General features: G+C 37.1%; 10 protein-coding genes and 1 pseudogene across 22 annotated transcripts; 7 read left to right on the top strand and 4 right to left on the bottom strand.

Annotated features, from left to right (window-relative positions):
• Positions 1-178,686: 178,686 nt before the first annotated feature.
• Positions 178,687-221,518, bottom strand: QPCT (glutaminyl-peptide cyclotransferase). 3 transcript variants are annotated; one of them, XM_019742140.2, is made up of 7 exons: positions 204,144-204,370; positions 195,385-195,531; positions 189,398-189,676; positions 185,148-185,324; positions 182,998-183,097; positions 180,551-180,667; positions 178,687-179,319 (listed from the first exon to the last, which is right to left on the bottom strand). In XM_019742140.2, the coding sequence occupies exons 1-7, from the start codon at positions 204,261-204,263 to the stop codon at positions 179,174-179,176; spliced, it is 1,086 nt and encodes a 361-aa protein (XP_019597699.2). In that variant the 5' UTR covers positions 204,264-204,370; the 3' UTR covers positions 178,687-179,173. The 3 variants fall into 3 exon arrangements, with proteins under 3 accessions (XP_019597699.2, XP_019597711.2, XP_019597703.2); XM_019742152.2 differs by lacking the exon at positions 204,144-204,370 and adding an exon at positions 221,382-221,518 and having other exon boundaries at positions 179,020-179,319; XM_019742144.2 differs by having other exon boundaries at positions 179,020-179,319; positions 195,385-195,489.
• A 545-nt stretch (positions 221,519-222,063) lies between these two features.
• On the top strand, positions 222,064-277,016 carry PRKD3 (protein kinase D3). The gene is made up of 19 exons (XM_019742118.2): positions 222,064-222,223; positions 229,451-230,393; positions 241,984-242,122; positions 243,719-243,850; positions 244,847-245,004; positions 248,544-248,736; positions 251,660-251,737; positions 253,261-253,444; positions 254,478-254,601; positions 256,165-256,242; positions 257,292-257,568; positions 259,815-259,867; positions 261,440-261,512; positions 262,479-262,585; positions 268,369-268,530; positions 268,764-268,862; positions 271,105-271,372; positions 273,529-273,614; positions 274,437-277,016. The coding sequence occupies exons 2-19, from the start codon at positions 230,106-230,108 to the stop codon at positions 274,608-274,610; spliced, it is 2,673 nt and encodes an 890-aa protein (XP_019597677.1). The 5' UTR covers positions 222,064-222,223; positions 229,451-230,105; the 3' UTR covers positions 274,611-277,016.
• NDUFAF7 (NADH:ubiquinone oxidoreductase complex assembly factor 7) lies at positions 273,082-291,946 on the bottom strand. Its single transcript, XM_019742131.2, has 11 exons — positions 291,814-291,946; positions 291,354-291,517; positions 288,886-288,966; positions 287,807-287,917; positions 284,666-284,879; positions 283,440-283,498; positions 282,660-282,770; positions 280,415-280,558; positions 279,207-279,380; positions 278,421-278,721; positions 273,082-274,698 (listed from the first exon to the last, which is right to left on the bottom strand). Exons 1-10 carry the CDS (start codon positions 291,866-291,868, stop codon positions 278,503-278,505), a joined length of 1,332 nt encoding a protein of 443 aa, XP_019597690.2. The 5' UTR covers positions 291,869-291,946; the 3' UTR covers positions 273,082-274,698; positions 278,421-278,502.
• A 10-nt stretch (positions 291,947-291,956) lies between these two features.
• CEBPZ (CCAAT enhancer binding protein zeta) lies at positions 291,957-312,339 on the top strand. Its single transcript, XM_019742037.2, has 16 exons — positions 291,957-292,163; positions 293,959-295,457; positions 299,917-300,148; positions 300,690-300,873; positions 302,255-302,343; positions 303,859-303,912; positions 304,471-304,573; positions 304,680-304,748; positions 305,939-306,005; positions 306,744-306,844; positions 307,600-307,657; positions 307,968-308,161; positions 308,492-308,581; positions 311,353-311,414; positions 311,506-311,587; positions 312,163-312,339. Exons 1-16 carry the CDS (start codon positions 292,008-292,010, stop codon positions 312,297-312,299), a joined length of 3,177 nt encoding a protein of 1,058 aa, XP_019597596.2. The 5' UTR covers positions 291,957-292,007; the 3' UTR covers positions 312,300-312,339.
• Positions 300,635-341,065, bottom strand: CEBPZOS (CEBPZ opposite strand). Of its 6 annotated transcripts, XM_019742078.2 has the most exons (6): positions 316,334-316,468; positions 315,712-315,842; positions 314,105-314,220; positions 313,006-313,050; positions 312,334-312,416; positions 310,939-311,132 (listed from the first exon to the last, which is right to left on the bottom strand). In XM_019742078.2, exons 3-5 carry the CDS (start codon positions 314,217-314,219, stop codon positions 312,337-312,339), a joined length of 240 nt encoding a protein of 79 aa, XP_019597637.1. In that variant the 5' UTR covers position 314,220; positions 315,712-315,842; positions 316,334-316,468; the 3' UTR covers positions 310,939-311,132; positions 312,334-312,336. The 6 variants fall into 6 exon arrangements, with proteins under 6 accessions (XP_019597657.1, XP_019597637.1, XP_074188000.1 ...); XM_019742098.2 differs by lacking the exons at positions 310,939-311,132; positions 315,712-315,842 and adding an exon at positions 300,635-300,774 and having other exon boundaries at positions 316,334-316,465; XM_074331899.1 differs by lacking the exons at positions 315,712-315,842; positions 316,334-316,468 and adding an exon at positions 340,928-341,065.
• SULT6B1 (sulfotransferase family 6B member 1) lies at positions 323,911-338,075 on the top strand. The gene is given in 7 exon segments (XM_074331900.1): positions 323,911-324,192; positions 325,162-325,274; positions 327,914-328,006; positions 330,850-330,976; positions 333,265-333,359; positions 335,806-335,962; positions 337,818-338,075. Coding segments are annotated over 7 exon segments (915 nt in total). The 5' UTR covers positions 323,911-323,993; the 3' UTR covers positions 337,949-338,075.
• Positions 341,066-344,443: 3,378 nt separating the features above from the next.
• EIF2AK2 (eukaryotic translation initiation factor 2 alpha kinase 2) lies at positions 344,444-373,230 on the top strand. 2 transcript variants are annotated; one of them, XM_074331896.1, is made up of 16 exons: positions 344,444-344,745; positions 350,010-350,144; positions 350,500-350,620; positions 352,162-352,316; positions 354,114-354,234; positions 354,508-354,587; positions 354,752-354,854; positions 356,443-356,477; positions 357,701-357,763; positions 358,962-359,084; positions 362,105-362,218; positions 363,915-364,095; positions 364,524-364,652; positions 366,364-366,465; positions 367,735-367,788; positions 368,191-373,230. In XM_074331896.1, the coding sequence occupies exons 2-16, from the start codon at positions 350,026-350,028 to the stop codon at positions 368,299-368,301; spliced, it is 1,611 nt and encodes a 536-aa protein (XP_074187997.1). In that variant the 5' UTR covers positions 344,444-344,745; positions 350,010-350,025; the 3' UTR covers positions 368,302-373,230. The 2 variants fall into 2 exon arrangements, with proteins under 2 accessions (XP_074187997.1, XP_019597604.2); XM_019742045.2 differs by having other exon boundaries at positions 344,608-344,745; positions 354,508-354,584; positions 368,191-369,847.
• Positions 373,231-373,597: 367 nt separating this feature from the next.
• GPATCH11 (G-patch domain containing 11) lies at positions 373,598-384,175 on the bottom strand. The gene is made up of 9 exons (XM_019742029.2): positions 383,996-384,175; positions 380,455-380,525; positions 379,678-379,904; positions 378,833-378,874; positions 378,078-378,198; positions 377,857-377,947; positions 376,857-376,979; positions 375,848-375,929; positions 373,598-375,133 (listed from the first exon to the last, which is right to left on the bottom strand). Exons 2-9 carry the CDS (start codon positions 380,499-380,501, stop codon positions 375,078-375,080), a joined length of 789 nt encoding a protein of 262 aa, XP_019597588.2. The 5' UTR covers positions 380,502-380,525; positions 383,996-384,175; the 3' UTR covers positions 373,598-375,077.
• A 25-nt stretch (positions 384,176-384,200) lies between these two features.
• On the top strand, positions 384,201-458,474 carry HEATR5B (HEAT repeat containing 5B). Of its 4 annotated transcripts, none has more exons than XM_019741998.2 (36): positions 384,201-384,296; positions 385,120-385,267; positions 388,201-388,412; positions 391,114-391,222; positions 392,949-393,098; positions 396,529-396,700; positions 398,159-398,316; positions 399,288-399,537; positions 401,669-401,824; positions 402,328-402,578; positions 404,150-404,261; positions 405,463-405,615; positions 406,653-406,752; positions 407,612-407,721; positions 408,569-408,732; positions 409,429-409,604; positions 412,624-412,729; positions 414,236-414,426; positions 416,857-417,016; positions 420,928-421,117; positions 422,812-422,981; positions 428,023-428,167; positions 429,516-429,755; positions 430,236-430,487; positions 434,652-434,833; positions 437,220-437,288; positions 441,164-441,343; positions 444,993-445,230; positions 446,336-446,590; positions 447,913-448,040; positions 448,948-449,092; positions 449,588-449,854; positions 450,992-451,216; positions 452,574-452,725; positions 453,927-454,140; positions 457,689-458,474. In XM_019741998.2, the coding sequence occupies exons 2-36, from the start codon at positions 385,142-385,144 to the stop codon at positions 457,991-457,993; spliced, it is 6,213 nt and encodes a 2,070-aa protein (XP_019597557.2). In that variant the 5' UTR covers positions 384,201-384,296; positions 385,120-385,141; the 3' UTR covers positions 457,994-458,474. The 4 variants fall into 4 exon arrangements, with proteins under 4 accessions (XP_019597557.2, XP_019597567.2, XP_074187996.1 ...); XM_019742008.2 differs by lacking the exon at positions 384,201-384,296 and adding an exon at positions 384,345-384,362; XM_074331895.1 differs by lacking the exon at positions 384,201-384,296 and adding an exon at positions 384,395-384,667.
• An 11,040-nt stretch (positions 458,475-469,514) lies between these two features.
• STRN (striatin) lies at positions 469,515-550,147 on the top strand. Of its 2 annotated transcripts, XM_019741959.2 has the most exons (19): positions 469,571-469,892; positions 497,883-497,986; positions 506,703-506,776; positions 513,471-513,549; positions 516,609-516,776; positions 518,656-518,791; positions 523,380-523,515; positions 526,785-526,895; positions 529,033-529,119; positions 529,580-529,723; positions 532,254-532,390; positions 535,616-535,791; positions 537,460-537,507; positions 538,526-538,647; positions 541,590-541,757; positions 543,595-543,735; positions 547,685-547,792; positions 548,931-549,017; positions 549,109-550,147. In XM_019741959.2, exons 1-19 carry the CDS (start codon positions 469,659-469,661, stop codon positions 549,276-549,278), a joined length of 2,430 nt encoding a protein of 809 aa, XP_019597518.1. In that variant the 5' UTR covers positions 469,571-469,658; the 3' UTR covers positions 549,279-550,147. The 2 variants fall into 2 exon arrangements, with proteins under 2 accessions (XP_019597525.1, XP_019597518.1); XM_019741966.2 differs by lacking the exon at positions 529,033-529,119 and having other exon boundaries at positions 469,515-469,892.
• On the top strand, positions 531,052-531,597 carry LOC109452774 (small ribosomal subunit protein eS12; annotated as a pseudogene).
• Positions 550,148-575,941: the final 25,794 nt, after the last annotated feature.

Genomic DNA, 575,941 nt, shown 5'->3' with positions numbered 1-575,941 from the left:
ATTATAGGTGGCTTCATGCCAAATGTTGATATTTCTACATCACTGTCTAATCTTCCTTCTGCTTCCTCCGCCCACCCACTTAACAATGGCATCTTAGTGACACAGTCTCCTTGAAGAGATTATGATTTTATCCTGAAGCTTTCCTTATAATAGTTTTTCTCCACTCTAAGAGAAATCATTACCAATGCCCCAGAAACACATGAAACTTTGAAAAGTCTGAGACAACATTAACATTACATGTTAAATTTTTCAGAGTAAGCGATAATGTTCAGACATATCTTTGCCAAGTAAACAAAGGCAGTGTTAACAGTGGGAGAAGAAAATTGCTAATTATCTTCTAACCCCTACTCTCATTCCATGAAAATAAAATTTGGGATGGGTCTAGAAACATGAAGCAAAATATTTATGGTGCTCTGGTCTCAGATTTTTCACCATAAATGGCAAGAAGGAAGAGCAGATGAACACAATCTTAGATATTAGATTAGCATCCAATAAAGTTCTCCCATCCTCATAGCAGACCATGGCCCCTGTAACCAAATAAAGCACTGTTTGTGAAGATTCACTCTGCAGTAACCTCTTTCTGAAAAAAAAAAAAAAGAAAAGAAAAAGAGAGAGAGAGAGAGAAGTGACTTTACTGTTGATTTAAATCGCTCATTTTCAATTCAGTTGGCTCTCTGGACTTCATAAGCACATTAAAAATTGATTAGGTGCTTTTGGTAACTGAAAGAAAAAATTGTGTCATGATAGGTGAACACAGAAGAGGTGCAGGCCTTTTTTGTATAAGAGAAAGGGAAGCAAGTTCTCCTTACCTGAGGCCTCACCCCTGGAGATGGCTGGAACTAGAAGCAAACAAAATATTGCCAGTGAAATGGCTTCCAGGAATGAGGTGTCCACCCCTCTAACCAGCCACAAAGTAGGAATGCATAGAAGACACTTGCCTTTCTTCTTACCCCTGATCATCTGAGTGTCCCCTACCGAGAGAGACTCCTCAGCTTCCCAGCCTCCCTTCAGGTGCTAGGTAAAGGTCACAGGACAGGAAGGAGCCAGCTTTCAGGAGGATGGTTCAGAGGGTGTGATCCTGACAGGACAGCCCAAGAAAGACATGTCTGGGTCTCTTGACCTTCCAATGAGGGCACCTCTCGTAGGATGATGTCACTATTAAAACATTATATGATAGAAGGTGAACACTACACCTGCTGAATAATGGTCCCTAAAAATATCAGGTCCTAATCCCTGGGACCTAAAAATGTTGCCTTATTGGAAAAAGGATCTTTACAGATATGATTAAGGTAAAGATCTTGAGATGGGAAGTTATCCTGGATTTATCCAGATGGTCCCTAAAGGCAACCACAGTTGTACCTTGTAAGAGAGAGGTAAAGGAAAATTTGACCCACAGAAGAGGAAGACATGATATTACTACAGAGTCAGAGATTGGTGTGATGTGGCCACAAGTCAAGGAATGCTGGTAGGCACCAGTTGCTAAAAGAGGCAAGAAACAGATTCTCCGTTAGAGCTTAGAATTTCTGGAGGGAGTATGGTCCTGCTGACAGCTTCATTTCAGCCCAGTGATACTAATTTCAGACTTCTCACCTCCAGAACCGTGAGAGAGTAAATTTCTGTTGTTTTAAGCCACCAAGTTTGTTTTAATTTGCTAAAGCATCCATAGGAAATTAATGCAATACCCAAGCACTGGAGAGAATGCAGGGGAAAAAAATGAAGTATTTCAAAGACAGAGGATGTTATGGATTGAATTATGTTTTCCTTTAAATTCATGTGTTGAAGCCTTATCCTCCAATGTGACTGTATCTGGAGATAGGGCCTTTAAAGTGGTAATTAAGGTTAAATGAGGTCAGGTCATAAGGGTAGACCCTCGTCCACTAGGATTAGTGTCCTGATAAGAAGAGGATGAGTAAGTTCTCTCTCTCTCTCTCTCTCTCTCTCTCGCTCTCTCGCTCTCTCGCTCTCGCTCTTGCTCTCTCTCCTTGCACATACACAGAGAAAAGGCCAGAGGACGCAGCAAGAAGGTGCCATCTGCAAGCCAAGGAGAGAGGCCTCAGGAGAAGCTAGCCTGACTAGAATCCAGATCCAGGACTTCCAGCCTCCAGAATGGTGAGAAAATAAATTTTTGTTGTTTAAGTGGTGTGTTGTTATGGCAGCCCAACCAGGCTAATAGAGAGTAAACAAAGAAGACCCCTTTTAAGAGTTAGATTATTTAAGGAGATAAGGCCAGGATGACCCGACATCGCTGGACCTCAATATCCACTGTTAGACGAGGAGTTTTCCCTGATTCAGGGCTGCTCTGGCTGTTGGCAAGGAAGGGGAAAACATTCCAGGCAGAAGATCTGCAGGAGCAAAGTCTAGCCCTGCAGTTACATTTCCAGAAAGTGTCCCCCTACAAGTGCACGTGCCTCGTGTTCAAATGGGGTGAGACAGTGTCTAATCAGATACTCGCGGAACTTAAGTCAACTACCTTCAGGCTAACTTGTCATTGTCACTCACGATTGTTTGCTGCTGGTGTAACATAAGTCAAGTGTATGCATGGTGGGCAAACTTGGGGGAGATGGAGGGAAATAGAAATTTTAAAACATGTTTTGAGGCTTGTTTCCAGCCCCAGGCAGCATTGGATGAGGGCGGAGGGCAGATTACCCCTGTCATCCAGATAGCAACAAAAGGGAAGCACAGAAGACTGCAGGCGATATTCTTCATAGCGCTTTGCCTCAGCAGTTTCCCTTCCCACAACAGTGCCACGCAAAGTTAAATTGGTCTTCCCAGTACACGAAGGGCAAATCAAAGCAGAGGCCAGAGGGTTCGCTGAGATCTAGGAGTGCTGGGAGAGGTGTTGTAAATGCCTTTCCAGAAGCTGATTGGCAAAGAGACAGCCAGTGAACTGGAGGGGGGCACCACCAAAGGAAATGGAGACATTTGAAAGACACCCTGGGAAAAGGAAAGAGCTGTCATGCTGACACAGGCCCCACCTACCTGCCCCAGGGGTTGTGGGTTCAATGCCTCAGGGCCCTTCTACTGTCCAATCAGTGCATTGTGGGAAGTCTCACCCCAGAGTCCCCATCATCTCACTGCTCTCCTTTTTATGGGACCACCCTGAGTTCTTCATAGGACCCAGAGTCCTGTGACCCACATGTGAAGTAGAAAGTGTGGCCCTAAAAGAGATACCAAACATTGCAGCAGCTGAAGCCTGACTGCCATGCGATAGGGGTGGCAGCAGTAGCTGCCCTTTACCTGTAACAGTGGGTGGGGAACACACACAGGACAGGGAGCCTGACAGGCCCGGGACCCATCGGTGAGTTGAGAAAGATCTAAATAGCAAAAGTCTTCGATCTGACAGGAGGAGCAGAACTGAGACTTGGCCTCTGGTCATCCATGGCTAAAACAGCCTATCAAGGTCATCGATTATGGAGAACATGGAGCAGAGAACATGTTCAAGTCCCTCCCACTGAAAATCCTAGAGCCCTGCCTGGATCACCTGACCCACGCTCACAACCTTGAGAGAGTAGTTTATACCTGTCTGCGGTGGTTCCTTCTGTGCCTTTGCAGGCGCTCCTCCATTCCCAGCTCACTGCTGCCTCCTCTGGGAAGCCTGCATAAGAATCAGTTGTTCTCTCCTTTTTGGCCCCATCACACTTTGCACAGGCCTCTATTCAGTGGTCTCTCACAGTGTTATAACCACACCCATCCTCTTGATGGGACAGCACAGTCCTCAGACCCAACGCCCAGAGCTGTTGTTGAATGAAGGGATGAAAGAAGGAATAAATGGATATAAAGTAGACACTAAAATGAATGTTCACCAAAGAAGAATTTCCTCATTAGTCCACACCATATTATGTCCTCAAGAAGGTAAGACTTCTTAGGAGCCTTGACTGGTTGTAAGAAATGCCACAATTTCTGAAAAAGAATTTTTGAGGAAAAGAAAACAACGTACAATGCATGTCTCTTACGTATTAAAAAGATGTAGAGACCAATACGACTGAAACCTTTTAAATACGTATATATGTATATACTTGCAAATGTTTCCATGGATCTGGATTATTTTTCTCTATGTACACATTTTATTATTTACCTTATAAAAAATATAGCCCTATAGAAATTTATTATTGTTTGCTACACTAAGATCGAGCCATTACAGCATGCTTTTAAAATGTCGCTGGTTTAAAGAAGGACAAGAGTGTGATTTGGAGCCTGTGAGCACTTAGGAGCCCTGAACAAGCCTACACAAACATTTTTAATCAGCAATAGTGCTTTATGAAATTTTTAATCTGCCACTTAAGAGACACTAATGTATAACTTGGCAAAAAAAAAACACCAAAAAACAACCCAACCCTGTCACCTTTACCATACATTATCTAAATGAGCTCAAGTAAATTTTTCAAATGCCCTACCCTGCTGCTGCCTGAACACATAATAGGACAACCCACTTTATGTTCTAACTGGTGGCACTGGCTATTTCTAGGCTAGCCAAATAGCATCAGGAATAAAGGCATATACAGAGGGTGCCAAAAAAAAATGTATACACATTTTAAGACAGGAAAAAACTGTATTAAAATTACAATACTCAATATATACCGATAACAAAAGATGACTACAAGTCCCATTTGACTTGTGCAGTTACAAGAGGTGCTCATAGTGGTTACCATCAGCGTCCAGACACTTCTGATTACGGCGCACATTGTTTGGTAGACTTCTATGGCGAGTGTGTAAACTGTTCCAGCACCTCAGGAGAAGCAGCAGGACTTGTTGCTGTGTGAGGCCTCCCGGATCTTCCCTGGGCACGTCACACAGCACCATGCGTCTCAGACTCATCACGAATGCGTGCAACCGTTAGGCGTGTTGGAGGTTCTGGTGCATACTCACGCCTCCATTGTTGTACTTCCACAACATTCTCGAATTTTAAATATTACTTCACTCCTCGAATGACAACTGTGCTTCTGCCATTTTCTTTGACTGTCCTGCCTGTAGCATGGTGACGCTAGCATTCGTTTGATTAATGCCATCGTTTGAGCGAACATCATACTACACATTGCTATTGTAATTCAATTCAACTTCAAAAATTAACACATAGATAACAGCTCTTAAAATATGTATACATTTTCTTGGCACCCCCAGTATATTATCCATAATAACAAAGAGGAACAACATATAAAAGTGACTATATTAGCTCCTGGTCGAAATCAAAAATTGCATCCGAGGCTATCCAAATATTTTTAAATGATACAAAATGTGATTTCAATTCAATAGCTTTCTATAGTGAAAATATAGACACATAACACCCTGTTATCTCATCCAACACTGCAGCTGTCACAAGTCATAGGACACTTGATCCACAGGCAAGTCAAGATTTAAAGAGCCAAGTTCTAACCACAAACAGGAGCACACACAACGGGACATCTACAGGAATGTCCACTTGTGCCATCCTGGGCATCTTGGCATTCTTAGCATACTATGACTCGATTGTCCAGATTCTAGATCTGAGAATGATGGTAAGAATCCTGGACTCTCTTTCCTGTATTAAATATGAGGCTCTTTATTTCATGAGTTTCAGAGTTCCTAAAGCAAGGAAGAAATTCTGTGTCAACATGCTGCCTACACATTAGAGCATTACATTCATCAGTGGTGTGTGTGCATGTGCATGTGTGTGTGTGTGTGTGTGTGTGTGAGAGAGAGAGAGAGAAGGGGGGGGGGGAGAGAGAGAGTCCCTGACAGACTAAGAAAGGCTGATGATCAAAGAGACAGAGAGAAAGGGTGGTAATTATCTGCTTGAAAAGGAATTGAGGGGTACACAATATTACAAAGCATACGTTGATTTTTGAAAAGGAGACAACAAAGAAAGAGCAACCTAAAGGAACAGTGAACATAAAGGAAAGCACAAACCTGAAAGGAGATAGGAGAAACTACAAATGATAGCAAGGGTGACTTAATAGGAACGAAAAGGTGACCCCAGACAGGACTGTCTAGGGTGAGTGCCCTGGGCATATATTTTTTGCAGGATCCCTGACTATATAAGCAACTTGAATTTTTAAATGTTTTACAAAATTCGTGACACATAATGATTTATCGATGGAAATTTAGAATAAATTTAGAGAAGGGGTACTTTCATATTTGTTTATTGTTCAGTCAGTGTAACTGAGGATTGTTCAGTGTCTAGGCACCATTATTTCCTTTGCAGGTGCCAGAATCATCTCTTTGTTCTTATTGTTAGATGTGCTAATTTTCTCCCACTGGGAGAAAAGGGTAACGATGCTGTTATTAACACTCACAACACAATGGCTCTTCAGAACAGGTGTGCATTGAAACAACATAGATCTTCTCACCTCTGCGTGTCCTTAATACCATTTATCTAATGCTGGTGATATCATCACTTATGATACCTCGTCATACATCCTGCCACCATGAATCTAAGCTTCCAGGGACACTCTCCAGGGTTGTTACTGTCTTTGTGGATGGTAAGGAAAGCCTTACCCATAATATGAAGGGAAATGTGAATGTTAATTCACTTTATGATCATGTTAAATGCACTGTTTGAAATTTTCTAGAACAAACACAGACTAGAATATTTTGCAACCATATTTTTGGGTAATCATTGATTCCTAGAATGTGATTTCTTTCAATGTTGACAGCACCTTTGCCTCCCACAAACCCCACCACAGGGAGGGGGGTAAACAAAGAAGAGTGGTCCTCATCAACATGGCTTAAAATGGGATTCAATGTCAACACATTGATTGACACCTAGAGAGGGTCTACTGGCATTGTAGAGCAATACTTGAAAGCTCTCTGAGGAGCCATCTCTGGAAGACTTCTCAGGGAGGGGTTTTGACCATTCTGGTACCAACGATGGGAGGTGAGCAGGGTAAAGGATGTGTGATGCCATATTTGCTTCCCTGGGGTGCAACAGACTAGAGGCTGCTATTTATTGGAATACAGAGGGGTGAGAGCCAACAGATGGACACAGCATGTGGCAACCCAAAGGTTAGCAGTGGGCCATGAACTTGTGTCTCCTACTTGAGAGTCATCAAAATTAGTGTGTCTGTACTTATATGGTGGCTGAAGCTCATGAAATCTCAACAAAGAAAGACTGGGCTGTCCTGGTGACTAATCGCTAGACAGGCTACGCTTCTGGAATCAGGGCTGGGCCTGGGGTCCCAGAATGATCCCATAGATATGAGTCCTTTGGGGCATCTGGTTGACTCCATATGGTAAATGAAGAGTAGAGATCAAAGAACACCCTAAAGGGGAGACATGGGAACGAGGGTCCACTAGGATATTAGTCCTGGGACCCTGCCCAGATAAGACTGCCACTCCAGTCGTCTCCAGGCACCTAAGGGGAATTTTGAAAATGTTGAGGAAGCTACTGTAAAATGTGTGAGGCCCTGAGGTATAGGGCCTTGGACAGACACCTGAGGGTCCAAGGGCCGATGTCAAAGATGACAAGCAGCAGCAACTGGCAGAGTCATGGAGAAATCTGAGACCTGGGCAGTTAAGCAAAATCTCCAGCAAACAGCTTCTAAGTGATGGAGTCTGATTCGAACCCAAACAATCTGGCTCTAGGACTTGTGTTCTCTGCTGTGAAAATATCTAAAAAGATCACGGACTTTACATTTGGGCAGACTTGGGTTTGACTCACCACCCAGTATGTAACCTTGGGATCAAGTGGAGATAATAGTACTTACTTCATATGATTGTTTTGCAGGGATCAGCTAACTTTTTCTATAAAGGACCAGATGATAAATTCTTTAGGCAGCCCATACAGTGTCTGTTGCAACTCGTTAATTCTGAGCATGAAAGTAGCCATAGACAATGCTTAAATGACTGGGCGTTGCTGTGTTTCAATAAAACTCCACACAAAAACAGATGGCGGGCTGGATTTGGCCCACAGACCTTAGTTTGCCAGCAACTTGTTTGAGTATTAATTCAGGAAATGCCAATAAAAGTTTTATACTAGTTACCTGCACTTAGTAAACATTCAATAAGTATTAGCTTCTATTATTATACCAACAAAATGATTAAATTTTAAACTTGTTGGTTTAAGTTTCTCATATACCTGCTACTTTTTTAAAATTTTGGTCTCATTACTTCACAGTTACCGTATACGTACTTGAGGGAAAATAATGGGTGAATAAATGTTTCACGAATTGAATTCTTCCTCATTACCATTATTTTTCAAAACTTTTTCTTAGAGTTACTATCCATTTGAAAACTCATTGTCTTGAAATGCATGAATCAAAAGGAGCCGGCATCTTTTAAGTGTAGCTTTATTATGCATTTAAAATAAAATTTTCCATTCATTCATAATTCTATTTCAATAATACAAAAAGAATAGTGGAAATTTTAAATGCTACAAGGCAAATTTTTCTTTGAAACTTACATTTCAAGAATACATGTAATACGTGAATAATCAGATTTATCATCACCTATTTGTGATTCGCATACCCATGTATTATTTATTTATTTGGAATTGGTATTATTTATTTGGAATCTACACATTTCCTTTCTGTATTTCTTTTATAAACAGCATTTCTTATCTTTGGGAGATGAACCCTTCCCTGATTCCAATCACGGAGTTTAAAACAGCTACCATCAATGTCAACTGGTCTTGGAGATGAGCGCTAGACCCCAACTGTGAGCTGTTGGTTGCTTTTGTTGGTTTTATTTCCAGCTGTTTGGAGAGCACTTATCAGACAGAATGGAACCCAGTAGAGAACAGCAGAGGCCTGGAGTTGGGGGGACAGAAGCTTATGATGATCGAGTCCTCATCTGAATTACCCCTAAAATCTCCTAACGTCCTCTCATTGTTTGGTTATGAGACAATGAATTCCTCCTCTGCCTAAGCAAATTTTAGTTGATCTTGGATTATGACATCACCTTTGGGTGATGTGAATCAGCCCCATTTGGCTTACCCCAGGGGAAATTTTACCATCTGCCACTCACCAAATGTGTGGCTTTGGCATCATGGAAAGTAACTTCCAAAGACTAAAGCTCATTCAGAGGCACTTCTTTCATTCCAAAGACCAGATGGAACCAACTAAGTCAAGGAAGAGAATTACTTTAAATGACCGGGCATGGTTTTTGCATTTATTTTTGTAACTAATACAACTGGGAACATTGTGCCCAATTTGGGTGGGAAGAGGAACACTCCAAGCTGATATTACTGGGCTAAGAGAAATTATGGACTATTTTACAGGCCTGTACTCAGGGTTTTGTAGAAAAACATAATTTTAGGGAAACGTAGTAAAAAAGAAAAAAAAAAGAGCCGCCAACTTCCCTGATTGTTTTTAGTTTTGGCCTTCCCCACCCCCCAAGTTCTTCCCTGGTTTCTTGGGGTTCACCATGTGGGCATTTGGTAAGTAAACAGGTATGACCACACATTGGCACAATGGTTGCAGTTCTCTCTGTATTCTCCTGTATTAGTCAGCTTGGGCTACTGTAACAAAATATTATAGACTGTGGCTTAAACAATAGAAATTCATTTTCTCATAGTTCTGGGGGATGCAAGTCTGAGAGCAGGGTGCCAGCATGGTGAGGCTCTGGTGAGAACTCATCCTACCTTGTCTTCATGCTGTGTCCTCACAGGGCCAGGAGAGAGAAAGAGAGCAGGCTGTCTTCCTATAAGGGCACTACTCCCATCACGAGGGCCCCACCCTCGTGACCACATGTAAAACTATTCCCCAAAGGCCTCACCTCCAAATACCATCACAGTGGTGAGGGCTTCAACGTATGACTTTGGTGGAGGCACAATTCAATCCATGGCATTTCCTTAGCAGACTATTGGTTTATGGAGATTTACTTATTAGTTGTTCTAAAAGTTGAGAAGAATCAACTATCCAAATACATTTTTGAGACAATGAGCATGGCCTCTGGGAACCAGAGATCTGGGTAAACTATTTATTTAAGTAGATTACTTAAGTTTTTGAGCCTCAGTTTTCACTTCTGTAAAATTGAAATAGTAAGATTGTCTGCTTCACAGGGATGAACAGGATAATATATGTGAAAGGACAGGTATAAAATATTCTTAACCACTTGGCTTCAAACGATCTTCTGTAGTGAATCACCACCTTAATTTTCTAATCCCCCAAGGGTACCAGTCATTCACATCTTAGTTGGAATTAATCTGTTTGCTTCTTCTGGGATTGGAACTGAGGAAATTGCTATTCTGAAGAGGTGGGCATAGGGATCATTTTGGAAGGTGAGATACATATAGTAAAAGGAAAGAAGATGTTGATGGTATTTCAAAGGAAAGACATTTAGGAATGAGGACAACGGGATCTGGCAGCAGTGAGGAAAAGGGTGCTGTTGAAGAAAAGGTCCCAAAAGAACACAGGAAGGAAAAAAAGTCAGAGGTCATCAAAGCTCAGCTTCATGGTGTTCTAAAAATCAGCTTTGGAGACCAGGTTCCTGACTCTCAAAAAGCCCATTATGCTCCCTTCCTTTGCCCTGTGACACAAAGAAAGCCAGGACTCCCTTCTAACAACCAGTGCATCTGGGGCAAGAGAAGGGGAGCAGAGATGAGAGGATCTTGTTTGGCTGAGGCCCATCACCACCACAGCCACACCTGAGCCAGAAAATGAGCAAGCCCTGCTCAGAGCCAGCTGTCGTCTTCCCAGCTTTCTAGCAGATGCTGCCCACCTGGGGTTTTCTGTGACGCAATGTTGTAACTCTCCTCCAGGAAGTGCCTTTGGAAGGCAAAGAAACAGAGACCAGACACCTAACTTTATAAAAACTAACAAGGGTCTAATCTTCCCAGCGGCTTGCTTGTACAGCTGTAACGTTTGCTTGTGACATCTCCTTTACCCACACACTCGCCAACTGTAATACTCAACAGCACTCTTTCATAAAGGGACAGAGGGAACCCAACACCACCGGGGATTCTTTCCAAAAGTGATTTGAGAATGCCCTCCCTCTCAATTTTACTTGATCCAACTACATTCATCTTATTAATATTCTTCTGTCAGAGACTGTAAATTTCAGATGACAAAACTCTATTTTCCAGAATCTTCCACATTGCAACTGCCTATTAATTACCTCCACTTGTCAGCTGGCCCCACACACAGGCCTTAAATGTTTAGTCTGCAGTTTGTATAATCATTCTCCTGCTGTACAATTACTCTCCAGAATTACTTAGCTCTGAAAGCCTCACCACCAAGTCTGTGCTTTCCATTCTCTTATAATAATGCATTATCAGGTCTGTATTCATAAAACTTTGCTCAGGGGTTGAGATGAATCTTTATGCAATACTTGCCCTTTGAGCAAATGCCCAATTACATACCTATTACTACTCAGGCTCTTGGGTAGGGGGGCCAGATGAGTAGGTTCTGGGGGTAGTGAATAGAAGCCCTCTGTGTTTCCATTGTACACGCAGAAAGCATTTCCACACATCCTGAGGCAAGAAGACCTTACCACCCCATTTTCAAAACTGGCCCTGTCCAAGTTGGAACAGTAATGAGCTTTAAGGAGCTCTCACATGGTCTTCCACATTCACTTGCCATGCCTAGACCTGTGTTAGACTTGGACCAATGCAGCCAGGAAGGGCAGGCCTGTCCAATGGAAATGGACTCTTGGCTTCCAGGTAAAAGCAAAAAGAGAAAGAAAGCCAAGATGGCTCAGAGGGAAGGTGGATTCAGAGATGGTTACCATGTCAGAGGAAGCTTCCCATGTGCATGGTGACTGTTCTATCCCCAATGTTTCAGGTCCTCTGTACACCAACACACTGGCTCTTTCCAGGGCTCTCCAATTATTCATCATCCCAAAACTTCATCTCAGCCAGATTGCTTTATTCATCTCACTCTCGTGCACATGGATCTTTTGTCACCTCTGTGATTCTGCTCATGCCTTCTCCTGCCTAGAATTCCCCTTTTTAACACTCAACTCAAATCTACCTCCTCCATAGACAGTTTTCTTTCCTGCCAGCCCCACACGATCTCTTACCGCTCTGCAACAACTCCATACATTCCTTTATAAATCGATCATCTCTGCTTCTCTTATATTGTTATCTTCAAGTGTCATTCACATCTTTTATGGTTGCTTAACTTTGCATTGCTGATGCATTTTCTTCACAATATAAGTTACTTGAAAGCAAAGATCTTGTCATAGTATCCTCACATATCTCAGGGCATCAACAATATTGAATAACTGTCTTTATTTGATTTGGTTCATTTTCTGTATTAATCTCAGAATTTATTGAATCTTTGCCTTCCTAGCAAAAGCCAGAGTAAGAATCAGAGGAATAGGGATTCAGCCTCTTTAGCAACAATGCTTAGTTCATTTATTAATTGGTATTATGATTTTAGAGTTTGCATTAATTTTCTTACTCCTGCATTGTAACTATATGCCCAACTATCAGAATGTGCATAGTAAATGGTTTTGTGTGTTTCTGATAGAGAGAGTTGCCAGACTGAAAGCCAACTTGCTCTCCACTCTCTGTGAAAAGGGGAATTAGTCATGGTTACTGAAAAGAGGAGAACATATTCAAAGTAAATATCAGTGCATGAGATTGCTTTCACTCAAAATCTGAACACCCATATGAGACTGAATTTGTAAACATTTACTATAACTTATTACCATAAGTTGTCTTCTTAAGTGCTATTGCTGCCAAAATATGTCTTTGCTGCATGCCTACCCAGTGTCCTAACCTGTGGCTGGCAACACACACTGTCTTAAGTTAACCACATGGCATTAGTAAAGCTTTAAGTGTACTTATGTGTAATGTGGAGGAATGAGAAAAAGAGACAGAGAGAGACAGAGAGAGACAGAGAGAGAGCGAGAGAGGAGAAAAAAATATAAGAAACTTGAGAAAAGTTAAAGCGCAACATAACTGATAACGAAAGTACTATTTCCAATGATGTGTGAAGTCTACTACATGGGTTAAGCAAAAGATCAACCGAACAAGTGCAAAAATTTTATAAAGCATTTGGGCAAGGGTGACAGGTCTCCAAAGCTGACAGGTTCACAGCTTACACAGGTTTCACTCTGCTCCCAAGAAAGCCCACCATGCCTACCACCAGTCAGTGCCGCATACCCACATTCTCGGGACCTCACTGGCAGAATTGAAATTCTCACTGAAGCCACGCCGCCCAGAGGCCAGCTGCTCACTGTCCTGCTGTCCTCTGGTTCCTGAGCCCATGTGAACAACATTTATTTTATGTTGAGTCAACTTGGATTTAGAACTTGGCACTTTTTTGAATTCCCCAAAGAAATCACTACCTCAAAACCATAAGGAGCAACATGACGTCAACTGAAGAGATTCTAGATGAGTGGGGGAGAGCTAGGCAGGTTATGCTGCGTATCTCACAACAACAGTTTACCCCATAAGCACTTCTGTTGTCCTGAAGTCTATTCCTTAGCCACCTAACCACTGCCAATTATTCTCTCTGCTCCTCTCACAGCAGAGCCCACCTCCAGCTATAGGCATATCCAGCACATGGGGAATGTCAAAAAAGGGACTGAAGGGGAGTCCCCTCCCCACCCCTTAATCTTCCAAGGTGATTGGTCTGCATTGAGCTAAATGGTCTCTGTCAGATGGGATTTTAGGCTGTGAGGACATATTTGGGGACTTATTTTTTCTGCAAAAAATCAGACAGCCCAGAATCTTCTGCCATTCCCTTCATCAGTTGGATATAAAAAAAAGACCAGCTACATGATTTGCAGGGCTCAGTGTTAAGGGAAAATGTGAAACCCCTTGTTCAAAAACTAATACCAATTTCAAGACAGCAACTGCAGAGCATTAAAACAAGCACAGGTCCTCCTGAGCGTGGGGTCCTATGGGACTACACGGGCTGCGTGCCTGTGAAGCTGGCCCTGTTACAGAAAGTTACAGGAATTGTAGCTATTTACATGAAATGTGTGCCATTTGTGGTCAATTACTGTGCAGCACAATAAAATTGTGCACTGCATAATTATGCAAATGAAAATATGTAATCATTACATAAACACTGTTTTGTAATAACACAATGAAAGGTATTGTTTCACAAGGTGCAGGATTTACTTTGCTGTGTAGCATATTGATTACAGAACCCTGTTCATATGCAGACAGTTTTCAGACGGACCCTGTGGCAATTCCTCCCCTCACAGATTTTGATTTGAAGAGGCTCTGGATGATGTGACTCAAATGTCATTGCCTTCAACAAAATTAACCTTAAACAACACCAACCAAGACCAGAAGTAGTGGATTTAGCAGCTGCAAATATGTATCTTTCTTTCCATTTCATTCAGGACAAACTAGGAAATCGAAAGTGTACTGTGGGTCACATTAAGAGAGGTGGTTCCCAGACTTTGGGATTTTATAGACGAGTAAAATTCCCAAGAAATTTAGGAGATGGACATAAAATTGCTACATCTGAATTTTGCCACGTAAGGATGTCAAAAAGAAACCATCAATTCTTAAAAGAAAGGTCGTTTCTAACCAAAAGATGTACAAGAATCTGATTTCAAAATAAACACAGTTCTTCAATGAATTTGGTGTGATGAACGACTCACATCGGTGCCCTTTTTTCCTCACTTTGCCAAAAACAGAGGAAAACTTTTCCTCTCTTATTAACCTGATCATGGACTGACATTCATGGACTATGTGTCTAAGGGTCACTGGCTACAGGAGTGTCTGTAAGGAGGACTGAATTATCATTTGGTTTTAACATGAATGATTCCTTAAGACTCAATGGCCAGTTATTTGCTTTGGAGGAAAAATTTGATATTGTCATCTAGATGTCAGCTTCCCCCTCCTTCTGTCCCCAGCTCCATGCCTTAGAGATTTTCTTAAACCTGGCCCAAACCTCATAGCTATGTCTTTGGACTCTCAGCAGGGTCCTTTTCTGCTCCCTTGGAGTACCTGTGCCTGGCTTTTCTCTTTGCCTTCCTGCTACACTAGTCACATGGAATGTTTCTGATTCAATTCTATCCATTGCTTTCAGGGGAAAAAAAATCTATTCAACTCAAGCTCTTCAGGATTTAGGCAACATCATTGAGGTTTATTGGGCATGTGGCCTTCAGCCATAATCCTTAATCCACCTCCATTCTCCCCTTCCCCATTCCTGATCTCCCTAGTATATCAGGTAAATCCTCTTCTTCTTGCCGAACAGTTTTGCCCCCACTCAGATCCTTTGAGTGCTTAGCAAGAAGTAGTGTCTACTACAGCGGGGCTTCCAAACCAGTAGGATTCCCTCTTAAAGGAATTCTGGAGTGTTTAATGAGTGGAACTTCCCCACTCATTTCACTTCATTAATTAATTCCACACTCTCACTTCCCTGGTTACTTTAGCTTTCAGTGATCTCCTGCTCATCTGAATTTGTGTGCTGCTCAGGGGCTGTATGTACCATGTCATATAACCCACTGTCCTGCTACTTTGCTATTATTCCATGCCTATATGTCTCGCTTCTCAGTTAGGTTGTGATATACCTGTGAGTCAGGGCAGTAATTTTTACACCTCTGATCATTCATTCAGCAACCAAGCCTTTGGGTGTTTCCTATGTGCCAGGTATACATGCTTGATACAGATGGTAGCATCTGCCCGTGAGGAGCTCATGGCTTAGGAAGGGGCAGAAGCAGATATACAAACAGATGAATTATAGTACTCTGTGGGAAATGCTACAATAGAGATGTGAACACAGTGTACAGGAGCCCAAAAGAGGAAAAATTAACGCTACCCAGGAGAGTTGGGAAAGGCCTCTGCAGGATGCATAAGAGTGCCTAGGGGAAAAGCATTCCATATAGGAAGACTAAAATATATAAAGACACAGAGATAGGAAAAGGCAAGTTATGTTTGGAAAAACTAAAAAGTTCAATGTGACTAGGGCATGGAGCCTCTAGAATGGATAGGAAAGAAGTAAGGAGAGTTTGTCAGATCAAACTATATAAAAGCCTTCTGAATTTCTCATAACTCCTGGCCAATTGCTGGACAGATAGTCTGTGCTAATAAATAATAATAGTATACCTTTATAGAGGACTTTATCATCTTCAAAGAACTTCTACATTCATGAATCTCACAACAACCTTGTAGATAAATGATATCTCCCCTCATTTTACAGATGATAAAATTGGCTAGAAAGTTTTAATGATGCATTTCACATCACTCGGCTAAGTAATATCAGGTGAGACTCTAACCTAGCTAGCTCTCTTAATTCTAGGTCCAAAACTTTCCACCACCCAGATCATAGGTGAGCAGGCCCATGGCTACCATTATTACAAAACCTTGTAGAGTGAGATTCAGAATAATGTAATGGAGAGAGAATGAGCTTTAGAGCCATAGTATCCAAGTTCAAGTTCTGGTTCTATCTCTTATGACCTGTGTGACCTTGGGAAAGTGGCAAAACCTCTTTTAACATCTGTCAACGACATTACATGAGAAGCCTTTGTCACAGAACCATTGACGAGATCAAAGCATACAATCCCTCCAGAAATTGGAAATCAACCATATGAATGTTACAAAACTATCTTAAGTGACTATTCAACAGACAGAGGAAACTTTAATTGCACATTACCTTTCACAAAATAAATGTAGACTGACTTTAAGTTATACCAAATATTTTTGTTTTGGCCCAAGTAGTCTGATGTGCCTTTAAGTCTACTCATTCTTCCTTATTTTTCCTGGACTCTGCTTTATAAGCTCAGCTTTATTTCTAAAATGAATTACAAATTCACTTACATATAAATTCACTTACATATGAATCATTTGCTGTCCTCATTTCACACCACAAGGTCTATTTTTGGGAGGTGGAGGGGGAGAGTTGACAGCGATTACAAGCTTCTGTAAGAATTTGTTATTTGCTCAGATAAAATGACTCCTTTCTTTATGAGCTTAACTTTGAAAGAAATTGGTTAAGAAATGCTATTTTCCAGGATCTTCATACCATTAAACTACTGCCACGAGGGTGCAGGGTGAGGGAAGAGGACACTGGAAAACGCCACGTGTCATTCAGACCTGTCAACACCCACACCAGTGATTCTGCAGGCCCATTAGTCAGCTTTTCCTCCAAATGTCTACATTCAGAAAACCTAAGCAGTCTACTTAAAATTCAAAATTGCCTCTAACACCAAAACAGTAATGAAGTAACGAGACAGACAGAAGGGTAAAAATAAAACAGGGAACCCTCCTCATAATATACCAAAAATCACATGGTTTAATTTTATCCCTTCCCCTCTGCATCACCGCCCCCCACAACAACCAAGCCCTTCAATCAATTAGTACCATGTAGCATGAAAAAGGCAAAAAAAAAAAAAATCACAGCCGATATTTTCCACTGAGCCAGCCACCCCCCCCCCCTTTTTTCTCTTCCCTGAGGTTAATAGTGAAAGCTCTGTTTGTTTCACAATGCATTAATTCTTACTGCTTGCAAGAAATTATTTTTGGAGGTATCATATTTTAATATGTTTCCATTAATCTTTCCACATGATTCCCTTGCTTTTAAGTACTGCCCTTCCAAGCAGGCTCACCCAACAATGTCCACGCTTCATACACTCTCAGCTCTGAGACAGGCCAAACACTGTGTTCATTGCCTGGAACACAGCCTGGGTGCTAGTGGGGAAGGAGAGAACATTTGTAACCACGCTCAAGTGTCATGGTGGTTTTCAGCTGGCAAAAACATCTGAACATAAGTTGTTGCACTTTTCATGCTCATGAAGGGATTTTCCAAAAATCTAAGCTATGTTTTGAAATATGCATTATTGTCGGGTATAGCTCCCTCCATTCTCATTCTTTCTCTAGCTCTTTGCTTCCCAAATGGTTTCAGGGGAGAACTTGTGGAAAACACAACCAGAGAAAAGACTGGCTCTTTTTTGCCAAGGACTAAAACAATAGGCTGATTAAAAGAAAAGTTGCCTTATATTCTTTCATATTTTGATTATCCTAATTATACGCAATCTTGTTTACTGACTGTGTTCTCTATTTAAAATGCCACAAGTGGAAAGGATGACTGTCAATGTGAAAAAGTCAGTCTGGAGACAGGACGGCCCCAAACACACTAGAGCACCCAGCATGGAACACCACTGACTAGTACCTTCCTTTTTTCCTTTCAAACTTCAAGGCCTATTGTTACATGAAAAATACACTCTACATTCCCGCCCCCCTACATACCATACTTCTATCTCTTGTATTGGGATCTTACAAATAGAATTACCAATATTTGAATTCACTCTCGCCATTGTATCAGGTTATTCAGAATCTCTGAGCCTCAGTTTCCTATACTATGAAATGAGGATAAAGGTACCAGGTTGTGTTACTATGGTGATTAAAGAGCAATCACATTGACTGGCACATGGTAAGTGTTCAATAAATGATAGATATTGTTACTATGACCATTATTACTGATGTGGCAAACTGTTACATTGTGGCTTTCCGGTGAATGACACCTCCTGGTTGTCACCTCTTTATAGAGTCCCCTCTCATATTAAAGCTGATCATAATCATGTGACTCGGTTTAGCCAATGAGGCTTTAGCAAGTGTGAGAGGTACAAGCAGAGGCTTGATAAGCACACACACAGTCATGTTTGTTTTCTTGGAAAGCTTGCTCTTGGAGCCTTTATGTGAAAGCTGCCGTGTTGTGAGGAAGTGTAGGCTGTGCTTCTGGACAGAGGCTGCATGGAGTTACCCTGGAGGACAAGACACCACATGCCAAGGGAGGCCATGCAGAGAAGAACTGAGGTGCCCCAGCGGAGCTCCCAACACCACTGAGAACAGAACTGCCTGTAGAACGACAAGTGATAAATCATTGTTGGTAAATCATTGAAATACCTGGGAATGGAAAAGAAAACATTTGGATGAGTTTTACTCAACTGATAAAGACAATATAGCATGGACTTTAAAGTCGGAACAGCCATGGGTTGAAGCAATTACAAAGTATATGACTGTGGGCAAATTAATTCTTCTTTCTAAACATCAGTTTTATCATCTATGCATGAAAATAATAGTAGGGTTGTTGTGAAGGTTAAAAAGATAATCAATATAAAGTATTTAGTTCAGTGCCAGGAGCACACCTAGCATTTAGAAAGTGTAAGTGATATTACCATTGTTTTTCTTGAGGTGAAATAGAAACATAGCATTTTTGTTCAAACTACTGGGATATCTTGGTAATAACAACTTGGCAAAGGTCACTGCCCAACTTTGTGACCCTAAGGACATACTGAGCAGCTAATGAGCCCGTCATTGCTCTCCAGGTCATTTCTGCTATGGCAGACCCACAATTGTGTATACTCTCTTTTCCTTTAGTTAAAGGAAATATTGACTTTGAGTTTTCACAGGTGCTTTAGATTTACTCACCAGGGCCTTTGTGCAACCACCTGTCCTTGTTTTTCTTTTACACGGGGAAGAAGAGGTAAAGCTAACCCCAGCAAACCTGATTTAGCTCCAGGAATTCAGCCCAGGAGAGAAAGAACATGCATCCCGTTTTTACCAGATATGAGTAGAGTTCATCAGAGCAAACACATCAAGACCAACTTCAAGGGGATCTAACTCCCACACACCACGAGGGCAGTCGGCCCAGTTTCAGCCCTATGCAAAGGCCAGAATTTTACAAAAATCCAAGCATTTCTGGAACTACCTAGCCAGGGAGGTGGGGAGGGAAGTTGAGAGTCTGCGTTAAAGGAGAGAGAGGGGCCTCTAGCAAAGGCAGTCGGTGCGTCTTAGAAGGCGCCTAAAAGATGTTATTTTAAAAGAAATCAGGCTGGAGCAGGGGGAGTCATAAACCTCAAACATCTGTTCCACAGCTCATAACACTGCACATCTTTAGAGGAAAGCATTGTGTTACCTTTGCTGGCAGCAAGAGCCTGCTGATAAAGACTGAATGCTTTTCAGTCGAATACTAGTTTCTGAGTTATTTGTAGGGGGTTGGTGAAATGGGTTTTTCCACAATCCTAGGACTGGAAAGTATTATTGAGTTGGTATCTACAGCGCTATTGTTTTCCTCAGAATCCTTAAATGCTGTAGAACTTAATAGTGGCCGAGCCCTCCCTCTGTGGAATTGTCTCTCATGACAGTAGGGCAGTTTGCTGGACCCTGTGGCCTTTCAGCTGGCATGGCAGACGGTGTTTCTCTGGGGCAGCTCCTTCCCCCTACTCTCAGTTTGGTGGTGTCCATCCTCCTGCCTTGCTCATTTGTCCCAGCAAACCCTTTCTTCTGTCTGCATATCAGCTCAGACGAACTTCCTGAAGACCCAGTCAACTTTCTCAGAGTCAGACATTGTCTAGGGAACCTCTCAACATTTCACCAAGTTGCCCCAAACACTCTCTACACAGCAAGTGAAAGCGGGAGACGTAGTTAGACCAGAAAAAATAAATTACCCAAGACTGGTACCACCAAGCAGCCAAGACTCTGTGAAAGGGAACAGATGATATGACCATGGAAAGGTCAAAGGACAGGGCAAAGGGCTAAGAGAAGCAAAGGAAAAGAGTGGCCAGCCAATGGCAAGGCAACTGCAGGCCGGAAGAGGGCAAGGCCCATGTTTCTGTCCACCTCCTCCTCCAAGGCCCTGGCAGGAACTCCCTGGGCAAAGTCTCTGCCGCCTCCACCCCCCGGCATTCACACCAGGCCACCAGCCCTCCACTACCAGTCATAAGAGGATACCAGCTGGAGACCCCAGCAATTAAAAGCCAGGCTGCCAGTGTGTGACTCTGAGAGGTGGAATTTATGGTAGGAATGTTGACTTGGGTCATTTTAAAAGTGAACACACCCAGGAGTGCTTTCTGGAAGGGGCACAATAACCACAGCAGAAAAGGTTAGAAGCTGTAGTTAGAAGGACCCCGCAGGAGAAGCTCCTGAGGAGCTGTGGCCAGAGGAGACCAACTTCAGATCACATGAGGCCACCAAGCAAGAACCTTCCAATCTCTCCTCTTCCTCTTCCTCCTCCCCTGGCCCAGCTGGGCCACCCCAGTGAGTCAACAGGGAGTCGTAGAAGTGTTCTACAGGAGACACAAAGGAAGGCAGCCCTGTCCCCTCCCCTTTTCACACAGCTTTCCAGGCCTGTGCAGAGGATGGCAGAGCTTCCACTCTGCTTCTCACTATTATACGGTCTGGGCTTTTTAATTACAAATAAAATGTATTCTTGTGGATAGATGTAATTGGAGGGCTTTTTAATTACTGTCAAAGAATAACCAAAATCATGATGATTTCTATGTGAGATTTCATCCAAAGGTGGGAGGCAGGAAAAAGCAGCCAAGATGGGGTTTGCTGGAGAATCACACACAAAAAATTCATGGTCTCCCCAGATCAGTCCTCACTTGTTCAATATGTCAGCAAGACATTCACTGGTATCGACAGTCTCTGGTTAGTATCTCTCGGAGTCAGGCTGGCTCAGAGAAAGGAATGGAAAGGCTGCCAAGCCAACAGATTTCGTTGGCAAGGCTCCATGACTTCTGTGGTTGCTGGGAGGGGGTGACCAGATCTTTGCCTGACTCACCTCTGCCCCCTCATTTCCCCAGGATCTCCATCCACTAGCCCAGTTGACCTCCTGCATTGTTAACCACCCACAGTGCCTGAGATCAGAAGGTTTCAGGCTTTTCTAAAGCCTGCCTTCAAAAATAATTATTGAAATTTTAGAGAATTAATACAAAGCCCCTCTCTTACCTGCTCTTATTTGGAACCAATAGGAAGAGATAAACATGAGAGAGTCAGGCAGATGGAGACCAAAGATATCACTGTTATTACTGATGAAACTGTTGGCAACTGTGGCTTAGATGCGAGGACGAAACGAGTATGCCAGCATCACACCCCAAAATTAAGCCTGTCCACGGCACCATGGGACTGCCCCCAAGTTTCCCATGAGGGAGTCTGCCCTGGTAAACCCCTGCACAAAGGAGCCCAGGGGATGGGGAACACGGCCTGTAAGGCAGGCTGGTCCCATTGCTAGAGGGGAGCAGAGGGTCCTCAGACCCAAATTCTCAAGTCTTGCTCCCAAGTCCCCAAATCAAATCAATCACCCCTCCTTTTCTGGGGAGGAGAATGAGGGGGAAGAGTGGTAGGACAGCCACTTACAGGAAACAAGGGAGCCATGAGTTGCTGTGCGCCTGCGGCCCTGTGGGAGTCTTACTATTATAGCAAACAGGTCGGAGCAGGGCCTGTCTGCTAGAAGAGACAGGGAGGTGATGGCGGGCACATTCCACTTCTCCCCACCGTGCGGCCTACGCCTGCACAGGAGACTCGGCTGAGGACCTCTGAGAAGTAGCACCTGGGCCTCCAGGGAACAGCCTCCTCCCATGGACACAGAACACGCTGCTCCTGTGGCTTCTTGGTCGATTGGATTTTTATGGCTTGATACCCAAATCCTCAAGGTTTATGGGTGCCCTCTGCCACCTCTGGCCCAGCGCCCCTGCTGCCCATCAGATCCTACACACAGGCTGGCAAAGTCAGCCGGCATCTCTGTATTTGGGGAAGCAGGAAAGGAAGGAGTGAGGCCATCCCACGCCCTCTGATTCGGCCTCATTCAGAAGTGGGCCTTGACTGCTGGCCCTGAGTCCTCTCTGGTCATAATATAACAGTGGGCCTCCTTCAGGATCTAAAGCCAGCCAGTTGTGTCTTGCTTTGAATTGGGTCCACAATAGCCATTCATCGACTTGCTTGGGCAGAAGAACAATTCTTGGAAGAGGCCAAAAGGAATGATGATGTTTACTGACTGGGAAGGAAGAATTGAGAGCAGAGCTGTGTGGATTTATATTATTGGATATTTATTTCTGGGTCCCTTTGTATCAGTCATTTTTAATTTTGGAGGATGGCATTGGGCAAGAGGAGAATCATAGGTTAGTTAATGGAAGATAGAGGCACTGTCCCTCCAAAAATGCACACACATATGCGTGCCGCGCACACACGCATAATGTATATGTATACAAATATGTTTAGAAATACATATGTGTGTGTATATACATATATAATATTTTATATTTAAGGCATATAAAGTATTATATATTTATAATTATATATAATGAATTACATATGGGTGTATGTGTGTGTGTATACATATACATTATATATATATAAAGTACAGACTCCTTCAAAGCCTATATATGTAGTCTAGAATAAGAACCCCTGCTTTTAATCATACACAGTTTAGAAATATATAGGATGTTAAATATAATTTGGAACAAAAGAAGGATTTCAATTTCTTTTAATAAATTGACATCTTATGCTCTTTTAAAAACTGAAATACAGATAATAAAGGTAATTGACACATTAAAATATATGCAATATTAATTATACCAGCAAAAAGATTATCGTAATTCAACTCATATTTAAGTCTGAGCTTCCTGGTAGACAAGATAAACAGAGAAACATCAAGAAAAGCAACTAATTATTGAGAACTATCTGTTGTTTTCTAAGACTCATTAAGGATACAGAGAATGTCTAAAGCATGGTCCTTCTCTTTAAGGTGGAAAGAGTAATTGTCATTAAAAAAAAAATCGGAGGCTGAAGACAAGTTCAGGAATATGTGATGGTCCCAAGTTCCTGCTATAAATGGAGGGTAGGCTCTACCGAGGCTACTAGTACTGTGTGATGCAGAGATCGCATTGCTTATAGAGAAATGCATCTAAAATTCATGAAAAAATATTACAAATATGTTTTGGGGGAAATCCAGTTTTTTAATGAGTCCTTCTTTCAAAAGATTAATGGAGTGTCTCCAGGAAGAGTCTCCATCCCCCGGAGCCCTCTGGAAAATAGTTGAATGCTCCTGGTCAATTTTTATCTTCTGAAGTACAGAGGGTGCCAAAAAAAATGTACACACATTTTAAGAAAGGAAAAAACTGTATTAAAATTGTAATACTCAACATATATCGATAACAAAAGATGAATACAAGTTATGTGTGTACATTTTGGGGGGCAACCCCGGTATTTCTTAAGAGTACAAAGATAGCATCATAGCCAAATGTACTCTTTCCTTAGAAGTATCAATTCCAGAATAGCTGCTGGATTTTACATTTCCCTCAGGACCCTAAAAAATCCAGTTGCAGTCCAGCTGGTGTCTTACATTTCTCAAGGAAATCCTTGAGGATGCACTTCGTGAAAAGTGGCTCCATCTACTAATTTTGTGAGATTTGGCTGCTGCTGCATTTCCCTCCACCTTCTTGTTGAAATTTTCCCTCATTGTAATCTCCAAACTTGGAATGGTTTGCATTACAAAAGGATTCTCTGTTTCACAAAGGATTTCCTGCAAGTTTTTTTTTTTTGTTTTTTTTTGAAAGTGCACTTAAAGATAATATCTGAATTGCACTAACGCATAAATTAAGCTCTGGGTCTTTGTGATGATGATAGCTTCTACAGACCCAGACATTGGCAGAAGCATCTTTCAAGACATTAGTTTGTTTTCACTCTAAGTTCTGATCAACACTTCCCCTCTTATTCCCTCTGTTAATTCTGCTATCCATAAAGCTGTAGTGATCGGGAAGACCTTCAGAAATCACTGAGCTGTTTGCTCGGCCATCTGTTACCAAAACAGATATGGACACAATTAAAGAACAACTCAGGTGATAGTTTATTTGCTAGGGGAAATCTAGTCCAAGTTATTCATTCATTAGCCTTCATGAACAGTTCCTGAGCCAATAGAATGAATTTTACTCATCAGATTATGCTAGCAGACATCCATCCACTTGCACATTTTTTGAACTCACACGATGTTCTTTCTTAGTATAAATGTGAAAAAGATTACTTGGAGTAAAATTTAATAGATGACAGAATTACTTCATAAAAAAATGGCAAGATGCCCACATAAACTCAAAATTACAATATAGCCACTGAAGACCAGTTTGGGTCATCTCTATGTACCAAACTGGTCTATAAATATAGCTCCTACATAAAAAAACTCTTTCCTTACCAATGATCTGTGTATCTATATCTATACATATTCCTATACCTATATCTATCTGGATCTGGACCATATACCGCATACCAACACTTCAGTCAATGATGAACCACACTATGGTGATATACCATATATGGTCTAGGTGTACATTAGGCCAGGTTTGTGTAAGTGCACGATATAGTGTTCACACAATGATGAAATTTCCTGGCAACACATTTGTCAGAACATATCCTCATTGTTAAGTGACTCATGACAGTATCTTAATCTGTAGACATACTCTTCACACTTCCCATACTTTAGTTCCTGAACCCTTTTGGTCTGTCATAGGGTTGACAGATTTAGCAAATAAAATACAGAATACCCAATTATTTTTGAATTTCAGATAAGCAAGGAAAAAATTTTTTAGCATCAATGTATCCCAAATATTGAATGTATTTTATCTGGCAACCCCATCCCAAAGCCCTATCTGAAGATCTAAGGCTGGAGTGCTTACCCTTCTTTTGGCCCACTCTCAGCCAGCTTTTTCCTCCTATTGCTGGGACATGTATTAAGCTCCCATTCCTCCCTTTCCTCGTCTCTCTCCACCCAACTGGGGTCATGGTGTTCAAGTGTGGCTGAAGCTTAGGTTTCTAGACTTAGAGAGACACAGAACTCAGAGATCAAGAGCGTCAGAAATTGGAGTTGGGGGGCACACAGCTCAGCTATGATAGCATTTGAACAGAATATGACTTTTGTATTCTTTCCTAGGGATTTATTCATTGTTTAGAACATTATTTCTCAAAAAAAAAAAAGTAAATTCTGAGCTCTGTATGAGTGGAGATAGAAGGGAGGGGAGAGAGTAAAGAAATATTTAGAAGGTAAAATAGAATTGGGTGATTGATTGTATGCAGGCGATGCAGGAGAAATTAAAGATGACACCCAGGTTCCTAGTTTGGATAATTTGGTAGATAATGAAAAATGAATCCATACATATATCTTTATATTTGAAGGTATCAGAGAGCTACTACCAAGGCAGTCAGGACTTGAAGGGCCAAGATTCTGGAGAGAAGAGCAGAACATTGAAGTGAGCCAGACAACCAACCAGTGATGCTTTTCTGCCAAGTCATTTGCCAATTTACAAGCATTGGTAGAGAAGCTGAGAAGTTAAGCAGAGCTTTCAGTGTCTCAAGGAGACAGGGAGACAAAAATGAAACTCAGAGCTCACCAAGATAGAGGATCCCAGACAAACCAATAATCCCAGACTTTCAGATAAGATCTCTCAAAGGTTGTACCCTAGGGAAAAACGTGAACTGGAAATAGCCCCTACTAAGAACGAAACCTTTAAATCAGAACAGTCCAAGACTATACACTCTCTGAAGGAAGACCACATCTAGATTTTAAAACAGTCACTATAATTTTTTCACATAATGTCAATCAATCAAAACTTAAAAGGTAAAGTATCAGATTAGACTAAATGACTGAAAAACCAGAGGGAAAAGGAAATAGAAATGATCTACAAGTAATCTGGATATTAGAAAGATCAGGCACAGACTTTAAAATAACTGTGATCAATATATGTAAATAATCAAACATTTTCCACTTAAAGAAGAATCCCTGGCATGTCTTATAACCACAAGAATAGGGGTATTTTAAAAGAGGAATAGGAGACTCCTGAATTTCCCTCCTCCCACAGATGTACTGAATATACAGCTATGCATGGAGCAATTCCCTTTGAGAGAAATTACCAAACTAGGTGAGTGACTCCTATACATCAGGTGATTGAAAAATTCCCACATCAAAATGGGTAGGAAAGACTGAGACACACTCTCACCATAAATCCCACTCTTGACAGAGCACCATACAATAATAAGAAAACCTCTAACTCCCAGCTTCTCCCCTGAGGAATGAAAAGTTTGGATCATACAGCTAGCATCCCAACTTTTAAGGCTGCCACCTGAAGGACAGGCCCCCAAATCACCTAGTTCTAAAAGCCAGCAGGAAATATGTCAGTTAGACACTTTGGGGATGTCTAAGGGATAAAATATAGACACACACTCTCTCTCCCTCTTACTCTCTCTACCCCCTGCATCCAAAATTATACTTTCTCATCATTGCAGTTTTCCAGTCTCACAATTGGCTCTTCTTATAGTCAAGACAGAATAAAAGTGATAGAAAACAATGTACCTCAGCTTCCACTCCTTGTTAGTAAGTACTGATTTCCTGCCCACTTTGCTTCTGCTCTCTATAGCTCTCATGGTTATTCACTTTTATTTGAACATTTGACTTCCTACTTTATGTAGTTTCTACAATATCCCTTGGTAGATGTTTGCAAGGACTTTGGGTCTCTAACTCTATCCCTTGCCTGCACTCAGTGTCTAGGCCCATTTCTCTTCTCTCCCTGATTCTGATTCCATTATCACCCTAACCATTTTCTCCATCCCAATGTTCAGATGTTCTCTGCTGTCTTAGTGTCCTCTACTGCTACAGTCTGTGACGCAGAGTGACAGGAACTTTCAGGATTGTTGGCACATTGGTCAAGAGTTCTCAGATTACAAAATAACTTTTAAAACTCAAGTCACTCCTTTAAACATCTGTTAATATTTCAAGATTACATAGGAAAATAAGACTTTATTTCAAACATAAACTTTAGAGTTTGAGAATAAAAACAGCTAAGCTGTTTCCCAGAACAGGAAGGATGGTTTTTCAGAAGTGGAAGGGCCTACCAAAATTTCAAAGCAGTGATAAAGCATTCCCAACACCAATGCCCTGAAGTCTAAACAGACAATAGTGGCCTCCAAAGCAGTTTGTCACTGCTTTGCAGTTATCAGAAACAACTGAATTTTTCTCTTCTTTTGTTTTCACCCTCTTTTCTATTGTTCTTCTATTCTCTTAGGTTTCCTCTGCTACTGTTTCTCAACTTATCATATATCTCTTCCCAACTGCCTCCATTTTAATTGCTTATGATACAGAATTTACATGTAAATCATCAGTTGGATTTCTTGCATATAACTTTTACTATATCCTCTTTTATCTTTAAGATTACAGACTAAAACTGAGTTGTGGTATTTCCCTTTCCAGTATCCAATAAGAGGAGGAAAACCAAAAAAATTAAAAGGGAGGAGGAAAAATACAAACAGCCACAAAACAAGGAAAGGGGATTAGAGTAATATTATAAATTTCATAAACTGGCAAATAAGAAAACATACAAATGATTGTAAATGAAATAGGTAGCACAGCTTTGCCTTTACTCCTGCCTATACTCCCAGAAATTATACGCTGAGTTGATCAATTCAAATCTGGAAAAAAAAAAACAACTCAATTATTACCTTTCCCCTTTTCAAACTGAATAATTCAGAGCAAGGGAAGGCTGTTTGGGGGTAAAGCAATGAAATAGGGACAGGATATACAGAAAAAAATGTACACAGCTGTATAGTCCAAGGGCCAAGGCTACATTCTCACAGGAAGGGAGACCACTCATCAAGTAGACCCTGACAAGGGACCACTAACAAAATTCTAAAACAATGAGCAGGGTCTAGGTTATTTAACAAAGACTGGAAATATTCCAGCTGGGCTCTCTCATTCAGTTGTCATTATTTTAGGTTGTAGAAGAGTGTATATAACACAAGGACACTCAGCCACCAACTTATAGATGGGAAGAGCAAACAAATTGGTTATAAATAATGTGAAAAAAATCAAGAAGTAATTCTCAGTACATTAGAACAAACAGAATGTCTAGGTGGAATCACCCAAACATTAACAAGATAAAAAGAATTGGCATAAATATTATATGGTAAGGAAGGAAGAAATCAAAGGAAAGACAAAGAACTCAATAAGAAAACATCAAGGAGCAGAAGGAAAATTGCTTCACACTTTGGAATAACTTCATAACTATGTGGTCTGGACAAGACAAGGATACAAATGCCTGATAATAACAACAACCTAACAAAATGGAAAAAGTAATTGCAGACCTAAGAAAATATATCAAGGCCTCAAACAATAGCATTAGGAACTAATTAACAACCGAGGATCAATAAGAAATACAATAGTTATTACTACAAATGAAATTATTGACTAATCATGATAAATCTGAAAAAGAGAGATAAAAGCATTTAGAGACAAACTAATAGATATGGAAGACAGACAAATATGATCCAACATGAAGATAATTTTTATCTTTGAAGTAGCAAACCCAACAAATAAAGAAGATGAAGCCGTATGATGGAAGAGAACTTATAAGGGAGATGGAAGAGAACTTATAAGGGTTTTATATAAGGGAGAAAAAAACCTGAAGCTGTAACTTTAAAGGGTCTTCTATTTTCTAGAAACATTTGATACAGAACACTCTACACTGAGCATAGCCCAATTACAGCATTGAAATGAAAGGATAAAGAAATAATTCTTTAAGTAACTGGCCAGAAAAGTAAATCATGTACACTGGGGGGGGGGGGGGGGGATCAGACTTCTTTATAACAATTGTAATGCCAAAAACAATGGAGTAATATTCACAATGTTCTGAAGAAAAGAAGGTATGATACAAGAACATGGTACCCAGTTAAGATGCTGTTTGACTGGAAAGATAATGGGTACACTCCTCAAATATGACAGAATTCATGGAATATAGCATTTATAAGTACTTCTTGTTGGGGGGAGGGATATTAAAATACAAATCAAAATAAAGAGCATAGAAATAAAAATGTCCAGATTTTTAAGAAACTAGTATGCATTAAATCCATTTAAATATCGAACTAAATACTAAAGTAATTGAACTAAGAGAATTATATTTGCAGTAAAAATGTAGATGTTGTATGTCTAGATAATGTAAAAATACTAACAAAATTTGGGAAGCAATGGGAGAAATTTTGAGAATCCTGTCTAAAATTGAAACATGTAGCTTAAAGATTATTCTAATTATTGTTATTTTCTATTATTTCTTTTCTTAACCTAAGAAGAAACTTTTAGGTAATAACATATCTTGTCTAAAGAAACATTTATTTGACTTCAACAACTCCTTCAGTTTTTCTTCTATTAAATTCAAGTAAAATTATAGTACTTTTCATTAAATTATCTTCTATAACAAGATTTCATCTTAATAAAAATGTCTAGTTGATCTATCTATCTATCTATCTATCTATATATATATATATATATATGCATAAAAACTAGACTCTAAAATGATGTTTATCTAATGTTAACAGTGATCTTTTGGAGAGTGGTAGATTTGTGGGTGAATTTTTTCATTTTTATATTTATACATCTCTATTTTTAAATTCTTTATAATGAGCCCCTTTTAAATAAACAAAAAAAACCCAGCATTTTTTAAAAGTACAAGAATATACCAAGACAATAAATATTTAACACTGGAAAGGGAAAATATAAATGATTGTTATTTTTTGTACATTTTGATATTTTTTAATAATCACCCAAGTACATGCTTTTTTGCTTACTGTAACAGGAAGGGAAAAAATGGGTTCTGGAAAGGTGATGTCTGGAAGAAGACCATTTTGTTATAAACTACATTGTAATTGGGCACAGGAACATAAAAAAATTATTCCAGTGCACGGGTACACTCTGTAATAAGCACTTCCCAGATACTTTGTCCCAATATAGGTTAGGGAATTCTGCGCCATAAATCTACTCCCTTCCCTAAAAGGAAAATGTTTATAGGCACCAAAAATTTGCCAGGTCTTTGTAAAGAGAATACCAATCATAGATCAAATTGAAGCACATGTTTCTAGTTGACATAACTTAAACTTCTCTTTAAGAGCATTGCAGAAAAGTGTAGGGTGGGGAATAATAGAATTATCCAAGGCCAGTTAAGCTAATCCTCAAAAATCAAGAAAAACCCCTCAAATTAAAGAGTTCAGAAAAAAATAATACTTGGTAGCAGGCATTGGCTCATGTATGTCTATGCAATTTCCCAAAACCAACTCAGAGTGTTATATCTCCAGTTTATAGGTTCAAATTGTGAATTTACACACACAGTCTGTGTTATAAACTTGGTCAAACTGAAAGCTCACATATGTACTTTATATCATCCCCTCTAACCCTTAGTATTTGGTTTTTCATCTTCCTGGAATATTGTGTTAGTCGGAGTTTTTTATTTTGTTGGAACAATTTTAGAAGGCAGAGAGGGGAGGAGTTGGTGGGTTTCGTGGTTAGACCCGTCTATAACATTGTCAAAATAATTGTTTTTCCACAAAGCATGGTATGGTGCCAGATGGAGCAACCAAGATATCAAGAGTATTTCACAATGTTGAAGCTTCTCTTCATGAATCTTTGGGTCCCATCAACTTGTTTACTACATCCTCAGAGGAGCTGAGGAATGCAGCTCGGAGTCCAAGCAGTCACTGGATTCTTTCTGGAAGGAGGTACACCACGTTCCTCTGTGAAACAGGGTATTTTAAGTTTTTTCTTTCACGTACAACCACAGCCATACCACACAGACAGGGTAGACAGAACAGGAGAGGCTCAGATGCCAAACAGTTATGGAGATTCTGCAGGAAGTGATTTAACTGCCACAAAAATGTCTTCCCAGAGCCAGGCTGACTGCTGAGGTGTTCTACTTCCATCTCCCTGGTCTCCAGGCTTCCTAAACAGGATTTCTAGTTCACTGTCTCGTTAGATGACCATTGCACTTCTTAGCTGCGTGCTCCCTCCCTCCCTCCTCTTCCTCCTCCTCCTCCTTCTTCTTACTACCCCACTCCTCTCCTCTCTCGCTCCCTTCACTTTACAATCATGTGATTGAGTCTACTCTAATTTTAATGCCCCCAAGCCTCTCATCTTTAAAGTGGGAACTGCTTTGGCTTTAAGCTTCTTTCCATTAATTTTTTTTTTTTTTAATGAAGTAAAAAGGAAGCCCCACGCAGATAAAAAAAATCATACACATCTGAACAAATTTCAAACTCAGATGTTAATCTGAGAAAACCAGAAGGAGCCCTTCCTTTAACAAACAGCCCAAGTAATGAGATCATTTGCAGGGGAACCCAGTAATTTTGTTCCTGAATTCGCCACAATATGCATGCCCAAATATGAAATATCTTCGGGGAAACGCCCTGATGCATTCTGCATAGACACTCATATGGTTGTTTCGGGCAAAATAAAAAATAACGCTTTCTCGCTAAATCCGTGAGGAAATACCAAATGTGTCTAAGGATAAGACATCAAAGCAGAACCCGAGACCAAAGCAGGGCTTGGGGCAGTGAGGGGACAGAAGAAGTTTTTGGTTTAGAGTAGAGGTTGGCATACTTTTTCTGTTAAAGTCCTAGGGTAAATATTTAAGCTGTAGGCCATAAGGTCTCTGTCATAGCTACTCAACTCTGCAATGTGGCACAAACACAGTCATAGTACATAGCAAATGAGCATGGCTGTGTCTCAATAAAACTATTCATGGACCCTGAAGTCTGCATTTCATACAATTTCCACGTTCTATGACATATTACTCTTCTTCTGGTTTTATCTAACCACTTAAAAATTGAAAAATTATTTTTAACTCATGGGTAACACAAAAACAGGAGATGGGCTGGATTCAGCCTTTGGGTCACAGTTTGCCAATCCCCATTTAGAGGAAACTGTACCAGAAAGAAGGCAGGTCTTCTCGTCCTGCCTATGACAAGCGTAGTGATTCCTGTCAGCAAAGCCCTCTCGCATGCCCTACCTCAGGCAACCCTCACTGCAATCTGTGAGATACATGTTATTATTGTCACATAATAGATGAGGAAGCTGAGGTTCAGAGAAGAAGAGAATGATCATTAATTCATTTAACAAATATTTAAGTCCATTACGAGGTGCTGGGCTTTTATGTTAGGCCCTAGGCATATGGCAGTGAACAGGACATAGTTTCTAACTGCTTAGAGACTAGTAGGACAGACCAGTTCAGTAAAGGTAATGAGAACACAGTATATAGGCTATAGACACATGTAGGAAGTATTTAATTCAGTTTGGGGGCCCAAAGAAAGCATCCTGGAGGAAATGACATCCAGCACAGATGAAAAAGAGAGAGATAAGTGAAAAGAAGAGGAAGATAAACTGTACCAGATAAAGGAACAGCCTGAGAAAAGATGTAGAAGTTCTAGTATTTACAAGAGTAATGGAGAATCACTGCATAACCCCAATTGGGTGGAGATATAAAACAGAATCGCAAAGAAGAAACCAAGAGTTGTCCATAAGTCACCACCCAGGTACTATAATTGTAATTTTTAGTATTTATCTTTCCAATATTTTTTCTCTGAATATAATACATATTTATATATTTTAACAATATTTTACATGCTGATTTGTAGCTTGCTGTTTATAACTTGCTAAGATATTCTGAACACCTTTCCAATTCTTGAGATATTATTTTTTTTCTTCTGAATGACTTTTCTTATTAGTTTCAGGTGTACAAAGCAATGTAATAGTTAGACATTTACACCCCTTACAAAGTGATAACCCCCCACTCTATTACACCTCTGACATCATATATAGCTGTTACTATAACATTGACTATACTCCACATCCTGTGAATATATATATATATATTTTTTTTTATTTTTTTTTTTAATTATAGTTGACATTCAATATTATTCAACTTTAGCTTCAGGTGTATATCATGGTGGTCAGGCATCTACACAGTCTATGAAGTGGTCTTCCTGATAAGTCCAGTGCCCATCTGGCCCCCCACATAATCTTTACAACATTATTGATTATATTCCCCATACTGTATTTTGTATCCCCATGACAATATTGTTACTACTAATTTGTACTTTCTAATCTCTTCAACTTCCCCATCCCCACCACCCTCCCATCTAGCAACCGTTAGTATTTTTTCCCTATATCTCTGAGCTTATATTTGTTTTGTTTGTTTGTTTATTCTGCTCTTTAGATTTCACAAAGAAGTGAGATTATATGGTATTCGTCTTTCTTAGTCTGACTTATTTCACTTAGCATGATATTCTCTAGGTCCACCCACGTTGTTGCAAATGGTAAGAATTCATTTTTTTTTTTTTTTTTAAAGACTTTATTGGGGAAGGGCAACAGGACTTTATTGGGGAACAGTGTGTACTTCCAGGACTTTTTCTTTTTTCCCAAGTCAAGTTGTTGTCCTTTCAGTCTTAGTTGTGGAGGGTGCAGCTCAGCTCCAGGTCCAGTTGCCATTGCTAGTTGCAGAGGGTGCAACCCACCACCCCTTGCGGAAGTCAAACCAGCAACCTTGTTGAGAGGATGCGCTCCAACCAACCGAACCATCCGGGAGGCAGCTCAGCTCAAGGTGCTGTGTTCAATCTTAGTTGCAGTGGGCAGAGCCCACCATCCCTTTTGGGACTCGAGGAGTTGAACCGGCAACCTTGTGGTTGAGAGCCCACTGGCCCATGTGGGAATCAAACTGGCAGCCTTCAAAGTTAGGAGCACGGAGCTCCAACAGCCTGAGCCACCGGGCCGGCCCCGATTTCATTTTTTTATTTTTATGGCTGAGTAATACTTCATTGTATAAATGTACCACGGCTTCTTTATCCAATCATCTATCGATGGGCATTTTGGCTGTTTCCATATCTTGGCTATTGTGAATATTGCTGCAATACGCGTCTATATATTTTTCAAATTAGTGTTTTGGATTTCTTTGGATAGATACCCAGGAGTGGAATTGTTGGATCATAAAGTAGTTCCATTTTCAATTTTTTGAGGTATTTCCGTACTGTTTTCCATAGTGGCTGCACCAATCTGCAATTCCACAAACAGTGCATAAGGGTTCTCTTTTCTCTACATCCTCGCCGACACTTGTTGTTTGTTGATTTATTGATGATAGCCATTCTGACAGGAGTGAGGTGGTATCTCATTGTGGTTTTTATTTTCATTTCTCTAACCATTATTGACATTGAGCATTTTTTCACATGTCTGTTGGCCATCTGTATATCCTCTTTGAAGAAATGTCTCTTCATGTCCTCTGCCCATTTTTGAATTGGTTTGAGATATTACTTTAATGGCATAATTTTTTTAATGACTAAAGAGGGTTCTACCATTCCAATGTGCTTTACTTCATCAGGTTGCTTCTGACTTTTCATTTTGATAACCAACACTACAATAACCATCCTTAATGATTAAAAAGTAAGATGCAGAGGTGAGAGAGCACAGCATATAAAGGAACTTCAAGTTAGTAAGTTTGCATCACAGAGCATAAGGTGCAATGGTGGGGACAGGACAAGAGCAGAAGACATGCTGTTCACAAAAAATGAGCAAGGATTATTTTATATCGTGTTACAGAGGGTGGCATTTACCCTGGAAGCACTGTGGAGTCAGTGAACAGATGGCAGCAAAGAAGTGATATGGATCAAATTTACTTTTCGCCAAGATCTGGCTACAGAATGGAGAATGGACTGCAAGAAGTAAGTATAACCCTCTTATTTCACAATAGAAAGTACTGACCCTCAGAAATAATCTGCCTTACTCTGGCTCCCTGAGCTGGTGAGTCATGAACACAGTCTGTTAACTCCGTCCCAGTGCCCTCTGTCCACTGGATCACAGTGTCTTTCCCACACGCTCAAGAGTGAGTAAACAGCACGTCTCAAAGTCATAAATACAGCCATGTGCTCCTTTTGGTGGAGAACGGTATATAGAAACCAAGATCTAGCCATGGGTTCTGTTCATTGCTACAAGGATGTCATTGCTTTAAGGGACTTTCCGTGGACGAAGCTAAGAGAATAACCACACCATGACACTCTCTTTGCATTGAGCTAATATTATGTGAATAACGAATGACCTATTGACTTTCGGTTAGATACTGAAAATATCAAATTCTCTGCCAAAGGAGATAAGGGGAAAAAAGGACTGTTGAGGAGAGTAAAGTCACTGGTGATACCAGTTAAATTTTGTGAACTGGGTAGAATTGTAGTGATTTACACTGGTGGGGGCGGAGCGCAGTTATAACAGAGGGTGAAGTATGTCATCATTCTATAAAAAGGATGAGAAGCAAGGTAGGGGTCTAGTATATGATCATAGTAATAGGTAGAGGGTTACAATTCTTGTCTTTTTAGAGCTCAGCACACAACTATCATGGAAATAACAGTTTTCTTCAAAAAAAAAACAAAAAAAAACCTCAGTGATCACTTACTCCAACCTCTATTATTTTACAGATTAGGACCCGAGGGCTATAAAGCTGCACACACGTGGGCCTTGGAGCCCTGGCTCTGGAGTCAGACATACCTGGGTTTGTGTCCCCTCTCTGCCCATCTCTTGCTGTATGGCTGTGGGCAAATGACTTAATCTTTCCAAGCCTAGTAACCTCACCCAAACCTTTTAGGTCTCTCATATTTAAAGGGAAAATATGCATGTTAAGTAATTTGGCTAAGTGCTTGGCACATAGAGCATGCCTGATAAACCATCTTTATAATCATTATTCCTAATTATAATAACAAACCTTTCTAATTATAATAGTATTTATAGGGCACTACATTATTATCATCATTGCTAACGCTATAAAATGAAATAGTAACTGAACTCAAACTAGACTCATCTCTGCTCCAGACCTAAACTCCTACTCCAAATCACTTGCCACTTTAACAGTGACTTTCTCACGATGTCCCATGGAGTCTTGAGACTTGGGGACGTGCCTAAAAGAGCTGGGCAGACAGAGCTCTAGATAGTCTGTTCCTTATATCTTCCATCCTCACTTTTACTTTATATTTCTTTTGAAGAGAACTCTACTACCAAAAACCATTTTGAAAACCATTGCAAACCATTGATTTCCACCATGCTGTCATTAAAAATGAAATCAGTAGCAAGCAAAGGACAGGACTATATACCTGGATCTTAAAGAAATGAAAACAATTTATGAGAAGCCTAGCAGTGGGTGTGGAATAAATTAAGCAAATCCTGTCTCTCTTTTCTTTTGCATTGATATGATTTTCCCAGGAAGCTCAGTTTAGAGGGGTAGCAAAAGGTCAAACATATAGAATAAATTCTCTGCAAAGGTTTCCAACCTTCACACACCCACTTCCTCTATCCCGTATCCACTGATGCCACTTTCCTTGCATCAACCGCATCACATACATTCCTTGGGTGCTTGCATGTGCGATAGCCCAAGAGGTAGACTGTGGAATATCTCTGGAATTTGCATCTGGAAAAATTGAAACTCTGGGAGAGGCCAATTGTTAATCCAAAGGTGGAGTTTTGTGTCCTCTTGAGCCTTTGATTTGTCAGGCTCCAATTTATCTTTCACATGAAAATAATTTTATTATCTGGGCCCATAGATGAGGAATATGAGAAGGAATTGTGAACATGTTGGTCAAAATAAATAAGCAGATGGTTTGCATGACAGACTCAATTGAAATTAATACCCTAATTTTAAAACGCTCCTCGGGAAGCTGCATTTACCTACCGAGTGGTAGTCAGAAACTGCTTTTTGGTTTATAGTTCACTTATGCTCCTGTCTTCCTTCCCCAATTGTAATATTTTATAAAAACCGCTTCTGTGTAATCAATTCTTGCACTAAGACTATAAAACAAGAAGATACTAACTTTCTTCCATTCTGAAAATTAATCCTTTACCTTAGAAAAGGATTTATGCTTCTGAGTCATAGAAAAGCCAACACCCTCCAACATTTAAAAGCAACACCAACCACAAAAAGAAAATAGAATGAAAACCAGTGAATCAATTCCCCTTTCTATACAGATCTGAGGGGTGAGATATTTCTCATTTGTGCCAAGAGGCTTCCGGCTCTGACAAGTTGAGTCAGCATGCTGCAAATTGTTCGAGATGGTTTTTGGACCACATATGGTAGCTGGAAGAAACTGAATTGGGTCAAGCTAACTTTTGCCAGGTGCCTTAGGATTTTAGGAGATAAAGGAAAATTCTTAGCACTGTAACTCAGTTTTGTGGTTCTTGTAATCATTTATGATGAGGAGAGGAAAGAATAGAAGGGTGACCAGATATCCAAGATGGAATTCACCCATTTTTGCCTTTTTTGAGCTCGGATACAAATATGATTCATGGGTGTGGCAGCCAAGCAAAGGCACTGCTCAGGTCTTCCTTTAAGAGAGAATCTTTAGTGAGAAGTGTACTTATCTGCCAATCTGCAGCTTCTACAGCTTTGGGCTCCATAGCAACATTTACACCAAGGCTATGCTTTTCCAGAGCAGCCGTGGTCAATGAGTGAGCATGTGTGCAGTGGGAGGCAGACTAGGAGCCAGGAATTCCCACCCAGGAGAGGGATTTCTCTGGTGGGAATTATTGATTTGGGGCTGTCCTCCTTCAGCCTAGCCAAGAATTTCTCAGAGCTGTCCTATAGTCTGAAGTTCTACCTACCCAATTCTTTTTTCCTGCTCTCCCTTCAAGGATATCAGACTTGTATCATGGTCTGAGGCTGTATCCCCCACCTACTGCTCCCTCTCCCTTTTCTCATTCACAAGCATTATCTCCCAACAAACATCTTGCCTCTCAAATTCTGTCTTGGTGTCCACTTACTGGAGAACGTAAACAGAGGCAACGGGGGGAAAGCAGAGCTTTTTTACCCTTATCCCATCTCTTACTGGTCCTCCCCACACTGCTTTGGCTTTCGAACCAGCCCATGCTTTCCCTCTTAAGCAGCAGCTGTGGCCTTCAGCAGTGTTTGCCGTTGGCTGTCATGTGGTCTTTTGCCATTTACTTTCCCAACGGAAACACCAGGCCTAAGTAGATTGGAAACAGCAAAGTATCTTTAATGAATCAAAAGTCAATATGAAAAGCCAAGTAGGTGCTGAGATGTTAAGGCAAACCAGCCCCAACTGGAGATGGATGGATGAGAGAGGGAAGAAGGGTGAGAGGAGAGAGAGAGAGAGAGAGAGAGAGAGAGAGAGAGAGAGAGAGAACAGGAGAGGTGGTAAATATCCCAAATTTAGAAATAACTCTCCCCTCATAATTTTAATGAGAGGGAACAAATTAATATAGATGCATTATTTCACCATTTCAACTCCCTTGCTTAACCCCAAACTACCAGATCACTTGGCAAGTAGTAGAATGGATCTACTTCTATAGAATTTTGTTTCCCTCGTTATTTTTATAACTCATTGAAATAGTCAAAAGGTGGGGGGATGAAGCCAGTGAAAATAAATATGAATGAGTTGAATTACCTACGAATTCTTCAATTACTGTTTAATAAAACAATTGATCATTATCCTGCTTTACTTTTTCCAAGTAATCTATTCAACTTCATTTTAATTACTAAAATGAAAAAGACCTAGGAAATCAAAGTGAAAATCACGTTTTCTTTAGTAAAAAGTGAACAGCTGGTTGTGACTGAGTTACCTACCTGGAAGTAAAGAGAAAGAATAAAAGTTTCTGATATTTCCTTCCAACAATAGATTCTAAGTTCAAGAAATTAATTTTAAAAAATTAAAACACGCACTTTAATCCTATTTATGTACAACCACTAAGTGTACAGATTCTGTTCACTTTGTCTTAAAACATAAATGATGAGTTATCCCAGTCAAATCCTGTCTACACCATAGAGATTTTATTCTTAGGTAGCCAGAAATACTAAAATACTGAATCTATTTCTCTCGTTCTCTCTCTCTGTCCTGCACCCTTCCAAAGCCTATAAGAACACCCTAAGTGCAGGAATTTGTAAGGTTAGAGGTTACACTAAAAAAAAGCATTTAGAAATATTTTGAAAATCATCACTTTTTACCTTATTGCTTCCTACCCTCCATCGTGAATAAGGCAGAAACTCCATATTAACTGATCTGGACTAAGGATTAGGACAAATGTACATACCCCGCCTTCCCTGCCTTCAGCCATCTGTGTATGGCCTAAAACAGCTGACCGGGACAGCCTTTCATCTTGAATCAACTGACTTTCCCATGGGAAACAGCCAATGAATCCCAAACCTACGTATCAAACTTTTTCTAGACCCAGGCAACTCACCACATCTGACACTTGCAAAAAAACATGTCAGTAAAGTGATTGCTATGAGTCACTAAGGACAAACAGCATTCCTGAAAGAAATGAACATCACTGGCAGGACCGCATTAGCGCTTGCTTTGAAAACTCTATCGGTCCCTATAGACCTGAATGGTATTTGGGCCTGAATTCTCTCCATTTCTGGGATACCTTTGATTTGCTGTTCAATTTTCTGTAACTATAACTGTCTCCTCTCCGTTTTTTTCTGTTTGTTTGTTTGTTTGTTTTACTATAATAGACTAGCTTCAGAAATACTTCTAATATTTGGAATGCTCCTTAACATTCTCTTTTCAATGACTGTGAGATGTTTAAAGGAATGGCTAATTATAATTTGCTCTATACTACTGGCTTTCAATTTGGGTGGCCATGACCCACATACATATCACATCACAGCCTAGTACACACACACACATACACACACACACAGTGGAAGACACATGACAACTAAAATGTAGTATGGGATCCAGGATGACATATCTTAGAACAGAAAAAAGGTATTAGGTTACAACTAAGGGAATTCAAATAACGTATGAACTTTAGATAATAATAATGTATCATCATTGGTTTATTAGGGTGAGAAATGTCTCATAGTAATGTCAGAGGCTAACACTGGGGGAGACTGGGTGTGGGATACATAGGATCTCTTTCCACTACTGTTCTAACTTTTCTGTATACCTAGAAGTATTCTACAATAAAAAGCTTATGAAGACAACAATAACAATAGCAAAGGCAGTGGCTGCCATGCAGGGGGACTGTGGTGACATCAGGCTTTTTCTTCCTAAGTCCTATTTCCCTCCCACTGTAAAATGCTGCTGCTGATTCAATGCACAGATGGAGTCAAAAGCCCTAAGACGATGAAGAGAAAGCACTTCTGATGAGATCCAGAAGGGCAGCTGGCTAATGAAAAGCGTGGTTACTAAGCTAAGCCTAGCATCTTCTTGTTCTCTAACGGGGGTCCAGAGGGAGGCAATAAAGCTCTGTGAAATTTACTCTGAAATCTGAAATATGTCCACATCACCAACTGCCAACTAACCTGCCCAGAATCTGACAGGAAATTCAAACCAGAATGTTTCCCTGTTTTAAGAGAGGTGCTGTTTTGCTTCTTCTTTTTCTATCTCTTTTTCCCCCCTTTTTCTGAAGGACAACCATGAGTTGGTAATGAAACATTTGAATCAGATGGAAGGAATAAACTGGGATAAAATGGCACAAAACCAAACCAATCCCTGGGGCTGAAGAAAATCCTGGCTGTGATAGGAAGTCAGGCCTTTCCAATATGGATCTGAATGGAGCAAACCTCAAAGCCAAAGGTATGGGTGTGACGCTTCATAAAATGAAAGTGTGGAAATGCAAGTGTTTTCAAATGGAAGCTGATTAATTTTCCAAAACTCCATCGAGCGCTGTTTCAGATCAGTGGAAGCTCATACTGTTGCTAACTTGGGGCTCAAAGCAAGAATAATACGGCTATTTTGAAAACTGTCTTTTGTCTGATGCGTCTCTGATCACCTCTTATTTGCATCTGTGAGATCTTTTCTGGTTTCTGGATCTAAATTTAAAATGTTCTGATCCTTAAGTGGCCAGAACCAAAGGAGCTGCCTGTCCAAATTCAGTATTTCTCAAATCTTTTCCCCATATGGGAAATTCTCATATAAAAGACTCTTATTTGGAACCACAATACATAAACAATTAAAATCAGAGCTGCTCTGGATGAGGAGGCAGAGAGGACACAGAGTCACCTCATCTAATGATTATATTAATGTATATATTCATTTTGAGTGTATAAAAATTTCATCCTTTATAGAAACATGATTTAAAATTATCCCAACATTTAGTATGAAGTTGATTGATACAGATACATATATTTTTCATTATATTAATATAATAATTTTACTTTATATTTGTATGCTTGGTGAACTTCCATCTCTCTGGAAATCCCAGGGACTAAGGCATTTCAAAACAGACTTAAAGATGAGAGGAAGAACTGCTCCAAGATGAAAATGAGATTTGACAAAAATTGGCCAGATGTGGCAGCTGCCCTTGCAAATAAATTAGGAGCACGTGACTGAATTCTGGCCAATGCGACATGGGTGAAAAGAATATGTATCTCTTTCAGGCCTTGTGTCTAAATTTTCTCATGTACTCTTCTACCCTCACCTCCTCTCTCTCCCTTATCTATACACTGGAAAGTAAGGACTGCTGCTAGTTGGCAGAGTTACAAGATAGAAGGAGACCAGATCTCTGAGTTTCTACATAAATGAAAATGACCCAGGAAAGCTACACTGGCAGCATGATACTATGATGTGAGCAAGAAGTTAAAATTTCCTAGGTTAAGCCACTGAGATTTGAGGGTTTGCTTGTTACCACAGCAAGACTTAGCTTATCCTGACTAATACAGAAGACATGGACTTCTAAACTTTATTTAATTTCACTTAAAAATGTTTAGTATTTTGTTTAGAGAGCTATTACAGTTTCAGCCTGAGTCTCCTCAATACCATAGATGCCTTTTAAAATTTATTACTAGAGAAGGGTTTTCTATCATGAAGAACTGGAATGCTTTATTCAAGTGGATAAGAATTATGTCACCTATCATGTCACTCTTTTTGCCCTGCATATCAGAAATCTTGGGTCAAAATTAATGTTTCATCACAATAATTGGCTTAGCCCTCTTGGTTAACAAATTTATTGCTGATTCCCTTATATACTTGTAGGTTTGATTTTCTATGTCTTTCTTATCAGTTTGTTATTCTTTATTATCTGAACCACTTGATGTATTTTAGAAAAAGTGTGGAATAAACAAGTATATCTTTCAAGTAAAATAACACTAGCAAGCAAAATGAAGCAAATGTTAGGAATTCTTTTTAAAGGAATATTTCATGTGCATGGTGTCAAAAGTGTCCCATCACTGTGTCTCTTTCAGTGGAAGTCACATCACAATTTAATGGAGGTGTTTTGTACAACATCCTGATTTATGGGATACCTATTCTAGTGGAGGGACTCAGGCATGACCTTTGGCTGTGCTTCCATTGATGGCAGACCATTCGACCATATTGTAACCACTTCCTTACATGTTCCAGATATATGAGTGGCAAACAAATTTCTATGTTCTCAAAGTTGGAATCAGACTTTAAAAACAGACTTTAGTTCAAATAACTTTTTTTCTTCTATCAAAGCCAAAAGAATACCCCATAATTATTAATATGATGCCAAAACCAACAAGACTCTTTGTAGCAATCACTGCTGTCATTTTATATTTTATAAGGGTATCTACTGAAGTATTAATATACCATTCTTTCTTTCTGGTGAACAAATGAATAAAAGATGTTTTGTAGATAGTTCTGTTTTCACTTGTTGAAGAGTGGCTTCCAATAAAACCTTGGACTTACAAACATAAGAATAACAGAGAATGTGTGCATGCTTGGTTCACCTACCTGGTGTGGGCTATTTTCACGCTATGAAAGGAATCATAACTATATTCCCAAATAGACATATACAGTAAGTAGTACCTTGGTTTTCGAACGTCTCTATTGACGAACATTTCGGTTTACAAATGCCCCGTAAACCCAGAGGTAAATGCTTTGGTTTTCAAACACGCCTCGGAAGTCTAACATGTCTCATGGCTTCCGCTGAGTGCAAGATCCTGAGGCCTAGCTGTCAGCTGTTTTTGAACGTTTCAGAACTCGCATGGTCTTCTGGAATGGATTACATTCGAGAACTGAGGTACCACTGTACTTCCTCCTTCCTCAAATGCCATGACTGAGTTTTATTTTTGAATATCAAGCAGTGGTTATGACATACTCCAGCCCCAAGGAGCTGCATCTGAGTTCTTATCCTGATTAGGAGTCAAGAGTAAGAGCAGCCCTCTGGATGTAAGGGGTGGAAACCATGTGCGGCTGCAGGGGTCAGAGACCATCCTTCACATGGTCCAGTTTCAGCATCAATAACAGGCCGCCAACTATGGTGGGAGCAACAGTCACACAGTGGCTCTTTCTGGAGTATCTGGTTCCCCAAACTAAGTCAAAGGCATTTCTGGTTCCCACTCCAAGAGGAGCACAAGGCAGGAGTAACTGCCTTGTGGTTAGATTAAGAAAGTTCCTGGAGTTCTTATATAGGAGGAGGAACCCTGGTGTTGAGACATTTGTGCAATAATGGGATAGGGGCGTCATTTTAATTTGAATATTTAAGGAATGTGGCCTTATATATTTCTCTCAAGATTTTGAAGTACATGTCAAGTGCAAATGTAAAAATATACCCCTTTTCCAAAGGGAGGTATTTATAAAGTTCATCAATACAACCCTTCATGCTAACCCATGAACAAAGTTAATACAAGATGAATTAGACCAACTTAAGTACCGAGTATTATGTTATTTGCTAGGTACATAAAGATGAATAATATATGGTCACTATCCATGAGAAGGTGATGGTCCCTGGACCTCTATCTGACCACTGGGAATGTTTACCATTGGCATCACCTGGCCCAAATATTTTGCCCAAGGCCTGTCACCATCTCATGAGCCCAAACCCTGAACAACATTGGTTTTGACACAGATTCAAAAAGTATTGTCATAATAGCAACATGATGTCAAAAATGGTAAGAAAATGGCACCAATCTCATATTCTTGGCCCTACGCCCAAGGACTTGAGGGAGCATTGTCCTTCACATCTTTCCAATCCAGCACCTGCATCCTGATTTCAAGGTCCCTATGCTTGCTTATTAATTGGGTACTTTGGTAAAAACCAAAGGTTCTGGTTACTGGTATTTGTGCCTCACGTTAGCTTTCAACTAACGTAGCTTTGGTATTTGATGAGCAAAAAGCCACAGGCATAAGATAGAGATTCTAGATCAAGGAGAGACATTTTCTTGCTAGTCGACTGTCCTCATCGCCGGCTGATAGAGATAGGCTGTGTGATAATTTTCTTTCATACTTCAGATATTTATAACCTGGAGTCCTGGCAATAATATACTTTCTAATGTTATAGGCAATATTGTATGCAAGCGGTGATATTTTATTGAATAATTAATGCCTGCCTTAATCAGTTTTTGTCTTTAGGAAATGAATCAAAGGTTAATTTCTCCCTTCCCCTTCCTGGAGAGATAGACAAGTTTCACTTTTCAGTGCTCCTTGGATCTAGTTCTCCCCTGAATATCACCTCCATTCACTTCTTTGCTGAGGGCAGAAGACAGAGATGGGAATTGCCCTGGAAAAGGGAAGGCAAGGGGTATATGGCTGGTGGATGGAGGTGAAAAGGATCAGTGGTGGTAGTGAGAGGTATTTCTTGAGACTAGAACTGGGGGCAGGAAGTGAGGGGAGAGGTGCTGTCAGTATAAGTTCTTATGATAAGACAGCTCACACAGAGTAGTCCAGAGGTATCAGGGCTTTCCATGAGAATGGTTGGGTGTGTGTTTCCTGCACACCTAGAGAGCCTGAACACTAGAGCTGCAGTTGGGAAGCTCCGCACAGATCCCTGAGCAGAGCTGCACCTTAGCACTTGCACTTCTGAGTGAAGGACAAAAACACTGAGAGTATTGGAATGAAAGCCTGAAGCTCTCCCCATTATTTCTGGGCCAAGTTTCCTGTGTGACCTCAAGTGAATAGCGAGGAAGACTGAGAAAGACCCTTCCACAAATAATTGAACTTGGATTTCTCAACCACCTGGTGGGTGGAAGGCTGAGTCAGATAGGATTTGGAAAAATTAAGGATGAGACATTTTTTTACACTTCCAAGATCATGGAGCAAAGGCAAGCCAATTACAGGCATATGTACATTTTCTTGTAGCAAAAGTGCCCAGAACTTTCATTAGATTCTTAAAGGGACCTACGTTTTAGGAGATGGGAGTGTTTTTAGGTAGGGCTCCCTGAGATGAGGATTTGAGATTTGTGAGCAAGTGATTTATTAAGAAAGTGCTTCTGGAGCAGACTATCAAGAGAGTCGGGGAGGCCGAAAGGAGAAGGGAGGAAGTCAAGCAAAGCTGCAGCGTCAGGCAAAGCCTTGCAGAGGTGGCTTCGGCAGGGTCTTGCAGGGGACCTCTGCCATGTAAGTTACACTTCTGAGTGAGGCAAGCATGCTGTGCCATGGGCAGAACTGTAGAGAATAAATTCCCAGGCACTTTGGGCTAAGGGCTCTCTGCACGGGCTTTGGTAGAACTAAAAGCAGATTTCCAAAGAGCTTCAAATGCTGGCAGTTAGAATCAACTGTACAACAGAGGAGTGAGGGACTGTGTGTAAAAATGGTCAAGGAAGAAAAGAAAAGATCTTAGGGGATCTAAGTAGGAACACTAATATTGTCCGCTACTCCCCCTGAAAGGATGTGTTCTGAGAAAGGCAATTCTAACTAGAGGACCAGGGACTTGGTACCTCAAGCACAGCCATGGGAACTCGAAGGAAAGAAGGTTCTAGCAGAGAGCTGGGGCCAAGAAAAGGAAGACTGCATGTTAAGAGGAGAACGCCCAGAACAAATGTGTCTGTAAGTCCAGGAGATCTGCTCCCTGGTCCTTCCAGAAAATGTCTCCTCACTGGACACTTGTTGTCTCTGTTCTAAGAGTCCGTTGGCCTTTCCTGTCACTTATAGCTTCTCAGGGGCCATTTCTCCATTTGAGTCCCGGCCTCTAGCCATTCTGCTGGGCCATCTCTCCTGTCCCCTCTACCTCCAATTCATAGGCCCTCTTCCAGCATCTCTCTCTTCCTGGGCCACCTCACTAACGTCTTTTTCTCCTATAATGTAGAGAAACAATTCTTTTTGTTTCACTCCTACTCCAGTGAAGCTGTGTCCAGTGGGTCTCATTTTCATAACCAAACATACCCATATAAGGTGTGTTCTTAAGCAGAGGTGGTTCTCTCCCTGAGAGACTGCAGTCAGCACTTTATAGGATTTCCCCCCCTTCCCTATTACACACATACACACACAGAAACTGAGGCCCAGAGAAATGGCAACCTGCCCATGGTCACTTAACAGGTCAGTGACAGAACCAGGAAAAAACTCAAATTCTTAACTCTCTCTTCCGTATTCAGTACCTTTTGACACACAGCTTCCTGAGAGTTCAAGTATTTTATATCAATGGTAATAAATATAAAATATCTTCTTAGGGAGGCAATTCATGCTAAGTGTCAGGTGCATTTCATAGATAAATGGATTTTTTTCCCCTTTAGCCTAGGAGTTTGAGGCACATGGCAAGAATGTGGAGAAACAGAAATTAGCATACATTCCAAAAGAAAGTGAAGGAGCTTTCCCAGATGGTAACACATGATCCTTCACGGCTGAAAGGGGCTGTTCCAGAGGACTATTAATTTGAAAACTTTGTAGTATCAATAAGAATACTTTCTTTGCTGAATATTTTCTTACTCATTTCACTAAAACCATCAAAAGGATAATAAAATTAAAAGATGTTTCAATTAGATAACCTGATTTACTTTCCTACCTTCAAACAAACAGGGGCACTCTTATCTCCATTTCCAGAGAAATTAGGTGAGTACCAGAAGTCATAGAGTTAGTATTGGCTCAAGGGCAATTTAGAGGTCAAGTCCTCTACTGCCTCAATCTCTGGAAGCCACATCTAACCCGATCCTTTACAGACTACCATGCAATTTTCATATATCATGCTTTATGTAATCCTCATAGCAACCTGGTCGACAGGTATATCACTATCTCATTTTACAAATAGGAAAACTGAAGCTTGGAGATATTAACTTTGTAAGCGGGCATTTTCCCGCCAAATCGCGTCGTAACGTGGGGCTTTTTTGACATTTTCTCACCAAAATTAGACTTTCCGTAAAATATTCATATCTTTCGATCTATTTGATATTTTTCTATGAAACTTTCAGCGTTTTAGTTTAAAAAGAGGTCTCTATTTATTTACTTTGCAAAATTTTTGTCGGTTCCAACTAGAGGTGATATGACGAGTTTACTCATTTCCCACAAAAAATATTAAGTAACTTACCTAAAAACCACCCCATTAGTATATTTTACTGTTCAGATCCAAATCCAAATCCTCAACTCCTAACCCCAAGCTCTTTTTTTTTAAATGACTGTCCAGTTAGTGTTACTACTAGAGAAGGTGGGTTTTATTGGGTCACTGGCTTGGATGTTACAGACAAAAAGAAAACCTGGTTGAACTGTAAATCACTACTGGTGGATCTTATCTTTATAAAACATAAGGTATTGGCTGGACAGGAGCTAAATCTCAAATGCCTCCAGTGAATGAGGGTTGTCTCCGTGCCAGGCTCTCTTCCAGGCATAGAGCAGTGACCAAAATGGAGAAAGTCCCTGTCCCCTGAAATTTACATTCTGGTGAGATGAGACAGAAATGAGGGCAAATAATGGAACATGAAATATGCAAGTGATGGTAAGTGCTACAGAGAAAAACAAAACTGAATAAGGAGCCTCTGGAACGTGTATGTGCGCGCACAAGGCACATGTGCTTCTATTTTGTATGTTAGCTGCTCATGAAAGGCCATCAGATAATTCTCATGGACACATTTGACAAGGAACCTAAAGGAAGTAAAGGAGCAAGTTCTATGGAGATCTGGAAAAAACAATTCCAGACAGAGGAAATCGTAAGTGCGAAGGTCCTAAGGTATGAGCTTGGTGAATGTGAAGAACAGGAAGGAGGTCAGTTTGGCGAGACAGAGTTTAACAGCCGTGAACTTGCCTCTATGGAGCAAAAAAAAATTCTAAGAGTAAAAGTAATGCACATCTTTGAAACGTGAAAAATAACACAAGGTAAAATTGGGTGTGTTATAGAGAGGCATAAATCAACTATCATGAGATTGTAGATGAAGTAAGCAAGGCTTAGAATCATAGAGTCAGAACTGGATTCTCTAGTCCAAGAGACTGAATTTTTTTTGAGCAGTAAAATACACTTTTTTACATTATATCTCATGTGGATTGCCAATATGAAAACAAACGGAATCAAAATACTCTGGTTGAGTTGAGGGTGGAGAGGTGAGCCTTTCCAACTAGGCCTTACTCTTTCTCATCTCCAGCCTCAGAAGCACCTTTATGGAATCCTAGCACTCTAAGGAACAAAGTTTGCCAATGACTGATTTATGTAAACTAGTGCATTTTACAAAAGAGGAAGCTGAGGCCCATAGCGGGAAGCTTCTTCTGGTACCTACTGGTGTAAAGTCCCCTCTGCTCTTCTTTGCTGGATCTACAGCGGACGACCTGGTTCTGGCTTCAGCCTCCAGCCTTCAGCTCCACCTTCTGTTGACCGCAGGCCTGGCTGACCTAGAACTCCAACGCTCTCTGTCTTTCCCTGTATATGATGCCACACTGGAGCAGTTGTTTCTCTCTGCTTATTCAAGGCTGGATGCAGGGCTCTGGGGAACTTCTCTGTGAGTTTGGCATCTCCCCAGAAATAATTCCACCAATGGGACCAATGTATTCATCATTTCTAAGGGGCCATCTGAGACAATTGGAGCAAAGAGGTCATTGCATTTTGAATTCGAGTTTTGAATCCAAAGTGAGACAATAGTCTTGAAAATTGGATATATTGAGAGAATATATCTCTTGACACACAGATATGTTGGCAATGAAACTTCCCTACACTTATACTGTGAAAATGCCAAGCACATTCCTGACTTCCTGCCTTCACATCTGATGTACTTCTTTACTTAGATCCTTCTTTTTGGTAAATTCTATTTCTCGTTCGAGGAAGCCAAATTCTCTTGCACTCTGTTTCTTTCTCAGACTTTCCCAAGCAGAATCTATTGACCCTCCATCTGTGTTCCTGCAGTACTTTCTCCATACATTTATTATAGCTCTCATCTTATTGTATTGGAAAAACATCTTTATGCATCTTTTTTTCCAAATGATTCTGAGCTTCTCTTGTGAGTAAGAAATATGTCTTATTTTTATTTGATGCTTCAGCTGCCACTAACTCAATGTTTTTGGTGCTTGATCATTTGTTCATTGATGTAATTCAGCACTGACTGAGGTTATAAGAAATGAGGGTTCTTCTCTATCATAGACTTTTTGAGACATTGCCAACTAGCAATAAGCCACCATCAATTATTTTCTTCATCAGCTTGAGAACTTATTGAAAAGTAAAATGACTATGTGAACATTCTGTTATAAGTCATTGAAAGTTTCTGATGGATGGCCCCAACCCTCACCTTTGGCCTTTTTCAGTTGCATACCTTCTGACACATTTTTCTGTTTGTTCATTCACACTGAATCCGCTCTGAGGCAGACATGTTGCTATGGCCAACACAGCCAATAATGACACATTCCCCCTTGTGCTGGCCACAGTCCCTGGTAACTGTCAGCTTTTCAAATATGACTGACAAGAGTGGAAAGCAAAATCTGTGGGAAAAAATATGAAATCAGGTCCCAGCTCTCACTCTCTCATTATGTAAAGATGATCTCATGTTTTCTGAGCGTTGTGTGGTGAATCTCACATGATCCTGAGACAGAGAGAGCTTACCAGGAGAGAACTGATTTTTCTGACAGATGTATGGGCCTGGCTTATGGTGCCTCTCGCTGGTCAGTAATGAAAGACAAATTTAAATTCTACTTCCCCAATTCATACTGAACATTGCGGTTACAGAGAGGTGTCGTTCCCTTTCAACAATGGCAACATACTCAAAGCCACTTTATTATCAGGAGTCTATGAAAACTAGATTATCCTAGATCCATTTTGTTAAGCCAAGAACAAAACAACCTCAGTAATAGAAAAAGTCAACTCTCACATATCTCTTGATCTCTGCTTCGTCATCGAAGACTTTTCAAATGTTGTGTTGAAATACAACTCCCACCACCAGCTTTTCTAGTTCTAACTTTATAGTTAACAATTCAAAGTGCAATCTTCTCGCTTTCATTTATAAGCATTTATTTAATCACATGGGATTTGCCATGTTTATTGTCAAACAATTGATCTTTTGTTTCTACATCCCTCTAGGATTTCCATCTAGCTGATGTGGCTTTCATGTTTCTAACAGAAATAGCAAACAAGAACACAAGAGAGAAATATTTATATCTTGTTGAAATGTGGAGTATCCAGGGTTATCACTAAAAGGCATTTGAGACATGACCACAGAGGAAAGAAAATCTGAGGAACTGTTTGGGAAGACAAATCACATGAAGGGTGTTTATTTGGATTTCTAAAATTTCCCTTTCTCTGGCTTTATTTACATTTCATTAATATGAAGTTATCCAACCTGAGTAACATTTTGTCCTGCATAGTTTACTGATTTGACTTTTGCAAGGAGCCAGAGAGCAAAAAATGATCTTAAACAAGCTCTTGGTTGATATGAAGCTCCATTTTTATTGAATTAGAGAACCTTAAATAAAAATTGCCCTTTAAATATAATATTTCAACAACACCAGAGTCCGTTTCCCCTAGAGAAGCACATAACTTCTGTACCCTTAAAAAGGATGTCAGGTTTGTTACCTATAATATAAGAAAGTGGAGGACTGTTTTCAAGGACAGAAGTTGAACTATCGGGTTTTAATTCCTAAACTAGACCAAGTTCAATGGGCTTCGGCTTTGATTCTTTCCAATTTGTGTTAACTAAGTTCTAATGAACCAGGGTTCATCATAATGAAGTCAGAAGCAAGGTCTTGACTTCTCTGCCTAGACTTTCAATATTGCAGAGTGCTTTCTTAATTAAGGTGCAGAACTCCCTTTGGCTTCCACAGCCAAAATTTTCCATTTGTTCCACTTAGAACGCCAGTTGGCTTCCACCCCCTGCAACCACGTGCCTCTGGCACAGCTGGACAATTTATGAACTTCTTTGGGATTAAAAAGGTGTTATATCCTTGGGAAACATTCCTAATAACTTGGGTTCCTATTTCTTCTCACCAGTGATCAATCTTTTCTAAGCAATAACAAGCGAGTGAGCAGAGGAGGCCGGAACAATGAGATTTGTTGTTTCCAGAGAGGTCCTCTCTCTCCCTAAGCCTGAATTCAACAAAGACTGATATGGGCAGTCTTTAGCCAAGTTCTGGTTCCCATTTTGGGGTCCAAGAGAAACTCAATGATAGAGGAGTGAGGGGCCCTGGACTGCCCTTATGACCGCCGAGGTTGTGTGAAGGCACGAAGGGAAGAGTATCCCAAAGAGTTGCTCAAGGCACCAGCGCTGGAATCAGAAGGCTCAGCCCTTCCTCCTGCCCTTCCCACTGACTATGAGAATTTCTAAGCCCTTCATGTCTCTAAGGCTCATCAAAAGAAACTGTGATCAAGAAAAATTTTCATACAAAAAACTGTAACTATTAATATTTGTGGTGATAGGTGTTAACCAGACTTACTGCAGTGATCATTTCACAATATATACATTTATTGAATCACTATGCTGTGTGGCTCTGTAGTCCCCAAGCAAAAAGGAACCAAGAAGCAATAGCATAGCACCTGTTGATGGCTGATAGCACCATAACTTTCATTTGATCCCTGATTTTATGAGATATTCCAGAAAATTAAAATTCAATGTCTTTCAAAAAAAATATGCTTCTGGAATAACAAAAAGCAAAATACATACATGAACAATGACAATATGTCGGTCTATATCTCCCTCACCTGTCAATCCCCTGAACAATAAATCTGGAATCCTGACTTCACCATTGAGTATCAAGTGGCCAAAAGCAAGTAACCTAACTTCTCAAAGTACCTTTGCTTCTGATTTCTCTGTCCCTCAGTTTTCTCATACTAAAATGAGAAATAATAATAAAATCTCATTATAGGGGTGTTTTTGGTAAGTGCTTATTTTGATATAATTTCAAACCTACAGAAAAGTTGCTAGAATAGTACAAAGAAATTCTATTACTCTTTATTCAGATTACCGCTTTGTAGTAATAATTTCCCCATTTCCTTTGTCATTTTCTTTCTTTCTTTCTTTCCTTCCTTCCTTCCTTCCTTCCTTCCTTCCTTCCTTCCTTCCTTCCTTTCTTCCTTCCTTTCTTTTTCCACTCTATTATTTTCTTTCTGAAGTATTTGAGAGTAACTAGCAGCCATCATGCCCATGGAATTGTTTTGGTGATTAAAGGAATGAATATATGTGAAACACTCAAAATCGTGCCTGGCACAAATAATAAGCTCTCATAAAATATTAGCTCTTGGGTTTGATTATCAAAGTCCTTTCCAGACATTCAACAGGGACCTCAAATTCTAGTGATTCGGTGGCCACCCCATGTGGAATCTCCAACATGCTGGGAGTCCTTCCCTATAACTCTGTCTTTCTCAAAGACTTATGCCAAATTCACTCTTTTCAAACGTGTTGAATTGACCAACTTAAATATTTTCTATGCCATATGTATCTGGCTTTGAATGTATCTGGTATTGAGTGTATCTGCTCTAAATTACTGTGTTATTAAATCCAAAGGACTCTGGGTTTTTTGTTTCCTTTTCTACAAAACTGCTGTACTGCTGTTACCATAATATTAAACTGATCAGTGGTGACTAGAAAGCCAAACCCTCACTCTTTGTGTTCTTTAGGGAACAGTGATTTCTAGGAAATTGAAATATAACCCTTAGGACAAAACTGCCCCAAGCCACTCAAATGCCTCCTATTTCTGTTACCCAAAATGTCTGTGCTTCTTATTCAGAAACAAAACTTTGATTAGCATAATGCCTTGTATACCCCTGGTGTTGCTTTAACTTTAAGCTGAACCAGAACTTTCCTTTCTCACATTCGCCCTGGGTTCCTTTGCTTCCTGATTTCTCGCCTCATCCAGATCCTGCTGTGCGGAATTGAATTAAGTGTGGAAAAAAATACTGATTCAGCTTCATCTCCGTGTACCCAGACTCAACTGCAGAAAGGAACAGAAAGACTGTTCAGTCCACAGCAATTTTTAAAATCATTCCACGTGAGTCATATACCAGAAAGAAAGCAAATCACAGAGGCATCTGGTGTCCAGAAAGACCTACCCTATTCTATGGCCAGAATCTAGAAGGTTGGGTGACTTGCCCAGGTGACTCATTGCTCTTCACAGAACATTAGAACAAGGCCCATATGTCGTCCAGGCCCTTTGGCTCGGGATTACCATGGTTCGAAAACAAATCCTATCATTGTCGCAGCAGGGCTCATCAGTCTTATGACTTTTATGCCAGACAATGCCTGGGGGAGGAAAAGGAAGCAAAGTAGATGCCTCTTCCATCCCAAGATGGATGACGTATGTACAACTAGAGCCAACTTAGCCTCACACCACTCTCCCTGGGGAGCCTGTGAATGTGGGGCCCCCACATATATTCACAGCCTACTCCAAATGCTCTGTTCCCCGAAAAGCCTATAATCTATACCACACAATTTGGTATTGGGTCAAAAACTTTTTGCTTGGGATGTGTGACTTGTTCCACGAGCTAACCTCTCGAGAGCCAAGGCCAACCTCACAGTGTGCTGGGTACACAGTAGGTGTGAATTCATTTCTCTGGATGGCCTGATGTACAAAAGAAAATAAGGAAACCAGTTGCTCCAGATGTCAAATCATTGGCTCCTTCCCCACTGGAAGTCCTGGCTAATGGCAGACGAGCCTGCTCCTCAGGAACAGGATGGATACGCTTCCCTTCTCATGAGAAACCAGCGTTTCTGGGGCTGTCAGAGACTCAGACGTCTGAAAGGGCAGTACCGACTCATGCCATCCCTGACGTCACCTGCTCTACACATTTCTCTACTGGCACCATCCTCTTGTAAAGAATTCAGGGCGTTTTGCAGAGATGAGGAGACACACTAATGCTCACCGGGATCATGTGAAAATCTAAGGAATGGGTCCTCCAAAAGTTACACACAGAGTTACCATATACACAGCAATTCCTCTCCCAGGATGTATATACCCAAGAGAATTGAAAATATACATCCACACAAAAACTTGTACATGAATATTCATAGCAGCATTATTCATAATAGTCAAAAAGTATAAACAACCCAAATAAATGTCCATCAACTGATGAATGGATAAACAAAATGCAGTATATTCTTACAATGGAATATTATCAGACCATAAAAAGAATGAAGTACTAATACATGCTACAACATGGATGAACCTCAAAAATATTATGCTAACTGAAATAATCTAGACATAAAAGACCACATATTGTATGATTCCATTTATATGAAGTGTCCAGAATAGGCAAATCCATAGAGACAAAGACCAGATCTGTGGATGCCAGAAAGGGGAATAGGGGACTAATGAGTACAGATGATGAAAATATTCTGGAACTATAGAGTAGTGATGGTTGCACATATCTGTGAATATGCTAAAAACCACTAAATTGAACAATTTTAATAGGTGAAGTTTATGGTATGTAATTGCATATCAACTTAAAGTTTTGATTCAGGAATAAAACAGGACACAAACTTAAAAAAAAAAAAAAAAGGTGTGAGTCTAAGTGAATCCCAGGTTCCAGACTGGCCTACTGATTTTACGACTGCCACAGCTGAACTTGCCTGCCTTTCTCTTTGTTTCAGTCACATAGGGCTTTTCTAAAACATATTGTGTGCCCTGAAGCTCCACCCTACGTCCAGATCAGGATGGTCACCGTGACTGTTGGGCCTCATCTCAAGCAGGTTTTGATCAGGCACCACATCTTAAGACAGTATGAGCCTCAGGGCTCTGGCTTCTCCATTTCCACATTGGGACTGATTGTTTCTGTCAAAAAGAATCATCTGTCTTTCATTGCAGTGCAGATGATACCCAAATGTTACCCTCGTTCATCAAACTGTCAAGCTAATTGTTTCTAAAACATCCGGAATTGGTTGTCATAGATCATCAGCAAACCCAGGCCAAACAAAACAGACCCTGTGGTTGGATGCAGCCTCCGGGTAAGGGGAGAGCCCTGCTGACATTTCCTTCACAGACACCTTGCTTAATCCAACAATCATCAGAAATATAGGGGTGCTGCTGCCGTCTTGAGACACTGAAATTGCTCTCGAGGAACTTCATTTTCCCGTGACTAAGATGTTTTATGATGATTTGAAAACCGCTTCTAGTGCTAAGATGGGTGATGCAGGGCTTCCCTGCCTTTGCTGCAATACCTGGTCATACTCGTATAAATACCTACTTGTGAGTAGTGCTTGGAATTTGCAGAGCGTTTTCACACAGGTTACCTTTCAGCCTCAACATCCCTGTGGTGGAGGCAGAGCAGATGGTGTTATTTGTAGTTTTCATCTGGGGAGACTGATTCCATATCATTGGAATTGTCCATGGCAGAGTGCAGACCTGTGCATTCTCAGCTCAGGGCTCTTTCTAGAGCACAGGGAGGATACAAGGTTTAGCCTGGGTCAGGAGACAAGTCTCCCTGAGCACACTTCCTTTCTGTTCAGCCTCCCAAAGCCTTCCTCAACCACAATTTTTCTATCATTTTCCCTTCAAAAACATCTGCTATTTCTCATTTCAAGCTTTCTCTTTCACATAGTCACCTGAGCCAATCGTTCCTTTAAAATGTTTAGCTAAGCTTCTGCTAAGTATCAAACACTGTGCTAGGCAGATACAGAAAAATGTCTCCACTCCTTAAGATGCTCAGAGCCTAGTGGCCTCCTGCCCCTCCTGACTTCTGACTCTGAACGGTGGGTTCTTTGCATCTTCAGGTTTTGTAGAACTTTTAGGTCTGTCTTCTGCCTTCTTTCTATCCCCCAAGTTGATCTACCTATCTTCTCAGGACTCTAAAACTATTGGCCCCTTTAGGTAGACTAAGGAATCATCACCAAGTAGCTATAGTCACATAGCAAACATAAACATACATAGCATGCATATGTGTCCACTACAGTGAGGGAGGGACAGAGAGCAGAGGGGCAAAGCCTCAGTCTCCTTATTTCACCTGGGTTCAGTGTGGGGACAGAGCCAGGAGTGCAGTTTCCAGGCTCTTGGCCTCACATGGAAAGGTGCTCACTTGGGTAGTAAATGGCCATTAGCTGTGGCTACTTGGCCGTCAGCTGTAACCAATGAGCCATTGGCCACTAATATAATTGCCATGGCTACGCTAGCAGCAAATGGGGGCTAGCAAGAAGATGGTGGCTGAGCTAGCAAAAGTGGATTGCAGTTAGCACGGTAGATTGCAGCTAGTGAGTCGGTTGGTTGGCAGGCAGAAAAGCAGACAGCAGGTCGCAGGTCATGTGGCTCCAGCCTCCAGTGAGACTATAGTGCTATGACTCCCCTACCTATGGCTCCATGGGTGTTCCTTTTTGGCCTCACCATGTCCTGCATTCTTATGCAGGGAGCAGGACCAGAGACCCCGCATGACACCCTGCATGACAAATGGTGCAGCGAGCAGGGTCTCCCGCATGACATTCAGTCACTTACAAAGTTACGACTATCTAATATGGCTACAGGAGCTGGGGCTGAGTGGGAAGCTGACAGTAACTGCTGCTCTGATTATAAAACTGATGTCCATTTGTCAGTGTCTTTCCAACTCCAGTCTTTTTCAATTAAAGCTGCCAACTTGAAAGAGAGAAGCCTGCTTTCATAACACAACAATCCATGGTCCTGTCAGGAGAATAAGCTAGAAGTAGCAGCTGAGTGTCTGTGTTTAGGCTGCCTTTCCATTCACAGAGCACCATCAATACTTTGCTTCCCTATGCCTGCAACAAAATAACATCTGTTGAAATATACTTTTCAAAAGGGTAGAATCATGACTCTCAGGCAAATATAAAAAATTAACTTGTCAAATATTTAACTCACTCATCTCTGAGTTTTAAATATTAAGACATTAGAACTGGTCAAAAAACATTTGAGGAGCTGGGTGTGTATTAAAAATTGGTTTATGTCTTATGAGGCTTTAAGCTTTTTGGGTTCTCTCTGCCATTAGACAAGGAATTTTTTTTTTTTTTCATATCTTTTGGAAAAGATCCACAAGTTAACCTTTGTCCCCACAAAGGTTTAAAACAGGCAATCCTTAGAAAGTTAAATGCAGCACTTCACAGAAAAATGCTTAGTTCTCCCTTTTGGCTCCTTTTATGTGACTAGTAACTTTCTGACAGGTCACTGATGCTGGAACCAGGAACTGACTCAGAGAGGCTCATGGGAGCAAAGTTTTTATCACTTAATGTTTAAAAAGTAACCAGGAAAAGGCGAAACTATGGACACAGTAAAAAAAATCAGTGGTTGCCAAGGGGTGGGGGAGAGAGGGATGAATAGGAAGATCACAGGATTTTTAAGGGAGTGGAAACACCCTGTATCATACTATAATGATGGATGGATGTCGTTATACATTTGTCCAAAACCGTAGAATGGACAAAACCAAGAGTGAACGATGGGCTGTAAACTACGGGCTCTGGGTGATGATGACGTGTCAGTGTAGGCTCCTCAGCTGTAACAATGCACCACTCTGGTGCAGGGTTTTGATAGTCTGCGAGGCTGTGCATGTGTGGGGCCAGGGGTACATGAGAAAGCTGTGTACCTTCCTCTCAGTTTTTCTGTGAGCCTAAAATATGTGAAGAATGTAGCTGAATTTTTCAGTATACTATCGTTCATAGAGTATAAGAGAGGTTTGCGAAGAAGAACGAGGAGGGGGCGGGTATGAGGAGGAGAGAACTGAAGAGAAAGAGAAAAAAGGATGGAAGGGTTCTGAAAGAGGAAGTAGAAGAGGAGGAAGAAAAGAAGAAGAAGAAGAACTGCCATTTTACAGTCGATAGCATGACTCTCCTTCTTAGCAACAACTCATGAATAAGAGCCTAACCGCACAATTCATTGACGACCTCTCAGGCCTTAACCCCTCTTCCCAAATCTCACTTTCTGTCCTCTGCTTCTATGACATCTCTGGTCCTGACTTGCCTCCTGATTCTCAGTCTTCTTTGTAGAAGCCACAGCCCTTATGCTTGTTCCTCAAGGTTTTCTCCAACATTAACCTATTGGCTTCAACCGCCTGCAGGGTGAAGTTGATTTCAAAACCCGTGCCTTCAGCCTAATCTCTGCTCTGTGATTCATGAATCCGGCAGCCTTTCGGACATCTTAATTTGTGTGCCCCTCAGACACTTGGAACTCATCAGACCTAGCAGCAAACTCAGCATTTACACCAGCCCATTCCTGTTCTTCTTGTGTAATTTATAATTGAGATTGGCATCACCAGCCACCTTACTGATCAAATCAGAATCTGTGCTCCCCTCTATTCTCCATACACACACACTTACCTAATCAATTCCTAGCTATTAATTTCACCGCCTATATTTCTGTTGAATTCTTCCAACTGTTACCTTCATTCCCTCCCCTCATCTCCTGCACCTCCGCCTACTTGATACTGACACACCCACTCTTGGCCCCCATCCAATCCATTCACCATGCGGCAGCTGTGATCTTTCTAAAACACAAATCTGTTTGTGTTCGTGTCTTACGTAAAGCATTTCAATGTCTCCCCTTTATACATTGTATAATGTCTAATTTCTCTAATGCAATCTAAAAGGACCATATCATCTGGTCTTTGCTTACTGCAGCTCTTTATGGTCTCTATGTTCCAACAATTGCTTTCAGTTGCTCAAATGTATCATGTTTTTGTTTTTTTTGTTTTTGTTTTTTATGTCCCAGCCCCGGCCATGCCTGGAAAAGAGAGGTTCTGAAAAAATTGTGTTAGATGAACAAATGCTTGAATATGAAAGACGTCTATAGTTCCTGGTGATTCTGAGTTTGAAACAAAAACAAAACAAAAAAAACCTCTGAAGTCTATTCTTTGGCTTTTGCTCAGGATTATATAAATTAATATTATATAAACAAAGATAAACAGTGTCTTTGTAAGTATGGTTTGTGTCATTGATACAGCAAGAGACTATCTTAATTCTTTTAACCTAATTTAATTTTGTCTCTCTTTTTTTTATTAAACTGCATTTATTATACAGAGGGTTTTATGGTCCCTTAAATGTATGCGTGTTGTTCTCTCTGCAAATTATATTTTCTAAATGCATGTTCTTCCTAGAACTATTTTCCTATTAGAAGACAGATATTATTTTTCCGGGAATGGCAGCATGAGGCTCGATTATTGTTTGTAGTAGAGTGATCCCAGAGATTTTAGTATATTTATGTTTCTCCAGATCCCTGTTCTGTAATACTGCAGCATTCTGATTTTGACCAAACCTCAGGACTTTTGCCTGTGGTCCAATAAAGTGGTGTGCACCGATTGTTTAAATCAGTAAAACACACCAGTCTAACCCCGGCCTCTTGGCTACGTAGTTGGTAAACTTCAAAGTGCCTAAAGAAGCTCATGGCTGTTTTGTCACAGGAGCTAATTTTCTCTGTTCAAAATGCAGTTACATACCTTTGATACATATACCAAATTGCGAAGACTACACCTTCTTTTTTCTTATTTTTAGGTTTAATTATATAATTCATTGGGAAGATAATCATATATGGTTGTATCAGGGCACTTCAAATGGAACTGGCTTCAGTTGGTTTAAGCAGAACAATTTTTTTTAAAAAGGATATTGGGATGCTTAAGAATTGTCAGGAAGGCTGGAGAACTAAGTAAAATTATACAATCTCCTCATGGGTGCAATATCCCTTTTGATTTACAATTTTCATGTGGAGGATGAGTTCCAGAGGTTTTTCATTTGCCCCTCCTGCCATAGTGGCTCTCACCCATACATCAGGAATTCTGCCAGATGCTGACTACATCTATTCCAATTACACCCTAAGGAACTGGGTCATGCCCTGCCTGCCTCCCCTGGTCTGACTATGGGAGAGATATGGCTAAAAATTTATTACATGACCAAATCAATCCCTACCCCTTGACTAGGAGGCTACTACAACATTCTAGGTCCCCAGGCATCACCCGTTAGCCCAGGGCCAGAATCTTGCAGATCCTGATATCACTGTTGAAACCATGGAGCTGTTTCAAATGCAGTGTCTTTCATTTATGTCATCAGCCTGCACAGAGCAACCATCAAGGGGACGAAAAAGGAATAGTCAGAAAACCAGGAGAAAACTCTAGGACACTCATGTTTTTTCACTGCCTTTAGCCCCATCCAGGCTACATTAACTATCTTTGATCCCCCCACTGCTTTCAGAGATGCTGGGACTGCCTTCAGTACTTTGTTAAAGGGAGTGTCTTGGAGGCTACCTCAAGGGCCGTAACTGGGGGTGGCAGAACAGGTTGCCAATTAAATCCTCTGCAATATCCCTAGCTCCCTAGCCTTTGGGTTTCTTCATCTACATTCAATGAAAACATTTTCTGTCATCTCAAATACAATTAGTTTGAGTCACCAACACACCAGGCCAGGTAGAAAACCAAATCTATTCCCAGAAGCACTGCTGCCTATTGACCATTCTCATCGCAATGTCTGTTCCAGCCAGTATTCACTGTTTCAAGCAACAAAAACAGACTCTCATTGACTGAGGAAGATTGAGAAGTTGTTAAAAGAATGTTAAGTGGCTCAAGAATTTCCAAGGTGCTGGAGAGGCAGACTCACAGGCCTCAGAGGACCCAGGCCATCAAACCAGGCCACAAAACTGACACTGCCACCCTGAGATCTTCATCTTACACAGCCCATGTCACCACCAGATGGGATTTCTGCACGTCTTGTTTCTTTGAGGCATCAGTCTCCAACTAAAAGTTTAGAGCAGTGTATCATATACCTGTGTCCCAGCTTCAAAGGAAACCGGGGAAACAAGTGACTGCTATGTTTAGCTGCTATAGTGGGAAGACAGTTCAATGTTCTATAAGATATCACAGACAGGCGATTCCCCAAACACAAGTTTCAGACGCTCGGCAGGAAAACAATCATGACAAATGCCTACTACAAAGTGTTTGCAGATTAAAGCGTCATCAAAATATTTTGAGATGGGCATACTCAAACCACTTGTGACTTAGTCTCACTAATGTCTTTTAATTGGCTCACTTATGAAATAGAAGTTGTTGCTTCAGTGATGCCATAATTCATCAGATCTAACATGCCGTGAATCATGAGTCACGCCATTATTTTATGTACCACAAGGAAAGACCAAGCAACCTATGACTTGTTACAGCATAGTTTTCAAAAGTTTAAAGAGCAATACTCTCATGCAAATTTAAAATAAACACATGTCAAAGATTTTTTTTTAACTCACTAATTATTGAAGGAACCAATAAAATATTAGAACCAAATCCAAAGAGAATTTGAGAAGCTAGGTATGTGGGGGTGATTTAATAGGTTGCTGGGTTGGACTGAAAAAAAAACAACTAGTTAATATCAGACAAGGCTATTGCCATAATCACTGGGCTGATCTGTTCCACTGGACAGAAATTAGTTGCATTTCTACTGGACATAACTCTACAAGCTAACTTCTGCCCCCACAGACTTGTAAAATAGCCAAGTATAGAAAATGAAACCCAGTGCTGCACTGAAAGAAGATCTAGTAATCTCCTTTGTCTATTTTTGACAGCTTCAATGCTTTCAAATCACTTAGCACTTCTGGACTTATTTAGAAAAAGGAGTTTTTATCATATATCAGTCTTGTACACACATAAAAAGGAATATGTGACTTAAATAAATGAAAGAACTCTATGCATTCAAATTTAATCTCTTAATAATTCATTTTTCCAATCAGAGTCATCAAAGTTTGTGTTTTTCCACCCGTTAGTGTTCTCCACGGCATCAAGAGCATTAGTGGACAATATTGTTACCTACTCCATTCTGCCATCTTTGATGCTGAAGAATTCTTGACTTGTCCAGGTGGCAATAGAAGGTTGTAAAGCAAAACCAATACTCATTTTCCTTTCTCAAATGGTCTTTAAATATTTTTTCCTGTGGAGAGCTTATTCTTTAAATGGCCGAGTTTATGAATGTGCAGATGATGTCAACCACACCATCACTGTTTCCTGGCTGATGGAGCCTGTAAGACACATGATTGTTAAGACACATTCCAGTTTCAGAGCTGGTTAGGGTAAAAATGTGTGTCCTAGAAATGATGAAATATAAGTAGATCTAGTAGGTTGGTGCAAAAGTAATCACAGTTCAAAAGGTTAAACTTGCGAAAACTGCAATTACTTTTGCACCAACCTAATAGACAGCTTTAGATATATATGTGTATACTTTGATTTTGTATCATGCAAATGTATTTTTTCTTCATTTTTCGGGTATCGAAACAGAACTAGATGTGGCAGAGGTTGCTAAATATTCCTAGGATATATTTCCCCCTTCTTCATTTTAATAAAAGAACACTTTTCCCACTGAATTTCAGCAGGACAGTGACTACCCAGCTAAATATACATTTCCCAGAATCCCTTGCATAAATATATGGCCCTGTGACTAAATTTTAACCAAAGGATATGAGCAGAAGTGATATGTGCAACTTTCCCATCTTATTTTTCAAAGAAAGTTTTTGTTTCTACTTCTTTTCTTTGCCCTTTCCTGAGAGCCAGAATAAGGATATGGTGCTGGTAAATCATTTATCCAATCATGTGAATGGAGCCACCCTCTAAGTTGGTAGAAAAACAGGACAGAAGGAATCAAGTCACTGTGTAACCCCAAGGGGCAGGGCTTCCTACCTGCCTTGTTATATAAGACAGAAATATTGTTTGAGTCACTCTATTTTGGGGTCTCTTGGTTACAGCAGCCAAGCTCATACCCTACGTCAGTACACTACGTCCGGTAGTTATGATGGTTTTTCTAGAATAGTTGAGCTCATCTTCTCTACTCAGGGGTAAGACTGGGTAATTTTAGATTGAGGCAAGCCTGGGGATATCTGCTGATTAGAAGTTCATAAAATTTCAGAGCCCAATCAGCGCAAACTCTAAAGTCGATTCAACTGTAACCTGAATACTCCTTAGCCTCCACCAGCTGCTAGTGCTGAGAAAGGGTTTTTATAAAAACATTTTCTTCCCAATTTCACCATATCAGCAGGCACATGCCACATGACAGGAACCCCAGGAAGAGCTTATACATCCTGGTCCGCGATTATCAGTTCTCACTCAAGAGTAGTGCTCTGGTCACTTCACAAATCACAGTCTCAGCTTTGTCACACTGCCAGATCTCTCCTATTCATTTCATCCCAACAATTGAACTAGTGCCCTGCCTTTATTCTCTGCAGCTCATCATGGCAATAATGCTGGAGGGAAAGTATACTATGATTGTAAGGGAAGAAAAACATGCCTTAGTGTCCACAAGGTTTCAAAGTACAGTATTATAAAACCAGTGGTCTTGTTAAGGAATTAGGTGGAGGGTTGTGGAAGAGAAAGGGAGTCCAAAACAGACTGTCATATTATGGGGATTTAGAATAATTAAGGTATAATTAAAATCACATGATGAATGATCTTGTGATGGCCATTTCAAAAGAAGCTAAATTAGATTTCCATTTCAAATTAGACCCTAAAATAAATTTCATATGGAGTTCCAATACTATAAAAGTATTAAAGATAATTATGTGAAATAATTTGGTGACAAAGTTTCTAAATCCCCAAAGTTAAAAGCTAAAAGATTGAAATATTTAATGATTCAGAAATTCAACATTTTTAATGGCAAAATATATTATATGCAAGTTAAAAAAGAGGCATCAGCCTATCTATCTGATATCTATATCTATATCTTAGATAAAGAATTACATACATAGTATGAACAAGAGTTTCTACAAATCAATAAGAAATAGGCAAGCAAAAAGGTATTCATGGAGGAAGAAATACAAATGGCAAAAAAAGATATGAAAAGACTCTAAATCTCACTAGTTATGAGGAGAATGCAGATTAAAATAATAATGACATATTATCACTCATCAAATGGACAGAAGTTAAAAGGCTGATATTATGTTGTTGTCTGGCCCAGAGTTTCTAAACCATGGCTGTGCTAGGAACTCAGTACAGGTGCTGAGCTACTTCTCTCTTCACTCGTGGGGTGTTGAGGAGATGCCTGAGGCCCACAGAGCTCCCAGCCAGTTGCATCCCAGCGCAGAAGCATCTCCTATCTACACCAAGGTGTGGTACAAATATTATCATTTCATATGAATATTACCTCGTGATACAGTCTGGTCTAGGGTTTGAGGAAATAAGACACACTTGGTGCAGCCCTCTTGAAGGACAATTTAGTAGAGTCCCCCAAATTTAAAGTAGTCATGATCTTTGTATCAGAAGTTTAACTTTGGAGAATCTACACTGCAGAATGCTTTCACATGTTCAGAGAAAACAAAACAAAACAAAACAAAACAAACAAACAAACAAACAAAAAATATATATATATATATACATATATATATATGAAAATGTACGCTAATTATAGCATAGTTTTAGTTTTTAATTGTGAAAGATAAGAAACAATTGAAATGTCAACTATTAATAACGAAGCAATTGCTAAAACAAATTGTGTTATATGAATATTAAGGAATACTATATAAGCAATGAGGAAGGAAAGGAAGAGAAAGAAGAAAGGAAGATGTGTTGAATGCTTGTACTTTAATATTATAATAAATTGTATAACAAAATGTATAACATGATTGCATTTATCTTAAGACGATATATATGCATACACACACGTGTGCATTTGTGTGTGTGTACAAATGTATGAACAAAGAAAGACAGACTCCAAAATCTTAAAAACAGTTATGTTAAATTGCTGGCCAAAATAACTGTGTAAGCTATGAACTGTGCTCCCTGCCCCCCAATCCACATCACATTAATAAATATTTTTAATGCACTAAAAAGACATAACTGTGCTCAAAAACAGGATAAACATTCCTGTGGTCCCGAAAAGGAACAGAAGTACACAGAGGTGAGAAGACTCAGACTTGCTGGGCTCCCCAACAGGAAATCGTAGAGGCTGCCAGGAATTCAAGTCAGGCAGGGTGATGGGGCTGTGGAAGGGAAAGGAGCCAGGGTCCTGGTGTGAAATGGGAAGGAACTGAGAAAGACTCCGCTGGTAGTGAAGAGAGAGCAAAATAGAACTGCAACCCTGCTCAGAGCTCCCTCAGCACCCAGCTGCTGTCCAGGTGGCAGGGGAAACATGAATAAGGCTGGCAAAGCAGGCGAGAGCAAGAAAAGAGACCTTGAAATGTCCTTCTGGGTCACTTTTGTTCACATTCTCTAGAGAGGTAGTGCGTGTACAATAAGCATGAAGCATGAAACACTGTTAACTCCTCCCTTTGCTCCTGCTCACTTGGATGGACTGGAAATGCCAGAAGAAGACAGGCACACTTTGCCAACCACTGTCATCATGGCTGGAAGTTGGAAATAGCTCACCGACTTTCACAGAGCTGAGTGATTCATTTCCTAAGTACTTTTGTTATATTCTGCTCTTCACTTAGCCAAATCCTGCTCAAAGGATTTCAGGGAACTGTACATTTTCTAAATCAGTAAAACTTTTGTATATTCTCCTACAGAGCTTTTTTACTACTGCTCAACAGGGGCAGGAGGGACTTTAGAAACTTTGAGTTTTACACATCCTCCAAAGGAAAAAGAGGCAAAAAATATATATGATTTTATGCATTTAGACATGTAGGGATTGCATCATAAATATGTGTTAAATATATACATTTCAGTTTCTTTTCCTAAACTTATGAAAAGGACCAAAGCTGGTTATTAAATAAAGTTATTTAATCAGAGTTGGAAAATCTAGATAGAAGCCATAAAAGTTTGGGATGGGGAAATCTACATAAATATACAGGTTTTCAAATTAGGACAAGAAATATGCTCTACATACAAGTTGAATAAATTAATTTATATCAAATAATCAGAAAAATATCAGAACTTTCTAGCACATAAATCTGCTAATCACTTTGTAGATAAGAGCTATAAATCTTATATAACTTAGTAGATGAGATTTAAATCATTTGTCATCATTCAAACATATATCAGTGGGGAAGAAAAATATACTTTGTACTAAACTATTATTATTCTCTGTAAGAATGAAAAATGATATCAGTTATTTGTTTTAAAAAAGAATTGAAAAAGAAAATATATTCAAAAGCCAGAACACATAAAAGTCATAAAAACATTTTCAAAAGTTATCATTTATAAACATTATTAAAGGTTTGGTGAGCTACAATCAGAATGATTAAGAGATTTAAAGAGTTTAATAATAAGTAATGCATCAAATGATCAAATATATTTTATGTGCTTCATAAAAAGCTGAGGCTACTCTACAGCATTCATTAATGAAGAAGTAAATTCTGACCTTTCAATTACGATAATCCCAATGACCAAACAAAACAGATGGTATATACAAAATGGGGATAGGGATTCTCTGGGGAGCACACACTTTAAAAAATGTATTTATTTAACATATAGATAGTGCTGACTCTCTAGGCCCTTCACAAATATTGATTCATTCAATATTTATAATAACTCGACAATATAAAATACTATTATTATTCCCTTTTATACAAATGAGAAAACCAAGGTTAAATAATTTGCATAAGGTCACAGCAACAGACTGTCAAAAATCTCCAAGAAGCATTAAGTAGCTGAGATTTATAAAAAATATTTAAATCAACAAACTATATTGAGAGTGAGAAGAACACAGTAGGTTTTAAATTTACTGGAGAGGATGGTTTAATGTAAACAGATTACATAGAAAAACAATTACTTCATTCTAGTGTGGCTTTATTTTTTCCAAGAATGGTCTTGCATCCGAAAAGGACAGAACAAACATCATTAGTAGGGAATTAAAGACCTAGATGTAAGGTAAGTTTGAAAGAAAGCCTGCAATCATGCTAAATGAATTTAGGTCTCTACATTCAAATTATATTTCAGTGGACTAAAATAACATGCATGTATGATTATGACAACCTTTGAGAAATCATGAAGAGCAAGACATGAAGGATAAAACTGGACATGAGCAGATTTCCTGATTTAAAAAAAAAAAAAACAAGGAAAAATTATTTATTATTGCGTGTATCTCTGGCAAACGTTAGGAGGGGTTCGTAAACAAAGCTTATGAGCGCTTTGAAACGGCACAATGATTGCCTGAAGTCAGCATGAGTTTACTAAGAAAGAGACATGGCAAACTAACCTCATTCCTGTTAGAATCAGGCAAACAAGTAGCAGGTCTTGTGCATCCATGATGCCTAACTATGTCTCTTTGACAGGATAAAAAATGGCTCGAAAAAGAAAAGTGATGTGTTCTATGAGCAAACACCAAAGAATTTTATCTACCTGCATTCCTGATTGGAAGACCAAGATTCCTAAACTGGGTCATATTGCTTGAAAATTTCCTCCCACACATGCAACCCTCCGAATAGACAAAATTGACACTGTAACTAACCAAAGGAAAAAATTAAAGGTTAGGTGGGTGAGTAGGGGAACAAAAGATAATATAATAGAAGGTATAGTCAGCACAAATCAGGCTATAGGCCCCAAATAAATAGTCCCAGAATCAGTGGACTAACTGAGAGGGTGATTCTGTAAAACTAAAGCTAGTAGAATAAACTTAAAAATAAGTGACAGCAGTCATTTGCAGAACTTCATCCAAATCTGTTTGCAAATGTGTTTCTCAAAAAATCTAAAGAGACTTCCAAACCTGATCAAGAGGCCAAAATATCTCAAGCACCATCAAGGTTACCTGCTGATATCACTGATGGAAAGAAAGAGGTAATGAAGTTAAATTTATTGTCAGACTGAGGAAATTATGAGTTAACAGAAGGGTGGTAAGCCACATGGCGTTTAGAGAAAACAGCCAAAGAATAAGAATTTGGCTGGGATTACGCAATATGGTCCAAAATGTAGTGATATTATCCCTGGCACTGATGGCAATTTTTTGTTAATGTTTTGATGACCCTCCCTCTAGTCTTTTTTGTCAAGCATATTATAAGGAACTACATTTATTTTTTTGCCTGGCATTATGAAAAAAAGCATTTTCCCATATTATTAAAACTGCTCATGAACAGAATCTGAAGGTCATCACAATATTCTTTAATATGGAAATGACATAATTTACTTAAATATTGCCTTCTTAGTTTTTTTTTTTTTTAATTATGGTTTTCAATATTCTGTAAAAATGTAAAACTTTTGCTCTGCTTTGTATTATTTCCTCAGGATAAATTCCAGAAATAGAATTACGGAGCCAAAGAATATTGACATTTTACTCTTGACACATTACTAGATTGCTTTCCTCTGCTCTCTCATCAGTATGATTAGTCTTTAAATCAATTAAATCTTTGGTAATTTAGAAGGTAAAATTACATCTCATTTTAATTCACATTTTTTAATGAGGCTGAACATTTTTCCATACGTATGCCTTTTGATTTTTCTCTTCTGTGAATTGTGTGTTCAATGCCTTCTGTCTCGTTAGTTTTAGTGATTTTTCTTATGAATTTGAATGAGCTCTATTTGGTAAAGAAATTAAGCATTTCGTTTGTCATATATATTGCCAATTACTTTTCCAGTTTTTCCTTTCATTGCATAAGTTTTCCTTGATGTTTTACATTTCTAAATATTTTTATTTCCCTCTGTTATTTCTTCTATCGCTTTTTAATTTAAAAGCCCTTCCTAATCCTTAGATTTAAAATATTTTTCTATTTTAATCTAGGTTTTGTTATGGTTTTATTAATAATACTTTCCTAATCAACATAGGATATAGTTTGAAATAAGGTATGAAATGTGGATCTGAACCTGTTTTCTCCACTTTCTTGTATTGCTAATTAGATGTGTGCAACTAAAATTTATTGAATAAATCCTCCTCACCCTTCTGATTTGTGATGCTTCCTTAAAAATGTATTAAATTCTTTAATACAATAGAGTCTATTTTGGGGCTAGCTATTATTTCTTCTATCAATCTATCAATATACCAATATTACAGTTTTAATTGTAACATTTTAATAAAATATAAATGGGGCTATAAACTCTCCACTTTCAAAAGTTTTTCCTATTTTCTCCATTATGTTCTTTGAATTAACCTTTGAAATAACTTTTTCAAGTTCAAAAAATTCCAATGGAATTTTAATTGTAATCTGTTTCATAAGAGTTAGCATTGAAACACCAATATTCCAGGAATAGTATATGTTGGAAAAGCAATAATACTCAATGCTCTTCCTAAAGCCATCAAATTACTTGGTTTTGAGTCTTTGCACAATGAGGCTAGTAAAAAGGTGCCCTAAAAAATAGACATAAGTGTTCTACCTAAGAATATATGTTGCCCATTAACATAAACACATAAATGTTCTAGCTAATGCATCAATATATTGTGTTTTTACAAAATAACACATGAAAATTGCAAATATTGTGTCTTTAAGTGAAAAACTAAAAAGCTGAGAATCAGAACCCAGATCAATGTTGATCCTACCAATATTTTGAGTCTTCATAAGTATTGACTAACGTGGTTAGCTATATTATGTCATTCTCTTGAGTAAAAGAACCAAAGGTTGAAAGGAATTTTTAAAGTCAACTCATGATTTACAACTATTGTTGAAGTCCCTCGACAACATCCCTACCAAGTAATATTCAAATTATGCACAAATATTTTCAATAATAGGGAGCTCAATGCCTTCTAAGTCAATTTCACCTTGAGAATGCCCCGGTTTTCAGGAATTCTACTTAGAATGACATTAATCTCCTTGCAACTTCCCAGGTGCAGAAGTCCTCATTTCCATGGTACCTGAAAATCCATCATATATTTAAAGATAGTTACATAATCCCCAAATCTTTTCTTCTCCAGGTTAAGCATATTCAATATTCCACCGAACGTGTCATCAATTAAGACGCCTCTAATCTTCGTACCATCACTTTATCTGGCAATCCCAACTAGTTTCTCTAATTTGTATGGGGCAGGAGAATGAGGGTCTTGAGTTTCAGTGTCTCCCTTAAAATGTAGCGCCACAACTAACCACAAAAACCCAGTATAATTGGAGAGTCCCTTCTACTTAACCCAAAGAAAATATTTGCTAAAATAAAACAGTGTGAAAAGATGTTGGATTGGACTTTTTGTTGTTGCGCTGAAGCTGGTGACTAGAACTCAGATTTGAAAACAGGAGGTTTCAAGTGCCGCACGTTCTAGAGTTACCAAATGTTTAAGTGCCTGACAGCAAGCCTCCTCACCCCTTCTTCTCAGGGATTTCAGAGAGTCAAAGAGAGTCTAAAAAACCTTTGGGGAACACAATCAAATGAACTGAGGAAGAGTTAAAAATTCAGGCAAGAGCCGGGTCTCCCTCATTAAGGAATTGTGATTATGGGGGCGCCACCGTGAGGATGTACACGATCCCCACAGAAAACCAGCATGTGAAAACCTTCCATGATATACCTGGCAAAACCAATGGAGAGATGATGACATCCTCAATAGCAGGGAAAAAGCCATTTCCCTTTTTCTATTCTTCTCCCTTCACCTAATAGGTAAGCTGTTGTCACCTAGAAGTAGACAGAGGAGGTGACCCTGACACAGACCACGCCCCTTCTCACCCTCCAATCCAGTGCTGGAATGCTGGAAGAGTGAATGAGCAGACCACATCCCATTCCCACAACAGCCCTTGGAACCATAGGTGAAGGCTGCACTGGGAGGTGAGAAGGGGAAATTTAGATAGAATTGAAGACAGCTTTTAATTGCAAAAGATCACTGGAAAGTTACAGAATCTGCCTAAGATGTCATCAAGTGATGGGGAAAGAGATTTAATGGAGTATAGATGAAATCAGTAATAAAACGAAATAAAATGGTTTAGTTTTTATACCCCACTGTGGGGCAATTATTCAATATGAAGCTAGATCTTCCTGTTTTACTTTGATATTTTGAGGTCAATATAAGAAAATACTAAGGCTAATCAGGACCAGTTCCTAACATTTGCAATTCATTTTCCACTATACAAGCTTGAAATCACAATAGATTGCTATTGTGTTCCAAGATACTGTTAAACAAGGCCCCAAACACCTACAGTTTAAAATGGCATCTATAAACTTCCTTGAGCCAACTCTGCATAGTTGCTTTGCTGCCAAAAACACTCCCTTTAATCAACTTGAAACAGAGTGGAGAAAACTCTTTTTACATTTCAAAGCAACTTTGGGTTCTCCTAGTAGCAACTGTTTAATGTCAAAAGTTCTGATTGTTTAACTAATGTAAATATTAAATAGTCCATGCCCCACCGATGCTAACTTTTATGTAACATGCCATTTTACACCTTCAGGCTTTTGCTCCAACTATTCCTTCCATCAGAAAAGCAGTCGTCCTCGCCTTCTGTGTGGGTTCTCTCATCTTTTTTCAAGACTACATCAAGTGAGATCTCTCTTGTATCCCTTCCCCAATTTCTCATCTGGTTATTTGTTTCACAGGCTCTTGCCAATGCCTCTATGTCATCACTTAATGCGCCATTGCATCTGTCTCTATATTTAGACAGTGAGTTCCACATAAACAGAAGCTATTTTATCTTTTCTTTGTAAATCTATCATTTAGCAGGATCAAAGCAAATAATTATGCTCAATTTTTTTTAAATAAATGGAGACATTTTCTTATTTATGGATAAAAACACCTAACAAACATGGGTAAGGAGGATAATAGAACAACTGAGTGAAGTAGCATGAATAATTACGTGATTCTGTGAATTCCTATATTTGCGTGCCTGTGTGAATCCAGGTGGTTTAGGGCTTTGGCCTGTAGGGGGCGCTTAAGAAACAGCCTTGGAACAGGGCAGAAACAGGAGCCCGAGGTAAGATTACCCTATACAAAAGGAGGGGACCCCGGAAGGAATATACCTTCAGAAAAAGGGTGAACAAGGGGGGAAATTCCTTCATCTGCACAAGCCAACAGTAAGGAATGTCTCCTGGGACTTGCAGGTGGGGAAAAGTCTTTTTTTCAGAGATTCCCTAAGAATGAATGGCCACTGGACAACCTTCACGTACATTTTAGAACTGGATCTACATACTGTTTGAATGGTTCTAAAAATTAAAAAGAGAGACAATTTAAGATGGAGCTTGTTCTAATGCCTAATTTAAAGTGAACTCAGATTTAAGGCCCACAGGTGACTGACAGAAGCAACAAAAATCTTGCCTAGCAGAATGCATGCTTAAATTCAGCCTCAACAATATCCCACGGATAGAATTACAACCGATATGAGCTCACAATAAAAAAATCACAAAACAGAAACGGAGCAAGATACCATGAGTGAGAGGTAAAGGAAAATAAAACAAGATGAGATATGCAAATTCATTAGATAGTGGAATTAGATACAGAATATAAAATAAATGTGTTTAATATTTTAAAAGTAAAAGACTTAAAGGTATGATCAAAAATAAGCTTCACTACACATCCACACATTGTTTTCATAATACTCATCATAGTTTCCTTGAATATGTAATAAATTCAACTAAATTTTATATCGCTTTATAACAAATTGAGTAATATGAAATAGAATATAGATTTCTCTTTTTATAACATAACATAACAATTAATTATATAACTTATAATATTTTATCTTGACATGATTGTTGTCACCTCTATGATCTGTAAGTTATTTTTAAGGGATTTTATAAAATCACATAAAATAAATATAATGGTATATTTATTTTATTTAAAAAAATTAGACTTTTTCTAACATAAAGTATGAATATGTCTAGCTTGGTTAATTTCTTTGACAAAGGGCACTGGCTTTGACAATTAGGTCAGATAGTCAACATTTTTCATTAATTCAATGAGCTAAAAGTTTTCATTGTATATTTTTAAAGCATGTGAGAAGTTAAAAGCATTTGAAAGAAAATACTGTATTGGTAAAATTGTGTTGAAAGTAGCAATATTTTTATTTCCTAACTTTCTAAACATATTAGATTAAAAGGAGTGCCTCTAAGTGTAAGTGTACCAGATAAAATTTATAGTCATTTCTTAAGACTTGGTGAAGACTTTTCAAGGATACAGATGGGCTTTTTTAGCATTTTCTCAGAAACTGAGAAATAAATTACCGTAATGACTATATAACTTATCACTTTGAAGGGCAGAGCTATTTTAAATTCTTTGGTTTAAATGATATTAAAGTAGAACCTAATTATCAGCTACTAAATCATTAGAAATGACTTTTTTATGACAGATCCCCATGTGGTTTTTGGTACAGAAGCCAGAAGTAGTCAAAAAAAACTGAGTGACATTACTATAATGAAACTTAGTCTATTCACACTTATCTGTTTATGAGAACAAAACTTCTTACACAGACATTTATGAAAATACAAACTAGGTATAAATTAATGCTGAACTCCCTCTTGTTTTGGCAATAAGTCATTTTCATCCAGTGGAATCACAAACTTAAAAAGTTCTATTAATCTCATTTAAAAAAGCAATTCCAATAAAATTTTGCTTTTGTACAGTTATTTATCAATATTTATAATATATTTATCATATTTTGATTAATTGTGTACTAATTACACTTGTTAAGGTAATTCAATTCAAACCAAAAAGTTTTAACTCTTAGAGCCTTAAATTACAGAATGAATCTTGAAATTTTAATTTATAGAAATACAATTATGATAGGATGATTGATAAAAGGTTTTCAATAAAAATTAGTTTTCATTAAGAATTTTTTCTGAATGAAGTGAAATGGAAAAGTGAGTTAAAGGATAGATAGATAGATAGATATAGATAGATAGATAGATAGATAAAAATAAACATATGTAACTTACAAATGTTAAAAAGTCTTGTTCATGTGTTTTTAACTGGACATTTGTGAGTAGTATCCAACCACTGTGTTATTTAGATTCAATTGCATGCAATTAAAAGAGAAATGTAACTGTTTTCTTTGAAATATCAATATTTGTAACATATCAGAAATTATATTCTTACAAATTTTTAAACTTATAAAATTTTTTAGTGTTTAGAATGTGGTACATAGATTTTCAACATTAATTTGTGGTTATATGAGTAACAATCTTTGAAGACTAGAACTTTAGGATACCAGGCTCTAGGCTAGTGCCTCTAAACCTATCGTTGGTAAAAGACCATCTCTTTCAGAATCCACACTTTAGTGGAATAAGTGGTCCAACTGAACTTGACTGCTTCACAGCCCTTGCCACATACAACTTGATATGCAAAGTCCATAAGACCCTAATTTATCTATACCCTGTTCAAAAAGATGCATTCACTGGAGAGTTTTTAAAAAGGTCCACATATTTTTTGACACTCCTCTCTTCAAAAGGTGGAATCCTACTTCCCTCCCTTGGAGTGTGGGCTGAACTTAGTGAGTTGTTTCTAATGAATAGAATGTGGCAGAAGTTACTGTGTGTGATTTTTCAGACTAGTCATCAAAGCATTGCAGCTTCTGTCTCTTGGATCATTAGCTCTGGAAAAGCCAGCTGCTATTTTGTGAGGATGAGGAAACAGCTTTACAGAAAGGCCCATGGGGAAAAGAACTGAGGTCTCCCGCCAACAGGTGTGGGAGTGAGTCAGCTTGGAAGTGGATCCCCTTCCCCAGTCTACCCTTCGTATGACTGCAGCCCCAGCCAACACATTGACTGCAAACTCATGAGATATCCTGGGCCAGAAACAACCAGCTAAGAAGATCCTGATTTCCTGAACTACAGAAATTGCGTGAAATAAAAGATGTTTATAGCTGTTTAAAGCCACAAAGTTTGAGGATTATCTGTTTTGCATTAATAGATAACTAATACAGCCACTAGTCATTGGCTTAGATATTCTGGCAGTGCTCAATCACTATGACAATTTTTACTCTTACTCTCAATTTCAATACTTGTCTCTTCACATACCAGTAACAGACAGTTCATGGATTTGCACAGATTCATGGCTCATGCTTTGAGTATCGGTGCCCTTGACATCTTGTCATTGCCTCAAACACAGTTGTCATTGCTTTCTAGGTTTATCTTCCACTCACATTCCCTAAACAAATGGATTGTTACCTTCTTTCTAAACAGTAGCCTTGGAATTGGGCACCAGTCTCCAACCTAAGCTGTCATGACCAGAGTTACAGTCACATGACTTAAAGCATAACAAATCTATTTGGAAAGAGCTTTCCTCAAAAGAGAATGAAACAATGGTAGACATTTAGATTTTCATGAACTCTATGGCACATTCTTCAAATGTCATTTAGGCCTTATTTCTTTCACGAAGTCTCCTAAATCAGTCTAACGGAGATCCAGTTAATAGTTGGATGCCATGACCCCCAACCTCTACTGCCCTATGCTTCCACTAAAAACTATGCTGCTTTTCACTGTACCACTCACCAATACCAAGTTGTAGATTGTCCTGGACTGTGAGCTGCTCTTTTCGTTATCATTACACTGTAAGCTCCTCCAAAGTCTTTCATTTCTATATCCCTCATCAATGTTAAGTGTAGTTCCTAGCTGGAATTTATTACAGTGCATGTTTGATTTTTTTAATACAAATGCAACCATAAATTAATTATTTTAATTAAAAAAATACAAATTCGTTTTTTAAGAGAAAACAGAATATGCTACAGGGACAGAGTCCCAGAGAGCAGTTTCCAGGCTCTTGACCTCACATAGTAAGGTGCTGGCTCAGGTAGTAAATGGCCATGAGCTGTAATCAGGTGACCATCCGCTGTGGCTGGGTGGCCGTCAGCTGTAACCAGTGAGCCATTAGCCACTAACATAACTGCAGTGGCTACACTAGCAAGTGCTGTTAGCAAGCAGACTGTGGATTGTGGATCATGTTGATCCTACTTCCTGTGTCTCGCCCGGCCACCAGCGAGACTGGGGTGCAGGAAGACTCCACATTGGGGTACTGGTGGATGTTTGCTTTTGTGTCTCGACCAGCCGCCAGCGAGACTATAGTGGTATGACTCCCCTATTTATGGCTCCGTGGGTGTTCCTTTTTGTCCTCACCATATCCTGCGTTCTTGTGTGGGGAGCAGGAGCTGAGTGCCTGCATTACAATGCTTTTGTCATAGGAATTTTCATATACAGAATAAATAAACACTACATACTCCGTAAGTTTGAATTCTGAAAACAAAACACACTAGCTGGAGGTTGTACAGTGTTGGAATTAGAATATGTGTTTAGGGGGCCAAACTGCCTGCTCAAATCTAACCCTGTTACTTCATAGCTATTCTTAAGGCATTCTGGGCAAAATAATTAACCTCTCTCTGCCTCGATTACTTAATTGTGAATGAAGGCAGTAACAGAACCTGGCTGTGAAACATAAATGAGTTAACACATGTGCCTGGAACATAGCAAGTGTTCAATAAATGTTGGCCATTAATACAGGTTCGTTGATCACCTTCGTGTCACGAACATCTTTACCTTCTCTCTTCTATTTATGTGCATCAATTGCAGAGACCACAATTTCTGCTCCTTTGCATCACCCTTTCCTACTAATCTAATGGTCTTCTCAAAGTGAAATCAGTAGACCCCCTGCCTCAGAATTGTACGAGGGTCTTGTTAAAAAATGTTCATTCATCAAGTCCCCTCTAGGCCTGAGTCAGAATATCTGCATATGAGGTCTAGGAAACTGCATTTTAAACAAACACCACCCAAGGAATTGTGATACACTCTAAAGTTTGAGAATACACTCCATGAACATGACTACAGGAATATTCAGCAGCTCCCCCAGGTGAGGCAAAGATGAAGAGTGAGCCCCAAGAGCATTTCAAATCAGCCACAGTCATTCTCTGCAAATTTCTCCACTAACATGGTTCACTAAATAGCAAACAAGTGTCAGAAAGTTAAGGTTGCTGTGATGTATAATAATTTTAGTGGAACATGGCAGCTATCATATTGCCCATGAAGAGAAATAAAAATGCATAGACAGTCTATTCACAGGCGATTTTGTGCTGTAGTCAGGGAAATATAAGCACTGTTGAAATGAAATGCTGAGGCACTTATCTTTGGCCATGTTGCCTATTTACATGGTCATAACTTTAAAAAATAATAATGGTCACGTGTGCCCCAATGCAGGTTGCCCTTGTCAGATCCTTGTAGGTCACCACTCCAGCATTATGGGCTTTAGAAAGTCCTATCACATTTCTGTGCCACATCTGTAAGAAATTGAATACAAACTGCAGCTGAATTTATATTTCAAGGTAACGGTTTGCAGCTGCACATCATTTGTTTTGTCTTGTTTAAAATAGCTCTAAAGCACATGCCAGCTACTGTAGGTTCCAGATACTATTAATTAGGGATGAAAAACTAAAGCAGCATCTTGTCCTCTGGAAGCTTGTGTCAGCTTGCTTCCAAAAACCTACCTCAGATCTCTGCAATCCCATCAGAAGCTTCCAGGCAATCGGGTGGTTTTTCTAGACCGAGATCCTCGAGGTGTGGTCCAAGAATGAGTTGTTCAAAAATCACCTGAGAAGCTTATTGCAAATGCAGTTTTCTACACCTACTCCTGGATCACTGAATTCAGATTCTCTGTGAATGGGCCCAGAAATCTGCATTTTAAGTGTATTCTTATGCGTGATAAAGTCTGAGAACCACTGTAATCTGGAGCGTACTCTAAAATCAATCATTTCCAAGCAGGATTTTACTCAACCAGAAACCTCAGTCTGCCCTTCCTAATTTTCTCCCAAAAATACTTCTTTACTCAAGGCCAAGTAAACTCTCATCTGTGTTATTGTTCTCCCTACCAATTATAGTGAAACTCAGGTTAAAGGATTTTACTGACTTTCACTAATCAGTAAAGTCCAAATATAAAATATCTCATCACTCAATGAATATGGCCCCATAGGAGTCAGGCTGCATTCTGGTTTACTGTGAGAGAGCACGCATCTGTCTTTACACTGTAAAAAGCTCCCAGAACAGGAGTGCTGGTTAAATAAGTGATACCATGGTCTCATACTCTTCTGTCTTCTCCTCGTTATAGATTTAATTGTAAATATCATTCTTGGCTAAGGTGCTCATTTGCATGACTCTTTTGTGATGTACCAAGTGTGAATGAATGTGATCACTCTTGAGAACATTTCATGTATTGATGTTGATCCTGGCATGAGGATAAAGAGATAATCCCCTCCCCCCACCAGTTCGTCACCAGGCAGTTGGTAGCCCCTCAATAAATATGTGTGGGATGAATGACCAAAGGAACCCCACTGCTGTTATCTCACCGTATGTCTCATAAAGCTGCTGAGGAGCTACTCAAAAAACCCCATGGACTCTACCGTAACCCATAACAGACCACTACGGCTTTGATGCCTTGCTAAATTCCTCATCATACATACATCTTTCCTTCTGCAAGTTGTTTCTTCACCTTCCTCTTTACCACATCTCGTGTTTGTGTTCATCTCTTGCCCATTTCCATGACCCTCTGTTCAAAATGTTTATTTCTCCCAAGAATGGGCAGCTGCTCCTTTCAGCTCATAGATGTCCTAAATTGTGTTCTTTTGGCCTCTGGACTGTGGCTGAAAGTAAACCTTCTTAAACAGTTCTGCTGCACTAAAGCCCTTTCTGACCTTGAAACCTTAATATTTTCGTTCTTTTGTATTGATGCCTTTTACTTCATATTCGTCAGTGAACCAAAGTGGCATTAATCTGAAGGCTAAACGTCCTGGGAGCTGATACGTTGAGTGACATCCAGTCACCGGAGAAAAGTTAAGAACCACTTCTGTGTTTCCTGGTGAGCTTGTCACTCATTACATACTTGCACGTGACATTTCTCAAATGTGGGGTCTATCTTTTAAGAACGCAGGCAAGTTTTCCCTGTGAATTGATGCTTAACTAGGTTGTGGCGTCGGTTAGCCTGACACAGCCCCTCTTTATATTTATCGTCCCGGTGTAATTATTCATAGCACCCCCAAAGTGTACAGTTGGGCCACTGAATTATTTAGTCACCCTGTTCATAACCCTCAAGTTTTAGATAGAAGAATACTCCTTTTGCTCTCGCTTTCCCCACTTCTTCTCATCTTATCCTATCCCACCAAACTATCCCATTTGGAGCAACAAAAGAGCTAAGTAACTGCCACTTTCAAACTAGCCCTAAGCCTTGGCCTCTTATGAGTGAAACTGGAGTGTGGCATGGGGTAGAACAACTTGACTTTATCCGTGAAAGATGATGATGTGACTCAAATCAGAGCCATATTCCTACAGATGCTCAGTTATCCTTTTTCTCAGTAGCCTTATAACAATCCATTCAAATGAACTCTTACAACTAGTGCACTAATTACTACTTTCCACATTCAATTAACTCATTCATTCATTCACAAATATTTATTGAGCACCTACAATATGTCAAGCACTATTCTAGCCACTGGGAATGTAGAAGTTAACAGAAGATTTCTGCTCTTATGGAAATTACATTCCAGTGAAGGGAGACAGACAATAAACAAGTAAACAAACAGATAAATAAGATAAATACAGATAGCAGTAATTGTTATGAAGAAAATAAAATAGATGGTATATTATTTAGGGTATAGCTGAATTTCAGTAACAGAGAGATCAGAAATACAGATGCTCAAATTAAATAGAATAGTATATATTTTTTGCTCCCAGAGGTGACCCGTCCAGGGATGGAAGGTGGCTATATCTGCAATGACTTTCCTTTGATTTCCCTGTTCATGCCCTAGGGTGTGCTTATGCACTTGTTTAGTGCAGCTCACAAGCACCATGTCTGCATTTCAGCCTGTGGGAAAGAAAGAGAATGTCCAGGGCAAGTGGCTTGTTATTGAGGAGATGACCCACACGTGATCTATTTTCATTCCTCTCATTTCCCATTGGCCCAAACTTAGTCACATGCCACAGCTAATTACAAGGACACCTGAGAAATGCAGAATTTATTTGGGCAGTCAGGTGCCCACCTAAAACTTGGAGAGTACTTCTATTTTAATAATAAAGGAATGAAAGGCGCAAGTTGTGGTCTCTGCCATAATTGTACTTTTGGATCTTAGACTAGACAGGCGGGGGCTTTTTTAAGATGGGAGTTTGGGTTTTTTTTTAGATAATGTAATCAGGGAAGACATGAGCTCCCCATGCCCCAAAACAAGAAGGAGGTAGCCATGTAACAAATGTGGGAGTTAAAAAAATCAGCAACCATGAGTTAAGATGACAATGGACATATGTATGCTTCAAACTAAAGTTACAATTCATGTTTTGTTTTTTAAATTGTTACATGATATTTCAATTCATTAATAAAGCATCCCTCTATACGCACACAAATATATTTTTTTTTTTATTTTTTTTAAATTGGTATGATTCTCAATCCCGTTTACTTTCCATACCTGATTGCTTTTGCTTTTGACACATGTGATACACAGTCATAGTGAAGAATTTATATAGATGATTGTTTGGTAGAAACTAAATTCTGAAAGTTTAATACCATGTTTCCCCAAAAACAAGACCTAGCTGGACAATCAGCTCTAATGCATCTTTAGAGCAAAAATTAATATTACACCCAGTCTTATTTTACTATAATATAAGACTGGGTCTATCATATAATAATATAATATAATATAATATAATATAATATAATATAATATAATATAATACCAGGTCTTATATTAATTTTTGCTCCAAAAGATGCATTAGTGCTGATTGTCCTGCTAGGTCTTGTTTTTGGGGAAACACGGTATTTCCATTTGTTTTTCCAATCATTTTGAATTTCCAAATAGCAATTATCATCTTCTCCACACCTTTTGCCATCCGTTCTTTAACCAAAACTACTGGCAGCTCCATGGAGAGGCAAAGAGATTGTAGAATGGGGAAATCTTATTCTAAAGTAAATTGAGAGATTTTTAAGTTTTAGATTCACTCATTAATCAATGAATTATATACAATGTAAGAAGTGTTTTGACATTGATCATGAGGGAAGAAAATGCTTGCTGGAAAGACATCTCATCCTTGCCTGATTCTGGGCACTTGGTATGTATTTGATGAATTGAGGTCTAATTAAAACTGTAAGAAACACAACCCAAGGCAGGCCTATAATCCATCTGGCCAATTGTTCATTCTCAGACAGAAGCATCCAAACATTTTGGGTGAGGGGGCCCAGTGCCCAACCTGATTCAGCCACAACTACGTAGGAACATTGTCCTAAGAGCCCTGACTTCCTCTACCAAAATGGTGGACTGTGAGTTAGGGTGTGCTGTCATCTTGCAAGTCTCGCACTCCCTCTCAGGGAAGCTGTCATCTGCCTCTAATATCCATGAATATCCATTATTTGAAAAACAGACCTCATTCCTGACAATGATTACAGGAACGTGTACTTCACAATAATAAGTTTAAGATGTTGGGGATAATAATAATCATAAATACCTTTTTCCTAGGTGACTTATGAACTTGGCAAACCCTGGGCTGTGAAGACATTACCTTCCTTCTCCTTTAGTGAAATTATACCTATTATTGTTTCTGAATAGTAAATGTTTCTGAATAGCAAAGTTTTATATTGTATTGCAATGCCCTTTCTTCTACAAGTTCTACAGGTAATTAGCTTCATTAAATATTATCTTTGCTGTGAAGTAAACCTCACAACAGCTCTCATCACTTAGTCTAACTGAAAATCTTTTGGCCACACTCTGACTAAACGTTTTCCAAAGAAAAATTTTATTTAAATATATATAAACATAGCATACATAGATTGTACATAAAAACTGAAAAATTCTCAGAGTGTGGCTTCATCTTCTGTCCGTCCTTCACCTCACGCACATGGGCTGGACAGGTGCAGAACGTTCTGGTTGCTGCCTTATTGGAGTTTCTTACAAACCTCTGAGCTCCTTAACTACTACTGATATACTATTAGCTACAAGCTCAGCTCCTGGATTTTTATGAAATCTGTAGCTCACCCATCTCTAGTTTTTAAAATCCTTGAAATATCAAGTGCATGAAGGAGAAGGGTGCAGACTGAAACCCTGGTGCTTGGAAGCTCTGAGTAGTAATTTGCACTCCACTAACAAGAAGACAGAAAAGTATCCACAATACACAAAGGTATGGAAGTGTCCTTTGCTCTAGTAAGACCTTCCTAGCTGGACAACGCTCTGGAAAATAACTTAACTGAATTTTAAGCCCAACCCTCCATTTGATATACGAGGACTCTAGGGCCCAGAGGGATTCAGGGACTTGCCCCAGGTCATAAAGTCACTGAAGGGCAAAGCAGAAAGTAGAAGCAAGTATTCAGTGCCCTTTTCACTCTACCACAATGTTGTTGGTTGGAAACAGTATAATTCTGTTTTTGTATTCTTGAGTCTACAGAGCCTCGGTGTAAGGTTTTGGCATAGTGTAGCAATCTTCCCCCGCACTGTAACACTTCCCCAGTTCTAAAAACCGTATAAGGAATTTGAATCTTTATCATGGTTCCCAATTAGCTTTGACAAACTTGATGTCTTGCCAACCAGTGTACTACATCACACTCACTAACTCCAGCAGGCAAATGATTCTATTAAATATCTAGACTTAATATAGCAGCTAAAAATGGCCATCTGTTCACTCTTAATTACCATCTTCCCAAAACATATTTATTTGACAATCTTAAAGAAAAACTCCACTTATAGAGAGGAATGAGGATTTGAATTTTCAGACTTTCTACTGAAGAGCTGTCAATTAAACTTGATAGTATCTCAAACCTGGTTGAGGTCCTACTGGAAATAGAAACACTCACTTTTTCAGATGAATCCAAAAACACATTATTGCATATATTTCTAAAAAAGAAATTGAAGAACAAATTGTGGGGGGAGAAAAACAATAAACTAGAAAAACAACTTTCTTATTCTTCCTTTTTTTCCCCTTTCTTCCTAGCTTTCTTTCTTAAATATACTTTTTTTTTTTAAGAAAAAATTGGAGAGAAAAATTCAGCTGCCAGGTGTACCTTGTCATTAATTGGCTTAACAGGCAGCCAAGAAGTCAGCTAGCTACATTAACCTCCTGTCATCGTCCCTGTGTGCCTCTCAGAAGGACTCTTCTGGATTTCGATCACTATAAGCAGTCCTTATTCTTCTGTCACTCTTGTGGAGATCTGATTTGTGTGTAGTCATTCACAGTCTATTTTGAATGTTTTAGAAAACCAGAGTCTTAATAGCTCTCAACTTTGCAGACAGAGCTTTAGCTTTGGTTGTATTATACATCAGGTACTTTTACAAAGTGAAACAGCCACAAAACCTGAAGAAATTTACAGCAGAAAAAGAAATTCCGTTCCCATTCAAAATAAACTTACAAAAGCTGATAGTCACAACATTCATAACCAAGACGTTCTTGGCTTTAACTATTAACCAACCCACAAGACAAAATATCCCATGAGAGATCCAAGATGGCAGAATAGATAAACACTGTGCCTGCTTCCTTTCATGAACACATTAAAATTACAACTAAATTATAGAACAATCAACCTGGAGAACCATCTGAAGTCGGGCCGAACAGAAGTTTTATAACTAAGGATATAAAGAAGCCATGTCAAGACTGGTACATGGGAGATAGGCTGGCCCCAAACCTCCTTATAAAGGATGAGAACCTGGAGAGATATCTCAGCCACAGAGGTTCCCCCTGAAGGGGTTAAGAGACCTCAACCCCACACTGGCCTCCCCAGCTTAGCATACTGGTGCCTAAAAGAGGAACCCCCACAACATCAGCCTGTGAAAAACAGTGGGGATTCTGACCACCCAGGTGGGATGGAAGACTATGGGCAAAAAAGACATCCTCTTAAACGGCCCACACAAAGACTCTCTCACCCCAGGCACTTACCTTGGGTTCAGGCGGAGGGACGGTGACTCAGGAAATGTTAGAGGAATACAGGAAGCAGACTGAGGTATGTGACTTTGGGGCAGGGCTGGAGGACATTCGCCATTTTCCCTGAGTAGAGTATTCCTCCCGTGCAGCCAGCAGGCAGGTGCCATCTTTCCTGTGTTGAGCCCGCCCCCATGGGCCAAATCTGAATCTGATTGGTCTGGAGCTCCTGATGACTCACTAGTAACCTGCCCTACCCACCTCCCCAATGCCAGAGGCACTTCCTCCGAAGCAGCCAGCCCCACCCAAATTGCACTCTTCCTTGTTAAACCACGGTAGTGCTTGGGCCCCAGATGGGGCAACTGGCTTCAATGTGTTCTGAGATTTTTGCTGAGGAGCTTTAGGCTCAGCACTGGCACCAAACCACAGTCTACATTAAACTGGTGAACACAACTGTACCCACTCCAGTGATTCCCTGAGGCCCTGACTCACCCAACTTGTGTACCATACAAGGCTTTATCAGTGGCTGATCCTTAAGGGAGCCAGTAGGTAGCACCAGGCTTGGGATCTCCTGGCTTTTTGCCGAGCTACCCCTGGCCTGGTAATGTTGGCTGCTGTCCTCGGTTTGCAGTATGTCCTCTCCTAGGTTTCAAGTGTACAACTCTAAATACATCATCTATATATCACATTGTGTGCTCACCACCGAGTCAGTTCTCTTTCCATCACTGTGTATTTGATTCCCCTTACCCTCATCTCCCACCCCCCTCCACCCTTATCTTCTGGTAACCACTAAACTGTTGTCTGTGTCTATGAGCTTTTGTTTCTTTGTTTGTCTTGTGCCTTTGTTGCTTTCAGTTTTATATCCCACATATGAGTGAAGTCATATGGTTCTCAACTTTTTCTGACTGACTTATTTCGCTTAGCATAATAATCTCAAGATCTATCCATGTTGTTGTAAATGCAGTATTTCATCTTTTCTTATGGCAGAGTAGTATTCCATTATACATATATACCACATCTTCTTTATCCAATCATGTATCAAAGGATATCATCAAAATGTTCTTTAGAATAGGCAGCAAACATCCACAGATAGCTTTATAGCTCCTACCATGTAGTCCCCGGCTGGTCACAGGCCATGGGTGACCTGGGCCTGCACTGGAGCCCCACCCATGAGGCCCCAGAACCAACATACTTGGAGATGGACTTCAAATCACAGCAGATCACTGTCCAATTAGCCCCACAAGAGGCACACCCAAAGGGCAACCTCAGCAGGCACCAGAGCCCGCTGGGGCTATGCAATTTTCCTAACCATTGTCACCTCAATAAATTTAATTTTAAAAAATAGTGAATATACTGTTTCAATGTTTTAAATACTGACCTATGAAAAGTAAAGGAATTACTATTGATTTAACTGTTACTCTATGTCAAGGGCTTTACATGTGAGGTCTGACAATTTAGTTTGCGAATTTGTTGCAATGATGTTGCTAACCTTTTTTTATATCAGAGGGATTATTCATTATGAATTTGTACTAAGTTTACTATTTGGAAGTGCTGAAAAGGCTGCGTGAAAAAGTTAGACGACCTGAACTTTTCGCCAACAATTCATGGTTCTTGCATCATGACAATGCACCAGCTCACACAGCACTGTCTGTGAGGGAGTTTTTAGCCAATAAACAAATCACTGTATTGGAACACCCTCCCTACTCACCTGATCTGGCCCCCAATGACTTCTTTCTTTACCTGAAGATAAAGGAAATATTGAAAGGAAGACATTTTGATGACATTTAAGACATCAAGGGTAATATGATGACAGCTCTGATGGCCATTCCAGAAAAAAGAATTCCAAAATTGCTTTGAAGAGTGGACTAGATGCTGGTGTCAGTGCATAGTTTCACAAGGGGAGTACTTCAAAGGTGACCATAGTGACATTCAGCAATGAGGTATGTAGCACTTTTTCTAAGATGAGTTCCCAAACTTAGTTGTCAGTATATTGTTCATTTATTCTTTACAAAGATTTTTGTAAGTAGATACAAGGAAACTGAGGCTCAAAAAGTAAGTGTCCAGAACAAAAACATATAAGCTTTATGTTATATATAATCAATAATCATATTCACAATCAATAATCATATTCACATTCATCTAATTCAAAATTCATGTGTTTACTCCTACACCTTCTGACGTCCTCAACTGAGTCTTCTTTGGCACCTTAATTGGAAAAGTCACATTGCTTCAGACTTCTCATTCATCAGTAGGAGTGGGCATACAAGATTCTGTAGCCAGTATCTTTATCTCTGGTTAGAATAACTGTGTAAGAGTCTAAAAAAATATTCACGACCTATGTAAAATCGTCAAAAAAAACCTTCAGTGCTACACACAATCTGATGTTTCATAATGCCACAAGCATACCTGTACTCCATGAATTTCTACTATCTTAGCAAGTTCTCCTTGCTAAATCAAGTTTGTGTGCTAATCCGGGATTGAGATCTTATAATCATAAAGCCCAGAATTGATAAGTTAAATACTTTATATATTTCAACATTCATTAGTCATAAAACAATGAACCAACAACAACAAAAAATTAGCTTCCTAAGCATATTGCAGTCTGATTGTATAAGTCTTTTATTCTAAACACCAATAAAGGATGATCCTGTTTACCTCCTGCTATGTGTATATATATATATATATATATATGTATATGTATATGTATATGTATATGTATATGTATATACATATATATATATATGTTTTATATATATATGAAATTTTATATTACATTTTGTAAGGAGATACCACTATACATACAATAGAATGGCTAATATATATTTTTGAAACCAACAATCCAAGTGTTGGTGAAGATGAGGAGCACTGCTGTTGAGAATGTAAAAACTATAAACATTTTGGAAAACAGCTTGGCAGTTTCTTAAAAAGTTCAACATATACCTACCATACCCCTATCTAGTCCACTCCTAAGTTTTCACCCAAGAGAAATGAAAGCATATCCACAGTAAGACTTGTACACAAATGTTCATAGAAACTTTATCTATCATAGTCAAAAAATGGGAACAGCACAAATGTCCATCAACATCTAAATGGATAAATCACTTTTGGTTTGTACATATAATGCAAACCTACTCTGCAATAAAAAGAAACAAACTACTGGTATGTTCAACAAATTGAAATTTCAGATGAATCTCAAAAATCATTATGCCAAGTGAAAGAAGCACAGCAACAGCGAGTATATACTGTATGATTCTATTTATATAAAATTCTAAAAAAATGTAAACTAATCTATAGTGACAAAAAGCAGGTCAGTGTTTGCCTGTAGATCTTGACAGAGAGAGGGAATGGATTACAAAGTAGCTGGAGGAAATTTTAGGGAGAGAGAAATAATTGTTAACTTGATTATGGTGATAGTTTCATAGGTGTATGCATCTGTCAAAACTGATAAAACTGTACACCCTAAATATGTGCAATTCATTGTACTTCAATTTTACCTCAATAAAATTGTAAAATAAATGAGTACATTTTGTTTAATTGCCCCAATTCCAAGTCCGTGCAGTGGATTGCTGTCTTTGCTTCATATTTACATATACTTCACATAGTCCCTGCACCAGAGCCCAATTCCCAAGTTTGATTACATTGGACTGTAGAATAATAAAATGTTGTTTTTGAAATACGTATAGAAAGAATGGAAGCATTAACACACAGAAACCATACATGGTGGTCAAGAATAAGGATCTCAAAGTTAGACATACCCAAGTATGGATCTTAGTCCTGTCTCTCACTTGCTACGTGACCTTACATGAAACTAAATTTCCTGTCTCAGTTTCCTCATCTGTAAAATGAGATAATAATACTATTGACTCCATGAAGTTATTTTAGATATTCGATAAGATAATGCATGTACAGCATGAGCCTGGCTCAGATTCCTAATAAAGGAAAACCCTGCCATAACCACTCAAATGGTATCCCCAAATTTCTAATTCTTTAAAATAGTCGTGTTACTTACTGCAAGATTAATGAGATGATCCAGGTAAGCCTTCATAGATCATTGATGGGAGTTCCAGGAGCCAATCATCGATCATATCTTGTTCAAATTTCCTTAATTGCTGGGTGTGTTTTCATGGGGATTTTACAGCAGTAAGAATATAACCAAGGCACCAAGTTTCCTCAATTTCTACCCACCTCATCTTCCTGTTTTTGTAGTTTTCTAAGTCTTTCTATGAGTTTTTGAAGTCTAAAATACTGGATGTAGAGGTTTCCCCAGAAATCTGTCAAGTCTTTCTGTTTATAGAGATATTAAACTTTTCTATACCTTGTCCTACAATGACATTAATGATCTCTTCCAATTTGGAATTCCCTCCACCTGGTACGTAGTTGGAACTCAATAAATGTTAAGACCTTTATTTTCCTAGTTCAGGATTTAGGTAGGTTTATCAACATAGCACTGAAGTGCACATGATAACATAGCAATCACATGTGACTATTGGGTTCAGAGACAGATTCGCTAAGAGGCTCATGAGAGTTGCACTGAAACACAAATGTTAACAGATGCATCATTTTACTACTACAGCTGCTTCTGATCCTAACTTGATAGTACCACTCAATTTTTATCATTCCAAAGTAGGGTAGATGCTCACTTCATTGACCATAAGGAGATAGGGTCTAAATAAATGGGTGCCTACTCTGTGCCAGCCACTCACTGTGCTAGACGCTTTTTGTATCATTTCTATAAATCCTCATAGTAAACCTCTTTTTTTTTTACCCATGAGATAATTCAGGCTTGACTTGCTTAAGGTTGTAGAATTTGAACCTACACAGGATTTTGGTTACACAACCTATCTTCTGTACATTGTAACATATCACATCTCAATGTTTGTGAGTTTAGAAAGGGTTACCTTTCTAATTTACCTAATAATTTATCTTTCAAAGGGAGACACTTCTAAGAGTGAATGTGACAGAGGGGATTTTAGTAATTATGCCAGGATAATAGGGTAAACTAGGACTCTGCTGGGCAAACAAGGTGGATGGTTCACCTAATCTGAGTTATCGCCTGTTCAAACAGTATTTCAAAGTGAAGAGATACCACGCTAGGAGGTGAGAAGAAAGTTTGTCACATGCTGAATGCTGACTGCATAGGCTCTCTGGAAAAGGAAGCCATGACCCAAGTTTTAGGGAAAAGATTTTGGGATACAGTCTGGTTCCTCACTCTTCACAGTGTGGTCTGCAGTCCAGCAGCAGCATCAGGGAGCTCTGTTAACAATACACAATCTTGAGCCCCACCTCTGACCTAATGAATTAGAATCGCATTTTAAGAAGATATCCTGGTGATTCATAGACACGTTAAAGTTTGAGAAGCACTGGTGTGTAGGTCTACAAATTTGCTTACCATCTAAGTCACTTGAGTAGCTAAAAAAAAAAAAAAAAAAGATTCTATAGATTTTTTCATTGAAACCAGAAATCTACATTTTAAAAGACCTCTCCGTGGAATCCTTGGGGACAGCTAGCTTTGGGGCCCACTAATCTTTAGTGTCCAATGTAAGGACTCCCAACCTTTCATCAGAATCATACAGGGAGTTAAAACAAAGGCAGCTTGAGATACTCTGAGATTCACTCTATTTACATTTTTATCAAGAAATTTATCTATTTTCAGCCACGAAACCTTTAGAGAGCTAGATTCCATAATAGGAAAGTATGTTAGCTGAGGAATTTTCAATGAAATGAAGCAAAGCATAATTTTTCCAAAGAAGGCCTTCCAGCTCCTGGAGCAAATCCACATAGCCGTAAGTGCACCCAGACCCAGACACAAACATAAAATGAGACCAAAAAGATAGCCAAATGCTGCTTCCCAATACATTCACAGCCACGATGACTTATCTTTGTGAGAACATCTGTCCCCCAACCTTCTCTCCTGGCCCAGAGTTGTGTGCACAGTCTATGTTTCTATGTCATTTTTCAGGGTACAGTCACCCAACAGAAGCAAAGCCTAAACAAATACAGACACTTCGCTGTGTTATACCCACACTTCCTCCTACGTTTCTTTTTGACAGTAAATTTATTGTTAAGTGTCTAGTGGATCTCTAGTGAAGCAAAGTTTAAGAATTAAGGTTTCATGACTAGATTGAATCCAAAAACTCAGGTCTTAATCTGTGGTGAAAAAAAATACAGCATCAAATTCATAAACAATGTAGTCCAGAATCAGGACAAAAAGGCAAGTTCGTGAACATAGATGTTCGCATTCAAGCTCTGAAATCAGAATGGTCTAGAGAAGTAAAATAGTCAGAAAGCCACAAGAGAGTACTGACGATGTGGCCTTCTGAATAAGGTCCAGTAATATGTTCCTTTAGCGACCAAACTAACGTTGATCCTTTTGAAAGACTACTGGAAATTGTAGATCTCTCAGGAGCAAAGTTTTCATTCTTTTTATTCTCTGCCCTTTGACGTAATATCTCACTACTTCTACTCTTTACTTTTTCTATTTTATAATAAAAGGACAATAAACAGCCCAGTAATCATGTTCTAGATTCAACAATTGTTAACAATTTGCCATATTTGCTCTATTATCTAAACTTTTTCTAAACCATTCCCAACCATTCAACTACTAAATATTTTACCTCACTTCTCCTAAGAATAAGTTCTCATATATAAGTTCTCCTAAGAATACCACTAAAACACTGAAGAAAACTAGCAAAAATAATTTCCTAATGTCATTTAATATCCAGTCCTTATTGAACTTCACCCACTTGTCCCCAAAATGTCTTTACCTCAACAATTTTGTTGATAATTTTCAAAGAGCAGAGTTGAAAGAATTTTCTGTTATACTTGTTTTACCACATCTTTATGTTTATCTATATGCATTCTTTGCCCAACAAGCCATATTTTTTGACATATTTCAAAGTGAAGTGCATCAGTACAGTTTTTACCCTTAAATATTCCATTTGCAGACCATTAAGTGGAATTCAATGTTTATTTACAAGTTTTTTCCTTTTGTTGGAAAATTTACATACAATGAATGAAATGTACAAATATTAAATCACAGTTGTTGAGTTTTAACAAATGCATATATCTGTGTAACCCAAGTCCATATCCAGAAATACAACATTACCAAGAAGTTCTTTCATTACCTTTCCCAGTCAGTCTTCTCCTCCAACCCCATCTTCAGAGATAAGCACAGTTCTGATGTTTTTCACCGTAGATTAGTTTTGCCCATTCTAGAATGTCACATAAATAGAATTATACACTATATATTCTTTTGCAGTTAGTTTCTGCCACTCGAAATGATACCTTTGAGAATCATCCATGTTGTTGGATATATCAGTAGTTCATTCCTTTTTATTGCTGAGAAGTAAGTATTCCTCCTGGATTGTTTCTAGACTTTGGTTATTATTAATAAAACTTATATAAAAATTCTCATACAGATGCTTTTTGTGAACATATTTTTTATATTTCTTTTGGATAATTACCTAGAATAAGAATTGCTGGGTCCTACGGTAGATATATGGTTAGTTTTAAAAGAAACCTCTAGACCATTTTCCGGAGTGAATGCACTATCTTAAACTCCCACCAACAAACTATGAGATTTGTAGTTGCTATGTTTTCCTTTTTTTTCATTTCTGCTCTTGTCTTTTTAAATTCCTTCCTCCTGTTTACTTTAGGTTTACTTCAGTCTTCTTTTTCTGTGCTTTAAGTGGATCCTCAATTATTGAGTTGATCTTTCTATTCAAATACAAGCATGTAAATCTATAAAATTTCCTATAAACAAGCATTGTTTTAGCTGCTTCCTATAAATTTTGGTAAGTTGTACTTTTATTTATTTTAGTTTAAAATATTTTCTAATTTTGTTTGTGATTTATTTTACCCACAAATTATTTAGAAGTGTTTTTGTAATTTCCAAAATGTTGGCGGTTCCTAGATATCTATTATTATTGACTTATAGTTTAATGACATTATGATCAAAGAATTTATTCCGTATAAATTCCATATTTTTTGAATTATTGAATCTTGGTTCGTGGTGCAGCATATGATCTATCTTGATGAGCATACCATGCACTTAAAAAGAATGTTTATTCTTAAGTATTGAGGTATTAATGTTTTATAAATATCAATTAGCTCAACTTGGCTGAGTGTCTTGTTTAGATCCTCTATATCTTTACTGATTTTTTTTCCTTTTTGCCTTGTTTTTCTATCAGTTGCTGAGAGAGGAGTTTTAAATCTCCAAATACAGTTTTAGAATCATCTATTTCCCCTTACTTCTATTAATTTTTACTTCACGTATCTTGAAGGTCCAAAATGCATTTTATAACTTTTCTTTTTAAAAATTGGATATAATCAAGTATTCTTACTGAATGTTTAACCTGAATCTTATCAAGTATTTAAGTCTATCTAATTCCTTCCCTGAAGAGAACAAGTTAAACAACCTTATGAGGAAACAATCAGGCACATCCAGCATAAGGAACAGTGTACAAGATAACTGGCCTGTTTTCTTTAAAATATTAAAGTCATAAAAGGGGAGAGATTAGGAGTAATCTCCTACCTAATAAGACTTAGAAGACATAACAACTAAATGTCATGCTCTCTTTTAAACACCTGATCATTTTTGCATAAACAACCAAGACTTGAGAGACATAGTGTTATAAATATTCCACTTTGAACATTAGAGAGGAAATATAGCCAGATTACATAATACTGAGTGCAAAAAGAACACAAGGCTTGTTGAAAGCAAAGAGATTAACCCAATCTGAGGAAGAATCCTTTGGCAGTTCCCCTGCTAGAACCCTTGACGCCACATCTACAGCACATCTACGGGGGTCCCAGAACTTTGTGTGACAGTGCTGGAGGTCAAGAAAAGGAATTATCTCTATAACCATTCATGCCATAATTCTGTCTTCGTTGGAAACCACCAACCACCATAAAGGAAAGCAGAGTTGTTCACCTCTGCTGCTTCTGGCTTGGTTTTCATTGTGTATACTGCACTGGGTGACCCAAATCCCCACTTCAGGAATGAAGAATTGGCTCCCCACCACCTGGAAAGATTGCGGAGAGCCTTCTCTGGGAAGCGCTTCGACAGAAGAGACCTCTCACCCAAAGTCACTGCCCCTGCCCAGGGCAGGCTGTATTCAGTGACTGGTCAACCTAGATAAAGAGTTTGCTACCTCACTCACACTTGGCACAAATCTAAATGTAAAGCCAGCCTCAGAGCTTCCCACGGGGTTGGCTGAGCCCTTATTAGATGGAACCACAGCCAATCTCTCCTTCTGCCATGTCCTACTTGTTCCATTCCTTACACACTTCTTGATCCTAAAAATATTCTCCAGTACCCTTCCTGTGGTGAGCTGATCTCCATCTCAGAGTCAGTTTCCTGGAGAGTCCAACCTGCAACAAGCTTACATAGCCGATTACCTTTAGAGAGTCCACAATGCTTTCTTTGGTATTTTTATAGAAACCAAATTTACTCAGATTATGCAGAAGGAGAAATTGAGACACAAAATTTCTGTGACTTGCCTGAGATTATCCAAGGTGCCAATATCATGTGAAGGCACTGTGCCAAGCATGCTCAAGAGCCACGTAAATCTGCTGCCAAGTTTTCATCTCTGTATAAAATTTATTTTTGCTACAACAGAGTAAAACTTACCATTCCAGCAGTGTGTGCCAGATGAAATGTTAAGATTCATGGGTTTGCAGAGTGGAGTTACAGAGCAGGGAGTAACAAGTTTAGAACAAGTGCTAAAAAGCAGTGTGTTCAAAGAAAGAAAGTGTGTTTACGGGAAATGTAATATACTCTCCTCATGAGTATACAAGAGAACATGGGCAGGACAATAAATTTACTAAAACAGCAACATCATGATAAAAGGTGAAAGTGACTACGGCAATAACTGTAGCTAGTTTTACAGATGCTGCAAAACATGATTTTACAGTAGGACTAGTTACACTGATGTTTGTGCTGTTTATTTAATGTTTGGAGATTTCCCATCAAAATGTACAGCATTCAAAAGATAGCATTGAATGCAAAAATGTCGAGACCCCCTGAGCTGGGGATTAGAACCCCAGAAACTGGGCTCCCTCACCATGATTTCTATCTGCACCCATATGTTAAAATAGAACAACAGATATACTTTTTCTTATCCCAGATTGAGAAGCTTGTGCTATTTCTTAATAAACTTAAGCTTATTGGCATTTGAAGCATGTGAAACATAGGACTGCTAATCAGAAGAGAATATACAGAAGTCAGGAGGCATTTCCTTAAGAAGCGAAGCCAGCATTTTGATGTCCCTGGATCTGTTCAGCATAAGGATGTGGCCCCATAGAGTGAATAAAAACATGGCACTTTATTTTGACAGTGTCTACACTGTCTTTCTATTTTCTTTTCTAAGTGTGTTGGCACATTCTCTGCCATGCACATTCCCTGCAGTGGAGCCTATCAGCTCAGCAGCACAAAGCCTTCTTTGTGCCCCTGAAAGTGAAGTATTGATAAGCTCAAAGGAATCAGATGAGACGGGTTTCTGGTTCTTTCAGGCATCGGTGAGGTCCAATTTTCAAGACGTCTGTGTCTGAGACTCCAGAGTCACATATGAACTACTGTATTCTATGATTTATTGGCAAATCTGCAACTGTTTCTCACAGATTGAAGCCGAAAGTCTGCTCTCCAACGTCATGACTGGTTGTGGTAATGAGCCTAAATTCATTACATGACCACACAACCCTTTATTTCATGCAAGCTAGTGAAAAGTCACCAAATGCACTTCCAGGTCTGGCTTTTAAATATATTTAAAAACGAAAGAAATATTTTAACTCTGAGGTCAAAAGTGGAGGACAGTTTTAATCCTCGGTAACTTCTTATCGGCAGCACCTCCTGGTGATTCTTCTGACAGGCTGGCCATTTTCATGAATGCCACTGGCAGCTCTGACTTTGCCTGGAGGAAATGTAACCCAGAACAGTCAGCGAGAACTTGAAATTGTCTGGTTTTTGTCACTTGGCTGTTAGAATCACAGCCTTTTCTAAATTTAGGGTAGCGCCTCATGTTCAGCAGTGACCTGACTGCAAAGCTTCACGTTTTTGCAGGGGCAGGGGAACAACCAAGAACGTGTTGGACTGTAAAGGTCAACAGTGCGAACATGTCAGAGCCTCCTCCTGGTTCCACACGACCACAGAAAATGACAGTGTGAACTAGGCTTTATTTGCAGGACAGAATACAGATGTGTTCACTTGCATTTTTTATCTTCCTTTTCTAATGCTCACAGTATAGTTTATGGATTCATAGCATCTGCATATGTCAGCTTGTGGCTCTAAAGGATTAATTTCATTTATCCAATATGTTGCTAAACCTCTTAGAGAATTTGTGGTTTAGTGCGCTGAGCTGACCTAGCACTAATTTAACTCAGATTCTCTTTTTCATCCTGCCACCATTTAACTATTTTAACATTGTTTGTGGGAATTCAAATAAGGTTATTTAATGAAAGAAAAAATGACAACTAAGACATTCTTTAGTTATTCTTGATTCTAGCCAATCCCTTACCCTTTCATCCAACAGGTCATAGAGATCGAAAGACCCTAGTTCAGTCCAGCAGCTGGCCTCTCCACTGTCCCCGCTGCTGTTTCCTTAGTTCAGATCTCTTGTGCTATCCTCTGGGACTTCATAGAAACAACCTTTTGCCAGAATCTCTCTGCCCTGACACCAGGAGTCTTTCTAATCTGATCATGTTGCTCCCTTCCTAAACAAACTTCTTGGGTAGGCAACCTTTGCCTACAAGATAGAACAGAAAACATTGTGGCTTTATAGAAGTGCAAAGAAGTTCTGGCTTCATAATTTGAACGAACGAATTCATGACAGTCTACAGCCTTATCCTCAGATTCATAAACTCAGAAATTCGATCGGTACATAGGCAGTAGACCCACATTAACTAATCCCACAAGATTCATGTAGGAACCAAAATTGTCAGCATATTACTTTTCGTTAAAGCTTATGTGCTCAACAAGCCCTAATCCTCATTTTGGCCTGAGCTGCATATTCCTCCCCCAGAAGCATAGTTACACGAACAGCCATTTTATAATAAGGTTCTTTATGGCCATGGAGTTCACTCAGGAGAGTGAGTTGTTTCGCTATTTAGAGCCTTAAGAGGATGATGGTTCTGGCTGTGACCACCGGGCTGTCCCATGTCACTGCAGGTGCCTGTACCACATACAGGGAGCTCTCTTCCATGACATCACTTTATTGGGTGTCTATTTTCTACAACCCAGACTGACCAGACATTTTCTGTTGGCACAAAACAGAATGGTTCCCACATTCTGCATAGAATTCATGCCATTTCCCTGATATTGCCTGTCCTTTGGACTTCTGGGAGAGATTCTGGAACTTTTCAATAACAAACTCACTGATGAACCCGACTGGTTCTTGCTTCACTTTCTCAACAGCTGAACACATTCCACCATGTTCTCTCAGAGGATAGCATTTTTTCCAAGTTCTTTGGGGTCTTTTTCTGTCACCCTTGAAAACCTGGTCCCAAACTGCCTCCAAGTACTCCCACACACACTATTCTCTCTAGCAACACCAAACTCTTCACCCTTCCCCTTTCGTACTGGAACTGTAGGCTCCCTGGGCTGCAAGCCACAGAAACTGTTTCTGGTTAACTTAAGGAGAGAAGAGATATACTAGGGTAAATGGGGTAGCTTACAGCGTTGAAGGTAAAACTGAAAATCCAGGTTTCAGAAATGATAAAAACTGAAGCAGAGCTGAGGACCTATTACAAAGCAGTAACAGCAGGGCTGTTTCTTGAGGGAGATACCATGAAGATGAACCAGCTCCAGCCATTTCTTATCTTGCCCAAGATTCAAATGCCCACATCCCACATTTCAGCTTAAGGAAGGCAAGGCATCTTTACTGGTGGACCCCCAAGACAGATCAGAATGAGACACGGATAATTTCTCAAAAGAAAGTTGAGGTCTCAGAACTAAATATTATAGTGAAGGATGAATGAGAGTGGATAAACTGTGGAACCAAAGTGTAAAGTTAGACCTAAAGACTCAGACAACAGAAATGCTCAAGTGCACAGTAATTTGAAGGTCAAAAGAGGAAGTGTCTAGGGAGGCAACACCCTGTGCAGAAAGGAAAAGGGAGAAGAGAGAAGGGGAAAGACTGGAAATTCTACTATATGAAGTGATTTATGAAAATCTTACATGGTGGTAAGAAAAGTGTAAGAATGCATAATATACACTTAATAACTACAAATTTTGAAGAGTGAGTGTATTTAAAAGAAGAGAGTCCTGTATAAATTCAAGGAATTAATATCTGCAGCTGTGTTTAAGGTCCCAACTCTCCATAAAGGGCGTCACAACAGAAAATTCTGACCTGGATAGTCTTCCAGTCACTAGTTCTCCATGTTTCAGCAACAGTGCCCATTTTTTATTCCCTCAAGCACCAGCTCTGTTCCACCTCAGAGCCTTTGCACATGTGGTTCCTTTTGCTAAAGTCACCAGTGGTAGTTAGGGTTCTCCAGAGAAACAGAACCAATAGGAGATACCGTTTCCCCAAAAATAAGACCTAACCGGACAATCAGCTCTCATGCGTCTTTTGGAGCAAAAATTAGTATAAGACCCGGTATTATATTATATTATATTATATTATATTATATTATATTATATTATATCATATCATATTATATTATGTTATATATTGTATAAGACCCGGTCTTATATTATAGTAAAATAACACTTGGTCTTATGTTAATTTTTGCTCCAAACGATGCATGAGAGCTGATTGTCCAGCGAGGTTTTATTTTCAGGGAAACATGATATATCTATATCTACATGTATACCTATATCTATCTATCTATCTATCCATCTATCTCTCCATTCATCTATGTAAAGAGAGAGAGATTTGTTTTAAGGAATTGGCTCACATGATTGTAGGGCTGACAAGTCCAAAGTCCACAGGGCAGACCAGCAGGCTGAAATTCCAGCAAGAGTTGATGTTCAAAGGCTGGAAACTCAGGCAGAATTTCTGTGTTGCAGTTTGAAGGCAAAATTCTGATTCCTTCCTTTGGTAGCCTTCTGTCTTTGCTGTTAAGGCCTTCAACTGAGTGGATGAAGCCCACCCACCTATGGAGGGTAATATGCTGGAATCAAAGTCTACTGATTTAAAAGTCAAACATGTTTTTTTAAAAAGTAACCTTCATGATATCATCTATACTGGTGTTTGGCCAAACAACCGGGCACCATAGCCTAGCCAAGTTGACACATAAATATAACCATCACACTTCTTCTTTCTGTTCCCCTACTCACCCACACCTCCCCCAGACTTGATTAATGTCACCTCCTTCATGTCTCAGTGCAAACCTCAGTCCCCCAAAGAAGACTTCTCCAACCCCATCATACATGGACACTCATAGAACACTCTGGACCTTCCCTTCTTAGCACATCCCACAGCCAGTGGTTAATATGTGCGTGTGTGTGAGCATGTGTGTGTGTGTATAAAACTGTGTAACTGTCCACTACCATCTGTCTCCCCCATTGTAACATAAACCCCATGAAGTTAGACTGTTTTCTTTATCACCTATCCCCAGCACCAAACACATCATAGGCACTCAATGCATTTTTATTGAATACCTTAATGAAGGAACTCCAAAAAATGAGGTTCATGATGCTATCACATTTATAGACTTTCAAAGTTACAATAACTGCAGATGTCAGCACAAGCCTTTTCTTGTTCCCTAACTTTATCCCAAGGCTTCCTATGTTTCTCCAGAAGTTTAACACAAAGTGCCTCATGGGATTGTGCCCAGCCTGACAAGTAAATATATTCTAGCTTTCTCTTTTCTTCCTAATTCCAAGGACAGTAAAGTTAAGAAGGGCCATTTTGGGTACAAAGAACCTCCTTCCAGTGGTGAGTAGACATCATTGGTGTTAGCAGGCAGAGATTCTGTGAAAGATCAAACTTCTCAAGAAAACATCTTCAAACACGTGGAATGAAAACTCCTATTACCCTGGGAATCATCTATATACATGCAGTTTTTCAAAGATAATGGGTTTGTTAGGCACGCTTGGAATATTCTCTATTCTTTAATAGCTATGAATAATTGCAATATTCATAAATTACTACACATTAGCAGACTAGGCAGGCACACTGCAGTCAATTTAATTTATTAACCCTTTTCAGAACTCTGATCTCATAGGTTGAGATCCAGGAAAACTGAATTGGTATAAATGTAAATTTAACAAAATTTAATAAGGTGCCTTCTTATATGAAATACCAACAACTTTTTCTCGTGATGACACAACTTTTTCTCGTGATGATTTATTTTTATGAGGCAACGGACACTATAAAAAAGAAATGAATAGGCAATTATGGACATATCATGTAGTTGGAAAAAGCTTTTACCCTGTTTGTTGTCCACATATCCCTGCATCCCATCCTTGACTTTCTCAAGACGAGCTTTTCCAAACTCTTCATTTTCTTCTGCTATTTTTGCCCAACTTTCCCTCTAGATTTTTAGATAATGAGAAAGCAGAATAATAAGTCTAGACAATATATTGCTTTTATGCTGTTATATTTGAAAGAGTGCATCTGAATACTTATTTTAGATATTGCCTTCAACAGTAAAATGCTCAATATGCACTATAACAGTCATTTGAAAACAAAGATACACCAGACACAGGTGAACAAAATACATGTTCATGGATGTTGGAGTAGTTTTTCAACATGAGATGCCAAAGAAATAAAAGACTATCTTTGTCCTTACAATCCAACTAGGATAAGACGGAGAAGGGATGGGGGCCACCAGTGATCACACTGGGAATTCGGGACATCCAAAGCAATATGTGAGAATATTCTTCACTGTGTATACAGATTGATTTCTATACTCAGGAATGTCTAGGTCCGTGGAACTGGACATGACAAATTTCTCAGGGAGTTGGGGGCGGGGGTAATGATTCATCAAGTCTAAGGGAATTTTTAGACCAAGAGGTCAGAAGGGAGCTAGAGATGATAGTTCAGAGCTGGAAAAAGGGTAGGAGAGCCCCAAAGTATGAGGTCACAAATAAGAACAACTGACATGAGGGCTGGTCGTCACACACCTGACTGCAGAGAAAAAGAAACATTGCTAGGAGGATCAGAGAGGTAATTGTAAAATTCTGATGTGGAGGGTCTTGACTGCCAAGGGCAAAGAGGAGGTCTAATGAATAACAGCAAATCAGCACAGGGAGCAATGGAAACTGCTGTCAGGTAAGTCAACAGTAGAATTAATAAAAAGTTCCTTTACTCTGTCTCTTATTACTTTTTGACTCAGAAAAAAAAAAGCTTTAGAAGTAGCCACTGACTTAGGACCATCGTGAATGAATTTTTAAAAATGTGGGTTTTACCAGCGTCTTTGGAGTACAGACTGCAGCCCAAGGAAGTGGTCTAGTAAAACAAATATTTACCAGTAAATCATTTGTGCTTATGTTCAAGGTCAATTACATATTTTATGCATATTTTCAAGGGATTCAGATTATCCTCATTTAATACATGACGGTGATGAACTGTATCTAAAGATTTACCCAAGTGATTTCTAAACACAACAAAGTCAAGTGAACAGTCATTTTAAAGGAACAGCTCACCCTGGAGTGGTTGCATGTCATCATGAGTTTGAACTCTCCTTCAAGACCCTTCAGAACAATAAACCATGATGGTCTAATGCAAACCAGAAATTCACAAGCTATGCTATGTGTAGTTTACACACACTCCATTACCAGCTGGAAAGCTAGCATTTCAAAAGTCAGGATGGATCGTTCTAGTTGGAAAAGCCTCAGTTCTGAACAGCAAAAGAAAGGGAGGGGGCAGCAAAATGACATTGCAAAGGCAATTAAAGGAATTAGACAAGGCAGCATGAATAAAACCCAATTGATATTTAAGTTCTCCTTGCCCAGATGTGAAAATCAGATTTCTTTCATTAAATTTTGGATTAGAAAGATGAGTGATCAGTAAGACATAACTAGAGCTAAAATTTGAACTTAGTTGTCTAGGGTTCACTTCTAAAGAGGTTGAAATATCTGAAAAGATAGTCATTATTTTTTTTCCATAGAATCATCAACCTAAACAGATCGATTGATTCCTCAACAGAAAAATCACATTTTGTTTCCCAAAAGGATGGTAGATACTGTTTCAATCATTAGTATGTTGTTAAGAGCTATACTTCAAGTTGTTAAGTACTTTGAATGTATTTCCATGTAGAATACATGCATATTTAATTACAATGACTGTCACTGTATGGGAGACACATGCTTTCCATGTATAGTCTAATGCTCCCAACTACCCAGTGAGGGTGGTTCTATTATTATGTGTATTTTACAAAACGAGGCTCTGATGCAGCTTTGTCAAGGGTAACCACTAGATAGCAGCAGAGCTGGGATTCGAACCCACGCAATCCCATTCTCTCCTTAATCCCTGTGATAGGTATCTTTGACAGAATGGTTCAAAATAGTTTTTACCTAATGCTAATAAACATGTTATTTCAGGAATAGAAATTACCTGCACCAACTGGCAAGTAGAGTGCTAAAAAACACTGATTCACGATGCATTCAGTGTACTGACTCTAGAGTTGAAATAGTAGAAAGTGTCAAGAAGATTCAATATGGCCAGTTGTCAGATTGTTCGTGTCTTGAAAGAAATTATTGCTTGCAAGTTTATTTTTAAATTATCTGATGATGCTTTAGGGCTGGCCTCCCATAGACCACTTAAGAAAATGTGAGAACATTTTGTCACAGAGGTGGTTGATTAGCCTTCTCTCCACCTTCATCCTGACCTCCCCTCAAGTCTTTTGGTCAAAGAGACAAAAAGCTTTTAACAGAAAGTAAGATTGATCCTCACTCTTTTTTTCTAATGACTAAATATTCATCAATGTCAAAAGCTTAGAAGAAAAATTAGCTATTTATTGTTAGGATCCTGTTTATATTTCTTTTACCAATTATTTAAGGGATCTCCATCTTTTAAATATGAATTTTCAAGCTTATTAGTAGATTCTTGATCACATTAGGTACCTAAACTCTGGTAGCACCTTCAAGAATCAAATCATATAATCAAATTACTGAGTTTTTCTAAACTTCCAAATTACATTCACAACAAAACCATAAACAGACCTGGTGTGAAGTAATCTGAGTTTAGTTTAGTAACTGCTTCTCTGCTTTTTGAAATGGGTTTCTATAACAATGCAAAATAAAAATCTAGGAGTAAGACACATTTTTAAAATGAGAGAGGATTCAAATTAAGTTGAATGTATCAGCTAATATTTCAGGATTTTAGTAGACAGGCACTCTGGCCAACCAACAGAAATCTCTATTGCCGACAAAAACTTCATTCTGTCAGGCCTAGAATGGGAAAAAATGTTCTTTAGGAAATAAATTCTTAGTATTCTCCGTTTGGGAAAGAAGCCCATTTCTATGAAGTCAGTGAAAAAGCAGACGAGTGCAAAGGTTGTCAGTCTATCAAAATGCCAAAATCCATCATTTTAGATATAAAAAACCATACACATCCCTTTGAGCTTCTTGGCTGTACACAACCCAGCAGGGTCTGACTGATCTTTGTCCAGTGAATTAACAATGATGTAAATGTAAAGATTCTTATAAATCAGCAGTAAATAGAATTATGTTTTCTTCCTGCAGCCAGGAATCATCCTGTTTTCCAAGGCTTACAACAACCTTAGAACAGAATTGCAATTCATACTTAGATTTCCCCTCTCTACGTGAATTTAATTTAAATTAATGTATGTGTACCTTGCATTAAGCAAAGTTAATACATAAAAACAATTATTTATAAGAATAATGTACTTTAGGAATGATAGTTTGCAGTACAAGATAAAAAGTGTCTCTACAAGTTTGCCTATTCTGACAATGCCTCCCCTTCTACCCCTAGAAAATTAGAAATTCTAAAATATAACCAAAACTGTATTTAATATACAGCTTATCTCAAAAGAGAATTGCTGAAATGAAGTTACTCAACACTAGAGTGGTAAGTATGCAAGCTAGCCCAGGAGGTATCCTGGCTGGGACTGGAGTTTCAATGTCCACCAGGAACACGTGGTATTTTTCTTTCACCCCCTGATAGGACAGAGGCTAAAACTGAGTCTCATGTATAACAAAGACTCCAGAAGGGCAGCCTCTCACAGTCCAGGTGAGTAGTGGGATAGCTTGTCATCTACAGGGATTCTAGAAAGTGGAGAAAATTTGTGTGAGAAGAAGAAAAAGTCTCAAACCTGTGACACAGGTAGACGTGAGGGTTAAATTTACACTACCTGTGCTTAAACAAATAGCAAGCTGAGAAATTAACATGAAAATGGGTCCTGGACCATTGAAACCCTGGGGCTTCCAACAGACCTGTAAACAGGTCAATTAGGAAACCTAGAACTAGAAAACAGAAAACAATCTGAAAGAGATAAAATATAACAGCATTAAAATTATTATAAAAGGCAATAAAAGTAGAAGCCGAAAACTAAAGGATAGGTGAAATATACACTTAGAAATTTAAAAAAATGTTTCTAATCATTCATAATCAATGAAGACATCATGCTGGAAATTTTTAATACTTGAAACTGAATAAAAATGAAAACATAAAGTGCAAGAAGTAGCCTAAGTATTCTTTAAAAGGAAATGTATATACCTTTAAAAACATGCTAGGGAAGAAAAAGAACAGTTAAAAGCCCAACAACTCAAGAAGTTAGAAGAACAACACAGGAAGTCTGAAGGAAATAGCAAACGTAAAAGCAGAATTTAATAGAAGAGAAAACAAAGAAATACTAGAGTTGATCAGCAAAATAAAAACTGATTTTTTTCTGGGAAGAAACACACACAGGAAATACAAATATCTGGAAGCCCTATCAAGGAAAAAAAAGAAAAAAGATTAGGGCTAAGTATTAGGAATAAAAAAGAGATATAACTAAAAATAGACCATAATTTTTTAAAGCATATGATAATATTATGTAAAACTTTATGCTTGTATTAAATGTAAAACAAATAAAAATCCTAGAAAAATATAAATTACCAACATTGACTAAAAGAAAGATGGAAAATCAGCATTCCTCTATGTGAAGTTTAAAATGATCAATAGTTTAAGATCTAACCACACCCACACACACAAAAATGCCACAAAAGTTTTATAAGCAACATTTACCAAATCTTCAAGCAGCAAATAATTCGTATTTTATGCAAATAAGTCAGAGTTTAGAGAAAGAGAGAAAGGTCCACTATTCATTTTATGAAGTTAGTATAACCTTAATACTTTATCTAAGTACTGTATGGACAAAATAAAAAATTGCTGCTTAATCTCACTAATGATATAGATATAAAACTTCTAAATAAAATACTAGCAAAATAAATCCAATTCTGAGAATATGTGCACACATGTGTGTGAAATTATGACCAAATAGAGTATACCCCCAGACACCGCAAAGATGATTCAATTATTGGTAATCTACTAATGTAACTTACACTTTAAAGAAGAAAAGCCATAAAATTATCCCAATACATGCCCCCCCAAAATACATCCAATAAATTTGGACATTGGTTCATTATTAAAAAAGAAAAACATACTCTTAGCAAATTAGGAATAGAAGGGAATAACCTTAACCTGATACATGGTGCTTCATTATAATGAACATCATACTTAATGGTGAAATATTAGAAGCAATTTATTTAGGATTGGGAATAAGATGACAATGTCTATTATTACACTTTCTGCTCATCATAATATTGGTGGGTCTAGCCAGTGCAGCAAGATAAGAAAAATAAATAAGAAATTAAGGATTAGAAAGAAAAAAATTACCATTATTTGCTAATAATTAAATTACACAGAGAAACACAAGAACATACACAGATAATTGGAACCTCAGTGAGTACAAGCAACAACCAAGCAGAAAATTTTAATTTTTAAAAAAGGACCCTTTCACAGCATCAACAAAAAAACATTAAGTAACAGGGAATATATGTAACATAAGATGTTCAACATTTTTGGAAAAAATTTTAACAAGTCACTGAATGACCAGAAAACTAATTAAATGGAGAAATACATAATGGTAACAGATGGGAGTCTCAGTATCATTAAGATATCATTTCTACCCATACTGATCTATAAATTTTAATGCAATTTCTATCAAACTGACCCAGGGTGTTTTGCAAAAATTTACAAGTTGATGAAAGTCATATGGAGAAGAAAAGGGCCAAGAATCGTCCGACCATTTAATGACTAAGGAGATGTGCAAGTATGAAAACAAATAAAGTTATATTAACTTTAAGAAAATGTGGTATTTGTCCAAAGAAAGAGAAAACAGGCTGATGAAATAGAAAAGTCAGGGGGAGAAAAAACACATGTATACAAGGTGTCATTACAAGTCAATGGAAAATGATAAACCACACAATCAATTCATGTTGTTTCAACTAAGGTTGTCCATATGCAAAAAAAAAAAAAAAGAAAACGAAAAAAAAGAAAATGTACAACTTATCCCAACTTCACTTCATAAACAAATTAAAAACCCAAATGTGAATTTTAAAACTTTGAAAGAAAAAAATAGGGAGAGAATATTTTTGTTAACATAAGGAAATTGTTTCCAAAGGGAAGTGCCAAGGGCACAAGCCATAAAGGCAAAGGTTGATTTCTTTTTTATTATTATATTGAATTTGATTAAATTGAAATTTTAAATTTTCATGATATAGGATACTATGACCTAAAACATAAATCACATACTTGGGAAAAGCTATTTTCCACACATAAATTTAAAAATAAGTATAATTCTTATAAATCGGTAAGAAAAATATAAAGAATACAACAATAAAATGGGTAAAGGGTGTAAATAGGCAATTTACAGAAAACTGAAACACCTAAAATTTCTCAGCCTCAGAAGCTATAAAAGAAATGCAAGTTGATGTGAGATATCACTTCAGAAAAAACAAAATGTCGAAAATACTAATTGTTGAGGAGGAAATGGAGAAACTGGAACTCTCCTATGTGGCACGTACATAGACTTTCATGAGCAATTTGGCAATATCTAGCACAGCTGAAGAGGCCCATTCATATGGTCCAGAATTTTATTTCTGGACACAATAATCAGAGAATCATCTCACATATGCCCAAGAAGAGATGTACAAGGATGCTCATTGAGACTTTGTTTGAGTAGCAAAAATTTAGAAGCAGGCTTAAAGTTTACCACTGAAGAAATGGGACACTAGATAGTAGCTTAAATGAATACACGATGTGTTAATGTATAAATATGGCTAAATCTTAAAATCAATGTTACATGAAAGGCAATTGCACAAAGATTTAAAACTATTTTATTTATGTAAATATGAAAACTTGCAAAACAATACTGTATATTGTTTAAGGATACATACATACACAATGAACATAAAAATATGGATGGAAAAGATATAAACCAATTTCAGGATAGTAGATAATTCTGTTAAGAAAGGGAAAGGATGGAATAAGGAGCAATCAATTGTATTGCTAATATTTTGTTTCTAAAAAGAAAATAAGACAAATGTTACTGATTTTTAAACCTAGTGATTAGTACATGGGTAGATGTTGGATTATTCTCTGTATATTTCAATTTCATGATTTTAAAAAATTAATAAAACCAAAAAATCACTTATTTATCATGATTTCATTTTAATAGAACTACATAAATAAGATGTTATGGTGTTCAATTCATAGATAAGAAGACAGTTTCCTCAAGGTTAAATCCCTTACCGACTGTCACAGAACCAAAATTGGGAAGAGTTGGGGTTGGGGTTTCAACTTAAGTCAACTGAACCGCCATGGTGCTCCAAAAGCTCCTTATCTTGCAAAATGATTATTCATAGAGTCTTGTTAAGATCAAATTCCATTATTGCATTGAATATTTATTTTGATTTACCAAAATATGACAATCAACTTTGGTTTTTCCCATAAATTGATTTTTATTTATTTCCATACATGACATTGATTTTTTTCCCCCCATAAATCAGTGCCTACCTGCATTCATGGAGGTTGACACTGTACAGCTGATAGAAATGTGTCTGTAATTCAAGCACTGTCTGGTTCCAGTTGACATTTACATTGAAGGCTCTGGGATGCTGAGCAACGATGGCTCTAAAAATACCTTTCCCTGCCCAATGTCCTCACAAAGCCAAAGGCTCAGGGGTAGAAGAAAGCCACCAACAAACTCCTATCTGCCTGGCCTTAAGCCATCTTGAGCTTGTTGGAGAAAATCTGTGACTTGGCATCCATACTGATTTACAAGCTCAGTTTAAAAATATATGTTACAACAGTCAAGCAGCTGTTATTTCTCCTTCCTTTGCCAACTGATTATGTATAGCGCGTTTTGTCATTTTTCCATTATTCACGATTCTTGGGTTATCAGTCTTTTGAACAAATGATAACATGCTTTATTGGAAGACAAACTGTTTGAAGATGGAGTTGGAAAATAAGTTATTCAGGGCAACTGAGAAGGGGTTTTATGCATCAGATGGTTTTAATTAAAGGAATGATATCAAATCTGCTTCTACTTACAGAGGCGAGACGCCTCCCAGGGTCTGAGATTAAAGCTTTTGTTAGTTTTTTCCCTCAAAACTCTACCTGGGTCTTCTGAAGTTTTGTATTTTCCTGTTAAATGCCAGAGCTTCTTTGGGGTATAATCATGGGAAAGAATGGGAGAAAGTCTGTTGTCAGTGGTGAGAGAGAGAGAGAACTGTAAACTTTTTGTTTGTCTCTGATTTGTTTGTTGTGTTTATGAAAAATCCTTATTACTAGAGTTGCCTTAGCATAGAAGATGTACATAGGGACCCTACTGCTCTTCCCACAATGGTAGTCTCTTTCTAACAGAGGACACTTCTCCATTCCTACCCCTTCCATCAGGCAATATTCTGCGCAGTTTATGATATGACTTCCTCCATGTTCTAGAAGAGTGTTTAGAACACTATGTCACATTTATAAGGATCATGGGCCTCCCATATTCACAATCTTTATCTGTCTAGGAACCTTGACTTCACCTATTTTGGAGTCTCACATGAATGTGTGATGAGCTCTCTGCTTCCCCTGTCAAATTGTGGCTTTTCCTAGATTACTTTAAAATAACATTTGAATGTGTTGAAACATATTCAACGTAAAATAATTCTTAATCAACCATTTCACTGCTACCCAACACTGCATTTGGCCCAGAGCTGTAGTGATGGTAAGAGGCTCTTTTGAAAATTCAAATTAGAATATACCCTGGCCTGCCCTTTACAAAGAATACAATTCAAACTGGACTGCTATCTGTCACCATGTACAAAAATTAATTCAAAATGGATCAAAGACTTAAGCATAAGACCTGAAACAATAAACTGCATAGAAGAAAACATAGGTACTAAACTTATGGACCTTGGGTTCAAAGAACATTTTATGAATTTGACTCCCAAGGCAATGGAAGTAAAAGCTAAAATAAATGAATGGGACTATATCAAACTTAAAAGCTTCTGTACAGCAAAGAAACCATCAACAAAATAAAGAGGCAACCAACTGAATGGGAGAAGATTTTTGCAAACAGTGCCTCCGATAAGGGGCTAATATCCAAAATATACAAAGAACTCATGCAACTCAACAACAAAAAAACAAACAACCCAACTGAAAAACGGGCAGACGACCTAAAGAGACATTTTTCCAAAGAGGACATACAAATGGCAAATAGACATATGAAAAAATGCTCAACATCACTAATCATCAGAGAAATGCAAATCAAAACCACAATGAGATATCACCTCACCCCAGTTAGAATGGCTATCATCAACAAGACAAATAGTAACAAGTGTTGGAGAGGCTTGGAGAAAAATGAACCCTCATACACTGTTGGTAGGAATGCAGACTAGTGCAGCCGCTATGGAAGGCAGTGTGGAGGTTCTTCAAAAAATTACGAGTAGAATTACCGTATGACCCAGCAATCCCTCTCCTGGGTATCTACCAAAAAAATCTGAAAACATTTATCCATAAAGACACGTGTGCTCCAATGTTCATTGCAGCTTTATTTACGATGGCCAAGACATGGAAACAACCAAAATGTCCTTCGATAGATGAATGGATAAAGAAGTTGTGGTATATATACACAATGGAATACTATTCGGCGGTAAGAAAAGATGATATAGGACCATTTGTGACAACATGGATGGATCTTGAGATTATAATGCTAAGCGAAATAAGTCAGACAGAAAAAGCAGAGAACCATATGATTTCACTGATATGTGGTATATAAACCAAAAACAACAAAAGAACAAGACAAACAAATAAAAAACGAAAACTCATAGCACAGACAATAGTTTAGTGGTTACCAGAGGGTAAGGGGGGTGGGGGTGGGAGATGAGGGTAAGGGGGATCAAATATATGGTGATGGAAGGAGAACTGACTCTGGGTGGTAAACACACAATGGGATTTATAGATGACAGAATTGTACACCTGAAAGCTATGTAATTTTACTAGTAATTGTCACCCCAATAAACTTAAAAAAAAAAAAAAAAGAATACAATTCAGCCACATCTCAATTATCCCAGACACAGAAAAATGAGCTTATAAGGATACATTTAATGTCAAAAAATAATCCCCAAACTTCATTTTCTTAAGCTACCAAAGCAGTTGCATGATATTCTAATAGTAAAACTAGTTTAGTAAAAGTTTGTCTCCTTCTCATTCCTGTTCTCTTCTAGCTCTATTAGGTAGATAGAAAAAAATGATGAAATCAAATTTCTTAAAAGGGTTTCCAGAAGCATTTGATGCAGTTCCTTAGATTTTCAAAAGGAAAAAAATGGAAAAACTTGTCCCACAGCTCCCTACGTTGCACTGCCAGGTAAAGCAGCCTTGACCTCTTAGGCAGATTCGAATAAGGAGAACAATGTCACCACATGCACTTGGAATGGAAAAGGGACAGTCTTATTTTCTCTAATTTTCCTCATAATGACCACACTGCCTGACACATAGCAGGTCCTCAGTAAGTGAATATGGAATAAACCAACATACCTTTTCCCTGAAACCCACTTATCAGGTCAGGTACACTGTCCTCTGAGATTCATTCATTTATACATTCATTCAACATGTATTTCTTGAGCACAGTGTGGGCATTAGGGATGCAGCAGAAACCACAACCATCCTGCCTCAGGGAGCTTACATTTTATTAAATAGAATCAGGCAATTAATAAAATAAATAAGTAAAATGCACAGGATTCAGGTATTGATAAGTGCTGTGGGGAAGCATCAGTCAAGAAAGGGAGATAGATGGTTTTTTGGAGTGGGTCATTCCAATTACAAATATGGTAATCAGGGGAGGCCTCGCTGAGAAGCTATGATATCTGAGGGAAGAGAATTTGGGGCAAAAGGACAATAAATGCAAGGTCCTAGGGACAGGCAAAGAGGCCAGAGCAGATTGACGGAAGGGGAGCGTGACTGACTAGTAATGAGACAAGCGAGGTAATGATAATACAGGGCCGCATGTGTCATCCCCCAGCTCTTACTCTGAGGGAAATGGGAAGCCATTGATTGAGAGTTTCAGATGTGACATAACTCATGTGTCAATAGCATCGCTCTGAGGGCTGCATGGAAAACAGACTGCAGAAGGACAAGGACAATAGCAGGAAGACCAGCAGAAGACACTGCTGTACTAATCTAGGTGAAAGTGAACAGTGGCTTGGACCAAACTGGTAACAGGGGAAGTGTTGAGATGTGGTTGGATTCTGGATATACCTTGAAGGTAGAGTCAAAAAATTTTGCAATAAATTGGATGTGGTGTTTGTAAGAGAGTCTTCAAGAATAATTTGAAGTTGATTCCAACCATCCTCTGATTCCAAAGCAACTGAATAGACATAATGCCACTAACTGCGAAGAAAAACTCCTCAGGGTGAGCAAGCCTTCTGGAGAGGAACAGGGCCACATCAAATTTGAAATGCCTATTAGACATCCAGATAATGAGGTTGAATAGATGGGGAAGTCTTGACTTCAATGTAGTAATCTGGGCTGGAGATACAAATTTGAAAGTCATTAGCATATAGATGCTATTTTAAATTAGGAGACTAAATAATAACCAAAACAGAGTAATTGTAATCAGAGAGGAGAAGAAATGCGTGTAGGACTGAGTTCTCAGTTCCCCGACAGTAACAGATCAGGGAGACGAGGACGAACCAGCAAAGAAGACAGGAAGAAGTAGCCAGTGAAAAGAAGGAAAACCAGGTGCGTGTTTTGGAAGCCAAATGAAGGAAGAGTTCTAAGAAAGAGGGAGCCATTAATTGCGTCAAATGCTTCTAATATCAAATAAGATGGGGACTCTCTTTCTGCTCGGATATAAGCTCCATAAAGAGAGTTTTGTTGTATTCACTCTATTCCAAGTATCTATAAGAGCGCCTGTTCATAGTAAGCACTCACTAAACATTTAATGAAATTTAAAAGTGAGAACAGGATATGATTCTTGATATATAAACAAGCTCAACTGTGCAAGAAATGGCAGAGCTCATAAACAACTTAATCTCTGTTTTGAGCCTCACTCCAAAGAGATGACAGGAAACTTAACCTCAGTCATTTCCAGGACCCTCACCTCTCCCAGGGTTGTGTCAAGAGCTGAAGGTTTTGGGAGAGGGTCCTTGGTCGTCACAACTGTCCATACAAGTGACACTGAGCTGCCTGTTGGGGCTCTGCCATTTCTAATCCATGCTGGGGTCACCGGAGGATTCTGGGAGGCTAGGTAGATCAGACTAAATCCTATAAATGAGCAAAGCCAGATGAAGAGGGACCTTCCTGAGTGAAGGAGACTGCGGAAGTTGGGAGCACTCATGTCCCACCTAAAAGGAACAGGAACTGTACAACCCTGTCAAGAGTTCCCATGTAGGAATGTGGTCCATAAATCCTACGCTTTAAATAATGGTAATTGCTTTAAAATTTAAAAAATAATCATAATAAAAGAAAGCACACAGGAAACAAAGGTTGTCTGAGGGCCACTCCTGCCCGTGGATATCAGAATGAAGCTCAGCTGGACCTGGATGCTCCCTCTAGGCATTGTTCTCTGGTCCCAGGGCCTCTGCACTGCAGGAGACAGGGTGCAACACCCCAGACTGCACCCCTCCCCAGCCCAAGGGAATCATTTCCTAAAATTGGAACAAAGTCTAAGTCTCTCATCTGCTGCTTCTATGCCTGGGAATTCTCTTATTTCTGGACTGATTTCTGGGTTTTAAAAACAAATCTAGAAAGGCTTGCCCTCTGTCTCTTCCTGTGCATTACCATCCCTGCCCCCTCCCCATGTACCTCCTCTGAGGGAATGTGAATTACAGTACCCGCCTGAGTGAGGGTTTGCTTCTGCTTAACATTTGATCATCCCAAAAGCTAATGAGGAATTTTTTCAATTGTCTACAGAATAACCTGTATTGTTGCTGTTTTAATGATATAGAAAGCAGCAGTGGTGATCTGTAAACCCTGAAATCCTACCAAATTACTGTTCTACTAAAAAACACCACCCCCATGGAAATCACACAGACTGAGGGTATTCACAAAATTGTCCAAAGTGGACCCTTTCTTGGAATGAATTTGGAAGAATCTGAAATCAGCTTACATTTTTTTTTTATGTATAACTGCTATTTTTACAAAAAAATCTGAAAATTCTGATTTTAAAGGAACACAATACATGACATTGATCCTGGAACAAAAAGAGGGAAATTAAAAGAATGTTATTATCTTTTTTCATTAAAACCTATGCTACATGAAACCCAGATTTCATTCATATGCAGTCATTACCCTGAAACATGAAAAAGAAACAGGACAGTTGAAGAATCGATCGTGACAGCTCAGAAGGACATCGCTGGGTTTCATTGCTGAAGGTATGACTTGACCATGAAGATGAAGCCAACAACATTTTTCTTGAAACGTACACTGAGTTCACAGATGTTATATAATCACTTTTAAATTGGTGGAATAATCTTTTCAAAACGCTTGTCTGCCCAAGTTTTCAGCTCTGCAATATGTTAGCCAAACATATACCAAATGAAACTTCATTTTTAAGGATAAATGTAAGTCCTTCTTGAGGTGTTGCATGACCGGGATATTGCAGACTCTTTCATTTGAAGCTCCAGAGGATCATGGAATTGGCATGAATAAGTGATTTTCAAATTTATCTAATAAAAATGTCAAAACATTGACCAGCAGAGTACCCTTCATTTACCCGTGTAAAAATAATAGCATAAAAAATGGCAAATTAAGAGCAATGAATTCAAATCAAAGATAATCAAAATAGACCTTAGCTGTGAAACATTTCGGCCCCCTTCCTGGAAGTCTCAACCTTCATATAAAGAGCCATAGAGATCCCTCAAAAAATTAAAACTAGAACTATTTTATGACCCTGCAATTCCTCCCTAGGGTATTTTTCCGAAGAAATCCAAAACACTAATTTGAAAAAATATATGCACCCTTGTGTTTACTACAGCACTATTTGCAATAGCCAAGAAATGGAACAACCGAAATGCCCATCAATAGACGATTAGTTAAAGAAATGGTGGTACATTTGTACAATGGAGTATTACTCTGCCATGAAAAAGAATGAAATCTTACCATTTGCAACAACATGTATGGACCTAGAGGATATTATGCTAAGTGAAATAAGTCAGACTGAAAAAGACAAATACCATATGATCTCACTTATATGTGGAATCTAAACAACAGAATAAAGGAACAAACAAAACAGAAATAGACTCAGAAATTCAGAGAAAAACTCATGGTTGCTAGTGGTAGGGGGTTGGGGGAATGGGTGAGAAAGGTGAAGGGATTAGGAAGTACAAATTGGTATTCACAACACAGTCACAGGGATGTGAAGTACAGTAAGGGGAATATAGTCAATAATGTTATAAAGACTATGTAGGGTATCAGATGGGTACAGACTTATCGGGGAGATCACTTCATAGATTATATAAATGCCTAACCACTGTGCGGTACACCTGAAACTAATATAAAATAATATTGAATGTCAACTATAATTAAAAATACAAACACATTATATATATATATACACACACAGAGGGTACCAAAAATGTATACATATTTTAAGAAAGGAAACAACTGTATTAAAATTGTAATACTCAATATATACCAATAACAAAAGATGAATACAAGTCATGTGTATATATTTTTTGCCCCCCCATATATATATATATATATATATATATATATATATATATATACTCACAGGATGTAAAGTACAGCATAGGGAATATAGTCCATCGTACTATAATAGCTATGTACAGTGTCAGATGGATAGACTTGTTGGGGTTATCACTTTGTGAGGAGTGTGAATGTCTAATCATTATGTTGTTTGTACACCTGAAAGTAGTAAAAAAAAAAAAAAAGGCACATAACTTGAAAAAGTCATAAAGCTTATTCAATGAAAGCATATTTATTTTTTAAAAAACTGTTTTTCTTACCTCCAAAATTTATTCTATTCTAAAGTTTAATATCAGCCTCAGATTCATTTTAAATTATTCCTAAACCTTTCTCAATGGAAAAGTTATTCTGCAGTTTAAAAATATCCTTCGTTACATTAGTTATTTATACATTTCATATATTAGCTCAAACTTCATTCCCAAGAGCAAAAGCATGAATTGAATACAATGAGTAACAGGATCTAAGCTAAAAATCACAAAAATCAGTAAATATTTCTACAGCTAATTCAAAGTGTAAATATTTGGTTCTCAAAGAATCTCTATTATTGCCTAAAGACTAGTCTTGTCTAATAAACTTCTTCAAATAAAGCAAAGCTATGTTGGGAGAAAATTGCACTTGGTACCACCCCATTCCAAAAAAAAGAAGGCATTCTCTCTCCTCATCTGCCGAGCTAGCTAGGCACAGGGATGTATGGTTCAAAAGTTTAACAAGGTATTTTAATTCCCAGCCACACCAAAAAATAACATCCTTTAGTGCTGTTTCAGAAATGTAGGAACACCATTCAAATACATCAGGTTATTTGTTAAAGAACATGTGCTCAAAAGCCCTGGAACTGAACTTCAAAGTTCATCCTAAAAAATAGACCAAATATTGGGGCCCTTCCAAGCAAAATCAATTTATGATTAAAATCTCACCAAAACCAGGTCTTATATTTTAACAAGGGAAAAAGCATTTTAGGTATTTGTATATGGTCAAGAGTTTCCAGAAATAGCAGCTTTGGATGCATGTCATCTGGTAGGTTGAGCAGCCTAATCCCAAACCTCCTCCAGGGAAAATCATGCAAAAACTGGAAAAAGATTCCTAAAAGTAGGTGAGGGTCAACAATGTAATTTCTAACAAGTACCTGCTTCCTGGCCACACATGCGGTGAAGAAATCAAGAGTGAAGTTTTGAACCCATTGATCCTAGATTCAAACTCTACGAGGACCCAACCCTAGAATCTTCTGACATTCTCCCTAAACTGAAGATGTGCTTTGACGGGAAGAAAAACAAGTATTGTCCTTCCCAGAACAAAAGTCACAGTGAGCTAACGAGGTTTAGAGACCTCACAACAGTGATGGACCATACAGCCAACAATAACAAAAGTCACCACCACCCCACTCCGATCTTTCCGTCTCTCATAACAGGCACTGTTCTATTTCCTTCTTATCCCCAAGACTGTTTCTTTCATTATCATTATCTCCCTCTGTTACAAAACCTGGTCAAATTCAGTACTTCTCAAAATAAGTTTGAGAGACCCCTACTAGGGATACACATATGCTCACAAGTGCTCCTCCCCAAAATGGTTCCATGATCCAGTACTTTTGGGAAACTCTGGGTCAAACAAAATTTAAGTCTTTCCTTTGCTGCAGGACATTTCAGAGCCTTTAATATGCTGGTGTTAAGGATAACTCATTTCCTAATTTCTTTGACCATGGATGTCTTTTCTTGTGCCATAGTTATTAACATCTCAGTAATGAGTTGTAGGGAGCGAAGGCTGTTTTGAGTTTAGCAAGAGTCTAACCATTTAAACATTTGACATAGGCTATTTGACATAGGACCAACTCTGGAACATTAAACAATACCACTCTTGTTCCCTTTCCTCCAAGTCACCTTCTCATGGTTCTAAACTGAGGCGATGTCTATTGGCCTTCTCCCAAGCCCCCATTGCCTAAAAATGGTGTTTTGTAAGGATATGCCAAAGGCTTTCAATGGGCCCTTGAGGTCATTCTCGTAGCTCCTTTGCCCATAAGACTTCTGTGTCCTTCCTGCAATTAGAGTCCTGGGTCTTCCAAAACTATCCCACATCTCCTGACACAAATGTGTAAGATATAAACAGCTGGAGTTGATATATTACAGGACATCATGGGGTTATGATAGCATTAACTGTCATAAAATGTAAGAGACTGTTATTATTTTCACATCATCATCCTTTTTATATAGCACCCTGCACAATTAGGCACTTAATAAATACTTTTTAGCAGTGTAATGATTGAGAAAACTGAATCCATGTAATTTCCACCTTTCAACTAAGTTTCTGAAGCACGGAGATATGGAATGACATATGGCCAAAGTGGGGAGGGAGCAAAGAGTGGTGTTGAAGTGAATAATCAAGTAAATGAGTCTGCGACCCAGCAGGACTGGTTTGACAGGTTGAGATTTGCCCACACAGGGGCCAGAGATGACATCATGGGAATGCATGGCAAGACCAGCGATGAGGTTATGTGGCTGAGAACCCCAAACCCATCCAAACAGCCAGAATATGAGTATTTGTTAGTGAACCCATGCTGCCAGGTTTACAAAGACAAGAGAATATTCTGGATTAGCTAGAAATGTGATCAATGACAAGGAAACGGGGTGGTGAATATGAGAAGAATAGGAAGAAAGAGTTAAAGGCAATGGTTCCCCCAATTCAGTATCCATAGAAATTCTGCTCTCTGGAAAGATGAGGGCATTTGCATGTGAGTCAGAAGTGACAGCTTGTGTGGGTCCCATTGCTTCCTAAAAAGACTATCCCATGCTCTATTACTTCAAGAAGGGGCAGCAAACCCTCAGGAATGCCAATTCCCAGTCTATCTGGAGAGCCCACTGCAAAGAAACAAGAATCAGTGGCCCAGATGACTTAAGAGGGGAGCTCACAGACTATGTCAGTGAGGAGAGACTGGTTAAGGAGCTGCTCAACCCCCATTTATACCCTCAATCAATTTTAATTCAAGGAAGAAATTAGGGTTAACATTTCCCAGATAACAACTTTTGAGGGATGCATTCTGCTAGATGAGGTCATTAATACGAAAAAGCAAGGGACTGAGAGACCAGTCGCAGGACTGCTGCTAATTGGCTCTGGGAACTTGAAGCAATTTCTTCTCTCAGACCATCAATGACCACATCTGTAAGACAGAAGGAGCAAGACAGATAATGAAGGTGAAGGTGCTTTGAAACTATAATGCACCACGGCAGGTGAGAGATTTGTTCTAGACCAGCCACACATGGCCTTTTGGATGAGTCTTACTTTCAGTTGGCTGCAGCCATCCTCATGTGACCTAATAGAGCCCATTTCCTTCTTTCATTCCCCACAAATGCCAAAACCGTCCTGGGTTTAATCAAGAGACCAAAGTTTATCCAACATACTTCATTCATGGATTATCCATGGAACCCCAATGCCTTCTTTTCTCTGCGGAGACACTTGCATTTTCTCAGTTACATTTTTACTTTCTGTATGTGTCCAATTTTATTTTCAATGATTGACCTGGATTTTAGGTTTTAATAGTCCAAATATCAAATTTTGTTAGTTCAGCTGTATAGTTAAAATGCTCTTACTCTTTTGCTCTTAATTAATGGATACCTTTCAACAATGAAGGATTCTGTTTAATCTTTTTTAAAATGAGATTTAAATTATTCTTTGTTTGCACAAGGCCCAAGAGAGGCTTTTCTGGGTGTGGGGGTTTGGGGGGCGGGTAGAAGAAGTGGTACAAGTCGGGTTTCTTTAATAGAAAATGATTCCCGGTAACTGTAAAATAAAGAGTTTCCCCACCTGGTAGTTATTTAGGAAACTGATTTTTTAACCTAATCACAGGATTTTTACACTTATATTAAATTCCACTTTTGTTAGTTTTGACCCACCAATTCAGTCTGGACATCCGTTTTTAAATTAAGCTTTCATTGTGTTGAGTTTTTTCTTTTTTAAGACTTTTTAAAAAGTAAAGACTTAGAAATTCAAAAGAAGGCCTAGTCTTTTCTTTCCCCAGACCCCACTGTACCACAGTCAGAATAGAGTCTGTAAAGAATTGCTATTTACTCCATACTCAATTTAGTTAAATGCATAAGCAAAAGCTGTCTTGTCAGCATTATGCTGCGTTTACCTGAAAATAAGACCTAGCCAGACCATCAGCTCTAATGTGTCTTTTGGAACAAAAATTAATATAAAACCCGGTCTTATTTTAGTATAAGACTGGGTATAATATAACATAATATAATATAATACCTGGTATAATATAATATAATACAATACAATATAATATAATACCCGGTCTTATATTAATTTTTATTCCAAAAGACACATTAGACCTGATGCTCCGGCTAGGTCTTATTTTGGGGGAAACACGGTATATCCTGATACAATACTATTTGGAAAATAACTCAGAAGGCCTGATATTGTCTTGACCATATACATGTTTCAGACATGACGAGGACATCAAATACAGCCCAACCTCCAAACACACACCTTGGCCTGTAGACTATAAAAATTTATTAGGTGAGTCTACATTAGGGTATTGCTAAATTCTTTAGCTGGCAATGATCTTGATTTCAATCAGGGACAAGCTGCCTTAAAGTAAGGGCCTTGAAAGGACTTACTCCAGACCCTTTGAGAGAGGAGATGCCAAGTAATTTCAGGGGAGAATTCAGTTGCTTTGGAAACAGGTTTGGACAATGGCTCTGTGTGCCAAAGGGCTGAGCATGCAGAGGGCACTGGGTTACCGCCCCTTGAATGATACTTGAGGTTTTGCTCTCCAAACAGATGACTTCATTCTGACAACAATGCTTTTTTCCCTGAGAAGTTGCCAGTTCATACACATTATAAAATAAATTCTCTCGTTGACACTAGAGTGGCAGGAACTACAAACATTGCTTTTTTTAAAAAGTATGTGAGTTGGAAAAGGTAAGCTGGAAAAGGAACAGAATTTCTCCCAAAAAGAATTTGTGGTACCATGGAAACCAATCACCCAATCAGTAATCACTTTATCAGCCTCAGTACTGGTTAAAGAGGTGTGTGGAGTTATGCATGACAACTTCATCTTAGAAAACTTTACCTCAACCTGAATAAGGTGTTTGGAAGCTTGGGTCCCAGAAATATCTGTCTTCTCTCCCTCCAGGAAGCTATGGCTACTAAAGGAAGAAAAGCCCCAACAAAGAACCGGTCCTTATCCAAGGGTTTGCTGATGTTTAACATCTCATGTTCTCCCTCTCCCAAGGGTACCAGAGAACAGGAGTTCAGGCAAGGAGGAATCTTTGTGCATCACTATTCTCCCTTCCATGCAAACACTGAGGAGTAAGAGAGTCCACTTCTCCCAGTTATGTCCTGCTTGACCCCACGTATGTCCTGGTTGTAAATACACTTGGAAGATGTAAAGAAGATGCACATGATAAAACTATTTCATTATTCTTACCACCATAAACCTTTGATTCTTTTCGCTATCTCAGAGGTCCTCAACTTTTGCTATGAAAGTCCAGATAGCATAATATTTTAAGCTTTGCAGGCCGCAAATGGTTCTCCTCCTCTTCCTTCTCCTCCTTTTCTCCTTCTCTTCTCTTCCTTGTTCTTTTTATAACCCTTTAAAATATAAAAACCAGTTCACAGATTTGACCCATGGACCACAATTTGTTGACCTCCACTCTACCTTATGTCACAGAAGTTCTGACATCTCAGCGTAACAGAATGTAGGCCACTGTTTAGCCCAAGTTTCACTCAACCAATCAAACATCCTATCAGAGCCACTTTAAGCTAGTTAAGCTAACACGTTAAATCCAGTATCTCTGATAAATGCACCCATACCAATAAATTGAGCCTGACTTCATATTTTATTCCAGTCTCCTTAGTTTAATGCACTTAGAATTTATTCCCATACATACTCCATACTCACCAGGTTTCAAATGATAAATGAACTAAATCATGTCTGTAGTCTCTTCACAGGTCAGATTTACATTTGTACTCCTGTACCTGACGGGATCTGACTCTAACTATAAGTCTAGAGGCAATGAAAAGTGAGTTTTGCTGGGGTTTTCTCTCACAAGACAAGGGTTAGATGAAATTAAACGGAGTTTTCAAGCAAGGAAAAGATCATCTCAGACTTGGAAGGAGGAGCTTGTTCTCCTAGCGAGAAGGTTCAAAGACACTTGGGAGGGGTTCAAATAGTTCAGCTTTTTCTGAGTCCACCCCGAATATCCTTATTTCAAATCTCAGGGTCCCACTCCTTCTCATTCAATTTCTTTTCATATAAGAAATTTGGCAAGTCTGTGATTTCAATTTATATTGTAATTCTGCAATCCACACAATTAAATTTGGAATTTACTTTCAATAATACTTGTTCCACAACTATGCGAAATATAATGGCCTTTTAAAATACAGTCATAGAAATTCTCTGGTTCTCTGACTTAGGTTGAGAATTTTAAACCCTGAGCTTGTAATTTATTTTTGTTATTCTTCCAGTGCAGATTGAAAAATCTATCTCATGCCACAGATCTCGCAGTCATTATTACTACATAATAGTCAAGTGCAGCAGTCATTTCGTCCCCCAAGGAACTTACACTAACAGGAACTTTATCCCAGTGAGCATAGCTGATAATTCCATGATTATGCCACTGCATGCCATGGACTGAGTAAGAGTATCCCATTTTCCTTTGGAAAGAATCTCAATGCTACATTGAAGGCCAAGGTCATAACCAAAACATTCCAAGAATTCTATCATTTATAGTCTGTGTAATAGGATTATTCCTATTGGAATCAGTCTATCCAGGGAAGGAAGGAAGGAAGGAAGAAAGGAAGGAAGGAAGGAAGGAAGGAAGGAAGGAAGGAAGGAAGGAAGGAAGGAAAAGGAAGGAAGGAAGGAAGGAAGGAAGGAAGGAAGGAAGGAAGGAAGGAAAGAAGGAAGGAAGGAGAAATTATACCAGATAATTAAATAGAGAAGGTTTAATATAAGGAATTGGTTTCACAGGTGTTGGAGAAATAAAAGAACAACAGAGAAAACTAAGATAAGCTAGAGATGATAACTAAAGGAAGACTCTATAAAACTTAGGACTAGGTGATGAAAAGGAAGAGATTGGGTGTTATCAAAACCCTGAAGCTCAGAAAGCTACCTACTAAGCTGGGACTTAGTCCTCTGAGGTGGTAGTACTTCCCTGCTGCTGATAGAATCTCAAAATCTCAGAAAAAGAATCCCACGACACTGGGAAAGGGGAAAATCCTGGCTACCAATGATATTTCTGAGAGGGTAAGACATAGCTAATTCTGACAAAGCTTAAAGAAGACAAAGACAAGTGTAAACTTCCAAAGTCAAGGCAACACTGACAAGACCAAATAGAAATAAGAAAGGGAACCTTTGTTCCCCAACTCCTACCTCCCAGTCTCCCTCTAGTGATAGAAATCAACAGAACTCAATAGGAAGTCAGCTGGCAAAAGAGTCTGGGATATGTGTTTGGCAGAGCTCTAAGCATCACAGAACAGAGGTTTGGGGCTCAGAGTTAACAGGTAAATGATCAGCACAGGTAGTAGTATGTTTCTTAGTTCCTTCTCTTTAAAAAGGGCCTGGTGACTTCTATGATGCCTTTCAATTTGTTATGCCTTTCCCACTCCACATTTTACAATTCTATTCCTGCCTGTCACACCTGGATCCAAGTCTCAGACAAGAGAACCACACCTACCAAGTGAGAAGTCTGCTTTTCTACCCAACATCTGTGAATGACCACAACTTAACTTGAATTTTCTTACCTCAGTTCTCTACGTGGTGTTGGCAGATATATCTGAATATGCAGGTAGATTTGTTACCTCAACCATTAACATGTGTTTCTAAAACATATGCGAAATAGGGTTTATAGACAAATACCACACATACACACAAAAAAGCTAAAACAAGTCCAGAGGGGGGGCAAGCTCATAGAATCGTCTATAAAATGAGTCTTAGGGTTAACCAAGAAGCACTAGCTTGCAAATATAACATAGAATAATAATAATAACAGTAGTAATGAAGTATTAAGGCACTATGTACTAGGCAATAAATTATTTACATGTTTTAATTTCTCACACCCTTCTACCCTTTGAAGTAGGAATTAATATTATCCATTTATTACAGATGAGGGAATTAAGAAACTGTCTTCCACTAGCTTCCTCTAGATATTAAAACATTATATAAACTATAAAGATAACATGTACATATATAGCACACATATATTCAGATAGATAATGTATATATGTATATATGTTTATTTAACTTTCTAAGCCCATCAAGAACCCAAACATCTTGACAAACAATGTTGTATTGTGTGATGAGTGTTAGACACAGAAAGAGCCTTTGGCCGTTTCTTTGGTCCATTTCCAGTGAAAATAGAGAGCAATGAACTTGCTCCAGATTCTGATTCCAGAACTTTCAGAGGCTGGAGATAGTGGTGATATGTCTGTGAGGCCTCTGTGTTTATCATGTCTCAGAAGCCAGCTAACAGACCAGGCCATCTGCCAGTATATGGTTAGCACATTTATGTCAATTGATTTGTCAGCCAGGTACCATGGTTTTTCCTAAGTCATAGCTTCCAAATTATGGGAACATAAAACCACAATGTTAGCCAAGATAGCAATAAGAGACCTCTCTTTGTATACCACCCTAATGGCTCTGCAAAAGGTATGCATTGTAACTGCAATCCAAAGCAGCCCAATCCCTTATGATCTGATGTGTCTCTCTTCCAGCTGTTTTGAATTCATTTTCTGTAGAAAAACAGAATGAGTAAGAAGAAAATGAAGGATATCTTGATATTTGTTAAAAGAGATTGAAGCCAAGTTTCCGCCAAATTATTTTGGAATCCTGTCCAGTGGGCAAAGGACACATCAACTTAATATAACCCTAAGAGCCTAGTTCTCTTATTGGAAAGTCTTAATATCTAAAAGCTGACCTAAGAGAATTTTTAATCAGTCATCAGATATATGCCTACAAAAAGTAATAGGAAAAGATGATTACTTTTTGCCTTAAAATTCGATTTCATGACTTCTACTTCTAATATATGATATAGTAACTGGACTTAGACTTGCCTTCCCAATACAAACTACTTTTTTAAAGGACAGATATATGAAAAACTCTTTTCAAACATGGACTGAACACTGCACAGGACTTAATTCCTGAAATAAAGTAAACAAATTAGATTGGCTCTAAAAATGTCCCAGGTTTCTACCTGGAGCCTAGATTGTATAAAAGTGGAATTCAAGTAGATCACAGGATCTCACTGAATTAAAGAAATAATATTAGAATTTGGTGAGTCTAGGACAGCTTGATTTTCAAGGCAAAGTACCAAAGAGAAGTTACAAAGAGAAAACACCAGAAATCTGCATAGGTGGCCCCTTGAGTCCTTGGCAAAATAGCCAGTTCTGCATATGTGTGGTAAGACACCACGAAACCAGGCAAAGAACAACTACAAGTGAAAGAACAACTAACAAAGCTGAACAATTCCCTGAACTCATACAGGGCTGGGAGTCATCCAAGTTCTAACCAGTTGTGGTGGAGAAATCTCATTGAACAAGCAGTGTATTTAGAAGAAACTCCAGAAGTATTAGGGCTAAACTATACTAGAGTGAAGGCACTACTGACCTGCACTAAAAAAACAAACCTCAAGAGGATCAAGCTGAACTGCATGTAACTTAACTGCTTCCCAAAATAAAGTCCAACAATCTTTAAGATACCAAAATCCACTTAGCAATGTGACATCAATGTGTAGTATCCTATCAAAAATAATCAGACCTAATAAGAAACAAGAAAATGGGATCTGTAATGAGGGGGGAAATAATCATTCAGTAGAAAGATACACAGAAATTCCAGAGATGACAGAATTCACAAAGATGTTTTAAATGACATTCACATATGTTCAAAGTTTTAAAGGAAAATATAAACAAAAGAAATAAAGAAATTGAAGATATAAAAGAAAACTAACTGGAACTTCTAGAACTGAAAAAATACGTGATCTGAAATGATAATTTTACTGAATAAGAGTAACAGCAGATTACATATTAGAAAAGAAAGAATTATTGAACATGAAGACACAGAAATAAAATTATAAAAAATAATGGCCAAAGTTTTTCAAAATTTGATTAACAATATATATACCCACAAGTTGAAGAATGTCAACACAGTTCACACGGTATAAACACAAAGAAAAACATCTTAAGGTATATCATATTAGAATTGCTGAAAACTAGAAGTAGAGAGAAACTACTAAAACTAGACACAGGGGAAAAAAGACACATCTACTATGGAAGAACAAAGATAAGAGAATCACTGACTTTATATCAGAAACAAAGTAAGCCAAAAGACCATTGCATGACATTCTTAAACGTACTGAAAGGAAGAAAAAAAGTAAACCTAAAATTCTATATCCATTAAAAATATGGTTCAAAAATAAAAGCAAAATGAGGACATTTTCAGATAAATGGGCTGAGATTGTTCATGATTGGTAGACCTACACTACAATAAATGTAAAAGGAAATGCTTCAGGCTGAAGGAAAATGATAACGGATGGAAACTCAGATATACAAAAGGAACAATGAACTACAGAAGTAGTAAATGTGCAAACAAATATAAAAGAGATTTATTTTATTTTTAAATCTGTTTAAAAGATAACATACACTTTAAAACAAAAATGAAAACTATTTATTTTGAGATTTATAATCTATGTATAAGGAAAAGTTATGACAACAATAGCACAAAGGATGAGAGGGGAGAAATGAAAGTATATAACGTTAATGTTTTTACATTTATATGAAGTGGTAGTACATTACTTGAAAGTAGACTATAATGGTTTAAAGATGCGTATTGTAAACACTAGAAAGACCACCAATAAAAAGGTATAAAAATTAGCCAATATTAGAAATAAAATAAAATGCTAAATTAATCCAAAAAGATCAGAAAAAGTGGAAATGGAGAAAAGAAAGTATAAGACAAATAGAAAACAAAGAGCAAGATGATAAACTTAAATCCAAACATGTTAATAATACATTAAATGTAAATGATCTAAGCACTATAATTATGTAACATAAATTGTCATATAAGGTTTTTAAAAACATCCAGTTATACACTGTCTGTAAGAAATACACTTCAAACATATTGAAAGAGACATTAATAATAAAAGAATAAAAGAATATATGCCATACAAACACTAATCATAAAAAAGCTGGAGAAAATACATTAATTTCAGACAGAGTAGACATCAGGACTAGAAAAATTAACACAGAGAAGGAGATAGGTTTTCTCATGATAACTGGGTCAGTCTTCATGAAGATACAGCAATCCTAAATGTGTATGCATCTAATTACAGAGCTTCAAAATACATGGAGAAAAACTAACAGAAGGGAAAAATTAACAAACATATATGGAGACAAAGATTTCAACACTTCTCTCGCAGTAACTGATAGAACAAATGGATTTTTAAAACTTCAGTAAGGATACATTAATAGAAGACCTGAAAATTCAATCAAACAATATGACCTAATTGATATTTTTTAAACATTACATGTAACATGGTCAAATATTCATTCTTTTCAAGTGCAAATGGAACATTCACCAAGGTAGACCTATGGTGGGCCATAGAAGAAGTCTCATTTTAAAGAAGTGAAATCATATCAAGTATATTCTCTGATCACAATGGAAATAAATTAAAAATGAATAACAAAAACAAAAAACAAAAAACTGGAGGATCCTCACATTTTTTGAAATCATGTAAAAACACTTCCGCACAAGCCATGGATCAAAGAAGAAATCACAAGGGAAATTTGAAAATATTTTTAACTGAATAATAACAAATACAAAACATATCAAAATGTGTAGGATGCAGCCACAGCAGTGCTTAAAGAGAAATATACCACTTTAAATGCTTACATGAGAAAGAATACATTTTAAAATCAATAATCTAAACTTTCTATTCAAGATGCTAAAAAATGACCTAACTTAAACCCTAAGTCAATAGAAGAAAGGAAATAATAAAGAGCAGAAATAAATGAACTAGAAAACAGAAAAACAATAGAGAAGTTTCTCTCTCTCTCTCTCTCTCTCTCTCTCTCTCTCTTCCCACCCCCCTCCACCCACCCCCCTCCCGCATCCCTGGGGGCATCCAGCCATCACACTGTTGAGAAGAGGCCCACTTGGTGAGGAATGAAATCCTCCAGCCAAAAGTCATGTAACTGAGTTTGGAAGCAGATCCTCCAGCACCAGGCAAGCCTTCGATGACTGCAGCATTAGCCAGTAGCTTTACTGCAACCTCCTAATAGAGCCTGAGTCAAACCACCGTAAGCTATTCCCCAAAATAATACCATTTACAATAGTATCAAAAAACATAAAATACCTAGACATAAGTTTAAGAAAAAGTGTGTAAGACTGCTATGCCGAAATCTAATTAACCACCTCTGAGAGAAATTTTTAAAGCCCCAAATAAATCAAGAGACATACCATGTTTATGAATTGACTCAATATTATTAAACAGTCATTTTTCCCTGAATCAATCTATAGAATCAATGCAACTCCAATCAAAATTCCAGGAGGCTTTTTAAAAGAAATTGACTGGCTATTTTTAAAACTTATAGTGATATCATGCAAAGGACGTAGAATAGTCAAAACAATGTTGAAAAAAAATAAGTGTGGAGAACTTAAACTATCAGAATTTGAGACTGTCTATAAAGCTATAGAAATAGAGACAGTATGACATTTACATAAGGACAGGCATATAAGTAAATGAAACAAAATAGACAGTTCAGAAATAGAACCAAACATAGTCAATTAATTTTCAACAAGGGTGCCAAGGTAATTTAATAAGTAAAGTATAGTGTTTTCAACATAGTTCTAAAAAACAGATACCATATTAAACAAATAAAAATAAATCATCACCCTTACCTCACACCATAAATAAAAATCAACTCAAAATTGATCATAGAAATAGATGTTAAAACTATAAAACTAGGAAAATATATGAGAGAAAATCTTTGTGGCCATAGGATAGAAAAGAACGTTTTTAGATAGAGCAGATAAAAGCACAAAACATAAAAGAACTAATTATATATTAAAATTTATCAAAATTAAAAACTTCTCCTAGTCCAAAAATACTAGTAAAGAATAAAAAACCAACCAGAGACTGAAAGAAAATAGTCACAATAAACATACCTAATGAAGATCTTGTATCAAAAATGTTTAAAGAACTCCTGCAACTAGACAGGAAGAAGACAAAAAGAATTTTTTAATGAGTTGGAGATTTGATCAGATGCTTCACTAAAGAAGATATACAAATGTCTAAGAAATGAATGAAATGATGCTCAATGTCTTTGATCATAAGGAAAGTGCTGATTTAAACCTCTATACACCAATGAATTATCTAAAATTAAAGATTGACACCATCAAGCTTGGTGAAGATATGGGAATGTAAAATGGAACAACCACTTTGGAAAACAGAACGCCAATTACTTATAAAGTTCAATCTATAAACTTTCAAGATGACCCAGCAATCCTACTCATAGGTATTTACCCCCCAAAAATGAAAATATATGTCCACTCAAAAATATGGACATAAATATTCATACCAGCTTTATTCGTAATAGCCAAAAACTGGAAACAATGCAAATGTCTATCAACTGGAAAATGGATAAACAAATGTCATATATCCATTCAATGGAATGCTATCCAGCAATAATACTGATACATACAACAAAATGAATGAATCTCAAAAATATTTTGCCAACAAAAGAGTTTATTTTATAAGATTCCATGAAAATCTAGGACAGGCAACATTAATCAATAGTAACAGAAAGCCAGATCAGTGGTTGCCTGAGGTTAAGGATGGCAAGGATTTATCACAAAGGAGCAGGGAATTTGGAGGGTCATAGAAATATTCTGTGTCTTGACTGGGGTGGTTATCCCATAGTTGTATACATTTATCAAAATGTATTGAACTGTTCACTTAAAATGTATGCATTTTATTGATTGTAAACTATACTTCAATGATACTTATTTTAAATGTAAAAAAAAGGAATCAGATATCATAGAATGAACAATGTATATTTTACCAATCGAACCGTTATTGAAGATTTTGAGATCACAGAGCTTCCTGAAAGTCTAATTTCCTGTCAGACTACCCTTATGGTGAACTTTTTGTCATGAACAGTGATGTACCTATGACAAATTGTATTTTCCAAACATGGAAGCATCCTACATGCTGTACTACAGTATGAACTTGCTACACTTCCTATCAAAAAGTGGGGTCTATTTTCCCTCCCTTTATTTCTGAGTTCACTAGTAACTTGCCTGGAACCAAGAGAAATGCAGCAGAAGTGACACTGCATGACTTCTGAAGCTAACTTAGAAGGGGTGAGGCAACTTCCTTTTGGCTCATTGAAGTACTAGCATCAGAACCCTAAGCTACCATGTAAACAGTCCAATTCCCTGAGGCCATGATGCTGTGAGGAAGCCCAAATTATCCCAAGTGGAGAGACCACCTGGAGAAGCCCTGAAACTACATGGAGACACAGAGATGTCCAGCCAGATTCTAACTCCTTCAGGCTCCTGCTGTTTCAGCTCCAGTCACTTTGACTACAACCCCTGTGAGATCCCACGCCCGAATCATCCATCACAGCCCTTTCCAAATCTCAGACCGACAGAAACTGTGGGGTGATTTGATAGGCAGCATGAGTAACTGGTAGCACACCCCCAACAATGCTACACTTGATACAGCATTCAAAATCAATGGAAGGAGAAGGTGTAATACCATCATTCTTTTTAATATTACTAGAACTAGTCCCTTTTGTTCCTACGTAGGAATCAGCACACCTTCTTTTACCTCAGAGACTGACTAAATGCATGTACTAAGTGACTACCTGCTACCTTAGAAGAGTGGCATTGAATTAGTCATCAGTAAGACAGCCTGGCTCTTTCATAAAAGTGGTGACAGATAAACCCCCAAGCACGATACATTCCTCTTTTCTGCACCCTGGATTCACTCTAACGCTACTAGAAAAAAAGATTTTACCAGAAGTATACGGGCAAATGGGATTACCCTAAACTGAAGGGCACTTCAGAAACAAGGGCCTGTTTTTTCTTTCTCAGCAAAGTTTCATGATATACATTATTATGTAAGGCATGGCACCAGACCAGGAGCTGGCCCAAACAGACTTTGAAAAAGAATTCCACCTCAAAAATACATCAATCTTGCTGCATCAGCATGTTGACAGACAAGCTGAATTTCAGGGAGGCCTACCCACGGGTAGGCATAAGTCCCACCATTGCAGATAATGGGCAAACTGCCTTTACCCTGATCAAAATCCATCCATCCATGTCTGCTTGGCAGCCAGCATGAAATAAGTTGAAATAAACCAAAAATGTAGCCACAAAGAAGCACGTGCGCGTACACACACACACACACACAACACACACACGCAAACTTCTTTCTCACTCACTAGTTGAGGAAAGAGTACAAATAGAAATTAAGTATGTGCATGTGTTTATTTTAAAGGAAGTGTTTATTTTCCAGTTTCCATAGGAAATAAGTGAGCTAATATTATCTTCCAAAAGTAAATACCTTCATGTAAAACTCCCTAAAACTGATCCCAGGCCAAGATTCCTGCTGTAGCCTCCCCCTGCCCTCATACCTCCAAATTCTCACACTGTGGTCTAAAGCACAGAGGATTATTAACTGAGAGGTATGGCCTTGCTTCTTCCCCCAGCTGCTCTGAAAGTTGAATCACTGAGTCTTTTGTATCCCTCTTGCCAGATCCTACTGCTTGTAACAGCAGATAAAATCTAATGGGAAACCAGAAATGTGAGGACTCCTGGAGGTTTGACCCCCTCAGTTCCTCTTGGCCATGGAGACCTTACACAGCCAATTAATCCCCTACATGAATCTTTTCTGGGATTATATAAGCTAGGAAGGCTGGAGTCTGGTTTTGGTTATATTCTTAGGAGTTTTGTGTTGCTGTGTTTTTAATAGTATTTGCCCAGATGTTGTTTTTAGGTTTTGTTTTCTTGCCTCAGTAAATGACTTATTAAGATCCTACTCACCAACCACTTTCTCCTTCATCTACACCACCGACAACTTTTTAACATCATCTGCCTAATTTTAAGAGTCAGATATTTCAAATGTCTATGTAATGATCACTATGTATTTTTTATCACCAAGGCTACATTTTCTAGGCATCTTCCTTTTTCAGAAATGCAGTAAACTCCTGAAATTTTGAGGAGACAAGTCCAGAGGTCTTCCCCAACCCCAAAATCTCAGACACAGGAATGTTTATTCAGGCCTCTGGCTCTGGGTCAAGAGTCCTGAATTTCCTTTGTATGTCATCACTCTAACCACATTTTGACCCGGATAAATGCATATAAATGGAGAAAACATAACCAACTACAGACTGATACTCAGAAAAAGATTAAATTCTTGAAGATAAGTATGAAGGGAGACCTGAAAGGAATCCAAGCTTTCTGCTCTTAATAGAAGCTAAATTCATGTATATTAAAGATTAGTTGAAATCATTAGACTGACTACAAAAAAATTATTGAGACTTTTTTTATCATTACAAAGCATATATTCTGTTGTTGCTCAATGTATTCACAGGATAAATTCTAGCCTTACTATAGATCTTAAAGCCTTTACGTGTCATTACAACATAAATGTCAAAACACTGTACATGTCTCCCAAAAGATATACCTGCAAAGACTGTTAAAGAAACCAAAATACGAGCAAGTTAATTATTCAGGAAAATACTCAAATGAGCCCATTGGTGATATGGAAAAATTGTACTCAACCAAAATGTCCAACAGAGGCAAAATATTTAAGGAAATAATTGTTCATCCATTCAATGAACTATAAGGCAAACATCAAAATTATTAGTGTGCAATCATTGCATTATAGCTGCCACCACCACAAAGGGCCCTGGATTCTTTAGGGGACACATTCCATTCACTCACCATAAGCCCCCATTCAGAAAATAATCCTCTTAGAAAGCTAAGCACTCCCTACTTGCAGGCACTGATTCTATTTGTTCAACAAGTTTCAACATATTGGTACTGAATGCTAACCTCATGATTGAGTCTAGTCAACAAATAATACTGATTATCTATTCATTATTACTATAACAGCTACCATCTTCAGTGATTTACTAGCAACCCTTGGCTTGGAATCCTAGCTCTGCCGGGTTGTGTGACTTGAAGAAAGACAATTAACCTGTCTAGTCTTTAGTTTCCTTATTTAAAATAGAGATGATCACACCTCTCTTTGAGAGTTGTGAGGATAAAAAAAGATGGCATATGTAAAGTGCCTGGCACACAGATAGGGCTTTATGGACAGGTATTCTTGTTTTTCCTGTTACTTCAACATAAAGCCGTTATGGCTGCTTACCATTCAACTATTCACAAACATACAAATCAAATATAACTTACAACCATAAAAACATGATATTTATCTTCTTTTGATATTTATAATTCACAGTAGAAGTTATGTGGTCTCTTTCCCAAAGAAGAATTTTAACTAAGACCTTCTGTACTCTCTGCCTCCTAAAACCTGGGCCCCGAAGTCGTGGATGGATGTGGCATGTCATTAGAAAAAGTAACACTCATCAAAAGCCAATTACAAGTAGGGATTGTTCAAGTCATGTATACACTTTATCATATCGCTATCCCCATTTTAAAGTTGGAGAAACAGAGGCTTAAAATCGTTGAGTAACTTGTCCTTAGATTCCAACAATGTAGATGACAGAATCAGGATTCCTATTTGGGCCTGTTTAACTCCTAAAACGTTCTGTTATATTGAGCTGCCAAGTTTAGTTTCTTACCACAATGTCACGAACTATTGCAAGAAAATGAGACCATTGTTTACTATCTGTCATGGCTAGGTTTTAAATCAAACCTAAGGATATAAAACTTATGACCTCTACATCTTAAATAAAAACCCTCTTGAATTAAAACAAAACAATGGAAAATGCCTTAGTAATAATATTGGAAAAATCTTCAGAATGTGAGCTATCAACTGGCTTTGTTTAGTGGAATGTCCCTGAGCAGAGATGAATGGACATTTCTGAATGTCAGAGCGGTCAGTTTCACCAGAGTGGAATTTGTGAGTCTAAAGCTATGTGTTCTCTTTTCCTGGTCACCAAGCCATAGTTTAAACCTGTCATAATTACCCTTTTTTCACAGTTTGCAAACCTTCATCACAACAGGATTACACATTCTGACTAGGCTTAATTTTAAATGGAAAAACAAATTAGTTTTGTTGTTTCAGTATTTGAGTCATGTAGACGAAACTGTGCCTGACAATATGTTTTCTAGTTCTACAATACTCTGACAATCCACACTTCTCCAGAGACCTACTACCCACAGCTGGGCCCCAGAGCGGGTGGTCTGCCTGTGCCACCATTGCCAGCCCCTGCCACATGCCAAGGGCTATGGTGCATATTAAATGTTCAGTAAATATTTGTCCAATGAATAAATGAATGAAACCAGGTCTGACCAAACCAGCAAAGGAACTTAAAATCATTCTTTCCTGACTTCCTCATACTCAGGTTGGCTTTTCTTCCTACCTGTGCCTCCTGCCTACTAACTCACAGTCCAAATGCAGTCCCAAGTTTTCATCTTTAAGGTCATGATACCTGTCTACCCCACAGGTCTTGAGAGGATCCAAGTATATGAGGCTGTCGGAAGCTCCGGAGTCACAGTACATGCTCCATACACAGGGCAGAGGGAATGTGTCTGATTTTCATTCTTTGAAGTCATTTGAGAAGCTTTCAAAATATAGAAATCCTAGGTCATACCCCAGTTAAATCAGAATATCAGGATGGGGAATGAGCACCAATGCTATTTTAAGGTCCCCCTGATAATTTGAAGGTGAAAATCAAGATAGGTGATCATGAGGCTGGAGGAGGCCAAGAAGGAGAAACATCAGCCCCACACAAGCAGGAGGAAGGGTCTTGCTCTCCTAGAAGGGAAGGGTAAGAGGATGTGGCCTGCAATATGGAGCAGCACCGACTACTGTTGGCAAAATGCCCATTCCCAGCCCAGGGGCCCTCACTGCTGCCCTTGGCCTCCTTCCACCCTCCCCATCCCTACTCCTCCAGCAGGCTGCTGTCTCATCTTGGACCAGGTAATGGGAACTTCCCCAGGCATCTTCCTCTTTTAAAACAGAACTAACCTCCAGGTCCTGATCTCAGTCCAACTTCCCAGCCTCAGTCCTCACAAGGCCTGTTCCATCTCAACCCTCACCCTCACCCCCTCCTTAAAACAGAGGTTCCAAGTGACAAGCCCCAAATGAGTATAAACCCAGGGTACTGTGGAAAGGACCAAATCTCAGCAAGCCTAAAGGCAGGTTGGAGGAGAAAGCATAACCAGAGATTCCAAATGTCAGAGCTCCTTCTGAGAGAGTCACTGATTCATCACACTGGAAAAAATTGCCTGAGAGATCTAGTGTGGTTTATGAAACACACACACACACACAATTTGAAGGCTGAAACCCTAAGTTCACAGCCCAACTGTTATGGACTAAATGTTTGTGTCCCCCAAAATCTATCTGTTGAAACCCTAACCCCTCCACCCTCCAGTGTGGCTATATTTGGAGATAAGTTCTCCAAATTCCAAGGAAATAATTAAAATTAAATGAGGTCATAAAGGTAGGGCCCTGGTCTGATAAGTTTAGTGTCCTTATAAGAAGAGACACCAGGGAGCTTCCTTGTTCTCTTTCTCTCGCATGTGAAACTGCTCCCTGCAAGCCAGGAAGAGGGTTCTCACCAGGAACCAACCCCGCCGCTATACCTCAATCTGGGACTCCTCATCTCCAGAACTGTGAGAAAATAAATGTCTGTGGTTTAACTCACTAATGGTATTTTGTTACTAATACGCCAACCTTAGACAAGTCACAACATCTCCAAGCCTCAGTTTCCCTGTTTACAAACTTCAAATGAGGTAATGTATGTCTGAAGGGCCCTGCAAACAGCACAGTATTAAATAGGCATTAATCATTCATTAGTCTCCACCTCTGTGCCCTCCTACTTTAATCCTTGTGCTAGCTGAACATTTACCAAGTTGTATTAGGTTGAATTTTTTTTTCATGTCTCCCCTGTCAGATTGTAAAATCCTTATGTCCAGGAGCCAAGTCTCATTCATCTTTGTATCCCTATTGCCAAGACACATAGTCACTGCTCAAGAAACAATTATGGAACAATCCCCAGGTGACACTAAATACCCCTCAGTGTCCCATAATACTTCTGTACATACTTCTGTCACTTAGCATCAGGTATTAAAGTTATTAATTGGGGTGCTTTTCTTCCTCACTGGAGTGTAAGCTCCCAGATGACAGAGAACACGTATTAGAATTATGGTATCTCTAATGACCAGTACAATGCCTCGTACCTAGTAGGAACTCAGTAAAAGTTGATGAAAAAAAGGGAAATGATTCATTTCTTGAGGAATTTGTACCCTTGAATTTCAGAGTTTATAGCTGCCGTGTATTCAATCCACTATCTTCAATGGAACAAACAATATCCTTTATCCTGTCTCCCCTGTCAGATGTGTCTGTTTTCAAAGGGCTCCTAAAAGGTCCAAGCTTAGGCAGCTCTTTTATCCTGTGATAACCAGCAAAGGATCTGAACGCACATTTTATTGTACAAATCAATATCATCCCCCAGAGAACCAAGAATAGTAATTCACACCAAAGCAGTTGCTATGCAACTACCCTCAAAAGCTCAGGTTGAAAGATCCAGAGTTAAGGTAGTGATTTTTTTCCACCTGGAAGGGACTGTAATGTCTAAGGAAAAACACACCATTATGCAGAGACACTCAGTCTTCTTACAAAAGGAGCTTTAACCACATCAGAAAGTGTATTTTCTAGGTTTCCAAAGCTATGCATATATGGCCTTTCTATAAGTAGATATGTATATCTAGCTACTGGAACTCAAACACACACTATATATAAATTCATATAATTTGTAAATATTTGTCTATTTGTAAATATGTATATATGTATATTACAAAGAAAGTAAATACCATTTATTTTTATGCCAAAGAAGTTCCAGGAGGGTCAAATCACTCTATTTCTTTTTACAGAAGTAAACCTTTTCAATGAATTTTTATTTTCTCATGACAAAAAAAAATTAGAAAATACAGAAATATTTAAAGAAGAAAATAAAGAAGCCATATCAAACTAGATAAAACCACTGTTAGTATTTGCTATGTAGCCTTCCAGATATATATACATATACCCATATCCAGATATATATACATATATATGTATGTGTGTATATATATAATCCTTAATGTTCTTATGTATAGGTATCTGGAAAAATATATATATATAACAAAACATATATACATACATACATTAGTTAGAATACATATATTCTTACTAGAATGGGAATATATACGCATCGTTTAGATACCTCCTTTCTTTAAAACTTCATACTACCATACCATGTGTCACGCAGGGTATCAGGCAGGGTCTCAGCTCCTGCTCCCCACATAAGAACCAGGATATGGTGAGGCCAAAAAGGAACACCCATGGAGCCATAGATAGGGGAGTTATACCACTATAGTCTCACTGGCGGCTGGGTTGGAGACACAGGAAGCAGGATCCACACAATCTGCAACCCGCCGTCTGCTTCTCTGCCATATAACCAACCCCACTTGCTAGCTGCAATCTGCTCTTTCTAGCTCAGCCACCATCTTCTTGCAACCCCCATTTGCTGCTAGTGTAGCCACAGCAGTTATATTAGTGGCCAATGGCTCACTGGTTACAGCTGACGGCCAACTAGCCACAGCTGATGGCCATCCAATCACAGTTGATGGCCATTTACTACCTGAGCCAGCACCTTTCCACGTGAGGCCGAGAGCCTGAAAACTGCACTCCTGGCTCTGTCCCCACACCATGGATGTCTTTCCAAGTCAACATATAGTTGTATCGTTATTTTTAAGGCTGCATAATATCATAGCTTAAATATATCATAATGTATTTAATTATTTTCCTATTGTGACTATTTTTTACTATTATAAATAATGTGAAAAACATCTTCATGCACACATCATCTTGCTGTAAACTCATCTGATTGTTTCACTAAGGTTAATTCAGATTGGATCAGACCATGCACTCATTTTAAGGCTTTTAGATCATTTACAAGCAAATGACTTTATATTAGACATTTATCCCCAAACCAGGATTTTAGATCAATTAAAAATGTACTCAAATCTTTGCATAATTTAAAATATTTTAAAAATAACAATCCTAAGTTTCAAGGACATGCTATGATAGAATCCTTTTAAGGTTCTCCCTCATTTTGCTGTACGCTGATCCACTCTCCACCCTGCTGCCCTTTGCCAAGCAAACCAAGCCGCCTTTCTTTGCTCCCTAAATTGCTATTCCCTGCCTTCACTCCCTCTTGATCATACCTGCTGTTACCAGCTACATTTTAGAATTGGCTATTGAGGGCTTTTCCCTGGGCTCACAGCTGAGCCTATGGAATAGCTTCAGACAGACACTCCATGTAAGAGCTAAAGCAGATTCATGATTCATGTGCATATAAAAGGTGGATGTCTTAAAAGCATTTAATTTGGAGTATGTTGATAATTGCCTTCCAAAAGACATGTCGACTTCAAGTCAAACGTCTTTCTTCTTTGTTGAAAATACTTAAAAGACTAGTTTACCCCCACTTCGAACTTGCCTTGTTTTTCGAAGTCAGCACACACCCTTCTGCCAGAGTAATTGTCTTAAGTATGCAACTTTGATCATTTCACATCCTGTTCAAAAGCAGGAAGGCTTCCCACACCAATAAAATTCAAGCTCCTAAGAATGACATTCAAAGTCCCTCCAATCTTATCCCATGCCAGTCTTACTACTCTACCAGGCTATTTACCATTTTGTGACTACAATCTTTCTTCTCCATACATGCTCCTATTACCCCGCCCTTTCCTCTTTCAAGTACGTTTTTAACTTGCTCAAATATCTATCCATTCTTCAAAGTTTCTTTGTTATGTCACCTTTAAAAAATCATCTCCATTTCTTCCAGTCAAAATAGAATCTCTCCAAAAAGCAGAATCAAGAAATATCCAAAGGATCCAGGACCAGGTGGTAGAGATCCAGGTCCACACTTGCTAATAACATCCGAAAGCTCACTATCTCCGAAATAATAAGCAATACTCCACTGCAAAGCCCTTCTCAAACAGCAGAAACTAAAACGACCAAGGGAAATAAAATTGGGCCAGAGAGGCTATGAAGACTACAAGACTAATTCTCAACTCCTTCTGTCTCCTAATAACACTCAACAGTGCCTGGCCCAAAAGGTAGGGGCAGAGCTTTACTAATTCCCAGGTGGTGCCAGAATGCTCACTTCCATGCACTTACCAGGTCCGCGCCTTGTTCCTTCACCCCTCTCAATCCTGAGAAATTGCATACACAAGCAGACAAGGGCCAGAACATATGTAAAAACAGAACTGTGACCCATAGCTTGCAGCAGCCCACCTAGGAAGCCAAGCTACCATCCACACCAACCAGCCTGGGAAGACAATGTACTGTCTGCAGGAACCAGCATAGGAAGCCAAAAAAACAACCCCTGTAGCTCTAGGTTCAAAATGGCCAGGACTTGATCAATAACTGATAGTTACTCTAATTATTGCTTTCACTTCCCACTTAGGACCAACTAGAGAAAGTCAAATACGAACTGCTCACTGATCACACAGAGAATATCTCACTTCTAGTTAGCCCACCTATAGCCCCCTGTGCCAATAATCTCCAATCAGGGCACACCTTTCAACGACTTGATGAAGAGTATTGATCAAGTCTCTGCCAAACACAAATGGTGGTGACTTACTCACTTGTGAGAGCAAGCATTATTTCCACAATCTCAACTCAAGCCCTGGTGCTTGACAGGTGACCCAAATAAATTTTCTGATAAACACCCTTCGTGATCTTGATTCAACCTGCAGTGAGTGGGCTATTGTGACCAAAGGTTAGTTCTTTTTCATTTGCGATGCCAAAGCCCAGAGGATCAGTGTGGCAACCCAAATGGCCTTAGATCAGAAAAACCTGGACCCCTGGCTGGGAAGCAGAGTCCCCACCTGGCTCTGCCATTAACTTGCTTTATGATTTCAGGCTTGTCTCTGTTTCAGTTCCTCATCTCTACAATGGGGATAAATCCTATGCTCGTTCACAGACTTGGTGTAAGAATAAGACAGAATACAATACACGACTGTGCTTTGAAATGTGCCTAATCGTGAAAATGTAAGATATTATCATGGATGCATGCAGCCCTTCTTTTAACACCCCCTGGAGTCTCAGACATGGGAGAGATCAAATAGGGATAAAGAAGGAAGAAAAAAATTGGCTCAAGGCACATTAGCTGGACAGAGTGAGGAAGCATGAGCTGGCCAGCGGCTGGAGTTGGTTCCTGGTCATGTTATTCTATGCTTTTAAACTCCCCCACACACCCCATCCTCCGCCAAAATACATAAACCTCTTTGAATTACACTCCTTCTCTTACAGGAGCAATTGACTGCAGTTGGATGTGATTTTCCTTTGTTTGTTTTAATTTATGGATGACCAGGAATGCTGCCCTGCCTCCTTTTTTTAAACACTCACCACTCCTCCATCAGAGGTCCTCTTCTGGGGTCTGAGCTTTCTGGTAAATTTTTTTGATAAGAATAGTTGTGGTTAGAGGCAGTTCCAAGCACAGCCCCAGGTCCTAAGGCGAAGGACTTTCCCCAACTCAGCCTCGGGCAGTAAATCACTTGACTCAGAAGAAGAGTGGGTTGGGCAGGAGGCAACTGGAGAGCCCCTTGACTGGCTTCAGAAAGGAAGGCTGCCTGGGTTTCATTCCAAGATGACAACCCCCATAAAGGAGAAGAGTTTGAAGAATATAAGAGGGAAAAAACCAAGACCGATAAACACACTTTTCATCTCTCAGCCAGCACCTGTTATTTTGAAAACTTCCCAAGCAAGTAAGATAAGGAGACCAAAAGATTGCTCAGGAAAGCATCTCAACTTAGAGTTTCTCACTTAAAATCCCCGAGAATAACTTCTGTCACACCCCGCTTCCCAATTAGAAGGTAGCTTTTGACTGAAGTACCCCCAGAAAAGCAAATTACAAGGTAACATCTTAATCCTAAGTAGAACAATGGGACCACTTTTGTTTTTTCCTGACTTCAGTATCAGTAGAGAACTGTATTTCTAAGACTAGCGTTTTCCAAAGGGATGATATGTGAACACCCAACTTCAAAAGAGACGGCATGTGTGAGTTTAAGAAAAGTTGACATTGACTACTTCCTTCTTTTTGGAGATTCACAGTGTATATTAGCATGCTAAATGCTCTGGGAAGTCCTGCATTGAAGAAATGTGTGTATCTAAAATATAACATTTCCCATGTTTGCTTGATCACAAAACGCTTTATTGGTATGTATGCAGAAGCCACCTGTTAATATTCTGCAAAAAACATTGCCTCCCAAAAAGAAAGTCTGCATTTGGCCATTTAGATTCTGTTTGGTTTGAAGAGAAAGATAGATTTGCCTCCAAAGTAAATCTCAGTGTATGATTCCTCAGTAGAATAATGTTAATATTCATCCACAGGTACCCTAGTCCGCTGGATGCGGAGTAAGTGCTGGTCACTCTCACCTCTTCCCCTTCCCCCCATTCCCACCTTCCACCACCAGCTCTCTTCTACCCTATCTCCCCAGTGAAGACAAGTTGATGGTTTCGCAAAGTCCACGTGGCAGACAGAAAAACAATTAAAATGGATACCAGCCAAAGAAATCTGTGAAGCAGATGATAATGTCAAATATACATTCAGAGCATTTTTATGTGGTTCTTAAATGGAAAGAAAGATTTCTCTTCTTTCAGTCCTTCTGATCATAATTTTTAACAAATGGGCTTCTTGGAATAAGCAAATTTAGAGATGGAAAGAAAAAATCTGCATATGGAACTTAAGTTTTAATTAAAGAGAGCATCCCCCAAGAATCAGTGTCAGGTGATTTGCAAGACACACCTGAGGAATGATTTTAAGTTTATCCATGGAAAGTTGTTCACAATGTATTGTTAAGTGAAAAAGCAAATTACGAAACTGCATATACAGAGTGATTCATTTTTGCAAATGCAATAGACTCATGTTTGTTGACTGAATAAACACGTATAAAAAGGAGACTACAGGAGTTAGTACTGAACTGACAGTAGTTAGATCTAAGTGGAAGAATTTTCTTATTTCCCCTTTATTTTTTTGTTTATCTATTTGTTCTAACTTTTCTCAAATAAAAATGATATTTTTAACAATAAAAACTCTATTTTAGAAATGTTCTAATCTAATTGTCTGTAGAGAAATATCTAAGAATAAAGAAAGCAGTGGCCCTTGTAGGGAGGAAGGATCATGAGACCAAGCAGTGTGGACGTGAGTAGCCAAGGGAAGGACAATATCGTCCATGGCACTTAGGGCAACCGTAGACAACAGGCACTTGCCATAGACAAGATAACCTATAAGATAACAACAGGAAGTTATGATTCTAAATATTGGGGACAACCAGTACATCCCAAGCTAGACCAACCAATGGGTACAGGAGGGTTGCAAATAAGATCCAAATCTCAGTACTCAGTACCGAAGCACCACCACCACTACCACCACCCTGCAGACACACACACACACCTACTTCCTAGCTGGAAGTCCAAACTTGTTTTGGAATTCCTTCCTCCAATCAGTCCAAAGAACTTCCAGGACTATAACCCAAATATCCACCAGTTGGTGGGTTCTTGAACTGATTACCTCCTAGGAGTCACAAAGAAAGGGGTGGGGCTGTCATATACTTGATCGTGGTCTCTGCCTGTCCTCTTTTGTCCTGCCCTGTTGACCACTGTTGCTCCATCACCCACTAAGGCCAATTGGTCTTCACTAAACCAAGCTCAGCTTCTCTTCTCCCTCTCCAAGTATTTGAGAAACATCTGCTTCTCACCAGACCTCCTGCAAAGGGGATTCCCACACAGAGCTGTTGAATCATTCTGGTTCTCTCCTTTGTTCCGCAACCCCATTCTCTGTAGATGAGCAAGCACCACAGGGTTTGGAAGGGGACCTGGTGATGATGTGGGGGAGTAAAGGCCATGTCTAGGTTGATAAGCCCAGCTGCACATAATCTCTGCTCTCTAATATTGAGGCCCTGTGCTCAACTTGGCCCAGCCAGCTGAAATTCTTCTTCACACAAAATGATATATTTTAAATCAGAGTTTTGTCTCTCTCTTCCCTTTGCTTCCTGTGGACCCCCTAAGTACCTCAGAAACTTCAGTATATATCAAAATTCCAAAATGGACAAAGTTCACATATTTTCCCACCAGAATTTTGGGCTCCAAGCAAAGCAAAATATATGGTTAAATCTTTTTCCCTGAGCAGTCCATGATAGTTGAGACATTGAGAAGTACCCTCACCTTCTAAAGATGCTTAGAGGACTAATCAGCCCCAAACACAAAGAGACTCATTAAGAGCGGTATTGCTAATTCCACAGGACAGCCTCACTTCTGACATGGTCATCATGCCCGTCATAGAGGTGACTCCAAAGTAAAAGGGTTTACTCAAAATTCCCACTCAAGGCGTGGAGGAGCCTTATTAATTTCCTCTAGCCTCCCACATTACAGATAAGGAAACAGGTTCATGGTCACTCCAGCCAGATAGTGATAAAAAAAAAAAAAAAAAAGACTGGATTCTAAGCCTCCCAACTTCTATTTCAGTGAAACGGAATACCAAGCCCCTGATATTGAAAAACAGTAGTAGTAATAGTGTAGTATACATAATTAGAAACAATTAATCAACTCAGATCCGAGCTCTGTACTAGTTGGTATTTTTTTCCTTTGACAAATGTCATTCTCCTTAGTCCTTAATATTTCCTCTCTTTACATGGATTCACATAACTGAAAATTTCAGAAGTCATGTGAACTTCAGATGAGGCGTGATCTAGCAGTTCAACATGGAACCAAAGATAGCCTCCTGCAGTGTCTTCTTTATCTTAAGGTTCCATCCTGTGGTTGGAATACAGATTCCAAGGTCTTCTGGAGCTCTTTACTTTCTTGTTAACATCCAGCAGGAAGAGAGTGTCTTGTCATGTAGGCTTTTTGAAATTTCAACAAAATGTCCTTCTAAGAGGCCCCTAGAAAATGTCTCTCCACAGTTGATTGGACCAAAATGGGTCACATGAGTCAATCAACGTGATCAGGTGAAAGGAATGTGCTGATTTGGTTTAAACCAAAAAGGGCACATTCGATATGAAGTTGGTTGGGGTCATCTGTCCCAGAAACAGAGGTATGTATGGGATGGGGAGGGCTAGGAAGATGGTGAGAGGGAAATTCTGAGTGAGCCTATTACAGAAAAGAAAGGGGAAAATACGTTAAAGTAGCACATGGCCACCACAGTCATGAAATAATGTGAATATCTACCCCAAAATGCCATCCAAGAGAAAGTAGCAGCATATTTGACTTACAGAGCTGAGAGCAGAGGTTATACTGCATAAAATTTGCCCACTGCATAAAATTTCACTTTCAAACCCTTTTCATATAATATGTTATCTCAGGGACCTCACTTAAGACACCAGCCACAAGTTTGGTGATCCCCAAAGCCATTCTCATTTCAGACCATCTGGCTACAAATTTGGGGATTCCCACAGACTCCCTCGGGTTTGATAATCCACTAGAATGACTCACAGACTCAGAAATGCACTATAGTTGCAGTTTATTGTAGCAAAAAGGACAGACATTAGAACCAGCCAAAGGAAGAGATGCATTGGGATAAAACTGGAAGAGTTCCAAAAGTGAAGCTTCTGTCATTCTCAGGGATGTGTTACCCTCCTGACATTAAAGTGTGACAATACTCAAATGATATTGCCAACCAGGAAAGGTCACCTGAGTTTTTATTGGTGTTTCATTACATAGGCTTGGTTGATTGAATCATTGGCCTTGTGACTCAATCTCCAGCCTTCCTCCCATCCCCAGAGGTTGAGCTGATATGGAGGTTGGGCTGACATCCTGTGGCTCAAAGCCCCAACCCTCTACATACACACATGAAACCACTACAATCAAAATACAAAACATTTCCATCACCCTCAAAAGATTTTTTTTCTCTCCACCGCGGCCTCAACTGATGTACTCTTTTGTTACTTTAGATTTGTTTGCATTTTTTAGAATTTTATATATATGGAATCATACAGTTTGCACTCTTGTGTCTGGCTTCTTTCACTCAGCATAATGACTGGAAATTCATCCACGTTACTGTGTCTATCAGTAGTTCATTCTTTTTAATTGCTGAATAATTTTTCATCACATTGATATATTACATTTTGTTTGTCCTATCAGCAAATATTGATGGGTTGTTTTCAGCTTTGGATTATCGTAAATAATGGTGCTATGAATATTTGTGTACAAATCTTTTTATGCACATAAGTTTGTATTTCTCTTGGGTAAATGCCTAAGAGAGGTATTTTGGTTTGTAGAGTAAATATATGTGTGATTTTTTTAAAAACTGCCATGCTCTTTCAAAATAGTTGAACAATTTTATATTTATATGTACAAATCTTTTGCTCATTTTTTTAAACTGAGTTGTGTGTCTTACTATTCAGTTGTAAGCAGAATTCTGTATATATTCTGGAATTGAGTTCTTTGTCAGACATATGCATTGCAAATATTTTCTTACATTCCATGGCCTGCATTTTTATGTTCTTACTGGTATCTCTGGATGAGCAGAAGTTTTTCATTTTAATGAAATCCAATTTATTTTTTTTCTTTTGCGGTTTGTGCTTCATGTGTTATATTTAAGAAATTCTTGCCTACCCAAAGTCACAAAATTTTCTCCCATGTTTTCTTTTAAACTTTTTATAGTATTTGCTTTTACAATTAGGTCTGTAATTAATTTTGAGTTAATATTGTATATGGAGTAAGGCAAGGATTGATGTTTTCTCTTTTCATATGGAGATCAGTTACTCCAGCACCATTTGTTGAAAATCAATTGAATATACATATGTGGAACTATTTCTGGACTCTATTCTCTTCTATTGATCTATTTTACTTCTATTGATCTATGTGACTGTCTTTTCACAAATACCACAGTGTTAGTTAACTGTACAATAAGCCTTAAAATCAAGTCTAAGTCCTTGAACTTTGTTCTTTTTTAAAAATTGCTTGGGCTTATTTAGGTCATTTCTAAATTTTAGAATCAGCATTTCAATTTCCACATAAAAGTTTTTTGTATTATTCTTTTTATATAGTGTTGAATTCAATTTCATAAATCTTTTCAAGGATTTTTGCAGCTAGGTTTATAAAGGATAATGGTCTAGATTTCTTTTTTAATTCTCTTTTTCAGGGTTATGCTGGCATCAAAAAACTGAGGCGGAAAGTGTTCTCTTCTATTCTCCAAAAGAGTTTGGGTTATTATTCCATTGAATATTCTATAGAATTCACCAGTGAAATCATCTGAGCTTGAAGTTTTCACTGCATGAAGGTTTTTGATAATGAATTCAATTTCATTGTTTTCTAATGAGGCTATTCAGATTTTCTGCTTCATCTTATATCAATTTTACAAGAAATTTGTCTATTTCATAAATTATCTCACTTTTTGGCGTACACTTGTTCACAATACTCTCTCATTATCCTTCAGCAGCTGTAAAATCTATAGTGGTAACTCCTCTTCCCAATATTCGTGATTTAGGTTCTTTTTCTGCATCAGTTTAAGTAGGAATTTATCTATTTTGTTGATCTTTTCAAAAAACCTGCTTTTGGATCATATGTTTCTGTTTCATTGATATTGGCCCTTGTCTTTTTTTATTATCTTCTTTTCACTTTCGATTTACTTTGCTCTTCTTTTTCTAGTGTCTCGGGGTGGTACTTTAGGTCATTGTTCTTTTTTCTTTTCTACTACAAGCATTTAAAGCTACAAATTTTCCTCCAAACACTTCTTTAGCTGCAGCTCACAAATTTTGATATATTATACTTCCTTTATCACTGAATTAAAAATATCTTCTAATTTATTGTGTGACTTCATCTTTGACTTATCAATATTTTAAAATGTGTTTTTTCAATGGGATTTATATATGATGTAATACAAAATTGTACACCTGAAATCTATGTAACTTTACTAACAATTGTCACCCCAATAAACTTTAATTTTAAAAAAAGTGTTTTTTAATTGCAAAATATTTGGGATTCACCCAAATATCTTAATGTTATTGATTTCTAACTGATTTCATTGTAATCAGAGAACATGAACATTATTTCAGCCCTTGTAAATTTATTAAGGTGTGTTATATGACCCCAATATGAGTATACCATGTACAATAAAACAAATGTGTATTGTACACTAAAATGAATGTTTATTTTCCAGTTGTTGAGTGATGGGGAGTTCCATAATTATTATTATTTTTTAAAGATTTTATTGGGGGAACAGGACTTTGTTGGGGAACAGTGCGTACTTCCAGGCCTTTTTTCCACGTCAACTTGTTGTCCTTTCAGTCTTAGTTGTGGAGGGTGCCGTTCAGCTTCAAGTTGTTGTCCTTTCAGTCTTAGTTGTGGAGGGCACAGCTCAGCTCCAGGTCCAGTTGTCATTGCTAGTTGCAGGGGGCACAGCCCACCATCCCTTGCAGGACTCAAGTTGTTGAACCAGCAAACTTGTGGTTGAGAGCCCACTGGCCCATGTGGGAACTGAACCAGCAGTCTTCGGAGTTAGGAGCATGGAGCTCTAACCCCCTGAGCCACCGGGCTGGCCTCCATAATTATTAATTAAATCAAGACTGTTGATAATGTGTTCAGATTCTCTATGTCTTTCCTGATTTTTGGCGAGTTGTCCTATAAATTCCTGAGAAAAAGTTAATAAAATCTCCTACTAAAATTCTGGAATAATCTCCCTATAATTATGTCAATTTATGTTTCATATATTCTGAGGCTATTTTAGTCACACAACTATGTTGGTTTTGTTTTCCTTATCATTCCTTTTTACCTCTGGCAATACTCTTTTTCTTGAAGTCTGATTTGTTTGATATTAATACAGTCATCTCAACCTTCATATGCTGTTTCTATGGCACACCTTGTCCCATCCATTCATTTTTTAATCTATCTGCATCTTTATATTTCAACTGCACCTCTCCTAGTCCTACAGAGTTGGGTCTTGCCTTTTTATCCATTCTGACAATTTCTGCCGCTTAATTGGAGTGTTTATCCATTAACACCACAAGTGTGAACTCAGTTATTATGGTACCTTAAAGACACAGAACTGAGGCCTTTCCCTGATACTGGCAAAGGGATAAGCTACGTATGGATTTTAAAACTGACAGCACCCACAAAGATAAACATGCAAACATGTACACTTCAGAAAATGAATAGGGCAATTTAAATGGACTTCAACAGAATGCTTGAAACCTCACTAAACTCGAAATAGACCAGCTGCGAGCTCCCCAGAGGACAAAATTCGCTTTGTGTTGCAACAGTTATGATATATTTAACACCAATGTCATTGTCACAGCCTTAACGGCTTAATGCATTTTCTGAGTTCAGAAACCCATTCACTATTTCAATATTTTTGCGTTACAATTGATAGGTAAAACTGAGGAAATAAATTTCTCATGAAAATCATCCACACTAGAAATTCTAAAGAGACCAGTAATCACATCAAAAGCTCATTTTCACTCCTGACTAAAATATATAAAACAATAAATCAAGCAAAGTTCATCCCTTTTCCTACAACTCTCAGGCCGTGAAAGTCAGAACTAAATTAATGGCAAACACTTTTAGGGCTTCAGTTAAAAATGTGACCCAAATATTTTCTACTTAAAAATTCTTCAAAATGGATAGCTAATTAGTTCAAACAAGAAATGTCTAATTTCTTGCTAATATGCATTTTTCAAAATGAATTGATCACTAAAAAATCAATGACATAAGATTTTCGGGGTAGGTTGTTGATTCTCAGTGAAAGAATAATTCTACCCATCTTTAAAGGCCCTAATTAAGACTTATGTCTTTCCTGAACCCTCCAGACTATGAGCAACAACCAGTCCATACAGGTGCCAGCACTAAATAACCAGTGTGCATGCCAGCTGGAGATCAGGCTGCAGCCCAGGCACTTGGCAGGTAGAACCTGAATTATTTCCCCCATTAATTCACCCCTCATAATGCAGCAGGCCCCATGTTATGTTTTAAACATACATTACCTCATTTAATCTTCCTAGCAACCCTTCAGAGAAAACCCAGGGTTAAGGCTACATGACTTGCCAAAGATCTCACAGCTAGTAAAGGGCAGAGGCAAGATTTAAAGCCAACTGTTTTGTTTCCAAAGCCCATGCTCTTCATTTTCATGGTGTCTAACTCCATCAACCACCCTACCATTGCAAAGCCTTCCGTTCTACCATGGAAGAGAAGATAGAAGGGCTTAAATGCAAATAACCTTGGAAGAACCAGCACAAAAAAATACAATAATCCCACACAAACATTTAAGATATAAGACCTAATCATCCCCTAACGGGAATTTGTTATAAAATCTCAGAGCACTAGCACCTCAGAAAAGGAGGGGAAGGAATGAAAACAAACTTTAAAGTTTGATCCCATCTCGGCTCCATCGCCTTAGATCCTCCATGTCTTAGATCCTAGGGCTCTGAGGGGTCCACACCTGAGAAAAGGCAAGGTCACTTACTGGCTCACCCAACACATGAAGAACACTGCCATCCCCACCACAACACACACACACACACACACACACACACACACACACACACACACCAACTCTACAAAATTGCGAATCTACAAGGAGCAATTCACTTCTCTTCTCTAGGCCTCAGTTTCTTCGTCTCCAAAATATGGCAGTTGTGCTTGAAAAGACCTCTAATGTTCCAGCTAATTCTGGCATTTGGTTGATGCTGAAATAACCATTCTTTCGAGCTGATGATAAAAGCTGTATATATTCTTATTCCTGTGGAGTAACTACACACTGGTAGGAAAACCTGTCCCCTGTTACGTGCCTCCATTGCTGGAGCGAAGACAGAGCCTCAGAACTCTGCTCTGGCTTTTCCTCTCTATTTACACTCACCACCGTGGTGACCTCATCCAGGCTTGTGGCTGTAAATACTCCACTCGCTTTGGCAAAACATAATTTATCTCTAGCCCAGACCTGTCCCCTGAACTGCAGACTTGTGTAAAATAGCCATCTCCACTTGGATGTCTAATAACCATCTCAGACTTACATGCCCTAAACTAAGCTTCTATATTTGCCCTTAAGTCTGCTCCTCCCCATTCCTCTCCATCTCAGTTATTGGCAATTTCACCCTTCCTGCAGCTCAGATCCTCTCTTTCTCTAATATCCTACATCCAATCTCTTGTGGAATCCTGTTCATACAACTTACAAAATGTATCCAGAATCCAACTATTTGTCACCACCTCTGCTGCTACCATCTTGGTCCAAGCCATTGTCATCTGTCATTCAGAGGGTTGCAACAGCCTGTAATTGATCGTACTTCTGCCCTGCTACCCCTAGAGTTGTTTCTCAGCAAAGCATCCAAAATTGTCCTAAAAAAAACATCAGATTATGTAATTTCCCTGCCCAAACTTTGCAGTTGCTTCCTTTCTCCCTCCTAGGAAAAGTCAGGGCCTATCTGGCCTTGCACGGCCTCTGTGACCTCACTGCCTTCCATTTGCCTAACCTCACCCCCGCCCTCAACAGTCATCTTCCCCGCTTGCCCTTCTTCAATTTTCTCTATCACACTTATCATCTAACATACTATACATTCAATTGATTGATTGATAGGTTCTCTCTCTCTCTCTCTCTCTCTCTCTCTCTTTCTCTCTTACACACACACACAAATGTAAGCTTCACAATGGCTTACATTTCTTTAAAAAAACACTTTCCTGAGGTATAATTGACATGTACAATGGTTTACATTTTTGCGCATTGCAATGTCTGCAGTGCCTAGAACTGCGCCTGATACATAGTGCACATATAATCTTGCTAAATAAATTACTTGAGATAAGCAGTATACTTCCAAATTGTGGATAATGAGTTGGGAAAAGTTAGTAACCACCCAAGTCTCTGATTACAATGTACATGTCCCATGTGTATTTTCAGGTCTTCTAGCTTGCACAGCCCTGTAACTGGCAGCTAGATGCATTGTTATAGATTGTATACAGCTGAGCTGTCCAGTATGTGGTCCCTGTGAACTCTGGAGGAAAGCTTACATTCACACCACCACGTCTCTGAAGTACACTACTCCTTGAGTCATCACAGGTCTGTGGTAATTCATTTGGGCCTCTATAGAAGGCACGGTGGATAAGCTAAGCCCAGTTCACCTTGGGAATTCCGCAGCTGGATGCTGCACTCACTCCTGTTATCTCTCCCCAAGGACCATCATCATATCTGTCATCATCATATCTGGCACAGAACAGGGACTCTGGATCCAGAGTTACTTGAAGTTGAATCTATCAGTGCTTGAGTAGCTTCCTTTTCTATTGTCTAAGACTGGAGGCAGCCAGGAATGTCGTGTGAGCTTTGTGTGATGCTGGGAGTGTGCGTAGGTTTGGTTTTGCACACAGCTTTGATTTTTCTCATCTGGGCCATTTTCACACAGTGTACAAAAAACAACCTATACCCTCAAAATGAAGGTTCAGCAGCTGAGATTCCGTATTCCAGTGTCTGCTAGAGGAGGTAGTGCCTCCATCCCTGTGAATTCTCTGGAGTCAGCAGTGGCGTAAACTGGATTGGATATGGGTATTAAACAGAGTTTCAAGTTTATCACACAAAGTGAAGCTGTTTTTTTCACATACCTGCCATGATCATGACCTCCTTTAGAACAAGGACTTCATTTTTCTTTCTTAATACCTGGTCCTCTGCCTGGCACATGGCATGGTGCAGGAAATCGGCTGCATTGCACTCAACTGCATGCAGCTCTCAGAAGAGTTCCTGTTCCCCCTTTGAAAATAGGAGTAACAACCATGTGCAAATTTTTTGTGCTTATCATTTCTAAATCACGTACAACAAACAGGGATTGATTCTGTAACAAGAAGAAAGAAAAGTTGCTGTCCTCGTCTTTTTCTCTAACAGCATAGCTCAGCCTCTGTGTTTCTCTCCAGCACAGCAAACAAATGTCATCAGACAACTGAGGTTTTTGTAGAGTAAGGAATTGTGTGGTGTGGTAGAAACTAATTACAGAGGCAAATATTAAAAGCATAATTTCATGACAGTTAGTCATCTTAACTAAGAGTTTCAAAGTACTGCTTCTGAAGCAAAAAACTCTTCAGAGAGCTACGCTCAGGGAATCAAGCACAATGGCTAGGAGCCAGCCTGTGGCATTAGCCGACTTGGGTCCAAACCCTGCTCTTGACACTTGCAAGCTGCGTGATCCTCAATAAGTGACTCAACCTCCCCGAACCTCCGCTTCTTCATCCCAAAAGTGGAGATAAAAAATAGTGCCCATTGTAGTGGGTTTTTTACGAAAAGTGAATAAAATAATGTCTGTGAAGGGCTTATGAACACAATGTCTCATAGAATCAGTGCTCAAAAAGTGACGGTTATTGTTATTCATCAGACGTTCCCTCAGTCTTCTCCTCAGGTCTAGTTCCTATCTAGACTTGGAGGATGACGGTCCTTGTAGAGGCCTGCCCAAGTTCTCGTCTCCGAGTTCACTGACGTTGTTGCTCTCCCACCTCCCTCGATCCTGAGGAAATTGTGACTAACTGTGCATGTCTTCTCCTGGCTTTAAGGACAGGGCCCACTCTGTCTCTGCATTCTGAAACTTCTCTCCTTTCCACCTTCAACCCAACTGTAGCCTTCACTAGCACGAGGGCCCGTTGCTCAGTGTCCCTACGACATTCTCCTCTTTCTCTCTCTCTCTCTCATAGAATTTTTAGTGTGTGTGTGGGGGGGGGAGGTTAGGTTTAGAGAATAATTGGGTTCAAAGTAAGAGTTCCCATATACCTGCCTCCCCAGTTCCCCTGTTCACTGTTTACATACATTTGTTATTACCAATAAGCCATTAATAACATATTATTATTGTTCACTAAAGCCCAGGGCTTACGATGAGCTTCCTTCTTGGTGGTATATCCTTCCCCCTCCTCTCTTTTGTCCATTCTTTCCATGAATCTTCTCATTTCCTGACCTAGTCCCCTTTTTATTTGAAGGCCTGCCCTGCTCCATCATTGGCCCAAACTACAGCCAAGACGTGCCTTTGCCTAATCTCTCTAGCGTCACAGAACAATCTATATTTTCAAAGCAATTTCTTTCCACATTTTAAAATAGTTGGGTCTCCACGTGTGCATTACAACACTTCCCTGGCCCAACCTATACTATTTCAGAGTGAATGTTTCCTCTACAGAGACCTCCTGGGAGTCTGGAACCAGCCAGCCTACACTTTTGCACAAGTCTAACCGAGGGAAGAATCCACAAGGGAAGTTGGGAGACTATGCTTTTCTCATTCTGCCCTGAGATGCACTCTCCCCGACCACTCACTCACTGTCACTCCTGTCCTTGTCAGAACAGAAGGAACAGAAAATGAAATGAAGACTAAGAGCCTCTGGCCCCACCTTACTTTCCTCCCAGAGCCTCCTTCCTTAGCCCTAGGCTTTAAAAGGAAAGGCCCGTCAGTACAAGGTACTAGTGGTGGTGCTGTCATCAGCAGGTGACAATCCTATTCTCAATTTCCCTGTTATCCATGTTCATTAACACCCCAAGTTCCTGCCCTCAGAGATGACCTCCTAGCAACAGCCCTATTCCCTTGGCAATACCTTGGCTCAGGTTTGTCACCAACTCCAGCAAAACTAGAAACTCAATACCTGGAGTCATAATGTTAGGAAGTTGAGATTTGGAGAACGCATATTGTTTTATTAAAGACTTTCACATCCAATTTACTGCCTGAGTTTCAGGCCAATGGCACATTTAGGTTACATCAATATGAATCAGTTTGACTGAATTCAGAAAAATACGTGTGCATATAATTCAATCAGAGAGCGGCATTTTCTTTATCCACATGACACCAGTGATGAATTTTTCACTCTTTAATCAGTAGTTTTGACAAGCGTGGTCATAGATGAAGCTACCTTTTTTTCCCCCTGCTTTATAGGAGCTGGATTAGGAAAAAAAAAGTCTTTGGGCACAATTTTTTAAGTGGTATTTTCAAATTACAGAGGGGAATTACCATTTCCTCACAACCTAAAACGCCTTGAGGATGTATGTTTAACTGTATTCTCACCCCCATTTTGCACTGCACAGAACTTACAAGCCCCGGTGGAGAATTTGGGGCCAATTTTATCGTTAAATAAACTTTGGAATGCCCCAGGCAGGATCGTTAACTTGTCTCCACTACAGACTAAATGTCCAAATAGCCACCTCCCTTCTGTGGGTTCCCACAGGGCTCTGGGTGTGCTCCAGAGCCCGCTGCCTGGCAGGAGGGGACAATTGGACCATTATATTTGCACCAAGAGCAAGCAGCCAGCTCAGTTCGGCTCTGTACACAGGGATGAAAAAGAGGGAGGCACCAAACATAGACAGACCACTGGGACAATTTATTTGTCTTAAGAGTGTTTAAGACACACAAGCAAGCCCAGCAGGTTATAAATGGTCAGCTTTGTGCAATTACTACACTAGTTTGAAGAGTATTCTATGTGGATTCAGTTTAGAAACCCTATGGTAGGTCACACCATGTAGGTGGCCTTGACAAAAGTCTCACTCCTTGCATCCATGACACCCAGGAGATTAAGGACCCACACAACACCCTTCCCCACATTGTATTACAAAAGATTTGTAACACTGTCCTCCCTGAAACATCAATTTGAAATTCCCAATTTTCCCCCAAAATAAAATGTTAGAATTAATGAGAGTCTTAAAATTTCCAAAAGCTCTTGTCCAAATCTCTAAATCTCAAAAAAGAAAACTGGCAGCCAGAAGCATTCATACATCAGTTGAGCCAACTCTATTCTAATTCTGGCTTTACTACCAATTCACAGCCCAATATTTTTTTAGCCTAGGTTACTATAAGAGATCACCAAAACTGTTGCCTGCAACTGAAATATGTAGCCGTGTGCCTACAAGGTTATTAGAAAAAAAGGAAAGAGGGAAGGAAGGAAAAAAAGGAGGGAGGGAGAAGGAGGGAGGGAGAGAGGGAATGAGAGAGGGAGGGAAGGAAAAAGGGAGAGACAAGGGAGGGAGGGAGGGAGGGAGGGAGGGAGGGAGGGAGGGAGGAAGGAAGGGAAGAAGATTTAGAGCCTGGTTTTCTCATTCATCATTTATAGCATGTGTTTTAGGTAGAAACACTGGGGCTCTCCATTGTTCCCCCAGAACACTTTTCTATCAGAGAGCATTCATTCACTCATTCACAATTCCTGAGGATTTCACCTAGCTGGTCTGGCACCTCACCGTCTCCCGGAGAGGTGTGTGCCGTCTGTCCCTGCACACAGCACTGTGTATGGCAGAAACAGACTCCTGAGGACAGTGTCTTGACCCTCAGCAGGAGGAGGCCTCCACGGCTCTGCCAGGCTTTGACGTCCCAGATCACTGTGAGGGTGAAGTTTCCATGCAAAGGCAGCTGCTGATGATAGTGAGGATGGGCTGGGCGTAAGGTAGGACAAAGGTTGTGTGAGTGACAGTTGGGAGCCTTGCTCTTAAGACAAGTGGCTTAAGGGGTAGCAGCCTGGACAGAGAAAGAACAACAAGCACAGGAATAAGATTGTAAGATCATGTCGCTTTGTGTTCAGACACTGCCATGGACAAAACTAAGAGTGACAAAAAGGAGCCCAAAGCACCTGTCCCTTCCAAGAAGGGGTTGCTGCCACCTACTGTTGGTAGAGCTGACCAAGCACTTCCAAAGCTAGGAAGACTCAAAGAAGGTTACATAGTGGGTTTGTTTGTTTGTTTGTGTGTTTGTTTGTTTGTTTGTTTGTTTTTGTTTGTTTTGCTTTTTCAAGCAGCCCCATCCACCCCAGCTTGCTCTACTCAGCACCCAAAATGTAGGCAATCTCCCATCAGCCCCATGACCCAAGCCAGGGTCAAGGTGGCCACAGCCCAGAAGAGTCTGGGGATAGGATGGTCTGCCACGTGGCAGCCTTCTACTGTTTCTTTTCTGTTAAGATCCCCTCAAGGTGTCCCCACCATTGAGCCCCATCTTGTCCTCTTTCTTCCTCATGGCCTTTTGCAAATGCTGAGCTTGCAAGATAAAGAAGGAAAACACTCTGGACCAAGAGAAGGAACAAGGAACACCTAGTTTAGGCTTCTTCTCGGGCCAGCTGGAACCAGGAACAAGTCCCTTACCTGATCCGACCTCTGGCAGACAGAGCTTCGTCTGTCAAGATGGGATAACAACCAGGAAGCATAGTTTATATTAATCGTTTAACCCTTTTATCGTTAAGGGATTGAATGTGCAGCTCTGGGATCAGAGACCTTGAGTTTAAATCTCAGCTCAGCCACTTATTAGGAGGGTAACCTCTCTATGCTTCAGTTTCCTCTGAAACTGCAAGATAGGGGTAATAACATTGTGTCAACTAACCGAGACAATGTACATGAGAATTAAATGTGATAAAGAATATAAAGTCATTAGCTTGGTGCCTGGTGCCAAGTAAAAAACGCAATAAATGTTAACCAGTTGTATGGTCGTTATCACCATCCTCTGGTGTAACAGAGGAAGGTGAAATAGTGTTCACGTCTCCCTGAAAGGATCCAAGTGCTACCCATGTAATTATCCTTATCACAGGCAGCCTGGTTTGCCATTTCCTTACTGTCTATTTCACTAGGTGAAACAAAGGGCAAAACCACCCCTTTTTCACTTTGGGGAGCTCATGGGATCTGAGAAATGGACATTTGCCTTCAATTCTCAATGGATTTACAACAAAAGAACCTGCAAAGCTCAGATAGAAGTAGAACAAAAATCAGTGAGATTTGCTCTAACTTCCTTGAATCTTGAGCATCCTCTGGTGGTGTTTTCTCAGAATAACTCTGAAAATTCATCTTTTAGACTGAGGGAGAGACTGCACAGTCCTCGGACTGCCAGGGTAGTCTAAGCAGCACACCAAGACACTTCACTGGGTTTTGTTTTGTTTTTTCTTGGTCTGGTGTTTTGTTTTTCCAGCTTCATTGAGATATAATCAACATATAACATTGTGTAAGTTTAAAGTATACAATAAGATGATATTGTATATATATTGCAAAATGTTTGCCACAATAAGCTTAGTTAACACATCCTTCACCTCACATAATTACCATTTAGCTGCGGTTGTTTTTATAGTGTGAACATTAAAACTCTGCTTTCATAGCAACTTTCAGGTATACAACACAGTAGTGTTCACCACAGTCACCGTGCTGTACCTTAACTCCCCAGAACTTACTTATAATTGGAAGTCTCTGTCCTTGAACCAACATCTCCCCATTTCCTTCACCCCTCAGCCCCTGGCAACTACCATTCTATTCTCTGTTTCTATGAGTTCAATGTTTTTAGATTCCACATATAAAGTGAGATCATACATTATTTGTCTTTCTCTGTCTGGCTTATTTCACTTAGCATCATGCCCTCAAGGTCCATCATGTCATCCTACATGGCAGGATTCCTTTCCTTTTTAAATTTATATATACAGAGGGTGCCAAAAGAATGTACACACATTTTAAGAAAGGAAAACTATATTAAAATTGTAATACTCAATATATACCAGTAACAAAAGAAGCATACAAGTCACGTTTGACTTCTGCAATTACAAGAGGTACTCAAAATGGTTACCATCAGCGTCCAGACACTTCTGATTTCTCCCACGAGGAGAAAACAGCCATATCCCTGCCTGCCAGATGGCCAGGATGGATTCCAAACTAAGAGCAACGTTGACCAAAGTGTCCACTTGTTTTTTGGCACCCAGTATGTAGATATAGATATCTATATCTACATACTGGGTGCCAAAAACTGTTCAAAACTTGGTTTGATGGCAAAACTAGTGAGTGGTTATATAAACTACCACCCATTCACATGATGCAGCCATTAAAATATTTATAAAAACTTGCTGTAACATGGAAAGTATTTATGCTATAATGAAGTTTATATGGCAAGGAAAAAAATGTGCATTCAGGATAATCACAATGCAAAGAAAGGAGTCTGGCAAGAAATACACCAAACGATTAACTGTAGTTTTCTCTGGATGGTAATACTTGGAGTAATTTTTTTTCTCTACTTTTTAACCCTCAAAACTTTCTCTAATTGCAATGTATTAATTTGACTACAGAAAATAATAAGATTCAGAAGTTAACGGGAACCAAGATGGTGACTATACTTCCCTCCTGGACTTCCCTCTACCCACAGACATACTAAGTATACAGCTGCACACAGAGCAATTCCCTCTGAGACAAGCCCAGAAATTACCAGTGGTAGGAAACTAGAAATCAATTCTAAGAAGAAAACTAGAAAATTCACAAATATATGGAGATGAAACAATATACTCCTGAACAATCAATTGGTAAAAGAAGAAATCGACAGGGAAATCACACAACATTTTGATTCAAGCGAAAATGCAAACACCGCATACCAGAACTTATGGGATGCAGCAAAAGCTGTTCAGAGATAGAAGTTTATAGTGACAAATGCCTACATTAAGAAAAAAGAAAGATCTCAAACGACTTTATCCCTCAAACAAGTAAGAAAAGAAGAACAAACTAAGCCTAAAGTTACTAGAAGGAAGTAAATGTCATGTTAAAATAAATTATATTACCCCAGAAGCATAAAACTCTTAGATGTAATTCTACTAGTAAAAATAGTATGGAAACAAGTCAATGGATCTTTATTCCCATTGGAAACTAAGTGAGTTGGCCACTAAAGGACAGAAGAAAAGAAAGGAAATCCAGAATGGCCTGGCCTCTCCCCAGATGCTTGCCTAGGGCAGTGCTATGTGTATGTGTGCCCAAGTGCCACGGTCCCCATGAGGAGAAAACAGCCATTTCCCTACCTGCCAGATGGCCAGGATGGATTCCAAAATAAGAAAGCATCCATGAGTTAGGGTACTCATTCCAGCTACCCTCACTCTGAGAAAGGTGAGGCCTGGAGTAAAATAATTACCCACACAGGAACGCTTAGCTCCCTTCTAGTGTTAACCCAGTGCCGATGTGCCTGACCCCAAAATTTCCTGCCCACATCAGGGCCTCAAGTCTTCCTGTCGGACAATAAATACATTCAAATCACAAAATGTAAAAGGTAAAATTAAAAACACTAATAGAATTATAAAATAAAATAAATTAACCTTGCTCTCCCATCAAGCTACTATAACCTTCCCTTTTATCATCAATGTTTTCAAAAATGTGTCTGTGCTGAGTCCGCTTCCTCATTACTTAGACCAATGATTTATTTAAGAGGGCATTCCCAGGGGTGGTATTTAAAAAATTTAACAACTGAAATGGTATCAATCAGAACGGAACACACATCAAACAGCCTGAGCAGCAGCCGTGGAGAGCCAGCGTGGCTGTGGAGGGGGCCACCAGTGAAAAGCAGCCCCCACTTACCCACACATCTACATGCAAACAAAATATCCAGGACATCAAAAGTTTAACTAACAAAAACATTCAATTTAATATTAACATGATGTCTAGTATCAGATGTGGGCAAATTCTCTTTTCCCTAATTACCCACAGTATTTTTCCAGGTCTTCAAGTTCATGTCCTGACTTGGAATATCAAAGGATAGTCGTCCCCACTCCTCATGCTTTATATTCCATCTCCCACCCACAGCCTGTAAATCCAGAATCACTACATAATCTCTCCTCTCCTCCCAAGAAACTCCAGAACACTCAACAGCTATTATGTGTTGATTTGTATTCCCCCTCAAAAGATACGTTGAACTCCTAACCCCCAGTACCTCAGAATGACCTTATTTAGAAATAGGGTCACTACAGATGTGATTATTTAAGATGAGGTTATTCTGGAGTGAAGGGGGTGCTAATCCAACATGACTGGTGTCTTCTAAAGGGAGTGAAATCTGAAGAGACACAGAGGGAAGATGACAATGGAAGCAGAAATTGGAGTGATGCTGCCACAAGCCAAGAGACACCTGGGGCTGCCAAAAGTTGTGGGAGGCAGTGGATGCTCTCCCCCAGGAGGGCCTGAAGGGAGAACAGCACTACCAATGCCTTTATTTCAGACCTCCAGCCTCCAGAACTTTGAAAGAATAAATTTCTGTTATTTTAAGCCACTCTGCTTATACTATTTTTTTACAGCAGCCCTAGGAAAATAATATAGCAGCCATCAACAGACACTTAAGTTGTTTCCATATCTTGGCTATTGTAAATAATGCTGCAATAAACATGGTCGTGTGTGTGTATACATATACATGTACATATACATACAGAGGATGCCAAAAAAATGTATACACATTTTAAGAAAGGAAAACGGTATAAAATTATAATACTCAATATACAACAGGTTTGACAATTAAGTTTGTGAGCTTGTTGCAACACTGTTGCTAACCTTTTTTGATATCAGAAGGATTATTCATTATGAATTTGTACCAACTGGACAAACAGTTAACCAAGTTTACTGTTTGGAAGTGCTGAAAAGGCTGCGTGAAAAAGTTAGACAACCTGAACTTTTCGCCAAGAATTCATGGTTCTTGCATCACAACAATGCAGCAGCTCACACGGCACTGTCTGTGAGGGAGTTTTTAGCCAGTAAACAAATAACTGTATTGGAACACACTCTGTACTCTCCTGATCTGGCCCCTAATGACTTCTTTCTTTACCCAAAGATAAAGGAAATATTGAAAGGAAGACATTTTGATGACCTTCAGGACATCAAGGGTAATATGATGACCGCCCTGATGGCCATTCCAGAAAAAGAATTCCAAAATTGGTTTGAAGGGTGGACTAAGCACTGGCATCGGTGCGTAACTTCCCAAGGGGAGTACTTCGAAGGTGACCATAGTGATATTCAGCAATGAGGTAAGTAGCACTTTTCCTAGGATGAGTTCACAAACTTAATTGTCAGACCTCACAAATTTGTGTTTTCATTTTATTTGAATAAATGCCCAAAAGTGCAATTGCTGAGTTATATGGTAACTCTATCTTTAATTTTTTGAGAAACCTCCATACTGTTTTCCATAGTGGCTGCGCGAATTTACATCCCTACTGATAATGCACAGGATTCCCTTTTCTCCACATCCTCACCAACACCTCTTATTTCTTGTCTTTTTTTATTATGTCCATTCTAACAGATGTGAGGTGATATTTCATGTGGTTTCGATTTGCGTCCCTCTGATGGTTAGTAACATTGAGCATCTTTTGGCCATCTGTATGTCTTCTTTGGAAAAATGTCTGTTCAGATCCTCTGCCCATTTTTAAATCAGATTGATTGTTTTTTTTGTTTTTGAGTTGTTTGAGTTCTTTATACTGGGGGTGCCAAAGCAATGCATCCAAGTGGACACTTTAGTCAACGTTGCTCAAGCAGTAGTTCGCCGTAATCAGAAGTGTCTGGACGCTGATGGTAACCACTTTGAGTACCTCTTGTAATTGCAGAAGTCAAGTGTGACTTGTTTTCATCTTTTGTTAGCAGTATATATTGAGTATTACAATTTTAATACAGTTTTCCTTTCTCAAAAAGTGTATACATTTTTTTGGCACCATCTGTATATTCAGGATATTAACCCTTTCCAGATACATGACTTGCAAATGTTTTCTCCCATTCCGTATGTTGCCTTTTTTTTTTTTTTTTGATGATTTCCTTTGCTGTACAGAGCATTTTAGTTTAATGTAGTCCCACTTACTGATTTTTGCTTTTGTTACCTTTGCTTTAGGTGTCAAATCTAAAAAATTATTGTAAGACCAATGTCAAGGAGCTTACCTATGTTTTCTACTAAGAGTTTTAATGTATTAACTCATCTTATTGTGGTAAATATTTTGCAGTATGTACATGTATCAAATCATCACATTGTACACCTTAAGTTTACACAATGTTACATATCAATTATAGCTCAATAAAGCTAGAAATAAAAAAGATAAAAATCAGATTAGTCATTTTAAATTATTTTCCTATGTGAATTACAATTTTGATTTTATAAAATTGGCAATGTGTATTATTGATATGCCTGCAAATATCTTAATACCATACTAAATGAATAAAAATTGATTGCACAAAAAAAGTGAAAAGACAACTCATAAAATGGGAGGAACGTTTCCAAATCATATATTACGTAAGGAACTTGTACTCAGAATATTTAAGGAACACTTACAACTTAATAATAAAAAGACACATAACCTAATTAAAAAGTGGATGAAAGGCCTATATAGTCATTTTTCCAAAGATATATATATATATATATCTCCAATAAGCTCATGAAGATGATGCTCAACATAATTAGTCATTCGTAAAATGCCACTCAGAACCGCAATGAGATACTCTTTCTCATCTATTAGGGTGTTATAATAAAAAAGACAGGTAATAACAAGTGTTGGTAAAATGTGGAAAAATAGGAATCCTTGGTATTTCTAATGGGAACATAAAATGGTGCAGCTGCTTTTAGAAAGAGTTTGGCAATTCCTCAAAAATTTAAATATAGTTACCTCATTATCCAGCAATTCTACTCCTAGGTATATATCCAAGAGAACTGAAAACATATGTCCACACAAAATCTTGTATCCAAATATTCACAACAGCAATATCCATAATAGACCAAAAGCAGAAACAATCCAGATGTCCATCAACTGATGAATGGATAAACAAAAATGATGTATTTAAATAATGGAATATTATCTAGTCATAAACAAGAATTAAAGAGAGGATTACCAAGATGGTGCAGTAGGTAAACGCTGTGTTTACCTTCTCTCACAACCACATCAAAATTACAACCAATCTACAAAACAACCATTATTGAGAATCACCTAAAATCAAGCTAAACTGAAGCCTTTCAACTAGGGAGCACAGAAGAAGCCACCTCCACACTGGTAGGAAGGACAGAGACATGGAATGGGCTGGTCCCACACCCGCCTGTGACCATTAAAGATCAAGAGGGATATTTTGGCTGTGGGGGTCCTCCCAACCCCCAGAGGAGCGACAGGTCCCAGCCCCACCCCAGCCCAGGGTTCAGTGCCAGGGAGAAGAGTCTCCATAAATTCTGCTTGTGAAAACTATCAGAGATTGTGACTGAGTGAGACTGAAGCCACCTGTACTCCCAGGTGCTCCTCTTAAAGTGACCGTGCGCAGCCTTACCCACCAACAGGATCACTCGCTCTGAGCTCCAGCCCTAGGGCAGCAGCTCGAAAGTCAGCAGGGATATATGGTGGGGAACTGAGTTGTCTGGCTTCTGACAGGGGCTTTTTCCTGGATGGCGGAGCTGGTAGAGGCTATTGTTTCTTTGCTGAGCCTTTCCCCTTCCCCACTTGCGGACACAGGTGGCTGTCAAACCTGAGTCTCCACCGTTTGTTCATCACACCCTGGCCCCACTCAACTTTCCGGCACACCCAGGCTGCTTCCGGTGTCTTTTTCATGCAAACCACCTGCCTTGACTCAAGCTGCAGACTTTCCTAGGGTCTCTCAAACGTTCTCGGAACCCAGACAAGCAGCATCAGCTTGAGCGTGTCCTGTACCTCTGGCTGAGCAGCCCTAAGCTCAGCACTAGCGGCAGCCGGCCTTGGTTCATAACTTGGCCTCCCAAGGCTCTCCCAAGCACAGCACAGGTGGGAGACATCTGCAGATTTCTTTGTGGCTCCTGCCAGGTCGCCCCGGGTGGGGCACAGGCTATAGCTGAACTTGACCTACAGTGGACCCCCTCCAAGGTGGTCCTGGGGCTGGCATCCCCAGTGGCCAGCTTCAAAATGAGCTGGAGCATCACCCAGCCACCTCCTAGAATGACACACCCAAGGGGCAGATTAGGCAGGCACCAGAGTCCTGCTGAGGGAGATCCTGCTTTATAGGATCGGCTGCTGCAAAACAACTCTTCCACTGTAGTCAAGGCCAGTCCTCACAACAAGTGAGCCCAACAGTCAGACCCTCCCACTGATGTGCAATTATCAAGCAAGGCTCAACTACATGAGGAGGGCACACACAACACACAAAAGGGACACACCTTGAGTGCATGTCTCAAGTGGCCACAAAGACTGCACCATTGAACCCCACAGTACACCTACTACATAAGGCCACTCTACTAAGACCAGAAGACATAGCAGCCCTGCCTAATACATAGAGACAAACACAGGGAGGCAGCCAAATGGGGAGACAAAGAAACGTGTCCCAAATAAAAGAACAGAACAAAGCTCCAGAAAAAGAACTAAGTGAAATGGAGATAAGCAATCTATCAGAGGCAGAGCTCCAAACACTGGTTATAAGAATGCTCAATGATCTCAGGGAGAACTTCAACAGAGTGATAGGAAGCATAAAGGTGGAGATGAAAACCATGAAAAAGAACTAGTCAGAAATAAAGCATGCAATAATGGAAATGAAGAATATATTACAAGAAGGCAACAGTAGATTAGATGAAGCAGAGGATCCAACCAGCGATGTAGAAGATAAAGTACCAGAAAACACCCAACCAGAACAGAAAAAAGAAAAAAGAATTCAAAAAATTGAGGAGAGTTTAAGGGGCCTCTAGGACAATATCGAGCTACCAACATTTGAATTATAGGGGTATCAGAAGGAAAAGAGAGAGAGCAAGGAATTGAAAGCCTATTTGAAGAAATAATGACAGAAAACTTCCCTAACCTGGTGAAGGAAATAGACGTACAAGCTTAGAAAGCACAGAGTCCCAAACAAGATAAACCCAAAGAGGCCAACACCAAGATACATCATAATTAAAATGCCAAAGATTAAAGACAAAGAGAGAATCTTAAAAGGGGCAAGAGAAAAGAAGTTAGTTACCTACAAGGGAGCCCCCATAAGACTGGCAGCTGATTTCTCAACAGAAACTTGGCAGGCAAGAAGGGAATGGCAGGAAATATTCCAAGCGATGAAAAGCAATGATATACAACCAAGATTACTCTACCCAGCAAAGCTATCATTTAGAATTGAAGGACATATAAGGAGCTTCCTTGACAAGAAAAAGCTGAAGGAATTCATCACCACCAAACCAGTATTACAAGGAATCTTAGAGGGACTTCTTTAAGATGGGAGGGGGGGTTAAAGATGGGAGAAAGGGGAAGGGATTGAAGTACAAATTGGTTGTTACACAGTACTCATGGGGATGTAGGGTACAGCATAAGGAATATAGTCAATAATATTGTAATAACTAGGTAGTTGCCAGAAAGGTACTAGATCTATCAGCATGATAGATAGGAATGGGGTTGGGGGCAGGGTGAAAAAGGTGAAGGTGTTAAGAACTAGAAATTGGTAGTTAATACAGTATGGGGAATATAGACAACAATGTTGTAAAGATCATGTAAGGTACTAGATGGGCACTGGACTTAGCAGGGACACTTCATAGACTGTGTCCAATGCACTATACACCTGAAGCTGAAGTAGAATAATATTGAGTGTCAACTGTAACAAAATATATAGGTATATAGTCACGGGATGTGGAATACAACGTAGGGAAGATAGTCAATAGTGCTGGAACAGCTATAAAGATGTCAGAGGGGTAGTAGCTTGGGGGGTGGGTTCTCACTTTATGAGGGGTGTAAATGTCTAACTATTACATTGTTTTGTACACCTGAAACTCAGAAAAAAATTGCTTTGAAAAAAAAAGAATTAAATACTGATACATGCTACAACATGAATGAGCATTGAAAACATTATAAGTGAAAGAAGTTAGTTACAAAAAGTCACTATGGACATTTCATTAAAGAAAATATACTTGTGTCAAAAAAGCACATGAAAAGATAATCAACATCATCATTCATTAGGGAAATGGAAATGAAAGCCACACTGTAATGCTTCCACACAACTACTAGAACAGCTATAATCCAAAAGAGAGAGAGAAAGAGACAATAACAAACATTGGTGAGATTTTGGAGAAAATACTAGTCATGAATGGATAAACAAAATGTAGCAGCATATCCATGCAATGGAATATTATCCAGCAACAAAAAGGAAAGCACATGCTACATGTTACAACATGGATGAACCTCAAAAACCTTATGCCACATAAAGAAGCCAGACATTAAAGACTATGTATGGTATAATCCCATTCATATGAAAAGTCCAGAAATGGAAAATCTATGGAGATAGAAAGCAGATAAATCTTTCCCTGAGGCTGGGATAAATGAGTAACTGCAAAAAGGCAAGAGGTGTGATGAAAGTGTTCTAACATGGATTTTGGCAATAGCTGCACAACTCAATAAATTTACTAGAAATTATCTAATTGTACACTTACAATGAGTGAACTTTATTGTATGGATGTAAATATACCTCGATAAAACTGTTTTTAAATGGTTAGAAAAATGACAGTTATCTATGTTTAAAATAACTTTTTTTCCATCCCTGTTATTTAATTAAATGATTTTTCTCATCATTCCCTCAACACCTATTATCAGGTAAGTTCTGGATATCTCCCTTTTACTGTTATTAATTTATTTAATACTCACTTCAACCCTATGAAGTGGGTGTAATTATGCCCAGTTTTCAGAAGAAGATACTGAGATTTCGAGCTTAAGTCACCTGGCCCAGATCAGACAGATCATCAGTAGCAGGTCTGTCTGACTTGGAAGCACAGGCCCAGTCAGTAAACCACACTGCTGTTCTGCAAAGGAATGAAAAGAGTTTCAGAGACTTTTTTTTAGCAAAAGAAAGGAAAGTGGTTGCCCAGGCAACAAGCTCTCAATTTCAAAATATATCATACGCTCTCTGCCAAGCCAACCCTAAAGAACTGTATTTCAAGACCTTTGCTGCTGACATAAAATGAGAACTGGACAAGTGACTCAAGACTCCAACTGCCCAAGGTCAACCCAGCCTCTCTAGTCATGACTTCTAGTTGGTTCAGTTGGTCATAGAACAGATGAAATCAGCGTCTACCAAGAATATCATTGAAATGCAAATTCTAGGATCCTCTGCCCAGATATTCTGGTCCAATAGGCCTAGGATGGGGCCTCAGAATCTATATGTTCAACAAGCAGAGAATATTGTCAAAAGTCACAGGCTTCAGAGATAAATGTTCCCGGGTTTAAATGCTACCTTAAGCCGTGAATTAGTTGTGATCCATCGGCCAAGTTAGCCTCTCTGAGCCTCAGTTTCCTTATCTAGAAAGGGGTATTAATAATAATACTTATCTTTTAAAACTGTTGTGAATTTTTAATTATTCCATGCTTTGAGAAAGCACTCAATAAGCAGTAGCTTTTTATTTATTTTTTCACACTTTTCTGTGTGTGGGGGGTGGGTTTTTTTCCTAGAGAGTTTGAAAGGATGGAGTTTTGCCAGCAATCCAGACCGAACACTTTTTCTCAGAATCAGGTTAGCAGCAAACATGCTGCTGGGTTGGATGAAATCAACTCAACAGAGAAAGTAAAATAACCAGGCCGGCAGCCTTCAGACACTGTTGATATGTGTCCCTTGTGGGAGACTTTAATATTGGGAGTTGAACTCCGCTGACTCACAAATTTATTTTGTTCCTGATTTTCCGAAACCATCCTGAGAAAAGTGGGTAAGAGGAAAATTGTGAGGCAAAGGTGACACCTACTGGCAGTATGAGGCTCCCGCAAAAGGCATTTCTGTCATTCAGCTGCTCCCAACACGGATGCATCCTTGCTAGTCACCCTCAGTTCTCTTAGACAGGAAATGTTGCCAAGGAAATAATCAGCGATGTGGATAAAGGTTTGCAAAAGTTTTCATCAGGTATTATTTATAAGAGTGAAAATGTTGGAAAGACTTCGTGTCCAACAGTGAGAAATGGGTTAAATAAATTTTGGCACCTGCCTGTAATGGACTATCACACATTCATTGCAAGCTATGTTTTCAAATCATTTTAATAAGAAATCACTTCATAAGAAATGTTCATATAAAGACTTTAAGTATAAAATTAAGATTATAAAACAAAACATATAAAAGATAATAATTATGTAAAATTGGTGTATGCATATGCTATAGAAAGAAATCTGGAATGAAATGTAGAAAAGTTAATAGTGGTCATTTCCGAGATTAGTGTTTTCTCCTTTATATATTTCTATATCTTTCAACTTTTCTGCAGTAAGCATGTATTACCTTGGTGAATAGAAAGCAAAGGAATAAAAAAAAGCTTTCCAGCTTTAGTGAGATATAATTGACATATGACATTGTGTAAGTTTAAGGTATACAACTTGATGATTTTTACACACATATGTTGCAAAATGATTACCACAATAAGGTTAGTTAACACTTTCATCACCTCACATAACTGCAATTTGTGTGTGTGTGTGTGTTGAGAATATTTAAGATCTATTCTCTTATTTTTAAAAAAAAGTATTTTTTAAAAAGGATAAAGAATCTCAATGCTATTTTAAGAGAGAACAAGACCCCATAACAGATACTAATGGACTAGTGGTGAAGAGCAGAGGTGAATACTTGAAACCCAGATCTCAGGAACTATGATCAGAGAGGCTGATGAGAAACAGTCTGATCCCATGATGACGTTAGCAGCATCTGCTACTGCAGTGTCACAAGACAGGAGAACAATCAAACAAAAGTACACATAGGCTACACATAGAGATCTAATGCACAGTATCTGGAGATAACCAATAAGGCTGTACTATAATGACATAATGTGATAACTATTGCTTCAATGGCAATCATATTACAATATATAAGTTGACCAAAGCAGCACACTGTACACCACAAATTTACAAATTGTAACATATCAAATTTATCCAAAAGGAAAAAGAATGGGGCTATTTCATTGTCAAAGAAGTAGAAAGTGTTTTGTTCTCCCTGGCATCATCAGATGCTTACAATGGGCTCTCCTTTTGTGTTAACTCTGGAGAATTTTTTTACATAAATGACTGTGATTAAAGGTCTGCCCTGCTGAGTAGGTGAATACGGCTACATCCCCTCAGTGAATGTCTGACTGACGCACCTCTTGCTTCCTCCACTATATCTGGCAAGGTCCTAGTGCTATCACACACCGGCTCTATTAAACCATCTGACTTCTCTGAGCTTCACTCTTCTCATTGATAAAATAAAGATGACAACAGCCACCTAGCTGACCCTCTGCAGGTGCAACTTTTGCAGGAAATAGTGTTTTGAAAGCAATCCCATGCAGATGACATGCAAGGTCATAGTAGCCAACATCCTTCATTGAGTGATTTTGTACCAGACTCTTCACCAGGTATTTTCTTATATATCATTTCATTTAATCATCATTTAAAAAGCCTATGAATGAGCATAATTCCCATTATAACCATGAGAAAACTGAGTTTATATAACCTGTTCAAAATTGAACATCTTCGCATTGACAAGCCAGGATTTGAGTTCAGCTCTATCTCCAAAGGCCAGGCTCTTACACGCTAATGCTGTGCTACTGCATAGCTTCTTAGCACTTGAAGGGACCCAACAGATCACTAGGTTGATTCCTGTCCTTTGCAGATGAAGATAACAAGGCCCAGAGAGGGGACATGATGTGCCCATATAACCAACAAAAAATCCACAGACTCCACTTCCCAGGACACTAAGCTGCTCTGCACCGTCTGCCAGCCAGTGTGGTTCCTGGTCACTCAAGCCCAAGGAGTGGGCTGGGGTTTGTGTTCTCAGATAGCGCTACTTCTCTACTGCTGGTAACCAGAAACTTTTTGATCCACCTTATTAGTCAATGGCCAAATTACATGGTCTGAACTGAGAGAAACTTTGAACGTCTGGGGAGAGTGAACTTCGACATAATCAAGTTTTCAACATAGCCAAAGCCAATGGGAGGGAGCGTGGGGGTGGGGCAGACAGGCCAACCTGAGCCCTAGATGTAGGGTACCCCCAACATTTATTATCTGAACTAGGATCCTTGAGAGCGAAAGGGAATGCTACTAATAATTACCATATCCATAGGGCGAAGACATTGTCAGTAGCACCAAGTTAAAGGAGAAGCCAACAAGGACAGAAGTAGCAGAACTAGAGGCAGAAAGATAAAGCAGGGTTTGGGCATTCCTCTGGGTTGTGGTCCTGAAACAGTCGAATGATTTGCTCTTTACCAATACTGTCACTTCTCTGTGCCTTAGCCCATAAGCTGTGATAGAAGTGGCTGTGGTATATGCAAAGATGACAATTTAAATGTCAACTTGCACACCAAATATGTATGGGCATAGAATTCACCACCAAAAAATTTCCCCATTTAGCTCAATCCAGCTCCGATTCCGCAAATATAGCATTTTCCTTGAAACTATGTAGCATTTTCCCTTTCATTTTGTATGTCTGCATGAAACAGGAAAAACATATTCAAGTATTCACTTCCATATCCTACTCAAGAACCATATTTGTTGGAGGATTTGCATCATGAAGTATGATGTAGCCTCCCCATAACCAAGGTAAGGAAAAAGAGACTAATCTAGAAGTCATGCCTCTACACAGGATTGACTAGTAGGATCGCTGATTTTTCTTTTAATCTGATTGGCTCATTATCAGTGACCAGGTAACAGACTCCAGAGAGGTACTGAATTGACGATTCTGACCCACAACATTGGCTCCAATAACTACCTTGAATCTTTCTGGTCTTCAACTGTACCTGGCCACAACTTAACCTCCTGTGCTCTATGACCCCCTGCTGCCTGTCTTTCCTTTTGGCTGCCTTGCAACACTCTTCACAATTCCATTGCATTTTATTCATTAATTCATTTAACAAACCCACCATTTGCCAGTCGTGGTTCAAATGAACAAACAAAATCCCTGCCTTTATGGAGCTTACATTCTAAAAAAGGAAAGCAGACAATAAAAAGCAAGCATATTTAATAAGTAAATAGCACAGTATATAAAAAGGTGATAAAGAAACCGTAGGACAGAGTAAGAGAGATCAAGATTAAGATTTTAAACAGGGGGTCTAGGAAGACTTCATTGAAAAGTTACATTTTAGCTAGGATTTGAAGAAGATAAAGAGATTTGCCATGAAGGTATCTGGGGGGAAAGTACTCCAGGCAGAAGGGACAGCCTCTATAAAGGTCCTGAGGTGTTCCAGACACAGCAAGGAGGCCAGTGTCGCTGGAGCAGAATGAGAAACAGGAAACTGATCAGAGATGAGGTCAGAGTGGTGTTAGGGGACGGGTCACAGGGGATTAAGCAGGTCACTGTAAAGATGTTGACATGTTCTCCGAGGGAAATAAGAAACGATTGTAGGATTTCGAGCAAAAGAGTGTGACACAATCACCTACTTTCTTAAAGGATCACTCTTGTTGCTGCATCGAGCATAGACTGAAGGGGCTAGGGTAGAAGCAGGAAGACTTAATAAGAGGATAAGAGGCTCTTATACTTATCAAGGCAAAAGATAATGATGGTTTGGACTTGTGTGGTACCAAAGAAGACGGTACAAGGTGATTGGATTCTGGATGTACATACTTTGAAACTATACCTGACCTGGCTATTTCCTGACTGATTGATGTGGGATGTGAAAGAAGATGAGGAGTCAAGAATGGCTCCAATGTTTTTGGCTGAGTTACAGGAAGAAGGAAGCTACCATCAACTGAGATGGAGAAGACCATTGGTGGAGCATGTGAGCAGGGAGAAGATCAGGAATTCAGTGGGGCATGTTGACTGTGACCTCCAAGTGGAGCTGTTCCATAGGCAGTTGGATACATGGGACTGGAAGGCAGTTGAGAGCTCTGGGAATCATCAACATACAGGTGGTATTTAAAGACTTGAAGCTGGATGAAGTCAACAATGGACTAAGTGAGACAGAGGAAAAAAGAGGACCAAGGACTGAGTCCTGGGGCCCTTCAATATTAACCACTCTGGAGACAAAGAGGAATCAGCAAAAGATCCTGGACAAGAGCCACCAGTGAATTGGAGGAGAACTGGGAAAGAATAGTAAGATGGTTTCTAATTTCAATTGGCACACAGGCTGGGAATATTGTATTCTTCACTAACTTTTTTCTTTGGTTCTCTGAATCAATGCAAATAAATTCCACACCTCTGAGTAGTACTTTTCCTTTTGCATTTAATGTCCAGCCATTTCAGGCACTCTCCCTATGATTACTGTTCATGTCTGGTAGCAGCCAGAGCAGTAGTCCTGATGTCAGGAAAATGGCTCAGCAGGCAGCCTGTCTGCTGCTTTGATACACCCCATGTCCAGAGGGAGAACTGCCAATCCAAACAGATCCCACAGATTGTGCCCTACCCAACGTTATCAAAACAGAATGAGAGAATGCTCAAGCCAGCTATCTGAGGCTAACTCTCAGGGTGTCACACAGCATGCAGGAGCTCAGCAGTATGTAGAAGATGGTGTACTGAACCCAAAGAAGGAGACATAGATTCGGGGACCCAGAGCCCTTACAAGGGCCCTACCCTATCTCTTTGTGGGCACCTGCAGAAGTTGCCCAAAGGAGGAAACAATGTCTAGGAATTAATTTCTGTGGCTTTGAGAACACGGAAGTATCTTCAAACTCTACAATCTGATTTATACACTGACTCATGTTTGAAATTCCACCATTATCAGAGTTTAATCTCTTGATTTAAAAATGTTTTTAATAAACCCTGCTATCCTTAACTTTCAGCTGGAAATGGAAACATAGAGCTTGGTAGAAAGAAACAGAATAAAGAGAGAGGGGATGGAACCATGCTGATGGAGAACCTACCCCCTCCACTTCCACCCACCAGGGAGAAAAATGGTCCAGAACAGGGAAGCAGGAAACGGAACCTCACCACCTGGAGTTTCCCCTGTTGACAGGTGCAGGAGGGGGTCAAGGGGATGAGTCAAAAACTTTTTGGTTGATGCTATAGAGCTGTCTATGCAAATTTTGGGGGCCTTCTTTGCTACCACAGAGGAAACAACCTAAACCCAAAGGCCTTGCTGGTACAGAGAAGCCTAAAGGAGACTGGGTGTGACTATTCTGAGGGTCTGAGGGTAAGTATCTCACTCAAAACTGAAGGAGCCCCAACTCTCTTCCTCTCCTCCCTCCTCTGTGTCAACTTTTTCTGGCCTTTTCTTGCCCTCCCAAGTACACATCTTATCCCAAAACTTTACCCAATGCTGAAAAATACTCAATACTGCGAATCTTCATTTCACTTTAGTTCATATCCCATGTTTCTCATGACTTTTCCCTGGGATTTCTTAAAATGTCCTTCTTTTAAAGGAGAGCGGTGACAGGAGGCCAGAGGTGGACCCAGGGAGTTCTCTGGACCCACTGAACTCTATTGCTGTTCTGTTTCTAAGTTAGCAGCTTCTCTGAGGGCAGCACTCTCAGAACCTGCTGGAAACAGATGGCCAGATGCCAAGCCTTGAGCCCAGAGCCTCCCTTCAGCTGGCCCTGAGAAAGGAGGCCAGGCACAGACAGCTCACAACCCAGCACCAGCTCCTGGCTTGTGAGCCTTGATCTACTGCTGTATCAGCTCCATGGGTGATTCAGGAACACGCTGAGCTTGTTTAGAAAATGGCAGGAGGTCACTGTGACCGGAGTGAAGTGAGTGAGGAAAAGAATGGCAGGAGGTGAGATCACAAAGGTACAGAGGCCAAATCATGTAGGTCCTGGCCAGCCATGGTGAAGGCACTGCATTCTATTTCAGTGAAACGAGAAGCCATTGGAGGGTTTTGACCAAGCAGTAATATGACCTGACTGTAATATAAAAGGATGCCTCTGGCTTCTGTGTGGAGAGGAGACTAAGGAACAAAGGATGGAGCAGGGAAGCCAGGTGAGAGATGATGGTGGCTTGATCCAGAGTGGGAGAAGTGCTCAAAAGTGGACACATTCAGGACATAGTATGAAGAAGTAACACAGGATTTGCTCATGTCCTGAACTGAGAGAGAGGAGTCAGCAACTGGGTCAAAAAATTTCCATTAACTGAGATGGGAAGGAGATGACGTGGGGGAATGTACGGAATCATGAGTTCAGTTTTACGTATCTTCATTTGAGGTGCCTTTGAGACATCCCAAGGGAGATGTCTGGAGTTCAAGGAGAGACTGGGACTGCAGATATAAATTTGAAAATCATCTGCACATAATTTAAGAACTGTGGAACTGGATGAGGTCTCATAAGGAGTGAGTTCTCAAAATCAAAGAATAGCTGGAGAAGAGGTCTAAGAACTAAGCTCCAGAATATTCCCACATTTAGGAGTCAGGAAAATGGGGAACGATGCAGCAAAGGAGACAGACGGAGAGACTGGTGAGATAGGAGAACCAAGAGAAAGTGGTGACCTGGAAGCCAGTGATGAGTGATCAACCGAGACATTTTCTCTGACAACTGAGTGAAAGGACACCAAGAATTAAATCAGAGTTCTAGGCAACATTCTGCAGAGCCATAGGTCCATGGACTCCCTGTGGGGGTGAGTAGGGGCAGTGGGAGTGGGGTGGAATGAGTCTTAGCCAAGAGGATTCCAGGCCTCGCTCCCTGTTTCAACCAGATCTGCTCCTCTTTTCACTTTGTGGTTCCAGGTGAGATTTCCTCTGAAGAAAGGGTTCTACTACTTAAAACACAAAACTTTGAAAACTGTTGGAGCACATTCTACCATCACTGGAAAATGGACAATAATGTGGAGAGGAATTCTCCAGGGAAAAATCTAAAGCTGAGGGAGAAAACCATAACCTTGATGATTTCTAAGGCCTTTTTCAGCTCTAAAACACTTGGATCTCATTTTCTTGGTCCCAGCCCCTGCACAACCATCTCAGTTCAGACTCCACTCATGCTCTGGTCTGATAATGACCGTGATGGAGACATAGGGCCTGGATGGCCCTTGTGCATGGGCTTGATAACATTTATGGGCCTTTGAGGAGTGGTGTAAGAAATATTTAGTTGATCCAAGCGCTTACCTGAACTCTGATTTGGATCACGGCTGGACTGAAACATTCGTGGGGAGTCAGCAAATCCTTCCTTCTCCTGCTGCCCCGATTATCACCAGCTTCACAGTCTGTCTGGTCTCAGGCAGGATCCGGACGAGGTCTCATCCACGACCGCCAGCCTCCTGTAGCAAAGCAGTTTACCTTTCCTGGTCAATTTCTAAGTATCCTCAATTTCTTGATTTCTCAGATACTGTAATCTCTCTGTCTTTCTCCCAAGATGAAATATTAACACGATGCCCTTCCTTTGCATGTAGTTTTCTAAGCTCTGCACACCTGCAGTGTTTAGGTCTGAGGGAGAAACGCAATGATCCTGAAGAAAGTCTGACCTTAGGGGAAGCCACTTCATTTTCCTTTGACAAACTCTCACTTCCGACACCAGGATCCAACTACAAGGACATGAAGTATGAGCAGCTGGATTTAGGAACCTTCCAACCCAGATTTTTAAAGCCTGAGGCCTAATCTACTCTTATAACTCCTGTGCTTCTCTCCCAAAATGTGGACCCTATATTTTAAGAACTTTGATGGAGTGAAGAAAACATAATGCAACATCCTCTGTAAGATAAGAATAAAGGCAGCTTGATACCACGCCTTAGGGTTGTGCATAAGTCACCTAACTCACAGGCTCGCTGTGGCGAATTTTGGTGCTCTTGTCTGTATGACATCCTTTCTCTAGACCTTGCTTTGGGGATCCCCCACACCACCTTCACCCCTGTGGTCTGGTGAAGTAACACCCCCTCCCCCCATCTATTGGGGTAGGCATGAGCCACAGGCCAAAGACAATCAGTGCATTTCATTCCTGAGCCCAGAGACTGAGTCGGGGATGGACCTAGAAGCCCACTTGGGCCAATGGTAATCAGGCCTAGGACCATGTGGAGCTGTTGGACAGAAGACGGATACTCTCCTTTCACTAAAATCAGAGTTGTGGGGCTATGATCCTGGGGCTGCTAGCATTCATCTTGCCCCCAGTATGAAAAGTTTACTAAGGTCAGAGCCTAATCAGAAAAGGGGAGAGCAGAGGGAAAAGAAAAGATAGGGTTCTGGATTCAGCTGTGCCTGAACCAGAGATATAAAATGAATTTCCATTTGTACTTGGGTAAATTTGAGTTAAGTTTTCTGTCATTTGCAAGCAAAAGAATCTTAAATGATCCATCCTCTCTGTATCTTGCTATCTGAACCTTTAGAATGAGGATGTTGAAAACTAGTCAGTGTTTCTAAGTGGATTCACTAATGGCATTTGGTGAGACAATTCTTTATTGTGCAAACTGTTCTGAACATTCATTTTTGCCCTTGCCCGCAAAATGCCAGAAGCACCCCTCAGAAGTTATGACAACCCCAAACCCACCTCACATCTCACTAAACACATACACACACACACACACACACACACACACACACTTTCCCTAATGCCCCTTAGGGGTATGTACTCCCCCAATTGAGAACAAATTAACTAGAAAATCTCTGAGGCTCCTCCTCTGATCGCTTAAATTAGCCATGTAATGTACCAGAAACCAAGTTCTCTAGAGCCTGGTCTTAGCTCTTAGCACCAACTGAGAATAATTTAGTCTCTGTGTTCATTTTGTAAATGAGGGCACTAATATACAGTTATATGAATGGGTAAACCTATGAAAGGACCATTGCAATAAATTACTCATATGAAATAACTCGAGCATAACTTAAAATGGATCCTTCACATTCTCAGGGGAAATATCCTAAACACCTTTGAATAGCATTATAGCTATAATTTATCCCACAAGAAGACAATTTTAAAATCCTGAAATTTTAAAATGACCTTTGCATCCTCTTAATTCATCTCTCAATAAAGAATTAAAATCACTTATAAAGCTACACTTATAAAGTCACCATTATTTTTCTAGACCTTTTTAATTATATCTCAATTATATCTCCAGCAAGGGAGATTGGCTTAGGAGGATGTGGGGGTCTTTTTTTTTTTTTTTAAACAGCAAATGGATTTTATTACTTCCCAAGTGTTAAGTTCGAGGATGACTAGAAAACATAGCGAAATTGATGGCTGACAGTCAGCTAAACTTGTTTACTTCTCCAAGCCAATCTCAGCTTGAATAACTTATTACATGTCATGCTTTGTTAGCTGAAGTCACAAGTGCTGAATCCTTAAATGCCAAGGATCTCTTATACCCCATAGTGCTCTGTAAATGTAAGAGAATAAAGTTTTCAGTGTTGTTTATAATTTATCAGTTGTAAAATCTATTTTTTGTGTTACCTTTGTAATCTTTGAGGATTTTTTGTTTTAAACCATGTTGTTGTTGTTTTTCCTCTCTTTTCTTGGCAAGTGTGTGCTCTTAATCCTCAAACAAATGGTCCAAACTATCTACACTGGCAAATTTGGAGATGTTGGAGAGTGGGCTACATTCCATGTGTTGTTGCCTTTGAAATATGAGCACAATAAGATGACTTCACAATGCGTGAGCACGCCAACCAAATTCAAGCAGAGGCCTACAGCCACGACACAGACAGTCCTTTCATCTCAGCTCTCTTCAAAACTGCCATAAATTATTGCTGTTGGATGTAGTGCCAGGATCCTGGGGCCAATTTTCATGTTTAGGAGGATTTGAAGGGTATCCTATACCACCCTACTGGTTCAACTAGCTGACAACCTCTCCTCTCCACCTCAGCCCTTCCATCAAACATAGCAGTGGCTGTACACAATGTTATCTGCCCCTTGCAACAAAGCAGTAGTTCAGTTATTTGAAGGCCGAGAGAGAAGTCAGAGAAGTGAGACAGAAGGGAGAAGTAAGGGGAGGCAGTTAAACCACTTCAAAACTACTTTTAGAACTTCAGACTGCATAGAATGTGGCCCTGAAACTCAGAGTGAAACCTCACTTTTATACATTCATCTTTGAAGCCAGAAATTGGTGGGAAGGCTGGCTATGAAAGCACAGCCCCATGCCTTCATGAAAAGCAAGTTTAAATAATTTCCCCAAATTTCCAATGTTAGCTTTGCTTTGCATTACTCTGCCTGCTATAAATAGTCTCCCTCATCTTCTGTTTATGTCCTTTATCCCCACACCATCATTCCTCAGATTCAGGGTTTATGAAGAAACTGAGATTTCATTTTAAGCAGAAGATAACATGATCAAGCCTTATGTGGGGCTGCCTGTACATTAGAGAAATGGAAGTGTCTTGTGTTGTGTGGGTCCCTCCTTTACAAGACGTAATCACCTCCAGCTGGGCCAAGTTGATTGAGCGAATGTTAGGTGTTCACATGATTTTGCAGCAGCATTATAATGAATATACCTCTTTGATGGAAGAAAGAAGGTCTGCGAAATAAACAGTTTAAGATTTGGAGTTGGAGCTGGAAACATGGGCTGCTTTGTTCTTATGACAACTGCTTCCCCATCTAAAACATTCCTCCATTTTAAAGGATCTGTCTTTTCTCTTCCAGCCGCAACCCTCAAGCTACAATAACAGACTCGTGATTTTTTTTTTAGATGCCAAGGTTATGAATACTCTCCTATGAATATTTTCCTTTGAGCTCATTTCTCTTGAAGAAGAAAAAGAGCCCTATGTGTTGCAGAGTTGACAGTAATAGACAAAACATACAAATTGTTCTCCTAGGGGTAGTAAAATGCTCCAAAATGCACATAGCATAATTCCAAACACAACATAATGTGTATGGAGCACTGCCTGTGCAGCTATGATTTTTAAAAAGTATTATTTCTGACTGGCATGTACTATACAGAACATATTTCAGACGCTAAATTCAAGATTAAGACCTTAAAATGTCTCCCTTTATGGCATCATGATTGTTTTTCTCATATTAACACAAACTCTTAGTGAATAGAATTTTAGGATGTGCCATTTGGAAGGAAGGAAACCTTCACTGGGTTAAGCTGCTTATGTTTTTATTTTTCTCTTTATCTCATTTCAACATATCCTCCAATTTCCTCCTCTAAAAATAATTCAACTAATGCTAACTCAACAGATTAGAGTAGATCTCCTATTAATTTCTTTCTGCCTCAAAAGAAACTTATTATTTAGGCCTATAATTATATATGTATTACCGTCAACGAATGTTTAGCTTCTTTATTAAAATTTCTTTTCATTCTGTTTCAACATCATCAGTTAAATCATTTCTTTGCTGGTGCTTAAAAAAAAAAGTGTTTCCCTGAAGCCCTTTCAAATGTTTTATCTTATCCAAAAGTTAATCCAGAAAACTCAGCCTCTTTTAATCCTGCTTTGTGGTTTAGATTCTGTAGCCTGAGAAGCACTTGTGTTGATTTCTATGAGACCCATGCTGATGTAAAAACAGCCTTTGGCTGTGGCAGGGAAGTAATTCTGCATGCAAATGGGGTGCCTTTGAAACCTACCTGTGAGGTGAATCATGAATCAGGGCAACAGTGCTTTAGGGAGGTCTCCTACATTCAGTGAATGATGCAAAAATTTCCAGTTACAGTGGTTGCTTTGCATTTGGCATTAAGAATATTCTGCAGTTCTTTTCATGTAAAGGTGCAGTACTCTACAGTGGCTGAAAGCACGAGCTTTAGAGCCAGACTGCTTGGGTTCAAATCCCACCATTGTTACTTACTAGCAGCGGGCTCTTGAAGAAGACACTTAACCACTCTGAGCATCATCAAATAGGGTTAAGAATACCACCTACCCTTTAGGATTGTTGTGAGGATTAAGTTGGTAAAAACATATAATGCACTTACCGTATCACACTGTCTGACACAGATTTAGTACAAAATAAGTTAGCTCATAATATTAAACTCACAAACGTATGACATCCTTTTACATACGTTCAGAAGCAGATTTGTAAAATAAAAAGAAATCCTAGAAAAACTTAATTCTGAAATATTTAGAAATATGAAATTACAGACAATGTTATATATACATATGTGTGTGTGTGTGTGTGTGTGTGTGTGTGTGTGTGTGTGTGTGTGTGTATAGCTATATACGAATATGATTATATACAATTCTGGCTATTCTTTTATATAATTATATATAGTCATATAGACAAAATTATATTTGCCTTTTTTTTCCTTGCAAAGTATGTTTTTGTAAGTAAATTCCCTTCCCAATGACTTCCTTTGTCATTGAACTTCAAACTGTTGTTGCTTCCCCACTTAGCTGGTCTGTCTCCCACCCTACCCAGCCCAAGCATATTAATTCAGTGTTTATTAATTGTCTACTCAGAACAGCAGCAGATGAGGAACAGAGGCCCCAACTGACTTCATCTATACGGCAAGATCAATTTCCCAATTGTTTAATTCACCAAGTTTGTATTTCTGGAAAATTGTTTCCTATAGCTAAAGAAAAATCCATAAATTCCTATGTGTTTCCAGCCCAAACAATTTTGCTTCCATGAATCTCCTGGAGAAAAAAATGTTATAATTAACCAAGCTTGAACAACATATAATTTACCTACACGAAAATTATCGTAACTGCTGTGTTACATTAATATGGTTTGGAGGTCACACTCAACAGTCTGAGAATTTCTGTCTTCATCTTAACCCAAGATCAAAACAGAAAATAAATATCTGGTAATTATATGATTTCACAGAAAAAAGGACAAAAATGTTGTAAACATAATTTAATCATAACTACATTTTAAAAATCTGCATTGAAAATGCGTGAGGAAGAACTAAAGATCGAATGGTGATCGTGTTAATATCCGAGTTTTCTTCTTTTCTTTTCTCCACTTTAAAATGTTTTGTTAATGACTATATTATTTTTAAAATAAAAATATTAAATTTGTAAAACTATAAAAATTGAACTATACTTTAAATTATAAAATTGTTCATTTATATATAGAAAAGAAATTCACACAGGGCATTTAATTCTGATTTAATTTCTATGAAATAAATCCTACAAAGATTTCTCAAAGAAATGTGAGTCTTGAAATGATGTCACTGTTTTGTATTATATGCAATAGATTCCCAAGTGTAAAAAATCATAAAACTTAGGCTACACATTGCACATCACTATTACATTTAAGTACTATTTAAAAGACCATGATACTGAATATAAGAATCTGACTTAGCTTCATAATTATTTAGCTAAAGGAGTTCTTTAAATATATTTATTTTCTGTTTTCCTTACATTTACTTTTTTTAATCTCTAAATGAAAATTAATGAGCAATTTAGGACATGACATAAATCTAGGATTTATTGATCACATATTCAAAACTACCTATAGGAGAGAAGTTTCCACACGGCATTTGTCTGGAGTCATATTGTTTTAAATTGTACCTTGACTTTTGAATTTGATAGTAGCTGTAATTACTATAAAGTAAATCAGAATATTACAAATGCAGATATTCTAACACAAAGACTTGTATGATTTTGTTGAGATTGTCAATAGTTGTTTCATCCAAATTTTCTTCATTATCATCCATGGTGTGCCAGACTTCAGGGAAAGGAGAGGATATCAGATGCAAAATTGGAACACCTAATAAGAAAGAACTGATTTGTAATTAAGTGCAAATTTCCAGCAAGCAAACTAGAAAGTGTTGTTCCTCAAGCATAAGTCTAAGTGGGAGCTCTGCACCATCTACAGACAGCTGATAATTCATCAGCTTCTGTGTACTTCTTTATCTCTTACCCTTGTATTCCAAAGTCATTCATTCATTAAACAAATGTCAATTGATTCAGTAAATCATTATAAAACATCCTACTATGTACCAGTTCCTACTCTAGGAGCAGAGATTTCATCCATGAAAAGGCAAAGCTCTGCTCACATGAAGCTTACATTCCAGCAGAGAAAGAAGCAAGTAAACAAATATAAAAAATAATTGAAGAAAGTAATAAGGTGTATAAAGAGGAATAAAACAAGGTAGGAGAATAGAGAATAAGGGGCAAACAGCGGGGCCAAGAAAGGAGTATTTAAAGTCAGGGAAAGGCCTCTGTGAGAAGCTAACATTTCAATAGAGACATGCCCCAAAGAGAAAGCAAGCTGGGCGAAGATCTGGAAAGGAGCATTCCAGGCAGCAGTATTGGCAAATGCAAAGGTCCTGAGGTAGGAATGTCCTTGGGCCGCTTGAGGAAGAGTGAGGAGCCCACTGTGGCTGGATCGGAGCAATACTGATTGGAGACCGAGGGAGGAGGTGATGTTGGAGAGGGAGAACAGTGGAAAAATGGAGGCCCTTGTAAGTCATGGAAAAACTTTGGGCTTTATTCTCCATGATGGCAAGCCACCAGATCTTTAAATCAGGGAAGTAACATAATTTGATTTACATTTTCAAAAGACAACTCTCCTTTCTATGTAAAGAATAGGGAAGCAAGAACAAAAACTGGAGACCACTTGGGAGGGTACTGCGAGAGCCCTCGGGTTTATTTAAATTTCCACCATTGACATTAAGGATATTGCTTCAGAAAACACCAGAGTTACACAAAGTGTAAGAATATAGTCTAACTCTATGAAAGGGAAGGCAAGGTCGGTGGAACATGAGTTTTCCTAAATATTCTAGGTGTAGGAAAAAAATATGAAGGTGTCCTTGAGGATTTGGAATGACTTTCATGAGACAATAGAAGCCATAAGATGATTGGTGGATGATTCAATTCATCAGTTAATTAAAGGCAATGGTTCCTCGCCCTTCTATATTATCACAAAAGCACATGAAATACAATAAATACAATACGTTAAACATTTGCATGCACACATACATATACACACACGTTACCTTTTCTTAAAAATGGAATATGGTCATCCTGAATGACACTTCCATAACCATGATTCTGGAAATACCGCCTCTCCAAAGAATGATCCTTGAGCAAACCTAATTCATGGAGTTCATGTTCTGCAAATGACAATTAGATAGCAGATAAATATCGATTTTTATCCGATCAATACAGAATAAACAAAGAGTGAATTCTCAGTACATCATTCCTAAAACATTATGCAGCAGTGAGCACAGCCACACCCGTGACAATAAACATCTGGGCTGAATTTGGGTGTGTACATTTTGGAGTAGTTTTGGGAATAGAAGAGTCACACATGGCTATAGCTTTACAGGTGAGAAGCTCCTTAGAGGTAGAAACTCAGTAGAATAATGGAGAGATCAAGAATGAGAAAAACCAAAGGAAAATGAGGGGAAAAAACACACATGTGGATACGTATAGAACTGAGATCCTACATGAAGAATACCTTCAGAGGAGATGTGGTGCTTGAAAGGGGAATACTCAAACCGAGTGGGGATGAAGTGTTCTGAGTGGCCACTCTATGGGAAAGGGTTAGCTAGTCTGACCTGCATTAGTGGTTCTCCAAGTGTGCTCCCTGACCAGGGGCATCGGCCTCACCTGGGAACTTATTAGAAATGCAAATTATCTGTTCCCACCTCAGACCTACTGAATCAGAAACTCTGGGGGTGGAGTCCAGGAATCTGGGTTGTAACAAGTCCTCCAGCTGATACACACTATAGTTTGAGAACCACTGGCCTGCGTTCCATCACTCCTGTCATCTTTGTACCAAAGAACTCATGTGTTACATGGTTACATACAACATGAGTTCTATGTTACAAGATGATAAGAAATCAAAAGAAGAGTATAAAAAAACTGAATGAAACTTCCCAGAATTGCTGTGGGTTTTTTGTGTTTTTTTTTTTTTTTTTTAATTGCTAAATTTAAAGGGTAAAACTAGACCAAATAGTAGCATGCATGTGTAATACGATTTTAGGAACATGGAGAAAGACCTTACCACGACCAAACAATATTCCCATCTTTTTATAGATACTTATAATTCTTTCATCTTAGGATACAACTTTTCCTTATACAATTAGATATGGTTTGAAGTACAAATAACACTAGAAGGGACAGCACAATGGGTTCAAATTGCAATATAATGCAAGTTACTGATATAAGTTCATTCTGGCAGAGGAAATAAGAAAAGTGCACAAAATTCTTGAAAGAAGGCCAAACCCAATTTCTTGAGGCTACCATCAAAGTCAAGAAAACATGCTGCAAGGAAGAGGCCCAGAAGCTTGTATTAATAATACCATAATAGCAATTCCTTCTCCAGGAATTGAAATCTGCCAAAGACAAGATTCTGAGGTTCAGGTAAAAGTTTCTCTTGTAATAGTCTAGGTCTGGACATTGGCAAATTCTGAACTTGTAACAAAAGCATGAGTTCGGATGGCATCACTTTTCCAACTGCTTAGAAGTAATACCATTCTATCCTGCTCCAAGAAGTTCTGTGGCTATAAGGAATTCTCTCTCTGTAAGGAATTCCAAGCTTGAAGTTCTTGCCTCCAAAGTAGGCCTCCTGGCCTGAATGCTATAATAAAGTTCTATCTCATTTTCGTATCTCCCTGATTCCAATTGGTTTGTTGTTGTTGTTGTGTATGAGGGGCAGGGAAGGGATGTTTGTGTTTTGGGGAGGGGGAAATTAGAGGTATGAAGGGAAGAAGTTATTCTCCTTCTCCAAGCCCAAAGCTTCTCTCTCGAGGCACAGATATCTAAGTTTCTTTGCCTGGCTTGGCCTGACCTGGTCAGGCCTAGTCTATTTTCATTGATATGACATTAAACCTTCTCCTAAATGACTCTTGAAGGACCTTGGCTTTCTCTTGCATCTCAATCTCTTACTCTTTTGGAAAATAGGCAGAGACTGACCTAGATTTAAAGGAAAATCATGTCTGGATAAGGCAGAAAATAGAAGATGACAAAGACAGATATGAAAGGAAAAATTAAAGAATATCTTTTGGTATCATTATCAGGACATAACATTCATCATTAGCCAACATGTTTTGCTGAGTAAAATAGAAGTATATTCCGTATGTTTCAAACAGGAAAATATTTTCAAACCCTAGAAGTATATTCCGTATGTTTCCCTAGAAGTATATTCCATATGTTTCAAACAGGAAAATATTTTCAAACCATTTCTAAGGATATGCAAATATGAAATATAGTATTTTATGTTTCCATATCAAAATGAAGTTTCATGCAGGAAAATAAAGTAAGCCTACTAAAAGAGATGGATAGGCACAATAAATGAATCAATAAGGCAAGGGAAAAAAGGCAGCAAAGTATATTATATATTCAAATCATACAATGAAATCATAAATTTTGAATTTTAAAATGTAGTGTTTGCCGGGGGGAAAACCAGGTTTGACTCTTTAATAACAGTGGTGCTTACCAATTGCTTCAAGTCTATCAAACCATCTGGCAGAGTTTGGAAAAAAATTGGGAAATGTTGGGTTTGGAGCTCCAATTAAATCTAGTAAAACCAATAAATCCTAAGGGAGAAAAAATATTGTTTAATCACTGTCACCAAAACATGCTTCATACTCATCAATGGAAAAAAACAATCAGTCAAAACTAATGTCATCTTAATAAATGAGAATAATCTAGGGAGCTGTATAAATGAACAAAAGGTTTAATAACATTGTAAACTATTTTGGGGAACTTACTAAATCTTGCTTATGCAATGTGGACAAATGGTAAAGTACACATTCTTCATATCTGTAACCCGAGAAGGATATCACTAAGAGAATATTTCCATCATTTCGTAGATTTGAAAGGAATACATTTAACTTTATTTTCACATGGGAGTCCAAGACTGTCTGATCTTCTATTTCATTCTAATTAGCCATTTTATTCTTCATCTATAATGACACAGCTGCCTATAGGAGAACACTTAGTAACTATTTATTCCTCAAAGCATCATGTAAAAAAATTCCTTGACTAGAAGCTTTGTAAAGCTTATGTAAAGCTTATGTCTCTGGTCTCCATTTCCTTTTTTATTTAACCAGAACCTCAAACTTGCTGATCTCTAAAGGTCCCTTCCGATTATAAGCCTACAATTGAACCAGTGTTTCTTAACTTGTTTGGGCCACAAAACATCAGCAGGCTTGAGGACTCCCTGAAGACTAGCCCTCAGATTAAGAACTCCTGATTTATGTAAGTGAGGGAATGTGTAGATAAATATCTAGTACAGATATGAACACATAGTAGATAAATGTTTGCAGAGTCTATGTTTCTAAAGACATAGTGTCTATTAACTCATGAATGATGATGATTAAATATATTCATTGGGGGAAAAATAGGCTTGTTTGAAATCAAAGTATATTCATAAGGTTATATAAGCTACTAAGAATTTATTTCTGGGGGGAAAAATGGACTTAACCATTACTAAGGATTCATATATTTGGACTGATAAATAACTTTGTTCTTCCTATTGAGGAGCTAGGTCTCTCCTCCTCCTGTGAACCCTTTTTTGTCAGTTGAGCACAAGTGACTGCCTGAGGTGCCAACCATATTCCCCTGACCCATTATGAGCTGCCAATGGACAATGGGATGGAGAGAATGTCAATATGAGATGTGTCAGAATCATAGAGAACATTTAATGTGGCCAATTGGACTCAGAGGGTGGAGGTGAATGATAGGGCAAAAGACAGGGATGGTGGAGGGGGTTGGAGTAGGCTTTCAGTGCACAGATAGGGTAAGTTCAGGGGTGGATGAAGGCACAGGTAAGAATGAAGTCTTAGGGGTAGCATAAGGTTCCAAGCTGGGGTTAGTGAGGACTCAAGACTGAGTGAAGGTCAAATATGGGAAGAGAACCAGAGTAGGAGAAGAATTCAAGGATAGGGTAAGGGACGAGGGATGGGGTGTAGGCCCAGGGATGGAGATGAAAATGGGGTTGTGTATTGTATCCATTACTTAGTAAAAAGAGCAGGGTTTTAAGGCAGTGTCAAAATGTCACCTCCACATCAAAAATACCACATCAAAATTGACACTTCAAAATATCAATATCATACACACACTTGGAGTTATTAACGCACTTTAAAGCCACCAAGGAAATTCTTCACGCCCATCCTCATACCACATTCCATTCTTACTCCATTTCCCAAGACCTTAGCCTCCTCAGGCTGTAGAGAGGCCTCAAAGAAGGGTTTGCGCTCTCCACCTCTGTACAGTACTGGGGGGAATGTATTCCCATTAGATCAAACTGAATCTGAGGTCTCCTTACTCTGATTTTATTTACATCATTTTAATTAAACTTTTATTACATTTTTTAAAAATTAAATTTTTCAAATTTACAATGTAAATTTTTATATCATTTTAATTAAACATTTTAATTCAGCTCAGACATAACTAGCAACACAGAATCATTCTTTTTAGCTCTGGGATTCCTCAAAAACCCAATGCCTGCCAAGGAATGTTCTACTATAAACACTCAGCTCGAAGGATGCCGGGCATTTTTAGGTCTTTAACTGGCTTTTTAGCTTTGGCTTCCTTTGAGGCACAGCCTGCAGCTGCAGCACCACAGAAATTACCCAGACTCACCATGCCATGCAGTTGGTTGGTGTCTCTCATTCCAGGTGGGTGTGGGGTCGATGCCATCTTTGGAGCTAAGTGCCGAGACCCATACAGAGAGTCTTGAGGAGACCAGTGAAGAAAAGCCTCTTCCCCATCAAAGAAAATTAGCTGGAGTGAGAGATCTAGCTTGGAGTCTGAAACGTTCTGGTAAAAAGAACAGTGAAATGGTATCAAAAATGCTGTGAGGATTTAAAAAATAACACACTTCTTTATTAACTGGAGAAAAAAGACAGATAAGCCACAAAGAAAAGCGAGACCAAAGTGAGAGAAAATATGCCAAAATGTATTTTGCACCACTTCCTGTCTGAAAATCATTACTGCTCTCTCACAGTCTTCACCCATAAACAACACACCTTCTCCCACTCCCTCTGGAAATAGATGCCATACTTTTTTTTTTCTTACTCTTCAGAGAACTTTGAAACTATGGAACTGCTATGGTGGACATGGTGACACATCCCCCAGTTCCCTTTCAGAAGGATGTGTTAACCCTGCTGCCAGAAGAGCTGTGAGCAGAAAGCCTTCAGCTGTTACTCCCTTTAGGGATTGCCTCAGCTATGGGGGTGCCCTATATCCAATCACTGGCCTAAGCAGGTCCTGGGGTTCTCTAAAGGTCCATTCCATTTGCAGAGCTCCCCAGAAGTTGGCTCGGGCTGTTGTTGAGCCTGTGTGGCAGCTTGACTTCTCCCTTTACCTAATCCCATCTCTCTCCTCTCCTTGCCACAGGTATTGAGCCAAGGCCACTCCCTAAGAAATAACCTAAATGCTACAGAAACTCCACATCAGTGTGTCCCAGGGAACACAACCTGAACAACTGCACATGTTTCTTGCTTCTCACCTTATTGAAGTCTGTAATTTTTCAAACTGAGTCTAGGTTCAAAGATGTGCCCAGGAATGGAACAGGGACACAAAGAATAATCATTACAGCCTCTCCCTTTGAAGGAGCCTACACTTTAGTTGGGGTAGGAACAGTAAAACAAATGCATGAGCATGGCAAAATGTGCCAAGGGTCACAAACATAACACAAAACTCCCCTGGGAATTGGATAGAATGAGAGGTTGAATCCTTGGTGTGTCAAGGGAGACTTCATGCAAGAGGTGGCATTTCAGGAGAACTTAGAAGGGTGACTAGGATTCTAATGGATTTTTTACTTTCCACTGTCTGACAACTCTCACCTTTTAGATTAGTCCTGCTGGTACCCTAACCTCCACTATCCTTCAACCCTCCTGGAATCCCCAATCTATTGAATTTTTCATCTCTTCTTAGTCCTTCATTCCATATTCAACTTGAATTCCAGAGTCAATCATTCTAATTACTCCCTTGCAAACAGGCTCAACGCCCTTGCCTCTCTCTGCCTTGGTCAAACTCACGTGGTAAAAACATAACCTTAAATCCCATTCTTTGCCTCCTTTGTGCCTGCATTCATGAGCTGAACCTGGCTGGAGAAAAATACACAACGATTTGCTCTGTCCACCTCACTACAGTACGGGGGAATGTGCCCCCATTGCACCCAACTGAATCTGATGTTTCCTCAATGTGTTATGGATAAAAGTCCTCCTGTTATCTCAGGATATTAAAAATCGTGTCCTTTAAGTTATCTTTTGCTCTTTGTGCTCTATGCCCTCCAAGGGCATTTTTCAATTCATATTATTTGTTTTTCTTGCTTTCTTTCATGCTGGAGACTGTCCTCAAATGTCTGGTCATCCTTTGTGTTCATTCATATTAAAAGAAGAAGGTACTATAACACTGATTAGAGACACAGATGGTTGGCTTCCCTGCAGGGCAATCTGGTGCCGTTTTCACTGAGGATCCCAAATGTCACTGTCTGGGAGTTTTCTATGAGGTGGTTCCCATTCTCCAGAGAAGGATCCTCCAGTTTCCTATCTGCTGGGTATAAACTGGCTGCTGGCTTTCTCATGCTGGGAGTGGGGAAAAGGCTGGGAACCTCACTATTCAATTTGCAGACTTTCACCTCATCTCCTTGATTTCCATCAGGTACCTCACTAGTGCCCTCCTCTATATCCTGTGTTCCTATGTCCAGAACCTCCCTGGTTCAATTTCCCCAGAAAAATGTTCTGTCATCTCACACAAGGATACAGGTGGGATACTCACCCCATCTGCCAGGTGTGGGGTGAGAATCTATATATCCAAGTGTTCCTTATATAGATTTATCAACACTCTCCTCCCCAGCCCTCTGCCTCACTTCTGCCTTCCTCACTATCTGTGTGGCATGGTTTGTGAAGGCCTTCTGGTCTTTCTTCATGGCAATATGATAAATGCCTAATTATTGGTGTGAACATGGTCAGTGAACTATCTGCAGTCTTTACCCATCCAAGGCTACATCAGCTAATGCCACAATAATGCAGTGTGGAAAAGCACCCTCAACTCAGTGGCTTAAAGCAACAATCACGTGTCCTCCTGAGTCTGTAGATCAGCTCAGAGACAACTGATTTTGGATGAAGAAGTTCTGCTTCATTCTGCAGCCATCAAGGTTGGCTCTGCTCCACATATTTCTTACCTTCCTCCAGGGACTGGCAAGCAAGCCAGGGCATGCCCTTTTCCTGGTGATGGCAAAAGCACGAGAGCAAGCCCAATTGCACAAGCACATTTCCATCCTCTGCTTGTGTCACATCAACTAGCCTCTCATTGGCCAAAACTAATCAAATAACCAAAGTCCAGAGTCAAGGAATGCACAGTGGGAAGGCACAACAAAGCTATTAGGCAAAGGACGTGAATGGATAATTATAATCTCATTATTGGAAGTGGGGGGGGGGGCTGCAAAGAGTTGGGACAACAATCCAGTCTATTATTGAGTCCTCTCCACCATCACCTACCCAGTCCATGAGAGCTGAAGAACTTAAAATAATTCCTTCATACAGATTTAGTTTAAGTACAACTGGAAGAATAAATCTGATACTTTCAATATTGGCATCAAAAACTAGTCCTTATTTTTCATTGTCCATATCACTATTTACCTCTACTAGTAAGGAAAATTAAGAGAGTGCATGTGTATTTTTTTTTTTAGTAGATCCCTACCCAACAACGGATTCAGCCTTTCTACTTCTGGTCCCCCAAGGAAGGCATGAACTGCATGGAAAAGGTAGAGTTCCACAAGAGAAAACACTCCCACTTCACAGCCTGTGTCTTTAAGTCATACTTCATTCCATTTCATATCCTTATAGGATGCAAATATGAAAAATTAACCTTTTTTATCAGCTTCTGAACTCACCTCACCCAATTTCTGGGGAAGAGTGCTTGTTAAAAGCAGGGCAGAGTATGGGACAAAGACATTACAGAAGGTTCAGAAAACAAAACAAAACAAAAAAACAGTGAAAAGGATACTGAGGGGTTATAAACAATTCTTGCTTTCTTCAAGTTCAGCATATCCAGCAAAAATAGAACCAAATATCTCTATTACTTCCATTACAAGATAAACCTTTTACTTCTCTATCCCCATTGTACCAAAGGCTGGCCCCTTCATAAAGCTCTGAGGGGGAAAAAAAGGCATTTGTTGCCTGTGAACAAAGTTTTTTGTTTTTGCTTTGTTATGTTTACTTGGTTATGAGTGATATCTGAACAAAATGTCTTCATCTAGTTTAGCACTTTTTTCCAATATACCCTTAAGAACACAGAGACTGAAATAACATCTGAGAGTCCCAGAAGTATTTTGAGCTGAGAACATAACAAAAGCTCCACTATGCTACATAAAATTGAGCTGAGATTCACAGATAATGACAATAATGCATTTCTGCTTCATGCTTTTCATCTTGATATGTCTGAATTACTCACTCTACTTCAGAACCACTTTGCAGCAACTCCCTCCCCCCAACTCAAGATCCATCATCTCTCAGATCAGAAAGTTATGATGCTCATGGCCACAGAAACAAGAAGAAATAAATGAAGTTCTCATACCAACCTTCTTACTTCTTCATTTTTCACACAGAAATTGTTGTATTTAATTGAATGTGTACTCAAAACTAAGAAATCAGGTGCCAATGAATGAATCCACTGTCATGTATCTTAGGTTTATTGCCCATTGGTTGACATTTCAAAGAATGTAATCTTCCAACTAATATTCACTCAAACTCATACCATTTTGCAAAAAATTAGTACAAAATGTACCAAAAGTCTACATTTCTAAATGGCCTTCTCACTCCCCCAAGGATTCTAGAATTCACTCTGAGTTACTGCTAACGTGTTTTATCTCAGGAATCAGATACCTTCAAGGAAAGGAGTTGCTTGTCTAAGGCGCGGGCAAGTTCCAACATCATCGCACATGGCACAGCTGAATCAGTGGCTCCCACGAACACCCTGTTGTCCCAATGGGGAAAATACTTGGAGTCGTAGTGACAGGCGAGAACCAAGTGTCGTTTAGCAGTGGGATTGAGGGTACTGATGATATTTGAGAAAGACCGGTACCCATAGGGCGTCTGACTCAAGAAGGTGTCTACTTCCAAGACCCAGTCAGCTTGAAGTCTCTGAATTCTCCTCATGATGTGCTGATGAAAACAAAAATCAAAATTTCAGATCAAGACAGGCTTCATTTGTTAACTATGTTTAAGATTTTTATGTGATGCCTTTCAAATTAAAAATGCAATGTATGTTTATTGAATTAACAGCAAGGATATTTAAAGGAAAAGCTAGTCCTCTCCCTCTCCCCTAATCTCTCCCCTGCCAATTGTTAATATTAGCAATGTTAATAGTCAGATATATATGATTCCACACCCTTCTCCTTATTTATATAAACATATACCAGCATATAAACACATATATTTGGCAGAGGGGTGTGTTTTTATAGGAATAGAATCCTACTTTACACATTACTCTGCCCCTTGCTCTTCTCACTTCACAATATATTGTGGACATTTCTACCTGTCAGGAGATAGAGATTTAGTTCAGTGTGTATTAAAGTCCACTGTCAATGTTTCCAGGAGGCTAAGAGTACATGTTTGAGAAATGAGATATACCACGGTCCTATAGGGCTCAACTTCCACTCTGTGCGCTTTGAAGGCAAGAATTACACATGGTAGCTCTTTGTGTCCGCAGCGCATAGCATGTGACCCAAGTCCAACGAATACTTCATCATACAATGAACACTAACAAAAGATACTGATGCTCGCCTCTAAGGACAATGTAGAGAGAGTCCCACAACAAGGGGATGGTTGTGGTGTATTTGAGGTCCTGCCCACTCTAAGAATCAAAAAGCAACTCTCAACCAGAATCACATAAGTAGTTCTCCTTCTGCACCCAAGGAGGGTCCAGACCCACTGTACATGATACAAATAAAAAGGAATCTATTTCCCCATCTCTTCTGCTTATCTTGAGCCTTATGAGAAATACAGAGAGAAAGCAGCAGATAGGAAAGAAACAGGAGAAAGCAGCAGATAGGAAAGAAACATCACCTCAGGGACTGGAAATGTCTTATTTAAGGATCTAGACTTGTGGTGTGAGAACTTTTGGGTGAGTTCATCACTGTTTAATTTGCCCGTTCCTGTCTTTACTTTCCCTTTGCCTCATTTTTCTTATTAGGTTCCATTTATTTTATTTTGAAATAGTATGTACATCTTTGTAAGTAGCCTTAAAGGATTTTTAGTCAAATGACAAACTAACCATCTACATAACCGGCAATCTGTTCCACAAATCAGTGGAGATGGACCTTGAGGTGATAAACAAATAACATAATAACTGGAAAAGAATGGGAGGTTTTCCCCCCCAAGGAAATACACGATTTCCTAGTCTCACCAAATCTTGTGTGGCCTCCTGCCCTAACTAATGTGACATGACACGTAGGCAAAGGCCTTGGAAAAACCGTGACAGGAAGCTTCCAGGAAGAGCTGAACTAACCAGAGGGAGGACAGTGATTCTACAGTCAATCCTGCAAAAGCCAAACAAACATACAATTCTCCAACTATTCACTCCTTGCTTTCTGCAATGAGGTGGACTTTTGCCTATATAGCACATATATGCAGTACCTTACTTTTTCCATTACAGGTTTTCAAGTTGTCTTTTCATGTAATAAAAAGAAATGTTTATAACCTTTTGAAATCATCATTCATATCTCATTTATTTTGTTATTCTCCATAGTTCTTAGTATTGGGCTTTGTTCACAGTAGGCTATCAGTAAATATGTGTTGATTGTAACTAATAAGTTATTCTCTTTTTTCGTTTTTTTAAATACTGTTTTATTTTTCAATTATAAGCTATTCTCAATGGAAATATATAAAATTATATGATGTAAAACATTAGTATTAATAGTTTGAATAGTAAGAAATCACTGGGCATCTAAAGACAAGCTTCACACAGAATGTGAAAATAAGTTATATCCAGACTTGGGAGAAAATTTTTTTTCCATAAAAAGGGTCATCTAAAAAAAAAAAAAAAAGGCATGCACTCCAGAACATCTGGTATCCAGATGATGAACTGCTCCATAAAATGTCTTTAGCACCAATAGAAGCCTGCGTGCTTATAAAATGAACTGGGATTTAAAAAATATATCTGTTAGCTTTACTCAGCTGAAGTCTCACAACAAACTCATTTTTCAACTACTAAACAGGTCATGGCCATAATTTCTGATATCTATGTTGACATTAAAATTCACAAAAACACAGCAAATTCCCCCAAAGTAATTCTCCCTGAAGCAACCTTTTTCATTCAGTATAAATATTTTTTGTTTATCTTAGCAACTAATCTCTTTATAAACAATCAAATTGGCTGCATTAATCTAGTTACATCACCAATATCCTTTTGTCGTTGTGCCTTTTGGTTTTCAGACTTAACCTGCAAGTTCCCACAACAATTCTGTAGTGTAGGATGCAAATACTACCTCTCTTCTCACTAGACAGCCTCTAAGCAGGGTGTGCTTCCCTGACTCCAGGTAGCAAAAGCCTCGCCCCATCAAGCATACTAAAATGCATTTTACAGTATAGGCTGTATTTTGGATTACTATACATCTATTTTTTTTAATGGGGAAGAGCGAAAAAGAGAGAAAGAGATGGCTAGATAGAGACAGTGAGAGATGAAGAGAAAGATAGATGGAGATTGAGTAGAAGAAGTAAAGGATACAAAGATAAAGGTGGAGACAAGGAGAGAGCTGGAGAGTAGGAATGGAGAGAGAGAAAAGGAAGAAAGGAAAAAGATAAACACAGATATGACGTTCTACTTCCTTAGGGGAGGGTGAAGTCAGCGGAGATTTTAGGTGAATGATCCTGGGTCTAATTTAAGTCAACTTAAAGTCTCATTTCTAGGTTTTGAGAAACAATGACATTAGTAGAACAGGTTTGTTTGGAGGAAGCAGATTCTGCTGTATTTCCATTAAATCTGCAAACAGACCATTGTTAGGAGGCTGAATCCTGCCACGGGAGACTTCAGGTACCTCTTCCTCCTTGTGCATACCACGTATTAGTCTCTCAGGCTCCACGCTGAGGGCTCTTCACCCAGGGACCTCCACTCAGGGATACACACACTTTTCACCGAAGAAGCCCATACCTTTCAGCTTCTCAGATGCACCAAGCATCTATAGGGGATTTTTAACCCCAAAATTTCCGGCTTGCCTCTTTTAGACAAAATTTTTGGCTTGTTCCTTAGTGACACTTTATCATCTTGATTTTTAAATTTATGTTTATTCTTATCTCAGCTAAAAATCACTGATATACCCCAAATTGAATGTTTTCAAATTATTTATTTTACAAATAAATTATTTTCTCAAATACAAATATTCTAAAAATCCAATAGGCAGTTTTAGGTTCATTGATCAGAGATAATGAAAATGCAGACTATGGGATATTATTTCCCTATTATTCTCTGAAAGGGAACCCATAGCAATGCATATCTTCATTGATAACAGCAAAAGTTAATCCACTAACCAATTTTATATCAATTCCACATTTCTTTTTAGATTTGAGATTCTTCTCTAGTTACAACCCTGAAGCTCTACTCTATAAATTATAAAACATCTGATATCTAGTTCTCAAAAAGGCCTCAGGAGAAAAAATAAAATTTACACCATTGTTATTTAAAATTAGTTCTGTATGAAAGTTACTAACGCTAGTTGAATTAAGGCTAATTAGTCCCTCATAATAACACAAGTGTCATCCACCTCATCTTCAAAAGTGGAAACGCTTTATTTTACAGCTTAGGAAACAGTTTTCAAAAAATTCATGGTGATTTTCTTCTCAAAAAATTACAAAATTGAATCTCTTAAGTGAGATTTGTAACACAACCATCCTGTTAGGATTACTGCCACATCAGCTAGATGACATATACGCAGCCCTGCAACAGTGCCCAATGCATTCCCAAATATCGCCAATAAATTCCTCATTTGCTTCCACCCCTATATGACATAGAAAATGTTACAATAGGTTCAGGAACACCTTTAAATGAATATGTGTTTGTTATTCACAACAGTAGCTATGTATATTACTTGTTCTATGTATTCTGTTAAAGCTACATAAAGATTAAAATGGCAATATATGATATGTTCATGGACTTCTAGAGGCCGCAGGCAAGGAACCTCAGGTCTGAAATATGTGTATATGCTTCTGGGTATATACAGCCTTCTGAGCAAATGGTATGGGGAAATGAAAAAGGTTGAATTGAATATTATAGACTTAGATTTTCTTCTGATGAGGAACTGAGGGTTTTGGAAAGCTCCAGTAAGTGCCCTGAGCTTCTTTTAACAAAATGCTTGGGGAATGAGGCCTGGGGAGCAACATTAAAATGAGTGGTATGTGCCTCACTCTCCAACGCAGGCATGAAACATCCAAAGCTGGAGACATTTATGAGCACACACCACAGAGCTGGTTCCCCCAGCCACTGGTCTCCAGTGGTAGAATGGAGCTGTCTAGCAGATTTGGGTCTAAAATCTGGCCTCATCACTACTACGTGTATAACCTTGAGCAAGTTAGTTCATATACCTATACCTCAAGTCTTTTTTAATCTGTGGCACTCGGATAATAATAGTATTCACATACGAGTGTTGTTGTGAGGGCTGAAAGAGATCATCCATGCAAAGAACTCCGTAAAGGGCCAGACCTAAAAACAGTGTTCTATGAAAGCCCTCCATCATCATTATTATTCCTCACTCTACCTAAAAGTTAGAAAGAACTAAAGTGCTCTTTGGGGCTCCACCATTTAATTCTTTAGAGGAAGCAGGAGCTTTTTGGATAAAAGACGAGGTCAATGGAGCAACAGACAATGGCTGTCTGGACTAGACTTGAGAAGCAAAAGACATATAGATAAGAAGGACTTAACAGTTGTGCGTGCAGGTGTCACTCTGTCACATTACTGGGGTGCCTGAAGAGTTAGGCAGGTAGAGTACTCTTAATGGAGAATAGGAGGGGCCTGTCTCCCCCATTCCTTCTCAAGCTGCAGCTTGAAAGGGGGCTAGTTTGAAAAGGCAGTCATTTAGAAGTGAGGTTTCAGATGGCTTAGAAAGACTGACCGTAAGGAGGCAAAGAGACATTCAAGGTCTAGCCCAGTGTATGGCTTAATCTACCCTCTATAGCATTGTCTTTCAAACTGGAGTGTTAACATCAGTGGGTCTTGAAATCAGTTTAGTGAGTCATGACTAAACATTTTTCTTAAAAACTAGTAAAATAGAACTAACAATATCATACTAAATTGCAGGTAATGAGTATTTTGTGTCAGTTAAATCTATCTTATGTTTGTGTGTATAAAATGTAAAATATACGCTTTTTATTTTTAACTATGGGTCAGAGTCAGAAGCTTGAGAAGCACAGCACTGGAAAAGTAGCTTATCACTGATCTTGACTCTCCCTACAGAGAGAATACCATTTCCCAAAGGGGAATGAAGGCCTGATAGGGCAGGAACTCACTCTTGGCCTAGAACTGTCAACCAAGGACTGGCTAAGGCTGTTGATGTTGGGTGTTTAGGGTCCAAGAAAACTTGGTTGCGTGTCTGAGTGTCTTGGTTGTTATAGAAATGATCAAGAGCTGAGTACTTAGTACCCTGTCTGACGCTGCACCCCAGACAAAGATTTTACACATAAATTAATTCAAATTAACATGCATCAATTAATAAAACAGACATTTACTCTCAGTTGTTTGGTTTTCTTGGTTGCTTATTTTGGTAAATATTACGATGAGAATACAGATCCGAATATTAGATAACTCAGAACTTTGGATATACTGTCTCTCACATGAAAGCAAAGTATCCAACAACATTTAAGTTTGTCTGTTATGTTCTCACCTGGCGAGCAGCATAGCTTCCAGGGGATCCTGGATATCGCTCTATCAGCAAGGGTCGTAAGTCATTTTGCCACATTTCAGAAATACTGGTGCCTTCTGCAACTTGCTGAAGAGACGAAGAATTCAAAATGGCTGGTTGGTGATAATTCTGAGGATTAAACAACATTATTTAACTGGCTATCATTTCATAATGTTTAAGACTTACCATGAGACATTTGCAATTGAAAAATATTTGCTTTGAACCTCAAAATAAAGGAATAGCTCTTATGCTATAGGTACATTAAACTACTCAAATTTAAAATTGGCCCTTTAGATCTATAAAGTTAAACTAAGTCTATTGGCAGTTTATTTTAAAAACAAAATCAATATAATGCTTTGAGCTTGCAAATTGATATTTAACAGTCATTTCCTGTGTAACTTTTAATGACTTTTGGTACAATTGCTTTGTAAAACTAAGGTTTTTAAGGAGAGGCCAGATAGCTTAGTTGGTTAGAGTGCAAGCTCTCAACAAAAAGGTTGTTGAGATTGAAAACAGCAACTGGACTTGGAGCTGAACTGTGCCCTCCACAACTAGATTGAAGGACAACGACTTGGAGCTGATGGGCCCTGGAGAAACACACTGTTCCCCAATATTCCCCAATAAAAATTAAAAAACTAAGGTGTTAAAATCTCAGTTATTGATTCCTGTTCTTAAGAAAACCCAATATTTTAAAAATTGGAGGCAACAAAACAATATACTTTGTTACCATAATTGCTTTATAAAGGTAGTGTGGTGTTACAAAATAAGCACTGTCTTGAGGTCAGAGAAGCTGGATTAAAAGCTGCTGGCCGCCATTTATAGGTTGTATGACCTTGGGTAATTCCCTTAACTTCTCACTCCCCTCAAAAAACAAATAAAGAAATTTGAGCTAGATCAGCAGTGACCAATATAGTAGCCACAGGCCACACGTGACTATTAAGCTCTTGAAATGTAGCTAGTCGAATTGAGATGTACTCTAAATATAATATACACACTAAATTTCGAAGATTTAATGTGAATAAAATGTAAAATATCTCATTAATAATTGTTACATAACATATATTATTAAAATTAATTTCACCTGTTGCTTTTCACATTTTTAATATAGCTACTAGAAAATTTTTCACCTCATATGTGCTCCTCATTGTTTATTTCTGATGAATAGTTCTAACCTAGATGATTGTTGCAATTCCTTTCAGTCAGAGCTTGATGATTCTATAACCCACGAAATAGAACACTTTTTACCTTCAGTTAAAATTATTTTAATGTTGTGTTAATGCTCACACTCTTATGCACACTTGTATAGTAATTAAGTGAACCTTAAACAACTAAAGAAACATAACATTCAAATTTGTATTTTGAATATTACTTTACACCTGCTGTATTTTCTTTTGTAGTAAAGAAGAATCTTTTATTTATTCCATGTTTATCAGGTACTCAGTGACGCGCCTCCTACAGGGAAATGAGTAGTTTCTTCACTAAGGGGAATGATGAAGGTAACATAAGGATATTAAGTTCTTTGGAGTGCAAAACAGAAATTGGGGGAAACTTGTCTCGTTTAGGGTCCTTTCCAGGATCAGCATTGTTGAATATGTTTAAGTAACCAAATAAGGTATTTTCACTCGCTATCAAATACTTCATGTGGCTGGTGAAAAACTGTGGCATAGAGAATGATTATTGCCTAGTTACTTATACTCATCTACATTTGGCTATGTCTCAGCATTACCCTTTGGTATTATCATGCAAAGAGCATGGATTGTGGGTTCAGACAAACCCTCTCAACTCAGCCTCTCAGCTTAGCCCCCCACCACTTATTAGCTGTAACTCTAGTGCGGTTACTCAACCTCATTAAGGCTCAATTTTCTCATCTATTTAATGGGGGTAAGAACACCTACTTCCTAGGATAATTATAATTAAGTGAGCTAATACATGTAAACTGCCATAGTAAATAATCAATACATTTTAGTTCTATTACCTTCTCCAAACATGAAAGAGGTCAGAGCTTGATAGACCACTTAGAGATGATATAGTCCCCATTAAGTCTTGCATAGCACTTTGAGAAGAAAGCTAAAGCTAAAAGACAAAACTATGAAAATGCGAGAAGGGAAAGAAGAAAATGGAGGCAAAAAGGCAGAAGACTTCCGTGGTTAATTATTACTCAACCCAGTCAACAAGAGCTTGTCTGGTCTCTCCTGCTGCCTCATGAGCCCGAGGCAGGGCCACGAGCCCCAGCTTACCATGCTTCAGTGACCCTGGCATCCTTTCAGGCCCCAAAGCTGTGTGAGGCTGTGCCCTTCTGGGGCCTTTACATCTGTGGAGCCTTCTACCTCGAAGGTTTTTCCTTCCCTCTTCACCTGGCTAACTCCTGCTCATTTCAGGTTGTAGCTCGGAGGCCACTTCCTTGTGTTTTCACTTGTTTAATGCCTGATTTCATACAAGGTGTCAGCTCCATGAGAGCAAAACTCTCTTATTTTCCACTCTCTACCTAGCTATATTGAGCACTCAATAAATATTGGGTGAATTCGCCAAATAAGGAATTGACAGGTGACTGTCTTCTAAAAGTATCTTCATTAAGACTGTGTTTACCAACTCAACAACAAAAAAACAAAAAACCCAATTGAAAAATGGGTAGAAGACCTGGAGAGACATTTCTCCAAAGAGGACATACAAATGGCCAATAGACATGAAAAAATGTTCAATATCACTAATCATCAGAGAAATGCAAATAAAAACCACAATGAGATATCACCTCACCCCAGTCAGAATGGCTATCATCAACAAGACAAATAGTAACAAGTGTTGGAGAGGCTGTGGAGAAAAAGGAACCCTCATACACTGTTGGTGGGAATGCAGATTGGTGCAGCCGCTATGGAAGGCAGTGTGGAGGTTCCTCAAAAAATTACGAATAGAATTACCATATGACCCAGCAATCCCTCTCCTGGGTATCTACCCAAAAAATCTGAAAACATTTATACATAAAGACACGTGTGCTCCAATGTTCATTGCAGCTTTGTTTACGGTGGCCAAGACATGGAAACAACCAAAATGTCCTTCAATAGATGAATGGATAAAGAAGTTGTGGTATATATACACAATGGAATACTATTCGGCGGTAAGAAAAGATGATATAGGAACATTTGTGAGAACATGATGGATCTTGAGAGTGTAATGCTGAGCGAAATAAGTCAGACTGAAAAAGCAGAGAACCATGTGATTTCACTGATACGTGGTATATAAACCAAAAACAACAAAAGAACAAGACAAACAAATGAGAAACAGAAACTCATAGACACAGACAATAGTTTAGTGGTTACCAAAGGGTAAGGGGGTTGGGGGGTGGGAGATGAGGGTAAAGGGGATCAAATATATGGTGATGGAAGGAGAATGGACTCTGGGTGGTGAACACACAATGGGATTTATAGATGATGTAATACAGAATTGTACACCTGAAATCTATGTAATTTTACTAACAATTGTCACCCCAATAAATTTTAAAAAAAAGAAAAGAAAAATAAAGCTAGACACTTGCAGGAAAAAAAAAAAGACTGTGTTTACATTATAATAAAGTAAAATGGGCATTTTGCCATCACAAATATCAAATCAGCTGAATGCTCAAGCAACTATAAAGACAGAAGAGACAGGTGGCCACCTGCAGCAAAGGGCCAGGAAGTGCTGGCCCTGGTTCAATGTTGGCGGGCTATGTTCTTTTTGAATTTCTGATAGTCAGTGCTTGTTGTGATGATGATTTAGAGTTGGGTTGGCCCAGCACAGTTGTTGTGACCAACAAGAACTATTGTTTCAAAAGCTGTTTGCACAGTGACTCCTTTTCTACTTATTGACAATTATGGCATCCCAAGCCTACCTGGTCACTGTGGATGACATCCTTCGCTTCATGTCCACAGTGAAAGGAAATCAAGCTCATATTTAAACAGGCAATTTATGGAGGCTTGAAAGAGTTCTTAAGGGATTTAAGAAAAAACAGGGACAAAATAAATCACCCTCCAGCATCTTTAGCTGTAACAGATATTGTGGATAAAACATAGTTGACAAATAGCACCCCAGAAATGCTTAATGGATGAATAAAGGGTAAGTTCAGCAGACAGGCCCATTGATGTTCCTGAACAGAGAGGCCTACATGAGTAGCTCCTTAGTCTCCTGGCTCAACCATTTCATTAACATACGTCAATAAAAAGCCCTCCTCCTCTCTGTCTCCCCGGGGTGGAAAGATGCTCCTGTGAAACCATAGAGAGAAAAGCTTCCCAGTCCATGAAGGATAGAGAAGGGGAAACAACCACACTCAGGTAATTACTTAAGCCTTTCTATTCATTAAAGCCCTGTATGGAAAAGCATTTGACTTCTCCAACCTAAACAGTACCCATTTGCTTTTTATGAAACCTTACTCTCAGAACTCAATAAATATAAAAATCTATGTGCAGATGAGAAGAAGGAATAAGAGGAGAAAACCGGAGAGAAAGTGCAGCCTGGGCCTGAGGAAAGTAAATGAAGCAAGAACAGTGTTGAGCCAATGTTAATTGCAAACCCCAAACTATTCTAAGCTTAGTTCAGTTAAAAGACATGTCGACAATTTTCTATTGGCACAGGCATTCTCAGAGGAATGAGTCTCTATTACAGCCCCTGCCTTGTCTTTTCAAACCCAGGCAAAAAGGACAATACGTCTGCTTTGGGTGACAAGAATCTTTCAGCTAAAAATGTGTGAACCAGATACCCTGAAGCATCTCCTCTAAGCTAATCACATGGTGCCAGGCCAAAGAGGGTTTTAATTACATAATTTGTAGAGCTGGCCCAGCTTGCAGAGGGATTTGAGGTCCCAAACCATTGAATGAAAGGGAGCTCGTTACAGCATTCGATTCCAGTTTCCATCCCATATGAGTGTCTCCCAACAGTACTCAGGATAATACCTGTGTCTACTTCAAAATTCAAGTAAAGGCAGCATTTACTGAACTCCTTCTGTGTGTCAGATGTCACTGATATTACAAATGCAGTTGTGGATGAGTTGGAAACTGAATAAGGTATAGTTCTGTCTTCTTGAAGGCGAGCAGCCCTCTACCTAGAGACAAAGCAGTGCAGGCTTTAAACACAGTTTAAGGTCAAATCCCCAATCCCTGACTTACTAGCTGTGACTAGGATAACTTTCCTTATCTGCAAAATGGATATTATAGCATTTATCTTAGTAGAAGCTCAAAAATGGGATATTTCTCTCCCCCTGTTAGGTTTTCTCCCCCTAACAACCCCTGTCTGTTGAAGTCTCTGCTGCTGCTTCCCTACGAATCATAGTGAATGGAGGGGTAGATGGGTGACTAAGGAATTTTATTAGAGCCATGGAGAAGGGGGACCCTCAGCACTTTTAGAATACATGTGACTCCAGAAGCAGAAGAATGTGAAATGCTTGGGAGAACAGTAAAGAGTCTGCCAGAGCTGACCCTGGAGGAGGACTCCTAGATGCAGCCAACACTCCTCTACGTGGTTGCTCTGTTCAAAAAATATGACCCTCCACCCCCAATATGACTTGAATTTTTCTACTTCACCTTTCTTATAATAAAGGAAAATCCTACCATTAAAATGCATTGAGTCCCAGCTTTATGACAAAATATAGAAATAATTTAAATACCCAGCAATAAAGGGATAGTTAAATTATGGAATGACGATTTTGCAATCATCAAATGATACTTTCAATGAATTTTATTGGCTCAGGGAAATGCTCATGCTATATTATTAAGTGACACAGCAAGATATAAAACTGTATATACAGCACAATCTCTAGTATGAAATAAATATTCATGTGTGTGTATTTAAAAATATATAAACCTTTATTGATCATTTACTATACGATAGCCATTGTGCTAAGTGCTTTACATGAATAGCTCATTCAATTCTCATAAAAACGTCTGAGACTGGTATAATTTTATCCATCTCTATAAATACAAAAACACACAACACACATTTATATACGTGTGTGTGTGTGTGTGTGCGCGTGTGTGTAGAGACAGAGAGAGAGAGAGAGAGAGAGAGAGAGAGAAGAAATAAAAACACCAAAATTGTTAACAGCAATTATCTCTGAATGTAGGATTATGGGTGACGATAGTTTTCTTTTTCGTATACTTTCCTAGTTTTCTAAAATGAGCACATGTTAACTTTACAATTGGAAGACTTCAAGAGAAGTCTTTTTAATGTATTGGAGTTAATAACTTCCTGTTTGAAAACATATGAAGCCCTCTTAGCCATCATGATTGCACCTAAGGGAGGACTGATTTAATGAGATTCCTTTTAACAGCTGGGTGATGAGGTTGTACTAAAGGAAAGGTTCTGTGCTAAAGGAATTAGATTGGGGATCAAGGTGGGAGGACAAGACTCAGGAGAAGTAATTTTGATACACAGATCAACCCCCATAATAATGACCTTTAAGCTCTTCGGGAAAAGGGGAAAATAGGAAGAAAAGAGAAGTTTCTGAAAACAAACTACCAATTTTGGAATTCCAGTTAAGGTCCACCCTGACCCAGAAAGGGGGAAGTAAGCTCTCTCTCTGGCCTTCCAATCCTCCCACTAGCCTCACCCTTCTTCACTAGCTGGATACCGTTCCTTGAAAACCGTCAGCCAGGACTCATCTACCTTGGAGAAGAGAGTGGAGGAAGAAAGCAAAAATGAAAGCTCTTCAATTCACTGGCGTAATTGTGGTCAAGTTTCCTCATCTGTAAATTGGGGATAAACATACCAACCTCACAGGGGCACTCTGACCTCCATGTGATAAGATTATATACAAGATACCTGTTACCCAGATGCCAATGCCCTTAAATATACACCTGTGGGCCCACCTGCGAATTTAACAACTTACAATATTGCTTCATGGGAAAATTGCTTGCAGGTTTCAAAAAAACAAATCACAATCTTCTGAGCAGAGCCATAAACTAGCGTTGAACTGTTTTTACATATTAAATGCCACTTCATTTGAAAGAACAGAAAAATTGAGTTCAAAATCAATGCTTTACCACACCTCACCTTTTGGCAGACCGGTGTAACTAGGGCACACCTTGCGTGGTTAATATATGCAATTTAGAGCAGGGAGGTATGTATTTCAGTGTGGACTAATTATTTTCCCACGTGGCCAAATGTCCTGGCCACCTGAAGGACTTTATGAAGGCCTATAGAAAAAGGGGGCAGGAGACCAGAAATTGTGACTTGTCATGACTGATTTTGTCATTTGCCCATTTGCTTACACCATTTGAAAGCATCCAGTTTCCTAATATAACACTGAGTAAACGCTTCTTCAAATAAATGTAAAAGGGACTCACCTGTGCTTCCAAAGACATTTCTCAAAAGTTAAATTCTCACGAGTTTAAAACATTTTAAGAACCCAGCACCTTCTCCCACCCACAAACACATCCTACCTACAAATGATCCCTTCAAAGCAGCTAGTTCAAACTGTTCCCATCTCACTTACTCCCACCATTTAGATGGATCCTAAAGACACATTGGCCAGCCGCCACCTTCTGGTTCTTCATGCCCCCTTCCCAATTTCTCACCAGAAAGGTACAGTGAAGTGACGGAGAGGATTTGAGTATGTACCTCAGTGTTCTTCAGTGGATGTTAGACCTACTGACGAAAGTTGTTTTTCTTATAATGAAGTTATTCCTCAGTTGACTTCCTGTATCCCCACCAGGTTCCCCGTGTCTGGTGGTCTCCATGTGTAAGTGAGGGCATGTGTGCCCCTGAATGGTGACACTAATTAAGTCTAACCCAGGGAACTGGACAGGGCTATTCATCTACATTTGAATAGCATATGCCTTTGGCTGGGCGGAGGGGCTGGTGAGCCAGTACAGGGCTAGTGCCCAGCATTTCAAACGTGTGAGTAAATACAGGCATACTGCACGCATTTAAAAGATCTGTTCAACAACATTGTCAAGGTTTATATTGCTGCTTTTCTCAGTATCTTTATGAACACACCATTTTACTCCAATACCATTAACACTTGCTCAAGTCCCTAGCAATTTCATGATTTCAAAACTGTTACACAAGAAAGGGAAATCATTGTGAACCTACTCACTCCACCCAGAAGGAACTCGCATATCACTTTTATCCTAAGTTCCTTATATGAAATTTCCACATACAACTAGATACATTGCTCTGACAATTGCATTTTACGCTCTACTAAGACAAAAAAAAAAAAAAAAAAAAGATATTTTAAAGTAAAACATGTCTCCACTGAAGCTCCTTCGGAGCTGCTCCGCTTAAAAATCTAAAATGGGCAAACAACACACGTACACCCAGAGACTGCATGGAAACTTCAACGTCCCAAGGGCGTTCTGGGATGCAGCAGTCAGCACACACACCCAGGCGCGCCCCGCACCCCGGCTGCCGGGAGCGTGGGGACAGCGGGCCTCGCGGGTCCGGAGTGGGCGGCGGCGCGGCAATGCGCCCTCACCTCCCTGCGGGCTGCAGCCCGCGAGACACACTTCCTGTGCCTATCAATACCCTCATCAGACCGCAGCCGAGGGGAGGCCGGTGACATCACCCAGCTCCCGTGGCGTCCGGGAGGCCAGCGAGGCACGCTGGTGAGGACGCAGAGCCCCGACTCCTCCGGGCGCCCGAGGCGAGCACCGCTCCCTGGGCCGGGGTTCGCGGCTCTGCCCCGCCCCCCGCCCAGCCTAGGTGGGGCTCTACCAGCCCCGGGTACCCGCACCCGGCAAGAGTCACCCAGGTACAATCACGCAGCTGCAGCCCCTCACCTTCTCCTGGGTCCAGGCTGCGGCTCCCCGATTGACCCCCCAGGTCTCCAGTGGCAGGGCAGCCACCAGCAGCAGCAGGTGGAGGGTGCCCACCACGCTCCGGTCCCCGTCGCCTGCCATCTCTCGGAGGGTATCTGAGCGCCGATTCCCTGGGCTGCTGGCGGTCACGAGCCCGGGAACGCGCGTCCTTCGCCTTCCCTCTTCTCCACCCTTGGGTCGACTGCGCCCGCCCCCCCACCCCCATCGCCTCCCGGTCGCCTCCCCACTGCGTTGTGCAGGCTGAAGCCACAGCTCTCCTCCCCACGACCTTAGCTACCCCAGGACTGGGCTGTCCTGGGAGGCACAAGCTTCCGAATCTAAGGGAAGAGAGATGGCCACTTCCTTGTCTTGGAGAGGAAGAGAGGAAGGAAGGAAGGAAGGAAGAGACGCAGAAGGGGCATTTTTAACATCTCCAGTGCCATAACAGGGAATAGAAAGGGGAGGGAGGCTTCATCAGACCCTGTGGTGTTATGATGTGTATTCCCACAGCTGTTCTTCCCACAGGGAATGACATTTACTGATACTTCTCCACGGGCACTGGGTCCTGGGTGCTTTTCTGTTTTTCCCTCATTTAATCTTCATAACCATGTGAGGTAGATATCAACCCCATTTTACAGATGTGGAAACTGAGACTCTCTGCCTCCATACAATGCCTGAACTGGAACCCTCAAAGTATTACCATTATAACAGCCCATCACATCTTTTCTCTTTTTTCTCACAAATAGTTACCTTGCCTTATAGGAGACAGACTATCATACTCCCCAGCTGAGAGGTATGGTTGAAGCAATTATTTGAAATAAGTGAATTCTAACATGTTCATAGTGGCTCTTCAGGCAGTCATTTTTCCCAATGCATGCCCCAAAACGATGTTTACTTTGTAACATCAAAGATCACTGTTATCGAGATAATTCTAGAAAAAAATAAAACAATATCTAATTTTATCTGTAGGTTTCTGGTCTAAGTTGTCAGGACAATTACTAACCATCCTCTTTTACTTCCACAGTGAGGATTAGGGCATGGCCTGCCCTGAGTCATCTCCTAGTAACAGATCCCAGGAAAATGGGAACTGAAATAGACCTATTTCCCAGGGAGCAAAGGTCTGAAGGTAATGGAGTCAGCCAGAAGGCTCACTGACTCTATTTTCTTAGGCTTGGCTATTAGAGTGAGTTTCAAATGAGAGGGCTGACCTGGGAAGACACTGTTCTGCCCTCCTCAGGAGCTACAAGGGAAGACCGGATGTTAAGTACCTACTTCCCTGGTGTTCAAAATTACCCTATTCATGTCTGAGAGTCTTGAGTGACAGTTTGTTCTGGCTTAAACAAAATTAAATAGCTTCTTTATTATATTCATGGACAGTTCTTCTGATAATCTGACCACTTCAAAACCTTCCATTGTTACAATATTTAGAATAAAAACCACTATCACATCTCCCAATACATTTCCTTTCTTGTTGCTTTCACCAACCTTGAAATCATGGGTTTCCCAAGTGTCTGGGTAACAAACAGCCTATCTTATCCTATTATCTTTTCCTTTCCACATATGATTCCTATAAGAGAGAAAAGGGAAGGTGGAAATAGCAAACCTATATGAAACAAAATGTTAAAGATAATATCATGCTCAGTATTTTGAATGATAATATCATTCAAAATAAGAAATAAGAAAATGCTTGAATTAAAATACTCAATACACATAATTTGATGATGATTTTCCTTTCCCAAGGGTTCTCCAATTTTGGTTATATTGGAGTCAATAAGATGCTTTTGCAGTTTGGAATCTACAGGAAGCAGACTCTGAGACAGAGTTCAGCATTCAGGACATGTATGAGGGAGTGCCCCTGGGAAAACCCCTGAGGGAGGGAGAGGAACAGGACTGGGCAGAGAGCAAAGTTAGCAGGGAAGTGGACCCTCTTCCACAGCCTCACCTAACCCTGGAACTGAAATTGCCTGTCAGTGTTGTTCCACCATGAGTCAAAATAGCTGGGGCTTTATACCCTCACCTCAATGGGGGTGATTTCCTGTAAGCAGCTCTCTGAAGCCTAAGGCCCTGACAGCTAGAGGCTGTCTGCCAACAGCACTCCAAAAGCAGGAACAGAGTCCTTCTCTGAAGGGGGACGTCTAAGCAGTGCGTCTCTGTATCCACCGGTAATGCATTCCTGTGATGTATCTCATACAAATCTAAAACATTTTACCTAGTAAGTGAAGCTTCACGATTTTAGGAAATTGTGTTTTTTTTAATACATGTGGGCTTTTCTGACAACCTTCCATAAAGCTACAAATCCAAGAAAACTTTCTACTTACTTGTATATATCCCTACCTTCCTTTCTTGTGCCTTATACATTAAATGTCCTTTCCCTTTGCTTCACTCATTCTTCTTGTCTCACCTCCTTCATTCTGGAAACTTTCTGAAATCCCTATATCTGCTATTTTTTTCCCCTACTGCAGCATTTTTTTTCTTCAAATTCTTCCTATGGAAGATGACCCATGACTATTACATGTAATTAAATAATTCCAGGCCGTTTTTCATTATGGAAAAAGAATTTTTTTGTGTGCACGCAGCGATAGCCCTATTCACAAGGGGAGTGGTTATCATCTTTATTATAGTATAGCCTATACTGTGACTTGAACCACATTAAGGACCCAACTGCTAAAAAAGATCTTCCCCGCGCAGTTGCCATGGCAAAATTTTTATACAGCTAGTCCCATCTGTAAAGTGGCACCGTTGGACTAAAGCAGTAATGACTAGAAATTTCTATTAAAAGAGTAGTTCTCAAAATGTGATCCATGACCTCCCCCCGACCCCACCCCCAGGATTCCCAAAGACCCTACTTGATGTCTGCAAAGTCTAATCAATTTTTATAATAATATGAAAGTAAGATTTGCTTTTTCTTACTGTACTAATTTTGCACTAATGTTGTAAAAGCTATGATGGGTAAAACTCTGGCACTTTAGTACTTATCAAAACAGGACACAAGACTGTACTATTACAAAAACAAAACTGTACTTGCAGTCATTGTATTCTTCACTGCCATGCTTGGTAAAATTAGGGGGGTAGGGAGAGAGAGAGAAAAGACAGAAAGATAGAAGAAAAGAAAAAGAGTCAGTCTCCCTTAAGAATATCATTGGTGAAGCAATAAAAATTGTGGTTACTATTAATGTCAACCCTTGAGTACTTGTCTTTTTTAACAGCTTAATTGAGATATAATTAGAATACATTAAACAGTACCTATTTAAAGTATACAATCTGATGAGTTTTAACATGTTTATGTTAAAAGTAAAAAGCTGATTACACCATCACTACAATAAAGAGAATAAAAATATCCATTTTTTACCCATACATTATTTAAATTGCATTATTTAGTTTCGAAACAGTTGAGGATTTCCCTGATATTTTTTTGTTATTGATTTCAAATTTAATTCTATCATGGTCAGGGAACAGATTTGCTATGAATGAATCCTTTAAAAGTTTTTGAGAATTGTTTTACAGTCCAGAATATGATCCATCTTGGTAAATATTCCTTCTGTACACGAAAAGAATGTGTATTCTTCTGTTACAGAATGCTCTATAAATGTCAAGTAGGTCACGGTAATTGATAATGTTCCCCACATCTTCTATATCATAACTGATTTTCTGTGCTCGTTTTATTGATTACTAAGAGAGTGGTGTTGAAATCTCTGACTGTAATTGTGTATTTCCCTATTTCTTTTGCTTCTATTAATTTTTTTATCATGTATTTCTAAGCTTTCTTATTAAGTGCATAAATGTTTAGGATTGTAATGTTCTTTAGACAAATTGATCCTTTATCATAATGAAATAAACCTCTTTATACTTGGTAATATTCTTTGCTCTGAATTTTTTTTCTAGTATTAATATAACCACTCCAACTTTCTTTTGATTAGTGTTAGCAAGGTGTATTATTTCCCATCCTTTTTACTTTTAAACTATTTTCATATATATATATATATATATATAGTTTAAAAGTAAAAGTAAAAAGGATGGGAAATATATATATATATATATATATATATATATATATATATATATATATATATATATATTGGATTTCTTGTAGGCAGCTTATAGTTAGGTCTTGCTTTTTTACCCAATTGGACATTCTTTGACTTTTAAATGGGGTAGATTATTTATATTTAATGTGATTAAACAAATAATCTGCTATTTGTTTTCTATTTGTTTGACCTGTTCTTTGTTCACTTTTACCACTTTTTCTGATTTATCTTGGATTGACTGATTTTTTATTATTCCATTTTGTCTTCTTTGTTAGTTTGTCACCTATACCTCTGCTTCGTTTTTAGTGATTGTTTTAGGATGTGGCATATACATCTTTAATGTGTCACTGTCTACCATCAAGAATTATTACATCAATTAATGTATAGAAGTACCTTACAATAGTATACTATTTCCCCTCAGAGTCTTTTTGTATTGTTGTCAGATATTTTACTTCTAAATATGTTATTAACCCCACAATATGTTGTTATTAACCTCACATTAAACAATTATCTTTCAAAGATGTTGTTAAAATAAGGGTTTTTATTAAAGTCTTTTTCATTTACCCACATATTTATCATTTCTGACATTCTTCCATCCTTCATATAAATACATATGTCCATCTGGTATCATTTTCCTTCTGCCTAAAGGATGTCCTTTAACATTTCTTGTAGCACAGGTATGGTGGCAATTGCTGTATACTTGAAACAAATTGCATTTTGCCTTTGTTTTTTAAATAATCTTTTCTGAGTATGGAATTCTATGTTGACAGATATTTTTTCTTTCAGTACTTTAAAGATGTTGCTCCAGCATCTTCTTGCTTGTTTTGTTTCTGATGAGAAATTGGCTGACATACTAATCTTTGTTCCTCTGTATGTAATGTGCTTCAGTTTGTCTTAAGATTTTCTCTTTATCACAGTTTTTAAGTAATTTAATTACGATATGCCTTGGTGGATTTTTCTTTATGTCCTTGCATTTTGGATTAACAGAGATTATTGGATCAGTGGGTTTCAAATTTTTACCAAATTTAGAAAAAATTTAACCATTATTTCTTCAAGTATTTTTATCCCCCCTCTTCCTTTGAGGTTCCAATTACACACACATCAATTTGTTTGAAGATTTTCTACAATTCACCAGTGCTCTGTTTTGGGGAGGGGTTTGTTTGTTTTTCTTTTTTTTGTCTATTTCACTTGTTTAGCTTTTATTTCTATGTCTTCAAGTTCACTGATCTTTTCTTTTGCAGTGCCTAATCTGTTATTAATTCCATCCAGTGTACCTTTCATACCAGACGTTGCTTTTATCCTCATCTGGATGTTTGATTTAGATGTTCTCTATTTAACATGCTCAACCTTTCCTATACCTTCTTGAACATATGGGATATAGTTACGGCAACTATTTTAATACTGTTACCTGCTAATATATCATTTGTGTCATTTCTGTGTCTGTTTCTATTGATTGATTTTTCTCCTCATTCTGGGTTGTATGTTCCTACTTTTTTGCATGTCTGGTAAGTTTTTTATTAGATACCAGATGTTGTGAATTTTACTTTTGTGTGTGTTGGGCATATTTGTATCCCTTTAAATATACTTGATCTTTGTTCTGTGACACAGTTCAGTTGTAAATAGTTTGAGCCTTTGGAGGCTTGCTTTTAAATTTTGTTAGGCTGAAATAGAGCAGCCTGTAATCCAGGTATGATTTAATCTCCTACTGAAGCAATGTCTCTGGATATTCTACTCTTTCCCCCTTGCACTTTGAGGTTTTTCCACTCTGACTTGTGGAAACACAAAATCTTCCTGACCCTATCTGTGCTCTGAGGTGTGTTATGCCTGTTCTTTTTTGGTGGTTCTTTCCTCCCACTCTGGGCAGTTTCCTCACATGCATGTGCAGATCCACACTCAGCTGAAGACTTATGACAAAATCTTTACTGATCTTTGAAGTGTGAGCTTCATGAAGCTCACTTTCTCTCTTCCCATACTCTATCGTGCAAAGTCTAATCACCTGACCACTCATGTTCTCAACTCTGTCTTTTCATCTCATAGAGACTCCCTGGCTTTGTTTGGATTCCTCCTGCCTGCACAGCATCCTTGAAACTCTCAAGACAGCAAGCTGGGAATAGCATCTGGCTCATGTCATTGTTTCCCTTCTTTCATCACTTTCCTGTAATGCCTATTTTTCAATATTTGAACATCACTGTTTTATTTTTTTTCAAGATGGGATGATAAATTTAGTCTCTGTTATCAATTTTGATTGGAAACAGAAGTTGAGTATGAATCTTTTAATATCCTGCATGACAAACTGGGAGGTACAAATAAAGTATTTCTGCTACATACCGAAGGACAATTATTGTCTCAAGAAAAAGCTCTCGTACAATTGTTTGAGACACATAGTAAACTACCTACTTTTTTCATAAAGTTCTACTTTGGCTTGAAAGAATAATTGACTCATACTCTATGGTTATTCAGATTTGGGTATTTGGCAGATATTTGTTTGAAAACAAATAAAGTGTGCCTACGCCTTCAAGGATAATAACTGACAATATTTATTGACAATGATAAAACTGAATCTTTCAAGTAAAACTTGGAATTTTGGAAAACTTGTATCTAATACCATAAGTGTGAGAGTTTCCTGACATGCGATAATTTTTCTGACAAAGTCAGTTATTTTAATAAATGTGATTTTTAAAATAATATAAAAGGAAATGTTCAACTTTTGGAATATCTGCATAACTCAGTGAACCAATATTTTTCAATGCTCAATGCCCAATCACAAAGAAAAGATCCATTTAAAGTATGACAGAGACCAATGAATTTTTATGTCATGGAGTAAAAAAAATTATTGATATGGTTTCAGATTCTACATTGCAACTAACTTTTATGACATTATCATTTGTTATGTTTTGATTTAATAACATAGAAGACTATCGATAATTATCTGAAGAGGCTATTAAATTACTCTTTTCTTTTCCTACCACATGTTAGTGGGAGGCTGAATTTTGTTCATATACTTCAAATAAAATAACAGTAGATTGAACGCATAAAGAAATCCAGCTGTTTTCAATAAGTCAGACATTAAAGAATTTTTTTAAATGGTCAAAACTGCCAATCTTCTCATGAAATTCTTTTTGTTTTATAAAATCTAGTGATTTTTTCATAAAAATGTTATTTAACATTTAATGCGTTTGTTATTTTTAAATAAATCCATACTTAAAAATTTATTAAAATGCCTGTTTTAATTTTCAACACAATAATTATTAAAATAGATGTAATCCACATTAAAAAAGCTATTTGTGGTCCTCAATAATTGTTACTAATATAAAAAAGTACTGAGACCAAAACATCTGAGAACTGTGTTAAATGTATTTTACCTGGGAGAGATCATACATTAAGCCAATGGAATCATATAAAAATCTTTTTTTTTTTTTTTTTTTTTTTTTTTTAAATGATGACTGGGTGCCACTCTTAGAAATTCTGAAGTGATTAGTTTGATGTGTGGCCTGGACATTCAGTTTCTTTAAAACTCCCCAGGTGATTCTAGCAGGGCTGAGAACCACTACATTAATCACACACTCGGAAATACATTAGCAAAAACCATATAATAAATTAATGATAACATTAGTAATCATGTTGTGTAGTAGTTATTTTGTAAGGCCCTAAGAGTTACAGTAAAAAAAGATTGGTAAAGTGGGCCAACCCTAGACAAATTATGGAGTAGGCAGTTTAAATTCAAACCTCCCAACTTTCCCCTTACTTTTCGCCTCAAACTGAAACACCTTACCTTCTGTCCCTTTAATTGCCACAGTAAATATAAAGAGGCCCACATTACTATATCCCTGACCTAATCTGTCCACGTTGCTTTCAAAAATGGAATGAAAAATTAAAATGTTGGGTTCTGTAGTACAGAATCAGACTTTTGCTGTTCCCTAGAAATCTCAGGAATCCAGATTTCCTGTAAATCTTTCCAACTCCTTTCACCACAGATCAGAGGTCAAGTCAAGGTGGCAATAAAAGCTAAGGGAAAAAAATCTCCTTTCCTCTGATTTTCTGGCCCTCTCCCTTTCCAGCCCTTTAGAATAACAGTTCACTCTCTTCTCAAAGAAGGGGAGGAGAGCATCCCCCCAAAACACTGATTCCTTTCACCAACAGTAATCTTGCCCCCAATGAATTTGTCCTGCTTTTTTTATCAATATTTTTCTGTGGGCTCTGAAAACCAAAAGCCTTTAAGATCCAAAGAAATGAATCTCTAGTAAAGAATTTTAATCCATTCAAGGAGAGGGGGATAGAGAGAATCCAAAGAGAAGTACCAAAGAGAAACTTCATCTCCTTACAGCTCACAGAACAGACACCTCTGATCTATACAATACCAAGGTTGACTGTAATGTGAAGTTTCAGTCAACTGATTGTTATGGAAAATATATATACATATGGAGTATGTGTGTGTATTTATAAATACATTTTGATTTTTTATTCAAAAAATTGTCTACATTTTTTTTTTTTGTAGTTTATAGAATCAAGTAGGTAATAAGTCACCAATTTCTGGATTATATTAATGATAATATATGAAAATCAAGTAGGTAACAAGACACCAATTTCTGGATTATATTAATGATAATATATGATAATATATGAAAATATATCAAGAACTTGCTTCCATTCAAAATTACTAAGCTAAATTTTTATGGTGTAAATTAAAAACATGATCAAGGAGGTTACGTGTGTTGATAATATGTTTTTAAATATCTTCTAAATCTATAAATTAGTATGATGAGAGATATTACTATCCTCATTGTTAATGATAAAAAAATTAAAGTACAGGGAAGTTAAGTAACTAGTTTAGGGGTATGCAAAGCCAATACAACTATACAACTGCAGTCAGTGTACTTTTACTCTAACCCACAGGTTTTTCCAGTTTCAAAGGAGAAAATTTAAGTAGCTAGTAAAGTCTGATTTTTAATATGCTGAGGCAAACTTTTGCTGAATATAAAACCAGACACATTTAAAATTATTTTATTTCCAAGTTTTAAACAGAATACTCATTTTGTATTGCTTTCTTTCCTTTAACCAGATGTCTAATGCCATATCTATTAGAAGGGGGAAAAGTGAATCTTTTCCAAAAAAACTAAATACTAACACGTAAATTAATATAATCTAAAGTCAAGGCTGAGACACTTGACTGTCTTTTGCTTTGGGGTTATTTATGGATTTTCCAAGGTATTATATTCTATTTATCTGTTTTAATTACATGAAATTGTGAGGTTTTTCTGCTGATTAGGCAACACAGTTTGTAATCAGACTTAACCATAACAACACTCTTTCTCTCAATTTCGTAATCCTGAAGCAGTATTAATTGTGATTGCTAATTAAGCCCTTTCTGACTTTTCATGAAAGAACAATTATTCCAAGAGTAATTTTCAAGTCATACCAAAAAAAAAAAAAAAAAAAAGCTTGTTTTTGAGATTCAGGTTAGGCCTAGCAATCTCAAATAAAAAAGGAAGAAAGGCTCTAAAATCTCTTTCCACAGGATTCAAAAATAGAACGTTAAGAAAGCAAATAAAAATAACACAAATTCACAGAAAATAGCAACAGTCATTTAAAAATAACCAAGTTGACTATGCCACACATAGTTATTAATAATAATAATAGAAAGTTGCAAAATAATACCATAACTCATATTCTGCCTTAAACCACATGTTCATATATATATATAAAATGTTTGCTTAAATTTAGCATGAATTTATACTGTTTGTTTTATTTATATATCTGAAAACATTAACAATGTATTTCAAGTGTTTTAGTAATTCTAAGACAGTACCGATTGCGGTCATAAAAAATCCTTCCAACCCTATGGTTTATATATATACTCCATTGTCCAGATTATAATAAATTAAATGGACTTATCCACCTTCAGTTGTAATGTTTGAAAAAACATTTCAGCAGAGCTCAATATTAGCACCAGGCCAAGAGTGTACCTAAATTTCTCTTAAAAAGAAACTAAATTACTCCGCATGCAATTTCAGTAAAACTAGTCTTCTGTCACTGGCCAAACCTTGATCTTTTGTGGTTTTCACTGAGTAAGTCACAAACCCATTATGGGGAACACTAAAGTTTGAATTTAGAGATCTGTAAGAAAGCAAAAGATATTGATTAATTGCCTTTCATAATATATTTGTTTAGTCCTCCATGAAAATCCTTCTACCAGTGTAGAGTTAAATCTGTGTTACAAATTAGAAAGAAGGAAAATTGTAATTTTAGAAAGCAGCTGGAGGGAAATTTCATAAATCAAGGAAGTAGCCATAGAAAAACTGTGCATCTCCATTCCACTCTGAGGCAAAATGGTCTCCTTCCATCAATTCTATTCTTAGATTAGAGAAAATGAACACCAATCAGAAAACAAGCTAATGGCTCAGACAGGAAATAAATGACATTCAGGACCATGCCATATATATGGGATACAGTAAAAATTATTATTCAGGATTCTTAGAGAGTGAAAATATTAGGGAAAAATGGAATAGTAGCTAAATAATAGCCTGATTACACATATCTCCATGTGGTAGTATTTCGTATGTTTATCTTTATTATAGTGCGCACACACACATACACACACACACATCTTTAGCATATACTTTACATTTGTAAAAGAATTTTATAATATAATCCTTATAAGATCAGGGAACTGGCAGCATACCAAGTTCTCAATAAAATACTGGATGTCTGAAAACAAATGATAATTCAAAGTAGTGCCTGCCAGAAATATGAAGAATATTTGACTTGTCATTGAATGTAATAGTATAGCCTAACCAATAATGACAGACAATGCTCTTCCCCCTGACCCTGTTACATTCTTTAATTATTGTCCTCTTTTCCTTTGCTTCCATTTTTAATGCAATTAAAACCATTAGTTCCCAAACACCAGTTCTATATTAATGCCGGCCCATGACTTTGCTTATTCAGTTTGTTACAAAGTGAGAAAATTAAGAAAAATATGTTTTGTGAATAAGATAATTGTATTTAATTTAAAAAGCTGACTTTTATTCTTATATTCTTTCTTCATTTGATGTTACATTTTAAAAATTACATAATAGTTTTTAATTAACATAATAAATCCTGAGTGTTTCTTATTGTCTTGCTCATTTGTTGTTGTTCAATTGTGGTAAAATACACATAACAAAATTTACCATCTTAACCATTTTTAAGAGTACAGTTCAGTGTCATAACGTATATTCATATTGTTGTGCAACCATCACCAGCATCCATCTCCAAAACTATTTTCATCTGGCAAAACTGAAACGCTGCATCCATTAAACAATAACTCCCCATTCCCTCCTCCCTCCAGCCTTTGGCAACCACCATTCTACTTTCTTTCTCTCTGAGTTTGACTACTCTAGGTATCTCATGTAAGTGGGACATACAGTATTGGTCTTCTTGTGACTGCTTATTGCACTTAGCATGATGTCCTCAAGGTTCATTCATTCATGTTGTAGCACATGTCAGACTTTTCTTCCTTTTAAAGATTGAATAGTATTCTATTATATATGCATACAACACATTGCTTATCCATTCATCCAGCAATGGACACTTGGGCGGCTTATGCTGCTATGAAAGTGGATGTACAAACATCTTTTCAAGACTCTGCCTTCAATTCTTTTTGGTATATACCCAAAAGGATTGCTGAATCATATGATAATGCTATTTTTAATTTTTGAGGAACTGCTATACTGTTTTCCATTGCAGCTACACCATTTTACGTTCCTATCCACAGTGCATAAGTGTCTCAACTTCTCCACATTCCTGCCAACACTTGTTATTTATTTTCTGTTGTTTGATAGTAGCTATCCTGATGGGTGTGAGATAGTACCTCATTAGAGTTTTCATTCGCGTTTCCCTCATGATTACTGATTTTGAGGTCTTGCTTTACTTTAATGTTCTTCATTGGCAAAACAAGAAGTTGGCAACTTGATTAGTCTTCTTTTCTTTTTTTTGGTAAATTTATTAGTCCTCGAAAACTGAAAACCTGAGAGCCATCAATGTTCTTTCTATGTCCTTTTCTCATCTTCCATTTACCTCTTCAATTCATTGCAGTTTGGCTTTGGCCCTCAATCCTCTCCTGACACCTCTTTCATCAGTCAACAAATTATTGCCAAATAGAAGGGACCTTCTTCAATACTTCTATGATTCGTGAAAAGCACAGAGAATCTGGAATCAAGTATAGAATCCTGCATTCTTCAGCATGGTACAACCTCAGTAAATGTAATTCCTGCCTCTGGATGCCCCTGGATGCAGGGTAACTTCATCCCTTCCAATAGTTAATTCTCCACTCTATGCAATGACTCCCAAATGTCTAGTATTCAACTAAGGCTGTACAAGGCACTCTGCAAGGGATGTAGGGCTGAATTAGATATGGCTCCTGGTCTCAAGGAGCTTAGAATTTAGTAAGAGAGATAATAGTGGGATGAAGTGTCACCGGTGCTATGGAAGGACAACTGGAGCACAAATAAAGGAATGCTTATTCCTGTCTGGCCTGGACAGGACAGGAAGGGCCTCACAGAAGAGAACTTGAACTGAATGAGTCTTGGGTTTACCATGTGAAAAAGAGGGGGACATGTATTGCATGAGCAAAAGCACACTGGGGAACTGCCAGCAGTCTACCACTGCTTAGGGTTCTAGATAGATGAGGAATGGGGGTGAGCAATCCGAGAAAGCAGGAAGGGGCACATTGAGGGGGGCACACCATGCTCTAAAGTTAGTACAACGAAGGCATTGGTTAGCAATGGAAGGATTTTAGGCTCAGGGAACCATAGGATCGATTCTGCATTTCAGAATTATCGTTCTGGTGGCAGAGTGAGGAGTAGATCGAAGAAGAGAAGATTCAAGGCAGGGAAATCTCTTAGACCATCATTTCAGTAGATCAGGTGAGAGGTGGTAAAAGGCCTGACCTAAGCCAGTCATCATAGAAATGAAACAAGGGCATACAACACAGGAAAGATGGTGGTAGGAAATTGATGGGATTTAGTCACCAATTAGATTTGGAGAACAAGGGAAGGGAGTTTAGGCTGACCAAAAAGTTTCTGTCTCATATTATTAAATAGATGGTGGTACTATCCACTAAGATTGGAAATATAGGAAGAAGAAACGATGAGTTCAGTGAAAGACACTGAGTTTGTGATCTTTCTGTGGGATGTTCAGGTGGTTACAGAAAGAGATCAAGGCTAGAAATACAGATTTGTAAAATGGAGGTTGAAGCCACGTATAGCAGAGCAGCAGGTGGCCTGCCAGCATCCCCTCCACACTCACCGTTCTGCTGCCTGCCCACTCAAAGGTGTCCAACTGCAAACTGTGACTCTGTTGGGAGCCCACGGGGTGGGCCAGCCACCTCTGCGGGTAATGGGGGTGACTGCTAAACGGTATGGAGTTTCTTTTTGGGGTGATGAAAATATTCTGAAATTAGATAGTGTGATGTTGCATAACTTTATGAATATACTAGAAGCCAGTAAATGGTATACTTTTAAAGGTGGATTTTATAGTTTGTGAAATATATCTCAATTTTTCAAAATTGTGAGGAAGAAAAATCCAGTGGCTCAGCGTAACTTAACTATTTGGTTCACAAATGTGTCCCATGTTTTCACACCTGTGTGCCTTTGCTCACTGTTGCTTCCCCCTAGAATTTTCTTTTTTCTCCCATGGCTCTCCTCTATATATCCAAATTCTACTCTTTCTTCAAAGTCCAGCTAAAATTCTCTTTTTCCATGCATTTAGCCATCCCCAGGTCAGGGGAATGTCTTGTACTTCTCTGACTTCTTCTAATTATTTTGCCTCCTGCATATTCTTTTACTCTTTTCTTTGTATTACAGATTTCACATACTTTATTTAATAAACTTTAGGTTCCTGAGAAGAAGTTGTTTCACCTATATACAATTACTTCGTGATTTTGTCCTGCACTGGAACACTTGAAACTATTTGTGTAGAAAATGTCACAGTGATGGCTTTTGGTCAATTGTGCATCTGTGCGGTAGGATCTTACAGTAGGATCTTACTTTAATGAAGTAAACATGAATTCACTCTATGGCCAATCTCCCCTCATAAAATGAAGCTTAATAACGTTTTTGTTTTTTTTCCCTCTGCTGCCATGATAGATTGAAATGTGGGGACTTAAGCAGCTCTAAGTCTTTAACATGAGTAAGAATAGCTAATATTTATTGAGCATTCAACGTGTGAATTTTTAAAAGTGTTTTTCATGTGATATCTCATTTAGTCCTTCTATAATCCCTGGGGTAAGGGCTATCATCTCAGTTAACTGACGATGAGACTGAAGCACATAGAGGTTAACTTACCCATGGTCACACAGCTTGTTAAACAGTAGACTCATGACGCATACCCAGACAGACTACCTTTAATGCCTATTACATGTGTAGTGCATTAAGACTTTTTTTTCATTTAACTCTCACAATAACTCTATGGAGTAAGTAATTATCTCCCCTCATTTTACAGGTAAGGAAATAGATTCTTAGGGAGATGAAATAGCATGCAGCTCCTAAATGGTAGAGCCTAGGTTAGACTGTGTTCATAGTCCCATCACAACCCTTTCCTTCCAATTGGCTCTTCGGGGCTGCTGCAGTTTCCAGATTCTGAATGAGGGAGCCCACTTCCCTAACTCCTCGCTCTGGTCAGTGCTGATGTGGAAATTAATTTTAGTACTGGTTCCCTATCCAGGTCTGTAGCACCTTTGATCTCTTTCTCAACTGGCCTTTTTAAATACATTGTAATCAGTTTACAGTATTTCAAAAGAGGTTTTAATTAAAATGAGATCCAGAAGCACATGTATGCATTATCTTCTCTTTCTTGGAGAAACGTATTTTGCAACCACAAAGATAAATAGGAATAATTGGGGTGAGTAAGGTAATTGGTTTTTTATTGCCAATTATGATAATTTTAACTTTTAAGGAAACCATATGAAATCCTAGGTAGCGCATATGCAGTAACCTCTCCCTTTGGTTACCAGATTTTCCTAATCCTTCTTTTAGTTGAACCATCCTTAACACATCTCTCTTTGATTATATACTATGTTATAAATATATTTGCATATGTATTTTTAGATATATAAATATACCTGAAAATATATTTATATTTATATTTATATTTGCAGATATAATTATAACATAGTATATCATCAAATGGTAAATTATATAAAGCCAAATATAAGTGCAAATAAAGGGAGGTGTTATGTGGAATAACCAGAGAAAGCTATATAAAAATGAATGAATGTGCCTGACCCAGATCTGATTTCAATAAATTATAGATATTAGTAGCCTTTATATCCAAGCAGAAGACCATGGTCTTCTACAAGTTCAGCAGGGGAAAGGACAGGTAGAGGAAGCTGGGGGGGATCTGATAGTCACTCAATCCACAATAAAACGTGATAAGTGACATGAGAATTATCTATCAAGGGCTATCAGAGCACAGAACAATTACTGACCATCTGCAAATCAGAGAAGACAGTGCCAAGGGTGTAACAGTTCCAAGGGTGTAACAGTGTAACAGCTAGTCTAGAAGGAGACCAATTGAATCTCTTGCAGCAATCCAGATGTCAGATATGAAAGGTATGGACAGGGTAAGTGGCAGTGGAAAATGAAGAAGGACATTTTGAAGAATATATCAAGTATGTCTCCACTGATTGAAAAAAATAGATCCTAACCCATTTTCTCCCATAACTGTTTTACTAACTCTATATTGACACTGGAATGTTTTGTGCATTTTTCACCTATGTTTCAAGGTCATGGAAAAAGATACAAAAAGCAAAATATATTTTCAGTGATGACATCCTATAAATTAAACCCAGCAGAAGTTTTAAAATAAGGACTATTTCCTCTAGCAGGGCATTAGTAAATCATGTTTTTTGCATTTACGATTCTTCATTAGGTAACTGTTATATTAAAGTCACAACAGTGATGACTCTCTTCCCTTGTATTTGGTAATACATGTGAATGGTTATGTGGCATGTCATTAACTATAAGGAGGAGGGGCAGTAAATGTGAGACAAGATTTGCAACTACAGCCACACAAAACACCACCTGGTTTTCATAAAACACCACCATGACAAAAAATCTTTCCCATTTTGGTCATTCTGATTACATTTTCTCTCAAGGATAAAAATCTCATATGGCAATACATTTACTTATTAAACCTAATCTTTATCCTTGCAATGTTCTTGGAATAGGAATGGAACATTGTGAGGAAACTAATTCACGTTAAGCAAAAAATTACAGGTCTTAAGCTTAAATGTATTGTTGAAAGATTCATGTAAAGTGGAGGAGATGATTTTGTTTTTAAAAAGAGAAGCAGAAGAGTGGAAATGACAGGGAGATATATATATTCTCTCACACACACAAATACTTAACACTCTACATAAAAGCAGCTTGATTAGTTTAGAAAAGTTACTTCAAGGAAGAGTAACATCTGTCTCTTTAAGGACCACAGAGAAAATGGAAGTCACTAGTGAGATGGGACTGGCTGTAAACAGCTCCAATGAGGTCCTGGGAATCTTGCTGAGAGAGGATATTTGGGGCTGGACTAAAACGTCTGTTGGGAAGTGGAAGGAAGAAAAAGGCAAAGTTAGGTAAGAGTGTTCTTTAAAAGAGAATGTAAACTTGAGTGAATTTACTTTCAATTTTACAGTGAAAGAACGGCAGAACAAGACTAAGCATAAGATATAATTAGATTGAATTAGATAGATACTACTGGATGTGAGACATTTAGCAGCTTCCAATTCCCGAGAATGTTTCAGAAATGTCTTTGAAAAAAAGAGCTTCAGGGTGAATCAGGATTATACACAGTTTTACTTGCCCCACCTTTAATATAAGTTATTTTAAAATTCCCATTTTTTAACTTTAAATCTTAGAACATTAAGATGGATGACAGGATAAAAAGTAGGGACCCACTTAACTTTTCTTTCTGTTCTCAAAAACTGCCTTCTTGACCTCTGCTTGGGGATGGATGGATTCTTGCTGTAGCCCATCCCTTGTCTCAATATACTCGTATTTTACTTAAGTACTTTGGGGATAACATTTTGATATAAAGAGAATTAGGTCGTTTCTGGCACAATGGCTGTCAGCTACTCAGGCTTCTCTCACAGAAAACATCTGTAATTTAACATATAGTGTATGTTCCCTCTACATCTTCATCCGATTCCCACCCCCGCCCCACTCACCTGGCACTGTCACCGCGTTTCCATACCCGTGGAAGCCTAGGTGCGTGATTCTTGGCTGCACTCACTTGATGGTAGGGCACACACTCAAAGTTAAAGATGGCCAAGTAGGAAACACAAAACCCATTGAAAGTAGCCACTTCAGTTTACTCTGCTTTAGGTGAACAGCTCTGGATGTATCTCCCTAGGTGCGGAATGCCCGGGGGCTCTGCCAGGCGGCCACCTGGAAGGCCGGCACCAGGGACGGAAACGTGCGGAGCAGGGAGCAGATATATCTCAGGGTGGAAACTGCTCTCTGCTGTGGACCCCTTACAACTCCCTCGTTTAAGTCACCTCTTGCCTCCTGGCCACCGTCGCCTCCGTCAGGGCGGACAACAAAAGAGAAAAAGTCAGTTCGGTAGCAACGATAGGGATCAAGCACAGCGTGTAACCGGTTTGAACACAGTCGCGTCTCGCTCGCCCGCGCTCACGGACCTCAGAGGGTGCAGAACGAGCCTGAGAGCACCCAGAGCTCCTGTTGCTCCTGCGCGGTGCACAGACCGTGAGTGATGCCCGCGCTCAGCTACCACCCGGTCCCTCCCGCGGGGAAACTACAGCTCCCGGCAGGCCCCGCGCCGGCCGCACGCCCCCGCCCCTCACGCCCCGGCCCCCCGCCCTCGGGCCTCAGGACGGGCCGGGGAGGAGGGAGGAGGGCGGAGGGAGGAGGGAAGAGGGAGGAGGGCGGGAGGAAGGGGCGCCAGCGGCGGGCGGGATCCTGCGAGGCGCGTGAAGCCTCGCTGGCGCCTCGTCCGAGATACAAACGCTGGCGGGCGCGGAGTTTCTCACGACCAGCCGAGCCCGTCACTGTAAGTAGTCGCCCCAGGGAGCGCGGAACAGACACCGAAAAAGTTAGCGCCGCAGCGGCCGCCGCTTTGTTCTCGCGGCCCGTCGGGTGAGGCGGTGGCGGCCCCTCCCCCACTCTCCCGCACGCGGTGGCGGCAGCGGCGGGACTCGGATCCCGCGCGCAGCTGGGCGGCGGCCGCCGAGGCTGGGCGGGAAGTTGAAGCCGCGCACGGCGGGAGGCGCGGGCGGTGGGCGCCACGGCGATGGGGGGCGCAGGCGAGGCCGCCTGATGGGGCCAAGTTCCGGCGTGGGCGCGGAGGCCAACTTGGACTCGTGCTCCGCGGGCGACCACCGCGCCAGGCCCCTCGGTCACGATCTGTTACTGGGCCCCCAAACTAGCTGCCAACGCTAAACCGGCGGCACTCACACTGCGAATATTGGATGAGCCCTTTTCTTTCCTTTTCGTGACTTTACGCTGCACCCGTCTCAATGGGTGAGTAAATGGTGCTTAGCGAACGTGAGCCCCTACCCCAGTTTCCTGACGGTTTAGTTTTGGCAAGTTGCAGCATTGCTCCGAGTTGTTCTCACCCCCGGGACTTTTTTCTTGAGATGTAACGTTGAGGAGTGCGACTGTTTCTTTGAGCAATAAAAATACCCACATACTACTCGGTTGCCTGTTGGATATTTCTAATTTGAAGTCATCTCAATCAGAAGCATAGGCCTTGCTGTTCGCAGGCACGAATGTAAATCAGGTGACAAGCGTGTGTGAGACCCGCAGACTTTTCCATACACAGATTGATGGCTTGGACGTAACTGTATCTTCAACCACACCCATCCCCACAGGAAATAAGACTATCAGTGTCATCTTTGATTAGGAAGGATAAGTTACACCCTGAACTAGGTACTACTTTGTACGACACAGCCTTAATGAGATCTAGCCGCAAATGAGACAAAAACTTTCAAGTGCCTTAATTCGTACCCTTGAAAATGTTGCTGTATTACTCTTAACACTGCGTCTGCTTAGTGCTTAATGCTGCAGGTCTTACATACATTTTTAGCGACTATGATTTTTGCTTATATCAAATTTACCAACTTCTAATGCAATAAGGGCCGGGAATACCAATGGATTTGCTGCTAAAGGCATCCATAAAGTTCTCCGAGATTTAGGCGAGGTTTGCTTTTTAAAGGAACCCTTTCCTCCTTCCCTGTTAGGATCTGGACTGAGAGCAAACATGGAAATTCAGACAAAAAGAAGTTACAAGTTTTAGTACAAGTATTTAAAACATGTCACAGAAGCCTTCATATTAGGTTTTACCTTATAGATGTGGTAAGCCTGATCAGGTGAGCTTGGAGTATTTATTTCACAAGCCATTTTCCAGCCTAGGTTCTATAATTTGGTGTTTAACTTTTCGGGTGACTCAACTTCAAGAATGTTTTCTGGTTCATATCTTAAAAACAATTTTTTAAGCATCCCATGTAGTAGTGAGACTTTTAAATATACAGATTTTATAAGCTTTCGGTTTCATCAGATGACCTCTTTAAAATAGAAATTTCTTTCTTAGTGGATTGTTTTTTTAACTGAAACACTACCATACTCAAAAAAGAAAAGCTGAATCAAGTTTTGGATATTGAAGTTTAAAAATTATGTAAGAATTGAGGAAAAAACAAGAAAAAATAAGTGGTTATTTAAATGCACTTTTCTTAAGGAACATTTTGTTCTCATTTTTAAAGACCTAACATTGAAGAAAATATTACGATATTGGAGTTGATTGCTCATTTTTAAAAGAGACTACTTTTACAGAACTTGATATAGGAAAATTATTTGCTAGTACAAGTTTTAATTTGTTTTAATAATCATGTTTATGATTCATACTCTATGCTGATGGCACTCTGAGTCTCTGATTATGTAATTCAGATTGAACTTGTATGTGTGCCTCTTTGGAGCGGTTGTCTCAGTGACAAAACTTGAGATAATGTACTTAGGAGATGTTTTAATTTTAATTTCAGTGTAGAAAACAATTTTTCTCCACTTGTGTGGTTAGTTTATAGTGGCAGTATGTGAGAATGCTCACTGGCTCTTAGCCAATCATTTCTCAGATACCATTGGTGCAAAGAGGTGATGAAGCCCCTTCAAGCACAACGTAGATTCATACAGCGTTGCCAGACTGGCAGTCCATAATCTTATTATCGGATAAACATTTCAGTGCCTGAGCAAAGGGCAGACCTGGTGTGCTCTCTGTGTGCTGTCTCTAACAATGGGAGGACAGATTCAAATACCCCTGGTCCAGATGAGCAGAATTTTAGCAGCAATAATTTAGTCAAATGCTGAGCTCTTAGAAGAAAAAGTATTATATTAATCTAAAGTAACAGTTACATTTCTGAAAATAAATAGATGTTGGGATTACTACAAACTATGCTTTTAAAAAAAACAAAGTTATTTGAATGTTTTTGTACACTATACAACGTAAAAGCCATATCAGGATTATTAAGCAAAGTCAAGCCTGGATCAAGGCAACATATAGACATTGATTTCAGGACACTGGTCAGTATTGCATTAAAAAAAGGCCACATGCTTTTTTTACATGCTGAAAGAATACATGTACCTATTAACAGGAGAAAAAAGGAACCGCCATTCATTAGCATTCCTAGCACACAAAACTAAATTTCAGAACCACGAAAACCCATTATGGGTAGGGAGTCATGGTAAATATGCTATTCTGAATAGAAAAAGCATTTTACCTTTTCACTTTAGCCATTACTGAGTAGGAAAAGAACATTGGCTACAGTAAATAATGAGCTTCCTTTTGAAGCATTTGTTTTGTCTTCCTGGAATCCTCTTCCCTCTCTGCTTCCCTGACTCTTCCTTAGCCTATAGGTCTCAGCTTAAATAACATTTCCTTAAAGGTGCACCTTGCCTGAGACCCCAGTTGAAATAAGGTCCTCTTAGTATTATATATTATACTCTGTCATATCACTTTTTATCATTTGTAGTTACCATGCTATTTATGTGAATATTTGTTTAATGTGTATATCCCGCATCACACTGCAAGCCCTACGGAGAGCAGTAGCCATGTCTATGTTGGTCCCTGCTCTATAACCCCAGTGTCTGTCTTAACAGTCTGGCAAATAATGGGCACTCAGTAAATATTTGTTGAATGAAAATGTTCCTATTGGAGCTTCTAATTAGAGGCTTTGCTAAGATATGAGGTAATATACGATTAGGGGGAGGTGAGAGGAGAGGGAGAAAAAAGGTAGATCAACTTGTGATGTTACCTTGAAGTGACCCTCTGTTAAGTGCCCTAACCTCCAGAGCTTTGTTTTACCTTGTCTGTAATAATAGAGCAGGTTAGGGCTCAAGATATCCTATGTTTTGATTCCATTCAACAGTGGTGACAGATTATATGACCTCATTTGAATGGGATATGTGACAGATAACTCCCCAAAAGAATATTCGAGATGTTCTAAATAAACATAATAGAAATGCTTGCCAACTCATAGTTGTTAGAAACATGTATCTGATGTACAATTTATAAATTAGTAATTCAAATTGAACTTGTATGTGTGCCTCAGTTTTCTAATAGAAGCATAAAGACAAAATAAATTAGAGCTTTTAGATTCTTTTGATACTTAGTTTTAATATTTTGCACCCAACAATGTGTTGCATCTTACAGAATAAATCAGGGTTCTGTAAAACAAAACAAGGAGAGGAAAAACAGATGGGATGAGTGGGCAGAAGCTAATATGACAGCTCACTTAATTTCTTCTATTTGTGTTCATGCTGAAACTTTAAAAAAATATTTTTGTTGAAAAATGTAACAATTTATTAGCAGTTATCAATAATTCTGATAAATTAGTCGATTGTATTACTAGACAGTTAGCTAATCTTAACAGGTATAATAAAATGGAAATTTAGTGGGAAGACATCCATCAAAAATAAATTATTGTTATTGAACACAGTAATATCTTGCATCTGGTAGTATTTAACCTGCATATGGTATTATTCATAGATATTTTACTACTTTTTTTTAATGACAGTTGTTCAGCTTTTTGAAACCTAGTCAGGTTTGTTAAGGAGCTCATTACCTCATGAGAAAACCTGTTCCATTTTTAGGTTGGTGGAGGTGTGATTAAATAGTACAAAGAACATGGGGCTGGAGTCAGGGAAACTTTTGTTTGAATCTCAATTCCATCACTTAGCTGTGTAGTCCTGGGCAACCAACAACTTCTCCGAAACTGTTTCTTTTTTTGTGGAATAGAATTAAACAAATCTCCTAAAGGCTGTTGCAAAAGTTTTAATGAAGTATCAACTCAGTGGCATTATTTAGCATGAAGTAGGAGCTTAATTGTTAATTCCTGCATCTAATTGCTATGAAAATTGCTAGAACTTACGGAGCACTTACTTATTCTAAGCCGGGTAGACCAGGTACTGTTGGGAGCACTCTTCTACGTGCTGTAGCTCAGTCCTCACAACAGCCTGTGAGGTAAGTAAGTAGAGCTGTTATCTTCATTTTACTTCTGCCCTCTGCAGTGATGCTGAATAAAGCACATTATTCTCTTTAACACCTTTTCAAATATTTGAAGACCATTATTCTGTTTGGTTTTGTTAAGCATATATTTGTCACATGACATTGTTTGCACTGTTATCTGGATGTATACTCATTTCTTTAAATCAATATAGCTCTTAAAAATGTGGTCTGTAAAAATGAATACAAAAGTAATGTAGGCGGATTGGCAACGAGTGTACAGATTGATGCTGACGTATTCTCAGTGTCCTGGGGTTTAGGTTTACATTAGTTCTTTTAGTCACCCATTATATTAGCAGCTCCTATTAAACTCTTGGATTTATAACTCCTCTTATGAACAGCTTCTAAGTCAGCATTTCTCCATTTCTGTATTGCACATTTAACTTTTTGAAACTAGATGCAAAGCTTTACACTCATCCTTGTTACATTTCATTTTAATTTTAGTTTATTTCTCCCAGATTATACAATTTGAGGATTTTATAAGCATGTCTTCCATGTTTTTATCTTATAAATAATAAAAAACAATGTAGGGCCAAGAATAGACTTCCAAGGCACTCTCTAAAGACTTCTCTCATCTGAATTGATACAGAGCAGCAAACTAATCCAACTCCCACTCAAGCAATATATTTACAAAAGTGGCATGAAAAGCCATCTTGGATACCCTTTGGGCCAGAATACTCCTTTTTTTTCCTGGCTTTGCCAATTGTGTGAGCTTGGGCAAGTACTTTAATCTTTAAGCCTTTGTTTTCTCAACCATAGAACGGGATTGTTGTGAGGATTAAAGGAGGTAATAAAGTGCTTAGAACAGTTTCTGGCAGATAGAGTTCAATAAGTGTGAGCTATTATTATTTTTTTCATCTAAGAAGTCTAATCTCATTTTTCTCCAAGATGTAAATGCAGTTGATTTGGCATTATTTGTTATGTTTGAATTCATACTGACATCTAGTGATCAATATATTCTTTCCTAATTCTTCAAAAACCGTTTGCTTTCATACATAATCTATTCTCAGATTTGACTAAGGATTGATATTAAATTTATATGTCTCTCATTTCTGAAATCTGCTTCCACACTTCTCCAGCCCACAAGACTTAAAACTCTGACCCATCTTCAGAATAGAATTCTCTCTTTCTGCTCCTTCTCCAAGATTATAGCAGTTAGCTTTGTGATTACACTTGCTTATTGTATTAGCGATGTGAAATGGATTGCATCTGGACCTAAAGACTTGCTCTCACATAAAGTTGTTTTAGTCTGTCTTATTCACCAGGCTCGGGTTTCAGTTCTTGATACTCTTCTACAACTTCAGTTGAGAAGCTGAGAGAAGATAATAAACAAAATACAAGTTGAGCAATTCTGCCTTCTCTAGGTACTCTCCCACCGGTAACAACATCCTCTCTGAGCAGTGATTCTCTCAGTTCCTTGTTCTCTTTGAGAAACAGTCTGTTGTGTGAAACTTGGGTCCTAATGCCCTCCCCAGCTCTGCATGGCCATGTGATGCTGGCAGGTTGCTTTAACTGCTTGTGCTTCAGTTTTCTCCTCTATAAAAGTGGTCATGTTTGCCCAGTCACCTTCCAAAGAGTTAGCGTGAGATGATGTATTTGAAACATTTATAAGATTTAAGTGCTGTACATTATAAGGTGGGATGAAAGCCATTTACTTGAATTTAGCTATAAAATCTGTTATCTTTAAGCAATTTTTTTCTAAGCCTTAGTTTTTCCTGAGCTGTCTTATTCCTGATACTATATCTGTTAGGTTGGTGCAAAGGTAATTGCGCTTTTTGCAATTATTTTTAACCTTTTAAACCGCAATTACCTTTGTAGCAACCTAATACATGTTTTTGCTCTTCTGTTATGTTCACCCTAATTTATTTAGCCCCATTAACTATTCTCCAGAGAGTCATTCTGCAGCACATTGGCTGCTTCACTCTTTTACATCGTTGGAATCATTTACAGGTATATCCATTGAATTTAGAAAGAACCATCTCTTTTGTGCCATTTCGCTTAGCCATGGCGGTGAGGTCATGCTTTTTTCTTTTACATTTTGAATTGTCCTTTCGTAAAAGTACGACACATATGTAACTGTGCCTAGTGTTCTCTTTTTTACCTTTAGAAATCCTTTATGATGAGATCACTTTCTCCTATGTTCTTGTCATAAGTATGTCTTTCACACTTCTTGTTGGCCATCTAACTGTGTAGTATATCCCCTGCCTGTTTCCTTAGCCTTCTGAAAGAAATCTGTCAACATAGCAAGTCAGGAATCATCTTTTCGCAGAATTAGAATTTTAATATAAAAACAATACTCTTAATTTATCTGTGTTAAGATGGTATTATACATTTTTTCTATGGCTGAGTGGCATGTATTTTATTTCTATGACAATGTCAGTCTGACTTTTCTTTTTTGTCCCTTCTCTGTTTTTGTCATAACTCAGTTATTTGTGTAATAAAAGTGTTTGATATTCAAATTTCAGGTATTAGTGAGGAATACCTGGATTTTTTTGTTTTTGTTTTTTGTTTGTTTGTTTGTTGGAGGCTCTCTGAAATTACACCTATAGTAAAAAATGAGTCTGATAATGGGCCAAATTAAAAAATAATAATAATCGCTACCCATTAGGATTTATTGGTGAATTATAAACATACAACTGAAAATTATCAATTAAAAGTTATAGGGATTCTTACATTTTAAAAAAAGGTCAAGTGAGTATTAAAAGTTTATTTTTAAATTCCTTCCAGGCTAACTACATCTCAGAAGGAATCAGCTTTTTATCAATGGACCCATTCATCAAATGCAGTATGCCTCTACTATTTTAAAAAGTTTTGTGTTTCATAATGGAAAAATTTACTCCCCAAAATGAAAATGGAGACATCTGAGAAGGTGGTTTAAGGTGTGGACATTTGAGAAAGTGAACGAAAGGATAAATATTGAAAGATTAATCCTAATTTTTTTTTAAAAAAAAACACCAGGAAGGCTGCCTCTTGACAGAAAAAACTTTTATTCAATATGTATTTTCTGAAATTAAGAGAGAGAGACAAGAATAGACTTAAAAGAAAATAGATGAAGATGTTTGGTAAGTGAGCAATGTCAACTCTTTTTTCTGATGAGGATAATTCAGTGATGTTAAATCCTTTCCAAATTCCTGGTTGTAGTCCTAAAGCCAAGATTCTTTTTTGATGGGACTGTTATTAAGGGAAGTAGGATCTTTTGTGCATTCAACTCACAGTTGTAGAACTTGCAGTCTTCGGCATGAGTAACTTAAAAGAGGAAATAAAGAAGCTTTCAACTAAATCCAAAAGTACAGTCATTTTTTTTACTGCTGTGATTTAAAAAGCCTCTTCCTAACCATTGAAAAAGAATTGACAACTATTTTAAAAGATTAAAGAAAGGCAGATGTCTGCAAACAATTCTCCTCCATCAGCCCAGAAGTCTGTATTACCTACAACTCTTCCTGTGGTGCTTCCAACTCCTTCTCCATGTTCAAGTCCTAAGACAGGACTCTCTGCCCGACTCTCTAATGGAAGCTTCAGCGCACCGTCACTCACCAACTCCAGAGGCTCAGTGCATACAATTTCATTTCTACTGCAAATTGGCCTTACACGGGAGACTGTTACCATTGAAGCCCAGGAACTATCTTTGTCTGCTGTCAAGGATCTTGTGTGCTCCATTGTTTATCAAAAGGTACTGTGCATGCTATTTACGTCAATAGTTTTTCTAATTAATATTGTTTCTAATGCTTTCCTATGAATTATACATGCAATAATGAGTTAACACGTGGATCAGTCAATTGTTTATATCCTAATTCTGAGCATTTTTGGCAAAGTCCTAGTAGCCTATGAGCCTAAAGTCTGAAATGTCAAAGTCTAACTGGAGCCTATATCCCAACTTTAAAATACTGCTTATTTAGCTGTCTTCTTAAGAGCAGGAAAACTCATATAAAGTCAAAAGAATTTAAGAATTCTCATTTGATTTCAGAGGAAACAGGAGGTAGAGAGTGCAAGGGATCAAGGTGGCTCACCAGAAGGCTGGGGCATAGCAGCAGCTGGGTCCCAGGTCCATCCTTAGCCTGGTCGTCCTGGGTGTCCTGTGTTCTGCCCTCTTTTTTTATACTCTCTTGCTTCCCTTTAGGTCCCAATTTCACCTAAACTGCTATTTAATATGAGAGGGCCACATTCTCTCTGTCTGTTAAAAAATAGTAAATGAGTTTTGAATATATGAGAGAACATATGAGAATTTGAACGTTGAGGGTGGTTTTGTTTTCCATCCACCCACCCACCATACCATGTTTAAAGTAACCTTAGCTAAGTGTCTTTACTAATCTTGTTTTGATGGGTGAGCTGTTCTCTATTTCATCATAAAACATTGTGTGTGTGTGTGTGTGTGTATAGTGAATTAGTTATACTTTATTTTTAATGGACCAAGCATAGGTTTCAAACAAATTAGTATACTTTATATTTTAAAAATCGTATCAGTGAGGTTAATCTATTTGGATTCAGGCTCCTCATCTTACTGTTTTTGTTTCAATTCCTTATTCTCTATATGGTTTGTCATATCATTTGATGTAGAAGTAATTAACAGTCAAAAAAATGCTGTGTGGTTTGTGAAAATGATCTATGCCTCCTGTGTTTTAACACTGATTTTTCTATTTAAATGTAGCCTAAAATAAGATTAACTTTCCTTTTGTAGGTCTGTAGAACCATCTACTGTCTTTAAGTATCATTGCTTTTAATTTACTTTTCACTAAATGTTACAAAAGTTTGTCACAAATATTTTTTCAACTAGGTTGTTTAATTTAAAGGTAACGTTTTAACTTAAATACAATTTGTAGCTTTAATATTTCCTTTTTATTTGAGTCCTTAGAAACTCATAACCAATGTTTTGGTAGAGTTTTAAACCTTTGGAAATTTCATCTAGTGCTTATACAGAGGTATACTGATTTTATACAGGAATATTTTAGAATTAATATTACTTTATTAAATAAATGTGAGAAGTAGGTCAGATGGTTAAACTATTGGGAAATTAGATTAAAAATCATAATCCATGAAAAACTAGAGGATACCAAGGAAATAAACAGGATATAGCTCAAAAAAAGATAATTCAGGGTAAACTTTATACACAGAAAAGAGGACGATTGGTAATGGATATAGCCAGCATAAAATGAGTATCACAGTGAACTGAATTTGAATCAATATTGTAGCGATCTGGGGATGTATTTGGCAAAAACATATAGCATACATATGACATAAACATTACACGTTCCTTTTGGCATATGCTAGAATGCCAGCTGTTGTTTAACTGTAGTGCAAAAGAGTATTGAGCTTGGAACTAGGTCCGCTCTTTTATTGATTTACTGTACAACTTGGACAAGTGATTTCACTTCCCTGGATCACAGTTTCCAGGTGTGTCCAATGATGGCATTGGGATGATTTCTAGTGTGTAATTCCAGCTATGAAATTCTGAATTATTTAATCTAATTTGGGTCTTCACTGCTAGAGACAGATAAAGGACAAAGGAGTTTCAAGGGATGACCTGCTCTAAGTCTTAACTAGAAAGAAATCTTAAGGGAACCAGCTCAGATTCTGGGGTTTTACAGAGAGGTTTCATGGATTCTTAACTCATCTAGTAGATGGAAAAACTGTGTCAAAAGTTCTTTTCTTTTTATCCTCTCTGGTCTTGAACACTTATTTGCTCACTGGTCATTCACTTGCATTACCTACATGTGTACAGCTCCAGGTTAATTCCCCAGACAACTCATGGGCACACCTGCTTGTCTTATTTCTAGTTTTAGTCATTAAATACATTTACCAGTCTTTTAAAGATAGGGTACTGGTTACGTTTTAGATAATAGAGTAACCAGAAGTTGTCCCTTTCCTCAAAACGCTTATAGTCTAGTGAGGGAAACGTGTTCACTAGTGTAAAACATGAAAAGTAGAAAGTGAAGTTAAAATAAAAAGTGCTCTTCTCAGGTTGATAAAGGATGGGGAAGGTTTCATACAGAAAGTAACATTTAATCTGATACTTTGAAAAATGAGCATGATTTCAGTAATTTGGGAGGTGAAGAATGTATTTTGGCGAAAGAATCAGGAGAAGCAAGGATATAGAAAGGGGGAAGGGGAAGATTATGATTAGTGACATTTAATCCTCACAACAATTGGTGGTGCATCTCAAATTTTAATATAAGTGTCAATCCTTTTGTGATTCTACTAAGATGTAGATTTTTTAATGAATCGGCCTGGGGTGGGTCTGCATTTTTATTATGCTCAGGTGATAATGATGCTCCTTTTCCAAGGGAAGGAATATACTGAGTTGAGAGTGTGTAGATGATATAATCTCTGTTAAATAAACAAGGAAGAAACTGAATTCCAGAGACATTTAAATTACTTGCTGAAAGTCAGAATTCAAACATGGCTCTGTTTTAAGTAAAAAAAACCCTGTATAATCTTTCCACTGCATCGTGCTGTCTTCTCATGACAATGAAAAATTTCACATTTGATTCTTCTAAGAGTGGAGATTTATCTAAGGTCTATGTGCAGCAAAGTGACGTGACCACATCTGTGTTTTGGAAAACTAAAATATGGCAACTAAGTGAGATAAAGTTGGGCGATCAGATAGGAGGCCAGTATAAGAAGACCTCAATTGAGGCAGTTGGAAAGTGATGATATATTTGAAGGGTGTTGGGAAAGTACCATTGGTAAAACTTGATAGCCTGTTGGATATAGGAAAACATTATCTTACTAGATTGGGTTACTGTGTTCTAGAAATTTTTAAGATGGCTGAAGAAGTGTTTTCTCACATAAGGATTTGGCACAAAGGTATACATTGGGGCCCTGTTGTTCTGCTGTGACTCTTAAAATGGAATCATTGCTCGTCAAGAGGATCTTTCCCATGTCTTTCTATAGAGAAACTAACAAGGCAGAAAGATGATGACAAGATCCCTTAGTTTGGAAGACCTAAGGAAAGACCTCTAAAAGTTAGTGAAATAAGCCAAGAGAGCAACCCTACTTTTAAATTAGGGAAGGAGGGCTACCCAAACTATGATTTTATTTTGACAATATTTTAAAATGTATTTTTAATCTACGAGTCATAATGCTAAATGTAGATTCCATCTATTTTACATTTTTGCTTTCCAGTGTTACTGTAGTCACCATTCTGTGCATTGCATTGCCAGAACTTAATTATCTTATAACTGGTAGTATGTACCTTTTGACCACCTTCACCATTTCCCCTGCCCGCTACCCTCTGCTTCTAGTAACTACCAGTCTGTTCTCTGTTTCTATGAATTTGAGTTTTTTAGAGTCCACATATAAGTGAGATCATACAGTATTGGTCTTTTTCTGCCTGAGTTATTTCACTTAGCACAATGACCTCAAGGTCCATCCATGTTATCCCAAATGGCAGGATTTCCTTTTTTATGGCTGAATAATATTCCATTGTACGTATGTGTATGTTTATACACATTTCCTTTATCCATCATTCATCACTGTACACTTAGGTTGTTTCCATGTCTTGGCTATTGTAAATAATGCTGCAGTAAACACGGGGGTGCAGATATCTATTTGAGATAGTGATTTCTTTTATTTCTGGATATATACCCAGAATTGAAATTTCTGGATTGTATGGTAGTTGTATATCTCTGTGACCAACAGATCATTTATAGTTGAGCTTTACTTAAAACTTGGATGTGACCAAAAGTGGTCACTCTTTGAATTCAGTCCAATTTCATGACACATCCCGAGGGTGGAGTGGGTGGAGTTTCTTTTGTTGTTGTTGTTGTAAGCATAAGCCAAAATTTTAGCTTCCTTTTTCTGAAGATTTGAAATGCTTCCAACATTTATGTTACATTGAGATTGGTGTTGTCTTACTCATTTTTCTATCCCCAGATACCTTACACTCAACAGAAATTTGTTAAAGGATACATTCTTCCTGCTTTTACTGCTAAAAACATGATATTGCAAATAATCTATGGTGATAATTACTTCCATTGATGAAATGATTTATAGTTGTCAGAGCTGCAAAGAGAAAGAAATGAGCAGATAAGCACTAGCATTCTTTTCCAGCCTGTTTTGTGTATCCGTGCTTTCGTTGTGCCCAACCTGCTCCCACTAGTAGTTTAGATTGTCAGGTATAGGGTTCTGGGATTGTGCAAAAGGCCAGATTCTTCTAGAACATTCTTCTCAGTTATTCACTCTCTGATGACTCCAGTTAACTTTTTCCGTATTCTTTGTAAGAATGTAGATTAGGACTTTGAACAATTTTATTTGCAAATATTACAGCCCCAGTAGGGTCTTATTAAATTAGTGAATATGAATATCTTCTAGGTATGCATTCTAGCTTGAGCTTTAAAATAAATTTCTAGTTTGGCTAGGATGTGTTTGTTTTAAGAATAGTACAATTTTCATTATGAATATGGATATAGTTAAGAAATAAATTAAAATTTTAACTTATATGTATTGATTGCTATATCTTCATGTTGGTGTATAAAACAAACTTAATTTTAAAACATGATGTCTGCCTTCTAGGACTTTATAAGCTGCAGGGAGTGCTTTTCATACTGGTAAGAGCCAAAGAACTAGTGGGACTGGCAATCAGGAGAACCAAGAAAGCAGACAAATCTAAGCAGCAGGTAGAGCTGGGATTGAGCCAGGCAGAAACTGGCTGATCTGATCTCTGCTGGGAGTCTAATACCAGAGAGTCAGATTACAAATGAGCAAATCAGAGTTGAGGGAATAGGCCAAAAGCTCTGCCCGTTTTACAGTGATTTTTCATGCATGGATTCCCAATTCAAAATTACATTAGCATTTAAATCTGTGCCATTTTTTGTTATTGGTATATCTTAAAATAAAAGAATAATCCAAGAAAGAGGTAGCAGAATTTTCAAATCAGAGACAGACCCAGGTAGAGATATTGATTCTCCGATTTTCTTTTTTTGTGATTATGGACTCTTTCCAAGTCATTCAACTTCTGATCATGATTTGTGAAGCTAAGATCATAATATCTACCTCCATTTAAAAACTATGGTGATTAAATGTAAAGCCCTTAATATTGTGTCTGGTACATATGAGGTCTGACAATTAAATTCACAAACTTGTTGCAACACTGTTGCTAACCTTTTTTGATATCAGAGGGGGTTATTCATTATGAATTTGTATGAGCTGGACAAACAGTTAATCAAGTTTACTTTTTGGAAATGCTGAAAAAGCTGTGTGAAAAAGTTAGACGACCTGAACTTTTCACCAGCAGTTCATGGCTCTTGCATCACGACAGTGCACCAACTCACAGGCTCTGAGGGAGTTTTAGCCAGTTAACAAATAACTGTATCGGAACACCCTCCCTACTCACCTGATCTGGCCCCCAATGACTTCTTTCTTTACCGAAGATAAAAGAAGACATTTTGGTGATATTCAGGACATCAAGGGTACTATGGCGACAGCTCTGATGGCCATTCCAGAAAGAGTTCCAAAATTGCTTTGAAGGGTGGACTAGGTACTGGCATTGGTGCATAGCTTCCCAAGGGGAGGACTTCAAAGGTGACCGTAGTTATATTCAGCAATAAGGTCAATAAGGTATGTGGCACTTTTTCTAGGATAAGTTCACAAACTTAATTGTCTGACCTCATAATTAGTGCCCCCAAATAGTAATAGCCATGGTTTTAAAATCTCCTGAATCAGGGAAGATCATGGGTCGTAGTGTTCTTAAAATTTTAGTAAATACCAAAACATGTGTATGAGTATAGCATTCTTCCAACGTGCTTACATTGCTTTACTCTTGCTTTTTTATTTTAGTATTTAGCATATGACAAACTATGAAAACTAGAGATCAAGTGTTCGTTTTATTAGAGAACTGAGGTTACTTGTTTTGGAAGTTGTGAGGAAAATGAATAAGATAACCTATGTCAGTGCTTTGCACAGTACCTGATGCATAATATTAATAACTATGCTCAGTGAATGTTAGTTCCCCACCTTCTTGCTTTCTTATTGCCAGAAGGCTAGAAAATACCACTGTGATGCTACTGCTACTGTGTTGATTTGTTGACTTAACATAGTAGATGTAATTGGGGTGAGAAAGGAAATTGGCAAACAGCAGTTCATTTTAAGCTATGATGGTGTTTACTGAAAATGAAATGATTCTAACTAAAGCTGACTGTCTGCTTTTAGCTGATTTAAAACATTTGTTTTTCGTTTTGATCATCTACATGACCTGAAGACTCTTTGCTTATGTATCCTTATTTAGGAGTGTTTTGATTTATTCTTTGAATACGTTGTCTCTGCTGACGTGGGTTGAGTATAATTTGCAGATTCTGCCAAAGTAGAGCAAAAACCCCAGCTGTTTCTTTTGTTTTCTAGAAACCAGTTGTCATTCCACATTGTTTTTTCCTGCCTTATTTCTACTATAGCTGCGTTGCAGCAGCTATGCAACATCCTACACTTCACTCTACCCCTCTGCTTTTTGTCGTGGCGAAACAGTGTCAGGCAACCATAACTAAGCTGGAGGCTCAAACTGGAAGAAGTGTTTTTTTTAAAAAATTCTGCTGGATATTCAGGTTAAGACCGTGACTAGGATAGAAAGTTCCAGAAAGTTTAAATTAAATATAACAGACCTAACAAAAACAAGGAAGAAGGAAAACGAAAAAAGAGTGCTCTGGTCTGTGTCAAAGACGAATGGCGAATGTTAAATGAAGTGGCTTCTCTGGTATGTCATATCCAGAAAATTCTGGGTTGTAGATTAATGATGAAAGTTCAGAATAAATTCAGAGTCAACACTGAGTAATTTTCTCATTGACTCATCTAGACTAGTGCTTTCTATCTGTATATATTAGGTTGATGCAAAAGTAATTGCGATTTTTGCAATTATTTTTAATCTTTTAAACTGTAAAGACTTTTGCACCAACCTAATAGAACGAGTCATTGAAATTCTTCTCTTCAGTTAAATTTCCTAAAAGTGATGTTATATGAATATTATATTTCTGAGAAATATGTTTGTGTTAAATTAGTTACCTTTGCTCAGTAGTCAACAACTTTATTTAGTAAGTGCCTGTGAAATACTGAGTTCTAGGTGCTAGGGAACATGAAAAGAGAATGCCCTTGCTCTCGTGGAGCTTGTTTACTCTGATCAGATTATTAGAAAGATGTACTGTGAAGATTTATTTGGCATCAAATTTTAAAATGACTTTAGTATTCAACTTCTAAATTTAAGTGAATATAAAGAAAACTGTGGTGCTGAGAATGTTCTGTATCTTGACCTGGGTGGTGGTTACCTGTGTGTGTGTGTGGGGTGGGGGGGACTATTATCTATTTTCTCATTAGGTTAGTGCTCTTTACTCTTTATACTTCAATTAGAAAAAAGTAAACTATATGCATATTAAAACTTCAAGGTCACCCTTTTAAAAAAGTATGTAGTGATAAATTATTTGTTCAGATAATGTTAAATTCTGAAACTACTTTGGTAACACATAAAAATTGTGTTTGACCACATAGAATTGAAAACTCAAAAACTTCCTACCTCATCTAACATTTTACTGACAGAATTTTAATAACATGAACTTTATAAACTGTTCACATAAAGAACTCTCAAAATACAGTGTTACTTGAAGGAATTTTACTTGGAAGTATTGAAACCTTCTACTTATAACAAGTGTAAGTGAATACCATAAAAAGTAACTTCTATAAAATGGTTATCTAAAGATAAGATGATCTGTATTTTAATTCTTGGAACCACCTTTAATGCAAAAGCAAAGAAAGAGTCTGAAGTTGGCAAAGAGCGCTTACAATAAGTGGGAATTTGATAACTTTATGATGAAATTCTGTTAGGTTTCCTTATGGACTGGGAAAAGTCTTCATTTTGTACAGTCAGGAGGAGTCATTGGCACAGTCTATAGAAAGCAAATCCAGAAAAGCCTGGGGGAATTTAAAAAGAGGCCAAATTAAAGGCCTATTTTGCTTCTACGCTGCTAGCTCTTGCTGGTTCTTTCATTTCCTCTTTCTTTTAATCAAGGCTGAGATAGGCTAGGGAAAGAAATATGGGTATGTGTAGTGTTCAGAAGGTTGTCAACTTCCTTTCATATTTTCCAGTCTTTCTCTACTCTTGACTCCCTTATTCCCTAGAGCAGTGTTTCTCAACTTTAGCACTAGTGACATTTTGGGCCAGACAATTCTTTGTTCTGTGGGCTGCTTCATGCATTGTAGGATGTTTAGCAGCATCCGTGGCCTCTTCCCACTGGATGCCGGTACTTCAAGTTGTAACAACCAAAAATGCCTCAAGACATTGCCACATATCTTCTGGGGGGCAAAATGGCCCTGATTGAGAACCATTGTCCTAGGGGAATAAACTAAATACAGTAAGTCCTCACTTAAATGTCATTAGGTTCTGTGACTTGAAATAAAACGATGTGTAGCGAAACCAATTTTACCATAGGCTAATAGGTATAAACAAGGAGTTCCTACAGGACCTCATCAACAACAAAACGGCGTTATTCGAGGACCTGTTGTATTACTAATGCATGTAATTTACCAAAAATAGTTTCTTGTTGTCTTGCTTTCCGTCTTACCATGTAATGCAGACCCTGATACCTCTTTCCTGACCACTAGCTTCAGCCTTCCTCAGGAGCTTGCCCTGGTCTCTTCTGTTCCAGTCCCCCACAGTGCTGTTAGCTTCATCTGTTTAAAATACAGATGTGATCATGTACTGCTTTTCTCTGGGACATTTCGTCTCTCACCCTTGGATATAGAATAATAATATGAACCACTAGTATTAATTGATGACAGTACTGAGTGTTTTATAGCTGTCAAATAATTTAATTTTTACAAGAACTTTATAAAGCCAGTTCCCCTGTTGTTCCCAATTTTTAGACAAGAAACTGAGCGTAGAGAAGGTAAGCAGCTTATCTAAGGTGCCATAGTTAGTACCTACAAAAGGTAAAGCTTAAGCTCAGCTCTGTTGACTCCACGTTTCTCTATTAGGATGCGCCATGAGCCTCCTGTGTGCATTTTGGCTCTTCCTACCCTTTTGTCCCAGCCCTCCCACCTCATTCTTCAGTCACAAAGGTCCACTTACCTTCTCCCTGTTAACCTTGTGCTTTCTCAAGGATCACCCTTACACTTTCACTTTCATTTTCTGCCCATGGAAATCCTGCTTCTCTTTTTTATGATTCTACTCAACTATCACTATTAAAGTGATAGTCCACCTTCCCAGTTAAAGTTTTTTATTCCATCTTCTACAATTTTATTTTTCATTTTTGGCATTTCCCTTATGTTGTCTAATGTTTGTGTTTATTTCCATCTTCCTATTAGATTGTAAGCTCCTGGAAGACAAGGACTATTTTGTCTTTACAAACCACAGGGCCAATGCCTTGTACTTAGCAAACATGCAAACATGTGAATTTTTAAAATGAGTTTTATTCATACAAATATTTTATTAGAGATCTTATTTTTATAAGGATGGAATGCGGAATCCTTTTTTATTAATCCTTAAGAATTGTTGCAACTAAGTTATGGGGATGTTTTATACCCTATTAGATATTTCTAATTTAATCATACAAATTAATAAAATTTTAACTTTAAAATTTAAATAAAAATGTAATAAAAATAATTTTTTATTCTCTGTTTTCACTTTTATCTTTTCCATTGAAAATTCTTATACTTAGATATGTGTTTAAAGCATGTTATGGCATTTATAAATATTAATGGCAACTCAAATAAAAGGATAATTAGTATTATAAAAATTCTAAGTATTTCTGTATTTTCCATTGTTTACCCATGTTTTAAAAAAATACAAATAAACTCTTCACTTTCTAATTAAGTCATTGGTTTTATTTTTGTTAATTTAACTTTTTCAAAAAATATTGAGACCTCTTTTTTAGAGATATATACTATAATTTTAATGAGAAACTTAAGGTCAGAAAATAAGATAAGGCTAGGTGGATATCTGTACTAAGACACATGCTGTAAGATCCTAGCCTGAGGCTAGAAGTGGGGCCCAAATTTTGCTTTACTATTGCTATGGGCAAAGCAAACATGAAAACACGATCAGTTATATGATCAAAACATCCATATTATAAAAACTACCAGAGAAATTTCTTTTATGGGTCCCTACAAACAAGGGCTATCATATGAAGTGGTGAACCATATCCTCCTCAACATCCTGCCCTAAATGCAGTTACAGTTTAGTGTGTGATACATATCAGGCCATTCAGTGCAAGCCAGCGACATATTGCATAATTTACTAAAGGATATTCTATGAGAAGCCAAAATGAGAGTATACAATTCTGAGATCAACTGAAGAAATCTGAAATACCTGGAGCAGCATTTCCCAAGGCACTGGTAGTTTAAAAGCTACTCTCACTTTTTAATTGATTTGAAAATTAAATCCTTATTTTGTAAGGCAAGTATTTAAAATTGTCTTTTAAATAATTTTATTAACTATAAAAAATTTTAGAACACAAACTTTCATATTTTGATTCTTGGTATACTAATCTCACTACTATAGTCACAAAATGTAGGCACATTGAAAAAATATACATAGGGCATATGTGAACAGAGCCACAAGTCTCCTGCCCTGGTCAACTATTTTCTAAAAAGAAAGATAGCATAGTGAATCGTATATTTATAATTACAGTGAGTAGATTAAAGAAAAAAGTAATTCGATAAATGCTAGAAGCTGTAGATGGATTTGGCAAAAATACTGGATTTTTGGAACTTTTGTGACTGTGGTGTGAGAATTGTTGATCTTCTGCCGGCACTATTCAATTTATTGTGATGATGGAAATGTTCTATATCTATCTGCACTGTCCAGAATGGTAGCTGGTAGCTAAGGTGTCTGTTGAGCCCATGTAATGTGGCTAGAGTGACTGAGGAACTAAACTTTTATTTAATTTTAATTAACTTAAAATAGCTGCATGTGGCTAGTAGCTAACCATCTAGGAAGCACAGTTGAGAGGGCAGGAAAGACAGTGTATCGTTCAGGCGATACAAGATGGAGTAGCAATAAGGTCGAGATTATAGTCTCCATCAATAGCTGAATAAAGAAATCCTGTATTCCTAAGAGACATGTTTTCAGATAATCAATGATTATATTTAAGTTTACTTTTCTATTTTGAACTTGAAAATTAACCAGGATGTTTAAGTACATGGTTGATCTTTTAGATATTAATACAATTGTTAGCAAATAGACAGTGTTAGGCTAAAAACTACATATATAATTCTTTAATAAGATTGAGACATTTATTTATGAAAATAGAAAGCTATGGTTATACTGATATAGAACTATTTTCCTGCAGTTTCCAGAGTGTGGATTCTTTGGCATGTATGACAAAATTCTTCTGTTTCGCCATGACATGAACTCAGAAAATATTTTGCAGCTGATTACCTCAGCAGATGAAATACGTGAAGGAGACCTAGTAGAAGTTGTTCTTTCCGGTAAGTAAATAGCTTCTTTTATTTTGTTGCCCTTTTTTTCAACGAGCCTTATGTTTTGTTTTGTTCCAAATGCTATGTTCAGTTACACTTAGTCTTTGTACTATAGTTGCATATTTCTTTCATCTATAATAATGATTACTATATGATTTTTACTTTCAGAAAGCTTCTATCACAGACGAGAAAGTAGAAAAATAAGCCTTGAATTACCTATTTGAATACTAATAAGCTAAGGGAGTTATCAGTTGAACTAGATTATGTTCTTCTTTAAGTCAAAGAAGTAAAACAATTATATTAAAATTCTGTTCTCCTACCCCCATTTCTTTGAAGAGTGTAGAAAAAGAGAATTGGGGTTCAGAAAAGAAAATCAGTAAAAAAGGAGAAGTAATGAAGATACAGAAGAGGCAACTGCAATACTGGTTGTTTTCATGACTTAAATAATGCTTCTTCCTTTGTTCTCAGTGGGCATTTTCTTACCTCCTTTCACCTTCTCACCCATTCTTGCTATTTGTTGTTCCTTTGCTCCTACTATTTCAGATCTCATCCAACAGCAGGTGGACAGGATTGTTTGTGAGGAAAGTAAAGGAGAAAGAATGCCCATAGTAGTAGGCCTGAAAAACTCCTTGTTTGGCAGGAAAGGGGGTGGGGGAGGTAGAGAAGAGTGAGAGGGAGGGAGGAGAAGGAAGGGAAGGAAGGCCAGCCAGGAGTCCAGAGTCCTGCCACCGTTTTGTCCTCTAAACTCATCTTTGCAGCCTGCTCTTGAGATCCCCTCAGACCATCACCTTTCCTTGTGAGTCCCTGATCCTTTTCACTCATCTAACTCCTACATCGATCATCTTCTGTACCACAACCCCAACATCTACCCTTCCTCTGCACTCTGGAGGGGCTTCGCTCCCTGTGCCCCCTGGACGTCATGCTCACATCCACTCCTTTGCTGTGGACCCTTCATCAGACCATTGTGGGTACTACTGACTTGTAGGTGGCGGTGAGATGATGTCTACCGACAGACGTGTTTACTGTTCAGGTGCTCACAGGGGGCAAGAAGAGACTTTCTTAACTACTGGGACTGTGGAGAACAGAGCATATCCTGAGATCATAAGTTAGAACTGAGTGCATTTCTCACAGAAACATTGCTATAAATTGAGCTCAGTTTCCCCATATATATATTTATATTTATATATAAATATGTATGTGTGTGTGTGTGTGTGTGTGTATGTATGTGTATATATATATATATATATATATATATATATATATCTTTAACCTTAGTATTTTATTTCCCAGTGTATTATAAGTTAAACAGTTTTTAATTGGCTAAAATAGACCTAACAACTATTTGCAATCTTGTCATTATGAGAACATGCTTTTGGAGGTCAAAATACCTACCTATAGACCTACTTCTGGAGCTCAAATTGTTTGAAGCTGATGAACTTCCTAAAATAGAGTTTAAAAACCACAATATTAACTGCTGATAATTATTTTCATGGTCAGATGAAACTCAGAAAAAATGATTCTGTACTTTGACGTAAATGAATACGATCAACGTTCCTAACCTCATACAAATAAAATGTTTATTTTAATATTTTTCTTCCTTAAAAGCTTTGGCCACAGTAGAAGACTTCCAGATTCGTCCACATACTCTCTATGTACATTCTTACAAAGCTCCTACTTTTTGTGATTATTGTGGTGAGATGCTCTGGGGATTGGTACGTCAGGGACTGAAATGTGAAGGTACGTTTTCTAGATTTCATGTCGTTTGAGATCACATTTCACATTTGCATTCTCTAGTCATCAATGAAAGAACAAGATCATTAGTGGTGACTAGGTGGTAACCCAGGTTTACGATTGGAGAGATCCATGTAGACTCTGCTCTTTCCTTTGCCATTTAGTAGGTCATGTTGTTGGACAACTTACTAAACCTCTCTGAGGATCATTTTCTCTGTCCATAAAATGTACTCTACTCCACTCGTTTCATAAAGAGTAAATGGTTAAGTGAGGTAATATGGATAAAATACTTGCCACAAAATAGTGGCTCAGTAAATATTAACTTCCTTATTATCTTTTTAAAAGGTTTTCTTGTACGTGCAACAGCAAAGATGTTCTGAATGAGAATTGAGCGGGAATAGGATGCAGGTCCACATTTCTGTTTAAGAAACTCGAAGGTGAAGGGCCAATAAAATTTTTCTGTAAAGGGCGAGAGTAAATACTTTAAGTTTTGCTGGCCAAGTGGTCTCAACTGCTTAACTCTGCTGTTGGAGAGTGAAAGTAGCCACAGACAAGATGTACACAAGTGAGCATACTGTGTTCCAATAAAATTCTTTATGAACACTGACATTTGAATTTCATGTAATTTTCACATGTCTTGGGAAGGATTTGGTACACAGGATGCAGTTTGCTAAAGTGCTTTAAGCCAGGAGTTCTCAGACTTTACCATGCGTAGGTCTGGGGTGGAGCCTAGTAATTTACATTTCTAACAAATTTTCTGGTGATGCTACACGTGGGGACCACACTTCAAGAACTGCCACTCTAGCTAACTTAACCTTTCTACACATTTCCTGTTCTTCTTGAAGTTGTTAGCTTCCGTTTAGCCTGTCAGCTGGGTTCTGAATTAGGGTAACTGTTGCTGCCAGAGGAAATAAATAAAACAACACCTACTTTTTATGTAGCATCCTTATGTAGTAACGTTTTTTTAATCTACATTTTTTAAACGTTTTAAAATATATTTAGGCTGTGGATTAAATTATCATAAACGATGTGCCTTCAAGATTCCAAATAACTGTAGTGGAGTAAGAAAGAGGCGTCTGTCAAACGTATCTCTGCCAGGACCTGGCCTCTCAGTCCCAAGACCCCTCCAGACTGAATGTGTAGCCCTTCTCACTGAAGAGGTATGTATTCTAAGGTAATAGAGGGCATTGTACTAGTTAATCCTTACATTGTCCAAGATATATGACATCATCCTAGAACGTAAGTTATATTCTAAAGAATAGTCAGATTCCTACACTTAAGAAACTTAAAATGTGTTAGTGGAGACAGAGCTTCCCAATAGCAAAGAATTACATTTTGTGTACTTTGGCATCACCTTATCTCTTGGACCTCACTGCCTTAGCCTCCTAACCAGTGTCATGACTCTTGGTCTCCGTGCTTACTTCATCTTACTACATCCAGACCATCTTATTACACTACAGCTTAGGACACAACTCCTCATGAGGAAACCTTTATACATTCCCTTAACATTCTCTTGCTTCCCCTAACTTTGCTCTTGTCTATCCTACATATTTTTCCCAGACCTAGCTCAATCGCTACCTTTCCTGATTTTCCCTGTACCTAGAAGTTATTTTATTTTCTGAATGCCGCAGCACTTTTCATATCTCCCTAATGACGTATGTAGTGTTTGTATACTAGACTGTCGTTAAGGAGTTTAGTGTTTGTATACTAGGTTGCCCTTACGGAGTTTAGTGTTTGTATACTAGGTTGTTCTTAAGGAGTTTATGATCTATTTAAAGAAAGCAATCCTCATGTCTTTGCATGCCCCACGTGCCCAGCACAATACCTGGTACTTAGTAGGTAACTCACTGATGAATGAATGAGTAAATGATCCCACTGATCCTCACAGTATTCCAGTGAGATACGTCAGCAGATCTGTATACCATGAGACAGTTGAGGCTCAGAATGGTCAAGTGACTTCACTGAAGTCACAGAGCAAATTTGTAAGCAATATTAGAATTAAATCCAGATCTGATTATTTTTAAATCAATGACTTTTTCTAATATATTGTATCCCTCAACGGTAAGGATAGTAGATCAGGGAAAAAAGAAATAACTTTCTTGTTCATTTGATAGTACTTAAAATATTTCCATCTATAGATCACCATCTTACTATTTGTATGTAGTTGCTTCTATAACCCCTTTGATCTTCTATAAATTAATGGCAAAATCAAGCCTTTGGACTGTTTTCTTGATACCCTAGACACAAGATTTTGCTAAACAGTGGCACCTGTGTAAAAGCTTCTGAAATTCTTTCACAAAAGTCCTGTATTGCTTAACCCTAGTGTGAGATTTTTAAAGTAGAAGACTAAGGAACACTAGTTCCTGAGAAGACTAAAGTAGGAACTAAGAACAATGAGTTATTATAAACACATGCAAGAACTTGGGAAAGGATTGGTAATAGGAGAGTCAGTGCATTTTACACACAAACTGCACAGGAAAACTAATCTGGGAATGGGGACTGTAGGCTAGAGATGGGTTCTTTTAAGAGACCCACAAATGATAATTGGTGTGCCACCTACCCTCAGTTGGCTATTACCAGATGAGAAAATAACAGGACAGAGCAGATAGATAAGGTATTACATTTTAATTCATTAGTTTATATTTTATCCTGAAGATGAAAATTCCTTAGGGAAGTATAAAAAGTAGAGTGACATGTTTGAAATGATTAGATGGTGGAGTTCTGTAGAACAGGTAGAAATTGTAGAGTGGAATGTCTGTCAAGAAGCATGCAGTCTCAAAAAGGAGCTCAGGGAAGGAAGAATGGGAAAAGAGGACACTAAAGGAATGGAGGAGATGGGAACAACTTCAAATCCGAACCAAGGTTAGAGAGGAACTAACCCCCAGTGTCTACACCGTCAGAGCCTCCTAAGCTCTCATGTGCCAGGCCTCGTGTTGTGATCACACACATGCTCTGTACCATGTCCCAGAAACCGAGATCCCAGCAGGACCTGACAAAAGGCAGTCACTAACTGGCCGTTGGCATATGAAGGCATCTGTTAGGAAAGTTCTTCCTTGTAGGGGTATCCTCTATATTTGACTGGCTAAATCAGTCTTATTCCATCTTGTATGTTTAAAACTTGAGATAAACTGAAAGTGGTAGAAGCAGGAGCAAGAAAGCAGAGTATTGAATCACCACTAGGATAGGGAGCCAGGGATGAACAAAGGCCTAAAACACCTGTTTCTGATTCCCACTGGCTTCTTTGTTAGCTTTGCAGTATCACTGTGGTGTTCCTTTTGCTGAAGGTGCTCCATCCATGGCAGCATGGACGATGAGCCAGACTAGAGCAGGACACCTTGGAAGCTAAAGCATGCAAGTTTGGTTTGGGTTTTAACATTTGTTTTGTACTTTTCTTAAACTGTTTCGTAATTTGTTTTAGAAATTTTCTAGGTAAACATTAGTGAAAAACTGTCCATCAGAATCTATATTTGTGTATTTGTGTTCTTTTTATAGTACTCTCCTCCATTTCTTTCTCTCTTCCTTCTTCCTACTCTTCAGGAAAAAAAACAAAAAAAAACTTTTGATTTCTCTTCACTTCATTTCTCCCTTACACTTTTTTATCTCTTGGTGTCTTTTAGCTTCTTTTCCTTCTGTTGCTTCAACATACCAGTCAATGTAGAATGACTCAGCTTTTGTGAATTACAGACATTACTAGTTATAGAAGGTGTGTGAAACATCTCAGGACCTCAGTTCTAGCAATGAAGAAGCAAACAGATACAACAAAATCTCTAGTACATGTAGAAATTAGTTAAGTATTTGGATTCTGTGCTTGAGAACATGGACTGTATTAATTTTTGTATCTCCGATGCATAGTATTAGGCCTGGTCGATAGTAATCAGTATGTGTTGAATGAATGGGATGAGCCACATTGAACTGGCATATGATTTAATATTATTTCTTTTGTATATGTAGAAAGGGTCATAGTTACAAAAATCCACTTTTCCCTCAGGTTTACACAATTTTTTTAATCAACACCTTATTTAACTTTCTTTTTTGCTCAAAAAAAGGAAAAATCTAACTGGAAAATACTTAAAATATCAAGGAACTTCTTAAAGCATAATTACTAGGAGTAAAGTTATTTCAGTTAGTTTTGTATTTGCCATTATTTATATCATCATTAATTATATGTAATTTTTTACATATATATTTTAGTATTTGTTAAAATAAATTTGAAAAATTAACATTTGTTTTGAAGTATTTTCAGACGCTGTGTTCAGTAATTTAACATGAACAGCAGTAACACTTTCTGAATTTATTTACTTTTCCTATGATTAATTCCTTGGTAAGATTTTTGAAGGGATTTGAATATCTGTTATAAATTGATTTTAAGGGTTCTGTTTTTTATTTGAAAAATGTCGTATGCCTGGCAAATAATAGTTAATCAGTGAATGTGTGTGTGTGTGTGTGTGTGTGTGTGTGTGTGTGTGTGTGAATGAGTGAATGAAAATACCTTTTTTTAAAGCATAAATATTTAGCCAAAAAAAAATTGTACTTTTCTCATTCAAGGGTTAGTAAGTTAAGCTTCCAAAGGAAACTGCTGAGATCCACATTTTTAGGTGTTTGGCTTTAGTGTTAGAAAAAAATGACTTTTGTGGTCAAGCCCTGCTCTTAATATTTTGTTTTTAATATTGAATACTTACGGAAACTACGTATGTTTTAGTCACATCTCCTCCAAGAACCAAGTAAGAGAATTCCTTCTTGGAGTGGTCGCCCAATCTGGATGGAAAAGATGGTAATGTGCAGAGTAAAAGTTCCACACACATTTGCAGTTCACTCTTACACCCGTCCCACAATATGTCAGTACTGCAAGCGGTTACTGAAAGGCCTCTTCCGCCAAGGAATGCAGTGTAAAGGTAGGATTGGATGTTTCTCTTCAGTAAAATTTGTATCTGGTTTTGTTAGGAAACATAGGTTTAAAATATATTTTAGAATCATTAAGCAGAGAAATTGATCTCGCAGTCATTAACTTAAAAAAGAAAGAAGATACACACACATACACATATACTTATTGACAATTACTACTGTCTGCAATATGTGTACTAGTACCAGGAATTTTGCTAAAGAAAAATTAGAATGTAAACAGAAAAACTAGAATTTGTATCTCTGAGATATCACTGCTTAACACTTGATAATACGGAACAATTAGTAAGCAGGTAAGCTAACATTTGAGCTTAAGTCTTTCTGATTCCAAAGATACACACTACCCAAGATATAAAATAATGCTTTCCTTTTTCATTAAATATTCATACACACAGACACACACACACAGACACACACACACACACACACACACACTACAAGAGTTTTCTTGTTTTTGTTTTTAATTACGTAGCTAGGAGAGTTGTATAAAAAACTGTCATTCCAGAGAATAATCACAATTAGGTAGACTGTAGTAGAAGCCACTGGAATTATAGTTGGGGACCACCCATATTTGGATACTAACCCAAAACACGGTCATAGTATTCCAAAAACATCAGGTTTTTAATAGAGTAATGGAATAATTTTTCCTATAGTTATATAATGTTTTTATACTTTTAAAAGATGATTCTGTCTTTTTTATCTTGTATCTTTTTCTCAGTAATGCTGTATAATAGAGTGAAAACCAAAATAGAGAGTTTAATTGTGCTATCAGTCATTGAGCCAGGATAGGCAAGGCAGTCTGTGTATAACCTTGCCTGTTTATTTTTCATGTGATTATTTAAACAGTTCTTTTTTATATAGAAGTATTTATATACTTCTATATATTTGTAAGAAGGTATTGAAGTTTTTGAGTTTTTATCTAAATAAAACATTAGATTTGAGGTCTTTGCAGCAATAAGTCCTGTTCACAATATAAAATCAAATAATTGTATATAAATTTAACTTAAGTATGTAAGAAAAGGAAACTTTTCTTGGTACTATATGGCAACACAGGGGAACATCAAATAGATAACAGGTTGTACGTTTGTTGTCAAGTATTTAATAACCATCAGACAGGCATAATTACATGTTGAAATTTTATTTCAACAGCTTAGCTTTAAATATGAGTTAATATATGTTAATACTTTACAATATCAACACTAAAGTATATTGGCAAGCAGCCACTAAGGAAAGTTTTGCGAAAGAACATTAATAACAGATGTATAAATTCTAGCCAACAGATAGTAAAGGTAGTAAAATAATGCTGCTCTCCTGAGCAGAACAGAAACATTCTAAAACCATATACAGAAAAGTACAATATTTTGTAGAGGAACTAAAATAAGTATGTAGATTAATGAATTTTGAAATAAAACTAGTTAACTCTGTCACTGGGTTATTACTTTAACTTCTTAGAGCTCAAAGTAGACTTTTTTGTACTTGTTTTGATTCAGAAAGTAGGTTATACTCTATAGCTAAGTTATTTTGGTTATCAATCAGAATTTACTTCAGCGATTCCTGTATTTTTATAATATGAACTACAATACTTAAAAAGTAAAATAGTCGTTTTCATTCATTTTTCAAGCTAAGAAAGAAAAAATTTAGTTACGATAAAACAGTTATGCTGGATTATTTGAGGAAAAATACAGTTCCGAGAATAGCTATTCATTCATTCATCTGTTTATTTTTTTACTTTGTTATATTAAAACTTCAAGACAACTTGAGAGTATATATAAAATATAAGAGAGCATAAACAAATTAGTTAAAACACGGGTTGGAATACAGAGAAGTAAAATGCCTGCCATTAGAACCTACATATTTGCTGCAAATGGACCATAAATTTGGCTCTACATTTTCAAAGGGAAAATGGAAACCTTGTTATTTTCACAATTTGTAAACCTTATGAGCTAAAAACCTAATGAATTATTGATGATATATGCAAGGTATTAATATGTATGAGTTTCCTCAGGGTCTCTCATTAAAAAAGACAGTGTTACATGATGCAAGTTTTATCATCCACCAAATTATTAATTTCATGGAGCCTTTTCTTTTAAGTCAGGGCTTGAAATTAGTTTATTACCCAGTTATTGCTGGTGGTGTTAGACAGTAGTTACAGCAATGGGTCTCAATTTTAGTGTCACTTAAAGAGGTTATTAAAACACACATTTCTCAGCCCCACTCCCAGAGCTGCTTGTGTAGTAGGTCTGGGGTAGGACCCAAGAATTTGCATTTCTAACAGGTTTTCAGATGATGTTGATGCTGCTGGCCTGGGGACCATAGTTTGAGAACCAGTGAGTTACAGAGTAGTATTGAACAGCTTCCTGCCTCTGATCGACAATGCTGTCAACTCAGGTTCTTGCAGGTTGAAAAGAACCATTATGTACAAGTGGGAGACCTTGTGCATAAGCTGAGTCCTTACAGGGTTGTATGGGAAAGCCTTCACTAATTCTAGTCACTGGGTGTGGAATCTCAGTATCTTTTCTGTATATCCACTAGGTCCTAATAATTATCAATTGAAAGTAAGGGCCTGACATGTTGGAAAGAAATTTAATTAGACTGAGAAACTCTTCAGGGGTATGTGGAAAGATGAATGTGAGGTAAGGAAGAAAACATGGGGTTGCCAGCAACATTTTAGCTTCATTTTACAGATAAAGAAACTAAGCCCTGAGGAGTTAAAATAACTATTAAGAGGTAGCATCAGAAGCTGAAACCAGACCTTTGGCCCAAGACCTGAGTTCTTAGTAGAGGAAAACTTGATTTTATCACCATCATCATCATTATTAATAATACTGTATTTGTGAGTGATTTAAAGAAAGTCTTTAATCATATCTCTTATTGTCTGACTTTACATAAATTACTAAGCCAAATATTTTATTTTAGATTGTAAATTTAACTGCCATAAACGTTGTGCATCAAAAGTACCAAGAGATTGCCTTGGAGAGGTTACTTTCAATGGAGGTAAAATTCTTTTTCTTAATTTTCATAAAAGATCAGAAAAGATCACAATTCTTTTGTGTATTATCTTTGTATGAGATATTTGCATATTATTTTGTTTACTTTGTTTCTTAATTTTGACTTTTTTTTCTGACTTAACAATCAAGCAAAATATAGAGATCAGTAATGGTATACATACTTTTATTAGTGATTATTAGTAATTATGCCTTCCTATTTTTCCTGTAGCCACCTACCACTTGGTAGTATACTATAGACAAGAGTGCTGCATATCCTCTCTCATTTTTAGATGTAAAAAGACTTGTTTTAAAGCCCTGCTGTTATCCCTAGAATTTTCATAGTTCCAACATTTATTTACTGTTTACTATTATACATACATGCCAGGCACTGTTCTAAATTCTTTACACTTATTGACATTTAAACCTAAGAACAACCCTTTGAGCTAAGTACTTACAGATGAATATACGTAGGCACAAAGACATTAAATAACTTGCCCAAGAAATACAGCCAGTAAGTGGTAGAGTTGGGGTTTGAACCCATATGGTCTGGCTTCTTAGTCCCTAGTCATTAGAACACATCGTATAGCCTCACAGTCTCTTTCTCCATCAAATAATCATGAGCTAAATATTTTCCCTTTTGCCATTTTTTTCTTTTTTCAAGATTATATTAATCAAAATCATTACCTTTTTTGGAAGGAAGGAGTAATGACTCAAAACTTTCAGCATAATTGTTCTTTAATATTTCCTGGTAAATGTGACTGGTAAAAATTGAATGTAAGTAGTTCTGTTGGAAGAAAAGCGTCATAAGGAATAGAAATTAAAAAACTCCTTAAGAGTTTAACATTTTCTCTTATGGCATGTTTTCTGTGGTTGCTGTTTAACACTATTCACAGAGCATGATTGGTTTTCTTGTTTTTCTGTATGACTGAAGTCTTATATGGATTTATAGTTCATTTATTTTTGCGCTTTTCCACCTGTTGACAAATGGATATGAAATACTGTTTATACTAATGAGTTTGAGCATCTTTCAAATGTTTATTTGTTATTTAGGGGTTTTTTCCCCCCCTGTAAATTGTCTGTTCACATGTTTTGTCCATTTTTCTGTTTGAATGTTTATTTGTTATTATTGATTTGCAGAAGTTGTTGATAATTCTACCTACAAATTCTTTGTCAGTTAGATGTGATACAAATTCCATCTCTCAGTTGGCGGCTTATCATTTTTTTAAGCAGCTTTATTGAGATATAGTTTGCATACCTTATAGTTCATCCATTTCCTTTATTCACAAAGTTAAGCACCTGTCACTACAATCTAATGTTAGAACATTTTCATCACCCCAAAAGAAACTCCATACCCATTAGTAGTCACTTTTCCATCTATTCTTCCTTACTAGCCCTGTAGGAAAATGTATTTTCCTACATTTTCATTGAAAATTTTTTAAACTTTTTTTTCACAGTTAATATACTGTCTCTGTTTACATGTATTAGTATCCTTTAATATAAAATTCTGGAATTCATTTAAAACTTTGCCAGAACCTTCCAGTCTGGGAACAGATACAGATATACCAATGGATATTGACAGTAGTGACATGAACAGTGATGGTAGTCGGGGTTTGGATGACACAGAAGAACCATCTCCCCCAGAAGATAAAATGTTCTTCTTGGATCCGTCTGATCTTGATGTGGAGAGAGATGAAGAAGCTGTGAAAACAATCAGGTAATACACGTAAGCTATTCCCAAACACAAGGTCGGTCCAGGAGCTCCATTGATGAAGAAAATGCCCCCCATCTTTTCAACTGGAGCCTAAAATGTAATTTAAAATCTAATTAAGTTGTGGCTAATTCTTTTACGTGCACCACAGTATTTCTAAAATAAACTATTATCACTCTTGCCATCCACTCAAAATGGGAAGGTATGAAAATCCTGTTTTCTTAAAGAGAAAATGCTTTACTTAAATGTAGTCTAGATGTAATGTCTAGCCTCCACAAGGTGCCAGAATTGAACTACCGATTAAAGCAACCAGTTTCACACAGCCTTTACTCAGGGAGATTACCCAATGTTAGAAACACCAGTAAGAATATGGACCTGAGCATTGCCCAAGGATGATGGTGACGAATTTGAGGGCAGTTTTTATATTACCACAATTACTCTAGCTTTTAGCACTTTGTAAAGATGCTATTGGATTAGAAAAACTTTTAAGTATTCCCTATGTTAATAGAAACTTAATGTTTTGTATATATAGCCCTATAGAATGTACTACTTTGTAGTAAAATGTTCACATTTTCCCAGGTTTTGTTTTTTATTGGCAACAAAGAGGTATTGAAAGTGAATGTGTCATTTGAGTGTAGGTATACCTGCTTTTTGTCTGGTTTGAATTTACTAATTTATCATGTTGCCCAGGGCAGGAGCTTCCTCAACAGCAGTCCCAAATGGGACCCTCTCCCAGGTGCCTGATCTTCTCATTGGGGTGGATTCTTTCTGCTCTGTTCATTGATTTCTTATGTTTTGTGACCTCCAGAAAATATTTATGACAAATAATGAGGACTTACAGTATTATCTTAATCTTTTGTAGATCAACTGTATTATCATAAGAGGATTAATTTATTTTCTTCTTAAGCCATTGTTAATCTTCCTAAGAAAATGTTGAAAATTTTTAGCTCAATTAAAAAGGCTTGATGAACTTATAGTATGTATACGATTTTTTAAAAATTGAAATGGTCAATATTTCTCATAAATAATATTTTTTTAGTCCATCAACAAGCAATAATATTCCGCTAATGAGGGTCGTACAATCCATCAAGCACACAAAGAGGAAGAGCAGCACGATGGTGAAGGAAGGATGGATGGTCCATTACACCAGCAGGGACACCCTGGTCAGTAATCAGACATTTTTCATGTGGTAGTCAAACTTTTTTACATGCTTTTTTGTGCATTTTTAAATCAAAATGAGAATGAAATATACATTTGTAAAGAATTTTTAAAAGGCAGAATATTTAATGTACTGTCTTTACAAACTGGTAGAGCCATAGCGATTCAAAAAGGGTCTCAGGATGTAACACCAAATGCATAACCTATGAAAGAAATAATTGATAAGCCGAATTTTACTACAATTAAAAACTTCTGCTCTGCGAAAGACAATGTCACGAGAATGCAAAGACAAGCCACTGACAGGGAGAAAACATTTGCAAAAGAGAAATTTGATGAAAGACTATTGTCCAAAATATGCAAAGAACTCTTAAAGCTCAAGAGTAAGAAAACAACCTGATTAAAAAAATGGGTTCAAGACCTTAACACATACCTCACCAACAAAGGTGCACAGATGGCGAATATGCATTTGAAAAGATGTTCCACATTCTATGTCATCAGGGAAATGGCAAAGTAAAACCATGAGATACTGCTACATGCCTATTAGAATGGCTAAAATCCAGAACACTGACAACACCAAATGCTAGCGAGGATATAGAGCAACAGGAACTTTTCATTCATTGCTGATGGGAATGCAAAATGGTACAGCTACTTTGGAAGACAGTTCAGCAGTTTCTTACAAAACTAAACATGTTCTTACCATATGATCCAGCAATCACTCTCCTTGCTATTTACCCAAAGGAGATGAAAACTTACGTCCATATAAAAACCTGCATATGGGTGTTTGTAGTAGCTTTATTCATAATTGCCAAAACTTGGAAGCAACCAAGGTGATCTTCAGTAGGTGAATGATAAATGAACTGTCATACATCCAGACAGTGAAATATTTAACACGCCAAAGCAATAAGCTATCAAGCCATGAAAAGACATGGAGAAGCCTTAAATGCATATTACTAAGTGAAAAGCCAACAAACAGAGTTCACAGACAAGGAAATACAAATAACTCTTAAACATAAGAGCTTAATCTTAAAATACAATTTAAAATTTCACCGAAATACCAGTTTTTATGAGTGTAGCAAAGATCCCAAAGTTTAGTAACATACTGCATTAGTGAAGGTGTGAGTAAACAGTACTTTCCTTTTGCTGATGAGCCTATAAATTGGGTCAGATCTTGTGTAGGATAATTTAATTCTGTCAAGCAAAATTACATGTACACATACCTTTCAACCCAGCAAGCCAACCTTTAGAAATTTAGCCTATCGGTGAATTATATATTTGTGTGTGTATAATACATATGCATTTGCGTGTGCACACATAAAATCCTCTACAAGGATTCCCAAAACCTAATTAACACTGCTGTCTGGAGTCAGGGTTGGAGTGTGATATGAGTGGTAGGAACATACTTTTCACTATATATCCTTTACATATTTTCAGAATTTTAAACCTCATGAGTTTTAAACCTATTAAAAAGTACAAATTTATGAATAGAAGTGAAAGGAAAAGGAAAGTACAGATGCTTTGGAGGAATCATTATTTTTGAACCCCTCAGTTTTATATTCTTTATTTTATAGAGAAAGAGGCATTATTGGAGACTTGACAGCAAATGTCTAACATTGTTTCAAAACGAATCTGGATCAAAGTATTACAAGGTAAAGATTTCACATTTTTAAAAATATGTACATCAAAGTATTGTATGTTTTCCAAATACATCTGACTAATATTCACTAATTGTTATATTAGAATGTACGTATTATGAGTCTGACTAAAATAGTTTATATAAGTCACTGTTAAGTTCCTTGCGGAAGGACCTGTCCCCCACCCCTCCATCTCACCCCCACACAACAGTCCTGCTACAAAGGTGGTTTTTTGATGTGTCTTCCTTTGTTTTTGGCCTGCCTGACAGGTTGCTGCTGCTTTACTTCTGGATACTATGGCTTAGATTAAACTATTCAGACACTCCCATGATTATTGCCGATGGAGATGAGGCCAGCAATGTATTCGGTGTTTCTCTTACCTTCCATTTCACCTTAGGCCCCAGTTCCCAAATACTTCTCTTGCCTCTTCATCTACATTGTATAGTCTTCTTTGCTTACCATGTCACAGACTGACACCAAACAAGATTGTAAGTGTAGCAGTTGTATCTGTAAGAAAAAGAATAGAAACTAATGACTTGCTTTAAATTGGTTGGGATTTTTTAAATAAATGTTTTGCCTTAGGAAGTAGAGTAAACATAACTGACCGTTACAGTTATGGACAGAACTAGAATGGAGTACTTGAACAACCCACACTGACATTTTGATTTGCTGCTGTTATTTCTGCTTTGTACTCCTTTGGGGGGTATATCTTGCAGATAGCAGCCAGTAGGGAAGGAGTTGTGGAGTTGATTTAAAGACAATTGGAAAGTGACAGGTGTAGGATATAGTGGCCATTGGCTTAAATCCCCTCCTTTTTTGCATTCTAATGACCTACATTAGTCCTGAGTCACTGACTTAGTTATTCTACTCCATGCTCTGTCCCTGTCGTGGCTGATAGTATTCAAGGCAGATACTATCAGAAGACCTGACTGTTCCATGTGCCACATACTGTGTTCATTTGTCTTAATGGCGTTTATTGAAAATCATGTCTTTGATTGTTTAGTTATTTGAAAATAAAAACAAAGAAGTATTTATATTTTCCAATGCTTAATTTTTTACTTTAGGAAATTCCACTTTCAGAAATTCTCCGCATATCTTCACCACAAGATTTCACAAACATTTCACAAGGCAGCAACCCACACTGTTTTGAAATCATCACTGATAATATGGTATACTTTGTTGGCGAGAACAATGGGGACAGCTCTCACAATCCTGTTCTTGCTGCCACTGGAGTTGGACTTGATGTAGCACAGAGCTGGGAAAAAGCAATTCGCCAAGCTCTCATGCCTGTCACCCCTCAAGCCAGTGTTTGCACGTCTCCCGGGCAAGGGAGAGATCACAGTAAGCAATACGCTTGTTGGTGGCTTTTCCCCTTTGGTTCTTAAGCATTTTGTGGTGTGGTTGTGTTTCTGTATGTATTTTTAATGCTCATTTTACACTTCATCTTTTGTCACCAATACCATTAATTAATTCCTTTATAAAAGTATATTGGTTATAGTGTAAATATGCAATTCCCAGAGCGAGACTCCAGGGTCAGTCTCCCTATATTTAAATCTTGACTCAGCCCACCTGCTATGTGATCTTAGACAAGTGCTTACTTCTCTAATCGTACCTTCTTTATAGGGTTGTCAGTGTTAAATGAAAGAGAACCTGTAATGTATAGAAAAGTGTTTTGCATCCACAAATTCTCATCAGATTAAGCAAACTACTAGTGTTAGCATTTTGCTTCATGGTGGGATATAACAGGCTATAAAGAGTTATGGTTCACATCACAGTCATGAAATCTGTGAAATTAGAAGTGCTGTATTTTTTTTAACTGAATTAAAACATTCAGAAATATTGAAAAATTATTGAAACATATGTCCTTTGCACCAACAAAATTTATGAAATAAAACCTAAATTTGGTAGTGGTTCAAATGAACACTTAACCAGAAAGTCATAGTATAATGTCACTTCCCCCCCATTGGCATTGTTTTTATGGGGAAACATAATTCATTTATTAGACAAATATATTTAAATCGAAATAGATATCAACCAGTTTCTAAATACAGTGTATTTCAGTTCAGCTATATTATTTGATGCAACTATTTTTAGTGTTATGCTAGGACCCAATCTAAAATACAAAAGAAATACAGAAATTTTAAAAGCTATTTAGGGGGATAAGACATATATACTTGTGTTAAATGGTGGGATAAAGTAATAGAGTGCAAAAATGAGTAATGCATTACTTGGGTGGCCAGTTAGCTCAGTTGGTTAGAGTGCGGTGCTCTTAACAACAAGGTTGCCGGTTCGATCCCCACATAAGCCACTGTGAGCTGCACCCTCCACAGCTAGATTGAAACAACTACTTGACTTGGAGCTGCTGGGTCTGGGAAAAACACACTTAAATAAATAAAAGCTTAAAGTAAACAAAGTAATGCATTACTTGAGGAACTCAAGTGTGGACAGGAAGAGTAAACAGAGACTTTATGGTAGAAGAACCTGATTTGGAACTTGAGCTTAAAACTCGGGTAGGTTAGGATAGGCGGAGCTAAATCGGAGAAGTGGATGGGGTAGTGGTAACTCTACTTGAGACAAGTGTGACCAAAGGGATAAGGTAATGACCGTGAACATATTCGGTGTCTAGTGTTAATTATTAGACGGTAAATAGATGGATATTCACAGCGTCTCGTAAGTCTTAGAAATTTTAGACAGATTATCATATGTTCTAATTAAAATCATGAACCTTTTTCCCAATATAATACAGGCACATACACACAAATTTATATATAATTGGGTTTAGAGACTTTCTCAAGTCCATCAATGGACCCTCTCCCTAGGATTAAGAATCTCTAAAGGCAGAATTGCAGAAGCATTAAGTGAGGATTCTGGAGAATGAAATTCCAGTTCTGCCGCTTACTAGCTCTGTGATCTTGGCCTCTACAGTTCTCTAAAGTGGGAATAATAATAGTTCTATCTGTACTATATTGTCATATTTTCATTTTTGCCAAAAAATGTGGTCATATTCTGTGTGTTCTTTTTGCAACTTGCTTTTGTCCACTATTTGATATATAGCAGACATAGTTCAATGTCAGTATATAGATTTACCTAATGTTAAAATTTTTGTTGAAGTAATGCATATGCTTTTTATGTTTGGAAAAAATGCAAGCAGTATAGAAGTGTATAAAGACTAAAATCTTTGTTCCCCAACCCCACCTCTCTCATTCACCAGAAGTAATCATATTTTTGTTTTTAATTCAAATGCCATTACCCTACAATTTACCTTTTTAATTTAATAATATGTCATGGGTAGCTTTCTGACTCTGTACTCACAACTCTACCCTAGCAAATGTTTAGATAGTATTCCTTTGTATGGACGTCTCATATATTATTTAACCAGTTTCCTCATGCTGGATTAATGTTGGATGTGTGGATTTCTTTCTTTTCTTTTTTTTTTAAACAAATGTAACTACATTATATTAGCTGAATGTTAGCCAGTTTTTAAAATTTTATATACTGTGGGCATTCACGTATCAGTAAATATTAATGTTAAGTAATATACTAATAATTTTGTTCTTTTTCTCATATATCATTCTTACATATTACAGAAGATTTGTCTACCAGTATCTCTGTATCTAATTGTCAGATCCAGGAGAATGTGGTAAGTAAAAGTTACAGCTTGTTATGCTGCTATAGACATCAGTATGTGCTTTTCAGAGGGAATGGGGAATATAGGTTATTCTGGTGTATTAGTAAAGATGAAGTGTTATAATAGCCTTTATTGTAATGCTGATTTGACCCTGATATGGTGTTCTGAATTGTTTATCCTTTTAATAGATTTTTCTGTTTCCCCTGCTACATCGTAAGTTCCTTAGGTCTGTTTTACAAATTAGTGACCTATCACAGAGCCTTGTATACAGTTGGTGCTCAATAAATGTTGCTGATAATCATAAAAGAATAGACATTTTTAAAATTAGGACAGATTTAACAGATGTAGACCAATACCTTTTTACAGATGAGAACACAAAGTCCCAGGGGATTTAATAGTTTATTTAAGTTTACCTAATTTAAAGAGAAATTAGGAAATTGGAATTTTGGGAATTACAGTTGACCCTTGAACAACACAAGTTTGAACTGGCTGGGTCCACTTTATTTTTCAATAAATATAGTTTGTCCTTTGTATCCTTGAATTTCACACCTGTTGATTCAACCAACCACAGATTGAAAACAGTATTATCACCCCATGGTTGATTGAATCCTCAGATGCAAAGGGCTGACTGTACTTACGTTTTGGGGAAGTCAGAAGTAATATGTGGATTTTTGACTCTGTAGGGGTTGGTAACCCTCTCACCCCTGCATTGTTCAAAGGTTGGTTGTACTGATTTTTATGACAGGCACTGGACATTTTGCAACGTTGTGTATGTCCTTATTTACTCAAAAATCCAGTGAGATAGATGTTATTAGGTTGGTCTAAAAGTAATTGCAGTTTAAAAGGTTAAAAATAATTGCAGCGTGGCCGGATGGCTCAGTTGGATAGAGCGCGAGCTCTGAACAACAGACTTGCCGGTTCGATTTCCACGTGGGCCAGTGAGCCGCTCCCTCCACGACTAGACTAAAGCAACGAGCTGCTGCTGAGCTGCTGGAGGGGCGGCTGGGTGGCTCAGCTGGTTAGAGTGCGAGCTCTCAACAACAAGGTTGCCCGTTCAATTCCTGCATGGGATGGTGGGCTGCGCCCCCTGCAACTAAAGATTGAAAATGGCGACTGGACTTGGATCTGATGGGCCCTGGAGAAACACACTATGCCCCAATACTCCCCAATAAAATTTTTAAAAAGTAAAAGAAAAAGAAAAAACAATTGCAAAAACCACAATGACTTTTGCACCAACTTAATATTATATCCCCTTTACCAATTAGGAAATTTAGGCCTAGGAGACTGTTTTCTTTTTATACAGATCACTACTTAATAAATATGAGACTTTTTTTATTCGAAGCATTTCCCCCCAAATGTCTTACAGGATACAGTATACTTGCACAGTAAGAGTGATGGTATAAAAATAAGGCTTACTTTTCTAGGACATAGAAAACCTAAGTTTCATAAAATAGTTTTATGGAAATTAGTTGCCTCTATTGTAAAAATAAAAATGTATTTAAGTCTTTGAGTGAAAGGAGTCAGAGATGTTGACGTTGCTTTGTAGAGGTAAATTAATATTACTACTTTGTCTTTCCTTAATAGGACATCAGTACTGTTTATCAGATCTTTGCAGATGAGGTGCTTGGTTCAGGCCAGTTTGGCATCGTTTATGGAGGTAAGTGACCACAGACTTTTGCATATAGTACATACTATTGAAAAATGGAGAAATTTTAAAACATCTGCCAGCTGTCCCAATTAAGTAACAGAAAGATTCAGAAAATTAGTTTCACAATCGCCATACTTTATCTCTTTTTGTAGCTCATACATAAAGATGTTTGTGTGGGGAAAATTGTTTGAAGTTTATCTTGCGCTGTGAAGCCTTGTATTTATTGAAATGTGTGCCCTACTGTTTTTCCAACACAAATGGCACCATTTCTCTGCTGTTGGCATGAATGTTATATCAGGTCTGAAAACCTAAAATCTTATCCAGCTGTATGCCTTAGGATATTGCAAAGTCATTTAACCTCACTGTGCCTCAGTATCTTCATCAGTTTAATGGCGCTAATAAAACCTGACCAGCATAGCTCACAGGGTTGTTAATATTAATTAAATTTAATATACATAAAAGTACTTTATAAGCTATGAGCCACTATACAAAAAAATGTCAAGTCATTGTCATCCCTTGCCAAGACTATTACAATAGTTTCCTACACGGCCTTACTGCCTCCAGGCTTGTTCTAATATGCGGATAAATCACTGTGCTGACTCAGTGAATCTCAAAAAAAATTAATTCATTAGTACAATGTTTCCATTTTGACAGAGTCTCTGAATACTAGGTCAGGGTAGTTAACTATCATTTATTTAATAAGGTAGATTATTTTTCACCAAACAAGTTGATTCAAATTTCTTACCTTTTCAAATAATGAAATACCCTTTATTAGGAGCTAATACTATAGAGGGAAAACATAATTTACTTCTTAAAATTAAAGGTGAATGAAAGAGAAAGAACAAAATAAGCCTAGAAAAAGAAATGTAAGAGTAAATCCATATAAATTTCAGTGTGTGGACAACTTTGTGATAAAGCTTTTGTATTGTATGAGCTATCAATTTGCTTCTTTTCTATACTTTTTTTTCAAAATAGGAAAGCATAGAAAGACTGGAAGGGATGTGGCTATTAAAGTAATTGATAAGATGAGATTCCCCACAAAACAGGAAAGTCAACTCCGTAATGAAGTGGCTATTTTACAGGTAAAAAAAAAAGTGGCTTTATATTGGTTTTAATTTTTGATTTATGAGTTTTAAATCCAAGACTGTTTAGTGTCCTGGTAAGATTTGTTTTTCGTTTGGTTTTGTTCTCATCTCATGATATTTTCCCTCAGTGAAAGGGTGGTGAGCATCTGAATTAATTCCCTAAGTTCTTTTTTAAAAGGAAAAATTAGATTACAGTAAGCTAGGAGTTACAAGGACCGCCATTATTTTGCTCTATGATAGTAATTTGTTTAGAATACATTTTCATAAGTAAAACCTTTTTAAAAAATAAACTTTCATTCTTAATTCATCACTCCAGGAACTCAAAATACTTGATACATCTACTACCACATGTTGTTAGGCCATTGCTATATCCGCCCAAGTCTCACAGATAAGGTGCTTAATTATTATAGTAATTACTATAAAAATAAAGACTGCTTAAAAATTATGTACCTTTTAAAAGTTGTATGTATTTTATTCAAAACCCTAAAGATTTAATTTTATAATGGTTTAATCCATTAAGATATGTTTAAAGATGTATTAGGAATGACTTAAATCCCATAAAATAAATTACTATGTGTTTTTATTTTCATTTAACATTTTTACCTCTTTTGGGGGTCATCTAGAAGACTAAAATTTAGCTTTATTTTTTAATTTTTCTGATAAGTATTTGTCTAAAATACTTATCTTTTTTTTCTAAATTCTAATAATGCAAGTTTCTATTAATTCATTACGTAGCTTTTGCATAATATTTACGAAATCATGGTGATGTAATAGTTAATGCTGTCAGTGCCCCATTTGCTTGTGGGTGAAGTTCAAGAAGACACAGCTTACTGAATTTACGCTTCCTTGAAGAAGAAGGTAAGAAACTTATAAACACCTAATTAACTTTACATTTATTACATTATTGGCCACTAGTAGTAACATTTGCCTTACTTCTTTTGCAGAGGAGTGATAATCAAAAGATTGGTCTATAAGCTACCTGTGGTCACTTCAAGGCTGCCTCCTCCTACAAAGAGAGCTACCTTAAATAGAATATTAGTAGCATTCAGACTGTATTAGAGTGTGAATATATTGTTAAGATTTTGGAATATTTTTCTTATCTAATTTTGGAATCTTTCTCATTGTCCAACTAATATGCAAAAAAATAAATATTAAGGCTGTATTCCTAAAGTTTGATTTCTTGTCACTTTGAGTACAAACACACCTATAAACTAAACACTGAAGCTCTTTCCCACCATGTTATCAACTGTATTGTAATAACTGAATATAAGAATTTCCAGATAATGCACAATGTAGAAACCTTATTATATCCTTCTGGTTATTTTCTTTCAAATTGCCCAACTGGGAATAGAATTAAGTGATCGCAGCGTGTCTCCAAATAAAATATCGTCACCTTAAGTTTAATACAATACTGTCTTTGTTGTAGATTCTCTTCAAATTGTTTATATAAAATATTTACATTTTTATATTTAGTGAATGGCTTACTTCGTGCCAGAAACTGTACTTCTTTTTCGCAAACTCACCCAGCTGGAAGGTAGCAGATTCAGGTGCTCTCTCTGTTCTACCGAATTGGACCTGCTTGTGTGTGTGTGTGTGTGTGTGTGTGTGTGTGTGTGTGTACACATAAAATTGTGACTTCATTTACTCTTTTGCAGTGTAACTGCGGATTCTTCTCTATATATATACAGTGTAAACATCAACTTTAGCCTACTTTGTATGTGAATTATAATTCTCTCAATACAATCTGAATGTGGTAAACACATTTTTTAAAAGGAAACTTTTTTCAGATAGCTCATTTACTGAAATTAGTTCCACAACATTTAGTTATAGGAGTATTTCGGCTAGACTTTCAAATGAGTTGAAAGGAACCCATACACGCACACCGCTCTTTTGTTCCGTCCTGCCAGCCGTGTCATCTTCACTTTCCCATCTGTGCCCCAGGGTGTTCATCAAGTACACCTCAGAGGCTGGCTGTACCTGTAGTTGATCCCGGTACTGTAATCTTCATCTGCAGCTCCACTGCTAGCCGTAGTTTTTCTTCCCTACATCTACATCTTTATAGAGAAAGGATAGGTGAAGACTAAGCATATCATTGAGACCACAGCTTTGACCTTTCTGGTAGCAGGAAGGAAAAATATATAGAATCATTAATTTAGAAGTGACCATACAGTTTACCCAGGAACATCCAGTCTGGCCCTTGAGCAGTTGGTTGATAGGCTCTGTATGTCTGTCCGTTTAATTAATAGAAATGAGCACAAGATATTTTTAGACATCTGTGACTATTCTGTATTAAGCTGAACCAAAATCTCTTGAAAAACCTTCCACTGCAGATACCATATTCAACAAACTGCACCTCTTTTCCAGATGATAGCCACACTGACTTTCTTTCTGTTCCTCACACTTGCCAGATACAGTCCTATCTCAGTGACTGCATTAGCTGTCCCCTCGGCCTGGAGTGCTTCCTCCCTCCAATATCTGCATGGCGTATTCCCTTACCTCCTTCAGATTTTGCCCAAATGTTATTTCCTCAATGAGGCCTTTGCATTCTATTCAGCATTAAACCCTCCCTGCACCCCTGCACTCCCTTACTCTGTCTTTTTGCCACAGCACTTATCACCTCTGTACTAGGTGATTGACTCGTTTATTACCTGTTGTCTGTCTCACCTTGCTAGAATTAAGAAGCTCCAAGAGACAAGAGCTATTTGTCCGTTTTGTTTATTGGTGAATCCATACTACCTACATAGTACTAGGCACATAGCAAATACTCATTTAATATTTATTGAATAAATCTATTTATGTGGGGAATTATCTATAACATTAAATTTTTTAAAAGTATGGAATGACTCCATCTGTGTAATTTCTTAAGGTAATGTGTACATTATATTTGTCTACGTATGGTTATGTGTGGACAAGGATTCATACTTATAAAAACTGTCAACATGGACACATCTGGGAAGCACATTGTGGGGCCGAGAAGAAATGGAGACTTTTACTTTCATTTCATAGAGAGATGGTAATTAGTAAAATGTTTCTTTTGCTATTGTCTGAAGAGGATAGAAGGGTAGTGGCAGAAAAGGTGTGGTGCTGTCACGGCTACTTGTATTTAATACACGGTGGCGGGGAGGGGAATGTTATCAGAAACTTTGGAAGGAAATTTGAACATGAATTTGAACATTGCGGTATAAATTCAGCATTTTCCCCTTCTCGGAAGTCATCCAAAAGCTACAGGAAAAATGATAAACGGAAAAGCATACTGTTTCTTTAATAAAAATAGAAGAGAGTTCAGACCTACAAAATAGGTAGAAGTTTTTCCAGAAACAATGGTAATGGAGCAGGGGTACATGCAGGAAGCAGTACCACAATAAGAACTAGCTCTCAGACCTACAGTTGTCTCCTCTCTAGTCATTTTCTCAAATGAAAGAAAGCCAAGGGGGTCATGATCTGATAAGATTAATTTAAGGGAAAGCACATTAAATGAATTGAAGAAGGGCACTTTAACAGTGGAAGAGAGCAAATTGCATTATACCAAATAACCAGTCATTTGAATATATAAATATTAAAATATATTCAGAGAATAATAAATAATATTCTTTGATCTTAATGTAACATAACTTGAAATAAATTTCAAAATTAAAGCCCCCACCATATGAAAAAAAGTTTTTAAATCTTAATTTTTGAATCAAAGAGCAAAATCGGTATTTCAGAGTACCACTTTGAAAATAATTGTAAAAATATTGTATATCAGAGTTTTTGGGCTATTGCTCAGAGAGAGCTTTATAACTTCAAATATTAAGCAACAAAGAATAAAAATAAATGATTCCAACTCAGGAAGTTAAAAAATGAACAATAAACCTAAGAAAAGTAGAAGGGATTAACAAAGATAAAAAAGGAAATTAATAAATTTAATACAGAAAATAAAATATATCCAAAAGCAGGTTCTCTGGGGGATCGGATAACAATAAAATAAGTAGCCAACCTAATAAAAAAATAAAATACAAAAACATCTTGGGGAGATGACCAGGAATACTAAAATAAATTAAGGGAATCTTAAGATACTACCTTGTGTAACTGTCAGATAAATTTGAAAACGTGGAGAAAATGGTTAGTTCTCTGTGAAAGTATAATTTACTAAAAGAGACTCCAGAGAGAATGGGACATTTACACAAATAGAAGAAGGTGTTTAGAAAGGAGAATAATGTTATAGTATATGTACTTCTGTTTTTGTGTGTGCATGGGTGTTTTTAAAGGAGATGGGGGGAAAAAGAACCTTAAGAGATAGACAACTACAGCAGAGAGGACAGCCAGGCACACTTCCAGCTCTTAAGCTGACCTAAGTTACGTTCTGAATTTTCCAGTACTGTCATTATCACACCCACCACTTGGACTATTTCACTTTTATCTACTGTAAAATTGTGTCACTTATTTTGCTGCTTGGAATATCATGTTTTAATTTATTAGTAAATTGGAGCATTAAGTTTTCAGTTTATTAGTAAAAAATATTTTACGCTTCTTTTTCACTTTCTAAACATCTTTCAAAGCACCAACCATGATTCAGACATTGAACTAAAATGACTAAGACACAGTCTCTGCCTTCAGGGAGCTTGTACACAGATATGGTACCATGGGATAAGTATTGCTGCGTAGATACCATGTCTCCCCGAAAATAAGACCTAGCCAGACCATCAGCTCTAATGAATCTTTTGGAGCAAAAATTAACATAAGACCCGGTCTTATTGTAATATAAGACCCAGTCTTATATAAGACTGGATCTAATATATAATAATATAATATAATGCTGGGTCTTATATTAATTTTTGCTCCAAAAGATGCATTAGAGCTAATGGTCCGGCTAGGTCTTATTTTCAGGGAAACACGGTAGAGCGTAGAGGAAATTATTGCAGCAGTCCCGAAAAGAGGTAATGTGATGGTGGATTTAAAAAACATTTTAAAGAAGGAGCTCAACCTCACATAGGCCAAAAAAAATTTTTCCCCCTTAGCATAATTAGGTACCCATAATGGTAAAAAACATAAGAAAAATGTATTTCTATTAATAAGGAATAGTTTAATTAGTTGGGCCAGCAGAGCATATTTAAGATTGAATAGGGACAATGAAGCCAGATTTTTGAAGATCTTAAAATCCAAGTAGAGGAATTGAGATTTATGTCCAGAAATAGCCATTGAAACATTTTTGAGCATGGCTGATTTCTCAAATTTGCCTTAGAGGAAGGTGTGCTTGCCTGCTTGCTTATTTTTACCAGTAAGATAGGTTGGTTTTTCATTAGCAGAAACAATATCATTTTGATCTTTGTATTGTCCAGCCCTGGTAACATAGTAGTGCTCGAGAAACGTGGGATGATAGAGGTAGAGATTCTGAGCCTAAAAGAGGGAAGACCAGATTGATGTATAATGAGAATATAATGAGAATCAAGACATTTAGATAAGTAACTACCTTAGAAACAAAACCATCTCTTGAGCAAAGATTTTCACAAATACGAGCCCAAAGAGCTCTGGGTAATTGGCTAAAATTTGATTGGCAATTGGGGCTGATTCATGGACAGCATAAAGTTAGTGTAGGAAGATTTGAGATGAGAAGGAAAAAAGTAACGAACCAGAGCAATTACATAATCAAATTGAGGAGACATTCTTTCCCCTCAGTGCATCAACTTCCAGAACTTGGAAAAATCAGAATCTGTGATCCTTATTTTGTTTGCTTTTATTTTTCTAAGCTGTTTTTCTTTGTATGCCTTATATTCCATACAATTAATCCTGCAATTCCTCAGAATTTGCACCATCCTGGGATTGTAAACCTGGAATGTATGTTTGAAACCCCAGAACGAGTTTTTGTCGTAATGGAAAAGCTGCATGGAGATATGTTGGAAATGATTCTATCCAGTGAGAAAAGTCGACTTCCAGAACGAATTACTAAATTCATGGTGACACAGGTATTTTAATTCTTTTTTTGAAACTAGAAACTACATAAGAGAATTAAATAGCCATGCTTTTACATATCAGGATGTTGTGGGACTTGTTAACCTCAAAGAATAGAATGACACTGTTAGTTAAATCTTGATGAACTATGGTGGGCTTTTCAAATTACTGTATTATTCAAGGGGTCAGATGGGGGTTTAGCTATGATTTCTCCAAGCATTGAAAAAAATCTTTCCTTCAATCACAGATACTTGTTGCTTTGAGGAATCTACATTTTAAAAATATTGTGCACTGTGATTTAAAGCCAGAAAATGTGCTACTCGCATCAGCAGAGCCATTTCCTCAGGTGAGATACTCTCCAGAACCTTTTAAAGCATCATTTTAAGTATCTGACATTAGGAAGTACCCGTGAAAGGCATTGCTGTTAGGTTCATCTTACGGAAATAAAATTTCCATCCTGTAATTGCCAATGAGGATATTACCTGAATAGTTTGAATTCAGATTTTACTATTTATTTCATTTTTATTAAGACGTTTTAGACTTAACCTGATCTCAAGGAATACCTTTTGCATTTCACCTCCGTCTGTGGGTTGGGAATGAAGGGGGGAGAATCAACCTTGGTGCTTGCTGCTCAGGACAAATTCCCCATAAAATAAAACAAACTGAACTGGGAGACACAAGGCAGCCAACTCCATTTCCTCTTTAGAGTACTGTATTTCAAACATTGTCATCAAAGCCTGCATAAGCATTACATTTCCCGTCACCAACAGTGCTCATATGCCTGTGATGTGTGTGTATCCTGTGTGATGCACGATTCTCTTCTTCACTTGGTTAAGTTTCAGTTCATCAGGAAGTGCTGATCTTGGATCCAGATTTACTTCACAAATGGGTCAGAAGGCAGCTTGTAAAAGTCCTGAGGAATGTTTTTCATGATTGTGTCCTTGAATCCTCCAAACAGCTAGTGTGTCTGTTGCCACAAACTATTGCTTATGTGCATTTAAAATAATGCACAACTAAACAAATGGCTAGAATAAAAGCAACAGAGGGCTATTTCACTTGGTGGATACAACTCAAGTTGTCTTTCAAAGAAAACGATGTATTTTAAAAAATTACTCAACTCTTTTAACTTTTAAACAAGTGATCATATTTTTTTTAATAATGCCCATGTGGTTAAAAGTGATTATCATTGTGAGGTCAAAAATGGTCCCCTAATAGTTGGTGCGATGTTTTAAATAAAGTATGTCCATATAGTATCTTATTGGATCTTCAGAATAGTATGGACAAAGGATGCACACCCCTCCAGCTGAGGCTAAAACTCCAACTTTCTGACCTCGACTTTAGTGATGCCCATTGCTCCACTAGGAAGGAAGGGAAAATAACATTTACTTGACAGTCTTTTTTGCTCAAGTGCTAGTTTAGCCATGGTCACACTTCTTTATTCAGTCACCAAATTGCCAAGTTAATCTTTACTAGCTGAAATACGGCATTTCATGAAAAAATAAGAGAATTCACGTTTTCATGGTCAATAGCCCTATTCTTCAAATACTCAAATAGACAAGTAGCCTAATTCAATAATGACAGAACAAACATCGTAAAAACATGTATGAGGGTCCATAATCCCAAAGTAGCAAGCAGCAGTTGAATACACCTTCATCTTTGCTCTCCGGTCACTATTTGTACCACTGGTTTGCAAAGGCCAAATCCCTTTTCTTTGTATTTATATTAATGCTTTTTCTGAAAACATTCTGCGAGTCAGGGCATTTCGTCTGGGAAGTACTTGGCTCCTGCTTGTTCAGCATGGATGCATCACCAAAATCTGAACCTCTGCTAGAAGACAGGCATCAAGTGTACTGAGCTCAGCCAAGCTCATCACACTTCCAGAACTCTTCCCAAGTGGACATGGCAATGACTGTGGTCACCTTCAGATAGAACTTTTCTCAAATGTAAACATCTAACTAGCAATAATTTGTTCCTAGGCATAGAAAACAGTTAGTTCTATCAGCAATCTCTAGCATTACTCTTCTGCTGGCCACATTGTTATCTTTAACACACCTCAATTTCATTTACTTGCCAATTTATATTAATATACCCTTGGGAACAGATTCTAGCATTAAACAAAATAAGGAATAAGTCTTTAAATATCATAACTTAATTTTCATTCAGCATTTATTAAGTACCTGTATATGTCCAGGCTTTATGAGTCCACTGAAGATTCAAAAATGAAACACATAATTATTGCTCACAGATGACAAAAAAGATCTCCTTAAAAGCCAAATGATAAAAGATCAGCACCCTCCATTTCATCAAAAAACTTTAAACACTTATGACCCAAGTCTGGTATGTGGCATTCTGGAAGCCAGAATGTGTGTGTTTTTTTTTAAATAAGCAGTAGGAAAGCACTTCATACTACTAATGGATCACTGGTTATAGATGTATCTGCCTTTTGGGAAAAGGTATTTTATAATTTCCCTATCTACAGTCATTTGACCTTCATAATCAATATAGTTGGCAAGTGTGCTGAAATGATAATCATATTTAGAGACTGTGTGTGTGTGTGTGTAAAATTACCACCATCCTTTGAATTCCAGGTGAAGCTGTGTGACTTTGGTTTTGCGCGCATCATTGGTGAAAAGTCGTTCCGGAGATCTGTGGTAGGAACTCCAGCATACTTAGCCCCTGAAGTTCTCAGAAGCAAAGGTTACAACCGTTCTCTAGATATGTGGTCAGTGGGAGTTATTGTCTACGTGAGCCTCAGTGGCACGTTTCCTTTTAATGAAGATGAAGATATCAACGACCAAATCCAAAATGCTGCATTTATGTACCCACCAAATCCATGGAGAGAAATTTCTGGTGAAGGTAAAAAAAAAAAAAGTCTGTAGCTGTGCCCTTTAGTCTAAAAATCTATGATCCCAAATTAGCCTTCTTTTCATTCTTATTCATCTTCCAAATTCAATTCGTTACCAATTTTTGAGCACTCTTCCTTAGTTCCCAGGCATAGCAGTAATCTGGGCCCCAACTGCCTCATTTTGCAACTAAAATACCTTTTTAACTGTCCTTCCCAGTCACCACTGCCAAATCCATCTTCAGGAAACACTACTTTCCCCTAATCTGCTCCCCGACACTGGCCCCCCTTTCACCATGCTGCAGCTGGAGCTCTGATTTGGCCTACGCTTGCCTAGCCTCTCACTTCTCCCTGTACAGCCTGGTTGTGTACACTCTTCTGAATTGTTCTCTGCATATCGCTGAGGCCTTTCCCCTGCCTGCTGTCCTTCCTCCTTGCTATTGATTCTTCAAGAACCCCATATACCTGTGGCTCAACTCTGAAGTTCTTCCCTGAACCTCTCCTCTAAACTGTTAGATCTACCCAGGCTACTAGTTGGGCATATTTTTCCTTAAGTAGTCTTATCTTTTCATGATTACTTTTGTTCAGAACCAGATTGTAAGCTCCTTCAGTGGAGACCTGTAGCTGAGGTTCTCTGTATCTAGAATGAGCTTTATGTTCAATAGACACTCTCTAATTTGTTTCCAGCTCCTGTGGAGCCCTTGTAGGAAGCTTCATACATTTGTCTTTCCTGCCTGGTGAAGGCTTTTGAGTTTGCTACACCTGCTTCTGTACCCAGCAAGAGTGACTTGGTTGTCCCTTTAGTTTACTGATACTGACAGGAAGAGACAACCCATAGCATTGTACAGACCCTCTGCTGGGGAATACCCCCACCAGGATTTAGCGAACCCTTGGAACGAAGGAGTCTTTTATTTTTCCAAAATTACCCAATCTAGTCATAGGGAGTAATTGTCCATTAAACTGGAAAAGTTTAAGAACAACATGGAAGGACAGTAGCAGGCTCACGTGGTAATGAACATAGCTAATTGAAGAAGTGCATATGAGGATTTTGGGGATATTACCAGAGTCATTTTAGAGGTCCTGGGACAGTGTGGTCTGCAGACCTCTTAAATCAGAATGGATTAGGGAGTTTATTAAAGAAAAACTCCCTGGCTATATCCCAGAGATTCAGATTCGCCAGCTGGAATGATAGCAGGGATGCATTTTAAATACCCCAAATGATTCTTATGCACATGGTGGACCAGTGTTTAAAGTGGAACGATGGATGAAGGCTTGAAGTATTTGGAACAAAGAAATTCATACTTGAAATACTTATGGAAAATCTGCTAGTTTAGTGGTATATAGAAGAGAAACATAACTTAGTTTATAGTCTTAAGTCTTTCATTTGAACCATCCCTGGGTCCAGGCCTTAGAATAAATATTTTGGTTGTATCCATATATAGGGCTCTATCAAGTACGTAGTTATATGGTTGCTTTGGTTTTGCGGTTGGTCCCTTTCTCCAAATAACGGGATAAAATATATATGCCAAGATTTACCACATATACCCAAATACCATGAACTTACTTGTTAAAACCTGTTGAGTATGAACTTTTGGTAATAAGTTACCACCTCAATCTAACCAAGTTATCACCTCAATCTAACTGACCACCTCTGTAGTGGCGAGGCAATGGCTAGAAAGCATTATGTCACTGAGGGGGGAAAAACAACAAAAGTAGCAGCCTGTAATCAGAGTCTATTTTATTCATCTTGAAATAATAACAGTTAATACTAACTTAGCATTATGTGCTAAGCACCATTCTAAGCCCTTTCATGTATTAAACTAACGTCATCTTTTCGACAACCTCATTTTACAGATGAAGAAACTAAGGCAGAGTATAATTTAGTAACTGACCCCATATCACAGAGTAGGTGGCAGAATGACTTCTGCCCAGGCAGGGTGGTTCCAAAGTCCATACTTTTAAGCTATACTCTACATTGCCTCCTTAATAAAACAGGTACTTCATAAAACAGGTTTATTGTAAATTTAGTAAACTTTTGTGGATCACTAACATGTTAGCCTAAAGTCTGTATCCTTGAAAAGAAAAATCCTCTGAACTACCTTCCAGGGAGTCACAGGTTTGGGTGCTTCATACACCCAAATTCACATACCTAATTTTGTCTTTTCCTTAGCAATTGATTTGATAAACAACCTACTTCAAGTGAAGATGAGAAAACGTTTCAGTGTGGACAAATCTCTTAGTCATCCCTGGCTACAGGTAAAAAAAAAAAATGTGTCTCTCTGGCAATCCTCATTTAAGCAGCTGGTTGTGATTTCTCTTACCCAATGAAGCCACTCTAAGATCAACAGATTCTGCATGTTTTAGAATACTGTAAGTTTCTTCAGTGATTAATTTGTACTGTGGCTACATCTCTGGAAGTTTTGCAATACACTGAAAGGCAGAACTGAAAGCAGTGAATTATTTATAGGGCTTTAGTGTTCATTTAATCTTTTGGTAAGATGAGCATGACATTATTTTGTCAAATATATTTTACTTTTAAAATGTGCACTAAAAGTTTATATTTGTAATCGAGATCAGAAATGCATTTGGTTTGGCTTAATTCCTCCAAAAGCTATTACATAGATTTTTCAAAATATACCCCCAAACTTGAGAGTAAAGAGAGAAGCTTTAGAACTTATTTTAAGGGGAGTGAGGGGTGAAATTGACTTCAAAACAAATGCAATCAGTTCCTCTTAGCGATTATTAAATAGAAATAATCCTAATAGAAATTATAAGTACTTTCTTCTATTTTAAGTAGTAAGGTGTAAGCCTCTCAGTATGGAACAAAATGTTTTAGCGATTATTAGCCATCTCAGAGGCCTGAAGCAATTTATTTTTAAATTGTAGAAACTAGTTACTTTCTTCATAGAGACTAAATTTGAAAAAGTATTTAACATTGCTAATTTAAAATATTACAAATGGAACTTTATAACAAGTATTTATGTGTAGCTGTCAATTATATGACTATGGTGCTAAGCAAAAAAAGGTTGACGGTATTTTGTTTCTTTTATGGTTCATAATCACCTCATTTTTTTTTAGGACTATCAAACTTGGCTTGACCTTAGAGAATTTGAAACTCGCGTTGGAGAACGTTACATTACACATGAAAGTGATGATGCCCGCTGGGAAATACATGCATACACACACAACCTTGTATACCCAAAGCATTTCATTATGGCTCCCAATCCAGACGATATGGAAGAAGATCCTTAATTATCAATGAGCTAACTTCAATAAGGAAGGAGTTCATTTTATGGACTGCTATTTTGCTGCACAACTGTTGTTCTTTGGAGACTGTCATCTGCAAGGATGCAAAGACATGAGGAAATATGATAAGGAATCAGTGACACCAATACTGTAGTTCATAATGAGTAGGTACAAGAGGGGAAACTGAGTAATAAAAACAGATAACGGAACCAAGATGAAGCTTTTCATAAATTTTTACAGCATAAACAATAACTGGTTTTTGTACTTTTTCCTAATCTTTCACTTTAGTACAATAGTGGCACTTAATTTATCTTCCCTTTCCTGTTCTTATTTTTTAAAAGGCAAAAAGGCAAGCCAGAGTCCAGTTATTGCATAGCTTAACCAAATCATACAAGAGTTATAAGGTTGATTACTGAACAGGTTTGTATTTAAGAGATAAACGAGATTTCCTATAAGGACTTGAAACATTTAACTGACCATACAGAGGCACTGAGGGGGATTTCCTAGATGCTTAGAAAAGGACTGCTGGACCGTTTTACCTTTCTTTTTTAGGTCAATCAAGACTCCAAAACAGTGATCCCTAACCTTTTTGGAGTTGAAACTCTGAATAGGCTCTCTACAACATAAAAATTAAGTTGCCAACTTTTGTGAGTATGTTACAATAGCCTCTAAGGTAATTTGGGACAACTGATGGTACAAAAGTAGGAGTAGGAACTGCTGGTCTGAGTGCTCAGTTACCATGTATGTTTGCTCATAGCTCAACTCTACTGCTAAATAAATACTCATGTTCCCACTGACACCACTGTTAAGAGTCCAATATTCAATGGGTACAGATCTAAACTCTACACAATTTATTTTTTCAGGGGGTTGAATAATTTGAGGAAGAAAATTAAGGCCAATACAGGGTCAGTTAATGCTACAGGAAAGAATAATGAACAGTAGCCATCTGGAATGTTTTAAAATCAATTATTTTAAGTAGTTTGGGCAAGTGGATGCAGTTGACCATGAAACAACCTAGTAGTTTATAAGAGTAGGGACATATTATCAGCAGAGCAAATGAAAGAATTTTTTTTCTTTGTTTTTTTAACATTTCAGCTCCAGCAGCCAGCTAAAGAAATTTTTTTCTACTCAGATATAATAAGAGTTAGACTCTTTCAAAGCTTTTAAAAAGTTACTAATAATCTCCCCTCCCCCACACTCTTTACTTTCTGGAACCATCTACTTATAAAATCTAACGGCTTGTTTCTTCATTCCTCAGTAATCACTGTAAACATTTTTTTCCTCCATAAAGAGCAAAAGATTTGGAGTCAGAAGGTTTCGGTTTAGTCTTCTACGTCCAGCCTCCCTTATTAGCTGTGTTGGCCTGGCCAGGTGACAATCTGTGTGAGCCTTAAGTTCCTCAATCTAGAAAATGAAGGTCATAATTCTTGCCTCTACCTTCCTCAGTGTTGTGAAGATGAGATATGTATAACCATATTCAATAACCTAAAAACTATAAAACTTAAATCATCACTGCCCACTGAATCTGAGGTAACAAAGGAAAAGATTGTTCATATATAAACAAAGACTGAGAGGGCCTTTTGAGATCCCTGAAGCTACTCACTTATCAAGGAGTAAAAATATCCTTGAGAGAATAGCAAACATGCAGTGTTCCTATGTATGTTCTGAGCTCTTTACATGTTAACTTATCCTCAAACAGCATGATGAGCTCCATGTGACAGAAAAGGAAACTGAGACACAGGGAAATTAAATAACTGAAGGTCACACAGTATTTGAACCCAGGCAGTGTGGTTCTGGAGTCCTTACCCTCCTAACCATTTTGCTATACTGCCTCTCCATAAATATCTCCAGGAGACATTCCATAGCTCAGTATTTCAGTCTCATTTAGCAGTTTTAAAAATCAAAATAATTTTTCAAAACCTTTTAGAAATGTATTTTCTCTAGGATAGAGGATGACTTCCCCCAATTTCTCCAAAGTAAGTCTTTATATCAACGTGCTAAAATGGAGTAATTCCGAGTCCTTAAGCACCCTGTTTGGTTTTACTGCATAAAGTGAAAATTAACTGGAATGACGTTTATTTGCTATACTTACAAAATCGAACTTTACAAGCCATGAAAATAATTTCACTTTTTCTTTTGTTGTTGAATGCCTAAGAAGTTTTCTAAATTTGTAAAGGCACTGTCAGATAATTTGGAGTTGAGTAATTGCTCCAGATACTGTATAACATGCATAACCATTTTTTTGTCTTGAAGTTGTCTGTACAAGAAATAATTGTAAGAAACATTTGATAATGTACAAAGTAGTCCATAATGACACTGTTCAGTACATTTTTATATTTTTTTGTTACATCCCACTTTTTGTAAATAACCTCAAAGAAGCTTAATAATAAAATGTATTTCCATATCACCATACTTTTCCATGTGAAAACCTGAGCCTATCTCTAGTCAAGGTATCCAAAGAAAATTTTATTTGGTTGTGTTATTTTTTCCCAGGCCTTGGTAAGAGAACTATTTTGAAATAGTATTTATAAATGGAACTAATGCTATATTTAAGAACACTGACTTTTTTAATGCCTAAAATAAAAAACAACTCATTTTACAATTTTATATGAAAATTGAGGTAATTATCTAGAGGTCTCATTTCTTGGAACGAAAGTTTGGAATAACTGTAACTACAAATTTTTCAGGAACTACCATCAAATAGTCTACTACTGCAACTGCCAGAAAACTTAAATGACTAGGACTGGCCCAACGCTGGACAGCAGCTGAAAAATAAAGCCTCCATTTTCCTTTAGAGTGAGATACAGAATGCTAGTCCTGTTCTCAGCTGAGCCAAAGAAGCAATAAAAAGCAATAGTTCACCACTCTGCCAGTGAACTTCCAATACAGTTTTGCCATAAGTTTAAGACACATGGCTAATATTCTTTTCCTTAAATCTTACTTGTAAATTTGTGTTGCTAATATAATTCTTCAGAAAGTCCATATGTTTGGTGTTAATTTAAAAGTTCTGTAAACCAAAACATGAAAACTTAGTAGAAAACTTGACTTCTGGAAATAAGGGAAAATTAGCTCAATTTCGAAAATTATCCCTCTTAGGTAGTCTATTATATTTACTCATATTTCAAGTACATGTCAGGTTTACTGGTTTTACTATGACTTAAATTTTTTAAAATCTACTTTGTTTTTAATTATAAAATTCACAGGAGCATGTGGTAAAAAATTCAAATACCTCAGAGGAGAACAAATAAAAAATTAAGTCTCTTTCCACCCCTAAAACCCACTTCCAGTTGGGAAATTTAATAGTGATTATTGGGTATGCTTTTCTTATTTCTTACATAACAAGTAAATGTCACAGAACAGAAAACAACCAGTCTGCACTAAAATATTTCTATGGAATTACTTATAAGCATTTCTTTAAATGTAGCTTTTCTCCAACAAAAATGGAATCATAACTATAAAACAGTTGGCACCCTACTCTTTTCACTTACTAAATCTTAGAGGTCTTTCTATGTCAGAACATATTGCTCTATGTCATTTTTAAAAATAACGTGGATAGTTCTATTTAACCAGTCCCCTGTGAATGGCCAGTTAGGTTGTTTCCAGTTTTTATTAAACCAATCAGTGTTCATGTTTACTTTTAAAAATAAAATAAAAACTTAGCAACTCGCCTTGCTAATTAAAGGAAACTCAGTTTCACGATTACTTGTTTCCTATGTGAGAACACACATTTTGTTCCCAGTTTTAGACACAGTGTTTAGTTGTATGTAAGATGAGCTGTTTTTATTGACTGAAGAGATAAAATATTTTAATACTTACTTTATCTGTGATATATGAAATATGTTCCCTGTATTTTAGTTTCTTAGGCAGACTTGGGGGCAAAACAGTCCACATTGAAATATCACTGCCAAACAAGTTCACTAAACCCAGCTACGGGTGTTGGAGAGGGTTTTTTTGACTGACGGGAATTGCTCTGATGGCTTCCACCATGAAGTCGCTGATGAGGCAGCAAGGCAAAAAAGTTAAATCTTTCTCCCATCTTCTTGGGATTCATTAACATATCATACCCCTGAAGTAACTGCTGCCTCAGTGATGGCTCATTTGATTTATCTAGAAGAACCTGAAAAAAAAAAATTTCTTAGTAAAAATAACCAGAAGAAAGGATTTCTAGTTATATGCAGCAATACTAATCACTACTAACTATTCAATAAAGCCATGTTTAAAATGTGATTTCTGATCACCTGCTTCAAAATCATGGGGTGCTTATTAAAAATATAGGTTGCTGTGACCCAAACCAGGTGGTTTGATCTACACTGAAGGGTTAAAATGTCTTCAGAACAGTTGTAACATTCATACCCATAAATGCGGTCCAGTTTTCTTAACAAACATGAACACTATTTGAAAGTCTTAATTCTACCTCATAGGGAGCTGTGTGATTTAGGCTGTACCACCCCCAGGCTGTCTGGTTACACAATCCTACACTACTGAGAAGGCTGCAACACCAGTTAACTACAAGAACACCAAGACCAGGTGAACTTACTTAAAATATTCTTTTTGAAATATGTGAAGTTAAAATATTTAATGATGGTGAAGTAAAATCATTACCTTCAGCCGGACATCAATGCCCATATTTTTTAAAAACGTTTGTTGTTTTATTGGACCCAGAGAAGCTACTTTTTCCTGTGCCATTCTGCGCAAATAACTGAAGTCCACATCAGCTGTTAGGTCGGCTGTTCCTGGGGCAATTAAGACATCATGAAGCTTGTGGCCACAAAACCCCTTGAACATAATTTTTAAAATGGTGAGTTTTTGTCCTTCTATGGTATCATCAGCAAGATTAAAGAAAATCCTATCATTTTACACAACAATTAAAAAGGAAAACATGGCCTAAGTCAGTGGTTTACCAACCCTTAAAATGCAATAGCACCCATTTCTTCAAATGAGTTACTCTATGGAAAACCCAATATAAAGTACAATGCCTGATAGTTACTCAACATTTTCATTAATGGTGATTAGAATAGAGGTCTCATTAATTCTCTAGATGAATTCAGGTTATCAGAACCTAGATGGTGTTTTAAAAAGTGTATCCATCAACTATGTGTATCAGAATCACCTGAGAACATGTTACTAACCTCTACTCAGACCTAGTGAATCAGAATCCTGGAGGCAAGTAGGAAATCAGCATTAAACTCTCCAGGTTTTTCTTAGATACAATAAAGTTAAAAACCGAGAACCACAAATCTAGAAAATGACTAATAGCATCTAGTTAAACGTATTTCAATTACAGTATAGTGAACAGAATTGATCATATTCAAAGAATTTAAGAAAGGATGTTTAAGAAGTATAAAAAAAATGTTATCTGGAGAGGAAAAGATGTTGAAAATATGATAGAAAAAGTTTAAATGATTACAGTAGCTAGATCAAATCTGCAAAGAAGTACCAAAAAAAGTTTTTTTAATAAAGGAGGGGCAGAATATTTTAAGAAATTTAAGAAACTCTTTCCATTTGTATTATTTAGCTGCTCACTAGCATCTGTGCAAACCTGGGTTCTACAACTTAAGGAAGAATGTAGACAATTCAGATCCTGTTCAAAGGAGAGTTGGACAGTGGACTTGGGCTTAGGAATAAGATCTAGAGTTAAGAGTAATTATAATAAGAATTAACATTAATTATAAAATAATGTAACACAACAGTGCTAGGCATTGTAGAAACCAAAGATAAAGATCTTCAATGAGCTTCAAACCTAACAGTTGATAATGAAGTAAATAATACCCATTAAATTCTAGTAAGTCACGATACTGCGTTATACATACTCTGAAGGTATCTGTCTTAGTCCCATCATGACCATAATCAGCAATCAGTGCGGCACCTCCAGTTAGTGCAATGCGTTGAGAAAGCTCCTGAATTATAACGCCAGCATCAGGACACACTTCCACGTGATCCCTTGTTTCATCATGCTAGTAAGGGGACAGTTGGAAGAAAATACATCATTCAAAAGAGCTATGTTCTTACGATTTTTCAAGGTTTTCTATAATGAGTATTTCTTAGTTAAAATACAAATAAATTCGTTCTCAGTATATGTTTCTACACTCAACTTATTTCACATGGCACCCTTTCTGTTACACAGAACTCCCTGATTCTTTAATGACATTCACTTACAAGGACATTTCAATCTTAAACCCTTTTATAAAAAGGCTTATGACCTCCCAACCCTCCAGGTGGCCAAGTACATTATCACTTATTTATGGTGCTATTACTTATATAATTCATACACACACACACACACACACACACACACATTCCACTAGGTTGAAAGCATGGGAAAGGAGTTTTTGTCTATTTAGAAGAGTGCCTGCCACATAATAGGCTAATGGCACTCAAGAAATTGTGCTAAATGAACAAATGATATAAATCCAATATAAAAAATAGACTCTACTAAGTATATTATGATGCCTTCTGTTGGGGCTAAAGGTATCCTAATGATATGCCCTATATCTAGAAACATCAGCTTATGAACTAGTGCCAATGTACCTGAGGTCCTTATTTCCCAAGACATTCAAGTATTAACTAAGCGTCCTCAATAAGTGCATATTAGCTTAAAAAGTGAAATGGTAATAAATTTTAATAATTGTCAACTTGACTAGTATATATGAAATTTCACTAATTTCTGGGAAAATTTCTTTTTCTTCATTAGAAGAACATACACTAACTCTTGCTCCCTCCTAACACCCTATTTACAAAGGAAAGTATTGAGGTGCCCTGATGTCTCTGCCTATAATGGCACAGGTCTAACAGGTACAAAGTCAGACAAACTCAGCTCTTGAGTCTCAGCTCTTGCTGTTACTTACTACAGACAAGTTACTTAACCTTTCGGAGTCCGTTTCCTCATTACACATGTACTAGGCTGGTTGTAACGATTAAATAAAACAACAAACCACTTAGCCCCCAGTGCTGTTAAATAAATTACTATCGTTTAACTATAAAAACCATTAGTTCAGCCATTTCAGGTATAAGCTGACATCTCAGCATACCTTGTTGACATTCTTCCCATCTTAGCCTGCTCTTCCAGATGATAGATTCTATTACCATTTGCCCCAAATCATCACTCCCTCTCTCATAAGTGAATACTACCCAAGTCAAGAACTAAAAAGAAATGACTCCCAAGACCAGGGGGGTTAGCTCTTGGTAGCTGTGCGAATTTGTTCCTCAGGTAAAATTAGGTAGCCAGAATATGAACAGAAATGCTCACAAGCGCTTAGGCTGATATTTTAACTTATTTATGCTTTGCAAAAGAAACAATTCACAGATTTATGTTTAAAAGTTCATATGCTTTTTTAAAACTGGTAACTTCTAAGGTAGAAGTTCTTAGTTACAATCCAAATAGTAGAAATCTTTTTTTTTTCTGAGCTGGAAAAAAAGCAATGAAACAGGCAATGTAAAGCCCAAACATCCGGAGAAGGAAGTGCAGGTTTTCTTTGAACATAACCTCAAGATAGATAGGCTCTTGTGATTATTCCTTGAAGTCAATTGAAAACAGTAGTAAATCTACCAGCCTGGTAGTCTAGAATCAAATTTAGATCTGGGTGGAAGTAGAGAAAAAGGCATGCTCTAACAGCGCCCAGAGGGATAATGAAACTTACCTAAAATAGAGGTATTCTAAGAATTAAGCCAGAATATACAGAGAAATACATATAAAGTAATAAGTATTGATGTTACTTTACTATACACTGTACTACATTGTTTTCACACATCAAACCTTTCCCGTCAAGAGACAATATTGTCAATATTTGATAGGTAAACGGAGAAGGTAAGGGACTTACTGAGTAAGTGCTTACTAACTTCATCCCCTATTATGTAGTAAGGTCACACAACTAAGAAATGTCTTTTAACCCAGTCTCTGGTTCTAGATCCTCTCCACTTTTCACTATAAATAAAAAGCACCTAACATGTTGTCAGCAACTCCTTCCCCCAGTAAAGGAACTCTAAAATAGTAACTCAGAAAATGAGACTTTGAAGATTTGATTGGCAATAAACTATGAAGAAAAAACTTATTCCTACTTGTATGAAGGCTTCTGCTGGCGTGGCACAAGGCGCCAAAACAAACCTCAGTTTATCAGAGACTTGTGGGTCAATATCAATGAATACTTCTCGCCATCCTTGTGGTGTTTTCTAAACATAAAAAAACGCATAAAAACAAATTTTTGCAAGTCTGTTCCAAAACTGCCCCCACCAAAAATAACTATTAGTTTTCTCCTCTCACCATAAATAAGTAACATTAATACAGCACTTTACCACTTAAAATTTAAAGGCATTACTTCATTTCCTTTAAACAATATGAGTAGACTGATAGATGAAAACTATTAATGATGTTTAGACAAGAGATAAGCAGCATGAAAAGTGCCCAAAAAATGGAAAACAGACGCAGGAGGACTAAACAGAACCTTTGCTAATAAATTACTACGTAATAATACATACTCTGAGCCTTAGAAGTTACCAGTACACGTGCATTACCACCAAATCTTAAATTTCCTCATAGAAAGAAGAAAAAAAGTAATCTTTGGAATTTACAAATATTTGCTAAAAAATAATTTCATTGTACTATAGCCATTTACCATCTTATATTCTCATACAACTTTGTCAGGAGAATTAAGAATTCTTAATAATTATCTTAAGAGAATTAAGAATTCCATTTAATATTTCATTTTTGCTATTCAATTTATATTCATGACTTCAGGAAGTAATGTTCATATACTGAATAATTAAATACCATAAATATTTTTCTTACAACATAAGGCCCTTTGTTATTCAATTATAAACATGACTTTTTTCCCATCATACCTGAAACTTACGCACAGGAAGAACGTCGAAAAATTCATGTGCAAGATAAAAGCTGTACCCTATTTAAAAAGAGAACAAACAATAATGTTTAAGAATTTTTAATTAACTGGTTCCTTTGTACATTAACAAAAAGAAAATGCTTAGTTCTTCGTATTGGAAGCTGTGTTGCTTCCATAACCATCACTGCCACAGAATCACGCCCCTCTCCACAGCAACCCTACTCTGCAGAAAGTACAGAGGATCAAGTATTACTATTCTCATTTTCCACATATCAGGGTCAGAGCCAAAATATCTCAATTATCAGTTTATTCTCTTATTCATCACTAGGCCTGAAAGAAATTAGAACTCAAATTTGTTAGCTGAAAGAGGACTTGAATTTCCTAAAATCATCCAAGACAGCTGAGACCAGGACCGGCTGGTATGTCTTGCCCAAGATCAGACTACTTTAGGTCTGAGCTGGAGCTCATCAATGTGAGACTCCTGAGGAGTACAGAGATGTTCCTGCAATACTTATTGCTTCCCTTTAGGCAAGTAAGGATGTTCAAAAGAAGAGATAATTAAAATAAACACACTTAACACTGTTCCTCCAGCACCTGCGGCCTTGGACTGATTCATCAGCAGTACTTACTATCTTAGGTGTAGGGAAAAACTAAAAAGTACAACAGAGACCTACACTGAAGTTTTTGGCTTTTGTTTTTGCAAAACCACATGAAATTCACTGCTCCTTAAATGTTAGGCAATTGTATTTTCTAATACAATGCTCTTTTGTAGAAAAAAGTTCACTATTCTCTATGGGTGAGGGACTTGGGGCACTAACTCAATCAAAGATGCTCCTTGACTTATGATAGTGTTATGTCCCGGTAAACCCATCGTAAGTTGAAAATATCAAGTCAAAAAATGCATTTAACACACCTAAAGCACCAAACATCATAGCTTAATCCAGCCTCACCTTAAATGTGCTCAGAACACATACTTTAGCTTACAGTTGGAAAAATCATCTCACTGCCACTGCCCAGCATCACAAGAAAGTATTGTATAGCATAATGCTAGCCCATACTGCTATTTTTACTGAATATGTATCACTGATGCACCATCGTCAAGTTCAAAAATCGTTAAGTCGAACGATTAAGTTGGCACCTTAAGTTGGGACCATCTGTATATTGCTGTACAAGGTTGTGGTCACCTATCACTACGGTGAGGAGCATTAATCACTGTAAAATCATTACCTTTTGGCACATCCTGCAGATCTCGGTACCAGGAAATTGGAATTCCAGACTTAGAAACACCTTTCATGTATACTGGTGATCCAGCACTTCGTTCTAATGGGACCTTCTCCTCAGTCAGTGTTAATGCTTGAATGTCACTTAACTTTTGGCTCACCTCTACCAGATGTATTGAAATGTCACAGTTTTTCAACACAGATCCAAGCTGACTGAACACCTAAATACAAAAAGAAAAATTGGCAAAATACAATGTGTTGAGTAGACTTTAGGTTTTTAACCACTGACCTCAATAATTTGCTCGTTACAGTAGAATAATTGGTTCTAGAGAAATCTGTTCCTCACACAAGCCACTCTCCAACAGTCCAGAGAATCATAACCTATTAGTTATTAGACATAGTGTACATAAGAAACGAACAGTTTGGTTTCTTAATGATAAACTTAGACTGATTAACAAATAAAAATAAAAGATTTAGCATCCAATTAAAACTGATTCTGATTAACAAGTCTAAAAAAAGACGAAGGAAATAAAATGTATATAGCTTTGATTTTATAAAGCTGCTAAGTCTATGAAATAACCTCATCTTTGAGATGACCAAAGTGTATCCTCAGGAAATCAAATGTGAATGGCACTAATTAACAATTAAGCTTAGTTTTGGGATTATTTCACATTTTCCATTAATATTTAGCTATACACATTTTTTTACTGTTGTAAACATGAGAAAAAAAAGATACACTGATAGTTTATCAGTATTTTAATGCTAAAAATTCAGTGCCAAATGCATAAAGTACATCAATATTAATATTTTTGGGGCCGGCCCGGTGGCTCAGGTGGTTGGAGCACCATGCTCCTAATGTGGAGGTCGCTGGTTCGATTCCCACATGGGCCAGTGAGCTGCGCCCTCTACAGCTAAGATTATGAACAACAGCTCCCCCTGGAGCTGGCTCCAGGGCTACCATGAGCAGCTGGTGGTTGGAGTGAGCTGCCGTGGGCCGCTGTGTGCCGCCACAAGTGACCAGTGGCCAGCATGAGTGGCCAGCAGCCATCAGGAGCAGCTGGTAGCCGGCGACAGCTGTCATGAGCTGCTGTGAGTGGTTGGTCGACAACCGGTGGCTGACTGCCTCAGCTGGAGGTAGTGCAGGGCTAATAATACCAATGAGCCAGGGAGAACCGGAGTGGGTGGGAGGGGAGGAGGCGAAAGAAAGGGGTGAAAAAATATATATGTTATTTTTCATTTGAATTTAATTTTCACTGCTGATTTGCCAACTACTTTTGAGACCTGAATATGCAGCTACAGACTGATAACAAGATGATTTTTTTCAAATTTAGTTTTAAGATGAAACTACAAATGGGAAAACTTCCCAAGAGAAAAATCCTTCAGAAAGTATGATCAAAAATGAAAACAAGTCTATAATTATGTCTTTGGCTATTTTCTTTACATTCCCTTAAATTCTTTTTAGAATTTAGGCTTTTTAAGAGGACTTGATCTAGGAAAGCAAGAGGGGGGCTTGATTTTTAAAGTACTTGAGAAGAAAATATTATTTGAGAATCGTATTATTTTATATTCAAATGATGTTGCCAATTTAAAGATATAAAATAGAGCCCTGGAAACTTAAATCAATGGGTTTTTTATTTTCCCCAAATGATATATAATCGGGATTCTTATTTGTCAGATGTTTATAAATTTTCTTTTTAAAAACCCTTCAATTCCTAATTTCAAGCAAAAATATAGCATCAAGAAATATAAAGTTATATTGAATGCTTTTTGGGTTTTTTTACACTAACTTGCCAGGTACACACAAAATAAACTAAAAAAGACGTAAGGGTCCCAAAGTAGAAGAAACTATGAACGTTTGTTACTTATCATGTACTATAAACAATAGTCCTCCTGTTTAATGTTACATAGAATGATGGAATGATATAGGAATAACATCTGTTGGATTAAAAAAATGAGACATGACCCTTACCTTTAAAGCCCCCACCCATGTCCTCCCTCACCCTCAAATGTCACTACCATTCTGAATCTTGAGTTTATCACTTACTGGCTTTTCTTCACAAATGTTACTAAATATATCTGTACCAACAAAAATATATTGTTTAATGTTGATTACTTTTGGATTTTATATAAGTATAATCATGATATGAATTATTTTATAAATTGCTATTTTCACTCAACAAGATGCTGAGTTCTACATTGCATATGGTTGCAATCTGCTCTGATCTCATGCATTTTCACAGCACTTCGTATTCTACTGTGGGAGTGAGTGTACAACTTTATCTAGTTTTCCCATCCATAGGCATTTGAACTGTTTTGGCGTTTTGCTCTTCTAAGTAATGCTGCTATCTCCTTGTACATGTCTCCTGGTACATGCACTAGTTCCTTTACATATATGCCCTAAGCATTAAAATTGCCGGGTCATACCCTATAAGTAACTTTGACGTTAGTAGTTAATGCCAAATACCTTTTAAAAGTAGTTGCACCAAACTATGTACTCTTATGAGCAGTATGAGCGTTCCCATTGTTCCACATCTCCCATCCTCACCAACACTTGGTGGTATCAGACTTTCTAATTTTGAGGGTACAGTGATATCTCACTGATTTGAATTTTCATTACCTCTTTTATGGGCCTGTTCAGATATTTGCCCTGATTTTTCTATTGAGTTAGCTATCAACTTAAAGGAACTACTAGTTCTTTTTTGGTTATATGTGTTGCAAATAACTTCTCCAACTTGTGGCTTGTCTCATCAATTTATGGTGTCTTTGAAGAACATAAAGTTCCTAGTCTCTTTAAAGAACAAAAAGTTATTAATGTAGTTGAAAATATTAATATTTTTCTTTATGGCTTCTGCTCTATATATAATTTAAAAACTCTTTCCCTACCCAGAAGACAAATATATTCTCCCATAATGCCTTCTAAATGTTTTATACGTTCTGTTTTTACATGCTCCCCAGCCCCCATATTTTAACCTCAAAGACAACAATAACTAATTATTCATTATATTATTCTCACACTATATTTTAGCAGAGAAATATGAGATTAAAGAGGTAGAACTGAAAGCCAAGAAAATCAACAAAGTTTGCAAACTCAGTCAGAAGTAATCAGATACACACATACAAGACTTTAAGACGTTCTTTTATTACCTACCCTCAAAATATCTCCTGCAAGGGTACCCCGACCTGGGCCCAGTTCCACCAGCTGGAAAGCTGCAGTTTTTCCAGTGGCCATCCATTCACTGATAAACCATATCCCCAGTAGCTGTGACAAAGAAAAACCTACATTAAAGTATTATAAATTATAAAAGTATACCGCAATACAAAACTCTATGTAAATACACACTTTATGCCAGAAAGCAAAATGTTTGCAAACAACCAAATGTATTAACATGTTCATATAGTATGCACACACAGGAACTTCACTAGGACTATGTTATGACACTACTTAGGAAGGTTAATAACAGGAGAAAATAGTTAAAAGGCAGCCTCCACTATAAAAGGTCCATGACACAGATAAGAGATTATCACTTACAGAAAGGTAGTAGTATTTGAAAGTTAACAGACATATGAAATACATAATTATGACATTTCTTCATACTTAGGATTTCAGTAATTGTATGGCTTTTAGGCATAAGCGATATTTTTACAAATACCTGGACTCTACTTCCACTTGTGTCCTCTTTCCTATTTCTAAATTGATCAAAGGTTCTTATATGGGAATAAAGGAACTAGAATTCCTGAAAAGAAATCAAATTTTTTTTTTTTTTTTTTTTTTCAAAATTTCTTAAAGGGAGATTTCTCCTGCAACTATAATCAAATCATGGTTGGGGGCTTTAGAGCTCATTTTTATTCCATGAATTCCTCAGTGTTCCTTTTGTTTTTCTCTTCCTTCTGTGGTACTCCCTACCTCTTCCTTCTCCCATTCTCACATTTCATCTGGTTTTAACCTCATCTTTTTTTTACCTCTTTACTTTCCTCTCTTTTCCTTCTCTTTCCTTATGTCCCTCTTATCTCTACATTTCCTTTTCTACAGTGAAGTATAAACTTTTCAAATGTCCTCTGTACCATGTTCTTTATTGCCTCTCCATTCCCTCAGTATAAAACTACTGAAAAATCTTTTGATGAATCACAAACACAAAGCTGTAAAACACTTTTATAGAATAACACACTTTGATCTGACCTCAAATGTTTGTAATATTAGTTTCTTTTATAGTTTACATTGGATATTACCTCCCCAAAGATCTGACTTATTTCAGGTGAAGTAATGAAATCTCCTTTTTCTCCTAGCATGTCACGGTACACATAATATCCCTAAATAAAAAGAGAAAATGGAGAAAACAAATTAATTTTCAAATAAGGCTTTTTAAAACCCTCCTCCAAAATCTTACATAATGTATATATAATGAAATAAAAATTATGTACTAAGAAAGTTGTCTCTTCTAAATAAGCAAGTTAAACACAGTATGTTTACTTAATTTTACAAAGTAACAGTCATTTTGCAGAACTGGTAGAAAAATCATTACTCCTTGACTATAAAGGCAGAGGCCATGCAATGTCTGTCTCTATATTCCACACCCTCCTTCCCTCCTCTGGTCCCAAAACGAAACACAGCATGACCCTGCCGATTCCTCCAGCCCTCTCCCCAAAATTCTCCTACTTCCTGTTTCAAATTAGCTTTGCCTGTTGGTGTTGTCTTTCTCCACGTGGGTGCTGATTACACAGTGTTCACTTTGGGAAAATTCATCAAGCTGTATACTTGTGATTACGCATTTTTTAATGTTATAGCTCAATAAGTAGTCTTCTTTTTTAAAATTAGCCCTGCTTGTCCACATATCCATGCCATTGCAAATAGCCTCCCTTATCCTTGCCCATTTCTCCTTGGCAATCTTATACCCATCCATAGAATCTGCAGAAATGCCATCTTCTCTGATCTCCTCCTCTTCTAGCCCTCCTACCTCAGAATAAATCCAGTGCTTGCTTTTCTGAGCTTATTTATATGTCTATGTTCTTCACCAAAGGGCATAGTTATTTGGGGGAGAGAACTATGTCTTATTTACCTTCATATCCCAAGTTTTAGCATAATATCTAACCCAGAGACACTCAAGAATTGTTTAAAAATTCCCTATGGTCCTTATGCCCCTTCTTTGAACCACCTTACTCTTACCAAGGGACCTGGGCTCCTGCCCACACAGGAATTAAAGAATGCTACTAAATATGACTTCCTCAGCTTCCTGCCCCCTCCTGGCCTCCACCTGCTCCCCTTCTTTCCTAGGGACTCAAAAAATGAAATGCCTACCCCTTCTGTTTTTACCCAAACCTGTTCCCTCCCCACCTGTGCTTTGGACGGATCACCATTCCTCCCCCAACTCTCATGGACCAGGATCTTTTTATCATCTCCTTTCTTTCACAGCTTCAACTTTTCCCTATCAGCATTAGAAATATAATTAAGTCACTTCCATCTTAAAAAAAATTTTTTTCACTCCACGCTGCATCCCCCCCTCCAGCCTTTGTTTTTCCCTTTGTAAGTATTTCAGGGGTGTTTTTGGTGTGTGTTATGAATGCCTCTGGTTGCCCAATTATAGAAGCCTGTGGACCCATTTATAGAATGTTTTTAAATGCACAGGACTTGAAACACACAGGATTACAAAATAAATGAACTGAAAAACACCAAATATTTAAAAATAAACTTGTGATACAGTATTATATATATATGCTGCTTTGTAAGTGTATTAAAAAAACAAAATCAAGCCAAAAGTCTCATACGTAACTAGGTTTTGAAGAACGGATGAACACAATGGTATTGAGATACCTGTAATCTATTACTCTGGTGATAGGACAGTATCAGTGATTTCCACTAATGCTAACTAAAGTCACAGGTATTGCTGATGCTACTGGTTGTTGCCTATGTTCCTAGAGAAATGCTAAATTTCAATTAGGAGTTAATGAAAATAACTGCCTTTTCTAAACCTCTGAACACTGGGCCACTCCACCACCTCCAAAAGCAATAGGCCAAACCAATCCCAGAATTCCACAGATCTCATTATTTCAACCCTACAAAAGGTGAAACATCCAAAAATGAAAGGACTACAGGCTTTCACCAAATGGCTTTGTACAGCAGACAAGGAAATACAGGTCAGAAAGTTGTGACAATGTTTAATCCTAGTAGAACAGTAAAGACCCAGTCCTTCCATGCTCAAGAAAACCCAGAATATGCTTCCAATGCCTGCCGAAGCCATCCCAATACAGACAACTTTCCAGGCACACATTCTTATTTCCAGTCGCCTATAGGAGGTTTGCGCTTAAGAGTCCCATATAACCTTCAAATGAACATACTGGACTGAACTCTTTATCCTTCCCCTTCCTCCTAAAACGGCTAATACTCTTCCTCCTCCTCCATTCCCTTCCAGGGAAATAACTGGCCCATCTACCTACCATGAACTCAAGGAAGTCATCCTTCCCCCATAAATCCACCTTTGGAATTTGTAACCTCTTTAATGGCACTGTTGCCAACTTGATCCAGCCCTGCCCAACTGACAGATTAGTTTATCCGTCCCCAAGTCCTCGGGGTGGTTCTTCCCCTGGAAGGCACCCCGACTGCCTGGGCTGAAGATGCTCGGGCTCCTCTAGGCGCACCCGTCCAGGCTCACACCTCGCAAACCTGCTAGAGGCCCCCGGTCGTCCGGCTCCCCGACCCATACCATGGCTGGGTTGGTCAAGACCTCCTTCATGTACTCGGCTACAGTGATGGGGCCAGTGGACTTGATTTTGTACATAAGATGACGCAGTATCGGAGTCACCGGCTGGTTTTCCACCGGCTCTTTCCCGGAACTGAAGTACTTCCCTCTCCAAAGACAGGGAATGACTGCGAAAAACACATATAACAGGACCCATTAAAAATTTTACTATTTACACGTGCATAGCAGTCTGAGCGCTTTCAAAGCGGCTTCATTAAGCCCTAACGTCGCCCCACGCCGGGAAAGCGCGCTCCAGTCCACAGCACGCACTAACGGCCCAAGGAGGCATGCACTTGGCCCTCGACCTCAGCCATTTTCTGTCCGAGGCTGGACTAGGGTCCCGCCCGGAGCGCCTCAGGGCCTCCCACGCGGTTTCCACTGCACCCCGGGTTCGGGTGGGTGGAGGGGGGCGGTGATCGCTCACCGGCGCGTGCATGGGCGCTCAGCAGCCCGGCGCCGGCCTTCGCGAGGAGTCTCATTCCGAATTTCCCACACAGTCGCGCGCCGTCCGGGGCGGGACTGCGTCGGTTTCCGGAAGTGCACACGCCCCCTGCAGGAAAGGCGTCACCGGGCCGAACGGAAGGAAGCTGCAGGCCGTTCGCGCGTGCTCTGCTAACCATGGCGGCCGCCAAGAAACCTTTGGAGTTCCATGCCCAGCGGCACTGGGGTCCTGAGAAGGGGGTAGAAGATCCGGACGAGGATGACGAGGATGATAACGCTGAAACGGAGGATGGGTTCTCCCTAGAAGAAGTGTTACGGCTCGGAGGCACCAAGGTAATGGCTTTGGACTCTCGGAGAATAGGGACAAAGGCGCGGGAAGTGGTCCCGCGTGTGATGCGTGGCGGGACAGATGGCCCGACCGCCCCGGAGCTGCGGATTGGGAGGGCGTGCTGGACTCAGAAGTGTGCACTGTACGCGCCTTGCACTTATTTTCCACTGCTTTTTACGAGAGAAAAGTCGTTTAGAATTAAACGTTTGTATGCTGTGTCCTTTTTTAGAATGTAGGTTATCCTCTCATTTTATTGACGTACTATAACTGTCACTCCATCAGTCGGACAGGACTAACTTTTTTTGGTCCTGACCGTGGCATCAGGGTTTTGAAATCTTGTGTATGGGAATTTTAAGTGTTTTCACGGAGTATGCGCGCATGCTCACTACGCTCATGAAGAGCTCTGCTCCCTTCGAATTTACATCCTAATTAAAGGGAAAAAACTAACCAAACTTTTGAACGCGAAGTATGTCAGACGCCGAAAAGTGCTATGGGTTTTTGCGCTCAGTTTGACCACACCATTAGAAGATTTGGAGCAAATATGTGACAGAATTTGGCTCTATATATATATATATAGTTTTGAGACTAGACTTTTGGGTTAGGTAGGAATTGAAGCAGGAGAAATACACCTTGCAGGGGCAGACTCACGGTTTTCTTTGTGCTTGGGTTGTATTTAATTTTTAAATATGTAATATATTCACATGCTAAAAACAGGTTTGCTTTTTAAAAAGGGGTTGCAGTGTGAAAAGTGTGTGTGTGTGTGTGTGTTTACACAAAAGGTATTATACAGTGTATAATCTCTTGAATCTTTTTTTTTCTATCTTAGAGATCTTTCCATATCAGAATGTAAAGTTCTGTGTCATTGATTTAATGCCTGCATTAATCACTGTGTGTCTTAATTTTCTATTAGCCATTTATTGTGGATATTTAAGTTGTCGATTTTTTGCTATTTTAAATAATGCTTCACTATATAATCTTGAATATGTATTGTTGTCCACATTTGTAAGTGTATGTGTAATCTAAATTTGTAGAAATGGAACTGGGTCAAAAGATATGTTCTTATATGTATTTTGATTGAAGTTGGCAGATTACCCTCCATAAAGGTTGTGCCAGTTTACACTCCCATCAACCATGTGGGAAAGTGCTTTTCCCCTCACCCCCTCCTCAACTCCACCTGTCATAATTTTATCATTGCTCATCTGACAGACTGAAAAATGGATGTATCATTGTGGTTCTAATTTGGATCTGTCTAAATGTCAGTGAGGACCATCTTTTTTTAATATTTTTGAAGAACCACTTTTTTTTCCCTATGAACCATTTACTTATGTCCTTTGCACATATTTCTATTGGGTTATTTGTTATGTCCTTAACTGATGTGTGGGAACTTTTTTTTATTAATTATTAAACTTAATTACTTTGATATGAGTTGCCAGTATTTTTTTTTAACAGTGTATTATTGTCTTTTGGGTTTTTTTGTATATGTTTTGTGTATGAGAGAGAGATAAATTTACCCATTCTTTCCTTCATGGGACCTAAGTTTTATGTCAAATTTCGAAAGGTTTTCTCTACTCTGAAATTATTGTTTAAATTATGTTGTCCTTTCTCCTGGTATTTTGTAGTTTTATTTTTCACATTTAAATCTTTTATCCATCAAGTATTTATTTTGGTGTAGAGTGGAGCCCAGGCATACCATGGTAACTCAATTTAATTTATTTCAAAGATACAGATTTCACATTAACTTTTGAAGTTTAAACTATTGGATTTATAATTTATTTTTAACCTCCTTATGTTTTTATGCAGCAAGATTTCCTTATGCTGGCTGCTTTGGACGAGAACGAGGAAGTTGTGGATGGAGGCAAAAAAGGAGCAATTGATGACCTTCAACAAGGTGAATTAGAAACATTTATTCAAAACCTTAGTTTGGCCAAGTATGCAAAAGCTTTCTTAATTGAAGAAGATGAACCAGCCAAAAAAGAAGATGCCAGCAAAAAAGAAGCAGGTGTATCTAAATTAGATAATAAAAAGCAAAACGCAGCAGAAAGTGAAAGGACGTCAGTCAGTAAGGTGAAAAATAAGAAGAGACCAGAACAACATTCTAATGAGAACAACAGTGCCGTTCCAAAAGGAAGGAAAGATAAACAGGACATCTTTGAATTTTTTGAGAGACAGACATTGTTATTGAAGCCTGGAGGCAAATGGTATGATTTAGAATATAGCAATGAATATTTTTTGGGACCCCAGCCTCAGGATGTTGTGTCTAAGTACAAAACCTTGGCTCAGAAGTTGTATGAGCATGAAATCAACTTATTCAAAAATAAGACGAATAATCAAAAGGGAGCCTCTTCTACCTGGATGAAGGCAATTGTGTCATCGGGGACGCTAGGTGACAGAATGGCAGCCATGATTCTTCTTATTCAGGATGATGCTATTCACACACTCCAGTTTGTGGAAACTCTCATAAACCTTGTTAAAAAGAAGGGCAGCAAACAGCAGTGCCTCATGGCTTTGGATACTTTCAAAGAGTTACTCATTACAGACCTTTTGCCAAATAATCGGAAGCTACGGATGTTCAACCAGCGTCCTTTTGACAAACTAGAACAGTTGTCCAGTGGCAACAGGGACTCAAGAGACAGAAGGCTGATATTATGGTATTTTGAACACCAGTTGAAACACTTAGTGGCTGACTTTGTGCAGGTCTTAGAAACTTTAAGTCATGATTCATTAATAACCACCAAAACTCGAGCCCTTATAGTGGCTCATGAGCTTCTTTGTAATAAACCTGAGGAAGAAAAGGCTCTTCTTGTGCAGGTGGTAAATAAACTGGGAGATCCTCAGAACAGAATAGCCACAAAAGCCTCCCATCTGTTAGAGACATTGCTTTGTAAACATCCCAATATGAAAGGCGTTGTGTGTGGTGAAGTAGAAAGGCTGCTTTTTCGCTCAAATATCAGCTCCAAAGCGCAATATTACGCAATTTGCTTTTTAAATCAAATGGTCCTCTCTCATGAAGAAAGTGAATTGGCTAACAAATTAATAACTCTTTATTTTTGTTTTTTTCGGACTTGTATCAAGAAAAAAGACATTGAATCAAAAATGCTTAGTGCCCTTTTAACAGGAGTGAATAGGGCATACCCTTATGCCCAGACTGGTGATGACAAAGTGAGGGAGCAGGTTGATACACTGTTTAAAGTGTTGCATGTTGTGAATTTTAATACCAGTGTGCAGGCTTTAATGTTGCTTTTCCAAGTAATGAATTCTCAGCAGACAATATCCAATCGATACTATGCGGCATTATACAGGTAAGTACATACCCTTCTAATATGTGAATGTGAGGAACAGTGTAATCTTAGAGCACATGCAATACCCCTCTGTGAGGCAAGAGAAAGACTTAGAAAACTGGATTTTAGGCTCCCCTCGGCAACTTGCTAATCACCAACTTTGAGTAAATTACTTAATCTTTGTTTCGCTGTTGGACAACTAAGTTATATGCTTTGAAAACATTGCTTATTATTTTTTAATTTTGAGAAATTGTTAAAATACAGGCCCCCTCCCCCCAAAAAAAATCCATATCCTACCACCTGATATTTCAAAATTAACATTTTGCTATATTTTAAATCTTTTGGGATACTTGATAGAACTAGAGATAACAAGTTTCCTCCCCACTATGATCCTCAGTCCTGTATTTCTTTATCCTCACTTCACACAGCCATTTAGCAACGTTCAACAAGAATTTATGTGTCAGCTATATACAGGGTACTGTTCCAGGTGGATGTAGTACAGTGAACAAAATTCCTATCACTAGAGGTACTTACATTAATACTGAGGAAGCTAGATGGTGAAAAAGAAAGTTTGTTAGGTCAGGAGGGTTGGTGTTTGCAGTTTGGAAATTGTTTTTAAATATTGGGATTAAGATTTTATTTACTGAAACTTTCCAACTGTCCTGCAATGCACCCATTGAGGGATGACATTTTGAACAGTATGGAAATACTTTGCAACTGTTCGAATATGCCAACAAGCTATGCATTTCCTTCTAATTCATTTTTTAATTTCACAATCATGTGTCTTGTGAGAAATGTAATGTAGTGGTTAATATCTTGGACTTAAGCCATAGTGTCTGGATTTGAGTCCCAGTCATTAGTTTGCTGTGTAACTTTGGACAAATTATTATACTTCATCCTCATTATAACCTTATTAGTAAACATGATTGATCCCATTTTACTATGCCACAGTTTATTTGTCTATAAAATGGAAAGATAAGTACCTATTCCATGAAGTTACTACGAAGACTATAAAACTTTCCCAAGGTTACACAGCAAGAAAATGACAGAACTGGGACTTTGATAAGGTCAGTGAGTTAATGTATATGCTAACCCATGTAATCTTCACATATGTGTTAAGTGCTTAACAGTGCCTGACACATAAAGTGCTCTCTAAGTGTTGGCTGCTGTCGTTATTAATATTACCCACATGCATTTTAGTTTAATCCTCTTAACAGCTCTCCAGTCTGAGGTTCAGTATTTTGTGCAACGTCACACAGACAATACAAGATGAAGTTGAGTGGCAAAACCTAGTCTGCTGACTTTGGAGTTTATGATATTTCATGGCATTGATTGCAGTGGCCCACTAAATATAATCTCAAAGGCCTTCCTATGACTCTTAAGAAAGCTACAATTTTTTAAAGTAACAAATACTTAACATTTTTAGTTTGGAAAGATTCCAAGGCTGAAAATGTAGAGGTTTCGGGATCTTGGTGTGTTTTTTTTAACTTTTGGGGGTCTCAGGAACTTCTGATTTTTAGAAATGTTTGGACTATTGAAAAACATTTTTCTAATATCTGTTTAACATCTCATATTTAACACAACAGTCTCACATCTCTGAGGAGTACATTCCCAAATTTTTTAAATTACTGCTTACAAAGAGCTTTCACAGATGGATTTCCTCAGAGGGCTCTTAAACCTTCTTAAAATATTTGTTCTGTCTTGGTTTTATTAAGAATCCTTTAAAAATTCCTTAATAACAACTAAGGGATAAAAGAAGTGAAAATAGTTTGGTTTACAAAAATGAGACTTGTCAAAAACTTCAGGAACATGTTCTCTGTCAAATGGTGGAGATACACCTATTTAAATTATATGTTTCTACTGATGTGTAGGAATTCATGATTAAAGATGAGTTGTAAAATGGATGTAAATGTTGAAAAATTTAAATGTGAAGAGAGAAAATTATCTCATAATATCACCAATAGATTGGTACTAGAATTATGGTACTGACAAATGGGGAAAACTGGGTATGCAGAGCAATATGAAAAGCTTCACAAGGTTAAGTATTTTCACTTCTAGTATTAGTGTGGAAAGGTTTATAGAAGTGCTTAGAGCAAGAAGTAATGATTCCATGTGAGCACTGGAGGAATGTGTTGATTCTAGTGTCCCGTGTCCAGAGGTTCAGATCAGTTGGAGCATCTCTAGGATTCAGCAACTAGGATAAAGAGAGAAGTTAAGACTTACCTGACATGATAGTTGAGAAGCCTGCAGAAGAGACACTAGGCTGAGACGACATGTAATAGCTGCATAGGGTCACATATTTGAAAGGCTTTCATGTAAAAGTATAATTAAATTTTTGTTGTGTTTTTTTGCCAACTTTACTGAGGTACAATTGACAACTAAAATGGTATGTATTGCAAGTGTGAAATGTGATGCTCACATACATGTACATTGTAATGGTTACTATAATCAAGTTAATTAATATACCCATCACTTCCCATAGTTCCTACTGTTTTGTTTTGTTTTTTTGTGATGAGAATGCTTAAAATCTACTCCCAGCAAATTTCCAGTATACAGTACAGTATTAACTATAGCCATCATGCTGTACATGAGATCCTCAGAAATTATAACTGGAAGTTTATCCCCTTTGACCAACATTTCCTCATTTCCACCCACCCCCTGCCAACCACTGATCTGTTTCTATGAGTTTGATTTTTTTTTTAAGATTTCACATATAAGTGAAGTCATACAGTATCTGTCTTTTTCTGTGTGACTTACTTCACTTAGTATAAAGTCCTCCAGGTTCATCCATGACACAAATAGCAGGACTTCTTTCTCATGGCTGAATAATATTCCATCGTGTGTGTGTGTGTGTGTGTGTGTGTGTGTGTATCACATCTTTATTCATGCATCTGTCAACAGACACTTAGGTTGTTTGTGTACTTTGGCTATTGTGAATAATGCCATGAACAGGGGAGTGCAGATACGTCATCAAGATACTGATTTCATTTCGTTTGGATATATACACAGCAATGGGATTGCTGGTTCACGTGGTAGTTCTATTTTTAATTTTTTGAGGACCTTCCATATGGTTTTCCATAATGGCTTTCCTAATTTATATTCCTACCAACAGTGTACAAGGGTTCCCTTTTCTCCACATCCTCACCAAGGTTTGTTACCTCTTGTCTTTTTGATAATAGCCATACTAACAGGTGTGAGTTGGTTTTGATTTGCATTTCCCTGATGATAGTGATTTTGAGCACCATACCTCTGTTGGCCATTTGTCTTCTTTGGAAAAATATTTGGAGAGTCTTTTGCACACTTTTTAATCAGGTTTTTTTTTTTTTTTTGCTATTGAATTCCATGAAGTTCCTTATATATTTTTTATATTAACCCTTTATCAGATAAATTGTTTGCAACTATTTTCTCCTATTCTATAAGGTGCCTTTTTATTTTGTTGATTGTTTCCTTTGCTGTGCAGAAGCTTTTTTAGGTTGATGCAGTTCCACATTTGTTGCTTGTGTTAAGTTGTTTGGTGTTGCTTCAGATGGCTATAATAGAATAATGGTAGGAAATTACACAGGAGCAGATTTCAGCAATAGGTAAAGAAGAGATTTCCTGGTAAAATGACTTGCCCAAAATTGGATTACGTTCCTAGTGAGAGAGAGTGAGCAATCTACAATCAGTAAGATGTTGCATACCATGAAATGAACCATTTATTCGTTCAATAAGTGTTAAGAACTTATTAAGTGCCAGACACTGAGGTTACAACAATGAGTAACACAGGCACAGTCCCTGTTCCATTGGACTTTTGGGGGACAAGAAGAGAAAGGTAACAGTTTGTTAAACTGAAGAACATAAACATGGGACTGATACAAACAAGAATGGGAGAACCTATTTTATGTACTATGGACATGCAGATAATTAGGGAGGGACATCCTGGGCAGAGAGAATAGCATGTATAGAAGGGTGTTACACTGTACATTGGACTAGAGATTCTCTGAAGTCCTCACAATTCACTTTTCTGCTATACATGCATGGTCTTTACTAGAACCATGTGGAGGAGGCTGCCTCTGGCCACCCAATTCACGAGCAGTGATACAAGGAGAAGAACCCAGATCTAGTCCTCACTGCTTTCATAGGTCAGTTTTAATTTGGTTTTGGATTAGCCTTTCATGTGTGGTTCTGTGTCTATAAAAATTACTGGTAAGGCTGAGCCCTGTTGGTCTAGAGTGTGGAAAACCACTTGGAAAAGAGAAGGGGAAAAAAAATGTCTCTTGTTCCTATAATTCCTTCCTCCCTCACCAGCCCCCATCATCATTTTTTCTGTTCTGGTCATTGACTTCCATTTTATCTCTTAAGACAGAAATGGTCTCTTGTTCTAAAATAAATAGGAAAGTTATCCCTAACTAAGATGAGGTTAGTAGTTGCTTCTAATAGGCGACTGCTGGTTGTGGAAATGTTTTATGGATAAACATTTGGTCTTGCTTTTGTTTTACAGGAAGATGTTGGATCCAGGGTTGATGCTGTGTTCTAAGCAAGCCATGTTTCTTAACCTTGTCTACAAATCTCTGAAAGCTGACATCGTGTTGCGCAGGGTGAAGGCTTTTGTGAAGAGGTTACTTCAAGTTACTTGTGCACAAATGCCACCATTCATATGTGGAACTTTATATCTTGTGTCTGAGATCCTTAAAGCAAAACCAGGTTTAAGAAGTCAACTAGACGATCATCCGGTACATTTTACAACTGCTTTTTAAATCGAGTGGCTTCTGAAACGTATTCGTGTTTTTCCTCTTTAATGACAGTTACTTAGTCATCTGGAACATGTAAGAGTGTGAGTCCTGCAGTCAGACAGACCTGGATTTTAGTCCCAGGTGTACAGTTTACTAGGTGGGCATGTTGCTTGACCATTTTACTCATAATAAACTGCAGTTATATGAGATGTTACAGAGGGCTATAGAGCTAGTAGATCTCAAGCCTGGTTCCTCGTTGTGAAATGGACAGAATAACAACACCTGCTCGGGAGCATTATTTATAACCTGTCAAAAATTTATTTGAGGGCTCAATGTTTTCATGTAATAAAAGTCCCAAAGTCTCAGAGATTCTTGGCTCAAAACTTTATTACCTTAAGAAATAAGGATATGGTCTCCTCTCATTCTGAATTTCATTGGTGGAACTTTGGTGTTTCTCCAGAGTCTTCTTCAAAACTACTTCACATAAATTGAACACAGACTTCCAGTTAATTAACTCAGATTCATTACGTCATTTTTTTAGGAGTCTGATGATGAAGAAAATTTCATTGATATAAAAGATGATGAAGAGATGGAAACATTCACTGATGCAGATAAAGAAACAGATGCTGTGAAAAAAGTTGAGACAGAAGAAACTGTGTCTGACAGTCATATGGAAACCAAAAAATCAGAGTCCGCTTCTTGGGTACACTTTGATAATTTGAAAGGTGAGCTTTGTAAACCTTTATTCTCTTGAATTTTTAAATGAGGGAATTGGTTTCCCCTTTGATCTTAATAGAAATTAATATTATCATTTTAGAAGTCTTCAGTATTGCTTTCTTTAAAAATGGGAGCTGTCATAATCAGATGTATTTATGACCTTGGAAGTAAATTTTTAATATAGTAAATCATTTATTTACTAACAACCACATTTTAAAATAATTTACATCTTAGAAATTAAAGCAAATACCTTTTGGACCTGTGAAGAAAGAAAACTATGGACATGTTAGATGCACAATAAATCTCATTTCCTTTAGCTATAAATGTGAAAGTTTATACCTTTGAATCAGTTTTAGTTTCTTGACCTTTAACTATACATGTAAAGGCCAAAAACATGGAACCTATATGAAAATATCAAATGTGTGTACGTGAAAGTTTAATTTATAAACAAAAGTATTTGTTTATACATTGTGAATTGTGTGGAAGTTGTGGTTCTTTTGAGTATCATATTTACCCTCTATAGTTCCTTAAAGTAACATTTTTAGGATTGAAAACTTTCTGTGAGATAGAAACATTAAGTTTTTCCATATACATACACAAACTGAATTAACAGTCTATATAGACTATTAGGGACAAAAGAAGAAATACAGCCTCTTCCTTTGAGGGTGTAAAGAAAAGACCACTAGCCTTGAAGATCAAGAGATGTGCCAGGCCGATTTCAAACTTGTCATGGGACTCTTGATCAAATTATTTCATCCCTCCAAACTAGTTTGCCTGTGAAGTATAAAAGAGAAGCCAAGTAGCCACTGGGAAAATTTTTAAAAGAAACCCGTCAGTTATCTTAAATCTAAACTGAGAATAATTCTTTAGAGAAGTGGTGAGCATGTAATTGTGAAGTAGTGTGTTCTGATAAATTCTTTGTTTAAAAGTTTTTAATCCTGAGTTTCTGAAAACATGAAGAAGAAAATGTAAAACCTGTTCCAAGTGAGAATTATTTCTGTGCATAATTTAATGACAGATATTTAGAGCACTCTAAAGTTCCAAAAGACTTGAGACCTACTTTATCTTCAGGTTATTTGCCATCTTAACACTTATGGCCTAATTGATCCAGAAATAGACACCTTTTGTTAATTGAAAAAGGGAGAGAGAAGTTTTGAAGGGGAGCTTTTAGTAGTTGGGATAAACAGGCTACCTGGTTCATTCAGTATCAAATACTAGCTTGGGACAAAGATATTCTTGAAGGGCTTGGAGTTTTTAATCTAGGTGGGATGCCTGGCTAACTAAAAATGTTGGAAATTGTATCTGTTGGTAACAACATTAAAGATGGTAGCTTTAGTGACATCTTGGGCTAGGAATAAAATATTTGAGAAATACTATTTTTGTTCTCAGGTGGCAAACAGTTAAACACATATGATCCATTCAGTAGAAACCCTTTGTTCTGTGGAGCTGAAAATACAAGTTGTTGGGAACTCAAAAAGGTAAAATAATTTCATATTGTCCATTAATTCATTTGTGCTGTATATTTGTCCTCATGGATTTAGTACCTTGAAGTTTTCATTTTTCTTTCAAATAATAAATGTAGGAGTTAAATTATTTAGACATAAATTATCATAAAGAAGCAATTTGAAGTGTGTCACACAGCTAACCCATATTTCTGTTGTCTCTGATAAACATTTCAGTTGCCACATTTGTACCTTTATGCATGCATATGTAGAAAATCTAAACTAATGTACATGCAAAATAAGGATATTATACATGGCTATAATTAAGTTTTGATTTTTGTAAGTAGATTATTGCATATAACAGCTCTGTTAAATAGGTAACTTTTGCTTTGTGTGTTGGATATCCCTCAAGTTTTGTGATAGAACTTTTTGCAAATAAAGTTACTTTTAAAATGCATAAGAGTAACTCATATTTCTAATGACCTTTAAGTGTGGGCCCCTGGGGGGTCCCTAACACCTTTTCAGCAAGTCTGCAAGGTCACAACTGTTTTCATAGTGATACCAAGACATTATTTACCTTTGTCACTGTGTTGACAGTGGCCTTGATAGTATAAAAGAAATGATGGATAAAACTGTTGGTGCCTTAGCATTATAAAGACAGTAGTGCTAACTAAACTGCGCTTGCAGCTGTCATCTTCTTTACTGCCACATACTTGCAGTTAAAAAAATAAAAGCCACTATCATGTAAGAACAATGAAGCAGGAAAAATTATTGGTTTTATTATCTGAACCCTAAAGAACATTTCTTTTTAATATTCTGTGTACATATATAGCAAGAATGCATAATGCACTTGTGCTGCATACCTAAGTGTGAAAGTTGTCTCATCTCTCAAGGACAAGTGTCCGTATACTTGTTGGAAACTCAGCTTCCTGAAGGACTGGCTGAACAACAGAGTGGTTATTCAGACTTGGGTATTTGAAAGACGTTTTCTTGAACAGGAAGAAAATCCATAATTATGTGAAAGGCTATTAATAAAATCCTTTTTCCAGCTAGGTGTCTATCTGTATGAGGCCAGATTTTCTCCATATACTTCAACTAAAATAACATGGAATATGGAAGCAGATAATGAGAATCCACTGTCTTCTAGTAAATTAGGTATTAAATAGATTTGCAAAACTAAAAGAAAAATGAGCAGTGAGCTGTTGAAAATAAAAACAAAACTAAAATAATGCTACACTTCTAATTTTATTCTTAAAAATAATTACTTTTCATAAACCATGCTATTTATATTAATATGTAATAGGCTCATAATTATTTTAAGTAAACTATGAGTGTTTTAAAATGTTTCTAATAAGCGTCAATAGATACATCCCACTTAAATTAAGGAAGCTCTTGAGGTCCTTGATTTTAAGTACATTAAGTGGTCCTGAGACCAGAATTCTGAGAATCACTCTTCTAATGTGTCGACTTAAGTTTCAGTTTTTTGTATTTTCTTAAGTAATCTGTAATTGTAGTAAGAGTTGAACACCTTGTTTACATTTTTGTTTTTAGCTATCGGAGCATTTTCATCCCTCTGTGGCCCTTTTTGCAAAGACTATCCTTCAGGTAAGTCTAACATATTCAAACGACATGCCATAAGAAAAAAATAAGTAATCTAGTTTTAGATAATAATTGCTCATACAGTGTTTTCTCCACCAGATAGAATCATATACATTTGTCTGCTGTTGTAAAGGAGCAATGGCTTGTTTAATGCAGAGCAGCAGATACGTCTTCCCACTCTGAGATGAATGGAAATAGAGGGTTTTAGAAAACCACACATTTACTACATTCTGGCTTTTCTCTGGAGAAAGATGGCCATCCCCTTTCCTGTTTGCTGTGTTTGTCACTTCAGGGTTTGGTTCCTGGTTAATAGTTAGGTGACCTACAGTATTAATATTTACCTATTCATAAAATCAGTAGTGCATCGTAGAATGTTTGTATAAGTGTGTGTTTAATCTCTTCAAGTAAAGAATCGTGCATGAGAGGGATATTTGAAAAGTCATTTATTGCAAATTTGTGCCTTCTATGCAGTATAATAGAGGCTTATGTTTGCCTCTATTCTTAACCTGGATGCATATATATAATTTGAGTTAAGTTCTTAAATCCCCCATCCCCACCTTTCAGGGAAATTATATTCAGTATTCAGGGGACCCACTGCAGGATTTCACACTAATGAGATTCTTGGATCGATTTGTGTACCGAAATCCAAAGCCACATAAAGGCAAAGGTATGTTCTATTTGATGAATTACTCGGCTTTCATTGTTGATGTTCAATAAATAATATGAACGTGTAACTAAGTTTTATATTACACAGCCTTGATTTTATATTTCAGAAAATACAGATAGTGTCGTGATGCAGCCAAAAAGAAAGCATTTCATAAAAGATATTCGTAGTCTTGCTGGTAAGTATTTACAAAATATTTTAGAATTTATAAAAGCCTGGACAGTTGAAACTTACAAGACAGTAGAAGTCAAAACACCCAAATTGGGATATTCTTTGCTGCAGTTTATCAGAATAAAACCTAAGCACCAGAGATATTATCCATCATTTGTTCCCAAGAATGTGTACAAATACTCAAGTCTTCTGTGTCTGACTGGGCCTCTTTTTTTATTTTTCCAAGTTTATTACAAAGTTTCAAACATATCCAAAGTAAATAAATGAATAGTACGATGACGCCTCCCCTTAACCGTCACTCAGGTTCAATAGTTAATTATGTTGCCATTCTTATATCATCTGTAGCCTTATCAGTGACCCCCCACACACACACACGCATATATAATTATTACCTTTTACAGTTCAGGTCATCGCAAGCTCTAGTATGGCTTAGCAGAAAGTCCACAACAAGTTTTGTCACAGAGCATCATGTAAGCATAGTTGATAACCTCCTACGGGTATTTACCCATCTTGTTGATCTGATTCTGTTTTTCTATTCAGAGCAGACATTTCTTTGCTTACGTGGTCCCAACTCCTTTTTGTTCAGAGATAAATTTTGTTAAAATCCACCTTATAAATCACTTATTTTCCAACTAACTTAATTCAGAGGTCCAGAGGTGTAAAAGGACTTGCCCAAAGTTAATGGGGTTAGAATTAGAAGCCAAATTCTTTTAATCAAGTCAGAAATTTTTATTCTGATGACAGAAAACTAATATTCTATAGTTCTCTATTGTTTGTTTTCTTCAGTATTAGTAAAATTGTGGGTAATTCTATTTACCTTTAGTTCTTATTCCCAGAATGGCAGGCAATGTTTTTCTGAGGTGAAAATGGCAAGTTTAAAGTGATTATTTATTTAAAGAACTCTGAATTTTTGTCTCTTGAAATTTGGATCTTGGATACAATTGGAGGACAGGGAGAGAACCCTGTTTTTTCACTGTGATGCACTGTTGGCTGTGCACTGACTACTTTTCATTGTAGTCGGTAAAGTTTCAAATGTTGGGTCTCCTCTACACAGACTTTCAAGGATTGTCCTTAGCACTGTAAGATCCCTTTTGTCTGCCATCCTTACATTTTTGAGACTTTGGAATTGTAGGTATGCTATATTTAAATAACATAAAAGGATTACTTAAATTAATATGTTTGACTGAATTTTCCTAGTGAACAGTAAGGAGTTCCTTGCAAAAGAAGAAAGCCAAATACCAGTGGATGAACTGTTTTTCTATAGGTAATATACTTAATATAGTTTCATTTGGGGAACTGTTAAAATTTTTAGATCCCATAAATTGCTTTGAAAAGACTGAAGGATAATATGTCAGTACCTACTTTGTGAAGATAATTTATAAATCAGTCATTTGGCTAACATTATGATATCTAAGTAGAACTAAAACAAGTGAATTTGGGGGGTTTGCTTTTATATTGATAAGTCCTAAACCTACTGCTATTATTACTAAATGCCTTATACTAGTAAAAGCATTGTTACCTCATGTGACTGGTTCATTTGGCTTGATTTGGTTTGCTTTTTTAAAACATTTGTGAAGAATTTTGAGGGTATGAATGATCTCATCTGCAAAATTCTAAGTTTCACTGTGACCTAATATAACAATATGCTAGATAAACTACTGTGAAGAGAGGTTATTTAGAACCACATTTTGTAATATTCTAGTACTTTAATCATTAGCGGTGATGCTGAAACTACCTTTTACTATGGCATTTAATTAAGATGACTTGAGGTGTTTTTATGAAGAACTAAACTGAAACATTTGAAATTTATTATACTTCACATTTTAGAAGTTTCCAACTAGCTTGTAGAATTCAAAACTATTTTTTCTTCAATAAATACAAATTTTAATAATTATTATATCCACTGAGCTAACAGCTTTTATTTACACTTGTTTGAGTCGCTGGTCATAGGTGCTTTGCTTAGAGTAAAATTATCAAATATATAACATGAATTTTATTTTAGGTATTATAAAAAAGCTGCTATTGTTAAAGAGAAACAAAAACAGAACGCTGATGAAGAAAGTATAGAAGATGTGGATGATGAGGAATTTGAAAAGATGATTGGTAATTTGTTGACTTTTCAATTTGTAAAATAATTTATTACAATTTATAGAAACATGGAATGTTAGTGATAGAAGTGACCTTAGTTTAAAAAAATCATTTAGCTAAGAATATCATGCAAATCACAGTGGAGAATTAAAAATATTTGGATGGCATATGGTAATTCATCCACATTTGCTCCAGAAAAAATGTGATTGTACTTTGACAATTCATGGAGGAAAAAAAATGTGTATATTCATTTTGAATGCCAAATCTCTTATTTTTACTGTTCGTAATTTTGTACTATTGGTAGCAAGTCTGCTGTTTCATCTATTTTATCTTTAGAATCCACAGAGCTAGAAAAATTTTAATTGAAATTTAGACTGAAACAAAAACCATGGGAAATTAGAAAGGATTACATTGAGTTCACTTTTGTTGTATATTATACCTACTAAAAATAAGCACTTATATTATTCTAATAGAGTGAAAAGGACTACAGTTGCTAAATAACCATTTTATTTGATGTTTACGCTTTTCATAAAAGAAATATAGAAGGAAGCTGGAATTAACGAACCCATTTTAGTTTAGGGATTAAGGTCAGTATATTTGCAGATTTATGTCAATTAATAAAACAAACCAGCAATAGTCAGATTTGTATCATTTTGGTGTTTTTCATAAACAGCAGAAACTTGACTATGTTAATTGATTCAGATAAAAGAAATATGCCAACTTTGCTCTTCTTTGTTATATCTCACAATTTGTATATTGTTCTCTGGCAGACACATTTGAAGATGATAATTGTTTCACTTCTGGAAAGGATGACCTTGATTTTGCTAGGTAAAATACTTTTCTTCAGTCTTTTTTCTACTGTTTTTCCAGCCGTTCCCAAATTGTTGTCCCTCAGAACAGTAGAGCACAAGGCTATGTGATGTATAGAAGAAAGGTATTGAATAAGTTTGGGAAATGGATACAATACTTTAATTCTGCTCCTTTTTAATGTACATTAGTATGTTTTAAAAGGCTCTGAACCCTCTGTAACTCTCCTTTTAAATCTGTTAATAGCCTAATAAACACCTTAGTAATCACCAAATCACATTTTAGAAAACAGTAGTCCTCCTTTGTGTTACAAGCTGTTGTTTTTCTTCAGCAATATGAAAAAGAAAAAAAAAGGAGCTAAGGGTGACCCAGAAGATGAAGATTCAGAAGATAGTGATGATGACCTTGATAACTTGGATGATGATGAAGTTTCTTTGGGAAGTATGAATGAGGAATTTACTGAAATTGATGAAGATGGAGGAACATTCATGGATGTGTTGGATGAGGAAAGTGAGGGCATTCAGGGTAAGCGTTTTTAAAATAAAAGACAGAAACCATCTTTCTTCAGTGCAGGCTCATTTTTCTGTTGAAGGTTTTTTAATTAAAACATTACGTTTATTCAAATTAATACTCGAGATAAGCCAGAAATTTAAACATCTTTTCCCTTCTCATTTGAAACTGAAGGGTAGGCGGTCTGCAATACCTGTTGAGGTGTTATGTTGCCTTTTTTTAATGTTAAAATAATTAGCAGTTTCTAAAAGTTAATCAATATTCATCATTCATCATAACCCTATAGCAGTCCTATTGTTTTTTAAATTACTTAATAGCACTTTTTTTTTTTTTTTTTGGTAACAGAACTTAATGATGAAGTCAGCTCCAAAGTCAATTCTAAGAGAAGCAAGAGGAAAGGTGCAAATGATTTTGACTTTGCTGGATCATTTCAAGGTAAGAAAATGTAATTCATTTCTTTGAAACTTAAGCAGTGTGCATGTGAAGGTTACTATTCGTTATTATTTCGGGAAATTCACTTTTCTGAATTGGTTAGTACAATTTAGTGTTTTTATAATGGAGGATAACAGTTTTATGTATATTTAATATGTGGAAATTGTTATTTTCCACATACACCTTTAATTATTTTCTCTTCCAAAATTCTTTCCTCTCACATCTAAATATCTCTAGATTATTTTTTCATTTATGTTTTAACCAGTCAATTATATGTAAGCCCTGGATTTTCCAGACAAACCTATTGTTTTCCTTTTCCCAACCAACTCTTATTCTTTGCCATTTGACCTTCTGAAAATCCATACTCTTTAACAACTTCATTGTCCTTTTTTATGAGATCTGCCATTTTGTGCCATGACAAAATGATTCTAACCTCAAAAATACCACATATAAAACAGATAGAAATTCTTTCTGCTGATTTGTTCTCTAACATTTTTTAAAGTATTATCATAACAGATTATCCCTTTTAGTGTAACACTTGTAAGGTGCTAATAAAAAAGTACTTTTATCAGGTGACAACTTTTTAAGTTTTTGATAAAAATCTAGAGAGCACTACAATAAGTATTTTATTCCATAATTCTGTGCATAAATTCACAAAGTTGCTTTTTTTCCCCATGCTTTGCCTTTCTAGTTTCTGCTTACTAGTAAATACTGATGAAGAATAAAAATAGACTTGCATACAGAATTGTACACCTGAAATCTATGTAACTTTACTAACAACTGTCACTCCAATGAACTTTAATTAAAAAAAAAACTTGCAAAGTTAAAAATAACTGAAATGCTTAACAATATTTTATTACAATTAAATGTTTAAAATTTTTGACATTAAATATTTGACAAAATATAAACAATAACTATTTATCGGTAGTAGTCTCTCTGAGACTTACACATACAAAATTTTTATCAGTTCTTTCAAATACTGCTAACATAAGTCCTCTTAATTAGATTGATTTACCTGGTACATATTTAAATTAACATATTATCTTCCAGATTTTGTCTTCCAGTGAGTAAGGTAAGGTCACAGTTAGCATATGCTCAAATACAAGGCAAAGTTTTCCTCAGAATCATCGCTCAGAAAGAAATGTTACTTTATGTCAAATCCTGCTGAACCTTTCATATTAAAAGATGTTCTTAGAAACCTTACTTTGATTAATAAAGAACATTTCGGAAGACAATAGCCTGAAAGGATCTCACATCTCAATCAATAATAGTTTTGGATGCAGATTAAAGGGTGCCTGACAGAATTGGTTAAGATAAAAGGAGGCAAAGGAATTTCAAACAGATTGATTGATTGATTGATCCTGAGGGGTTTCACCCTACATTTGCAAATGTTGGATAGCCTTAAAGATAAACAAACTTTAAGGAAACTTAGGAGGCAGTACAACAGAAGTGCTTACTAATTGAAGTTATAAAGACATATAGGATAAATGAAAACCAAAAAACCCCTGCCCTAATGCTACACAAACAGGCATTTTAGCTTAAAATATTTAGCTTAAAATAAAATAGTTGCGTCATGCACACTTATTAAATAATACAATATACATTTCACCTTGATATGCTCTGGAAACTATTTTATCAAAAGTGGCTCTGGTATATTCATGCAAAGACTTGTACACAATTGTTCATAGCAGCATTATTCATCATAGCCAAAAAATGGGAACACCCAAAATATCCACTGACTGATCAATGGATAAGCAAAATGTGGTATACCCATATAATGGAATGTTATTCAGAAATAAAATGGAGTGAAGTGCTGACACATGATGTAATGCGATGAGCCTCAAAAATGTTATGCTTAGTGAAAGCCAGATACAGAAAACCACCTGTCATGTGATTCCATTAATATAAAATAACCAGAAAAGACAAAGGCTTGGCAGGATGCACGTGACTACAAATGGGCACCAGGGATCTTTTGGAGTTGATGGAAGTGTTCTAAAAATTGCATTGTGATCACAGTTGAACAACTCCATAAATTTACTAAAACATGCTGATTGTACACTGAAACAAAGCTGAATTTTATGACAAATTTTCTTCCTTAGTAAAGCTGTTTTTTAAGTGGCTCTCATAGTGCCAGAGACATTGATGTCAAAGATGCAAAGAGTTTGGATAATATTGTTTGAGGAAATGGATAAAAGCAGTATTTCTAGTTCATACACCTTTACGTGATGAGATTTTCAATGGGTGAATTGAAACATAATATTTAAAAAAAAGAAGTTTTACTATTAACCTATTTTGAAAATTTTATATATTCAAAATTACAGGTGAGGCTTTTTTTTTTTTTTAAGGACAACCACTTTGAGTAGTTAAACAAAACTTTATTTTAACACTAAACATACCTTACTTTATTTTCTTCATTTACTCCAAAGAACAAAACCTCTGGCTTAATTAGAATGTACATTTTACCATAAATATTCCAACATCATCCATGTCAACTTTGGAATTTTAATCTTGCCTGATACTATGACATAGGGTAAACCTTGATCAGTAGCCAAATCTGAAAGGCAAGAAGACATTACTGTCATCTGAACAGTTCTATTAGGATACTTTTTTTTAAAGAAAGTATATCAAACTCTTAAGTAAATTATATTTGTCTTTAAATGCCTTCTAACTACCTATATAATTTTACAATTTTTTTAATAACCATATTGAAAGATTTATATTTTTCCAAAAATCATTGGATTTACAATTTAATAATCTAGGCTTATACTTTTTAGGACCCAGAAAAAAGAAGAAACATAATCTCAGTGACTCCAACCTATTTGTATCTGCTGAAGAGGTAAGGCTATTGTACTGCTTTAAAATGTTAGCCATTCAACATTGTTTTAAGTTTTCTAATAAATGTCTCCCCCCATTTTTTTTTTTTTAAGTTTGGCCACCTGTTGGATGAAAATATGGGATCCAAGTTTGATAACATTGGCATGAATGCCATGGCTAACAAAGATAATGCAAGTGAGTAACTTGAATTTTTTATTGAGGTTTTTAAATAGCTGTAGCTTAGAACTTCTGAAGATGTAAATATTTTTGGAGGACTTTTTTGTAGTAAGAATGGGTAAAAGGTTCCTCATAACCCAGAAGGAACGGCCTTTTCATCTCTCTGGGAAGCATGTAGAATTAAAAAGTATTTAGACTACAGCCTACAGAAGTTTTTTTTTTTTTCCTAGGGTTTAGGGAGGCAGGTTATTTTTTACATAGTATGAGTTTCATAAGTAACTTGATAAATGCTTTATGTATGTTTTAATTATTTCTGATATTGATAGTTAGTGGCTTCTGTTCTTTCACCAGTAAAAGTGTTCACAGGAAATAAAATCTTCAGAGCATGTGTTCCTTTCCTGTCCTAGTCTTTTATTTTTAAAATGGTAATTTGACAACAAATATAGAAGGAAAGTAACAAACAAGCAGGAATTTGTATAGTGGATGACTACTAGTGGCAGACCGGAAGTTCCTGCTAACTCAGTAGGATGTTCTGTGAGGCCACTGCCAAGCTTCTACAATGTGACGTGCTCATATTTTTTTCCTCCACAAAGGTCTCAAACAGCTTAGATGGGAGGCTGAACGGGATGACTGGCTACACAACAGAGATGTGAAAAGTATCATCAAGAAAAAGAAAAATTTCAAAAGGAGGCCAAAAACCACTCAAAAAATTAAGAAGCAAAAAAAATGAGTGTTTTCTAAATATAAATTAAAATTCTACTTACTCCTCACTTGCTGTTCAACCATTTTTCTTGATCTTGCACTCTGATTCCATACATTCCAGAATATTCAACGGATTTGTAATAAGCTATAAATAAAAATAGTTGTCATTTATAAAATCATGTAAAAATGTTAATTAAACAATATTGAGAAAAATCAAACATTTTTCCTTCTTGCTACATAGTTCACGTACAAGCTGTAGCACCTGTACTAATCATTGTAATGAGCACTATTAAGCATTACTTTACACCACATACTTTGTTAATTGTTTAATCCTTGTAACAATTTGTGAGGTGGGCATTATTACGTACTTGACAAAGAAAGAAAGAGCTCCAAGAAGTTAGCAACCTGAGATTGGCTCTAAGTTTTTAGCTGTTGTTTGATTCTATCACCACCTCAGATATGTCTCATTCCAAAGTTTACATTCTTAGTCACTGGTAGAATTATGAGTCCAGCCCATTAGCTAACTGCTGTTATTTAGATAACACTAAATGAGAATTTTTTCTACTGTATTCTCAGAAGAAGTTAAAATAGGGATGAATAGTATTGTTGTAAATTGACACCACAAAATTAAGTCAGTGAACTCTTAATTAGTCATAAAGAAGTTACTGTTTAATTTACAGGTTACTTGAAAAAAGTTGTTTGGTAGTCTTATTTTTACTTAAGGAAAAACATACCTTCCAAGATAAAGGGAAATTTCTTGCTCATTGTTTGCCTGAAATCTGAGGAAAAAAAGAAGTCTTAAAATTAAACATGATTAGAAATTCATTATATTAACACACGGAGCCATAATTTAATGTTAGCTTTAGGGTCTATAAAAGAGGAATTCCATAGATTAGATATTTGTGTTAAGGTCCTGGTAATCCAAGAACTATATCCTTTGGGTCTAAATTGCACTTGCCTTACATATAGCCTTCCGTACTTACTTTGGAGTTTTTAAATTTTTGGCCTGTATACATGTATATAATGTAATTTATTTAGAAATGGTAATTTAAAAGCAAATTTTCAATGTTAATGTGTAATTACATTATGTAACTGAATTGTTTTTTATGGATGGAATTTTACCTTGTTTTGGAATTAGATGTAAGATTGTACTATATCCAGTTTTTTAAGTTAATCTTTAATTTGCTTTTACATACTGTTTGGATGTTCTCTTTTATACCCTTATAGTTTAAAAGTATAGACTGAATATCTAGTAGCATCCTAGAACACAGTGTTCAGTGAAGTACTTTAAGAAGACAAATGACAAGATTCAAAAGTAGCCTCCACCCAGGACTACTACTATTCTCTGCTTGAAGAAAAGCAGCACTTCCTAATTTAAAAAATCTGGGCTCCAATATAAAATTTAGCTCCACAAAATAAGCACTTTCGGGGATAGCCAGTGGCATGGGAGACGTTTTTAGTGCACATATTGATGCTAGCCTAAGAAATTGGTTACAATTCAGCTATGTTCTTCAGTCTACCAAACACTGAGGTGTATTTCTTCCATCTGTGCTCTATTTATGCTCCCAAGCCAGACGAAAGCACTTGCATACTATATATGTCCCTTACTAGTAAAACCCATTTTCCCTAGTCCACAAATGAACAATTTTTTAGGAGGAAGTTAAAGAGTCTTTTATTGTATAATAATACGTAGCTTCCTCTTGTGCCCATAAAAATGCCTAATAATGCTGAATCTGAAGAAGCAATTTCTGTAAAAATGCCACTTAGCACCTAAAATGCATAAATAAGTGTATACCCCCCTTCTATAAATCGTTAAATCTGAATTATGATTACCTTGGCTTGTGTTCATTTTATTAAACAAACCATATGCTCCAAGTATGCCCACAAATTCAGCAACTAAAACTCCTTTAAAGATCTTCTTTGCCAGTGGTTCCATACTACGGACCATCCTAAATTTAACAACAAATATATGTAAACTTAAGCATATTCAAACTTAATACCACTTACATAAAAATCGTTCTGTAATAGGAATAAAACCCCAAAGTTACTGTATACTTAATTTGTATTAGACAGGTCCCTTGTTCCTAGTTTTTAATTTCCATGCCTAAAGTCACAATGAACCAAAGACATGTTTGGATAAAGCACAGAGATGAGAACTGAAGAAGCAATTGTAAAAAGAACTAAATTTATGGAATTATGATTTTAGAATTGTCTATAGAATGGTGGGAGACAGGGTAAATCATTCTTTTAGCTGAACTGGGAATTACGATATAACCTAATGGGCACAATATGTAAAAACAGTTGTATGTTTTATAGCTGGAGGTTTTCACTTATACAACATACGTGCCACAGTCCAGCATTTCATACAAAGCTGAGCAATGAACTAACTGGTTCTTGTTTCTGAAGAGCTACTATTCTAACAGTATTTTCAAACTAATTGCATCACCCAAAAGCTTGTTAAAAAATTCATTCCTGGGACCCCAGTCCCCAGATGCTGATGCAAGTCTAGGGTTGGCACCCCAGTAATGTGCCCTTTAGCAGCTGCAATCAACTTATTACAAGAGGCCCCCTCACCAAACGAAGAAAACTGACCTCCTTCACCTACTAGTAAGTGGCAAGACGAGACTTTAGATCTTAATTCTCTTCCTGAAGTTAAAAGCTCATTAATAGAGGATTTGAGACTTTATTCTTTCTCTTAAGAAAAAGCTAAACAAGGAAAAGGGCTATAGAACAAGTTAAGAAAAGAGCGTATTTGAATATATGAAATGTAAACCCAAGTTTTTACTCTGCTTCCTTATAATCCTGAAGTCCAGAACAGGAGAACCAACAGTTTTTAATCCCAGGATTCTAATACGTATGCTCTTTGTCACACTGTTTTTTTGTCCTTTTGTGCAGAGATGGTATGTTCTCTAATAATCTAGAGTCCCAGCTCTCTCCTCACTGTCGGGTTTAGTCCATTCACTTTTGACTCCTTTTCATAATGCCTGAGGGTGGGGGTAATTAAATACCTGACCTTTGTATGATTACCCTACTAATATAGTTACCAGGTGTCCCTTTCTCCCAAAATTCCCTTCTCTTATTTTGATAATATCACACAGGGGACTGAAAGCTTAAAACTTTATTATTCTTACCTAAAAGAAATGAAAAGGAAGTTTAAAAACGACCTTACATAAAACCATGAGGCAGGTGAGTGGCCGGAGAATTTTGCTGTTTACCATCATGCTATATACATTACTGACAGGAAATAAGTCCTGTTCAGTATAAGGAGCTCTTCTGGGGTTATTTTTAATGTTCAAGGCATGAAAAGAACAACACAAGGCCTGCCTGCAGCCAGATCCACAGTGTAAGGAATCCACGGAAAATTTTGTTTTGTTGGGAGAGGGCGAGGCTAAGGGTTAAAACAATGAAGTCCAAATAAAGCTGTATAATAAAGCATTTACCTTTCTTAAATATATATACACGTTTTACATTCCAAGTCCTGCAGCTTCAGGAGAGGTGTTTATAACGACAGATGACGCCTATTTGATAATGACCATCAAAGGCATACTGTCCACGACTAACAGGTTACTAACTGGCAGAGGAAGAACAAGGTTGGAGAAGATACTTGGAGAAGGATGGAACTTAGGTGAAGTTTAAACCATTCCTCTGATGGGCTCAAAGCAAAGCAGGGCTGTGTGTCATGGAGTTAACATCACACTGAACTGAGAAGATGACTCAGGGCGCACAGCATAAGACAAATGTTGCATGTTGCGTCCAAAAAAAACACCAAAACACCCCTCCATCTGTGAACCAAAGCTGGAAATCAACATGGCTCAAGATTTCAAACAGCAAGGCCTCTCACAGACTAGATATCGGAGAACAAGATTCCTCAGCTACATCCATGTGTTTAACTAATTAGCAAAACCAGTATTTCCAGGTTCCAACCGTCAAGAACCCAGCAACCAGAGCGCGGACTCAGGCTGGCTCCGCACGCCCCTCAGCCCCTCGGGCCACCGCATCACCGGCCCGCCCTGCTCCTACCATCTCCTCGGCTCCCCACTTCTCCCCTGCACCTAGAATTACCCCCGGCTCTCTCCGGCGCTCCACCGCCCCGGGGATCTCAGGACGGTCCTGCACCGGACATGCCCGGGCAGCGCTGCAGCACCGACCGGGCCGGTGGGGCGAAGGTCGCCAAGCGACCCGGAAACACTCAAGCCTGTCCCGCGATCCCTCCGGCGGGCTGCAGACAGTGACGCCTGAGTGTCTTCAGCATGACATCAGAACTCTAGCGAGGTCCCCCCAAAACCTGCCCCACTCCCACTCCGGTAAGCCCAAGTAATGCTGCGAAACTAGAACCAAGCGCCAGTATCCTACCTGAGCCCGCACACATGGGACTGCGCATGCGCAAGGGCTGGCAGACCCCACCCTCCCCAGGGTTGGCACCGCCCCCACACCGTAATTACCATGTATTCTCTTACTAGGAACCATCCAGACTGCAGAAGGCAGGGTAGGTAGTACAGTAGTACCCCGGTTTTTGAACAGTCTGTTGACGAACATCTCAGTTTACCAACGCTATAAACCCAGAAGTAAATGCTTCGGTTTTTAAACACAACTCGGAAGTCAAACCTGCCTGGCAGCTTCCACTGAGTGCAAGATCCTGAGGCCTAGCTGTCGGCTGTTTTCGAACATTTCAGAACTCGACCGGTCTTCCGGAATGGATTTCGTTTGAAAACTGTACATTATTTTATTTCATTTTATTTTATTTAATCCTCACAACAACCCTATGCTGTGAATAGCGCATTTTACAGAGAAGGGGAAAGGTTTACTCTGCCCACAATCACAGTGAATAAGAGACTGAGCTGCCCAGGATGCTTACTCCAAAGCCTGTGCGCAATCACATTTCTGTGTCCTTCAACCCAAAGTGTGATAGTCTCTGAGAGTCAGCAATATCGGCATCACCTTGGAGCTTGTTAGAAATGCAGATAGAATGAATCAAAATATGCTGTCAGCCAGATCCCTAAACAATTCGTTTGCAAATTAAAATTTGAGGAGCTCTGCCAGTACTGCCCACCCGGTAAGCGGAGGAAGAGAGGGAGAATGAGAAGGGGAGGAAGAGAAAGGGAATTTAAAGGTCTATTTATTAAAGTACCAGGTGCAAAACATAGCCTGGAATACCCAATGTAGACACAGATCTACCTTCGCCTATGTTGTAGTCTAGTGGGGGGTAAAATATATCCACAAACAACTAATGAAAAGCACACAACGATTAGGACGCTGCTTCCACTCAGAGGGATCCATCCAGGGGTTTTAGAAAAGGGGTGATAGTTGGAGCTGTCTTAGTCAGTGCCAGGCAAAGGAAGTGCCTCTGAAAGGCTCTCTGTGACTATCCCAAATTGCCTATCCAACCCCACATTCCAGCCCATGGAGTTCATTTGCACAACTAAACTATCATAAATTGTGAGAAATGTGGGTGTATAAAACATATATATATATATATATATATATATATATACACATGTGTGTATATGTATATACATGTAAATGGGGGTGTATAACACACACACACACACATAGAAGGTGCCAAAAAAAGTATACACAACATATTTTAAGAAAGGAAACTATATTAAAATTGTAATACTGAATATATACCGATAACAAAAGATGAATACAAGCCACGTTTGACTTCTGCAATTACAAGAGGTGCTCAGAGTGTTTACCATCAACGTTCAGGCACTTCTGGTTATGGCGAACTACTGCTCAAGCAACGTTGACCAAAGTGGTCACTTGTATACTTTTTCTTTTTTCTTTTTTGGCCCGCCTCCGGGGTGTGTGTGTGTGTGTGTGTGTGTGTGTATCTCACTTAACACACTACTCTGTACCTTGAGCTGCCAGGCCCTACCACTTTGGTTTGAAATGCCAGAGCATCAGTGTTAAAGGTACCAGGATGACAAAACAAGATGAAAAAGTAATTGGGATGCTTCAGATTTTTAAAAAGAAAAAAGAAAAAAACCCAGGTAACAAAGACTGAAATAATTGCAAAGAAACTCAATCACTTCCACTGGGGAGTGTATGTAAACTAAGGGGGGTTGTTAATTGGGGTGGAGTTTCCCAGTATCACAAAAATAACATCCTCGTATGCCTTTCTTACACATCCTGGACCCCACTATAGATTTCACAAACATGTTTTGAGATAAGGACCATTTGGCCACAAGCTTTAGGGAAGGAAAAGTGTAGACTTTTATTAAATTGATTTGATCAATGAGTTGAGGTAGAGTGCAGAGGGTATTGGGGCAGGTGGGAGAGACTCTGGTGGTAGGTTTTCAAAGTGGCACTGACTCTCACAAGTAACAAGTGGAGGGACTCACAAGTAGCAGGTGTAAAGGCTGTGCCTCCACATAATTGCAGAGAGGGGGTAACTAACCGGCCCCAGCCACAACCCCAGATGCAAACAATCAAGCTTCTCAGTTCAGAAGTCTGCTCAATCTTCCTCCAAGTTTTCAGCACTCTTCCCAAAGGATCTTTTGAGGGCTCCACATTCCCAGTGTGATCCTAATTTGGTAACTCTGGCAGAGGAATTCAAGTGGCCAAGAGGAAATTCTTGCTGCATCATGCCCCAGGCACTCAAGCTGGCTCAAGTCCCAGTCTTCTACAGTGGTCATAAGTGCAAAGGAAGCAGGGATCTCCACATTAACAGGTACCTAGGAAGTTTGCTGTCTGTTCTGCTATGGTCACCTCAGAGGAAGAGCAGCTCATCAACCTGAATTGGATCCTCAAGGTAAAGCACTTTCAATTACCTGACATGAGGCAGCAGAGATTAGTCTAGATGACCCACTGATGCTGGGTGCCAAAGGGCACCTACTGAACAAGAGAGGACCAAGATCTTGGTGGTGGCCCACGCTTCCTTCAGCTGCCAGAGGACACACGGCGCAGTGGAGCTGCAGCCACTGCGGGTACAATCCCTGAGGCAGGGACAATGGGGGAAGGATCCCTGCTCTGCCAGCTCCCAGGGGCTGGAGTAGAGTGGTTCTCCATCACTCTCAGTCTATTAATAGAAGACCAAAGCATTACCAGATTAACTTCTCTTGATCCTGAATGCTTCCAGCATCCACCATCTCCTGATCTCCCTCCTGCCTTTCTGGTGTTCAACTTCTGAAGAGGGGAGCCAAAAAGGTTACATCCCTTTCCATACTCGCGGACTTCCAAGGTAAATTTCAATCTTAAACTACACTGGGAAGAAGAACTTCCCTTGCTAAAGAAGAGAAAAAAAAAAAAAACAGCCCAACTTAATCTTGAAGGGGCACCCCAGTACAAAGAGTGGAAGACAGAACTAGAGGGGTTGATTTACCTGCTCCTGAAAACCAGCCTTGGGCACACATGATTCCTCTTGCTTCACTAATTAGTTCATTTCAATCACCTTAGCCTTTTTTTGTCACCTGTTCCCTCTCCCCCCGCCCTTTTTTTTGGGGGTGTGTAAGTCCATATCTTAGAAAAAAATTAAAAAGAAAGAAGGTAAGCGGGATGATATCTTTAATCTCAAGGAAAGGAACTTTAAGGAAGCCTCCTGTGCAGCTGCCACCAAGGACATGAGCCAAGCCAGGGCAGCACTCTCTGTGAGGCCCACCACCATTTATCCTAAGCCAGGATGCACTGAGAAGCTGAATGCAAGCTGATAGTTCACAGCACATGAGGCCCACCTGCACTCAAAGGCATACCAGTGCAAATGCGTCAGACAGTCTATGTTATTTTGCAATCATTTGTGCTACTGTTTTCTCCTCTCATGCATACCAGATCATTAGAGCTAAGTATGTAGAATTGTAAGGTTGACGGGTTGCCCTGAGCTTATGGGAGCTCATTTTACCAATTCATAACAGCCTCCTAATCCTCCTATAATTACAGGCATTAATGTCAGAACAGGATCCATCTATATTGTCTTTTTTAACGTTTTACCCACTAAGATGCAAGCAAAAGACAACAACAACATTTGAGTTAATGTCTTAAATTTTATCTTTCCCAGGGAAACAGACTCTTTATAATGTAAGGGACAACCCCCCTAAGCAGCTTGGCAGAGAGTCCAGTCCCACCCCTTTTCTTTTGGGGGAGGGAAATGCTGAAATATACAACCTTCTCACCCACAGTGAATAGCATCCTATTATTATGTAAAGTAATAAGACCTTCAAGGGGGAGTGCTGCATGGAAACATAAACATAGTAAGACACATATTCTGATTTTACCTTTTTACAAATATTTGTTTGTTTTTGTTTTTCCAAATATTTTTTAAAAATAAATAATCACAAATATAACAAAACCCAGATATCTATTCCTAACTAGGAACTCTCTTGGTCAGTTCTTCCCCCTCTGTAAAATGGAGATTCAAAGTTTTTCTACTCCATCTGCCTCTGTAAGACACTTTCTGTTGACATATAAAATTTCCTTATTCTATGATGCAAGTATTTCTATAGTTTTACATTTCTGAAATTGGAATGCATCTGACAATTGTGTACATTTGATATAGTGTTTGTCCCAAAATGCTGTTATTAAACAAAGTGTTCTAGAAACCAGGATATTAAAAATCTCTCTCCTCAGAAAGTAAGATTTTTTTTCAGTGAAAGGTCCCATGGTCTTGTTTCTTATAGCAGATAAAGAAGCACCAAGAAAGCAGAGGCACTAGCTAAATCTGGGACCCCTAATTGAGATCTCACCCTAATTGTCGTTTTGCCAGGGGACTCAGCTGCAAGGCCTGCATTGGAATCCCAGCTCCTTAAATGGCTGACTCTACTTTGCTAGGTAATGTTACCAGAGAGTGGGCTGTTCTGGGCGCGGTGTCCAGGTTCTTGGCGTCTCAAACAAAGAATTGAATGAGACACAGAAATAAAGTGGGGAAAGAGTAGTTTATTAGAAGAGATAGTCCACTTCAAAGAAATAGAAGTGGACCTGAGCAGTAGAGAATGGCTCAAGGTGGCATTATTAGGAGAAAAGCATACTCCAAAAGTTTTGGAGAGGGCCCCTGAGCAAAAGCAAGGCTCAAGAGACTCAATGGGCCCAGACTGGCGAGGACTTGCAGTTTTTATCCTTTTTTCTCTAGAATGGGCTGTTCCTTTCTGGGCATGGGGCCACTTGATTGATACCTGTGATTGACAAGAGGCTATTACCTCATCTTTTTAGACTGTGCAGGTATGAGTAGCCGGTTTAACTTAGTTGGGTATTTTGTACCCCTTTGTTCTTCATAGGGGTAGATAATTACAATGAAAAGAGGAAATTTTGGACAGAGAGGGGAGGTCTTTGGGGCGGTTGAATACTATGGGTTATGCAGGAATGCAGAGACCCAATGCCTGTCTCTAACTGCCTGCCATGCTTTTCCCTTGAGAGATGTGATCCCCATAAAATTTCTATGGGAAGTTGAGGGACAGAAGGTCTGTTTTTCTGTATCTGCTTCCTGCTGGGCAGGGGCGTAGAGCTGTCCCTACCTATGGGGGATTCACAGAACTCTCGCCCTATCGATCTTAGAGAGTAGGGGGTCTCGAGATCTACCTGGAACACCACATTGGCTTCTTTGGTTGCGACTGGCAATCTTGCTGGGGTATCCTCTGTATCCCCAAGGCCCCTAAATGAGGAAAAATAGATTTTAATTAATAAATCCATTAACTCTATAGAGCCTGTGGCCATTTGACTGATCATTTGAGTGGTGTCAATTGTCCAGGAGCTGGGACCAGCATGGGTTGGAAAGAACATTAGGCTTCAATGATTACAATCAACATGTATACTGGCCGGGGATGTCCTGAATGGTTTGGGGGATGTTTGGAAGTCACAGGCTTTTAAGTAGTTATCTGAGAGACATTCTGTGATTCAGGCTAGGAGCAATCTTTAGAACTCAGAAGCTGATTAGAAGAGTAATCAAAGCCAGGGGCTAAGGAGCTAAGAAACTAGGGAAAAGGAGACTTAAAATTTCTATAGTGAGGGAGGCTTAAAACTTTTGTAGTGAGGGAGCTCTCCCACATCAGTAAAACTCCAATAAACCTACCTATAAAATGATAACAATAGTGACACTGATTTCATAGGGCTGTTATGAATATGAAGTTACATTAAATCATCCATGTAATTTTATCAGCTTGGCAGGATGTCTGGTACATACAAGGGTTCAATTTTTTGTTAGCTATTATTAAATAACGTTAGCTATGATTTTAAGCGATATATGAATGACGGTAGCAGCTAGGTAACTGCATAACTAGGAGTTAACTTCTTAAGGGTTATCATTAGTTTAAAGAAAGGTTAATATAGTTTTTTAAAAAACTATGTTCCCAGAGTTAGAGAAAAAAATAGAAGAAGAGAACGGAGTATGACGTGGAGAGGAGAACAGGAGAGAAAGAAGAAAAGCGCAGTATATGTCTATGGAAATTTGACTTCAGAAGATGCCAGTGAGAGTACATTTTAACCCAGAAAGTGTACTAAACAGGATATAGGCTAAATTACTGTGACAAAGAGACTAAAAATTCAGTGGTCCAACGTGATAGACAATTGTATTCTTTTGCATACAGATGAGAGAAGGAGGTTTGTGTTATGCAAGGTAGATAGTGGGAGGGTGGCTTTATTTCACCAGGTTGTCCAGTGAGCTAGACTTCCCTATCTTGGTCTACCATCCTCTGGAGGGCTATTTTTTCTCTGAATTTGCAAGTCTGGCTGGACAGCATCATGTCTGTCCTCCAGGTGTGGGAAAGGGCATAGAGAAGAATTAGGGAACAACCAACTTCCTGTAGTAAGGACATGGCCAGGAAGTTGCATGCATTACTTCAGCTCACCTCCCACTAGCCCCAGGGCCACACCAACTTACAAAACAGGTGGGCATTGTAGCCCAGTTTATCCAAGGTACAAAGAAGAGTGTGGCTGCTGGGGAGAGACTGTATTGCAGACAGTGAGCATCTCACTCTGGAGACCTTGACCTGCAGGGAATAAACTCAGAGGACAGAAGATACCATTGTACTGGGTGTTCCCCTTGACGAAGCATGTACCTTCTATGAACCCCACAACTCTATTGTGAAATAGTTCATGAAGAGTAGATATCATTATCCCAATTTTACATCGACTTTTGAAGGTGTATTATGACCTTAAAATGATACTAGAAAATGGTAGAGCCAAGTAAATGGTAGAGCTTAGAACTAGTAAATGGTAGAGCCAAGATTTCAATTCAGGCCTTCAGACTTCTAAATCTATTGAGCCAAGAAATGACGGATCTGAGCCTGGTGTCTAGGATTACCTCCAAATCACAGGCTATTTTCCACCCCACTAAATTACCTCTCCATCCCATTGCTTCCTTGTCACACCATGTAGGATGTATGTGCAAAGCTATCAAATGAGGAGAGAGCTGAAGTTTCATTCTATAGATTACATTTTGCTAATGAGAAAATTGTATGCCTGAGTGAACTAAACTATTTGTTAGATACCTATGTAATACCTATTATTGTCTATTAAGAGATTCCATTCTTACTTTCTTTGGGAGGTTTGCCTGTAACGGTAATATAATCAACCTTGAGCTAATATTCCCTGATCCTTAGCCTGTTTTGCACCTGTGGTTTGCCTTTTGTCAGAGGTGAGTATTCAAAAAGCTAGGGGTGGAGTGTTGGATGATAATTACATGATTTCTTTCTCATGTGAATGGGAGGAGGCCTTGATTCCGCCTCCTGAATAGCTCCATTAAAAGCCATCACTGCCCCGGACAACCACAGAGCAGCTTCCTTCGCAGGGAGCCAGCATGGCGGATAAGTCCAAATTTATTGACTACATCGATGAAGCTTTGGAAAAATCAAAAGAAACTGCACTTTCTCGCTTGTTTTTCACCCATCAAGGGATTCCTTACCCAGTCACCATGTGCACCTCAGAAACCTTCCAAGCCTTGGACACCTTTGAAGCCAGAAGCGACGACATAGTGCTAGCATCTTATCCAAAGTGTGGTAAATAACAACTCACGTTCTACAGGGCACTTTTTTCGTAGTGAGTAGGTGGGGAAAGGATGCAAGGCAAAGATGGGAGGAAGGTAGCTCATCTCTGCAGGAAGTCGGCTAGAAATCAGTGAGCACGGTGGCCAAGGTGGATAAGAACATAGATTGTAAAATCAATCATTAGAACTGCTAGATTTAGAAACCCCCAGTGTCTGAGGAAGGGGGTCTGTGCAAAATGAATATTATGGCTGACGGATGGTAGAAGGTGATCAATGGAGGGGCTGGCAAACAAACATAAATGCAGGAAAAGTCCAGTTGCCATGGAGCACTGATAGTAGTAGAAATTTTCATCTGGAGTTTTGACTGAAGACAAAAGCATGGCCACGTTTATAATTTATATAATGATTTCCACATAACAGATTATTTTTCAGAATCAAACTTCAATCCTCCAGTTTCTCAAGTTTTCTGAGGGTAGTTCATCGGGGAAGGATAAGACATTAAGAATCTAAATTATCCTACTTTTTATTTTTTTAAACTGTTATTTCATCTCTAAGTGTTTATTAAAGCCAAACTCATTTAATATTTTTTCTTAACTGATGCTGGGTTTTTATAAAATCAAAATTATACACTCCTATTGAAAATATTCATTAATTTAAGGTAAAATAATGATACACAATAATCATTGCCACAGCAAAAAAATTTTCTATAAGGAACATATTCTAGATTCAAAAAGAAGTATTATCTCTTGTTAAAGGAGAAATCAGAAATAAAATAAGTTGAATTTTATATTAATGTAAGTAAATACTGTTTTCTACAAACCTTTGTTTCTTTCCACAGCCCAGGTTATTTTAAAGGCAGAAGAACCAACTGTACACATCAGGGATTAGTGGTAGATTTTAATTTTTATAATATATATGAAGTAATATGCCTTGTTACATCAAAACTCCTCAATGAGCTTTGATTGTCTGATTTTTCTTATAGGTTCAAATTGGATTCTTCACATCATTAATGAGTTAATATTCGCTGATTCCAAAAAAAAGTATGAATCTCCTGAATTCCCAGTTCTTGAATGTGGGGACCCAGAAAAATATCAGGTTAGTACAAAACCTGAGTGTTTAGCATCACCTTTGGAAATGATGCTAACTTTCGTCCTGCTTTCCAACTTCTTTTAGAAATGTGTTACATCATGAGTCAAAGGTTATCTTACTTGTTACTATTCATCTTACCAATATAACCACTATTATTGTATTTGCTTGTGTTGTTACCTATCACTGAGATAAACAGGTTTCTCTTATGATTGAAATAGGGTTGGTATGCTGGCTTGTAAATGTTTACATTATTTATATGATTGTTTCTCCAAGAAAGTCTATTTTAATTTCCAAACAAATGACTTCAAACAAAACTTTGAAACACAAACCATTTGTAAGTAGGGAACTTCCTATGATATTACTTACTGACATTGGGAAGAGTTTTTATTCTTGATCATGTTTTGACACATCAAGACTTGACTTTGAGCACCCAATGCTCTTGGAAACTCTTTTACCTCATGGAAAACCTGGTAATCCTGTTTCTACCAATCCAGGTTTCTTTCTCTTTCACCAAGTACTTTAGTGTGAATGGAAAGAAAAGCATGACTTCTGTTTTCAGGTCCCTGCATTCTAAATCTTAGCTCTAATTATGCAACTAGAAGCTGTACTTCCAGTTAAGGGAATTCCTAGCTTTAATGAAAAGGTCCATTAGCGGCCAACCAATGACCGACTGCCTCAGCGGGGGGTGGAGGGGGCGCAAGTCTTATGATATCAGCATGGGCCAGGGAGCTGTGTCCTACACAACTAGACTGAGAAACAATGGCTTAAAAGATTTTGTGAAGTATCCGATGGACACTTGTCTCATTAGGGAGATCACATCAGGGATGATGTAGATACCTGATCACTGCGCTGTACACCTGAAGCTGAAGCTGAAAAATAATGAATGTCAACTATAATTTTATGTATATATGTGTATATATATATATATATATATATATATCCCACACTGTATGAGGGATATAAATGATAAATGTCTAAAAAAAAATGGGGAGTGGGGGCAAAAATTAAAATTAAAAAAATTTTAAAAAAGATCCAGATGATGTTTAAAGTCCAGGAAGTCTTCTGGAAACATCTAAATTAGCATTAAAATGTTCTACAGTGTGCATGAGACATGATTCTAGTTCCAGGGTTTCTAGAAAATATTTTAACTCAGAATAGTATTTTGGGGTTTTAATATCTATAATTTATCAGAAATGTTTATTTTTTTTCTTCAGGTATCTTTAAGACTGGTGTTTTTGTTTTTAAGTTTTTGGTATTTTAATTGTAATTTCATCTTTCCTGGGAACAAAAATCATTTTGCATGTAATGTGCCTTTTGTTTTAAAATTGAAATCAGTGAAAGGATGAGCTCCATATCAGTTACTTTACAAAAAATTTTTCTAAAATACGTATGTTTTCTTAAACGAGATATAGCAATATCTAGTCTTTATGTTGCTTACAGTTTGGCTATATCCCACATTTTCTTGAACATATTATGTGTTTATCTAGTTTTGTTACAATTAACTCTGATTTTCCCCTTGAATAGTTTTCTAATCTGTTTAGGAACTTTATTTTTTTTATCATATGTCTCTATGTGATTTTGGCTCGAAGTTAATCTGAAAATTACCATTGTGTGATTTTACACAAAGCGCTTAAAACCTCAAAGCCTATTGTTAATCTCTAAAACGGGGGTTACAATATCTACCTGAGAAGATTGTTATGAATGAATGTATTATAAAAGTACGTTCAAATCTAAAAAGTGTAATTTGATGCAAATCAAGTATTATGACTACTAATCACCACTTGAACCCATATCACTGATTTTTGAAAGCTCATTTTTTGCCCTCTATTTGAGTTGGGATCTCCACTAAGTTTTTACAAAACAATTGGTTATAAATGTCAAAATATTATTTTATCGCTTAAAATGATGTGACCAAGCAGTGACCTCTATAAGCCTGAAATGAATACTTAAAGCATTGGCACCCCCTCACCCCCACATAACGTATGCTAAAGGTCTGATTTTAAGATAAAATCCTTAACCCTGGAAGATTAAACAGATAACTTCATTCTTTTAAATTACTGGTAGAAGTAGATTACAAAAAAAAAAAAAATCCATCAGAGTCCTTATACTGATGAGAATTTCAAACTATTTTAGATATTTAAGTGTGCACTTTCAGGTTCTGTTGGGGTATTTGATTGCATGGAGTTTGGTTGGTTGGTTGGTTAAAAAACAATAGATCTAGATGTTAAAAATGGATTTGAAGGAGCTACGGAAAGACTTGAATATTTCTGTTAAAGACCTATTAAATATAGAGGAGATCCAAATTAAGTGAAAGAATAGATTGCAGATTATGAGCTGTCTTGAACAAAATGAATATGGTATGATTATGGGAAAAGGTAAAGTTTTCAAAAAATGACAAAAAGGAAATGGTAAGCGGGATCCAACAAGGACATTTAAAAGGAAGATTTTAATTATTTATTCATTTATGATTCTCCATTCCTCAATCCTACAAAGCAAGGAAATAGAAATAAAGAAAAATTGGAGGAGGAAGAGTAGACAGCAATAGTAATATTTAAAACTACCATTCAGATACTACTAAACTTAGGAATGATTCAACACACACACAGTCTCACACATGCTTTCATTTTATTGTGTATATTTTTAAGAGAATGACACAGTTTCCATCGCCAAGGATTTTGGCAACTCACCTCCATTATGACAAATTACCTGGATCCATCTTCAAGAAAAAGCCAAGGTAAGTGTTCTTTCCTACTGGTATTTCAGTTTGAAGTTTTTAATATACACATACTGGCTTTCTGAGCTACATGATGACTTTACTACTCATAGTACAATTTTAATAAATCAAGTGTGAGATTTTAGTATTTCTTTTGTTGCTATTTCTTCAGATATATTTCCTATCATTGCATTCAAATAAAAGGCATTTTCAGCTAGGATATAAAACATACACATATTTTAAAATCTGTTTTTACAGTGAACAGATTTCAGAATCCCACTAGTATATTAAGAGTGTTCAACAAAAGAATACAATCTAGGAAAATGAGCAAAAATTTTTCATTTGGGGACTGCTAAGCACTGTTTACCTGAAGTCTGAAACTATTTAATTTCTGAATTTCACATGTAATAGCAAACTTCATGTCATGCATAAATAACTATAGGTGCTTTGGCTACTCTTACTTAAAAAGCTTGTCTCATTAATCATTATTGATCTATTCTCATAATTATTAGTGTTTACCCAATCCTTTTTATTTTCACCTGGACTTCCCTCCAATCCTTATTTCTGGGTGCCTCTTTTCTCTGTATCAGGAGCAAAGATGAGAATTAATTGAAATAAGCATTTAAACTCTGAATGCCACAAATAAGAATGAAAGGATAATGCAATAATAGCAAAGGAAGAGGAAGGAGGAAAGCAGCTAAGATAACTGCAATGGCAAGTGGAAGGAGGGGAAATATAGAAGAGGAAAGGAAGAGTTGGAAAGAAATTACATGGGCAGTAGAGATTTAGAATTAGCGGCTAGTGGCCAGCACACAAGAATCCTAGGAGATTAGAATTGAAAATACCTCAACTGTTGTCTACTCCAATCGCCATTAGGTGTTTGAATTCCACTAAGTGGCTGTCGGGACTCTGATTGAGCAACTCTATCGCCTGTGCCAGCTTTGGACAGCTCTGTTAAACAGTCTTTATATTGAGAATCTCCCAAATCAGAAATACCACTTTAACATATAATTTCTATGTGATTTCTATGTGCAGTTACATATAATCACAAATCTAGGGGACTTTTTTCCACTTAATTGTTCCATAAGAAACAAAGCTAAAGCAATTTATTATATAAAGCATTTGGATTTGGAGTAAAACAGTTTCACTTTCACAAGACTATAAAGTCAAGAAAAGAGCGATAGAGCCAAGGTAGGAGGTTGATGGTGGGGACTGGTTCACACTCCAGCTGGCCCTCACCATTCAAATTTATGTCTTTGTAAGATTATAAACTGCTACAAGCCAGGGCAAGTAATGGGTGGTAGTCAAAGCTCCCAATATAATACCCTCAAGTGACAAGAATCTGCTCTATTTGGATTAAGAGTGGGGCTGATTTTTAGATCTGAGCCAAAGATATTGACCCCAGATTATTTGTCTATTTAATTGCATCCTGTTAGTGTTAGTTCATCTCTTTATTTATTTTTTTTAAAGTTTGTTGGGGTGACAATTGTTAGTAAAGTTACATAGATTTCAGGTGTACAATTCTGTATTACATCATCTATAAATCCCATTGTGTATTCACCACCCAGAGTCAGTTCTCCTTCCATCACCATATATTTGATCCCCTTTACCTTCACCCTCCTCCCCCAGTTCATCTCTTTAGACTGACAAGGCATTTTGAGATTCTGATTCCCTGTCAGTTACATGTCATCTACAAATTTGATAAATATTGCTTCTATACCTTTACCTAAATCACTCATTAAAATGTTGATGATATCCTAGTCAGGACGACGGAAATGCCATTAAAAACCTCCAGGAATGTTTACGTTAATTATTTAGCCTCCTTTGCACATGAGTTTTATATGCCTATTGCTTCTGTTTCTGGCTTACAGTCTTCCATTTTGGAGTAGAAATCATTAAGTAACAAATCTAATTTAGAAACTATGTCCAAGAAAAAACTTGGTGTTAGTCAGCAGCAATTTGTTCTTAAAGAATCCATATTGCCCCCCTGGTGGTTAGTTACTTCTCCCTCTTTTATGTGGCCTCAAATCATCTATTTAGTCAATTCTAGAAACTTCCCCCAAATGGAGGTCAGGTTTACAAATCTGTACTTTGCAAAATCCACACCATCCTCCTTTCCAAAACTAAAATGACATCTCTAGTTTCTCGTCTTCGGAAGATTTTGTGTGTTATCTCAGATTCCTCAGCGTTTACAAACAGCAGTCAATACTGTATTTTCCAATTTCCTCAGTTCTTGAAATGGAAATCGTCAGGCCAGAAGGCCTAAACTCACTTGGAGCAGCCAGATGCTCTCCTGTAATCTTTTGGTTCTGTTGGGTTTCGGTTTCCTCTTTACAATGTTTATATCACACGTTCCATTCAAAAGAATGAGTTAATTCCTTATCAGAGAAGATAGGCATCACATGGGAAGTCAGAGATACTGCTTCATCTGTATCACCCATCACACCTCAGGCCCCAGGGAGATGGCCATTCTTTGCTATCCCACCAAACTCTAAACATGATTTCATTGTCCTTAACACTATTTTGCAATTTTTACTTTATTTGGAGGTTTAACCTTTCAGATTATGCAGTTGTGAGCTTGCTCTTTATTCTTTAATATCTTCTACATATACCTTTTTACTCTCTAAATTCATTAGCAAAAGTCCTCTCATACTATAACACCAAGTCTTCTTTTCGTTCCCCTTTTCTCCCCTCTCCCCAGACTTCCCCATCTGCAACCTCCTGTTGCTCAATTTCTTACTGTCATTCTTTCGCTATATAGTAGCAAAACTATGTAGCATACAAGACATGTGATATTGCTCACCATTTCACTTTTCCAAAGTTTGAAACATAGACCTAACTAAGTTAACTTAGTTTTTTTCTCCCTAGATACTGGTGATATTTCGAAATCCCAAAGATACAGCAGTATCATTTTTCCACTTCCACAATGACGTCCCCGATATTCCAAGTTATAGTTCTTGGGATGAATTCTTCAGACAGTTCATGAAAGGCCAAGGTATGGCTGGTAGTAAAAGAATTCTTACTTCAGTAGATGACCACATCAATACGGAAACTCAAATGTGGTTTAGGATGAAGAAAGGAGATTAAGATGCATCCAAGAACCAGAAAGTTGCTTTTCAATGAAGTGTTACAGCACCATGAGTTCTGTGCATCAAATAATACTTTCCTGCTTTTAAAAATAATTTAGACAATTTGTATGTTGACTATGAGTCTTGAGTGGCCACAGTACAGACATGGGATAAAGAGGCATATAATGAAGTTATATATAATAAAAAAGCATTTCTAGTTCATTTCCCTTAAGTCTCTGTATAATACAATGAGGAAAAAAAAAAAAACAAGAAAAGATAAAACCTTGACACTGAGCAACTACACCAAAGATATTTATTTGCCAGAAAGGAAGTAAGTTTTGTTAGACTATGTTGATATTTTACCTCTGGTTATTGATAACTACAATTTTATAAGTGGCTAGTAATGCTCCCGGTACTCCACTAGGTGTTGTATATATTAATACATGATTTAAGACCATAACAAGCTATGTATAAGGCAGTATTAGCCCCATTGCACAAATGAGAAAATTTAAAAAAGCAAGTTAAATTACTTGCCATTGGTCTCGCTGCTTGTAAGTGGCAGTGACTACTTCCATGGGTATAGTGGCCAGAGAGTAATAGATGCCTCCTTCTACTAGTGGCTCAGTTGAGTCTTTACAGTGTAGTAAAAGGAAGAATTTATGCCAGATGAGCCTAGAGGAAAAGTTGCCAGGTCCCTCTAAGAGGACCAGTTTTAAAGGTGATCAGCACAGCAGTGCCATGCCATCCCATATGCAAGGACACTGGGTACAGTGCTGGCTCCTTAGCAGAGGTTTAATATTGGGATTGGGATATAGGAGAAAAAAGAAAAGTGCACAGAGGTGCTGATGAAACACCATTAAGAAAGCTTTGGTTTGTCTGATAACCACTCACGAAAATGGTTAAGGCAAGTGTGAAACATTACCCCATTAATAATATAAGAAAACATTTCAATGATGAGAAACGTATCATCATTGGGAAATCTATTTTAGGAAATATTTGTTGCCCTATCTATCATTTTAGCCTAATTATTTGATTGACAATGATAAGATATGGCAGTGATACCTTACATGGAGTTTCTGCCTTGAAAATCTGTTAAATTCAATTTATGGAGGCAGCTAAATGTACAGGAAAATATGTGGGATTTGGAATGAGAAGGCCTGGATTGGGGTTCACCACTTCTTATTATATATTAGCAATTTTAGATAGAATAAAATAGCTACCACTTACTGAGCAATTACTGCATGCCAGGCACTACATGCTATCCCTTTACCACCCCGTTTTACAGATGAGGAAACTAAGGCACAAGAGGTTTAGGGAATTGCTCAAAGTCACACAGTTAATAAGCAGCACAGCTGATCAGTGTCTAGATCTGCACTGTCCAGTATGGTAGCCAGTAGCCACATGTGGTGGCTGAGCACTTGAAATGTGCAATTGAGGAGTTAAATTTTTTATTTTCTTTTAATTAATTTAAATTTAAAAACAGGCACTCCATTTATTGGAAACTTTTAAGTAAAGTCTGGTACAAGTCAAGTGTGTGAATCTACTTTTCTAACAATAAGCTTTATGAAGTCTAAATACACGTCAAGTATTTCTGATAAAAAGATAGTATGCAAATTAAGAGTCTCTGCTAAGTGTAAAATACCCATGGCTTTTGAACAGTTAGAATATAAAAATAATATGCAATGTTTCATTAATAATTTTTATGTTGACCACATGCTGAAATAATATTTTTGGGTATAGTGGGTTAAATAACATATTAAAATTAATTTCACTGTTTCTTTTTGCTTTTCTTAATGTGGCTACTAGAAAATTTTAAATTACAGATGTGGCTTACATTAAATTTCTGTGGGACAATGCTGGTTTAGATAACATCATTTCTTTCTGGCATTATCTCTGTCATCTTTCATGTATCACTCACTGTTTCTGAATTATTTTATTCACCTAAATATTCATGGATGTCTGGTAGTTTTTATCCAACCATTTTTATAACTTGCTTAGTTTTGTTATTATTTAGGAAGATAAAAAAACAAATAGAAATCAGATGGACTGATTCCAGTTCTTATGGAGCAGGGATTTGTAATAATTTATAAACATCTTGTTTGAGCTCATACATATATAGATAGTTTATATTTTAGAGCATAAATTAACCATCTGTCATTTTAACTTTAGTTATTTAAAATTCCTTAAAAGGTTTTTTTTCCCCTTATGTTTTCAGTTTCTTGGGGAAGCTATTTTGATTTTGCAATTAACTGGAACAAACATCTTGATGATGAAAATGTCAAGTTGATATTATACGAAGACCTGAAAGAGGTGAGATTATGATTATTGATATTCTATAGCAAGATTTATTATAAACTACAATATAGAGCACTTACTCATACTGTCTGGTTGTATGAACACAGCTTTTACTACATTGAAATAAAAGACTGTTCCAGATATGTGGGATAGGGTTAGGAAAAGAAACAAACAATGCAGAAGTGCTCAGGTTGTTTATTGAACAATAAAATAATGCTTAGTAACTTATTACTAACAGTGGCTGCTTTATTTCCTATTTATGATAGATAGATAAATTAGGAATGTGAAAAACAATAGGTAGGTCTCAACTGACATTTAATTGAACACACATTTGGCTGTGAATTGACTTTTCCATATATTTTTTAAAATTGTTTATGCACAGACAGTTAGTGAGTGATGGTTTGGCATTGTTCTAGGCCCTTATGACACATCAGTGAACAGACCAGTCAAAGGTCACTGCACTGAAGAAGCTTACATTCTAACTGGAGAAGGCAGGGAGACAAATAATAAACACAATAAAATTTATTAATGTATATAGGTAAGAAACAGAAGTGGCATAGCTGATTAAGGAAAACTGGAAATGCCAGGGGGTTGGGGATTGGGATGCGGGACAAATCCCAGTATAAAATAGAATGGTCAGGGGAAACCTCATGGAGAGAATGCAATTTGAGCAAAGATCTGAAGGAAGTGATGGGAGTGAGCCAAGTAGGTAACTAGGATAAGAACTTCCCAGGCAGAGAATCGACTGGTGCAAAGGCCTTGAGGTAGGAGTTCCTGGTATGATTAAGGGACAGCGGGGAGGTGGATATGGCTGGGTCAGTAGAGGTGAACCAGGGGAGACTAACCAATGAGAAAAGAGGAAAGAAAATGAGGTGGTGTGGAGTATGAGGAAGGGCATGGCAAATCATTAAATTTACTTTGGCTTTCACTCTAGTGAAATGGGAAGCCATTGTAGAGTTTGAGCAGAAGAGTGATAGAAGTTGATGTGTTTTTAATAGGATGGTTCTGGCTGGTGTGTGAGCAAAGAGAGGAGAGGAGCAACAATAGTGCAGGGAAAGCTGTGAGGAGGCTACTGTAGCAGCCCAGGCAAGGGAAGACGGTGGCTCAGACCAGAAGAAGCAGTGGAGGTGATGAGAAGACGTTGAATTCTGGATAAATATTGAAAGACGAGCCAATAGGATTTGCTGCTGCATTGGACAGGGGTAAGAGTACTGAGAGAAAAAAAGAAGTTTAACTAGACTCCAATATTATTATCCTAACCGACTGGGGAGACTGAGTTGCCATCATTTGAGTAGGAGATGGCAGCAGGTGAAGCAGGACTGTGGGGACAACCAGGGGTTTGTTTTTGGACATGCTAAGTTTGAGATGTTTGTTAATCATCCAAAAGGAGAGGTTGAGTAGGAAGTTGGGTATATTATAAAAGTCTTGACTGCAGGGAAAACTCTGGGTTATAGATTATAAATCAGCAAATCATGGACAGATAGATGGCATTTAAAGCCATAAGATTACATACCTACGTATGGCCAGAGAAGAAAGGAAGACCAAGAACTGAGCCTTGGCGTCTTCCAATATAAAGACTTTGGGAAAAAGAGGTGAAATCAGCAAAGGAGACTAAGAAAGAGTGACTAATGAGGTAGGAGGGAAACCGTAGTCTTGGAACCCCAGTGAAGAAAGAGAAAGGGGTGTGTCAAATGCTCTCTAACTAAATTGCATTTTTAAACACGAGTCTCTCTTGTCTTATCAATGGAAAGTATAATTTAATTCATCTCTGCTGCTTATAGGATGCATTAATATAACATGAGAGAACATACTAGTTTTTTGTCCCTCTGGTCTAGAATAATGTTTCTGAAACTTGTCCTCCATAGAATGCCAGTGTCCCAGATATTAATAATTCTTTCTTGGGGAGTGGAAGGAAGTTGTTTCTTCAAATTGATTTGGGAACTGCTGTATTAGATAACCTGCTCGTTTGGGAGATTCATATTGTATATTGGCTTATTAAAGACTGAGAAATCCTGTGGGGGGAATAAAAAGCCTTACCTTTGTTTAACTCAAACGATTCTAAACTTATTTGACCTCAACCCTTCACCTTCCTTTTCTTTTTATTTTTATGATATGTCTATTCTGAGGTATATTAGTGTTTTGTAGAATACATTTTAAGAAACTTCTAGAAGTTATGAATTAAAAAAATGACTATCCTCTTAGATAAAATTCTAACCTATTTATCAATGCTTACTGTCATTTATATCCTATATAGCTGAACAGGAATCATAGATTAAAACTGCAAAGTAAAATAGATACAGAATATTTTATAAGGATATCTCGACTATTTATATCAAAGTAAATCTAGAGAGATAAACAGATGGATGAGAGAGCCAGGCTTAATCCATTCTGTCTAAGAGGGCTGTCTCTGCTCAGGGCACAATTCCCATAGAAAGGTTATGCTTTGACATTTTGTTTCCAGAATCTGGCTGCTGGAATAAAACAAATTGCTGGGTTCTTTGGATTTTCTTTAACTGGGGAGCAGATTCAAACTATCTTGGCTCAGAGTACCTTCCAGGCAATGCGAGCAAAGTCCCAGAAAACGCATGGGGCTGTTGGCCCGTTCCTGTTCCGCAAAGGTAAGGTTACATTGGTTTCTGGGACGTCCATCAGTTTGCACCTAACAGGCAATCCACATACCTTAAATAAGACAGGTGGTGTTTTTTTTTTCTCTCCCTCAACAAGAAGTCTAGACACACTTCAGAGCTGGAACTGGCAGCTCCACAATATCTTTTAGGGTACTAAGCTCCTTCTACCGCTCTGCTTGTCACTTTGTGCTGACAAGAGAACAGCTAGAGCTCCAGCATTACATTAAAATTCAAGGATTATTGTATTAAAATAAAAAGACAAAGGCAAGAGACAGAGTCATGTGTATTAGCTGAGTGAGCCCTCTTTGAAGAACTTCGTGAGAAGCCTTACTCTGTGACTTCTTTTATCTTATTGGCCTTTTCTCACTGTGCTGTCAGCTGGGAAATGTGATTTTTGTTTTCTGTTTTCTTTTTTTTGGTGGGCACATTATTATCCAATTAAAATTAGGGTTTTCTTACTAAGGAAGAAGGATAAAATGAATATTGGATAGGCAATGAGCTGTCCCTGGCACAGATGATTTTATTAAATTTCATTAAAGCATTCTAATTTCTTATAGAAATTTATGATAATATAGCTCGGAACTGCCAATGTTTTTTGCTTGTATAATGAAAATATAATGTGACTTAGGAGGCTCATATAACAGCAACAGCTCTCACATACCAGGCATGTATCATGTGTTAGACTCTTTGCTGGGCTTACATTTTATAGTAACAAAAAAGATATTAAATCATTAATCTTAGTATAAATGTGGGCACCAAAGCTCAGGGATGTTAATTTGTCCATTGTCACAAAGCAAATAAATGATGGAGTCAGGATTTGAACATAGGTCTACTTGACTCTACTATACTTTGTCAAATGAAAACCTATTTAAAAAATCCACTTGAAGGGAACAAAATCCGGGTTTGGTTTGATTTCTTACTTTAACCCTGATTTTTATGCCTAGTTTTACTAGCTTTAAGGAGGGGAGAAAACAGAACCTTTCTATACATTGTTGATTAAATACTACTCAGAATAGAAAAATTCTAAAATAAATAATAAAATAATTTAAAAATTTTATGATATTTCTTGTAGAAAATTCAGAAAGCAATGAAAAATGTGAAAAAACATTAGAAATTATCTACATTTCTTCTACCAGTGGCAGGTTTAACTTTTGGGGCATATTTCTTCCAGCCTTATTCTGTGATGTTTTACATAATTTATGTCATTTATGAACAGTTTTGTGTTTTATTCCCTTCATATATCTAAGCATTTCCTCATGTCATTAAACCCACTTTATAAACATGTATTTCAATGGCTATGCAACAAGGAACTTACAACTTCAACCCAAATCATCAAAAGACTCTAAAGAAAGAAGTAAGTTCCTTTACTTTTAAAAGCAAGTAAGAAAAACATATCCTAACCCGAGGCAAAATAATAACTCTTTGCAAAATTTTCAGGAACTTGACTCTTTGCAAAATTTTCAGGAACTGAGGTTTTAACCAAAAGTTATGGTAAAATGTTACCTCTCAAGGAGTAAAGTATTTAAAAGACTTTAGAGAGAGAAAAAAAAAACACTCAGGAAGTAGAATGTTTCGGTCCTGGGTGTTGGGAGAGGGGTGAAGATGAGAGATCATTGAGGCAAACTGTCCTCTTGGTGATATAAAGAAGCACATTATCTACCACACCACAGATGAAGCCCCAGTGGATATTATTAATTTTACAAGAGAAATTACATTAGTTTTCAAGACTGTCTAATTTTTTCATGTGTCCTTTTTCACATTTCAAAGTGAAACACTGCATGAAAAATGGTAAAAACGAGAAATATTCTAACAAATGTCTGGGTCTACTGGTTTTTGTGTGTTATAGGTGAAGTTGGTGATTGGAAAAATTTGTTCAATGAATCTCAGAACCAGGAAATGGATGAAAAATTCAAAGAGTGCTTAGCAGGCACTTCCCTAGGAGCAAAGCTGAAGTACGAATCGTATTGCCAGGCTTGATTCTGGTCAATTCATCAGGCCTGGGTATTTTATTTTCCTTAACAATAACTGAATTTAAATAATTAAATAATAATTTGATCAAAGAATCAAATAATGATAAATAACATTTAGATATACTTAATACAAATATAGTATACATCTGAAGTTTTTGATCACAAACTTAAATTTGTTCACCTTTTGAGGAAAGGCCTCTTAACTACAAAAGGGATATTAAAAAACATCTATCAAACATGAAGATAAAAAAGAGCTTTTATATATTAAAAACTGGGAGAAATAGTCCCTAACATATATGCACTACAAGAAATATTGGAGAGGGGGTGGCCGGATGGCTGTTGGTTAGAGCGCGAGCTCTCAACAACAAGGTTGCTGGTTCAATTCCCACATGGGATGGTGGGCTGTGCCCCCAGCAACTAAAGATTGAAAATGGCAACTGGACTTGGGGCTGAGCTGTGCCCTCCACAACTAGATTGAAGGACGACTTGGAGCTGATGGGCCCTGGAGAAACACACTGTTCCCCAATATTCCCCAATAAAATTTATTATATATATATATATATATAAAAAGAAATATTGGAGAAAGTGCTATAGACTTTTAAAAAGAAAATGGTACCAAGAGGAAATTTTCATCTACACAAAGGAATAAAGAGCACCAGAAATGGTGACTATGTAGCTATATAAGAGATATTTCCCTCATTTTAAAATCTCTTTGAAAGATAATTGCCTATTCAAAGCAAAAGTAATAATGTATTTTGCGATTTATAATATATGTAGAAGTAAATGTATGATAACAATGGCACAAAGGGTGGGAGAGGGGTAACAGAAATATACTCTTATATTTTGTAAAGAAATTTGATAAAGTTTATATGTCCACATACCTTACAATCCAGCAATTATACACGTAGAGATATACTCTAGAGAAACTCTCCTTCATTTGCATAAGGATACATGAAGGAAAAATTTTATTGTGGTATTATTTGTAAATAGTGAGAAATTTATAAACTAAACTGAGAGGACTCAAAAAGTAAAATTACAAATGAAAGAGAAGGCATTACCATTGATAACATAGAAATACTAAGGACCATAAGAAACTACTATGAGCTATTACACACCAACAAATTAGATAACCTAGAATGAAAAAAAATCCTAGAAAACACAACCTACCAAGACTCAATAACGAAGAAATAGGAAATCTGAACAGACCAATTACTAGTAAAGAGATTGAATCAGTAATCAAAAAACCTCCTCAACAACAAATCAAAGGCATCCAAAACAAGAAGGAAGAAGTACAATTATCTCTGTTTGCAGATGATGTGATGTTATGTATAGTAAACCCTGAAGACTCCACCAAAAAAAAAAAAAAAAAAAAATTAGGCAAGAGAAGGAAACTGTTACAATAAAAGAATTCAGTGAAGTTGCAGGATACAAAATGAATATACAAATATCAGTTGCATTTCCATACACTAACAACAAACTATCAGAAAGATACATTAAGAAAACAATCCCATTTAAAATAGCATCAAAAGAATAAAACAGGGATAATTTAACCAAGGAGGTGAAAGATCTCTTCACTGGAAACTATAAGACATTGATGAAAAAAACTAAAGCAAGACTCAAATAGATGGAAGATGTTTCACATTCATGGATTGGAAGAATTAATATTGGAAAAACAACAGCAGTGATAATTGTGACGTACGCTTATCATTTTAATTTAGAAAATATGCTCTGGCTAGGACTTCCAGTAATATGTTGAGTTAAAAAAGCTTTTCCTCTAACATTAGGAAAAAGACAAGGATGCTTCCTCTACAGTCCTGGGCAGGGGCTCTTGCTTGTCAGCTTGTCCTGCCACAGAAGGATGGCCTTATTCTTGTTTCCATCTTCCAAATCTTGCACCCACTGCTCATCAGTCAGTGGCAGAACTCAAATTATATCCAGAACTTTAACTCCATAGAAATCTGGAAAATGTGGCTTTTACCCTCTCTATGTTATAATCCAGGATATGAGGAGACATAGAAGAGAATAAGAATGGAAACTAAATAAAAATTAATATCTAGTACAGTTCACTCCTTCTACCAATAATCTTTCAAGCAAACAAAACTACATTCCCACCTAATGCAGTCATTCCCTTATTCAAATGAAAGCATGCATACCCTATCCCTTAAGTCTTTATACCCATTGCTATGTGATGTTCTTTCCTCTTCTATTTTAGTCACGATCCCATCTTAAGACACTCTAATGTAAAGACTAACTTATAAAATTAACCACCGCCAGCAAACCTCATATAAAAGGAAAGAGGCAAGCAATTAAAAGAAGTTCATGAATACATAAAAAACAAAGCAAGGAAAAAAACATGCACCGCTTCTATGGTCCTTTATTCTGAAACTGGTCATGAGACCATCATTGGTGCTTATAATTTCCTATTCATTGGTTCCCTTTGCCCTCAGAAGTCTCCCCAACTACATAGTAGGGCGATATAAATCAACAATCCTGAAAGATCTGAGACCTTAACAGTCCTGCCTGTGTTGGACAGCTTTAGACTTCCATCATCAATTTATCATTGAACATGTAATTACCAGAAAGAACCTCAAAGAAACCTCTGGGTTGAAGACACTCATCCTTGACTCCATTGTGTGGCTGTATCACTATTTGCCCTGGGTAATTCACATCAATCAGCCCAGTTTGGTAACTCCCTTATTTTTGTGATGACTGGATGGCATGATGAACCTGTAAAATCCAGATGCACTTTCAAGTTCCTGCTCAAGGAACTATGTGTCCCCTAGGGGAGAACAGCCCAATGTCATAGGAGCAAGGAAGCACTTACTTTGCAAGTGTGTGATTAGGTTTAATTGGGGGAGAAAAGCTTTTCACTTCTACTGTTTCCTGGTCTCATGTATTCTGGCCATGAAAGAAACAGCAACTTGGTTTAGAGCATATATTGTACTTGAAGGACAGTACACTCAGCTTGCTAAGTGTTGTCTCCTACCTGGGGCTGTAACTGAGTCTTCAGTACTCCATCCCACAGTCTTCTAAGGCCAGCTGCTTTTGGGTGGTGATAATCATAATAAAACCATTGATCCCATGGTAGTCAGTGTCTGCCTTCTTTTTCTGCAAAATGGGTTCCTTCGTGAGGGATAACATGATGGTGAACAAGATATTCAGAATGTCCAACAATGATGGTGCTGGCAGAAGCTCTGCAAGGAAGGAAAAGCAAATCCATATCTGGAATACATGTTTACTCCACAGAGGGCAAATCCCTGCCCACTCCGTGATGGAAAGGTCCCCACGTAACCAGTCTGTCACAAAGTGACTGGCTGGTCTTCCTTGGAGTATGGGCGTCCACACTGGGGGCTCAGAGTTGGTCTGTGTTGTTGACATGCTAGGTATTCAGCAGCCAGATTAACCTGGATGAGAATTCCATGTTGATGAACTCACATGTATCATCCATTCCTGCTGCCATTGCCTCTTCATTCATTTTGAAAAAACACTCGGGTAGCTGGGAAAGCTGACATCCATAGAAGTCGTCTTGCCCACTTGCTTCTCAAAAGCCTCCTCAGAAGTGGGTATCTGTGGGGGTGAACATTCACAAGAGAACCCAATATGCTCCTAACTCTGTGTCTGTTCTAAGTGGTTCACCCACATCATTTCCCCCAGACCTCCTTATCACCGACCCTCTGGTCTTGTCCCTTCCAAATATCTGAATATCCAGCTAAATGGTTAGCCACTGGTTCTGTCCAAGCCACTGGCTTTCTCTTTTTCCAAGTGACAACTAAAGGTACTGCTCAAAATTCTGCCCACTGGGAAGATTTCCTTTCTCCCACTATCCTTTAGGACCACCTCCCAGCGGGGCTATTGTAATACATCAATCCACTTCTGATTAATGGCAGTGTGTTGTGCTTCATTCCAATATTTCTTTCTCAATCATCTGGCCACAGGGAACACCCCATGAGTGCAGAGATTGGGTTGATAGAGCAGGAGTGATAGGGTCTTAGATATCTGCTCATGTAACATGCCTGTGGACTACCATCTTTTTTGAGTCCTAAGAATGCCGGGACCAGTTTATCACCACTGAAGATCTTTGGTTATTGAAACTTTCTGATTACTGCTCTGACTCTGATGCCCTTTCTTTGGGGTTTAAGTGTTGCCACATGTCCTTTGCTACTCTGGGAGCCATAGTACACATTGAAATCAGGGAGCATCTCCCATCAACATTCCCCAACAGCAGTGGTCAGCCATTACAGAATTTTCAAGGATGCTGATGCTCCCCCTCTCCAATATATTTCTCAATGCCTGGTGAAAGAGGATCCTTTGGATTTTCTTGGGGGCCATGTTTAGGGAGTGAATGAATAGGTTGCATATGATTAATCTATTCCAATGTTCCTCACTCCCTACGTACTTTTTTTTTATTCGTTTCAGGTGTACGAAACAATATAATACTTAGACATTTATATCCCTCACAAAGTGATAACCCCCCTCCTTTTGATTTCTTCATCTGTATTACTTGACATCACAGTTTTACTTAATGTGTGCCAACCCTGAGGCCAGATTGTAATAAACCAACTGAACAAACCATTAGAGCCATTCCCCGCTGCTGGAGCCAGCACATTGAGCATAATCTAAATTATATTTATTTTGTCTTCTTACGTTTAGAATCATTTCCATGCATATTTCCTGGGTTTCTGCTGGGGAAAAAATTAGTGAAATCTTGCTATTCTTTTATTGTGTAAACTACCTCCTCTGGATCAGATCTTGTCGGTATCCTTTGGTGGCATCCTAGCATCTGACTCTACTTCTAGGAGTGAAGGAATGAGGTAGGATGGGACATTTGGAGGTGACTACTTCAGGATCTTCAAGCTACATAGGCTGTACCATCCTTAGCAAACAAAGGTGGAAGGATTGTGGACACTCCACAGAATTTGGGAGGGCAGTGGTACTTGGATTCACTCAAATCCACCCAAGTTCCCAGGGCCTCATTCTTTCCTAATCAATGCCCTTAATGTTCACATAAAAGACCTGGTGAGGCTACAACTTAAACTTATATTTTAAAATTCTGCTCCCTGCGGCATCAGGCTCTGCACCTGATCTTTACAACATCTGCCCTGAAGTTCCATGTAAGAGGTTCTTCTGAGGCAATCATAAAAGTTTGTGTCCTCTGACCGTACTTGAGCTTATCATTTTCTTTTCTAGGCTCTCTCGGGCAGTTCCCGGGCTTTAAAAAGTCAGAAAACTTGTCATTGCTATTGCCATTGCTGCTGCCACAGCCACCCCACTACCTGAAGCTGGCAAATGGATTCCTGCAAACACCCACCACTGCTGGAGCTTTTTGTTGCCTGGAAACGCCACAGAAAGATGGCTCTGCCTCCCATCTACTCGTATATTCCAAACACCCCACAAGTGCTTCACATTTGGGAGACTTAAATCATGTCCAGGACCTGAGCTACCAGGAAAACATAGTTTTTAGCCATTGATACCCTGCAAAATGAGGGGATGTAGAAGAGAAGTGGAAAAGGACTCCTGGAGCCAATGGCAGTATTTAATGTATACTTGCGGTCCAACCTAGGACCACCTCTCTCTTTTACTCTAGCTAAGATGTTAAGGGTACAGACTCCTGCTTCTGATTTTAGCTCCCTCTGCTTACTAGCTGTGTTATTTAACTTCTCTGTGCCTCAGACCTAAGTTTTGTCATCTGTGAAATGGGCATAGCAATGGCACCTACCTTGCAGTGTTGTTGTAAAGTAAGTCCTCAGCACTCCTTAGTCACTGTGTCAATGAATCATTATTACTCTGGGAGTGTGTCATAGTCCATTAGGTGAGTAGGATTTCTTATAAATCGAGGACTATTGATAAGGGCTTTGGTAGTAAACTCCATGAGGTCCCTTAAGGAGCGGCAGGTGGCTCACCTAACTGCTGGACTGGTGCTTGGTAGGTACAGCGGCTGGCAAGTAGCTGTTGAATGAACCGTTGGATGGGTGCAAACAGACAGAAGGAAGATTATGTCCCCTGGCCAATTCATCCCCAGCCTTTATGTGACTTGGCAGCAGTGTGGAAAGGAGACATAGTGCTTTGGTGTTTAGGGGCCTTACCTTGAACTGAATGCTGGCTTTGCCACTTACCAGCGGCAAGACCCTGGGCGAGTTAATTTACTCAGTTTCTTCTATTGTAAGATAGAGCTGATACTATCCACCCTGACCCGCACCCTCAAATGTTTGCGTGTTAGAGGAAATGGGATGTTTGATCCTGGGGCCTAGTTCAGCGAGTGCCTGGCGCGCCACGGGGGCTCGGAGACCTCGGTGTCCTCCGTATCTCGTACGGATCCTTACCTGTACCCGGTCCTGACAGCCGAGAAGCCCGGGCGGAGATACAAGGGCCTGGACGCGCGCCCAGGAGCTGGAGCGGCACGTGGGTGCCTGCCGCGCGGACTCCCAATGGAAACGTCAGTCTCGGGATCCCGGATCCAGTGAGAACTAAAACGGGAGGGGGCCGGGCGGCCGCAGCGGAAGGCGGAGTCCGCGGAGAAAACGAAACTGAGACCGAGGAGTCCAGACCCGACTGTCCCTCCGGAGACAGTGGCGGCGCGAAGTAAGAGGGGCCGCGGGACGCCGGGAAGCGCGGGAAGCGACGAGGGGCGGAGAGAACAAGGGGTGCACAGGTGCGCGCACAGCCCGCGTCCCCAGTCGGCTGCGAGGAGGCGGCTGGGCGACTCCTGGCCCAGGACCCCCTGTCGAGGTGCGGGGCCCTTTTCGGACCCGGGCAGCGAGCTGGGAACTGAAATCCATTTTCTTCCGGTGAAGAGTTTTTATCACAGTAAGTAACGAATAGCCCAGGACAGCGTTGGGGGCGGGGGAATCGAATGGAAAATAGATCTACCCTATGACTTGACAGAGAGATGGGAAATATGCAGCCCTGAATTACCTATAGATTGGCTCAGTAATCCCTGGCCTGAAATCTCTTGCCTAGACAGTTACACTTGTTTCCTAATTGCCTGGCTTCCCCCTCCCCATCTCCTTTCCTCCCCCTACTGTCCCATTTCGACCCTCTATTCCACCCCCCCACCCCCCCACCCCCCACCCCGCCATACTTCTTCTCAATACCGTCTCTGGGCCCACAGGCAAGTCCCCTTGTTCCCTCCATTCTGGCCACACTGCTGTTCTTGACACACAGCCAAGCATACACACCTGCCCCTGGGTCTTTGCTCTGCCAGTTTCTTCTTCCTGGAAAGCTCTTCGCTTAGATACCTGTATAGGCCCATCCCTCACTGTCCCCTGCATTTCTTCAGTGTCACTGTCAAAGCAGCTTTCCCTGAACAACCTGCTTATAAGAGAAACCCCACCCTTCCCTCCCTGTCACCCTTACATTACTTCAGTTTTCAATATATCACTCTGATTTTTTTTATGGGTTTGTCTGTGTTCCTCCACTGGTAAGTTCACCAGAGCAGGGTTTTGTTCACTGGTATAACCCCAGCACTCATTAAATAGTTGTTTAATGAATGGTAATTCATAAATTCTCTTTTGAATTCCAGAATAATGAGACTTCCTAATACCTGTGATTTCTTTAGTACTAAAAATGCCTTGCCAGTTAGAAGCTAAAAGATACACTCCCTGCTGTCATTTAGGAACTTAGAATCTTGGGCAGACTGTGTTCTTTTTCTTCAGTTTGCTTATTTGAACCTGAAGATCCACAACACTTGATCTCTGATTTATTCATTTAATTCATCAGATACTACTTGAATGCATGTTGCATGCCAACCATTGTGCAGGCCCTGGAGGGGGCTAGGCCTGCAGGGGCTCACAGTCTGCCCTAAGGGGAGTGCCAGAGTAACTTCTGGGCAAGAGTAAAATGGACACATAACGTTTGTTAGAGATTATTGTGGTGATTTCTTTTAGGAAAATGGTAACTTAGTATTAAGACAACTATTTATTAAAAGTAGTTGAAAAGAAACCTGTTTCTTTTTTCCCCAAACTTCTAAGTACTTTGCAAATATGTCAGTTCAGTACCTTATTAATTTACACGTATATTTCACTTAAATTCAAACTGGCTTGTCATTCTGATGATTAGCAGTTAGAGTTACCACTGCTGAGGATGTAAAGCATTTGATAGGACTTCTGGTTCAGTAATTGCTAAGGACTCTTCCATAACTGCTGTTCTGAGATCTGTGACCCCCTCCAATTTGATGTATGGTCTCATGGTTGTGACTAAACTAAATGAGACTTTGGTCCCTGAAAATAATGGTACATCTACACATCCTATCTGAAACCCTTGGGCCAGGTGTGTTCTGGTCTTCAGAGATTTTGGATTTTAGAAAGGCAATACAGCATAAACCCTGTCTATTATGTAATGCTCTCAGCAGGATTTGGGGGTAACACTCTAGGTATAATGAAACATATTTCTGCAGTGAAATGTATAAATAGGTACCAAAGTATGACACAGACACTCAATCGGTCATGCCAGTTTAGGTCTGGATAAGGGGCTACAAATCTACCAAAAACAAAACAAATGAAAACAAAGTAAACCTTAGTTTTTCAGTGCTTTTGGATTTTGGAATTGCAGACCAGGAGCATCATTTATTGGGGCCCACCAGTGTGCCAGATGCTTTTCGTCTGATTTATTCCTCACAACAACCTGTGAATCAGGTGTTTTTTAGGTCATGAATCAAAGACTCAGAGAGATGTCTAGCCCAGATCCCTGTGGCTCTAAAGCCTAACTCTCTTCACCGCACTAAGCACTGATGTGAAGGTATTGCCTTTGCTCAGATCAGGGCACTTCTAGCACCTCGCTTCCAGCCACCGCCATTGCTCACCACCGTTGTTCACCCAAGCTACTGCCACAGCCTCTGCTTGGTCTCCCAACTTTTACTCATGCTCTGTTTCCTCTTTTCATACCCAGCATTCTCCATTCTCTACGTAGCATCGGAGTGGTCGTTTGAAACATCAATCCAGTCACATCACCCCTTTGCTTAAAACCCTCGGATAGCTTCCTAATGGAGTAACATCCAGAGCCTAAAAGGGCTGTGTGCTGTGGCACCTGCCCACCTCTCTGACTCATTTCCTACCCTTAACCCCTCATTCACGGTGCAGCAGTCCCCTTGGCCTTATTGTTATCCCTCCAAAGTCTGCACTGGCTCCTGCTCCAGGGTTTCCTCTGCCTGAGCTACTCCTCCCCCATATATTGGTGTGATGGACTTTCTCATCATTCAGGCTTGATTTAAATATTCCCTCCTAAGGAGGCTATTCCCTCACCACAGTATCTAAAACCACCTCCATCATATTTCTGCCCCCACCTACCAACTCACTCTCTAAGATTCCATATCTCTGTTTAATTTCATCATAGCACTTCTGGTCATCTGGCCATCATGATACCCACTCCTGTTATTTGTTTCTGCACATGTTCTGTCTTGTTTATATCTGTATGCTCAGTATCAGAACAGTCCCTGACATTTGATAAGCACTTACTAAATGAATGAAGAAAAGATGCACAGAAAATAACAGGCGAAGAAAAGGGAGAAGATGAGAAGGTTTAAAGGGGAGTATTTAATTTTAATTAATCATTCTCTCATTCAACTGTACACCATCTTACTGTTCAGCATTTACCACTTGCTACTGCGTGTTGATTATACAAAAATGAGTAAGACATAGAACCTGCTCCCCAAAGAGCTCACTGACTATTTTAAAAAGCAGTGAGGGCAGTGAAGGTTGCTGGGCAAGGTGGACTGGCAGACCTACAGAGGGGTACTGCCCCTCCAGCAGCAGAGAAGCCTGCGTTGATCCTCACGCATCACTGAGAATTGCCTGGTAGGTAGAGGATGAAGATGCTGCATTCCAAGCAGAGAGAAAAGCTTGTGACAAGTCATGGAGGTGAGGGTGATCTGGAGATATTTTGGTATTCATTTATTCATTATTGAGTAAATAATGTCATTGTGGTATGCCTGGTCCCTTCCCTCTTGTAGCTCGTGGTCTCTTGGAAGACAGTTAAATAAGCAGTTGCAAGGGCTGTGACAGAGCACCAAAACAGGACCTCTTCTAGGGTTTCTGGGAAATGACGTTTGAGCTGAGATCTATAGGAAGTAGAAGTTCAACAGGCAAAGGGAGCAGAAGGGATAAAGTCAAGAGCATTTCAGGAGGGAGCATGTTGGACAGAAGCCATTAGGAGTCAGGAAACAGCCAGTTGGGGCGTACTTTTGAGAACCATAGTTACATAGATGGAATTTAAAGCCACAAGCCTAGAGGCAATAACCAAGGTAGTGAATGTAGGTACAGCAGAGAGGAGACCTAAGGACTGGGCCCTGGGACATGACAATATTTAGAGGAAAGATGAAGAAGAACCAAGAAGGGAGACACAGAAGGAGCAGCTCGTGCAAAAGGAAGAAAACCAGGAAAATGAAGTGTCTTCGAAGTCCAAATTTAAAAAGGGACAGGCGGCAGAAGGGAATGAGCAGCCATGTCAAATGCTGGTTTAAGGTCAAGTAGATAAGGAGAACTATTAGTTTTAAAGATGGGGAAGCCATTGGTAACCTTGACAAGAACAGTTTTTGGTAGCTTGTGGGGACTGTATGATTGGATTGATGTTTTAAAAGATCACAATGTGACTACTATTAAATTTAAAAAAATGGAAAATGATAAGTATTGGTGATGATGTGGAGAAATTGGAACCCTTATGCATTGCTGGTGGAAATATAACATGATGCAACAACTGTGAAAAACAATTTGATGGTTCCTCAAAATTTTAAACGTAGAATTGCCATATGATTTAGCAATTCCAATTCTAGGTAAATACCCAAAATATTTGAAAGTAGGGACTTAAACAGATAATTGTACAACAATATTCATAGCAGCGTTATTTGCGATAGCCAAAAAGTTGAAAGAATGCAAGTGTCCATTAACAGATGAATGGATAAATGAAATATATTGTACATATATATCATGGAATATTATTCAGTCTTCAATGGAAGAAAATTCTAACACATGCTACAACATGAATGAACCTTGAAGACATTTTGCTAAGTGAGATAACCAGACACAAAGGACAAAAGTTGTATGATTCCACTTATGTGAGATGCCTGGAATAGGCAAATTCATAAAGATGTAAAGTATTGTTAGTTACCAGAGGCTGAGAGGACAGGGAATTGAAAGGTTATTGTTTAATGTGTACAGAGTTTCTGTTTGGGAAGATGAAAAGAGTTGTGGTGACGGATAGCAATGATTACTGCACAACACTGTGAATGTGCTTAATACCTGTGAATTGTACCCTCTAAAATGGTTAAAAGGGTACATTTCATGTTGGTTATATTTTACCACGATGACAATAAAATCATGATGGCCCCAGAGTAGCGAAGGAATTTCAGTGGCTGTGAGGAACTGGTTCTGAGGTTCTTGCAGCAGTCCAGGAGTGAGATGGCAGTGGTTTGAACCAGGATAGAGACTGTTGATGTTGTTGAGAAGTTGAAGGATTTGGGGGTCAGGACTAAGAAAGCAGGGAAAGGAAATGTCAATAGTGCCTCCCAGATTCATGGCTTTCAGACATGGATGGATGGTGGAGTCATTTTCTGAGAAAGGAAACTCCAAACCAGCTTAAGGGAAGATCATAAATGCAGTTTTAGATCTTTTGAGTTTAAAGTTCTTTGAAGACATCCAAGTGGAGATGTTAGCTCAAGAGATCTGAAACTCAGAGAGAGGTTCATAGGTGATATGTAAAGTTTAGAGTTAACAACAATAGATGATCACTGATGTGGACGTGAAAGAAATCACCCTTTTACTGTCTCAGGCAGGTGGACAAACTTGCAGTTGACACTCAGTGGAAGCAGAGAGCAGAGTTAAAGTGAAGCACCCCTTCCTTTTTTGGCCAGTTGAATTTTGAAAGTAGAAAACGGGGGAGAAATTAGCTTGATTGTGCAGTCCATGAGAGAGAAAGAAAGATTTCGTAAGAAAGTTTTTTTCTCTGGACTTATGTATGGCTGGGATGAGTCACTAAAGGAAATTCTTTTTATCCTATTTTGTCTCCTAAACTGGATTGGGAAAATCAGATTAAATATGTTCTGTGAGTGTCACTTCTTTCAAACATCACTTCTTTTGTAGGTTACTGAAAGAAGAAATGGCCAGTGATTTTATAGTAGGTTACTTCTTAGACAAACTTAATAAATACCAGCAGATGAACAACGTAAAAATTGAGTATCATGAACTGTTCAAGAGAGGACCCCCACATGATGTCAGGTAAGCTACCATTAAGAAAAGCATATACCCCTATGAAATGTAAACAAGGAGAATGGCAACTGTGGCACAATTTTGAAGTCAATACTTTAGCTCTAGAGCAAAGTTGCCACAGAGTTCTGTGAGAGTCCTTTGGGCATAAAATGGTCACTTCAGAGGACTCTAGAGAAAAAAGAGGGTATAAGCTTTTACATGCTTCAAGATGATGTGTTATTATGCTGTTTGGAAGTGACTGCTTAAACCCTATATTGAACATAGATTAAAACCTTGAAAGGTAGTCATAAGAGGCAATGGTGATTGGAATACTAGATAATGCATGAGTTTAATAATATTTTGTGACTATTTTCTTTGTAATCAGGTATACATTTCAAGTTATAATAGATGAAAGAGCATTTCCAGAAGCTGAAGGTAGATCAAAGAAGGAAGCAAAAAATGCTGCAGCCAAATTAGCTATCGAAATACTTGATAAAGAAAAAGAGGTGAGTAATTGCCTTTTTTTCCCCTAGTGAAAGGGGACTCACAAATATATTTCATATTTTACTCTGAGAAAATACCCACATACAGAATAAAGCCATTCACAAGTTCCTTTACATTCAGAAATTTAATTCAGTCTTTTTTCCTGTCTCCATTTCTGTAGAACCTTGAATGAGAGGTATGCCTAGGAAAGAGTAGGCAAAGCTGGATAATACCTATTTAGAGTGCTGAGAGCAGTGACATACTCTAAAGTTGAGCAAACATGGAAAGGAAACAGAGAAAAATGAGCTGACAGGTGCTGGCAGGAGTCCCTCCACCTAACTGAGTGAATACAGTAAGAAAAGGACAAAGAGATGAAAGTGATTGTGAGGAGAATGATGTATATGAAGGGCAGGTGATGGAGAAACCAACATATTTATAATTGGTATCTCTGAAGATGAGTGCAGAGTAACTAGTACAGAAAAAGCTATCTGAAGACATTTCAGTAGAAAACATTTCTGAAGTTAAGAAAGACCTGGCGGAAGATTAAAACAACTCAACAGATACAGAAAAACAACCACCAAGAGCAACTTCAATTATTGTGAAAGTACTGAGTCTAGTGATGAAGAGAGAATCCTTAAGTGGAGGCAGAAGAAAGGAATTATGTCAAATGAAGAATGACAAAAAGTATCAAGCCGGCCATAGTGACATTAAAAGCCAGGAGACAGGGGAGCAGCAGCTGTGAAATGAGACAAAAAGTCATTTATATGTGGGATAAAAGATGATTATTCTCAGACATTGAAACTTCTGGAAAAATTTAGTTTTCAAGATACTTTCCTGAAAAATTTTCCTAAAAAATGTCACCCTTCTAATCACAATTGAAAAAAAATAAATCAGGAAAATCACAAACTCATAAATTGTTAATGAGCTAGAAAACCAAGTAAAGAAGTTAGAAAAAGAACAATAGAATACTTCTCTTCAAAAAAGCAGAAGAAAGAAAATAATAACATTAAGGGCAGAAATTAATGTAAAAGAAAACAAAGCAATAATAAAGAAGATCAATGAAGCCCAAAGTTAGTTGTTTAATAAGATTAATAAAGTTGAAAACTTTGGACAAGATTTTTGTCAGATTAAGAATAAAAGAAGGTGGAGATAACAATGAAAGGAATGACACTATTATATTCATTTTTCCCATTAAGTTGTCATCCAGGGTATAGTTTTTGTTCAATATTTGTTATCTTGTTTTTTGAGATTTACAAAGGGTATAGCAAGCTAGAAAGTGTTACAGTATTTTGCATAGAAAAACAGAAAATTTGCTATTTTATTTTTCCTTATGAAACTATAAAAGGAAAATGGATGATTCCTTTCCTATTGTTAAAATTTATCCTTGTGGATTTTTTCTGGTAGAGGAAGTACATGCTTACATGTTGACTCAAGGTAATATAGTAGGGAAATACATAAAATCTAAGTTGTCTTTCAAAGGCTCATTTAGTAATTTTATTAGAATAATAAAAAGTTAAATCTTGGTTATCATCTATATTAAACAAAAATTTTTTTTTCTTTGTAGGAAATTAGTTCTTTATCAGTGTCAGCAAAAGATACTTCAGATTTAACTGCTGGGAATTACATAGGCATTCTTAATAGGGTAGCCCAGAAGACAAAACTACCTGTAAATTATGAAATTACCCCTACTTGTGAATTGAGCGCGGCTGGGCCCGGAAGGTGAGATGTAGTTTGGTTTTTCCTTCTGCTTCATTGTATCTAAGCAATAGAATGAGCTTATTTTCATGTCGAACTTTCCAGAAATATTTGGTCTTTTTGTACATTCTGCATGGAAGGTATTATAAGACTTATGAGCAATTGTACATCTTTGTAATTAAAATATTGAAATGCTTTATTGCTGAAGACTTGGAACCGTATACCATAATTGATCAAATCTGGGTAATCCTTTATTTCTGAGGTATAGCTCGATGGTTTAATTTGCAGGAAACCAAAGAGAGTATGAGGTGCCCTGCTTGAGGGATGCAGAGACCTGCCTACCCCTGAGGTCACAGTGGGAGTGGCTGTGTGAAGACAGCTCTGCCACACATGTGGAATGACTCTCTTTTCACCATTGTCAGATTAGAGAGCTGTCTTTTCAAGTGACTGCCTTTCAAATTTGATTAAATGGTATTGCTCTGCAGGCAAATACCATGTATTAGAAGTAATGGGTTTTCACCTAGACTGTGAGGAGGCCAGGATTTGAGGAATCTGCTGCAAGGGGACTGACTAGAGCATCAGAGTCACTGAGAATATCACCAGTGAACTAAGACTTGTAGGTGAGGTTAAAGAAAGGAGTAGACTGAGAAAAACAGAAAACAAATGAGTATGAGGGAGATTGTTTCTCAGCTACAACCAACCAGTTTAATAAGAGAAGAAAAAAAAATCTAAATACAAATAGTCCAAACAACCACTTGAAGATACTGTTCTCTGAATTGAGCTATTTACGTCTGACTTACACTTGAATGGCTTTTAGGCCAGAACTAGGAAGAGAAAAATGTGATACTATTCCTTGGAATGAAATAGTCAAAAGTGAATTCTGTGTGTCAATCTCAGTAAATTAAGAGACTATTTTATTTTTCTGTGGCTCACTTATTTGGTTCCTGTGACTAAAGTACTCTAACATTAGATTCCTAAAAGAGCAGAAATCTTCTTAGGGGATGCCCAGGGAAAATAAGACCTGTAGAAATGGTTGCAGTCGCTCAGCCCAGCTCCCTAATTCTCCCGTTAGGGCCTAAAGGGGAAGAGTCAGCCGGGTTGGGTGTGTTTCCCTCTATGGCAAATAATACTGGAATAATTTTGTAGTAATGTATACTAATAATTCTATGATACTTACTTTGTCCATTGCTTTGTCACCTTAAAAATAGTTCTTGTATAAATGTCCAAGTATCCTGGCCTAACCACAAATGTTCTTGTATCTGACATGAGGACAGTGTGGACTTCAACATGGGGGTTTTGCACTATGGGGATTTTCTTAGGATTTTGTGCACGTAAACAAGAAAATGCGGAGGTTATAGCAAAATCCATGCTTTGCCCCTTCCTTACAAAACACTGTGACCTCATTGCTTTTCCTATAGAAGCCCCACTTTCTCTTCTGGCTTTTTCTTTCCCATTTGAGCATCTCTGAAAAAGTCACTGGGTCATCTCTTTTCCATCTCTACTTTCATATCTTTTGACCTTTAGGGAATTTAAAAAAAGTCACCACTTAGATCCTTTAAGCCAGACCTTTGAATGAAGCAACAAAGAATTAGAAATTGCCTGGAAAATGCAAGCTGAGCTGTCGATCAGTCCTGGTTATTCTGACAAATTGGTCAGCCATCTTATTGAAGATTTAAATTATGCAAGATATGAAATATAAATCTACCTATTAAATTAGTGTTATATTAAGGCCATTGCTGATAAGTATTTTGTTTTTCAAATCATAAATTAAATTTACTAGTTTTTGGTATTTAGGTAAATACTCTCCATCATGTCTCCTAGATTTAGTTGTAAATGCACGATTGGAACGAAAGTATATGGTTATGCAATAGGTTCTACGAAACAGAATGCAAAACAATTGGCTGCCAAACTTGCATATGAAGAGATAGAAAAAACCTCGATGGTATGTACTTCCTTTGGATTTGTTTTTTGTATTTTAAAATTCTCTCTGAAGTTGATTTGAGGTTTGACTGTGTTTACATGATGCTAAGACAGCCAGTCACATAGCAAAAGGATACCTCGATTCTGTGTCCCACCAGTGAGCAATGCATTAATATCATGGCTGTAAATTTGGTAAATGTGAGGAAATAAATGTGGTAGTGCACAGAGACGGAAACACTGTGGGGACGTCATTTAGTTGCACTTAAACCTTCTGAGAAAGCTCTTTTTCTTTCAGAAAGATGACGTACTTTCCCCCGTTTCTTCCACTGTTGGGTTCAGTAACAACAGAAGCAACTCTTCGGAGAGAAACATGTTGTAAGTGTGTACAAACAACTGTGATATTTAAGAAATTCAAATTGTTGCCCAAAAGAGCAAATTTTTATGGAAACGTTTAATGTTTAAGAAGAAGTTAGTGAAAGAAATTAGTGACCAACAAAAAATAGAATTCATAAACTAATAGTTGTCCTCCTTTCTTCTAGTGATTCTGAATCACCCCCTGAAAGTGGCTTTTCAGCAAGTGGATCAGAAAGAAATGAAACCAGTAACAGTTTTAGCAATTCTTCTTCATCTTCATCTTCCGTGGTATAGTATTTGTCACTAAGCTTCCGAGTTAATCTTATTTTCCTTTGTGTTTCTTCATTTTAAAACGACCTTCAGTACCCAACCATAATTTTTCTATTTTTAACTGAGGTGCTCTTACTAAATAATATTTGGCAGCCTTTGACTCTCTCCTTTCTTTATGAATCTCATCCTTCAGATGCAGAATTCTCCCTCTTTTCACTCCCTTCTTTTTCTCCCTACTAGCCTTCATATTTTCATGTGTTCTTATGATGTTGCTTCTTCTTCCAAAGAGACAGTGTTTAAAAGTTTCATTAATATAGCTCTGCTTCTGTTTTACAAAACTCAGAACTAAACTTAAAATAAAAACTAAATTTAAAAACTAGATAATTGGTGTCACAAAAGTATCCTATTTATGAAGAACGACAAATCAATAAGAAAAAGACAAGCATCTCAGTAGAAAAGTGTATAAACGATCTGCACAGACAATTCACAGAAGAGATACCTACATGGGCAAGAGACACGAAAAGATGCTTTACTTCATAGTAATTAGGAAAACGCAAATCAAAACAACAGTTAGATACCGTTTTAAACTCATCAGATTGGCAAAACTTGAGTCTTGCAGTACTGTGTTGGCATAGCTATATTCCAATTATAACTATTATATGTTGCTGGCAGAAGTAGAAATCAGTACAACCATTTTGGAGAACACTTTGGCAACATGTAGTAAAGTTGAGGGTGTGCCAGGTGCACTGCCAAGGCGTTCCCCTTCCTGGGGCTATCTCCTAGAGCAACACTCACACGTATGCACAGAGAAACATGTATAAGAATGTTCTTTGCAACGCTGTATCTAATAGGAAGACATTAGGCAGACAGTTGAAAACATATTGCTCATTAACACAATGGCTAAATTAATCAGTAACATAGTCACCATGCAATATAGTGGCTCACTGGTGATATGAGCTCAAGAAATCGTAGTCCGATGCTTCCCACTCTGTATGAACATATTTAAATTGGTGAAAGAAAAAAAAAAGCCCACAACATCGACTAGAATAAAAGTGAATATGAACGAAGAATAGCTATATGAAATTAATTTTTGAGAGCTATGTCGAAGACTCTTCTTTTTGCTATGTGTCAAAATTCTTAATTTGTGCTGAAAATGAAACTGTCATCATTGCAGTTTTTAACCAGTGATCAGACCAGCAATTCATGGGGAATTATTTGGAAGTACACCCTGGGGCTCCGTATGTGTCTTTATCAACTCTGTAAATGACGGGTGACGTGGTGAGATCTGCCGGCCACAGGCTCACCAAGGAAGCCATGTTCTCTACCTGGAGAACCAGTGCTTCTGCAGAACATGCCCTACAATTGCCTGTTTTGTCCTTCCTGCCATATATGTCCGGTTGCTATAACAGATGAGGACATTGATACATAACCAAGTAAACTGAGAAGCAGGTCTTGATAAGAGTACAAAAATCGGTGAAGCTGTTAATCTTATGGACCAAGAAATGTGGTCATAGAACCAGCTAGAAGTATAGGAGGAAGGATAGCAAGAAAAAACAATGTGATTGATTTTAGTCATCTGAAATGCTTTCCCATTCTCTTGTTACAGAGTGACTTCAGAAATAGTCAGAGGAAGGGGAAAATGTGAGTATCATTATGCATTGACATAGTTTGAAATGAAGTTTTCTTTCAAACTTAGCTTGTTAACTTTATTTATTAAGTCTCCACTATTTGTAGAGAATTTTACACCCTTTTCGGGTGGAGTTTCGAAAGTAGAAAGTATGGTTAAAGATCACAAAAAGCTTGAAATCTATAAAAAAAATCTTAAATATGTAGCGAAATCTTTGAATGTATGCATACACTACACTGTAGACATAAAGACCTATGGGGGCATCGCTAAAGTAATTGGTTAAGGGCATTATTTTGGAAGTGGGCTTGGAGAGGTGTTTCATAGAAATGTGCATTATTCTGCAGATAAGCAGCTAGGGTAGAAATGGTGTAGTAACTCAGGTAAGGAAAAAAAAGAGGAACTGTTATGTAAATTATGGTGAATTCATTTCTTTTTAAATGAAGAGAAAAGCAAGAATGTACATATAGTCAACAATGAGCGTGAGATGGCAGCAGGGGCCTTTATGAGCCAGGAGTACACTCTGAACAATAGATGATGTGTTGAGGCAAGAGGATTCCTGACGTGGGTGTTTGGATGGAGAGAAGAGAGGTCTGTGTGTGAGATAATCAGGCCGTCAGCCATGGTTATAGTGGCAGAGAGGAGGGATAAGGAGAATTTTTGAGACCATAAGGGAGGAGTAGCTAGGACTTGAGGGAATAGAGTTATAGTAACTGAATGAAGATGATGCAAAGGAGAAAGGACTTGAAGATTGTTCCTTTGAGAAGGGGATGCAGACAAGAATGATGGCACAGAGAGTGTTAAGGAAGGCGAAGGCTTAAGGGCTTCGTGGAAGATCGCAGTTTGTATGTGTTTAGGTTTAGGTGGTGTTTGAACTCAATTGCAGGTGGCTTACCACCAGTAAAGAACAAAATGCAAAGGCAGAAATGCAAGGATATAGATATCCTGAGGTTTTGAGTCTGGAGGAGAAAAGGGAAGGGTAGTGGCATGCCAAACATGAATGTGTTAAGGCAAGAAAAAGGAACCAGGGAAGGAATGAAAAATTATTAGAGGACAGAGGGGGACCTTAAGCCTATTTTTTTTTTTTTTTTTAAAGAAAGGTTAACATTTGTCACTCTGTTATTCTAATAGTTGACTCAAACTATAAAAAGCCTAGTGCATGGCATAAAAACCCACTCTAAACAAGTTATATTTGCTTTCGGTTTTATTTGAGTTTCACATTCTTCTCTTAATTTTTCAGAAATCTGGCAGCTAAATTTAACTCTCCTGGCGTAGTAGGAAATGAGTGTACTGTGGAAAACAGGTAAGAGGGAACTGTAAAATAGAATTTGCTTAAAGATATGTTTGTTAATTTGACAAAAGTTTCATAAGGGACTGTTATACCTCAGACAGGTTACATTATATTTCCACCTAAACGGGATAATTGTTTTAACATAGTCAGGCCCACAACAGATCATTGTCAGTTTTAGTAAACAATAGAGAACCCATAGATATTTGAATAATTACCTAATATATAGCTGGCACTGTGCTGGGCCTTGTATCTATAAGTGGGACAAATAGAACAGCTCCTGCCCTCACAGAGTTTTGTGGGGGTGATGATTACATGAAAAAGTCTGAAATTACAAACTATGGTCAGAGGCCTAAAGGATGAAGCAGCATCAGGAGGTGGGGGGCTCTGGGGCTCTGCAGAAGAAGTGCATATAGGTAGGTGAAGATGGGACAGGTGATGTGAGTTTTCAAGGAGCAGAGATAAGATAGTGGACATGGAGGGCAGCAAACAAGGACACAGGCCAGGAGACAAGCTGGAGAGGGAGGCAGGGGCCAAATCACATGGCTCCTTGTAGGCCACTTGAGGGCTTTCTGTTTTTTTGCAGAATGCAGAGCTAGACTATTGGTTATTAGGCACACAGAAAGACGCAATCAGACCAAATTTTTATCATACTGGTTGCTGTGTGGATCATGGATTGAAGTGGAGGAGGAGAGGAAGTGGACTATTTGGTTAGCAAAGTCCTACAGGACTCTCATGGAAGCTTGGCCTGGTGTGAAGATGTCAGAGATGGGAAAAGGGGGCAGATACCAGTGATACATTTTAGAAGTAGAATGAGCAGGGCTTCCTGATGGAAGGTGGGGCCTGAGGGAAAAGGGAAAGACGGGCAGTTAAAGCCTGGACAGGCTCAGAGCACCTGCTCGTTTCTCTTGTAACATCTTGGTGGTAGCTGAGGGACACATATGGTGCTTATTTCTAAAGTTTCATACCTGTGATTAGACTCTTTATCATGGTTGTAACAGTCAGGAGTTAACTGTGATCTGTTATGTTGGGGGGAGACAGGAAGGAACTATCCTTCATGATTCAAGAGTTTCTGTGAAGTGGGCCCTTCTTTAGAAGGGGAGAGTCATGTTTGTTATATGGTCCATTTTATTAGTGACATAAAGGGAAAGTGGAAGGGGTGGGGACCAGCTAGCATCCAACCTTAGAATAACAGTGGCATTTATCTTTTAAGGTTTGTCAGGGATTTTCTAGAAATAACACAACTTGACTCGGGAGGATACGGCGATGTTTTCACAGCAAAACACAGAATTGATGGAAAGACTTATGTTATTAAACGTGTTAAATATGATAATAAGTAAGTAGTAAATGTTTTCTTTTTTTTGAATGAGAAGGTATGTTGAAACTGCACTATTTTTTTTTTTTTTTCATGTATCTGTCTTCTTCATCAGTGTATTATTTACTTTTTTCCAGTCCTCCTTAAAAATCTCATTCTACTATCAGGCACTTGGCTTACTCTGAAATGATTATTTCAATAAAAAAATGGATATATAATTGATCATTCTTTTAAGGCTGTCTTGATGAAAACTGATGTTATAGAATCATTTAGCTTAAGGTGACCTTTGAGATTTTCTGGTCTCATCTCCTTATTTTACACATGCAGAAACTAAGATCTAAAGATGTGAACTGATTTTTCAAAGGTAAAAATAGTTGGTAATTGTTCTGGTTGTCTGTGATCGCATAATACACCATTCCAAAATACAGTGGCTTAAAAACAACAGGGTATTGTTATCTCTCATGGTTCTGTGAGTTGATTGTGTTTGTCTGGGTCAGTCTCACTTGTGGTCTGCCATGCATTTGCAGTCAGGAGTCTTCTGTAGGCTTGGCCAGGCCGGACATCCAAGATGGTTTTCTTAACGTGGGTAGCAGTTGACACTGGCTGTAGGCTGGAAGTTCAGCTGGGGCTGTTAACCAGTGTCTCCACATGGCCTCTTTATGTGGCCTGGGCCTCTCACAGCTTAGTGGCTGGTTACTAAGAAGGACTGTCCCCAGAGCAAATCATCCCAGGAGAGAGCAGCAAGGCTGCTTTTGACCAAGTCTTGGAAGTTCTACGTAGTATACCAGATTGGTTAAACAAAGTCACTGCGGCCAGCCCAGATTCAAGGGAAGGGCAAATAGACTCCATCTTTTTTTTTTTTTTTTTTTTTTAATTAAATTTATTGGGGTGACAATTGTTAGTAAAATTACATAGATTTCAGGTGTACAATTCTGTATTACATCATCTATAAATCCCATTGTGTGTTCATCACCCAGAGTCAGTTCTCCTTCCATCACCATATATTCGATGCCCCTTACCCTCATCTCCCACCCCCCACCCCCCGCCCCCCTTACCCCATCTTTTAGTCTGAGGAGTTGGGTGCGTGTATGGGGAGGGAAGGGATTGATGATGACCATCTTTGGACACCATCTATTATGTTAACAAGATGGAGATTTAGAACTCTGGAATGCCAATCCACTGTTTCCATTCTAACCAATTGCTTCCCATGTTGGTTTTATGTATTATCTGCACCGTCCCCCCACTCCACCCTTGTTGGATAGCAAAACTCCTTCAAGGAAGACACATAGGAAGGAGGTCTTAAATCACATGTCACCAGTTTACCAATCTCGCTTTTTGTTTTCTGGCAGTTGTTACTATGTGTAAGTTGACCAGACTGGTCCTTCAAGGACTAGAGAAGGAGATGGAAAGGGGATATGGACTAAGGAAAATGACCTGAGCAAAGGAGAAGCAGGCATGGAGTCCTAGGGACTCTTCCTCCCAGTCATACAAACCTCTTTTCTGTCCCATGGACAATGCCTTGCAGTTGAGATACCTTCAGATCTTCCTGGCATCAAAACAATGCTTTTTCCTTCTTCACTGTTTTGCTTAACAAGAATGAAATACTGTTGTTCCTACTATTCAATAGCAATTTTATTAATGGAAGTACTTAAAGGTGATCAGGGTACAGTATTATGGAACATTTTTAGTGGCTTCATAAATTGCTACAACACAGTTAAAATATACTCGGAAGTATTAATCTACAGCCATAAAAATGTTTATATGCATTGACGCATGGATTTCCTGTCTGGGAACCTATTCTAAAGATATTACCCAAATTACGGGAAAAAACTGTGCCAACGTATATAGATCACAGTGTCATTTATAACATGAAAAATTAGAGAAAACAAAATGTCCAGCAATAAAGAAATGATTAAGTATGTTTTGTTCTCTTCCCTGATCGGTGGCTATTTTGAAGTCATTAAAAATGAAAGTTATATGCTGTAAATATTTACACATGAAGTGATGCAATGCTGGAAGTTGCTTCAGAAAAATCCAGGGGAAGATGAGGAAGTGGGTAAGAGTATAGATGAAACGAAACTGGCCAGGAGTTAGCAACTATTTCATCTGGTTGATGGCTAGGTAGGGGTTCATTATACTATTTGCTCCACGTTTTTATACTTTCGAAAACTTACATTAAAAAGTTTATACATGATGATTATACAAATTGTAAAACAACAAGAAAAATTGTAAAGATAACGTGAAAGAATCGGATAAAAATTATATACTATAATTAAAAATATATATAAATATATAGGAAGAAACACAATAAGAAATAATCTAAAATAATAACTCATTGTGTTAGGATCATCAATGTATGAGTAATTCTTTCTTTATTTTCACAAATTTTATGTCATATAAAATTTTTTTCAAATTAAAAACTGAAAGTGTACAATGTTTGCTTATCTTTTCTCATCCTTGACATCTCAAATTTGTTTACTCCATTTAGCGCAGAATTGTCTGTCTCAGCTCCTGACTACAAATCCCTGTAAAGCTCCCACAATGTACAGTGAAGTCAGTTTCTCTACATACATCTCCTCCTTTGTGTATTTTTGCCCCATATGGAGTGTTCTGAATGAAGTTCTCCATGCTGCCTGGGTTACCTACCCTCTCTTCCCAAATGGGGTTTGTTTATGAAATCCAAAGTGACTTTAACAGAAGTCTAAACAATACATAATGTATGAATTAGGCACCCAAAATTGTATCGTTGGCATTTCAAGGGCTACTACAAATGACTTTTAAATTGTCTGATGTTTGGGCTCATTTAAGTCACTGCTCTTTCTTTTATGTTGAGAGTGGAAAATATGATAGCTATGTTTTTTTTCTGTGTGTTCACTTTTTCTTTTTCAGTGCCCCTGGCTTTCATACTATCACTCAGGCTGTGGGAACCTGGCAACTGTTTAATAAAGGAGTGTTGATAGTTGGTTCCTGTTATTTGAAGTGTTTTGTTATTATCAGGGATGTGTACTGATCATTTCTAATTCTCTGTTTCTACTGACTAGGAAGGTAGAGCGTGAAGTCAAAGCTTTGGCAAAGCTTGATCATCAAAATATTGTCCGTTACTGTAGTTGTTGGGATGGAACTGATTTTACTCTTGATGAAAGCAACAACAGAAGGTAACTAAAAAGAAATGCTCATAGCTATAGTAGGATGGAGGAAACTGTCATTGACTATGTGTGGGCCACCGGATAAGGCCATTAATTAACACGTTTAATAATCACAACTGCAAACACTGAAACACTGTTATGACTCCATTCTGCAGGTAAGGAGGACAATGAATCATTTTTTCCTTGGTCCTTCCTAGTTTCTCATTGTCCTCAGCCATTTTCAAAATGTCAGGTTTGGCTTTCCTGACTCCATTGTTTAATGTATAGGCTCGCTCACATGCCCCAATTTCAGTCCAGACTGTAAATGCAGTCTTGTGAAGGAAGTTTGAACATGTAGCTACTGTAACTGGAGGTTCCCTCCTCAGCTGCCAGCACTTTTCTCTTTCTCTCTCAGGCCCCAATGGGTGGGGTGCAGTCAAGGGGTTTCTTTCAAATGCAACTACACCATTTAGGTGGGGTGGTGGGCAGTGAAAATAATTTTAAGACCATGAGCTGTGATGGGGGCACCCCACCTTGAATCCCTCATGTTTTGTCTCAGGAAAGCCACTGCTAAAGGACTGGAGGGTTCTAAAGAGCTCGCATCTCCCTTTGAAAGTGTTTCTTGGGACTGTCCTCTCACGGCAGTCCTGAGGGCATTGTGGGCTGTTCATTCATCATCTCCTGACTCCAGTGCGCCTGTCTCCACCCCATGTAATTGAGAACTTTATCACCCGTTTCAGGAGTTCTTGACTACTGTCAGCACACGGGACTTCTTCAGCTTTCAGGAAATTCTTGACTACCTCTTTCTGTTTTCTAGCCAACGTACGTTCAACGAATATAAATTAATATTGAGACCAACTTAGTTTAGGAAAAAGAAAAACAACATGGTTAGCAAAATCAGTCCTCCGACTTATGTCTCATAGCAATTTGTTGGCACTTCTCTTAGAGTATCTATCCTTGTACTATTGTTTTAGGTTTGTTTTTCCTTTATCTCTCTTTTATTAAACTGTCGTCCCGTGACAGCAAAGATAGTGTCTAATTTTCTCGTCTCTAGATGCCTGTTCTGTGCCTTTTACAAAATAGATGCTCAGTAGATTGATGGTGAATTAAAATATTTCAAAATTACTTTATATAATAATAATATTTGTTTCTTAAGTGTATTTAAAGTATTTTTTTTATTTGTGATGTATCTTTACTTTTAAAATTTTTATTAAATTTATTGGGGTGACATTGGTTAGTAAAATTACATAGGTTTCAAGTGTACAATTCTATAATATATTTCATCTATATATTGCATTGTGTGTTCACTACCGAGAGTCAGTTCTCCTTCCATCACCGTATGTTTGATCCCTTTACCCTCTTTTACGACCCGCCCCCATTACCCTCTGCTAACCACTAAACTGTTGTCTGTGTCTATTTGGTTTTCCTGCAACTCTACTGCATTAGTGTTCCCTTTCCTATCTATTAGAATAGGTGATCAAGACCTTCAGCGTTAAAGAATGGACAGGGTTATACTTCATAAATTAGCTAAACAAATAAAGCTCTGCACATCTGGGAACTTATGATGTAAATAAAAAATGGTTTATTAAATTTTGATTCAAATTTATTTGTTGTATTTAGATTTCTGTTTTGAGACATTTTGTGCATCTTAAGAGAAGGTATGATTTTAAAAGAGAAATGTATTTTTATAAATTTATTGCTACTTCTCTATGACTTTTATATCCAGGTCATTGACTAAGTGCCTTTTCATCCAAATGGAATACTGTGATAAAGGGACATTGGAACAGTGGCTTGAGAAGAGAAGAGACCAGAAACCAAACAAATATTTATCTTTGGAATTATATGAGCAAATAGTAGCAGGAGTGGATTTTATACATTCGAATGGGTTAATTCATCGAGATCTTAAGGTAAGAGGAAAATGTGATTTGTTAGGGATTGATACCTATGATTGAGTAATTTTAAAATCAGTCTTCTCAAATTGTAGAATTGGTTGACAGTTGTGAGGAAATAATATCTCTGCTCCTCTAAGGTTAGGATGGATTTAGGACTTGCCCTATGCACCGTTCCATAGCACGACTCAGAAGATCCCCAGGGCTAGTAAACTCATCAAGACACTGAGCTCTACAGGAAGCCTTGTCTGCTGACAGAAGTCCTTACTTCCTCAGCTGTCATTTTAAAGACCTCTGACATTAAATTTCCTGTTTTGGGAATTTTAAGGGGAAATGCCTTATAAATAAATATAAAGATAGCCATCGCTAAATATGATTTGGATATATGAGACCAGTCTGTCAAATTGGTACTTATAGATTAAATATTGTGTTTTCTTTTTCTCTAGCCGGGTAACATATTTTTAGTAGGTACAAGACAAATAAAGATTGGAGACTTTGGACTTGTAACATTCCTGGAACATAAGGGAAATCGGACAAAGAATGTGGGAACTATAACATACATGAGCCCAGAACAGGTGAGGTCCCTTTCTTTTCTGTCTATATGTTTTTTTTACCTCTTTCATTTTTTGAAATTATGAAAATAATAGACACCTCTTATAAAATTAAAACAGTACAGAAGTCTATAGAATAGAAATGGAAAATTCCCCTTAACCTTCCTTTTTATTTTTACTCTTCTTTATCCTTTTACATCATTTTCTGGGAGGTATAAAAATATACAAACACAAATATATATTTACACAGACGTTTATACATAAAAACATGTATACATCCATTTTTATAGGGTACTAAAGTGTTCTTATGTGACTTGATTTTTTTCACTCAACAATGTATCATAATCTTTCTATATCAGTACAAATAAGTCTGACACAACCTAAGAAAACTCCCTCAGATGCCTTTCCAGTCAGTCCCTCCTCCCCACTGCCCAGAGGCAACCAGTGCTCTGATTTCTATCACCATTGATTAGTTTTCTGTGATCTTGAGCTACCTATGGATGCGTTCATACAGTATGTTCTCTTGTATATGTGATTACTTCACTTAAAGTAATGTCTGTAGGAGAACCTCTAGTTGCTTGTAACCAGCAGATTATTCCCTTTATTTCTGAGTACTATTCCATAATATGAATATAGGCGTACCATGGAGATATTGTGGGTTCAGTTCCAACCATTGCAATAAAGCAAGTCACCTGGATTTTTTGGTTTCCCAGTGCATATAAAAGTTATATTTACACTATACTGTATATACGCAATAGCATTATGTCTAAAAATCACATATTATCTTAATTAAAGAATACTTTATTGCCAAAATATGCTAACCATCATTACCGGAGCCTTCAGCAAGTTGTAATCTTTTTGCTCGTGGTGGGTCTTGCCTTGATTTTGATGGCTGTTGACTGATCAGGGTGGTGGTTGCTGATGGTTGGGGTGGCTGTGACAGATTATTAAAATAAGACAGCAATGAAATTTGACACATCAATTGACTCTCCCTTTCACATATGATTTCTCTGTAGCATGTGATACTGTTTGATAGCATTTTAGGCAGAGCAGACCTTCTTTCAAAATTGGAGTCAATCCTCTCAAATCTTGCCACTGCTTTATCAACTAAGTTTATGTAATATTCTAATATTTGGTTGGTGAGGCAATAATAGGTGAAAGAAATGAAACCAGAAGACATCATTTTCTAAGTTCAAATGGATAAGCCTTTTGGGAAAACATTATCATTTGCTATCCCACATCACATCAAAGTGTTTCTGAATGGGTTTCTGATCTAAATTTTAAAAATGCAGTACAGCCAAGTGGAATAAAATGAAATACACCTGTATACCACAATTTGTTTATCCATTCTCCTGGTGACTTTGGATTGCTTCCAGTTATGGAATATTATGACTAAATCTTCGATGAACATTTGCATGCAAGTCACTTTTGGGAAGTGTTTTAACTGTTTCACCTGCTACATCTCGTTTAACCCCACAGTCAAACTCTGAGGATGAAACTATTGTTATCTCCATTTTATGGTTGAGATTATTCCCATGTAGATGGTTAATTTACACAGATGATTCAGCTGTTTAGTAACAGAGATTTGAGCTTGAGCAGTTAGATTCCACAGATCTCGCTAACAAGCACCCACTGTTGTAAAATATATTTTGGTCAAATAAGTTTTTTGTCTTCAGAAGGCATGGATATTTATATCAGGTGATTAGCGAATGTAAATATATTTTGGTCTCTGTAGGTTTCTTCACTAGGATATGGAAACAAAGTGGACATCTTTGCTTTAGGGCTGATTCTTGCAGAGCTTCTTCATGTGTGTCGCACTCATCACGAAACACTTAAGGTAAATAATCTCACAGAAATAATTAAGCAATAAAAATTATTGGCCATCATCTTCAGAGTGCTTCTGCAGACAGTTATTGCTCTTGTGTGAGGATGGGCTTGAACATCTTAGTGTTGACTGCAAAGGAAATATGGATTTTATCTCTTTCAAGTTTGGGCAACCAAAACTTTTCGTTAGGAGTTCCGATCAAGATGGTAGAGTAGATAAAGGCTCACCTCCCATAATCACATGAAAATTACAACTACATTATAGAATAACTACACTTGAAGATGAGCTGAACAGGACTCCTATAACAAAGGATATAAAGAAGCCACATTGAAACTGAATGTTGAATATCAACTGTAATTGAAAAACAAAAAAATTAAAAACAAACAACAAACGCTTTTTGTTAAAGACCAAAAACTTTGGGGTGTTTTGGAAGGTGTGTGCCTTTCATAAAACTGTAACTGTTTCTTCCTATTTAAATCAGTGAAATTTTGATTGCCTGCTTTAGTTTAAGACACTGTGCTAAGTGCTACAAGGATTTCAAAAGTGAATAAGCCTTATTTGCAAGCAGCTTATATTCGAGAAGGGAAGATATTATAAGAGAATGTTCTGTGTGTTTTGGGAGAAGGCGTGAAGTCTAATGGAAACAGTTAGGAGGGGGATCTTCCCAGGGGTGGGAAGGCATTGAAGCTGGGCCCTGAAGGATTGGTTGGCTTCTAATAGTCCAAAATAGAAAGAAGGTGGTTCCGGCTTAGAGACAGGAAAGTGCAGAGTGTGTTTGGGGATACCAGTAGTGTCTGATATTTTTATTGGAGTATATAAGTTACAGGGAAGTGGTGGTTGATGGGGTTGGAAAAACAGGTTGAGGCTCAATTAAGGCAAGAATGTGAACTCTCTTGTGAAGGCAGTTGGGAGTCACTAAAGACATCAGCCAACTGGATAGCCTATCCATAGTTCAGTAAAGGGGACTCACCTGGCATCAACAGCCTTCTCCTCTGTAAAACAGGGAAATGAAAATACCTGTCATTCAGGGTTCAAAAAAAAGATGAAGGGAGATAATGCATATGATGCTCTGAACACTTCAATATGTTATAGTATTAAAGATGGTTGTTAGATGGGGTGGGGTGGGAAGGGACATCCTGCTTGCTTCTTGGGTAAAGAGACTTTCCAAAGATCTGGAAATATCCTAGATTTAGGGTATCCCAGTCTTTAGTGCTCACTCCTAAGTTTATTTTTCCTCCCAAGAGACTAATTTCCTAATGAATATATCTGTTTTATTTTCAGATGTTTGAAAGTCTAAAGGATGGTAATCCCCCAGAAGTATTTGATGACAAAGAAGTAAGCACTTGAAAAGGGTCAAAATTTTGTTTATTTCAATGTTTTATTCTTTTTCCTCCCCTTTTTCCACCTCCCCCCACCCAATTCCAGATCAAGCCAGTCTAGTTGTGTTTCTCAGTCTAGTTGTGTAGGACATAGCTCCCTGGCCCATGCTGGTATTATGAGCCTTGCTGAGGCAGTCGGTAGCCGGTCGACCAGCTCACGCCGACCTCCGGCTGCTCACAGCAGCCCAGCTGCAGGCAGAACTGTTGTTCACAATCTTAGCTGTAGAGGGTGCAGCTCACTGGCCCATGTGGGACTTGAACCGATGACCTTTGCGTCAGGAGCAAGGCGCTCCAACCACCTGAGCCATCAGGCTGGCCAATGTTTTATTTTTCATATTGACTCTTATTATCATTACAGAAAATTCTTCTTCTGAAATTACTCTCAATGGAACCCAAGAAACGACCTAACACATCTGAAATACTAAAGACTTTGAAGGAGTGGAAGAATGCTCCAGAGAAAAAGGACTAAACACATTTTAGAGCCTTTCAAAAAAGTATCCTGCTTTTGATGTTCGATTTTCCTGTAACTGTCTGAAATCTGCTAGGGAATATCAATAGTAGTTATCTGCTATTTTCATTTTTCCCTTAATTTTTTACTACATTTGCAAAAAGTTTTTCATTTTTTAACTTCAAAAACATTTTTATTTTTGGCTTTTTCCCAGTTCATCTCCTTAGTTTGAAGATAAGGAAAAATCCCTCAATTTTTTAGTATCAATTAGTGAATCTGTCAATTAATAAGTATTAAGTATCCATGGTTTCTAGGTAAAAAAGAAATAAGATCTTTCCCTGTCTTAAGTAGCTAACAAGTCAGTTGGAGAAAAATGCTAATCATAAAAAGTTAAGTTATATACAATCACTTTGGAAAACAATTTGGTATCATCTAGTAAAGTTAAGTGTGTATATACTGTGAAAGCCATCAATTCCATTCCTATGTACGTCTACTAGAATGTTCATAGAAATCCTGTTTATAAAAGCCAAAGGAACAGAAAACAACACTACTGTCCATAACAAGAATGGATACCTACATTGTGTTATATTCACATTGGAATACTATATAGCAGTGAAAATAAATTTCGGGAACATAATGTTAAGCAACAAAGCAGTTTACAGAAAATATATATGGAATGATTCCATGTATATAACGTTCCAGAACATGGTAAATGATACCATTTGGTTTAGGAATCCAAACAAATGTGGTAAAACAATAAAGGGAAGGAAAGTTACGAGAATTGTTCAATTCTGCTAGTGGTTATCTCAGAGGAGGGACAGGAGTGGAGTGGGGAAGTGGATTTCAAAGGTACAGTTAACTTATTTTTTTAAAACTGGATGTTGAGTCCACTAGTGTTTACTGCACAGTTATTCTTTGTATCTCAAATACATTTTGAATGTCTTATAACAAATACTTCAAAGAGACGATAATGGTGCTGCTAGAAGGCAGTAGCTAAACGTAAGAAAATAGTCAATTTGGAGGGGCAAGATGACTTTCTCCTGAGATATCATGGCATAGGGCTTGAAGTGACATCCCAGCGAGGGATTGAGAGGAGTAAAGAGGAGACCAAATTGGCAGTTTAGGCAAGGGCATGGCATATTAGATAATATACTTGTTAATTTTCATAGGTGTGATGATATTGTGGTCATGCAGGAAAATGTTTTATTCCGAGGCAATGTATGCAGAAATATCTAGGAGTGAAGTGGCATATTTGCAACTGTCAAATATTCAGCTAAGATCCATGTGTATATGAAGAGAGAGAGAAAAAGCAAATGTGGCGAAGTGTTAACAGTTGAACAATTGATAAATCTAGATGGAGTATATAGAAGTGTTTCTTGTAATATTCTTTGAACTTTTCTGTAGGTTTGAAATTTTTCTGGGAGGAGAGAAATCTTTTTTAAAGACCAGTATTACCTGGATTTAATGAATAAGGGTATATACTCAAAAAAGGTAGCCTTACTTTTTCACCTTCTCTCATTTTAAATTTACACTATTATGAAAAAATAAAGCATCTCTTGAAAGCTTTTATTTATTTGTGAATATATATTTTCTCAGCCTCAAAATTAAATAAAAAGTATCCTCGTAATCAGAGGAGGAGAGAGGCAAACGCCAGGGACCTTATTTGCAAATTAAAATACACACATAAAGAGATTTTGAAAGATAGATCTATATCTTTGTATGATGTATATATTTACCCCCTTCTAAAAAATTTTTGCTGGAGTATTTTAAAGAAAATTTAAGGTATTATATCATTTCACTTGTAAATACTTAAAAATCATCTCTAACAGATAAGCTGTTTTTAATTTTAACAAAACTAAAATGTCATTGTCACTCAAAATTAATACAGTGTCTTTAATTATATCATTCAGCTTGTATTCAGTTTACCTATCTCAAAAATATCTTTCTGCAGATTGTTTAAATCAGGATCCAACCTTGCATTTAGTTGGTATGTCTCTTTTACTCTATAACATTTACCCATTTTTAGTTTCCTTCTTCTTGGCATTTATTTGAGGAAGCAACTGAATCATATGTTCTGTAGCTTCTCCTCCCTTCAGGATTTGGCTGCTGGTATCCCTATGGTGTCTATTTAGAGCTAGAAACTTGATTTGATTCTGGTTCATAACTTTTTTTCAAGAATACTCCATAGGTAATGCTATATACTTTATTTTGGATCACTTCAGGAAGAACCTGATGTCTGTTTGTTCCACTTTGGGTGATTTTAAGATTGATTGGTGGGTTGTGGTGATGTCATCTATTACAAAGCTTCCTATCAATTTTTCACCTAATGGTGTTAGCAACCATTGATGAATGTTGTCTGGATCCATTATCTCATTAGGGGTTACAAGATAGTGATTTTTAAACCTCTTGCATTTATCATCTATGATTCCTTTATCAAGAAGAACTTTCTCTAAAGCTGAATGGGAAAGATGGGATAAATAAGTTATTAATTTTTTAGAATGTATCAGTGCCCTAGCAACCTCCAAAGGTGACAGATGGGATTTTTGTTGTTTTAAGCAGGGGTGTGACCCAACTGGTACTTGGAAACAGAGTGTTTAGAATGGGTTGGAGCAGGAGGAGACTGCATTTGAAAGGTCAGAAGTCCAAGAGGCTAAGAAGGCCTGGGTAATAGGAGGGGACAGAACCAACAGGAGTTGGCAAATAATTGGATGTGAGGATTTAGGAAAAGGTAAGCATCAGGTATTAACTTCCAGCTCTGTTTGAAGGTGAGTGGCAGGAATATGATGCCATTAAAGGAAATACAGGTCTTCATCCAGTTAACCCCCCACGGAGCACACATATTTGAGAGATTTTCTTTCGCCCTTTTATCTATCACACAGTTCATTAGAGTTTAAGTCAATAGTGGGACCACTGTGCATCTTTCAAAATGGTGAGGTGGAGCGCATTTGGGAGGTAAAATGTTGGATCTCATTTGGAGATGCTGACTTTTGGGTGGTGCCAGAATATTCAGGTGATGATGTAGAGCATACCATAGGAAATGCGGGGTGGGGACTAAGGAGACGGGATGTGTGTGTTATCTGGAAATAACCCGATACTTCACTTTGAATTCAAGGGCTTGGCAAGGGAGATACTATATAGAGGACAGAGGGCTAAGGAACAAAGCATGGCAGACATCTCCATTTAAATATTTACTCTTCCTATTTAATATCAATCCAGTCCTTAAGGTCTGTGATTCTGAATCTGTGACTATGGCTTATCCCAGCCCTACCTTTCCTCAGCATGGTCTCAGATGAAGGGACTACAGTTGAGAGCTGTACAGTGGCCCCACTATTGGCTTAAACTCTGATTAAAAACTGTGTAATAGGTAAAACTGTGAGGCAAATAAAATCTCTCTCAAATATTTGTGGCTCTTTAGGGGTTGATTTGATTGAGACCTGTATTCGTGTCCTATGGCTGCTTTAATTACCAATTACCATAAACTTGGTGGCTTAAAACAGCACATATTATTTCTCTTACACTTCTGTAGGCCAGAAGTCTGAAATGAGTTTCCCTAAGTTAAAGTCAAGGTGTTGGTAGGACTATGCTCCCGTGGAGGCTGGCATTCCATGACACACATTCATTGCTACCTAAATACGCCACACTGGTTGGCTCAGTGTTACCTGAATAGGCTTTTGCACTCAGTGGCTTTCTGCTGTGGACTCTACCTAACCTTCCCTTCAACTTTTATTGAATGGCAGGTTTATTTAGATATAATTCACATACCATATGATTCACCCATTTAAAGTATATAGTTCAATAGTGTTTAGTACTGTGCAACCATCACCACAATCAATTTAGACATTTTTGTCACCTCAAAAAGGAACCCCAAACCCGTTAGCGGTCATTCCTCCACTTCCCCCAATTCTTGGCAATCACTCACCTACTTTATATCCCTATAGACCTGCCCATTCTGGACATTTCATTTAAATGGAATCCTGCAACATGTGATCTTTTTCACTGGGTGTAATGTTTTTAATGTTCATCCATGTTGTAGAATGGACCAGTACTCCATTCCTTTTATTGCCAAATCATTTCCAATTATTTGGCTACATCACGTTTTATGTATTCGTCAGTTGATAGACATTTGGGTTGCTTCCTCTTTCCTGCTATTATGAACAATGCGACTGGGAATATTCACATGCAGGTTTTATGTGGACATGTTTCCATTGTCTCCTGGGTAAATACCTAAGCGTGAAAATGTTGGGTCATACTGTAACTCCTTCCTCCTTACTTTGCATATCAAAGTTATATGTTGGGAACCCAAATTCAGTGCTATTTCCAGTGTTCCACCACCGCCCACTTAGCATGAAACTTCACCCTCCGACTCCCATTGTTGGGTTCCCTCAGAATCGTGTTCAGCAGTTTGCCTTGGAGCTGTTATTCCTATGGGGCTGTTAACCTCATATTGTGAATTTCTGGAAAGTGGGGACAGGCACTGTCATTTCTGTATACCCCGAGGTAGCAAGTAACACTGTTCTGCTTAAAGCAGGAGCTCTGTGAGTGCGTTGGAATTGGTGGGGAATAAGTGTTGATTTCATATTCTTGATCTGACAAAATGTACCTAATACTAAATAATGTTCACTTTAAAAACTTCAACAATTAAATATTTGGAAAAATGACAAAGTATGTAAGGTAAATCAGTTTGGTATATTGAAGTCTTTCAATTTTAGAAGCTCCAGTATTTTGGATTTATAAGGAAAATGAAACATTTTAGAAATGCTAGGTGAGACTTTGAAAATAAATGTAACACAATATAAACAAAAGTAAATGATATGTTAACATTTATATTTCAAATTTCACGTTCTAAAGCAAATTAAAAAAAATTCAATGTTTTGCTTCTTTTGGTTTTCATTATTGTCTAGCTATGAAGTCCTAAAAGGCATATAAGAATAAAATTTTTTTTTACTAATATCGAAAGCCTTTATTTTTAACTATTGATGGATAAGAATGGAGAGATGTCTCCCACTTTCCAAGGAGGCCTCGTTCTAGCCATTGGCCTGGAAATGCAGACCACAGCTCTGGTGGAATCATGGGTTCCATCAAGGTTATTAACCATTCTCAGCATAATTGTTCAGAAACATACTCAAAATATTCTAGGCTACTGGGCAGGTGGTGGGCTGTCCCCCTAGTCGGTAAGAGGAGAAAAGGAAGCCAGTTCCTGAGTTTATTTCATGTGAAACAATCCATATGGCTTTGGGACTGACTAAAGGAATGTCAGTATGTTGGCTGAAATGACAGGAAAGGATCCGACTATAATCCCAAGGGAAAGATGTACTCCTTTGTTTTCACTATTAATACAATTTTATTATTTTTTAAATGAAACCAATAAATATTGAACAGTATTATCCAACTATATAAACTCCAATATTTTATATATGTATCTATGTTCACAAAAATAATGATTCATTTTCTAACTGAAGAACTGAGGCCCAGAAGTTAACCAGGTTAGTGGTTCACAAGCTCTGCTGCATCTTAGAATCAAGGCCACAGTGACCAATTACATCAGAATCTCTGGAGGTGGGACCCTTGCATTATCATTTTTTAAAGTTCCCCAAGTTAAACTTGAGAACAAGTGAATTAGGTCATATAAGATCATAGACTAAAACAAGTTTGTATTACTGATTATATACAAACTAGAGCCAGTGGAGGTTAGCTTTTGCTATGTTCTCATGTAAGCTGTTTCTAATAAAAGGAAGAGGTTGATCTCTTGCTCAATGCTACTGAAAGGTGAGATGTAAAACTGTACAGTGAGGTCGTGAGTCTATTCCGACAACAGTAGTGCTCTATATTATACCTACAGCACTAGTTCTCATCCACAGGTGCTTATCAGACTTTTAAGAAATTTGAAATAAATACAAATATCCAGAAAATACCCTAGATTAGCTGAATCAAAACCACTAAAGGAGGCATCTGAGTTTGTGAACTTTTAAAAAAGTTCATAATTTTGATGCCCAACCTTGGATGGAGCTTTCTAGAAGTGTGCCACAGTATGTCTTTAATCGAATGATTAAATTATAGGGAAGCAGATTTCAGCTTAAGACAGAAAAAGAACTTTAAAATCACTTAGCGCTACCCAGAAATGGAATGGTCTGTTTTAAGGCCGTGAGCTCTGAGAAGTGTGGAAACAAGCTCTGAACCCTCATTCATTCCCTCTCAACAGAGAAGTGTCTGATCTGATGAGGGAGGTTGGGAGAAGGAAGCTAGCCTGTATGGCCCAACCCCTGGTGCATTCTCACCATGTAAGCTACCTGGTCTCAGAATGCAGTGATGGGCTGTGTCCCAGCAGGGCAGAGGTGTGCAGTTCTCTCCAACCAGGCAGATATATGAGGGAATCTGACTGGAGAACACCTCAGCCTTGCTCACTATTTCAGCTTCATTGACCAGAAAGCTGATACTTTGATCTCTCTCTGACTCCCATGTCTTATTTCTCAGTTTCTCCCGAAATGAAAAGGGGAATAAGGGAGTTACCTGTTGTTGTCCTTCAACATCAGGAGCATCACAACAGTCAGAAATTGTAATGGCCCATGTCTGTGATGATACTTGTGTTCTGAGATAGAATTCCATTATGTTTTTTTTAGAAGTCGGTGAACAATTACATTCTAAACTACAAAGTAATTCTAACATACAAAAAGAAAAAAACATATACAGCCCCTTTTTCTTTACTGGCATCAAAAATCTGGGCATTCTAACTGCTCAACTGTCTTTCTTTGCGTGGGAACAACAGCATTTTCCAAGTTTCTACTTTATTGAGAATAATCTTAGTCATGATCTGCAGAAGTTGGTCCTGGGCAATTGGAAGACAGGTCTTCTTTATCTGTAATTTATGTGAGGAAAATAAAAGATTAATACAACTTCTATGGTACACTACTCTAGAAAATTATTTCAACCTAACATGGATTTTGTAGATGTGTTTGCTACTTACTCTGCTAACCAAACCAGGAAAAGATAATAACAACAATAACCAAATATTCTTCACTCTTAAGTATAAAGTCCTTAAATTCAAGTTAATAAAGCCAACATGGGCAAATATGTGAGGAGGGAAAGTATTTGGTTCCAGAAGACATATGGCGAGTATTAAACCATTTCTTTTCTTACAATTAGAAAAACAACAAAAAATGGAGTGAATTTCAACATGCTGATTTTCAGGGTTCAGGGACAATAGTCTATACAAAAATTAGTTCTAAAAATTTAATATATTTTTTAAGTTTCTGTAGCTGGAGAAAGAATCTCTAAAAATAAAGCATGAAAAAAACAAAACCCTTAAGGGATTCAGAATTCTCTTTTGAAATAAAAGACTGAAAATTCCCTTCTACACATTCCATTTCTGAAAAGTTAAAAATACCTTTAATAAGGCCTCGATTATTTTTACATCCACTATTTCTTTAAGACATTGATCCCACATTACCATTTGAGTGGAATAAGAAATTTCCATTGTCTGTGGAAACTGTGACTTTTACAAAAAATCAAAGTTAAAACAAAGAGCACTTGTATTCATTATTTCAAAAAATGTTTAAAGTATTTTTCTTACCTTCATAGGCTGTTCCACACCAAATACAATAGAGATGTTCTTCTCTTAAATAACTGGTCAATATTTGTAACTTGTCCAGGACCTAGATACAGGACACAAGCACATTAATGGTTCACACTGAACAGAATCTTGGTTTTCTGGTCTTCTGGAACATGCTGAATTAGCCCAAGGCCAGAAATCTTCTGCTACTGACTCTCAACCATTTAGGAGAGGTGTCAAAGGCAGAACATATTAGAACGAGTCCCAGTTTGCCAGCCACCCTGGTTATTTTCATAAGTCTGCCAGACACAACAGAGCCCACTTGTTAACATTTAGAAAGTAGATTTCGGCTAGCTCTCTTAGGATCAGAATTCTTTAAAGACCACTTTCATTTTCAAAGAATATACCTCCCACCATGGGATGAGGGTGAACACCGCCTCCCTTTACCGTTAAAGTTCTGATCAGTGGTCTCCCAGTGAAGAGCAACATAGTTTTTTCAAATTGCGGAAGTCCTACAAAACTCTTATATACAAGTAACCACAGAAATGTTATTCCTTTCTTGAATAATCTCCACTTCCTTTGAATTTTGTTTTTTTGCTTTGTTTTGTTTATGGGTGGGGGAGAGACGTACTCATTACAATCACTTCCACAAATTTAATAGGAAACACAGTAGAAATGAAAATAAATTACATTTGCATCTAATCCATCAAGCTGAGGTGAGAGGGTAAACTGATGCTAAAGGGAAAAATTCATATGAAGTTTTGATTTGGGGTTAATAAAAAAGAAAATCTATAATGCAGTGGTTCTCAACAAGGGGTGACTCTTCCCCTCAGAAGACATTCAGCAATGTCTGGAGATAGTGTTGGTCATCACGAGGGGGACGTGCAACTGGCATCTGGTGGGTGGAGGCCAGGGAGGCTGCTGGGTATCTTCCAATGCGCAGAATGGCACTGCACGACAAGTACCCAGCTAACTTGTTAACAGCGCCAAGGCTGAGACACCCTGCTCAAGGAACTGGGCCAAGACGTACACTTAAATCTTCACTGTTATATTCATCTTCATCTTGTTCTTTTTCTTCCTCTTCCTCTTCCTCTTCTTCCGTCTCTTCTTCAGGCCTCAACCAGTACCAGGCCTCCCTGGGAACCTGAATATTCTGAAAATATGGAATCATTCCCAATTAAACATAGCAAACATAAGACTACCACAAGTATGTTCATGTCAAGATAAATTTCTTCTTCCAATTAAATATTTACTGAGTGTTCTTTCAAGACTAAAGTACTCTACCAGGAACTCTGGGAATGCAAAACCCAGTTAGAATATTGTCTCCAAGTTGCTGATATTCTAGTAGGGAAAATAAGCTATGGAAATAAATAACTTAATGGGTATAATATAAGACATAATAAGCTGGGAAATCTTAAGTGTCATGACATACATTCAAAATGAAGTGCTACGGAAATACAGAAAAATGAGAGATTGCTTCCAGCAGTCCATTTATGTATGAGGGAAATTTAATAAACATTGTTGAGACTTTAAATGAAGTCATTTTGAACCATCAAAATAAAAAATAAAAGCAAAATAAAAATAAAATCAAAGACAGAATTTTAAAAATCATTCAAGTCTGAAATAGATAGTCTTCTACTATGACCTTTTTAGTAAGGGACACATAAGGTAAAGAATATGGACTGAAAATAAGCTCTTCTAGTTAGTCAAATACTCTGGTGAATAGAATTTCCGCACATAGTGCCTTTAAGTAACCAATATTCAAATAAGCAGAGAACAATTAATGTAAAAATGTTATTTAACCCTTACTGGATAATTCAGACTACTCAGTTTCCTGCAGTGAATCAGTCATTATTGTATCAGTTATCACAGATCAGTAGTACATGTTAAACGAAAGCTTTAATGGGTAGAAGGCTGAATACACCAGGCTTGGAGTGTTTTGTTTTGTTTTTAAAAATATAAATACATAGCAAATCATACTGGGGCCAAAACACTTTACTACCAAAACAGAAAGCAGGTAAAAGGCTTGCCTTCTGAGTATCCAATTGTTGACAGGCTCGCTGGCTTCTTCTAAGATCTCCTTCTAGCTTCATTTCATCTTGCTTATTTTTAAGTCGCATTCTAAATGAAAGAAAAAATAGTGCATTCAAGGTCTGTACACTCTTTACCCATTTGATATGCTCAAGTGCCAGAAAACATTTTACAATACAGAAAAGATGAAAACCAAAGCAGCTCAGATATCAAAGTTTACCGAAACTCTTCTGCAGCTTTTGCTTCAGTTTGGTTTTTCATGTGACTCTTTCTTCTATAGTTTTCTAATTTTTCCTCTGCTTTCCGTTTTAATGATGCTTCATGACCAATGCCACTTTTCCCTGTTTCAAGACAATTCTAATGAGAAACGTACTGACTTTATACATCAAAACATGACAATTTAAATATATTTACAAATTAAATGCAATTCTAACTTTAGTACAATTACTCAAAATCATTTGACAAGAATGACAGGAGAAAACACTAGAGAGTTTTTTTTTAAACCCCCCCAAAATTTGAGATCATTAGTCTGATCTAATAAGATAGTAATACTATACAAATTTTTTAAATTGGGAAAATAATACCAACTGTCACATTTTCATATAAATATAAACAAATAAGATACATTCTTTTCCTCTTTAATTCATCCAAGATATAGAGAAAAACATTTAATGTATAAATCTGTCTCAGAATATTTTTAGGATATTTCAATTGCCAAAAATACCTTTGCGTGTTTAATGGTTACAACAATTTCCCCCCATATTTTATGATTTAAATTTTATTTTATACTCAACTAAAACTTACTTTTATTTTTAGTTTAAAAGGTTTAGAAGTTTAACTAAGAAACATTTGACTGAGGGCTTCCTATGATAAGCACTGTAATAGTACCATCATAAAAAAATGTATTAAGCAAATTTATGTGCTAGATCTAAGCATCAGTTATCATTACTGGCAGATAGCTCTAAAAATAGATACCTGTTTTGACTTTGAGGGGAATTGGTTCAACAATACCATCTCCTAAAAAAAAGAGAACAAAACACAAACTATGTTAGAAATTCTTCCTCAAACTACAGGTACGCATAGTACGCAACTTGACAATGTTCCCTACATACCCATTCCTGTTTCAATAATATTCAAACTGAAATCTGAACATCAATACTCTAATCAACTATCTCCTTTTGAATACCTAGTCCCCAATAAGGCTGCCCCACAGTCTCCTATGTCACCTGAAGGTAGGGTTTTAAGAAGTGGAAAACTGGTATTATGTATATCCAAGAGGGTGACAGGCTTGCTAGGTGAAGATCAAATCAATTACGATAAAGGAGAGAAGAAAAGAAGAAGAGCTTACAGAGGCTACTATATACATATGGCCTCTATATCTTAATGACAGTCTTACTTCCTAAAAAGAGAAGTGAGAATGGAGCTTCTCTAACTGGCTGGTCACTCGGGCAGCTGCCACAGGCACACAGCAAACAGGCAGAGTCCTGACATCATCTTTAATGTTGCTTTACTGTCCTTTGGCCATTGCACTTCCTAGCCCTTCTCTTGTCACCATTCCTAGCTGTTGCCTCCAGTGTAAGCTTCGTCCATCCTGGTTGTTAGTGCCTTCAAGGCTGAGCTGGGCTGATGGCACATGGCTGTCTAAAGTGGATGTGGGAAAATGAAAGTTCTCTATAACGCTTGTTAGCACATGGGAGACTGAGACACTTAAGCTGTTTTCATTTCTGTGTAGGTGGAGAAAGACGAAAGAGCCACCTCTGGTACCCATTGATAAATCACAATGTGGTGGTCAGGAACATCTGTTTCCAGATGTGACTTACCACTCTTGCCAAGGGCCTGACCACTTTTATATCCCATCTTCTGGAGCAAAGCAAACCCTTTGTTTTCACAGCCTAGTGCGTTCTTCAACCCAATGTCACGTCTTTCTTGTTCTTCTTCCTTTAGACTCTTCTGCCTGTTTTTCAAATTAGCTTCCTGCTGCTTTTCTTCTTTTCGACGGGCTTCTCGAATTTGCCTCAACATTGGCAATCCTGGTCTGACATCTTCTCTGAAGAATAAGGGAAACGGTTATTTTAGAGGAATACATGACGTTTTCTCATGACTCTGATACTTACTTACTTGACATAGTTTTTCAGTGCTACCTTCCTGATTACCGTTGTTATCATCAATATTAGAATGTTAACAGTGACTTCTGAGAATGGCTGTTTTAGTAAAAGTGAGGAAGGCTGTGTGGCCAGATTGTAGGAAACTAAAGAAAGCACAGAGTTGAAGAAACTACAAATAGCAAGTTCGGACTAAATTTCTATACGGTTGGCAATAATAAAGAGCAAAGATGAACAGTAGCTAGAAGAAACAATAAGATAAAGAAAAAGGGTAAATTTCCTTGGCAGAAGGTAATAAAAATAATCAATGGCAGAAGTAAAATGCTTAGCATTAGAAAGGAAGAGGCTCTTTGTATCTTTGTATGGACATGTAGACAGTGTTTCCATAAAGCAATACGACTAACTTTCGAACCTCACATTTAAAACCAGTGTCATTGCTTAAGAGTCTACATTGATGTCAGTACATATTATTACATGAAGTGTACAGTTACTTACTGGACATTAATGAAGGAATCAGACATATAGTCCTCTTCTTCTGCCATCTTAATTTCATATGACAAAAGTACCTACAAATCAAGTAGGATCAAGTAACAATTATGATTTTTTTAGTTTACCAAAATAGAAATAAACCTTTCTGTATCCCCCGCCATAACCTTTCTCCAGAGCTCTACTCCACATTCCAGTGCCCTTTTGACATTTTTCTGTGAGGAGCTCTCAAACTCAACGACCCAAACAACTCGTTCTCTTCCACCCCAAACCTCCTTCATCCCTTATATTTCCCAATTAATGTCACTGCTAGCTACCCATTCCTGACCTCTTATAAACCTGTCACTTCTTCCTCTATAATATTCCTCATAGGCATTTGTGTCCATACTTGTGACCAATGCTTTAGGTCAGGCGTTTCTTTCTCACCCGACAAAGGCCGTTGTACTTCCTAGCCCTTCTCTTGTCACGAACTATTACAACTGCCTCCCAATTGGTCTCATTGCCGTGGGCTTCTCCTCTTCCAATCCATCCTCTATACCCTCTCCAGAGTGCTTTTTTAAAAACACAAGTCAGGTCGTAATACTTGCCTGTTTCAAATCCTTCAATAAACTTGACCCCGTAGGCCATGGAGAACCAGTCATTTTAACACTGTAGCAAAAGTCCTTCATAATCTGACCCCTGACTCTCCTTTAGGGTCATTATTCAAAGCACACCGGCTTCTCATTGCCCTCTGAACATACCACAGATGCTTTCCTTCTTCCTAGGCCTAAGCTGCCCTCCTTCACAAAAACCTGCCCTGACCACACCAGGTCTCTCTCTACAGCTCTGTATATTCAAGCTGCCCATTTGGAACTTGATATAGTTAAAATCCTCACTCACATGGAGACATTCTTGAGGAGAGTTTCCATCCAAAATAGCTAAAATCATGTAATTGTTGGTCCGTAGAGGGATAAAAATAATTATCCAGAAATGTGCGTTTCAAACTTTATTGTGTATATGATTTGCCCCAGGATCTTCTTAAAATGCGGAGTCTGATTCTGAGCTGGAGCCTGAGCTGGCATTTCTAACAGGCTCCCTGGTGATGTTAGTGCTTCCCTTTGGGAACCCAGCCCTCTGCCCTCCATGTGGTTCTAGAGGAGGGTGGCAATCTCAGTATTCCATCCTCCCTTGGGCACAAGATGGCCAATTATAGTACCTTATGTCCCCACAGTAGGGGTGGGGATGATCCAACCAAGGCAAAGAAGAATTTCTTTCCTCACATGATATAAATATATAGATTGTGGGGAAAGAAATTCTTTTCACTGGGGTTTCTGAACTGGAGGTAGGTGAAGCTGGGCTGGGAAGGCCATCTTCTTGGCCATATGAAGAGATCCTGCTCTGCAGAATGATGCCAGACAGAGAAAATAGAGAAAAGCAATGAGTCTCCAACCCTAGTTCCCAAGACCCTGATTCCTGTAGCTCTTTCTTTGAGGAGCTGTAACTAGAAGAATGCTGTAACCTAGCATTCTTCCCAGCTACATGGGCTAATAAATTTCTTCATTAAGTAAGCTTGTTTGAGTAGGGATTCTGTCAACTGCAGCTGAGAGGCTGAACAATTACACTGGATGAGAAAAGAATTACTGTACTAGTTTTTAGTATTTTTCATGTATATCTTCCCAACTAGACTGTAAACCACAAAGACAAGTCCCTTATATTCCTGCTGCCTACCACTGTCACATCATAAATTCTTAATGCTTAGCAATTATCAGAAGTTTTTATTAATTGTAATTTTGTAATAATAAAATACATTTTTCAGTCATCATGTCTTACATTTTTTAATTCCTTGATGTAAATATATCATCAATACAGAAAACCACATAAAATGTACAGCTTAATGAATTATTGTGAGGCAAATACTTGCAACCATGTGGTAGCCTCCAAGATGGCCCCCAATGGTTCTTGCTTCTTGGTTTTCAACATCCTAGGGTAGTCTCCTTCCACAGTAAACAGGACTAACCTGTGTAATCAACAGGATATTGTGGAAATGATGGACTATGACTTGTGGTCATAAAAGACACTACAGCTCTTAGTTAAATGACTCTGAAGTTAAATTCCTCACTCTGAAGGAAGTTAGCTGTCATGTAGTGAGGACATGCAGCTCTATGGAGAGGTCCACATGGGAAGAACTGAGACTTCCTGTCCACAACCAGCACAAATTTGGGGGGTACATGAGTGTGCTACCTTGGAAATGGACCCTCTAGCACCAGTCAAGACTTCAAATCACTCAGCCTGGGCTGGCATCTTCACGACAACTTATTAAGAAAGTCTGAGCTAAGCTAAACCAGTAACAAATTTCTGACCCACAGAAACTGTGAGATAATAAATGATTGTAGTTATTTGAGCTGCTAAATTTTGGAATAATGTGTTGTACAGCAAAAGATAATGCAAACCATCACCGCTATCAGAAGATAGAACCTTGTTAGCTATTCCAGGAGCCAACCAATCGCACCCCTTCCAATCACCTCCATTTGTTTATAGTTTCATCATCCATGTGTGCATCCTGAAACACTACAGTTTAGTTTTGCTTAATTTTCTTTTCATTATAATGTAATAAATTTAAAACGTGGAAGATTATATACAGCATTTGTGGTAATTCACCCACTGTCTCTAAACCTCAGATTCTTCATTTGTGATACTAGTATGTTTACGCATAAAAATTTAGCACTTATCCAATACATCACACACCTTTATCTCATTTAATGATCATTAACAATTCTGCAAGGTAAGAATATGGTTCTGCTTTCTAGTTGGAGAAATTAAGGCTCAGTATGGCTAAATGACTTGCTCAACACCACAAAGAATCTAGGTCTCAGGGCTCTTGCTACTGCAGATAGGATTCATTATCTTTACGTGAACCACTCCAAAGTGCTAGGCAGATCTGAAGGTGGGGGTTACAGATCGTTTTTAAAGCTCCCTTTTTATGAGTACAACATACTTTAGCATCATCCATTCCCATCAAGCATAGGACAAATCTCACAAGGCGATAAGCCAGGCAGAGATGACGGCGGTTTGGCCCACACTGACAGCAGAGGAGGTGGTAAGAAGTGGTCGCATTCCGGGTGTATTTTGAAGGTACAGCTAAGAAGAGTTGCTAAGGGATTGGAGGTGATGTCAAGGATTATTCCACGGCTTTTGGTCTGAACACCTGCAACAACGGAGTTACCCGTTTTTGAGAGGCGTCAGACTGTAGGAGTAGGTTTTGTTTTGTGGCAGAGAGAGGTCAGGGAGGTGGCAACAAAAGTGCTGCTTCTGCTATACCGAGAGTCCCACTACACTTCCTAGTGGATGGGCTAAGCAGATGCACAGCAGAAAGGTGACAAGAAACGCCTGACTCAACCACTCCCCTCAGGGACCGCTGATCCCTACCCTCCCGCGACCCTCGGGCTGCAAGCCTCCCACAGACGAGAACACCCACAGTGGGGGACTGTGGGTGATGGTGTGATGGGGTAGTCACAACCAGCACACAGATCGCCGCCCTTTATCATTCCACCCGGCGTCTCCCGCGCCTTACCTGGCAGCGCTGCTCGCCCGGGGCCTGCTAGCGAAAGTGCGCGCAGCGCAGACGCTCCCCAACAAGCTCAGGACTCCTGGGCCTCTGCCTCAACCTGAGTGTAGGTGAGCAGAATCAATTGGAAACCTGTGGCAGGCGGGGCCAAGAGGACATGGTTAGTACGCTTGCGCAAGACTGTCTTCCGCGCACGCGCTCTCCCCTCGTTTCCTGCTGGCCTGAACGCGGGAGGAGGGGCATCCGGGCCCCCTGACGGCGGTGCTGGTTTCGGAGCTCTTCTGATCGGTCCCTGCCAGCCTAGGAGGTGAGGCCGCCCCCATTCGCCGCCAAAGCATGCACGTCGACGCGCATACACACCCCCGACCTCCCCGTACGTTTTCAGAGGGCTGGGGAGGAAATTCAAGATCGTAAGGGACATTTTCCCCTTTCAAGCGCTGGGCTCGATTCCGAGCCCTCGTCTCCTGGGGTTGACAGCTGGAGTGACTGCCGAGGCCTGCGACGGCCTCTTGCATTTCTCCCAGGCCCGGCGCTGCGCTGTGGTCCTTGGAGGAGTCTTGTTAATCCAGACCCGCAGCGCGCGCAGCCTGCCTTCTCCGACCGCCGGGCGTTGTCATTGAAGCTTCGGCCGCCCCCAACCCTTCCCTGCAGGAAAACACTTGGAGACTTCCAGCTGGGGTATTCGTGCTGGGACATTTGATGTATTCCTGGCCAGGTGCAGCAGGGGAGGGGTAAGGGTGCTGTGCGCCCAGAAGTGGATCAGAGAAAAGGAGGCTGGGTTGTCAGGGCTTTGATTGATCTTGCTGCTTCGGTTTTCCAGTTTATGGAATGGATTAATGACATATGTTTTACTAGACACATTTCTTCTGGAATAATGCCTTATTTGTAGTATTTATTTTAATTTTTTACCGCATTTTTTTCTTTTCTTTTTTTGTTTTTTTTGTTTTGTACCCCTGCCCTTTAAAATTCGGCCCTCAGGTTTTGCCTTAAAGAAATTATGTTAAGTTTCCTCCAAATGAGATGAGAAGTAAAGGCTGACTTTTCATTTCTTAGTGGTTGCATTCATTAAGCTCGACTTTTAACCTTAAAATAAAAATTGTAAGTATTTTTTTTTAATTTGTTGCTTTAAGGTGTGAATTTAAAACTTCAGTAATGGAGTTAGCCCACAGTTTATTGCTAAACGAAGAAGCTTTGGCTCAAATCACAGAAGCAAAGAGACCAGTTTTTATCTTTGAGTGGTTGCGATTTCTTGATAAAGTCTTGGTTGCTGCCAACAAGGTATGTTATATTTTTTCCAGTTGTGTTAACATAATCAAGAGTATTATGTGTTCATGATTTATGAGAAAACATTATATTTTGGAAAGGTCGTGGGTCACTTACAGGACTGGAGCATATTGCACTGTGATATGGATTTCTTGTCTGTCCTTTTTCTATTCTGTAGCAGTACCCAAACCTCCTTTAAATCAACCTTGTTGCCTACTTCATGTCTCTACCTGGACAGCTGAATGTGACTGGTGAAAAACATGACTCTGTGACTTTAAATTCATTATCTCCAACTTCAAGTGGTCCCTCAGTGCTGCCTAGCTATCACAATATCTTCATTTATCTCTCAGAGGAGTAAATCATAGACTTTTCTTAATTGCTGTTTCCTTCTTCCTGCATAGTCTATTTCATCCACATTGCTTGTCATTTTCTGTCGTTCTAATTAGATGCTTTCCTCAAACATCTGATGTTCTTTGGCTGTCTGCTCAAATTTTAGAATGAGGAGTAAAAAGTTTTCTGGGCAGGGTGAAGTGTGCTTCACCGTAGGATGGTCTGGTTCTTTGAGGAGCCGCCGACATTAGTATGTTAGGTTCTTGGCTCATCATTCCCCGGTAGAGACTTCTCTACTCTAGTGTCCTCAGGTATGCGACTAGCTGTCTGGGTTCTAGGAATTGTGGGAGAAGGCTGGGGACTTCAACATTCAGTATGCAAACTCTCACTTCATTCCCCTGTTTTCAGTAGTTTTCATAGCCCACAGCTGTGCCTGAGCTTCCTAAGTCCAGAATGGCGGAGTGAGATATGGGAGTCTTACAGCTTCTTAGGCTCTCAACTATTCCCTCCATTTCTAGGCACAGCTTCACTCCTCCTTAAGTTCTTAGGGCCTCAAAACAACAACAACAACAAGAAAACATGAGATTTTAGAGGGTTCTGTGTTGTAAGTTGGGTCTCTTCTCAGCTTTCCCTGTTGGGGATACCTGGCTTCCATATTTTGCATTGTTTCTTTTCCTATTTTCTTTACCCTTGTGGATTGTGCTTTTGTTGTTATTGTTGCCCTGTAGTGGGGCTTCTTTAACTGGAAGTTTCTATTTTCTCTTAATCCCCCTCCAATTGGGTGTTTGTTGTCTTCACTCCACTGAAACAGCTCTTTTTTAGTCATCAGTGATCTCAAATTGCCCAAACCAGTGGTCAGTATTCTGTCTTAATTGACCTACCAGCAGCTTTTGATATAGTTGAGTCTCTAATACTTAAAATATTTTTTGCTGTGAAATTGAAAAATACAAAAGAGTATATAAAGTTATCTGAGTTATGAAGCATAATAATATGAACGTCTGTACTCCCTGTACCCAAATTAAAAAATAGATTGCTTTCATTTCTGCTGATGCACACTTTGTGTTACGCTTCTCTTATTTGTGGCTCCCAAGCCACCATTTGCTTTTCGTTCGCCTCCTTCTTCACTAGTTACTCTTCATTGTTTTTTATTGGCTCTTTCTGAATTCTGGGCACTTTTAAAAAAAATCTATTTATTGTTATGCCTTCAGTGACATCATCTAATGTCATGATTTTTACTACCATCTAGCAGTAGTGACTCCCACATATCCAACGAGCTGACCCACCTCTTGGATATCTAAACAGCATCTCAAAATTAACATATTCAAAACCAAATTCTTGATTTCCCCCTCACAAACTTGTCCTTTCTCCAGTGTTCTCCATGTCAGGACATGACCATTTCATCCTTCTAATTGCTCAGGTCATACTCGTAAACCTTAGTGGCATTCTGGACTTCTCCCTTTTTCTCAGACTTCACATCATATTTATCAGCAAATCTCATTGGCTCTAGCCACTAAATATACCCAGAATTAAATTAGTTTTCATCATCTCCATTTTTACCACCCTTATCTGGATTATGGCAAAAGCTTCCTATGTGCTCACCCTGCTTCCATCATGTACCTTGCAGAGTATTCTTAGCTCAGTATTCAGAATGAGCCTATTAAAACATTTAGATCATGTCTCCGCTCTACTTCAAACTCTGATAATAAAACATAAAATTCTTACGATGATACATAAGACACTACACAACCTGGTCCCTTCTACCCTTCTGATTTCATCTACTGCTTCCTGTCTCTTACTCTGCTCCTGCCAAACTATTCTTGGTGTCCTCAAACACGTTACGCATGCTGCCTCCTCCAGGCCTTTGCACTGTTCTCTTTGTCTAGAATGTTCCTCTCCCAGATATTTGCATAGCTCTTGCCTTCAATTTTTTTCAGAGAGTCCTTTTCTTACTGATCTATGTAAAATAGTAACTCACACTATTCATTTTCAATTTGGTAAACTCTTGTCTCCCCTCTAGGATGTAAACTTCATGAGGGTAGAGACTTTGTCTGTTGTGTTCACCGTTGCCTAGAATATTCATGTCTAGAATAGTGTATAGCATGTAGTAAGTTCATAGTATTTCTTGAATGAATGAATGAATTTTCAGTATTGATTATGGGTAGATCTGAATATTTTTTTCTGTTGTGTAGGGCTCTTCAGAGTTTCTTTTGATTCCCTTCACTGATCTGTAACTTACTAGACTACTGACTTGGCTTTTAAAGGGGAGCCCATCTGGATTGTCCATACACGCAATATTTTACATCCTTGGACCATTGGTTTATTTCTTAGGAAGCTGATGTGGAAAAGTTGGATCTAGAGTAGTCACTTTTATTGGCAGCTAACTCTTTGGCACTGGAGGGGAATGAAGGAGAATATTTAATATAGTAAAGAATGGTTCATTTCTTATTGAACTCTTCTTTATCTTGAAAATTCCCATTTATGGTTTTGTGCCCAATGTAATCTAGATTTTAATTATTGGAGTGCCTTAACTGTTAAGTATTCCTTTTTTTTACTAAAAGACAACAAAAGTACATAGGAGAAAGAAACTGATCATATTCTTTATTTTTTTTTTATAACAGACTGATGTAAAGGAAAAACAGAAAAAACTTGTTGAACAATTAACTGGATTAATAAGTAGTTCACCTGGACCACCTACCCGAAAATTGTTAGCTAAAAATCTCGCAGCCCTTTATAGCATTGGGGATACTTTCACTGTTTTTCAAACACTTGAAAAATGTAATGACATTATCAGAAATAAAGATGACACTGCAGCCTACTTACCAACAAAATTGTGAGTACTTACTCTGAGATGCCCCTTGAAACTTCTTTTTTTTTTAGAGTAATTTACCTTAGTAAGTTATTATCTTTATAATATGCTGATTATAAAGAGCTCCAGGTAGATGGAACCTGAGGCATGCTGCTGACACTGAACACTCTAAATAGGTCTGGGGCAGGGGTTCTATTTCAGCATTTGCTCCATTGGGACTTTCAGCAAACTACAGAGAATTGGTATGATGTCAGCCATTTACAGAGCTGTCTTTTGGTAAATTTGAAGGAAGTAATATTCTTAGCTGGGATGGATAGAAAAGTAAACAATTTCTAGCCGAGGAGATTGAGGTAGGAATGGGCCAATTATAGCCCAGAGGCCAAACCCAGCCTGCTGCCTGTTTTGTAAGTGAAGTTCTAGTGGGATGTAGACATGCCTTTCCGTTTAGGTGATAGCTGCTTCTGTGCTGTAATGCCAGAGCTGTGTATCTGAGACAGAGACAATTTTGTCTGCATGTTTGCTGATCCCTACATTAAGAGATTAACCCAAGTCCTGCACATACCTGTGGTTTGGATCAAGGGCAGAAATTTTTGGAGTAAGTCTTGAGGATAATGGTTATAGGGATGGATGCATCCTGTGAAAGAGTCAAATAAGAAACACAGCAGTTACAGTACTGTGAGAGGTGCTGTGGGAGGGAAAAGAACATCTACAGAAGCTTAGCAGTGGTGGGAGTGGAGAGCAATGTCAAGGAGCTTCTCAAGGTGGCGTCAGCCAAACAAGATCAATCATCAAGGAAGGACACGTGGAAACTAGTCAAGTAAGGGGTTAAGATGGGAAGATGGATGCGATAGGCTAGGGGTTGGCAAACTGTATGAAAAGGGACAGATAGTAAATATTTTTGGCTTTGTCAGAATATAGTCCAAATATTTTTGGACTATACGTCTCTGTCACTACTTATCTCTGCCACAGACAGAGATGAGTATGACCGTATTTCTATAAAACTTTATTTACTAAACACAGGTGTTAGGCTGGATGATGGGTCAGGTTTGGTCTGTAGCCTGTAGTTTGCCAACTTCTTTTCTAGACAAAGGAAACTTCTAATTGGAAGCAGAAGTAGCTTATGTATACCTTATTTTACAGTGCTTTTCAGAAAGATGGAAAATAGTGGAGGAAACAATTGTGAGGGGAAGTTGATGAGTTCAGTTCTGTGAGTGCTGATTTTGGAGTACAAGTGGGAATCTCCAAGTGAGAGTACATCATAGGCGGTTGGAAATCCTGGTATGGATTTCAGAGATCTGAGCTAATAATGTAGTTTTGGTGAGAAGATAATGGAGATTGGGGAGTAGGCTGAACCCTCCAGTATGGATAAAGTTACCTAGGAAGAGTATACTACTCACTATTGGAGGAGAAAAGGTGCCAAGGATACAACTCAGTACCATCATTCTGGGGGCCAGGACCAGTATAATAGCTTACAGAGGAAATGTGGAAATTATTCTGGACACTGATTTTTAGGTCTGTTCCAACTGCGTAGATATATTGTGTTTAAATATTGTGTTGTTTGGGATAAATGTAGATCTCAAAAGTTTTGAAAGAGATTAGTATTATTCCTTTCCAGTTTATTTAGGGGTTTGAAGCTATGTTAATACTTTGGTGAATTAGTTCTCCATCACTTAGCCAATCCACACACGATTTTGTAGTTCTGCTTAAGTAGAATTTATTACATATTGTTCATATGTATTTTCAATGGTTTCTTGGGTTCTATTTAGGAATTTCCTAATATATTCTGGCATGTGACCTTAGTGATTCATTAGCTTTGTTATCAGCCTGGAGAGTATTTGGAAAAAGCATGGGATATAAAGTCAAAGAGGTGAAAGTTGATTCCCTGATTTTACTGTTTATTACATGTATGACAGTGAGTTACATTTATGTAATCTCCCTCAGCCTCAGAGTAACTTGCTCAGGACACAGAGCTATTAGGTGGCAGGTTCTGGTACTGAGGCACACATCTACCAGACCCCAAAGCATATGCTCTTACCTCTATGCTCTACTCTGGCCTCTAAGCTAAATTCACAGCTGTTCACTTACTTACTATTTATCTGAGTGTTGGTAGGGTGAGTTCCTCCCTCCTGAAGAGATGGGCTGCTGTTACATTTCTTCTTCTATGTATCAAATGTTTCATTAAAGCAATTTAAATTAAATTTCACAAGTGATTATTTACTATTATTTGTATATTAAGAGGCAGACACTGTGAGCAATACAAAAATGTATATGATAGATTCCCTGTTTCCGTGGTTTGCATTTCCATTTGCAGGATGAGATATAGTTACATGAAATGGTCGTCACAACACAGTAAACAATATAATTTTGTCAAAATGAGTGGTTGACATTGTTATATATAATGAGAAAAGAGAGGAATCTTTGTGGATTGATGTAATTTGGGAAGTCTTCATAAAAGGAAAGCTTGAGTTTCTTTCCAAAGGATGGGTCTGATTTGTTACATAAATATATATTTATTCTGTTGTTTTCCTAACAAGAATACAATTTGATTAGCCATAGTATTGGTTGCAATTATAAAGAATAAACAAAATGTTTTTGAAAGTTGAAAATTAAGGATTTGTAGCCAAGTGTCCTGCACAAATATAAATTGATTTCTGAAAATGAGAAAAGTGTGATGAAATTGTATTACTGACCTCAGCAATGACTAATGAAGTATCACTTCTTACAGGGCCGCAGTGACTTGTGTGGGAGCATTTTATGAAAAAATGGGGAGAATGCTAGGCAGTGCATTTCCAGAAACAGTAAATAATCTTTTGAAATCTCTGAAAAGTGCAGAGGTAAGTTCTTTTTTTTTTAACTAAATTTATTGGGTGACAATGGTTAGTAAAATTACATAGGTTTCAAGTGTGCAATTCTGTAATACATCATCTATATATCACATTATTTGCTCACCACCCAGAGTCAGTTCTCCTTCCATCACCATATGTTTGACTCCCTTCACCCTCTTCTACCATAGAAGTTTTATAACAAATATTATTTAAATGTTCTGCTTGTGGCAGGAGTTTTATGTCAGTTAAAAATATATGTTTATTTGCCTTTTTTCTGTCACTGTGGTACTCATACTACTTAGCAAGAAGGTGATTTAATGTTGTTACTTGCAAAAAAATTACTTGCCCCTTCTTTTAATGTATTACCTCGTATTTCAGGGAAAAGGGAAAGTGTGCTTTTCCTTGACAAAGAATGGATCATTTTTTTATTTAGCCTTAGGGATGTGTTTGCATTGCCATTTTACGTTTTGTGCCATAGCTAATGTACTAGTTTCCTGGGGCTGCCGTAATAAATTACCACAGACTGGGTGGCTTAAAACAACAGAAATTTATTGTCTCACAATTCAGGAGGCCAGAAGCCTGAAATCAAGGTGTCAGGAGGGCTGTGCTTCCTCTGAAGCCTCTTAGGAAGAATCCTTCCTTGTCTTCTTAGCTTCTAGTGGTTCCTGACAATCCTTGGCACCCCTTGGTTTGTAGATGCATCTCTCCAACCTTTGCCTCCCTGGCCCCACGGTGTTCTCCCTATGCATCCCTGTGTCCGATTTCTTCTCTTCTAAGGATGCCAGTCATTGGGTTAGAGCCCACCCTAATCCAGTATGATCTCATCTGTACTTCATTTCACCTGCGAAGACCTTATTTCCAAATAAAGTCACGCTCACAAGTAACAGCATTTAGGACTTGAACTAATCTTTAGAGTGGAGGGACTCTATTTAATTCACAGCAGCCAATATCAAGCGAAAATAGTTCTGTTTTGTCATGTCAGTTTGGTATTGCTTCTGAAACTTCCTTGTTAACTTGGAGTTAACTACAAATAGGCTCAGCCCTGGATGCTCGGAGTCTAATTCCCTTGTCAAGGACAACAAAAGATTTCTTGGACAACACCTCTTCTGGGAACTATTTATTCATTTATCAAATAAGAACTGAGGACATATTGTCAGGCATTGGGCATATAAAGATGAATAAGACATGGTTCCTGACCTCAAACAGCTTACAGTCTAGTGAAAGACACCTATGTTTAAATATACTATTAGAAATATGAATCAAGCACTAGAAGAGTATGAAAACAAGACTGAATTTGTCACAAGAAAAGGAGAATTTGGCGTATCCGTGACAAGTTTTTTGAATGTGTTGATGTTTTCTTTCTCTTTTAGATGGTTTATATTCTTAAGTACTTTTTCCTTAACCTTTCTGAAAGTTGGGATCCTTGCGATATGGTACTGACACTTTGCATTTGTCTTCATGTCCTCATTATGTTGCACTTCAACAGGTCATAGAAACATTGGAATGCATTTACTTAACCTACTTTCTCAGAAAGATACTATTTAATTGAAGTTAGTAATTATTTTTATCTTACAGGTACTTTCTAGAATATTGTATTTTTTATTACATTATTGTTTACAATTTAGAAGTACGGCCATTAAGCCCGGACAGTTCTTGTGTTTTGATATGCTCTTGTTTAAATGTGGAATTTGCTTTACAACGTAGTTTTTAAGTTTTGCTTTGTGTTCACGTCTAGTCTCAAGGGCGAAGTGAAATCTTAATGAGTCTGCAGAAAGTTCTAAATGGACTGGGCGGTGCCGCAGCTTCCTCTCATCGGGATATTTACAAGAATGCCAGGTCCCTCTTGACCGACAGGTCGATGGCTGTTCGATGTGCAGTTGCCAAGGTTAGTCCTCAGCCAGTTTATAATGCTGCTCATTATCCTGCTTGCTCTTAAACAGACAATGATTTTTTTCTTTTAAAGAGTTAAGATATGATTGCATAGTTTTTGTCCCCATGGATTAGTTTCATTTCATTCTATATAAATAGAATCATGTGGTATGTACTCTTTTTTTCTTTTTTTTGTTGGGGGTCTGGCTTCTTTCACACACCATAATTATTGTGAAATGCATCTACGTTGCTACACGCTCATTTAACAGTTCATTTCTTTTTATTGCAGAGTAGTATTTCATTGTATGGCTATACCGCCATTGGTTTATTGCTTCTTTTATAATGGACATTTGGGTTGCTTCCAGTTTGGGTTATTACAAAAAAGTCTGCTGTGAACATCTGTGTACAAGTTTTTGTATGGACAGTGCTTTCATAGCACTTGGGTAAAATACCTAGGAGTGGAATGGCTGGATCATATGCTAGATTTATATTGAACTTTTTGAGAAATTTCTACTGTTTTCCAAAGTACTTGTGCCATTTTACATTCCCACCAGCAATGTATGAGATTTTTCACTTCTTCTACATCTTCATTAACATTTGGTATTGCCAATCTTTTTAATTCTAGCCCTTCCTATAGAGAAGTACAGACATGTCATTGTGGCTCTAGTTGGCGTTTCCCTAATGACTAATGATGAGCATATTTTTAGGTGCTTATTGGCTGTCCATATCTTCTTTGATAAAGAGCCTATTCAAAACTTCTGTGCATTGTTTTATTATTTGTTCCCATTATTGAGTTTTATGGGTATTCTATGGGTTCTTTATATATACTGTATCAGATACATTATTTGCAAATATTTTCTCCCAGTCTGTAGCTTGTCTTTTCATTCTCCAAATAGTGCATTTCTAAGAGAAATGTTGAATTTTGTTAAAGTCCAATTTATCAGTTTTCTTATATGGATTGTGCTTTTGGTGTTGTAGCTAAGAAAACTTTACCTAACCCAAATTTTCTCCTATGTTTCCTTAAAGTTTTATTGGTTAATACTTAATATATGATCTTTTTTGTGTTAATTTTTATATATAGTGTAAGATATGAATTAAAGTTCTTTTTTTTTCTTTGCATGGATATCCACTTGTTCTAGCACCATGTTGAAAAGATTGTCTTTTCTTCACTAACTTGCCTTTGCACCTTTGTTGAAAATCAGTTGTCCATATAAATGTCGGTCTGTTTTGGGCTCTTTATTCTGTTCCATTGTCTATCTTGATGTCAACACTTTTTTGATTACTGTACCTTTATAATAAACCTTAAAATCAGGTAGTTAGCCCTCCAACTTTTTCTTTTTCAAAATAGTTTTGGCTATTCTAGGTTCTTTGCATTTCTATATGAATTTTAGCTTATCAATTTCTACAAAAATAGCATGCTGGGATTTTGATTTCGGTTGCACTGAATCTATAGATCTATTTGGGGAGAGTTGGCAGCTTAATAATATTAAGTTTTCCAACCCATGAATATGATATATCTCTCTTCATTTAGGTCTCTTTGATATCTCTTAGCAACATTTTGTGGTTTTGAATGTACAAGTCTTGCACATCTTTTGCCAGATTTATTCCTAAATAGTTCATATTTTTATGCTATTTTAAATGGTATTGATTTGTTAAATTTCAGTTTCTTGTTGTTCATTACTAACATATAGGAATATAGTTGATTTTGTACATTGATCTTGTATCCACTGATCTTGCTAAACTGACTTATGAGACGTTTTAATAGATTCTATCAGATATTGTATATAGATAATCATCTGTCCATGAATAAAGACAGCTTTATTTCTCTTCGTATCTGGATTCTTTTATTTATTTTTCTTGTGTTATTGCACTGACTGGCTAGATCCTTTGTAGAGTGTTGAACAGAAAACATGAGAGCAGACATCCTTGTCTTGTTCCATATCCTTCAGGGGAAAACATTCAGTCCTTCACCATGAAGTATCCTGTTATTATAAGTCCTGTTTTACTTGATGATCTTTATCAGGTTTCGGAAGTGCCCTTATATTCTTAGCGTTCTAAGAAGTTTTATCAGGAATGGATGTTGTCAAAGGACTTTTGATTTAAATTTGATTTCTTGTGTTTTTTCTGGTGTTGCTGTCTTCTAATTAAACTCTTTAAGATAACTGTAGATTTTACATGCAATTGTGAGAAATAACATAGAGAGATTTTAAAAAACTTTTACTCAGTTCCTTCCATGGTAATATCTTGAAAAGGATAGTATGATATTACAACCAGTATAATACAATAATGAATTGACACAATCTACTGATCTTTTTCAGTTTTCCTCAGTTTTACCTATATTCTGTTAAATGCTTTTCAACATCTATTGAGATGATTCCATGACTTTTTTTTTTCAGTTTGCTAATGAATTACAGTGACTAGTTTTAGAATTTTAACCAATCTTTCATTCCTAGGATAAACCCCACTTGGTCATGATATATTACCCCTTTTATGTATTGTTCGATGAGAGTCACTACAAGTTTGTTTAGAATTTTGCATGTATGTTCATGAAGGATATTGGTATGTAGTTTTCTTCTCTTTGAGTGTGTTTATCAAATTTTAATATCAGAGTAATAATGGCCCCATAGAATGAGTCAGGAAGTATACCCTTCTCTTCAATTTTCTGGAAGTGTTTCTATAGAATTGGTATTATTTCTTAAAATTTTGGTGAAATTCAGCAGTACAGCTCTCTGGGACTTCAGTTTTCTTTGGGGGGAAATTTTAAAACAAATCCAATTTTTAAAGTAGATATTGGGTTATTTAGGTTATCTGGTTTTTTTCTTGAGTGAGTTGTCCATTTCATCTAAATTGTCAAACTTATTGGCATAAAGTTTATAATATTTCCTTTGTCCTTTTAATATATATTGAATCTAGTGACATGACCGCCCTCTGTCCAAATTTTGGTCATTTGTGTCTTCTCTCTCTTTTTCCTCTCCTGTCTGTCTAGAAATTTGTCAAATTTATTGGTCATCTCAAAGCAGCTTTTGGTTTCATTTCTATCCTTTTTTAGTTTTCTTGATGTCCTCTCTTATCTGTTACTTCCTTTTTTTCCTGCTTACTTTGTCTTCAATTTGCTCTATGTCATATAGTTTCTTAAGTGGAAGCTAAAGTTATGTATTTGAGACCTTTCTTCTTTCTTATATAGGAGTTTAGTGTTAAACGTTTCCTCCTAAGTATTGGGACCTTTCTCAAGACTGTAAACTGGGGCAGGTGTGGGTTCACCTTATTTGTTTTCCATTTTTTAAGGTACACTGTCCTTTATCTCCTGCTGTCCAGTGTCTTGAAAACTCTTGTTTCATATATTTTGTCCAATATTTTGGTTATTTCCAGGAGGGTAAATCTGGTTCTTGTTATTCCATCTCTGGAAGTGGAAGTTCTAGGATTAATGTACTTTTTTAAAATTCCAGTGTCTACTAGAACTACAGAATGAAGCTGTGTTCATGTGGACTGCTGAACTGGAAAATATAGCCACTCTCTGCTTTAAGGCTTTGGAAAACTCAAATTACGGGGTACGAGTGGCAGTGTCTAAACTCCTAGGAACAGTCATGGCTACAGCATTGATGCCAAAACAAGCAACAGGTATCGTTGTTTGCCAAGCCCTGATCTAAACTGTAACAGATACTTAAAAGTATATGGAATGCTTCATTCTATATGAGTTATTCCTTATAGGCAAATCGCTTTAAAGGATTTAAACTTTTAGGTATCTATGTCTACTTTTTCACATAATTAAAGTACCCGAATGGCATTTTTCTTAGTTAAGGCACTTTTATGATGATATTATGCAAGATAATATGTGGTAAGCATGTTGGAAATATAAGCAAGTAGGTTTATGAAATAGTTTTGTATAATGTTCAAGGGACTGGAATCTGGCTCTTTATGTGCTTCCTTACTTTAAATCTCTGATGACTAGATCCCCATTTATAGCGTTGCATTATTTTTTCATTTTTTTTCTTGACCATCATTGTAAGCAGAATCAGAGGCAGCATTGATTTTTCATATGACTTCCACTGTGCCTTACAGTTTAACAGAGATGCTTCAGGGACAGTTGTGTATAGACGCTGAGCAAACCCAGCTCTGCTGTTGTTCCCACCCCTACTTTTTCTCTATACAGTAGAATGAGAATCAGATGTTATGAAGTCAAGGCCTAGCTCTTATGTTTATCAGCTGTGAAAGCCTTTGAACTTTGGTCTCTTCGTTTTTAATAATTATTTCAATCTGTGAATTAGATGGCAATGATAATGATAGGTAACATTTATTACGTGCTAATTACGTGCCAGGCACTGAATTAAGTATGTAACAGAATTGTTTTATGTAATCCTCACAAAACCCTATGAATTACAATTACTGTTGTTATTCCCATTTTATAAACAACAAAATTGAGGCTTGGAGAGATGGTGTACTTGAGTTCTCATAAGTGTTCTTACTAAGTGTCAGAGCTAAAATTAAAATCCAGGCGGTCAAATTCTAAAGCCTACATACTTAATCATGAGCTTTATGTCTCTCACACAGAATTTTTGTGAGGATTATGTTTGCTACTGTATGTGAAAGGACTTTATAAAATATGAAGCTCTATACCAGGGATGGCAAGTCAGTTGCAATCCAGTGACATTTTAATCCATTGGCAACTGTTGTATAGAAAGCATGGTCTTGACAAAGTTTCTTTATGTCCATCTCAATTGGTAATGAAGGCTGTCTGTGATCAATTAGCAGTATCCGCTGTGGAAATGCTTTGTCCTTGTGTTACGCATATCAAAGTTAACATCATTATTAGTCTATTCTGTCGTAGAGTTATTGAATTGCTTTTAATTTCTGGTTCCTTCTATTTTTCTTAGCATTTTTGCTTCAAATTGAATTTATTTTTACTAGTACGTTGTAAATTTTAAAATAATAAGAAAATGAAATAACCCTGTCTCCTTTGTAGTAATTTAGGTACACTTGAAAAAGAATTCCTTGCATTTTAAAGCTAAATTGTTAGAAAATATGACTTAACTAATAGCGAAATAGATGGGCTTATAAATTTGCTTTTCTTCCTAAAAGTAATGCGCCAGAATGTGAAGCGAGCGACATTTGATGAAGTCTTAGAACTTATGGCGACAGGATTTCTACGTGGAGGGTCAGGTTTCTTAAAGAGTGGTGGAGAAATGTTAAAAGTTGGAGGGTCTGTTAATCGTGAAGTCCGAGTTGGAGTGACACAGGTTTGTAGTACATATCTATCGATGAATTCTGTTCATACCACTCGTGAAAATTCATGGAAGACTTATGAAGTTTCATAACAGTATACACAGAGAGATTTTTAATATTTTCTGATTCCTTTCAAAACATTTCTTTTACCAAATGAATGAATTACATTTAAATTCCAAATTACATGCTTATATGGAAAGGTATATATTTAATGATGTGTAAATAAGCGTACATCTACAATATTTATCTAAATACCTAAATTTTCCCAAATTTTTCTAGTCAGAAAATCAGATGTAAAATAATACAGTTTTAATTGAAATTGTATTCAGGTAGCTTGAGTCCTGTAGTAGATTTTAATGTACAACATCCCTTTAGCTAAAAATACTGGTTAATACTTTGGATTTCCATCAATGACTAGTCACCAATGTAATTCTGAAATTAAACCTAACTTGGAATTATAATTTAAAAATTATAATTGAGAATAAGTAAGATGTTATGGTTAACGATCTAATAATAATTAACGTCTAATACGATGAAATGTTTCTTTGTGATCTTATTAGTCAAACCACTCCAGCTATTCCTTATTCCTGAAACAAGCGTAAAATGGAAGTAACCATTTTTATCTTATAGTCATAATCAAGTATTTTGTAGTTCTAGGTCAGTATTTATTTAGGATGTTAAAGTTCTTTTATTCTTATAACCTATTACCTTCTTCATAACCAGGATGAATTCAGCTTTTTCCCCCCTTACCACTGTCTACGTCCTTCCTGAAGCTATTGTCTTAAGAACTATTTTTAGTCAAAGATACTTCTACGAGTAATTTCTACACTAGTAGTACTAAAAAGGTCTCATGTTTTAGATTTTCTCTAGTTTAATCTCAAACATAATTTATGTGTATGCCATCATTAGTTATTTCTGTAGTTGCTTTATCTGTAATTTCAGTTCATTTATAGACATTTATTTGAAGTTGTATCTTTATTTATAGGCATATGTTGTTTTCGTAACAACACTGGGTGGTCAGTGGTTGGAACGTAGCTTTGCTACTTTCTTGTCCCATGTACTTGATCTGGTTTCCCATCCTCGGGCAACGCAAACACATGTAGATGCTGTGTACTCAAGAAGATGTGTCTCCTTTATCCTAAGAGCTACTGTGGGCAGTTTGCTGGGTGAAAAAGCCCAGATTGCAGCTGCCAAAGAAATATGCCAAGCTATTGGAAAACAAATGAAAGCAGTAGGTAAGGACTAACGTAATAATGTGTATTGTTGTTGATTACCTTCATCATTTAGTTCTTTAGTATTATTCTTAATGGATATTAATACATCTGATTAGTTTATATATTTTTCTGTAGATTTTATTGAGTGCTCTTATTTGATACTAAACCAACACATAATTTTAGTGAAATCGTTTTTAAGGATTTGGGTAGCATGTTTGTAGGATTAGGTTTTCTATTTTATTTCTAACACCTGTGGTGATTTTATAGCTGTTCTGGTATGCCGTGGCATTGGTTTGCTATCTTTTAGGCATAATCAATGGTGATTTTTGGGCTGGGAGCCTTTTTATAAACACAGTTGTTGGAATTTTTTCCGCTCCCGTAATATGAAGACGTAGAGGAGAACAATTACAGGTGGCTCCTGGCCCACTACAGGGTACACTGTGAAGCCTCTGTAACTCATAAGTAAAATAAGTTATTTCCTAAGAAATGTCAATTTTATAAATTTTTTTAGTTTAAGACACAGTTATAGAGTAAATGAGATCTCAAAGCAGTAATTCAGGGTTTGAATAATGAGTGAGATAAGGTTCCTGCCTTCACAGAGCTTAAATTCAATTAGGGCACTAAAGCAAGGTAAAATATAAATTCTGTAAGACTATTTAGTTTTATCACTGTTCAGAATATACATTAATTTTAATCAGGCAAATTATATTGCCTAATAGAGGTCTTTAGAAGTAAGAATTTAATGAATAGATAATAATCAGTAATTTATATTTAGAGAATATATATTAAATATTTCATAAAGTTAATAAATAAATTCACAAATAGTTTAGTTATAGTTTTTGTTGTTTATAATAGCTTACTTAGCAGAGCATTTTTTAAATGTATAGGGCTAACTGACAATGATGAATTTTGAACTAAAGGGTGTTCAAATTCATGAGGTATTGTTCTTTAGATATGTTTAAATAGTAATCTATCCTAGATTCACAATTTGAAAACTCTTTGTACATCAGCTCATTGAAGAAATGTTTGAGTGCCAGAAACACTGTGTCCAATGGTGGGAGTAAAATAGTGAATCCGATACAGATAGCACCTGTTTAGGGAGCTTATAGTTTAGTAATCAAAGAAAGAGTTAATGCATTTCCCAGTCCAGAAATACCTAAGAATAGTTAATTAGTTATGTTAATCTGTTGTATTCTATATTATGTGTTTTATAGTCTATTAATTCATAAGGAATGCAAAAAAGGTAAAGTTTTGCTGTCATTTAAAGATGATTAATCTTAAGAAAATAGATTAGCCATTTGATTTAAGAAATCCTAAAAGTAGACTTAAATATAGTGCCATATATCTAGAATTTATGGGCCAGAATGTATTCTCAATTAGTAATTTGACAAGGGGTTTATAGTTGTTTCATGTTAAATACATTCCAAGTCTAGTGGAAGCTAAAAGGTGAGGGGACGGGGCAGCAAAGCTAATGGGGACTTTGAGGAACATTCCAGTAAGAAGTTCTAAAGCCACTTTCCTTATAGATCTACTTTCTGGTCAGAAATTTGATGATGCTACTAACGTATTGCAGTATTTGAAATAGCAATAATTATAATAATAATGATAATAATAACTACACCAACAACTATAATAGCTGCTGACATTTACTAAATGTTAAGTGTATTGGGGGCAGTACTGTGCTAAATTCTTTGTATGCATTCATTTAATCATCGCAGTATTCTTTGAGATAGGCACCTTTTCAGTGGTTGAGGAATATGAGACTTAACATAAGTTGAATGTCTTGCCCAGTGTCACATAGCTAACATGATTGGTGAAACTGGGACTTAAACCCAAGCCTTCCTTCTCCAGAGCTTGTGCTTTTGAACCCTACAGTTTGTTGCTGCTTACTAAGGTTAGGTTTTCTCACTAGAAGCAGACAAAATATCTCCGTATATATTTAAGCATTGTTGTGAGGTCATTAAACAATGTTTTTAAGTGACTTCGGTGTTTAGTTGCACAAACTTTCTGCTGAGAAATAACTACCTACATACAACATTTTTAACACTCAGTCATCAAGTGGGATGATCTAACAATATAAATTATGTAGATCAAAAGAAATTGTGTCACAGTTTAATTCACCCTCATCAAATACATGATTTTGTGTTTCCAGAAGCAGTAGTGAATGACACTAGTGGTGAAAACAAATCTGGAGCAGCAGATATCGCAGCAAGTCAGCATGTGATGGTCTGTGCACTCCAGGAGCTTGGGAGCCTGGTGCAGAGCCTCAGTGCCACCGCGTCCCCTCTTATTCAGGAAGCATCTATAGGTATGAGACCTACTTACGTGCTGGAATGTTTTTTCTCTGTTTTTAAAAGTCATAGGTGTGATTGATATTTACCTCTAGCTTAGTTGCTTGTCATCAGATTAGTAGTTTAGATCATTTGTTAGAAGTTGAGTTTTATTTGACTTAAAATTCACTGCAGTAGTCAATCTCGAATTAAATACGTAGTGAAATGAAATTTGGGGAGAAATCAAAAAAGTCGTGGTAGTTTTGCTTCTGATAATTGGCTGAAATTTTATTGAATACTTTCATTTTATGTCAACATTTATATTTTATTGGATATAATTATACTATTTTTTTGTAAAAAATGCTTTTTTGAAGTATTCTATTTATGAGGTAATACCTGTGTTTTTGGCAAAGTTCTGAAAGTATCTGTGTGAAGCCCTAACAATTTTGGTTTTAATTATTGTGTTGTATATAGCCTTCTAGTTTATGAAATCATTTGACATCATTAAAATAGAGTAATTTTTTGGTTATTTGGTTTTTAGGACTTTTGGAGACTGTGACTTCCGTGCTTCTTCATCCCAGTATGGCTGCTCGACTTGCTGCTGCATGGTGTTTGCGTTGTGTGGCTGTGGCATTACCTTTCCAGTTGACACCTTTTCTAGACAGGTGTGCAGAACGGCTCAACAACTTGAAAACTTCGCCAGAAGCTGTTAGTGGATACAGTTTTGCAATGGCTGCCTTATTAGGTGGAGTTCATCAGTGTCCACTGGGCATTCCTCATGCCAAGGGAAAGGTGAGAAGGAGATCCTAGAATTGCAAGTGTTATCATGTAGGTGTTAGTCTTTACGGGAACACCTTCTGTGTTTAATGTGGAACAAACGACAATAGTTTTACCATGATAATGTAAAATATAGTGTCCTGTTAATGTAGAGTTGACAGACCCTAATTAAAATTTGATATTACATTCTGACATAGGAATAATAGGTTTTGTTTGGGCATAGTATCACTTTATAATTTATTTTAGAGAAAAAAACCCTTATAGTAATTATTTAGAAATCAGAGCTTTCCTTCAGCTTTTAGAAATAAAAATTGATATTGCTATATTCAAAGATGTTAGGAGAATATGCTATTGCATTTTGATAATACTTAATAAAAGTTGAATGGTTTTCATGAATCAGTTATTTTTCTTTGTTTTTCTACTATTCCTCCTACTATCATGGTTTTCTTCTCAGGAATATTAGTACTTGTATAAATATTATTTGCAACTTTACATAGGCAGATTGGGGTTAGATCTTCATACTCTTATTTTTTCTGGGATATTAGACCCATGTCCATTCATTCCTATGAATTCCATAGCTACTACTCAAATCTAGGCTTCTGCCTTCCTTTGTTATACAATTGTCTCTTCACTGATTATCCTGTCTTTTTCTCCCATCTCTCCCACACAACTTTCACATTTCACATTTGCTCTGAGACACTTAGTGACAAACCAGTACTCAGAGAATAAAATATAATCACCTCTGGTAAATTGGTACCTTCATAATTTGCCTTCATTCTATGCGTACATTCAAATTTCCCACTGCTCTAGTCAGACTAGTCATCTTGCTTTCTTCCCATGCTGTTTTCAGCCTGCATGCCTTTGCTCATGCTAATCTCTTACATCAGAATTTCGCCCCCAGTACCTAACTTATCAATTTGTTTAGAGCCCAATACAAGTTCCATCTCTTTCGTGAGCTCTCTTCAAAGCTACGCAGTCTGTGATAGCCTTTCTGACCCCTGCTACATCTACACTACTATGTTGTCATTTACAAAATCGTGTGCTGCTGTTACTTCCCGTTTTTCCTATGTCTTCCTCTCTGAGATTTTAAGCACCATAAGATTAGCTTAATGCTAGTTGCGTAAGAGGAATTCAATAAATCTTTGAATGTAGGACAATAGCACTGATAATTAGGTGGTTACATGTACCAGCATAGTTCTGAGTGCTTTACTGAATTAATTTATTTAGCCCTTGTAAGAGTGAGGTGGGCACTCGTATTATTCCTCTTTTACCAATGAGGGACTTGAGGCAAGGAAGTTAAGTTGTCCCAGGTCATTTCCAGAAAGTAGGAAATGACAAAGCTGGGATATGAACCCAGGCAGTCTGGCTCTAGAGCTCACGCATAACCACTACGCTATTCTGAGTCTCTTCAGAGTCATCAGTGCAATCAGGATTGAGTAGGTTTTAATGTTGCCTCTTTAAAAACAAGTTAACAGCAGCAACAAAAAAGAACAGCTTCTCTTTTGATAATGTACTAGCTATGTATTTTCTTATCTGATTTCTTTAACGTGTTTAAATTGAAATCCAATTCTAAACTTTTTTTGCAGATGGTAGTTAGTATTGCCGAAGATCTCTTACGAACGGCTGCCCAAAATAGCAGGCTATCTTTACAGCGCACCCAAGCTGGATGGCTTTTACTTGGAGCACTTATGACTTTAGGTATAAGTATCTTTGAGTAGGATTTTGTCTTATTCTGTAACTGCCAGTAGATGATAAAGAACATCTAATGTGAAAGTGTTACAGTTCACATTCTAGACTTTGAATGAGGTTGTAAAATGGTAAAGATGTTTTTCTCATCATATGGTAGTAGATTTCTCTTTCTGGCAATTTCAGTTTAAGTACATTTAGTGAGAAAGTTGTTAACAAAGTTTCACCTTTACTATCAGAATAGTCGTGGTCTAATTGATTAGCTTAGTGTTAATCAAAAGAGATGAGAGTAGTGGGGGCACATTTCACCCCCAAAGAGAAGGCCAGTGACATAATTTTAGTAGGGTTGGTACAGTCACATTTAAACAGTATTGTTGGATAACTTTCTTGGAGTTATCCTCACTTTCCTCAATGCTGTGACACGTCTGAGACGCAGGCAAAGTATAGCATTGTACATAGAACAGAAATCCATGTTATCATTGTGATGAGATAACGTCCAACTTTTAGTTCACATGTTTAACTTCTATAAAAAGTGTGTGTGTGTACACAAAGTCACTCACCACTTTAAACATCTGTCTTTTGGAAATTAATTTGACTTAGTTTTCTAAAGAAAATAAATAGTGGTAGCTCTTTAGCAGAAATTTATGTTAAGTTTGTTAAGTGATATGTTAAATGAATTCTTAGCAATGTCAATATAGGTTCCTAGTTCTAAATATTCTGCTTCCTCATAAAACTAAATTAACCATATAAATTGCCCCCAAAATGGAAGAATATATATATATGTCTGTATAATATATATATGTATATACATATATATATCTATATATATGTGTGTGTGAGAGAAGGTATATATGTTTACGTACACATATTTATAGAAAAGACACCACAAAATGTGTCCCCGATATATTTTATCATGGATAATATATAATTCACCATTCTGAATATATTTTAGATTATTTTTTCTGGATTTGTTTTATATTTACATGCTAAAAATATTGATACTTTTTAGGTGAATTTTATTATGCTTTAATAGATAGTAGTTTTACCAACTGAATAAGAAACATTTTGAAAATTAGATATTAATATTAATATTAGAGATAAAGATGTGGTGAAATGATCGCTATTGTTGAACCTTGGGTTGGGGCTCTTTGACTTTTGATTGTAATGTATGTTACATATATGCATGGTTTTGTATTCTTGTTTTCTCTGTTAGGACCCTCTGTTGTTCGTTACCATCTGCCCAAGATGTTGTTACTGTGGCGAAATGTTTTCCCTCGTTCTTTAAAGGAATTGGAGGCTGAGAAGGCCCGAGGCGATTCTTTTACCTGGCAGGTAACATTGGAAGGCCGTGCTGGAGCTTTATGTGGTAAGAACTGAAAGGGATGTACCTTCAGAGTATTATTTTATTACTAAATATTTGTGAAGTGAAGGAAAGTTACTACGTCAGATTTTTATTTTAATATGTAATGGTAAATTTACATACTTTTATATTTAGAAAGAAACTTTATAAATAATCTATTAGTTTGCTAATTTTACAATTAACTAAGGCTGAGACTCTGAGAAGCAGGGTAGAGTAGTGGTGAAACAGGAGCTGGAACCCAGGCCTCTTCATTCCCAGTTATCACAATCTCCACCTGTCAAAAGGAGCACTGGATCACCACGTAAAAAAACCAGTGGGTATTTAAGGGAAAAAGAAACTCAGGACTTCCAAGGTGACTGAGTTTGAAGTTAGTCCCTTCCTTATGAACAAACGGCTATTTCCTCCTATCATTTATCAAATCTGCAAATGTTGATAATTTTTCAGACATCAGCATTACAAAAATTATGAATGTTGTTTTTGTTGGGGAGTCAGCAGCCTACAGGAAAGGCTCAAGTTTTGTTTTATTTGGGAACTACAATTACACTGGGTGACCCTGTTTTTTTCTAAATTTATCTCAAGGTGTAAAGTGCTTCTTTTTCCAAACTGTGAAAGACAGACATATGCTTACCCATAAAGGCAACAGGGCAAAGTGCCAGCTTTGTTCCCACACATCTAAGAGCTGTTTCAGTCTTAGATCTGTTGCTAAAGAGCCAAAAGAGATACACTTTCTCACTGGGCCATTGTGTTCACTCTTGGTTCTATCTTGAAACCTCTTTCTTTATAGTCATCTGAATTCATATGGGGTGAGAGATCTCTGAATTCCCATTCATAGAAATCTCCCTAATAAATATCTTCCTTCCTCTATTTCTGCTGTCCACCCTTGTAGCCTTTCTTAATGATTTTTCTCTATAGTTGCAATTGGTGCTTCTTGTGATCTGAACCTTATAATAATTAAGAATTGTAGGTAACCTTTATATAATTTTATCATTTATTCATCTTCACAAAACTGATTCAAATCTGTCCTTTTAAAAAATTTTATCTAGCGATGAGGAGCTTTGTTGCACATTGTCCTGAACTCCTAACTGAAGATGTGATTAGAAAATTGATGACCCCTATTGAATGTGCCATGACTATGATGTCACAGTAAGTAAGCAATTATTACAAATTGACATCCAATTTTATATATTTGTCAATAGTCATGTTTTGTATTTCCCTCTAGTATCATATGGGAAACAATTATTTATTTATTTATTTTTAAGGGGAACAGGACTTTATTGGGGAACAGTGTGTATTTCCAGGCCTTTTTTCCAAGTCAAGTTGTTGTCCTTTCAATCTTAGTTGTGGAGGGTGCCATTCAGCTTCAAGTTGTTGTCCTTTCAGTCTTAGTTGTAGAGGACACAGCTCAGCTCCAGGTCCAGTTGCCGTTTCTAGTTGCAGGGGGCACAGCCCACCATCCCTTGTGGGAATCAAACCCGCAACCTTGTGGTTGAGAGGACGCACTCCCCACCATCCCTTGCGGGACTCGAGGAATTGAACTGGCAACCTTGTGGTTGAGAGCCCAAGCTCCAACCGACTGAGCCATCCGGGAGGCAGCTGAGCTCAAGGTGCCCTGTTCAATCTTAGTTGCAGGGGGCAAAGCCCACCATCCCTTGCGGGACTCGAGGAGCGGCAACCTTGTGGTTGAGAGCCCACTGGCCCATGTGGGAATCGAACTGGCAGCCTTCGGAGTTAGGAACATGGAGCTCTAACCACCTGAGCCACCTGGCCGGCCCCCTTTTTTTTTTTTTTTTATGTAAAGTGATTTTGTAAATTGTAGTCATGGTGTGGATCAAAATAAAATTGTATTTTATAATGTTTCTGTTACAGTAAAGGTCTCAAAATAAAATGAAAGTGTAATATTTATCAATGTACTTTGACAGTTCATTGATACATCACTGAAAAAATGTTTATAAGCAATACTTATTTTGATAAGATGATACTAACTATACTTTTGATATTTTAGCATTCCATCTGTAATTAAAGCCCATGGAGCTCATCTGAAAGCTAGTGCTGCAATGGTCCGATTAAGACTTTATGATATTTTGGCTTTGTTACCTCCAAAAACTTATGAAGGTAAAATTTACAGTATCTAATAAAAATTCCTCAGTCTACCTTTGCAGTTCTTCACAATGTTCTGCAGTTGTGGTCACGCCTCTCTCACTGACTCACTGCTCAAAGGAAGGCAACCACTTCCTTTTCTTCATATAGAGTAGCTAATACTTGTTCAGCACGTACTGTGTTCCAGGCCCTTCCTAAGCCCTTTGCATGTATTAACATCTTTGATTCTAACCTTAACCCTATGAGGTGATTAGCTGTATTTTGTAAATGCAGAATCTTGGGTGCATAAAAGTAATGCAGTTTGCCCAAACCAGAGAGATAGTCAGTGGCAGAGCTTGGATGCAAACCTAGCTGGTTTTCTTCAAAGTCTGTGCTTTTAATAACTATCCCAAACTGTTTCATATATGCTATAAAATAGCCAATAATGTAGGAATCTGGAGGAGGAATAGTAATGTGCTTTGAAGAAATTAAATATTATATAAAATGTTAATGTTAGAATCAATCATTGATTTTTTTTTCCAGTTCAGCCATGCCCAAGAATTTTGATATGCTGTGGTTCAGTGTTTGTATATCATTAGGTAATTAATAATAAATAATAATCACGTCACATTTAATATATTTAAAATAATCTTTATTTGAGTTTTTTAATTACTTGAAATAATTTGGGCTAAAAGGCACAATACAATAATAAAAGAGGAAGCACCGTTATTGTATATTAAAAACAGCATTGAATATTTACTTTTTAAAAAGGAAATAGGAACTTATTTATTTTTGTTGAACATGTTGCTGCTCTTTGTGGGCAATGATTATCATTTCAATAAAAATTATTCTTTTTAATCTGATCTGAAGTTCTATGTTTTAGGCTCTTTCAACGCACTTCTTAGAGAACTGGTAGCAGAATTCACTTTGACTGACAATTCAGCCAATACAACTACTTCACTCCTCAGATCCCTCTGTCATTATGATGACAGTGTTCTTCTTGGTTCCTGGCTTCAAGAAACTGATCATAAGTCAATTGAAGACCAGGTAATAAACCGTACAGGGAATGAACTACTTGCTTACTTGAAAACAGTGGTATGAAAGAGAAAGTGTTACAGACTAAGGTTTAATTTTCATTGAGCTTTCTTAGACATTTAAGATGGCTTCCTGGCAGTGGATAAATAGTGAAAAAGGTAGACAGCAACAGTTAGAATTTGGCAAATTGTCTTTATTCAATATTCTTTGTATTCAGATACCCTGTGGTGTCTGTGGCAAAGATCAGTTTTAGCTGGTTTTCTGGTTCTTGGCTTTTTGTTTTAGAGTTTTTCTGATAGGTTGGAGAGGAATGGGAGTTCGTAGGTTGAAGATTTAGAAACTTTTGCCCACTGAATACATTATTTCTTATGTACTTTTAAAAAAGATTTACTAAAGCCTCTTTTAAAGAAATTAGTGTGGGTTTAATTTATTCCTGATATTGTTTTGCTTAAATATTTTAAGGTAAGTAGTGTAAAAATATTTTAGAATGAACAATCCTTTTCTTAACATTATGTAAGTTGTTACTGATGGTTTTCTTTAAGGGCCAAATTATATTTCCATCTATTTAAAAATTTTCACATTCAGTCATTGTGTTCTTTTTTTTTAATGTTTTCTCCTTACTCCCCTGTTCTATTCTTCTTGCCCAATACTTAGTAAGTGAATTGCCTAAAGTAGTTTTTGAGTGACTTTTATGTCATTCTTTTGCAGCTCCAGCCAAACAGTGCATCTGGAAGTGGGGCTCTGGAGCATGATCCATCCTCCATTTATTTACGGATACCTGCTGGAGAAGCTGTGCCTGGTCCTCTCCCTCTTGGAGTTTCAGTCATCGATGCTTCTGTGGCTCTTTTTGGTGTAGTGTTTCCTCATGTTTCTTACAAACACCGGTTAGTATAAAGTCAATCAGGTATTTTAGTAAAATATGAATTATATTCAAACAGTAGATTTTCCCATGTCAGTTAACTCTGCAGTAAGGTGAATTACTACCTAAACAATAGGCTCATAAATTTAATAACGTAAGTGACACATACATGATAAAAAAAAATTACATACAAATTCCACATACTTTGAAATTGTTTTTAACATTTGGCCATGTGTACAAGCATCTAGTATCCATTATATTGTGGACTATGGCTTACACAACAAAATTTTCATTTTGATAGTTTATTTGCTATTTTATAAGTATGTTTTGATTCTATCTTTAATTAGGGACATCAGTTTGGTAAGTGTTTGGTTTTTGTTGTTGAACAAATAAATGGGTGAGATGTCTACTCCTAATAACATTTGTCTTTCAGATGATTCAACTCTAGAACTTGGAAAACTAAGGTAACTGGTTCTTTTTCTGACAGGAATCTTTTAGTTCGCTATATTTAGTGTCCGCAGACATTATCCCCATATATTTATGGTGATTTCCCCAAAAGGAAGAGTGAGAATGAATTAATACAAGACCATCACAGATAACTCATTTTACAAAATATGCCTTAAAAACATTATTATATTTGTATGTGAAAAATAATACAAATGTTATTTTTTAAATGTGTAGGTTACTTCGTTAATTGCTTTTTACTTTGAGGGGGAAGTTTTTAAATATGAAATTTTACTTTACCTAGATATATTTAAGAACATTTGCTTGCCATATAAATGTTAAAGAGCATTTAAAGGTGAAAAAAATCTTATAAAGCATCTCCTTTAATGCCCTTGTTTTAAATGTAAGGAAATCCTGGTCTAAGAGTTCGTGGTTTGCCCAAAGTTATACAGCCAGCTATGAGAGCTATAACGAGAATTCAGGATTATTTTAAATACATTAAATTCACTTCTGTAGAACAAGGGGAAGTATAAATAAATAAATTCTATTAAAATATAATAAATACCAAATATCTAATGATGGAGGAATGAGTGAATAAATTATGGAAAGTCGACAGGCTAGAATACTTCTTTTACAGAGCCAATATTTTGATATTAGAAAATGCTTACTATACAATGTTAAATAAAAAAAGGAAAATAAAAGGCAAGTAAAGATCCCAGTTTGGTATCTTAAAACACATAAAAATATACATGTGTATTCAAGTTCATATGGGTATTCATAAGAAAAAGACCTAAGAGAAAATGAATGTACCGAGGGTAGCAGTGGTTATTTCTGGGTAGTAACTTTTCATTAATAGTTTTCAAATTAAATGAAGTATTTTATAAGAAAAAAAATTTATACTTGATTTTAGCCAAAAGGCTGAGCCGTGATAGAAAAAATATTTTTAAATAAGCTTTTATAAAAATTATGTATCTGAGGTCACTTATAGGCAAATCATTCTTAACAATAGTGTTGGAGAGAGAACATGTGTATCTTCTTATGTGTGTGTTTGAAAGCAGTGTGAGTAGTACCCTGCTTCCTCACTGATAGATGTGGATCTGTGTCAGCAAGTGTAGAAATAGTCAGCTTTAGTCCCAGTATCTCTAACTGGAGTTCCCACTAGAGGCTAGGTGATTTCTTCCTATGTGATTTTTAAAGAATGCTTTGACCTGAGAGCCATGTCCTATTATAAATTGAACTTAAATCCTTTTAGTGACCTTAGAGTGATCTTGATTTCCTACGTTAGGTCATGATTATCTTAGAACTAAATCAAACTTCCCTAGATTCCTTTGCCCCACCCCATTGCTGTTTAGAAAAATCTGAAATGATCTCATTCTCTTTTAAAATAATAGTCTCAAATGGCTGTGATTTTTGTGGTTGTTAACTGTCTCATTTAAAATTTTTGCATAATGAAAAAAGTTTCACTTTTGATTTTTACATTAAAAAAATGACCAAAGCGCAATCTTTTAAAAAAATCTCTCGATTAGATTCCAAAGATAGGACACGAGGTATTATTTTCTTCTATGTGCGAGTGTTTTTTAAAAAGAAAATTATCTCAAGATCCATCCATATTGTCAAAAATGGCACTATGTCATCTTTTCCTATGGCAGAATAGTATTCCATTGTGTATATATACCACATCTTTTTTATCCAATCCTCTATCGAAGGACACTTTGGTTGTTTCCATGTCTTGGCCACTGTAAATAAAGCTAAGTGAACATCGGAGCACAGATATCTTTATGGATAAATGTTGTCAGATATTTTTTGGGTAGATACCTAGGAGAGGGATTGCTAGATCATATAAGATTATTATGCTAAGTGAAATAAGTCAGAAAGAAAATGTTGAGAACCATATGATTTCACTGATATGTGGTATATAAAACTGAAAACAACAAAGAACAAGACAAACAAATGAAGAAACAAAAACTCATAGACACAGACAATAGTTTAGTGGTTACCAGAGGGTAAGGGGGGAAGTGGGTGGTAGATGAGGGTAAAAGGGATCAAAGATATGGTGATGGAAAGAGAACTGACTCTGGGTGGTGAACACACAGTGTGATATATAGATGATGTATTACAGAATTGTACACCTGAAATCTATGTAACTTTACTAACAATTGCCACTCCAATAAACTTTAATTAGAAAAAATAAAAATAAATTAAAAAAAAATTTTTTTAAAGAAAAAAAATTATGCTCCCTTTTGATATTTCCAACTTAAAAATCTTCCACAGAGATGCATTGTTAATGGTTGTTATTCTATTCAAGAAACCTTGAGCACCTACTATATGCCAGGCACTCTGTTGGACACTGGTGTTAATGTTAAAGGCTACTGAAATTATGACCTTATTTTGCTAATTGAAACTTAATATTTAGTCTCTCGGCTTGTTCCAGTTGATAACCATGTCTATATATTCATTCAGGAGGAGAAGGTCTCCTGATTTGGATCAGCTATACAAATGAAATAGAAATGAGACAGCATGGGGCATTATTTGTGAGCCATTATTTTTGAGTCAAATTTGAATAAAAAGTATTGCTAATGTGATCTTTACTCCTATTATAGATTACAAATGTTGGATCACTTTGCTGAATGTGTTAAACAAGCCAAAGGAGTCCGCCAGCAGGCTGTACAGCTTAATATTTTTACTGCTGTTCTTAGTGCACTAAAGGTATTTACTTTTAAAACATAATATATATTCCAAGCTATGATTTAATTAATGCCTTTAATAAGGCAGGCATATCTAGATGATTATACTTATATGTATATCACTTGATAACTATGTTTTATATGTTTTATTAAATCACTAGGAACTTTATATCAGGCTTGTCATAATTAAATAAGTATTTTATATGTTAATAATATTAAAGTTTGTTTTGATTTGATTCCTCAGATTTTACAAATGGCAGTAAGTTCTTTCAGAATTTTCAAAGATGGTTGACTAATAAAGTCCAATAATCTAATGAGGGTTAATTAGATAAAGGTTAAGTTTGATTTGTGGTTTAGGTCATATATCAGGAAAGGCTATGTTACATAGTCGAAAGAATGCTGCATTTAGAGATTGTATTCTTGTTTAGCTGCTCACCAGGTTTATGTCTTGTGTAACTCCTTTTACCTTTTTTGAACCTCAATTTCTACACGTGATGAAGTGAAAGAACTGTTTTGCCTATCAGTTTATGCACCATACTGTACAGCCTGCAGCTGCTTATGATGTACTTGAAAAGTTTTTATATTATTCAGAACTAAGCTTATTGTAGGATATGACTGTTTTAAAATAAAAGGGTGACAAGTCCAAGTGTTTAAATGGATATGAATTAAATCATCTTTCGTAACACATCAGGGAAAAAGGATATAGGCATTGGTTATAGAAATAATAGGTTTGTACCATTTATATAACCATTCGTATATACCCTATTTAAAGAATATCAGCTAATACCAACATCTGAGTTTTTAAAAAAAAGGAGTGGGTGGTCATTGTCTCCCTCAGTGGTTGGAAGGCTGGTGAACCAACTGTAATGTTGCTGTACAGTATGCTTTTCTTCATAGATGTGCTCGCTAATGCCTCTGCTGTAGTTAACATTTCCCCCAGGCACCATGACTTGGATTTTTGGTTTAAAGTAAGTAAATAATGTTCCAGGACAGTAACTGTAGCTAGAATAGAGATAGCAACATTTAGTATGATGAGCAAACTACATCAACCTTCAGTTCCTGATGACTCTTACATCACTTTGTCTTTACACATATATTGGATGTATTCTTTGTAACATAATTATCTTCTCTGGAATTTTTATAGAAATGAATCAGAGTTCATACTTATTGGGTCTTTTCCTTCCTTGAATTACAGTTGATTTAATATTACAGTTGTCCTTTATATATAGAAACAACTTTTAAGTACTAGTCTTTGGACAGAGACACTCCCAGGGATTGTTGGTTTTGGGGTTGATTGAACTATAACTATGTTATGTGTTATGTTCTTAATCACGTTTAGGAAAGTGATTGCTGTTAATTCAACAGGTATTGATTCTAGGCATAGGATATGCATGTGAAAGATGACTAAAGAAAATAATGTGTGAAGATATATGTGTATTTACAAGGATTTGCAGCATATTTATTTCTTTTATTTACTGTGAATTATGAATTACTCCCTTTTTAAAAAATAATAAATAAATAACCCTAGGGCCTGGCTGAAAACAAAAGTACTTTAGGACCTGAGGAAGTTCGTAAATCTGCCCTGACACTGGTTATGGGTGCTCTTGACAATCCAAACCCCATCTTACGATGTGCAGCAGGGGAAGCTCTTGGAAGAATGGCTCAGGTGGTTGGAGAAGCAACTTTTATTGCTAGAATGGCCCAATATAGCTTTGACAAGTAAGTGGGTCCCTTTACCAACAAGTAAGTTTCTCATATAAACAAAGATGTCTTTTAACTAATCAATAATTATTAACTGGACTGTATGTTTTCTACATAGTATAGCATGTGACAATATTTTGGGATTTTTCATAATGCCTTAATTTTTATTTCAGTAATTGATAAAACTCTAGAATCTGGGAAAGTTGTAATATGTTAGATACTTTCAGTGTGGTGAGGGTTTCAGTTTCAGCTCTTGAATGTTACATGATAGAATCAAGAGGCTTGTTAATACCATGTTTCCCCGAAAATAAGACCAGGTCTTATATTAATTTTTGCTCCAAAAGACACATTAGGGCTTATGTTCAGGGGATGTCATCCTGAAAAATCATGCGAGGGCTTATTTTGCAGTTAGGTCTTATTTTCGGGGAAACACGGTAGGACTTCTGTCAGAAGTGCTGTGAACTCCGTTTCTCTTACCTTTGCTCCCCCCATTATTCTTTCTGTTAATTATTCACTTTTTAAAATAAGCCATTCTTTTTCTAACTGCTGCTAAGTTTATCATCTGTTAAATTATCCCTGAAACAGGGGCTAAGGTTAGCATTCGATTTTAAGAATTTCTTTAACATTAATTAAAAAGACTGATCTCAGAGTTCTAAAAAAGTATGACTAAGATGATAATATGCAATTATTAGTGACTGTTGGTTGTTAATTAAGTACTGAAGTAGAAACATTGAAAATCAAGGGTGCCCAAGAACTGGCACTTTAATTATGTAAATTAATAATTCTTAACTATTATTATATTTTGAATTCTAATTATTCCAAAAGAGAGAAGGGAGAGGGAGAGAGAGATGGGGTAGTATTTATTTTATACTTACTCTGGTGAAATACAAGGACATTTTATTCTTATCTGTCTGGTGAATGGTTTGCAAGTGTTTCAGTGCTTAGTTTTCTTAACTTTTCCAAATAATTAATTATGATCTGAAATTAATTATTACATAGATTTTAAGTTACCCATTTTTTCACATTTTGATCTGAAATTGGGTTTTGTCTTTAATTCTCTATGAAAGGTCATAATTATTTATTCTTTTATACTACTATATAAAATAATGCATTTTTTCTTTTATACTACTATATAAAATAATGCTACATTTAAAAATCTGTGGTATCTTAGATTTGACAGAATCTGGTTATATTTTGAAAAAGCATCAATGTCCTACAGCCTTGTCTACACTATGTCTTCCTGATATAATATCTGACTGAAAAGCAAAAATCACTTACACAGACACATCTGTCAGCTATATTTGCTTAATAAAATCTTATGCCATTTTAGGGTAAAGACAGGAATCATTGTTAGAAACCATTTTTGGATAAGAGGGAGTAGCTTCCATTGCTTAAGACTCAGTTCAGAAAAAAATAAGTCATTATGGTTGAATTTGTTTCCATTCAAATTGAAAATCACTTTGAGACTTTGGAAAATATATATTCTCATATCTTAGATTATTTACTTTATTTAATAGATGCTTATCATTAAGAAAATTGGTCCAGCTTTTTAGCTCACTGAAATGTTGCCTTTTGAAAAGTAACAATATGAAGGCAGCTTTCTAATCTGTATAAGGCTTTAGAATTTAATTCACAGATTGCATTTATTCTTAACGTCTTTCATTCTTCAAAATGACTGCCAAATTATTAAAACTAATTTCACCTGATTCTTTTTTCCCTTCTGTAATGTTTCACAGATGTATTGTATCTAGACTAGCATATTTAAAATTACAAATGTGATTTATGGTATGTTTCTAGGACATCTCTGTTCTAATTATGTAGTGATTATATACTATATACAATTGTCAGAATTCATTACATTGTACGTTTTTATGTACAGTTAAAATTGGTGAATGTTATATATAAATACACCTCAAAGCTTCTTTTAAAAAGATATACAGTAGCTCCTTTTTTACATTTTTTAATTCATTAAGATAAATTTCACAAAGAAAAAAGACTGGCACATTTTAAAGAGGTTCAAATAATAATTATAGAGAATTTCTTCAATGGAAATTAAAAGCATTTTCTGTAATTCTGTGAACACAAATAACCTTTTTTGTATTTTTAAAACCAGTTATAAGAACTACTCTTTTATTTGAAACACTAGTAATAAAAATTTGTTTGAAATGGCTCTTAGCTTTTCAAGCAATGATTAATATTAAAAACTGAGAAGTTGTGCTTCCTCTTTCACATTTTCTCTAGAATTGAAATAAGCTTTATTCAGTGAAGTGTATCACTTTAACTCTCCATTTTAAACTGAATCTCTAACTTTGGGATTGGAAAAAGAAGTAATCATGATTGTAGTATTTTCTAACTTCCAGAATAAATCCGTTTTATTGTGTGGCTCATAAGCTTTTTATTGCCATTGGGAAATAGAAAACCAGCCTGTGAAGCATAACTTTTTTCCAGGTTGAAATCAGCTCGAGATGTTGTGTCCAGAACTGGGCATTCATTGGCTCTGGGCTGTTTGCATCGTTATGTTGGTGGTATTGGCTCAGGACAACATCTGAAGACCAGTGTCAGCATTTTATTGGCTCTAGCACAAGATGGAACATCCCCTGAAGTCCAGGTATGATACTAATTTTTTTATTATGAAATTTTTAAATAGTATTTTTAGGACAGTTATATGCTGTATAAAATATTAGGTTGGTGCAAAAGTAATTATGATTTTTGCAATTGTTTTTAACCTTTTAAACTGCAGTTACTTTTGCACCAACCTAATACCTGTCGTAGTGATTCTGATTGGAAATCAAATGTTGTTAGGAAAAGTGTGTTAGGGTCTTTCTGTGTCATTTTTGTTTTATGAGGGTTATTTGTAATAGTGCATAACAAGATTCTGTTTTTTAACCTAATCTTAAATCTGTCTTATTTGGAGAGTTTAACTCATTCCACATTTCTTGAAACATATTAGGTTGGTGCAAAAGTAACTGTGGTTTTTGCAATTATTTTTAACCTTTTAAACTGCAGTTACTTTTGCACCAACCTAATATTTTCTTTTTATTATTTGTTATCCTTTCCTCTTGTTTGCATTTCCTTACATTTGTTAATCAATTTTTTTTTTTTAACCATCCTTTTCTCTCTCCCTTTTAATACCATAACCCAGGTCCAGGGTCATTGGTTGAATCTTCAGGTGTACTCTGAATTTTTGTTTGTTTCTCCTTGAATACAAATAGAAACAACTATACTGAGAGTCAAGAGCTTCATTTGTGTGAAAATGGACTGTGTTCTTGATTTACCACTTCACATTGCAGCACCTAAAAATATTAACAGTATATGAATGCAACAGCATCCAACTGCCATCTTTATATTGGGATGCACACATTTAATTGCCATTACTGTCTGCCATTAGTTTGTTGAGTTCATGAATGAGTTCCTTCATGATTAGATAAAAGACACTAAATCCACCAAAGACTTCTAGTCTACATGTTTAGTTTGCCTTTGACTTCTTGGTAAAGATTTCTAGCTGTGTAATGAACAAAATTCCAAAAGTGTTAAAAACAAAAACCACATTATCTTGTCCCTTAGGAGGTGCTACACTGCTTTTTTAAATCCTGTTTTCACACTAGTCTGGAAGAAAAAAAGCACAATTATAAAATTATTTTACCCAAGAAGTTGCTGCTTTCATCTTTGATGTCAAAGAGAAGGCGCTAGTGATCTTTCTTTTATCTTCACCATTTTCTCAGTCCTTTTTTGTTTTAATTTCTTTAAACTCCTCTAAGTGACCGCCCTACATGTTTTTTATGTGACGAACATTTTTTTTTTTGCTTCTTTTTATTTTATTTTATTGTTTTATTTTTTATTTTATTTTTTTAATTTATTGGGGTGACAATTGTTAGTAAAATTACATAGATTTCAGGCGTACAATTCTGTAATACATCATCTATATATCACATTGTGTGTTCACCACCCAGAGTCAGTTCTCCTCCCATCACGATATATGTGATCCCCCTTACCCTCATCCCCACCCCCCACCCCCCTTACCCTCTGGTAACCACTAAACTATTGTGACGAACATTTTACTATAGTAATTTGAATCAATTACATTCCCTCAAAGCTAATATTTTAGTTTATATCTTTACAGAATAGCACAATATTCTTAAGTTTTCCCTACGTTTCTTCTGTTCTGAGAATCCTAATTCAAAAATCATACTTCACAGTTGCATTATTGTCTACATGTATTTAACTATAATTACTAGAGACTTTACTGTTCAATAGTGTTTTCTTTTTTGTATCCTCAACTCCTATCTTAAGATTTTTGTTCTTTGAAAAACTTCCTTCACCAATAATTATTTTAGGAAGGATCCTGAGTGGTATGCTTTACTTTTGTAATCCTTGTATATCTAAAAAGTGGCTTCTTTTGCCTTCACATTTAAATGATATTCCTGGCACACAGTCCTTTTCTTTCATTATTCATAAATGTTTCAGTACTTCTGTCTTCTGATGTTGCACAAAGGAGACTAATGGTTGCTTGATTTTTTTAAAAATTAAATTTCAGTAAATACTAACATCTCAATTTTTAATCAGTTATCTATAAAAACTTCCAAATATGTTCTTTAAAAGGTAACATAAACCAATAATCAATGCAACTGATGTGCAAATACTATTTAAAGTTTCTCTGCAGTGTGCCTTTGAGCATACAGAAATAAAACTTAAGTGAATTCATTTTCTTCTTTTATAAATGGATGCATATATTTCCCATTTCCAAAAGACAATGGCTTATGTAACAAAATTCTGATTTAATGGGTGCTTATGGATATAACAGCTATTTTTATTCCCCATCTTTTATTGCTTTTGCCAAAAAACTTACCTGAAATATGTTTTTATGTCTGTAACCTTATGTTTTGAGTTGGCAGCATGTAAGAATTTTTCTCTGTATCCTTAAAGCTTGGAAATGTCATCAAATTCCGCAGAAGTTTATCTTTTGCTTTTTCTGGAACTCCTATTACTCATATTTGAAGTCTTTTGTCTTTTTCCTTTTTTTTTTTTTTTTTTTTTCACTCTATCTGATATATATTTCTTCCATCTTGATCTTCAAGATGATGATTTCGGATTTTAGCAATAACTATTCTTTTTTTTTTTTTCAGTTTTTTTACTGAACTTTTAACATAAATCTTGGGTAGATTTTTTTTTAAACACTTCTAGAATCTCCTTTATGCTTTAATTATATTGTCTTAAAAATCCTTATAGTTTTGTTAAATTCCTCTTTTGTTTCTTCTATTAATTTTTTTTTTCTCCAGAATATGTGCTCTAGTCTTCCTCCCTTGAGATACTATATTCCTATTACTTTTTGCTAACTCCTTTCTGTAGGTGTGGTTTCTGTACATAACCTGTCCAAGTCAGGTTGCTAAATTCTCTAGGATTGGAGTAGATTGACAGGTGGTAGAAGTTAAGGTATGGATTTCTTTTTCTGCTATGTTGGTAAGTTGGGAAAGCTCTCTGTTGAGACCACCTTTTCCTCAGCCCAGTAGTACAGCTCTGCTTCAGAGCTACTAACAACAGAAATATAAGAAAAGTTATTCTACAGCTAGATGTGGGCAGTTTTTATTTTCTGAGGCCTGTGCTGATAATAGTATATTGTTCTGGGGTTAGTTTTGTAAATACTATTAGTCAGTAAGATTACTTTGTGCTTAGTAAACATAATAGGGGCCTAAAATGGTTCCATGCACTTGAAGAGCTGTTGTGTGAGAGTCGTGGCTCTAGAAATATATCTGAGTTCAGGACATTGTCATGGTCATTGTTTTATTTCAGGCAAGTTTCTTTAGCAAAACTCCAACAATGTAGGCAAGAAAGTTGCATTTTTTTCGGGGGGTGGGAAGGAGAACAGGACTTTATTGGGAACAGTGTATACTTCCAGGACTTTTTCCAAGTCAAGTTGTTGTCCTTTCAATCTTAGTTGTGTTTCAAGCTCAGCTCCAGGTCCAGTTGCCATTGTTAGTTGCAGGGGGCGCAGCCCAGCATCCCTTGTGGGAGTCGAACTGGCAACCTTGTCGTAGAGAGCCCACGCTCCAACCACCTGAGCCATCTGGTACTGGCCCGTGTGGGAATCAAACTGGCAGCCTTCAGCTTTAGGAGCACGGAGCTCCATCCACCTAAGCCACCGGGCTGGCCCAAGAAAGACGTATTTGATGTCCATAAACATCCACTGAATCAGACACTTATTATATTAGTCATTGTCTTTTGGAAGTGTGAAATATATGTACATTATAGTAGAAGAAAATTAGTTCATCATTGAAATTTTATTTCTGACACTCAAAACCACACTGCAGAGAAACTTTAAACATAGAATTTGCATGTCAGTTGCCTTGGTTATTGGCTATTAGTAGCTTATGTACTACTTTTTATTTCTTAAGGAACATATTTTTAAGTATTTCCAGATCATTGATTAAAAAGTACGATGATAGTATTTACTAAAATTTAACTTAAAAATTAATGTATATACTCTATTTCTTACAACTAAAATAAAATTGTATTTTATTCCAGACATGGTCTCTTCATTCACTTGCTTTGATAGTGGATTCTAGTGGCCCAATGTATCGTGGATATGTGGAACCAACATTATCTCTAGTTCTTACCTTGCTGTTGACAGTTCCACCTTCACATACTGAAGTTCATCAGTGTTTGGGTAGATGCTTGGGTGCTATAATCACTACTGTTGGCCCTGAACTACAAGGTAAGTAAGTCCAACGTAAATTAGAGGAACTAGACAAATTACTATCTTTCAGTTTCCTGAATGTCATCATCATGTGGCTTAAAGAAATCTAATTATAGTAATTATTATTATTATTATTATTATTTATGGAATACTTGCGATTTACTGAAGGCCTGGAATCACTCTGCTTTTTGTATGTGCTATTTTATGTAATACCCACAGCAAACCTATGACTGACAGTATTTTTTAAAGTTTTGAGCAGAGAAAACATTTCTAAATGAAATTTTACTTGGAGCCCCATGAAGATAAAGATAAAAATGGAAATCCTTTGGCCTGGAGTACCATCCATTTGTCTTCATGGACTTTGGCTTCACTTTTTTTATTTTTATTTTTTCAACTCTAAGGATCAAGAACGTAGTTTCAAAAAACGTGGCTATAAGGTAGATAATATTATCTGATTTTTCCCTGAGGAAGCAAGCTCGGACAACATAAGTAACTTTACTGAGTGGCAGATTTATGATCCTAAGATCCAGGTTCTTACCACTCGGTTCCACTCAGTAGAATAATTCTAATGGTTAAATGAAACACTCAAGGCAGCAAATTACTGTGAATTTATCTTTAATGTATAAGCCGCTTTCAGAATTTATTTCAGTATTTATTAAATGCTTTCAATGGGTCAAGCTTTTTATAAACATCATCTCATTTAATTCTGACAACAATCCTGAGATAGTGATAGCTCTCCATTTTACAGATGAAACACTGAGGCTGAGAGAGGTTAAGAACTATCTAAGTTTATACATGGAGCCAGTGAGTGGTTGGAGTCAAACATGAGCCAGATTAATGTCTTCTTCTTGCATTCTTAACCTCTATGGACAGATATTTTTAAAAAGAAAGAAGTGAAAACAGAAAAGATCTTAAGAAAGAGTGCTAGGAATTGAAAAATATGTTATTCAGACATGTTTCTCTCCTGGACTCTCTCCTGGACTTCTCAAAGTGTCCTCTTTGAGAAAGTTGATAGTCTTTTCTTCCAGTGAATACTCTAAGGATATGGAGAGAATAAATATACACTTTTGATTAAGTATAGATGTTTACCAAGTGCTTTATGATGCAATGATGAAGCACTGCATATTTCAAATAGAATGTAACTCTTACGTAACTCTGTGTTTCTTTGTGTGGTCTTTATATAAATATGAAATATGCATATATATATAAATATGCATATATATATAAAATTATTTTACATTGGTAAAAATTTTAAATCACTTATGTTTGGCAGTTAAGACATTTTTATATACACACTATGTAATACTACCATTTATTTTTCCTATCTTTGTAAAAGTTGCTATTAATTTTATTAGGAAAATGGGACTTAAAGTTATATAACAGAGATGATAATGTTAGTTGAACAAAGAACCAGGGAATAAGGACTCTTCTGGCTCTTTCAGATAAAACAATGATGGGTTTAAAAGACAACATAATTTATCAGGGAATAAATATAAACGTAGGTAAATCTAAAGAGATGCATCATTGTCATCCACATATAGTCATGTTTTGAAATCATTTCTGTGGACTTTGTAGACTTTGTTTTTGAAATAATTGGAATAGTAATCAGAAGGGGGGTTATTTAGAAATTAATTGTTTTCTAGGAATATTTTTGGTGATCATAAAATAATCCTATTTTACATTTATTTTTATTTTTTTTATTTTACTACCAGGGAATGGAGCAACAACTTCCACCATTCGTTCTTCTTGTTTGGTGGGTTGTGCAATTACCCAGGACCATTCAGATTCTCTCGTTCAGGCAGCTGCCATATCTTGCCTTCAGCAGCTTCATATGTTTGCACCACGGCATGTCAATCTGTCTAGTCTCGTTCCTAGCCTTTGTGTAAGTATAAAACTGTTTCATTTCTTGATTTATTTAGGGAGCCCCAAATTTGTTTCGCAAAAGATCAAATTAGACCAAAACAGAAAATGGAAGTTTCTTGGATGGTGACTTCTAGGGTTTTAGTTTCAGTAGTCATTTTTTGAATATTTATTTTATTCTCTGATTTTCTTTTTTACATCTTAAGAAATATTTTGATGAACCACTTATTTCTTGGTTAAGAATGCATCATATTTTTAGTCTTTCCCACTCAGAATTTAATTCCCTACAGTTTGACTAATAACTTCTCAGTATCTGTTACTATCATCACATTTGTTAGTTTGTTCACTCAAAAAATATTTATTGAGAGCCTGCTATATGTCAGGCACCATGCAGAGTGTAGGGGATGCATTTGTGGATGAGAAAGGATGAAGCCGCTGTCATAATGAAGTTTATAGTTTCAAGGGAACATGGTCAACAACAAGTATTTACAAATAAGGTAAGTAAGTGCTCTAAAAGGCTACAGCAGAGCATTTAATGGGGAAGTCTTCATAATCCAGGCATTCAGAAAATATCTCCCTAAAAATACTGACATTTAAGGTGTGATCTGCAGGATAAATTGGAGTTAGTTTGGGGAAGACCATGGTATTGGAGTAGATACCATTTATTTTTAGGCAGAGGGGAAAAATATGTGACAGGCCCTGAGACAGGAAGGAGTGTGATACATTTAAGGAACTGGTTAGTCATTTGGTGAAATAGTACAAATGGAAGCCCAAGTACATTAGGTTAAAGATGGAATATAAACAGAAACTTCTTTCCAGAAGTTTGACAGTAGGTTAAGTGGGTAATGGGGTTAGGAGAGACTCTTTTTCTCCATAGTGGTGAGAAGTTAAAGTGATGATCAGATAGAGCCAGTAGCGTGGGAGAGTTAAAGGTGTAGGGCAGAAAGGAAATAATTAATCATCCAAGGTTTCTAGTGGAATAGAGTTTCCAGGGCACAAGTAAGGGGATATCTGTTCCAGTGCGACATAAAGAAAGGAGGACAGGGTGAGCGTAGATATAGGTGGGTTTGTAGATTTGGTGGCTGGAAGTAGAGGGAGTTATCTAATGACTTTTGCTTTCTTAATCAAGTAAAAGGGGAGATCAAGTTCCATGAATGAGGGAGCAAAGGAAGGGTCAGAAGTTTGAGGAGAATGGGATGTGGGAGATGAGAGTAAGTGGAGAAACAGAAGATTCTGTGGTAGTCTTGAGGGTTCAGTGGAGGTCAGTGGCCCTCTTTGGCTCCATTGTGTGATTTATGATGGTACCAATTCCCCTTGTTGTGTGATTTTTTTTTCTCCAGCACCAGTACACAACTTGGGTGCAGGCATTGAGCAACCAGATGTTTTGATACATTCATAGTTGGGCTTTGGCCAAACAGATTCACTTAAATGACAGCAGGATGTTAACAAGACAGTGCTGAAATGATGAATTATGATATCTCATTTGGGCAAGGGAGGAAGGTTAAGACAGGAGGAGGCTTATACATAGAGGGAAAGAAAGGCAGAGGTAACCATGGGCAGATCTTGCTGAGGAAAGGGAAGAGAAGGTCATCCACGATGTGGTGAAGGAACTGAAAGACCAAGATATTACATCTCATATTACATCTCATTTGTTTAGCTTTACTCAACAAAATTTGCTCCTGTTTCACCACATACCAGAGGGAACTGCATTAGTCCCAGATCGTCAAGGAGTTTTTAAGTGTGCCACAGGACACAAACCAGAGGCACATGAAATGTTTTCAAAAAACATCCACAAAGAAAACTAAGAGTACACAATAGATTACATTCTGCAACAGGATATGTAGCATCCTGCAAAAGCGGTGGTCTGATGCCCAAGCTCTGAGGCCACAGATGGCATCTCTTGGGCAAGGTGAGCTTGTTACATGATATAGGTTTAGATAGGCAACTGACAAATGTGATGAAGATGGACACACCCCTGAGGTGGCTGGTTCCTCTCTCCTTTTTTTTCTTCCTCCTTAAAGGTTGACATTATGGAGGTTGACATTATGGGGGTTGACATTGTGAGATAGAACACATTTCACAGGATCTGGAAAGTAGTAACATCACTATATCTCAGTGGAGTTTATCAATAATAGGGAAAGCAATGTGTTTCCTGTATGTTAACACAAGATAATGTCTCCAAACTGATTTCCTCAGTACAACCTCAAGGGTTTTATTACAAGGCATGTTGGAGCACTTTCCTGACCCTCTTCCAAAAGACTAAGTAGTGAGATTTTAGGCAGCTGGTGGGAAGGAGATGGCATGGCAGGATAAAGATGAGAAAAAAGGTCATTCAAGTTAGTGTCTTGTTTCCATATGGACACAAGTCCCCCGGGCTGTCTCCATTACCAGATCTTTTAACACTGAAAATTAGTCTACACATGGGTTCATCCAAATTAGTGAAATCAAATCCGATTTTTATAAATTTCATTTTCAGCTTTACTCAATTATGGTCCCCAGAAGTGGTCACGTGTGATTCTATGTGTACTACAAATGAAATGTGATTTTTTCCCCCCAGCAAATGTTTTGTTCACCATGGTCATCTTTATTAAATAATAAAAAAGTATTACAACTTGTATGATGATAAAACTTTTCAAAATGTGGTTTTGAAAGAAGAACCAGCACTCTGAATTATTGTTACTGCGCTCCTGGCAAGCAGCTGTTTTTTATACCATGTGACCAGTTATTCATTCTCCTGTCCTGACAGAATTATTCCACACATAGCCATTTATGTCATCTGGGATAATTATAGATGTGAGAGAAAGACTTGAGCTGAATGCCAAGTCATCAGTAACAGAGCAGGGCTGTCCAGTTGTCCAGGATGTAAGTGCGTGATAGGCACAGGAAGAGGAAGCAAGATGACATAAAGTGTAAAATAATGGGTTTTTATAGGAAGGTTTGAGGTCTAATGTAGGACCAATCAGCACAATGTTCCTGAGGTTTATGGAATATAAGTAAAAGAAGTGTCTTTGGAAAACAATTAGGCATAATCTATAAAAGTTGACTATATGCATACACTATGATCCAGCAACTTAACTTCACTGATAAGTAAATACCTGACAGAAATGCATGCATATAAGAACCTAAATGTCCATCAATCAGCAGAGTGTATAAATTATTTAATACAATTATTTAATTCTGTTAAGTAATTATTTAATAGACTATTGCACAGCAATAAAAATTAATGAACTACTGTTGCATGGAATCATATGGATGACTCTCACAGACATATTGATGAGAAGAAACCAGACAGAAGAGAACACACTACATGGTTCCACTTATATGGTGTTCAAGAACAGGCTAAACCAAATTATAGTGACGATGTCACTACGTATAGATGGTTTTCTCTGAGGGACTAGGAAGGGGCATGAGGAAACCACATATTTTTATCAAATTTAATATGTTTTATTCCTAATATTTTGTGGATTTTACCAGTAAAAAGTGTAAATGGAAAGTTTTCAAACAAATACACCGTTACTTTTACTTAGTTTACAGTGACTGTAAGTTACCACCGATTATAATTTTCACCTCTAATTTTAGAGATGTTAAAATGGAAAAAAAATACACTTCAGAAACATTGAAATAGAGTTTTTGAAAACACTTTGTAAACTGTAAAATGTTTTATTTCTTTCACTTTCACTTTGTCTCTGCCAGTCAACATTTGTTGAGTGTATTTTCTTAGTTACAGTTCAATTATAATTAAATTTTTATGGTATTCTACTTCATATACATTTGGTCATTTGATTCTTACTACAATTGTGTAAGATGGGCAGGGTGGCCACTCTTCCCATTGTACAGATAAAAAGGCAGAAACTCTGAGAGACTAAGTGACTTATTCTTCCTATCTCACAAGCATTCTTAAGCTTTCTAATTATAGGACATTTAAAAATTCCAAAATGTGTTTATTTTCAGGATGAGAAGTAACATTTGTTGAAAAAAAATCTGTCCTATTTTTCCCCTCAGTTGTATTATATATTTTTTAATACTTGGTATAAATTTCTGTGAATTTTATGAAAATATATCTTAAGTTACAAATGCTATATTAATATAACATATACAATATGATATATTAATAGTGCTATATTTTTATTACATAAAAATACACTGTCTAGTATTGCGAAGAGGTGATGTATTCTACATAATTATTCTGCCATTCATTATTTCTAGATAGGATTCTTTCTAAAATATATTACTCACTTCCGTGCTTCAAAAGCAGCACATGAAAGATAATATTTTCTTAATAAATCAAATTTATAGTAATAATGGTAATAGCTAACATTTATTGAGCAGTTACCATGTGTCAGCCACTGTTGTAAACAAAATACTTATATTAACTTATTTCATTTTGACTATATTCCTGTGAAGAATTACCTCCTCAATTTTACATATAGGCAAACAAGGCACAGAGAGATTAGATAACTAGTCTAAGGTCACACAGGAGTGAGTAACAGCCAAGATTCAAAGCCAGTCTGGCAACCAGAGCCTGAGCCCTTAATCATTATGCTATGCTGTGTCTTAGACTTTACTTCATGTATCAGACTATACTATGTCAATTCTTTCAGGAACTTTTTAAATAAAAGGCTCCGTTTTGCAATTCTATTCAAGTGTTTATGTTTGCTTGATTTTTAAAACTTTTAATAAATACCCCCCTTTGCTTTCAATGTTTACTGTGCACTCTGCCCCCTAACTTTTCATTCACTACTTAATCTCTGTACTTAAAAAGTTTAGATGACAAAGTTTAGTAGGACCACGTGTAAAATAAGATATGCAAAAGATCTTCGTGATTTTCATTTAAACATATTTTATGATCTTTAGTGCCAGGTCTTGGGAGCGTTATTTTGCCTACTCAAACATTCTTTATATATTTTATTGGTGGTATTATTTTTCCAAAGGCCATTATTTGGTATATTTTTTTAAACAACTGAGGCTGTGAAATGAAGAGCCTCTGCACAAGTAAGGTATTAAAATATATTCATTAAGCAAGTACGATTACAACTTCTTTTCAAAAATGTGATGGTTTCCAGGTTCACTTGTGTAGTTCCCATTTGTTACTTCGACGAGCAGCTGTGGCGTGTCTCCGGCAGCTTGCACAAAGAGAAGCAGCTGAAGTATGCGAATATGCCATGAGTCTGGCAAAAAATGCAGGGGACAAAGAGAGCAGTGGTGCTAGTAAGTTATTTTATTGGTCAATATTCTTTTCATTTAAATACTTTAACATTTCAGATGAGTATTACTTACTAAATAATATTTGTGTGTGTGTGTGTGTTAAAATATGGTCCATTTCCTTATTCTTTTAAATAAAATAATACTGTTATCATCTTAAAAATTCCAGTGTAGTTTTCTTGGTAATTTTACATTTTTTCCTTTTAAAAAATTTTGTAACTTAAAAAAAAATGTATTTAGTATCTGAATACTTCTGCTATCCCTTGAGGATGGATGATTTAACTATATAAAGGATGACTAACTTGGGAGATACTGCTTTGTATCACTAATAGACTTCTGAAAAGAGAAATAATCTATTTTGGGGGTACCTGAAATCTTCCATTCTTTGACAGTAGTTAACTTTTTGTGATAAAACTTTTCCTCTAAGAGGTAAGGCCAAAGTAACCAATAAGCCATGAAATGTCAGTAGATGTTTTGGCAGCAAAAGGTAGATCTTTGCTTTCTCAGGTCTTTCTGCTTTTTTGGAGGGTTTCAAGTATAGCTTGAATTCATAGCTGGTCTTCTAGGTTATAGAGATAGGTGGTTTGGGAACTTTTTTAAAGCTTAGTTGACAGAGATATTTCCCCGATTGTGAGAGAAAATTGTTGCTTATAAGAGCTTTCTAATGCACAGAAGTTGCTTGGGTACTAAGAAGCAAGATAACAAAATAACTTCAATTTTAGCGTAGTATAATAAGAGTTCTATTAACAAACATACTGTACTCATTCTTAGGGGTGCCAGTTGTATTACTTATGCTGTTTATGAGAATGAAAAGATGTTTGGATAAAACAAGAGACTTTACTACTCTTTCATAACAATATTACTTTTTGATTTTTTCTTGAAAAGGGTTTTCCACATTTTTAAATGAACTTTCAGGATACAATCAATTTACAATTTTTGTTCTGGCTTTATATGTTTTTTAAAAATCAGAACTATAAGACTGAATAAGTTTTAATTTGTTCTTCCAACAAATACAGCAGTAATTTTTTCAGTCTATTAGATTATATCTATTTAGAAAATGTCTTTTTCCCACACTTGATAGACTCAAATATTTATATTGAGCATTCACTGGAGATTTGTTTAAAAATACCTCAGAATAATCAATCAGTCTTGAAGATCAGGGTTTTACCTTTAATTGTCAGATTAAATTCTAATCCTAAAGATATGTAAACTGGAGACCACAGATAAATTGTATATATAGCTAGCTGGTTTTTTTGCCATTGTTTACATGTAAGCCTTGTTCCTTAGCACAATTGTTAGGTAACAATATACAACAAAATCTCATACAAGTTCATTTGTAAAAATTGCTTTTCAGATGTCAGTCCTTTTGCAACTGGAGTTGGTTCTCGAAGTGATATCCATTACCGGCACCAAGGTGTTAATATAACAGAAACGGGTCTTGAGGGACTTCTTTTTGGAATGCTAGACCGAGAGACAGATAGAAAATTATGTTCTGATATTCATGATACTTTGGGACATATGCTTTCATCACTGGCTGTAGAAAAACTTTCTCATTGGCTCATGCTTTGTAAAGATGTCCTGGCAGCTTCTAGTGGTACGTATTTAATATGTAAAATATGTTTTCAAAATAATTAAAATTAATTTTACTTCCAATATGTATATCTATCTGTCTATTTATCTATCTGTACACACATATATAGATACATATAAATTTACCTTACATTTAAAAATACTAATTTTAATCTAAATTCCTATAAAAATGTTGAAAGCTAAATTATGTTACAATCTAATGAACCTTACTTTTTAGAAAATGACCAAATTCAAACTAAATTTTCATGTATAAAAATTCCAGGTTACTCTGTAGTTAACATAGTATGTAAAACTAGTAAAATGTGTAAGATACATTTATGTTATCCTTTCCTTGGTTTTTAATTGGTCTAAAACACAAAGTTCTACTGTTTTCAAAGAAGTGAGAATTTAGTCTTTTTATTAGAAATCTTTTAACATTAATATTATTTCTAAAGCTCATTTTTGCTATATGTGAGGTTATAATATGCTTTTATTTTTGTTACAGATATGAGTACTGCAACGCCGTTAAGTAGTGGAAAAGATGAAGAATCGGAAAAGAAGGATGAGATGGATGATGATATCATGTTTACCACACTAGGCGAAGACGATAAATCAAAGCCCTTTGTGGCACCTCGGTGGGCCACGCGCGTATTTGCTGCTGATTGCCTGTGTCGAATAATCAATTTGTGTGAGAATGTGGACCCGGCTCACTTTGATCTTGCCCTGGCAAGGTCTGCTAAACTACGGAACCCTAGAAGTAAATTTAAAATTCATATTTCTTTTCCCCAAAGTATTTTTAAGGGTTAAAATATTTTACTGCTATGTAGCATTTTTGTCTGTCTGTCTGCCTGCCTATCTATCTATGGATCCATCCATCCATCTACCTATCTAAATCATTTGCCCTAAGGATATGATGACAGTAACTTATATTTCCTTAGTACATTGTCCCAGTTTTAACTTCAGTGTTAAAACTCGTAGGTTAACATTCTGTTTTACAGAGATGGCAAAGCTTTGAGGTGCATAATGTGAATTTTGTGGTCCCCAGCATGGAGAATGTCAGAATTTATGAATGCCTTGGCAGATTTCAAACTTGCAGATTTCAAACTTGCAGATTTCAGAAATGCTTTTAGGTTCTTTTGAAAAGGTGAAAACTGTTTATTACTGAAACCCCTCACCATTTTTAAAAATCTTTATAAGCTTTTATTCCACATAGCCCCTAGAACTTACAAAGAGATTGTGAGGTTCAATGTCATCATTTTACAAATAAAGTCACCCAGACAAGCTGAGAGAGCTGCAGAGTAACAAACTGTCTGTCTCGTACTTCGTAGTCTCTTCATCCCCCTGTCATTTTTTTAAATATCTGAAGATCAACTATGTATAACTATAGTGAAGTCTATACATTAACGATGCTTTCCCGCTTACTTTATTTTGTTTAAGAAGCAGCAGAGCTCACAAATGGAGTAAAAAAATAAACAAAAAGTAAAACAGTGAACCACGTATAGAATGTGAATCTGAATCTAGGGTACCAGCGAAGCACAGTATGTCATAAACACAGTGTCTTTAACCGTCAGATATTTACTGACTCCTGTTCTTTGCTACACACTGCGGATGCAAAGAAAAAAACATCGTCCATAGCCCTGAAGAACTTCTAGTCTAGAAGACAGATAGGCAGGCTTATTACTCACAGAATTATATGTCCCGGTAGTGGGATGGTAGAGTGCTTTGGGAACATAGAAAAAAGAGCCTTTCCTGGAGAGCCAAGGAAGAACTCACAGAAGATGTAATTCTGAAGCTAGGTTTTAAAGACAGAGAAAGGATTTTCCAGGTAGAAGAGGCTGATTGTGTTCATTGTCTATTGCTGCTATATAAGAACTGACCTCAAACTCAGTGGCTTAAAACAACACAGATTTATTGACTTAATAGTTCCATTGGTCAGAAAGTCCAACATGAGGCTTTCATGGCTAACCTCAAGGTGTTGGCAGGGCTGCGATCCTTTCCGGAGGCTCCATGGGAATCCTTTCTTCTTTCCGGATTCTATAGGCCACCTGCATTCCTTGGCTTATGGCCCCCTTTCTTTATCTTCAGTGTCAGAAAGGTTGAATCTTTCTGTCATCACTTCTCTCAGATTGCAGCGAGGAAAGGTGCTCTGCTTTTAAGGACTCATGATTAAATTGGACCCACGTGGAAAATTTAAGATAATCTCCCCATTTGGGGGTCCATAACCTCAATCACATCTGCAAAGTGTCTTTTGTCATGTAAGGTAACATGCTCACGGGTTATAAGGATGAGGGAATGGACATATTTGGGCACCATTGTTCTGCCTACCACTCTGGTCTATTCTTAGCAAAGGAAGTAAGAGAATTTGTAAAGGTGTGAGAACATAAGTGTGCATGCTATATTTAAGAACTGGTGAAGATCCTTAAATTGGCTTTCCTTTCTTTGTATTTCTTAATTTTTTCTCTCATTATTTTCTCCTTTTGCCTGCATTCTCAGAGATCCTCACAAGTTTTCTGTTTATATCTCTGATGTTTTATTCTTTTCTGCTTCCATTGTGGATCTTAAGTTTTCTTTTGTGTTTTTAGTTTTCCTTTAATTTTTATGTATGTCTTTCTCCTCCATTATACTGAATCCTTTTTACTCGTTATGGTTTTTTTCTTCTTATTCCGTAGCAGCCATAATTTTTTTGCATCCTATTGAGATGACAAATGATTTTCTAAATTTTATTCTGGTTTTTATAGAAAATTGTTTTCAGAGGTTGTTAGCTCTTTCTCTGACTCTTCAGAAGCTTTCTTTTCCCTGGGTGTATTTTTTTTCATAGGCTTATTTGTTTATATATCATTGAAAGGGGAGAGTGCTCTCCATATTTGGCATTTGCACACAGTGTGAGTGGTGTGGTTGGGTGTATTTCCCATGTTGTCTTTGTTTACTGGGGACTTCACATTGGTAGCTGGATGGTAAGCTGATAGAACAGCTCCCCAACCTAGATTCCTGTGTTTAACATGCTCTGTTCTTCTTGACGGAAACAGGATCCTTTCCAGCACGCACTGCCTGCTATTATGAACAGTCATGGCAGGTGTGGGAAAACTTATAGACCCAATGAGTGTGCTATCTAGGCTCTTCCTGTATCATCCTTAGCTCCCTTTCTATCTCCTGTCTTTTAGTTGTAGGGAATTACTACTCTCAGATGTAATAAACCTCTAAACAGCCTGCTAATTCCCCATTTTGGAGTTTCTGCTCAGGGCCCCTTCCCACTACTCCGCTTTAGGAGTTCATCTCCTTGGATTAGAAAAAAAGATAAAGATTCTGACTTGAAAAAGGTTGGAGGTAGAGATTATGTACAGAAGCAGCAGCACTTTCATTCCAGGAATATTGCCTAGTTTGGTTGGTAGATTGATACAGTCCTGAACCTTGTAAATTAGGTCTAGGGTGCAGGAGGAATAATGGGTGTTTTTATTTATTTGGGGTTGGCATAATATGAATAAGCCCATTTTAATCCAGTTCCTCCTGCTTTAGAAATTTTCTCTTAAATTCTGGCAATTGTTCCTGATGCCTGGTTTTTACTGACAGTGTGTTTTTGCCTCCCTTCGGTGAGGAAGTACTGGGGGCTTTCAGCCAAATGTTTTTTCTCAATCCTCTTTACTCCCCTCCCCCTAACCAATAGATATTCTTGTTTAAACTTAAGGTTCTAAAATTGGCGTTTTAGGTAGGCATGTGAAAAAATTGGAAGATACTTGTAACCTTCACAGTAGCAATAACAACAAAAATCTGTTTAAGAGGGAGCTGTTATGGGATCACGCTGAGCCACAGATTTGGCCACTGCTTCAAAAAGACTTTGCTACTCTTGTAGTCGACTGAAGAACTTCATAGTCCCTGGGTTCAGTTACTTCTTTAGATAATTTCTGTTGCCTTGTCTTTAAGTTCACTTATCTTTTCTCCTTTGTATCTAATCACTATCAATCTTATCCAGTATATTTTTCATTTCCGATATTTTATTTTTTATCTCTTGAAGTCCCATTTGTGGTTTTCTTTGTCTTTCATGTCTTTCTTCATCATATTCATGCTTTCCTTATTCTTCTTGATTATAGGCAACATACTTATAGTAACCATGTTAAGGTCCCCGCCTGTTAATTTATCAACTCTCATTTTTGGACCTGTTTCTATTCATTGATTCCTCCCCCCTGTTCCTTTCCTTGTTAGGAGATATATTTTTCTGCTTATTTGCATCCCTGGTAATCTTTCATTAGCTACTACACATTGCAAATTTTATGCTATTAGTGTTGGATTTTGTATCTATTTAAATAGTATTGGATTTTGTTCTGGGTTGCAGTTAAATTACTTGAAATCTTTTTAATTCTTTCAAGACTTGCTTTTAAGCTTTGTTAGGGCAGATTTAGGGCAGCTTTTACTTTGAGGCTAAAAGGAAAAAATACTTCCCTTTTCTACATCTTATCCTTATAAAAATATTTTCCATAGTACGGTTTCTCAATCTGTAGCCTACAATCCAATCTAGCCCACAGTCTGTTTTTGTAAATAAAGTTTATAGGAGTAATACTCATCTGTATACTGTGACTACTTTCAAACTACAACAGCAGAGTTGAGTAGTTGCTATAGAAACTATGCGGCTGGCCAGACCAAAAATATTTACTATCTGGTTCTTTACAGAAAAAGTTTGCCAATCCCAATTCCAAAAGAATTACAGACTCCTTTGGAGAAAGTTATGGTAACCAGTTTACCAATGTTCTTGAGAGGTTATGATACAGAAGCTTTCTTGGAAGTATATCTTTGTCATTTTTAACAAAGCACGCTGAAATAATGTGGATCAAAAGTGCTTTTTAAAAGAAATTCGTTTCATTTCATATTTTTATGTTATTACAGTTATCTTTGGAAAAGTTTCCCTTTTGCCTTCTGTTTTTATTTGTAGATGATCTCTTGGTACTTCATCTTTCTGACCTGATTCGCATGGCGTTCATGGCTGCAACCGATCATAGTAACCAGCTGCGGATGGCTGGGCTCCAAGCACTTGAAGACATCATCAAGAAGTTTGCATCTGTGCCTGAGCCCGAATTTCCAGGTCATGTGATTCTGGAGCAGTATCAAGCTAATGTGAGATGTTCTATTTATTTAAAAACTTAAAATGGATCTTTTGAGTGATCATTAAAGGGGTCCCCTGTAGAAATATATTTGAAACAACAACCTATTTATTCACGTGGAAGGCATAGGTTTACTCCCACTGTTGGTTACATAGTTTGAATCAACCCACAATTACAGAAACAATAGTATAAAACTTGTCGCTATTTTTAAGTCATGATAGCATGTTAGTGATAAAACGAGAATAGAAATTCCAGCCTGGTTCCTGTCTTGTGTTCAGATGTTTAGCCATGCCACTTTAAAGATAAAAAGAACATTCAAAGAGTGTTGTGGATTTGATGCCATTATTTTTATATGTCAAGACAGGATAAGCATTTTTAAAAATGAGAAACAATTGTGCCCTGTATGCTGAAGGATAAATTAACTTTTAATAACAGCAGATAAAATATTACTGAAAGAATTAGATACTTTCAACAGATTTTTTTATTTTATTCTTATTTCTCCTGAGATTTATCCCTTTACTTATGTTCTTCAAATGAGGCACAGTAGATGTTATCCTAATAATGGTGGGTTATGTGAAGGTGAAAAACTTATGTTAGCAAGGAAAGAATAACCATTTTTTTACTGTGATTATACCAAGATGTTGGTTCTGGACATACCACACCTTATCTAAAAGCTGTGTTCAAACCTAAACAAAATAAAGTGTGAGTAATATATTAATTGTTTTTCCGTCATAGGTGCAAGTGAGGAAGTTATAGTTTTAGGCTAACTGGCTACAGAAAACTTGTATAATTGTTTACTCCCAGATACCCACTCTAATAGAATGAAGTTCTTTTTTTTTTATTACTTTTTATTTAGAAATAATGTCAAACTTACAAAAAAAGTTGTACGAGTAGTCCAAAAAACTGTTATATACCCTTTATTCATGTTTACCAATTACTAATTTTGCCTCATTTGCTTTATTATTGATAGTACCGTGTTTCCCCGAAAATAAGACCTAGCCAGATCATCAGCTCTACTGCATCTTTTGGAGCAAAAATTAATATTAGAGCCAGACTTATTTTACTATAATATAACACCAGGTATAATATAATATAATATAATATAATATAATATAATATAATATAATATAATATAATTAATATAATATAATATAATATAATATAATATAATATAATATAATATAATATAATATAATATAATATAATATAATTAATATAATATAATATAATATAATATTATAATATAATATAATATAATATAATAATATAATATAATATACCGGGTCTTATATTAATTTTTGCTCCGAAAGATGCATTAGAGCTGATGGTTCGGCTAGGTCTTATTTTCAGAGAAACGCGGTATCTGTCTCTCTCTACACACGCACTCACACTTGCACACACTTATTTCTAATCCATTTAAAAAAGTAGATTATTTAAATCATGTACCTTTACTCTTGAACACTTCTGTCTGTATTTCCAAAGGACAAGAACATTGTCTTACATAATCATAGAACAATTATCAATTTCAGGAAATTCAACATTGCTATACGCTTTTTATATAATCTATCATATTCCAGTTTTATCAGTCAACCCAATGAGCTCTTGTATAGTATTCTTTCTCCTTCAGTACGGGATCTAATACCAGCTCTGCAATTAGTTGATTATTGCAATACCAATACTGTAGTTTGTTGCATTGTGTCTTTGGTCACAGAGAGGGGCTCTTGATCCATTTCCAAACTGCTGTTGATATGCCTTAGCAACTGAATCTCTAGTGAAATGGAAGAAATCTCAAATTAGGAGCTGACTGCATCTAATTTCTTATTCAGCTCATACGTATTAAATCTAAGTATCTGACTGTTGGCTTATTAAAACTAAAACTCATATTCCTTCACTTACTACTATGACAACAATACATAAAGTAATATTTCTTGAGCAACCTTCTTTGAAAACATCTCTTTTTGATCTCTACGATTTTTTTGGTGACTGTGTGAGTTTTTAGTTCTAAGTTATTTAAAAGAATTGAGACTTACCCATGAGGTAAATACTGTTAGAATATGTTCAGGAAAACATAGAAAAAAAAAAGAATAACAGTTTTTTGTTCTCTCTGGGAACACATGACTTTGTCAGAAAATTCTGTTTACAATTAAACAAAAACAAAGGAAAGAAAGAAAATAATTTTCCTATTTGATACAGTATTCATATCGATTTGATGATAACCTCCTGGAAAGCAAAAGAAAAATGGTATGATTGAGTTTATCGTAACTAGAAAGATAAGTAAGAGAGACGTACTAAAATGGAAAGGAACATAGCTGTGTTTTCTGTGTTTTTTTCAAAGACACTAAAGGGTTTATGTTTACTACTTACCTTTAAAAATAAAATGCTTGTGTTCATTTTTGTAGGTGGGAGCTGCTCTAAGACCAGCCTTTTCACAAGATACTCCATCAGACATAATAGCAAAAGCTTGCCAGGTAAGAAGAAAAATAGGGTTCTCTATAGTTATCTTCTATAAATTCAGAGATATTTTAGAATTTCACTTCCAAGAAAGAAGAGAGAAAACTTAAATAATATTCATTTTTATCTTGGAAACACAACAGTGTCAGTTTCCTCTTTTATTCTGTATGAAACGATGAAATAGACAGTATTAGTCACATCTCTCCTTTTTTTTAATCATAGCTGGGGACATGACTTTGGGATACACAGCTCTTATATAACCCAAAAGTGACCAGAAATATGCACATCATGAGAGAGACTAAAATAAAATTAAGATCTCAAAATCTAGAATAAGTGAAGAATGTAAAGTAATGATAATTAGGTAACAAAAGATTTTTTTGACCATGGGCTGTGAAAATTCTATAATTTATGGGTATTAAGTTATCCTAAAGAGAATTTCACAATATGGAAATTTCTTTGCAAAATTAACCCCGGGGGACTATGCTCAGGTTATTGTATCTGAAAATAGTCAGAAAAGCACCTATGTTCCTACATCTTTAGTAAGTTCCTCTTTTTCTTGCCTCATCCTGAGAAAGGATCCATGCATTAAGCTCTAGTCTTCCAGAAAATCAGATTCTTCTTCTGCTTGTCTTAGGATAGCAAAAAAGCAATTCTCTCCTTCGGAGTTTTCTGGAGTACAGGGCTATGGTCTGTCATTATTGCTTAGAATCCATAATCAAGTTACATGTGGCCTCTATACAGAGAATATTTCTGTTTGCAATGAGAGGATTGGAATTCTAATGTTGTTCTTTCTGTAGCTGAATGAATTTGCCTCTTTCCTTCCGTTAAGACTTATTTCTCTGAAGCCTCCTATCTTAATGGTGGTATTCAGAGAAGCGAACTTCCACCAATAGCAGACCCGACACAGAAGAGGGAGCCTAGTTTACGAGAGAGGTCTGTGGATCATGGTGCAAACTTTGGAGTTAGAGTAGGTCATTTGCTTTGGGATACCAACACACCATCAGAAATCACAGTCATGTATAAATAAATGTATCATGGTGATGTTCAGAGCATAGTATTTAAGCAGAGATAACCTCCTCCAAAACTCCTGATCATTAGAAAACAAAGGCTATTAGAATTTCATCTTGTGAATAAGAAGTATGAAAGTTTCTTGTTACTGAATTTGCCTTAACTTATTTCTTATGTGACTCTAGCTGCTTTTTCTATAAGAAATTTGTTCTTTTTCTACTGGCATGCTTAAAGTTTTGAAGTCCTATCCTTCTGTTTCTGGGAGGAAACCTGGTTTTGCAACAGGTGGAGCAGTGGGTTGCAGGTTCCTTAAAAGAAAGTAAGGAATTGACTTTGGGCAGATCATGAAACATGGTATCCCAGCTGGTTTACTAGATAATCGTAACATTAAACATGGAAATCAGGGTCATTCTTAGATATTATAGGAAGACCTTCAAATGTAACACATTTGGGGATAACAATCAGTAGGTTAATAAAAAAGTCACTGAAATCAGAGTAGGAATCATAAGCATTATACATACTTTAAATATTTCAGCTTAAAACTTATAAATGCACATTCATTCACCACTCTTTTGATGTAAGACCAAGGTCTTTTCTCTGATTATGATTTTGCTGATTCAATGCTGCTTCGTCTTTCTGCATAAATCAAACCAATAATGCAGTATCTGCAATTTCTAGTTTCATATTCTTTAAAATGGAGAAAGTACTTAGGTTTTTGCAAAGCAAACTTAGTGCATATCCTCAATCTTTACAATTTTTCCCATCTTTTAGTTATAGTTCTACCAAATTTCACAAAAATATTTATCAAATTTCTCCAATGTGTTTAATTCCCTCAGGAACAATAACTCTTCATTTTCATACTCATATTTAATCTTTTTCACTTTAAATGTCATATTTTCAACATTGTTTTGACTGGTATCTTATTTTGCCATTAGTAGGTTCATAATTGATAACAATCAAATTTAAAATATCCTTATTAATTTTTATTAAATTTAGTTTTGAATTCTTTGAGAATAAGGTCATAAAAGAATAAAATAGTTACATAAATATTTATTCTCAACTTTTTAAAAGTTTTAAATGTAGGAACGCAATCCGTCAACCATGATTCAATATCCAAATGCTTTGAAAGCCAAAAGCTTTTTCATAATTTATTTGTTAGCAAAACCTGAGCTGACTGTACTCATTTGGCCCTGATGTGAAGCTGAGTGAGACTGTAGTATTGATTAATCTCTCTTCGTGTGATTCGTACTACATTTCATTACAGAAATATCCATGTGTTAATTATGGGGTGCTGCCACACATTTTGCTTGGTATCTTCCTTAATGAGGTTTATGTACCTTGTTACCTTTTACCAAAAATTTGTGAATTGTTTTAGCACAAGGATAAGAAAGCGAGGACTTGAAATTGTTGAAAAAAGCTGGCAGGGTCAGACCACCCCTTCTTAACATTCTTCCCTTGGCTCCAGTATCCCCACACTTGCCTCGTTTTCTTTGTGCATTTCTGGCCTTTTCAGTCTCTTTCATTATACTTATGCCATTTGTCCCTTAAGTGCACCTATTTTCCCTGTGTTCATCTTTAAGACTTTTTTAAAATGCCTCAGTCCTTGAAAAAATTCACCAAGTAGCATTGCTTTAGTTATCACCTTCCTGTGGATGATTCCCAGGTCTACATACTTACCTTTGACCTTGCTCCTGAAATCCAGACCCAAGTTTCCAACTGCCTGCTGAATACCTTTCCATGAGTCTCTTACTGGTGCTTTGAACTCAGCATGTCAAAATGTTCCAACCAAAATCATGTTCTCTAACTTCTCATCTCCACTAAACTTTCCTGTCTTCTTATGTTATCTCTCTTAAGCAGTAGTGTCACCTTCCTTCCATTCATCCAAGTTAGAAGCTTTGGTAATCAAAATTTGGCAGTCTTTGATTCCTCACACTTATTGCATGTCCCTGTGCCCTATCCCCTAAATATATTTAAGTGGTTTCCAGATCTTGCCATTTCTAGATCCAAGTCTCTCTCAGATGCCTCTCCCTTTTTGTTGCATTCCCAGTTTGATCCATATCATCTCTGTTCCATAGTATTGTAATAGTCACTTAACTGAACATATTGCTTGCTGTCTGTATACATTCTTTCCTATATACATAAGGACTGGAGCAGTTTCCCTAGAGTACAGTTCTAATAATATCCCCCTGCTCAGAAGTCTTGGAAGCTCATGACTGCCTTAAGAACAAGTCGGAATTCAGTTCTAATGGAATTTAAACTGTACCATAACCTGATCCCAATTAACTTTCATAATCTCATCTCTTTCCCCATGTAACTCTCCTGTATCTATACAGACAAACCTTCCTGATATCGAAACATTCCATTTTTTCCTGCTAAAATTAACCTCTCCCTCCTCTGTTTTCAATTATAGTGTTGTAGTCATAAAACATTCTCATGGGTTCATTCAATCTGTGTTTTCTTACTGAGGACAAGGATTAGATTTTTCTCCCTCTATTTTCTAATCTCTTCCGTAGCACCCACAATAACCTTTTGCTTGCCTTTGCTTGTACTGAACAGAAGTGTTGTTGAATTGAAGAATTATTCATGACTGGCCTGGTTTAGGTGGAAAATTTTTCCTGATGAAAATTTTTGTCCAATTAGACAATGGAAATATAAGTAAATACTGTTTTGTTTTCCATGTAAGTATACAATAAATTCCATACTTGCTGCTGATTTGTTATTAAAAATGAATATTAAAATATAGCTTTGGAATTATTTTTGTTTTATTTTGTTTATTGGTTTTGTTTACTATTTCTTCCACCAAGGAAAAAAAATTATGTTTATTCCACTCTATGTTAAATGTTAATTTTTTTATACAAAAATTTTTAAAATTTTCTTTGGTTAGGTATGTAGTACATGGATTGGAAGTGGAGTCGTCAGTGATCTCAACGATCTCCGTCGAGTACACAATCTGCTTGTGTCTTCTCTGGACAAAGTTCAGGCCGGAAAAGGATCTTCTAGCCAGTTGTACCGAGAGAGTGCCACAACCATGGAAAAACTGGCTGTTCTCAAAGCTTGGGCTGAGGTAACCATGGCCTATTATTTTTGAACCATTTCTCCATGCATGAGAAAATGTTCCCCTACTCCTGTAGGTAAAATAATTGTCGATTGATGTTTTTTTTTAAAACTGACCTTTGAATTCAGGTATTTTCGAAAATCTGTTATTTGCTCTTTCTCACTGAAATACATATACATTTATGTCTCAAAAGAACTCTTATTAAATCTTTGAAAATTATATTTTTTAATGAGTATTTTGGGAAAGGGCTCTCCTTACTTTGAGGAAATTAGGCAGGCAAAACAAACAAATATAAATAGTAGAAAATGATTTACACTAAGAATTTTTTTTTTATATAAATTTTATTGGGGAATATTGCGTTTCTCCAGGGCCCATCAGCTCCAAGTCATTGTCCTTCAATCTAGTTATGGAGGGCACAGCTCAACTCCAAGTCCAGTCGCCATTTTCAATCTTTAGTTGCAGGGGGCACAGCCCACGATCCCAAGCGGGAATTGAACCGGCAAACTTGTTGTTGAGAGTTTGCACTCTAACCAACTGAGCCATCCGGCTTTCCCAAGAATCTTTTATTGATTAAATTTCAGTCTATATAATGTACGTGTATATATGTGTGTATCAATCTATGTCTTTATTTTCAAAATAATGCATGTTACTCAACATAGCAACTATTTTTTTTAATTTAGTAGTAAATCATACATACCTTTTCCATACCTATAAATAAATACTTCCTCTCTTTCCCCATTGCCTTAGTTTGAGTCATTTGTCACCTAGTCTATGCATTTGCATCCTAATTTGTTTCTCTTACAGTTAGTCTTTTCTTCCCCCCAGCTATTCCTATATAGAATCTTAGAATAATCATTCTAAAATACAAATATTGGGCAAAATATGAATTGACAATTCACTAAGAGGAAACCAAGTTACTAATAAACATATGGGGGGAGGGGAAGAAACACTTTCTAAAACTGCACATTAGTTGACCAATTTACCCTAAGAAATATTAAGAATATATACAAAGACCTGCTATTAAGATGTTTATTGTGATATTGTTTATTACGCTCAAAAAAATGGAAATAACTTAAATGTATTTCTTGATTCTGAAAGATGGTATTAAGTGAATGAAAAATTGGGTTAAAAATTATGCACAAACACATTGTTTAAAAGACTGAGTTTGTATATATAATATGTCCAGAATGTTAACAGCATTATATCTGGTAGGATTGTGTGTGGTTTTTATTTTCTTCATTTTACTCATGCTTCTGATTTTTCTGTTTTTCTTGTATAATATGTAATAAGAAAAATAAGCCAAAAATGTGTTTAAAAAATTATAAAAAATATATTTTCACATATTGCAGATAGCAATGTAAAATATAGAAGGCTTTTAGAAGGCATTTAGCAGTATCTATTCAGAGCCATAACAATATTTATAATCACTGACCCAGTAATTCCATTTCTGGGACTTTTATCCTAGGGAAAAATATCTAAAATATGGAAAAGAGCTAATTTTACAAAAATGTTTACTTGGAACATTATTTATAATGTGAAGAACTGAATACCTTTTGTCTTTGAAAATTGTGCCTTATCTTTCTAAGATTTCCAAGGCTGAGTAAAGAATCAGAAGTAAATATAAAACTATAGGAAAATCGTTAGATATATTACGGGTCATTCACTGCAACCATTAAGAATAATGGTTATAAAGACTAATATTCACATGGGAAACTTTATGATATGTGCATAAATAAAATTAAATACAACAAAATTACAACTTCCAACAACAGAATATGAAAACTTGGAAATTGGGATTATGAGTACTTTTAAAACTGATTTTCCAAACCTTTTTTGGTATATTTAAAATAAAGGTTGGAAAAATACATACATCTGAACTTTAAATTCTGCAGTGACCCCTTCACTTCCCTGCTGCCTGCAGAGTAAACTCTTCAACTACTTCTGCCTTATGTCCTATGTTTAGTCTCTATCATCCAATCCAGTTTCCCCAGAATGCCAGGCTATTTCCTACTTCCTGTGCTCTTGTTTTTGATATTCCTTCTGCCTCTAATCCTCCCTTCCGTCTTTGCTTGTGAATAGGTGAAATTTGTCCTTAAAAATTCAGTCTCGCCTTTTTCATACTCTGTTAAGATCCTTCCATCCTGGTGCTCCCTGAGATTCCTTCATTCATTACACAAACCATTGAGTATTGGTTAGGTATCAGGCACTGAGTGTAGTAAAGTGGGGAAGGTAGATCATTAAAGACAAATTTTAAAAAACATTCATTTTTTTCAGCAGTTTTCTCACTCTCCTATGTTTGTGTTAGTCTGTGAGTTCATGGAAGGCGAAAACAATATTGGTCTTTGTTGCTGCAGGTCCAAGCATAATAGCAAATACAAGGCAAGAATGAGTGAGTGAGTGAGTGAGTGAGTGAGTGAGTGAGTGGTTAAGTGTACTCTAGCACTTATGAGACATTTTCTTAAAATGTCAGTATAATAAGAAACATATAAACACGAGGAGGGGAAGCAAGCTTAAAACCACTAGAAAATATGAACGTAATACATTTGTTACTTGAGATCTGAAGTCCCTACTCTAAAAATTCATTGGTTTCTGTTTGTAAATTGTCAGTGTTAGTATTACTAACCGACTAGAACTGTTACAGACTATCACAGTGTAAAAAAAAAAATGCTTTTTCTCAAAAATGAGGATTCACTGTTTTCTGTAATCATTGTCTAGAATTTAGTGCCATAGCTGTGTGCTCATTGTAGGAACAGAGCGGGGACCCTGCTATCAGGAAGCTTACAGTGTACCTGTATTCATACATAGCCTTTCTCCTTGGGTACAATGAAAATCACTGTGTAGGGGAAAACAGTTTTCTCAAGATTTTTACCTAGTGCAGTTTTCTTTCTTACTCTTGTTCTCCCCTTCCTTTTTTATTTTTATTCTTTTTGCTTTTTCATTGATGTATAATTCAGCTTTGTGTGTGTCACTTGCCAAAGCTGAATGTATTTATAAAGACAAAAGAAAACAAACAAAAAGAACTTCAACAAAGAGGAATGTTTAAAATTACGTTGTAGGAAATTGCTATTACACAGCTTGTTGGTTTACAAAGTAGAGAGAAAGGATACAGATAGTATATGTGACTAGTAAATTATATTCTCGACTCAGCTCTGTTGTAAACACTAGATTGCTAAATATCACTTAAGGACTATGTAAGGGAGGTGGGGTTAGATGGATATTTATGGAAATCCTTTCTCTGACCTCTCCTCCTCTCAGCCTTTTCCTTTGAATGCTGGATTGTGTCTAATAAATCTATGAAAGTAGAGGCAGTAAACAGGAAATTATACCCTATGGTAAAAAAGAAAAAAGAAAAAGAAAAAGAACATATAAAGGGGGCTTTGTAAAGTAAAGCAAGACAAACCAGAAAAAATTCAGAGGACCCTACTCAAGGAATATGCTGTAAGAGAAATACTAGTTAGGAATCAGATGAATAAAAAAGACTGCCTCCAAGGCAGGTAGAATTATTCTTTTGAGGTTATCAAGAAATCATGAAGTTGTATACTTGTAGTATTTGTACTCAGTTATTTTTGATGATTCAACTGCAGAATCCTAACAACTTAGAATACGTCATTTTTAAATATTATGCCTTGTTATTTTCTCCTCCTAAATTTCTTAATAGGTATATGTGGTTGCTATGAATATTAAAAAGGAAGCAGAGTCAAAACCAAAAAGAGCAATTAAAAATACTGATGATGATGATGATGATTATGGTACCATAGATGAACTGCCACCAGATAGTTTAATAACACTTGTGCAACCTGAACTGCCAACGCTCAGCCGCCTATGGTTGGCAGCATTAAAAGACTACGCGCTTTTGACTTTACCAGCTGAGTTTGCTAGTCAGCTCCCCCCAGATGGTAAGTACTGCGTGTAGAGTGTTACTTTTGTGGAGTTCAAAGTAGTAAGTAAACAAAATGGAATTGGTCGAGGCTAGCAACAACAGTAATAATATTTTAAATTTCTGTGGACTTCAACTTGACCCTCTCTCACTTAAAGCATGTTCTCCATGTTGAATTTGTGAATTCAAAGACAGCATTAAACTTATGAGCCCAAGCAGAAGTGTGCTCACTGTGGCAGTAATACCTGTATGAGCTAGGGTGCTCTAAATGATGCCTAGCAAGTCATCATGCACAACCATGATGAAGTATATTGCTGTGCTGGTCAGTGCATGTGTAACAACAGGTGAGGAGGTCCAGAATTTGGTAGTGAAAACCGGAGGGATGGAAGGAAGAATGGCAGAGAAAGAAGACAGAGCTCCCAGGCTATCATAGAAAGACAAGGAGATACGTGTTTTAGGAGTCACTGGCAACAATGAAGATGAAGGCTGTGACCAGAGTAGGGAGAGGTAGAGGATGTTCAGTGGTGTCAGCAGTTGTGGAGGTGAGGCTGGAAACCCTAGTATCAGGGGGGAGAGACAGGTACTCCAGTTCCACAGCTGCAGGAAAGATGTTGGTTTTGATGGCTTTGTAATAAGGATAATTTCTTTGGCCAGACTGATGTTTTGTATGTGTTATGGTCTGAATTATTGTGTCCCTTCAAAATTCATATGTTGAAACCTAATCTCCATTGTAATGGTATTTATTAGGAGGTGGGGATTTTGGGAGGTGCTTAGTTCATGATGGTGGAACCCTCATGAATGGGGTTAGTGCCCTTATAAGAGACCCCGCATTGCTCCGTAGCCCTTTCCACCATATGAGGTCACAGCAAGAAGGTGTTGGCTATGAATCAGGAAGAGGGCCCTCACCAACCATGCTGGCAACCATGCTGGTCTCGGACTTCCAGCCTCCAGAACTATGAGAAATAAACTTCAGTTGTTATAAGCCACCCAGCCTGTGGTATTTTGTTACAGCAGCCCAAATGGACTAAGACAGTATGTAATGAGTATGTTTAAGTTAGTTTTTCATACAAGAGTGAGCACTTACAATAAAAGTAATGTTTTTGATTGATTTGATTGTTTTGTAGGTGGAGCATTTTATACTCCTGAGACTATTGACACAGCTAGACTTCACTACCGGAATTCCTGGGCCCCAATTCTTCATGCAGTGGCACTTTGGTTAAACAGCACAGGATTTACATGTTCAGAGTCAGCAGAAGCAGCAGCCATATCTGGTTTACAAAAACGTTCCACATCCGTCAACTTAAACCAAGCATCAGGAACAATGCCTGGTGCTAAATCTTTACCAGAAATTAACAAGGACAGAATGCATCTGATTTTAGGTAGGTGAGCCATATTAATGTATGTCAACATGTATCACTTCTGAAAATTTCTATCTGTAGGGGAGAAAAGACTTCCTTCTACCCTCTTAGATTCTGTGGTTGGCCTAAGAATTAAAGTGATATAAGACAGATTTGTAGGAGAAAAGCATATATATTTATTTAATATTTTACATGTACACAGGAGTCTTTAGAAGGAAAACAAAGATCTGAAGTAGCTATTAGGGCCAAAAGTTTATATACTATTTTAAACAAAGAACAATAAATTGTGGAGCTGTGACTAGATAAAGGGGTTTGGCCCAGGGGAAGTAAATTGTGGGACAGTAACTGGGAAATATATGGGAGAAACTCATAGAATATAAGGGATGTTTTAGTAGGTTTTTTTGTACAGGTCTGTTTTGACATGGTCTCCCAGTCTGTAGTGATAAGACTGTTCTTCTTTTCCACATTCAGGGAAGGCCCTGTTCTCAGGAGAAATTTTATGACCTGCTGTTAGAAAGGGGTCAGAGAGCCTTCCTACATCTGCTGCTTCTCAAGTACCTTCAGCTCAAAATAATCAATATGCCAAAGATGCATATTTTGGCATAGGATGTTCTGAACTCCTTCATATCTTTTCATTTTAATGCTATGGAACGTTTTACATAACACAGTTCAGAGAAGGAATAGTAAAAGGAGGATTTTTAAGCACATTTTCTAAGTTCTAAACTGAATTTTTAATCTAAATATTTAATTGTATAGAAGTTGTTTTAACATGAAAAATGTATACAGTCTAATAAAGCTCTTAGCAATCTTATATTTTTCTTGGAGGGGAGAGGAACACAATTAGTAATGTGAAATTATAGGAATCATCAGTAGATCTCACAAATGAAAATATGACAGACTTCCAAAACGATGACCGTAATTACCCTTATGTAAATTAAGAACAATTGTTATCCATAATATCCATTGTGCCTCTGTAGCTTGCCATTTAAAAAAATTTTGTAGGTATGAACATTCTTTGGCAACCACTTAATGGAAGGTAATTTTATAATTTTCATAAATGTATTATTAATGTATTAACTTTTAAATGTCCATGAAATTAAAAATTGAATATTTTCTTAATCTGATGACCTGGAACTTCCCCCGCACCTTCAATTTGGTTATTTATAATTGCAAAGCTACAGTCTATATTAAGTTTGGCAGCTTACTTTGGAAACCATTTTGAACTCTAAGGCATTAAGTATATGTTAAAGTAATTTATAAAAACAAATAGAAATAGAGAGAAAACCTTGGTGTCAAAGTATTGAAGTGTTTTATATTGACAGACCCATGTTTTTATTTTGCAGGTGTGAGTATTCAGTTCCTTTGTTCTCCTAGACCTGAGGAGCCTATCGAGCATGTTACAGCATGTCTACAGGCCTTACATACCCTGCTAGATTCTCCTTATGCCCGAATCCATATTGCGGAAGATCAGGTACAGTACATTTCTATCATAGATGACTAATTGTATGCTTTGTTTTGTCATATTTATCTTAAGGTAATTTATTCACATCTGAAATAATATTATGTAGTATGTGTTCAGGATTTTGGCTTTATCTAAGACCATACACTGAATGTGGGATGACCAGGCACAACTAGAGTAGAGATAGTCACCACTATACCTTCTTTGATTTGTTCATCAGTAGACAGGTACCCTCAGTCCCAGTTAATGATTCTACTAATAAAGGGCTGAAGTAATTTATAAGGCTATTAAATAAATTATGTTACTTTTAAATGTTTGAGGAAGTTTTATCTCTCATTTAAAGACTTTTTTCTTTTTTTTTTTTTTTGCATTGGCTCAAGACTTATCTCACGAGTTTACTGATTGATGTTTTCTAATTTCTGTATGGCATATTTAGAGGACTTTATATTATTGGATGGGTTTGATGTAGAAGATTGTGAGTAAGAGGCTTAAAGTGAGTGATTGAAAGTTTGTAATAGTTGCTGAGATGAATTGGAGAGAGACTTACCAGACGTGCCTAAAATCTCTGGTAAATACCTCTTGGGTACTCAGCTTGGGTTGGAAATCATAAATTTTATAGTGTCACTGGACTCTAGCAATATTGCTTAGTCCAAAGAGAGGAAAGAATAGGAAAATTATCATTTTTGAATATAAAAATTATTTAAATGCATAAAAAACAGATAATTTATTGACTGAAAATATGTTGGTATAAAATAGCATTTTCAAGATTGTTATAATGTTCTTATTTGTTACATAGTACTATGTATTAATTTTAGCTACCAAATTTATTTTTACATGCATATTTTCTTAGATTTTAATATTGTAAATTAATTGTTTGAAATTAAAACGAATTAAATGTATCTGTATTGATTTATAATAGCTGATTGGTGTTGAGTTGCTGAGTGTTTTACACCGCCTCCTATTGACCTGGAATCCACCATCCGTCCAGTTGCTGGTTACTGGAGTTGTACAACAGATAGTAAGAGCTGCTCAGGATTATTTGCAAGAAAAAAGAAGCACTCTAAGTAAGCACTAGTAATTACACTAACTTTGAATAGGGTCTTATTTGTACCCTAATTTTAAAAATAATAATGCTAGGAATTTTATTTTAAGTTAATCATACATTGAGACGATTTGCAATTCATTTTGCTTTCATTAGAAACAAATGAAATTGCTGACAGTCAACTATTTTTCACCTTCAAAAGTGTCAGCCTTCATATGATTCAACTTAACATATGTGTTATACCTATTATGAAATACATTCCTAATAAAAATACCTAATAAAAATTTTCCAAGTGAAACATGGATTGTCCTTTACTTTTAAGGAGAGGTAAATGAGCAGAATTCTCATAAGGAAGAGAATTACTCAGAGAAAGACATGTTATATCAGTTAGACATTCAGTTTTAAGTTCTTTTGACAGAATTTCTCCAATATACTGACTGCGTTGTTTTATCTGTTATTTGTTTTTGTTTTGTTTTGTTTTTTGCTGGAAATTTCACCAAATTTTCTTTTACCCAAGATGAAGATGATATGGAAAAAGAGTCCTGTCCTGTATTAGGAGAAGGAGGTGACAGTGGTGGTCTTATACCTGGAAAATCTCTTGTGTTTGCAACTATGGAACTGTTGATGTTCATTTTAGTACGGCACATGCCACATCTCAGTACCAAGATGTCGGACTCCCCAAGTCACATCGCCATGAAAACTCGACTGTCAGAAGAAAGTGCTCGTTTGGTGGCAGCCACAGTCACCATACTCTCTGACTTACCGTCCCTTTGTTCACCTGCTGGTACAGTATTGATCACTATTTGAATATGCGTTGTATGACACTAGACAAAGATGAGCTTGCTTTTGATTTTAAGTGCTATTATGACTTATTTTCCTCTGAAATTTCAAGTGTGAAAGGAGAAGTTCGTCTTTTTTAAGGGTTTGTCTATCTTTAGGAGCCTATCAATATTTAAAAAACTGAAAACCCAAGATGCTCTTTTCAGATATATTTTAGACAAACTTCAGCAAATAGACAGAGCCATACCTTGAGGGAAGACATTGAATGTTAGCAGATAGACACAAGGTGGGATTACTAAACCGTTTAGTTTCTGACCTGATTGCCACTCTTAAGCAACACTGACAAACTAAAGAAAGTGAGAGGAGAGTGACAACCAACTCTAAGAAGCAACTAAAGAAATTATAGCTGAAAAGATAATAGCTGTCGGCAAATACTGCTGGATGGAAAGTAGACTTCCCTCTGTTCTAGGAGATAGAAACTGTATCAGGAGACATAAAGGTAAATTTCAGCTCAACATGAGCCCACAGATGTGAAAATAGTGATTTCTCTATCATTGGAGCTTTACAGGCAGACTACAATGGCATGATGAAGAGAGTCTTTCATTAAGTGGGAAGTTGAATTCGGTGACTCTAAAGTTCTTTTAGTTACAAATTCCAGGATTCTGTCATTTCTTCTTTACTTACCTGTATAGTCTGTTCATCATTTTCCTGGCTTGGTTAGGCTGACTTTAATACACTGAAGATTGATTACATGTCTTAGAATTGCTACAGGATTCACCAAGTTACTCGGACTTTTCTCAAAGTATGTATATAGTAGTATTTTCCTTCTGTTTTTCTATCCTCCTTTATCATTTTCATTATGAAGGGCATGACATATTAAATGGGTAAAATATTGGAAATAATAAAAACAAGGCTAATTGGAAAAAGAAAGAAAATAATTCTGTCTTCTTTGAAATAACTTGCCACTTTCTTTTTTTCTTTTTTAAACATTGAATTATGGTAATAGTAATGCAACAAATTTTGTTTAAAAGGAACAAAAAGAAATAAACCGCAGTCAGTTGTAAAAAATATGAACAATTGAAACAACTGTAATATGGGAACTGAAGTAGTCACGAGGTAATCTGATTTGTTTTTATTTCAGGATGTATGACAATCCTGCCCACGATTCTGTTTTTAATTGCAAGAATATTGAAAGATACAGCAATAAAGTCTGCAGATAATCAGGTTCCTCCACCAGTCAGTGCAGCTCTTCAAGGGATTAAAAGTATTGTGACACTTTCAATGGCCAGAACTGAGGATACTCAGAAACAGTGGACAGCTCTCATTCGTAGCACCCTTGCGTGCATCCTAGAATATTCTCAACCAGGTAACCCAATCAGTTAAAAAATTTTTAATCTACAGGATATCTGTTCCCCAATAACTAATTATTTGAATGAGCTTGCAGAAAACTGCTATATAACACTGAATCTCTTAGAGAGGTGTTTTAGTCACGTCTTTCAGATATGAACTTTAATGCTCTTTTTCTGGATATTGACTCTAAATGCCCGGGTCTTTAAATACATGTTGGGAGGTTTGACATAACCCCATTATTTCTTGACCTTTTGTTTACTTTCTGACACAAGACTCATCTTGTATTATCCCTGTTACTGAAGTCACAATTTAAAAATAAACTATTAGTCTTCTGACAAAAAAATTGCTTGCAATGTCACAAATTTTGAATTAGAGATTTTTCCTATTTCACCTAGAATAATATTCCTATTATGAAATTCTCAGATTTTTAACATGTATAACTTAGGTTATTATAAACTGGCTAAATTGGGTTTGACTTTTACATCTCTTTAAGTTAATGGAATTCTCAACTATTATACCCTCAATATAAGATAATGTTAGCATATCAAATGTATATTTTCCTAATCCTAATAAAGTACTGATTATTGTTAGATATTTTCAGTTGCCACATTAGCCCAAATTCACATATGAAAAATGTTGATAAGTTCCCTGTGGAAGAAATGGTAATCACAAAATAGTTTGAGTCTCTTATTTTACGTTTAGTAGTATTGTTCATTAGAATAAATATACATATTTCCTGTGTTGCTAATTACATACTGTATTTCCATTAGGTTAAAGTTGTGTTTATTCCTGAATAAATGATTACAATGGCAAGAAATTCTTTAAAATTATGAGAATACTGCCTTCAGCAAATTGCAAGATTTTTTTGTTTATGGTTGTATAGAATTTATATACTAAGTAGGATAAGGTGATAGCACTAAGAATGTCTACTCTAGATTTTTAAATTATTTGGAATATCTTATCAAAATCATTTAACTTTGTTGGAAGGAGAGTATTTGGGACTGTTTAATTAACCTAAACTCCAAAGAAGTTAAATGACTTTTAAGCAATTTTCCATTTCTATGTTATCTTTCGTATTTAAATAAGCTTTCCATATTAGGATCTATGCCTGAATTTTTTTCAGTTAATATTGTACCATCAGAGAAACAAGGAAAAGGGACTTAAATATAAGACTTCCAATAAAGTTTCCTCAGTAGATGAGTTCTATTCATAAAATCGTTTATGGACTATATTAGATTGAGGCACACACTGCTATAAATATTGTTGGTGGAGAGAGGGTTATGGAACAAGACTGAAATTCCAAAGCATTTTAGAAACAGCACTTTGCTTTCATTTTTCATATATTTCAATATTTCATTATTCATTTATTTCAGAAGATTCCATGCCTATGCCTGATGAAGTGAGCATGCTAACAGCAATTGCCCTCTTCCTGTGGTCTGCTAGTAGTGAAATAATAGGAGTCCAGTCATTACAGAATGGCTGCATGAACAGATTTAAAAATGCATTAAATTCCTGTGACCCGTGGGTAAGTTATACTTAAAATAGACATAGAGGTAAACATTCCACTTTATCAGGAAAATTTCAGATTGATTCATTATAATGGATGATATCTCAAATGAAAACCTAGGTATTTGCTCTTTGGCTTTTAAATAGAAAAACTGGAAATGATTATTGGGTTTAAACACTAGGAGAGACACATATGTATGTTTATTTCCATATGCAAAAATTCTCCAATACCTAAATTGTTTGATTAACCCTGGCTTACATAGGTAGAGACTTTACATGAGTTTATGGTTTTATTTTTCTCTGTTTACTTAATGACACCACAGGCATTAAAGGACAAATTTATTTTCTTGCATGTTTTAATGAACCAATTGAAAACTTTAGTTTTCTGGAAAATAAGTTTTATTTTTTTAGTCAATGTCAAAGTCTGAACTAATGATTCTCAAACCCACTGCAAATCCGAAAAAAAATCAGTTAAGTAACATGATACCTAGACTTAACTGCTGTATTTCTGACCAGAGATCTATATTTTAAAACCATTCCCCATATATTCATTTTCAGAAAGGTTTGGCAACTTCTCTTCTACCAAAGTGCTGAAACAGTTTTATTCCACTATTTGTCCCATAAGTTAATGGACCTTCCTTTCTTCTTTGCTATTTTTTTTTTTTTAAATTAATATGAAGTCTTTCTAATCTAAAGTAGAGCCAATGATACTTTACTTTCTAGGTCTGGAAAACTTGAATTGACATAAACCATCATTTCCAGGGATTTCAAATGGATTTGAGGTGTTTAAGCAATGTATTTTTATAGCTTTGTTTGACATCATTGAAATATTATTCTTCATTACTAATTATGTTAGGTTAAAGTGAGAGGGACAATTGTAAATTAAAGAAAAAATTAAAACAAATTAGAATGCCTGGTTTCTAGCTTCTTCCACACTATAGAACTATATGAGTTATATATATATAAGCAGGGTAATGTGGCAGTAGACATATAAGGAATATTTATTTAATTTGTTTTTAGTTAGTTTTATTTAGTTAGCTTATTAGAAGTTTCATTATCCTACTTAATTTCTATAAGTAGAAAGTGGCATTAATTTGTGTCACATTTTTATTTTCATTCTGCAGTATCACGTCTTTTCACTATAAAGATGCATTGTGATTGTACAGCAAATCAACTATAATATCACACATGTTAGTTAATAAAATGATTTTCTTACATAGGTTCAAGCCAAATGTTACCAGCTTCTCCTCTCAGTCTTCCAACATTCCAATCGTGCCCTTTCAACTCCCTATATCCATTCGTTAGCTCCAATAGTGGTTGAAAAGCTAAAAGCTGTTGAAAGAAACAGACCAGCCAGTAACACAGAACTTGTAGCTGTTCAAGAAGGAATTAAAGTTCTTGAAACATTGGTTGCTCTTGGGGAAGAACAGAACAGTAAGTATTTTCTTAAAAAAGCCAGTAGTCTCAAATGAAGATCTGTATTATTTAAATAATCATATTTGATACTAGACACAGGCCGTTGCAGGTCATTTTAGTAAAAACTAAATTTAAGACTAAATGCTATGCAAAAACCAAAGGTAAATGGTAAATATTGACTAAAGGCAAACCAAAGGTAAAACATTTAGTGGAATGCAATAACATTCATTGGGAAGATACCATCAAGACAATAATGAGTGAACATCTATGATACTTAATTTTTTTAAATGCTAATTGCTTATTCTACCTCTTAAAAGTATTGCTAAAGCATGAAATGTCTGTATTCTGAGTGAAGCAGTCCATTAAAAAAATGAAGAAACCTTGATGATGCCTATTGTTGATATAGCTCACTAATATGTAATACTACGCTACATAATTATTTACCTATATAATGCAATGTGTAGTATTAGGTTGATGCAAAAGTAATTGCGATTTAAAAAGTTAAAAATAATTGCAAAAACTGCAATTACTTTTGCACCAACCCAAGTTGTGCAATATTAAGTTATACCATGTTTCCCCGAAAATAAGACCTACTCGAACAATTAGCTCTAATGCATCTTTTGGAGTAAAAATTAATATAAGATCCAGTCTTATTTTACTATACTATAAGACCGGGTTCTTTAATGTAATGTAATATAATATAATATAAATAATAAGTATAATATAATATAATAATATAATACCAGGTTTTATATTAATTTTTGCTCCAAAAGGCGCATTAGAGCTGATTGTCCGACTAGGTCTTATTTTCGGGGAACCAGGGTACTTACTATATGTTGTTATATAGGAGTTATATAAAATATAGTAATAGTATTCCAAGAGGGAAAATTTTCAACTTTTAAATTTGTTTTGTCACTCAACTTTTTTCACATTAGTTACAAGTGTTAATTTTTGTTTTTAACTTTACAGTACCCATTATAGAAACAGGCTATGAATATTTCCTTACCCAGCATGACCGAAGTTACAAGCTGTTAGGTTGGTGCAAAAGTGGTTTTAGCAATTTTGTGGTTTAGCAAAAATTGTGGTTTTAGCAATTTTTCTTAACCTTTTAAACCGCAGTTACTTTTGTACCAGCCTAATAAAAACATTGAATTATACTTGGCAATGAACTGTTCTTCATCTTTATTCAATCTACAACTGAAAACTTGTCCTATCTCTTTTGAAACTTCTCTAGGATTCAAGAGAAACTGGCTTCCTATTCTTATAAAAAGATAACTATAATAGTTTCCTAAGAGATATTCCCCATCAGATTTACCTAAAACAATTTTTCTCTCTCTTGATTAAGATTTTTGAGTAGTTTCCTCTTGCATTACTGCAAGTCTGAACATCTTTGCTTGGTTTTCAAAACTTTTATTTTGTTCCCCAGTCTGTGTACCTGCTAGCCTGGCCAGTCCAATTTTCTCTCTCTCTTATTTTAATCTCTGTACAATGTTCATTCTATTTTCACTCTCCTCAGGTGTTTTCTTCTCCTTTCTTATACAAATCTACTAAATCTATGTTAGATCTCATTTCTTCAAGAAATGTTGCCTGGTAACTCAGCCCACTGTGATCTTTCCCTTTATACAATTTCTTTGACAGTTATAATCAACCTTATTTTATGGCCTTGTTATTTTAAAATAATCACTAAAAGTATAACATCCTAATGTATTCCTTAGCTTTGTGAGTCTTTTGATGAACTCTGTCTGTATCTCAAATGCTAACTATAGGTTTTTAGCACTTAGTTCTCTAATTTTCCTATGTGCTGTGTACTCTTTTTGACTAGGTAATGAAAGCATTAGGTAGAGACAAATTATATATTTCCTAAAATTCTTAGCACATTTCTAGATACTTAAAATGGGTACTTAATTTATAATATATTTTTTCAATGTTATATTTTAAAACTGTTAAAAACCAAACCTTACCTTTCAACCTCCTGATGAAAACCTCTTCTGCTTTGGTAAGCACAATGTACTGAAGATAATTTCTTATTTCTTTGATAATTTAGTATAATTTTCATAATTATTTCATTATGAAAGACAGTTCTTATTACACAGTATTATCATTCTATGTGAGGGAACATGAGTTAAATCTAGCCAATTGGAGGATTTACTTGGGACTTTTAAAATATCAGCTTATTTTCTTCTGAAATTTCAACATGGAAAATAAATTCAATTCATTAAAAAACTTCTGAGTGGTTTCTAAGACAAAGGGTGTGTTTGTGTTTGTTCATTCATTCAACAAGTCGTTATTGCGTGCCTTACTGTGTTTCAGGTACTGTTCTAGACCTTGAGGGTTCAGTGTGAAATAAATCACACAGAGATCCCCGCTCTCAGGGAGCTTACATTCTAGTGAGAAAACACACAATAAACACCATCCCCATCTTAGATATGTCTGTATCTACTTTATATAGAGATATAAAAATTATATATGTATATATAGTGTAGACATATCTATGTATAACTTTATATAAAGGTAAAAATAGATTAACTACATTAATTTTAGATGGAGACATACTAGTGAGGTGCAGAAAGAAAGAGGCATAATAGTGAGATGCAGAAAGGAATAGATGTTATAGAGAAAAAATACGGCAAGGAAAGAGGAAGTTGAGGGCCAGAGAGGGGTAGAGGTTCTGGAAAGGCCTCACTGATTATTATCACTGTCTTTGATGACATCAGTGAGTGTTGCATCCCACCTTCTGTATCAGATGTTTCCTGCTCCCCTGCAGCGTTGGCTTTAATATTATCTTGTCATTCTACAAAAATGAATACAAATTAAAGGTAGAGAAAGCATTATTCCTAATGTTGATTATAAGATACACACACACATATAATTACTTTTTTTTTTTTTTAAATATCAGCTTTAGTAAAATTTATATTCGAGAGTGGAGTTGTTAATATGGGGAGACAAAGAGACTAGTAAAGGGGATTAAGCCTTCAGATAAATCTTTTTTTAGGACTTGGAATTTATGTCAGCCAGAAATGGGTTCTTGTTTTTAACCCTAAGTTTTTCATGTATTCCCTTATTTTTGAAAGATTTTTCCCTCATTTCCTATGGGTTTTGGGGGATCATGAAATGGGAAACAGTTGTATTCCTATTTTTAAAAAATGAAGAAAATAACCTTGTTTTAGTTAAATAGTAATAAATAGATGCTATTCAGGTTTCTGTTCCCTACTCCATCCTCCCTATTCAGGAATAACCTTAAAAATTTCATAATCTTACTCACAAAATACATTATACCAGATGGCAATTGTAAAAAGTTTATTTCTTTTTAACCTCTTAAGCAGTATTTTTAATAAAACAATATATATGTAAAATATACAATCTTAACAAGCCTGGTTTCCAACCCTAACATAGCTTGGGCATTTAGTAAGTATTTAATATTAATTATAAGTTATCATTGAGGTCTAAAAGAGATTATGCATGTTTACTTATGTTATAATTCAGACTACTATGCCTAGTTTTCAAAATAAAATTTATTGTAATTTTCAGATCCATGATCACATTCAGACTAACTTTGTTGTTTGCAGGAGTCCAGTTACTTGCACTGTTAGTTCCCACTTTGATCTCCTACCTGCTGGATGAAAATTCTTTTGCCTCAGCAAACGCAGCTTCCAAAGATCTTCATGAATTTGCACTCCAGAATTTAATGCATATTGGACCTCTGTATCCACATGCTTTCAAGACTGTAATGGGAGCGGCTCCTGAGTTGAAAGTACGTTTGGAAACTGCTGTTCGAGCAAGCCAAGCCAGCAAAGCTAAAGCAGCCACCAGGCAGCCAGCCCCTACCGTACATTCTGCACCAACAATTAAGCTAAAAACAAGTTTTTTTTAATTTGCTATTCCTTTCATTTTAATTTATATTGTCAACTAGAGGCTAACTAATGATAGCCTCTGTATCATTCCAGGCTGTAGCTTTTACTTTATTTGTATAGTGGAATTATATGCTTCCAGGTAGGTTAAGGGAAACAATGCTCATGCTGCTTTCTGGTTTTGAAGGAGTGATTTCTTTTTTTTTTTTTTTCAACATGTGATGAATGTGCTTTCTTTTTTCTTCTAATAATGTTTCTCTTTTATTAATTAATTTATTTTTAAAACACTGAGCCATAGTCTTAAATTTAAATGCTAAAAACAATTGTATCATGTGGTTGGCCCCCCTATTGATATTGTCAGAAAAAAATAGGTCGGTATTCAGCATCTGTCATGAAAAAGTTGAACTGAAAAACAGCAGAATTTAAGTTTTGAAGTAAACAAAACAATGGAAAATGTCTGTTTCGTATTGTATATGATATGAATAAAGTCACATTTTCTTAGCATTTCTCAAAATGTCCTTACCTTTTGGTTGGTCTTTTTACTTTCATATTAGATTACTAAGTTATGCTTGTGTATATTTTAGTTGTTAACTGAATTAAAACTTTCATTTAAAGTCCAATAAATGTTTCAGATGTGGAATAATATTCTGCTTTTTGTTTTATGGCTAAAATTTGGCCTGAGTTATGCTTTGTAATTACAGAGCCTTTAGTTCTAGCTACGATGGTTAGTTTCATACATCAAATATTTATTGAGGGCCTACTGTGTATAAGGCATCAAGCTAAGTGCTGCAGGGCATACAAAAATGAATGAGTCATAATTATAGCTATGCCAATCTCCAATGCAATGGGAATTTTACCACATCAAATAGATAATTGATGAAATGAATGTTTGCCACAGTGTTTAGCAAATTTTAAACACTGAATTTACCAGTGTTACATAGACTGTATCATGAAAAACAGGACACCTCTCTGAACATTCCAAATGTATACCTATTTATCGTCTGCTACCTTTTATTTATTCTCTCATACTCTAGCCAGTGGCAGTTCGGATATCCTTGCCTTTCTTCCTATTCAGTCTTTTAGACCTCATGTAGGTGCTTTCTGTCACATATTTTCTCACTGACTTTTATTTCTACAGGATTTTTTTGCATTTCAGACTTGCTTTTCCAAAGTTATTCTCATTTTTTGGAGGGTTTGTTTTTTTTTGGGGGGGCGGGAATACAGTTTCATCAAGATATAATTCACATACCATATAGTTCATTCATTTAAAATGTACAATTCAAAAAATGGTTTTTAGTATAGACACAGAGTAACAAAACCATCACCACAAACAATTTGGAATATTTTCATTTCCCCAAAAAGAAGCCCTGTACCTTTTAGCTATCACCCCACCATCTTTTTATTTCTCCTGACCCTTATATTACCACTAATCTACTTTCTGTCTCTATTGATTCTCTTTTTATAAATATTTCATATAAATGAAATCATAGACTATATGGTCTTTTGCGACTGCTTCTTGACTTAACATAATGTTTTTAAGGTTCATCCTTGTGGTAGTATACACCAGTACTTCATCCCTTTTTATGGCTGGACAGTATTCTATTGTATGTATACCACATTTTGTTTATCATTTTCAATACTTAGTGAACATTTGGGTTGTTTCTACCTTTTGCCTGTAATGAATAATGCTGCTGTGAACAATTGTTTACAAGGTTTTGGACAGATGTTATGTTTTAATTTCTCCTAGGTACACACCTAGGAGTGGACTTGTCTACTCGATGGTAATTCTATTCAACTTTTTAAGGAACTGCCAGAGTGTCTTCCCATTGCTTGTTTCTTGTTTCTTGCAGACGTAGCCCCTTTTCACTCATCAATTTATACAGTATGTTTATTTCTGCCTTGGCTATTGTCTGCTGCTCTTGGTACCTCCCAGGCTTTTTCCATAACTTCCCAAGTTTGCAGTAGATGCATCATTTACCACTTCGCTGTTGACTGCATTATGCATTAGCAATGATTCTCTCTTTTTTCTACTCCTTATGTCCCAGTCTCTCTTGCCCCTCTCCCAGTACATCTTTATACTTTCTCTAAACTCTTCTGTGCCATTTGCAACTTTACTTCTGGTTTTCTAGGATTATATCTATGCAAGATTTGTTTGAAGAATTATATATTTTAATTTGTTTCATTGCCCAGCCCACGTGATTTTTCTCAACCTGAGTAATATTTGATTAAAAACATCCGTATCAAGAACCTAAAAGAAGCATCATGATAGCCAGGAGATTCTTTGTGAAGCTTAATCTGAGCCGTTTTAATATTATAAGAATAAAGTATTTTCTATCTGCTTTCTAAGTTCTCATTAATCAATATTATACATTTTAATTATCAATTTAATTGGAGAGAATGAAGCTCTGAAATCAGGTGTCCTTGTTCTAGCAGGTTCTGCCATCAGGGAGGGGTAGAACTTTGGACAACTAACCGTTGGGGGGCTTCAGTTTCCCCATCTTTAAAATGAGAGGAGTGTTTGCTAGGTATTCTCTCTACAATCTTTTGCACCTAAAAAGTACATATGTCTAGGTATGTATCCTTTCTTTTTATCAGGAGAGTGGATCATTGGCTGATCCTTTAATATTGGCACATAATATTATTTAGCCCGGTAAGTCGTTTTCACATGTATATAGGGTTGCTATCACAGTATAACAGTATAAAATATATTAAATCCAGACAGCAGTTCAATATTGCAGATTATCTCTTTCATGAAGAGCTGCCATTTTTGTCGTGTGCCAGGCACTGTGCTAGAACTTTATATCCATTATTTCTTTTCATTCCAACAAGGCCGAAGGAAGGATATAATTAGTCCAGTTTTCAAAACACATTTAATGATATGAATTACTATGCCTTACATTTTCTTCCTTCTTAATTGGAATTTTTAGGTTGGTGCCAGAAATGGCTAGAGTACAACTATAAATAAATATCTTGCCTTAATGCTTTTATTCAGATGGATTATTTTTAAAACCTGAATTAATCATTACAAACCCATTTATAATTCTAAATGCTTACGAAATGATTGTAGACTTAACAAAATTTTACTTAGATAAATAAGAACTGCATGTCTTAATCGTAATTTAGAAAAATTATCCTGTTTTTGGTGCTGTCACTAAACAAATGTGAGAACCACACACTCACAAGTGACCAGGAAAACTTTTTTTTTTTTTCTTCAGGAGAGTTTGTTCACAGCCTTGTCCCCTATCCAGAATTCTCTGTCTCGTTTTCCCATTAGAACTCAGGGGTTTCCATTTCAGGCATTGTTTTTCTTATACACATGTAGTTCTATTTGCCCTTTTCCCCTTGACTTTCCATGCAAGTCACAAGAATCCATGAAGATTTAAGTGAGCTTGTTTTACTTTTCCAATTTTTAACCTTTGATTATTCAAACTCTCTTTAAATCTATTCCTTCTTTCATTTTCATAGTGGATGTACCATTACTGACTTAGCTGTTACCCTATGCTTGGGTACTTGGTTTCTAGTTTTTACATTTTAATAAATAATGCTGCATTTGACTTTTTAAAAGGGAAACTTGTAGGTTATTTCCTTGGGATGGTTCCTTGAAGGGTTTATAAAAAATATAACAGGTTTGAATTTTGACACACGTTGCTGCATCTTAGAAAGGGATGCTTTTTTGAAATAACAGGTGTAAAAATGAAAGTGGGTCATCGTTTTCTAAATTCCAAGAAAATGCCTTGAGTGCCCTTAAATCTCCACAAATATTTTGATATACCTGAACATTTTCTAAAATGGCATTTTAGTTGACTAAATCATTATGAAGTGAGTAGAAAAACTTAATAAAGTTGGGCCGTTTGTAGTAAAAATATACTTGTTTAAAATAAAAAAGTGATAGTCCTGTCCACCCTGGGACCTCGGGGTGTGGGTGTAGGGGCAGCTGAGAGAGTTGGGGGATCACTTTCGGATGCGTCATGTCAAGGGCAATGACAAACTGGTGTGTACCCAAGAAGTGATACAGAGAAACAGAGTAAAAAAAGGGCGATCTAATCACTGATCTTCAGACAGGAAGACCAGTTAGCAGACGGCTCCAACAGGTCAATGTGTCAAATAAGTGGTGTGCAATCAAACGTACAAGAAGAATTTTCTAAGATAGCTATTAAAAATGATTGCCTTGTGATAGTGCATTACTTGACACTGGACATGTACAAGGAGAACTTGAATTCCTCTTTGTCAAGACTTTGTGATACGATTCTCTAATGCTGTCTCGTCCATTCATCGGACAGTTACTTATGGGGGACAGTATATATACATATATATACTGTATGCCAGGCATTGGGAGTACAGTAGTAAACAGTTAAGCAAAGAATCTGCCATGATATGTTTACATTCTTCCTGGAGAGAGCGAGGAAATAAGCACAGGTTGTGATAAGTAGGAAGGGGTGGTGTAAGGTATAGTTTGATAGAGAATAATAGGGATTCCTTCACAGGATTGTCCAGAGCTCTTCCCTCTCTTCTGCTCTTCAGACTTGGATATGTGACTACCTCCCATTTGTTGTCTCAGAAACTCCTCAAACACAATTAATTTAAAATTGAACTCCACCTCCTTATCTAACACCTGCTTCTCTGCTTATGATCTCTCAGTAAACAGTGCAACTCTTATCCTGTTGAGTAGCCGGAGGGAAACCTTAGTTTCATCCCCGACACTTCCCATTTTCTCGTCATGTGCTTAGTTCATCACGTTTCCTAAATAGCTTGTCAAATCCCTCCATGGGTTGTTATTGCCATGATTGCCATCCCAATTCAAATCACCACATTTGTTTGCAGTATAGAAAAGTGATTGGTGAGGACGGTAGGGTCAGTTTGCCTGGGTTGGAATCTGGCTGTCACTTGTAAGTTGTGTGACCTCGGGCAAGTCACTTGTCCTCGGTGCCTCAGTTTCTGCATCTGTAAAATGAGGACAATAATCATACCTCTCTTATAGAGCAGCTGAGGATCAAATGAGTTCATACTTGCAAAAGGACCTTAAAATAGTGCCTGACCCTTAGAAAACAATTTAGAAATGTCAACTAATACTATATTTCCCACACAGAAACTGAAATGATCTTTATAAATTCAAGCCTGATACCTTGCTGTAAACTTCAGTTGGTTACCTTACCATAAAAAACAATTCCTTAAAGTGGTCCTCAAGCCCCTGCACCATCTGGCTCCTGCCTACTTCACCTCCTCATTTCATTTCATCTACTCCTATGGCCATATGTAGTGTCTCCATGTGTCAAATGAAGGTAATGCCTGTAGTTACCTCATATGGGGCATTGTAAGGATCAAGTTAATACATACAAAATGCAGTGTTTTTCTTGAGTAAATCCTTAGTAAGTACTGGCTATAAAAACAATAGTTGTTATTACATTCCTCTTGTTCTTTATGTGTCAGCTATATTGTACTTCTTTCAAGATAGCAAATGCACTATGTACTTTTCTTCCTAAGGTGTTTGAATTTTGCTTAAAAGCTCCATTCTACCTCCTAGCTAATTTATACTCCGGCTTCATATTTAATCATTATAGTCTCACAAAAATGTTGTGGCATTAATTTGGGTTTTGCCATATACTAAAAACTGTTTTATATTATCTTTTTCTCCTATAATGAAAATGCACGTATTGGCTCCTGAAGCTTGAACACAGTCAGCTCTTTGGTTGTTATGTTACATATTATGAGTTCATCTGAAAGTGTCTATGAGCTGGTACAAACCACTCCTACTCTTGTTACTTCATGTCCTGCAGCTGGGGGGAAATCTGGGAAAAGAGATAACAGATAATGGTAGAATTTTCCATTACAGGGAACAACTGCAAGTGCTAAAATTAACACAGTTGAACAACAGTAGCATACTGAGGGCCTGCACAGGAGAGGGCGAGAAATGTAGTACATGCAAAATCAGTTCAATTTTGTCGGAAAAAAGTTAAGAAAGCAAAAATTGAAACAAAAATGTGCTGGACTTCCTTTACCTGATTCACTTATCTTATTTTTCTCGCACAACGCTCAGATCATCCCCTACCCCATCCCCTGTTTATTAAAAAGAAAGTACCACATTTGAATTCTTTTGAGATCTGACTTAATTTATGTTAAAGGACTATCAGAAGGGAGTTGAGAAGGGTGCTATTCTGAGCAATTCAAGCCAAATGAAGATCGGGTGTTGTCTGCTGAGAAAAGTTTCCACCTGGAAACAAGTATGTCTCTATTGCGTACTCATAGTTGGCAGGAATAACCAGCTTATGGATAAAAATGTTCTCTTGCCACACATTTTTATGTAATGAAGATTACATTAATTGTTTGACATTCAGTTCTTGTCTTAGAAATGGGGGCACCGTAGTTATTTTAAGAAAAAAGATAAAGAAAACAATCTTTTGAGTAGGGCTTTCATTCACTGGAAATTTTAAAAGAGAAAAGGGCAAAGGATGGAGTTGGTGGGGGAGAAAGGAACAGTGTTCAAAAACCAGTTTATCTTCGCTTAGAGAAATAGAATCTTAAATTGATCATCAATATTCCAAGAAAAGTCTTGCTGTTACAGCTTCAGAGCTATATTATCATTTTAGTGTTCCCCTGGGTTAGATACTTGTTAGAGACTTGCTAAAGCAATGTTGATTTTAGATTTTAAGTATTTATTTCTCTAACTATCAGCCACTACAAATTTATCAATTTACATTTTGAAATTAAATTTTGTTTAGTTAAGATTATTCAAATTAATTAAAGTTAAATTTAATTTTAAAAGTTAAAATTAGGCAACTCTCTAATTTCAGTCATACTCTTCCAAAAGAAAGCAATATAACAATAATCAATAATAGAGGCTATGTTTCCATCCTATCACAAGATTGTGATGTAGACTTAATTCTTGGACTCCAAGAAAAATTTCAGATAATGGAATTCCCTTACTTCCCAGCTTGTGATTGGCTGTTTCCCTAACCCAGTCATTACCAGACTTCAAATCTAGGGAATAAGTTTGGAGGCTGAGAACTGACCCCTGAAGTAGGGTAGACAGGAAGGAGAGGTGAGAGAAATTAGGGAGTGGCAGATGGTAGAAGAGGTTGATAAACAGTGGGCTATTGCATGTTCCTCTTCCCCAAAGTTCCATTCATCCTAGCAGAAGCTTCTCTCCAGTCAAATGGTCCACCTTTTTTTTTTTTCTTGGCAGAATTCTGAAAGCCATCTGGTTCAATTTGAAGCCTTTTCTTTGAGCAGTTAAAGAGTCAGAGACCTAAAGAACAGGTCATTTTGAACGTCTTTTTTTTTTTTTCATAGCCACTCATTTTAATGAAAAAAAAAAAAAGCTGATGAATTATTTGCCATTTTGTAGAATTATAATCCCCACCCTACAAAGGACACACACATAAGCCAAAAAAATAGCCAGCACTCCAATTATCTAAGTAAGATATTAGCATGCTACAATTTTTCATTTTAAATTGGGTACATCGATATATAAATCAACATTTTGACAGCCGCTCTGTGCTTGGAAAGGAAACCCTATTTTTTGTGTCACAAGGTTTTATTAATTCCAAAATGAAATGATCTGGAAATCAGCAACACCTGAGGTCTGAGGCTTACTGGTTGGGCATACACATGAATGTTTTAAAAGATTATTTTAATTCTGCTAAATTAAAGTTCTGAATAAGGAATGAGAAAGAAAAAAGAATAATGGTTAAGCCCCTAGTATTTATGAATTTTACATGTGTGATTTCAGTTAGTCTTGTGAACTCTATTACAATAATAGCTATCACTTTTCACCATATACTGTATGTGAGGCCCTATGCTAGGGAATTTACATTTCTTCTCTCATTTAATCTCATAGTGACTTTATAAGGTAAATATTATTCTCATATTAAAAATGAGAGACTTGTAGCAGAAAAAGGTTAAGCCATTTGTCCAAGATGTTCCCATTTGGAAAAGTGTAGAGTGGGGAACATAATTTAGGTTTAACTAGTTATAAATGTTATGTATTTCTAGCTATTTTTTCATAATTTTTTTTTTTCAAATTTAAAAACATTTTTGCTGTAGTGTTTTGTGAATGCTCATTGAGAGGGTCTTCTGGGATGCCTGAAATGTTTCATGATCTGGGTGGTGGTTATATGTAAGGGTTCGTTCATTTTGAGAATGTTCACTGAGGTGTTCACATATCACTTGAGTTTTTCTTAATGTTATGTGTGATAAAGTGTTCTTTAAAAAGTACTTCATGCTGAATACAGAAAATATGAAAGACATAAGCACAAAGGGGGAAAAAGTCACAGGTCTTTTGAGGTTCCATATAAATTTTAGGTTTGTTCTATTTCTATGAGAAATGTCATTGGTATTTTGACAGGGATTATTGAATCTGTAGATTGCTTTAGGTAATGTGGACATTTTAACAATATTAATTCTCCAAATCCATGAGCATGGAATGTTTTTCCACTTATTTGTGTCTTCTTCAATTTCTTTCCTTAATATCTTATAGTTTTTGGTATACCAGTTTCTCACCTTGGTTAAATTTACCTGTAGGTATTTTATTACTTTTGACGCAATTGCAAATGGGATTGTTTTCTTCATTTCTTTCTGATAGTTCATTGTTAGTGTACGGAAACACAACAGATTTTTGTGTATTTATTTTGCATCCTGCAAAATTACTGAATTCATTTATTACTTCTAATAGTTTTTTGATGGAATGTTTAGGGTTTTTTGTTTGTATCATATCATCTGCAAATAGGGACAGTTGTACTTCTTCCTTTCCAGCTTGGAGGCCTTTCAATTCTTTTACTTTCCTAATTGCTCTGGCTAGGACTTCCAATACTATATTGAATAAAAGTGGCAACAATGGTTATTCTTCTCTTGTTCCTGATCTTAGAGGGAAAGCTTTCACCTTTTCACTATAGGGAATGATGTTCATTGTGGGCTTGTTATATATGGCCTTCATTATATTGAAGTGTTTCCTTTATGCCCACTTTGTTATCATAAATCGATGTTGAATTTTGTCAAATGCTTCTTTTACATCTATTAAGATGATCATGATTTTCATCCTTCATTTTGTTAATGTTACGTATTACATTGACTGATTTATTGATACTGAACCAGCCTTGCCTCCCTGGAATAAATCCCACTTAATAATGGTGTTTGATCCTTTTAATGTATTGTTTTATTTGCTTTGCTAATAGTTTGTTGAGGAGTTCTGCCTCTGTGTTCATCAGGGATATTAGCCTAATATTCTTTTCTTGTGGTAACCTTAATTAGTGTTGGAATCAGGGTAATGCTGCCCTTACAAAATGAGTTTGGAAAAGTTCCTTCCATTTCTGTTTTTTGGAAGAGTTTGAGAATTACTGGTATTAATTCTTCTTTGGATGTTTGGTAGAATTCACCTGTGAAGCCATGTGGTCCTTGACTTTTGTTTGTTGGGAGGCATTTGATTACTGATTCAAGCTATTAGTTTTTGGTCTATTCAACTTCTCTGTTTCTTCATGATTCTGTCTTGGTAGGTTGTATGTTTCTAGAACTTATCCATTTCTTCTAGGTTGTACAATTTGACCTATAATTATTCATAGTAGTCTCTTGATCCTTTCTATTTCTGTGGTAACAGTTGTAATATCTCCTTTTATTTCTGATTTTATTTGAGTTCTCTTTTTTTTCTTGGTGAGGCTAGCTAAAGGACTTATGGGTTCTAAAGCACTAAATTTAATTATGTTTACTAGTGTGTTAGGAATTTATTTAAAGGAATCATCAGATATGTATTCTATTAGAGAAAAAAAACTTTTAACATTCAAAACTTCTAAGATTACTTAAATCCTTCAAATAAAAAAATATACCATTATTGCTCCCTTGATACTCTGATAGGTCTGATAAGAGAGAAAGCAGCATGTTAAAGGAAAGATCAATGAACTAGCAGTTAGGAAATCTGGTTTCTAGTTTTGGCTGTGCCACTTGCTCAAAGCCTCATTGTGGACAAGTCTCAACTTCTTTGGACTTCAGTTTCTTCAACTGTAAAATGAGAAGATTGGGCAGAATCTCAAAGGCCATTTACAGCCACAATAATTTATGACACTGGTGATTTGGCCAGGCTTGGATCAAATTTTTATTACAATAAAGAATGAATAAAGCAGAAACATTCAATAAGTGGGAGAACAAAACTTGCCATCTTGATTTGCAACTAGAACAGATACAATGTGTTTCCTGTTCTTTCCACAAGTAGTCATGGGAAGGGAGGTGGGGAGAGGACAGGGGCAGGATATCCTTCCCTGGCATGTCACTCACCAGCCTATATAATTTTTTCATGGCCATCGGGTCTGATATCCCAGAAGTCCATCCCACAAAACGAAAAAATTACAAATAAATTATTATGGAGAGAGAATGAGTCCTTAATTTCATTTGCTATATTTTTTTTCAAGCGAGTTCCTAGCATTATGTGAATTTATAGTGACATAATTTCAGGGACTTCAGGGAAAGATAATATTTACAGAGAAACACCTTCAAGAACTTTAGTGTGCCTTTGGTAGGCTAATACTGTTGCCAGTTTGTAGGTGAACGGTGGACGAAACTGGACACGTGAAAAGGGAGAAATGCCTGGAGACCTAAGACATTTCTAGGGAGCAGAAAGGGACTTTGTTCTTTCGGGTAGTATAGCTTTAAGTCACTGTGAAGATTGATTATAGACTTGCCAACCTCCCTTTGATGACAGGAACTGTGTCACTTATCTTTATATCCCTAGCGACAGATATAACCGACAATTAAGTATTTGTTGAATTGACTTGAGCAAAAACGGCGCGGGCCTAAGGTAGGGAAAAGGAGACCAGAATAACATCACCTTGGAGATCTGAAACTTTTAAAAGATTTACTGCAAGATTAACTACAAACGGAAAGGGACTTCAACGGAGCGCTTTTTCAGATGAGATGTCAACCAACCAGAACAGGAAAGAGAGGTCATCAGAGTGCCTTGAAAACTGATCAGGCAACAGGTTTGAACCCCCAACTGAAACAGAGGAGTGACAGCGATACGCAGATTGGCGGAACAGAGGAGTGTGTAGGGTCAGAGAAAAACCAAAGTCAGAGCCCAAGGGGGAGGCTGAAGGAACTCCGTCCAGGGGCCGGACCAGAGAAGCTCGCTTTGAGCGTGTTTCTCAACAGAACTATCAGCAAGCCCTAAAAGATGTGCAGCTCGGGCTGATATTTTGGCCTGATAACTTCCGTGTGTGTGTTAGCTTGATAACTTCCGTGTGTTTGTGTGTGTGTTGGCCTCACTTCCGTGTGTGCCTGTGTGTGCAGCAAGGAGCGCCACCCGTGAACTTCCGCGTGCGATGGACCCCGAAGTGTCGCCCTGCCGCGCCCCGCCCTGCCCCACCTGTGAGGAAACCTACTCTCCCGGAGGGGCGGGGCCCCACCGCCGCGGGCAGGGGCGGGGCCGCGGCGCGTCGGAGCCTTTCAAAGCCCCACAGGCCGCCTCAGCCACGCTCGCCGTCGCCCCGCCCCGCGACTACATTTCCCAGCAGGCCCCGGGGCGCCCGCGCGCCGCAGTTGACCCATTTCCCGGCCCGTCCCGGGCTCGGCCGGCCCCCGCGCCCAGGCGGCTGCTCCCTGCTGACTGGGGTGTGGGCGGGGAGCGGCGGAGGGAGGAGGAGGCGCTGCTGGCCGCCGCCGTTGCCTCCGCTGCTGGGCGCCTGGGCAGCTCCCCGGGTTTCCGCGGCCGCCATGGACGAGCAAGCGGGTCCCGGAGTCTTCTTCAGCAACAACCATCCGGGCGCCGGCGGTGCCAAGGGTCTCGGGCCTCTGGCGGAGGCTGCAGCGGCCGGCGACGGGGCGGCTGCGGCAGGGGCGGCCCGAGCCCAGTACAGCTTACCGGGGATCCTGCATTTCCTCCAGCACGAGTGGGCCCGCTTCGAGGTGGAGAGAGCCCAGTGGGAGGTGGAGCGGGCGGAGCTGCAGGTAAAGACCCTCCCGGCCTGGCCCTTTTTATCCCGCCTCTTTGCTCTCTTCCGCCCCGCCCCGGACCCTTTCCCCTCCCCCCTCTGCCCTCGCTGGTCCACTCCCCTTTGCTCCTGCCCATCCTACCCAGAACTGTCCCCTTCCCCCTTCACCTTTGCTTTAGGCTGACCCCACTTCCTTGACTCGGGTTCCCATTCCCGCCCTGACGCGTTGTTTACCCTCCCCGCTCCTTTTTTCTCCTTCCTTCTCTTAACTCTCTCATTTCAACTCTTTTGCCATCCCTCATTTTAGGTCTTCTCTTTGAGTATACTAATTGGGCTGACAGTAGTTTTGAAAGATGTCGAGCAAATCATCCTGTCCCAGTGAGTCCCATCCTAGGTCTAGAGACGTTCCCCGCAGTAGGTATTGGCAGTTGGCTCCTCTCTGAGAGGAAGGTGATCAAAGAAGACAACAGAAGTTGTGTCTGTGAGGCCTTGACTTTAGGCAAGAAGCTGACGTAGGGCGAAAGTGTAACTAGGAATATCAGCTCCCTTCTTATATATGTGAGTGTTTTTTCTCTTTCCCTCTCCCCGCTGCCACTTTTCCTTTGGGTAGTTCAGATTCGTGGATTTTAAAATGAAGAACCTAGATGATCACAATCAGATGATGGTTCAGAGATGGTTTCCTGTTCTCAGAATCAAACACTTCCCAAGGATTAATTTTATGTTCAGTGTTTTGTGAAATTGACTTTCACTTCAAAAGGAACTAACAGGGGCTGTAAAGTTGGTTACATTTCCTTGTATAATCTGCAAGGTAAAGTATATATCCAGGGAGGACCTATTGTGGGCTCTTAGAAGAATGAAAGCGAGGCTGATACTTTACGGGCCATTCTGAATTGGTAAATAGGTTTCAGGGGCTCTTCTTACAACTTCCAAGCCATGCACCAATTTCACAGGGAACTTAGCTATGAGTAGCCGTGCCTTTCTGTTTTACTGGCTAATCCTGTATGCTTATGAAATCTGAGTATACGTTGTTTTGGTTGGTGAAACATTTGTAGTTAAAATGCTGTTTACCCAGTGTGTCACTTTTTTTGGTAACATGTATTTTCCTTGGCACTTAAAAAAATGAAAAAGAGAAATCTGTTAAACAGAATCTGCTGGAACAGGATGCTTTGATACAGTGCAAGTGGCGATGGAAAGAGCAAGGGGACAGGTTATAGTAGACAGGGTTATAGTATGGGCCGTGCTTGCTGCTAGCTCTGTGACCTTGAGGAAATCCTTTAACCTCTCTGAAATTCAGTTTCTTCATTCAGTTGCCATAGTGGCAAATGCTATAAGAAAGATAAATCAGGATACAGGAATGGAGTGTGATAGGGGCAGCTGTTTTAGAGGGGGTGGTCAGGGAAGGCCTCTGGGAGGAGTGGAAGGAAGTGAAGAAGTGACCCACAATTTCTAAGATTCCTTCGGATTCTTTATTTCTGCAGTTGTATGTTTATATTTTTTGGTGGCTTTTTCATCCCTACTATTATGTTGCTTTTGTATCTGGTTTTTTGATAATTTGTAACTTTTCTTGTAGTGAATCTGGCCATGTCTGTATAGTAACCAGCAGACTTAAATGCTTCATTCATATATTGGTAATTCACCTTTGTTAGCAGTGCATTCCATAAACGACCTTGTGGATTTCAGACTTAAAGGAAGTGTTAAAGGCAGGTGTTAATTTTAACATTGTTCAGTTGTGGAACACACACACACACACACACACACCACTTACGGGGTTATTTATGGCAAATGTTAAACTTAAGGTAGGTTTCCCATTGGTACTCATCGTATTAAGGACATTACATTTTTACAGTATTTTTTGGTTTTTGGTTTGTGCTCAAGTTAAGAATCCACAGAGAAACTTTAAAAAATAGATCCTATTTTGCAAACAGAGCAAGTATGTTTTTGGGGGGAGAGAGTTTGCAGAAATCTATGGTTTTGATCCCCATATTAGCATTATTGAAACTATATTTTAAAAATAATTTCTTTACATTGACATCGTTAAATTTGAACATACTCCTTCATTTTTTTTTTTTCCGATTGGAATTTTCCTGGAAAAACAATAGGAAGTAAGAGTTGAATGAGTGATGATGAAATTTGGATCAGTTGGTGTCCTTTTTTTAAATTTGAAATCTCTTCTCAAGTCATTAACATCAAAGTCAACAAAAATTCCTTTAAGATTAAGTCTAATGTGTCCCTTCAGGAACCTGTCAGTCCTGCTTTTTCAAGTTGCCAGGTCGGAATTGTGAAAGACAATCCAAGCTCTCAGCTATCTACCTGGTCTGCCTTCATCACTTCCTCCTTCAGATCTTGGGAATAAGGAACTGGCCACATTATACCAAAAACTTATTTGTCATTTTCTTACCCTTTGCCCATCTTGTTAATAAGACTCTCTTTTTACTTTTCATAATGCCCCTCCTTCCTAACCACCACCATTGCAGGTGAGAGTAGGCGGTGAAGGAATGGTCAAGATTAGTGCTGAGGTTTATATTTGTGAAAAAACTTGGAGATGGGATACATAAAATTCGAGAGAATTTTCTGTGTGTGCTACAATGGGCTAGATGACCTCAAAGAAACATGTAGTCTAGTTGGAGTGATAGAACAAACAAATTGCATAAGAATTGGAGTATTTATTATTTGGGGGGTTTAAATTTTCTTAGAATAGCACAAGAGAGCAGCTAGCAGTGAGTGGGGAGAATAGCAGAAAGAAAGAACTTTATGAGACCCTAAGTTTCTCTGTATTTGAAAATTACTGACTTATGGGAAAGCAAGCATGTAAATAAAAGATAAAAATTATTGGCCCTAGATTTTGGTGTGTGTGTGTGTTTGTGTGTGTGTGTGTGTGTGTATGTGTGTGTAAGTATGTAATAGGGGAGGCTCTGTTACTTACCTGGAAATGCTAGAACTGAAAAAGGTGTTAGGATTGAGTAGCTCAGGGCATGTGCTGTGGCGGCTGGTACTAGAATGTTTATGAATCTGGATTTTGGCATTAGTGATTCATATTTTCATTCAATAAATGTTTGTCAAGTGCCTACTTCATGGCAGGTCCTGTTTTAGGCACTGGAGAAACAACAGTGATTAAAACAGATCCTACCTGCATGAAGCTTGCACTGTGGGGGAAGACAGACAGTAATAAATAAATGCATTCATAAATTCTGGATGGTAATAAGTGCCATGATAAAGTGGAGTAAGTGGAATATGGAGTGCTTGAGAGGGTGGAGTGGGGAAGAAAGGCTTTACTGATAAGGTGCCATTTGAGCACACCTGAAAAGGTGATATCTGAGGAAAGAATATTCTAGGCAGAGGGAACAGTAGGGGGAAGAAAGTATGCTTGGAATATTTGAGGAATAGTGAGGCAAATATGGCTGGAATAGAGGAGGAGAATGGAAGAAACAATGTCCGCGGTGCTGTCTTGCCCACATTAAGAACTTGCTATTTACCTCAGCAAGAAGGGCAGTTATTGAATGTTTTGAGCAAAAGAGTGACACTATCTTTCAAGAGAACCCTTTGCAAGGATTCAGACTAGACGGGGTGGGGGGGTTGGGGGGGTAGGGGGGTGGAGAAAAGGGTAGAAGAGGCAGAGTCTCTGTAGAAGGCTCTTAATAATCTGGGTCAGAGAGGAACTAGGGTGGCAGTAATGAGATAGGGGAATATATATTTTGATGTATATTCAAAATATAATGGAACACATGTTTGAAGGTAGAACCAACAAGATGTGCTGGAGGGTAGGATGTGAGGTTTGAGAAAAAAGGGAGTCAAGAATGACTCAATTATTTTGAGCAGCTTCATGGGACCGTTGAAAAGATTTACTGAGCATTTAAATGGACAGAGTAGGCACTTAAAATGACAGTTTATTTTTTGTTATTATTATAACTATTATTTTCAGTTATAGTAAAAGGCAACATGACATAGACCTTGATTTAAATCTTTGCACTAAGACTGTTTTATTTTATGCCAAAAATACACATTTGCCATAATTCTGACCTCTCAGAACCTTAGTTTCCTCATGTGTAAAGTGAGGATAATAAACTACCGTGTGAGAATTAAATGAGATCTTTTAAAGTATCTAGCAGAGGCCTGGTACATAACACAAACTAAGTGCTGAATAAATAAATGGTAGCAAGTGCATGCTGTTAAATTTATACTGTCATATATCTCCTTATTCTCACAGAAAAGCAAAATCTTCAGTCATGGACTCTTCTAAGACTAGAGCATATCAGTGTCATCCTGGAACCATGTAGTCTAATATTCTCATCTGATGGTGGCACTGAGGGACATTCCATAGGAACCAGCCTCAAAACATTGATAATATACTTCAGATGTACTTGCTTTCCTTAATAACCCAATATGTGTCTGTTATCTTGAAATTTATATAAATTTTCTGAATTTGTTTATCTTAACCATGCATGACTTCTTGGGTAACAGATTGTACACATTTATTAATGACTTCATAAAATTAATCTTTGGTTTTATTTGGCCCTTTAAACTTGGAGCAGGTGAACCCCATTGTGGGTGAACCTCATGGTATAATTTTGTAAAGAGGTTTATTCTTTTCTATTCATATCTTGATAATTTTATAATCTTCATATTTTGGAAAGACTATAGAGGTTTTATTCTTTTGAAACATACTGTACTCTTTGTCACTTTAGTGTTTCTCAATTTTATCTGCAATCTTAGAATACTGGGGAGCTTTTAAAATATTAATTCCATGGGCTCTGCCCCAGACCGGTTAAATCAGAATTGAAGGAATTAGGGCCCTTGGCATTAGTATTTTTTGAGCTTTTTGATCGTCTTAATATGCAGCATGGATTGAGTGCCACTGCTTCAGTTGTTCTTTTCTTTCTTTTTTTTTTTTTTTTGCATACATAGTTAGGTAACTTCAACACTTTTGTTAGTATTCCAGATATGGATGGCTTTTTATAGCATTTGAGATATAATTTCTGTTAATGTTTCTATTCTTTCTGATAATAGCTAGCATTTTATTTTTAGGCAGTAGAATATTATAATTTGAATCACCTCCCTCTGACTGAGATATAATGACAGAATGATCTTTGAGCTGGAATGAACTTTGGAAATAATCAGCTACATCTTTATTTTACAGGTAAAGTGAGGCCCAGAGAGAGGTTAAATGACCAAGAATGAAATAGGTTTTGTACAAGCTCTGTCACTTAAATCTCCAGATACCTTTACGTTTTTTTTTTTTTTTTTAACTTTTCAAATACATTATCTTGCTTGATCCTTACAACTTTCTGAGACCGTGTTTCCCCTAAAATAAGACCTAGCTGGACAATCAGCTCTAATGTGTCTTTTGGAACAAAAATTAATATAAGACCCGGTCTTATATTAAAATAAGACCGGGTCTTATATAACATAAGACCGGAATAATACAATATAATATAATATAATACTGGGTCTTTATAATGTAATATAATGTGGTATAATATAATATAATACCAGGTCTTATATTAATTTTTGCTCCAAAAGATGCATTAGAGCTGATTGTCCAGCTAGGTCTTGTTTCCGGGGAAACACGGGATAATCAAGTCTTATACTTGAAAAAGTATAAGACTAATCTGAGCTCTCAAATAAAGGTAGGTTCTTCAGAAAGTTTTTAGCATTTGCTTCTAGTAGGTTTCTGGAGGCGTACCCTGGACAGAACCACATTAAAGCAGATTCATTGCTGATGCACATTTTGGTTGTGAATACTTTTGAGGGCCAGTATACTTCTGCTTCACCTTTGCTTTGAGGGTATAAGCCCTTTAGAGCCTTAGGGGGTATACCTTCTACTAGACTCCCCAGTCTGCATGGCCCTGGTCTTTGATTTTTTTGCCTTTTGGGTTCTGCAAGGCTGTCCAAACTAAAGTTCAGATCAGTTCTGATTGGTAAGCACTCAAAGGTCAAAAGTGACTTTTGTTCCCTCATCTCACTGTTCCCATTTTTCTTCCATTTTGGCCACATAATTCCTTACTATCTTACCAGCTTTGCTTTTTAAAATGATTGTAAAAATACTTTATCTAGAATTTTTAGCTGTTTTCAGTAGGGAAGTTGTTTCAAGTCACCATTACTTAAAAAAATAGTTATTTATCTTGCAAAAACTGACATATAAGGATGGCGCCAGTAATTATCTGGAAAGATATCATTGATAGCACTTCTTTATCAAGAGATGTGCCTATTTAGCCCTAAATGTTATTTACTATCTAAATCTTTTCTTTGAATTTCAGTGCTAGAAGGAGACCTACAATTTTTCTTCAAAATCTTGGTAACTTAAGCAGAATTTAAAACAAACAAACAAACCCCTTTACTAATCAGTCTTTGAAAGTCTTATGTTTGAAAGTCCAAATAATCTGGACTGGTTTCCCTTTGTCAGGCTGCTACCTACTTGACGTCAGCTACGTGTTTTGTGTTATGAATGTTATTGATGGTGTCCAGGTCTTATTTCTGGGTCATTAGAAATAAAATTGCCCTTGGGATCTTTGGAGTTTCTTCTTTTGGTGGCCATTTAGACAAAGCAATCTGTTGACCATCATAATTTGGCAGTGGAAAGTGTGGGTTATAGAATCAACTCTATCACTTTTGGTTTATCATTTTTCAGGGACTCGTTTTTACTTGTAAATTGTAAATGATAATGTACCCACCAAGCAGAATAGTTGTAAGGTTTTAAATAGATAAAGTGTGCAAAGTATATGACCCATAATAGGTGTCCAATAAGTAGATTGCTCTTACTGGTAGAAAGTTCTATGGACAATGCATTTGCTTATATTATTTATTTAAATCAAATTTTAGAAGCCTAAAACTAGTTTCAGTGATCCATTTGACACAGTACCTACTTAAATTCTCTTAGCCCTATTAGTAGTAGTTGTTTAAGGACAAAAAACTGATTGCATTGGGAGTAGGGGCAGGCCAGAGATGGCAGGAGCAAGTGGTAATAGTTTGTAAGCATTGAGGACTACAGAGAGTAATAGAGGAGAACTTGGAGTTTGGGCGAGAATCCTGAGGCGAGAGAGGAGTTGGGAATGGGTAGAAGAAAAGAGGAGACAGAGAAGGGAGCCGAAACAGACAGGAGGAAGAAACTGCACTGCACACATTAACCTGTTCTTCATTTCTCAAGTATGTATTATTTGTAGTCTTCATTTTAGCCCTTGTAGAATTCTAGGGCTAATGGAGGTAGCTACACACACAACATACATTTCCCTCTGTCCCTACCTCTCCCCGCCAGTATCTCTGCTCTTAATTTTCTATCCCCTTCTTTGGACTAAGAATATTATGCCTCCTGAAGTCGTCTCATCCCTTGTTTTATCATTTAGGGCCAGAGAAAGAAAGTGATTTGTCTTAGATCACTGTGTGAGTTGGTGTAGATTTAGTTTAGAATGAAGGAGTCCTAGTTCGCAGGCCGGGGCATTGTTCTCCATGTTAATCATCTCCTTTTATTGGTCCTCTGTAGCTGAATTATAATATTTAGATGATTAAGTATGCTTTGAATATCTGTCATAATATAAATTCTTACCCCTTATTTCAAGCTTTTCTTCAAGTAGAATAATTTAGTAGAATAATTTTCTTCAAGTAGAATAATTTTTTAAGTGGCTCAGGAAGGTCTTTAACAGTTTGTGTTCCCCAAAAGTGTTTAACATTGTATCACTATTTTATTTTAATAATTTTATTTATTTTTGTGTAGGGAATACTGAAATAAAATGTTTATTTCTTTTTAAAAAAAAGTCTGCAAATTTGCATCTTTTTCAGCTTGCGCTGAGAGTAGCCTAATTAGGTTCTCGCTATATATTTTTAATAGTTTGTGCTTATTGATCATATATCAAATTTTGTGTAGTACTTTTTTGGGACAACCTTAGTGCTTTTAACCTTTATGATTAAAGTACCTTATCTGGACAAGAGGATGGACTATTAGAAAATACTGATATGTAAGAAGGAAAAGTTATTGTAGAGTTGGCTAGAAGCAGTATGGTACAAGAAGAATGAGTAGGTATTTTGTTTTGGAGATAAGATGGGGAGAAAAATAAGGGAGTAGAAGCCCTGGAATTAAGGTGAGTTTTGGGAAATACTGAGTAAGGTTGGGTGGAATAGGTATTTCGGGTGTGGCGAATAGGTTCTTGGCATAACTGCACTATACAGATTCAAGGAAAGGGCCAGGTGGAGTGTTTCATTACTCTACACACAGGTTCCATTAGCACTCATTTACATGTGACAGAAATTGGATCCAGTACCAGCATATCTCGTTAGGAGAAATAAGCACGATGTCAAATTCCACAAGGGTGATACCAATTTCACCTGATGGAAAATTACAGCCCAGTCTGGGACTTGTTCTTCATTATTTTTGTTTATACTTCCTAAATGAGAAGGTTAAGCAGTGAGCAAAGGAGCCTAAATTACAGGTACAACTAAAACCTGCTCCCAAGGAATGTGAATTCATATAAAACCAGAAGGAGGGAATAAGGTGGAGCCTGTGGATCTGTGTCAGCCCACTCACTGAACCGGAAAAGGTCGAGTCAGTCAGGGCGGGTGGTACCATGGTCCCTGTAACTGAACCCAGTACTTTATCTGTAGTTTCCTCTCTTTCCTTTCTTCTCTCCCCTCCAGAAATAGTAATAATTTCATTTATTGGGCACTTACCACGTGCCAGGTACAGTGCTAAACACTTCACATGTATAATCTATTTTAATTTTTGAAAAAATTTATGTGATAGGTATTAATAGTCATTCCCTAATTCAGATATGAGGAGAGAGAGAAATAATTTGCAGGAAGTTTGAATAATAGGCCTGGCATGGTAAGTAGAAGGAAACATTTTGACGTTTTTCTTGTTCTCATGCTCTGAGTCAATGTACAGGGAAAGGATGTTTTCCTCTCCCTTGTTGTCTGGTGAATTTCTAATCATCTTCCAAAGATTCCGTTTACTTTCTGTGGGAAACCTGTCTGACCTCCAGACACAATGAAGCTTCATGCTCCCCTAACAGCTTGTACATACAAGACAGAAGCTTTATTATCCAACACCATCCAGTGGTGGTTGGTTGGGCAGTAAATCCGAAAAGATGGTTAAAATGATACTTTAAATAATTTAAGTTAAAAATATATAAACACATAATCATTTGCCAGTGTAAGACCAAGCCCACTGACCCTTCACTTTTTTTTTTTTAGACTGCTGATTGGAGTTCTGCTTTGACATTCTTGAATTAGCTATAATGTAATGCATTGTAATACATGTGATACAATAATATATAATACAGTTGTTTGTGATTTTGGTTTTGGTTTTCTTTGAGTAAAGCACTGGGTACAAAGTCCTAGATTTTTATGACTTTTCCCCCAGTTTGCAGTTGTTTCACCCACATTTAATTTCACAGCAACATTTTTAGTCGGTCTCCTTTATTGTCTTATCTTTCTGAAGCATTCAACTTAGTCTTTCTCTTTATACCCATATTTTATTGATTTATATAATATTTAATTGAATTACCAAGTAACAAGTGCAACTGACATAGACAGGTTTGGGAGGAAATCCAGTTGACTTTTGGTGAGTTTGTACAACTCTACTGTGGGAACCAAAGTGTATGGGTGAACTATAAAGAATAGGTGTGAATAGTTTAATATGCCATGGGTTTTGTGCAGTGTTTTACAAGGACACTAGAGAATGCTGGTTAATCCTTAGGGTTGGTTAAGAGAGGATTAGTGATGTAAACTTCTGTATCTCAATTATACCACCCGTCTCATACTTTGTATGTTTGTTTCCTCTAGACTGTGAATCACTTAAGGGCGTTTGTATTTCCCTAAAGCCCAGCAGAGTGATTGGTACATAGTAGCTGCTTAATAAATGGTGCTTGAATGAATCATATATTAGATAATGTTTTACTGAATATGTATTAAATGTATATGTCTGTGTATGTATATATATATATATATATATATATATATATATATATATGTGTGTATATCCTGTTTCCCAGCAAATTGTGTCCTTAAGGACAGATCTTATGTCCCATACATCTTGGATATTTACAATGTTTGTTGTAAGTGTAGTGAATGTACAATATATGTTGCTATATAGAGAACAGCCTATCTGTCCGTGTTGCTGCTAGCTAGTTCTGCTTTGGGACTCCCACTGGAAAGAGCCTTTTAGAGCAAGTCCTCTTTGTATTCTGTTGCGTATTGCCCGGGCCCTGCCAAATCATTCTGACAGAGCTCATTTCGGGGATGCCACTGGCTTCATAATTGCAGCGTGATGTTAGCTGCAGCAAATGGTGCTTGGGAGTTGGGAGTGTTGGTTTGTTTTCTTCTCCCTTTGTGTGTTAAACATGGACTGCCAGGAAATGGCTTTGGCATCATATCTTTACAATCAGTAGGGTCATGTAACTTTTTTTTCTTTTCTAAAGTTCATGCCTTCAAATTTTATACACGTTTCTTATTTCTTACAAATAGAAAGTGAATTGAAAGTTTAGCTTTTCAGATCCTCATTGCTAGCCAACTTAGTGAGAATAAGCATAAAAATGCTGAAATATGGAAATAGAGATCAGAGTTGCCAGAACCTCATTTATCGTTGAGAAGAAAAAAAAATGCTTTTGCTTGTAAAGCTTTTGTTTGGGACATTAGGCGCTTACTGAATATCTGGCATTTTCCTAGGCACTGGAGATGCAGTGAAAAACAGGCAGATATTGTTTTAACTCACATGAAGCTTATAATCAAGCAATAATTCTTAACTTCAGATAGACCTGAGTCCATGATGCCAGTGGTCATACCCACTTTAGCAATGCCGTTTTAATTTCCCCGCTTAGAAACCAACCACCAATAGTAACAACAAAATCTTCCTCTGCTCTCTTCTCCATCAATACTGTCACCCTGCCCTGCCTGCTCTTTCGCTTCTGTCTGTAAGACTGTATGTAGTTAGTACCTTCAGGGTTTTACTAGTCTTCTCTTTCTCTCTGTTTCCTTGTTCTCTTTCTCTTTTTTGGGGTTACTCCATTTCTCCGTCTGGAGTGATCTTGCTTCCAGTCCTCCATTCAGATAATTGTTCACCACTTCTTTTTTTTTTTCCCAGTAGTTACTCTTTGACTTGAGTCCTCCCACTCCAGTTGAATTCTTTTGTTTAGATGCCTGTAAAATTACATCTCTAGCTAGTCTTGATACTTTTCCACAGTTACAATTCTGCTTGTCAAATTTCTTTACCTGGATGTCCCTTGAAACTCAATAATCCTTTCTAAATTCTTCTCCCAAACCAAGTCGCCCTTTCTTCTTATACCCAACCCCGTGTTTACCTTTTCTAGAAACCTAGATTCGGCTTTCACTGAACATTTCACTCTCTTGTTCTCACTCTCCCAGCCATGCACCTGATGTTGTAAACTCTGTGTAATGTTTTAGATCCATTTTTAATTATTTAATTCCTAATATTACTGTTACCCTGGTCCAAACCCTTATGACCTCATATCTGGGTTACTGCAGTAGTGGCCTTCCTAATATTCTACTCCTGGTCTCTCCCTTTGCCAATGTATTCGATACAGTACTGCGTCTCAAGCTTCTAAAAATATTGATTTGTTCAAGACTTTTTTTTAATTGTTTTTGCCTGTGGTAGATTTCAAATCTCTCCATGATTAGATTGTTTATATTTCCTACCTGTTAGGATACTCTTTCTAAACCAAAAGTGCAATCTTGCTTTGTACATAAGCCATGTCTACCTTCTTTTTCTTTTTTTAATCATTGCTCAAAAGGGTATGTCCTTCTATCACCTTGGAGTTTGTATTACTCTTTCAGATTTGTATTTCTTTATTCAAATTTCCCTTAAGTCCCATTTCCAATACAAAGAGATTTTGGATACCGTTTTAGTGATTGTTCCCTTTTTAGTACTTGCTTTGTCATTTGGCACTTAGGGTATGCTACTTTATCTGTTTAGTTGCTTTTTATGAATCTGTTCAGTTAATTTAACAAATATTTACTGAGTACCTGCTGTATGCAAATGACTGTTCTGGGCATTGGGAAGATAGCAGTGAATAGCATGGACAGCCCCTGTCCTCTTAGAGCTTTAGCAACTTCCTCTGTACCTTATTTAAAAAAAACAAAACAATTTATTTCTAGCGCCTGTCACAGTATATGTTAATAATGTTGATGTTAAAATTGAGTTTAAATTTGCAAAAAGGAGCCCCTGGACTAATGATGCTCACCCCCACTCCCTCCAAAAACACACACACACACACACACACACACACACACACACACACACAGACCATTATAGAGAAGGGGATAATTATTCTGTAGGATGAGGATATGTTTTGGAAGGTGACTGTTGTCTTGGATTCAATAATATTTTTTAAATAGTAAGCCAAAATAATAGTGCCTTGGAAAATGTAAATTCAACTGTATGCCAGTAGTTTCCCATGAAAAGGATGCAACTAGAATAATAACAAATACAAGCCTGCTTTTAAAAAAAATGCTCATTGTCTTGGGATCAGTACTTACTCAGTTCTACTTTCCACACATCATCTTTAGTTCCATATAATCACAAAATGTTAAAGTCTTTCACTGTATAGTTGAGGTAACTTTTATAAGATTACACAGATTAGCGAAAGAACAAGAAGGAATTTCCCAACTCCCACATCAAAGGGCATTGGATTTTTGTACAATGCAGTTCAATACTTGATATATATAGCTATGGCCCTGAGTTACCAGGAAAAATTAAGTTATGTTCACTGGCTTTTTAAAAAATGAAGGTGGCGACTGAGGAGTGGGAATAGGTGTTGTTTTTTTTTTTGGGGGGGTGATGAAAATGTTCTAGAATTTCATAGTGGTGATGGATGCATGTTTTTATCAATATACTAAAAGCCACTGAATTGTATACTTTAAATGAGTAAACTGCGCGGTACATGAATTATATGCCAATAAAGCTGTAGTTTAAAAAAAAAATGAAGGTGGCAATTTATTGATCTTTCAGATTCAATATATATCAAGACTTAAATGATTTAATTTATCTCAAGCATATATGTGTCTAATAAGTCTTTCCTATTTTCTCTACTTTATGTTCTTTTGTTTTCTTTTCATACTGTTTGAATAAAAATTATTACTTTGACATTGTGACCTAATATTTTATTAGGAAATAGTGTGTTATGATAGTTAAAAGTCAGGTAATGATTAAAAGCTGATTTTAATAAAACCTGACTTCCTAGTTAAAGAAGCTATACTGATTTAAAAAATGTTTTTATAAGTTTGCTGTGATGTGTATGTGCAAAGAGATTTAGAGCTGAATCCCTTACTAGAAACGACCAATTTTTCTACAAAAACATAAACAGTTTTAGTTCTTATTTAGAATTCAGAGTTAAACTTAGATTTTATTTTTAGAAACTCTAAATTTTACATTTAGTAATATGAAAGAAAACCAGAATCGGACAGAGGTTAAAGTGATAAAAGCAGATTTTAATCAGGAACTATTGCAATAAGGGGGAAAGACCTCAGTGTAGAACGGGGCTGAATTCTGAATGCAACAAAGAAAAGTGGGAATTTATAACCCCGGAGGTCGGTGGGGGTTTGGTGGGTGGAAGTTACTAAGAGGAAGTTACTTGACATTATTCTTGTTGAAGGCAGGCCAGGGTGAACAGACATCAGCTCGGGGAAGGTGGGTTTAGAGGAATTTGATCAGAAACTGAGGGTGATCAGATGTTGAAGGTGGGGGGTTCTTGCTAAACTGACTTGGTAAGCTTCTTGCTAAAATTGGGCAAAGATCGACCCAAAAGTTCAAAGATCAGGCCTGGTCCAGCAAACTAGGCCTGCTATATGTTTTGCCATATGTTGACTATTTTGTCAGTAGTCAACATATGGCAAAATAGTCAGTAATCATCATCAAAGATATATTTATTAAAGCAATGTGGTACCCTTTTCTACCTATGAATTTTAGAAAATCAGTGGTAACACCCAATGGTAGTGGAGATGTGTTAAACTTTACTAACATACATTGTTGGTGGTATTGTCAGTTGACCAATATCTATCAGGAAACATAGTTTACTTTGATCTAGTAATCCTACCTGTTGCAGTCGATCCCAGAGAAATAAACAGAAAATTGCCTTACAAGTCTATATGCATGAAGAACATCAATGGCAATTTATTTTGTAATAGTGAAAAATTACAATCTAAATGTCAAACTATAGTGAAATGAGTATCACTTTGGAATGCTTTTGGCTGTAAGTAAACCCTGTTAACAGTGATACAGCAAATAAAGATCATTTTTGTCACAATTCTGGTGGTGGATAGTCTTTTTCTCTGACAGAAGCTGGTTCATGCAGCTGCTCAGTGATGACATAAAGAATCTAGGCTTTTCCATTCTTGTCCTCTGTCATCCTGTACCCACAGTGTGCTAACTTATTTTCTTCCCTCTTGTTACATTACGATTACAAGATTATTAGACAGTAATCCCCCTTATTCACAGGGGATGATATGTTCCAAGACCACAGTGGGTTCCTGAAACTGCTGATAGTATAGTACTGAACCCTATATATAATATACTTTTTCTTGTGCATACATACATACACTTTATGGCCTCTCTTTGGCATACCCAAATTGCCAGCATCACGACTCTTGTGCCTTGGGGCCATTATTAAGTAAAATAAGGGTTATTTGAACACAAGCACTGCAGTGCTGGGACAGTGGGTCTGATAGCTGACATGGCTACTGAGTGACTTAACGCGCACGGAGATGCTGGACAAAGGGATTATTCACATCCTGAGTGGGACGGTCTGTTCATTGAGAATGGTGTGCAATTTAAAACCTAAGATTGTGTATTTCTGGAATTTTTCGTTTAATATTTTTGGACCACTGTTGACTGTGGGTAACTGAGACTGGAAAGCAAAACCATGAACGAGGAAAGACTGCTGTAGTTACAGACATTAAGACATCAGTGAGAAGCAGCAAAAAGGTTTGCTTTCTTTGGTTTGGAGTGAGTCTCCTTTATCAGTGAATGATAAACTTTCCCAGAAGTACCTTCTCCCCATCTCCAGCAGATATCCGTATATATCTCACTGGTTACATAGGCATGTCTGGCCACAACAGAATCTTAAGACAGCAAGCATCTGATTTTCCAGAGTCTATAGTGGGAAGTTACAAGGTAGAAAGGGTTGGGAATGTGTATTTTGAGTAGCCAGCCCAAAAGATCTGCTACAGTGGTTAAGTAAGTTATGGTAAATCTACTTGCAGATCTATAATGAATGTCATGAAAATGGTTGTAAAAACAGCAATAACACAAAATGCTTGCATAACAAAAAGTAAGCTATAAAATTTTGTACCACAGTTCCATCTATGTAGAGAAATTGAGAGGGAAATTAGAAGAAAATAATTCAAATGATAAAAATGGAAGCAAAAATAGAGTGTATCTCAACTGCTTTGCATAGTCCTTTTTTTTTAATGGTGTGGAGGAAGGGGCTGGCTTTCTCTTGGGTTGTATTTCAAAAGCAAAATAACAGATTCATAGAGTGTGTGTAGCTTTGTTAGCTCCCTTTTGAAAAAAATTTGCATTGCTACCAGCCATATAAAGATAATCTGTAATTCATCTGTTTGCGAACATTGGATTTTGTCATTTTAATTTACCTTTTTAATTTAACAGGTATGTACATGATGCATCAGAACTGACTTTTTTAAAACTTAAAAAAAAAAAAGTTCAAACTTAGAGGAAAGTTCCAAGGAGAGTATAAAAAAATCTTCACCCAACTTCACTAATTGTTAATATTTTTAACTCTGAATTTTTAAAAATTTTTATTACTACTTAGGCTCTGTAGTTTTCCATGTAATAGTTTATCATCTATATAGTTTCATGATTCTTCATCAGTCTTTCATTTGCTTTTGAGTAGAATCTGGATATTGTGTTGATAATTTACCTTTTTTTAAAGGTAAACTTTTTCTAGTTATTTCTCGTGTTCTTATTTTCTATTCTATTACTTTTCCTTTTGAGCATATCTTACAGTTAATTATGTAAAACATCTTGGAGTTTGAATACTTTTACTATAGGTATCTTAACTGATTATAGTTATTTCTTTAGAAGTCAGAAAGGCTTATGCTGTTTCTATAAGAGTGTAAAAAGAAGTATTTTTTTAAACCAAAAACAGTATTTTATGTAGATTGTAAGAGCTATGAAAAAATGGACCATGTCTGTGGTGAGGCTATCCTCCCAGTTCTTAGCACAGCTTGGTTACATGGTAAGCACTCAATAAATGAATGAATGGATTTTACTGCAGTATGTTGTTCGAGTATGAGTGACTTTACGTTATTTCTTTTCAAAATATTCCTTTTTGTCCCTAACAAGTATTAAATCATGATCTTTCCCTAGTATTGTATTACTTCTGGTTTACCATATTGTTAGTTGGTAGAATAGTTTTAATCACTTTTTGAAATCTCTGTTTTGTTCTTTTTTTTTTTTTTTTTAAGATTTTTATTGGGGAAGGGGAACAGGACTTTATTGGGGAACAGTGTGTACTTCCAGGCCTTTTTTCCAAGTTGTTGTCCTTTCAGTCTTAGTTGTGGAGGGCGCAGCTCAGCTCCAGGTCCAGTCGCCATTGCTGGTTACAGGGGGCGCAGCCCACCATCCCCTGCAGGAGTCAAACTGGCAACCTTGTGGTTGAGAGCCTGCGCTCCAACCAACTGAGCCATCCGGGAGCTCAGTGGCAGCTCTGCTCAAGGTGCCATGTTCAATCTTAGTTGCAGGGGGCAGAGCTCAATCTTAGTTGCAGGGGGCAGAGCCCACCATCCCTTGCGGGACTCGAGATGTTGAACTGGCAACCTTGTGGTTGAGAGCCCACTGGCCCATGTGGGAATCGAACCGGCAGCCTTTGGAGTTAGGAGCACGGAGCTCCAACCACCTGAGCCACGGGAGCAGCCCTGTTGTTCATTTTTATTCTGTTTATCAAATGCTTACTAAATAGTGATTTTTGCGCCAGATACTTTGCTAGGCACTAGAGATTCAAAGGTAATTAAGACACAGTTTATATTTTAAAGAAGTTCATAGTATATTAATCACTTCAAACGGTACCCCTCAGTACCAGGCTGTATTAATATTTGATAAATTGTTGAGTAGATATTTTTAATTTTTATTTTAGTCAAAGCAATATGGGCACACAGAGGTAAATAATACAAAGGAGCTTATGTTAAAAGACAGTGAGATGTGCCTCCAAGTATAATTCCTCAGAACAACTATTTTTAAAAACTCTTCTTTGCCTTTTCTGTTATTTATTCATATTTCAAAACAATATTCTTATACTACTCCCTCTTTGTCAGTTTTAAATACTATCTACTAACGTCCATGGATGGTAGATGAGGGCTTAGCTGCATTATCCCTTTCACTTCTCCGCTCCACTTGCTATCCCCCAGTTGTATCGAAATATTTAAAATTAATGGTATTACGTAAATATACGTAAATAATAGTCACTTTTGAGTCAACCAAATAATATACTGTGGTTGTTTCTTTTCCTATGCAACTTTTGGTTTTCCTGGAAGTAATAATTACCTCATTTTTTTCATGGTTTAATTTTCGTGGAACATTGCTTTACTTTTGTTCCCCATACTTCAGTAACCTTTAAACACAAATTTGTCTGTGGGGAAACTTACAGATAATTTCTCAGACCTCCTGAGCCCCCTTTTAAACTATTGATCTTGTTCCTAGAGTTTTCTGTCCTGCTCTAATGTGGGCTACATGCTATTTAGGCCCGTGAGCCAGTCCCTAGAACTTTCTTTTGCTTCCATCCATTATTAACAACTATTGTTTCCTGAATCCTGTCTTCTTTTTAGTTTGTCCTTTTAATGGTATTGTTAAGTCTCTTGAGAAAGGGTGCATGGGAAAGAACTGTTTTGGAAATTTATATTCTGAAAATGATTGAGTAAAATAAAATTTATGATTGAAAGGAATGTTAGATAAGGAAAAATAACGGCACAGAAACTTTATGAGGAAAATTTCAGGAAACTCACTAGTTTGTTACAAGATAAAGATAACTGTAGAGTTAACACCAGATTAAAATACCGTTTTTGAGTTGAACATCAGTTTTGTACTTGACTCCCGAGTTAAATAGGCATCCTGCTCTATTTTATTTGTGTTTATTTTTATATTCACTGCTTTTGCCTGTAACTCTGTTTCTGATTCTGGTTGCATACAACAAACATATGCTACCAGTCCACATATGTTTTATTCAGCGTACATGTTTCATCCCCTTGACTATGAGTTCTGTGTATTTGTTTTGTCACTGCTTTAGCCCTAGTGTCAGTAACTTTTCCTGGCACAAAGTAGATGCTCAGTTAATGTTGTTAAATGAATAAATGTGAATGTTTGACATTTATGACTCAAAGCCTCATTTATTAGGAAACCCACTGCCTTGTGTTAGGTTTTTTGTATACGTATGTATTCTGGTCTTGTACCCCAACTAGATTGGAAGTGCACGGTGAGTAGGAACTTGGTTTTAATTGTCTTTCCTATGTATTCCCTACAGCAGTTTGGACGATCATGGATAATAGGTATTCCCCAAAGACATGATTGAACTGAATGAAAAATGGTTGATTTTATTTTCTTATCAGGATACTACTAAAAACACAGTCATAAACAAGGAATTTGGGAGAGACTCAAGAAAGCTAGTGTGTACTTGCCTGCCAACTTGAGGCCTATATGAGATTTCATGCTTCTGTGGAGTAAAGAGCTAGGATTCTCGGACAGCTCTATTCATTGCTCTTTAACAGTCTGTTTGCTTTATTTCTGGCCTTCTGATATGCCACAGATGGTATAAGTCAGCGGTTCTCCAAGTGTTGCCCCAGAGTAGCAGCATTAGCATCTCTAGAAATGGAAATTCTCAGGCCTCAGTCCAGACCTGTTGAATTAGACACTGGGAGTTGGGGTTGGCCCAAGGAATCTGTTTTAAGAAGTCCTCTGGGTGATTCTGATGCTACAGTTTGAGGTTACCAAGTGGTGACACTGTCTTTAGGAGAGAGGGCTAGCTAGAGACAATGATTATATGCTGAAGAAAACCAACTACCGTGTTTCCTCGAAAATAAGACCTAGCGAGACCGTCAGCTCTAATGTGTCTTTTGGAGCAAAAATTAATATAAGACCTGGTCTTATGTTAATATAACATAAGACTGGGTTATATAATACAATATAAGACTGGGTATTATAATGTAATGTAATGTAATACAATATAATACAATATAATATAATATATAATACCAGGTCTTATATTAATTTTTGCTCCAAAAGACACATTAGAGCTGATGGTCCAGCTAGGTCTTATTTTCGGGCCAACATGGTAGCAGCCTAGATTTAAGAGAATAATCCAAAACTTTTCCAAGGAAATAGGTGTGGTTTATAGAAGGCACTATGATATAAAGCAGATCATTGAAACTTCACTGTATGCTATTCCTTATCTTAACTATATTATTGACTTTGACTTTTCAAGTATTTCTCTTCTTATGTTTGAGTTTGAAACTGAGAACCTTAAAATAGTCAAGTTTTCTTGTATTTTTAGATTTTTGTAAAAGTGAGTATTCTTTCCCATAGCAGGTGACCAAGAAACGACTGAAAAGTATCCAACCCAAACTACTGTTTTATGTATTTTTCATTTTGAATATATTTTTCAGTGATTTCAGTTTTGAGTTTTAATACTCTTTAATTTTAGAGTACAGGATAGTTTAAATGGTTTCAATAAATTAAATAGTACATTTGAAATAATTTTTATTAATTATTCCTGTGTGTAGATAAACCTGCTTACAAATAGCAGGTTATATTTATTATATATCCTTTTGACAAATTAGAATTGAAAATAATACAAAAAAATAAATTTCCTGTTTTCCATATAGACTTAAATCATAATACATTGACTTACTGTTTTATCTTTTTAATTTCTAATGGTAGGAAATGGAAGGCCTAATTTTAGATATATAATATAAAAAACTTATAAGGCATCATAGAAGTTTTAACATTCATTTTTCTTGAAGTTGATTACAAAATTTTCTTTCAAAAATATGTGTCATTACTATTAAGTTTACTTGTACAGATACCTGGAAATATGATAGCTTGTGTTTTAAAAAATATTATTGTTTGTAACATGTGAAAATTTACTTGATCAGATTGAATTACTTTAGTTTTGCAGTTTTTTGTTAAGATTTTAATTGCGTATTTTGATCTCACTTTTCTCAGAAATCTGAAAATTCAGCAGAGTTTACTGTGTGAGAATGTTGAGGTGACAGTACAGGCAGAGGCAGGATTTCTAAAACAGGTAGTTAAATTGTAGCTTGATGGTACATGGAGAAGTATACTTATAAAATAAAAAAGTAAGTTCCTGAATTCATCACTATTCCAAATTATTGGACAATATTGGAGGCTAGGAATATGTTTGTTCTCTAACTAGTGATCTCTTATTTGAGAAGGAATTATGTTGTAGTGTTATACACTGTATTCCCCTGTAGATGTGCAGGAAGAACTTTTAAGGGGTTTTGGGACCATGCATTTTTGGTCATATTCTTGTTGCTAGTAGTACCCCACTACATTGAGTGTGTGGCTTGAGTTTTCGAAGTGGTGATTCATTCATGATCTTAGACTGTGTCACCTCGGTTTGTTTGTGAGAACGCATTCCACTTTAGAGGTACAAACCATTAATCTTTTAGTGCTTCTTTTTTCTCCGTTGTAATATTAATGAATTTGAATTGAAACATCCAAGGTAGAATCTACAAACTGGTGGCTTGTGAGCCAAAGCTGGTGAATGAGGTTTTTTTAGGCTCTAATAGAATTTTCAATTAAGAGACTTTTATGCATAGTAACATACCTATGGTACAGCATTCAAAAGGTATCACGGGGTGGGGGGGGATGTATACATTTAAAGGTAGGTTTAACTCCTATCCTTCTCTCTTCCAGCAACCCAGTTACTTTGTTTGGAAGCATTCACACTTACTACATACTTGTGAATCATTCCAGAGATATTATCTACACATAGAAGCATAATGATATATTTACCGTCCACCCCCGTTTTTTTCTTTTTCTTTTTTCTTAAGAAAACCAAATGGTTGCAGACTACATACATTGTTTGGTGTCTTGGTTTTTTTTTTCATTTAGTCTGTCTTGGATATTGTTCTATATCAGTATATGTAGAGCTTTGTAACAATTGCCTACTATTCCTTTGTATAGATGTATCCCACTTTCCTTCTATTTTCCTTCTTTTCTCCTTTCTTCCTTCCCTTCCATTTTTCCTTTTAGTCTCTTCTTCCCTTCTGTCTTCCCTCTTCCCCCTGCCTTTTCAATTAAATAATCCAATTCAGACAATAGTATCCTGCCATATTAGGAGAATCTTTAACTGGGATTTAATCTTTATTTTGAAAGGGTAAAGGATTTATACCAGTTATGGTTTAGACTCAGTTTGTTTTTACAGAAGGCATTGACTCCCTTCTGTAATAACATGTTTTAAGACCTTTTGTTTCTAACTTTTCTGAGTAGAGGTTTCCATAGGAAAAAAATGCAAGAGATTCTTTCTTCCTCTATCTATTCTTACAGTTCTTATCAGGACCTAATTTTATTACAATTGTATTCATAATTTATTCAACCATTTTCCTGTAGTTGGACATTTGGATTGTACATACATTCTTGTTTGTATTTTTTTCAGTATATCATTTCACACGTGTAAATATATTTGAAGGATAACAATCTGGAATTAGAACTCCTACATAAAGAGTATTTGCATTTACAAAGTTGAGATTTATTGCCAAATGGTCGACTATAGTGGTGAAACTGATTTACATCACCACAGCCAACTTTGAATACTTTTCACCACCATATTGTATTGTTAAATTAGTGAACTTAAAAAAAAAAATTATTGAACTTTATTAACCTGATGGGAAAGGGGAAATCTGATTACAATTTTAATTGGCATTTCTCTTATATGTGAGATTGAACATCTTTTTAATATGTTTGAGCCTTTTGTATTTCCTTTTATCAACATGTCCTTTGTTCATTATCTTTTTTTCTTATTAATTTGTAGGTACTCTTAATATATTAAAAAAAAGTAAACTTGTGATTTTTGATATGACTGTTTTCCTATTTTTTGACATTTGTTGAAAAAGAATTACGTTATTTCTCATGATAGTTCTTGAGCAACTTTTTTTTTTTTTAAAGATTTTATTGGGGAAGGGGAACAGGACTTTATTGGGGAACAGTGTGTACTTCCAGGCCTTTTTTCCAAGTCAAGTTACCCTTTCAGTCTTAGTTGTGGAGGGGGCAGCTCAGCTCCAGGTCCAGTTGCTGCTGCTAGTTGCAGGGGGAGGGGGCGCAGCCCACCATCCCTTGCGGGACTCCAACCAGCAACCTTGTGGTTGAGAGAACACGCTCCAACCAACTGAGCCATCTGGGAGCTCAGCGGCATCTCAGCTCAAGGTGCCGTGTTCAATCTTAGTTGCAGGGGGGCGGAGCCCACCATCCCTTGTGGGACTCGAGGAGTTGAACTGGCAAACCTTGTGGTTGAGAGCCCACTGGCCCATGTGGGAATCAAACTGGCAGCCTTCGGAGTTAGGAGCTTGGAGCTCCAACCGCCTGAGCCACCGGGCCGGCACTTGAGCAATTTTTTTATTGCCATATATAAACAGTTTATTTTTTGAGGTGAAATTAAGTAGTCTTTTCTGGCATTGAGTTTTGTCTTATTCTCAGGAAGTCATTCCTCACCCTGAGATTATTAAAACAAAACAAACTGTATCTTTTCTTCTAATACTTTGGGGTTCCTTTAAAATTTTTTGATCCGTTTGGCATTTGTTTTCGCATGAGAAATATTTTTCAGATGGCTGCCCATCAACATTTATTGAATAATTCACATTTTCCCCAATCGTGCATGCAGTGTCACCTTTAGCTTTTACTAAATTCCTGTATATATTTGGGTTTGTTTTTGGATTTTCTTTACCACATCTCTACCTGTTTATGCATTAGTCCCACTTTTTAAATGACTATAGAATTATAAGTTTTAAAATGTTTTAGTGCTTTTAAGTAATTTGTTTATTCTTGCTTATTTTTCCATATGTACTTTAGAATCATCATGTAAGATGTTTTTTTAAAAACACTGTTGGTATTTTAATAGGGCTTTTATAATTTTTAAAGCTTAATGTAGGGAGAAATAAAGTCATATTGCGATATTTTTTTTAAACTTGTATTTATTTTAAATGTGTTTCAGCAGGACCCATCAGCTCCAAGTCAATCTAGTTGTGGAGGGCACAGCTCACAGTGGCCCACGTGGGGATTGAACCTTGTTGTTAAGAGCACCACGCTCTAACCATCTGAGCTAACCGGCCGCTCCCCTGCAGTATTCTTTTTAAGAACATGGTTTTGCTTCTCGTAATTTTTTGTGCTTTTTAGTACCATTTACAATATTCTTTACATAGCTTTTATTTTTTTCTTGTAAGATTTATTCTAATCTTATAATTTTTGTTATTATAAATGGATTGTTTTCTTTAATTATATCATGTAACTTTTGATAGATGCCCATGGGTTTCAATTTATTATATTTTTATATGCAGCTACTTTACTAAAATTCCTCTTTTTAATAGTTTATTGGCTGTTTTCTTGGATTTTCCAGGTATCCACTCATATCATTTGCAAGTAATAGTAATTTTATATCCTCTTTTCTATTTTTAAACTTATTTCTTTCTTGACTAATAATATTGGCCACCACCTCCAGAATAGCGTTAAATATTTGTGGTGAAAAATGAGCATCCTTGTTTGGTTCCTGATTGTCAGTACTTCTAGGATTTCTTCATTATACATGATACTGGTTTTAAATTGTATTAGAGTCTTATCACATTAAGGAAGTTGGCATAGTGTTTGATTTAAAAAAATCTTATATATATATATATATATATATATTTTTTTTTTTTTAAATTAAAGTTTACTGGGGTGACAGTTGTTAGTAAAATTACATAGATTTCAGGTGTACAATTCTGTATTACATCATCTATAAATCCCATTGTGTGTTCACCACCCAGAGTCAGTTCTCCTTCCATCACCATATATTTGATAAAAAGTCTTACGTTGACACAAAGGTAGCTAGGGAAGTACAGAGAATTTTTTTTTTCCTGAACCTTTTGAGGACAAGTTGCCAGCCAGTCTGATAGCCCGTTGCCTCCCACCAAATACTTTATGGTTTATTTCCTATGAACCTATAGCCATTAAATTCAGAAAACTAGCACTGATAAATTATCTAATCCTTAGACCCCATTCATGTTTCTTCAGTTGTTTCAATAAAGTCCTTTTGTAGCCAAATCCAGTCCAGAATCATACATTACATTTGGTTTTCATGTCTTTTTAGTTTTCTCCAATCTGAAACAATCTATCCTTGACTTTTATAACCTGATACTTTTGAAGATTACAAGACAGTTCATGTAAAATATCCCTTAGTTTGAATTTGCCTGATGTTTTCTTACGATTGATTTGAGGTTATACATCTTTGGCAGAAATACCACAGAGGTATTCTGTGATCACCAAGGAATATCACAGATATTCCTGTTATTCCTTTTTGTTTGCCTTTTCCAGGCACCTCCATCTTCTTTGTAATCTTTCTCCCATCTGGGTATTGTGTTTTTGTCAATTTAACTATTTAACTAATCCAGTATGTGATAGGAAGATAGGAAAGGAACTGTACTGGGAGCATAAGGAGATGGTTGATAGGCTGGGGAATGAGTCACAGTAAAGACTTTTGAGTATTACGGGCTGAAGTTTCAGAATCATCCAGGACCAACGATGGTGGTAGAAACACAAAACTAGCCGAAGGGTATAGACAGGAAGAAATTGATAATCAATTTTATTACTACTTTAATTATATGATCATACTGATTATTATTATTTTTTTTTTAATTAAAGTTTACTGGGGTGACAGTTGTTAGTAAAATTACATAGATTTCAGGTGTACAATTCTGTATTACATCATCTATACATCCCATTGTGTGTTCACCACCCAGAGTCAGTTCTCCTTCCATCACCATATATTTGATAAAAAGTCTTACGTTGACACAAAGGTAGCTAGGGAAGTACAGAGAATTTTTTTTTTCCTGAACCTTTTGAGGACAAGTTGCCAGCCAGTCTGATAGCCCGTTGCCTCCCACCAAATACTTTATGGTTTATTTCTTATGAACCTATAGCCATTAAATTCAGAAAACTAGCACTGATAAATTATCTAATCCTCAGACCCCATTCATGTTTCTTCAGTTGTTTCAATAAAGTCCTTTTGTAGCCAAATCCAGTCCAGAATCATACATTACATTTGGTTTTCATGTCTTTTTAGTTTTCTCCAATCTGAAACAATCTATCCTTGACTTTTATAACCTGATACTTTTGAAGATTACAAGACAGTTCATGTAAAATATCCCTTAGTTTGAATTTGCCTGATGTTTTCTTACGATTGATTTGAGGTTATACATCTTTGGCAGAAATACCACAGAGGTATTCTGTGATCACCAAGGAATATCACAGATATTCCTGTTATTCCTTTTTGTTTGCCTTTTCCAGGCACCTCCATCTTCTTTGTAATCTTTCTCCCATCTGGGTATTGTGTTTTTGTCAATTTAACTATTTAACTAATCCAGTATGTGATAGGAAGATAGGAAAGGAAGTGTACTGGGAGCATAAGGAGATGGTTGATAGGCTGGGGAATGAGTCACAGTAAAGACTTTTGAGTATTACGGGCTGAAGTTTCAGAATCATCCAGGACCAACGATGGTGGTAGAAACACAAAACTAGCCGAAGGGTATAGACAGGAAGAAATTGATAATCAATTTTATTACTACTTTAATTATATGATCATACTGATTATTATTATTTTTTTTTTAATTAAAGGCATTTTGAAGAGTGTATTGAATCCTATGCCAAAGCACTTTTTGGCCAAACAAGTTGGGCTGTCATTATCTTTTTGACAAGACTTTCATTTTTGTCAGCTTTAAATGCATGTATTATTATTATTTTATAAAAAAGGATCTCATTGCAGAATATATAATTTCAAGAGGTTTCTATGATCTTTAATGTAGATATTGTAGACATTTCATACCTTTTCTGTTGTGTATACAATTGAATTATTTTTATAGACTTAAATTATTTCAGTAAGATAAAAATAATCTTTTAATTGCAATTAAATTTTTACGAACTCATTGGGATAAGAAAACGTTAACAGTATCTGTATCTTGAAAGTTATAAGAAGCTCAGTGAGTTGGGTTTTATGTTCATTTTGGTACTGAAGACATAGAAAATAGTGTCATTCAAACTAAATAGAATTTGAATGGCTCACTCACTAAACGTTCGTTGGACATCCCCTACAATTTTTTAGGGGTGTGGTAAGGTTGCCATTGTTGATATAAGAAACCTCCAAACCTGTAGAGAACTTGAATGAGTTTATTTGAACCAAACTGACAACACTTGCGGGGAAGCAAAATCTCAATGGATTAAGAAAATGCTCCAGAGACCTGCAGTTTTACATCTTATTTTATACATTAGAATCAAAGAAGGAGACGTAAGGAGGGTTACATGAAATCCATTGGTAGTAGATTAAGGGGGTGGGAGAAAGCAAAGTGGGGAAATCTGTATGAGACTGGATAAGAAGTAAAATGGAGAGAGACATACTTCTTTTACATTTGTGGACACAGGATATTAACAGTTAACATTTACAGCACATAGAGACGGTATGTGGGGTAACAAGATAACAATGAGGAGCTCTGTAGTCTCATGTTTTGGTGCTGTGGGTTGTGTCCCGAGGGTTCTGGGAATAGGATTACTCTGACATTCCACGGGTATGTTATCTTAGATGCAAAAAGGCAGTAGACAGGCTCACTTGAAGTAAAGATTGACCTTTGTCAAGGCAGCTATAGGCCAAGGATGTGACTGCCAGCCATGACCTGCTTTTAGTTAGGAACTTTTATGTTCAGACCATCCTTTGCGGTTACTTTTGGTCTCTGAGTTTGTAGTGCCACCATGCTGGCCTCCCCTGAGTTTGTCAGTCAGTATGCGGCCCCTTTTTCGTCACACCTTTAAATGTAAGTTCTTGCTTACTCAAATGGAAAGCACTGTAGAAAGGTAAATAACAGTGTTGTCTAGATTAATGTAATAAAAATGGGAGGGGAAAGCCTGTGGGAATAGTGAAATTGATAGTTATTCTTGATGGCCTTTAAATAGGCCTCCTGCCCTATTCTTAGTGGTGTCATGAGTTACTTTAACAAGTCAGTATTTGCAGCATAGTTCCAATTCCTTAAGTGGAAGATATTATTTCAATCCTAAATGTCTTTTTAATTATTCTGGAGAGCAGCTCATTCCTAGCCCTCTGTTTTACTGAAGGCAAGAGTTTTACAGTTTGTTTCATATTCAAATGTAGGGTGTTTTTTCCTGAATAATTCTTTGGAGGGGCCAGGAATCTACACAGGTCCAATATCTCTTAATTTTTACTTTTCCAAATTGTACTTTCTTTTTTCCTGCATATTAAATATCCTAAAGGGGAGTGAGGCAAGGAAGCTGTATGTGGTTTGTAGGGGAGGTCCAGGATAAAGTCTCTCAACAGGAATCCATCGTGAAGTTAAATATATGATGAAGCTCTGAGAACTCTTTCTTTGAAAGAGTATCATAAGAACTCATGATTTTACTTATCCTCCTACCCCATCTTCTCTCTTTTTAAAAGAGAAAATCTTTCAATGCCTTGAGAGACAACATTTGAGCACACTATATTGTATACTTTGCCAATGTCTGTGTTTTGGTTGTTTTAGATTATAGACTCTATAATAGGGACTCTACAATAGGGACTATATATAACTTGTAAATTCCCTAGTCTGAAGTAAAATGCATACAGATGTCCTTTTTTAAAAAAAATTAAGCTTTTTTTAATCTTGCAGTTACTGCCTTTTTATATACATACACACTTAAGTAAAGGAAATGCTTTGTATCTAATGATCCTATCTTCCAAAGGTTCTGTTTTCAACTGAGTTTAAAAAAAAAAAAAAATTTGGTCTGAACTGCGTTTTGTCTTTCTTTTTCCAGGCCCAGATTGCCTTTCTTCAGGGGGAAAGGAAAGGTCAAGAGAATTTGAAAAAGGATCTTGTGAGGAGGATCAAAATGCTGGAGTATGCTCTTAAACAGGAAAGGTAATTCAGTAAAGTGGAAGATAGTGTTCCCTTAAATATTGGAATAATTTTTGTCATTCCTAAAACAAATCCAAAGTTTAATACTTTATACTTCTGAATTCAGGAAATAGTATCTGTAATAAACATTTATAAATGGTTGTAATATGCTAATTTAATTTATTATTAACATTTAATAATGACTGATAAACAAATTTATGTGATTTTAAAAATTTTAGCAACATTTTTTCCCTACCCTGTCCTTTCTTAAGAAACATGTACTTCCTGAACTATCAATATCCATTTCTTTATGGAATTGCAATAGTTTTTTGAGTTGTAAAGGAAATTTCTTTAATGCTTACAACGCTTTTCCTACCATCTAACATTATTCAATTTGATATATTTTCTTTGGGAAAAAAATTGCTCTGGCAGACTATGTTGGAAACCTTTTCATAGACTTTTTTGATATTTTGTTCCTTTGCTTTCAGCAGTTCATCTCTCTCCAGAAACAAATCTTACCTTTCTATTTTGCTAGTGTCTGAGATACTCAAGTAACTAAACTTGGGTCACAAGTAAAGAATAATAGGCCATATATGAAAGTTCTAGAAGTTTTCATGTGACAAGTTTATTTACTTTAACGGATGGTCTTTGGATTTTATTTACTTATTTCGTCAGCAGTGTGAAACTACTTTGTTTTGAATACTTGATAGGTGATACTGAAATTCTCTATTTTGCTTTATTTTTGATGATCACATGCTTTTCTCATTATTTTGAGGTTGATGAATGGGCTGTTTGTAAAACTACCATATAATAGCATTTAGCAGATGATATTTATGAATACCAAGAAATAGATAAAACTTTATTAGAACTTGTGTTCATCTTTATGTGGGATGTTTAAATGGCACAGAAGATTGAAAACAGGTTGACCTCTTAGTGAAAACTAGTTGGTTCTTTTTTTTAAGAAGTTGGTTGAAAACTATTGGGGATCAGAAAACTACACTTTTAAAAGTAGTAATTGGGGAATATTTGAGATTTTAAGCTGTCTAAATCATAGGCATAACCAATTAGAGAGTAATAACATTGAAATGGCAGCTATTTATTAACTACTGTGTACCAGGACCTGACACTTAAATACTAAGTGTGTTACTAACAATTGTCACCCCAATAAATTTAAAAAAACAAAAAACTAAGTGTCTGGGTAGAATTGCAGAATTAAGTAGAGCTGTGATTCAGATCCCTCAGATCTGTCTGATTCTGAGGGCTGTACACTTTACTAGTACGTTGTATTATACTATCTCGTAAGATGGAAGAATTGAAAAATATATATACTACAGTGACCAAGAATATTGTGTGTGCTGTGTGTGTGTGTGTGTGTGTGTGTGTGTGTATCCCTTCTCATTAAATATATTCCCTAATCTGTGCATCCAACTTAAGCACTGTGCTGGAGGTTAGTATAAACACAGGTCATAGTCCTGGTCCTTAAGGGCTTAGAGTAACTGGAAACAGACTTGGAAACCACAGAGTTGCTGTGCAGTCTGTGGGATCACAAAGAAGGGAGTGGTAATTTCTGTCTGGAAGATGGAAGTAGAAAAGAGGGAGTTAATTAGTGGAGGTGAGACTTGACCATCATCATGAAAAATAATGTGTTTGCCAGATAGGCAAGGTTCAGGAAGTAGAGAGAATCTGTTTGACATGGAATAAAGCAGTTTAGTGTGTTGACAAATTTGTAATTACTGTTTATGGAGGGTAGGGCGTTAGTTGTGATTTGATCAGCGATAATGGTAGAGATGGGCAAGAGGCAGATCATGCAGAGCCTGACTCAGGAAGTGAAACTTTTCTCTTACACATGATGGGGAATATTGAAAGTTTTCAAAAACTTTTTATTCTAAAATAATCTCAAACTAATAGAAATTGTAAGAACTATCTACCATTTACCCAGATTCACCAATTGACCACATTTTACTGTATTTACTTTTGTCATGCACACTATAGCATATTGTTTTTCCCTGAATCATTTACTACTTAGTTGGAGACATTAATTATGTCCCTTCCCTAAATTCCTCTGTGTATATTTTCTACGAGGAAAGACATTCCCTTGTATAATTACAGCTCATTGTCAAATTAAGGAAATTTAATGTTGATCTAATTCCATTATCTAACATAGCCCCTATTCATATGTTCCAGTGCTGATCTTTCTAGCATATCTCCCCCCAAATGTCCCAATAATGATCTTTAGCTTTCTTTTCTTTTCTTTTTTTTTTTTTTTCTGGTCCAAGATCCAGTCTAGGAGTACATATTACATTTAGTTACATTTAGTTGTCATGCAGTTGCAAGGCTTTAAGCATGGGTAGTATGAAACAGATTTTATAAAGATCATTCTTCTTCAATGTGGGAGATGGACTGGAAAGGTCTGTTAATACAAGCAGGAAGATTGTAACAGTCTGGGATGAGGAGTAGCCACTGGAATAGAGGAGGCATCAGCTATGAAACATTTTAAATATAAAGAATCCATACAGTTTGGAAGATGGTGGGGTATAGGGTATGAGGAAGAAAGGTAATTCAAGAATGAATCCTAGATTTCTGGCTTGAAGAGTGAGTTTTGGACGTTATCAGTTGAACTAAGGATATGAATTAAGGGTTGAAAAGCAGATATGGGAGTGGATTAGTGACTAGAGAGGTATATAGTTGGGAATCGTTAATATTATGGGTAAAGTTATAGGAGTAGTTGAGACAAGCAGAACAAGTACTGTGGGAAGAGAAGAGACAGAAGCCACAGGAAATGGAGATGTTTGAAGAAAACGCAGAGGAAGAAGAGCCAACAAAGCACTGGTTGGGGAAGGAAGGAGAGAGCAGTACATTGGAAGCAAGCTAAAGAAGATGGGAGTTTGACAATTGCAGGTGCCAAACAGACTGAGTAAATTGTACACTGAAAACAGTCATTTGGGTTTGCCAGTTAGAGCTTGTTGGTATCCTTGCCAGAACGGCTTCAGTGAGGTTGTAGGAACATAAACCAGATCACAGGGGATTGAGGGGTGAGAAGGATTGAGATAAAGTGGAGACAGATATAGTAGTTTGCCTTTGGAGAACAGAAGAGATAAAGAACTGGCTGCAGCTGGGGAAGATTAAAAACAAAACAAACAAACAAAGCAAACAAAACACCAGTGGGATTCTCCTGGAAGAGAGTCCCTGATTTTGTATGTTTTGAAGTTCATGAAATGACTTGAGATTATTTTTGATATAATGGCACTATTGAAGTATAATAAATTAAGGAATAAAAAAGTATTTCTTTGTGGATTAGAACTCTAAAACATTTCAGTCCTTTTCACTTTGAAGTTATTTTTCTAATTCTTTAATGCTAGGAATTTTTTAAAATTTTGGAACTCTAGAACATTTTATTCTTTTGATTCTGAAATTATTTTTTAATGCCTTAAAGCTTAAGCCAATTAAAAAATTGAAACATAAACACAGGGGGACTAATATCTTTTATATACACCTCTACGCCTCAAGTTAACTTTTTTGTTAGTCTTGCTTTATTTTGATCTATTTTAAAGTAAATTCCAGACATCTTGTCATTTAATGTAAATACCTCAGTAGGGATCATGGTTTTGAATCGCTGTGCTACAGATTTTCTAAATAGTCCCACTTAAGAAGATCCAAAATTATGTAAAACTGAATCTTTAAAATTACAGGATTACTCACCTAGCAATGAATTCATCAAAGCAATTTTTAAGTGATAGAATTTACAAAATGAGTAACTTTATATATACGAGCTGTGATTGAAAAATATGGTGAATGTTTAAATAAAAATTTATTACAGTAAAAGACACATTGCCATTTATCCTCCTCAAAATACTCCCCCCTGCTTTGAACACACATATCACGTCGTTTATGCCATTTTCTGAAGCAGTTCTGGAAGTCCTCTTTCGTGAGTGTCTTTAGTTGTGTTGTCATGGCTGCCTTGATGTCCTGAATTGATACAAAACATTTTGTTTTTCATGGTCATTTTGACTTTGGGGAAGAGCCAAGAGTCACTCGATGCCAAATCGGTGAATAAGGTTGATGAGGACACACCGTACTGCTTTTATTTGATAGAAATTTCCGTACCAGAAGCGATGTGTGACACGGAGCTTTTCTGTTGTGATTGAAAAATACAGTGAATGCTGCTGCCAAGCGCCATCCAACAGAAAGGCAGGGATCTTCAATACAGGGAATGGTGCAGAGAACCTTAGTAACAATGTGTGACAAGTTTCAACTTGTTCAGTGTGGTCAGTTGGGTGTGAGCTACGGTTGAGAGAAGGTCTTTTTTTTTTTTTTTTTTTTAAAGATTTTATTGGGGAAGGGGAACAGGACTTTATTGGGGAACAGTGTGTACTTCCAGGACTTTTTTCCAAGTCAAGTTGTTGTCCTTTCAGTCTTAGTTGTGGAGGGCGCAGCTCAGCTCCAGGTCCAGTTGCTGTTGCTAGTTGCAGGGGGCACAGCCCACCATCCCTTGCGGGAGTCGAACCAGCAACCTTGTGGTTGAGAGGACGCGCTCCAACCAACTGAGCCATCCGGGAGCTCAGTGACAGCTCAGCTCAAGGTGCCGTGTTCGATCTTTAGTTGCAGGGGGCTCTGCCCACCATCCCTTGCGGGACTCGAGGAATTGAACTGGCAACCTTGTGGTTGAGAGCCCACTGGCCCATGTGGGAATCGAACTGCCAGCCTTTGGAGTTAGGAGCATGGAGCTCCAATCGCTTGAGCCATTGGGCCAGCCCCAAGAGAGAAGGTATTTTAAAGTGTGCCATAAATCAACCTCCATTATGACAACGTTCCATGTCACATATCGCTTCTGGTATAAGGCAATTTCTGTCGAATAAAAACATCACGGTGTGTCCTTATCCACCTTATTCACTGGATCTGGCACCGTGCGACTTCTGGCTCTTGCCCAAAGTCAAAATGATTCAGACATCGAGGCAGCCACGATAGTGCAATTAAAGACACTCATGAAAGAGGACTTCCAGAACTGCTTTAGAACGTGACAAGAACAATGGGATAAGTGTGTTTGAAGAAAGGATTAATGGCAATGTGTCTTTTACTGTAATAAATTTTTTTAAATTTAAACATTCACTGTATTGTTTCATCACACCTTAATTTTTCAGCAGTACACAGTATATATAATCTAAGGTTTAGTCAGGAACTTCAATAGTGCAGAACCTCAAATTTTACATAACATAATTCTGAAAAATTTTTCCTCATTTCTCTTTTATCTGCACCACTATAAAAGCCTAACTACTCCCCTTTGTCTCTAATATTTCCATATTCTAATTCATCTTCCATGTCCATTGGACTCATATTCTAAAACACAGATGTTATATACCTGTTTAAAAATATCTATTTTATTTCAAAGTTCTTAGTAAAACCTTTTACACCCAGGCCCCTTTTCTAGTCCTATATATACACACATATGCAGCCGGCAAGTGCATGCACACTCAAACACACCCATGTACACACACACACACACACACACACACACAAGTTAGCTGTTTTTTGACCCGCTTTGTATTTTCACACTTTGAGACGTTTAAGATGTACACACACACACACACACACACACACACACACACACACAAACACAAACACACAAGTTAGCTGTTTTTTGACCCGCTTTGTATTTTCACACTTTGAGACGTTTAAGATGTTCCTTCTGACAAAAATACCTTCTACATAAATCCATTTGTCTGATTGGGAATCTACCGGTGTTTTGAGGTTTAGCTAAAATCCCATGTGTTACCTTCTTTTTGGTAGGTCTCCTTGACACCGCCTTTGACAGAATTAGATAATCACTTATCTGAATTCTTATAACAAGTTACATAACTCTTAGCTGTTACTGCATAGTGTGCTCTAGTTATTTATTTACATTTTTGTCTCGTAGGCATCTCCTTGCCTCACCCTTATAACTAACTACAAGCTGCAGGTTATTGCCAGCAGCCAGCAGAGTACCTGGCATGTTATGAGAATTCAATAACAGTTCATTGGATTTAATCAAATTATTTTTAACATCCACATTCATAGTGTGATGGGGCTGCTATGTTATAGTCCTAGCACATTATATCTAATATAGCTTTGAAACAAAACTATAATGGGACTTATTTAATACATTATAATTGCATAATTTTCATGCTGTTTTATTCAGTGAAGGGCAATTGGGAGGCCTGGCTATGTATCAAATGTATGGTTCTTAGACATGACATCTGCTGTTTAACTTGCAGTCAGATTTAGACAGAAAAAGATTAGGGAACAAGAAGAGTTGAAGTGTTAAAACAATAGAAGACAATGTGAGGGAGAAGGTATTTTAGCATATTGACTTCAAAAGGAATGTTACTATATTGAGCAGTTTTCTGTAAGTAAATTATTTTTTAGTGAATTTATTCAGTAGGGAGACTGATTTAAGGGAACACAGCTTGTAAACTGAGCAAGCAGTTCTTTACTTATTTTGTCTTTGTCTAATTCTTTATGAAATGTTAGTTCATTGTATTTTATTATTTTTGTTACATATATTGCATAGAATATATATTGTATATATGGCATAGAATATATTCTATTCCCTTTTTTGTATCTCTCTTGCAATTTTTCCAAAGACCACTAGAATGCACTATAACGCAGTATTTTGTGTTTGAAAATGTTTTTCTTTATATATACATAAATATATATATATATAAATTAACTCCATACAATTTTATTGCTATTTCTATTCTGTCCTTAGGCCAGTTACTTTCAATTGCTGTTTTGACTTCTAGGTTCTAGGAGGTATTTTACTTTCTTATGGTAGATGAAATATGTTTCTGAAAAATCTGAACATTGACTGTGACATTAAGAATCTTGTTTACTTTCTGGTAACTGTGAGTTAAATTAATGGATATAAATCTTACCCTCTAATCAACAACATTATTACAAATACATTGAAATAGACTAGGAAATATTTAGTCTGGTGATGAAATCTTTGTTATTAACAGAAGTATTGGGGATAGAGAAAAAGATGTTCTAGATAATTTGGAACAAGATATTCACTAAAAATTAAAGAAAAGACATATGCATATGATTAGTTAGCCAAATAACACAAAATAGTCTCCCTTCTGCATCAGTTCACTGATTTCCCTTCCCAAAGAAGTCTTTTTAAGTGATGTCTTATGTATCATGTATCCTTCAGAAAGAGTCATTGCATATAAAATATAATAACACACACGTACAAAACACACATGTATGTAGTATTTTGTACCTTGCTTTTTTTACTTAAGCTTAGAGATCAAGCCATATTAGCAAACAAATATTCTTTTTTCTTTTTAATAGGTACATATTATTAATAAAACATTTTATCTATATGTAAAACATATAAAGATTAATATACCGTGTTTCCCCCAAAAATAAGACCGGGTCTTATATTAATTTTTGCTCCAAAAGACGCATTAGGGCTTATGTTCAGGGAATGTCATCCTGAAAAGTCATGCTAGGGCTTATTTTCCGGTTAGGTCTTATTTTTGGGGAAACACGGTAAAAAATACTAAATGTATTTATACTAAATAGAGATACTAAATAATATGTAAAAATAGTAATATAGAAAATATACCACTTAAGAAATAGAACATCAGCTTTCTATAATTTTTATAGGTTTTGTTTTTAAGATTCTCTATACAAAACATTGATTTTTCTGTTGTAACTGCAAAATAATAATTGCAAAATAATATGAATTCCAGTACTTCTCACATTTGAGAAAATAATTTTCATTTTCTTTATACTTTCCTTGAAATATAAAAACTTCATAGTAAGTGCTCAATTAGTTTTTCATAAATAAAAAAATAACTTTCAAATTTGGCTCTGTTACCCTTTCACTACTTCATTACTTAGGTTTTCAAATTATTATTATTGTTGTTATCCAAGTGTCATTACATTGAATATTTATTGTAAATGGCCTCAATATTTCGGGGAAGCAAACAAGTCAAAGTATACAAATACATTAAGTAAGTATGGCCACTTTTAGTTAACCTTGAAATTGTTTACCGTGATTATTTTTCTGGTCTCAGGTGGTTAAATCTCAGATGTTAAATCAGATTAACCAGAATTAATAACATTCAGATAATTTTAAAAAGAAGATAGACAAGAATTCCTGTTCACAATTCTTCCCGAGTCCTTCCTAAAAATGCAAAGGATACCTTGACCATTAAAAAAATTTATTCATTCCTGCTGGAATATCTTTTTCAACATTGATGATTTGGGCTTATTCCCCTCCCTCCTTTGGACTGTTCAATATAGCGCATACTTGGCAAAGCATAATTGTCTGACGAGGCACAGTGTTACAGATGATTTTTCTTTTTAAAAATCTCAATTTTGAGAAAGGTTAGTTTTTTACAAGGTTATGTCACAATCCAAACTTACCTCCTGCTTTCCATAATATAATTGTACTCTGGCAGTCCTCAAGAAAATATGAATACAACAGAAGCTAGAGTGTTAATATGGTTCATTAGTAATTACAGAAAGATTTATGGTTCCCAGTGTTAGTCCTGCGTTTGTTATAACAGCACTTGATGGTATAATAACAAAATGATAATGGAAGCACTTTTGTGTTACGATTTTGACATCCTGGAAGGCTGTGAGCCTTTGAAAGTTAGCCAGGACTATTGCATACTGGTAACTACTCCTATTACATATCTAAATGTTCATTTAAATGTGTTTTAAGATGGTTTGTATTTTCTCATTTCTTTGTTAGAGCCAAATACCACAAGTTGAAATATGGGACAGAATTGAATCAGGGAGATATGAAGCCTCCAAGCTATGATTCTGGTAAGCTAATTTTAAAGGAAGTTTAAGTGAATAAAAAGAAGTTAATGTCCAGTATTTTGTAGCAACAATATTTATAACTGCAGTTCATTTCTAATTATTTGCATGTTAGTTAATTTTTATTTTTTGACCTACTTATCTTTTGGCACTAATCATTTAGTGTCATCTGAATCATTTTCCACCTCCTTCCTTCCTTTTCCCTCTTCCCTTTTCTGTTAGTTCCCCATTTCCTGCTTATGTTCTGTGCTTATTGTGAGGATCAGTCATGGGGTAACATGCACCAGCATAACCGTGTCCTGCTGGGTCTTCCCAGTATCAGTGGGAAATGTGAGATGTGCAGTACAAAGTACATCACGCCCTTTAAATCCTGAAAGAAAGCATACGAACTATGGAGGGAAGAGAGCTCTTCTGTAAGTACAGGGAAATTCCTTGTCGCATAAACCCGAGCCCTCAGTTTCAGTTTTATAATGTTTATAAGTAAACAGTGTGGCTCAGTATAGGAAAAGTTTGGTCTTTGAAATCAGATGTATGTAGTTTGACTCTGCCCTAACACTTTAAATACCTGTGATATTGCCTAATCTCTCTGAGGTTGCTTGATTCTTTTCTGTAAAGTGGGAAGAATTCTGGAAATAATTCCAACTCCCAGGTTTATTTTGTTAGTATACAGTACCTAGTTAGTACCTAGTACCATCCCATCTATTGATCTTTCAAACCACCTATTTATCTTATAAATATTAAATATGTAATACCTGTCAGACCCAGCACCAAATTCTGTGAATAAGATGATAACACCCTATTGAATTTTTATAGGAAAGATAAGAAAAAATGATTATAATAAAATGACAGGTATAATGGTAATAGGTTTTGTGTTAATAGAGCACAATAGCAGGGAAGCCAAATCTAGTCTTAAGTGTTAAAGAAGCCTTATTGCAGGAAGTGAGCTTTAAAGTTGACTCTGAAAGACAAGTAAGAATTGGTCAGTGAAAGTGGACTGACTAAATTGAGAGGTGGGAGAAAGGCAGAGTATTAGTGGTGATGTTTCTGAGATAAGAATATGGCACGTTTGAGAAATGAAATAATGGAGTAGTATTGGGATGGAGGGAAGGAGTGTTTCTAGGTACAGGTAGAGAGTTGGGGGTGGGCGTATGATAAAATATTTTACAAGGGTTATAAAATATGCTAAGGCGTTTACAGTTTATCCTACAAGTTATGAGAAGGCATTTGAAGGACTTAATTAGGACTCTTGTGATCAGATTTGCTCTTAGACCTGGAAGACGGATTCGAGAGGAGCAGAATGGGACATGGGGAGACTGGTTAGAGGACTGTTACAGTCACGCACGTGGATGAGGAAGGTTACCTTGACAAGGCTACTGACAATGCAGAGAAGTGGGTGTGTTCAGAAAGTCTTTGGGAAGTCAAGTCTGCAGGAAGTAGTCCTTGTTTAGATGTAGGAGATGAAAAAAAGGGAACATAAAAAATGACTCCCATACTTTTAGTTTGAAAAACTAGACCAGAAGTAGGTTTGGAAGACGGTAGGTTCACTTTTGGATTTATTTATTAGGCAGTCAAGTGAAGATGGCTGGTAGACAGATGGCTAGTGTCAGGTTGGAGGTATGGGTTTGATACGGAGATTGAGAGGCATCACCATATAGTACTGGTGGCACTCAAGGGCACTGGAGTGGAAAAGCTCATCCAGGGACCCTTGGTAGGGTGAGAAGAGGATCTAAAATGGAGCCCTGAGGAATGGCCACATTTAAAATACTGGTAGTAGAGGAATAGAAACCTGAAAAGGAAACTGGTAAGGATTGTGAGAGGAAAACCAGTAGAAACCATGAGAAGAGTGGGTTTCCAGAAGTAAGGCCCCTTCAGCATTACTGATTAGTGCCCAGAGGGCTGAAGAGTATCTCTAGGATTTAGTGATCGTGAGCAGTTTTAGGAGAGAAGTGAGAGGAGAAACAGAGACATAAGTGGAAAAGGAAGACTAAGTATAGTCAACTTTCAGGAAGCTTAGGTTGTGAAAGTGAAGGAGAGGGATTAGAGGGCAATAGCTGAAAGGACACATGGAATCAAGAAAGAGTGTGTATGGTGTGTGTGTGTGTGTGTGTGTGTGATATTTCTTAGAGGAGGAACAAATAAAAGGGAGAGAGTAGAGATATTCAAAATAGGATGGTATCTGAAGAAGTGAGAGGGATTGGATTTTGAACATAGCTGGAGAATGGCAGGAGGAGCCTGTCTTATTGTTATCAAGAGAGAATGTAGGAAGTTAGGTGATGGATTTGTAGGTTTGAGTTTCAGTTTGGTGGTGGGTGTTTAATATAACTTTATGTATGAGACAGGATTACGTGCTAAGAGTGCTTCAGAGGTTTAAGAAAAGTAAAGTTTAAAATAATAGTGAACAGGAGGACAAGCTAACTAGAAAATGGTAGGATTGAGAAAAGCTAAGGGTCCAGTTGAAGTCTGATCATGCGTTTACATAGAAGCACTAAGCACTGGTCTGCAAACTTGGCAGCCTAGGTAAAAGGTAGATAGAATGAAATTAGGTAATAGTTGAATTCACTGAATTCCTGGAGAGACAAGGGAATAAGAAAATTGATACGTTGGCAAAAGAATGGTTGAAGTGATAGTCCGTGAACTAAAACTAGAGAGGGATGGAAGTGAAGACAAAAGGAGGCTAAATGGCTAAGAATTAGGGGATAGGCTATGATCTAGGGCAAGTCAGCACATTTTCTCTGAGGCCACATGGTAATACTTGGGCTTTGGAGGCCGTATGTTTGCTGTTGCAGCTACTCAGCTCTGCTGTCGCAAATGAAAGCAGCCACAATACATGAATGAATGAGGGTGGCAGGCCAGATTGACCTGCACGCTCGCTGTAACTTGCCCCTGGACTAGTAGTCCCCAGTTAAAAAAGTAGTGAATTGGGAGTATTGGACCTGGAGGTTATGCTCACAGAGTGAGTTTGCATCGTGGCAGCTCTTGATAATGACAGGGAAGGTATGACGGCTAGAGAGGGTGGTGGTTGTGGAGAGGCTGAAGTGGGTCACCCACGTGAAGATAACTTCACTCAAGAAGGTGTAGGAAAAATTTGGTTGCAGAGGAAGTTTGTGAGCCTGGTTCTGACTTATCAAGAGACATGTAGATGACAGTGATAAAGTCAGGACTAGCAGAGGGTAGAAGTTGGTGTATCCAAATAGGGTGAATCTTAAGACATAGGGATTTTTCCATTCTTTGTCTGTCCATTTTGTATTTTCCTAAAATTAACAATCCAGACTTTTTCAGAAAATTTTTCACAAAAAATTAGTGTCCCCTCTGATTTTTTTTTCTGTTTTGTTCCACTTCCAAACCTTCACATTTCTACTTTAGGAGAATATTAATCCAGGTTATGTTAAAATCTTTTTATCTTCCATATTTCAGTTTCTCCGATTTAATATTAGAAGCTAGATACTTACTACAATAGAATATTTGTATGCCTCTAGTTGAGATGTTTAGACCATTTACAGTTAATATGACTACTGATATGGTCTAAAACCACCATCTTACTGTTTGTTTAATCTGTTCTTTGCTGCCTTTTCTTTTTCAGATTTCTTTTGGATTAATTGGTATTTTTTATGATTCCATTTTATCTCTTTTGCTGACTTATTAGCTATAACTTGTTATTTTAGTGGTTGCTTTAGGGTTTATAACTTATTACTGTCTATATTTAAGTGATAATACCACTTCAAAAGTAGTATGAGACACTTAATAGCAATGTACTTCCATTTCTCCTCTGTCTTTGTGCAATTGTTTTCATTTATTTTACTTCTGTGTATGTTACAAACCACACATTACATTATTATTTTTGTTTCAACAGTCAATTCTCTTTTAAAGAAATTTGAATACTATAAAAAGTATGTATTTCCAGTGCTCATCATTCCTTTGTGTGGATCCATATTTCCTGGTATCATTTTCCTTCTGCCTCATTAAGGACTTCCTTTAACATACCTTGTAATATGGGCTGCTGATAATGAATTCTTTCAGCTTTAGTCTGTCTTGAAAAAGTCTTTATTTTGCTCACTTGTGTTGTTTCTGATGAGATCCTTATTGTAGTTCCTCTGTGTAGAATATGACGTTTTTTTCTCTGGCTACTTTTAAGATTTTTGTCTTTATCATTGGTTTTAAGCAATTTTATTATGATGTACTTTGGTGCCCTCCCGCAATGTTTCCTGTGCTTGGGGTCTGTTGAGTTTCTTGGATCTCTGGGTTTATAGTTTTCATGAAGTTTGACATTTTTTTATCCATTATTTCTTTAAATATTGTTTTTGTTCCTCCTTCCTACGCTATTATCTGGAAACTCTATCAAGGCAGTAAGCTGGAACAATTATAGGGCTCACCGGTTTGCTTCCCTTCTCTCAGGGATCATTGTCCTTTTTTGTGTGGTGTGCAATGCCTTAACCATTGTTTTCTCTATTCTGTTTTTAGTTGTTTCAAGCAGGAGGGTAGATTGGGTCCCGTTACTTCAACTTGACTGGAAGTACCAGTCAAATATTTTTAATATTACCAAGAAATATAACTGTTACCATTTTAAAATCCTCACTTTTGTATAATATCGTTTTTTGAACTTGATAAGGTAAGAATGAATCTGATAGTTGATGACTACGTACTGACCATTGAGAGAACTGTGAGGTTGGGCTAAGTAAGGAAATATGGGGAAAATCAAGTTCACATGTGTAAGAGTTTTGTTTTGTTTTTTCTTCAAACCTTAGACTTCTTTTTTTTGTTTGTTTTTTTTGTTTTTGTTTTTGGTAAATGTCAGTTGTTACCCTGGGATTTGGATTTTGTCTCAATGTAAGAATACATTTTTTAAAAAGAGTGTAAGGATGCATTCTTATTTGATTTGGCTTAATTTATTTTTTATTATGGTACAATTTACATTCAGTGAAATAAATCTTTTTAGTGTTTTCACAAACACATGCAGTCTTTCTTGTTACTACTACCCTTTGCAGTCACTCTTCACTCTCTACTCTTATCCCCTGACAACCACTAATCTGTTTTCTAGTCCTATAGCTTTGCCTTTTTCCAGAAAGTCACATGGATTCCGGAACAATACACAATGTAGGCTTTTGATTCTAGCTTCTCTCACTTAACATAATACATTTGAGATTCATACATGTTGGCATGTGTCAGTAGTTAATTCTTTGTTTCTATTGAGTAGTATTCCATTGAATGGATGTAACACACTTTGTTAACATGACTGCCAAAAGTAGGCAGTTGAGTGTATCTGAAGAAGGTATATAGAAAGGATTTAAGCCTATTGTGATGGGAAATTAGATGACTTCAAAAGTTCTTTCACATCTGAAATTTTTACTTTTTTTAGAATGTCAGTGTTAATGTTCTTACTTGCTTGACTTAAGAAGGGGACATATTGGAACATACTATGTTATATGCACAGTTCCGAATTTGTGGGTCACTGGAAACAAGATGTATCATTTTTCCTTAGTACTGGAACCTTTGTTTTTGCCTTTAAAAAAAAAGTATACCTTCTGAAGTTATCCCAAAGTAATTTTCCTTTTTTGAGTTAACTAATCTCTCTTATCGCCCTCCCCAGCCCCATATAACCTACTACTATTTCTTTGGTGCATCACAGAGCTTGACCTAGTTCTAGTTATTTTAGGAGAAAAATGAAAGTGCAAGACCTAATTCTTATTTTTATTTACATATTTCTCTAATTTCTTATCATTGTAGTGATTGCATATGGAGGAAAATACGTGTGCTTTGGAGTCAAACAGACATGACTTCAACACTTACTCTATTTCTAACTTAAAATTAACCTGTAAAACTCATATTTCTCATCTTTAAAATGAGGATAGTAATAACACCTATCTTTTACGTTTGTAAAGATTAAAAGAGATAATGTGTATGTTTTTAATACAGCATCTGGAACATAGTAAGTAAATATGTAATAGCAAATACTCATAAAACAAATATTCCCTGTCTTTCTTGTATCTCCACTTGAATAAAGCCCTATAAAGACAATGGTTTTTTATTGTTTGATCAAGGGCTGATGGAAAGTGTGAACATTTTTGTGTTTTCAAAGTAGAGCCATAGTGTAGTTTGGAAATTCTTTAGTCCAGACTTAATCACAGAGAAGACTCTTTATCTTACCACCTTCTAGAAAATATTCGGCTTCTACCAAATAATGAATTTAAAACTTTACAAGACCTAGGAGTTTTTCATTCAAAGAATGTCTTAAAAAGAATACTTTAGGTTTTCATTTAATAACTAGTGAAGGAAATAGATTTGGACCAAGATTATTTCTTATCTCTCTAATATTTAATCAAACTGGCTCCCCCCCTCCCATTCCTGGGTATTTTGTTCTAATTCTGATATGCTGCTTCATAATACTTTTATTTGACTTTTATTGTTTGACTTGACTTAGATAGGTCTTTGTCTTAGAGGAAAATTCTAAGGCTGCCTAAAGATTCTGAAAATGTCTTTATTTTTGTTCTACAACTCTGAGGAGAATCCAGTAGCAATAATGTATTTAGGGTTTTCTTATGGAAATTTGACTTAAAAACAGAATTTGCATTGTCCTAAAATATACCTTGCAGTGCAGTTTTACATATTCTTAATCTTACAAATTTTTCTTGCACAATTTTTACAAATCGAGATGCCATATAATGTATATAACAAGTCAGTTTTATTATGATTTAATGTTTTCTAGATGAAGGTAATGAAACAGAGGTGCAGCCACAACAAAATAGCCAGTTAATGTGGAAACAAGGTCGACAACTACTCAGACAGTAAGTAACCCATGGCCATCGTAAAGAGGGGATGCGCATGTTTTCCTGAGATTATTTTTGTTTTGTATTTTCAACTCAATAGAATAATTTTATTTCTCATATTATTATACTGCTGCTGTGGAAAATCTTAATTGAATTACTGCTCCTTTTTCATATTAAACATTTCCCCCCCTGTGGTAGAATTTATTTTTTATTAAATATTAATAAGAATTATCAAGAATGAATTCTCTCCATAATTTTAGCTTCATCAAAAAGAGTACCATTGTAAGCTTCTAAGTTTAATTATATACTTAAATTTATAGTTTAAAGAATTCTGTACTCTTTTTTTTTTTTTTAATTGGGGAAGGGGAACAGGACTTTATTGGGGAACAGTGTGTACTTCCAGGACTTTTTTTCCAAGTCAAGTTGTTGTTATTTCAATCTTAGCTGTGGAGGGTGCCGTTCAGCTTCAAGTTGTTGTCCTTTCAGTCTTAGTTGTGGAGGGTGCAGCTCAGCTCCAGGTCCAGTTCCCTTTGCTAGTTGTAGGGGGCACAGCCCACCATCCCTTGCGGGGGTCGAACTGGCAACCTTGTGATTGAGAGGACGCGCTCCAACCAACTGAGCCACCTGGGAGCTCAGTGGCAGCTCAGCTCAAGGTGCTGTGTTCAATCTTAGTTGCAGGGGGCGCTGCCCACCATCCCTTGCGGGACTCAAGGCATCGAACTGGCAACCTTGTGGTTGAGAGCCCACTGGCCCATGAGAGAATCAAACTGGCAGCCTTTGGAGTTAGGAGCACGGAGCATTAACCGCCTGAGCCACTGGGCTGGCCCCAAATTCTGTTCTCTTAAAAGTCACTCTTTTCTTTGTGCGTTTTATACATGAATACCATGTTTCCCCGAAAATAAGACCTAGCCAGACAATCAGCTCTAATGAGTCTTGGAGCAAAAATTAATGTAAGACCCGGTCTTGTCTTATATTAATATTATATTATATTATATTACACCCGGTATTATATGTTATGTTATGCTATGTTATGCTATGTTATGCTATGCTATGCTATGCTATGCTATGCTATGCTATGCTATGCTATGTTATGTTATGTTACATCATATTATACTATACCTGGTATTATATTATGTTATACCCAGTCTTATAGTAAAACAAGACTGGGTCTTATCTTAATTTTTGCTCCAAAAGATGCATTAGAGCTGATTGTCCGGCTAGGTCTTATTTTCGGGGAAAAATGGTATACATGTTTTAAGATAAATCTAATTAGTTTTTATATGTAATTTTTCTGTGTTTTTAAATTTTCTATTTTAAATTGATTAAAGAACTTTTTGAATTTTCCAAATTTGCAAACATTGCACAATGTATGCTTTCTTCTACAAAATGTGTATTTGAGACTATAAAGAGGGAACAAAGCCGAGTTGAAGTTTAGATGTCAGGTGGTGGGGCTGGACCGAATCACCAGCTCAGTGGCTGGTCCTTGCCTGTCACATTTGAAACGTTTTCAGATTTGTGCCTCAGTAAGATGAAATTTGCTAGTTGTTTGGACTTTTGTGGTTTCTTGTGAATAGTTTAAATCTGTGATTTCCAAAGTGGATGCATGCCAGCCATTCTTTTTGATGAAAGGAAGAGAATATTAAAATGTCTCCTCATATCTATTTTTATCCTACTCAAAATTAGAAGAAAATGAGACTTCACTAGTATTTAATAAGTGGGTTTTCAGTAGTGCCCTAATTTTGGTTTTAAATATGATTTAGGCATTTTCCTTTTATAAATAAACAAGTGTTCTTAAAGCGCTGATCTTTTACTTTTTAATGAGTTGTTAATAGTGAGCAATCCAAGAGATATTTTCAAAAACTTTGAAAGACTCAATAATGTACCCCTTAAAGTAAAGGTGGCATTTTATCAGTGAATGAGGAAGTAACTATTTAGTAGAGCCAGCTTATTTATGGACAGCAGTTATTCATAATGTGATTTTTGTGCCAAAGTGAAGTATGTATCAAATGTTACTTGTTAAAAATGGAAAAACATAATACCTTTGTATTAGTTTACAAGAATTAACTGATTAAATTTAAGAAAATTAGAAATTTATTATCCAAATATTAATCAAAAGCTTTCTGTAAATATTGGTTATCTTGTCTATTGATGTTTTCTCTTTCCTCTCCTACAGTTGATGTTTACTTATGAATTAATGCCTGACATTTGTCTGTCATGTTTATTAATGACATTATTAATAGCATTTGCCTTTCTCATGTTCCTGCCACTACCAGTTTTGTATTTTTTGGTCATCTTTGTTGTTAATAGATATGGAGTACCTTCTGTACTGTATGTGTATTTCTTAGGGGAAATAAAACTGAGATTCAGGAGAATTAAAGTAACAAAGGAAGAAAGTGGCAGAAATGGGCTTAAGACCCAGTTCTAACTCTCAATACAAAGCCTATTCTCTTTTTTTCTGTACTGCTGCCTCTGTAACACACACACACCCGTGCACCCAAGCATTCCACATCCTGCAATTGAATTGTGGTCTTTTTTTTTTTTTTTTAATTTTAGAGTTTTCCCAGGCTAGAAGCTTCCCTTCTGTAGAAGTGACTCTTTGGAATATACTATCTTCTTGCGGGTCATGGAGGAAACCATATATGCTAGAAACATGCTAGATCTCAAACAGTTGATCCAATGACTCTTTACATCAGAAATGTGAAAAGACTACTGGTTATAATAATCACTTTTATAAAATAGTGATTCAGTAGAATCTGAGAGTGAGTTTACTCCAACCATGCCTAGAAGAAAGAATGTGCTATTAGGTATATTAAGGAACAGCTTCTTCTTATGATAAGTACAATGAATGGTGTATTGTATAGTTCTTTGATTTTTCTCAGTGACCGGAGCGGCTGGTACTGTAGGAGACAGCTCCATCTGCAGCTGGAAGATAATTTATTAGCAAGTCATACTAGCATAGTGCTATACTGTTAAGTCTTATGCAGGCATGAATTTAAAAAAAATACTTTTAGTTAGATATGAAGTTACAGAATACTGATTCCAACGTGACTGAACTGTAGGATCCTCTTCATACACAGGTATCTACAGGAGGTGGGTTACACAGATACTATTCTGGATGTGAAATCTAAACGAGTGCGAGCTTTGTTGGGCTTCTCAAGTGATGTCACTGACAGGGAAGATGACAAAAATCAGGACTCTGTTATAAATGGCACAGAGGGCGAAGTTAAAGACACAGCAATGATTGGGTAAGTATTTTCTCTGTGAAGTGTTTTAGCTATAACTTTAGTTCTTATTAAATATTTTTGGTTTATGGATGATACTTATAATACTTGCACTTTTAGATAGCACTACAGAGTTATAATAAAGTTTAATAAAAATTTAAAATTCATTTGGTAAAGGAACCATATAGGGATTAGTTATCATTCGTGATTATCTTAAGTATATTTTTATTTAAGACATTTGCTTGAAATTTATGGATTTAATGTAGATTTTAATATTTTAAAGCTCACTCACTTACTGTTAGAATTTCATAGAAGATCTTATTTTGGAAATTCATTTCAAATTGGTAAGAATGAAATTTCATTCCTTGTGCCCCAGAAATCTTATATAAATACCTCAGATTCTTTATAAGTAAACCTTTTCTTTTGTTTACTAATGCTGTAAACTCATCTTTCCTTTGAAAAAGATCTATTTTAAATATATGTTTTTAATTGATAGAATAAGTGTAAAAAATTCAATAGCTGTCTGAAATAGTTTGTTTTGCTTTTTGGATCATGTATCATACAGTTGTATGTAATTCTGCTTACGTGAACATGAACAGTTAAATGAGGAGATTCTTCCTTATGGAACAAAATTTGGCAGGATTCCTAAAGAAATAAAAAGCCAAAGATTCTCTGAAAGTCTAAATATGATGTTACTTTAATGTATGTTTAGGCTGGAATAATGGTTTTAATTGAACTCTTTATATTTTCTAGTGAGAACAGAGTTTCTGTTTTCTGAAACATAAACTAAAATTATGAGATTTAGGTAAAGGTTCAAAAATATGACTTTTATAAACATGTCATTGGAGCCTTCTTAAATGTGTTTATTAACAATTCAAACTACATTCAATTGTTTTGATAAATGTGAGATGTTGGTTGTTTCCTGTGTAGACACAGACAGCGTAGGCATTATTCCTGGTTATGTTTTTACCTAAAGGGTTCACTTAAGTCATTGTAAAGACCTTCAGGAAAGACCACGCTAGTTGCCTTGTGTTTGGGCCTTGACCTGTCTTTTGACACTGAAAGGGTATTATTCTGTCTCTATCTCATTTATGTAGAGATGAAGAATAGGATGGAAAAAACCTCAAACAGCTCTCAAAAGATTCGAAATTTATGATTTATCTGTTTTGAAAATTATGTCCATAGTTGTGGCTAAATTTTTCATGAAAATGCCTTCTTCGATTTAAAACAGTTTTTAATGAACTGGAGAGAAAACATTCTGTTCTGGCCATTAGGAAATTGTTTACTGAATTTAATTTTAGGGAACTAAACTCAAATCTTACATGTTTGAAAAGTCAGTCATTTCCAAAAGTTTAATGATTTACTCACCAATAGGATCAAGTTTTCTAGTAATAATAATTTGACTGATATATTGCTTAATAACTTTATGTGCACATTTGTTTTTTTTTAACTCTAGCTTTTTGGAAATGTAAGATTGCATCAGAAAAATGACATTTACTTATTATTTTCTTAGTTACAGAAACTTAGGTGTCAGAAGAAAAGTTGCTTAGTGTAAAAGAATAGAGAAAAATAGCAACAAATATAAGAAAAATATTTTTTAAAAAGAATATATGAAGGTTGACTTAGAATCAAATACTGAATCAGGAGGGGGGGGAGTTCTTTACATTAGATTACCATTGATCTAAATAGATAGGATTACGAAGTACTTGAAAAAGTAACCTCTTCCTATATTGGTTTTCCAATTAAAATTCATGGAAATGTAATGAATAAGAATCAATGTAGTTCATAATATGATTTGAGAGATCATAATTAATATAAACAAAAGTTAGTGCAAGATATCATGGATTAATTTTTACATTGACTTTAAAACTTAACTGAGAAAGATGTACATGTTTTAAACCAGAAAATCCGAGTTAACAGATTCTGCCTCTGTGCTGGAAAATTTCAAATTCCTTGAAAATGCAGCTGCAGATTTCAGTGATGAAGATGAAGATGATGACATTGATGGAAGAGAAAAAAGCATCATTGATACTTCAACAGTGAGTTGGATAACTCAAATATAAATATTTTTAGGGACTATTACATAATACGTACTTTGAAAATAATCCATGTCCTTCAACCTAAACCCTTAACTTTTTTCCCCATGATTTTGGGGAAATTTAATATAAAAGAGTTTTTAGTATTGATTTCAAAATCAAGAATATTTTCAGTATAGCAGCTTTCTGTGAAGGGCCTCACTCTGTCTGTTAATTTATTCAACATATCAGCCTTTCCATAGAGTTGGTAAATATGGTAAATGCGTATGTTAAAACAATGCAGTATTATCGGTTGCTATAAGACAATAGAACTGACAGACCCGTTATGGTGCCTGATGGTGACTGGCATCAACTCTAATTGATGCAGCTTTTGTTTTTCTTATCAAGGTTGCTTTTGTAGATAAGTTTTGCAGACTTTCAGAACTCTTCCATTAAGAGTTCTTCATACTTATTTAGGGTTATTCTATAGTTTTGTTTAGTTCTTTATTATAAGTTTATTGACTTTCCCATGGTAGTTTCTTGGAATAACATGTCTCTAAATTGCTTCTTCTTTCTTTTCTTCTCTTCTCCATTCTGTCCCCTTCGTCCCTCTCCTTTTTTCCCCCTCTCCTCTCTTCTTTGTCCCTACATTTTCCCTCTTCTCCTCCCTTCTCTCTCTTATTCCTTTTTCCTTTTCTTTATTTTTGAGTAAAAGATGAGGGCATGCCTTGCTTTGTCTAGGAAAATGTTAACATTTCCTCTTTCACTTTTACTTCAGAAGAGGGAGGAGGGAAGTAAGGTAACATAAAGCAGGCTGGACTGAAAGCCAGAAAGCCTTGAATTGAAGTCCCGGTTCTGTTACTAATTATCTGTGCTTATTAATCCTTTAGGCTTAGTATTTTAGTTTATAAAATGGGGATTATAATACATACCCACCTTATTCCCAGAGGAGTTTGTGAGGAATAAATGAGACACTATATATGAAAATAATACGTGTAACTATAAAGTGCTTTCTAAGTATAACTTCTTGGTTCTTCTTTATGCCCTCTGCTTCCATCAGAGACTTTCAAATTATTACTTCCAGATTATTGTTTCCCTGGACCACTATTCACTTGTTTTTTGCTGATAACTGCCCTGCCATGGATATTATATGAACTTCAAGTGGTTACTCCCATTTTTTAATTATCCAAACAAGTAGTAATAGCATGTGTTTAATTTAGTAGAGTAAAAGAAAATGCCTAAAGTTGCATGATACCTTTTCTTTGTCCTGATCGTTGGGAAATTTTGTGCTGCCTTTTTTTGTGATACTGCACTGAAATATTATTTTCCTGTCAAAATACTCTATTATAGCTCAATGGTTAATAACTCATTGTGATCATTTAAGTTTTGTTAATCATTTTATCAGTTTAAACATTTTAAAAAGTCTATAAACTGATCATTGTAACTGTTAAGTATAGTCTCACTAGAAATTCCATCCACAAGCTTGTTTCTTTTTAAGTAATGAAATATACAAATATCCTGTCTTCCAATTAGTATAGGTCATAGCAATTTTGTGACCAAGCAATGAAAGCACAGCTAATGTAAACATACTTAACCCCATTGAAACATTGGACTCAAAAATTCTTGTAGTTTTTTCAGGAAAAAAAAAATTTCTAAACAAATAATTGGTTTCTTTGTAATAGTTTTGCTAATTTTTATGTTATAGTACATTAATTTTCACAGTTGCAATCTAATAGCTACATGCCAAAAGGTCTTTAAAAATCTAACTCTATGTAGCAATGAGTAAACATGACTTAGAAGATTCATTGCATTGCTATATATAGAGAGAGAATTAGCTGAAAATTACCCTATTAAAATGTTTAGTAGAACAGTGTTTTTTTAATGTTATTCTGTTTCTTTTATCAAAATAGTTTTCTAGATTCAACTAAGAAAATACAGAACCCTGAGGCTCTTACTAGTTGTCGGTTGTGTTTAGGCTATGATACAGCGCAGTGTCCTCAACAGCCACACATGCTCCTTCTCTCTTGCTCTTTGCCCTTTGCTGGAGCTTGATTGTTCTTTGAGTTACGTTGTGGATCATTTTTCTGCTCTCCGTGTCCATCTCTTGTCTCATGATCAACCTCTTCAGCATAATTTTGTTTCCACCATTATGAGCATTCTCATCATCTTGTCATTTGTTAAATGTAAAAATGATCTTTGAATTATATGTGCATATAAAGAGTGATCAGTTTTGAACTATATGAAGGATAAACTTCAGCAGCAACATTTGGTCTACACATTCAGACTCTTCAGGAGGAAAATGTAATGAGAGTAAGAATGATTAACTGTTGTTTTAGTCACAGTATGAAGAATCCCATCCCCATTTATGTTGTGCCTCTTCCAGTGGTTTTCAAAGTGAAAGCCCATCTCTTTTTCTCATCTTTTTAGCACTATGCAACCCGTAACTTTTTGTTTGTCTTAATTTCGTAAGTTGATTCATAATCTCATTGAAGGTAAGAGTGGAGTAGAACCTTAGATATAAGGGAGGAAAATAATATGTGCTTATTACAACAAACCCTACCCATTCCCATTTACTAATCCTACTCTCCATTGGTAACCATAGTTCACTGTGCCTAACCATTACACACATCGAAGTTTTTGTGTATTTATTTAAATGGGATTCTTGATAGCGATCTGCAATTTGCCCTTTATCTTCTTTCTTTATAAGGTCGTGTAGAGGAGATGAGGTCTACAAGCAGGATTTTTCCCCAAAGAATTAGTTTTGTGATTTACTACCATATTTTGTAGTAATAACTGATGTTGAAAATACATTCAGACTTTGAATTTAAGGTTCCAGATACTTCGTCTGTGTTTTCCCCGCCCTTTTAGTCAGGCATTGAGAACGAGGATTCTCTGTCTACAGGATGTTGGTGATCCCTTCTCATTCTATCTGGTGTGTCTCATCAGGGTCACGGAAATTCAGGGATCAATCCTCTAGCATAAAAGAAGGTGGATTGCCATTGCATTTGTATGTGGAAGTATGAAGACCAGTGCCTTCTGTTGGTTTAGCTCTTCAGAGACACTTTTCTATCTTAGTCTGGTTGCCCAGGGAAAAAATAGAATAGATTATTAGCATATGATTGGTGAACACTTACAAGAGAATACACCTTCAGCATGGTTTTTCTGTTCACAGTCTGTTAAACTGATTTTACCTTTTCTGTTTAATAGATTTGCTAGATGGTAGATTGGGAAATGCTGTAAACATAAAAGTATTTCTTGATTTTAGGGAAATATTCTAAATAGTTAAACCAATCATTCTAGCATCATTAAAGAATCCTTGATTTCTCCTATTCACTTTTTATATATACCAGGACAGTTAAGGAAAATTAGGTTTCATCTACTTCTATCGATAGTGGCTTCCTGGAGTGCTGCTGCATTGAAAAGGATTTCTGAAGCTGTATCTGGTCTTAAATGAAAAGTGCTGTGATTGATAAGTAATAGCAGTCATGAGCATGAGAACAGGGCCATACAAGGCAGCTAATTGTTATCTCTTGGAATGTATTTCTAGACTCTCCAGGCTGTCCCATTGATCTGTGTGTATTGAACCATTATAATTCTAACCCCTCAAAGTCCAGTGATAAAGTTTGACCAGATCATGCTATTTCTATTTTGCATGAAATGGAGAAGCTGAGAGGTCTGGAGAAGTTGAGATACTGAGTCCGTTTTATCAAAAGAAGCTGCAAACCAGGTGTCCTAATTTCTCTATGCTCTTGATGGTGGAGGTGACCAAAGTGGAGATGATTCATAGAGTATTGGCATATAAATCTCAAAAATGATCTCTATATGCATTAGCCTAAGTTTTAATATTCCAACTGGATTTGTAATTCCAGAGATATTCCTAAATATATAAAAAAGAGACATAACTGCCCTTATCATATTTGCTGTTAAATCACGTCGCACTCTGAAACATCAGTATTTTAGTAAAAATTTGAATATGTAGAAAGTTACTGGAGAAAATTGATGCAAAGTTGGGACAGTACAAATAATAATGGGAACCTTCTTTCCCCCGCCACAAACAGAATACCTTCTAAGTCTTGAGGTATGTGTTACTGAGTCTGTAGTTTTGGTGATTATAAGTTTTGTAAGTGGATGATGTAGTAGAATTAAAATTATCATGGTTATATTCTGAAAAACTCTTGCAATGTTTTATGAAGTGCTTTCTTTGGTTAGATTAGAATGTCTGCACACTGCACAAATTGCATCCAAGAAATGTAAGATTTGGTTGTGGTTCTTATAATACAGTATGTTAGGGATGTTTTTCACCTATTTGTAATTTAAATACATCTCTTACATTCCAGTGTTTTCAATATCTGATTCCACTAATTTATTTAAAAGAAATCAGCCATCATCGGACAAAGTTTAAATTACTACTTTTAAATATATAATGTATATCTTTTTAAAGGACATCTGTGTTTTCCACTGGATTGAATAGTTATTACAGTTATTTAACACAAATAAACACTTTCTGAAGAAAACAATAATTGGGTTTTCTCATTCAATGGTAAAAGGATACCATCTTCTTTATTTAAATTAATTCCGTAATGTATTTTAATTTAGCATATTTTTTCATTAGATTGTTAGGAAAAAAGCATTGCCTGATAGCAGTGAAGATCGAGATACAAAAGAAGCTCTAAAGGAGTTTGATTTCTTGGTTACATCAGAGGAAGGAGACAATGAATCTAGAAGTGCAGGCGATGGAACAGACTGGGGTAAGGAAGAATACTGGGTTCAACCAGAGATACTATGTAAATAAAAGCAACTAATAATTTATCAGGAGGGCAACATTTTGAAGAACACTTTACATATCTTGCAATGTTGAAATGTTGAACATCCTATGAACTTTTTTTAACTACTGTCACTTTTTGTCCAGGGTGTGTGTGTGTGTGTGTGTGTGTGTGTGTGTGTAAAGAACAACTGGTTACCTCTAATTGTTTTAAATATAAGCAGTACAGTATGAAAATAATTTGAATTAATGTACAGAATGTTTCTCTGTTTTCTCTTTTTAGAGAATCCAGGATGTCTTTAGCTTACAATCTATGTACTTTAAAAGCAGATAAGGTTAGAGAATCAGAACCTATTCTAATTTTTTCTTGGTGCTTACCTTTAGGAATTCTGATGGCGCTAATACCACTTATTTTCCTTCTTTGTGGCGAATATTTGAAGAACTATTTAGGGTAATTACTTGAAGTCATTGAAGAATATAATGGCTATTTAGTGACTGACATTTTTTTTTCCAACAGAACAAAGTTTTGGAAACCAGAGGAAGTTAAAGTGAAATGAGTCTCTCTTCTGTCTTTCTCCCTGATGAGCTTGTGTATCAAGTTATTCAGATATTTTAGGCAACAATTCTACCAAAATTGCTAGATCTACTGTACTACACTGAGGTCTTTCTTTGAGCAGTCAGTCATCTGCATAAATAATAATTGGCCCTTTTCATTGCCAATGTTATTGCAAGGGTAATTGGGATTCATTTTTCTCCAAAGACAGCTGCATTGTTCCTTGTTTAACTTCCTTTGTTTTAAGGTGTGAGGCATAGCCCTGAGTATTAGATGATACATGTGTGTACATTTTCACCTAATCTGCTAGGAAGTTACCAGGGAAAACATGAGTGACTGTTCCTACATTTAAGCTGTCTCACTCTTCAGTAGTGTGGTGGATATTTCTGTTTATGAGTATGAGTGAATGGACTCTTTCAGTTAATTAGAGGTTTCTTTATCAGGAGTTTGTCTTTATGTGTTTTAGGATTTTATAATTCTAATTCAAAGCATTTCACTTTAAAGCAGTTAGCTAAACTGGATTGCAAATGCTGTGTACGTAGTTGAATGAACATTTAAACCATGTTAAGTTCTTCCTTTATCCTTCCCCTACCCCACTAAAAAAGTGATTACACTTAGGTTAAGAATTTCCTTAGTTTCTGGCAAGTAAATATCTTCTATGATCTTCCATTGCTATTGTTATTATGGGTCTAGTTAAGATTATGATAAGGCTACTTTTTTTTTTAAAAGCTGAAGGTATTTTAGGATCCAAAAGCCACCCAGTTTAATTAAGACCTGACTAATGAAAATTAACATTCTTGATTGTTAGAATGTTAACAATTAAACTGGAAAAGAGACTCTTTCTACTATTGATAGATTATAGTTAGGTTGATAAAAATTTTTTTTTTTTTAATTGTGTTTAGTATATTCAGAAGCCAAATAAATAGTTTTCTAAAACTGTGGATTAAAACCTGTTAAAAATAGATTACTGGTTATTCTGGTTCATTCTGGTTTATTCCAGTCATTCAACAAATATTGATCAAGTGCTGTCTATGTGGCAGATCTCCTAGGTGACAATCCCTCCTCCTGTTGTCCCTACAGTCTGCTAGTAATGGGATGCAGGCAGCAGGCAATTAACATGATAAATGATACGGTACTTCAGAAGGTGATAAATGAAATGGAAAATAGAAAAAGTATAATAGAGTAAAGGAAATAGAAAGTGCTGGAGTCAAGGTTGGGTGGAGGGACAGGTTACGATTTCAAATAGGATGGTCATGGTAAGCCCCATTGAGAGGCTAACATTTGAGGAAAAGACTTGAAGTTGATGAGGGAGTTAGTCATATGGTATCTGGGGGAGGAGTGTTGAAGAAGAAGAAATCCAGAGCAAATGCCCTAAGATAGCAGCAATCCTGGTATGTTTGAGGAATTCAAGGAAGCTAGAGTGGGTGGAGCAGTCATTCTAATGTAGTAACCTAAATCATGTAGGGTAATGTAGACAGACCACTGGTGAGATGGGGAACCATGGGAGGGATTTGAATGGAAGGGTGACATGATATGACTTTTTTTTTAAAGAATTGCTCTGGCTGCTATTTTGAGAACCCAGAGCAACCAGTGTTGATAATAGACTTAGTGGGGAGAGGGGACAACTATTGCAGTAATTCTAGCAAGAGATAGGGTGGTTAGAGAAATAATGGGTAACCTGAGTAGTAGTCAGATTCTGGATGTATTTTCAAGGTAAAGAAAACATTTCCTGAAATATTTGACGTTGGGTGTGAAAGAAAGGGAGGTCTTTGGTCTGAGCAAATGGAACTATGGAATTGCTATCAAATAAGATGGGGAACCCTGTGGGTGGAACAGATTGGATGGGAGAGATTGGGAGTTTGGTTTTGCATGTCTGGTTTGGGATATTATTTTGACTTCCTAATGGAAATATAGAGTGAGCAGTTGGATATATGAGTCTTGAGTTCAGGCAAGAGTTCTGAGCTAACACGTAACATTTTATGGTATATAAATTATTTTACGAGCATAGTAAGTATAAAATATACAACATTCTTTAAGTATTCTTCTCAAATAGTGAAAATTAATGATTGAATTTCTTTTCTACTACAAGATCGGTTTCCTGTCTAAAGAATTTATAAACTAGCAAAGAATTTAGAAACTAAATTGTTTTAAATTTTGGATGCAGGTTGATTGACAGTTAACAAGTGCTCTTTATAAATCTTGTAAAATAAAAATGATTATTTGTTGATAAATACATGCCAAAAATATAAAAATTTTGAAATGAAAAGATCATTGAAGACTATATAATCTCTTAATAATAATCTTCTCTTGCTACATAAATTAATAAAAAAAATTTTTGTGATTCATTTTGTGATTCAATCCTAATCAAATTCAAATAATTGGATGAAAATGAGGGGTGTCAATTATAGCGTTTTGGCGCTTAATTTACTAAAAGTCACTCAAATCTTTCAGGTTCTTTTTTTCTATGTCTTTAGAAAGAGAAATTTAATAGTATTACCCAGGAAATTGAATTGTTCACTGTCTCTTATATACTACCTTTTGTGTGACATATATCTAATGAATAAGCAGTAACTTTTTTAAATTAGTGATACGAAGGAGGAAATAAATGGTTGTTATGTCATTCATTGACGTAACAGTGAATTGACTTAGAGTGTTCAATATTTTATTTAAAAAGGCTGTTTCATTTGTTTCACTCTGTTTAGAAAAGGAAGACCAGTGTCTCATGCCCGAAGCTTGGAATGTGGACCAGGGAGTAATTACCAAACTCAAGGAACAATACAAAAAGGAGAGAAAGGGGAAAAAGGGGGTGAAGAGTAAGTGGAAAACATTGTATCTATAAGTCATAAATCTTGCCTCTTCCATATCCCCCAATTTTTTTTCAATGTTTTCCTAAAACTACTTACTCTTTTTCTTTTCTACTCCTGACCTCTTTCCTTTTCACCTGCTCTCAGGGGTTGAAATTAAATGGTTTGCTATTTAATTATGAACTTAAAAAAAAAGCATAACTGTGCATATGATTATGGAATTATAGTATGTCCCAATAATAAATCCAGAGCCTCATGAGAGTATGGAACTCGGTATTCCAACATAGTGATAATTTGATTTTTAAAAAATATATGTGCTTAATTACAGTAATGAGTTTTCACTGTTGACAACTGTAGACAATTTTAAATCTCATCTAGTATGACCCTCTCTCATTCCACCAAAATTATTGCTTATAATTTCATAAATTGGAGACAGAAAGAAAGTTAATTTCTACCCCTGAATATTCTATATGTTCATAATACAGTTCATTTGCTCTCTCCACTATATGCTATACAGGGCACAGAGTCAAATACACAACTTCTAAAATTATTTTCTAATTAAAACTTTTGACCAATTTCATTTATAATATTACCAATTAGCTTTTTTCTTTTCGATAAAATGTGTTACATAAAAAAAACAGAACTAAAATGAAATTTCTAGCCCTGTGAATCATATAAGAGTATATACAATTCATTATGCAAATTATTAATAAAGTTTAGCAGTAGATCTAGTGAAGCATGTAAAATAGAAATACAAAAGCTTTCAAACATCCCTGAAAACCTTCTTACACACCTTTCTAGGAGGGCAAGGCTAAGCCATCTCCTTGTGTTTCTACTCTCTTTGACTATGTGAACATGGATCTCCCTTTTATGGCCATAGGAATTTCTTCCTTTGGGGTATTAAAGTGGTGTAAAGTGAGAATAAAATCTAATTTAGGGAAACGTGTTTAAGAGTTGCAAAAGACTCGAAGGATATACTTTTTCTTTTTTTTATTTATTTTATAGTGGTCCTAAGCCTTATCAAAGACCAGTCATTCCTGCTGGGATAGTCTTTTACAACCTGGTAGTTACTGAGAAACATATAAATCTTTATTTAAAACATCTTAGAATTTACAAGTATTTAGGTTGAATGGATAAAATCAGTGACCATTATTGATGATGTCATTTGATGCCTTCTCATTATAAATTAAATCAATGTAAATATTAAAGCATCAGAATATTTTGTACATTTTATCCAAATATACTGATAAAACATTTAATCTGAGCAAACAATAGTGAGGCATGATTTGTTACGGCTTTTCAGAACCGTGACAAAACCAGTTATACTGAAGTTTTGAGGAAATATCATACAAGAGGAAACAAGGAGAACATTTGAATTTTCAGATTGACTTAAAGTTGATAAATTTAAATCATTATCCTACAATAATAGATGTCTTGAAATGTAAAAGATCTTTAGGTTGGAAAGGGATCCAGGACTTATGTGGAATCCATCTACTATTACATTGATTATTCAGTTCTTGTCAAACATCAAGGCATCGCTGTAGTTGAAATTTAGCACTTAAGGTCTAAAACTGCACCATTTGACTGGAGTGGTATTCCTACTAATAGAAGCTATTAGAGTTCCTGAATCTGAGGATTATGATCAGTATTCAGGTATAAAGCATGTAGCTTTTTAGTGTGTCAAAGAAAAATTACAGGGGGAGAAATTTTAATGTCTTTACTGAAGATAGAGGGACTATATAGACTGAGGAGGTTCAGCACATTTTGTTTTCATTGACAGTTCATCTTATCTTGATTAATGGTAATCTGGGAACAAGTGAAGATGATAAAAACAAAACAACTGAAAGACGATAGAAAGAGAACTGAAGCAAAGCTTTGAATTGAAAAAATGAAGCATTAATTTATAAGCCACCATAAATATTTTATTAATTAAACTGTTTACTCATTGGAAAAGTTGAGTCCTTTTAATATGGTCTAGTAGAAATATTTCCAGTCAAATTGTGTACTCCAGTCATACTGTCTTGAAATATATTTCTAGGTATTAGTTAAAATTGCTTAAAAATAGTTGTATTCTTTGCTGGTATAGGAAAAAAACCATAACAGACTATGGGTAAGATTTTCCCATTCTTAATTAAACTTGTAACAGGAAAAACTACCGAAGATCTGTTTCAGCCTCTATCCTATATAAAACAGTCAAAACAGGGATGTGAGAGAATGAAGAATCAAGTTTCAGGTAAGTAATCAGGGCATGAGACTTCACCTCGGGTACCATAGCTTCAGGTTGTAAGGCAATGAATAAAAATTTAAATGAACAAACAAAAAGGAACATTATTGTTTAATTTGGTACATGGTAGTTTCACACTCTGTGGTATCTGTCTACATTTAGAGTAATATGCAAGGATTATAGGATAATATTTTTAATGGTCAAAATTGTACATGAACATTATTTCTCATGCAAATGGTGATATATTCTAGTAGCTTAATTTTTAAAATATATGTAAAATAGTCTTTTCAAGAAATAATAAACCTTTAAAGTAATTTGAAAACTTGGAAAATAATTACTTTTTAATATAGTACGATAGCTTTAAAGGTGAATGTTGGCAGATGTGAATAAAGTTTATGGTACCATTTTGATGCAGTTCGTTAATTCTATTTCCTCTTTTTTGTTCTCTTCCTCCTTTTTTGGGGGCTAGGACCCAATAGGTCAAAACTACAAGATATGCTTGCTAATTTGAGAGATGTTGATGAACTTCCCTCATTGCAACCATCTGTGGGTTCACCTTCCAGACCCAGCAGTTCCAGGCTTCCTGAACACGAAATAAATAGGGCAGATGAAGGCAAGTACTTAAAAATTCTCCAGCACAAGAAACTCTTGGATATACATATCTAAATTCAGTTACTAAAAAGGTCTCTCTAAGAAGAATTATATTCTACAAATGTTTGCTCTATGTATTATTCCCCAAATGTAGGCTTTCTTACATTCAGTGGGGTTTGATTCCAACTTCAATCTTTAAGACTGAAAAAGGGTGCATAAACTAAACAACCAACTCTACATTCTAGTTTAGAATATGTGTGCAGTTTCAGAGAAAGCTATAGTCTGTGTGTGCTACATACATTTTTATTTTAATCATTCAGAAGGCAGCACCACACATAAGAAGCATGACAGTCTGAAGTTCCAAGGAATCTTAGCTCTCAGATGCCCATTATGCTGCCCCTTGTTGCTCTCTCTTCAGCCCTTAAGTCTGCTGGCTCAGCAAGTGGTGTGTGTTTGCAGGTTTTACTTGGCCGTTTCTAGAGCATTAGTTACAATATCCCAAACAATGTGTATGATCACATCCAACGAGTCTTAGTCTTTTTTTTTTTGAAGAGTCGTTTGTATTTCACACCTGAATAAAATTATCTGAAAATGTTAGAAATGAAAACAAAACAAAACAAAAAACCTGGTTGAGGACCTAGTGTTATAGTCTTGCATGAATCATTTGGTAGAAATTTTGGTGTGAAAACTGCTTTTCTAATTTAAACAATTCCCTCAACATTAGTAAATGTTTGGAATTATTTGAAACCCCCCAGCAGATATATGGTTTGTTTGGGTAAAATCCATTTTTATTATTGCTGTTTTATTATGGTGGTTTAATTTATGCTTTACTTCATTCTGATAAAGATTTTAAGTAGAGTTTCTGCTACTGCTATTTTTAAAAGCACATAACTATTTTTTCATTTCTTCAACAAATATTATGAATGAATCAAAAATTATAGGAATAAATCTAAAGCTGAAAAACACCTTGTAAATCTACTTTTCTGCATATGCTAATTAATACAGTCAGCTTGTTTCTCTTAAGAAAAAATTAATTTATTTCTTTAACAGCCAAAGTTTAAACTACTGAATTCATCTAGTAAACTCACAAATGTTTGTCATCAGTAAAGTAACCACCTCTAGAAAATTACTGAAAGACCACCTCTGACAGTTTGTCAGAATAATTTACGTTTACAAAAGGTGACATTTTATTATTGACCAAATTAAGTAAAATCTCTTTTAATTTGGCATTTTGCTTTTTAACTGGTTCTTCTATGATGGTGGCTGAAGGGATTAGATTGGAGTGTCCAGTGTTGTGAAGTAAGGATATTTAAATTGATCACAAAGTAAATCTGACATCGTAAAGTACAATTGGTAGCTAAAGAAAGTGTTCAAATGGACACTTTAAAAAAATTTCTTTGAGCCCTCCCCCATGGAGTAGCACGTGGTGGAGGCTTAGATGCATTCAAGATTTGGCTCCACGAATAACCCACCTCCATGGCCCAGGAAGGAATTGTTGCTAGAGGTGTAATGGACATTAATACTGCTTACAAGAGGCGCTAGACCACCCTCGTCCGTAATGGCCTAACCACGTGGAATTCGTGCAGCTGCCCAAGGCCTTAGGTGCCCAGCCCATCTTTGTGTACATACATCCAACTGCAGTGAACCTACATACCTCAAGTTGGTGGAGGCCCTCTGTGCTGAACACCTAATCCGCCTAATTAAGGTGGACGACAACAAGAAACTAGGAAATGGGTCAGCTTCTGTAAAATCCACAGAGAGGGAAAGCCCCGCGAAGTGGTTGGTTAAAGACTATGGCAAAGAGGTTCAGGCCAAGAATTCCATCGAGGAATACTTCAGCTGAACAAGTAAACTTGGCTTTGTTTTCTTAATTTCTTTGAAACAAACATTCTTAAATGAAATATAAAACACCTACAGAAAACTGCTGAAGTCACGGGTGTAGCTCAGTGATTTCTCACAAAGTGAACCAACCATGTCAGCACTGCCTGGGCCAAGAAGCACAACTTGTCCAGGGCCCAGGAGCCGTGCCTTCTAATCCCCACTCCACCTCCCTCTTCAGAGGTAATCCTCGCTTCTAGCACCACGCACTCATTTGGCCTCAGATAGGTACATTTTACAGTTGTAACCATTTTTATTTGAAATTTCCTGTGTTCCTCCAGGTTATAGAATTAACAGTTTTGTTCGAATGAGACCAGACATGTTTATAATTATGTTTAATATGTTTGATACATGTTTAATAGTTGATCAAAATAATTGGGTAATTAGCATGAAATATCAAATGAGGAAAATCTACTTTCATTGAGTCACATTATGTTTCTGTGTAGTGAGAAAGGACAATGGACATTAGATTTGTTTCATGTTTTACTTTTCTAATTAGATGATAACCTTTAGCTATGGTTAAGATATGGAAAAAGCAGTTCTTCAGGATTTTCTGCTCACTGAATTTTATTATGTTTAAAAGCATTTTAAAATTATCTAATGTAGACATGCCTTTATGAGACTAATTGTTGGCTCTCGAGAGGTTTTTTTATGTTTCTTTTGTCTTCTTTCAGTGGAAGCACTGACATTTCCTCCTTCTTCTGGGAAGTCATTCATCATGGGAGCAGATGAAGCCCTTGAAAATGAACTGGGACTTGGAGAATTGGCAGGCCTTACAGTGGCCAATGAAGCCGATTCGCTAACTTATGATGTGAGTGGTAGTTTCATTTTTGTTGTTTTTACTCATTGTTTTTAAATACAAAGTTAATTTTATAGGAAAAGATGGCAATAAAGAAGCAAAACTTCACAAGTATAGAATTTGGTTCATTTTTTTAATCACAAACTTTGAAAATGTGAATATATTATAAAGATAAACAATAATATTTTTCACATCATATAGAGATTAAAACTATGGGGTTTACCTAAATCTGTAAGTCAACATAGCTTGTTTATTGGTTTTAGGTAAAGAATTCCCTTTTCCATTACCAAGTTTGGATTTTGTTTTACGTTTTAGGGCATCAGTGACTAATTGAAATTCATACCTGCTGAGGGCATTGTTTATCTTGCTTCTTCAGTACATCATAGGTATCCTGCTGAGAAGTGATTTTAGCTGTTGTTAGGCAAGGATATGTACAGGATACTTTACAGGTAGTAAGGCTGACCCATCAGTGATTTGGACTCAAAATCTTTATGCATCCTTCATGCATCCCAAACACAGTTGTTTTATAAATGCGTTTATAATTGTTTGTCATAATCAATTGTCAGAAAATTAGCTGCATATTTCACAAAGTATTTACAACCTATCTTATCTCTTCATTTAAAATCCTCTCAGTTTGCCTCTTGCTACTTCATTATCTTCGTTGGAGGATTCATTATAGTTCCTGCCACTTGGGGGATGTAGTGTGGATGCCTAAGCAGACCAAGGATATGATAAGAAAGTACTCCGAGGAGAAACCCTCACCACTCATTCCATTTTCTGCAAATCCAAAACTCAGTCTCTGTGCTAAGTCATTTAGTAAGTGTTTTGGGTTCTGCCTCCAAAAACAGCTGAAATCCGTATGCTTTTTACCTCCCATCCTAGTCAATTTTTTTTCTTTACCTGGAACTACTATAATAACCTAATCAAAAGGGGCTCCTTGTACTCTATTCTCCACTTCTGTGAAACAGATTTTTTAAAAACCATTTCTATTTTCACTGTTTTTGTATCCTTATATTTACATCTGTCTTTTAAAAACACCATTTAGTTGACTTGTTTTTTTCATCGAACCTTTGACAAACTTTTAAATTGGAGCATTTAGTCCATTTCTTTTTAAAGTAATTATGATATCTTTGGATTTAAGCATGTCATCTATTTATGTCACCTATTCTATGTTCCTTTTTTCTCTTAGTTTTGCCTTTATTTGGATTGATTTTTTTTATAAAGAGACTTTTTTTTTAAACATACATTCATTTATTTTTTTTATTTTATTATTTTTTTGGGGGGGAGAACATTGGGGAACAGTGGTTTCTCCAGGACCCATCAGCTCCAAATCGTTGTCCTTCAATCTAGTTGTAGAGGGCGCAGCTCACTGGCCCATGTGGGAATCGAACTGGCAACCCTGTTGTTCAGAGCTTGTGCTCTAACCAACTGAGCCATCCGGCCACCCCTGATTATTTTCTTTATTATTCGCCCCTTTCCCCCATTATTTGGAGTTTATACACTCTTCATTACTCTTTTAATTGTTACCCTAGAGGTTACCACACACATCCTTTTAACCCTGTTTGAAAAGCTCCCACCCTACGTATGTGTCATTCTTGTGACATATTTTATTTCTCTATACATTTATCTGTAGTCTTACATGAAGACTTGCCTTGGGGAAGATCTGTTTCCAGGCTTATTCATGTGGTTGTTGAAAGGCCTTGGTTCCTTGCTGGTTATTGGCTAGAGACTGTTTCCTCACCACATAGGCCTTTCTGTGGCTTCATCCAGTGTGAATGCCCTTGAAAAGAGCGGGGGCGAAAACATCCAAGATGGAAGGCTTTATAACCTAATTGTGGAAGTAATTTGTTCCCACTTTGTTAATGCTATTGGTCACACAGAGCAATCCTGTAATGTGGAAGAGGACTACACAAGGTGTAAATACGAGGAGGTGGGGCTGATTGGGGACATTCTTAGTGGCTGCCTACCACAGTAAGACATTCAGTAGGAATCTGATTGTTCTTACATATGAAAACCTTTCAGCTCTTTAACAAGACAGATAGGAGTCAACTCATTTGTTCCTCCCACCTTCCTTCTCCCCCTCCCCGAGGATAACTAGCTCTAATTCTTACAGTAGTTTCTTGCATAGTATGTTTTGTCATCTCTTATTGCCACAATTGTGACATGTCCTATCCAAATTTTTCTGCAGGTTTTTAAACTTCTGGGTTCTAAATTATAGTATATATTGAGTGTAGCCTCTGAAGCCAGACTGCTTGGGTTTGAATCCAGACTCCTCCACTTACTAGAGGGCAAGTCACTTAACTTCTCTTTTCCTTACATGTCTAGTCTAAAGTGGGATAATGTTAATTCCTACTTCATAGAGTTGTGAGGATTAAGTGAGTTAATGCATGTTAAGTCTTTTGGGTAATATTCAAAATAATAATGCTCAAAATAGCGTTTATTGTTAGTATTATGTTGGTTTTTGTCATTGTAATTATGGTAATATTTCTCCAGTGTGTTTCTAATACTTGTTTCACTGTTATTTACTTAAATCTAGCATGATTATTAGCCTTGGAGTGTGAAGAGTTCATACATGGTGCTAGTGTAAAGTCAAACACCAACCTCTTTAGCTTTCCTATGACTTGGAATGAAAAAAATAGTCCTTTTTTTCCTTTCAGTTGTTGAGATGGTGTTTCTATGGAAGAAGGCAACATAACCATGAGTGTATCTTACCAATGGAATATTTTTTTGTAACATCTGATTGTCTCTTCTAATTTTAACATTTTATGTTTCTGGTCTGTAAAGTTTGTTGAAAATATTTAGCTCTTGTTAGAAAATACTGGAAATCTCAAAAGTATGATGATATTCTATGATATTAACATATTTAAAGATAACTTAGTTTTTCAGCTCTTACCCTAAAATTAGTTTCTATACTATAATTTAGGTTGAAATTACTTCTCTTTTTTTAAATCATCCCAGTGAAGATGTTTTATGTTATTAAATTATTTGATACTTTTTTTAATACTGAATTATGTTACCTGTTTTCTTATAGCATTCATATTTCTTCAGAGAAAACCACTGTTGACATATTGCTAATTTTGCCTATTGATTTGGTTATTTACATTTAAAAATTGTTGTTTTGAAAGTTGCCAAAATGGGATGGTTTAATGACAAATCAGCAAAAATTATGTTGAAATATTATTTTTTTCCTCTGTCGTAACTAAATGTATAGTCATCCTTTTTTTGTTTCTTTAATAGATAGCAAACAATAAAGATGCATTGCGGAAGACATGGAACCCTAAGTTTACATTAAGAAGTCACTTTGATGGCATTCGAGCCCTTGCTTTCCACCCCATTGAGCCTGTTTTGATAACAGCATCAGAGGACCACACATTAAAAATGTGGAATTTGCAGAAAACAGCCCCAGCCAAAAAGTGAGATATTTTAACTATTTGAGTATTTTAATTAACAGATTTTCAATAGAAAAATACTCACTTTATTATTTATTATTCCCCAAATATCTCTTCTAGTTCTTCTTCACCATATCACATAATTTAGACTGTTTTTCTATTCATACTGACAATCGAATGTTAGGTTGGAAAACTAACACTTAGGGAAAAATGGTATTATCTGATGGTTTTCCAGGATTTGTGAATCCTGATTACAATCCTTATACAGTGTTTTAACTGTGTCATATTTAGGAAGGCTTTTCCTTTGTACTGAAATTTTCTACTGTTGTTGGAAACAGGTCTAGACATGTTTAATCATCAACCACCCACCCCATCCTGCCCCATTGTTTACAAGGTTTGAAGTTGTGGAGTAGAAGGGAGGGAAGGCTGATTGGGAGGGGTGCAGGGCTTCTCTTTGATCTGGTCTTTTGACCTTGACCCTTGAGGTACTTTTCCATACCCACCAAGATGTCTAGACTAAAAGGCAGTGTTGTGGCCGTCATTTAACTGCTAGTCTTGCCTTGCCCCTTGGTCCCTCTCTAAGCATGGGCAGACATGAGTTGGTATAAACCCTTTATATATAAACCCAGGACTCACCAAGCTAGTCCTGACCCCACTTGTTTGGGTCTTTATTGAAGCTCCTCTCCTTTCTTCCTTGGGTCACATGGTCTAGAACCCAGTATCTGCCAGCAAGGGCCCATCTATAGTGTCAGGCATTTCTGTTTTTAGAAGAGTAGAAATGAACACCAAATGGATATTACAGAAGTTTTATTACTGATAGAGAAAGGATATCTACTTCCCAGTTTAAAAGAGATCAGTGTCATTCCTGCTCTGAGTCATACATAGACTAGGTAAAATACTTGATTTATCAGTCTTTATCAGTTAGCTGGACCAGATCTTGCTAAAACCAAGTGAATCCTCATTTGGATCAAGTATCTTCAGCAGAGAAAAATTATTTCTTGGTTATAAACTGTGCCTTTTGTCTTTCTTGTTCTTTGGTCACAGTGGGTATCACGTTAGACTAAAGAATATCAATGTGTTATGATATATTCTTGACTAAAATTTAGAAAAATATTGAAACAAGTTTCTTGCTGGTGATAATACTTGCACATGTAAATAATAGTGGCCTTGAACTTAAAACTTTGGAAATAACTTGAAGAGAGAGATCATATGCTTATAAAAAATTGCAGTACAATGTAGAAAATGGTAAATACTTGACTTTAAATCCAGTTTCCATTAACAGTCATGGCCAGTTTAGGCACTGTAGAGTACTCATGTACTCAGTGTTCTGTAATGAATGACCTGATAACTTGGACAGTTTCTTCTAGTATCAAGGACAGACATAGTAGCCCTCATAGAACCACAAGGACATTGAAGTACCATTTATTGAAATTCTATGTGCATGGTTCTGTACTAGGCTATTTTACTTGTAGAATCTCATTTAATTCTGTGAGTATTTGGTGTTATCCCTATTTTTTTGTTTTATTTTAAACATAGAAGAATCTGAAGTTCCAAAAGATTGAATAATTTGCCTAAAGTTTGTCAGTTAATGACAGAACTGGACATTGAATCCATAATTTATGATGTAACTCAGCCATACTGTTTACTACTGAAACTTAAGAGTGCTAAAAGTCCTCTCCCTCTCTGATTTAGGAGTACATCTCTTGATGTGGAGCCTATCTATACATTCAGGGCTCATAAGTAAGTATGTGCTGTTTCTTTTTTAAAATATCAACATCACTGTAAATCAGCCTGATTAGAATATTTTCTTTTCTTTTACTTATGTATTCATGTTACTTATTTTTGTATTTTGTATTTAGTAGCTTTTTTAAAAAATAATTTTTAAAAAAACTGGCAGATAATATAATGTTAAAAACAAGTTTATTACTACCAAACAGGAATCCTTGCTGACATTAGATTTTGTTTGCATGATGTTTGAATGACATATATATATATATATATATATATATATATATATATATATATATATATATATATATCTTTTCAAAGATATATATATATATCTTTTCAAAGAAAGTTGAGGAAATTAGATTTAAATATTAGAAATCCTGACCTTTTTTCCCGTAAGGATAACTTAGATAAAAATATCCAAGAATTGTTTTTTTATTGTGATCACATATTATTTGCTTTTCTTGTTTCCATTTAAGCTTAAGGAATATACATATACATATTCACTTGATTTAGCAGAGGGATTAGCATACTTTTTGTATAAAGGGTCAGATAGTACTGTGTTTCCCCGAAAATAAGACCAGATCTTATATTAATTTTTGCTCCAAAAGAAACATTAGGACTTATGTTCAGGAGATATCATCCTGAAAATCATGCTAGGGCTTATTTTCTGGTTAGGTCTTATTTTTGGAGAAACATGGTAAACATTTTTAGTTTTTTTAGGCCACATATTTCTGTTGTATATTCTTGTTTTCAGTTTAGTTTAGCTTTGTTTTTCAACCCTTTAAAAAATATAAAAACCATTCTTAGCTTAAGGACTGTTCAAAAACAGACGGCTAGCTGGATTTGGCCTACATGCCATAGTTTTTGGTTTGGCAGAAGAAGAAAAATGAACAATGCTTTGATAGTATTTTTATTCATTGTACAAAGCTGAAAAATAGAAGCCATTTGAATACTTAAGTATTGTTATTTTTAGTAAGTCCTATTATCAGATAATTTTTGAGACCAGAAATTGATTTGAATCTCCCAGAGGTCCAGTGCTCTGCGTGGTGATGAGCAGCAGTGGCGAGCAGTGTTACAGTGGTGGTGCTGACGGGCTCATCCAGGGCTGGAACACCACCAACCCCAACATCGATCCCTATGACTCCTATGGTATGTGCATCCCCAAGGTCTGCAACCATAAAATGGTTTCTTTTCACACAGTTTACATAGCGTGCATACGGAGAAAATGAGATAGTTTAGAAAATAAATGGGTAAAAGGGAATCATGTCTTTATTTTGTTAAAAAGCACTCCTGTATTTAGGAACCAATTTGATATATGATGCTAAAAGAAAAAAGAAAAAAATGTATTTATTCTTCCTGATAAAAACTGTTTCCACCACCCAAAGTCTTATTAATTGGAGATACTGACTTGCTGGACAACTGTTTTCTTTATCTTAGGCATCTGAACAGTACTTGGTACATTATTACTAATCTGCAGTCATAACTTATCACTAACCTTAATAAACAACTTTGAGGGAAAGCACATGTTGGCATCATCTTCTTGATCAATTATTGGAGGGCAAAGAGACTAATTACTTTTCAAGTCCATGGCACCAAAATATTTAAAAGTCATTAAAAATTAAGAGGTGCCCTTTAATCTTGGGACTACTACCATGAAATACAGATCCTTATTATAATGTATCACTAGCTATTACTGTAAATTTTCTAGTAAAAACTGGTTTAGGAATTGACTATATTGGTTTCCTCTTAAATTCTCAAATGGTACGAAGTGTCATATTTGTCATTAAACCATATTTTATTTTATCACTTTAGTTTAATTTTACCACCAAATCTAAGTAAAGATAAGAAATTTAATATCCAAACTTTTTCCCAACATTTCTTTAATAAGCATTTAACATATGTTTTGTGAAAGGTGAACTTCCTCTTCCACCCAGTTCTCTCACAGATTTATCTGTTTCATGTTTTTCCATATTTCCGTTATCTGTGTACAGAGGATCGAGCAGTTGTCCTCATCCTGTCCCAGGCCAACTCTTCCCTTTTTGCTCTTGACCTCATTCTCTCCTTTCCTTTGAGAGTGCACTCTCCCCCCGCCCCTTGCTTCCATCTTAAGTCTTACCCTCTTTGTTGTCTTTCCATCCCCTCAGCGTTTAAGTAAATTCAGCTATCCCCCTTCCTGAGCAAGGGGAAGCCTTTTCTGGCTCCATTTCCCTCTCTGGTTTCTGTTTAGTCTCTCTTTCCTTCATCATTTTTGTCTCTTTGATGGTATTGTCTAGAAAACACTAGTTACCAATTCCATGTCCTTTTCCTGTGCACCATCCCCGTGCTTTCTGTCTTCTGGTTATACCACTTAAATATAACAAGATTTTCAGTGACTACCTAATTGGCTCCAAGGGGTATTTTACAATCTTTATTTTACTAGATATATTGGCTATCTGAAACTGTGGACCACTCCATCCTTTTTGAAATTTGTCCACTATTGATTTTTTTAACATGTAACACTGACAGTTTCTGTTCTCTATTCTTAAACTCCTTTTATTTTTCTCATCTTAAATATTGACATCAAGGCTCAGATTCCAATCCATTCTTTACATTGTCCACATATCCTTTGGCAGATTGAAGCCACTTCTGTAGTTTTATATGTGGTTGACTCACAAATCTCTTCTTTACGTCTCAGACTGCTTACAGAACATTTCCAAGTGGCTGTTTCCTAGTCCATAAATCCCCACAGTGTTATGTTTCCTCTCCCCTGTATTCTTTGTTTGTTGGTGGTGCTACTAGACTTAGTCAAATTAGAAACATAAGAATTCTCCTTGATTCCTTGTTCTGTTTTACTGTCTATACCTTATTAATTACCTAGTCTTTTTGATATCACCCTCTAAATATTTTTTGAATTTATTCCTTCTGCTTTGTCCCTTTTACCACTGCCCTCACTTGGGTCTTCATCATCACTCTCTCAGTCTACTGAAACAGTCCCCTTGCTTTCTTCTTGATTTTATCCAGCCTGTTTTCACTACAGTCCGAGTTACCTTATTACATACTTACTTCACCGTTCTGCCCCTGGGGAACCCTTCAGTGGTTCCCTATTGCTTGGCAGATAATTTCCAAGTACCTTAATATGTCTTAGGAATCCCACCATAAAACAGTCACTCTCATCTCATTTACTTCTTGCCTCAAACTTCATACTTCTGTGATACTGAATTGCTTATAAATTTCCTCACATATTATGCTGTTTTTCCTTCTGGGATTTTGTAGGTGCTGCCTCCTTTGCCAGGTATGCCTTCCCTCTGTTCTTTGCCCAATATCTCTGCACTCTAGGTGTCATTCTCTTCAAGAAGCTTTCACTCATCCCAGTTTCTCTCCATGTAATGGGTGTTTGTCACTATTATTATACTTATCACATTGTCTTTGGAGGACAAGGATGGCAGTGTGTCTTAATCATCTGTGTGGTCCCAGCATCTAGCATAGTGCCTAACACGCAGTGTGTCTTCAGTAATACTTTATGGGATGGCTGTGATACAGGACAGATAACCACCAGTGACATTTTCAACTTAACATCTGTGAGCCATCTTGAAAGTACCACTTCATAGAATCATTGTGAGGATTAATAATTAAAGTTTCCAATTTGACTTTTATCAGAAACAGTGTTAAGTGATCCTCTCCCTGCCTCTGTCCTCCCTCCCCCATGTGCACATCATTCATATGTAAGTTACTGCTCTTTGAGAATTTGGAGATTCTGGAGGCCTCAGTTCATGTCCATTATGTCAGAGGCCTGTTGCTCCCAGGAATAACTGCCATTCATAGTATAGTTGGGTAAGTGGCCTAAAGGAGTCTATCCAAAGTGCTGAAGGAGGTCAGAGGAGGGAAGGATCTCTGTTTACTTCCTCAGGGAATAATTTATAAATTTAAAATTCTCCATTTGTTTTTAATTATTTCCAAGCCTGTTTTTAATTATTGCAGCATTTCAGAAGAGTGATAGACACTAGGAAGCATGTTTTATACTGTTACCGGGTGCTTTTTTCCCCTCTGTAATCTAAGTATCTTTATAATTGGTTTTTCTTCTCCTGATTTTGCATTCTTGCTGTTCGGTATAGATCCTTCTGTTTTAAGAGGCCCTCTGCTAGGCCACACCGATGCAGTCTGGGGTTTGGCTTACAGTGCAGCACATCAGCGTTTGTTGTCCTGTTCAGCAGATGGCACTCTCCGTTTGTGGAATACAACTGAGGTTGCTCCAGCCCTAAGTGTATTTAATGATAATCAAGGTACCGTACTTTTTAAAATTATTTTGCTGACTCTTTCATAAAATTCTAAATTATCTAAATTATGTCTTATTATAAAAACAAACATACAAATAAATGGTTCCAAAAATTCTTACTGTTCAAATTTAATTTGAAGGGTTTTGAAGTAGTGACAATATATTTATTTGAATTTCCAACATATGTGTAATTTAAAAAGCATAGTAGTTGATAAAAGAGCACATCTTAAAATTTTTTTTATTGATATGAGTTATATGTAGTACAAAACAGATATTAAGGATACATTTTAATGAGTTTGATAAATGCATAACTCTTCATCAAGATACAGAACGTTTTCCTCACCTCCCCAAAGTTCCTGCATGCTTCCCAGTCAGTCTGCTCTCCCCATTCCCAACCAGTTGTGATTTCTGTCATCATAGATTAGTTTTGTCTCTTCTAAAACTTCATATAAATGAAATCACACAATGTGGACTCTCTGTAGCTGGCTTTTTACTCTCACTATAATTTTTTTGTGATTCATCCATTTTGTAGTTAAGTATCAATAATTTATTTTTATTGTTTAATAGTATTTCATTCAACCACAATGTGTTTATTCATTTACTTGTTAATGGACATTTGGATTGTTTCCAGTTTTTCACTATTATGAACAAAGCTGCTATGAACATTCATGTTTTTATTATATGTGGGTAAAGACCTAAAAGTAGAATTGTGTGTTTAACCTTATATGAAACTGCCAAACTTTTTTTCAGCGTGGTTGTGCCATGTTACACCACTGACAGCAATGTATGAGAGTTCTAGTTTGCTCTACATCCTTATTTACTAACATTTGGTGTTGTCAGTGTGTTTAATTTTGCCCAGTCTAAAGGGTGTGTAGCAGTATTTCATTGTGGTTTAATTTGCATTTCCTTGGTGGCTAATTATTTTGAGCATATTTATGTCTCTATTAGTTATTAATATATCTTCTGTAATATACTCATTTTTGAACTGTTAGCTTGCTTTAGTTAAATTTTTGAACCAAATGAAAAAAATCAGATTATATTTATATACACATGTCATTTTATTTTTTTATGTTTATAAATAAGCTCCAAGTTTTAGCCAAGCTTTACCCTATTCTAGGATGATAAAAATACCGTCTTTATTCCTGAGCTCTCATAACTTGTGTCTAGGTTTTGATGAGTTGCCTGCATCTGATATTTGCATGACTCTACCAATAACAGTTTGAATTTTACTTTTTAAATTCCATATTTTTGATGAATTAGAATTTATAATGATATGGGCTTTTAAAATGAATTCTCATGTTGCCACTCTAAGCCCCAGGTTGAGGTGGAAGCAGCAAAACTTGTCGTACATACATGTTTTCCATTTTTTTCCTGAATAAAGGCCAGTATTCATATTATTTATTTATTTATATATGTGTATGTATGTACATACATGCATACATTTATTTATTTATTTATATTACTTATATTATATTTATATTATATTTATTTATATTATTTGTATTATAAGCATTCATAATATTTATATATGTGTATGTATGTACATACATACATACATTTATTTATTTATATAGGTGTATGTATGTACATACATACATACATAAATATATATCTGAGTAACACATAAAAGATGTACTGAACAGGTAAGAATAATAAAATAGACTAGGGCTAAAAGAAACCAAAGAAGTAATCTCCATTGAATGGCTATGAGCAAATTCTTATTCTAATGTCAAGCCTTACTTCTTAAGAAAGTCATGCAACTACTTGTTTTGCTATATTTTAAGCACACTGTCAAGTAGACCCTCTAACTGCCATTCTCTCTGAATATGTTCTGACTTTTTTAGAATTGGGAATCCCTGCCTCTGTGGATCTAGTGAGCAGTGACCCGAGCCATATGGTAGCATCATTCAGCAAAGGATATACAAGCATCTTTAACATGGAAACTCAACAACGCATTCTCACTTTAGAATCCAACCTAGATACAAGTATGTATACCAAGTCTAAATAGTCCGTGTTTGGCTCAATTTTTTAAACTTTATCAAAATTATCACTACTGGAGTCAAGTATGAAAAATACTTGTCATTATAAAGTCTTCTGCCTCTTAAATCACAGAACACAGTTATTTAGAAGGATATAATGATTTACAATTGAGTTTAAGACTTGGGAGTAAAGTTTATGTACATTTATAACTATACTATTTGAAATAGCATTTGAGCTATTCCAGATAGAAGTCAAGTTTAATTTAAGTCTATTTTATATTAGTAATATAATTTGACATAGCTTAGTACTGATTAGAATATAAATCAGGTTATGCCTTTCAGAATCCAAAATCTGAGGCTTCTTATTGGATACAGGAAGTCAGGAAATAAATAATTTCTCAGATTATGAGGAAGATATTACAGAATTTTTTTGGCTTGCGGCTCTTTTAACTATTGATTGCTTAATCCAGACAATGACTGTTTAGGTTGCAGTTGATAGAACTACATACACATATATTGTTATTTTAATTTGCAAACTAGCTTTAAAAATAATTATTCCATTCTTCATTCCATTTTGGTTTTCTTCATTTTCTCTTCGCAATCTGTTGTCCTTTGTGAGAATTGTTTGGAGAAGTAAGCATGAATAGAGCTTTGAACTATTTGATTGTAAAAGAGAGAGGCAAAAAAATCAAATTGAGATTATGGCATAGGAAAAAAAATTTTTTGCCAAGAAATATAGGTTTTTAGACTCTCAGTAAATTTAAAATTTATGTATATGACCTAAAGCTATAGTAGTAAAGTAAAAAAACCAATATGAAATTAAGAAGGATGTGAACATTTTTGGAATTACCTTCAGAGATTGTGGTCAATTCTTTAAATGTCCTGAGTGGTAAATGTTGATTTTTAGTGACTGCTACAAATTAATCCAACATCAAGTCTGGTGGACGAAATGATTAATTGGACTAGGCGATTCCATTTTTTTCCCCCAAGATGGGTGAAAAAGTCAGGCTATAGTCATCTGACTTTTTGCCTGATAACTGGAAGCATTTGCTGAAGAAAACTGCAAGAGTATTTTGAGCAAAGGCAGCACTATTAGAATAAGTTAAAATTATTTTGAGTTAAAATAATACGTCCTGAAATTTCCTAAATTATCAATTTGATTACTTTAGAGTTGTATAGAGCAAACTTAAGTTAGTCTTGTATTCCTTTCTACTGTGACTGCCCTTTAGCTATTTATATTTGGCTATGTTCTATTCTGTAATTTAGCAGATGCTGTTTTAAATTCAAATTCAGACCAAACATATTTCAAGGGAAAAGTGAATTTCATATAGAGTTTAAAAGGATGAAGACTTGTTAGAATCAGATTAAATTATCCTCTTTCTCATTGAGGTCAATTGTGGTTTCACTGTGATAAAGTCAAAGGTAATTGAAGCAGGTAATTGGGTACGTGTGAACCCAGTGAAAAGGCAAACCATTTGTAAGCTGCAAGCTGAATATGAACATTTAGAGAATTGTTTTAATTCATTGTTAGAATAAAGCCTGGTAGGCCTACAGTTTATGTCTAGTGTTCTTCGCATTTTGCCTACTTGTCTGATTTACCATCAAGTGGAAAAGCTTCCTAACAGGTATTACTAAATAAGAATTTTCATTTGCCTGCGTCCATCATTTGATTTCTGTTGTACTTATTATATTCTAGATCTGAAAGTCATTGAAACTACGTAAACTTCTGTCAGAATATGTGGGATATTTAAAATATTTGTATTTTGTTGTTATTCTCCTGCTATACTTTAGAGAGGGTATTGCTCAATGGTGTGATATTTCTGGAGGGGAAAAAAAAATCCATAGGCAGAATTTTTTTTGGAGTGGGGGGTTAGCTTTTGATGGTTTCAAAGGCCTTCTACTCTACTTTTTTTAATTTTTTTTATTTCAGGTGTGCAAAACTGTAATAGTTAGACATTTACACCCCTCACAAAGTGATAATCCCCTTCCCCCAATCTACTACCCCTCTGACATCGTATATAGCTGTTACAATTCCATTGACTCTATTCCCTATGCTGTACTCCACATCCTGTAACTACATATATATATTAAATTACTGTTGACGTTCATTGTTATTCAGCTTCAGCTTCAGGTGTACAGCGCAGTGCCATAGGCTGAATATTGAAACTAAGCTCTTTACTTAGGACCATTTAAATTGAGTATAACTAATCCAAAGCTTACTCTGCATGGTCAAGTGACTACCTTCAGCATTGGGAAAAGACTATCTTCAGTTTTAAAGCTGTCATATTTCTAGGAAACATGAAAATCCAATGGAGCAGACTAATGCTACTGCTATTTTTAGCTACATTTAACTATTGTGACTATAAATTCATAATACCTATTCTAATATTAAAAATTATTATTAAACTCGTTATTTTGAAGTAATTTTTAATTTGCAGAAAAGTTTCAAAAGTAGTACAAGAATTCCTGACTACCTTTCACTAGATTCATCAGTTTTTAACATTTGCCACATTTTGTCACATTTACTTTATCATTCTCTGTATATGTGTATAATTTTAAAGTCTGAACCACTTCAGAGACATCATACTCCTATACCCTTAGATCCTTTATAAAATGTCATTCCTAAGAACAAAGACATTCTCTGACATAGCACATTACATGATCAAATTCAGCAAATTTAACCCTGACACAATGCTGTCGCCTAAGTTATGATTTACATTCAAATTTGCCAGTTGTCCCAATAATGCGCTTTAAAAGGACATCCTTTCCTTTCCCTGGGTCATGATATAATGATTTGTAAACTCTGACATGTCTTAAATTAGTGTTACCTTTATGTAGATTTCCCCCTTTTTTCTTATAAAAAGTATCTTAACAAAATCACTAATTAAACGTAAGTTCTTAGTTATTGAGTTCCTTTTGATAAAAGGCTTTGAGGAGGAACTTTTGATAGCTTAGGTAGCAGTTTTGGCAGTTGTCTGATTTGTGTGAGCCATCTGGTTGGGATAGAAGTAGAAGTTAGAATAGGTACTTTGTCACAGAATTTTGGGGGAGTCACAACTTTTTCTAGACCTTTGTTCATTCACTGTGATATGGGCCAAATGACACGTCCTGGCCTGCCTGTCTCATTATATAGAGAGGATGCCAAAAAATGTACACACGTTTTAAGAAATGAAGAAACTTTTAATTGTAATACTCAGTATATACCAATAACAAAAGATGAATAAAAGTCACGTTTGACTTCTGCAATTACAAGAGGTGCTCAGAGTGGTTACCATCAGTGTCCAGACACTTCTGATTACGGCGAACTACTGTTTGAGCATAGATAGCATCTCTTAAAATGTGTATACATTTTGTGGCACCCCGGTATATACTTGAAATCTCTTGAAAACTATTAAGTAGTGCACAAAAAGTAGTATTGGAATGCTGACTATTTAAAAAATCCAAACGTGGTAGGCTGTCAAATGATGACCGTTTGTATTACAGTGAGAAAGAGAAAATTAAAGTGTTAAGATAATCTCTTTGTCATGTGTATCATTAGATAACCATGTGATAAAGAGGTCTCTATCTAGAAATAATTGAGATTTAAATTTGGGCATTATCTACATGTAATTAATGATGGAACTTTATTAAAGTAGCAGAAACATCACAGAACATTGTAGAATGAGAAATGCCAGTGGCTCTGTGATAAGCCCTAGGTGGCACCCATTGATAGCAGGTGGTGGAAAAGGAAATTCTAATTTTAGGTACCTCTAGATTTGTCAGTAGAGAATTACTCAGGCAAGTCTCATTTCCTAACATTGAAATTATGAACACAATCGCAGAATAAATGGACTAAAGAAAAATTAAAGTCACATCATTTGCTTTTTCAGCCTCTTAGGTGAGTTTTCAGTTCTCTTTTGTGTGAAGAAATAGTAGCTTTACTAATTTGTGTTGTCTTTAATTTTTTTCTTTTTAGCAGCCAACTCTTCCTGCCAAATAAATAGAGTCATCAGTCATCCCACTCTTCCCATCAGCATCACTGCTCATGAAGACAGGCATATCAAATTCTATGATAACAATACAGGTAAGAATTTATTAAAAATTGATTGTTGTTAAAGGAAAAAAAATCTCCACTATAAGTAGGTTAAGTTCAGTGTCTATCAGTGGCTTTATTGTCAAGGAATAGGCATTGAAACACAAATACTCTCTCAGCTCAGTTTCTGTTCATTCCATCCAAATCCATTGAGAGCTACTCTTCGTGATCTCATGTAGAATCATCTTGGTTTATTTAATTATAAGTACGTGTTATATTTTGGCCCCAGAGCCAAGGTTATCACTAGGAACATAATGAAAAATTCATTCAAACACCAATAAAAATGATCTCTTACTGTGAGTATATTGGGGGAAAGTAGAAACATGTACTGTGGAAAAGTAGAAGTAGAGGCATATGATCATTATATTTTATTTGAAATTGTTCAAGTTTTGAATAGCCTTAGTGTTCAGATTGAAAACTCCTGAGTCATTTGGTTTATCTTATTCATTTTTCCATGGACTAATCTTTTCTGCATTATAATACTGACTGTTTCATCCAGATTGATTTGAATTGGGGCTTTCCCAGTTTTTATTGGATTATATTTCACTAGTCTAACGGAAATTCATGAGGAGTTGCGCTGGGAGGAAAACACTCTGTTAGCAGCCATATTTACCTGAGTATCAGTTATTGGCTTTGTAAATATGTTGACTTTTGCTGACTTTGCTTAGCTGCAGGTGATGGGTAATTTAATATTTTTAAACTTTCTATATATTGTTTCCCCAAAAATTGTAGCCAGGTTTTCTCTCAACACCTTAGTTATTGTCTCAATCTCTTCTTCTGTTTCCACAACCCATGTAATTTGCCTATAACTAAAGGATGCAAAGTAAGTGATTAGCAGTGTCTAAGTTCTAGTTAATGAACATGACTTAAAGGAATATTTGTGTAGAAATTACTAACTTTTGTGATTCAAAAGACAAAAATATGATCTGGAATTTGAGCTTTTGTTTCTCATCATGACTATGGCTAGAGTGGAGAGGGGAGACACTGTTGTTTTAGCTGATGAAAAAAGCTCTTGATGCAATAAGTACACAGAGAGGTGTGACTGGAGAAACCAGTGTAATGTTGTAGTTGGCATATATTCAGGATGAGGAAAGATCTTAATAAAGAGTAACAATCTCTTTTTCCGAAGGCAAATTGATCCACTCGATGGTAGCCCACCTAGAAGCCGTTACAAGTTTAGCAGTTGATCCTAATGGCCTATACTTGATGTCTGGAAGTAAGTACATCAATTGTGCATTATTTGTTTATTCTTTTTAATTTCATGTTAATGTAATTTTTCCTTTCAATTTCTTTTCTTTTGATAATAGGTCATGACTGTTCAATACGGTTATGGAACCTAGAAAGTAAGACATGTATCCAAGAGTTCACAGCTCATCGGAAAAAGTTTGAAGAATCAATTCACGATGTAGCTTTCCACCCATCCAAATGCTATATAGCCAGTGCTGGGGCTGACGCACTGGCTAAAGTCTTTGTATGACAGAATGCATCATCCTCACCTTCTAGCTCTTTACAAATAATCAACTGCACAAAAGAGATACAGAAGACCAGGGCAAGAATCAACCCATCCTGCCCTTTCGTTCTGCTGAAGGAGCACAGAGGACATTTGTTAAAGTATAGTTTTGCAATTCGTATACTGTTTTCTAAAACTAAGGTTTGTTCAGGTTGCTGCAAGCTCAGCTGAATCTATGAGCCTGAAAACTGTTTCAAATTTCCCCCAAAATAGAAGCTTTTATTTCTGAGGTTCTAATTCGCTAGGCAGGCCTGAGCGAACTTAAGTTTAGTTTGTCCCCTATTGAGTAAAGAGGGCACACTATGTGGAATAGTTAAATAGCATGGTGGCTGGGAATAGTAGAGGAAGAACGGGAAGTTAGACCTAGTTCTCCCCTGAGAAATCTTGTTAAACACAATAGTAGTCAAAACAGTAATCTTTACCATATCTATTGTACTAACCCCTGTGTGCATAATGACCATGCAGTGTTAAAATGAGTTTTGAATTTAGCAATCCTTTCAACTGTTCACATAAAGCACTTGGCAAAGCATTTTACTTACTAGGGGAAAAAAGAAATGCAATAATATGTTAAATATGTTATTATTTAGAAATGCTAAACAAATATTTAGTTTGTAAGCAGATTTCTATATTGTAATACATTTTGGAAAATAGATTTGGTACCATTCTAAAGTTTAGCTGTGAAAAACACTCATCAGTGTGAAGAGTAGTTGATAGAATCTGCTTTTACTAAAGGATTTAACTTATTCAGGTTTAAGATTCTGTTTATTTTTAAGGGCGAGCAGGGCATGTCTTTGTAATAATTTCTATTAATTTTAAAATTCACTTTATTCATGTGATATTTATATTATCAGAGTGATTATTTCATATTGATGAACTCTTAACTTTCTGGTGGTTGAAAAGATGGGAGTTATTTCCCAGTACTCTTTATCAAAACCCATATAACCATGCTTCAGATGATCTCTGCTGTTTCTTCTTTGTCTCTCATATTCAAATTATCTGACACCTATCAAAAATAGTTTATAATTATTATGTTTTAACAGTCCAAGGGGTATGGTTAACCTCAGGCAGCTGCTTTTGCAGATGTACTAAATAAAGCAAATGTTTTATACCCCAAAAGCCCTCCATTAGCATCTACAAGAAGAACTTCTTGGAAATCTGGATGGAAGACTTCAGTGCATATTGGATAAATAGCTCTTTCTTTCTCCCTACCCCTTCTCTATTGTTTAATGGAATACACAGCATGTTTTAATGGGCAGTGACTATTATTTCTGGGGAAAACCATATTTTAAAGGACCAGGGTTCCCTGGTCCTTGCCTGTGACTGAAATGTGGTCAGCTCTTAGGATTCCCATGACCTCATTCTCTGGATCTGGTATGTAGACCTCATTCCTACAAGTGTCCCACCTCTCCTCATGCACTCTTGTTTGCCCAAAATGTCAGAGACCAATCTAGAAATGAGAACTAAATTAATGCCCAACTTTTCAGCAAAATATGTATATAATAAACTCTCGGACTTTAAAAAAAAATCCATATTATAAATATTTTAACCTTTTAATGTAATTCCCACATTCCTATCCCTTCATATTCCATTGTCATAACAGTCACACTTCTGATGATATGAACTCCTGGAAAAAATATTCTGGTAGTGATGTGGATGAGAACTGACAACTTTTCTTTAAAATTTCTGCTTGTCTGCCTCTAAAATTCTGCAGTATACAGGCAAATTGTCTTTAAAGTTAAGGACCTGTGCTAAATTTACTTAATTGATATGCAGATATGCTTTAATACTTTGACACAGCTACCTTGTCATTTCATCTGTGCTTTGGTTAACAGTAGGCTCAAGGGACTCATTTGTATAATCAAATGAATTGACCTGAACATGTGCTACCGGGGCATATCTGAGTTACATACCAGGTGACAATTTATATTCCCACGCAGACACAGAATTCCACATCGTGATTGGTGAATTCCTCTTTCAGTTCTGCAGAGCAAAGAAGTGGCATTGCTAACCTAACATTTGTAGAAGGATACTGGAAAACTTGAGTCAGATGCCTGCCCGTGGCATATTTATGATGAGCAACTACAAAGCTATTGTTCTACCAGTTATTGCTTTAATTACCTTCCAGGGTCTTCAGTGCCTGCTTTACTTATGTAACTGAATTTCTCAAAACCAAGACCTTCTTTTTACCTGCATTTTATGCCTCACAGTTGAAATTTTTCTGTTAGTGAGTGGAAAATAACCATGAGGTATGCAGACTACTGCAAATGATGGAACTGTTGAAAGTTCCTTAGGAAGCCAGTGCTGTGCCACTGGAGACTGTGTGCAGAAACAGACTTGTCTCACTAGCACTGTATGATCTCAGCCTAGAATTGAGCCAAAACTGTCTTCCAACCAGATAGAACGATCCATGTACATGTGTCTGCTTTTTCCCCCCTCAGCCTGTCAAAAATTGAATCAACATTCACAAAATAATATCATCATAATTCAAACAGTCACTGAAATGCTTTCATAGTGCTTAATTTGTAAATATTTTGGATGAAATGTATTGGAATAGTATGAAAATTAGCAGGAGATGTGGGTCCCTGCCTTATTTTCATATGCTATGGATACATCTCGGGAGCTTGCAGCACCCTTCTCAAAACTCGGCTGTTCTATGGAGCTCATTTGCTACTCGGACCATAGATAGATATTTCACATAAGTGATACAATGACCTTCAGTATTTTTCTATTGAACAAGTTTATCAATTTTTGCCATTAAACAGATAATTCGTTATGCAAAGTATTTAGCTTTTATAATCATTTTAGTTATGACTTAATGGGGAGGAATTGAGCTGCATCACTGATAATGAATTTTGTGAGAAATTTTTTGTTTATATGACTTTCATTCCTTCAGTATTCTTGCTATAAATTTCTTTTGGAGATGACGATTTATTTGAAAATGTCTAAAATGTATGTATATTTTATAAATATATATTATATATATTGTAAGAATATATATAATATATATAGACTATATATATATGTGTGTATGTATATACATATATATATATATATATATATAAAACCATAGGTGCATTTTACTGTTTTGTATTTTCATTTTTGGAGGTAGTGTACACAGCAGGTAATGATGAGTATGAGTGTTGTGCTGTTTGCTTTTACAATATAATATATAGTTCTAAATGTTTAAATTACTGTAAATACTATATTCATTATAGGCTAGCATGCTTATTTTAAAGACTGTCATTCTAGTTTATTAAAATCTGAATGTAAGAAAACTTGGCTATTCAAATGTGAATTGAAAAATATTCCATTCTCAGTACTCAACCATTTCCATTGAACATTCAGGATTTTTAACGAAACACATACCATCAAGAAGGCAATAGCTAGAGAATGAGAGGTGCCTTTACTAAAAATACAAATGCAGCCTTACAGTGAGGATGAGACTTGAGTTTGGGAGTGGGGATGAGAGAGAGAGAGGAAGAGAGAGAGTGTGTTGGCCAATCTGTGAAGGTCCTGATTTGTGACCGTCAATGTCTTTTTAATGTATCTGCTCAACTTCTAGGACTTCAGGGGACATTTCATGCGCTATCTTTGTGCTCTTCTCAGCACCGTATATACTTTCCAAGAATTTTGAATGTGAATTCCTAAAAATTTCAGTAGAGAAGGAAATAACTCTTATTTCATTATAGTCAAGTTCAGGTAAAAGGAGAAATTGTCGGTTCACCAAAATTATGGGATCTCATTAATGTTGGCTAAATGTAACTTTTAAAAGCTCACTTTTTTAGTACTTAATATATTTTCTCCTTACACAAGAGCATGTCATGAAATTCTTATGTAATGAAGATTCAGCTAGTAAAAATTATTTGTAGGTTAAACACCTGAACTAGTTAAAATTCCACCTACGAATAGTATTTAAATGGCATCTTTCGTATCTACCTCTTTGTCATTGCTGCCATTTTAACTAAAGCAAATCTTTATGACATCTGAAATGATGGTTGGATGCAAATTAAAAATCTGTGTTGGTGCTTTTCTCAGGCTTTGTCATTTAAGTTAATATGGAGTTAAGATGTCACAAATCAGATTGAAAGACAGAATTAATTTTGGTTTTCTTTTGAAAGAACTGCTTAAAATTTATTATCAATGTTGATAGTTGAGATAGAAAACCTTGGGTTAGTATATATGTCTGTGTGATGTTTTCAACCAAGAGCCAAACTGTTACTGAATTTATATGGAAAGGGCTCTTAGTATAATTTTCTTCAACTTACTTTGTTCTTTGAAAGCTAATTCAAGGCTATTAAGTACATAATCAATCATTAATTTTATTTACTCAGCAGTTGCCTCCATTACTATGTTACTTGTTTAGTTATTTATATAATTATAGACCTTTAAGTGTTTGACACTGGCATTCAGGTTGTACAAAAGTAGTAGCTGACAGAAATTATATGTATATTTTTATGAAATGTATCAATTCCTAAAGTTCATTTTAGGGGAAGGTCCAGACAACTAACATATGTGTGTATAAAAACAAAGGACGGGTCATTGGTAAATGATTTAAATAATTTTTACTCTTGCTACTGAAGGTTTTTTTAATTGGCTATAGTCATTATCCAGCTGAATCTCCATGTTAGTGTAAGGGACACATAAGGTTGACAAAGCATTTAACAAATTGTGTCAGTTGTTTTTTTTTGTTTTGTTTTGTTTTTTAAACAAATATTAGGCAAAATGGAGATCCCTAGATCCCACTTATTTATTATAACAGTATTTCTAAAGTGGTGCTTGGGGGTCAGAATTTTCTGGATCTTTGCTAATCAAGCTTTAGAATTTGATTTAACTGGGACCACATGCTTACCATCCTTCTGATGCAAATTAGAAAGTTCATTTTAATTTAGATTAACTGTAATGTCTGCCTGGGTTTTCAACAGGCTGTGAACCAGTGAGTGCCTTGTTAATGCAGAATGATTTTTCCCTGGTTGTGTGTTAGCTCCTCTCTGAAAATGTTTCAGAGAATGGTGTTTTAGTTGACTTGTAGAGAGCTGCTAAATTTGGTGTTATCAGCAATCAGAAAAGTTCATTGTACCACATAACCTCCCTCCCTACTTTCTTCTCATTGTTTGGCTGAAGTTTGCCTCTTGTGAGAAACAAATACAACCCACCTTCTCCACAGTTTTTTCCAATCCAGATTAAAAGGTATCCCCTACACCCATCCCAAATATATGCTCTAATAAGTGTTTTTAGGAGGAACCACTTCTTTGTAATCCTGAAATCTATCGGTTATTTCATGTCTTCTCAACTTCAGTTTACTAGAGCTGACCTCAGGGCATCATCAGTTCAGATTCCTAAATAACTCCCTTTCTCCACTCTCCCACACCCCTCCAACTGGTGAACCCTGGACCAGATTGTTTGATCTTCAGGTATTTTAAATTTTAGTTATATCAATTAATGTAAATTAATCCAAATGCTAATTTTTGTGGTGCAAGAAGTTTCTTTTGTAAATTCAGGGTATGGATAAGCTAAGATATCCTTTTTTGGTGGCTCTAAGTGTATTATTTGTTTTTAAATAAAGTGTACAAATATAGATGATGTGCTATAGGTGTCTCATGAATTGAAATATTTGTCAGATTTGGAATCTAGTGGATTTGCACTTAATACAACCTGATTTTGTTATTTTTTTTGCGAGGGGAGGTAGTAGAAGGTTACAGAGAAATAAAAGGGGATTAGAGTAGATGTGAGTCCAAAATAATGACCCAATCTTAATTATTAATTGTAAAGAAAGCAGAGAAATTTATCATTAGAGAGGTTGGACCTTTGGAAAGCCAGTAAAATTAAAATACCCCATAGATTGGATCAATAATACTTTAAGGGACACAGGTATATTTTTTCAAGTGTTTAGTTACATAATTAAAAAAATTATACACGCATATGTATATAATCTAATGTGTTTATTTTTTCTTTGTTTGGCTACTTAACAGACAAGCATAATAAGCTTTCCCCTTCCCCTTGATCCTTGAAATCAACACTATTTTTCATGGGCTTCCCCTGCTCAGAACTCAGTCTTCTCTTCCAGTCTGGACTCACAATACTATGGAATGTAGAAGGTACCTCTTCTGGTGTCCTTGAAACTATCCACTGTTTTTGATGTTGCGTATGCTGCTGTAGTTAGTGTTACATCCTAAAAATGTACACATTTTTCAGTGGTGTCAGAAATGTCCCTTTTGTTCCTTTTAATGAGAGCTGAGACATAATTTGCTTGGAGTTATTTTAAAGTAATCTAGCTCAGATGGTCAAGAGGAACTCCCAAGTTTTTCATGGATTGATGGAACCCTGGGGTCAGCCCAGGTTCAGAGTGGATTTCTGACTTGGATTGGGGTTCCAAGACCACCACTGAGGTTTTGAGGGGACCTAGAATTGTCACTGCACTTAGAGTATTCCCCAGGAATACCTGAGAGCCCGGCAGCACCCTTTAACCCAAACACTAACCATGAAGCATCTCTCCACTTGTTACTTCTCAGCGACACCTATCGCTTACAGTGATCAGGACACTGTGATTCTGTGCAGAAGCACCGACATGCAACTCTGAACACTGGAGTCCATATTTTCTGGAACACAGATTTTAATTGAGTGTATTTTGTATACTTTCAAAACCATACAATCCCAAATCCACCAAACAAAAACTGACTCAGTTTACGTTTCACTTAGATCCTACAAAACCTTAAGCCCTGTCTTACTCCTGTTGTTATTAGACTAAAGGTCATGGTGATTTCGGTCAGACTTGATGGATCTGACTATTTGGGTGAACAAAATCTGCAATATCCTGCTAATAGGATTATTTCATAGAGAATTCTCTTGTCCTTGGTGATTTAGCCATTCACCTTACATGAAGACTGGTGCAGATGCTAACTCCACATTGACTTTCCCTCAGTGCCTCTTTAAGAGAGAATTAATCCAGTGAGGTAAAAGAGAGCCCACTGTAAAACATCTGTTAAATAGCACTTGGAGTATTAGAATTACTATTATTAATTCACGTGCCAAAGTTTTTCATGCCCTCATAAGATCCAATGCATGTACCAGGTTCCCAATCTGTAACCTCAAACCAAAGACATTTTTTAATTACTTTATATAATAGCATCATCAAATTAAGCGTAATGGTAAGGAAACCCATCACGCACAAATGAGAATTCCCAAACTGAAAAGTTTTCTTTAATTTAAAAAAAAAACTGCTCAGATAGCAAAATTTAATGTTAAGCATGAGTTGTTGAAATGCTTGTGATTTATATAAAATGTGCTGAAATGTTAAAGTATACTAACATCCAACTACTTTCCTATGGGAGTGGGACCAAGGCAGTAATTGTTCATAAACAAGATGATTTTACCTTACAGAAAAGAAATGTCATCAGAAATGGTTTACTTTGGGTGCTGGGTAACTTGGGTGAGGGTGTCGCGAAAGAAGAACCTCACCGGAAAGAAAGAGCAGCCAGCCCTGTGATCTGCGCCCACCACCCATTGTCTCCCTTTCTCTTTAAGTAGCCTGGAAAGATGACCTCTGAAGTCCTTTTGGCCTCTAAAAGGGAATGGTTCCAATTCTGGCTTGTTTGTCATTGGTCCGTTTATCTAAAGATGTTTAGGAAATATATCTGAAGTATCCTAGAGTCCCCCAGTTCAGTGTCAGACAGTGTAGTTTTTATTATATTTTAGGATATAGGCTATATTAACATAGGCTCAGGGATGTTGTGCGATCTGCACATGTCAGACTGAAGACTAGACGTGTAAGAAATACCTGTAGCCAAGTGATAATCTCATGAAAATTCATGACAGGAGACTCATTTTTATTGGATAAGTTCTGTTTTGAATGATTTTGACTGCTTTTAAAAGCATTTTAAACATATTTTTCTACAGACCTTTGAGTCTACATATTTCAGAATATCCTATTGATGGAATAATTCACTCAGTGTGTACTTCAGAAAAAGAACTCAGTGGTTTCACATATCTCTTGACAATCATTTATGAATAACACTCCTGACATACACATCCTGTATACTCAAGTGCTGTCTATTTAAGAATGCTTTTATATGAGGTAAATGTATCAGCATTTTGCTGACTGGGAAATCAGTATTTTCGTACATAGCTTGCAGGTAAACATGGAGCCTTATGCATTTGATACATGTTAAAATGAATAGAACATTAAGATACAGCATATATAAGCATATATACCACATAATGTCGATAGCTGTGCCCCCCTCAGAGCTAATAAGGTTAAATTCTGCCAATTGCCATTCTCAGATTTTGAAAGTATGCAAGTTCAGCCAAAATACTATTTAACAATCAGTTCATTTAAGTGGAAGCTTTGGGGTTTTTTTTGTTTGTTTGTTTTAAGAATAAATAGGTATTTATTATATCCATGTGTGTTGATAATGGAAAGCTCAGAATGTATTTTGGGTAAAATTATGTGACTTCATTTTTTTTTTCTTAATTTTATTAAATTTATTGGGGTGACAATTGTTAGTAAAATTACATAGATTTCAGGTGTACAATTCTGTATTACATCATCTATAAATCCCATTGTGTGTTCATCACCCAGAGTCAGTTCTCCTTCCATCACCATGAAGCTTTGTTTTTTAATGAAATAGTACCTGTTCAGTTTCCTTGTATATCTCAGGGTCAGAAGAAATCAGGCTTTCTCTCAACTAAAACATGCAGATTTTCACTTATTCTTTTTGGTCAGCCTTTTAAACAAGCAAGACAATAAGCTCCTTATTTCTCATTGCTGTAGGATACACATCTAATTATTCCAATTAAGAAAAAGCCTGCAAACAGAGTTTTTTCAATTTAGAAACATTATTGCTTTCTGGAGGCAGAAATACTACTTTTGAACTTGAAGGTTATAGATCCAGGCAGATTTGTGCCCTCAATGTATGCAAGTTATATACAATTTGCCTCTGCAAATAAACACATGAAAGTTTTATTTTGTGTGACTTAGAAATGATTTTGGGAGTAGAAAGATTGTCAAGGAAGATATAAGTTTATTTCATATATTATCTTTCAAAATCTTGTGGATTTTTTAGAGGCATGGGTAGCAGGTAGTGTGCTGAGTTTTAGTCTGAATACCTTGGTTCTATACCATCCTCAACTCAGATTTTACATAAGTACTGCTCACTTGTCACCTAACAAAAGTTAACGGTTATTTGTTTGCTTCTGTCTCTATAAACTTGAGGCAGGGACAGTGTTTGTTTTTCTTACATTCCCCTTAGCACCTCTCCTGGTACCTTACCATATAGAAAGTACTTGATAAATATTTGTTGGTTGAGTAATCAGAAAGCATGTTTTTAAAGCTCTAAATCTATCCAGATCATCAAAGGCAAAGAAAAAAATCATCCCCGCCAGTCCTAGACGATTTCAAATGTATTTAGATCTGTGGAGTTGATTCTCTAAGATTGAGGTCTGCACCTTAAAGTGGGGTGGGATTTGGACCTCACCTGGAAGGTGGCAACAGAATGCCCAAGGCAGCACCCCCTTTCTGCCACACTTAATAGTCCTGCCTGCATTGGCACTGAGCAAAGCATGTGGGGGGCAAGGACATCTAAAACCTGTTACGGTGTCCCTTCTTTCCCAAACCTCCCCAACACCAACTCGCTGGCCTCTGATCCTCCACGGGAGCTCCTCCACAGCCTGGAAACTAAACCTACCTTGGCTGTCTTGGGCCTAGACCAGGTCCACCACTCTTCTTGCGATCCTCAGGTGGCCATGCTATTCCTGACTGGCTTGTTTTTCTCCAAAGAGGTAGGAAGTTCCTCCAGAAGAAGCTTGTCAAGAAATGCATTCCTCCAGGAGCTGTGGAGTTGAGGAATCTGGGACAATATTCCTCAGGATGTTCTCAGGGCTACTTTTTGTCTTGAAGATTCAATGGTAATTATCTAAATGTCTTTATGTCTTTTAACTCGCCTAGGAATAGTTCTGTGTTGTCTGGGTTTGCTGCTACCACTCTGGGCAGGGCCCCTGTGGTTTGCGGGCTTGATTAATTGCTCCAGGAGTAAAATAGTCAACAAGTTAGAGTAGATATTTATACTTAACAGTCAAATGACTAAATCCTTCATAGAATCATCAGCAGAGTAGTAAATTCTATGAGTATGAAATATTGAACTAAATTTTAAAATAATATTAAACCTATATGTTGTATAAAACTATTATCTTTTTTATTAAAAAATGATTCCTTTAAAAACAGCACAGAGGAAAGAACAGGATTTGGGCGACAGAGGACATTTGTTGTTTGTGAGACTTTAGACAAGCCAACTTTCCTGAGTTGTTTCTCATCTATGAAATGGGGATTATGGATTGACCTAATTAGATTGATTTGAAGTAATAGTTACAAAACACCTGATAAAATCTCAGGCAGTAATAAGCATCCAGCAAATAATTATTATTCACTCCCTGAATTCAAACTTTTTGTCATGCGGTTCTCTCACACTTCTGATAGCTTCTAGAATATCAGGATTTTAGGAAAAACAAGGTTTCAAAGAACATCAAGAGTGGCCCTAAAGAAGTTACACATAAAATATTTCCTCAATATTTCAGTGCCTGCTGTGTGCCAGACGGTTCTAGGTGCTGGCGTTCAGTCAGCAGTGAATGAATTGTTTACCTGCGGCAGCTTCCATTCCAGTGGGGAGGAAACAACAAATAACATAAGTAAAATACGTAGAATATTAGTGATAAGTACTGAGGAAAAACAAAGTAGGTAAGGGAGATGACTTGATGTTTCTTAGGTTATAAGAAAGATACAAATTAACTACAATTTGATACAATTAAAAGAACACAAAAGCAATAAATGAAATAATAAACATGCATAATGCAAAACTATTATCCCCTACCATACCATTTCACTTCCACTTCCCTTGTTAACATCCTGATATATGTATCTTTATTGTTCATACTAAGACGTATACACAAGTATTACATATGGGGTTTTGGCTTATTCTACCCATTACTCTTGCTTTTAAAATTTTATGTGTATTATGAGCATCTTACAAGTCTATACATACATAGTTTTCTTTTAAGTTTCTTAATATACACACAATCTTACAAATAAAATGAGAAGATTTTTTTCGGTAGGCCCGTTTGCTTTAGATAAATGGGATTATATATATATATATATATATATATATATATATAAATATATATAATGGGATTATATATATGTATATAAATATATATATATATTCATCTTTTCTCATCCAACAATATATGATGAAAGTCTCCAAGTCTATGTTATAGCTCTTAGTTCATTCTTTTTAATGCTGTGTAATACTCCACGATGCTGACTTATTAAACCTCTTCCATAATCAATGGGCATTTACTTTGTTACCAGTTTTTTACAATTATGATTATTGTGCCTTTCCCAAAAAGGCTGTAACAATTCTATATCCGTCAGTAAATGTATAAAAATACTCTTATCCTTTATGCCCACTAGCAATAGCTATTATATCATTTAAAAAAAAAAGAAAAAGCCTCACGGTGGGTATAGTGATTTCTGTGTTATTTTATTTGCATTTTCTTGACTACTGTAAATCTGGACAATTTTTCATATGTACTTTGGTCATTTGGATTTCACTCAAATTACCTATTGTATTAGTATTCTATAACTGCATAACAAATTACCACAAATTTAGCAGCTTAAAACAAGACCCATTTATTACATTATCTCCTAATTCTGTGCATTAGAACTTCAGTCAGGCTTGACTGGGCTCTCTAGTGTCCAGTAAGGCTGCAACAAAGGTGTATGACAGGCGGAGCTCGTCACTGAAGGTTCTGGGGAAGAATTCACCTCCGAACTCATTCATGTTGGCAGAATTCGATTCCTTGCCATTGCAGGCTGGTTGTAGGATGGAGGGCTCCGTTTCCTTGCTGGTTGTCAGCCAGGTGTTGCTCTCAGCTCCTAGAAGGTGCTCTCCAGTCCTTGCACATGGTCCCCTCCATCTTCAAAACTAGCAAGGATTCATCAAATCCTTGTGCTCAACTCTGTATTCTCTTATGCTACCAGCCAGAGAAAACTGCTTTTAAAGGGTTCAGGTGTCTAGGTTAGGCCCACAAAGAATATCTGTGTGTTAAGGTTCACTGCTTAGTACCTCTCATCACATCTGCAAAATCCCTTTCCCTGTAAATGGAGCATCGACATGGGAGTAACACCAGGGGCAAACATCATGGTGGTCATCTGAGAATTCTGTACCACAGACTCAGATGTTTACTTCTACCTTTACATTTAGCTTTTCATTTTTTTTCATATTTTTGTCCATGTTTGTATTGTGTTTTGCTTTTTATTTAGCTAGTTTGTAGGAACTTTTTGTATATTATATATATTAAGACTTTCTACTCTTGGCTGCAAACATTTTTTTCCCAACTCTCATAAATTGCTTATTGGTCACATTAATAAGTACTTTTTCCACAGAAAATGTAACCATTTGGTTTTTGCTCTTAAAGTGAATTGAACATTTATATTTTTATTCACATTTTAAATTTTTATTCGTTTTTATTTTTTCATTCATTTTTATTAACATTTGTCCATATTGACACTCGTTTTAAAAAAAATTATAAGTGCTCTTTGTATACTATATAACTCTTTCTCTTATTTGCAAATTTTCTCCAAATGTATAATGTGTCTATTAACCATATTTATACCTTTCCCATTCAAAATTTTATATTAGTATACAAGTATATTATTTTACAAAATAGGGACATTTGTGAATATATAAAAATTTAAAAGTATTCTGTATTAAGCTCTTCGCCCCTGGGTGGCATGTATAATCTCCTAGAATGACTTCTGCATTTTATTTTTGTTTTTTGTCGTCAGTGCTTTTTACATTTGTCTTTACTCCATTTGGAATTTGTTTTTATGTATAATGCAAGCTATGGATCCAACTTTACTTTCTTCCAGGTGGGTTGCCAGTTGTTTCAGTACCCTTTAGTAAATAAACTGTCTTTTCCCAATGAATTGAAATACGAACTTTGTCATATATTAAATTTCTCAATATGGTATTTCACTTACAGTTCTCTTTACATATGGCAATATCATATGAATTCAGTTACAATTACTTGTAATGTGTTTGTACACAGTAACTTTATAAAATGGCCAGGTAGAGCTTTTTCCCACCTCACATTTCTGCCTACTGTTCTGTTTTTGTTTTTTAACCACCTTTCTTGGCTACGCTTAGGCATTTGAAGTTTGTAATCATTTTATCTAGTAGGAGTTGAAATTACATTAAATTTACAGATTAATTTTGGGAAATTGAACTATGATACTGTATTCTAAGAGCTAAGAAAATTGTATCATTTTCTGTTTGCTGAGATCTTGTCTATGTCTTCAGTAAGACTGGAGAATTTTCTTCATTTAAGTCCTGTGTCCTTTTTTATTAAATGTCTTCTTGTTTCTTAGCGTTTTGGTCACTGTTGTGAATGGATTCTTTTTTATTCATTTTTATTTCTAAAAGCTTATTATAAATTTTAAAAAGCCTATTTTTTTCTGTGTACTTATCTCATACACAGCAAAATTACTATATATACTAAATAACTTTCTCATTGATGCCAGAACTTTTCCTTAGAGTCTCAGGATTTTTAGAAATGCAATGACACTCACAAAAACAATATAACTTGCTTTTTCCAATGTTTGACAGATTCTTTTCTAGAATCTTTATTGTCTAAAATTCTAGTGTTGAGTGATAATGGTGATAGCAGAGATTTTAGTTGAAATAGTTTGAGTGATTTTAGTTGAAATAGTTTGAGTATTTAGTTATTTAGAATATTTGTGTTTTTACTTGGTATAGAATCTTATCTCATTTGAATAACCTTTTTCCTGTTTTACCAAGAGATTTTATTAGGAATAGCTGCTGAATTTTATCAAATGATTGTCATGATCTTCTGGTATGGTCGTGTGTTGCTCTCCGTTCATCTGTTGACTGGCTGGATTATGTGCAGAGTTGCTAACTTTAAGCCACTTTTGTGTCCTTGGAATAAAACCTGCTCGGTCATAATGTGTTATTCTTTTCTGATAAAGCAGTATTTCCGTTGCTAATCTTTTATTTAGAACTTTTGCATGCATATTCGTAAGTGAGATTACTTTATAGATTTCTCTAGTGGACTATTTTATTAGGTCTAAAAAATTGTGCAGGCCAGCAAAATGTGGAAGTAATCAGAAGTCTCACCCACTGTTGGTGAGAATGTAAATTTATTCAAACATATTGGGAAATCATTTGGAAAGATCTACCAAAGTGAAATATTCATACTGTGGAATCTAATAATTCTGGTTCTCAGCATACACCCAGTAAAATGCATACATATGTTCATCAAAAAATGTGTTCTAGAATGTTTATAGCAACACTATTAGTAATGGCCTCACAGCAGAAACTACCTGAAAATGTATCAATTATTGAATGGATAAATACATTTTTGGGTGTTCATACAGCAATAAGAATGAACAGTTTATAACTACATGCAACATATGGATGAATCTCAGAAACATGCTGAGCCTAAAAAGCCAGATGTAAAAGAATATGCTTTCCTTTATATAAAGTAAAACAGGCAAAACTAATCTGTGCTAATTCTAATGTACGCTCTATGGTCAAAAATGGTAAACATTTCAAGGAAAAGAAGTGCTCAGTTTGCACACTCAATTCCCCAGGCAGGTTAAAGGATGAGGAGGAGGAAATCAAGGTGGATCAAGACTGCGCAGAATCCTATCTGAAGATTCCTCCATCGGCAAATGAGGAGGTGTGTTACTCAGCTTCTGCGTTTCCATTACCTTTGGAAAGTAAGGACACCAGTTCTTTTTTTCCTCAAGTCTCATTGCTTTACCCAAACTTCTCTTTTTTCGGTGTCATTTGGAAAATTTGCAAAGTAGCTTGGTTCCTGATATTATAGTCAATGGACAATTTCCAACCAATTTAGTATATGTGCTGCTGAAGCGAGCACAATTTCCAACCAATTTAAAAATTCTTCCTTCCATTTCAAAAAGCAAGAAAATACAACCCAAAATGAAAAAATTGAATAAACTGAATTGACCCAGAATTAATACATACGATAGAATTAGTAAACAATGACATTTAAATGTTATTATAACTATATTGATACCCCAGAAGAAAATGGAACATTTTAAAGTACTAAAAAGGAAAAAAAAAAAAAAATCCCTGTGCACTTGCAATTCTATACCCAGTAGAAATATCTTTCAGAAACAAAGGCAAAGAAATACAAGAGCCAAAAGTATTCCTGACTACCAAATATATTAAAGAAAGTTCTCCAGGCATAAGGAAATTGATACCAGATGGAATTGATATCAGCTAATAACAGAAAAAAACAACAACTTCTTTTTAAGTCACCATAAGTGATAACTGTTTAAAGCAAAAAATAATATACAGAGGTTACAAAGCTGTATAGGTAAAATATATGAGAACAACACAAAGACTGGAAGAGGGAAGATAGAAGTATACTGTTGTAAAGTTTATCCTATATGTGAAGTAGTATATTGAAGATAAACTGTAATTATAGATTTATAGTTGTAGATATGTATTATTGAACCTAAAGCAACCACTTAAAAAGGATAGCTAATAAATCAACAAAAGATACAAAATACAATAATAATAATAATAATAATAATAATAATAATAAAATATCCAGTTAATCCAAAAGAAAACAAAAAGGGAAAGGGGAATAAATAACATGGCAAATAGTAAACAAATACCAAGATGGTATATTTAAATCCAACCATATAAATAACCACATTAAATGTTAATGGTCTAAATACCATAACTGGAATGCAGGATTGACAGATTAGGTATAAATAATGGACCTTACCTACATGAAATGCTGCATACAAAAAACCCACTTTAAATATGAAAGCTCAAATACATTAAAAGTTAAAGGATAGAAAAAGATACACCATACCAAAAGTAAGCTTCAGTGGTTATATTAATATTGGGCAAAATAGATTTCAGAGAAAAGATTTTCTCTGAATAGTATTTCTCAGGAATAAAAAGGTTCATTTCATAATGGAAGTCAATTCATCAAGAGAACGTAACAATCCTCAAAGATTATGTACCTAATAACAGAGCTTCAAATAAGTGGAGCAAAAACAGAGAATGAAGGGAGAAAGAAGCAAATCTACAATTATAGCTGGGAATTTCAACATTCCTCTCTCAATAATTGATAGGACAAATAGAAAAATCTGACTATAGAAGACTTAGGTAAGACTATCAACCTACTTGACCTAATTTATATTTATAGATCATTCCACCCAAGAACAGCAGGATATACTCTTTTCTTTCAAGTGCCAAGAACATTTACCAAGATAGACTACATTCTGGGCCATAAAACAAGTCTTAATAAATTTAAAAGGATTCGAATCATATAAAGTATGTTCACTGACCAGTGAAATTAAATTAGAGACCAATAAAAGATGTCTGGAAAATTCCCAGGTATTTGGAAACTAAATAACACACTTCTAAATAACCAAAGGGTCAAAAGGAAATTAAAAAGGAAAACTAAAAAGTATTTTGCCTGGCAAGGAAGTAGAGCAACAGTAACATTCGTTCATTGCTGGTGGAAATGCAAATGGTGCAGCCACTTTGGAAGGCAGTCTAGCCATTTCTTACAAAACTAAACATACTCTTAGCATACAATCCAGCAATCATGCTCCTTGGTATTTACACAACTGAGTTGAACGCTTTAATCACACAAAACCCTGCACAAGGATGTTTATAGAAGCTTTATTCATAATTGCCAAAACTTGGAAGCAACCAAGATGTACTTCAGTAAGTGAACAGATAAATAAACTGTGGTATGTCTGGACAATGGAATATTATTCAGCACTAAAAAGAAATGAGCCATGAAAAGACACAGTGGAAACTTAAATGTATATTACTAAGTGAAAGAAGCCAATCTGAAAAGACTACATACTGTATGATTCTATATGACTTTCTGAAAACTATGAAGACAGTGAAAAGATTAGTGGTTTCCAGGGAATAGCAGGGAGGGAGGGATGAATAGGCAGAGCATAGAGGAATTTTAGGGCAGTGAAATTATTTGTATGATACTGTAATGGTGGATATGTGTCATTATACCTTTGTCCAAACCCATAGAAAGTACAACACCAAGGGTGAACCTTAATGTAAACTGTAGTCTTTGTGTAATAATAATATGTTAATGTAAGTTCATCAATTATAATAAATGGTGGGGCTAGTGGGGAGGGGGGAAGGGAGTATATGGGAAATGTCTCATTCCTTCTGCTTAGTTTTATTGTGAACCTAAAACTGCTCTAAAAAAAAATAAGGTCTATTTTAAAATATTGGGGGGAAATGTATTTTGAACTAAATGAAAATGAAAACACAACATACCAAATTTGTGCAATGCAGCTAAAGAGTGCTTTCAGGGAAATTTATAGCACTAAACTCCTATATGAGAAAGTAAGAAAGCTCTCAATTCAATGACCTCAGCTTCCACATTAAGAAACTAGACAAAGAAGAAACAAGGAAAAACCAGCAGAACAAAGGGAATGATGAAGATAAGAGCAGAAATCAATAAACCGTAAAACAGAAAAAAGAAAATCCATGAAAACATAAGCTTTTTGTTGTTGGTTTTTTAAGAAAATGAAGAAGAATAATAAAATGAAGTCTACTCTGGCAGGTTCTCTAGACAAGATCCTGCCCTGAATAGGTCAAGGAGGGGACTTGCAAAACTGCCTCACACCCAGGAAAAATGACAAAAGAGGTCTCTGGATAATGAGAAATACTACTTTCTTACATGCTGGTGGCTGATCTAATTCCAAAATCAACTAAGACCCTATGTGTTCTTCCATGAGGAAAAAAGCACAGGATTTCTTTGTTCTCCCAGGAAAGTTGTACTTACTTAGTGTTGTGCAGGGTGGCCTGCGGGGTCTCAGCTCCTGCTCCCCACATAACGCAGGATATGGTGAGGCCAAAAAGGAACACCCACGGAGCTATAGGTAGGGGAATCATACCACTATAGTCTCATTGGAGGCTGGAGCCACACAACCTGCAACCTGCTGTCCACTTTTCCGCCTGCCATCCGACCAACTCCCCAACCAACACAGCCGCGGCAGTTATATCAGTGGCTAATTGGCTAACTGGTTACAGCTGATGGTCAATTAGCCACAGCTGACGGCCATCTACTACCCGCATCAGCACCTTTCCACATGAGGCCTGGAAACTGCTCTCTGGGACTCTCTCCCCACACCTCGTCATATGAGAAGTTCTGTATATACTTGAAAGTTCTAAAACAGTATTTCTTCAAATAATTCTTTATTTCTAACTTCACATGTCAGACATCCTTCTTTCATTTTTACTCCTTGCTATTCAGAATTTATAAATTTGAACCTTCTTCACTGTGTCACTTAATTTTGTTCCATGGCTTTTTAGCTTATTGCCTTTCTGTTTTCTTCTATGAGGAACAAAAATAACAGTTGTTTTTCCCAAAATATTGGTGCAAAATTTTATTGCATTTACTTAAATTGTATTTATTTAAATAATGTTATTCCTGACATGACTTGGGTTTAAACTTGCCATTTATCAGATATGTGACCCTGGGACAAGTTACTTAGACTCTCTGAGTCTCTACTTTCCCCTCTAAAAATGGTGCCTTCTTTTATCTCAATTAAGTTCCTTGAAGATAGTTCCAAACACATGAAAACCCCTCAGAAAGGCTAGTTTCTCCACTCCCTTGCCCCTCATTTCCACCCTGCAAACCCATGACAGCTGCTAACAGTGCCTAGCCCATAGCGAGAAACCTCACTGTGGAGAATTCTGGACCTGGTAACCAAAAGCAACACATTACAAAGACCTCTTGGTTTAGAAACCTTTATAACTTGAATCTTTCCAGGTGATTTATTTAGAAACCTCCTTTAAAAAGAAGTCAAATGAAAGTAAAACTAATTTTCTCCAGTCCTAATTTTTTCCAGAAAATAAAGCGATTTATTTAAGAGAATTTATAGGCAATGCCATATTCATGAGGAAAAGCTAAGAAAGCTCCCTATAAATCCCCCACGTCTGCTTTTCAAGATGCAGCCTTGCTCCTTAAACCAAGGAGGGGGGTAAATAAATACCAACTGTGAGAACAGACACTGCCCCCTCTCTCTGCCTTGACAGACATCACTAATTGATTTTCGCATCTTTCTTTAAGGGCCTTGGCCTCAGCATCTCTCTTTGTATGGTGCTTCAGGCAGTCACTACTAGCTGATCTGCCCAGGCAAAACCTGTACACCATCCCAGCCCAGTCTTTCGGGGCACCACCCACACTGTGGTGAAGGCAATGTAATTGCAAACATTCATAGGTATGAAGAGAGAATTCTTTGTTCTGCATTTTGCTCCTTAGTAAGAAAAAGTTCCCCAATTACAGCTGGGGCAGTAACTAGGGTAGGACTCGATGTTGTTGTGGATATGCAGGATCCGGGACGTTCAGAAACCTATTGGGGGACACTGTTGTGGTGGGGAGGGCTTCCTAGGGCATCTGGAAAAGGGAGCTGCTGCCAAGTGACCAGATAGTCTCTATGCAACAGGGATTACAGGCACGGCTGCGTGGGCTTGTCATTCTGTAACCGGTTTTGCAGGTAAGGACATAACACACCCAAGTGGATTAAGACGGTTTACTACATAGTCATCTCCCTTGTCCCACAGGGCACTACCAAGCATAAGGGGCCAGACGACAGCAACATGAGTGACAGGGCAACAATTCTAAAGGGAAGTAAATTTACTTTATAGGCTACAACTGAACTCTAAGGAGGGGCCAGGTGGAAAGTCCTAGGCATCACTGAAACCATGGAGGCTGAAAATAATGTTTTTTAGACACCTCCTACGAGATGGAGAGGTGAGTGAAAGTGGGCTTGTGACAGCGCCTCACAAACTGCCTACCTTGCCTTGTTCTTCAGATGATCTCGGGGCATTCCAACAAGACTTTGGTCATACTGTAGCTTAGCCTTGCTCACATGGCCTACGTGACGGTGCCAAGATTGCCAGAGTGCCACTGCAGAGCATGTGAACCTCAAGAAGGACTATATCTGCCAAGAGAGACTCATGGTTAACTGAGCACAAGTTCATAACCAGAGTCTAACAGCCATTGCTGACAGAGTCCTCTCACACACTCTGCATTTCAGGGAAAATCCACAGACTGAGCTATCAGCTGCCTGCACTGTGCTCCTGCCTTCAAAGTCAACCTTTATAAGGGAGTTCCTGGTATTGACTTTCAACCAAGAGGCTGAAACCTGCCCCATCCAATCAGAATTTCACAGCTATAGTCTCATATGCATCTGACCAATCAGAGCGGCTCCATAACCACCGATCAGAATGTATGATTATGACGAATCAGAATTGTGTGATTTGAGTCCTCATTTACATAAAAACGGGCCAATCAGGAACCAGGGCGGGAACTTTATAAAAAGTGCTTTCCCCTTTGTCTCAGCGGTGGGCACTTCTGATTTCCACTAGGGGTTGTGTTTCTTGGTTTTGCAAACTGTTCACCTGAATAAAGTGTCTCCTCTTTCCGTGCCTCAGAGTGGGAACTTTTGTTGACGAGCCATTTCACTAAAGTGGCCACCCCATTTTGCTCTGTGGAAGGAAGCGGATATGGGAAAGGTTTTTACCATGGAGTCAGGAGTTGAAGAGTGTATCTGACAGACCTGAACTGGCTTTCACTCAAGGTAATTATCCCAAGATAGAATTCCAGTTTGGTTAAAGAAAATTTCCCAGAGCAACTTGTTTCTAAAACGCTTAGTTGTTCTAATGTTCAGAGTCCCTTGAAAGCCGAAACAATTCATTAACCAAATACCTTCCCTTTAAAATAGAAAGGTTGGGAGAAGTTCCGCATTGGGACTCCTTCCTTTTCATCCGTCGGCTGCCCAAAGAGGTGCAGAAGGCAACTGAGCGCTTTTAAGTAACTTCCAAGATCTTGGATTCCATGCTGCAGAGGAGAAAATACAGAGAGAAAAATATATAGGCGCAAAACGTGTGGAGCTGAAAATATGGGGACTGGAGGAAGAGGGAAATAGGGCTGAGGGTAAAGTAGCTGGTGACTCACAGGTGAAAAGAGAGAGGAGAAAACAGGGCGGGCAAGGAGGCTGTTTTGTAATCAAGAGAGCACTGAAGCTGGAGTCAGGAGACCCAGGTTCCTGGCCCAGCTCTCCTTCCCACCTGCTGCGCGACATTAACCAACTCCTTAACCTTTCCGAGTCTCACTGTCCTCATTTGGACAACGGAATACTAATTGAGGATGGAATGAACTATTAAAACCTGTTCGTCCCATAGCCGAGTCCTAATTATGATTGAGTTCTCCCATACTCTCTCAAATGAAGTATGGGAGAAGAATGGTTTTGAAATATGTGTTTATTTGGCAACATGAATTCTGTGTGTATTCAATACCATAGTGAACATAGTAAAGCTGCAGCACAGTTCATGGCACGTTGGGCACGTTGGGACTTCATAACTGATGTCTATGATTGGTTTCACTCTTGTCACCAGAATTTCCCTAGGCCTCTCCAGCCTGGAGTTGCAAACGAAGTCATTGGCTTGTCCTCACTGGCCTAGTGCAGGAGCAAGTATTTGGAGGGGTGGTGGGGTGGAGGGGTGGGTCTCTAAGGGATGTCCCAGATCTGCTCATAAACAAGCCTGTGGTCCTGCCAGGACAGTCTTGGCTGCCCATGTGGACAACCCCTGTCCCCCAAACCCCCAGGCTGCCATGGCTCCACTGGTATTTTGTTTCCAGAGATCTTTGCTCCCTGCCCAGGATCAGAACAACTCCAGGATGAAAGAGTTGATTTTCCACTTCAGGAGAATGCCTCCTCTCTGTAGAGAGAAACAGGCATGTGGGTGTTTCAGGCCTTGCATTTAGGTCATAGGAGCTGGAAAGATCCCCTGAGTTTCCACACTGCAGTTGTGCCCCAGTTCAATGAGGGTATTCTCTTAGGAGAAAACCAAATTACACTGCTACTTTGCCCTTCAGAAAACTTCATTTATTTTGCTTGGTGTGTATCTTAGACAGTCATTACCACAGTGGTTTGTAACCTTTGACTTGTCCCTGTTCCCTCTTTGGCTTTAAAATGCCACACAACCTCCCTATTGAGGGTTGGAAAGAAACTCCCTTTCACTCTGATTGCAAGGAGAACTTGGAGAGTATTAGGATATTTGAAAAAAAAATCAATACCGTAATATCAAGATGCAGGTTTACCGATGCCTTGGGGATGTCAGACCAACAATAATTAAAAGGATTTGGGGTCTTGTTTTGGTGTTTACATAGTTTCCATGGCTTCCAGACCCTCCCAGTCTGTGCCCTGGGCAGTCATGTAAAGGCTCTTTGTTGAGAACCTTGATTCCAATTTGCCATTAACCTGAATACACCCTGCTCACCTCAACGAAGTGTGAAAATAGAGGAGTTGTAGAAAGGAGCTATTCAGCTGGAATTGTGTTTTTTTATAAGAGAGTCCCAGCTGCCAAGCCAAGTATAGCATTTGCTTACTTGGGCAGCTTGTTTGCTACAGGCCCAGTTTGTGTAAGAAAGATGGCAGGAATAAAGTTAAGCTCAGTATTTCTCAATTACAAGACATTTTTTAAAAAAGAAAGAAAAGAAAAACAGCAAAGTCTGCATTGAAATTGTGGTCTTTCAACCTTATGTGTTTTCCCTGTGGATGGTTATTGAAATAGTACATTTCTCCTCAGTCAGGTCTGCATACTAAAAACTGAAGTGGATCCCAGAATCAGCACCTCTGCCTCCCTGACAGTCTGAACAGTTTTTAGCAGCTAATGGCCTATAAACAAGTGACATCTTGTAGCCATTGAGGCCAAGAGAAGTGAAAGGGAGTCTTAAAGAGGCAGTCATTGGTTTTCTTGGGTAAAGCTTCTAAGCAAAACAGAGGAAGACTATTATTCAGCCGGCCTCTGGTTTTGCAAATTTGGGTACTTGAGGACATGCATGCATCAGCATTCAAGACAACTTGATGCTTCAAGGGATTTCAAAAGGTGATAATTGCAAGGTGATTAGCTAGAAAGGTGTGGTTTGCTGGTGGCCTCACTGAAAGAGACTGCATCTTGGGGCCAATCCTTCCTGGGAGGGAAGTTTCACTCTGTTCCCTCTGCAGTGTTCTTCAGCAACTTCCAGATGAAGAGCATTCTGGGGAAGAGTAGTGTGAGAGGCCTGCCTGGTTCTTCTGTCCTTCCTCCCCTTTCTGAGGCTCTGCTATTGCCCTGAATTTGGAGTTCATGAGTTACTCCAGTGTCTGCCCCCCAAAGTTCCCCTTTGCTTGAGCTACTGTGAATTAAGTTTCTGTTATTTGCAACCAAGAGAACTTTAACCAACGCAACCTTCCATGGCCTGGCCCCTGCCTCTCCCTCCAGTTTAATATCCTGATACCCCTGCCTCAAGTTTCACGCTGTCACTCTCTGTGTGTCACACCTTCATACCTCCTTGCCTTTGCTCCCATCATTCCCTGTGCTGGAACAACTTGTCCATCTTTCCTCATCTGGCTGAAACAGACTAAAGCCAGCCCAGGAAGCCTTCCCAAGCTTGCCTGTCACATCAGTCAGAGGTTAGCTGTTTATGTGTGTCTTTCTCACACTAGCCTCTAAGTTCCTCGGGCAGGGACCGGGGATACCCCACTTCTTATCACAATGCCTGGCACATAATAGTGCTTAAATCATGGTTGTTGAATGACACTGATGAAGTTAAATAGAAAATGGGATTTTCATTTCTTTAGGAAAAGTGAGAGCAGAACGTGAGGATCAGAGTTATCCTATGGGTAGATACTCGATGAGGATTCTGGTCCTAGAAAACCTTGATTGTAACACTCGTTCAGTAATGAACCTTAGAAGGGTATTCGAGAGAGTGGTGTAGTCTGGATGGAATTAGATCCTCTCTTCCTCTTTCTTCCTGAAATACCTCTGACTCCCATTCTATCAGTGCCATTGTATTAGGGTTTGGCACGGTCAGATGACATGGGCATAGTCAGAACTAGGCTTAATTCTCGTTCTCTGTATTCTGTTTTCCTGATGATATGTGTCGATTGTGTCCCCTAATGAGAACGGACTAAAAAAATTTCTGGAAAATAGATGGGGAAGGATTCTGTATCCAGACAGTGTAAGTCTCTCTGAGCAAGTTAGGGAGGGCTCCAAAGAAGAGGTGACATTTGGACTGAAACTTGAGGGATGAATAGGAGTTTAACAAAAGGATAAGGAGCCCAGTGTGTCCAGGGAGCTACAGGGACTATAAACTATAGATTCAAATTGCTCTTCCTAAGCGAGGGCAGGATGTCTGTCCAGCGGATGAGTTGGGAGCAGTGATGGGGGAAAGTGCAGTTTGTATTGGACGTTTTATAGACTTTTCACTTTGTGCATTTAATAGATCCTGAGAATACACTTCTCAGAATTATACATATATTTTAAGTTGTCAAGCTCACAGAGAACCCCCTCTGCAGTCACTTTGGTTATTTCATGTGCCACCATTTTAAGAAGCAAAGTGGTTAAGTACATAGACTATAGAGTCAGATTGCCCAGAGTTTAATTCCCATATCTGCTTCTACCAGCTCTGTGGCCTTGGGCAAGTTACTTGACTTCTCCATGCCTCAGATGCATGATTTGGAAAATGCGAATAAGTAATAATGATATCTCCCTCAGCAAATTATAGGGACAAAATAAGTGACTTCATACCTGTGAAGCCTGTAGAACAGTGCCCAGCGTGCAGCAAACACTAACTGTTAGGCACTGTCACGATTTGATTTCTCATGAGGTTGTTTGCAGTCGCCAGTCATGCACTTCATGCATAATCCCATGATATTAATTATACGATTTTAATTGTTCATTTGTGTGTGCTTTCCCACTGAACTGTGAATTCCTCAAAGGCATTAGTTGAATAAATGTCCCTTTCCGAAGTAATTGAATTCATGCTTTCAAGCATCTTTCCTACTTACTATATTTATGTGCTGGTAATCTAAGGGGAGAACTTTCCTTAGGATTCTGACTGGGAAACAACATTGTTATTTGGAAACTCCTCTTTGAAGCTGAAGAATCCCTGGACACAGAAATGGTTTTCTTTATACACCCAGGCTGATCCCCCAAAACTGCTGCTAGAAAACCTGCTTCATAGAGCTTTTGTCCTGTTCAAAAGGGTTTAAGGAGCCCAGAGAAACAAGAAATATTTGAACCCTGTCAGTGTGGCTGAAAATTTTTAGCAGAGCCTTGTTGCAAAGCTTTTACTGAAGAAACCTCTTTCAAAGGGCCCTAACTCCGAAGAGGTGAAACAATTGAGCGGAGTTGAGACAGCATATGCACCCAGAGAAGCTGGCCCAATATGCTTCTTGTCTGATTGGTTTGGTTGACTTGGAGGAGAAAGGGCATGGAAGAACTTTTCTGCTGAGATCACCTCAGGAGATTGGCTGAGTCTGCAGGACCCAGAGAGCTCTGCAAAGACTGGACCAGAGCCCAGAGGTATGCAGAACCAGGTGTGTGTGTGCGTGTGTGTGTGCGTGTGTGTTTGTGTGTGTATGTGTAAGATAGGGCTGGGGCTGGGGTGGGGGTTCTGACCTTCCAAGATGACAGTCAAGTGAATCCATAGATTGGAAGGCAGGAGATCTGGATTCTAGTTCTGTCCCTTCATATCTGCACAACCTTCTTCTGGCCTGGGTTTCCTTTCTGCCACTGGAAGGTTTGACCAGAATTGTCTCTAAGGTTCTGTTTCTAGTGTAAGATTTTAGTGCTGCCCCAGCAGTATGGGGCAGAGTTTAGGTTGCACAAGGTGGCGTTTGTATCCGAGCCTCCCACATCTCCCATCACAAGCAGGACCTTTATCGCCGAACTGCTCCGGGCAAACCCTGACCTGACCCAGCCCTACTCCCACCCCAGCCTTCCCACTGTGTCCTAGGGAGCAGCTCTCTGTTGTCAATGAGCTCCCCAAAGCCTCCATCCCTGCCTGCCTCCACTTCCCTGAGACCAGGTTGTCTTCTGCAACTTCCCAAGTGGAAGCTGCTTGTGCTGTCTCACTCCATGGATTTCAGGCCTGGAGTGGGGATAGTCTGCTCTTCCAATCTCCCTGTCTTCCTCCCGCAAAGCACCCCACTCCCTTGAAGATGTAGCCTCAGCCACCATCCCTGTTACTGCTCTCTTCTCCCAGCCCCCCGTCACCTGCTCTCATTCGCTGAACATCCCAGAGCTGGGATCACTACTTCTCTCTCCATCCTGACTCCTGTCACTATCGTTGGGGACTTGAACAGCCACGCAGACGATTCTGATGATGCCGTAGCCTCTGAGCACTTTAACCACCTCACTCCCGACGATGCTTTCCTCCACACTTAAAGATTTATTGACAACATATAGACAACGGGCCCATTTGAAGAGGTTTCATTTATCTTCAAAATCATAATATCTATTAACCAGGGTGACCATACAATTTATTTTCACATCTGGGACAATTTTGTGAATGAAAGAGGATATCAAAATCATTAAAATTATATTATTTGGGGGAATATTTACTTATTGATGACACATTGGTTTTCTGGTAAGGTCCCTATAAAGTAATTATTTTCCAAAAGAAAATGTTTCTTAAAAAAATTAAAATAACGTGTGTGTAACATGAAGTGACACTGAAAAAACCTCTTTTATATCAATTAT

This window comes from Rhinolophus sinicus, linkage group LG05 (assembly GCF_036562045.2).
Source record: "Rhinolophus sinicus isolate RSC01 linkage group LG05, ASM3656204v1, whole genome shotgun sequence".
Classification (NCBI taxonomy): Eukaryota; Metazoa; Chordata; class Mammalia; order Chiroptera; family Rhinolophidae; genus Rhinolophus; species Rhinolophus sinicus.
The sequence above is the reverse complement of the archived record's forward strand: the minus strand, read 5'-3'. Positions and strand labels throughout refer to the sequence as shown.

Excerpts from the sequence above, each read along its gene's own strand:
- GPATCH11 (XM_019742029.2), bottom strand. The coding sequence starts at position 380,501 with ATGGCAGAAGAAGAGGACTATATGTCTGATTCCTTCATTAATGTCCA. Across the intron at positions 379,905-380,454 it reads GATTCCTTCATTAATGTCCA|AGAAGATGTCAGACCAGGAT; the intron begins GTAAGTAACTGT and ends CTTATTCTTCAG. Across the intron at positions 377,948-378,077 it reads AAAGCTGCAGAAGAGTTTCG|AATGCGACTTAAAAATAAGC; the intron begins GTAAACTTTGAT and ends TCTTTCATTTAG.
- PRKD3 (XM_019742118.2), top strand. The coding sequence starts at position 230,106 with ATGTCTGCAAACAATTCTCCTCCATCAGCCCAGAAGTCTGTATTACCT. Across the intron at positions 245,005-248,543 it reads TAGCCCTTCTCACTGAAGAG|TCACATCTCCTCCAAGAACC; the intron begins GTATGTATTCTA and ends CGTATGTTTTAG. Across the intron at positions 248,737-251,659 it reads CCAAGGAATGCAGTGTAAAG|ATTGTAAATTTAACTGCCAT; the intron begins GTAGGATTGGAT and ends ATTTTATTTTAG.
- HEATR5B (XM_019741998.2), top strand. The coding sequence starts at position 385,142 with ATGGAGTTAGCCCACAGTTTATTGCTAAACGAAGAAGCTTTGGCTCAA. Across the intron at positions 396,701-398,158 it reads GATGCCAAAACAAGCAACAG|TAATGCGCCAGAATGTGAAG; the intron begins GTATCGTTGTTT and ends TCTTCCTAAAAG. Across the intron at positions 398,317-399,287 it reads TCCGAGTTGGAGTGACACAG|GCATATGTTGTTTTCGTAAC; the intron begins GTTTGTAGTACA and ends CTTTATTTATAG.
- EIF2AK2 (XM_074331896.1), top strand. The coding sequence starts at position 350,026 with ATGGCCAGTGATTTTATAGTAGGTTACTTCTTAGACAAACTTAATAAA. Across the intron at positions 350,621-352,161 it reads TACTTGATAAAGAAAAAGAG|GAAATTAGTTCTTTATCAGT; the intron begins GTGAGTAATTGC and ends TTTTCTTTGTAG. Across the intron at positions 366,466-367,734 it reads CTCATCACGAAACACTTAAG|ATGTTTGAAAGTCTAAAGGA; the intron begins GTAAATAATCTC and ends TTTTATTTTCAG.
- CEBPZ (XM_019742037.2), top strand. The coding sequence starts at position 292,008 with ATGGCGGCCGCCAAGAAACCTTTGGAGTTCCATGCCCAGCGGCACTGG. Across the intron at positions 300,149-300,689 it reads GTCAACTAGACGATCATCCG|GAGTCTGATGATGAAGAAAA; the intron begins GTACATTTTACA and ends TCATTTTTTTAG. Across the intron at positions 311,415-311,505 it reads TATTTGTATCTGCTGAAGAG|TTTGGCCACCTGTTGGATGA; the intron begins GTAAGGCTATTG and ends TTTTTTTTTAAG.
- STRN (XM_019741959.2), top strand. The coding sequence starts at position 469,659 with ATGGACGAGCAAGCGGGTCCCGGAGTCTTCTTCAGCAACAACCATCCG. Across the intron at positions 469,893-497,882 it reads TGGAGCGGGCGGAGCTGCAG|GCCCAGATTGCCTTTCTTCA; the intron begins GTAAAGACCCTC and ends TTCTTTTTCCAG. Across the intron at positions 547,793-548,930 it reads ATTCTATGATAACAATACAG|GCAAATTGATCCACTCGATG; the intron begins GTAAGAATTTAT and ends CTTTTTCCGAAG.
- NDUFAF7 (XM_019742131.2), bottom strand. The coding sequence starts at position 291,868 with ATGAGACTCCTCGCGAAGGCCGGCGCCGGGCTGCTGAGCGCCCATGCA. Across the intron at positions 291,518-291,813 it reads GAGCGCCCATGCACGCGCCG|TCATTCCCTGTCTTTGGAGA; the intron begins GTGAGCGATCAC and ends TGTTTTTCGCAG. Across the intron at positions 278,722-279,206 it reads GCATTGATGTCCGGCTGAAG|GTTCTTCTAGATAAATCAAA; the intron begins GTAATGATTTTA and ends TTTTTTTTTCAG.
- CEBPZOS (XM_074331899.1), bottom strand. The coding sequence starts at position 314,219 with ATGGTCCGTAGTATGGAACCACTGGCAAAGAAGATCTTTAAAGGAGTT. Across the intron at positions 313,051-314,104 it reads TAAAATGAACACAAGCCAAG|ATTTCAGGCAAACAATGAGC; the intron begins GTAATCATAATT and ends TTTTTTCCTCAG. Across the intron at positions 312,417-313,005 it reads ATTTCCCTTTATCTTGGAAG|CTTATTACAAATCCGTTGAA; the intron begins GTATGTTTTTCC and ends TTTTATTTATAG.
- QPCT (XM_019742140.2), bottom strand. The coding sequence starts at position 204,263 with ATGGCAGGCGACGGGGACCGGAGCGTGGTGGGCACCCTCCACCTGCTG. Across the intron at positions 189,677-195,384 it reads GAAGCTATGCTGCTCGCCAG|CACATCATGAGGAGAATTCA; the intron begins GTGAGAACATAA and ends TGTTTTCATCAG. Across the intron at positions 185,325-189,397 it reads AGCAACTCCTTTCCTTGAAG|AACGTTTCAGACTCCAAGCT; the intron begins GTATCTGATTCC and ends TCTTTTTACCAG.